The 576,716-nt window shown below is 45.1% G+C and overlaps 3 protein-coding genes across 5 annotated transcripts; 2 read left to right on the top strand and 1 right to left on the bottom strand.

Moving 5' to 3' along the window:
* Positions 1-34,914: 34,914 nt before the first annotated feature.
* On the bottom strand, positions 34,915-67,971 carry CD9 (CD9 molecule). 2 transcript variants are annotated; one of them, XM_079774951.1, is made up of 9 exons: positions 67,754-67,971; positions 46,747-46,849; positions 40,229-40,326; positions 39,861-39,932; positions 39,418-39,492; positions 37,735-37,833; positions 37,521-37,610; positions 36,766-36,849; positions 34,915-35,445 (listed from the first exon to the last, which is right to left on the bottom strand). In XM_079774951.1, exons 1-9 carry the CDS (start codon positions 67,817-67,819, stop codon positions 35,380-35,382), a joined length of 753 nt encoding a protein of 250 aa, XP_079631077.1. In that variant the 5' UTR covers positions 67,820-67,971; the 3' UTR covers positions 34,915-35,379. The 2 variants fall into 2 exon arrangements, with proteins under 2 accessions (XP_079631077.1, XP_079631076.1); XM_079774950.1 differs by lacking the exon at positions 39,861-39,932 and having other exon boundaries at positions 67,754-67,966.
* Positions 67,972-120,812: 52,841 nt separating this feature from the next.
* Positions 120,813-238,423, top strand: VWF (von Willebrand factor). The gene is made up of 52 exons (XM_079773902.1): positions 120,813-121,020; positions 122,185-122,239; positions 123,708-123,872; positions 131,424-131,526; positions 131,821-132,029; positions 134,829-134,947; positions 147,246-147,462; positions 149,140-149,262; positions 150,374-150,485; positions 151,494-151,540; positions 159,894-160,030; positions 160,511-160,649; positions 161,747-161,847; positions 166,095-166,290; positions 166,930-167,145; positions 170,712-170,952; positions 172,858-172,964; positions 175,512-175,672; positions 183,463-183,566; positions 184,989-185,127; positions 186,343-186,477; positions 189,050-189,196; positions 190,317-190,457; positions 190,604-190,717; positions 192,146-192,302; positions 192,925-193,083; positions 193,515-193,650; positions 196,687-198,065; positions 199,790-199,906; positions 200,000-200,140; positions 200,432-200,575; positions 201,308-201,472; positions 202,404-202,447; positions 202,771-202,948; positions 204,696-204,916; positions 206,073-206,265; positions 206,461-206,802; positions 208,378-208,577; positions 213,714-213,816; positions 214,620-214,694; positions 215,910-216,014; positions 217,126-217,331; positions 218,344-218,493; positions 222,903-223,013; positions 223,742-223,922; positions 224,754-224,794; positions 225,326-225,442; positions 233,971-234,069; positions 234,716-234,844; positions 235,366-235,405; positions 237,278-237,375; positions 238,106-238,423. The coding sequence occupies exons 2-52, from the start codon at positions 122,185-122,187 to the stop codon at positions 238,292-238,294; spliced, it is 8,448 nt and encodes a 2,815-aa protein (XP_079630028.1). The 5' UTR covers positions 120,813-121,020; the 3' UTR covers positions 238,295-238,423.
* Positions 238,424-241,918: 3,495 nt separating this feature from the next.
* ANO2 (anoctamin 2) lies at positions 241,919-543,031 on the top strand. 2 transcript variants are annotated; one of them, XM_079774619.1, is made up of 25 exons: positions 241,919-242,039; positions 257,537-257,721; positions 258,935-259,261; positions 315,994-316,092; positions 337,333-337,484; positions 340,798-340,852; positions 343,865-343,916; positions 355,282-355,337; positions 356,512-356,553; positions 362,256-362,320; positions 393,848-393,982; positions 398,634-398,794; positions 403,403-403,485; positions 406,041-406,151; positions 468,298-468,375; positions 475,353-475,548; positions 490,872-490,983; positions 493,191-493,248; positions 493,418-493,518; positions 507,104-507,249; positions 524,996-525,148; positions 525,502-525,554; positions 527,546-527,727; positions 539,388-539,493; positions 541,504-543,031. In XM_079774619.1, the coding sequence occupies exons 1-25, from the start codon at positions 242,018-242,020 to the stop codon at positions 541,774-541,776; spliced, it is 3,003 nt and encodes a 1,000-aa protein (XP_079630745.1). In that variant the 5' UTR covers positions 241,919-242,017; the 3' UTR covers positions 541,777-543,031. The 2 variants fall into 2 exon arrangements, with proteins under 2 accessions (XP_079630745.1, XP_079630746.1); XM_079774620.1 differs by lacking the exon at positions 241,919-242,039 and adding an exon at positions 242,205-242,250.
* The last annotated feature ends 33,685 nt before the right edge of the window (positions 543,032-576,716 follow it).

Raw genomic sequence — 576,716 nt, 5'->3', positions numbered from 1 at the left:
GGGCGGCTGCTCTTCCGGGGTTCCCTTTCCTGGAGGAGACAAAGGCCCCTCTGGGCGAGATCAGAGGGCTGTGTGTGTGTGTGTGTGTGTGTGTGTGTGTGTGTGTGTGTTTGCGCGCGCGCGCGCGCGTGTGTGTGCGCCGCCTGGAGCCCAGGCGCGGCCCCGCAGGGAGGCTCTGGGCTGGGCCAGGGTGGCACTCCCTGCGGGCCCGGGCGGGGGTCCCCCACCCTCCCTTCGGGGAATTGCATCTCTCCAGAACTGGCTCAGGACCCCGCCTGGGCTTGGGCTGGGATCTGCGGACTTCTCAGTGCCAGGGCTGGGCTGGGGAAGCATGCGCCCTGCCAACGCCACCGGGAGAGAGCCTGCTCTGTGTTTTGGGTGTGGCGGGGTGTTTTCGCCTCTTCTCAGAGTAAATCCGAAGGGACAGGTACCCCTGCGTCCTACATGCAGGTTGAAGGAGGTACCCCGAGAGGACTGGGCTCAAACCGTGCAGTGTTCAAGTTTCGAGAGACCTTGCAGAGCTCTTGCTTTGTGGGTCTGGCCCAGGAAGGGAAGGGACCTGTCCAAAGGCTGCAGGGAGGAGCCCAGAGCTCCTGGGTGCCTGCCTCCCACTCACAAGGTGCATGGAAAGTGCCTAAAATAGTGCCTGGCACGCAGTCAGGTGTGTGTGTGATATTAACTAATCTTTATAGGGCACTTATGGCGTGCCAAGTATTGTTCCAAGAGCTCTTCATGTATTAATTACCTCATTTGATCCTCACAACTACACTAAGACAAATACCATTATCATCTCCATACGGCAGCTGAAGAAACAGCTGCGCAGAGAAGTTAGGTAACTTGCACAGGATCACATAGCTAGGAAGTACAGGAAGTAAAGTCAGATTTCCCCCACCCCCTCCCCGACTTTGCAGGCTGCTGCCCGAGGCTGATTTCAAGTATTGGTGAAGTCTAGTGTCAAAGAACAACATTAAACCAAGTAAATTTGAAGATCCACTTGGCTCTGTTGAGTGACTCATGAATATCGCAGCAATTGAAAGGCATTCTGAGGAGTTGTATCGAATGGATGGTTTCCGTGGGCAGAAAGAAGGTGGGACACGAAAGTTAAGAGTGGATTATGTCAGGCCAAGTCATCATCCCTTAGGTCGGAGAAGGCAGGGGGTCTTATCAGTCAGGTTACCTGACTAACGCTGACCAGGAAATTCCAGACTAACTGGTTTAAAATTCCGCTCCTGGGAGAGGCTGGAGCAGCAGTTAGGTCAGGTGCTAAGTTGTGCTGGGGCTTAGCAAAAGTGACTCCATTTTGGGTCTGTTGTTTCTTTTAGCGCCAGTAATATACTGTAAATGGTTTGCATCTTCAGGGAGTCTGAAGAGCAGTGCTATTCCCAGCTCTGGGGGAGGAGGCCTTGTTGGCTCTGTTTCTGCAGTGGCCTAAGCTCTGTAGTTTTTCCTCAGGGGTCACAGTGCCGGAGAGAATCACTGAGAGTGACTTTTGTTACGGCTGTTAGTTATCCCTATGGCACCAGAACCTAGCGCCCCCACCCCCTCCAAACACACTATTCCCCCTTGCTGGTTTGGTAGGCTACCCTTGCTGCTTTAGAGAAAGTTACCGTTAGCAACGTTTCCCAAATACCTTTCAACAGAGTGAAGTGGACTTGGGGTTCATTAGAATCACTCAGGGAGCACGTTAAACACAAAGATTCTCAGCCCACTGGAGGGTAATGATTCTCAACCTTGATTGTACATTGAAACTGTGGGGAAGGAACAAAAATAATGTTCCTTCCATCTCCTAAATTGGGCTAATAATTAACATGCGATAGATTAACAGGAGAAAATGTCCAAAACTTACAATGGCTATTCATCTAGGGCAGTGATGGGCAACCTTTTGAGCTTGGTGTGTCAAACTTCTCCAAAAAACTGAGCGTAACTCGGGTAGTGTGTCACTTTGAGGAAAAAACTAACTCCAAGACTCTAGTCGCAAATGTTTCATCCTCAGGAGCAGCAAACGTTTCATCCTTGGCATGCGGCCGCGTGTCATCAGAAATGGCTACGCGTGTCAGTGCTGACACGCGTGTCATAGGTTCGCCATCACTGATCTAGGGTGTCATAAGATATGAGATTCAAGCACACATTGGGCAACTGAGGTTTATATGCTATTTTGGACAGAGGACAAGGGGGGCAGGGGTCTGGGATTTCAAAGGGAAAGCAGGCAGTTCACAGGCTGATGAGAAAGAGCAAACATGTGGCAAACAAATTCTCGTTGGGCCACCCAGAAATAATGGGACACTGGGAGGAATCTAGCACACAGATGTTTGCTTGCATCCTCTTTGTCCAGCCACCCATCATTCAAATGTGCTAAGTGAGTATGCTGATTCCTTTTCTGAAGCAGGTTCTTCTATCTGAATTCCTTTAAAAAATATTTTTATTGATTTTAGAGAGAGAGGAAGGGAGAGGGAGAGAAACATGGATGTGAGAGGGAAACATCTATCGGCTGCCTACTGCACACTCCCTACCAGGAATCAATCCCCCAACCTGGGCATGTGCCCTGCCCAGGAATCCAACTGGCAACCTTTTGGTGGATGGGATGACACCCAACAAACTGAGCCACACCGGCGAGGGCTGAATTCCTTTTTTTAAGGGGGAGGGGGAAAGGTTTTTCCTGAGTCTTTTGTTTCTTAATGACCAGCTTAAAATCAATATCCCAAAAGGCATATTTTGGGGTGGCAAAACTTTGGTCCCCTTCAATACCCGGTGGACTTGAAGAAAATGTTGATGCCTATGTCCTACTCCCCCGAGAATTCTGATTGAATAGTCCTGGGGCTCAGCCTGGGCATCGGGATGATTCCAGTGTGCAGCTGAGGTTGAGCCACTGCTGCTCCGAGGGGTGAGTCGGTGGCTTTTAAGGAGCAGCTCATGCATCGTGCAGCTGTGTGGGTTGTTTGTTTTTTTTTTCTTTTAAAAGGTATTTTTATTGATTTCAGAGAGGGAGAGAGAGATAGAAACATCAATGATGAGAGAGAATCATTGATCAGCTGCCTCCTGCAGGCCCTGCTCTGGGGATCGAGCCTGTAACCCAGGCATGTGCCCTGACCGGGAATTGAACCATGACCTCCTGGTTCATAGGTCACCGCTCAACCAGAAGTTTTTAAACTTCTGGTGTAGAATTTACTTTCTTCTAATTGGCTTTGAAGGGTGTCCTAGATTCTTCCAACAGAAGTACCCGTGTCACATGTGGGAGCTGCTTCTGAAGGAGTCATGTCCCTTCTCAGCCTCTCCTGGCCTCTACCTCAGTTTAAGGGATTTGTCTTCTTACCACTCATCAGTATTCTCACCCACCCAGTGAGGTTCATTTCTTGCAGGTTCTGAGAAAGGTGGTCACTCCTTTGAGTTTATGACTTGGACCCAAGACCCTTTAACTCTGAGGCTCAGACTAGCCAAGTTGGCAGCCCAAGGACCTTAGTGAGCCCTCATGTCTGTCTTCTTTCCACAGGTCTCCGCTAGACGGGGTTATTATGACCTGTGAGCTGGGTGGACTAATTGCTTCCTCCCCTCATCTTTCAGTCTTGCATTCCACCCTGGAGTAAAGCTGTATCTGTCATTGTAATAGCCCGTTAGGCAGACATGAGCAAAGCAAGGACAATGGGCCAGGTACAGGTCACTAGGGCGGAAAGCCCCGGGTGCCTAGCAAGAGGCAAAACTGGGAAAACAAAGACCTGGCCCCCAGGGTAACTTTGCTCCCCTAGCACTGGTCATGTGATTTGAACCCGTGACTTTTCATATCACTAGTCATGTGGCTTAGGTCCCCTGACTTTTCCTCACTAAAGATAACATCTAGGCCTCAGTTGTCTTTCAGCTCCAGGCCCAGAAAAGCAGCAAAACTAGACAAGTGACACCATGGCTGCCTCAGGATCAGCTGTGTTGACTAATGACTCTGTCCTGGCCCCAATCAGTGGAGACCGAAACCCTAAAAGAGCACACCTGGAAAGCTGATAGTCTATTGAGATCCTCCCCTGAGAACTCCCTTAAGATTCTGATCTGCAAGAGAGAGATAAATACCTTCAGGATGAAGGACCCAGCACGCTCTCTCTATGGGGAGCAAGTCCACACCTTTCCCTTCCCCCTCTTCTTCCCTCTCTTCTTCTCCCACAGGGGTGAAGGAACCCCACAGAAACTTGCAACCAGGGGAGCAATGGGCTATGGCAGCTCATCACGGTCTAACCCCCTGAACCTGTCTCCAAGGCCCCTTTTTCTCTGACTTTCCAGTGAGTCAAAACAGCCCAGCCTAGGCTCTCTTTTTACTTCTTCTATGCTAAGCCCTTCCTTGCTTCACTGCCCCAGCTTTAATAAACACCCCATCTGAGTGTGCTTTTGCTGTGGCCAATAAATTGTTGATTGCTTTGCTGCACTTCGTCTCGTGACTGAAATCTTTCCTTCAAGAAGGCCAAAACCGAGGTCTTGTCGGTAACATCAGCTCCCACCTTGATAACCTTTCCTGTTTGTCTTACAATACTAGGTGTTATCCTGGGTTCTAGGTGCACAACACTAGGTATTAGACTAGGAGTCTAGGGACCTGGGTTCTGGACTAACTGTGTTCCCTGGGTCATATCACATAACCTCTCTGACTTTCAATTTCCTCATCTATTAAATGGGCTGATCTATCCTGCCACCTCACAAGATTGCTGTGTGGTTCAAACAGGATAGTCTGCAAACATGTGCTTTAGTGGCTGCAAATTGTGACGCCAGTGTTACCTATATTCATCAAGTTGAAATCTCTTTCCTAGTTGGCAGAGTGAGGGGTAATTTGCCCTTTCTTAGGGAACACCCAAGCTGGTATTGAAGTCCCTGACAATGGTATATCATAGGATCCTGTCTGCCTCCCTCATTGAATCAGAATGAGCTCATTGCTTGTTTTTAATACAGTGTGTTACACTGCATTAAATTTCACCAATGTGGGTGGATTTTCAAATATCCACTGATAAAACTCCTAGGAGCCACACTTATCTCATTTGTTAGGAGACTTTGCTTTCTTATTAAACTGTCTCTGAGTTCAGATACACTAAGGAAACAGGAAGAGATTTCGCTGCTCAGAGCATGGGACAGAAGTCTGGATATGGTTATGTGGTCCAGTGGTATTCTCCAGTGGGGGTGGCAGGCCTTGGAGGCCTAAGGGCCAGGGTGAGAGGCCCTGAAAGATAGGTCAGGCCCCCAAAAAGAAACAAGAAGATGTCACGGCAAACTACCTCCCCATGCCACTCCAAACACACTTTCCTTTGTTTTTTTTGTTTTTTTTTAAAAAATATTTTTATTGATTTTGAGAGGGAGAGAGAGATAGAAACATCAATGATGAGAATCATTGATCAGGTGACTTCTGCACACCCGCTACTGGGGATCGAACCCGCAACCCAGGCAGATGCCCTGATTGGAATCGAACTGTGACCTCCAGGTTCATAGGTCCATACTCAGTCACGGAGCCACACCAGTCAGCCACACTGTGCTTTTTATTGTTCCTCATTGGTGCCAGGCAGACTCCAGCCATGGGGTCTTCGCCCTGACTATTTCCTCTTGTGTGCCTTCTCCATAGCTGTAGAACTGTCTCATCACTCCTTCAAGTCTGCTCAAATGTCACCTTCCTAATCAGGCCTTCCCTGACCAACCTCCATAAAATTTCAATAACACCTCCCTTAGCACCCCTGATTTTTCAAACCTGCTCTTTTTATTTTTCTATGGCACTCATAACTTTACAACATTATATGTATATACATATATCTGTGTGTGCATGTGTATATATGTTTTGCTTGAGGGGTATTTATTGTCTGTTTCTCTCCTTGAGGGGGATCTTTGTTTTGTTCACTAATATATCCCAAGCACCTAGAACAATGCCTGGAACATAGTAAGCACTCAAAACACATTTGCTGAACGGTGAATAAATTTATTCAACAGGTATTTAAGGCTCCTCTTCACCAGGCCGCATGCTACTCGTGTCTGCACAATGAAACAGACACAGTCTTTGCATTTATAGAGCTTTCAGTCAAACCTCTTACCTGATGAAACTGAGACATGTTGAGAGATGAATGACTAGATAAAGTACTCACCTTCCTAGGGAATGTGGGTTCTTTACAGAGACACATTTTAATCCAAAGAAATGGCCCTCTAGCTTCAGGAGTTCAGCCTTGCTATTTCTGGGCAGGACAGGCTTCTGGGTACATCTCAAATTACACCTGAAAGGATACCCCACCCACACAGCCCTGACCGCCAAGAAAGGAGTCCTGAGACAACCACCTTCCTTCCTCGTGGTTAAGACATTCTCTGTATCAGTCAAGTCTCAGCCCCAAACAGAGGGAACTTAGTCATCAGGGGTGACTGAGGAAAGTTTATTGGAAGAGCTAATCCTACAGGGACAGGCAGGGTTGAGGGAAACCAACCAGTGATAGTGCAGCACCCTGGGGCTGATGCATGAGGAAGCAAGGGGAAGGGGACAGGAGCCAGCAAGGCCTAAAGCTGTGCCCTCAGGAGAAGAAGGAAGTCACTGCCCATCAGCAGTGCAGCAGCAAGTGAGCCAGGGAGGTGTGTGCCAGCTCCACTCTCCTCTCATGCTCCAGGACCTGCTGGGGCCTCTCAATGGCTGAGTGGAAGCCAGAGGGCAAGGGAGCCCAGTAGAAGCAAGCCTCAAAGATCAGCCAGCTAGGTCGCAAAGCAGATGGAGAAGGGACTGAGGTACTGGAGTAGGGAGGTAAGGCACAGCCAACATTCTTCAGTTCTGAAAGGGGAACCAGTGGTTGCCGTCACCACGGCAACTACTGTGAGCTGCTTTCCAGGCCCAAGTCCAGGGAATGGTGGGAAGTCACTTTTTCCATCACCCACCCTTTCCATTCCGTCCCTCTTTCCTTCCTCCTCGGCCCCAAACAGAGTGATTTCCCTAGTTGCATCGAAATTCTCAAGAACTGTTTATTAGGAGAACAATGGATGGTGGCTCTAGGTGAAGGCTAGATGGCACTTGGGCAGGGCAGGACCATGTTAGGTTGTCGGAGGGAGGGAATGGGGAGGAAGGAACAGCATGAGGTGGCATAGGGGATGCCAGAGAACCCAGAGCGAAGGAGAGAGGATTGTAGGGGAGTCATGATGAGGAGTGACCTGGCAACCTAACACATTTAGAATGTTGTCAATAAGCAACTTTTATTGTGTTGACAACATAAGGACGTATCAAAGTGTGGCTGCCTGGCCTTGACCCCATGCCAGTGGGATGGGAAGAGAGGGTTTTTATTCATCCTTCCTTGTCAAAGCATCAAAAATAGTTACTAGTGAGTGGCGGATCCCAAGGGGGTAGGGCACCAGGCCTCCCTTCAGAGGAGACTACTGGAATAAGGATGGACTTTTTGCTTAGAAAAGCAAAGGAGGCCTAGCTGGTTTGGTTCCGTGGATAGAGCATCGGTCTGCGGACTAAAGGGTTCCAGGTTCGATTCTGGTGAAGGGCACATACCTCTGTTGCAGGTTCTGGTCAGGGTGCAAGCAGGAGGCAACTAATTGATGTGTCTCTCTCACATCGATGTTTCTCTCTCTGTGTCTCTTCCCCTCCCTTCCACTCCCTCTGAAAATCAATGGAAAAATATCCTCGGGTGAGGATTAACAACAAAAAGGGGGGGGGGCATAGCTTTGTTCAGTGACTGATTTATGACACTGTTTTTTTAAATGCTGGTGCCTAAGAAGCCTCCATGCCCAGTCAGTCCGGCTGAGCTGGGTTACTATAGAAACTGGGGTGAAGGGTGGCCTGCCAATCCAATTTTCTCTCCCTTAGCTCAGCTCTGTATCCTCTCTCAGGGCACCTTCCTTTGCCCAGATCCTTCTCTCCCTCCACCCAATTCCAACCTGTCCTTCTGGGCTTGTCTGGTTCAGGTTCCTCCTCTGCATAAAGTATTTATTCTCTGACCATTTATGCTAAACTGTCCCTCAGAAGTCCTAAAGCAATTCACGGCTTATAGCACTCTGTGTTCACCTAGCACAACTCACTTCGTTTTCTATGTAGATTGCCTTACTTCCCAACAAGCAGCTGAGGATCCCCTAATACCTAACACTGTTCTGGGTTCATACAGTAGGCTCTCAATGAGTACATTCTAATTCAATGAGGAAGGGAGACAAGATTCTATGATATATACCATTGTCAGGGACTTTAATACCAGCTTGTGTGTTTTCTAAGAAAGGGCAAATTACCCCTCACTCTGCCAACTAGGAAAGAGATTTCAACTTGATGGATATAGGTAACACTGGTGTCACAATTTGTAGCCACCAAAGCACATGTTTGCAGACTATCCTGTTTGAACCACACAGCAATCTTGTGAGGTAGCAGGATAGATCAGCTCATTTAATAGATGAGGAAATTGAAAGTCAGAGAGGTTATGTGATATGACCCAGGGAACACAGTTAGTCCAGAACCCAGATCCCTAGGCTCCTAGTCTAATACCTAGTGTGTGCACCTAGAACCCAGGATAACACCTAGTATTCAAAGACAAACAGGAAAGGCTATCAAGGTGGGAAATGACAGGTATAGCTTTACTCCAGGGTATAATACAAGACTAAAAATGAGGGGATGAAGCAAGCATTCCACCCAGTTCACAGGTCATAATAACCCCATCTAGCAGAGACCTGTGGAAAGAAGACAGACATGAGGGCTCACTAAGGTCCTTGGGCTGCCAACTTGGCTAGTCTGAGCCTCAGAGTTCAAGGGTCTCGGGTCCAAGTCATGAACTCAAAGGAGTGACCACCTTTCTCAGAACCTGCAAGAAATGAACCTCACTGGGTGAGTGAGATTACTGATGGATAGTAAGGAGAGAAATCCCTTAAACTGAGGTAGAGGCCAGGAGAGGCTGAGAAGGGACATGACTCCTTCAGAAGCAGCTCCCACATGTGACACGGGTACTTCTGTTGGAAGAATTCAGGACACCCTTCAAAGCCAATTAGAAGAAAGTGAGTTCTACACCAGAAGTTTAAAAATACAGCTGCATAAGAAAAATGCATGAACAGCTTCTTAAAAGCCACCGACTCACCCCTCGGAGCAGTGGTGGCTCAACCTCAGCTGCACACTGGAATCATCCCGATGCCCAGGCTGAGCCCCAGGCCTATTCAATCAGAATTCTTGGGGAAGGGGAGGGAGGGCATAAGCATCAGCATTTTCTTCAAGTCCACTGGGTATTGAAGGGAACCAAAGTTTTGCCATCCCAAAATATGCCTTTTGGGATATTGATTTTAAGCTGGTTATTAAGAATCAAAACAATTACAACAACAAAAACCAGAGAAAGAATCTTTGTCCTTCTCTCTTACAAAAAGGAATTAAAATAGAAGAACCACTTCAGAAAGGGAATCTTTACATACTCACTTAGCACATTTGAATTATGTCTGCCTGGACAAGGAGGATGCAAGCGAAAATCTGTGTGCTAGATTCCCCTCTGTGTCCCATTGTTTCTGGGTGGCCCAGCAAGAACTTATTTACCAAATGTTTGTTCTCTCTCATCTGCCTGTGAACTGCCTGCTTTTCCTTTGAAATCCCAGGCCCTTGTCTCCCTTGTTCTCTGTTCAAAATGGCATATAAACCTCAACCCCAAAGTGTCTTTGAGTCTTATATCTTATGACACCCCAAATATGCATCCATAATAAGTTCTGTCCAAATATGCATCCATAATAAGTTCTGTACATTTTCTCCTGTTAGTCTATCTCATGTTAATTTGATTATTAGCTCAGCTAGAACTTAGACAATACACTGTGCAGATGACGTGTTGTAGAATTATGTACCTGAAACCTGTATGATTTTGTTGACCAGTGTCACTCCAATAAATTAGGAACAAAATAAAAACATAAACACTGTCAGGTGTTGTCTGGTTCAAGATGGTGACAAAGAAGTCTCCTGAACTCACCTCTTCTGCAGACATACTGAATTCACAGCAACAAATGGGATAATGCCCTCTGAATGAAATTCAGCAATGAGCCAGTGACTTCTACACATTGGATAAATGAGAAAATACCCACATAAAAATGGGTAAAAAAGACTGAGACACACTTTCACCAAAAATCCAGTCCCAGCACAGCAACATGTCATTGGGAAGGAATGCACAATTCCCACCTTCTCCTCAAGGAGCCAAGGGTTTGGATCCAATATCTTGTACCCCAACTTTTAAGACTTCCACCTGGGGGATGGGCCCTCAAAACACCTAATTCTGAAAACCAATGGGGCTTGCATCCATAGGACCAACAGGGCTCAGTGCAGAGAGAGCAGGTAGAAACATCCATCTCCCAATCTTTCCATGAAAGAGGCTTTATTGCATACTTTAAGAGCTGCCGCCTGAGAGTTTGCCTTCCAATTAGCCTACATCTAGGTCCTTCTTAGGGAAACTGACACGTCTTGGCACATCTTCAACTACTGGGAGCACTAAGAATAAAGGAGGCAGCTTGGATAATGAGAAAGCTTTGAGAGACAATAAAGCACTCAGGCTGGGCTAAATGATGATGTTTGTCTTCTACATGAGACCACTCCCTCAAGATTGGAAGAGGTAGCTATTTTTTTCTAATGCACAGAAACCAACATGGAAAGTCAAGGAAAATGAAGAAATATAAATATAAAATATAAATATAAAGAATATGTTCCAAACAAAAGAATGAGATAAAACTTCAGAAACAGACCTTAAAGAGATGCAGGTAAGTGATTTTTCTGATAAGGAGTTCAAAATAATGGTCATTAAAATGTTCATTGAGGTCAGGAGAACAATGTATGAAACAAGGTAGGATTTTCAACAAAGTGATAGAAAATAAAAGGAAGTACCAAACAGAAATCACAGAGCCAAAGAATACAACTATTGAACTGAAAAATTCAACAGAAGGGTTTAAAAACAGACTAACATGGAAGAAAGTATCAGTGAACTCAATGACATGAGAGTGGAATTCATCCAATCGAAGGAACAAAAAGAAAAGGAAATAAAAAAGAGTAAAAAAACTAAAGGACTTATGGGACACCATCAAGAGTAGAAATATTTGCATTACAGGAGGCCCAGGAGAAGAGGGAGAGAGAGCTTATTCAAAGAAATAATGGCTGAGCGATTCCCTGACCTGAGGAAAGAAACAGACATCCATATGCAGGAAGCCCAGAAAGTTCCAAGCAAGATTAATCTAAAGAAACCCAAACTAAGACACACTATAATTAAATTTCAAAAGTTAAAGAGAAGAAGTCTTAAAAGCAGCAGAAGAAAACTCAACTTGTTATGTACAAGGTAAACTCCCTAAGACTATGAGCAGATTTTTCAGCAGACACTTTGCAGGCCAGAAGGGAGTGGCATGATATATTCATAGTGCTGAAAGAAAAAATATTATCAACCAAGAACACTCTACTCAGAAAAGTTGTCCTTCAGAATTGAAGGAGAGAAAGAATTTTCCAAGACACATATAGACCGAAAGTGAAGGTATGGAAATAGCTATTTCATAGAAATAGAATAAAAAGAAAGCTAGGGTCTGCCCTAGCCTGTTTGGCTCAGTGGATAGAGCATTGGCCTGAGGACTGAAGGGTCACGAGTTCCATTCCAGTCAGGACACGTACCTCAGTTGCAGGCTCAATCCCTGGCCCTGGTCAGAGCGCATGTGGGAGGTGTCCAATGGATGTGTCTCTCTTACATTGATGTTTCTGTCTCCCTCCCTTCCACTCTCTCTAAAACTCAATGGAAAAATAACTTCGGGTGAGGATTAACAACAACAGAAGAAGAAGGAGGAGGAGGAGGAGGAGGAGGCAAGGGTAACTATCCTATATAATGATAGAGGAATATGCAAATTGTCCGTTACTCTGTAACATTGTGACCGATCACAGGAGGCTGCCTGAGCATGCGCGGTGGGGCGTTGCTCCAGAGATGGGGCGGAAGCGGGAGACGCCTGGAAGAGGCGGGACCATCCCGTGACAGGGAGGGTGGGTGTGAGAGCCCATAGCGCCCCCCTCACCAGTCTTTTGCCACCCACCGCTCGCACTCAGAGCGCCCCGCTGCCCACCTGCCAGGGGAAGGAGCACAGCGCAGCAGGCAGGAGGCTTCCATGCTTTCCTCCAGAGCCATGATGGGGCGGAGCTGCTGCATTGCTATGGAGATGGGGCGGAAGCGGGGAGGCGCCCGGAGAAGGCAGGACCAGCCCGAGGTGACTCGAGGGCCTGAGGGCAGGACTTGAAGTGGCCAGAGAAGCCCAGAGAGGTCAGGGGCTGGGCCAGGTGAGCTGGAGCTGTGTGTGGAGAGGTTCGGGTGTTAAGGCAGGGTGTGGCCGCGTGATTTTGCGCGCTGGGCTCCTAGTAGTTATATAAGACAAAATAAATTTTAAGTCAAAGACTATAATAAGAGACAAAGACGTTTATTGTATAATGGATAAAGGAGTCAATCCAACAAGAGGATATAGCACTTGTAAATATTTATGTACCCAACCTGAATGTACCTAAATATATAAAGCAAATATTAACAGACATGAAGGGGGAAGTAGGCAGCAATCCTATCTAATAAAAGAGCAATATGCAGATTGACCATCATTCTAACACACAAGATGGCTGCCCCTATGTGGTCAAAGATCCTGCCTCCATGTGGACACAAGATGGCCACCACAAGATGGCCATCAGTGAGGGCAGTTGGGAGGGACCAGGCCTGCAAGGGAGGGCAGTTGGGGGCAATCAAGCCTGCAGGGGAGGGCAGTTAGGAGTGACCAAGCCGGCAGAGGAGGGAAGTTGGGGGCGACCGGACCTGCATGGAAGGGCAGTTGGGGGGGACCCAGGCCTGCAGGAGAGAGCAGTTGGGGGGGACCAGGCCTGCAGGGGAGGGCAGTTAGGGGTGACTAGGCCTGCAGGAGAGGGCAGTTATGGGTGACCAGGCCTGCAGGGGAGGGCAGTTAGGGGCAAACAGGCTGGCAGGGGAGCAGTTAGGCATCAATCAGGCTGTTAGGGGAGTGGTTAGGGGTGATCAGGCTGGCAGGCAGAAGTGGTTAAGGGCAATCAGGAAGGCAGACAGGCAAGCAGTTGGGAGCCAGCAGTCCTGGATTGTGAGAGGGATGTCCGACTGCCCGTTTAGGCCCGATCCTGGTAGGATCGGGCCTAAACGGGCAGTCAGACATTCCTCAAGGGGTCCCAGATTGGAGAGGGTGCAGGCTGGGCTGAGGGACACCCCCCTCCCCCCCTGTGTATGAATTTCGTGCACCGGGCCTCTAGTATAATAATAGTTGGGACTTTACTACCTTCAGCTCTAAGATGAATAAGATCTGAGGACCTAATGTACAACATGGTGACTATAGATGATGACAGTGTATTGTATAATTGAAATTGTTAAAAGAGTAGATCTTATAAAAAATAAAGATAAATATGTGAAATGATGAATGTGTGAATTAACTAGATGAGGGAATCTTTTCACATGTATATGCATATCAAATCGCCACAATGTACACTTTTAATATCTTACAATTTTATGTGTCAATTCCTCCTCAATAAGGCTGAAATAAAAACAGCCACGTACTGTACATATGTGTGTGTCAGTGTTCTTAGGTGCAAAATATAGAACTCATTATTACTTTGGTCAGAAAAGAAATTTATTTTAGCACATTTGATTCTCAGGAAACCTCCAGGAGGACCAGAGAACCAAGCTTGCAGGCTACACAGACCATATCTCTGACTGTCAGTGAAGGCCACTATCCTTGGTCATGGGCAGTGCATCTCATACTGCCAACACTGGTCCCCCAGACACTGGAACCTCCTCTCCAGTGGCCCAAAATCCGCTGCCTCTGTCTCCCCGTCACCAGTTGCGTCCCATGTGGTTCCTGCCTCCTCACACTCTTTCTTCACTCACTATTTGAAACCTCACTTAGTTGCCTCTGGTTGATGGAGCCTGGGGCACATACCTGCTACCTAGTTTTCAGGCTTCCACCTTGGAAAAGTGGAACGCAAGACAGGAATTCCCCAAACATAGAAAGGGTATTCAAAAGTGTCGGGCAGCAAGAAAACATGAGACATGTCCACTATGTGGGGGCTGGGAGGTGAAGGTGAAGAGAAGGTCACAGGTTCTAACAGTCTGTGTTCTTGGTTGCAGCTGACAGACACTGACTCTGGTTAACTTAAACAGAGGGAATTTATTGCAGGAAGTCGGGAGAGGAAAGGGCGGGGAGCGAGAAGGGGGAAGGGAGGAAAGGGCCATTTGTGGAGCATCAGTGTTTTGTCATATGCATGATTTCTTTTAATTCTCATGCCAACCTTGTGAGTTAGGTTTCATTACTCCCACTTCACAGATAAAGAAACTGAGGCTCAATGAGGTTGAGTGGCTTGCCTTAAGATCATATAGCTAGTCAATGGCAGATGGAGAAATAAAATCTAGATCTTTCTGGTTTAAAATCCCATGATGTTTCTGTGGTTTACTTTCCTCTATTTTTGTGTGCAGGGGCTGTCCAAAATCTCCAAATGTTTTCACCACCGCTGGAGTCCTGGCACAGGCTGCAAGTAGGGTGGCTGCCAGAGGCTGTGGTGGAGGAGGAGAGGAGAGGAGAGGAGGGGTGTGCCTGTGTGGGCCCTTTGTAGTTAAGTATTTATAAATCTGGAGTTTCTTCCTTGTAACAAATATCAGAGATACTTTTTCTGGCTCTTAGACTTGGGGAAGGTATCCTCGCCTCTGTTCACAGGAACACAGTTTCCAGGGGTTAGGTGAGGCCGGGCCAGCCTGGAGGGGTAAACCAAGGCTCCAGGACTGAAGGGTCCAAAGGATTTTTGTGATTCCACATGACCATCCTGCTCACTTCCCCTTCTGAGAGGAACTGTCCTGAACCACGTGGCCCTGCCTCCTTTGGCCCCAGATGATTGGTCCAGCAATGGCACCCACCCAAAGGCCTGTGGTGGGGTTGTGCCTACATTGGAGCCACGTTGATGGGCTGGGCCTTCTGGTAGAGGGGGCAGAAGCAGAAAGAGCAGAGAAAGCGGCGATCTCTCCCACCCACCCCCGCGCCCCCCACCCCCAGGTGATCCGGGCTCTGGAGTGTCCTGGGTCCCGAGCACTGTCCCTTTCCTGAATTACGAGGCCCACTGTGTGGCTGTTTTCGGGTTCCCTGGAATGCTTCAGATCCTTCTTGTTGTCAATTCCTTGTAAGAATCCCTTCAGTTTTTGACCTAATTGAGTAAGTGATTGTAGCAACCAAGGGGATGAGGCCAGTCCCAGACTGCGGAGCCTGCCGTAGTCTGCTCTGTCACACGCACAGGGTCGTGGCTTGGGCCTGGTGGCTGCCACTCTGTGTCACTGGTTCCTGTGGTTCACAGGGAGGCCTCAGGCTCCTTAGGGGGAAGAGTTGGACCAGAAGCCACGGGGGAGAGGAAGGAAGGGCGAAGGGACCCCGGGTGGAACAGGGTTTTCAGTCATGACATCACAACGTAGATCAGCTGTGGGGTGTTACTCGTAATAGTCAGACCACTGGTTTGTATTTTAAAGCATACATTTACTTATTTATTTCAAAATTCAAAAGGCAGAGAAGGGGATACACTGAACATTCTCCTTCCGACTCCCCCGAGGTCACCACAGTTGAGTTTTCGGCATCCTTCCAGAAATGTTTTATGCACATATAAGCAAACACATTCTTCCCACCCCATTTGTCACAAAAATGTTAGCATATTATTCCCACTGTCCCGAGCCTTGTTTTTTTTTTTTTTCACTTGTGAATCATTTACTAACTTTTTTCCTTGTGGAGGGCAGATCTGAGAACCAACTGCAGCAAGGCGCCCCTCACTCACTTGCACCCTGAAGGGCCTTCCAGCCAGGGGAGAGGGCGTGGTGGGCAGCAGCCCTGGACTCCCCGGGACCCTAGGGAGGGTGTGTGTGCACGTGCGGGTGTCTATTCACGTGTTTGTGTGCATGTTTGTGCAGGGGTGTGGCCTGAACTCAGGCTCAGTTTCCTCCCCACTAAGAGGTAAGGCAAGAACATTCCTTGGGGGTGTTGAGAGGACGGAATGAGGACACGTTGAGAAACTGTCCTGTGAGTGGTTCAGGCCTGTGAGTGAGAGCTTCTTCTCCGCCCCACAGACTTGGACGTCTTGTGTGTTTTCCCCAACCTCTCATCCACCTCCACATTCTCAGCTGATGGGTCATCTCCACCGCAGGGAGTCAACGGAAGGTGGTTCCCCAGCCTCCCAGCCGCACCCACCTACCCGTTTACTGGCATCTGCCGCACCTCACCTCCCTCCCGCCCTCCCTCGGGCACCTGAAGCCTCCTCAGGGACCCGCTCTCCGGTTTACTTAGCCTTCCTCCCCAACTCCCCAAGTCTTCCACCTCTCTCTTTCCCGGCTCCCTCCAATCAGCACGTGAACACGCTCAGGTTTTTCCTGTCTTTACTAGTAAACCCTCTCTGCTGGGGGAGGGGCAAGCTCCCTCTCCCGAGGGCGGGGTTGCCAAAGTAGAGCCGGAGGAGGGGAAGGGGGGTGGGAGGAGGGGGAGGGGGAGGGAGGAGCTCTCTCTCTTGCGTGGAGGGCTGAGAGCCATCTTCTGGTGCATGGGGTTTCCAAAGTATTGCGGGGGACCCTCTTCCCGATGCTGGGGGTCGGGACCCCCTCCGGATGGTGGGGCTTCCTCCGCAGTGCAGGGACCCCTCCCAAGCGCAGGGGAACTGGGGCTGCCTCGCTGAGGCTCAGGGTTTCTAACGTAGCTGGGCGGCCTCCTCCACCCCACGGAGAGGTGAGAGCCACCCTCCAAATCCCGCAGCTCCCTCTGTAGCACTGGGGCGGGGGGGGTCCTTCCCCTTCTCGGTGGTGCCTGGGACCCCTAGAGAATGCGGGTTTCCTAAGTAGCACGGGTGCACCTTACCCAGCTCAGGGGTTCCCAAAGCAGCGTGGTGGGGTTTCCTGCCAGCATGGTGGGTAGTCCCCCCTCAGGTGTGCGGAGTTTCCTGTGTGGCTCCGGGGGCTCCCTCCACAGCGCCAGGGGGAGGGGGGTGGGGGAGGGAGTGGTCTGAAACCACTAGTCTGGTGAACAGGGTTTCCAAAGTAACTGGGAGGGTCACTCTTTTTAAACGCAGGAGGGTGAAATTCCCAAAGTAGCATGGGGTGGAAAAAGAAAACAAAAGCAAATCCTCTCACGACCACCTCCCCACATCACCTCCAGCTACTGGTTTTCTTTTCCACTTCAGAGTCAGACTTCTTTTGTATTTTAAAGCATACATTTACTTATTTATTTCAAAATTTCAGAGTCAGACTTCTTTTAAAAAAATATATTTTATTGATTTTTTACAGAGAGGAAAGGAGAGGGAGAGTTAGAAACATTGATGAGAGCAAAACATCAATCAGCTGCCTCCTGCACACTCCCTGCTGGGGAAGTGCGTGCCCACAACTAAGGTACATGCCCTTGACCGGAATCGAACCTGGGACCCTTGAGTCAGCAGGCCAATGCTCTATCCACTGAGCCAAACCAGTTAGGGCCAGAGTCAGACTTCTTGAAAGATGAATTTACCCCAAGCACCTTTCACCTCTTCCAGTTCCGTTCACTCCTCAGCCCGTCCTACTCTTTTATGGGACATTTATTGAGCTCTATGTGTCAGGTGCTGTTCTAAGCACCTGCATGTATTGACCCATCTACTCCTCAGACAACCCAAGGAAGTAGGTACTATTACTAGCCCATTTTACAGACGAGGAAACTGAGGCCAGAGAGGTTAAGTGCGATCACACTGAATACAATCCACTCACAAGAAGTCAGTCCTAATGCTGGTTTCAAAACCAGGCTGGGGACATGTTGATTCCTTAAGTCTTGGTGTTCCTATTTCTCTTCCCATTCTCCCTCCTTTCCTTAGGCGAGCTCATCCATGTCCATGATCATTATATGCTTACTGACTTTCCTCTTATTCCCTGTCCAGATCTTCCTTCTGACCCAAGACTCTTGGCTCTCATTGCTACTCACCATCTTCAATTGGATGTCCCATAGATCTTCAAAGTGGCCCCCAACCGAATGTAGGACATGTTTAGGATGTTTTCATTTGGGAATGGGAGGCCACGCAGGACTGCTAATGGGCGTGGAGGGATAGGGGGTGGGGTGGAGGGATAGAGGGTGTTTGATCAGATCAGTGCTTTAGAAAGCCTTTAGCCCTGCACATGCTGTTCACTGGGTCAGGTGCCCTTCCTCGGTTAACTCCTTTGTCATTCATACCTTGGTCTCTGCTTCAATGTCCCTTTCTTGGGGAAGTATTTCCTAAGATCCCTCTGACAGCTTCAGCACCCTCACTGTGGCTCTTGGTGTTCTCATCTGCCTCTATGAGATCACTTCTTCTTCCCCGCTCTGGAATATTTTTTTGAAATTTATCTTTATTGTTGAAAGTAATACAGATGTTCCTTATCAGATTACTTCTTATTCTGGATGGTAATTGCCCATTTTCTTGTCTGTGTCCTGTCCCCCACCGGTAACAGTTGGGCAAGTTTGTTGCCCTTTAGATCTGATGAGCACCATGCCTCGCGCACAGACAACACTCCCTAAATGTGTGCTGTTCCACGCACTGTGACGTTTTCATGAGGCAGATCTGCCTGGAACTGTGGGGTGTGTGTTGGGGCGGGGGGAAGAATTGCAAGGTGGTGGTTTGGTTCAAGAGAAGTTAAAGGGAGAAGCATGGAAATGGAAACACGGGAGTGCAAATATCTGTGTGGGTTTGTGTCTGTGTCTGTTAACCTTAACATCAAGGGGTAGTGAAAAGGGCAAGGGTTTCAAAGTGTGAAACTGGAGTTCAAATCCCAACTCCAGCACTTACTGCAATGTGATCTAGAGGAAGTTCCTGAACCTGTTTGTTTCTCTTTGACATAGTTACCTGATACCGCTTGGCATGACACCACTGGGCAAGGGCTCTGCTCTTGGTTCTGTCCCTAATAGTGCAAATGGCCACCCCTCTCTATGCCTCTGTTCTCCATCTGCAAAATGAAGGTCGTGGCCAGAAGGTGATACCTACGAGAGGAATTGCTGGATTGTTTAATGTCATCCTGTAACGTCATAAGAAAAAGAAAGCCAAATTGTTTTCCAAAGTGGTTGGTCCTGCTTACACTTCTAGCCTGTTGCTGTATCTAAATAAAGTATCTTTCCACATATGATCTTCACAGGCTTCAAATTATTACCAGTTAACTGGTATAAATGTGATCTTTTTTTTTTTTTTATGAGGATCTTTTTTTCATTGATTTTTAGAGAGGGTGGAAGAGAGAGGGAAAGACAGAGAGAAATAGTAATGTGAGAGAAACACATCAATGGGTTGCCTCCTGCACGAGTCCTGACCAGGGTCTGGTTCGGGGAGGAGTCTGCAACCGAGGGACATGCCTCTGACCAGAATCGAACTCAGGACCCTCCAGTCCACAGGACGACACTCTATCCACTGAGCAAAACCACCTAGGGCTCTCCCTGTGGTCTTGATGTGCATTTCTCTGATTGCTGATAAAGCTGGGCATCTTCATCCTCCTTTGGCATGGAGCATCGCTCCTTCCTTTGGAAGCACTTTCTCTCCCAGCATTCCTGGAGCCTGCACTCTGATTTCTCTCTTCCTGTCACTGGCTGCTCTTTTCTGGTCTCCTTTGCCATGTTCTCCTCATCAACTTGACCTCTTGGCTTCGTCCTTGGAACTCTTCCCTCTCCTGTTCTCACTCATTTCATAGGTCCTTCTCATCCAGTCTCCTGATTTTAATATCAAGTAGATGCTAATATCTCCCTGTTTATAGCTCCTTCCCAGACCACTCTCCTGAACTGCATATATTGAAATCCCAACTACATATTTCTCTACTTGGGTTTTTAACTGATGTATCTAAAATTCAACTCTTGATCCCTCAACCCCCAAACTCCTCCCAAAGTCTCCCCGTTTCAGTACAAGGCAACTCCATACTTCTGCTGCTCAAGCCCAAAACCTTGGCATCACCCTTGACACTATCCTATCAGCAAATTCTATTAGCTATACCTTCAAAATTATATCCACTTCTCACTACCTCCTTCCCACTACCCTGGTCCAAGCCACCATTATCTCTCACCTGGATTCATCCAAGAGTATCTTAATCTGAATCCTCTTCCCTGGTTTCCTGACCATCTATTCTCCAAACAGAGGAGGCTTTTAAAGACATAAACCAGATCAGGATGCTTCCTTTCCTCAAATCCTGCAATGATAGCCCATCGCATTCAGAGTAAAACCCAAGGTCCCTGGAATAGACTAGGAGACCATCTGGCTTCTTGCTTTCTTTCTGACCTCCTCCCCCTCTTCTCACTCTGCTCCAGGCTTGCTAGCCACTGTGCTGTCCCTGGGACCTGTAGGTGCTCTTCTGCTTTAGGTTTTACACTGGCTATTATACTGAGACTAGTGGCCTGGTGTACAAATTCGTGCACGGGTAGGGTCCCTAGGCCTGGCCAGCGATCAGGGCCGATCTGGGCCTTCCTTTGTTCCGCACTGCCCCCTGGTGGTCAGCACACATGGTAGTGAGCGAACTCCAGGTCTCCCAGTTGAACTCCCGAGGGGACACTTTGCATATTAGGCTTTTATATATATAGATAGATTAATTGTTCTTGTTGATTTGCTTATTGTCTGTTTTCCCTCCAATAAAAAGGTCTTCACAGGCAGGGACTTTGTTTTGTTCACTGCTGTATCCCCAGCACCTAGAATAGTATTTGGCACAGACTGGGAAAACTCAGCAACTATTTATTATATGAATCACTTGACAAATGATTATTATGAGCTAGGTAATCTAAATCAGATAAAGAGGAAGTGACATCATGAGGGGAAGGTGGTAAGATTGGAGGCACTGGGTGGGGTTGCAAAATAGTTGAATTTGGAGTACTAGAGCCAATGAGTTTGAGTGACAGGAAGAGATTAGAGAGTGTGATTCTGTCTTGCATTGTGAGAGCATGATAGAGGGCATTATACAAACCTAGATGGTATAGTCTACTACATTTGTAGGCCATGTGGTATAGCCCATTAGTCCTAGGCTACAAACCTGCACAGCATGTTACTGTACTCAATACTGTAGGCAATTGCAGCACAACAGTAAGTATTTGTAGAGCTAAACATATCTAAATATAGAACGTTTAAATGTTTAAATGTTTTTAAACCTTTTATACCGTACAATAAAGATACGGTATAAAAGGTTTAAAAAGTGATATATCTATATGTATAGGGCACTTGACATGGATGGAGCTTGCAGGACTGGAAGATGCTGTGGGTGATGTGGGTGAGTCAGTGAGTGAGTGGTAAGTGAATGAATGAAGGCCTACGATATTACTGTACACTACTGTGGATTTTATAAATACTGCACACTTAGGCCACATTAAAGTTATTTAAAAATTTTTATTTTTTCAATGATAAATTAACCTTAGTTTACTTTAGCATTTTATAACCTTTTTAATTATATCAGGTAAAAAAGTTATAGTAAGTAATGTGTTGCACTACAACGTTACGGCGGTCATGATGTCACTAAGTGATGGGAATTTTTCAGCTCCATTATAATCTTATATGTGGTCCTATATGTGGTCCTCTGTTGACAGGAACATCATTATGGGGCACATGACTGTATTTGGATTGTGCTAATGAAGGTCTGTTTGTTCTTCTACCTCATTGGCTACTTCATCTCAGTCTCCTTGTTGTTCCTCCCCAGCTTTTTGGTCTCTAAAACTGGAGTGATGTAATGAAAAAATCTAGGGCAGTGTTTTTCAAATTGAGAGACAGAACCATTAGTGAATCACAAAATTAAGTTAGTGCATCTATAAAAATGAAATAGAACAAAATAGGAAATAGCAGAGCACAATGCATGTAGCAAGGGTAAGTATCATATTATAAAACTTGATTTCATTTATGTATGTGTAGACATGGGCGTTTATATATGATGTGTGTGTGCACTGAGTCACACATATGGTTGGGCCATGGACAAACAAGTTTGAAAGCCACTGGCTGTGAAAGCGAGTGAGGAGGTCGAAGAAGAGAGACAACCAGGCCACTGGAAAGATTTTATTGTGAATCCTGAAATCACCAAGACTTTACAGGGGTAGTGCTGGAGAGAAAGATATTAATACAGGGTTCAAACTCTTCAAAAAACGTCCCAGGCGTCTGTAGAGGATATAGCAAGGTCATTCTTACTCCTTGCTTAGACTTCTAGTTCTAACCCTTTCCTGCCCTTCCCCATTCCAGAGCCTGCACCTGGCTCTTGGGGGCCCCTCTCTCCCCCATTAGTACATCCCAACCTGCCTCGGTAGCCCTTGCAACCTGCCTCTGATATTAGGTCACAGGGGTCAGGTTTTCTCACTCATACTCTCCAAGTGTGCGCATTAGTGAGAATAGTAACACACTATTAAGGTCAGCCATTGTTTACTGAGCCCCTTTCCCTGCTCTGTAGCACTCGGGCAGGTACAGATTACCCCTCACTTTATGGAGGAGAGCCAGGAGTTCAGAAGTTGAATGATTTGCCTCAGGTGGTTCAGTGGCAGAACCAGGATTTCAACTCAGGTGTGTTTCACTCCCCAGCCAAGCCTTAGCAATTGGACCTCACAGCCTCGCTCTCCTGCTGATTGATTCACTCTTACAGACCATCCTCACAGCATGACATTCAGATTTCATGCTTCAATACAACTACAAATCGCTACATTTCATGGATGGCGGGTTTTACAATTCCGCCTTTCAGTGAGTGGGGATGGGCACAGTGTGTATTAAGGTAAGGAGCTGACTCAAAGGAGACCCAGTTGGGGTAGGGCCTGCATTTGAGGTGGAGAGATATATAAATCTGGGTAGAAAGAATGAAACCAGAATATAGAAGGCTGTGAATATCTGTGTCAATCTACTTAGTTTTGTGTTCCCCAGTGTTGATTGGGGACTGTTATGTAGATGGTCTCCATCTGGGTCCCCACCTGTTAATCACTGGGATTCAGCATGAATTCCACAGCATCCCATGGCATGGAAAAGGAATGAGTTTCATTTATTTGTTGGGGGTGAGGAAAGGGAAAATGTACAAGCACCAGGTCAGCAAGACCCTGCTCTTCCTAACAGGACAAATATAGAAGCAACTTTGTTAATGATAGGACCCAGAGGCTGCTTGGGGCTAGCCATTGTGGATGTGGGACTGGAGCCCAGGGGATGTTGTAGTCTCGTTATGATTTTGCAGTCTTCCAAAACTTGTTTAACCAATTCCCTATGTCAGATTCACTCTGATAGAATTACCTATTTTGGATCCTATCTTCTTGACCAGACTCTAATTATACATTGGTAATTTAACAATTTCCAACCCACCGCAATTGAAAGGAGATGTAAATTATACTAAACTTAACGGCCACTTATTTATGCAGAAAATAATTAAACATTTGCTTATGTCAGCCAGGGTTTGATAAGCTACTTTCCCTGGGAGAGAGATATCTGTACGTAACTGAAGTGCTGTGACCTTCCTCCGCTGCCTTTGCTTTAAACCTAGAGGGTGCCCAATATGTCACTCATGAGCCAAACTACAAACACACCTTCCATCGCATCAGTATCACCAGGACCTGGGAGCAAGGAGGTGATGGGGGAACTCCGTGCTGGTCCAGAAGGAAATGACGGTGTAGCCTGATAAAAAAGGGTGATGGCCACTGAATTTGAGTCTAAGTTTTCCTAGGTCTAGAGGGGCCAGGGGGCATGATAGAAGAAATAGGAAAGGTTCCCCTGGGTTTCTTTTGACATCATGGGTTGGGTTTGTTTTGAAGAGATTCAGAGGATTCCTAATGTTCATTTGCCGAAATACCATCATTGCATCTTTATTTTCCTGTTCATTTTCTTCATTGCTGATAACTTCTTCAAAGATTAAAAAAAAGTGGACCAGACAACGTTGGCACCTCTTTATTTCTAAACCAAAGCAATGGTGTTCAGGTCAATGCTAGTGCCTTTTGTCCCAACACCAGAACTGCTGACCACTGTAGCTGCCACTCACCACCGCCTCAGTGAAGTTGTGTGCTCCTCCTCCTCCTCCTTCACTTCCTCCTCCGCTCTCTACCCTCCCGCTCCTCTCCTTCCTCACTGTTCCCCAGCAAGCCAGAGAAGCCAGTCTGTACTGAAAACTGAAGTGTCTCTAATGAGAAAAACTGTCCTCCAAAATAGGATGGCTTTGGACATTATTACTGCATCACAAGAAGGCACCTATGACATTATTCAAACAGAATGTTGTGTGTTCATATCTGACGAATTTGCTAATGTATCATCTTTATTAAATCACATGAGGATTCTAATAAATGCCCTTAGTGATTCAACTCTCTAGCCTAGGGGACTTAGTAAATCAATGGTTGGGATCATGACTCTTGGTAGAGAAAATGGTTACTTATTTTGGGAATCATCTAATCTGTGTTTCCTCTTGCGTGTACCTTTATTGTTGCTGTAGCATCTGCCTCTTATGCAGCCAGGTAGCTGCCAAATCAGCCACCTCCATGCTAGTGAAACCCCTTGCTGACTAGTCAGACCTCATTGTGGAAGAGCGGGGAGTGCATGTGATATTGTAAGAGCTGGTCATGAGGGGTGGGGTGTTGGAAGAGGTTATCAAAAGGATGTGACTGCTAGTTGACGCTTGAGCTGGATTTCATCTAGGAATCTGAGGGTTTCGAACCAATACCGCCCTTGCAAGGTGTGTTAGAACAGCCCTACTGGCCCCTCATTGCCCTGCTTGGCCAGAAGGTCGGCTCTGGCTCCTTGGAGCCTTTCAGAATAGGGAAGATTCTACACTGGGATAAGATCTGATCCTGTTTGCATAGCCAAAGGGGAAGCAGATGATTTGGGGAAATCCAATTTAAAAAGAAAGGAATCAAATTAGTTCTCCAGGGGTTTGCAGGCCAAAGCTTGAGTGAAAACTATTCCATTAGCTGCTCAGGCCTCTCCAAGCCAGCATTATAACTGAGGGTGGGTAGAAGTGGGCTGGGGGAGGAGGTGGAGAAAACTTAGTTTAGTGGAATAAGTCCTTAGACTCTGATGATCCTTGGCTTGGGACCCATGGACTCTCCACTGATTTTTCCATTGTTCACAGACCCTCTGTAACGTCCCTTTCTCAAAGGCCCACATGCATAATCCTACTTCTTTTGAAGTGTGGTCATACTTATTTTAGGAGAATGCCCCTCAACTGGCATATCTACTCCAAGAATTCCACTGCAGACTTCCTTAGGGTGTAAAGACTATGGGGTGGGTCCCAGGTGGTCCTGGAGCCAGTCAGCTTTAACGAGGGAAGGTGTTCCAGGAAGTTCTTTCTGCTTCATTTCCTGTGCTTGGAAGGACCTAAGGGATCCTCAACACTGATATTGCTCCCTTAACCGCAAGCACTGGGGCCAGGGATCCATGTCCTGACAAAAGATAATAATAGGGATGCTTTTTTTCCCCCCACTGATACCTCTATTTTACAAGTAGAAAAGCTAAGACAGTTCATGAAAAATGAAATCTATTGCATAATGTAGTCAAAGATCTGAAATACAATTGGTGTCTTAATGATTTCCCATCTTTTTATTTAAAATTTTAAAAATGTTGTTATTAAAAAAAAATGTTGTTATTGTTGCAGGAATTCCTTGCCCCCTGCCCCCCTTTGCCCCCCCTCCAACCTTCCCTGACAATCCCTTCCTTGGATTTACCAAATTATTGTCCATGTCCATGAGGTATGCATATGTTATTTAGCTATTTCCTTCATGGTCTTTATCCAGTTACCTGACCCTTCCCTTTGGGCATCGGCCAGCCTCTTCCATGTATTCATGCTTCTGGTTCCATTTTATCAGTTTACTTTGTTCATTAGATTCCACATATTAGTGAGATCATATGTATTTGTCTTTCTCTGACTGGCTTATTTCACTTAGCATAATGTTCTCCAGGTCCATCCATGCTGTTGCAAAGGGTAAGACTTCCTCTTTTTTATAGCTGTGTAGTATACTTGTATAAATGTACCACAGCTTTTTTATCCACTCATCTACTGATGGGCACTTGGGTTATTTCCAGATCTTAGCTATTGTAAAAAACACTGCTATGAACCTAGGGGTATATATATTCTTTCTGATTGGTGTTTCACAATTCTTAGGATCACTGGGTCAAAAGGCAGTTCCATTTTTTTATTTTTAGGAAACTCCATACTGTTTTCCACAGTGGCTGCACCAGTCTGCATTCCCACCAGCAGTGCACAAAAGTTCCCTTTTCTCCATATCATTGCCAGCACTTGTTGTTTGCCATTTCCCATCTTTAATCAATAAACATTATGCCTCTTAAGAGGAAGTGAAAAATTTTACCCATATTAAAATACTGAAAATAAACATCCTATATAATAGAAGGTTAATATGCAAATTGTCCCCTTGACTGGGAGTTTGACTGGGAGTTCGACCAGGGGGCAGGGCCGACCGGCCAACCTTTCACATTCCCTCCCCTTGGCCAGGATGGGGCGGGCTGGCTGGACCCCACCCATGCATGAATTTGTGCACCAGGCCTCTAGTTGTTAATAAACACCATTAAATGATGAATAATTCAACATCTCTCTAATCTATTTGTTTCATTAGCATTCCAGAGTAAAAATAGTTAAGGCTTCGTATTTCTTTGAAATATTAACTAAAATAGGTTTCCCAAATTGGAAACCTACAACTAATGCCATTTTTTTAAAAATGCATTTGGTTTAAAACAGAATTGTATCTTAATCATCAAGCTGAAGACATAACAAGAAAATAATGACATTGCCACTTGAAGGTCATCTCAGTCTACTGTTCACCATGTAATCAGATACCCTTAAATGAACTCCAGCAGAAAATCCAAGGAATTCATGGCTTGATCTCCTAAGCACATCCAGGAAAGTGCTAATACCCTGGATGTTTAAAAGGCAACAGCAGTAGAACAGCTTATCTAAACGTTTGGTAATAAAACAATACAGAAGTGGAAACTCCGGTGAAAAGTTTGTTTCCCCTCTCCTTTTGGTAACATTCATACGTTATAGTTGTATGACACTGTAAAGTTAAAAAAATAAAAGAAGCAAGAGAGCTCCATGATACACTTGGAATATGAAAAACCGTACTATATGTAACATTTACAGGCACAGGGTTACAATTTCAAGTAACTGAAATTGGCCAGCTTACAAATAAGCAATCCACTACAAATGGCTCTTACTACTACCTAGTTCTTAGGATAAACTCGGTTATACTTTGAACAGTCACGTGGATACTATAAACGTGGCGACTGTGTATCACTATTGGATGAAATTTCTTGCCTTCATGATTTCTTCAGTCATTGTTCCCACCCCCCAGTGGGCAAAAGATTTTCTAAAAAGTCTGAATCTTCTAAGTACAGCCTATCTGCTGAGCAGTTAATGTGACTGACATCCACCCATCTTCCCACCCCTTCTAATGCATGAGCCAAACAAAATTTGTGCAAGTCAGAGAGAGGCAAAGTTTTCGAGTGTTCTTATTTCATAGAGCTCTGGGGATTCCAACCAAATTTTCTTTGATATGAAACTTCAGTCGCCTCTGACGGACAAGAGTAGGCAGCCCCACCACCAGACAGGCAGCCAACCCAGGAAGCAGGCCATGTGGAAGCCCCGGCCACCGGGTGCTGGAGCCAGGCTCGTGGGTGGTGCAGCGCCCACATGTGGGAGGCGGGCTGTCCAGGGGCGCTCTCAGGCGCAGGAAGTGTGGTGTGGGCGCAGTGGACACAGATGTGCCAGGCCGGCAGGCCCCGCGGGGGCGGGGCCCAGTGCAGGCAGGCAAGGCCAGGTACCTGCAGCAGCAGCAGCAGCAGCACCGGTGCCAAACAGCCTGTTTAGAACCTTTTTGCTAAGCGAACTTGGATGAGATTACCGAAAGACCTAGGGATACGGGGGCGAGGGAGGGGAGCAGAGGCCATATGAAGAGCTGGGACGAGCCACTGTCTCGTCTCTGCTTGGCCTGTTGCAGGCCAGGCTAGAAGTCGTGCTGTGGTTACTGAGATGCTGACTATCCTCCCCAAAAACCCCATGATTTAAGGGTTCCGGTGCTCTCTCCCTTTCATCTCGAAGAGCCCACGAATAGCATTGAGTATGAAAAATGCAACAATTTCAGAGATAAAGCATTATTTTGAAATATTTTGGGGTTGCCCATAGAAACAGAAACTGTACTCTTACATTAACCTTTATTAGAGGTCCTCCCCTCACCCTTGCCCCCCTCCAGAATGAATTGTTTTTTTGTTTGTTTGTTTTACTTAGAGACCTACATCTTTGTAAGTGCTTAGGGGTGGAAGGGATATAAGAATTCCTCAAGTCCCCATCAGTGCAAGAATTGGCATAACCCCATCCCCAGACTCTCCTGGGGGGAACACTACTCCTGGAGAGCACCTTCTCCGTTGGAGATCCCTGCTTTTAAGAAGTTTTCTTTGTGTTCAGTCAAAATTTGTTTTCCTGTGGGTCCCACTCATCAGTTCTTACTGTGACCTCTGAGATAATATCTGCCCCTGGTGTAGCTCTTATGCCCTGTAGATATTTGAAAACAAAGATGATTGTGTTGTTGGCCCCTCTCCCCCAACCCCAGGTTAGAATTCTCTGGTCCTTCACTCTCCTCTGGGGTGACATGATTTTAGGCCCCTCCCCAATAAGGTCTGTCCCCTGCGGGTCTCTGTGGTTGGCACTTTCCTTTTTAACCTTTTGCACTCAGATGTCGAGTGTGACTCGACACGGTTAGCATCGGTAGCCCATCCCTTCCCTCCCTTCCCTCCCTCCATCCCTCCTCCTTTATTTGGGCTTTTCTTACATTAAATAAATAAGTTTGTATGAAAAGAAACTCCAGTTTTTTATTCTACTGCCGCGCTTTGTAAAATCTGGGGTATTAAAAAAATTAAATCCTGAGTAGAATAAAGGAATCGAGAAAAAAGCAAGCGAGTACAAAGGGTTAAGGAGTGGCCCCAGATTGGAGCATCATACCGTTCTCCGGCCTGACCACTGCGTCTGTGACTCTGGGTGGAGCCCAAGACAGCCTCACTTAACTTTGTGGTAAGCTCCATTTCCATGTCTTTTTTCAGGGGAAATTGTTTCTCCATCCTGCATTTTATGAGTTCTTCCAATCAAAAGATGTTCCAGTTTGTTCCTGTTAAATTTCCTCTTATGATATTAATCCTGGGAGGCAGCCTGGTTGAAACTGGAGAAAGACAAACCTGGATTCAAGTTTGTAGCCAGTATATGAACTGTATGATGTTGGAACAAATATTTTTCTCCTAACCCCAAGTTCTCGAACGGTAAAACGAAAGAAAACATTCACAACTGACCTGTCCCTTTCCTACCTTCACCATAGATTGGAAAAACTAAATATGTTCTCAGCCTCCCCTATAGTGATGAGTACCCATATGACAGACTTGGGCCAATGTTTCACAAATGGAAGTTGGCTTTTGTTGGAGGAAGCTTTTGCATTTTAGCTAAAAGGGGTAGTAGCCTTAGCGAGCATTTGTCCTTCTTCCTTACTTCCTGCTAAGAATGTAGAGATGGTTGGAGCTGCAACCATGGGGGGCAAGCTAAGAGAATCAGAGATGCCATCTTTGACAGTACCTGGCTGCTAAGTCAATACCAGTGGTTGTCTTCAGACTTAATATGAGGGGAAAAATCCTATTATCTAACCAGCCAAATCTATTCTAGCTATAAGGATCAGAGACTGTAGATTGCTTGATTTCATTTACTTATTATTTATTCCTATTAAGATACATTATTTGGGTGTCATAATCCATTATGCCAGACCCCAAAATCTCTCTTTAAATCATAATTATGTTACCCCCAAATTACTGGATATTCCTCAGAGCTTTGTGAAATCTACAATCCTACCTAATAAAGAGGGAATATGCAAATTGACCATCACACCATAACAAGCTGGCTGTACCCACAGTGGAGGCAGGGATTCCATAACACAAGATGGCTGTGCCCATAGCAAAGGCTGAGTTCCCGTAATGAGCCTTAATGAGCAATCAGCAGGGACCTGAGGCTGCGTGGTGCTGGGCTGGGGTAGGGGACCTGAGACTGCGCCCCCCACCTGGTGGGGCTTGACAGAGGATCTCAGGCTGCGCCCCCTACCTGGCAGGGCCTGATGGGGGACCTGAGGCCGCGCCCTCCACCCTGGCGCCAGGCCGGAGGACCTGCGGCTGTGCCCCTGCCCGGGCGCCTGGCCGGGGGACCTGAGGCCACGCCCCCTGCCATGCGGGGCTTGATGGGAACTTCAAGGCATGCCCCTGGCCCTGGCCCGGGTAGAGGGACCTCAGGTCGAGACCCCACCCAGCGAGGCTTGACAGGGGTGGGGTTAGCTGGGTCTGGATCTAGCCCAATGAGGGTGGGGCCGGCCGGGTCTTGCATGATTTTGAGGCACACCTGGATGGGTGGGGACTTGACTCTGGTTCCTGTGGCGCACCCCAGACTCTGACAGAAGGAAGATTTTTATATACATTTTACTAATTTTCTTTCATCTCTGACACTTCTATTATAGAGAAAGGGCAAATAGCAATATTAAAATATTTCCTCTAATTAATTCCCTTTTAATGTGCACGAATTTCGTGCACTGGGTCACTAGTATTAAATAATATTTCAAGTTATCATTTAAAACATTGACCAGGATAAGGCAAAGCAGGACCCCCTTAACCCATCAATAGAGACCTTTCCCCTTGTATGGGGGGTGTCTGCCCATCTCTGGGTCTGCCTCATTATGCTAGAAGTCCACCCATAATTCTCCATCTTTGCCCATAAAGCTCATGAGATGCCCTCACCTAACTTTTAGTGAAACAAAAATTGCCTGAACTCCTGGAGTGTCTTAATGCACTAGTCAAAACCCCCTTCCCCAGGAAGCGACAGCAAGCAGCAGCAGTGCAGGGACGTGTCGGGTCTTGGATCCACCCTTGCACCATTCTGCTGTAGAAGGATGCGGGATGTGGAGATGGGCCCTTGTGAGGAGACTGCCAGGAGTTTAGGGATTTTAAAGCACTTTCAGTTCTGAAGGGCACAGGGTGAAGTAATAACCTTTTACTATCCATCCGTGTTTATTCAAATTGGTTGCCCAGGGCTGCTTTTAACAGTTGGACCAGAGGCCAACATACTCAGCTGCGCATTCCTCTTTTGCTTAAAGTGATTCTTTCTGGACCCAAAGCTCTTGTTGTTATTGGCAGAGTCTATTGCCTTTTTGTGACCTGAAGCTTCCTAAAGGCCTTTGCTCCATAAGCCCTTCAGGTCCTGAGGGCTATGTAGCAGCTTGGTTTTCCCTTAACTCTAGAGCATCACCTGGACCTGTCGGCCAGGAGTCAGGCAAACTTGTTTCACTGGATCGATGGCAGGGTGGAGGGTCCTGGGCCCAGTCTACAGGTCAGAGTGGCCCTGTCTTTACTACATGCACCTCTTCCCCCTCACTGCCAGCTGACCGGATAGGGATAGATATTTGACTAAAACTGGCTCAGATGTTTTCTCCTAAAGCTTCATATGGGGCTAACGGAGGCTGTCTCTGTGTAAGCTTGGGAGTTGAGGGCCAGCCCTTTCCCACCCCATGTGGACAGAGTAGCAGAAACAATTGGTCATTTTGGAGAGCACACAACACAGAAGTGGAGAGCTGCAGTTCCTCGTCCACGGGTCCAGGATCTTCCTATGGCTCAATTGTTTCTATTCTTGGGTTCCATAAGACACCACCTGTGCTCTTAATACATTGTTTGCTTTTGCTTAAGCTAGCCCATTGGTCCGTTATTTCCAACAAACTGAAAATACAGGGTATAACACCGAGGTAGCCCTCAATTTAAAGAGTAACAATCTGTTATACTGACTCCAGCCACCTGCAGCAAAGAAGCAGGGTGGAAGTGTGCATATGGGACCTGCTTTTCCTAGAGGGAGCTGGCAAACAGTGGATATTGGAATTAAGCATATGTCAACATAGTCTCATTCACTCGTACATAAAACCAATGGTTAACTTACTATTTCCAGAAATAGTAGTAAGACTTCAAATGCTTAAATAAGGGACCTGGGGCCATAGAACAGCAATGAAACCCAGGATGCCAACCCAGCCGATTTTTTTTTAATGTGGCAAATATAACATAAAATGTACCGTTTTAACCATTTTTAAGTGTACACTTCAGTGGCACTGAGTACATTCACAATGTAACCATACCACTATTTCCAGAAAAATTTCATCATCCTAAACAGAAACTCTGTCCTCATTAAAGAAATAGCACCCTATTCTCCCCACCCCCAGGCCCTGGATATCCTTAATCTACTTTTTATCTCTATGAATTTACTTATTCTAGGCACCTCATATAATTGGAATCATAGAGTATTTTTTCTTTTGTTTCTGGCTTATTTCACTTAACATAATATCTTCAGGCTTCATCTGTGTTGTATGTAGAATGTGTATTAATGCATCATTTCTTTTTAGTATGAAATAATATTCCATTGTATGGGTATACCACATTTTATTTATCCATTCATTTGTTTGTTGATGGATAGTTGGGTTGTTGCCACCTTTTGGTTATTGTGAATAATGCTGCTAGGAACATTGGTGTTCTGATTTTTTTTTTTTTTAAACACTAAGAAAGAACCCAAACTGAATCAAGGGGTGGAGAATAAAAACAGGTTTCTTATGCCTCTGTACTTATCCTCTCCCAGTGTTTATCTCCCTCTGTAGTAATTGCCTGCCTAACTTTGAATTGCCCACTAGATTGCAGACATTCTGAGTAGAGCCACGTCTCCCACACTGGTGGCTCACTGAGTGCTCAACCTAGTTAAGCTGAATTCCACTTCCCAGCATGCCTCTCCTAAACAGTTCTGGTTAGAGTGGAGCAGGAGGAGACCCAGAAGATCCTTGTGGGAGGTCTGAAGGAGGGAAATAAAGCAGCAGCCATTTTGTAGCTCAAATTGTTGCTTTTTTGCTGGCTCACTTCAGCTTCTCCAACTCCTGGCCAATGTCTCTGTAGGACCCATACCACCACCATCAGAGGAACAAGAGCCCACACAGATTTGTCTGTCTCCATGGGCTTGTGTTTGTGAGTTCTAGCTTGTTTTTGCCCTCCTGTCCCCAATTCACATCCATTTGTCCTTCCTGTCTGCCTGTGGGCTTCAGGCTCCAGCATCAGATGCAAGGACAACATCTTACAGAGACTGCTTAGCCAGCTCCAATGATTGTAGCAAAGTCTCTTTCTTTCTCTCCATAATATTTAATACTAGAGGCTGGGTGCACGAAATTTGTGCACGGGGGGTGTGGGGGTGGGGTGGTTGTTCCTCAGCCCGGCCTGCACCCTCTCCAATCTGGGACCCCTCGAAGGATGTCTGACGGCCGGTTTACAGGGATCGGGCCTAAACCAGCAGTCGGACATCCCTCTTGCAATCCGGGACTGCTGGCTCCTAACTGCTCACCTGCCTGCCTGATTGCCCCTAACTACTCTGCCTACCAGCCTGCTGGCCCCCAATTGCCCCCTGCTTACCGGCCTGCTCGCCCCCAAATGCCCCCCCATCCCGCCAGCCTGATCACCCCCAACTACCCTCTGTGCCAGTGTGCTCGCCCCCAACCACTCCCCCTGCTGGCCTGCTCGCCCCCAACTGTCCCCCCTGCTGGCCTGCTCACTCCAAACTGCCCCCCACCGTCCTGATCACCTCCAACTGACCCCAATGACAGCCTGCTCGCCCCCAACTGGACCCCTGCTGGTCTGCTTACCCCCAACAGCCCCGCCCCCCACCAGCCTGATCATTCACAACTGCCATCCCATCCTGGCCTGATCACCCACAACTGCCCTCCCCTCTTGGCCTCTAACCGCCTCTATCTCAGCCCCGCCACCATGGCTTTGTCCATAGAATGTCCGGAAGGTCTCCTGGAAGGTCTCCCAGTCTAATTAGCATATTACCCTTTTATTAGTATAGATGGAGGCCTGGTGCACGGGTGGGGGCCGGCTGGTTTGCCCTGAAGGGTGTCCTGGATCAGGGTGGGGGTTCCCTTGGGGCGTGGGGCAGCCTGGGCGAGGGGCCTGTGGTGGTTTGCAGGCTGGCCACACCCCCCCATGGGGTGAGGGTCCCCATTGGGGGTGTGTGGCCAGCATGGGTGAGGGGCTGAGGACTGTTTTCAAGCTGGCCACACCCCCTTCAGGGTGGGGGTACCCGCAGGGGTGCCAGGCCAGTCTGGGTGAGGGGCTGATGGCTGTTTGCAGGCTGGCCAAGCCCCCCAGCGGGGACCCTCACCCCATGGGGGTGTGGCCAGCCTGGGTGAGAAGCTGAGGGCCGTTTTCAGGCTGGCCATGCCCCCCGGTGACCCAAGCTCCCAGCCCCTCCTTTTTTTCTTTCTTCTTTTTTTCAGCACCTCCTTGAGCGGAGGCCAGGGCTGGCTGGAAGCAGGTATCTGGGATTTATTTATCTTCTATAATTGAAACTTTGTAGCCTTGAGTGGAGGCCAGGGCCGGCCAGGGAGGGTGGGAAGCTTGGCTTCCTCCATCACCAGGGACAACCCAAGCCTCCTGCTCGCTCCAGCTCTGTGGCCACCGCCATCTTGGTTGGGTTAATTTGCATACTCGCTCCTGATTGGCTGGTGGGTGTAGCGGAGGTACAGTCAATTTGCATGTTTCTCTTTTATTAGTGTAGATTCTGCTTCTTGGATCAAACCATAATGGGTATGCACTCATTTATCAACCAACAAATGTTAACTGATAATAAATACTGAGCAGCTACTATGCACCAGACACGAGGTTCTAAGTGCTGGGGGAACAGCAGTGAATAAAACAAAGTCTCTGTCAGCAGGGATCTCACATTTACTGTTGTACCCCCAAGACACAACACACTGCTGCAAGAGGGGTTCTAGTGTTGGTCCTATTAGCAGTTGTGTGACCTTGGGTCAGAATCCCTTCATCTCACCACACTTTTTTTTTCATTAGTAAGATAGGAAGACCAACCTTCCAACCTACTTTTCATGTAAATGCAGTTAAAGCAGATAGCAGTTGAAAGACATCTGAGAAATACATAGCTCTAAAAAAAATAAAGGAAGCCATGAAACCCCAAAACCAGTCCAGGATATTATCATAATCTTTTATTATGTATCAAATTGTCTTCAACATAAGTTACAATCTGATTAAATTTGATAGACATTTTTTAAAATCTATTTAAAGAAAAAAAAATCTCTTTATGTACAATATCTTTTGTCTAGAGTCTAGCAAATATAGTACCTTTCATTGCAGGATTTCTGCCTAACATAATAAGCAAAAACAAACGACCAAAAATTATAAACCAAAGCAAAACAAGTCCCTCAATCTCTCAACTATCCATATGAATAAAGCATTAAAAAGATAAACAAAGAATAACATTTTTTCTTGTTTATAAATGCAGAATGAATACTAAAAGTTAGTGGCAAAAAAAAGAAAAAAGAAAAAACAACAACAACAAAATAATAACAACAAAAATAAAACCCCAGGAAAATAACCATCTATCTTCAGGGGTAAAGTTTCCTGCTCAGGAGTGCACGCTGACTCTAGACCATCTCTCGGCTTCTTCGGATAGCACAGCACAGGATCATACTGAAGATCATGCCAAAGATCTGGAAGACAGGGAGGAGAAGGAGGAACAAAGTGGCTTTTGCTGAGGGAAAGACATGAGTCATTCAGGCCAAGACAAAGGACTAGGACCGTGGTCGGCAAACTGCGGCTCACGAGCCACATGCGGCTCTTTGGCCCCTTGAGTGTGGCTCTTCCACAGAATACCACGGCCTGGGTGAGTCTATTTTGAAGAAGTGGCGTTAGAAGAAGTTTAAGTTTAAAAAATTTGGCTCTCAAAAGAAATTTCAATCGTTGTACTGTTGGTATTTGGCTCTGTTGACTCATGAGTTTGCCGACCACTGGACTAGGAGAATCAGAGGCCAAATGAATTAAATGTCAAAGCAGGGAAGTGTAGGCTAGATAATGGGAGGGATCACTGATAGGTGTGATTCTGAGAGTCTGCAGCCACTTGCTAATGCAAGTAACTTCCCTGGGTGAGACAAATACACTCAGAGCTAAATTGAATGCTCAAACTTAGATATTCCCATAGTCCACACAGGCTGGAACTTTCGCTTCCACCTTTGTGTTTTTTTTCTGAGTTTTATATTCTATTTTAAAAGGTATGGTTATCTCTTGTACTGAAAGCTGTGCCACGCTTTTCTAGATACAGATGAGAGGTACAAATAACCATTTAGAAAGCAAGCAATTCTCTCTTTTGGGGTAGTCTTGTGTGGGGCACGCGAGGGCTGTGTCCCTTGAAGAGTTCTCATCATGCCCTCCTGGGGGAAGAAGGGGAGACCCCAGGGAACCTCATCGACCCTTGATGGTTCCTGGGAGCTGATTACTAGAGAGTACATTATTGGATGCTTTGGGCTGTCCACCCTGGATGCCTTTCAGACTACAGAGGGAGATGAAACAACTCACATCCATGTAGCTTTCACTGAACTACTTTTTGGGGGAAAAGAAGGGCAGGTGCATGATGAAAACATGTTTCAAAGATCATCCCAGGATAACTAGCAGGTCTGGGGTGATCCAGACCCTTGCATGGTCCGTGGACCAGCAGCAGTGGCTTCACCTTACATTTACCCCTGAACCTTAATGGTTAAGAGAATGGATTTGAACACTGAGAATGAGTTCAAATCCCAGAAGCTTCACTCATGAGCTCAGAGACTTAGATCAACTTACTCAACCTTTCTCTCTCTGTTCCCTAGTCTCTAAAATGGGAATGCTAAGACTTCCACCTCATAGGTATGGTGAGGATTCAATCAGCTGATAAATGTGTTAGCACTTAAGATAGTGCCTGGCCAGAGCATGCACTTCATCAATGTTAACTACTAAGAAGACGCCCTCCTATCCCCCACCCCAATGTCCAGAACACTCACCATCACCACGGCGATCCCGATGCCCACGGCGCCGATGATGTGGAACTTGTTGTGGAAGACCTCTTTGATGGCCTCAGGGCAGGACTTAGGGGGGCAAACCAAGAACCTGGTCACACACGATCCCTGCTCACACCTCCTTCCTCCCACAGTACCCGTTTCACACCCAGAGCATTGGTGGTTCCAGAGAAAGGGGAGGGGACAGGAGTGTTCAGGCATCTTGGTTGGTGGATAGAAAGGAGAACCAAGAGAGGAATAGGAGGTGGGTGCCACATATTTGAAATCATAGAAGAAAGAGGGGTAAGCCCCTGCTGTGGGTCTGTTTCTCATCTGGGTTACATCTTATTCTTCTGGAGTCTGGACATTAGCTCTAGTTTACAATCTTGAGCCATTTACAAGTCTACAAAGCAGATGTCCAGGACTCAGAGCACACCTGTCCCTGATGCCTTGAGTGCTGGGGGAGGCAGAACATGGAGCAGCAATGGGCAGTTCCAGGTGCCAAATCATTGCAGGCAGCTAGAAACACTTTGCTATTTCCCTGGTCTGGCCTTTGTTTTGCTGCCATTGGGGACATAGAAGGCGCCAAGGCAAGGGAGAAATGAGGTGGCCACCCTGGGACCTTGCAGGTGGAAGACATATTTGTGAAGCACTTAGATGCCTGTCCTTCCAGAACGAGAGGGCAAATTTCACTTGTACCCTTATGGGATTTGCCTAGAGCAAGTGGGCAGGGGCACAAAGATCTTGCTCTTCATGTTTACCTTCACTGTGATGGTTTCGAGTATATCCTTTTTGGGGCAGATGTCCGAGATGAATTGTTCCACTCCCCCAACCACACCACAGCAATTCAACTGTAGAGAGAAGGGCAGGGGTGGGTTAAGAGAAACAAACACAAAAGTGACTAAAATAGAGACGCACTGGTCTGGGACAGCAAATGCCATGTGCATATGCTCTGAGGATGCAAAGACGACATACCGCGTAGTGGATGGCTTTCAGCGTTTCCCGCTGGGGCTCGTCCTTGTTTTTCAGCTTGGTGTAGGTGTCCGTGTAAAATTCCTGGAGTTCCTTAATCACCTGTGATGGACCGACAGACGAGAGAGCAGCAGAACAAATGAACAAATGTCACCTGTTCCGTCTTCTTCACACTCAGCCAACAAATTCCCGTGCTCAGGAAACGTTACCGAGCCGACCGCCCCCATCCCCATTTCCCCTCCCCCTGTGCCATCTCTGGGACCCCTCACTCTCCTCCCACATCCTCTAGGAACTCTGCTCCTGTCATTTCCCCTTCTCCTGCACCTATGGTTGGTCCTTTCAGTCCCACTCAGCTCCTTCCCTTCTATCGATGAGCAAAGTGTTACCTCCTCAACTTAAATTAAAAAACAAAAACAAAACACAACTCCTGATCTGGCTAGTTCCTCAGGCTTCTGTCTTCCTGTTTTCTTCACGCAGAGGCTGTGTGACTTTTGGCAAATGAACCAAGCCCCTCTGTACATCACTTTCTGCATCGTTAGGATGGAGATTGTATTAATCCCTACCCGAGAGGTGACTGTGAAAATTTCAATGTGACATTACATGTTAAGCTCCTAGCACAGTGTCTGGTACAAAGTAAATTTGGAATAAGTATTACCTATTATAAAAGAGAGGCGATGTTATCCTCCTCCTGTAACTGGGTTTGTCCCAACTTAATGGATGCCTGTCTCTTGGTCCCCCCAAACCCACAATATCAACAAACTGACCAACATCCAGCCTTCCTCCTTCCGTATTTTTCATCACTATCCCTTCCTATTTCCATGACTGTGGCTTCTATCATCTGAATAATAAAATCATTGTTTTTTCTTTTCTAAAAACGGGGTTGCCGCATCTAGTGTCTCTCTGCTTCTCTCCCTCCTGCTCAACATGGCAACACAGTCCTTCCTAAAACATTGCTCTGATGTGGCCATCCTGGCCCATAACGCTTTGGTCTCCCTAGGGAGCCCAAGCTCAGCTGTGTCAGGCCCTTTTTTTGCTGGGAAGTACCCTGTCTCCCACCAACGTTCCTCCTGAAATCTTCTCTCTCATTCAAGGTTTATAGGTCAATGCCCTCTTCTCCAGGAAGCCAGAGATCCCCCTTTCCTACCCCACCCTTTCAAATCCCATGGGACTTTTGGATATAAGTGACTTCTGTGACACTTATCAAATGCATGTCTGTCTGCCACCCTAGGTGGCAAAGGTCCTTAAAAGGAGAGCAACAGTTCGTGCCGCGCTTGGCTCATATTTACAAGACGAGGTAAAGGAGCAAGGGCGCCCAGCCCAGAAAGCCGTGTTTCCCTAAGCTGTCTTTTCCAGAAGAATTGGGGGAGGGCTGCCGAGGTGTGAGACACACGCACAGACACACGGGCCCAATGACTATTTCCTGAACATCTACTCTGTGCCAACACTGTTTGGGGAACTGGAGGCAGTGGTTGGCACAGTACCACCCAGGGTAGTATAAACGCTCACACTCCCTGCCCTGGGGAAGCTCACGTTCTGAGGGCGTGTGGGAACACGGTGAAATAAGAGGCGTGATGAAAGCTGACCAAGGCGGGCAGCCAGGACACCCTTCCACCCGCATCACCCCTCACCCGCAAACTCCCAAACCCGAACCACCGGAGGCCCCGAGGTCTTACAGAAAGTACCCACCTCATCTTTGTGCGAATATCCCCAGACGGCCGCAGCTATTTCAAGGGCAAATATCACCAAGAGGAAGACAAAGAACTAGAAGGTAAAACGGGGGTGGGGTGAGGAACAATCTTAGCCAACCAGAAAGATAAAGGGTATTCTGGCAAACAAGGAAGAATAGCAATTCTCTGGGACCGGGCACCTGGGGACACAGATGGAGCCGTTCACAGAAGCGGGAGAGCTGAGAGAGTTAAGCCCGGGCGAGGGGCGAAAGCTGCAGCAGGGAAGGCCTGGGCACAGGGGCCCCCAGCATTGGTACTCCTGAGGAGTTAATTAGGAGCCAGTCAACGATAAATACCACTGCTCACGCACAAAGCCACAGAGATTTGAGGAAATAAGTGAGAACACTCTGGAGTTTGAGGAAAATTGTAACAAGTTTTTGAAAAAAGAGAAGGCACAGGTACCTGTGGATTCAGGGAAAGAAAGCAAACGTGGCCCTCGAAAAAAGGAAAAACAAAGTCCTGGCATTTAGTCACCTGAGGGAAAGTGATAAGACAGAGAGACTCCAGAGAGGACGAGAGGGAGGCACCACCACAGGGGAGAGGATAAGACAGCTGCCTGGCCAGGAGGCTGGGGTAGGGCCCTGAGGGGAGGGACCCTGGGGGCGCTGAGGACAGCTCATGCCCTTGGGGTATCCTGTTCACCCTACTCCCTCCCCCCCAGCTCCACCTCATCCCATCTCACCCCACCCCATCCCATCACATCTGTTCTATGGGATCTCGGGGGCAGGGGGCCCTGGAGTGGGTGTGGGGAACACAGAAAGGATACTCACCAATCCCAGCATGCACTGGGACTCTTGCACAGCCCCACAGCAGCCCAGGAAACCCACCAGCATCATGAGGGCGCCGGCTCCAATCAGAATATAAACTCCTGAGGAGAGAGGACAGAGGACAAGACATGGAGAGATTAGCGTGGAGGCCCAGCTGTTTCCTGCGATTCCGTTTTCCCTCTCTATGATGTGCTCCCTCCATGTCTTTGTCACCCTCCACCTTTGCTCTCAAGCCTCCTTCCCACCAGTCTTTCTTCTAGGACCCCATGGCATCAAGTCCTCACTCCTACCTTACCCTCAGCCTTCCTGGAAGGTGCCTATACCCCTTAACTGGGACAAAGAATACCCCTGGGAGCCCCGGATTCTACGAAGGACACAAACTGGCCTAGTCTGTCACCTGTTTCCAGCTAGATGAATCCACTTACGCTAATGAAGACAGACCCCCCCCCCCCCCCAAACTCCAGGTAAATTCCTGGGACTCTGATGAGCCCCCTGCCAGCCTCTACCTGGCAGAAGAGGCTGTCAGGGCAAGCTCCCAGCAGCAAGGGGCTGTGCACACTGAGGCAGCCAGCCCTGCCATGGGTGGCAGCGAGGCATGCACAGTTAGTAACACCCAAGGGCACATGTTGGCAAAGGTAGAGCAGCTTTCTCTAGTGCAGAGAAGATAGGCCTGGTGTCAGGAGACCCTTGACTGGGTCCTAACTCTGCTACTAAGTTCTGTGTGATCATGGGTAAAACATGTTCCCTCTCTTGGTCTCAACTTCCTTATCAGTAAAATGAGAGGTTGGCTGGTAGAAAATTTAAAAAAGATCCTGCCCTCAGAGCACACTACAGTGATCTTGCGGTTGCCATTCGGTTACTCTAGGTTAAGGGTGAAAAGGCTCGATCCTCTTGTTAAAGGTGGGGTGTGAGCGACACTTTCTAAGTCTTCAATTTTAGTGACCAATGGAGAGGGGGCGATGAGAAGGGCAGTGCCCTTTGCAATTTCTGACTATGCCCAACAAAAGGCATATTCCTGGGACGGGGACCCAGTGGAGCATACTAGCCCTAGTCACCCCCCGGGAATGCCCAGAGGGGCCCAGGTTGCAGTTATATTCTGGAGAAGTCACAGCTGTTCTGCAGAGACCACCCCCCTCTGAGGCTCCCTCAGCAGACCCCATGGAGCATTTCTTTTTATTTTATTTTTAAAAAATATTTTTTATTGATTTTTTTTACAGAGAGGAAGGGAGAGGGATAGAGAGTCAGAAACATCGATGAGAGAGAAACATAAATCAGCTGCCTCCTGCACACCTCCTACTGGGGATGTGCCCGCAACCAAGGTACATGCCCTTGACTGAAATCGAACCTGGGACCCTTCAGTCGGCAGGCCGACGCTCTATCCACTGAGCCAAACCGGTTAGGGCCCCATGGAGCATTTCTAACTCTGAAGCCCAGAACGTCTGGGTTTGAGAGCCAGCACTGTGACCCTGGGAATGCCACCTAATCTCTCTGTGCAACACTTTTCTATCTGCAAAGCAGGGATGGTAATGTCCACCACGAGGTGGTTATGAAAATTAAGAGACATGTCATCAAGGTGTGCACAACAAATTTCAGCTACTGTTAATCTTAAGAATGCAAAGGATGGGTGACAATTATGAATCATAATGGTGAATTTTTACATACTTGCTGATCCCTCCCTGCTAACTGGGAGCAGGGCAACTTTCTTGAAATAGGGGCGGAAAGGGAAAGAATCTATGATATTTCCACACAATACACAACAGGACACTGCAGTGAGAACCCTGGGCAGGTGTCTGTGACTTCACTGGTCCACATCTGGACCCCTAGTACGAGGGCGAGGCTTTGCAGGCAACAAACCGTGCAGTCTGCCTGCAGCTGAAGCTCACGGGCAGCGCTGAGCAGAACGCACACAAGGGAGCATTTGTGTCTCTGCCCCCTGTGCCCCACATCTGTCGTGATGTCAAGTCACGTGGGTTTACTGGCAAACCCCTCCGCTGTATGAATATGGGTATTGTTCCCGTGCATGCCTGGCTCAGACTGGGCAAGGGGACAAATGCAGCTTGTCCTTGAGTCAAGTCCCATCCTCCTGGGCAGTCCCATACTGCGGGGCCCAAGCCCTGGGCGCTGTGGAGGAGGGCTCTGACATGAGGACACCCATGTGTCCGTCGAGGCAGTGACATGGCCTCAGCTTCTCCCCATCTTATCGGGACAAGACAAGGAGGATGAGTCACTTCTCTGAGCTCCATAACAGGGACTGAATAAACAGGGGGTATTAAGAGATCAAGAGGATTTACAAACACACGAAATCTGTTGAGTGGGAATGAACAGACAGACATGTTTTCTCTAAGTCCAGATCCCAGTTGGTAGGCCTGGAGACCCTGGCAGAAGTCGGGGAGTTGGGTGAGTAGCATTAGGGAGCTGTGATAGGGAAAAGCATTTCCAGTGCAGAGAGAGAGATAGATAGCTAGAGAGAAAGAAAGAATATTCTCCCAATGGAGAATAAGAAATATTCATTCTTGGGCTTAGTGGACGAAGACTTTAGGACAAAGGGTGCTGTTGGCTTTAAATCTTGCTCAAGCAGCTGCAGATCTGGGGTGTCTTGGCTTCACCCTCTCCAGTTCCCAGGCAGCTGTTTATGGGGATTTTAGCAGCAGCTATAAGATGGGTCATCTGCAAGCGCCCTCCCTGGAAGTCGGGGGGAGTGGGCTGCTGTTAAAAGGGCCATCCCTGCAGGGATCCCCCTTGCTAAGCTCCTCTGAGCCTCCACCCCAGCTCGTTAGCAAGGGCTGGCCACGCAGATAACAAAGCGTTCTCCTTTATAAAACAAGTGAATGTGGGCTTTCCATCTGACTCATGGAAAAAGTTATTTGTCACAGAGCCTTCTCTAGGATTACTGTATTAGTTTGCTCAAGGGCTGTTTATTCTGCTTTTTTTTTCAGGCTGACATTATAGCTAGTTTTTAAAAAAAGCCCTTGGTGTAGCAGTGGCAGATGCCAGGGTGTCCTTTCACCTGTTTATCAGGGCTCGGCGTTGGCTGGACAGAGGACACATCAGCCTCCTGTCACCACCTCAACCTCTTCTTGCAAAAAGCACTCACCACACCTGTTTGTGTGGAGAACAAAATCCAGCAGAGCTCCTGGCCTCCACTTGCTTAGAACAGTTGATTATCACCGATTAACATAATCAGGGTTCCCAGGAACCCCAACAGCTCTCTTGGTCCCTCTCCATCCCACTGATGGCCGTTTTCATTAATGAGCACCACTGCGAACCCCATCTGCCAAGCACAGAGGTCTCTGCCTCCCAGAGGTGTGGGTGTGTAGACTCTGCCAGTTCCAGGACAGGAAGATGAAGAGACACGGAACAACCAAACAAGCTGCCCCAGATCATAAGCTGGAAACAGGGAAGTCAGCGGAGTGTAGGCGATGTGTCAGGCACCGTGTCATAAAAGGGGAACGGTCCTTGAGAGTGTGCATGTCCACCGCCTCTGGTTCACCAACCCCCCCCACCCCCAGATGCCCTCATTCAGTGGCTATGCTCTGGGAGGACACCAAGGAGTTAAGAAGGGCTGCTGGCCCGAGACCAAGAAAATGAAGTTCCCCAGCATGTTTGCAGCCTGGGATCACGAATACTGCTGACGGGCTGACTCTCCCAGGGCCTGAACAGCAGACAAGGCCCTTATAAGGCTGCCTGTCAGCTGTTCTGCTTCACTATGGCCTGTTTTGAATGTTGGAACGTTTCTTTTTTCACTTGCTTCTCTGTCTGGCTATCCATTGTTTCTCTGCTTTCAAAGCTGTGGTCCTTCAGGTTTCCTGATGGGCCAGCTGCATGGTCAGGCTGGCCTGTGGATTGCCCTGCAGATGGTCAGTGCCCCTGGGCAAGGGATGGTCACCTCCTGATGCTGGGAGTAGCGGCCTGGGTGGAGCTGGCACGCTGCTGGAAGAGGGCGATGGGTCAATACCAAGGCTGGTGTCACAGTCCAAGTGGGAAGGGGACACAGTGTATGAAGCCTCCTCAGCTCTTTGCCCATGGACCGTAATGACTGAATTTCAGAAAGCGCTCAGGGAAGGTCAGGGCCAGGCTAGACCCAAGTGGCCACCCAGCTGACTGATGCTCTAGTGTCACTTGCATCATCCTTTGCTCCCTGAGCTTCTGCGACCTGAACGCAGTCTTCAAAGCTGAGCTCTTTCCCAGGCGGGGGGTCCAGTTGCAAAGGGTCCATTTCCTCTGTTAGAGCTTAAGGCTGTGTTAATGCGAAGAAACACATGCATTGTGTCTCTGTGGGACTGTGCCTTCCAATCCCTATCCTAGTCACTGAAGGTAGGACCAGTGGCCATGGCGGGTGGGAGGTGGGCAGGGCCTGCAATGACCTGTGAGGTTCCCAGAGGCAGGTCCTGGCTCCCCAGACAGTGCGCTCATCACTCTCCTGACACTCTACACGACTCTCCCACCTGTCATCTGCTGGCTAGGGCCACCGATACTTGCAGTTTCCCTCCTCCAAGGACAATTTGGGCGTAATCCAAAGCCAAAAGAGCCCCCACCCCTGGGGAACGTCCGGTCAGTGTAGATATTTTCCATTCCTACATCGGGGAGGCCTCCCCACAATCCAGTACAGGTAATACAAGAAACAACTTTCACAGGACTGGGTTCAAACCCTAGCCCTGCCTTTTGAGGGTATGGCGCTCGGACAGGTTATTTAACTCCCTAGGCCTCCATTAGGGGATCACTCCATGTATGATAAAGAGCTCCCGGGTTTACATTACATAACCACACGTGAGACAGTGAAGGACACACAGAGAAGGGTTAGTGGGAGCGTGTGGGAGCCAGGCCCCCTGCAGAGAACTATGGGAGGTGCCTGGGGACTGCCCCCGCCTCACATTCCTCCAGCAAATCTGCTCTCCCCTCTCGCTGCAGAGGGTTCCCAGCAGCCTGGTGTGACGTGACATGACATGACATGAAAAGGAGTGCTCTTGGTCTCCCCCAGCACCCCGCCCCCGCCCCTCTAGCTCCGCAGGCGCAGGCGGCATTCCAGGGCTGCCACAGACTCACAAAAAGCAAGCTGTTGCTAAAACAAGTCGGGGCACTATGGAGACCTGCTCCCCAAAACTCTGCGCGCAGTTTAAAAACGCACACGCGCATTGTGCTTTTCTTCCTCTCACTTTTTTTTCTCACGACAGGGAGGCACACCCTAAAAAAACCCCAACTAACGACAACAGCAAAAAATAATAAAAGCCGGGAAACCATCCACAGAGCCCGGGGCCCTGGAACCACGAGGCTGGCCTCCCAGGCTGGCCTCCGGGAGGCGGGAAGGAGGTCTGCAGGCTGGCAGCCACCGCGCTCTTCCTGAAGGCCTGGGCGATAAGTCTCTTCAGACTGTTTTCTTCATCTTTTTTTTCTTAAAAATAACTTCTTTGGTGGGTGGGAAGGAAGTGACCAAACTTATACTTTGAGCCTGACGATGTGACAACACCACCCTAAAAATAGGGGCTGCTTTTGTTTCTCGCAAATGAAATGCTTCCCATTCCCAAACCGGGCAGAAAGGAGAGTGGCAGAGCCTGTGTTGTCCCAGAAACTGGGCAATTGCGTTTGACAGGCCTCCCTCAGTGCTCCCACTCATTTTAGAGAGGCCTTTACGTGGCGATACAGCAGTGAAAAGTGACAGAATGATGCTAGAAAAAATGCCACGGAGCCTGTGGGCATAAAGAAACCTGTTAAGTCAATTCTTACTGAAATTGGAAACCTATTCCCTAAAGTAGGAATGCTTGGCCTTTACACCAGCACCAGCACCAGGGGTCCAGAGGGTTGGCGTCTCTACTACTCTCTCACTAATTTTGACTGTTATTATCCAGGAGGCAGGTCTCTGGGGTCTCAGAGCCCCTCTCTGAACAACTGGGGAGGAGTCACCTCTCCTTTGCCTGGCACTGTGGATTCCCCAGGACAAAGCTTTTTGAATTGAGGAGATGATTAAGCCTGAGAAGACATGAAACGAAGAGGGGATCAGGGTCCAGGACAGAGGTTCTTTCTTTTTTGTTGTTAATCCTCACTTGAGGATATTTTTTCCATTGATTTTCAGAGAGAGTGGGAGAGAAGAAGGGGGTCGGGGAGAGAAACATCATTGTGAGAGAGACACATCGATTGGTTGCCTCCCACATGTGCCCCGACCTGCAACCCAGGTACGTGCCCCTAACTGGGAATCAAAACCACGATCCTTCAGTGCGCAGGTCGATGCTCTAACCACTTAGCCACACTGGCAAGGGCAGGACAGAGGTTCTTAAATCCCCAAGAGTGGCAGCAACTTTGGTGGAGCCAACTTCACAGAGAATAGCTGAAACTCCAGACTTAGTCAGCATGAAAAAAGAAACCACATCAGTCAAATGCAAATTCATGGGCATAACTACACAAAGCAAGGCTTGCAAGGGACATGACTGACCAATGTGGCCAGAGCAAACGTCTTTCCCAAGGCCAAGTCCCTGGATCAACAAGGCATCTCTGCAGCTGGAGGAAGCACCAAGTCTCCCCATGCTCACCTGTGTAGAAGCTGGAATGACTATTTTCTTGCTCAAAGATGCTCTTCGTCTGAGGGTCGAATCGGAGCCATAGTCCAATGGCAAGGACTGCAATCCCAGCAAGCTGCAAGAAATACAGGGTGTTGGCATTAATTCTGGCTGCCAGGGAGAGCATGGTCTCTGAGTGCTGAAGGTGGGACCACACTTGATTTCTGCCCCTCACCCATGTACCTGTAGTAGCAGCAGCCTGTGTAGGATTAGGAGTAGGGGATCAATCCATTTGCTAAAAATATCAGTAAGCTGGGAATAAATAATTACCTACTAGCAATACAGCAAAAATGGTTACTTTATGAACAATGGAATATTATACAGCTGCGAAAATGAACTATAGCAATACGCAATCCTATAGTGCATCTCACCATGTTAAACAAATGAAGAACCCCAAGAATATATTCAATATATTCCATATAGCTAAATATTACTCTACTGTTTAGGGGTATAGAGATGACAAAGGGAAAAAAGGGAAGTGATGATTATAAAGTCGAGCGGTGGTGACCTGTAGTAGGAAGGAGGAGTTCTCATCAGGGAAGAGCACTTGGGGGCAGGGTCTGGGGCACTGGCAATATTCTAGCTTTTGACTTGGGTGATGGTGACATGGGAATTCACTTCATAGTTACTCTTTAAGCCATTCATGTTTTATGCACTGCTCTGTGTATACACCATACAATAAAACAAGAAACAAGCTGGTCAAAGGGCACACACATGCGCCAATGAGGGCAGCTGTGATTCCTATCAGACCTCAGAGTCCCCCCTAGAGCGTCCACATTTGCTCCTTTCCCTTTCCACACAGGGAAACCTTACAAGCTGACTTGCCCAATTCTAGGTTTTAGGGACTTGCTTTCTTACGAATGATCCTCTAAATATCAGACGAGAAACCTCCAAGTAATCTTCCAATCTTATGAAAATCCCATTTCATAGGTGGGCAAGTTGAGATACTGGACTGTAATGGGCAGACTTTCCCAATAAAGAACCAAACTAAGGTGCCAAATCCTGGCCTGGCATTGCTGAACTAGATGCCTGTGGAGGTGGCCTCCTGCCAAGCCATCTCCCCACCCTCAGGGCCAGCTGAGCTCCGTCTCTCACGCTCGTACCAGGGCTTGCTGGGGAGTGACTCAGGCTGCAGTGTAGTGGCCAGCTGGATGCCTGAGGGGGTGGGCTCCGGGCCAACGCCCAGGCACCAGGTTTCACTGGCCCACCCTTCTCAACAGAGACGCCCTACGTCAGAGCCCTGCTCTTCAGGAACCTTGGTTCTCTGCCCCCGGAGAGCTGAGACAGCCCAGTGGTGTGGACAGGCCTCTCTTTCCTTCCTTTTTTGCTCCCCTCCCTTTCCCCATGACTTGGCAGTTGGGTGGAAGAGGACAGCAACAGTGGAAAGGCTGACCCAAGCCCTCCGTGTGCAGCAGTGAAAACCTTGCCTACACCCGCAGTGGTGTACACTGCCCTGGGTGTGTTTCCCTAGTGACGGGCTGGAATCCCTGCTCAGAGTTCTACTCTCCAGTCTCTCATCTGTAAACAAGGAAGGTGGCCCTTTCTTGCCTTTTAAGTATGCCAACAAATAAAGGAGACTATATATTACAAGTATTAGAAGTGACTGTGAGAACAACTTTGTCAGCATCCAGGTCACCACAACTACACTCCTACCCCCTTGAACAGTCACTCAGCATCTTCCCAAACCTCCCAGTCCTCACCTTAGGGAAGGCAACACCAAACAGCAGTAAAAATGACACATCACCACATGGTCCATGGTAGGACAGTACAGAAAAGAAAAACTCATGGGTGCCAGACTTGAAGGAGCAGGACATTTAGAGTTAAAACAAACCAGAAAGTTTTAGGTTCAAGCAAATGTGGCAGGTCTTCCCTCATCATTAAGACAAGACATGCAGGTGAGGAGGATCTCCTGGCTTAGGCCAAAGACAATGGACATGGCTCCGTGGGTCTCTCTCCGTTAGAGCAGGGACATGCCGTTAGGTGGGGCCCAGCTAGGACATCCCCGTATACTGGGTACTGGATAAGCACGCACTTGACTTCATGGTGGGCAGGCCCTGGCCTAGCTCCTCTGGGTCCCGGGGAGTTAAAAAGAAAGAAGGCAATGCTTTTCCCGCTTCCCCCACCCCAACACACGGAGGCCCAATCAGACCCTTGGAAAATGAGAGACAGGCTGCTGGCCTCCTTGCAGACACAAAAGCATCAACCTGAGAAGCCTGTAGGCTGGAGCGTCACACACAGCCAGAGGTTGTTCCAGGTTTTGGTTAGCACTTAGCCACAGTCCTCCCTCTCGCCCTCATCTTGGTGCTGCTGTTGCCGAGAGGTAGTGTCCTTTATTGTCCTTTCTGTTCTAGGCTTGTGCTTATCAAAGAATTATCTTCAAGCCATCTCATTCTTCTGGTGGATAAAGTTACTCAACCGCCCCACCCCTTCCTCTGCCAGGAAAGTTCTTCAGCCAGTCACCATGAAAAGAATAAAAACAATCCCACCCAAAGGAACGCAGCTACCGAAGGTGTGAAGGAAGGCTGCACTGTGCACAGAAGCTCCTCCTGGGCCGGAGCTGGGTCTCTTTGGGAGTGACGCCATGCTTGGATAATGATGGGGCTCCCTCCAAAACCTCCACGGGTGAAGCCCCTCCCATTTCATAATTTCAAGGATCCCTAATCAATCTGTAGAAGGCCAGTCATTTCACTGGTCTACACGCACAGATGGCAAGAAGGACATTTCCCGGGAGAACTGAAACCAGCAGGGGAAAGACTTCAGTTCTCACCTAGTCAAAGACAAGGCCAGATACAGGAACGCGGGTCCTGCATGTCTGGACCCCATCCAGAACACTTCGCAGAATGGGGGAAGCAGCAGCTGGCTCTGGAGCAATGGAAGGAGCGGCAATAGATGGCAGTCTCATTCCTAAAGCCTCACCATAAGAGAGGGGGAAGGGAGGTCAGCGGCAGGACCGGGAGCACTTGGTTCACCAGAGGAATGAGCCCGCTGATTTTTTTTTTTTTTTTTGGTTGGATCACTGAGTTAATTGGCCTGAGGAGATGCTGTGTAAGCCACTAGCGGCCCCATTTTCTGTAATGCTTTTGGAGAAAAGGTTTCATTTGGCTGGGTCACATGGCTGGGGGGGATCCCAAGGCCATGAAGTGAGTATAATTGGCGCCCCCTAGTAATGGCTTACATGGTTGTGGGGGCAGCACTACCTAAGGGATGCAGAGTATTCTGAGGAGAACTCACTTCTTGGTGTGGCGCGGAGGGGCTCCCCAGCCCCCCACCTGGCTCTCACCCCCGTTACTTGAACACTAGAAGAAACCAAATGGGAAGGGACCATAAAGAATCAAAGAGAACTTTGACCTGTAAAAGGGGCATCCAGTCAATGTTTAAGGGACTCCAATAAAATAAGAAGACAGGGCCTGGGAGGCCAAAAAGTTGACTGTTTCCTCCCAGGTTAATAACTGATACATGGCAGGAATGTTGGCCATATAGTTGCCAAGGCTGCTACTTTACTCTTGCCCATCCTTGTAGGATCTGAGCTGAGCAGGTTTGATACGGATGCTCAGTTAGACTAATTCCTGCTCATAGAGCTCTTGAAAGGGGACAGAGACCTGCCCAAGATCGCCAACTGGTCCAGTGGGGATGGAAGTAAAAAGTCCAGCACCTCTACTCCGTGCCTTGCCCTGCCTGGTTACCTCTAGTTTCCAATTACAGCCCAAGGGAAATGTTCTGGTTTTGCTGAGAAAAGCTCCTTTGCCTGTGGGCTAGATAGAAATGGTCTCACCCATGTCATAGTGCAGGGAGAAAAAGGGTAGTGTTTTTTTTCTCCCTATTGTTCTACTGGAAATGTCTTCATTTCTTCAAAGAATTCTTTTCTTCCCAGAAGATGAGCCATGAGAAAAACAAGACACACACCCAACTGAGGGCATTCTACAAAAGACTTGACCAGAACTTCTCAACACAGTCAAGGTCATGAAAAACAAGGAAAGACAGAAACTGGCATAGACCAGAGGAGATGAAGGAGACTGACAACTGTCCCGTGCATTGTGGAGGGGATCCTGGAACTACACGTGTGCGTAGCTATATAAAGAAGGTGGGGCCTCTCCCAAGGCTCCCCGTCTCCTTCAAGAACCTGCTCCATTAACCCACCTCTTTCCTGCCTCTGCACTCTGTCTCTGCCACTGTTTCATCCTTTGCCAACACACATGGGCAGGTGTGTCTATCCTGAAACACCACACAGAAAACAAAACCTCTCTTCCTTCAATCTCACTCCGAAAGGCTGCAGACAGCTTAGGTCGCCGCCGACTTTTAAGGCTTTTTGCTCCGTCTTCACATTGTTTGATCTCCCAGCAGCATGACAGCATTCACCGCCTCCTCCTCCTCACCTGCTCCGTGCATGGGAGCACTCAACGTTTCCCAGATACGTCTCGTATGCTCCTGCCTCTGCTCCTGCAAGTCCCTCCTCCTGGAATGTGGTCCTGGCCACCTAGGCCTGCTGTTCCCCCACCAAGATGTCCTCAATCCCTTGAACTCCACATTGGCTCTCTGCAACACCCTCACACCCTCCCTGTCATGAGTGTGCTTGTCTGTGTCTCTAACCAGAGCTTAGCTCCTTGAGGGCAGGGCCACTTCTTACTCATCTCCAAGGCTCCCCTGCCCCATTCACACTTCGGACAAAACAGTCATTAGTAAATAATTATTCCGCAAATGAAGGATTACTTCAATGAAAGAGGATCTCTGAAACCCACCAGAATTTCCTCCCCTGGCCCTCTCCCCTTGGCAAGCCTCCTTTCCCATTTGAGTTTTCATCCAGACCCACCTTCGAATATCTCACAAGGAAAGTCAGAAACGACCAAGAACAATTACTTGCCCAGAGAAAATCCTGAGAAAAACCCATGAGGGTACGTGGTGAATGTCACTGTGAGATTTAGGGGCAAGTCCACATAAAGTCTTTTGGAAATGAGAGTTTATAAAACGTTCCTGCATTGCTGTCCTCTCCCCCCCTTCCCCCCTCCCTCCCTGCCGTACAGTTACACACTCCGACTTTTTACGAGCACACAACACAGGTAACCCTGTCTCTGGGGCTTATGGCCGCGTCAGGAGCCATGAAACTCAGCACTTCCCCAAGCCGGGGCCCACAGGGAGCAGCCTCCTCTCTTGCCACCGTAAACACTGTGCTGAAACACTCACACGAAGACCAGGACCTCAGTGAGTCACACCAGTCTCGCTACAGGGACAGGCCCAGAGATCTTACACTGAAACGCACACCTGGAGTCCAAGGAACCAGCTCCAGTTCCAAAGGAGGCTGAAGACAAATCAGGGTAATGCCGCTTAGGGGCACCTGGCTGCTCTGGACCCCACGCCCCAGAGTCTGCAAAATGGGTTCCGGTTAGAGCCCGAGGAGCCGTTTCTGAAGAGGCCGCCCTATTGACGGAAACACTTACAGTGAACGTGGAGAAAGATGAGGAGGTGACAGGAAGGAAAGAGCAATTGGCTAATGATGAGGATGTTTCTGTGTGTGTGTGTATTGGGGGGAGGGGCGGGGGTTTGGGGAGGGTGATCCTATTTCCCATCTCTCAGGTGGAAAGAAACACATCTGCCTGTGGGACAAATCCCACCTCAGTGAAAATTCCTCTGGTGGCAAATGAACCGGGTGGTCTTGGTGACAACCCCACCCTTTCCTCTAGTCCCTTCTTTCTTCTGTAATATGACCTGACTGGTCAGTTTTTTTTAAAAGGGCAAAATACTCCTTACACTTTCTCTGTCCAGCTGTCTCAGAAAAGCCCGAACGCAGAGAGCAGCTCGTTCTCCACAGTGGTTTCTCTGAGAGGCCGGCCTCAGGCGTGTGGTCACAGCTGCCACTTTGGGAAGGGCTGGAGGTGGGCAGTGGCGACAGGACGGGGTCTGGGAAGATTGGGAGCACTTTCTCTTTTATGTCCCATTGTCCTCCTGCAACAGCCAGGACTATTTGGTGACTTGGGTGAGGCTGTGGCCAAAGGGATGCTGCAAAAGTTCTCAGTAAGGGGCAGGTGACCTTGACTCTTGTTACCGGTCACTTGCATGCCTGTGTCACCCAGGGCCTGGCTTACATAGGCTTTCTGTCTACACATGCACCTGCCTCACCTTCATCCCAGGGGAGTCTGTGTTCCCAGGTAATTCATGTGACTTCGCTGCACAACGGTTGAGAGGGGCTGGATGAGTCAAAGGGCGTGGATTTGAGTCTGATTCTGGCACTACCACTAGGAGCCGTATGACACTAAACACTTTCCTTAGCTTCTTTGAACCCTAGCGTCCTCATTTATTAGGAAAAAAATGTGTATGATACCTGTCCTGCCTTTGACCTAGGGCTAGGCTGATGGTGAGGATTAAATGAGGCAATGCATATAAAAGTCTGAAAACTGTGAAGTGCTGTAGCCAGGCAGATTCTGTGGCGGGTGGGGGGGGGAGGGCGCGGGGGAGGGATGATAATGACAACAATCACAAAGACCCTTGAGAAAGACACGAGACGACAGTGGGGCAATTCATGGCACTTGGCGGACGTCAGTTGCGCGTCCTCCTGTGATCTGAGGAGGTGGCTGGGCGGGAGCAAGGCAATTAGGACACTGGGGTTCTATTTTCTGGTTTCTGTGAGAGCCCGTGAGTGTGGTGTGGTGGGGAGGTGGATAAATTTACCTTCTTCACACCCATACTCGGTGTCCGGAGCTCTGCTGGGATCAGATGGGAACGGCCAAAGAAAAGTGGGGAAGGAAGGTCAAAGGGAGATTGTTGGCTAAGACTGGAGGCCTCTGTCCTTCCTTGGATCACAGGCTGCTTCTGTGGGTGAATTAACTCTGCAGCAAGGAGTTATTAAAGGAGATCACAGAGAGGGAGGGATTTTACCTCTTTACTTCCTCCCTTCAGTAAGATAGGTATCAGCCCTGGGTTTGTTTGTTTGTTAATGTCCTGGACTTAGGAGACCCCTGGCATGGTTGCCCACGGTGCCCAGAAGTTAGCAAGAGACGGAATATTGAGGAAACAAGTTTCCCCTACCAGCCTATTCTGGGCCCAAAATACCAGTCATGCTTTAAGGCCTCGGCAGTGGGGACGAGGGCCTCTGTGTTCACACAGGCTTCAACAGTTAAAAACAAGTCAGGCCACCCAGACCTGCGGGCTCCGGGCCTCACCCATCTCCATGGCAACCCTGGCTCACCACTGAATGCCAAGCCTGGATGGGATGATTCACTGTCAGGAGGCTGGGCCTGGCGCTGCCAGCAAGAACAAACAAGTGCCTAAGCCCAAGCCCCACCACCTCTTCTAATCCTCTCCTGTATCCTCCTCCCCCAACTCCAAGTGAAGGTGGGAGCTGTTGTCTTTGGAAGGGCAAAGCCACTCGGGCAGGAACAGAAGTCTCAGCGTCCTCCCTTATCCAGTCCCACCACACAGTAAAACAACCACACAAACCAAGCTCCCCTCTATTCAGCAGCAAAACCTGCCACGATTTGCTTTCATTAAGGATCACAAGTAAACTGTTAATTCACAGCAAAGTTTGAAGATATCAACCAAGAACATCACTAACTTTAGTTTTACTGAGTTGAAAAGCCCCAGAAATCACCATTCTGGAGAACAAGCCCTCCCAGCCAACGTCCCTCCCCTCCCCCCGAGTATGATCCTCCTGGGCCATTTCGTCCCTCTAGGCAACTTCTGCTCTTGGGACTTCTACTGAGCTCCTCATCTTAGAGCAGTGTGCAAATCTACAGAAGCTGGTATCCCAAAGGCCACTGGGAAACTTTTTCTTAGGCCAATGGTCCTCCACGTGTGGTCTCCAGCTGCAGCAGCAGTAGCATCTGGGAGCTTGTCAGACATGCAAATTCGCTGTCCCCATCCCAGACTTATTCAGTGAGAAAGTTGAGTGGGGTGGGGCCCAGCAATTCGTGTTTTAACAAGGGCCCCCAGATGATTCTGATGCTTGCTCAAGTGTGACAACCACCCTTCCAGGTCTTCATACAAAATGCTGAACAATCGGGAAGACATGGAAAAGCTCTCTCTGGGGGTTCTGAACCCAGAGGCCAGTGTGAAGGGCAGGCAGCCCTGGAGCAGGGCTATGAACTTTCTCTGGGCTCAAGGTTCCTGTGTCAGTGAGAGCTCACAGGCTCAGCCCAGCAGGGAGCAGAATCTCACCATTCCACGTTACACCGTGGAATCTGGAGTGTGGCTCGGATGCCCTGCCTAGTACTGTAAAGCCATGGGGACTCAGCCTAAGGACCCCCTGAACTGCTGCCAGGTGACAGTTAAGGGGGAGGATACAGGACAGTTAAGCAGGGAGGAAGCAAGACAGATACTGGCTGGACAACTCTACCTTGAACCCACTGAGCCTGGGAAGTCATAGTAAATGGTTCAAGTCAGAACCTGCATTTGGCTTCCAAAAGTGCATGCAGCACACAGGTTCAGTCCTGTGAACACTCCTCCCCCAGATGCCAAGGTGTCTGAAGCAGGACACCCTTGGTAGAAACTTCGCCCTGACTTCTGCAGCCTGCGTTCTCCCTAGGCCAGGCTAGGCATGGGAGGGGCCTCTTCCTCAAACCACCCAACATTCTAAAAAAAAAAAAAAGAAAAGAAAAATTTAAGAAATGCAATGACGTTGTAGGCTATTTCGCTTTAGTGTTAATCGGACTTCTGGCAAGCTTTTCTGTCCATTAGCAACCCCTCCAGAGGCCAGGGAAAGGGAAATAAACAACATAATAATAGTAGCAATTATCATCTGTGTGTCCCACGTAATAGGAGGTGATTTACATATATTATCTCATGTAATCCTCTCATCATTCTTATTTTCTAGATGAAACAGGCTCTGAGAGGTTAAGCAACAATTGGCTGAAAAAGACCCAGCCAGCAGGAGGCAGAGGTCACAACACTCCCCCTTCCCTGCACTGTGCCACCTGGTGAGGGGAAGAATGGGAATTCCTAAGAACTTTTCTTGAGAAATGAGAGGGTGGTCTGGACTTGTTGAATTTGGCATATGACCTAAACCTTAATCTGCCACTGCAGCGAGGTGTTTCAGGTTCAGGGCGTCCATCCAGCTGAGGGGAAGCCAAGGGGCAGGGAGGGCACCGGCCACCATCTTTTCCGTTGGGTTTCTCTCTCTCCTGCTGTTGAGACTGGGAGGTGGTGGTCTCAAGCCCACAGTCATTGGGTCCCAGGGACAATGCACCTGTTAGGGCCAGCTCTCCCTTCCTCTCTTTTCTTCCCATGGTGACTGGCTCTGTCCCCCCTCTAGGATCTGCTTCAGGTTGTCAAGAAAGTTCCAGATAAGTGGATGGAAGGAAAGGTGCTGAGACCACTTTTCTTGGTTTGGAAGCGGAATAGATTTCTTCTTTCGACTCCTCTTATTCAATTCCAAAGGGGAGTTTCTACCCACTGGGCAGTCTTATGGGGATATTTCCAGCAAAGTGCAAACTTGATACCTCTCCTCCCCCATTGTTTCCAGACTGGGGTAATCTCTGAAATGGGCATTTTGTAGACAGTCAGAAAGACAAGTCCTCTAGTTCATCTTTTTGTTTGTAATTCTCACAGGAGGATATTTTTCCATTGATTTATTTTAGAGAGAGTGGAAGAGAGGGTTGGGGGCGGGGGGAGGGAGAGAGACACATGGATTGGTTGCCTCCTGCACATGCCCTGACAAGGGGGTGGGGGGATTGAACTGGCAACCCAGGTGCAAGCCCTTGACCAGGAATTGGACCGGTGATCCTTTGGTGCGTGGCTCGATGCTCTAACCATTGAGAACACCAGCTGGGGCTCTAATTCATCTTCTGAAAGGGATGAAGCCTAGCTGTGAAGTTTCAGCAATCCTGTGCGATGCAGCTTTACAGAACTGAAGCAATAAGCTATGGATGACAGTGAACATTTAGGACAGTGGTGGGCAAACTCATTAGTCAACTGAGCCAAATATCAACAGTACAACGATTGAAATTTCTTTTGAGAGCCAAATTTTTTAAACTTAAACTTCTTCTAACGCCACTTCTTCAAAATAGACTCGCCCAGGCTGTGGTATTTTGTGGAAGAGCCACACTCAAGGTTCCAAAGAGCCGCATGTGGCTCGCGAGCCGCAGTTTGCCGACCACAGGTTTAGGACAACCTCAATCTCTGAACAAATGTGAGAGATATTATAATAGTAACTCCACAACAGCTGCAGAAGCTGACATATGGGCTCTTGTTCATATGTCGGCTTCTGCATTAAATACCCCACTATTCCTCCTGATGGTCCTAAGACTTTGGTTGTATTATTATTTTCATTGTACAGTGAGGAAAGTGAGGCTTAAAGAGTCACCACTTTGCTGCCAGAAATCGTCACTTCTAACAAGTCAACTTCCCCCCCCTCCCCAATAATCACCGTGTGTGTGTGTGTGTGTGTGTGTGTGTGTGTGTGTGTCTATGGTACTACATGTTGCTCTTGTACACACCATGGCAGGCTGGGAAGTGGACAATAAAAAAGAAAATCCAATCAAACATGAGAAGCCAGAAACCAGTTCCCTTGGGGAAGCCAACTTCAGCTTTTTGTGGCCAGATTAATGCCCTGGACTATGAGAAGATTATGGCAAGTTCAAAAAAGTGCTTACATACCCCACAATTCCTTGGGCTTGCTTGCCTGCATTGCTGGCATCCTAAGCACATACTCAGCCTGTCCCTGGCCCTGCAACCTCCATTTCTGGGGATTCTAGTGCACTTAGGGCAGGAGTCCTCAAACTATGGCCTGTGGGCCACATGCGGGTGTTTTTGCCGTTTTGTTTTTTTACTTCAAAATAAGATATGTGCAGGTGTGCATAGGAATTTGTTCATAGTTTTTTTTAAACTATAGTCCGGCCCTCCAATGGTCTGAGGGACAGTGAACTGGCCCCCTGTTTAAAAAGTTTGAGGACCCCTGACTTAGGGGCTCCTTGTGGAGGAGGGGTGACGGTGGCTCAACAGCTATACTGTGAGTGCCATCCTCTCGCTATGCCTTGCTCTTTTGGGCAATTGTGTTTGAATGTTTAAGCCTCGGCTCAGGTTAGTACAGGGATAATGGGCACATTCCCTGTAGGGGGCAAGTGAGAGATTTCCCAAGGAGAAGAGGAATATTGGAAGACGAGTTCTACTGTAACGCTGTGACAACCCCTTTGGAACCCAAGAGTGCTGGTGGGACAGCCTGATACCCTTCAAGGCAGTTCTGATCATCCCAGTGTGAGATGAGGAAAATGGGCTCAGAGAGGTAAAGTAACTTGCCCAGGGACACAGAGCAGGTCTGGGGCGACTTAGCTGTCAGTGCTCTCCTTCTGTCACGCATGAGTCTCATCCCTGTGAAAGGGAAGTAGCTTGGTCTCCTCCGGGGTGTGGCAGAGGATGAAGGGCCTTGCAAACTTTTTCTCAGCACACTTTATAGAAATTAGGGAGCGACCTGGTCTGAGTAAGTTCAAGTGTTGAGAAATCCTCCATTCTAAGAACAAAGTGAGCCTCATTTAAAAACCAGAGCTCCTATTCTGCCTAAGAGAGGAGGAAAACTTCACCTAATATGATGTGCTGGTGTTACGTAGCTTGGGGCTGAGGGGTTGGGAGGGAAGGCCTGTGCCCCAGGTAACCTCTTTCTAAACAAGAAATCTCATTTCAAGTTTCCACTGCCTGCTTGCCAGACGATTAGTATATACTAGCCAGCCCATAGATCCATTTTCTGCTGAAAGCAGGCATTCTGATCTTAACCAAAATTATCTGATGTGGGGGACTGTTTGGGAAGTTTTGCTTTAAATTCCAGAACACCACTCATTTGTTCTCCATTGCATTCACTTCACTAAGATGTCTGATGATCACACACACACACACACACACACACACACACACTCCTGCTTATGCACTTTAGCCATATGGACCAGCCAGCTCTTACTCCATCCCTGGAACCCATTACGTTGCGTGCACAGCCATGAGTGGTGGAAGATGCCCCTTCTTTTACACACTCCAAGCAATGCCATATGATGCATGGGTCAGCAGTGTTGGCAAATGGCCCTCCCTCCCCATCATAGGACATTCTGAGTAGCAAGCCAGCAAGGGGACAAGAGTCAAGGTTCCCAAACTGCTGTGTCTAATCTATTACCTGCCCTATTGCTCTGCCACGATCCCTGCCTTCATTTTAGGTCTCTTAATTATTAGATAGCAAGCACCCCAATATTTGCTATGTCCCATATACCACTCAAATCACTTCTTGTATTATATAATTTCCACAACAGACCCACCAGGTAGGTAATATTAACTTCCACTTTTTAAATGAGAAAACTTGAACACATAAGAAGCTTGTCTGAGATCACATGGCAAATAAGTGGCTGAATTAGAACTTGAACGCCAAATAGTCTGAGCGCAAAGCCCAATTTTTCAATCATTTTGGTAAAATTTTTGTCTTTTTTAAAATATATTTTTTATTGTTGATAGTATTACAGATATCTTTCATTTCCCCCTGACTGTTTGTCTTTTGAACCATTTGGTGAATTTTCAGAGCCAGATTTTTTCTTTTGTCCTTTCTCCCTCACAGCCACATCTGCTCTCATATCAAAAGTGCCATCTTCTATCCTTGAAGGCCCCAAGACAGCCCACCTACATGAGCAGAGGGCTCTACTTTCTCACCGACAGGAAGGCACCTGCAAAGGCCACGTGGCCTGCAGGTGCCATCTGAGCCGGGGGGTGGGGTGAGGGGTGGGGAGCCGCAGGTGGACAGAATCTAGAGAGCGAGCCTGCACTTTCTGTTGCTGGCCTCTGGCCCAAGAGCTTTGCCACACCCTTGCTGCGCTGGCCAGAATTGTCAGCGTGGACACAAGCACTGGTCTGGGCAACAGCTTCTCTGGAGTAACTTGGCACATTTTCTTCTTATCCCTGCTTCACTACCACTGCAGGCCTGGCAAGTGCAGATGCTGTTGCAGTGCCCACTGGCCAACATGTTCACAGATGAGGCTGTGGGCCATCAAGTGGCCACTGCCCGGTATCCTCTATAGGAATGACCCCCAAAGTGGGACCCAGAGCCTCTGCCCTTTCCACACAGCACCATCCTGCTGGCAAAGGTCAGTGCCCGGTGTCCTGGCAGGCACCTATATCACAAGGACAATGCCAGCTTCCTGTAATACTCAGGGTCTCTCCCCAAATCACCTCTAATAATTTATCTCTAAAATATTAGAGATAATTTAATTTCTATTTGAAACGAGTTTTCTGGTCTGTGGGAGACCAGAGGTTCTCTGGTCTAGAGTCGGGGCCATAATTTGATTAGAGGGGGAAGGCGGAGTACCGAGTGCATGCCCCCAGCTTGTAGAAAAGAAGCTTTAGGACATTTGAGTGGAACACTGAAGTCCACAGCCCCGAGTCACGAGGAAATCGTTTCCATTGCATTGGGGTGAGCAGGAGGAAGACACTCAGTGGGAAGGGTTTCCTGTCTGTGGAGTGCACATTCTTCTCTAGGAGGTCAGCACTTCTCAGGAGCAGGGCTGCTGGGGGTGAGGGGGGCTTGCCACCAACCAGAGGGGGGCACTGATGTGAGGTGCCTGTGAAAACTGGCACACTGTGAATGCTCACCTAGAAGGGAAGATGTGAGTTTGATTTGAACCTGTAGATAACTCCGTGTTGGCCCACTAGGGCTGCTATAACGAAGTACCATACACTGGGTGGCTTACAAACAATAATTTATTTTCCATCGTTCTAGAGGCTGGGACGTCCAAGATCAAGGTGCTAGCAGGTTTGGTGTCTGGTAAGGAACTGCTCCCTGGTTCACCGAGGGCTGTCTTCTCGCTACAATCACACATGGCGGAAGGCAAGAGGGCGCTCTTTGGGGCCTCTTCCTTTAAGTGCCTATCCTATTCATGAGGGTCCCATCCTCAAGGCCTAATCACCTCCCCAAGGCCCCGCTTCCAAATACCACTGCGCTGGGCTTTAGCATTTAACATGCATTTTGGGGATATACATTCATCTATAGAAAACTATCTTTTAAAAACATCAAACTTGTATTGAAAAGCAGTGAGTTCACAACTAAGTATGATTTTGCTGATCTTTTCATTTAAAGTGTTAATAAATCCATCTTATCACTTTTCACGCTACTGATTCAATCAATCAACGTAGGTTTAAAGATGAATTAACACTAAAATGCAATAGAAATGTGTTTTGAATTCAAGATAACGGTCTGATTTACTTTATCACACTTTGAACCCGCCATCAAGGTTTTTCTGCTGTGGTCCACGTGTTGTGTTTCTGCACCTGGACACTGACGTGCAGCTGACACTGGAGGACAAGCAAGGGGCTGCCTCCTGAGCAGCTTGGAGGCAGGGGCCTGGCAGAAGTCACGGGCCATCGACCGGGGCCTGAGGGGTTCACTGGAACCGTGATGTGCTCTGGGTAAGCTTTGTAGGGTGACTTTCCTAACAGAGCCAGCAAGAGACACTGTTTCTGCTCCCCTGCACAATGCTGCTCAAGAAGATTGAACAAGAAGGACCCTAAAAACCCAGATTTCGGATTTTTCTCAAAGGCAACAGTCCTCCAACCTCTCTGGAATCAAATAAATCTGGCCCCTGTCATCTCCTCAGGAGTCCAAGTCCCCAAACGAGCCCCTGGAGACACTTCTTCCTTCCCAAAGTCCTCAGGGGCCAGGCCAGGGAAGACTTCTGGTCTCTATTTGGTGGGAAGGAGGAGGAGGGAAAGAGAGCTCCACTCCTCCCGAACAAAACAAATCACCCACGCTATGGGAAACCCTAACCCGAGAAACAAGACTTGGCTGGAAGCTCATAAAGACGGATTCTTCTTGTGGACTAGAAATGCAAAACACTTGTTAAATTAATCGAGAGTCAAAGCCACTCCTTGGGCAATGATTAAGCTGAGAGTCAGAGCAAGGATGGGTGGGGAGGCCTTGATCGCCAGGGGCACTAAGGACTCTTAATGCCTTTCTCAGAGTCCTCCCACGATGCCCCCATGCAATCCCCAGGAAGCAGTGAGGCAACCCGCTTCTCATGGCAGAAACGGGATTCAAGACAGAGCTGGGGTTGTCTGGAAACCAAGGGAGCAAAACCAGTATAGGGGGTTCATAATCTGAGGTGAATGAGCCTCCAGAGAAAACGCAAATAAAATAAAGTAAAATAAAATAAAAATGGACATAACATGTTTCTGGAGGCAGGTCCCATTGATGGCATGGAATTCTCTAAAAAGGTTAAGATCCACCAGTGTAGATGACGGCATATAGTACTTAGCAACTATCCAGAACAAAGTAATTTTTGGGGCGAGGAGAGGAATTACCGGATGGATGTAATTATTATAAAATTACCTCATCTGGAGACAGGATGCTGCTTTCCACAGCTGCATGCCATCACTTGGTGGAAAATGAAAATGTCCCTGGACCGGCATTACTTTTTCCACAGAATGAAACAGGCAAGTGATCTGCAGTCAGACTTCAAAACCGTAAATTTAAAACGTGTCTTGAGATTAGCCCTTTTGGTCTTCTGGGTTCCCTCGGTTGCATAGGACAGCTCTGGGTAGTTGAGAACATGGGCCCAATAGGCTCTTACCCAGATTCCCAAACCCCAAAACAATAGTCATCGCTCTTCTGTGAGAGGTAAAGACCGTTTCTGTAGGACTTCGGTTGAAAAGACCTGTGGCAGGTCCGCATAAAGCCCCATTGACCCCAACCTGGGGGAGGGGAGAGGAGGAACACACAACATAAATATAGGGTGTTCCCCCCAAAAATGTATACACACACTTTGAATAATTATAAAGGCAGTGTTTATTAAAATACATTTCATTTTCAAAATCGAGCTATCAGCTGTTAGAGTATGTATTGGGGGGGACACCCTGTATGTACCTTCCTGAAACTGCCCTGCTCTCCAAGTCATCGCAAGCAGATCTAGAACACGCAGCCACCACGCAGGCAACAGGACCGCAGAAGCCACGGGAACCATGATCCCGGGTCCCTTACCCTCCCAGCCGACACACTGAGAAAGGCCGTCAAGGTTTGTGTACTTTAGAAAAAAAGGTGCTTTTGTAAGTCTAAAGGTATTATTAAGTTCCAGACTGTGCGACCCATTCCAAAAACCACGCCTCCTGGTGAAACGGAATGGAACGGGAAAACAAAGAGACAAATCAAACCTGGACACACAGCTTTGTGTAGAAGAGGGAAGACTCACATTCCACGCACAGGAGGACGTGAGAAGGCTGACCTGTGGTCTGTGGCCGCAGAGGAGTCCACTGCAGAGTAGGCGCTCTGGCAAGGGCGACCCTCAACAGGGCTGCTATCAACAGGGCAGCTCCAAATTCGGGTCTTAAATAGCAGCCGCTTCCTTTGAGTACAAAAGAGTAAGGTCTGGACCGGTGCCCATGGGCCACTTGGAAAAGAAAGGGGTAGAGTGTGTATGTGTAGAGGAATCCTCCCCACCAACCCCCTAAAAATCAGGAGTCGGATTCTTTGTTGCTCACAAGCATTGTGAAAAAGTGGGGTGAGCCATCAAGACCCTGGGCTGGGGAGAAGTCTGATTTTCCTTAGCAGATGCGGACACCTGGCCTCACCTCACCTCTCCCCCAAGCTGCCAGCCTCAGTACAAACACAGCCGGCTTTCCAGAGCTCGGCTGTCCGGGTGCCAAACTCAGGAAGCCATTTCACTTCACCGCCCCAGCTGCTGGTTCAGCCCAACAACGAAGGCCACAGTTTCTGGGAAAAGCAGCAGGTTGGTTGGGAGGGGCTTTGCCACCCCCAAGCCCACTAGTCCACACCCTGCCCAGACCCAGAGTCTCTGCCTCCAGTTTTATTTTCAGAAGTGGGACACCCCCCCCTCTCCACCTCCCCGCCTCCCCCGCACCCCCCAAACGCATAGCCACACATGAAATGGAGTCAGCGCCCAATCCAGAATGCGTGTGGATTGGATTGAGAGTGTGCTCGGGGCTAACCTGTGGTCTGCTCTACTACACTTTTTTAGGAAATTGCTCCCACCTTCTCCGTCGCCTCGATCTACTTTCCACTGTGAACAACAATAGCTACAGGAAGTTTACTCTGCCTCCAGTGCTAAGAGCATCACACACATTCTCTTATTTCACCCCTCCCACAAGGGGCAGGCACCAGCTCCATCTGGTGATGGGTAAATCCAATCCAGAGCGGGTGCTCCAACCGCTAGCCTGTACTACCACAATGGCTGAGGGCGACGGAAACAGAGAACCCCAAACAGAGAGACCCCACTCAGGGGGAGCAGCCGAATTGTGAGGTTAACAGGAAAGAGACGTAGAATCAGGCCCCAGAGGTAAAAGTCCCCGGCTCTGAGGACAAGAAATAATACTCATAGTACATCCCACTGCCTGCCTCTACTTGGGGTTGTGTGGGAAAGCCCTCTTGCTTTAGGCAGTGGGGAAGGGGTTAGTTTCACAGACTGAGCTTGAGACCATTTGCTCCAACCCATTGGTTTTACAGATGAGGAAACTGAGGCCTGGGGCACAGAAATGACCTGCCCAAGACTTCAAAGTGTGTGTGGGACGCAGCTGGACTAACACCCAGTCTCTGAATTTCTATCCGGTCTCTGCTCATGCTTCTCAGAAGCCTCCGTGAGGTCCAAGGCAGCACCATTTCTTGGGAAAGAGAAGTCCCCAGCTAGTCCCACCAAGGAGGATGGATAAGAAGTGAAAGGCAGTGAACAAAGGGGCAGAGTGAGGTGTGAGATAGGAACGGAGCCTTCTCAATGCAGGCTTAGGATTTGGGGGGAGGGGGTGGGGAATAGACCAGGAAGACAGGTTCCTGGCCTGACCCTAGCCTTGGTTCCCCCCCCCCCCCTTATAGCTTGAGAGTTCACCACTCTCACAGTAACTTGTTTTCCCTTGCAACCTTTTTTGGGGGATGGGTAGACAGGGAGGTCTGAAGGAAACGGAGAAACAAATGAAATAGAGCTGGGAAGTTAGGGTTCCGGGGGCACTGGAAGAACAGACTGATTGCTGCTTGGGGGAGGGCCGGCAGCGCAGGCAGTCACTGGGGGTCCCTCAGGGATGAAAGTGGGGGCCAGGGAAGGGGCACCCCCCATGCCTACCCCGCCCCGATCATCCCACTGCCACTGACGGCTTCTTCTCTCTGGACCCCTGCTACACCACCTTCCTCAGCATCCTCTGTTCAGTAGGTGCTGGTGGCACCCTGGCCTCAAAACTCCCGCTGTCCAAGGCCCACATCAGGTTCCCAATTCCAAGTTTATAAATTCCTTCTCTCAAGAGAGAAAGGAAAGTGCTGACATCATAACAATCCAAGCAGTTCCCTTACACCACAGGCTCCCTTAAAAGATGGCTCAGAGCTTGTTCCCACCCTTCTTCCACTCCCACTCGGTTGGGTATGGAAGGTTGGGATGGAGAGTGCACTGGACCTGAAGCCAACCAGATCTGCTTTCAAACTGCGTTCTGACGCTGTCCTGCCACATGACCCTGGATACGTCACTTAACCTCTCTGGGAACCAGTTTCCTGCCCATCTGCCCATCAGTAAAATGGGGATAATGCTTGCTGCTCTGGCTGTACAAGACGGCTTGAACTTGCAGACTATAAAGTGCTTGCTTCACAAGTGAATCGCCGTGTTCCTTTATTCCATCATCTCCTAGGGGATGAGGACTTCATCTCTACAGGGACCTTGATACTACCAAACAATAAATTCAGAAAAACACAGCTAACCCTGAACCCGCCCCCTCCCTCTGCACCAGCCTATGACCAGGTCCCCCTTGCTGGTTTTGTGATGGAGACGGAAGCACGGGGCTGGAGGAAGGGACCCAGGGGGTTGCAGTATTGGTTGTCTCTGTGGTCCTGGGCAAATCACCCCCTCTCGGGTTCTCTGCTTTCTCACTGTGAATAAGAGGGCTGGTCTGGATAATCTCTAAAGGCATTCCTAGTTCTAAACCCAACCATTACCAGAGAGAGTCATTTCTGTTTCAGAGGACATAGCTGCCCAGGCAGGGGCAGCTCTGAACATGGGTGGGGTGGCAGGCTGGAGACAGGAAGAGGCTGGGCAGATACGAGTGGCCCTGGGAGCCCCTCATCAGGCTCCTGCATGTGCAGAGGGGGTGCGGAGGTACATGTAGTCAGTGGTCCCCCCCAGCCCCAAACCCTGATGCAGCCTAGGCAGGTGGCTGAGGACTTACCAGCAGACTGGTAGGGGAGAGACTGTGCGAGGGAGCGGAGAGGAAAACTCCCTAGAGGACAAGGGTGGGGCAGGGCCGGCCCGCCTTCTGACATTCTTTTTTGGTGCCAGGAGTTGGTGAGAGGAGGGAGCCAAGCCTGGCAGCTAGCAGGCTGGCTGCTGGGAACACCAAGAAGGGGAGGTGCCCACCGCAGGAGGGTCCCCTTAATGGCCAAGGGTTGGGCAGGGGCACACCTATGTGCCATCCACACTAGTGCATGTGTTGGATGTGGTGACTTGAAAATATATTTTTACTGATTTCAGAGAGGAAGGGAGAAGGAGAGAGAGAGAGACAGAAACAACGATGAGAGAGAATCATTGATCGGCTGCCTCCTGCACGCCCCCTACTTGGGAATCCAAGCCCCCTGACCGGGAATCGAACTGTGACCTCCTGGTTCAAAGGTTGGGCGGATGTGGTGACTCTTGCAAGGACAGTTCCCTCTCTTACCTGGTCGGCTCCGGAGAGAGGACTGAACCTCAGGAGATTTGCCCCCCCCCCCCCCCCCCCCCCCCCCGGTTCATGGGAACCCCAGTGACCAGTTCCAGGGGAATAAGTACATTTTGTTTTGTTACAAGCCTCGAGAGGCACGCCCTGTATTCACAGACAGCTCTCCCGAGAGTGGCGCAGGGGCTGTCTTTCCAAACTCCTGGCTGCAGAGGAGCAAATACTGTCCATCTGTGTGCAGGGATGTGGCCCTCAGAACCTATTCCCCCCACCCCCCTCCCGCTTAGGTCTCTGGGTGGTCCCTTAATCCCCAAGGGAAGGTGTGGAGGGGACACTCCCTTTTTCCGATGCCTCCCCCAGGCTTCCCCGAGGGCAGCCAGCGCGGGAGTCCTGGAGCGGCTGGCCCCGCGTCCATCCGCTCCGGTGGAGGTGCGCTCCCGGAGGCCCCACCTGGCCGCCCAGGGGCCTGGGGAGGGGGGAAGCGGGGGACAAGGCGGAGACCTTGGGGCCGGCACCTGATCTCTCCCGGAAATGGAGAAACTCAAGACTCCACGGAGGCTCATCCCACTAAAAGCGCCCGAGGGCCTCTGCCCCTCCTCTGCCCAACTCTCCCAGAATTCTCCCCAGTCAGATACTTATCGCCCCTGAAAAAAAAAAAAAAAATCAAGACAAGCTAGTCTTTCAGGTAGTTTCGAGGGAGCCTGGGCTTTCTCACGGCGGCTCAGAACCAAAGTTGGAGAATGGTTGTGGGGCAGTGGTGGGGCGGCCGAAGGTTCCTCTTGGAGGGTGGAGGGGGGTGGTCCGGACTCCAACTTTGGGACGGGGTCCCGGCCACCGACGGCCGCGCGCCCCTCCTCTCGCGTGTAAAGTGCCCACAGCCCTTGGCGGAGCGCCCCCGCGCCCCCTGAGACCCTTGAGCGCCCGCGCCCTCCCCGCTCGCGGCTCTGCTACTTGTGAGACCCCACCCCGGGCGCGAACTGCGCTGCCCGCCGAGGTCTTCTTTGGCCCCGGTCTTGAGTCCCCAGGAAAGGGGTGCTCCGTTTCTTCCCACCCCCTGCACTCGGAGGGGCAGGCACACACCCCGACACACACCCCAGCCCACACCCCTGGCGAAGGAGAGGCCGGGGGCTGGGGGGCTGGTCTCCACGCCCCAGCTCACCGCGCCCCCCGCGTCCCCTCCGCCTGCCCGGCTTCGGAGAGCCCCCCCAACAAACGTGCCCGCCCCGCCCGTCTCCGGACTCCGCCGAGCAGCCAGCTGGTGGCCGCAGGACCCTTTCTCCTCGGCCCCGAGCCTACCCGACGGGCAGTGCCAGTTACCGACACCCTCGACCACGGAGAGGGTCCGGGGGGGGGGGGGCAGACAGGTGCCCCCGGAGAGGAGCGCGCGGCTGTCCCGCTCACTCACCCAGAAGACGAAATTAAAGCCGAAGAGCAGGTATTTGATGCACTTGGTGCCTCCTTTGACCGGCATGGCGAGGGCTGCACGGGCCTGGGCTGCACTGGTCTGGGACGGGGGCGCGCGGCCGGAACGGGCAGGACCAGGTCAGGAGCGAGGAGCGGGCGGCGGCGGGCTGGCCTCCGGGCTGCACTTTTAAAAAGTACCACTCCTTACCGTGCGCGGCGGCCGCGGTGCGCATGTGCCGTGGACCTCGCCCCCGCCCCCGCTCGGCCCCACCTGCCCCGCCCCCGCCCAAGGCCCGCCCCCGCCCAGGTTCCGGGGATTCGGGCTCCAACAGTCCCCCCGACCCGCCCTTCCCTCTTTCCCCGCACGGTCTCCGGCTCAGCCCGCTCCCCCGCCACCTCTCTGGACCCCCAGCCCCTGCTGCTTCTACCTGAGTTATGTGGGAGCCTCACCTCGCCCTGTAGGGTCTGGCCTTCCCGCGGGAGCCTCCACTTTGGGAGACCTTCCCCCAGGCAGGTCGTCGGGGTAGAGTGCCGCCCCCCGAGGCCGGCTGTCCGCACGCCGAGGGCACCTCTGGTTTCGGCCTCGATCCGAAGGGAAGCTGCCAGGCTTTATTTCCCCAGCGGCCGCTCCTTGAAAACCTGCCCTGGTGGATCACGCTCGTGTTTGGCACCTCTCGTGGAGCAGGAGGAGTTAGAAGCGCTGTAGGCCAGGTGGGAAGAGAGGTCGGCGGTTTGTGGAAGTAATTCTCCAGTGCCCGTCACCGAAGAGTAACGAGGCAGAGGACCGGGCAGTCCGGGGGGCGCTTCCTGGACTTGCGGCTTGGTTCCCCAAGAGGGTTGCAGCTGGGCTTCTGCTCTGGCCTCTGACTCCACGGCACCCTCGCCCTGGCCCTTAGGACTTTGCCCAGTGCTACCTCTTTAACGCTCCGGATGCGGAGTTCGGAGCATGTTTCCCCTCTGCTCAGAAGCTTTCTGCCTCCCCACATTCAGTGATCGAAGTTGAAATTTCTTAGCTTGCATCGGTAAAGGAATGCTCTGCTCCACCTGGCACCCCACACCGGCACCCAGCTCTGCGTGCGCCCCTCTTCTTCTGTGGCTTCTCATTTCTTTCTAGTTTCTCAACCAAAAAGAGGAGATTCTTCCTTCTTTTGAAGTCCTCAAACCCCTTGTTATTTTTTTCAAAATGAAGTTCCCTTTAGTGTTCTTTTATTTATTTATTATTATTACAAAAGCAAAACCCACTCATTACAGAAACATCAGACAGTATCAACAAGCAAGCAATTCACCCACCAGAAAAAGCCAGTGTTAGCATTTCGTAGCTCTTATTTAGTTGTTTATTTTCACTGCAAATTAGTCTTTCTTACTTATTCAAAACACTTTTCACTATCTACTTATGGGGGCCCATTATTAGGAACAGGAAGGAGCGGGTCCTGTTTTTGCCCTCCAGGAGTTCTGAATCCACTTGGGGAGGGATTCAGGCAGCCTGACAAGGGGATCAGAGTGCTGTGTGTGCGCACATGTGTGTGTGTGTGCATGTGTGCGTGTGCGTGTGTGTGTGTGTGTGTGTGTGTGTGAAAGAGAGAGAGAGAGATGGTGGGGGTGGGGATGTTAAAAGGAGGGGCCTCTCGCCCAGACTTGAAAGCAGTGCTCCAGAACCACAGGGAAAGTTGTTGCAGGCCCAGAGAATCCTGGGTAAAGCCTGGGGCTGGAGCTCACAGCGTGGGGAGGTGTATGGGGAGGTAAAGGTGGGGACCAAGCAAGGAGTAGGGTGCAGAGGAGCCTCCTGGTTCTGGGCTTTGCATTTTGAGGTGAGGGGCCCCTAAAGGGTTTAAGGGGCTGTGTGATTTAGTTCAATCCCTACCTGTACCTTAGGTAGTGGGTGGAGGAGGGCAGGAGGGGCAGGCAGTTGTCCCACTGAGGGTAAGGACCATTGTTTGTATGTTTAGGACTTGGCTCAGAGCTTTGGTGAGTTAGACTGAAAGTTGAGGTGTGGCACTTGGGGACCAACAATCTGGTGATGGGAGGGAAGCAGCAGGAGATGACAGGGGAGCTGAGGACTGTGTAGAGATCAGTTAGGAGGCCATTGAATGGTGAGAAACATAGAGAAATGAGCTAAAGTGGGGCAATGGGGTGAGACCAGAGAGAATGCAGCAAAACCAGAGAGGGGACAAGAGATATCGCAGCTGGAGCAGCAGGAAGCAGATTGTGAACTTGGCTCATTTTTGCTTACTCTAACGTTTCTTGAGCACCTGCTATGTTTCATTTACTGTACGGTATGCTGAGATGAAACGACCTCTAACCTGCATGTGGAGCCCATGAAATCTTTGCTCCAGGTGATGTTGCCCAGGTACAGGTAGAGGCACAGGTTGTGTCCCCCCAACTCTGCCTGAGTCTGGAGAGAGGCTTCCCAGTGCAGGGGACATGCAGCAACTGACTCTGGAGAGCAAGTCCAGGAGGGAATTCAAGGCAGAGGGAACCTGTGTAAAGGCTCAGAGCATGAAACCACAGGCCGCTGGCCGTGCCCGGAAACTACCAGTAGTGGGTGAGCCTGAAAACAAAGGAGAAGGAGGAGCGAGCAGAGACAACGGGGTTGCCCAATGCCAAGAGCAGTGAAGCAAAGGAATTTTGGTAATGCTTTACCCAAGCCAGTGTTCATGAGGAAGGTTGGGACACACAAATATGTGAGGTACGTGGGTGGTGGAAAAGCAGACAATGTTCCATTGTGCTGGACATCAGAGTTCACCCATCTTGGGAGAACAGGTCTAAGGAAAGAAAATACTTTATCCTTTTATATTCTATTTGCCTCTCTCCTCCATTAACAAGCACAGTTGGGAGGAATTTAGTAGATGTTTAAGCTTATAATAGAAATGACACCTTAGGGTAATTGTGAGTATTGAATAAGGTAATCCACAGCTGGGCTTAATAAAGTGCCTGCCCCAGAAATGCTCAAGGAATGTTGGCTGTTGTTACTGTTACTATTATTATTTAAACCCAAGAAACAATGGTGTGTGTGTGTGTGTGTGTGTGCTATAGTGAAAGACCACATTTCCTACAATCAAAGGGGTCCTTGTAGTGTGAGTGAGGAATCTGAGCTCTGTTCTTGATCAGACCATTTTATTTATTTGGACAAGTCACTTGCTCTCTCTGGGCCTCAGTCTCCTCACCTGTACCACGAGCACTTTGGATTAGATGTTCTCTCCATTCTGACGTTCTCCAGTGCAATAGCCTTGGAGCCAAAGTGTGTTTGTGACAGGCTGTTTAGTTCTACAGGCAACCGGGAAAAGGAGAGAATGGAAAGAATATGGTTTGCGTTAACTGGAAGGGGAAAATCTGGGTAAGCCCCTGAGTCAGAGATCACATGGAGACATGAGGCCTTCCAGACTTTGTGGTGCTAGGAAGGGGAAAACTTTCCTTCTTTCCTTAGGGCATCTTGTTTCTGGGAAAAACCCTGGTTCAGGATGAAGGTCCACTTTGGCTCTTGAACCCCCCCTGGTGGTAAGATTTGAACATTCAGGGGCCTGGCGAGCTAATGATCCCTCACCCCCCCCATATCCCTGCTCATCCCTGCAGTGTGGGAGGCCAATAGGCAGGACTCACACCCTCACAGGCCACTAAGGTACACAAGTGGCCACATGGAGGCTTGTTTTCTCCTTGATGCTGCTGTAGCTTTGAATCCTGCTGACCATCCCTTCTTTCCAGACACTTCTCCCTCAGTGTCTCTGGTGCACTCCTTTGGTTCACTCCCTTTACTTCCAGAAACTTTACTGCTCCTCTTACTGAGGTCAAAATGCCACCACTTCATGAAGCTATTCTTCATACCAGTCTTTCCATCCATATCTTGATGACTCTATCATGTGTGACTCATTGAACTCCATCATGTTCTTTGTGTGTGCACAGTTTGGTGGTGAGCTCCTCTAGAGTTCACTTGCATTTTAAAAACGTTATTTATTTGAGAGAAAGAGAGAGAGAAATTTGTTCCACTTATTTATGCATTCATTGATTGATTTTTGTATGTGCCCTGACCAGGCAGGGATTGAGCATATCGGGACAATGCTCTAACCCAGTGGTCGGCAAACCGCGGCTCGCGAGCCACATGCGGCTCTTTGGCCCCTTGAGTTTTTAGCAAAGGCCAGCTTAGGAGTACCCTAATTAAGTTAATAACAGTGTACCTACCTATATAGTTTAAGTTTAAAAAATTTGGCTCTCAAAAGAAACTTCAATCGTTGTACTGCTGATATTTAGCTCTGTTGACTAATGAGTTTGCCGACCACTGCTCTAACCAGCTGAGCTACCCAGCCAGGGCTGAATTTGATTCTGAGTTCTCCATAGCACCCAGTCCCTTGCTGGCCTGGAGTAGGCCCTTTGTAAACATGTGTGGGAAAAATGCAGGGGAGTGGGCCTTCCTCAGGCTCTAGTCCTCTGCCCTGTGTGCCCCCTCTCAGCTCTCTCACTGAGCACCCATCCCCGCTTCTTCCTCTCACCATTCCCCCCCCCCCCCTTAGAGCTGACCTCTCCCTAGACTTGTCATGATATCCGAGAGCCTGTTGGCATGTCCACTTCAATGCCTCCCCCTAAATATGCCCAGATCTGCAAAGGTGTTACCTTACACAGCCAACGGGATTTTGTACGTGTGATCAAGTGAAGGATCTTGAGATGGGTTGTTATCCTGGATCATTCTTGTGGGCCCAATATCATTATGAGTCCTTATAAGAAGACGCAGGAGGGTCAGAGCCAGAGAAGGAGAGGTGAGGGTGGAAGCAGAGATCGAGTGACGTGAGGCCACGTACCAAGGAACACAGGCAGCTTCCAGAAACTGGGAACAACAAGGAGATGGATTCTCCCTATAGCTGCCAGAAGTAACAAACGTACCCTGATGACTCATTTTAGACCCCTTACCCTCAGAACTGTAAAATAATGTTATTTTAAGCCACTAAATTTGTGGTAATTTGTTACAGAAGCAACAGAAAACTAATATATTTATCTCAAAATAAACGTCAAGATCAGAATTCATCATCTCCGAGGGTCTTCCTATGCCAGAAGCCGACTTCCTTTCTCCTTAGCCTCCCCCCTTCTCCTATCAGGCAGCACCGAAACCTCAGTTCAGACTCCTCTTCCAGCTCCCACACCTGCTTAGAGAATGTGCCTCTTGCTTCCTCATAGCTCTCCTATCTGCTGGGAGGGTCCACAGAGGCTGTTAATGTGAAGATAAGGAAGCAGGAGATAGTGATTTAGTGGCAAAGATCAGATCTCAGGTCTTCTGATTCCAGAACCCTGCTGGGTTCTCAGCGTTCATTCCTCCTGCCTCCACCCAGGATGGGGACCATGCCTTTGAAACGCTTTCTCAGCTCAAGCAATTATCCTGCCCTCCCTCCAATTTCCCGGTGGTTCACCTGTCCAATCTGCACACACCGCACGTTTGACTGTCTCCTCATGGCATTGGCTTGGGCTGCTCTACTCTCGCCCACCCTTCTTTTCATTGCATGTGTAGGGGAGCTCTACAAGTATTGCAATATGCCTCCAGCATAAAGGTGTCTGGGGAATGTGAGAGTCTCTCTTTAATCTTCTGTGACTGTTTAACTCTCTGGAGGCTCAAGTTTGGCTGACTACCCCAAAAGCCAGAATATCACCCAAAGACAAATGTCAGGCCCCAGAAAGGAGGTCAATGAAGGTATAGAGTGTGGATTACTGCCTGATATTATTGGTTAACTTAGAAATGCCTTTTTCTTTCTGGTGATCTGTGTAACTACCCACCATAGGCTTTTACTATTAACTTCCTATAAAATAGAGACCTTGTCGTGGGAGGGTGTGGATTTCTCCCTAGCCGGCCACCACTGAGAACAAGCAGCTGCTTTGCCTGTGTATGTAAGTTTCTCCTAGTAAAGCTCTTAAGAATTTGAATAAGGCCACATGTCAGTTCTTTGGAATTGACCCTGAATTTAGACTTGGGGCTTCTCCCCAACAGCACTCAACATACATATAAGGCCAACGTGGAGACCACCGATGTTTAGCGTGGAGATTATGAAGATTTCATGGAGAGGTGGATGAGGTCCGACAGGTCCCATGCCGGAGAACACCATCCCTTTTTGGATATCTCTCTTTTGTAACTTCTATTCTGTGGCAGCCACTCCTGCCTTGTCCCCTGCCCCCAGCCCAGCCTCTGCCAGCCTCCTGGTCCCTGCTCTCCTGTCCATGTGGAGTAATGTAGCCCTCACTAGGCCATTTCCAGTTTATATCCTTCACCTCCTACCCCCTCAGCTTAGCAAAACAAATCATAGTTCTCTCAGGATCTGTTTTCTTTAGAAGACTGGGAACAGGGAGGTGTTGTAAGTAACTAATATATAATATTGTCGATGTGAGAAACATCCAGACCTGTAGAGAATTTTTATAAAAATTTATTTGAGCCCGAAAGAGGATACACCTGGAAGCAAGATCACAACAGACTGAGATACACGCTCCCTTGAATAATAGTTTGCAGCTTCTTTTATGCATTTGAAATTAAAGAGGGACTGTAAGGAAGGTTACCTGGAGATGGGAAAAAGCAAGGATGGAATTGGATTATAGGAGAGTTAAAAAGATTTCGTGTTTTTTTTTTTTTTTTTTGAGGATGGTTATTTCAAAGGTGTGTTAACCCAGATGCACAGAATCAATGGACAGGACTTGCTTAAGACAAAGATAAACCTCTTGCTACAGAAGTTATATGCCCAGGATATGACTACCCACTGTGACCTGCCCAGTTAGAAATTTTTGATCAGATCACCCTGCGAGATTATTTTCCAGAGAACCCCCCCTCTTTGCTATCCACAATACCACCCCTTTGTCATAACTCCTAAAGCTTTTCTACTCCTCTTACCTGCTCAAAATCCTCCCAGCTCCCTTTACTTTCAATTGTTTTCCATAGCACTTACCATTTTCTAACAGAGTGAAGAATTTTCTTGGTAGTTTATCATCTGTCCAAAGTGCCTTGAGTAGTGCCCTACGCACAGCAGGTATGCAAGTACTCATTTAATGTATGAAAAGCCAACATCCTAATTCTGAGATCATCATAAAAGTCCTCTGCTCTCTTGTCTTAACCTATCCAGTTGGCCCTTGACTAACGTGGGTTTGAACTGCTCAGTGACATTTATATGTGGACTTTTTTTATCCAGTAAATATACAGTTGGCCTTCTGTTTCCTTGGGTTTTGCATCATTGGATTCAACCAACCGTGGATCAAAAACAGTATTTTCAATTCGTGGTTGGGAGTCCACAGATGTGGAGAGCTGACTGTATGCATCATACAAAATGATTTTTGTATAAGCGATGTTAGCCTAAAATTAAAAAGGTCCATGGGGCGGGTTTGGAGAGAGGAACTATTCCTTGCAGGTAGATGAAGTCTGGACCCTGTCATGGCACCGGAGGTCCCTGGTAATCTGGCCTCTGCTGACATCTGTCACCCATTTCCCCCCTTCTGGCACCTTAAATGCTGTAGCCATTTTGCACTATTTTCCCCCCCCTCCCTTCTCTCTTTCTTAATAACGTCTTCATTTTGAAATAATTTTAGTTTTACAGGAAGTTGCAAAGACAGTACATCTTACCCCTCATGTTAACATCCTATCTAATAATAGAGTAACATGTAAATTACCATCACTCCGCTACGCCCACGATTGGGCGGCGGGAGGCTGGGAGGCGGGACTCGGGGTGGCCTATCTGGCCATTGAGAGGCACGGATCCGCTGCCACTGAGGGGGGCTACCCTGCTGTTGAGAGGCGCAGGGGGCGGGACTCCCGCCCCCTGCGCCTCTCAACGGCCAGATCCGCGTCCGCTGAGGGGGCCTGCCGCGGACACCCAGCTGCGCCTCTCAACGGCAGGGTAGCCAGGTGTCCGTGGCAGCCCCCCTCAGCGGACAGGCACCCAGCTCCACCGCGAAAAGCGAAAGCGTGTAGGGGACCCTACACGTGCATGATTCAATCATGCACTGGGCCTCTAGTCTTACATAACCATGGCTTCTTTGTCAAAACTGAGACCTTAATACTCTTACAGTACTATTATCTAAGCTGCAGATTGTATTCAGATTTCACCAGTTTCCCCACTAATGTCCTTTTCCTGTTCCAGAATCCAATCTAAGATCCCGCTTTGTGTTCCTTTTAATTCTCTAAGCTCACTCACTGGGCTTGTTCCTGTCTCTCTGCCTTTGACCCTGCCTTTCTTTTTGTCTACAGTAACTTTCCTGTTCCCAGCAAACTCCTATTTAGCCAGCAGAAAACCGTCTTTTAGGTCAGGGATGATGTGGGGAACTTGGCAGGAGTGGGGTTTGGGGATCTGGATGTGAGCAATATTAAGTGGGGAGGATTGTCACTCCCCCTTCCATACTCAGGAGCTCATTGCACTGTCATTAAAAACAAACAAACATATATAGATATATATGGTATTAATTTCAGAGAGGAAGGGAGAGGGAGAGAGAGATAGAAACATCAGTGATGAGAGAGAAGCATTGATTGGCTGCCTCCTGCACGCCCCACACTGGGGATCGAGTCCACAACCCGGGCATATGCCCTGCCCTGGAATCGAACCGTGACCTCCTGGTTCATAGGTTGATGCTCAACCACTGAGCCACGCAGGCTGGTCATCATTTGGTTTTTATGTACCCTTCTTGATGCAAATAAATCCAAGCAACTACTGACATCTATTATTACTCACCCCCACCCCCCGCCCCCAGCCATGGTTACTTAAGTTAATGAGTCTACAGGTGACTTTCATGGGACAGTGCAGGCAGCTGGTGGCAGAGTCAGAACCAGAACTCAGGTCTCCTGACTTCCAGTGTCATAGGCTCCCTATGTCCTTGGTGGTTTACCTGTCCCAACTGTCTTCTCTTGCTGTGTGGGTGTGCTTTGGTGTAACATGTGGCTCTGTTTGGTGGGTGGTGGGTTTCCTGTGGTTTCTTATCACCTTGCACATTTAGGATGATAACATCATCCTTGGCTTTGGGGACTTTCCTCAGACTGCCCCAGGCTAGATTGTCGCTGGTGTCACCACCAGCTTTCACCCACCTCTGCCATGTGGGCCAGGAAACCCCCGAGAGTGCCAGCCCTGGGCTCCCCGACTCTTTCCACCTCCTGGAACTTGGTGGGGCCTTCCACCACCACCACCGTCCTCTCTGTCCCGAGTCCCCACTGCTTGGGGCGCTGTCCCTCACCCCCCACCCTTTGGGGCCCTTGGAAAGGCTAACTCTCCATGTATTTGCCTCTAAGTTAAATTTTTATGTAGACCATTCGTTTACATGATTGAAAATAAAGATATAAAAGAATAGAGAGGGAAAGTTTCCCTCCTGGAAATTGTTATCGATTAATAGAGATTTAAGAGACCTATTGACCAAGTGCAACGTATGGGCCTTGTTTGGGTCCTGATTCAAACAGACCAATCATTAAAAAAAGGTTTTGTAGGCAATTAGGGAAATTTAAATATGGGCTAAATATTAGATGATGTTAAGGAAATGTTGCTAATTTTATTAGGTGTGATGATGGCATTGTGGTATATTTTTGGGAAAAAAAACCATACACACACACACACAAACCACTATCTCTTAGAGATACATAGTGATTTTTTTTTAATGGCTAGAATGGTATGATGTCTGGGGTTTGTTTTACATTTTTCAGTCACTTCTCAAAAAGTGAGGAGATAAAACTAGCATGGCAAAATGATGGTAATTGTTGATGCTGGATAATAGGTATAGGGATCATTATACTATTTTCTCTACTTTTGTGTATGTGAACACTTCTATAACAACAACAAAAATCTCCATTTAACCTGTCCCTGTCAGTCTAGTTCTCCAATAATCAACACTATTTCCTCCTTTATGAACATAGTAACCTATATTATTGCTTACTTCTCCCTCTCCTCCCTTTGTTTAGCGCCTTCTTATTGGTGCACTTGTTTCCCCCGCTTTATTTTATGTGGTTGGCAGAATAATTTCTCCCTCCCCCAAATGTCCACCCCCTAGTCCCTGGCACCTGTGAGTTTGTTACTTTCTGTGGCAAAAGGGACTTTTTGGATGTGATTCAAGTTAAGGACTTAAGATGGGGAGATTACCCTGAATTATCCAGGTGGATCCAGTCTCATCGTGTGGAGCCTTAAAATCGAAGAATCTTACCTGGCTGTGGTCAGAGGGCCATGTGACCAAAGGTCGGAGAGACAAGACAATGCTGGCTTTGAAGCTGAAGGAAGAGGTTACCAGCCAAGGCACCAGGACAGCTTCTGGAAGCTGAAAAAGGCAAGCACGCCCACTTCTCCCCAGAGCCTCCAGAAAGGAGGGCAGTCTTGCTGACACATTGACTGTAGCCCAGTGAGACTCACATGTCAGACCTCTGACCTACAGAAATGTAATATGATACGTGTGTGTCCAAGCTCATGGTCATTTGTTCCAGCAGCAATGGAAACCGACCACGTTCTATGTTGGAGATATTTCTGTACCAGGCCAGAGAGTCCTGGCTCTGCCACATATTAGCTGTGCAATTTTGGGCCAGTTATGTTACCTCTCTGAACCTGTCTCCTTGTCTATAAAAAGTCATTAAGAGCACCTGATTCATAGGGTTGCTCTGAGGATTAAGCCATATAATGCATACAATACACTTGAGCAAAGTTCCTGGCATATAGTGAATGCTCAAAAAAAAAAAAAAAGAAAAAAAAAAGACAGCTGTTACTACTATCACTATCATTATTATTATTGTAACAAGGAGCTCTCCCTGGGTTCTCCAGGTGTCAACAGCTCCCCTCAGCCCTTATTTCTGCAGCAAACAACCCACTCTCATCTTTTGAGTTTGTTTCCTTTTGTGTTTGAGCCCCACTTCCCTGGACAGCGGTCAGCAGAGTGAGGGCAGGGCTCTGCTCAGACGTCTCTGTGCTGGGTGTTTAGGATGGCATACCGCCCACTTGAGTGATTGGTCCATCAATAGGCAGCTCCCAAGGGTCCGCTCTCTCACTCTTTCCAAAGTTGAGGTTCCCTTCTTGCCATGCTGAGGGCATGTCAAGGGTACAGTTGGACCCTGGCAGGCTCCCTGCTGCTCCCACACAGCATAGCCTCTCAGAGTGATGGGGCCTCCAGGATCCCTTTAATGTCCCCAACAGCCAGCTTTGCATGAGCTCACCCCCTCCTAAGGCCAGACACTCTATTATTGGATAGTTCTGGTTATTAGGAAGGTTTGCCCCAGCCCACCCCTGTCTTTGTTCGGTCCTCTGGGGCCACATGGTATGATTCTGTGTTCCCTTCCTAGTGGCAGCCCTTCTGCCTTTTAGATGAATGAGGGGTGGCAGGAGTGCAGACTTCAAGGACAGAGGTGTGAGGCCCAGTCCCAGCTCTGAGACTCACTTGGCTGGGTGGCCCAGACATCAAGTAAGTCTTTTTGAACCCTATTTTCAAAACCTGTAAAGAAGGAATGAAGACACCCGCCTTTGAGGATTGTTGTGGGACCCTGGGGAATGCATCCCACATGTGGTGAACACTCAATGCATCCCCATCCCTTCCCTCTGCTTCCAGCCTCACCTTCTGACATCTGTCCTTAACTGCTTCTGGGGAGGAGTTTTGAAGGCTGCCCCTGCCCCCCTACTCTGGCAGTACTGGTCAGTCTTCAGTCCTTCTCTGCCCAACTTCAGGCCTTCTTCCCACTTTGACTTCCCAGCTGGGGCACCCTCTCTCCTCTGTGGGGGAAGAACTATCCTCTCTCATTGCTGAAGACCAAGGCACAGCCATCCCCTCCCGGTCTCTCTGGCCTCACTGTGCCTGGTGGTGGGCTGGGACTCTGCTCACACAAACCCACAGATGCTAATGCTTTTGCTATTCATAGAAACACTGCCTTATTTTTAGCTCTGGCTCCCTCTCTCACACTGCACCCCTCTCCGCATGAACTTGTCCAGATCTGCTAGTTGTTTTCTCAAATTCTCAGAGCCACAGAAATGGCGCAGCTCACAACATTTACATGGGCTCTGCCCACATTTCCACCCCTCCCTACCCTTGTTACTTAGCTTGTGCACACATGTTTCTGCCACAAACACTCTCCAAAGGGCCCACTATGAATCTAAAAGGTAGGCGTAATCATTTCTTTTTTACAAGCTGGTACTTGCTGTTCCCATCTCCTCTACCCACCCCCCTGTCCTTCCCTCCAGCAGAGAGGAAGGGTCCCAGGAAAACCAACAGCTGGAGGGGACAAGGGAAGATGGTGGGAGGGAGACATTATTGGCTTCTTCGCCTGCAAGGCCAAGAGGGTGTCTTTATGCACCTCTGTGAACATGCACACCACACACACACACACACACACACACACACACACTCACACTGTATCCTTCCTCTGTGACATGGGGTTGGCTGTAGCTGGTTCAGCATGTTATCTGAGGCTAAAGTGGTTAACCAAGAGATTACTACACTTTCCCTTTTAATTTAGATTTAAGATAAACAACTCCTTTTGGGACAAAATGTCTTAAACCAACACTGACACAGAAGCCCAGGCTTCTAAACTGAGACCTGCATAGTTTCCCCAGGCCTGGCAGTATAAGTTCATTTATTTCTCATGAGGTCAGCTGCGTTGCAAGCACCTTTAGCATGAATCCCATCGATAGCTCCTTCTGGGAACTGCTCTACTTCTAAACCTAGATTAGAAGTTCCTTGAGGGCATGGGACATTTTGTTTTCTTTCCTTTTTAATCCCCAGTTCCTCAGGATAAAACTCAGATCCTTTAGGGCAGTGATCGCCAACCTTTCAGACCTCACGGACCACCAGCGGTCCACGGACCACCGGTTGGCGACCGCTGCTTTAGGGCCTACCATATAAGGCACTCTGCGCCTCCTCCCCAACACACATAGCTGGACTCTTGGATGTTTCTTGAAATCAACAGGCAGATTTCCCCTCTGGCCTGGGCACCTGCTGTTCTCAGCCTGAGTCCCTCTCCCCCAGGATTCTTCCTACTTTGGGACCTCTGCTCCAATGAAAACACCTACCCTCACTGATGGCTTCTTGACTTTACATATGACACAGCCCAGCCTACTCGATGCGTCCCCTAACCCCTTCCCCTGCTTTGCTCCCTCCATCACCCTTATCACCACCTAACATGGTGTACGTTGATTTTTTGGTCTTTGTCTCCTTCCACTTGAATGTACACTTCATGGGAGCAATGGCTGTTATTTTTGTTTGCTGTTGTATCTCCAGGGCCTATAGCCTGGGCCCACAGTGAGTGTTAATTTTTATTTGTTGAAAGGGAAGCGAGTGCTCATTTGTGTGGACGGATGAATGACTTGCAGCGGAAGCTGTCAGCTAGGACAGCTGGGCGCTGGATAAGGGCATTGTCAAGAGAGGGGGGGCCCACTCTACCTCTCTCTGAGGGCTGAGTGGCCACCTGCTAGTCAGGCAGGATACACAGAGTGGAGAGGACTGGTGTGCAGGGGCTCCCCAAGTGGCCATGCTAGGCCTGGCTAGAAGTGAGGGGTCCCTGGTTCAGCAGCCAGCCATTCCTGCCCTTCCCTTCCTGTCCAGTGAGTCATCCTGGCTGGGGAAATGTACCAGAGAAGTGTTCCTGCCAGGAGTACAGCAGGGTAAGGGGTCAACAAAACAAAACTTGCTCATCCACCCCTCCCACTCTGCCCTCCAGAGCTGCCTTTTCTATATCTCCCATCTCTGTCTTGGTTAATGCATATCTGTTACAGATTGAATTGTGTTCCCCAAACTCATCATATGTTGAGGTCCTAACATCCCTATACCTCAGAATGTGACTGCAATGGAATATTGGGTCATTGCAGCCCTGGCTGGTGTGGCTCAGTTGGTTGGGCATCATCTCATGCACCGAAAGTTTGCTGGTTCAATTCGTGGTTAGGGCATATGCCCAGGTTTCGGGCTCGATCCCCGGTAGGGGACATGCAGGAGGCAGCTAATCACATTGATATTTCTCTCTCTCTCTCCCTTCCTCTCTCTCTCAAGTCAATAAAAATATTTTAAAAAATTGAGTCATTGCAGACCTAATTAGTCAAGTTAAAATAACGTCATACTGGAGTAGAGTGGGACCCTAATCCAATATGATGGTGTCCTTACAAAAAGATAGCCATGGGAGCATGGATACATTTTGAAGACATTTGCTAAGTGCAATAAGCCAGTCACAATAGAAAGACTATTATTGTATGATCCCACTTGTGAGATACTTAGAATAGTCAAATTCATAGAGACAGAATGCAGAACAGTGGTTACCAGGGGCTAGGAGAGGAGGGGAATTGGGAGTTATTGTTTAATGGGTGCAGAGGTTCAGTTTGGGATGATTAAAAAGTTCTGGAGTTGGATAGTGGTGATGGTTGCACAGCATTGTATGTGTGCTTAATGCCATTGAGCTCTATACCTAAAAATGATTGAAATAGTACTTTTTTGTTATGTATCGTTTAACACACACATGAATGCCATGTGAAGAGAAATAGACAGGTACAAAAGGAAGACTGTGAATATACAGAGAGAATGCAATCTACAAGCCAAGTTACACCGATGATTGCCAGCAAGCCAGTATAGGCTAGGGCAGTGGTCGGCAAACTGCGGCTTGCAAGTCACATGCGGCTCTCGAGCCGCAGTTTGCCGCTTTGTAGACTAATGAGTTTGTCGACCACTGCTGTAAGGCATTATCCTTACCCAGAAGTTTTGACTTCAGGTTAAAGAGATTAGTACATTATTAAAATGTTTTTAAGTGTTTTTCCCTAAGGCAGTGGTCAGCAAACTCCTTAGTCAACAGAGTGGCAAACCGTGGCTCGAGAGCCACGTGTGGCTCTCGAGCCGCAGTTTGCCGACAACCACTGGGCTAGGGCATGAGACCATTCTCCCTACAGTCTTCAGAACGAACCAACCCTGCTGACACCTTGACCTCAGACTTCTGATCTCCAAGAACTGTGAGACAATAAATTCCTGTTATTTAAGCCACCCTGTCTGTGGTATTTTGTTTGGGCAGCCCCATGAAATGAATACACTAGACCCCCCCCCCCCCCTTATCTATGGGAATACTTTTCCAAGACCCCCTGTGGATGCCTGGAACCACAGATTGTACCGAACCCTATATATACACTACTAAAGGCCCAGTGCACGGAATTCGTGCATGGGTGGGGGGTTGTCCCTCAGCCCAGCCTGCACCCTCTCCAATCTGGGACCCCTCGGGGGATGTCTGATTGCTGGTTTAGGCCCGATCCCGCAGGGACTGCTGGCTGCTAACCACTCACCTTCCTGCCTGCCTGATTGCCCCTAACCACTCTGCCTGCCAGCCTGATAGCCCCCTAACTGCTCCCCTGCCAGCCTGATTGACACCTAACTGCTCCCCTGCCAGCATGATTGTCCCCAACTGCCTTCCCCTGCGGTGCTGAGGGGACTGGGGGACTCGGGCTGGATGAGGCGGGGCTGAGGGGACTGGGGGAATCTGGCTGAATGAGGCAGGACTGAGGAGATTGGGTGCCACCATCTTGTGGCTGTGGGTGACACCATATTGTGAGGGTGGGGCAGTCAATTAGCATATTCCCTCTTTATTAGATAGAATGTTTTTTATTTTTTTCTATTTTTTAAATTTTATTTTATTGTTTAAAGTATTTCATCTAGTAGTACATATATCTCCTTTCTCCCCCCTCCCCATTGACATCCCCCCAGCCTCCCCTACCCCCTGTCACATGCCCTCATCCTACCCACCCCAGTGTCTTGTGTCCATTGGTTGTGCTTATATGCATGCATACAAGTCCTTCGGTTGATCTCTTTCCACATCTCCTCAACACTCCCCAGCCTTCCCGCTGTAATTTGACAGTCTGTTTGATGCTTTACTGCCTCTGTATCTATCTTTTTGTTCATCAGGTTATAATGTTCTTTATTTTCCATAAATGAGTGAGATCATATGATATTTTTTCTTTCATTGCCTGGCTTATTTCACTTAACATAATTCTCTCCAGATCCATCCATGCATGCCTATGATTAAGTTTAATTTATAAATTAGGCACAGTAAGAGATTAACAATAATAACTAATAATAAAATAGAATAATTATAACAATATACTGTAATAAAAGTTATATAAATGTTGTCTCTCTCTCTCTCTCTCTTTCTCTCTCTCTCTCTCTCTATCTCTTTCTCTTTCTCTCTCTCTCTCTCTCTCAGCTATCTTTTTGTACTATGCTCACCCTCCTTGTAATAATGTGAGTTGATACAATGTCTACATGCTGAGATGAAGTGAGGTGAATGACATTAGCACTGAGATTTAGCATTAGGCTACTATTGACCTTCTAATGATACGTCAGAAGGAGGATCATCTGCTTGGGGTGATCCTGGGTCATTGAGCCATCACAATGTCTGTGGTTGGATGTCAGGAGCAGGTGATGCCAATGGTTGGGGAAATTTAATATTTTTGGACCATGAGTAACTAAAATGACAGAGCAAAACTGTGGATAATAGGGGTGGTGGTGGTAGTGACTATCGTAGAATACCTCTCTTGGCTCATTAATGCTTCCTCTCCAGGTCATTTGATTTCTGGAATTAAGGCTAGAAGAGGGGAGCTGATTTGTGACGACTCTTCTGCTTTAGGTCATTTTTTATTCCATTTGTTCTCCTGCTTGCTCCTTCCCTCCCTTGCCTCCTTTCCTTTCCCTCCTTCTCTATGGTCTCATCACACTATTATTACTTGTTCAGTAGCAAATGCCTTCTGAGTGCTCTTGTTGCATCACACACAGAGATTTAGAGCTGCAAGGCTGCCCTCCTTGCAAGTCCTGCTTGGAAGGTGCAGGGTGAGTAATAAAACTGTTGTGCTCTAGGGCTCACCACCACCTTCATCCACATGACTTCCCCCAGGCTGTGAGATATTTCAGATAGGCACCATTTAGTTGGTTGGGCATCATCCCATGCACTGAAAAGTTGCTGGTTCGATTCGTGATGGAGGAAGAAGCTGAGCCATTGAGAAGTTGACTTGCTCAAGGCCATCCAGCTAATGGGAGACCTTCACAGAACTCACACCCAGGTTTTATGATTTCCAGTTTAGGCCCAGCACAGGCCTCTGCTCCATCTGTCAGGAAAGCAAGTGTGCCTCAGGGACTTGCTCACATGAATGCTGAGGGGTGGGCTCAGGGGAAGCCAGGCTGTTGGTGTCCTGGCTGCTCTGAGATGGTCTTGCTATGGCCTGGCTGGTGGGGGCGCTGGAGGCCCAGGCTAGCCAGTGGTTTGTTTTAGGGGTGGTGCGTCCAGCATTCCTGGTGGAGGTGGGGATACTTCAGCAGGATTTGGTGACTAGCTCTTCTGAGTGGCGAGAGGAGGTGGCAGACGTCCGTTTTGCTGGGCTGTGAATAGCTCTTCCAGCCATTGTGTTCTCCAGTGCCCCGGTCATGAACACAGAGGTCAGGATGCCTTTGTAGTAGTCACAGCAACACCCTGTACTTCCCCCCAGCATTCCAAGGAGGCTCCTGAGTAAGGTCTCCAGACACTCCCTTTCTTTCTCCTCTCCTGGACTCCATCCTTCTCAGGAGGAGGTGGCCATCTCTATGGCATGATTTGAGGGGTGTGGAAAGGCCTCTGACCATGCAGGTCTCCTAGTGATGGGCAGCCCCCCTTCCAGATGTTATCTCTTGACTACACAAAATGTGACTATCACAGCGAATACTTTCTGACTTAGGCACTGTTTACTAGTAAGAGCTTTTACACACTAATCTTGTCAATAGTTCCATGAAATAGATGTTATTGTTATCACCCCCATCCCATTAATATGAAGGAAATGGAAGCATAGAGGAGTCCAGTAATGACCCCAAGGACACATCAGCAGTAAGTGGTAGACCCAGGTTTCAGACCTCATGTATCTGAGGCAGAAGCTTATGTTCTTTTTAAAATATTTTTATGGATTTCAGAGAGAGGGTGAGAGAGATAGAAACATCAATAATGAGAGAGAGGCTTTGACCAGCTGCCTCCTGCACGCCCCCCCCCCCCCCCCACTGGAGATCGAGCCCGCGTAACTGGAGCATGTGCCCTGACCTGAATTCAAACTGTGACCTCTTGATTCATAGGTCGAAGCTCAAACACTGAGCTGCGCCCCGCTGGACCAGAAGTTTATGTTCTTAACCACTCTACCACACTACCCTCTATATTCCTGGTACTATGTGCTTTGGAGGTGGGTAAGCCATTCATTTAGGAGTAGGTTTTTAAATAAGTCTTTTATTTTAGAACAATTTTAGATTTGCAGAATTGTTTTGCAGATATAGTACCTAGAATTTTCAAATACACTATGCTACTTTCCTCTATTATTGACATCTTACATTAGTATGGTACATATGACAGTATTAATGAACCAATATCAATATAGCATTATTAAGTAAAACCCATAGTTTATTCAGCTTTCTTTCTTTTTTCTTCTTCTTCTTTTTATAACTGAATGTCCCTTTCTGTTCCAGAATCCCATTCTGGATGCCAGATTACATTTAATTATCATTTCTCCGTAGGCTCCTCTTGGCTGTAACAGTTTCTCAGACTTTCCTTGTTTTTCATGGCCTTGACAATATGGAGGAGCACTGGTCAGTAATTTTGTAGAATGTTCCTTAATTGGGTTTTGTCTGGGGATGTTTTTCTCATGATCAGTCTGTGGTTATGGGTTTTGTGGAGGAAGATCAGAGAGGTAAATTGCCATTATCATTACATATCAAGGGTTCATGTATCAGCATGACCTATGACTGTTGAAGTTGACCTTGATCACCTGGTTGAGGTAGTAAGTTTGTCCACTGTCAAGTTACTCTGCTTTTCTAATACTGTGCTTAAAAGTTAATTTTTGAGCACCAGAAGGAGAAGAAACTGGTGACTCTCCTGGAAACAGAGAGAGGGCAGAGCAGGGTGATGGCAGGTCTCCTGGAACAAAAGAGAACTTTACACCTGGTTAGGAGGAGAAGCTGGTGGCCTTCGAGGCAAGCTTGATGGAGAAGAGAATCCAGGTCCGGGATTTGGGTAAGAGCAGTGCTCAGCATGGCCCAGAAGTAGGAAAACCATCTAGACCAAGCATGTCAAACTCATGGCCCGTGGGCTGCATACCTTGTTTATTTGGCCCATGTTAGCCTTTGAGTTTGACATGCTTGATCTAGACATTTCCTGGAGAGCCAGGCAAGGGAAGCTTCGCCACTTAGCTTGGGTCTTGTTTTCATGGATTTAATTTCTCAATAGACTAATGCTGTAATCAGACACAGAGATACACACACCGAACTAAAAGAAGGCGCATGCTGTTCACCTTTAAACTCCCATCTAGCTCACTGTTGGGCCTCTTTGATGAAAAGTTCAGGAGAAACGAATATTTGTTATAAATCCTGAAATTATTTTTGTAGGTTAGCATCATTAGATTGTATTATACTTTGAAGTTGAAAGTATTGATTTTGCAATGTAAACATTTAATATAGATCACAAATTTTGTAACCATGTTGGGGCACTTCTTCATGTTATAACATATGTACTGGTGTTTTCAAAAGAAGGAGGGGGCCCTCTCACCGCCCCCCTGAGAGATCCTGCCTCCTTCAAGCACCAGGAGGCTGGTGAGGGGTGAAGTGGGGGTCTGAGAGGACTCGGAAGGCCAGCTGGCTGAGATCTGAGCTGGCCAAGTCATGTGCTTAGATTTGCCTGTCTGTTCCAGAGTGTGAGCAAAACGGGGGGCGGCGGGGGCGGAGCGGGGGGGTGGGGGAGAAGAGACTGAATTTGGATAGTTGATCTGAGAGGCTTTGGTCCCAGTGTTGGGAGTAACCTGGAAAAATGAAGGAATGCTTTGGTTTGAAGTGGCATCTGTGATTTTCAGCAGCTCCTCAGGCCTCTCACTGTGGCTGACATGAAACCATTAGAGAGAAATACCTTTGGGTATCCAGAGATCTAGGAGTTACTTGTTAAATGAAAATATCCCTAGGATATGAAATAATGACACAACAGAGGGGGTGGGGTCAACCAGCTTTTTGAAAAGAGTGAAGTCCTGTGAAAGAGGAACCCAAGACAGAAGTGTGCAGAAGGTGGAGGGCAGGACTGGAGAGCAGGGAGGAGAGACACGGACAGGGGCCATGGAAGGAAGGCGCCAAGGACCTTCATGAGTCTGTGGGAAGCTGTCCTGGTGACATCCTATTTATAGCTGGGTGACCTCAGATGAGTCACCCCTTGATTCAGTTTCCCCACTTCTCTGTAACATGGGGACTGTCAGTCAGTCAGAATGGGACCTTTTCCATGTCCTTCCACCACGCACTTTGTGCTTCTGTCGTCACCACCACAGCTACTATCAGTGATCACACTGTCACATGCAGAAACCCAGGGCTCTATGTTGAGGGCTTGGCATGGATTATACCTGACTTAATTCTCATGGCCCTGGGACACAGGTACTGTTAGTGCCTCCACTTTACAGATGGGAAATTGAACCTTATAGAGGTTAAATAGCACATCAATGTCACAAGCCAGGGATGGGTAGATGCAGGGCCTCCATATCTAGGTCAGCCTGGGTCAGGGGCTGGCAGACTTTTTCTACAAAAGGTAAATATTTTAGGCTTTGTGGGTGACATGTGGGCTCCTGCCCTCTTCCTCCTCCCTCTCTTTCTTCAACCCTTTAAAAATGTAAAATCCACCCGGCCGGCGTGGCTCAGTGGTTGAGCATCAATCTATGAACCAGGAGATCATGGTTTGATTCCCGGTCAGGGCACATGCCAGGGTTGTGGGCTTGATCCCCAGTGGTGGTGTGCAGGAGGAAGCCAATCAATGCTTCTCTCTCATCATTGATGTTTCTATCTCTCTCCCTTCCTCTCTGAAATCAATAAACATATTAAAAAATAAAAATAAAAATGTAAAAACCATTCTTAGCTTGTGGGCTATATGCAAACAGGCTGGATTTGGCCTGCAGGCCATGGTTTACGGACCCTTGTAACTTATAAACAGAAATGCCCACTGCTGTACAATGGCACATCTTTCTAGATTTCAGAGGGGACATAAAACCCCCTCAGAATCCTGGGACTGCAGGTGGGGTGGGGTGGCAGAGTTACCTGTCTGGTCCAGGCAGATGCTGGCTCTACTGAAGACCTAGTACAGTGGTCGGCAAATCACGGCTCGAGAGCCACATGGGGCTCTTTGGCCCCTTGAGTGTGGCTCTTCCACAAAATACCACGGCCTGGGCAAGTCTATTTTGAAGAAGTGGAGTTAGAAGAAGTTTAAGTTTAAAAAATTTGGCTCTCAAAAGAAATTTCAGTCGTTGTACTGTTGATATTTGGCTCTGTTGACTAATGAGTTTGCCAGCCACTGACCTAGTAGAATGTGGGCACCAGGGCCTCTCTCAGCGTCTGTTCTGATGGGCCCTCAGTCATGCCCTCACCCCTGCCCTTCTGTTTGTTCAGCCCACTCTGTGAGGAGCCCTGTGGGTGCTCACTGGGCTGGGCCTTTCTGTCTCCTCACTGGGCTGGGCATCTCTACTTCCTCCCCATCCTTTCTCCTGGGACTTCTGTCCTCAGGTGGGTAAGGCCAGTCGAGAGGATCCAAAAGCAGCTACTTGTCCCCACACCTTTTTGTTAGGTCCCTTGGTGGCTGGTGTGCGGAAGGAGGTGCTGAAGCAGAAGGGGCACAAAAGGGTGGGAAGGCTGCCTGCAGAAGGGAGGGAGGCCTGACCTCGGCAGGAAGCTGGGAAACCTTTTGTTGCTAAGGCGTCTCAGATTGAGGAGGATTGGGAAAGGAAGCTCTTGCCTTGCTTGTGTATCTGCTAGCGCCTGCGCAGAGACCCCACGGGGAGAGCAGTGGCTCTGGGTTCTAGGCAGCAGAGAAAACAATTAAGCCAGGCTGCACCTGGGTTCAAGTCCTGACACCATCACTGACCAGCTGTGTGACCTGGGTCCATTTCTTCAACCTCTCAGACACCCACCTTCCTCATCTAGAAAATGGGAATGGCAAGGCCTGATTCAGCAGATGTTGTAAAACTAACAAAGTAACACTGTCAACTGAATGCTTCCTACATTCCAGGAACCGTTCTAAGGCTCTTCTGTATACAGTTGATCCTCATTACTTATACATTTGTATTTACGAATTTGTGTATTTGCTAAAATTTATTTGTAACCCCAACATCAATACTTATGGCCCTTGGAGAACATGTGCAGAGGGCTGAACCATATAGCTGCCTGACGTGCACGACCCCAGCTGAGGTCAGAGGTGATCTCTGCCTTCTTGATTCAGCACTCAGACTATTCTTTTTATGGTTTATTTGGTGCCACATTTTTCTCCTGTTTGGGCTTTTTGTTGGTGATTTCAGTGTTCAAAATGGCCCTTAAGTGTAGTGCTGACGTGCTGTATAGTGTTTCCAAGTGCAAGAAAGCTGTGCTGTGCCCTAGGGAGAAAACACAAGTGTTAGGTAAGTTTCATTCAGGCGTGAATTATAGTGCTATTGGCTATGAGTTGAATATTAATGAATCAAGAATGTATATTAAATAAAGTGTCTTTAAACAGAACCTCACATAAAACAAGGTTAGGTATTGATTGGTTGATGAAAATGTGATCGTTTGCAAGAACTCATCCTCTTATATTCCCCTCGGAGCAATGGTTCAGTATTCGCTAAGTCAGTGTTCACAGCGACTTTGTAGAGCATCACTACCACGAATAACTGTATTGGTTCATTTCATCATCACAACGACCCTACAAGGTAGAGCTCTCATTATCATCTATAATTTACTCATGAGGACTCGTAGACATAGAGAGGTTGCCCCATTTGTTCGAGGCCAAGCTGGGATCAAAGCCAGGTGGTTGCTTCTGAATTAGGAAGAGCAACATGCAGGGAGCCTTAGGCAGTGCAGGGCCACTGGGACCTCAGGATCGAATGGTCTCCAAAGTCCCTTCTGCTTGGATATTCTAAGTGTCTGTGATTTTTGCCAGTTCCTCCAAGCCTGCCACCGGCAGTGGCTGGGTCTGAAGGCTGGGAGGGTGGGGAGCTGTAGCTCCCGGTGTAGATTCGGCATGGACAGACTGTGTATGGCAGGGAGCATGCTGGCATGAAAGATGCTGGAGGGGCCTGGGGAGAAGTTTGGCTGTCAGCTCGCTTGGTTGTACCACCATCTTTAGAGCTATCTCCTCACCAGCTGAAGGGGGTTTGGAGGGGCATGAGTGGCTCATTTTTTTTTTAAAGAAGTAGAACTTGAAGCTCTGAGAGTTTCTCTAAGATGACAGGACACCTTGAGACTGATCAAGAACAGAGCTCATGAGGGGTGATATGAAAAGTATTTAAGAATCTTGTGGCACAGACCCCAATCCCAGATTCTGCTGTGGACAAGGAGGCTGGTTGCATTGGGGATGTTGGCTGAATCCAGCTGGTCCCAGGATCTGTCCTGGCTCCTCTATTCCGCCTCCTCTGCCTCTGTGTCACATACACAGAAGGGATAGGATTTGTCTGTGTTCTACCAAGTCGCACCTATTGTAGCTACTGTCTTTCCTGGAAAATTCTAGTTGTGGTGGTATTAGCGGTAGGGGGTCACCACTCCCTCGCATCACAATAAATATCCATTAAGTGCCCTGATAATGAGGAGTCAGGGCAAGGAATCTGGTGAGAAGGTCTGAGTTCAAATCCCAGATGTTCATTGACCTGTACAAATCCTCCCACCTTTTACGCCTTCGTTCTCTCATCGGGAAACTCTGATAAAACTACTACACCTCATGGAGTACTGTGAAGATAAAGGTGAACATGCTTCCTAGGTTGAAAAAAAACTGTGTAAGAAATGAAAGGGATTGAGCTGAGCCCTATCCTGAGAGGCTCACCCAGGGAGCAGGAACATGACATTTGGGTCAGACCAAACTTCTTTGGGTACTCACATGGCAGAACTGTTACTTGTCCCCTGCATTCTCCTTCCCTTCTTCCACAGTCATTGGATGTCAGCTGGGGACTTGACCTCCCAGGACACAGTCTCTATTTCCCTGGCTCCTTTACAGCCAAGGTAGCTATAGGGCCATGTTCTAGGCCAGTGGTCGAAAAACTCATTAGTCAACAGAGCCAAATATCAACAGTACAACGATTGAAATTTCTTTTGAGAGCCAAATTTTTTAAACTTCTAATGCCACTTCCTCAAAATAGACTCGCCCAGGCCATGGTATTTTGTGGAAGAGCCACATTCAAGGGGCCAAAGAGCTGCATGTGGCTCGCGAGCCGCAGTTTGCCGACCGCGGTTCTAGGCAATGGAAGGGTGGGTGCAACTTCTGGGCATGTGCTTAAAGGGCAGGGCTCTTCCCTTAACCACCACCTCCCCCTTCCTTCCTCCTCCTGGCTGTCCAGAGCACGAATGTGGTGATAAGCTGTCTGAGACCTTGTGATACAGCCAGCCCCCCAGGGATGTCAGAGTAAAAATAAATGGTGCCTGATTGCTACCATGTGGAGCTTCTGTAGCGGCCTGAACTACTTATGTACACGGTAGGACTTAGGGAGAAATGCTTTCTATCTCATTTAAATCGTGGTGGTTTGGGTTACCTGTTACAGCAGTCAAATCTATAGCCTAACCATGTGACCGTGCAGGAAAAGTGGTAAATCAGTTCTCAACAGGCTAGTTGCTAATGCATTGTTTTTGTTTAAGAATGGGAGCTGGGGCTGGGAAAACGGGAGGGCAGGTGGCTATGGGAATTTTCTTGAGAATGGCCCAGCGAACCGCCAGTTATCTCTGGGTCAGTCTGAGAAGACTTGGGGGAAGCAGGAGTTTGGGGATATCAGTGGTTTGAGTACTCTCTCCTCCACTTATCCATCCCCTGACTTCCTCTCTCCTATATCGCCGGCTAGGCACTGTACCCACTCTCTATCCCTGGGAGTACAGCGAGGAAGAAGAAGAAGACACAGGCCCTGCCTTCACGGCATGATGAAATACAGACGTAAGTCACAACCTCAGGTCATCCTTGACCCTTTTCTACCACTCACACACAATGAGGAATCCATCAGCATGTCTTGTCAGATCTATTTTCAAACTATAACCAGAATCCCCCTTCTACTCCTATCCCGGTCGGCCACAACCATCTCTTGCCTAAACCTTGCTGCTGGAGGCTGCTGGCGTGCTCGCCGTCCACTTTCAGGCCGGGATGTTTGTTTACTTGGCCAGTAGTTTGGCAGCCTTGGGTTTTTCTTGCGGAATAGTTCTCGCTGAACTTCAGAGGAGGAGTTAAGTAAATACTGACTCCCAGATACGGGAACCAGAATCATACAGGAAAGGAGGAAGGGAGCCAGAGGACCAGTCCTGAGCTTCCCCTGCCAGAGACCTCCGGGAGTGCACACCCAACTCATTCATTCCCTGTTCCTGTGGGAAGTGAAGTGGGTCATCCTGTGTTTTACAGTGGAAACCCTTCTTTTTGTTGTTGTTTTGTTAATCCTCACCTGAGGATATTTTTTCATTGATTTTTTTTTAGAGAGAGTGGAAGGAAGAGGGAGAGACAGAAACATCGATCTCTGAGAGACACATCGATTGGTTGCCTCCTGCATGCACCTGACCATGATTGGGGAACCTGCAACCAGGTTACGTGCCCTTGACTGGAATAGAACCCGGGACCCTTCAGTCTGCAGGCTGACGCTCTATCCACTGAGCCAAACCGGCTAAGGCTCTTGGTTCTTCTTCACTGCATTCATTTGTTCACATAGCTGGCAAACATTTATTAAGTGCTGCATGCCACTAACAAGCTAGGGATACAGAAAAACTCAGTGTGGCAAAATTTTGCATTAATTTTTCATAACCTCCCTGTTCTGCACTCTTTCCTCCTCTTGCTCTTAAAAATTTCCCCATATTAATCCCAATGCCCTAGACTGGTGCTACGTGCTTGGAAGCAGGGGTGTCCTGGTAATGTGTAATAACTAGCTCGCTTGGAAGAAATCCGTGATCTGTAGCTGATGTCCATATTGTCCATACTCCCATCATGGCTACACATGGCAACATTTTCATGCTACCAATGTGATGTTCCTGATTGCAAAATTGGGAAGAGTTAGACAGTTGCACACCATTATATTGTATTTCCACCACACAGGCACAGCAGTCTGTATGTAGAACCTCAAGAGTATAGATAATAATAAAATGCAAAAATAATTAGGAAATGATGAGTGTTGAGTATTTATTATCTGTTTTAAATATAATTGATTTAATTACAAGCATATAACTTAATTTTAAATAATGACTATTGTATAATTGATTCACAAAATTCCTGAAAATGTGACAATCAACTCTTGCAATCCAGTGTGAGCTGATTCCAGCTTATCATGCCCTGGAGCTTGCCAGAGATGCAAAAACCCCACTCCAGAGCTACTAAATCATGACACTTTTAACACCATCCTCAGGTAATTTGTATACACATTAGCGTTTGAGAAATGTGGCCCTCGAGGTAACTATTGCTTATGACTTTGTTTAGATTTTTAGACCTTTTCATAACACAGATGCATATAAATTTTATGGTGTTTTTCTGGCTTTATCTTTAAAGAGTTAAAAAAAAGGTGTTATTTTTTAGAGAAGTTTTAGGTTCACAGCAAATTTGAACAGAAGGTACAGAGGTTTCCCATATACCCCTGTCCTCACACATGCACAGCCTCCCCAATATTAATATCCCCGGCAGAGTGGTACATTTGTTATAATTGATGGACTTGCACTGACACATCATAATCACCTAGAACCCTTAATTTACATTAGGACTCATTCTTGGTATTGTGTATTCTATGGGTTTGGACAAATTTATAATGACATGCATCTACCATAATAGTATCATACAGAATGGTATCACTGCTCTAAATAGATGCATATAAATTTTTGTTTTGCTTTTTTTTTAAAAAAAAATAGAATCACACTGTAACTGTTTTACATGTTTTTTTTCCACTTAATAATATGTCTGATAACTTTTTATGTCATCTACAGAGATCTGTTATTTTTAATGTCTCCACAGTACTTTAGGGCATGGATAAATCATGATTTAAAAAAATCATCTCTCTGAAAGGACACATATTATTGCCCTATTTTGCTTCAAGACATCTCATAATTATAAAAATTTCACCTTAAATTTCAATTCCTTTATCAAAAATCTATCTTTTAAAAAAATTCTGAAAATTAAATTATACTAAGGGGTTAGAGGCTGACAATAGTAGTTCAAAGTGTCTTCCTTCTTCTCCCGATTTAAAAGTTTAAATTTTATCTATGTTTATTAAGATATTTATGCTTAAGGTTCTAAGGAAGCTAATAGGTGATCAAAAAAAATTATAGATGTTCCAAATTAAATTACAGCCACTGGAGAGAGGAGAGAAGGAGACACAACTGTTAGTCTGTTAAAGGCTGTGGGCCAGCTAATAAAAGACGTCTCACATTTCTGTTGTACCTGTTGGAGTTTCGGATTAATTTCCAGGTGGCTGTTTCCACAGATTATTTTAGCCAGGCACCATCTCACTCCAGGAGCCTCCAGACTATGGGCTTTCTGGATCGATGCCCACAGTCACTACACAGGAGCGGATGTTTCTTTATATGAGCATTGCTATCTCAGAGCTACTGCACGTCACCTTCTCCCACCCCTTTGCCTAAAGCTCATGTAAATTCTTTCAGACTACCCCTCCCTCTACTTGATGTATAAAAACACTTGCAAAACTCTGGGATGATGGACATGCTGTCTTTTCTACCTAGTCATGCTGTTGGTGGTTAGGCTCCATGCCCAAGACTGGTCTTCTGCCTAACATTTTTGGCTCAATAAAATCTTACTTAAAAAAGACTTTAGTCGTGGAAGTGAAAGATTTTTGGTTTAACATAGGAAATATAAAGAAGTTAGATAGAGCTCCAACCTTAACATACTGACAGCCTAGCAAAGGGAATGGATCTGTGAACATACACAGTAATCATAAAGTGAGGGAGAATATACACTGTGATCTGTTTCTATCCACAGAACACTTTGGTCACCAAAAATGTGGGTCCCCCCCATCAACCAATTCTCTGTCACCAACTGAATGTCCTACAATTTAATTAAATTCTATTAGCATCATATCACACAAGTTAAAGGGTTTAGCCTCACAAGATTGCCCCTAATGCCAATTGCAAGCCCTGGGCCTCCTGTACTTCTGACCAAGAGGCTATAAATTGGAGGTTCCCACAATCTTCCTTCTCTGGTTTGATAATTTGCTAGAATGGCTCACAGAACTCAGGAGAAGACTATTTTTACCAGTTTATTATAAAAGATACAATTCAGGAATAGCCAATGGAAGAGGTACACAGGGAAAGATATGGCGGAGCTTCCATGCCACACCACCCTCCTACGACTTGATGTGTTCACCAAACTGGATGTTCTCTGAGCTCCATTGTTTAGAGTTTTCATGGAGGTTCTATTACATAGACATGGTTGATGAAATCATTGGTGATCAACTCAACCTCTAGCCCCTCTCTCCTTCCTGGAGGTGGGGGTAGGGATGAGGCTGAAAATTGCAATCTCTAATCATGCCTGGTCTTTCTAGAAACCTGAAGCTATGTAGGGATCCCCAAACACCAGCATCTGATTAGCATGCAGAAAGATACTCCCACCACTCTGGAAATTCCAAGAGTCTTAGAAGTTCTTGTGTCAGGAACTAAGGACTAAGACCAAATATTGTAACAAAAGATGTTCTAATCACCCCATCGCTCAGGAAATTATAATAGTTTTAGGAGCTTCAGGTCAGGAATTGGGGATAAGATCTATCTCTATCTATCTATCTATCTATCTATCTATCTATCTATCTATCTATCTATCATCTACCTACTATCTATCTATCTATCTATCTATCTATCTATCTATCATCTATCTATCTATCTATCTATCTATCTATCTATCTATCTATCTATCATCTACCTACTATCTATCTATCTATCTATCTATCTATCTATCTATCTATCTATTATCTACCTATTATCTATCTATCTATCTATCTATCTATCTATCTATCTATCTAATCACTTAGAGACAGAACAGTTACAAGCCACTTTGGTGCTATAAGGACATAGAAGGTAGGGAAGAACACTATTAACTGAGAAACTGGTAGCATTAGAGGAATTAACCAGAAGTGGGAAGATGTTCACTTGTCCAGGGCCCTTAAACTGCACCACTACACAGATGAGATGATACTGTCTGCCTTAGGCTCATGGTTGGTGAAGGTGGGATGAGATGAGAGCCCCAGAGGCCAGGGGATATTTTACTAGGTGTAGTGCGTACCCTTTTATTCAAAACTATCCTAAAGTGAGAGTCCCTTTTGCCTCCAGGTCTAGCCTCTGAGTCCTTTATTTCCAGGAACCCAGATTTGGCAAAGGTGATAAACATTCTAGTCGGCTCCTGCACAAGGCTCAGCTGGACCTGAAAGGTTTTGACTTGCTCCTGTTCCTCTGTGAGAATCCGATTTTGATTATTCTTGGGATGCATTCCAGAGCTGGCTGCAGCCCCAGCTGGTCATTGGTGCCTGCCTGGCTGGCCTTGGTGCTACATACCACCCCTCACATCTGCCCTCTTGGCTCCTTGTACATTGCCAGTTGTTCCATGACCCCTGGGTCTCCATCGGTGAGCTATGTGGCGCTCAGCAGGCTACTGCCTACTCTACCTTCCAGGGTACAGAGTGTCCCTCCACCCTCTGGCTTGATTCACCTTCACATCTTGCCAACCCAGGCTTCCAGCCCAATCTAGTAGCCCATGTCAAAATTGGCTGGAACTTTTCACTTTACAGACTTGTCTTTCACCTTCTGTAACAAAGGCCTTATCTGTTCCTTAGGAAAGAGGTGGCTGTTCCCTTGGAGGAAAATTTATTTTCTTTTAAAAATTCCTGTATAAAATAATAAATGCAAAATAAGTGTTATGAAACATACTAACAAAATAAACATCTGTGAACACATTACCTCAACAAGAATTAGAACATTATTGATATGGTTGCATCTGCCTGTGTGCCCCTCCCCTGGTCCATATGCCTGCCTCCCCCCAAGAGGAAGCCACTATCCTGAATTTTGTATTCCTTTCGGTTTTTAAAAGAGTAGCTTTATTACTCTTGTGTGTATACATGTATATGTCCACAAACTTTACTTATTATTTACTTTTGCTTGTTTTTGAGCCTTATGACAATGGTGTCATATTGTATGTAGATTTTTTTCCTACGACAAACAATATGCTATGATTATTTTTACAAACATTTCCTGGTGCCCATGGATTGTAGGGCATGTGAATGTTGAAGTTCAGAAGATAATTCCAAATGGTGTTCAAAGTGATTGTGCTAATTTACATGGTTATGATATTGAATGTAAATATCCATACTATAATTCTCAAATTATTTAGTTCTTAATTAATGTCTTCTAATAATATTTTATTACTTTCCCTCATAGGTATTGAACATTTTTTTGTTCATCTGCTGTTATATACTTATAGTTCTGAGTTATATTAAATGAGTTTCTTTTTTTACAATTATATTTTCTGTTGCTGGTATATGTAAATGCAGCTGATTATTAAATATTGACCTGATATTTGGTTACCTTGCTAAAATATCTGTTGCATTCTACAGATACTTTTGGAACAATTATATGTTATAAGTGATAGTTTTGTTTCTTCGTTTTTTATTTTTATGACTTTAATATTTTTCTTGTCTTGTTGCTTTGGCCAGGATTTCCAATGTAGTTTAAGCAGAAGTGGTAAGAGGCGGCATCCTATCTTTATTTTTTTCTTTCTTTTTTGTTAATCTTCACCTGAGGATGTTTTTTCCATTGATTTTTTTTTTTTTTTTGAGAGAGAGAGTGAATGAGAGGGAGGGGGAAAGACAGATAGAGAGAGAGAGGGAAACATCAATGTGAGAGACACATATCAATTGGTTGCCTTCTGCATGTACCCTGATTGGGGGTGGGAATGAACCTATAACCCAAGTTTGCTCCCTTGACTGGGAATTAAACCAGAGACCCTTTGGCATGCAGACCGACACTCTACCACTGAGTTATGTTGGCCATGGCTCATTTTTTATTTGAAAGGAAATGATCTTACATTTCCACATTAGAATAATATATTTTATAGGCTTTTGTCAGTTAATCTTAGACCGACTAAAGAATGTTCTTCTATTCCCAGTTTGTTAAAAGTCTTTATAATAAGTGAGTAAAACTGTCAAATTCTTTTTCTGCATCTATTGAGAGTATAATTGACATGCAACATTATATTAGTTTCAGGTGTACAACATTTGTATATTTTGTAAAAAGTCACCACAATAAGTCTAGTTAACATCCATCACCATATGTAGTTACAGAAATATTTTTCTTGTGATAGGAACTTTTAAGATTTACTGTCTTAGAAAATTTTGAATATACAAAACAGTGTTATTAATTATAGTACCCATGTTGTATGTTACATTTTCATGACATATTTATTTTATAACTAGAAGTTTTACCTTTTGCCCTCCTTCACCCATTTCATACACCTCCCCACTCCCCACCTCTGGCAACCACCAATCTGTTCTCTGTATCTATGAGCTTGGTTTTGTTTGTGTGTGTGTGTTTTTTGGTTAATCCTCACCTGAGGATATTTTTTCCATTGATTTTTAGAAAGAGTGGAAGGAAAGGAGGGAATATGGGTGTGTGTGACAGCCCCCCTTACTGACTGGGGCCAAGGATTGAACTTGCAACCCAGGTATGTGTCCTTGACCTGGAATCAAACCCATGACTCTTTGATGCACAGGCTGAAATTCTGACTACTGAGCAATACCAGCCAGGGCTGTTTGTTGTTTTGATTCTACATATAAGTGAGATCATACAGTATTTTTCTTTTTCTGTATGAACTATTTCACTTAGCATAATACCTTCAGGGTGCAACCATGTTGTCACAAATGACAAGATTTTATTCTTTTTCATGGCTGAGTAATATTCTATCATATACACACAGTATTTTATATATACAGCATCACCTTATCTTCATTCATCCATTGATACACACTTAAGTTGTTTTCATATTTTTGCTCCTATAAATAATGCTGCAATGAACATGGAGGTGCATATGTCTTTTTGAGTGAGTGTTTTTTGTTTTTTTTTCAGATGAATACCTAGATATGAAATTGCTAGATCACATGGCATTTTTATTTTTTTATTTATTTTATTTTTTAAAAAGATATATTTTATTGATTTTTTTACAGAGAGGAAGTGAGAGGGATAGAGAGTTAGAAACATCGATGAGAGAGAAACATTGATCAGCTGCCTCCTGCACACCCCCCACTGGGGATGTGCCCGCAACCAAGGTACATGCCCTTGACTGGAATCGAACCTGGGACCCTTCAATCCACAGGCCCATGCTCTATCCACTGAGCCAAACCGGTTACAGCTATTTTTTATTTTAAAAACATTCATACTGTTTTCCATAGTAACTGCACCAATTTACATTAAAAGATGTCTGAATAGACATTTTTCTAAAGAAGACATACAGATGACAAACAGGTACATGGAAAGATGCTCAACATCATTAGTCATCAGGGAAATGCAAATCAGAACCATAAAGAGACATCTCCTCAACCTGTTAGAATGGCTACCATAAAAAAAGACAAGAAATAACGGGTTTTGGTAAAGATGTGGAGAAAAGGGAACCCTTGTGCACAGTTGGTGGGAATGTAAGTTGGTGCAGCCACTATGCATATGCTTTTATTTTTATCCTTTAATGTTAGTGTGTAGTACATCATAATGATAGATTTTCTTATGGTAAAACCCTCCTAAATTTCTGGAATAAACAAAACTTGGTCATAATGTATTATCTTTTTATGTACTTTTGGACTCAGTTGCTACTATTTTGTTTAGGACTTTTTACTTTTACTTTTTACTCTATCTTCATGAGCAAGTCTGGCCAGTGATTTCCTTTTCTTATACTGTACATGTCTGGTTTTGACATCAAGGTTATATTGGATTCGTAATCTGAATGAGGGATGTTTTTCTTGTGACAATCTGCTGATGCTTTTCTAATAGTTATTTTGGCCTTCTTTCTTTAACAACAGAACTGTAATTTTTAGCTGGACATGTAGCTAAAGATTATATTTCCAGTCTCCCCTCCCCTCCCCCATGTGATTAAGTTTTGGCCAGTATCCTTTAGTGTCAATTCTTTATAAGCTCTGAATCCTGAGAGTTATGATTCCTGTTCTGAGAAATAAGTCCTTGAAAGCATTTGTTTCTAATGGTGACTAGTTTTATTAAACTAAAAAATAAACTTGAGTATATAGACTTCTTAATATATATCCTATATAATAATAGAGTAATATGCAAATTAGGCGTCACTCCACGACAAAAATGGCGGCCCCCATACCCACAAGATGGCCGCGCCCAGTCCCCTCAGCCCTGCTGTTGGTCTCCGCGGCGATCGGAAAGCTGCCGCCCTGCTCACAAGGAGCCGGCGGAGGAGCGGGGATCGGCACCTTCCCGTTGGTCTCCGCGGCGATCGGGAAGCGGCCCCGCCCCGCGCACACGGAGCCGGCCTAGGAGCGGGGACCGCACCTTCCCTTTGGTCGCAGAGGCTATCTGGAAGACTCCAGTGCCACCAGAGCAGGGCATGGTGGCTTCCTGATCTCGGCAGCCGGGAAGTCGCCAGGCCCTGCAAAGCTGGGCATAGCGGCTTCCTTAGTGGGGCAGTGGCAGGGAAGTCCCCAGACATGGCAGACAGAGCCCAGACAGCAGGGCTTGGGGGCTTCCTTAGTGGGCAGTGGCAGTGGAAACACCCCCAGGCCGGGCAGACAGAGCCTGGACAACAGGGCATGGGGGCTTCCTTAGTGTGTCCGCGTCTGGGAAGCCCCCAGGCCTGGCAGACAGAGCACACTGCAGGGCATTGGAGCTTCCTTCACATGGCACATGGTGGCAGCAGGCAGAGAGTAGACAGCAGGGCCTCTAGTATATATATATATATTGCATTGAGGTAGGATTAGAGAAATATCTTCATTGCTTCTTGATATACATTTGCAGCTTTTCTAGATACCTTAGCAGAATGGAAAAATGTCATTCTTGAAGTCACTAAACCAGCCACTTTTTACATAAAAGGATGTCAATATGAAACATTTTCAGCTTTTAAAAAGAACTTTAAAGACTTTGTTCTTCAATTGTAAGAAAGCTTGCTTTTGAACATATGAACCAACATGACTTTCATGCTAAACTAATGGTATTCCAAATTTAACATGCATTGTAACATAATAGACTGAACTTTACATTTTTCACGATGATTTCTTTTTGACCCATGAGTTAGTAGTGTGCTTAAATTTTTCCAAGCATATGGGATTTAAAAAATAATTATATTTTGTTATTATCTGCTAATTAATTGCATTATTCTAGGAAATGGATATTGATTCTTTGAAATTTGTTGAGGCTTGTTTTGTGGCTAGTATTTGGTCAATTTTTATAAATGTTCCAAATGTGTCATCCCTCATTGTTTGGATTCGCTATATGAATTCTATATATGTCCAATAAATCAAACTTATTAATTGTATTGTCCAAAATTTCTGTCCTTTCTATTATTTTTGTCTCCTTGATGTAATAATAATAGTGTGTTGACATCTCCTGGTACAATGATGAATTTGTCAGTTTCCTTCTGAGTTCTATTAATTTTTTGTTTTATATACAGTATTTTGAACCTATTTTATTACATTTATTTTATTAAGTTTATAATATTCATATCTTCTTAGTAAATGAAACATTTAAAAATCATCCTATATAATAAAAGGCTAATATGCAAATTGCCCCCTTGGGAGTTCGACTGACCAGGAGTTCCACTGCTCGCTATGACGTGTACTGACGACCAGGGGGTGGCATGGAATGAAGAAAGGCCCTGGCTGGCAGCCAGAAGAAAGGCCCCGGCCAGCAGCTGGAAGGCCCTAATCGGCCCTGATCGCCATCCAGGCCTAGGGACCCTACCCATGCACAAATTTTGTGCACTGGGCCTCTAGTTATTTAATATTATTTTATATCCATAATAATGCTTTTCTCAAAAGTCTATTTTGTCTGATACAAACTTAATAAAATAGGTTCAAAATACTGTATATATATAAAAAATAAAGCCATCCCAACTTTACTTCAAACATTTTCATGTCCTTGTACTTCAGGTAGGTCTCTTGTAAACATCATAGAATTAAGCAGTATTCAGCTCCCAAGATAGACCCCAATGAGTTATGTCTCCCAGATTCACATCCTTGTGTAGTCCACTCTAACATGGAGTAGGGCTAATCTGTGAAACCAATAGGATATTGTGGAAATAGCAGTTTGATTCCAGAGGCTAAGTCATAAAAGATATGTCTTTCATTTTGCTTTCTCTTGAATCACTTGCACAGGGGGGAGCCCGTCACCATGTCATGAGGACATTCGAGCATTCCTATGGAGAAGTTTACACATCAAGGCACCGCGACCTCTTGACAAAAAAAAACCAGAACCAACTTACCAGCCTATGAATGAGCCTTTTGGAAGCAGATCCTCCAGCGCCAGTCAAGCCTTTGCATGGCTGGTGTCCCAGCCACCATCTGAGAGACCCTGAGCTAGAACCACTGAGAAAAGCTAACCAAGTGCAAAAGAATTATTTCTTAGCTTCTACAAAGAAATATGGTCTCTTGTTGTTCTTGCAACTTAACTCTCTTAGTGTGTCTTATTTTTTCCACTTTAGATGGAGAAGTAGCTACAAAGAGATGTTTCTATGTCCTGAAAAATGACAAGGCACGTGGAATGATAAATGTCAACAGGTGTTGGACCTCATTGTTGGAGACATAATAACATGTGGAAGGTACTGGCAAATTGGAGAGAACATACCTATCCAAAGACAGAAAACCCTCCTCTCTAGCTGATGTTTCCTTGTGAGAATGTGGCCCAGTTATGTAAGACCAGCCAGTCTTCCAAGTGAAGCCAGAAATCCACATTTAATGTAAAATACCCTAAGTTTTAAATATTGGCTCAAAATTTAAACACACACACACACACACACACACACACACACACACACACACACGCACACACGCACACACACAGAGTCATGTGCATACACCTGACTACTTTGTGGGAAAGCGAGGGCCAGAGAAGTTTAGTCACTTTCTCAAGGTGGAGAATGAAGTAGGTGGATACTCTGACCTCCAGGAAAGTTCTCTCCTGTGAATAAGACGTGTGTTTGCACCTTTATTGTCCCTTTACTGTGCTCCACTGTGTGATGTCATGCTGGTGTCCATATATACTGTATACATCAAATTACGGCAACTAATTATTAGTGGTAGGCAGGGATGCCTGTGTGTCTGTCCATCAGGAGAGACAAATAGCTCTGGATCCAGAGAACAGCCAGTCAGACAGGAAGTGAGTTTCACAACAAGAATTACAAGATGTGTCAGTAGACGCTGTTCTGTCTGGGACACTGCTTGGGAGACTTGAATTATTAATAAAAATTATAGGAAGCCAAAGTAGCTTTTCAAGGTCCTTTATCCAATTAAAGGAAGACAATTCCAAGTGTATTTCCAAGCACCATTATTTTTTTATTTTGAAAATTTTATACTGATGTACAATTTCCATAGAGAAAGTACACAGATCATAAACAACAGTTCAACAGTTTTTCACAAACTAAACACTCTCTCTGGTCACCAGCACCTGGTTGAGAAATAGAGCATTACCAGCATCCTGGAAGCTCCCTTCATGCTTCCATCTAGTTACTAAACCACTTCTCCAAGGGAAACCACCCTGCTGACTTCTAACAGCATAGATGAGTTCTGCCAATTTTTGCATTTTATGCAAAAGAAATATCTAGTAAGTATTTTCTTAAATCTTGTTTCTTTCACACAATATTATATTTGTAAGATTCATCCACACTATAGTGTGTGGGTGTATATCATTCTCATTACTTTATAATAATTCTTTGTGTGAACAGCCCACAGTGGATGTATCCATTCTACTGTTGGTGGACCTTGGATAGTTTCCAGTGTGGGGCTATCCAACTATATCCTCTATTCATACTGTTACAAATAGAGGTATTGCTAAATTTGGTTCATTGTAAAGAGGTATTAAAAAGTAAATAAAGATTTTTTTTTACTGTGCTCTTTCAGCATTTAAAAAAAATTCTACTTCTTTTTCCAGGAAAGCAAGTATCTAATTGGGTCAAGAAAGAATACTAGTATTTCTGCCCTGTTGGTGTGGCTCAGTGGTTGAGCATCGACCTATGAAACAGGAGGTCACAGTTCGATTCCCGGTCGGGCACATGCCTGGGTTGTGGGCTCAATCCCCAGTGTGAGGTGTGCAGGAGGCAGCTGATCAATGATTCTCTCTCATCATTGATGTTTCTCTATATATCTCTCTCTTCCTTCCTCTCTGAAATCACAGGTGGCCTCTTCTTCCTCCTTTTCTCATCGGCAATTTACTTTGTAAGCTGAATTCTCAATAACTTTGTGTTTAATTCCTCCCTCCTCCCCTTTTTGTAACATTAAAAAAGCAAACATCATTTTAAAGACATTAAATACTATTCAAGCACATTGTGAAAAAAATTGGAAAATACAGAGACATTTAATAAATAAGAAAATGACCACCTCCTGCCATCTACAGATAATGGTGAAAATATGTGAGCATATTGTTTCCAGTATTTTCTTCTCTCTCTGTTTCACATAGTTGAGATTGAACAATATGCGTATTTATATCTCCTTTCACTTAAGCTTATACCATAACTATTTTCCCATGTCATTTATAACTGCTCTTGAACATTGTTTTTCCTCGCTACGTGATAATCCGTCCCATGTGTATGCCAAAAGTTATTTGACTAATATCCTAAACGGGGACATTTAGGATGCTTACACTTTCATTGTGACAATTAGAAACAATGCTTCAGTGACTATCTTGGATGTAAATCTTTGTCCTCATTGTAGATAATTTCCTTAGTTAGTTCCTAGAAGTGGAATTTACTGTGTCCAGAATAATGACATTTTAAAGGAGTCTGGTACATCCCATGTTGCCATGTTGCCTTACAGAAAGGTGCCACCAGTTCTAAGAACTGAGAGCACAGGAGCACACAGTTCATTGCATCCTCACTCACATTGAATACTGTTTATTATGGAGCATCTTCATACTGTTCTGTTTTAAGTATTTTAAAATGTTTCTTCTGATTTATTGTTTGACCTGTGAGTTATTTGGAAATTTCCAAAGGTATGAGGCTTAAAAAAATCATTGAATTGATTAAATTAAAAATTCAATTTAATTGTAGTGTGGTCAGAGAATATGGTGTGTATGCTACCTATTCTTTGAAATGTGTTGAGAATTGTGTGTAATCAACTTTGTAAATGTTAGGGTGACTAACCAGCCAAATTTGTTTGGGGCTGAAGGATTTCCTGGGATGAAAGACTTTCAATGCTAAAATCAGGAAAGTCCTGGGCAAACTGGGCTGAGTCAGTTACTGGGCTGAGAATAGTGTGCGTTCTATAATTATTGGGTGCAGAGTTCTAAATAGGTACATTAGCTCAAGCTTACTTATTGTTTTTTTAAAAACAAATTAAAATTTTAATTTGGGAAAATTATAGATTTACAATACAGAGAGGTTCATTGTATCCTCTACAGTTTCAGATAATTAATATAGATTATCTGTTTTATTCAGATTTAACCAGTTTTACTTGTACACGTGTGTGTGTGTGTGTGTGTGTGTGTGTGTGCCTGTGTATTTAGTTCCATACAATTTTATCAGATGTGTAGGTTTATGTATCCGCCACCATGTCAAGATGTGGCCATCACAACAAAGATCCCTCTTGTTGCCCTTTTATAACCACAAGCACCTCCCTCATGCTCCCCCTTCCCCACTAATCTGTTTATTTCTCTACTTTTGTCATTTCAAGAGTGTTACATAAACAGAATTATACAGTGTATAACCTTCTGGGGTTGGCTTTTTTTTCACTGAGCATAATTCCCTGGAGATCCATACGTGTTGTTTATCAGTAGTTTGATCTTTTTTTATTGCTGATTAGTATTTCAAGTATGGATGGACCACAGTTTAACTATTAACCCAATGAAAGACATCTGGGTTGTTTTCAGTTTTTCACTATTACAAATAAAACTTCTATGAACATTCATGTACAGAATTTAGTGTGAACTGAAGTTTCCATTTTTCCAGCAGAATGCCCAGGAGTGCAATTACTGGCTTTCACAATTGTTTTTAAAAAAAATCTCTATTTTGCCAATTTTATATACTTGATCTATGGATAATTGAGACAGATTATGAAGTCGATTTATCAATGTATGCATTTTGAAGCCATTTTCTAAGATGCATACAAACTTAGAATTGTTATAACTTTCTGTCTATACATTTAGAACCCCAGGTCCTTGAATAGTGATTCTGGGTTCAGGGATCCCATTGTGCTCCTGGGACCAGAAAGTCCACAAGACAGAGCAGTTTGGACTCTCTAACTGTGGCAATAATAATGTAGGGGCATAGTTACTGAGAACATGAGATTAGTCTGAAGTTGTGCCATTCATTTGACGACATTGTATCGCAAACGTGCCATCACCAGGATGATTGATGACCATGAAGGAAGGAAGTGAGCATACTGTATTGTCCACAGATGTCTGTGCCCCTAGAAGAGAGGAAGTGAAGGAGGATGGCTTCCCTTCAGCTGAGGTGCTGGCAGTACATGGTGGGAGCTGGTAGCCTGGCTTGGGAAATCTGGAGTGTTTACTTGGAGCGAACTGCCAAGAAAATTCTCTTTCCTGTGGAGTTCACGTTGGAGAAGAGATGCTACAAAGGTATAAGGGAAAGGCAGAGATGAAGCCTGCTAGGAATCTTTCCTCCCCTGAGCTTCTTGTGCATTTGTACTAGTAGATACACCCTGGAGAACTTACTCTGTAGACAGGCAGAGGTCAACTCATCCATCCCCCTATCTCTGGCCAGCAACGTCCCAAGTGCCTCCAACAGTCGCATCTTCCTATGCGTGCTTAGTCTCAGTTTATCTTTCAAGTCTAGCTCTAGAGGCCCTTACACATTCACCCTCAGGGATCCCTTTTCCTGGAGTCTCATAGCACTTATTGTCCTCATAACCCTAATTTACCAAAACTGTTTTTAGGATGACACCTTCCAGGAGAGCATGTTGTTTCTGCCTGTATTACTTTCCTGTTGCTGCTGCAACACATCACCACAAACTTACTAGTAGTGCTTTAAACAACAGAAACTCATCTTACAGTTCCAGAGGTCAGAAGTCTGAAATGGGTCAAAATCAAGGTGTTGGCAGAGCTGTGTTCCTTCTGTAGGTTCTAGGGCAGAATCTGTTCCTTGCCTTTTCTGGCTCTCGAGGCTGCCTGCATGCATTTGCTGGTTTGTGGCTCCTACCTTTCCAACCCCTGCTTCTGTGATCACATCTCCTTCCCTGACTCTAACCCTCTGGCCTCCTGATAGAAGGACGCTTGTGATTAGATTGGGTTCACCTGGATAATCCAGGACAATCCCTCATCTTCATAGCTTTAATTTAATCACATCTACAAAGTCCCCTTTGCATGTAGAGTGACATTCACAGGTTTTGGGGTTAGGATGTGGACATCTTTGGGTCATTCTGTGATTGGCTGTATCTGCTTTTCTCTTCTCGAGCTCCATGGCCTCATTCAGGTTCTCATTGTGCCTCTTCTGGAATAGTCAATCAGCCACCTGACCGGTGGGTCTCCCTTCATCCATCTTGCTCCTCTAAAATCCAGGTCAACTGCAGCCAGATTGTTTCACCCAGAGTCTGCTGGGTAAACACAAACCCCCTCACCCTGGTTCAAGGTCCTTGGCAAATTCTCTTACCACCCTTTCTTGTCTTATCTCCCACTAGTTTCCTTTACATGCTTTAACTACCGGCCCATTTAGTGATTTATTTACTTCCACATGCCCAGATTTTTCCTGTTTCTATGCCTTTACTTCTTTCTTTACATCTGAAAAGCCCTTTGCCTCTCATTTCACCTGTCAAAATCCTACTGGGCTTTAAAATGTGAATGACTGTGGGCCCAGAAATTCCACATGTAGAAATTTCATAGTAAGGAAAAAATCCCGAGGGTTGTGCATAGATAAAGTTTCAAAGATAAAGTTCACTGTAGCCTTGTTAATAAAAAGAAAAATTAGAACCAACCTAAATAAACAGCCAACGATATGGAACTGATTATATAAATCGTGATTAGCACAAAGTGAAACATTACACAGTGAACAAAAGCAAAAAGAACACAACAGTATTAATGAATCAAAAGGTATTTATAATATACTCAAAAGCAAAATAACACATTACGGAACCCTCCGTGTAGGACGATTTTGTTTAAAAATTATATTACATATACATTTCTTAAAAAGTGAAAGTAACATACTAAGCTGTTGATGGTGGTTATTTCTGGGTAGTAACATTATGGGTGATTTTGATTTTCTTATTTTTATTTGTCCATACTTTAAAATTTTTTCCTACAATGCCCACTTGTTACTTTAGAATAACAAAAAAGTAGTTGAAATTATTAAACATTTACTCTACCCATCCTAGCCAGGCCAGTACAAATTCCTCCCCTTCCTAAAGCTTTCCTTAGCCATCGTCCTGGGTGAAGGCAAGGGCTGTCTCCATTGACCCTCCAGCACTGTTTGCAAACTCTTAGCACACCTTCCTTATTTTCATTTGAGAAATCACTACAGAGCAACCCGTAGGTGTAGAGCTCCATCTCCGTGGTGTGAGGCTGCAGGGCTGCTCTCTGCCTTGGGAGTGGGCATGCATGCCATACTCCACAACCCGAGGTAGGAAGCCAGGCTGCGAGGTGACTTGGAGGGCCATTTTGTTAAGGGACCTGGCCCTGTGTCTGGAGGTGGGCATAGCCTGGGAAGGCAGGTTGCTTTCAAAATTCCATTTCTGTTCTCATGAAACTGGTGGTCTGATTAGGGTGGTAAGGCATCAGCACATGGCATGTTTTTAAAAATATACAAAAATTGCTAAAAGACATCTTGTGAGTCCTTGCCAAATAAATACTATGAGGTCATAGGAGGGAGAGGCCACCACCAGTCACGGCATCAGAGATGTGCTCTGGACTGTTGAATTGCATCAGACCAATGCAATTAGGCCCCAGGCTGTATACATTCACATGGCTCAGACACTCATGTAGATCAGGGCCATTGGCTAACGTGTACGGCTCTCATTTCAAATAGCATGCTTTTCTCTATAAAGAACTTCATCTAACCCCAGGAAGACTCACAACCTCAGTGGAAATATTCACTCAGAAAAGTCTCCCTGGGCAATTTTCAAATGTACTAATCGATCAATTGCAATCTACATATAAAATATCTATTAATGTCATTGGGATTAAACTGCCAAATGGAAAACTTGGTGGCTTGGCCTCTGACTTGGGGTCTCCCTAAGACAATGGTCTTTGCGGTGACAGCATGATTCTAGCTGTGCTCAGTGGAGTTGGGTTGGAGAGATCACTCGGTAGCCTTAGCCAGTGCTCCCAGCCCAGGGCTCCTCCCACTGCAGCAGCCACACCCTCCACTGCCTTGTGGGTTTCTGTAGCAATCTTAGCAAATCAGGACCTCAGTTCTTATTCATCTGAGTGCTCCTGTATGTAGAGAAAATAGTCTCAGTATTCCAGTTAGGGTGTTACACTGTGCTAAAAAGAAATTTGAGTGTTATTTAGAAATGAGCAGTGCTGGAGTGTCATACCAGATATGTCAAAATGGGTCCTGACCCTGGTCTGATGTCACTGTCCCATAAGAGAGCAACCCTGTGACTTCCTGTGCAATTTCCCCCTGACCACAGTGATGAGGGCTTTTTTCCCTTTAACCTCTGTGCTGACAAACTGGAGAGCAGCTGACAGCTTCCTCAGGTGTTGAGCAATTCTTTCTCAACTCTTTCAACCCTGGAGTGACATTTTAACATTATATGTTCATTAAACACCACAGGAAGTTCAACAAAAATGACTGGAGTACTTATGTGTGCCATACTCCATGCAGGCACTTTGGAAGATACAAAGATGAGTAAGGCATCGTTCTTGATCCAAGAGATCAAAGACTAGAGGTGATAAGACTTACAAGGGAAAATGCATGATGGGATGAGTGCTACTGGAGATATCCAGGTGCAGCTTAGAGACAGGAAAGTGTTTTCTAGTCAGAAAAAGTTGGGGCGGGGGGAGGGCAGGAGGGAGGGAGGAAAGGAGAAAGGGCTCCTGGAAGAATTACGGGTTCAGTGGAAAAAACAGGGACTTCGCATTAGATGGAAGTGGGTTCAGATGCTGGCTGCCTTTTTGCAACCACGTGATCTTATGCAAGTTACTCAAGTTACCAAGTCTATCTGAGTCTTGGCACCCAGACTCAGATGAATGGTTGTTAGGAGGTGTAGCAGGTTAAATGGTGCCCCCAAAAGGTATGTCCACATTTTAACCCCCAGAACCTGTGAATGTGACCTGATTTGGAAAAAGGGTCTTTGCAGATGTAATTAAGGATCTCAAGATGAGCTCATCCTAGATTACTTAGGTGGGCCCTAAATTCAATGACAAGAGTCCTTATAAGAGATACACAGAAGGGGGAACCACAGGGAGAAGAGAAGAAGACCATGTAAAGATGGACGCAGAGATGGGAGTGACGCAGCCACAAGCCAGAGAACGTCTAGAGACACCAGAAGCTGGAAGACTCAAGGAAGTTCTTTTTCTAAGAAACTTAGGAGGGAGCATGGCCCTGCTGACACCTTGATTTCAGATTTCTACAGAACTACGAGAGAAAACATTTCTGTTAGTTTAACCCACCCGGTTTGTGGTAATTTATTACAGCAGCCCCAGGAAACAAATACAGGCAGATTAAGGGAGATAATTTATAGGAAGCAGGTGACCAATTCTTTCTCTACAGATGGGGAGGGTCATGAAAACGTGAACAGCAGAGAGGAGCGAGAGGAGAGGAAGGCATTTCAGAGCTGAGCACAGGAGGTATCTGAGGAGCGATGCCAGTGGCTGATGGGCAGATATCCTGGGGTGCATGGCGGTGTCAAGGTGGGTGTGTGCACAACGGGGACCCAGGAGGCAGTTAAGTGTGCTGACTATGGGGTGTGAGTGCTGAGAGGAAGAGGGAAATGAAAGAGGTAGGGCTCCTGGCTCACGCTGCTGCCTTCCTCCCAGCACTGTGCCCGCCTGGCCTACCCTTTCTTGGTGCTCATGATGGAGCTGAAGCAGTGGCCTGGGGAGCCAGATGCTGCTGGACCCAGAGGTCATGCCAACAGGGCCTGGAAGTTTCTGGACTTTAAAGGAGTCCTGTGGGCGCGGGAAGCAGGGAGCAGCAAGAGGGGTGGACCAAAGATGTGAGTGCTTTGATTTTGTTTTCTGAGCACTTTGTAACCCCCTGGATCCTTTTGTCACCCTACCTATGAAGAAGGTTAGGTTTAATTTGATTTCAAGGAAATAAGATGATGCGATAAAATTTGCAAATGCAGTTTTATAGACTACTAGAAGCCCGGTGCACGAAATTCGTGCACGGCGGGGGGTTGTCCCTCAGCCCAGCCTGTACCCTCTCCAATCTGGGACTCCTGGAGGGATGTCCGACTGCCCGTTTAGGCCCGATCCTGGTGGGATCGGGCCTAAACGGGCAGTCGGACATCCCTCTCACAATCCAGGACTGCTGGCTCCCAACTGCTTGCCTGCCTGCCTTCCTGATTGTCCCTAACCGCTTCTGCCTGCCAGCCTGGTTGATGCTTAACTGCTCCCCTGCCAGCCTGTTTGCCCCCAACTTCCCTCCTCTGCCAGCCTGGTCACCCCTAACTGCCCTCTCCTGCAGGGTTGATCACCTCCAACTGCCCTCCCTTGCAAGCCTGGTCCCTCTCAACTGCCCTCCCTTGCAGGCCTGGTCCCTCACAACTGCCCTCCCTTGCAGGCCGGGTACCTCCCAACTGCCCTCTCCTGCTGGCCATCTTGTGGTGGCCATCTTGTGTCCACATGGGGGCAGGATCTTTGACCACATGGGGGCAGCTATATTGTGTGTTGCAGTGATGATCAATCTGTATATTACTCTTTTATTAGATAGGATAGAGGCCTGGTACAGGGGTGGGGGCCAGCTGGTTTGCCCTGAAGGGTGTCACAGATAAGGGTGGGGGTTCCCTTGGGGTGTGGGGCGGCCTGAGCGAGGGGCCTGTGGTGGTTTGCAGGCCGGCCACGCCTCCTGGCAACCCAAGGGGAGGCCCTGGTATCTGGAATTTATTTTCCTTCTACAATTGAACCTTTGTAGCCTGGGGCGGCAGCCATTTCTGGGGCGGCAGCCATTTTGGTGGCAGTTAATTCACCTTCTACAATTGAAACTTTGTAGCCTTAAGCGGGTGAGCCCGGCCAGGGTGTGCAGAAAGCTTTGCTTCCCTGTTGCCGCCGGCAACCCTGGCCTGCTCTCTCAAGCTCCATTCTGCCGCCATTTGTTTCAATTTGTTTACCTTCTACAATTGAAACTTTGTAGCTTGAGTGGAGGCTTAGGCCTGCAACGGCTATGGAAAGCTTGGCTTGCTCTGTTACCTGGGAAACCTTGCTCTCTCTGGCTGTAGCCATCTTGGATTGGGGTTAATTTGCATACTTGCCCTGATTGGCTGGTGGGCGTGGCTTGGCTGGTGGGCGTGGCTTCTGTAGTGGAGTGATGGTTAATTTGCATATTACCATTTTATTAGAGAGGATGATTCATATTCATATTTGAAGATAATGTTGAAAACGTTTGTAATATTTTTGGAAGGCTACTCTAGAAACTGGTGACAGTATTGCCTCTGAGAAGGCAACTAGGGGGCTGATAGAGTGGCCAACTGTCCCTGTTTGCTGAGAACTGTCCCAGTTTTAGTAATGAAAATCCCAGGTTCCCAAAGGTCCTTCAGTTCAGGGCAAACTGGGACAGTGGTTATTCACTCGGGCAGAAGGGAGATTTGACTTTTTCCTGTGTATCCTTTCCTCCACTTTGTGTTTTGTACTTTTCCTTTGCACCTGTGTCTCCTAGTCCCCATTCCCTTGCCCCCAAAAGAACATTACACAATTCCTCAAACTTCTGTACATAAAAAACCAACCCAGCATAAGTGAAAATTAAAGTGAAGAACGGAGAAAACATGCACATATTAATGTGAGAAATAAAGAATACGATTCTTAATCTATAAAGAGCCTTTACAAATTAACAGGAAAAGCTAAACATTTCTGTTGAAAATAAGCTAACAATACCAGCAAGAAAATTCACAAAAGAAGAAATACGAATGGGCAATATTAGCAAACCTTCCCCAACAAGGAAAAGGATGCATATTAAAACAGTATGTTTATACCAGTGTTTGCCAATTAAATTACCAAATAATAAGAAAAAATAACTGTCTTAGCTCAGGCTGCTAGGACACAATCCCATGGACTGGATGGCTTAAACAAAAGACATTTCTCACAGTTCTGGACAATGGAAGGCCAATATCAAAGTGCTTACAGATTCAGTTCTTGGTGAGGGCCCACTTTCTGGCTTGCAGACCACTGCCTTCTTCATCTTTTTAAAAATATATATATTTTTATTGATTTCACAGAGGAAGGGAGAGGGATAGAGAGATAGAACATCAGTGATGAGAGAGAATTATTGATCGGCTGCCTCCTGCATGCCCTACACTGGGGATTGAGCCTACAACCTTGGTATATGCCCTGACCAGGAATCGAACTGTGACCTCCTGGTTCATAGGTTGATGCTCAACCCCTGTGCAACACTGGCCAGGCAGACCACTGCCTTCTTGATGTGTCCTCACGTGGCCAAGAGAAAACTCAGGTGTCTCTTCCTTGTCTTATAAGGAGACTAATCCCATCATGGGCCCCACCGTCATGACCTCATTTAATCTTAATTACCTCTGAAAGGCCCCAATTCTAATGCTATCAGGTTGACTGTTAGAGCTTCAACATATGAATTTTGGGAGGGAGGACATAAACATTTAGTCCACAAAAATAGTAATATGTTATGGAAGGGAAATCGATATAATTCTTGGCAGGATGTATAAAAGTCTTAATAATTTTTGTGCCCTTTGACCTAACCATTTTTTTAACATCTAGGAATTTGTTTTAAGGCAATTGGCCATGTGTGGGAAGATGGGTGTGCAAGGATGTTGGTCATTCTGTTATTTGTAAGGACAAAATCAACACGCCAGGTCACTAGCTTCAGGGCTGTATCTTTTTAAAAAAAATATTTTTATTGATTTTTTTTTTTTTTTGAGAGAGAGAGGAAGGGAGAGGGATAGAGTGATAAAAACACCGATGAGAGAGAAGCATCATCAACCGGCTGCCTCCTGCATGGTCTTTACTGGGGATCGAGCCCAAAACTCGGGCATGTGCCCTGACCAGGAATCGAACTGGTGACCTCTGGTTCATGGGTTGACGCTCAACCACTGAGCCATACCAGTTGGGCAGGGCTGTATCTTTTAAATGAAAATTTCAACCACATATAAAACTAGAGAGGATAATATAAAGATATCCATGTTCCAGCCACTTTGGTCACATCTTAACATGTTTCCATATTTGCCTCATATTTTTGAAATTATTAAATCAATAAAACATACACAGAGAGGTATAAGCCCTTATGTAACATTCTCTGGATCCCTCCTTCTTTCTTCCTACCTAGAGATAGCTCCATTCTGCACTTAGTGGTTATCACAGCATGCATGTTTACTTTTCCCACAATTAAACTTATTTATAATGAATAATACAGTTCTATTTACATGTTCTTTTAAAAAATATATATATTTTTATTGATTTCAGAGAGGGAAAGAGAGATGGAAACATCAGTGGTGAGAGAGAATCATTGATCGGCTGCCTCCTGCAAGCCCCACACTGGGGGATCGAGCCTGCAACCTAGGCATGTGCCCTGATCTGAAATCGAACCATGACCTTCAGGTTCATAGGTCGATGCTCAACCACTGAGCCACGCCTGTTGGGCTTACATGGTCTTTAACTTGACATAAATTCTACAATGCTGTAGAAATCCTCAGATACTTGCTTTTATTTTTGTTAACCATTATTTTTGGGATTTATCTGTTTTGGTATGTGTAGCCTAGATGATTCTTTAACTGTTATTTGGTATTTCATAGGATGAATGTACCACAATTTACTCATGCGGTTGAAGTACATTAATGTTGTTTACATATGTTTGTGAACTGCCTTTGCTGCTGCAGTGAACATTCTGTGCAGGTTGCTTTGTGCACGTGGATGAATGTTTCTTTGGGAAGATGCCTAGGAGTGCGATTGCTGGGCCGTGGGGAAGATCATCCTTAAGTTGAATAGCTATTTCCACGTTTTTCTCCAAAGTGGTATACCATCTGTCCTAACAACAGCAAATAGTTCCAGCAGTCCCACAGCCTTGCCAATCTGATGGGAAGGATAACTAACTGAGGTTTTATTTTGGAATTCCCTGGTGATTGGTGCGGTTGAATGATTTTTCATATGTTTACCGGCCCACTGGGTTTCGTCCTTTTCTGTGAATTGTCTCTCCATGTCATTTATCTATGGCCACTTGCTTGTATGTCCACTTAAATTCTTTAACAAATTAGATATAATTAGATATAATTGACATACAATATTATATTTGTTTCAGGTGTACAACATGATGATTTGATATTTGTATATATTGTGAAATGATCACCATAATAAGTTTAGTTAACATTCATCACCACACAGAGTTACAAAATTTTTTCCCTTGTTATGAGAACTTTAAACATTTACTCTCAGCAACTTTTAAATATACAACACAGTATTATTAACTACTAGTAGCCCTGCGCATGAATCCGTGCGTGAGTAGCTTGCTGCTGCTTGCCACTGCTGGTAGCTCTCTGCTGCTCGTAGCTCACTGCCCTGTCCTCCTGGAGCTCTCCACCTGCTGGCCTGCCCTCCTGTAGCTCTCCACCCACTGTGCCGCCCTCCTGTAGCTTTCCCCGACCCCCTCACAGCTAGCTGCCCTGCCCCCTCCTGTAGCTCTCTGCCGCCCGCTTGTAGCTTGTAGTTTGCTGCCCCACCCGAGGCGCAATGGATAATTAGCATATTCCTCTCTTATTATATAGGATAGTTACCATGCTGTAGATTACATTCATGACTGATTTATTTAGTTTGTACCTTTCAACCCTCTTCACCCTCTTACCCCCCACCTCTAGCAACCACCAATCTGTTCTCTGTATCTATGAGTTCAGTTTTTATTTTTATTTTTAGAGCCCACATACAAGTGAGATCCTATAGTACTTGTCGTTCTCTCTTATTTCACTTAGCATAATGCCCTCAAAGTCCATTCATGTTGTTGCAAGTGGCAAGATTTCACTCTACTGAATAACATTATATTGTGTCTATGTATCACATTTTCTTTATTTCTTCATCCATTGATGGACACTTAGTGGCTTATATTTTACCATAATTCTGATTATTTCCATATCTTGGCTACTGTAAATAATACTGGAGTGAACATGGGGTGCATATATCTTTTTTGAATTAGTGTTTTTTCCCCTATAGTTAAGTATCCAGAAGTGAAGTTGCTGGATCACATGTTAATTCTATTTTTATTTTTTTGAGGAACCTCTATTTTATTTTCCATAGTGACTGCACTGATTTATGTTCTCATCAATAGTGCATGAAGGTACCCTTTTCTCCACATCCTCACCAACACTTGTTATTTCTTATCTTTTAAAAATAGCCATTGTTTGTTTCTTAGTGACAATCTTAAATTTGAAATTGTCTGAGTGATTTTTAATCCTTTGTTTCCATATTGATTTTCAATCAGATTGCCTAATTTCATGAAAAACCTTGTTATATTTTGTTATTGCATTTGATTTATGGACCTAATTTGAGAATAATTGGTAAATGTACAATATTGTGACTTAATTAGAACACAGTGTACTTTCCCCACTGGTTTTTCTTTAATGTCTTGCAACAAAGTTTATGATTTTCTGCATATGGTATTATGCAGGTTTTATTGTATTTGTTGTTTTACTAATAAGGTCCCTTTAAAGTTACACTTTGTAATTATACAGGAACATGATAGATTTTAAAGATAACCTTGTTTTAGCAAGCTGCTTGACATACAACATTCTCTTACATAGAATTCTCTTATGTAGATTCTTTTATGTATAATTCTCTGGAATTTTCCTATGTAGACAGTCATATATCTTCAAATAATAACGAATGCTTTTTCCTGTAGAAGCTATATACCTTGTATTTTCTTTTTTCAGTACTAGCCTGGACATCTGACCCAATGTTGACTGACAGTGATGATGTTGACTATCTTTGTCTGGTTCTGGTTTCAACAGGGAAAGTGGTGTATATTTTACCATAATTCTGAAGTTTGCTCTGTTTCTTCAAGGGCGTTCTTTTCTTCTTGTAGGTCACTAAGATGTTTTTGTTTGCTTGTTTTCCATAGTGGATGTTGTTGACTTTTACTCAAAGCCTTTTCTGCTTTGCCTTATAACTCAATAATTTTTTCCTTTATACATTTTGAGCTTATGTTATGAAGTACATATGAATCTTTCATTATATCTTCTTGTTGCATTCATCTTTTTTCCTCTTTGTCTCTAATAATACTTTTATCCTAAGAAGTGTTTTGTCTGAAGGTAGTAGAATCAGCTTTCTCTTGGTTGTCATTTGCCTTTTTCTTTTTTCCCCCTGCAGTCTCTGTTTTTTTTTAAAAAAATATATTTTATTGATTTTTTTACAGAGAGGAAGGGAGAGGGATAGAGAGCTAGAAACATCAATGAGAGAGAAACATCGACCAGCTGACTCCTGCACACCCCCTACCGGGGATGTGCCCGCAACCAATGTACATGCCCTTGACTGGAATCAAACCTGGGACCCTTCAGTCCGCAGACCGACGCTCTATCCACTGAGCCAAACCGGTTTCGGCAGTCTCTGTGTTTTTATGTTTTCAGCTCATCTCTTGAACATTGCTGAATGGTGTGTCTTTCAAAAGACACCTACTCTGATAATCTCTTACTTTTCATTGTTGTTTACCAATGGTTATATATTTATTATTGCATTTTGCTATTTGCCCTACTTTTTCCATGTTTTCTCCCAGGTCAATCTAGTTTCCCTAATTTTTGTTTTCCCCCATTGGTTTGAAATATGTACATTCAATTCTATTCTTTCAGTTGCTTCTCTTAAAATTTTATTATGCATTCTAGCCTTTACGAAGTCCAGAGTTATCAGCTCTTTCTTTCTTTTGAGCAATACAAGCACCTTTATACCCTTTCACTCTCATCACACCTCCAGTTAGGTGCTATTGCTCTCTGGTATTTTGGTTCCATCTTATTTTTTTAACTCTCCAATTTATCATCATTATTGTTATTTTTATGCAACCACTGCCTGCTCATATTTACCCCAGTATTAACAGGCATGTGCTCTGACGGGGAATTGAACCAATGACCTCTCGGTGCATGGAACGATGCTCAACCAACTGAGCCACACTAGCCAGGGTAAGAAGGTGTATCCTTTTAGGTAGATTTCTGTTTGTCTCTGCAAGGAACCCTAGGAACTGACCTCAGACTAACATCTGTGTCACTTCTCAGCGTGGGAGTTTCTGCACCATGTGGAAATGTCAACTTTAACCTGAAACCTACATGAGTGCAAGCTCATGGCTACAAATTGTATAGGAAGACTTAATGTCCCACCTCCAAAACAGATGGAGATAGACAAGTTTTTGTCTTCTATGTTGGTGCTGATTTTTTCTCCTAGCCCACCATTGGGAAATTGGGTCCCTTCCAGGGTGTCAGCCTGGTGCAGGGGTCTTGTTCTAGGGCTCCTCCTGAGTCAGGCCCAAAGCCTCATTTCCTGTTGTTGCAAGGCTCGGCCTCCAGCCTGGAGGGATCCAAGAATGGCTAACCACAGAGGTCTGCCCGCTTCCTGCTCATTTGGATGCCTTTTCTCCTTGATCCTTTGAGATGCTATTTCCCTCCCAGTTTAGCTGTGTATTTAAAGGACATTTGTCATATTTAACACAGTATATCAAGACATTTTGTAGTAAATGAATTTTACCTAATTATTAAAAAAAACAGCTGGAAATTGGAAATCCTTAAGTATATTTTCTATTATATTATGGCGGTTCTGCCTCTTTTACCATTTCTTTCTTGGGAATGTTCATCTTCTCCTAGGTTGATAAAAAGGAGTGATGGAATGTGAGGTATGTGTGTGGGAAAGGGAGGAGGTTGGGGACATAATGGTTTCACAGTCTTAGGGCATATATGTAGAAGGAATACTTTACCTAAATGTCTTAGGTTGCCTGTCATCATGCCTGGAATCCCACCATGAGAGTCACGTTCCTCCCCTACTTATTTTTATTTTTAGAGAGAGTGGAAGGGAGGAGGAGAGACAGGGAGGGAGAAACATCGATGCCAGAGAGACACATAGATTGGTTGCCTCCCGTAAGTGCCCTGACTGGGGCCAGGGATGGAGCCTGCAACAGAAATACATGCCCTTGACCAGAATTGAACCCAGGATCCTTCAGTCCACAGGACTATGCTTTATCTACTAACCCAAACCCGCTAGGGCTATTCCTCCCCTATTTTATCAGCTACCTCTTTTTGCAGGAATGAATTTAGCAGATGATGTTGTGAATTAGGCTCTTGGGAATTGGAGTTTGAGAAGAAGGATTGGTGTGTGTGTGTGTGTGTGTGTGTGTGTGTGTGTGTGTGTGTGTATAAGGTCAGGGGATGAGTGGTAGAAGAATCTTTGGGAGAACTATTAGAAACAAACCATCTCAGTCATCATTTTACAAAAAGCCTGGACTTCTGACTGGCCCCCTCATCTTTAACTTGTCCATTAACCCTGGCCAGGACCCAAAGTGACTGTTTTTGTCAGGGGCCAGAACGGGACCATTCAAAATACCTAACGTGGACAGGAAGCATTAGTCCTGTCCTTCCTCTAAACGTGGCGACTAAATTGGCTCAGGTTGAGGTGTTTTTTAAACTTCCCTAAAATCTGGCCTTGGAAGCCGGATCTCGAAGCTGGATCTGGTCTGAATTCCTCCCTGGCCTGGACCCGCCTGTATGGGGAGGACCAAGGACGAGTATTAGGGGGCATGGGGAGGGCAAGGCAGCTCATTATGGCAGCTGCCAAGAGGTCTCCCACCAAACTGTTCAAAGCCTTATCGGCTTGGAGGTATTTCTAATACCATTTCCGCTCATTGTTTCCTCTTGGTGATTAAGGGGAGGCCAGTCCCCTGTTGTGGCAGTTCACAGCTATTGTGGTGGGAAGGGGGGGTGGCTGGTGGACGTCATCACTTGGGCTTTATCTGCCTGGCTGCAGGGAGTCCGCAGCCCCTGGACCACTCAGCAGCAAGCCAGGGCAGAGCTGCCGCAGCCCCATCAGTGCAGCAGACACTGGGGAGCATGGCCTAGGGCTGGCGGCACTGCTGTGTGGCTGTTTCCCAAGGGACCTTGGAGATACCTGCAGCCCCATTTGCAGGGGAAGGTATGGTCTTCTGGGAGGAGGGCTGGCTCAGTTGTGGGAGAAAGATCAGGGCTGATCCCTCCCCCTGGGGAGCTGGGCTTCTCACTCCCTGGACTAGAAGGGCCTTGTTTAGAGGGCGATTCAAAGCCAGGGACCATCCTAATGCCTCCTCCTCCACTTGCCTCTGGGGGTCCTGTGGCTGCTTCTGTTCCTGCCTGGGCTTTACTGCTTATACTACTTGACTACAGGAGACTGGAGCAAGCCTTGCCCTCACCTCTGGTACTTTCTGGGAGCAGCCTGATGTGCCTGTGTGTGGGGAGGCTGTGGGAGAGGGCATCTGCTTTGGGACCAAGACTTAGCCATGACTGACATCAAAGTATTCCTTCCACATATATGTAATAGGTGGGGTTTATCTCTCTTTGTTTGGCTGGCTGGGGTATTAGGTGGGAAAGGAGTCACCCCCAGTGAATCTCAAGTGACAGATCCCGCACTTAATTTAGCACCATGTGACAGGGGCTCTGAGGGATGTGTGCTTTGCCAGCCAGCGTCAATTGTCTCTCTCTGGTGGGCCACACAGTGGGTACTCTTGTCCAGGCCAGGGCTGCTGGACTCCTGAATATTGATCAGATCAAATGCCCGACATCTCCTGGGTACTGGGGGTGGAGATGAATGAGGCACTCATGGTACAGTAGGGGAGACTGACCAGCAAACGTGGTTCCTGAGTGTTCTCCGAGTCGGGGTGTCTGGGGTAGGAACAAAAGCAAAAGATAGCTCCTACTCTTCCGTTTGCTGCCAAGTGTGGAAGGATGGAGAGGCCGGAAGGAATTAGGTGTGAATTAGCTGTTAGCTCCTGCAGGCATGCAGGGGAATGAGAAGGGCCAGGCTGGCCTGGAGGCATGCAGAGGGGAAGGCAGAGCCCTCCTCACTGTCCTGGCTCTGAGACTGCTGTTTGGGAAAGGAGCCGGGGCCTTGGCTCACAGTGACTGTTCCTCTTGGGCCTGGCCAGGGACTTTGTTTTGGGACCAGCACTCCATGTTCAAAGGCAAACTCGGGCCAATCTTTTGATCAATCTTTTCTCTTGCTTAAAAGTAATGTTCTTTCCACTTCATGCATGGACAGTAGCACATACCAGCAGTCATCTATGTGGGCGGTGACCACCAGCTCATTTCTCCTGCTTCTCTGCAGATGATTCCTGCCAGGCTTGCGAGAGTGCTGCTTGGTCTGGTCCTCACCTTGCCAGGTAGGTACCAAAGTGCTCCCACTCTCCACTCCTGCCCCAGGGCCATTGGGAACAGCCCCTTTCCAGAAATGAGCAGGTGTGTCTGCAGCTCACCTGTGTGCCCAACCTGGGTTAGGCCAGAGTCCCCGGTTGCTTGGTCAATTCCTCTTGGAGAAGTTCTACAGAGCCCCCTGCCTCTGACTTGTGTTCCTCAAGGAGCAGGTGCCTGCAAATGCCTTCTCCAGTAGGGGAATTAATAAGTACAAGGGCCGCACTGAACAGTCCTATATGATGGGACAGGAGCGTGGGGAGGAAGGAATCCAAGACGTGGATAGGTTACTAGTTTTAGAAGGGATTGTGGAGGTCATCTAGTTGAACCTCTCATAGTACCGATGAAGAGACTGAGGGTCAGAGAGGAAAAATGACTGCCCCAAAGTCACACAGAGCCAAGACCAGAGGTCAGGTTTCCTGGGTCCCAGGCCAGCACCTTTTCACTGCATTGCACTGTCTTCCTTCTGTCACTGAGATTATGAGTCTGTGAGTGGCAGGAGGGACCTTTTTCTGACCCTGGCCTGTCTCCACTTAGACCACTCAGGCCAGCAGGACCCAGTCTGCTGCACACAGGTTATTCTGGGACAAAATGTACATGGATCACATCCTCTGCATCTTCCAGCTAGGGACCCAGAAAATGGATTTAACAGATTTTAACAGATTTTCTGATGTTCCTCACCTGCCAACACACACACACACACACACACACACACACACACACACACACACACTGTGAGGGTGGAGGAGTTAGCATATGACCCTGCAGGAGTTAACACTTTATAGATTCTGTGTATCAGGCATGTAGGCTGATCTGTTTAGAATTAATCTGTTCAAGGTATACAAGTTAATTAATGTAGAAAGATGCTCATTACAATCAGAAAATGTGGAAAAGTGTTAAAATCCTAACAATAGGGGGTTATACTATATTCATCTAATGTGAAGTATAATGCAGTCACTAAAATCATATTTTGAAAGTATATACAATGGTGTGATAAATTCTTGAAAATATTGAGAAATTGGTTATAATTTGCATCGGATGATCAAAATTAAAAAAAACTCCACAATTGTGTATATGCTGTAAAACAGAAGAAAAAATATACTAAAATGTTAACTCTAGTTATTGCTGAATGTTAGTTATGCAGGATTTTAAGATTTTTGTATTTTTCTTCTGTATTCTCCAACTTTTCTATAATGAGCATGTATCACATTTTAAATGCTTATGGAAATGGCATTAAACCAAATAGATTTCCTGAAAAACTGTTCCTCCATTGTTGCTGAGTCCTGGATCAAATTTGGGGGCCGAAAGCAATAGATTTAGCCTTGTTTAGGATGGAAAGTACTTCCCCACAGCCCAATTTCTGTGAGATGCAGCCTCAATTCTACAAGGCTTTTTGGGCTGGTGGTCTCAGCTCTCCTCACCTGTGACCTCTCCCTCCAGGGACCCTTTGTGCAGAAGGGTCTCTTGGCAGGTCACCAATGGCCCGATGTAGCCTCTTTGGAGACGACTTCATCAGCACCTTTGATGAGAGCATGTACAGCTTTGCTGGAGACTGCAGTTACCTCCTGGCCGGGGACTGCCAGAAACACTCCTTCTCGCTCATAGGTGAGTCCTGGGCACTGAACGGAGGAATAGGGAGCGGGAGCCAGCTGAGCTCAGCCCTGGCATGTGGGGGTCTGAAGGGTAGGGGAGGTTTTCTTACAACAGTGCCTGCTCTTGAAGATCCCGCAGAGACCGTGGGGAATGGCCTTTCCATCACACAGGGCTCCCCTTGGCTTCTCCGTGGGTCTCTCCATGGAGCCTGGTGGGATGGAGAGTCTTCATGCTTCTCCAGTGATTGTGGCCACTGCTCTGGGTCCGGGCAACACTCTGGGAGCTCAAAGCATCAACAGAAATGATGAAGTAGAAGGTGCTTTGTAACAGGCAAAGCCCCCAGCACCAGGCAAGGATCTCTGTGTGTTCTTGGTGGAATTCAGAGCATCACGCTAGTGTCGAGCACTTCCTGTGTTCTTGGAAAAGTGCTGGTATTGTGCCCATGTCATCTCTGCACCCCCACAGTAGTTCCGAGATGTAGGGACAGATATAATCACTCCTGTCTCGCAAATGGAGAACTCACGGAGGTTGTCTGGTTCTCTGACAGATAATGAAAGGAGGACCTGGGTTTTGATCTTGAGTTTGTCAGGGTGAAGGAACTGTCCAAGGCTGGAAGTGAGGCTGGAGGCAGTGACAGAAAACTGGGGTTTGGTGACCTTCTCACTCTAAGAATTCATCAGATGTGTGTGCGGTGTGAGTGAGGGATGCTACACAACGTAGCAGAGGCGGGGTCCTCAGCCTTGGGGAGGTGGCGATGGCAATGGACAGACCCACATCGGGGAGAAAAAAAAGCAAGCCCTACTTTCCCTGGAAAGTCGAAGGCTTAGGTCCTCCAATCTCAGGTGGTCCCGATGTTTATTTTAAGTGGATTTTTCTACCTTAAAAATTATGGTGCATTTGTCGGAACATGAATGGAACCTGAGGGCATTGTGCCATGTGAAATAAGTCAGGGAAAGACAGATACTGTATGATCTCACTTACATGTGGACTCAAAAAGCAAAACAAAACAATGTAACACCAAACTCATAGGAGAAAGAGACCAGATTTGTGGTTACCAGGGCTGGAAGGTGGGGAGTGGAGAACTGGATGAAGGTGTTCAAAAGGTACCACATTCCAGTTATAAGATAAATAAGTACTAGAGATGAAAGGTATAACATGCTGACTCTAGTCAACTCTGCTGTATGGTGTATTTGAAAGTTACTAAGAGAGTAGATCTTAAAAGTTCTCATCATAAGGAAATTTTTTTAAAATTTTTCCTCTATTTTAGTTGTATTATCTATCTATCTATCTCTATCTATCTATCATATATCATCTATCTATTATCTATCTATAAAAATCATGATGGAGGTGGTAGATGGGTCTGGGGATGTCAGTGGAAATGGAGGGTAATGAGGAAGATTTTGAAAGAAGGAAATAATGACACCCTCTCTACCCTATGGCTTTGAGCTTCAGCAGTGTTTCCAGGAAGGGGACCCCATGGAGACACTAGGGTGCCTTGGAGGGGTTGCTGTCTTGACCCCACAGTGTCTTAGCTCTGCTCTGCTCCAGACTGCTTAGGAGAAGGGTTTGTGAGCAATACGTAATCAAATCTTAGTACCAGGCTCAGAGTTCACATTCTGGGGCCAGGGGGTTGAGCAGCATGTTGGAAAAGCCCCCTCCACTATTGAAACCCAACTCTGGAAACCTCCCCCTTATGGTAGCCCCAGTAGTCAGGGGTATCAAGCTAGGTTGATGCCTCTGGGCTGTCGCTGTCACCTGTTCCAGGAAGCCCCCACCCCCACCCTGTCCACTCCAGCCCTTTCCAGCTCTGGGCTCATCAACTTGCGCTGACTGGCAGTTTTTCCCCCACAGGACCTGGTGGCCGAGTCCCCAGCAGGAAATGGAAGCACAGAGTTGGAGTCACAAAACCTGTGCTCTCTGCTCTCGCTCTTCACGGAGTGTCCTTAGGGGAGGCACACAGTGTCTCTCAGCCTCCATGTCCTCATCTTTAAAATGGAGACATTGTCAGGACCAAGGGAGATATAATATTTGCACATGTGAAGTGTTACCCAAACCTTAGTGACTGAAAGCAGCCACCTTGCAGGATGTGCACTTGTCTGACAGGAACAAGGTGGAGACCAGGGGCTGCTGGGTCCTGGGGCCATTTCTGTCAAGGTTAGGGTAACATCAGCGTCCTCCCCAACATATTAGCCGGCCTCTCTGGGTTTCGTGGCCAAGGAGGCATCGAAAAGCTGTGCTAGGCCTCTCTCTCTCTCAAAACATCTCAGTGCTCCCTCCTCTCCCTGCCCTGGGTCCTTATTCTTATAACAATTTGCTCTTGTCAAGTGTCAGTTTTCTGGCAGGTCATTGGCCTAGGCCAGTCTATGGATCAATCACACTTTAATGGAGATTGGTTTAATTGGTGGTGGTGGTGAGTAAGGCATAAGGAGGAGAGGAATAATCTGAGGAGGCTGGGCCTGAGAGGGGGGCTGGCCCTGCTGCTTCAGGGGCATGGGGGCCAGAGGCCGGGGTCCAGCAGGCTTAGACGCTGTGGGTCCAGTTCCGTGAGCATGACTATGTCCTCGTACACAGCTCTGCTCCATTGTTCTCCAACGACATCCTGTTTTCTCAGCTCTAACTCGCAAATTCCCATTCCTCTCTGAGTGTCCGTGGACCTTGTACACATCCTGAGTAAAGTGTTTATGTCTCAGCCTGAAGGGCCGCCTGGTGCAAAGGGGAGGCCCTTTCCTTGACCAGGTTCCTCCCGGGCAGGCAGGCTCCAGGGTCCCAGGCCAAGGCCACCAGCAGGGGGGAAAAGGAAGACAGGAGTCCTGCGTGGAGAGACTGCTCTTTTTAAGCCACCCTGCAGGATCTGGCTCCCAAGCCAGCCCAGAGACAGCCAGAAACCCCCACCAACGTGCTGAGTCACTTCCCCAGCCCAAGCCATAGTGTCCGCATCAGTGAATGGTATCAGACCCGATACCATTTCTCAGCATTTGGATAATGATCACCTGCATTAGAATCACAGGGGTGGAGGGTGAAGTGTTCCTTTGGAATGCAGACTAGCGAGCTCCGCACTCGAATATTCCAGAAAGCACTCAGAGTTGCTCTGGCTCTGATTGCCAGCTTACTTTCCAGGCTGCTGCTTCTCCAACGTGAGGGGGAGACCTTGTTCCCCACCTAGATCCTCAGGCACTGAGCTCAGGAGCCATGGGGAGCGTGTCCCTGGTTTGCTCTGACCTCTTCGGGGGGCGGGGCGGGGGGTGGAGACCCAGCCCATCTTCTCCTAGCAGCTACAGGAAGTGCTAACCTGCAGGTAAGGAGTGTGGGTGTGTCCCCTCCACCCTCTCCCCCTCCTCCAGGCTCACTGGCAATTTCTAAAGGTTCGTCTTCCTAATGGCTGCACATCATCAGATTCCCCCGAGTTCTGCAGGGAGGGAACGAAGCAGATAAAGTAGAAGGCTGATCTAGAGTTCTCCCCTGCATTAGTGCTTAACTGAACCCAGGGGTCCTGTTAGGCAGCTGTGGGGCTAAAGGGGATCTGGACTGCGAGTCAGAAAACCCAGGTGTGGGCTCCGCCCCAAGTTAACTAGTCTCACTGGGGTCATTTCCCACCAGAGGACATTTGGCAGTGTCCCGAACATTTTGGGTTGTCACAACCAGGGGTGGACGCTACAGTTGGGTAGAAGCGGCCCCACCACAAGGAAGTACCTGGCCCAGGTGTCACTGGTGCGAGATGGAGCAACCCTGCTGTAAACTCAGGCTTCCGTTTCTCCACCTGTAAAATGGAGTCAGTCTAGATCAGTGTTTTTCACACGGAGTCATGCCCTAGGGGTCTCAGAATGAACTTACTGGGTGTAACCAGCTTTTACAAAATTAAATGGAGTAAAACAGAAGACATCAGAAAGTATCCGAGTGCATGGCACACAGTGAGGCTGAGTATCACTGTGTGAAATGCGTGCACGTGTACATACTGGTTTGTAAAGGAAAGTGTGTTTTTACTCTGCTTTTCTGGGGGAAAACGGTTTAAAGCCACTTGTTTTGATGATCTCCAAGATTCACAGTGCTGCCAGAATAGGCTTTTCGGAATTGAAGACTTCTCCAGGATACATTTCCAAAACTCCTCTTGCTGCCCCCTGCCTTGGAGGAGGATGGGTGGCATCCGGGGCCTCCCTCAGCTGTCCCGGGGCAACAATTGCACAGGCCCCTGGCAGTTCCGTCCTCATGAAGGATTCCTATCCCAGCCCCTGTCCACTCCTGCCCCTAGATGGGTGATGATCCTGGGCAACCAGCCCCATGTCCCCACCGGGATGCTGCCTCATACAGCACTGGGTGGGCAGTGGGCGCTGCCCATTAGGCTGCCTCCTCTGCTTCTTAAGGCTAATCTCTCCTGGGGTCACAGAGCTGATGGTTCAAAAACTTAAACCAGTACCCGGTCTGAGTCCCAGCTCTGTCATCAGTCACTAGCTCTATGATGATGGGCAAATTATCCAAAGTATCAGCGCCCACAACCCCCATGGACCCAAGTCCCATGGTCGGTGGGGCCAGGCTGCCTTCATCATTTGCTTGAACAGGGCGGGGCTCCATGCACCCACACACAGTGGGAGCCTTGGGGCTCTGTCTCACATTCTCCTGCTTCCTTCTCCTTTGACATTCTGCTTCTGCTGCATTCTTGGCTTATCCAGCCTTGCAGGCTCTATCTTTCAACCTTGCCCGTGCGTGGCCTCTGGGCGTTCCTATGCACCTGCTCAGCTCGGTCTCCTGGGGAACAACTGTTTAGCTGACTTTGCATCTGTGAAAGCTTGGAGGACTGACAGATCTGTGGCTGCAGGGTGGTGGCTCACCCCAAGCCGCCTGATGGTATCCAAAGCCTTCCTTACCCACCTCCAGCCACACACACTCCTGGCTGACTTGTTCTCGTGGCCCTTTCTGAATTTCCACGAAGGTGAGAGAGAGCCTGCTAAAGGGAGAGGCTCACAGGGAGTCCTCTCCTGTTTCCAGGAGGGGCATGCCTTTGGCTCAGAGACGACAGACATACTGATTGAGTTACCCAGTGAAGCAGGGACAGAGCCGCCTGCCCATCTGCTCTATGAGGCTGGGGGTAGATGGCAGGGAGAACTGTACTGATGGGGAGAGATGGGCTCTGTGGTTATGAGGGCCCGGGATACCCTGACCTCTTGGGCTCGTTGTACCCTCTCCAGCAGGCAGGTCATGGATGGAGCCCGCTCATTCCAAGCTGGGGGTAGCATTCAGTGTCAGTTCCAGCAGAGGCCGGGGAAGGGATTTAGTCTTTGGTCCACTGCAAACCGGAGGTTGTTGCCAAGCTGTCTCATTTGTTTGTGTCTTCAACATTTTATTACGAACATTTCCAAACATACAGAACAGGCGATAGACTAGGGCAGCGGAGACCCATATACTCACCACTCGGATTCTTCCATCAACAATTTACTCTTACCTGTCTAGCTTTGTGTGTTTCTCTTTGGCTAATTTCTGGCTGTCAGAAAGTCTGCTCCACTTTTTAAAGACGTGCTAGCTGCGAAACCATTGTAAGTGAGAATGCAGGGCAGGCAAGACTCTAGTCAAACAGGATGAAAGCCCTTCATCTCGGCTGGCGTCTCCTTTGGCTCCTGACTGTGGGTCTGGAGCTCTGCACAGTGTGGTGTGTGGACTCGGGCCTTTCCTGGTGATCTCTGAGCTGCTAACACCGTATCAGTCAAGACTCTAGTCTTAGAATGGGCGAGTTCGGCGACTTCCAACAGGTATGCCGCACGAACTTTTAAAACATGCCATACCTAACTATTTAGTCAGGGGCACTGACCTCTTCTCCCTTAGATTGTCAAATTAAAAACGACAACAGCCAAAACAACAATATGGTGTGAATGAATCAAAATTATACCTATTTTTGTCAGATTGGCAAAACATGTAATTTTTGGGGTGCTGCAGAATTTTATTCATTAGTTTATGTGCCATGAGATGAAAAAGATTGAAAATTGCTGGGCTAGTTCTTGTTTTTTAATTTATCCTTATTATTGAAAGTTATATAGATGTACCCTTTTTCCCCCATTGGCCCTTTCTAGCCCATCCCCTTTCCCCACTCCAGGCCTTCACCACACTATTGTCTGTGTCCATGGGTTATGCATATATGCTTATGAGTTTTTGTCGGCCTAGTTCTTCACATGTGACAGCCCTCACTGAACTCTCACGATAAACAAGTCTATTTTTTTTTTTTTTACTCATTCTGGTTGGTTAGGAGTGTGTGTGTGTGTATGTGTGTATGTGTGTGTGTGTGTGTGTGTGTGTGTGAGTGTGTCTGTGTGTGTGTGTGTCCCAGGTGGCCGCTGTCCTCCAGCAGCCTCGGTCCAGCTCAGGCCCCCATTGGGGAACTCCTCCTTGCAGCCCTCTGCTGGGCTGTGACTGAGGCAGCTCTGTCCTTTACTCTCTTTATCATTTGCCCCAGCTGTGGCAATAGGACCTCATGTCAACGAACCTCCCAAGTTTCCTGGACTTCCTTCCACAGACATCCTTGCCTCCTCTTGTGTTGAGGAGCTGGAGCCCACACTCCCCTGACCCTGTTAGAAGAAGGCACGTTTCCTCATTCCCAAAGTTAACTTTCCGCCTGGGCCCCAGGCCCCAGGCCCCATTTCTACAGGAGCCTCATGGCACTGTACTCCCCCTCTTCCTCCAGCATCTTCCATCTCGGTCCTCACTGGCTGTCCTCACCTTCCCTATTTCCATCAGCTTCTCAGACGCTAAGCCTTGAGGTCAGACTCTATGCTGTTCCTCTGTCTCCTTCATCTCCACGGCCTCTCAGTCATCTTTGAATTCCAAGGGCCCTGCTTGAGCACCTGTTCTCAGGAACTAGCTGTGGGGTTGCCAGGTCTTCATAATGGTGCAAAAATGTGTCTCCACCTGTTTTTCTGCTTTTGTGTAACTGCCACCACCCGTGTCTCTGTTTGTCCCTCACAACTGGACCATTGTCATGTAGTCAGAGACTATTTTATCATGTGTTTGGCTATCCAAAAACCTCTAAGGGCAAAAACAGATTCTATATTGTGTTCTAATTAAGTTCCCCCCACAGAATGATGGACTTTACTGACAGAATCTCTAAACTTCTCCCAGAGAGTCAAAATAAGTAAATTGAGGCTGGACTTGTGAATCTCCATTGTAAACAAAGCACCTGTTTAGGGTTGTCCAACAACATCTTAAGTAACCCATCCTAGCGTGCCTGTTACCAACAACTCACTTTTATTTGCTGCCTTACAATGTAGTCAATATTTTCATGCTCATCTTTGCTTTATATTTAGATTGTAAACCCCCAGAAGAAAGAGGTCATGCTTTTACATTTTTTATTTTGAGAAATATAAGGGACTACTAGAAAGCTATGTATCCAGAAAACACTCAATAAATGTTTCTAGATGAATAAGATGAGTGAGCAATGAGATTTTGGGGGAGATTTTTGTTGCCCATTTGTTACATCTTTTGGGGGAAGTTTTCCACAGAGATAAGGTTATAGAGGTGATGATTATAAATAAATGTATTAACTCTTTTGGCTAATAATAACCACTACTGACTCTTGTCTTTCAGGGGACTTCCAAAATGGCAAGAGAGTGAGCCTCTCTGTGTATCTCGGGGAATTTTTTGACATCCATTTGTTTGTCAATGGTACTGTGCTGCAGGGGGACCAGAGGTAAGTCAGAAGCCCCAAATGTCTGAATTAAAAAGGACCCTGGGAATCCCCCTGGCATACCCACCTCTAATTTTTCACATGAAGAAGCTGGGGCCCAGAGACAGGAAGTAAATGGGTCCAGAGGAAGCCAGTAGCAGGGCTGGGCGAGAGCCAGGGCTCCTGACTGCTGGTCCGGGCCCTCAGCCACTTTGCACCAGTGTGAACCCTTAGTCTGGGGTTGGGGTTGAAGGGTGGGAGGGACAGCCGGAAAATGTCTGAGAAGCCCACTTCCTGAGCTCATCCTTGTCCCTCCAGTGTCTCCATGCCCTATGCCTCCAAAGGGCTGTATCTAGAAACGGAGGCTGGGTACTACAAGCTGTCCAGCGAGGCCTATGGCTTTGTGGCCAGGATCGATGGCAGTGGCAGCTTCCAAATCCTGCTGTCAGACAGATACTTCAACAAGACCTGTGGGCTGTGTGGCAACTTTAACATCTTTGCCGAAGATGACTTTAGGACTCAAGAAGGTAAGCTTTTCTGGGGTGCCATTTCCTGGAGGTGTGGTTATGCTTGTGACTTCCTGCTCACAAACCTTCACTATGGCTCCTCCCCTGGCACGCCAGCCTCTCCAGGATTTCACCTCAATGTATCCCACCAACCTTATCTCTCAGCATTCCATCTCACTGCCGAGACTTCTTGGAGTTCCTCAAACCTGACTTGGTTCAAATTTGAATTCCCCTGTAGCAACTTACACATGGGAGACGGTTGGTAAATGCTGTGTGGTTTGAACGAACCCCTATGAACCACTATGAAAAAACTTCATGGGTGAGATCTGTAAAGAAAGGGCTCAACATTGTCCCCAAAGGCCAGTTTATATGTGTGCCCGCATGTGTGTGTGTTCACAAGCAATGCAGGTAATGTGGACAATGTGAAAATCATTACTAAGTTTTGGTAATTTCAAATACATAAATATTTAATTAGTGATGCTCCCTTGCAAAAACTGAGCATTTGTATATGTTCCCCTTCTTCCTTATCACCTGACTACCCTTCTGATTAAGGGGTCTGTGTGTAAAGAAACAGTTGGCTATTTTTTTCATTGGATTGGAAAATAGTAAGATCAGTTGTTTTTGTCTTCTCCAGCACTGATTTCTCAAACTTTTAATTGTTCAATATGTACATGTAAGGCTATTTATTTTCCTTAAGTACTATGTTAGCTGCATCACACCATATTTGTAACATATTTTCATTTTCATTTAGTTCTATGAATTTTCCAATTCTCATTTTGAGTTCTTTCTTAACCTATAAAATGTTTTTAAAATTTCTAAACATTAAAAATTTTTTATTTCTCAATTAAATTAAAAATTTGGGTAGATTTGTTTGTGGCCTAGCACATAATCTTTTTTTTTTTTTTGCAGTTGTTCTATACATGTATTCTTTGAGGCTGCAGGATTCTATATATACTTGTTGAATTAAGTTTGTTAATTGTTTTAATCAAATCTATGTCTTTGCTTTGGCAAGAATATTTGTAATGCTAGTAGACATCCTTATGCCTCATTTCAGATTGAGCTCTTAGAGTTTCACTTCATGGGAGGTCAGGGATGGAAGAATCTTGGAGGTCATCTAGTCTAACCACTTCTTTTACATATGAAAAATTGAGCTCAGAAGCATGGTGGAATCAACCCCAGATCACATAGGGTGATAGAAGGAGAGATGAGACTAGGCCCTATAGGTCTCAATTCTCTCTAGGGCTTTCCCCACCCAACACAAAGTTGCTTCTCTGCCTCTTTCTTAATGTGGTATATTAGAAAGTGAGCTAGTTTGTGTGGTATGGAGTAACCAAGAACCCAGAGAGCAGCATCTGTCATGATGCCCAGCACACATCAGAAACTCCACAAATTTAAGTTCCCTTCCCTTTGGCTTCTCCCATGTGCTAGTTTCCTGCAGTTACCCTCTACTACAAACTCGATGGCTTAAAACATCAGAAATTTGTTCTTCCACAATTCTAGGAGGCCAGAAGTCCAAAATCAAGGTGTTGGCAGGACTGTACTCTCTCGGGAGGCCCTAAGGGAGAATCTATTCCTTGCCTCTTCCAACCACTATTGTCAATCTTTGACTCGTGGCTGTATCATTCCAATCTCTGCCTCTGTCCCTCTGTCCTCATATCACCTTCTCTATGTGTGTCTCTGTTTGTTCTCCCTCTGCCTCCCTTTTAAAGATATATGTACTTAAGGCATACTCAGTAATGCAAGATAAACTCTTTCTTTCAAGATCTTTAACTTAATCACATCTTTTGCCATATAAAGAAATATTCCAGGTTCAGGGAATGAGGAAGTAAATATATCTTTGGTGGGGCATTTTTTTCTGACATCCCAGAAGCCAATTGACTACATTTCTAAGGTTCTGCTTTTCTTTTCTTTCCCCAAGGGTAGTATGTTTCCTATTTCCCAGTTCATTATTTGATCTTGAAACATGCTTCACTCTTCTAGACCTGGCTGTGCAAAAAGGCTGCTTGCCTCAATGCTCCATTACGTTCCTTTGAAATGAAGGTTCAGCAGTGTTATCGATGCGGCTGCTGGCTGCACCTACTGTGCACCATGCCATGTAGGCCCATGAGGTCCTCACAGCCGGTTGTGAGTAGCTGACAGTAACATGATTGCTATAAGCCCTAAGGCACAGATACCGGAGAGCACAGGGGTGCAGTGATTAGAGGGTGTAGTTTCCATGTCACATCTTACCTTCATTCTGTAAAAATATTTTGAGTATCCACAATCTGCCAGATAAGAATTTAAAGATAAGAGACACGGCCTGTACCCTGAATTAAGGAGCTCAGAGTTAATTAGGGATTGAATAGAAGCAAAAAAGATGCCAACACAAAGGATGATGAGAATTTTGAGAGAGGGAGCACAGAGAAGAGGCCCACCCAACCCAGGTAGGGGGGTAGGCAGGGAGCAGAGTCTATTCGGAAGGCCTTCCTGGAGGAAGTGGTTCAGGAGCTACATCTTGAAGAATGAATTGAGATAGTCAAGGCAGTAAGGGGGAGGAGAACATTTCACACAGGGAGAATGGCATGCAAAGCCATGGAGAAGCGGGAATGGGTGGGCACACTCTTTATCTTTCATGCTATCTTCCCCAAACACTGGCTGAGCTCCGGAGGCCCGCACTCTGTCTTGTTATGTTGAGTGCTGCACAAAAACTACTCGCACCCCAGATGTCTATGTACGAATCTAATGGGAGTTGGTTTAGGAGATGACAGACCTAGAGTTTTTACTCAGAAGTCCTGGGTCGATATAAATGTGGCTTAATTTTCCTGAAACTTTTCTCCACAGGGAGTTTGACCTCGGACCCCTATGACTTTGCCAACTCCTGGGCCATGAGCAGCGGAGAACAGCGGTGCAAACGGGCATCCCCTCCTACCAGCCCTTGCAATGTCTCTGAGGAAATGCAGGTGGGCACAGCCCAGGCTGGATATGGTCTGGATGGTGTGGGTCTTCTGGAGTTAAGAAGCAGAGGGACATCTGGGTTCCGATCCTCTACCTAGGGGAGCTGTGGGCCTACCTCTGTGGGTCCCTCTGGCTATTCAATGTAGGGTTCCCATGGATCCCTTTCCTCCTGAAAACCAACTGTGGCTAGAGTCTGGTTATCTCCAATTCTAAAGCTATTCTGGGCCTGGAACTTTAAAAATGAATCTGGTCTAACGACTTGATATAGTTAGTGACTCTGTGTTTCTGCTTTATATTCCAAGCTCTCTTGTCCCCAAATACCGCCATCATCACCTGCCCCTGTCTGAAATTCTGCCACTAGAAAACAATTCCTTTTTAGGTGCTCAGTAGTGATTGTTTAAAGTACAAATAGGAGGGCCAGCACATCATTGGGAAGGGGGTTATGTGTAGTGGGGGAAACTGAGGAGGGAAGGGATGAGGTGGGCCTAAAGTGACCAGCTTGGGCATTGTAATAGAGTCCTGAGGCTTTAGTAAGTAGCAAATTATCTTGAAACTTAGTGGCTTGCAACAACAGAAATGCATTCACTCATAGTTTTGGAGGTCAGAAGACTGAATTTAGTTTCCCTGGCCAAGATCAAGGTGCCAGCAGGGCCTGACCCCTCTGAGACTCTAGGCCAAGCATGTCAAACTCAAAGGCTAACACAGGCCAAATAAACAAGGTTTAAGTTTAGTTGAGCTGCAAAAAAACAAAACCTTCAATTTTCATAGACATGTAGGTTTATTTCGATAGAGACATGCTGAATACAAAGGGCTGAAATAAATGAGTAATCATTAACATAAAATAAATAGAACATTTTAATAAAAATTAATATTTTTTTGAACATTAATTTACCAGACACCGAATAACTGCACAAATTAATAAGTGTAATGCAAATAAACCTATTTTTCTTGTTCTCCAAAAGCAAAATATTTCCTGTTGCACACACCAAACAAGTCAGTCCAAGACTAATGACGTGGCAATTGGCTGCTAAAATATTCACTGCTAATATTAGTGGAGAGAAATGGTGTGCCTGTGCGTAAGGCGCATAAGGGAAATGAATGCAACACGATTATAGTACTCAGTCATTAGCGAACATTGTAGTTCGTTATTAATAATTATGTGTAACAGGTTATTGTAAAAATTAAGTTAGGAAGTTTTATTAAAACGTTTCTTACATACCATTATATTGGCTGAGCCGCAAAAATATTCATTGTGGGCCACATGTGGCCCTCACGCCTCGAGTTTGACATGCTTGCTCTAGGGAGATCCCCCTCTTCCAGCTCTGGTGGCTGCGGTATTCCTTGGCTTGTGGCCATATCACCAGCCTCCTCCTAATCAGATGATGGCATCTCCCACCCTTCACACAGCCTCATTTCTACCTGTACGGTAGCTAGTTAGCAGCTCTTTTCCCTGCAGAGTTGCCCTTTATGGTCCCACAAACCCGAACGTTCCACTTGGAGAGAAGGAAATGGGAGTGGGAGAGTGTGGGCAACACTGCTCCCTATCCCCACCTTCTGCAGGCAGAGATGGCCTTTGTGCCTCCTGTGCGGGGTGCTGGGAGGATGACACTTTAGGTGGGAAAGACCTCCCGGTGCCCTCCCTCTGTCTGTGTTCCCACTGGAATGCTCCCATGGCCAGAGGGGAGTGGGGAGAAGGAGGCCAAGCACACAGTACTTTCAGCATAAGCTCCCCAATTTATTCTTTTTCTCCTCCTTCCTCCCTATTATCACCCCATTCCTTTTGGGGAGCTGAGCACAGCTTGCGTCTAGAAGGAGAACCAGGTGGCTGAACCATCCACATTGAGGGGTGGGGGAGTGACCCACTTCCTTCTAGAGCTGCTTGTTAAGCAGGTGAATGTACAGTGAGGAGGGGGAAGAGGGATTTTATCATTTCCTCCTTTTATTTCCAAGCTTACAGTTCTGTTGTTGGCTGATGGTTTGCCTCTCCTGCCCTTTAATGCTTTTAGGCAGGGGTGAGATCAAGGTTGGGGGTGCCTGAGACAGTGAAGTGGGGTTGGAGCTGCGCATGTACCTTACACCAAATCAACTCTTGAGGCCATATGAGCTTTGCCACCTTTTATTTTGCAAACACAGGCCAGCTTGGTGCTAAGCAAATGCTCCCCCACCCTCAGAGTACAAAGGAATAGTCTCATTTACCCATAGAAGTGGGAGGTGAAGACAGGATTTTCAAATGGAGAACCTGACACCGAGTCCCAGTTGAGGAGAGAGACTGAGTGCTTGGTCTCCCAGAGACAAAGGGGAGGGAGGAAGAATCCACCAGAAACCTTGTTTGTCTCCCTTTTGGGGGCTCTAGCTGCAAGTTTGCTACTCACGTTGTCTACTGGGTGAGTTCAAGTCCTTGCTAACCAGTGTCCTGGGAACAGCCCAAGAAACTGGTTACCAAGGTCTTCGTGCTGGGAGGAACTCCCAAGGCACCAGCTCAGAACGCCAGGTTTCAGGTTGTTTACCTGAGAAGACAGGCCTGGCTTTGCCTTAGCCAATCAGGCTGTGTTTGTCTGTGACTGGGGCGCCCTCATTGGCTGGGAAATGCCATGACTTCTCTCCTGGGAGGTGATTAACATGGTCTTTGGAAGTGTGCACTGCTGGCTTGGTCCCACTGGGCCTGTGGTTAAGAAGTTAGGTCTGTAAGTGGGATCATTTACACATGTGTGCCAGTGTGGCTCCCAGGCCTCGAGCAGTGGCAGAGTGCTGCGTGGGGCAGACTGCATTGACTTAAGAAATTTCCTTGAGAGCTGGCAGAATCTCTCTCCCACTTCTCTGGTGCTTCCTTGTCTTCCCAGGATGGTAGCAAGGAGTCAACTCCTTCTGAGAGCCAGGTCATATTACTAATACCTCAGGGATGAATGTTCCCTTGTTATGCCAACAAAACCCAGAGCCTGTCTGCTGGGACTGATAATGGCTTGTTTGAGTGCATGCAAATTTGCAGCTTTCTCAGCTTTTCAAACACAGGGCAGGACTGCTGGAGTCGCAGGGCGCAGGCCTGGTAATAAAAAACCCCAAGCTCTAAGTGCTCGTATAATTGATGTTGATTTGCAGGCAAATCTACTGCACAGTAAACATTTTAGAAAGATCCTTAGGTTGCCTTAAAAAAAATTTTTTTTTTTTTTAAATTCTGTCTGTCTGGAGAATGTCAGCAAGGGCTGGATGTTGTGAAGGGATCTTGTCTTTGTCTGGCAGAACTATCTGCACTGGGAAGACGATGGCTCCAGGAGGCTGGGCTAGTCCATACAGTGCTCTTGTTAACTAGAACAAGGCAGCCCTTCCTCAAGACACTTTACCACCACCTGCTGGGAAACTGCCATCATAAACATAAAAGGACATAGAGTGTACATGCACATGTACAATGTCTGTGATGTGAATGGTGGCCCCTTGGGTGTATTGCCACTGTGCACTGTACGGCCTGAAGACTATACTTGATGCCCATGGCCTTGGCCTCACTTCCATTGGGAGGCATAGTCCCTGCAACCATCCTCCTCCTCAGGGTCATCTACCTAGCGTGGGAAGGCCATCTCCTGCTTTTGCTGCTGCCGTCTGAATGTGAGGACACTTCATGCCTCTGGCCTCACAGTCCTGTCCTTATATCTCCTCAGAGTTGGTTCTCAAGATGCCCAGTCTTTCTTGAGAAGACTGAGGGCACCCGTTATTACTCAACCCCAGTGGCGAATCATCTGTCAGCAGCATCAACCTCAGGCAGGAGTCTGGAGCAGAAGAAATTTCTTTTCATCAATGTTAGGAACAGAGTCACAATAATTCAGAACGGGATGAGATTCTAGACGCTACTGAGTCCAGCCCCTTGCCCACTGCATGCATGCTATCCCAGCTCTATCCTGATAGACAGGTGATGCTCTAGCTTTGATTTAAGAGTCTAATCTTTGAGGCATCCTTGCTGAGATCTTTCCAGCTCTCATGCAGAGCTCAGCCCTCTGCAGCCTATCTTGGCTCCCTGATAAGTTTCTCCTTTCTTTTTATCCCCACTTGAAGCTAAAGCCCTCCCCGAGTGTCCTTGAATGCTGGTGGGGGGGGGGGGGAGGAGCAAGATCCTTTCAGTCTAGTTTCTTCAGGTCTTATTCAGGAATTCCCATCCCATGGTACTCTCATCAGTTGTGAATAGTCCCAGATTGCCTGTTTTCCACTGGCTCCAAATTTGGCCTTTATACAGTGAACACAACCCTTGTTCCTTTAGTCCTTTTGCTGTTCATGTCTTCACATTTTGTCCCCCTCTCCCTCCTCTGAAGCAGCATGCTGTTCACCTGTAATCTTCTCCAGGAAGTCACCTGTCCTGCACAAGCTAACCTTTGTAAATACTCATTTATATTTTGAACCACCATAGCATGTCTCCTCAAGAGCACAAAGAGGCACACCAAATACCCATTTTGTTGAGGACAACATAATTCACTCTTCACATCCTCATGAAATATTGCCCAAACCTTTTATTTACAAAGTAGGGACCCAGTTCTTTGTACTCTTTCTGTTCACAGTTGTGTTGGGAGGGAGCTCACTAAGCAGGAGAGAGGTAATTTAAGCACTGGGCTTGACTGAGGTGCTAAGTGCTCTGGCAGAGCTGTGGGCTCATGGGCCAGGCCTACTCCTGGCACCCTGCTTCTACTCCCTGACTCTTCCATTCACTAAATTGGGTGTTTGGCCTGGAGTGGATTTTCCTTGGAGATTGGGAAGACTTTTGTTCCATTCATTTGCTTGGTAGAATCCTTGTGATTCATAGAGAGACTGTGGTCAGAGAGTCTGGTCCAGGGAAAGTCAATAAATCTCAAGGAAAGACCCTTGTGACCCAGGACCTCCAGAGGAGTTAGTTGTCAGAGGAGAGCATCGTGACCTGGCCTGGTTTTACATTCAGGGTACCCACCCACTGTGTCCCACTGATGTTTAGCTCAGAGTTGGGCTTTGAACACAAGCACACCCTCCACCTCCCCTTTATCTCTGCTGCTGAGTGAGAACTGCTCCCTTAGCCTCTCCAGTCACATGTAGGCTAAGGAGTGAGGATTTACTTTGTACGCTTTGCTGAGGTCCAAGGATCTAGGGTGCTGTCCTTGGTTTCACTTGATCCTCTGTGTCCTCATCTACTTACGTCCCTGCTCTGCATCTCAGCCTTCCCTCTGCAAGGCAAACAGCTCTACCCAACACTGAGGAGCACCCTTCCCCTTTAGAGAAAATTCACTCCCCTGAATACAAAGCAGGAGAAGGGACAGTGAGCCCATGGGCTTGCAGTGGGGCAGGGGTGACCATGGTCACTCTGTCTTGCAGGGGTTGGCCTTATAGTAGGGATCAGAGGCTGTCACAAGGTTTCAAAGTTTTCCCTCAAGTTAAGCAGTACTTGGCCTTTTAAGGTACGTATTTGACAAATCATCGAGGAGGGACAGATAAGGTTCTAGTATTCAAGCTTTCAGTTCAAATGCCTCCCTAATGTAATAATCTCAAAAACCTTTAACAGAATATTCCCTGAGTGGCTTTCTTTCCCTTCTCCTTCCCCATGGTGAGCACAAGAATGAGCAAGAATCCGCTGGTGCCCACTAGTAGGTATTTATTGAAATGTGTTGTGTGGTTTGGGTGATACTAAAACTGTGCAAGGTGGATTGGCAATCTTGTTCAAGGGGCAAGACACAGAGGAGAAATTGAATAAACATGAAAGAGAACCACACGCACGCTACCTTGGATAGTAAATGATGAATTGTCAAAAGAATGGTAAGCGTAATGGCAGCTCAGGGCAATCAACTCTGTGATAAGAGCTGATTATCTTTTCTCACTGTGAGTAGGATGGGTGGAGGTTCCATCCCCAGAGCTTGGCAGACCCCAGACTGGGAACCCTGGGCTGGTACTTGGTCCTTGTCCTCTCAGCTAGCTGAGCCCTGTCCCGGTCCCTGAGAATTATTCAGAGGCCTCCAGGAGACCAGGACAGAGGGCGAGGAGGGTCCTTTGGAGGGCTGGGGACTTCTGGGACATTTCCAGCTGCTCCTTCTCATGAGGGCTGTACCCCAACTATCTCAGAGAGAGGAATGTCTGACTCTGCAAAAAACATCCATTTGGTGGAAATCTATCAACCAGTTTCATGGGGTCTTTGTGAGCCAGATCTTGGAATGTGGGTGGGAATCCCAGGCCAGACTAGAAGTTATAAATAGACTCAGGAACCCTTCCCCATCCATCCTTGCAGGCTGACCAATGAGAAATGATGCCCTGCCCCAGGGACAAATTCTTGAACCCACTACTTTGGACCAGTTCAGGCTCTAGGCGCCTCCACACCTCCTCCAGGGGCAGCCGCAGGGCACCCACACCAGGGCTGGAAAGATCACGGCCTAGCTGAACAATCTTGCACTTTATGTATTACCCTCTCCTTTCTTTGTTCACTTTGGTCCTAGGAATGCCCCCCTCCCTTCTCCTTTGTCAGCTCTTCGGGAACAAACACAATAGCTAAGCTTCAGATCTCTTGCTACTGTGTTTTCTCCTCACTCTCCCCCTCCCCCATCTGCCACTGGGGAGATGCGCTTCTTTTCTCTCCCTCTCCCTTGAACTGGCGTGGCATCTCCAGGGAAGAGGCCTGGCTTTCTTTAATGAACTGAAAATGTGATTAGATGGGCCACAAGTGGGTCTGCACACCCACCCAGGCAGGGTGAGGTCATGGATTGATGGAGCTGGGGCTGCAGCTCTCTTGCCAGCTTCTAGCACCACGGACAAGAGATGAAGGAAGACAGAGGAGCTGATGCCCGGCATTGGAGCCGGGGAGATGCTGGAAGTGTACTAATTAGCTGACCATCCTTTTGTCTCCCTGCCAGGTTGGCTTAGCAGAGAGCTGAGGAGAGGCCATTTTCGAACTGTTGGGCTGATGTTGACAGTGAGCCAATGATAATACTTATAAGCACTCGATTACCTTCCTGTGTAATCCTATTTCATTTTATTTTGTAGAAACCATCTAAGGTAGGGATTGCTGTTTGTGTTAGGAGCAGGTTCCGCTGTGAGTGACAGGACACCTGAGTAACCATGGCTTATGCATCGCAGAGGTTTATTTCTCTCTCATTGTAAAGAAGCTTGGGATGGGATGCCCAGGGCCAGTACAGGACCCCGTCCATGGTGTTGGGATCCAAGGTCCTTCTGTCTTATTTCTCTGTTGTCATCAGCATGAGGCTTCTATTTCATGGCCCCGATGGTGGCCCCAGCCTCAGGCCTCAGAGCCACGTTCCAGCAGTAGGAAGAGAACGGATGGAGAAGGAACCACCTCTCCTTTGAGGACACTTTCTGGAAGTTGCACAGGATCCTCTGCTTCTATTCTATTGGGCAAAGCTTACTCACATGGCTACTCTGGCTGCAAGGGAGTCTGGGAATGGAATCTTTAGTCCAGTGCCTGTGTGTTCAGGGGAAAACTGGAAACCGAGGGTCCTATGACTAAGAAAGAAGTAATAGATCCTGGGCGACTTTGCACCTCCTCCACACTCTCCCTCTTTGACAGTGAGGTAACCGAGGTGCAGCAAGGCGAGATGATTTTACTAGTCACACATTTTGGAAGTTGGAAGGGGCTTGGAACCTGTGCTACATCCACTGAGCTGCACTGTCTTCTACTCCGACTGTTAGGAAACAAAGTGGGGTAGGTGCATCGAGGGTGTGGAAGACCATGTAAACTGTGGTTTGGTGGCAGGTGACAGGCCTGTGGATGCAATGAAGGTTTGAGTCACCCCTTCCCTAGTTCAGCAGTTTGCAAATGGTTTAATCTCAAGACCCCTTTACACTCTTAAAAATGAATGAGGATGCCAAAGATTTTATTTATGTTGGTTACTGAGAAATTTAAATCATATTAGTTCATTTAAAAACAATAGACATAATATTTTACATGAATAACATCTTTTAATAAAAATAACTACACATTCTAAACAAAAACATGGTTGGGATGGCATTGTTTCAGTTTTGCAAATCTCTTCACCCTCTGGCTTCTGAGAAGTCAGCTGGATTCTCGGATCGGCTCCTGCACTCAGTCTGCTGTGATGTCACACGTCACGTAGCCTCGGAAAATTCCACTGCGCACTTGCGAAAGGATGAGAGCAAAAAGGGCAAATGACATCTTGATATTGTTATGAAAATGGTTTTGACCCCATGGACCCCTGAAAGGATCTTGGGAGTCTGTAGGGAGCCCCTGAACCACACACTTTTTGAACCGCCGAGCTGTAAATTCTTTATCCTCTCCATGCCTCAGTTTCCAAATCTGAAAGGCTGTATTTATCTCACCTTTCTCTGAGGAGGTTTGGGTTCTTTGAAGGTGTCTTCAGGCCTCTGAAGGGTCAGCTTGGGGGAGTGGGTGATGCGCTGGTCTCTGAAACAACTTGATTTGTTTAGGAAACCATTGGTCACCTAGGAGATGGGGAGTGGGGAGGGATGAACTAGAGAGGTAGGCCAGGGTCAGATCCTGGGAGGCCTGGCCAAGCTGCTTCCTAAGCAGCCAGAACTGGGCCCTCTAAACTGGCCTGGGACACTATCAGGTTTGTCCTTTATGCTGACCTGGACACACTGCTGGAGACCTCGAGGCCACACAGCCAACCTTGTAAGTGAAGGTTTGGTCAGGGTGTGGCTCACACTCAGATTTATGTCTGTGGAGGCATCTTGTCTCAGGACCTGGCTGGGGCTGGCAGGGCTACCTGTGGTGGAACAGAGAAGCCTGGGGGGCAGGGCTAGCAGCCAGAGGGGGGCCGTGCTGCAGCTCTGGTGGCTGGCAATCCTGCCCGGCCCTTAGACTGTGGTCACTCTAGTAGGCCAAGTGCAGCCAGGGCTGAGAGGAAGACTGGAGGGCAAGATGGGGGGAGGGGGGCAGAACCCTCCTTTTGTCTCTGCCAAGGAAGAAATCCTAGTCAGATTTCAGGTGCAAACGGTAGAGGCCAACGGAATTATACTAAGAAGGGAGGTGGCTGTTTCTGTAGAAATCCACTCCCATCCTGCAGACAATAACCAGAAAACACCCTTCTTCTAAGACTTTCTGTAAACCATTTAATATCTCAAGGGACCTCCCCGGAAATGTGCTGGTGTACTGTTCCCACCGTTCCTCTGAACAGGAAAAACCGGACTGGGGCCAGCTGGAGGCGGCCGTGCTGGACTCTGCCCGCTGCCACTCTGACAGGGTATGGGGCGCTGGACGCCTGGGTCTCTTCTCTCTTCTGGCTTTATTGGGTCCTGCTGGTGAGCACCCTAGGTGCCCTGTCCCCGCACCTGCAGGAGGTACTCCTGTGGTGCAGGGACAGCTCTGAGCCACTGTCCTACAGAGCAGGCGATCTCAGCAAGCACTAGGAAAAACCCATGGAGTTGCTTTCTTCATTTTTTTTCTTTTCTGATTTTTAACTTGCAGGTGGGGAAAGAGGTAGGCAGGAGCTGAGCATCGGGCCCTCTCTGGGTGGCCTCAGCTGCTCTTTAAGAGTCCAGCAACCCCATGTTTTGAGTGTCATTGCTGATGGGGCGGAGGGTGTGGCTGAGGCCTCCTCCCCTGAGCCCCAGGAGATTCTCAGACCCGTCTATTACAACAGGGAGGCTCCTCCCTCATCCTTCCACTAGAAAGAAACCCACTTTGTTCTGGAGAGATGTGACCCTCCCGAATCAAAGAATAACAAAAGCTGCTCCTCTGTTCCCTGGGGAACCCCCAAGATAGTAGTGAAGTGATAATGTTGCCACTGCAACCATTCATCCTTATACAGCCCGGAGAGATGGAGACAGAGCGAAAGGGCAAAGATGTCCTTCTGTCCTGCTGGTGACCTGCTCACCATCCTGGAGGATAAACCTAATGGCAGGAGGGGCAGTGGAAGGGATCTCTCTGGTGGTCAAGATATTGATAATGATGATGATGATGATGATGACGACGAAGATATGGGGTCACCAGTTATTAGTCTAAACCTTCACATGCATTATTCCATTCAACCTTCACCTCAGTCTCTTCAGGTAGACTCTGTTGTTATCCTCATCCCCATCTTCCCAAAGAGATGGGTTAAGGAATAGCCCAAGGTCACGGCACTAACATGGGAAGAGGTGGAACTTGGATCCGGGGCTGTGAAGTCATAACAGGTCCAGGGCAGGACTCTTCCGGACAATGTCTTCAGAAACCTGTTTCCCCTGCGTGAAATGCGTGCAGTGGCCAATGCATGTATCACCGAACCCTCGGTGGTCATGGGGCCACCAGAGTAGTCCTCCTTTGTTGATAGCTTTGCTCGGTGCCAGGCCCTGTGTGTGTTCACATCACCCACGAGGCGGTCCTGTAATGGTCCCATTGTACTCAGGACACCCTTCTCTAATGAGGTGTCTCAGTCCCCACCAGTTAGTGGCAGAGCTGGGCTGAAGCCCATGCTTTTCCCCAGCCACACAGCGGGTGCCACGGGGGGCGGGGGGGGGGGGGGCGGGGTCCAACCCCAAGGGCGTAAGTCAGGAGGGTGGGCCATGGAGGGAGTGCTGCTGTCAGCAGTTGGGCCCCAACACGCAGAGCTGCTAATGGTCCTGACCCACAAGTTCACAGCTGTAGCTTTCTAAGGTGCAGAGGGAACCAGCCGCGCCCAACTGCTTGGGCCATCTGGGCCCTGTGCTTCCCCTGTGCCTCTGCTTTCTCTTTCTGGGCCAGGCTGCAATCAGGGTGCGCCTGTGACATGCTGCCCCACCTGCCTGGCTCTGATTGCAGACTCTGTGCGGCCTGGGTGGGAGGCAGGGTCCCGCTCAGTGGCACCCGGAGCAGGACACAGATTTCCCTAGGACCACAACACGTCCCTGGTGCTGCCAAGGTGGTTCTGGAGGATGCTGAGCAGCACTGGGTCAGATTTCCATTCCTCCGGGATCTTCATGGTGCCACAAAAGATGAGGCCTGGCCCCTGGCTCTTGGTTTATGCAGGCTTGCTCTGGCCACCCTCTGTACAGTGTGAGCAGACTGGATTTGCTCTGGTTTACCCTTCAGAACTCAGCCCTTCTGTTTAGATACCGTTATAGTTCTCTCTCTGTAGCTGAAGTCCTTTCACCAACTGCTGGCTTTCCTTTAGAAAGCATGTCTGTGAATGGAAGCAATGACACACCCATTCTTAGTGGCAATACTGTGTAACGTCAAATCGAAGGCATTGTTGATTCTAAGACACACAATTATTTCAAGTACAGTATATCACTAAGAAAGAAAAAACTGCCAGGCTGGTGTAGCTCAGTGGCTGAGCGTCAACCTCTGAACCAGGAGGTCAGGGTTCAATTCCTGGTCAGGGCACCTGCCTGGGTTTCAGGCTTGATTCCCAGTAGGGGGCATGCAGGAGGCAGCAGATCAATGATTCTCTCTCATCATTGATGTTTCTATCTCTCTCTTCCTCTCTGAAATCAATTAAAATATATATAAAAAGAAAACAACAACAACAAAAAAAACCCCTGCCACTTCCAGTGTGACAGCAATTGTAAGCTGCACTCCAATTTCAGAGAGGTGGAACTGTGAAAAAGATGTTCATTTAGAATCGTTAAAACACAGAGTGCAGAGATGTTTGCCAATACAACACTGAGGAGTGTTTGTTCATACTAGCATGTTACAGGAGTAATCAACGACAACAGTTCTAAGCCTGCCTTGTGTTATTGGGTTGAGGGTATCAGCAAAGTGCTAAAACCCAAGAAGAGCCCTTGCCTGGTAGAGTGTCTCTGGGACAGTTTGTAGAACCTAGCATGTTTTTCATGATGGGAACTGGTCCCCTCTGGTCCCAGGAGTCTCCTGGGGAATGTTGGGAAAAGGAACTGCTGAGCTCCATCCCCCTCATACTGAAATTTTTAATCTCTGAGGGTAAGGCCCAGGAATGTCTACTTTACACATCTTGTCCCACTCCTCATTTATAGTCAATGTCAGGGAGCAGAAGTGACCAGGTCAGTGCAAAACAGAAGCTGATCAGCACACCTGGCTCCGAAGTCACATGTCCTCTTGCGGAGTTCCACTTGAACTCCAAGTTCCGCATTCTTCTCACTGTTTTCTCCCTCTCTGCTCTTTCTGACACTGACTGCCGCTGCAGTCCAAGGGCCCTGGACTCTGCACTTCCAGGGTTTAAGGCAATCTCGGTGTCAGTACAGTTCACACAGCACAAGTCCAATATCTTTCCTTTGATTGATGGACTGTTTAATTTGGTAACTGTTGATAAGCACCTACTAGGTGCAGGCACTGTCCCTGTGTGGAGATCCTGGCAGGCTTTCATGAGGGGACTCTGAGTGCACGCAGTGAAGAGCTGGGGCCACATGCTGCTGCGCTCACCGAGGTGGCACTTGTTCCTGCAGGGCCCGTGGGAGCAGTGCCAGCTGCTGAAGAGGGCCTCGGTGTTCGCCCGCTGCCACCCCCTGGTGGACCCCGAGCCTTTCGTGGCCCTGTGTGAGAGGACTCTGTGCACCTGCACCCAGGGGCTGAGGTGCCCCTGCGCGGCCCTCCTGGAGTATGCCCGGGCCTGCGCCCACCAGGGGATGGTGCTGTACGGCTGGACCGAGCACAGCGAATGCCGTAAGTCACTCCCACACCCCCCCTGGTTGGGGAGGCACTCAGGGCCTGGGGAAAAGTGGTGTCTGTCCTGGGGTGTCCCACAATCGTATGCCTTTACCATGCCCCAGACAGCCAGGGCCTACAGAGCCACCAGTTTCTGGATCTAATTTCTATACAGCCTCTGCCCATTTGTCACCTGGCCAGAGTGCTGGCCCACAGAGGGAGTCCCCTCCCTTAAAGTCTGTGATGAGGCTCAAAAGGCCTTCCTTCCCAAGGTCTCCAAGCCATTTCTCCTGCCTCTGTTCTCGTGCCATGCCTCACTTGGACTCCCCCAGAAACTCCATCCCCTGGACACAAAAACGTTCTCTGTCTGCGGCCAGATCTCAGCAATGCGGCAGCTTCAGCTCATACCTGTGCTGACCGCCTGTCACAGAGCAGGGAGTTGGCCGCAGTGTCCCGGCTGGGGCTGGCGATCCCGGCAGGCTTTCATTAAGTCCTTCCCTGTCATTAAATCAGCCTCTGTCCTGCAGGCCCAGCGCTCACATTCCCTCCACCTCACCTCGTGGCGCCTGTGGTTTTGACCTTCTAATTTCGTCAGGTCCCTGGTCATTGACATTGTCACCATCCCCAAATTATCATGATTAAGTAGGAGCCTGTCGGTCACCTCGGGAGAAGCCTCCTGTCTCCCCAGACACTCCGTTGACCAGAGCTGGGCAGACGAACAGCCAGTCTGCCATAATTAGACAGGTCACACCGGCCCATGGAGATGGGGGAGCCAGCCAACTACACCACACACACAGTCTTCAGTTTGTGTTTTCTCAGCTTATAAGTTAGAGCCTTTCGTGTTTGCTGGGGAATGTGAGAAAGGTGGCTGGTAGCCATTGGCCTCTGCTCTGAAACTGGGGGGGGAACTGTTCTCTTTAGGCCTTTGGAGTAGGGCGGGGGAGATACCTGATGGATCTTGGAAGAGAAGAGTTTTGGGGGCGATTGCTTGGTCTTGTGAAACCCAGAAAAGAGTACCAGTCCTTCAGTTGGCCTGGGTCAGACAGCCACGGGGTTGGGGAGAGAGGAGGAGAGCCAGCCCTTGCCCACACGTTGCTGGGTCCAGCAGGGAGGCCAGATGCGAGGTGACAGGCTCTGGAGGCAGCCCTGCGGTACAGTGGGAATAGACACAGGGAAGGTGGGTGTGACTGGCATAGGCCTTGTGCTGGGTGGGGCATTGGATTGGGGACAGTTTTAGGAGGAAGAGGGGCCCTCAGAGGAGGATGGTTGAGGACATCATGTACTCCTTGCTTGGCCCCAGGAGGCCATTCATTTTCAGCCTAGAGGAGCGTGGTTTCACCCTGAGAGGGTTTTAGCTGAAAGGGAGAGAGCATAAAGGTGCCAAAAAAAGAGAGAAAAAAGTCAAGTTGTTCATGGAGAACAGATGACCAAGAAGAAGAGGTGGTGCTCCCAGGTGACCCTGCTGGGTCTTAGCCAGGCTCTCCAAGATGAAAGATGTTCCTTCAGGGGAGGGATGGTTGGGTGGGACGATCTTGGGTGGGACATTGGCTTCTGGGCTGTCACTGGGGTGGAGGTGGCCCCTGAGGCCCTGGAGACAGAGGGGAGCAGACCAAGGGGGCCTAAGTACAGCGTGGCCTGTGAGATGCTAGATGCGGGGGAGCTGCTCTGGCGAGACTCCTGAGCTTTCTGTTTCAGGACCGGCGTGCCCTGCTGGCATGGAGTACAAGGAGTGTGTGTCCCCTTGCACCAGGACCTGCCAGAGCCTGAAAATCAACGAAGTGTGTCAGGAGCAATGTGTGGATGGCTGCAGCTGCGCTGGTAATAACTTCCCACTTTATTTACAAACCCGAGGCCTTGCCAGCGCTTGGCCTGGGGAGGCCAGATGAAAGCCACTTGTGTGAGATCCCCGTCGCCGAAACCAGAGGCCTTTTATTTATTTTTAAAAAGTCTTCATACAGAGTGGTCAGGATCGAGCTGGCATCTATTTTTATGTTTTCCTGTTGTACTGTATTCATGAAAGCATGTGTGTCTAGGAAACAGAAGCATGGCCTGGGTGCCAACAGGGACTTTGTTTGGGGGGCACGTGGCCCAATCTGATGGCACTTTTGTTTTCCCAGTTAAGTGTCAGGGAACTGGTCTGGGAGAAAGACATTTTTAAATGTTTTCTGGGTTTGCCATGTGAGCTCAGCTGAGAAAGAGCTTTGCACTAGGAAGTCTTTCTCAGGAGAGCCTTCGTGAGCTTTGGTGAAAAAACCCTGTTCAGTTCTTTAAAAGTGAGTCCTGTGAGCTTTGACTCATGACTTTCCTACCGGAAGACCCTGAACAAAACTCCTGCTTTGATTTCACTTGTAAAATGGAGATGAATCAACTTCCCCTCCCTCCTTGCGTTAATGTGAAAGGTAAACGTCACACAAGTTCTTTGGGCTTCCTGGGAGAAGTGTTCAGCCTAGACCAGTGATGGGCAACCTTTTGAGCTTGGTGTGTCAAACTTCGCCGAAAAACTGAGCATAATTCGGGTAGTGTGTCACTTTGAGGAAAAAACTAACTCCAAGACTCTAGTCACAAATGTTTCATCCTCAGGAGCAGCAAATGTTTCATCCTCGGCATGCGGCCTCGTGTCATCAGAAATGGCTACGCGTGTCAGTGCTGACACACGTGTCATAGGTTCGCCATCACTGGCCTAGACACATGACTTCCCTACTGAGAGACCTTGAACAAAACTCTTTCCCTGTTTCTCCATCAGTAGAGTGGAGGTTAACAACCCCCTCCCTCATATTGCCCTAATGTGAAAGATGAACATCACAGAACAATCCTTAGAGCTTCCTGGAAGAAGCCCTAAGCTGATGGTCACCCACGGGGATTCTATAGTTGTGAGACGAGTAACCATGATGACAAGGTTGAGACTGTGTCTTGATGTTCTTGAACCCAGTGGGACAGCTCCTTGATGAAGGCCGCTGTGTGGAAAGCACGGAGTGTTCCTGTGTGCATTCTGGGAAGCGGTACCCTCCAGGTGCCTCCCTCTCGAGAGACTGCAACACCTGGTAATGGGCTTGGCAGTGTGGTCTGGGAGAGCTGCCAGGGGCTGCGGGGGGGAGGTGGGGCAGTGGGAGCAGAGGCAGGTGGAATAGGACCTGGCCTGGGCTGAGGGAGAAGAGGTTGAGATTGGTGGGGGTGGGGAGGTGAGGTTGGGGGAAAGGCATGGAAGTCAGTGATCCAACACAAGGATTATATTACAGATATGCCTAGAGGAGGTGAGGTCAGGGAAGGAAGTATTTTACATGCAAACCGCATCTGTAGCTTTCTCCCAAACTATGCTGTAATGAGACAGTTCCTCTCTTCTTGAGATCATTTATCTACTAGGTGGAAGGCGACAGCAGTGCCCATGGACACTCATGCAGGCCTGCTCTCCATGGTTCTTTGCAATAAGCCAGGCCCAGGCTGGGCTGTCCTCTCTGCTTAGCTCAAATCATTTCATCAAGAAGTTCCTCTGGCCCTGGCCGGGTGGCTCAGTTGGTTAGAGTGTAGTCCCAAAATGCCAAGGTTGCAGGTTTAATCCCAAGTCAGGGAACATACAAGAATCAACCAAGAAATGCATAAATAAGTGGAACAACAAAGCAATGTTTTTTTCCTGTCTTCCCCTCCCATACGTGCCCTGACCAGGGATTGAACACGCAACCTAGGTATGGGCCTTGACTGGAAATCAAAACCACAACCCTTTTGGTGTATAGGATGACACTCCAACCAACTGTGCCACCAGGCCAGGCAGAAGAAGGAATTTGATTGCTTAGTGTCTGGGTGGGGACATTGGACTCCCTAGCTTTTTTATTTTGTCTAATTCTCTGTCAGGGTTTCTTCCCTTTGACACTATCTCCAAGACTCCTCTGTGGCCAAAGCCCTGTCTTGTACACCTTTAACCTCACAAAGGCCTTCCAGCATCAGCTCCTTTTCTCTCCCATATCCCTTCCTCTGAGAGCTGTGGTATATGCGGGGAGCTCTCAAATTGATCATGTATCTGGCATTTGCATGACCTGTGCTTCTCTCCCCAACAGCATTTGCAGAAATAGCCTGTGGATCTGCAGCAATGAAGAATGTCCAGGTAGGTGACCTTTTGCTCATTCTCTGCCTTCTCTGAATGAAGAGGTATGTCCTCCCCCACTAGCCACACATCAAGGCAGGCAGAAGGTGGCTTCTCTGCACAGGCTGGATACAACCCCTTGACCACAGCTCTGGTTTCAGGTACCAGCTGTGCTAACCCACTCATGGGCCAGCTGTAGGAGAATGCACTTGGGCTAAGGTTTTATTGTTCTGTTTTATCACCTGATGAGAAAAAGGATTAAGGTTGAAAAATGAGCTAAAAAATTGCAAGGTCACGGCTGACTGATCAAAGATGACTCAAATTCTTTGGAAAATTAAGAGGAAGAAGGCCTGGTGATTCTTTAAGCATGAAGTTAGAATTTCTGGAATTTTCTGGAATGCCTGATAGGAAGACCTGGGCATGGTCCAAGAGCTAGGGAAATCAGACCACCAGATGATTCCTCCTACCATGTCCCCACCATGGAAAATCTATTTAGGAAAAGTTGTCTTATAATCCCTGCCCTTTACTTTCTCTTCTGTTTGTTTGGCCCCAAACTCTATATTCTATTTACTGCAAACTTTTCCCATTCTAAGCTCCTTTCTGCCTCACCCTCAAGGACCATGGCTCTTCTCCTGATGGTTTCCCCCTTTGTGGTCACTCATGTGGTTTGCTATGTGTTAGGCAGTATGCTAAGCATTTTACATGTATTTCCTCAATACAACAACCTGTGAGGTACAAGGTATTCTCATTTTACAAAAGAGGAAACAGACCCAGAGAGGATAAATAACTTGCCCAAGATCACACAGCTGCTAAACAACAGAGACAGGACTCAAAGTCACAACTGCCTGACTTCTACTTTTGCCCGTCCCTTTACTTTCCCTCCTAGTTTTCTGTTGATGTTGTTGTTATTCTCACCTGAGGATATCCGCCCCCCCCCCATTACTTTTTAGAGAGAGTGGAAGGGAGGCAGAGAGAGAAAAGGAGAGGGAGGGATATATATATATATATATATATATATATATATATATATATATATATATATATATAGAGAGAGAGAGAGAGAGAGAGAGAGAGAGAGAGAAACATTGATATGAGAGAGACACATCTATTGGTTGCCTCCTGCATGAACCCTGACTAGGACCAGGGATGGAACCTGTAATGCAGGTATGTGCCCTTGACCAGAAATACAACCTGAAACCCTCTGGTGCACGGGCTGACTCTAACCATAGAGAAACACCAGCTAGGGCTCTCTCCTAGTTTTTTATTCATCCCTTTGCAGGAGGATCTTTCCCATCATTCATGACCTCTGGAGAGGCCCCACACTCAGTTTAAGACCTCAACTTGCATGGTGGATACTACTTTTGGGTCCCCATGCTTGTAGAGTGCAATAAAAAATAACAAGGCAAACAGCCAGATAACAGGCTTCCTTCCTTGTGGACCCAAGAGGCCCCATTGGCTTTGGTGGGCTAACAAGGGGTTGAGCTGGACACCTGGGATCATATGTGGGTTCTGTAATTTTAGGGTCACTTAGGACCTTACCCAGTGCCCTCTACACTGGGTAAGTTCTGGAACTAGATGGAAAGTGGGCACTAGAGGTAGGTCAACTAATCTGGCCCAGGGATGGGCAACTAGCTGGTTTATCTTCTGTGCAATTCTTGAAGGAAGCACAAAGGACAAAAGATTGCTTTTGCAAGTGATATTAATGCTCCAATTAAACATAATTAAACCCCGTGAAAGACCTGAGGAGTCCTTTGAAAGACATATGAAGTTGCTGCAATTGACCTGTGAAAAAAATTTGTAATTTCTAAATAATAAGCAGTTCTAGTATAAGATCTGTGAGCCACAGTGGATGGAATTAGGAATTCATTTTAGTATGTTTTGTCAGATTGACTACCAGATTAGGAATTCTTGAATAATCACTTTCTGTAGGGAGGGTATTCCATCCATCCATCCATTCTTCCAACCATCCATCCTTCCATTCTTCCATCCATCCAACAATTATCTGCATACCCACTATGTAAATGATAGAATGCTTGGTCTGGGGTAGACAATACAATCCCTTGGTCTTTAATTAAAAAATTAGAAAATACCTTTGCTGAGAATGCAAGACATTTTCTTGATGCCTTGATGGGAGGATAACCAGCTCCAACTCTATGGTCTTCTGAGTGGTTTGATATTTTGCCAACACCACTACTAAGCTATTGCTTACCTATTCAAAGCCCTGGCTCTGACCCTCTATTTTTAGTTCTGGAGTTTAGTTGGTTGTTGCCTAGCCAAGCAAAGAACAGACCAGGCTTCTTTGCAGTCCCGGGAAGAGCTGACATTGTCTTAGAAATAAAGAGATGGGTTTTGATTGTCTGGAATAAGATGAGAGTGTACTAGTTGTCTACTGCTGTGTAACAAATTACCCCCAAATTTAGCAAACACCACACATCTATTATCTCAGGGCTTCTGCATGTTAGGAGTCTGGGTGAGGCCCAAGTCGCTCATGAAATTGCAGTCAAGTTATTGACTGGGCTGTGGTCTTATCTGAAGTCTCCATCAGGGTGAGGGGGTCACTCTGAAGCTCACTCATGCATAGTTGGCAGACTTTGGTCCCTCATCATGTGGACCCCTCCATGGGGCTGCCTCATGACATGACAGCTGGCTTCCTCTAGGATGAGCGATGTCGAGAGAGTGAGGGGGAACAGCCAAGATAGAAGCCATGGTCTTGTAAAACCCTGATCTCCAAGGTGACCTTCTTCACTTCTGTATTATATTTAGTAGAAACAAGTCAACATGTCTACACACAGGTAAGGGGATCACAGAAAGATGTAAATACAGTACATGGGGACTGTAGGGGGCATCTTAGAAGCTGCCTTCCACAGTGTTGTGTATGGGGTTTGGGAAGGAGAAAAAAATTGCCCAGCCGAGCAGCAGTCCATATGGGAGGGGCAGGAGCTTCTGCGATGTGCTTTTTTAAAATTATTATTAAATATATTTTTTATTGATTTCAGGGAGGAAGGGAGAGGGAGAGAGAGATAGAAACATCAATGATGAGAGAGAATCATTGATCAGCTGCCTCCTGCATGCCCCACACTGGGAATCCAGCCCTCAACCTGGACATGTGCCCTGAGCGGGAATCGGACGTGACCTCCTGGTTCATGGGTTGATGCTCAACCACTGAGCCATGCCAGCCAGACAGCAATGTACTCTTGAATCTTCATTGCTCACTCATACCTCTAATCTGGTTAGGAATTAGGGCAGCCCCAGTGGAAACTGGTTTCCCCATCCCCTGCAGACTCCCTTTCTGTAGCCCTGAGTCTCTCTTTCCTTCCTCTACAAAACATGCTGCCCAGAGCAGCTCTGCTAATTTAGTTCCCATTGAACCGTAAATGTTTTGCTTAGGGTAAATGAGGAAGGAGCATGCCTGTGAAGAGGGACTGACTGTTCCTTAAACAAATAAAGCTCTGGTTACGGGATTTCAGACTCCCAACAGAAGAATGTGGAAGGTATTTCTCTGGAACTGGGCAGGTGTAAGAGGAGGGCTTTCCATTTGTGGCCCAAATCCTTTGGGCACGGAGAGGTAGCATAGTATTGGGGCTGGGGACATGGGCTGGGGATGCAGGCAGCCTGGTTGGAATTCCAGTTCCACCACTTGTTAGCTGGCTGACTTTTGGCAAACTGCTTAATGCTTTGCAGCCTCAGTTTCCTCACCTGTAAAATAGGGATGATAACAGTAGCTTCATCTCATGGAAACTGTTGTGACGAGACACACAGCCCGCACTCAGTAAATGTTAGCTATTTTCATCTTCACAGCCACAGCCACAGCCACAGCTGCTTCATCAAGCAGGTTCAGGCTGGTGCCCATGGGGCCCAGAATGGGGAGGGGTGGTGTGAAGTGGGGTGTGGCTGGTGCAAGGGGGGCAGGAGGGTGAGACAGAGCCAGAACCTACCTTGGGCTGGTGGTGTGGGCAACCTGTGGACCTGCCCGTGGACCTGTCCGGTCTTGAGGGGAGGTGTGGGATCTTGGTACACTTGTTGCATGTTTGGTTTGGGATAATTTCTGATGCATTCTGACATAGCCCCATCATTCAACCTTGGGTTGCCTGTTCAAGCCGCCTGTTTTGAAAGCCTCTGGGAAGGAAGGTAAACTTCCCTTCCGATTAACAGAGAAAACGATGAGTAAGCCAGGGCCCATGCCTGTCCAGTGGAAGCATGCATTTCTAGGTACCCTGGAAACCTCCTGTGGCCTGGCCCCAGGCCTTGTTAGGGTTTCCGGACTCACACCTCCTTCAGGTCAGGCCAGCACATCACCGTTCATAGCCAAGGCTTTCCTCCATTCCGTCTCCACATCCCGACCCAGCTGCCCACGTGGGCCCAGGATCGGAGTGACATCAGGCTCTGACCTCATGGAATCAGCTTGTGAGAGGCTGCAGGAGTCAGCCTGGGGGAGAGGAGCAATACTGGGTGGTGTCAAGTGCTCTGTGCTCTGGAGCCAGACAGATGCCCATGTGCAAATCCCCATTTGACTCCTTCGGGGCTTTGGGCGAGTTTTTCTCTGTGTTAGTTTCTGTATCTGTTTAGTGACCAGCCAGCTCAGGGGAGCAGTAAATGAGGCGATACCCACAGAATTCTTAGAGATGCACCTCGTACATGTGGTTGAGTTTATGTGATGGTGACTTAGAGGCAGGCTTTGGTGAATTTTTCTATTGGGGGAAAGTCTGAATTGCTTTGCTAGAGGTCTGTGGGCTGGTCCTTCCGTAGCTGCCTGGGTAAGGATGGACGCATATGAGCTGAGCAGAGCAGCCCCGTGGAGGCTCCCGCACAACAAAGGGTTTGCTCAGAAGAGGTACCGTGTCTCATCCGATGGGATATTTTGTTTGTTTGTTTGTTTTTTTAGTGAGGGAGCATCTTCATTCATGTGGCAGATCTGCTTTAACTTCTGGCTGTTCAACTTTTTGTGTTATGTTAAGAATCACCTGCTTTTAATTCATTCACCAAACTTCTATTGCACACCTTCTCTGGCTGGCGATGGGCCAGCTGTTTTCTGGGGGCTGCCTTTGCTGATTGACTGACTGAAGGGGAACGTCTGGGGTATCCTGCTCACCCTGGGCCAAGGATGGACCCATTGTTCTGGCTGCTGTTCCAGCTCCCAGGGTCGACTGCTCCCCAGCAGGTCCCTGGGTTTCCTGTACTTGTAGCTCCATCCCTCAAGTGTACCAAGGAGATAAGTTAAATAAAATATTTAGATTTCTGATTCCTGAGAAACTTCGGAACACAAATCAGTGGGGTTCAGAGCAGGAAATCAGATCGGAGGATTCGATGCTGGCCCTGAACTTTGTGCTTTTGAATGTTTGTGTATTTTCTTGTTGACCCCTCTTTTCCTGGGCATGGTCGAAGAGAATGGAAGTCCAATTTCTTCTCAGATAAGAGTGCTCTTGAGAAAACAGAGGAAGGTTGGAGGGAAAATTCCCACCCATTTTTCTGCAACAGGGTCGAGGCATTTGACACGAAGGCCCAGGTCACGGTGTTTGCAGAGGACGGTGGCTTTCCCGTAACATCAGTGGACGTGGCGTTCCATCACGTTCACAATCCTCGGGGATGACCTGGCCCTTCCTACGTCCTGTTCTGCTCTGACTTCCATGAACAGGGACCCTTGCTCCTGCCCTTCTTGGGAGACAATGCGGTGGGGAGGCGTGATCTGTTTATTTCTACTCCCAGCACATCTGACACCAAATGTGTATGATCCCCTCCACCCCCACCAACCAATTCAATTACTCTCTGGACACCAATGGGGTGTCCTACAATTCCATTCAGTTCTGACAGTAGCAGACCATGTGGGTTAAGGGCCAGTCCCACAAGACTGCCCCCCCCCCACCCGCCCACTTCAGATGCCAAGCACCAGCACTGGGTCCTCAGGGTAGCTACTTGTGTCTGACTTGGCTCCAAGTCGGGAGTTTCCACAATATCCTCCCGGGTTCCGTATTTGCTAGAACGGCTCCCAGAACTCAGGCAGACACTGGGCTTACTATTATAGGTTTGCTATAAAGGGCATTTTTAAGGACACATAGTTTGAGGTCTGGAAGGGGACCTTCTGTCCCTGTGGACTGGGGTGTGCCACCTTCCTGCCTGGATATGTTCACCAGCCTGGCAGCTCTCCAAACTGTTGTTTTGGGGTTTTATGGAGATTTTATTAGGTAGGATGGCCAACTAAATCACTATTAAGTAAATCTCCAGTCCCTGAGGTTGGGGGTGAGGCTGAAAGGTCCAGACCTCTAATCATGCCTGATCTTTCTGTGACCGGCCCTACCCTGAGGCCCCCCAAAGTGGCTCCTTAGAACAAAAGACGCTCTTATACCCAGGATATTCCAGGATTTTAGAAGCTATGTGTCAGGAACCAGGGACAAAGACCAAATATATCTTTCTGATCATCACAGAAGGTGATGCTGATGAGAATGGTCTGGGGGCCTCCCATTTCTCCCCATTTCTTCTGGGCTGAGTGTGCCCTCCTGACCCAGGCCATGCTGGAAGGGGTCAGCTGCCCTGAAGACCAGGCAGAGGGACACTCACCATAACCAGGGCTTCGCACCCGGACCGCTGCCTCCAACACCCATCAAAGGAAGGCCACACTGGGTCCAAAGTGTGCCGTCTGGCCCCTGCCTGTGCCTGCTGGGCCTTTCAGTGCAAATGTGGGCACAGGTGGCAGGCAGAGTGCCGAGGAGCCTGCCTTTGACTGATGGGCAGCTGGGATCTCCCTGTGGCCTTTGGGGACCCCTGACTGTGACAGGGCCCAGCCCCAGCTCCTGGAGATGGGCTGGGTGGGACTGGCTGTAGGGCCCTGCCAGGGGAAAGTACATCAGTGCAATGGGGAGCAAGCCTCCGCTGTCTGGAGGTCAGGGGTGTCCAGGTGGGGCATGGGGGCTCCCTACTTATGGAACAGCTGTGGTGTATGTCTGTATTTCTCTATAGAGTAGAAAGCAAAGATGAGAGGAGATACCTCAAGGGAGGTGGGAAAGGACTGCTTCAGCTCCAATGGGTCATTGTGGGCTTGGGGATGGGATTGCCCTAGGCTGGGTGGGCCAGCAGGGACCATGGGAGACACTGGTGGAGTGTCTGCACGGACACTTCCCAGGATGTGTGATCTCTGGTTCCAGGTGCACAGGGCCAGGGGAGGATGGGTCAGCAGTTGGGTGGGGGTGAGTTGAGGGCTCTGAGTTGCGGGGTGATGAAGGGGAATCCTTGTTCTCACCACAAACCTGTCAGCCTGGGCCAAGGAGCTGGCTCAGGTGGTGGTGAGATCATGGGCAGATCACCTCCTGGCCCCCCATTGGCCCGACTGAAGTCCAGCGTGAACTTGCTCATGAAGAGGCCTTAGAGCCGCCCTTCAGTTGAGGGGCAGGATGGGGTCCTGGTTTCGGCACTGCTGAGCTCCAAGAGGGCCCCCTCACCCTCTCATCAGCCCTCCAGGCTGGCCTTTCTGCCCACGTGCATGTGGGGACTCTCCCAGGTGGGCCGGATCCTGAGCCCCCACGATGCCAGTGCAGCAAAGGCCTCTCCTTGGGCTGAGCATCCTGCAGGCTCCAGGAGCCAGAGCTCATGGGCATGGCTGTGAGGAAGGACTGGGCGTCGTGTGGAACTGAGAGTCAGGAGGATGGCTCACATCCCTTAGCTGCCCCCGTGATTAAATGGGGATTGAACTAGAACAGTCGTCGGCAAACCATGGCTCGCGAGCCGCTGCGGTTTGCCGCTCTGTTGACTAATGAGTTTGCCGACCACTGGACTAGACTAAATGTTACCGAGTAATTGGAAGCTGTGAGGATTAGGCAATTGTGACATATTGTGTGCAAAGAGGTAAAGGGTAGTATATACTAGAAGATCAAATGTGTTGAGGAGCGGGGTCTGGCCTATAGTCTTCCTGTAGAACTTGTAGACCAGCTGTAGCATTTTGGTGAGGGGAACCATGTTCCTACAGGCTTCCATTCTCCACTCTAGACTTCCGCTCCTCCTCCTGATCTCCCCCTCCTCCTCCTGATCTCCCCCTCCTCCTCCTGACACCCCTTCTGATCTCCCCTTCCTCCTCCTGATCTCCTCCCTCCTGATCTCCCCCTCATCCTCCTGATCTCCCCCCTCCTGATCTCCCCCTCCTCTTCCTGATCTCCCCCTTCTCCTCCTGACCCCCCTCCTCCTGATCTCCCCTCCTCCTCCTGATCTCCCCCTCCGCCTCCTGACCCCCCTTCCTGATCTCCCCCTCCTCCTCCTGACCCACTTCCTGATCTTCCCTCCCCCCCCCCCCCGTCCTTATCTCCTCTTCCTCCTCCTGACCCCCTTCCTGGTCTCCCCCCATCCTCATCTTCCCCTCCTCCTGATCTCCCCCTCCTCTGTGCCCCTGCAGGAGAGTGTCTCATCACAGGACAATCCCACTTCAAGAGCTTTGACGACAGGTACTTCACCTTCAGTGGGGTCTGCCAGTACCTGCTGGCCCGGGACTGCCAGGACCACTCCTTCTCCATTGTCATAGAGACCGTGCAGGTGAGCTCAACCAGGTGCCCCATCAGGAGGCAGACCGAGGAGTGATGGGGTGGGGTGAGTGGTCCCTCGTTACTGAGCTGCTGTGTACATGGTATGCTTCTTTTCTCTAGAGAATGGAGCCAAGGTGAGGACATATAGGGTGCGTAGGGCTTCCCCTGAGGGTCTGAGTCCTGATTCGCTTTGGGACAATAGTCCCAAAGAATAAGAGGCCCGGGTTCCTCCTGTAAGACCAGACCCAGAGAGGCAAGGGCATAGGAGCCATGGGAAGCTGGGCAGGGGGATAGGTTGTGCTCAGGACCTTCTTGTTGCACCACTCCAGGGGGCACCCTTCACAGCGATGGATCTGTGAGGATGGAGTTCTGTGAGAGAAGGCCAGAGGCTGTGTGGGGTTGGAGTCTTTCTCTGAGTCCAGGGGTCCTGGGCCGGGATGCTGGGCTGGCAGGGGTGTGGTGACGTCACTCTGCATGCCCCTCGTGGCAGTGTGCCGATGACCCTGATGCTGTCTGCACCCGCTCAGTCACCGCCCGCCTGCCCAGCCTGCACAACAGCCTGGTGAAGCTGAAGCACGGCGGGGGAGTCGCCATAGATGGCCAGGATGTCCAGATACCCCTCCTGCAAGGTGGGTCCCTCCTCCTCTTATAGACGGGGCTGGCCCAGCTCCCACAGCACCTGCCCCTCAGCCGTGCCCACTGCTTCCCCTTCTGTAGAAATGTGGGAGAGTGCTATCTCTGGAGGGCAGGCTGGGTATCCTTGGCATGCATCCCTGTAAGAATGGAAGGCTTCCTGGAAGAGGAGGACAAGTGGAGGAAGATGGCTGGACGCTGGAGACGAGGAGGCTGCTCCAGGCTTGGGAGAGAGTGTTAGAGGGAAAGCGGAACCAAGACGCTTCTCTACTCAGCTTGAGCCAAAGGGGACAGTGAGGGTTGGGTTTCATGTTTCTGGTTCTACTTTGAGGTGGAAAAGGATCAGAGCCTGTCACTGAGAGGTTGGAGGAATGGCTGGTGATGAGTAAGGCCCTTGGATGTCATGGGACAGAGCCAGGTGACCCTGTGACCCATGACAGGGAGAAACCTACCTGTCCAGTGCTTTGCCAGGCTGCACTGTGCCATTGTGCCCAGCATGGTCTCAAACGTCACCCTCCAAGTGGCTCTCAGACCCCTCCCCTCTTCTTCTGCATGGCCATTGGCCCATTGTCCTGGCATTGCTCACAGCCGGTGAACTGAGGCCAGTGGGCACACAGCATGCTTGTGTGTCAGTTTAACGCTGTGTGTCTGCCCATGAGATGGCATGTTCCTCCAGGGCACACAGTATCGCTCAGCTGTGAGGACTGAGTCACTCAGTCTGGAGGGACTCATGCAGCAGCAGAGGGGCCCAAGGAATGCTCAGGCCTCAGGGGTTCTATGGGAGACAGATCTTTGGTTCAGGGCACCTGTGCAGCTATGGGTGCACGAGCCTCGGCTGCCCTCTTGTGTCAATAGGGGGAATGGCAGGCTACAGCAAGAAGACAGAGGCACCTTCTTGGGGAATCCTATTTGCACTACACCCATCCTCCTGAGACCCCCTAAAGGTTCCTGGATATCTCCATCGTCCCCATAACTATACTTTCATTGCTACAGTTATTCGTGAGACACCCCATATCTCCCCAGGATACATCTGCCTGCCACCACACTGTCCTCTCCCCATCTCAGCCCAAATTCTGGCCCCGCTCGGTTTTAGGTGACCTCCGCATCCAGCACACCGTGATGGCCTCTGTGCGCCTCAGCTATGGGGAAGACCTGCAGATGGAGTGGGATGGCCGCGGGAGACTGCTGGTGAAGGTAGGCCCTCTGATCACTGCCTCCCCACAGCCCAGCCTTACAAAGTGCCCCTTGTGCTGTGGGCAGAGTGGCTTTGTGTGTGGGAGAAGAATTCATTTCTCCACAGGCCCTATGCCCCCAGAGGGAGGAACAGGCCTCTCTTGTTTACAAGAGGCTGGTGTTTGCTGTCTGGACGCTCCTTGTTTGTCCTAGGGGTTCTCACGCCTGGGGCTCTGGTACCCCCAGGGCCTTCTGAGGGGGTGGGCTCCCAAGGGGCTGGGAAGGGCAGATTTGCTGCCTGGCCTCTTGGCTGCAACAAAACCTGGGAGCAGGGGTGTCCCTGGGGTGCCCACTGGGGGCAGCAAGGGAAGAGCCAGATTGGCACTCACAGCCAAGACTGTGTTGTGCACCCATAGGGGACAAAGCCGTCCCACTGCCCAGGGAGGGTTGCACTGGGAACTACCAGATCCCTCACCTGAGCGCTGGGCCTCTGCAGTCCAGGGACACTTCCCCTTGCTCTCCGTAGTCATGGGGTCACAATTAGGTAGCGATCTGTATATTTTTCTCAGAATTGTCACTGCCATTTTATAAACAGAGCAACCAGGGCTCCTGGGGCTGGGGGGCGTGTCCAGAGCCGCACACCGGCTGGCGGCAGAGCCCAGCCGCTCTCTGGGCGGCGTCCTGCCCACCGGACCAGTGCTGCTCACTTTTTGGTCTTCGGGTGCCTTTGTCCTTTAAAAAATTACTGAGGACCTCAAGAACGCGTATGAAGGTTATGTCTATTGATATTTACCAGATTAGAAATTAACCCACAGACATTTAAAAATATGTACTTAGGAATTCATTTAGAAATAACAATAATAAACCCACTACCCATTAATATAAATAACCCACTACCCATTTTTGTGGGGGGTGAGGAAACTTTTCCCAAAACAAAAAGCAGTGAGAAGAATACCCTTGTTTTACAATTCTGCAAATTTCTTTAATGGCTGGCTTAATAGAAGACAGCTGGCCTCACAGCCACTCCTGTATTCAATCTTTGTGATGTTACTTGTCATGTTGCCTCTGGAAAATACCACTTCACACTCATAAGAGAATGAGAGGGACAAAGCCAGACACTGTGTTTGTGCTATTATGAAAATATTTTGGCCTGCAGGGTCCCTGGAAAGGGCATCAGAGACCCTCCCGAGACCACCCTCTGAGAACCATTGCCCTGTGTCATTCCCAGGATCCCTGCAGAGTCCCCTTCTGTGTCCCCGAGTTCCAGGTTCCACAGGGCTTGAGGGTATAACCCTGTGATGGGCATCTGAGATTCTGGTGTCCTCCATCCAGATGACGTCATGTTCTTGCTCTTGTTTTAAAGTCCCCAAGAGAGTTCCAAATTAACTTCCTTTATTTTTTTCCTCTCTTTTGTAAAAAAATAAACCCTATGACCACAGCCCATAGAGCATGAGGAGATCTTGTCAGCCCCTCATTTACAGTTGGAAATAAAGACCCATCATTTTTGGAGCAAATACAGTCCCCTGGCCATTCGGTTACAGAGTGAGGACTAGAACTCGGGTTTCTAACATCACCTCTTGCTCACCTGTCTTGAAGGGAGGTGTCCAATAGCCATGTCACTTTCTCAGGAACCTGCCCTCCCCACAGAGGGCGCTCTCCATCTGTGTGACTTCTCCCTGAGTCAGCAGCCCCCATACGCCTTGTCCGGGTGGCTGTTCTCTTCGTGTTTCTCTGTTCCCTGTCTCTCTCCCGAGAAGACTCTTTCTGTGGGAATGGGCTGCAGGGTTGTCTTTGGGGCTGGGTTTCAGTCCGTTTAGCTAACAGAAGGAGGCCTCCACTGGTCAGGATTCAGGACAGGAGCAGATGACCAGTGGCTGTGAGAACACCCTCCATGTTTTGGTCTGGAGGACAAAAGGGGGTATTTGTGGATGGACCAGGAGATGAGTGCATCACCGTGCTGACCCTGGTGGCTGCCCAGTGGAGGATGCTAGCTGGAGACAGGTCACGGGGAGGAGCAGGCTGAGCACACTCACCAGAGAGGAGGCCAGCCAGGTGCTGTAGGGCTCCCTGCTCTCCTTTCAGCCAATGTGGTATAGATGCCCTGTCCCCGAGGGCTGCGTGGTCCAGGCAGCCAGGCTCTGCTGATTGAGACCCAGGGCCCAGCTCAGCCATAGGCAGAGTGGTGTAGGAAGCACCTCTGACAGTTATCAGAAGTGTCACTGATCCGAGGTTAATTTCAAACAGCAAGTGTGTTCTCGAAGTCTGTGGTATTGGGCTAATGTAGGGCTGGCGGCCAGCCCCTGCCCGATGTCCATGGATACCCCCACTCTTCATCCCCGGGCAAGCTGACCCCTGCGACAGGCCAAGGGGATGAAAGAAGATACCATTTAAAGAGTGGGGCATGGGAGTGATGGCAGGTCTTGGGGGGGGGGGCGGGTGAACAGGAGGGCACTTCGGGGGTAGGAGGTCACTGAGGCCTGAGAATGAGGGGGAAAGAGAGGGTGCTCAGATGCAGGTGAGGAGGAAGAGTCATCACTGATTTTGCTGCTTTGCTCAGGGCTGACCTTGACTGTTGACATTGCATTTCAGCCTGTGTCCAGGGGAGAACCTCATTCATTCACGAACTCATTCAGTCCTTTGTTCAAGCACTCATTTCTTCAACACATACTTATTGCGTGTCCACAGGCACCATTGGCAAGGTTGAGGTTGCAACAGTGAAACAAAACAGACAAGAATCCTTGCCTCATTTAGTGTAAGTTCCAGTATGGGAGACAGACAATAAACAAAACCAACAAGTAAATTAGATCATGTGTTAGAAGGCGGTAAATCCTGGGGAGATCAGTAACGCAGAGGAGGGGGCAAGAAGTGCCAGGGCCAGGAGGAGTTACATGTTATAAAGGACGGTCAGGGGAGGCCTGGGTGCCTCGGGGCCAACACTTGATCGTTGTGAAGCAAACAAGGAACCGTACTCCACCCTCTTTCTCATTAATGATATTTACTTGGGTACATTTTTTATGGGTCCGGAACCTTCTGCTAGATTGTTCCTCCTGCATTTTATTAAATCAGAGCTGGAAGTTGGAAGGTGTCATCCAAGAGATGACCACACGGGGTCCAGGCCAAGCATGAGGGTTTCAGAACGTGGCTCAGGGACCCCGTTCAGCTGCATGGATTACATGCAGGGCAGCAGGCCGGACTTGGGGCCCCAGCCCTGTGCCATCTTTAAACCGGGCCCTCTCAATACACACCAGCAGATGCCCCAGAGAGATGGGCTCGGCTCCCTAACTTGTCCCTGAGTGTGCACTTTGGGTGCAGAAGGATGGAGAAGGAGCCACATGCCAATGGCCTGGAGTTGGACCCCAGGACTCCCCCCCACAACCCCCTGCCCCCAGGTCACCCTCCAGAGTGTGCTCCAGAGACCCACCTCCTCCAATCACAACCCCTAGAGACTCCACCTCCTCCAATCACAACCCCTAGAGTCCTCGTGGCTCAGGGACTTTTCAGTGACACTCAGTGGCCCAGTTAAGTACAGATGGGAAGGTGTTATTCTTTTTTTTTAAAAAATATATTTTTATTTATTTCAGAGAGGAAAGGAGAGGGAGAGATAGACACATCAATGATGAGAATCATTAATCAGCTGCCTCCTGCACGCCCCTCTACTGGCGATCAAGGGCATGTGCCCTGTCCAGGAATCAAACCCTGACTTCCTGATTCATAGGTTGAGCCACGCCCGCAGGGCTGGAAGGTGTTATTCTTTGTCACCAAATGTGAGCTGTGAGAGGACTTGACCCATAACCGACTCAGCCTGTTTGGCCCACATGTGTGACCGATATGAATGCTCAATAAAAAGACGTTGACTTCGCACTTGATTCCCATGGGTGTCAGGGTCCATTGGCGCAGGCCTCTGCTCTGACAGGCGAGGGTGGCGTCAACCTGGCTACTGGTCCCAGCTCCCTGGCCTCAGGCAAGCCCTTCTCCCTCCCCTGGACTCAGTGTGGCCATCAGTAAATGCCTGAATGTTCTCTAAAATCCTGTGCAGCAGCCGGGTCTCTGACTGCTGGTTTAAGAACGGGGATGGAGCTGGTGGGAAACCATCCTGCGCTCAGCTCTTACCTTCCTCCTGCAGCCCAGGGCTTAGCTGCGGTTGACTAACTTGGCGCGCCTCTCTCACCCGGGGAGGGGGAGCGTTCGTTGTTAAACCACCTCTCCAGCGAAAGGAGGCTGCGGCTGCGGCTGCGGCAGCTGCTCCACGGCGGCCTGTCTCCCCGCAGCTGTCCCCGGTCTACGCGGGGAGGACCTGCGGCCTGTGCGGGAACTTCAACGGCAACAAGGGCGACGACTTCCGCACGCCCGCCGGCCTGGTGGAGCCCCTGGTGGAGGACTTCGGGAACGCGTGGAAGCTGCACCCGGACTGCGCCGACCTGCGGCAGCAGCACAGCGACCCCTGCAAGCTCAACCCGCGCCTGGGTACGCGAGCCCGCGGGAAGCGAGGTCCCCGCAGAGCCCCGAGATCCCCACGTTCCCGCGCACTCCACGGGGCGGGGCGCCCGGCGCTGGGGGAGGGAGGCGCTCGGGTTTTTCCCACCAGCATTTGATGGTCCGCATCTGGATTATTCTTTATCCTTCAAAGCCCCTTTATCGGGCACCCTCCCCGGGCCAGATTCTGGGAAAGAAAAGAACAGGACGTAGTTCCCGCCCCTGGACCTTCTCAATCTGCCGGGGCAGCAGCCACCAAACCGGATTAAATTATCGTCAGATAAATGCCCTGGGGTGGCCGTTTGCAGTCATCTGCGGGCACATGTCAGCCCACGCGAAGGTCCCCAGCTTACCCGGCCCATCATGGCACTAGTTCTCCCTCTGCCAGGAGGTGTGCCTGGGCCTTCAGCTTCTTATGTATTTAAGCCGAATGTAATTGGGAAAGGACATTGACTAGGGAAGAAAAATCACACAGCCAAGGGGTGTTTCGGCGGCATGTGCTGCGGAGGGAGAAGCTGGGATGAGGACTGCAGAGCAGGAGACCACTTGATCCCTTGGGGCCCGGGGCACCCAGGCTGTGGCCGGGCCCTCGCTAAGCCCGGCTCCCCCCCTCTCTCCCCTCCCCCACAGCCAAATTCGCGGAGGCGGCATGCTCTCTCCTGACGTCCCCCAAGTTCGAGGCCTGCCACCACGCCGTGGGCCCGCTGCCCTACCTGCAGAACTGTCACTACGACGTCTGCTCCTGCTCGGACGGCCGGGACTGCCTGTGCAGCGCCGTGGCCAACTACGCCGCTGCCTGTGCCCGGAAAGGGGTGCACGTCGCGTGGCGGGAGCCCAGCTTCTGTGGTGGGTGCCCTCCCTGCCTGCCACCCCCTCCCCGAAACCCAACAGAATCTGCCGCGGATGCCCTCCCTCTGCATGCATGTGGCCTTTCCTCTGCTCTGTCTGCATTCCTGCATTCAGAACCGGGCCCACGGGCATCTGACAGGCATAGCGTGAGGGAACTGTTCATTTGCAGCCACATTGCCTTCCCATCTCCCAGCAGGACACGGGGGAGGGGGACTGGCTCACCCATAGGACAGCCTGGCTACTCCCTCCTGTTTCAGGAGGGCAAGTTGGACCCCTTACCTGGAGGCCCTAGAGAACATTGGTGTCCCTGCCAAGCTGAGATTGCCTGTGGCTGCTGCCACCTGGTGTTGGCTGCATGTATGGCCAGACTGTGGAATGAGTGGGCCCCTGCATCCCTGGAAGGTCTGATGAAGGCAATGGGACCGGCACGCACCAATCCTTTGCTCTTAAGTTCAGGCAAACCATAGGCGGACTCCTGGCCCAAATCTCGGGCATTGTATAAAGTCATGTGAAGTGGAATGACATCATTAGAGTCTCACGCTGCCCTGTTAGTTCTGGCACGAGTGTTGGAGCGCTGGTCCCCTGAGTGGATGGATTGTGCTCACTTTTTGTTGTTAATGTTGTTGCTCAGGGGATAATTGTGGAGTGCCCAGTGTGGTCAGGAAATGGCAGTGGCATAGAACTGGAATCTTCCTTTTTGAGACACAGATGGGTCTGGTTCCCTACTAGTTTCCTATCACACTGAGTGAAATGATACTTAGGTTACTGCAGGGGCAACCAAGGAAGGCTTTCTGGAGGCGGAGTACTTGATTAGGTTTTTAAAAAACTTTTTTTTTTTTTTTCATAAAAGAGTTGTTTCCATGCTGGAATAGTAGTATGATGTATAGACGTGAGGAAGGTATTCTGGAAGGATCCGTGTGGTGGATATTGTCATTTTTAGGGCTAGATAGATGTGTTTGGAGACAACAAATTGGTGGTCTTGACAGAAGCAGGAAAATAGGAGCTATGAGAAATGGTGAAAGAACTTAATATCATGTATTTGAAGAGGAGTTTAGGTATGGGGTTTATCGAGCAACTCATGTTTTGAGTCAAAGCAATCCCACAAAAACGCTGTGGCCTTTTGGCTACTTGCCTGCCACCTGCCAGCATGAGATCTTGAGCCCTTCACTTCCCCGTCCAGACTTCAGGTCCTCATGAATGTTTGCTGTTTAGAAGGTGGGGAAAGTAATGAGGGGTAAATGATGTGATGTTTGTGAATCTGCTTTGCTTGCCCAGCAATATTAGAAATGATGCATGATCAGTGTGCGATAGCATCAGAAGGACTTCCTAGTTGAGGACATTCTCCCAGAATGCTGAGGACTTACCGAAATATTCTTTAATCGCCCAAGAGCAGCTGTTCTCAGCCTCCGAGGATAACAGCTTTTGCAGGGACTGAGATTGAATTAGGAAGTTCCCTGGCTCCTGAGGCTTTAAGATACGGAAGAGAAATCTGTCTCTTTGGGTTTATGTGGAGGTGAACCAGATGGCCTTGGGTTGGTCCTCTGAGCCCAAGGAGGGTGGGCAGGACTCTTGGATTCATCCTGTTTCTCACTTTCCCTTCCTGAGAAACAAACAGCTCCCTAAACCACTGACTCCATCCAGGAGGAGCGGTCACACCAACTGGGGACACTCACGGAGCAAGGACTGGGCCCATACTAGTAGCTGCTTTGTGGGATGCTGTGAGGAGATTCGGGAGAAGCACACACATTTTTTTTCTTTTTTCTTGTTTTTCCTTTGGGAAAACAAGACTGTGGGCTCCTTGAAGGCAGGGACCAAGCTTTACCATCTCTGCATCCTGAGCCTAGTACAGCCGTTGGCACACAGTGGGAGCACACTTAGACGGAGCTGTGCATTCTTCTGGGGAAGGAACAATTTAACGTGGCTCCAAGCCAGCTCTAGAGACAGCCCGTCAGAGCGTAAAAGCAGCTCTCGGGTCCACCTGCTCCTTTAAGGGTGAAATGCGCCCTTATCATCGTGGGTTCAATGGACTGAAAGGGACTTCCATCTTTATTGCCCAACACACCCCATTTTAACTCACCTTTGCCCTAATTATTTACCCAATGACCCAACCTCTCTGCTGGTTCAGAGGAAAATCTATGCATAATATGGTTATAGAGCCCCCTCCCTCCCCAGCTACCCTCAAATACCAGGCCCAGAGCAGGTGCAGGAGGGGGAGGCTGCAGGGCACCTCTGGAGAGGCCCCCCCTCATTTCTGAGGTTCAGGGCAGGGCTGTCTTTTACGGCATCTGTGAAATGCTCTGCCAGTGGGCTTCACTGTAGAAATGGATTCTAACGGAGGGGAAGGATCCTGTTGGCCCCAGGAGCAGTGTCCCCAGAGCGAGGTTCTCATTTCTTGGACAACAGCTGATTGGCAACAGGGAAGCAGTTTGCTCCCACACCTCCCAGTAAAGAATTGCATCATCGGGGTGCCCATGAGACTGCTGGGAGCACAGAGAGTAGGTTATGTGTCCGCCAGAATCCAGGAGGGCTGGGTCTCTCAGGCCCAGACCTTCCTCTGGAACATCCCTCCCACCTGAACTGGGCTGGGGCTATGTCTCCAGGGTAATCATGATGCATAGCAGCAGGGAACATTTACCGCAGGCCAGGCATTCCTCTGAACACGTTAGCTCACGTAACTGTCCCAACAATCCAGGTGGTACTGCCATCATATTCCAGGGAGGAAACTCCTCAAAGTCACCTCGCTAACTAATGGCAGAACTGGGGCTTGAACCCAGGAATTTGGGTTACAGAGCCCCCTCTCTCAGCTGCTGTGCCACTTTGCTATACTTCCTTCTGCCTTTTGTCTGTTGTGCTATTTCTATGTGGGAGGCCAGGGAGAGGGAGGCTGTGGGTAGGTGGGTGCTGCCCACTTCGCTGGAGTCAGTCTGAGTGTCCCTGCTCTATGTGACTGGTGTGTCCCCAAAAGCATGACTCCTAAGGGAGTGTTACCTTTTTAGAGCCTAATGATTAAGAGCATGAGCTTTTGGTTCACAGAGAGCTGGGTTCCAATCTTGCCTCTGCTCTGCCTTCGAGGCATGACCCTGACAAGTCACTTAGCTTAGGTAACAGTTTTCTTATCTGTAGGGCGGGGGATGTGAGATCTAACTCACCCAGAGAGGTGTGAAAGGCATAGAACCTGTGCAAAGAGCAGGGTATTCAATAGGTGCTCAATAAATCATGGCCATTATGTTATTATCATCATGGGAGAAATGCCCTTGCCCATCAATTCTAGTTCCTTTTAATATTCACAGCTTCACTAGCCAGCAGGATTTCTACTATGTCCCAGGCTTGAGGATTCAGAGATGACAAGCATGGCCCTTCTGGATACGCAGAGAAAACATGTGTATCCCTAATTATAATAGACACTTGTGAGCATACAGATACACTTTTGCTCATAGTGGGAAAGAAAAGCAGTGACCATACAGATATAATTGGGGAGGGTGGTCACAGCTGCAAGGGGCCACCCCAAGTCCTTGTCATCTTCATGCTTCCACTGAGACCTCCTTACTCTCCCTCTCTCCTAGCGCTGAGCTGCCCACAGGGTCAGGTGTACCTGCAGTGTGGGACCCCCTGCAACATGACCTGCCGCTCCCTCTCTTACCCGGATGAGGAATGCACTGAGCTCTGCCTGGAGGGCTGCTTCTGCCCCCCGGGGCTCTACCTGGATGAGAGGGGAGACTGCGTGCCCAAGGCCCAGTGCCCCTGTTACTATGACGGTGAGATCTTCCAGCCCGAAGACATCTTCTCAGACCACCACACCATGTGGTAAGTGCAAGCACCAGGGAAAGGAAAATGGTCCCCCAAGTCCTTCATTTCACAGATGGATAAGCTGAGGCCCCAGAAAGGGAGTGTCTTGTCCGCAGTTGCACAGGAAGTCAGAGCTGAGCTGGGACTTCGCCCAGGTCTTCTGACTTTCTTACCACGTGGGAAACTAGAACTGCAGGCTGGCAATAGGATTCCTTGATCTTTATGGCAAACAATCATGTGTTGGGCCCTTTGCTAGAACATGAAATGGGGGCTCTCCTTGTCCCCCTCCCCTTCAGTCTCTTGTCAGTGTCTCAGGTTGAAACATTTGAACCAGAAGAAAAGACAGCACAGAAGTGTTGCATCAGTGGTGCATTGCCGTCGTGACTTGCTTGTGCATGTTCTTGAAAAATAGCTCTAAACAGCGCCTGCTTCTTGCAGCCCTTCGTCCAGGCCCTCTGTCACGGCCAGTTTCCGCAGGGTTGTCATGGTCACAGAAAACATTTGTAGCAGGAGCTCTGTTGGGCAAACAGTTCCTTGGCACCTGCTCAGTCCCTGGTGCTGGGCTAGAGCTGGGACATCTAAAGATGATCCAGACAGTGTGGGCCCCAAGGGAGCTGACCGTCTACTAGGGAGACCTGTTAAAATGTCCTGATTCTGGAAAATTTCACACAGATATAAAAGAGAGAATAGTGTAAGGAGCCCTAATGCATTCATCCTAGCTTCAATGATTATCAGTATTTTATCATTCTTAGTTTATCTATTCTTTCCTCCCCTTTGCAACTGGAATAGTTTACAGAAAACCATTTCATATGAAAATACTTCAATATGTATTTCTAATAGATAGCACTTAAAAAAACCTAACCATAATACCATTACTAACCTAAACATTAACAATAGTTCCTTGATAACATTTAACATTCAATCCATGTTCACTTTTTTTTTCCTGATTGTCTCAAAATGTCTATTTTTAATTGGTTCATTCAAATCAAGGTTCAAACAAGGTCTGCACGTTGCATTTGGTATAAAACTTTTCTCGTCATTGCAGTGAGATTAACTTGCAGCCCCTCTCAATTTAATGTACCCCCAATAGGTTGTTTACACTTGTACTAAAGCGATTGTGGCCATTAGACTTGGGTTTCAGTGAAATGTGTTGATTATCCTTCTAGACTGTGACCTCCGCAAGGGTAGAGAACATACGTGAGACCCAGATCCCCAATACCTAATACTGTTCTGAAAAAAAGTAGGTAGAACCAATGTTTTGAGATGAAATAACTAATATTTGGTAGACTCACCATAACAGAGACAAAAATCTCTACTCCTTCAGAACAGGAGAAGGTTGCTTTATGGTGTGGTTCCCTCAGAGTGAGTAATCCAAGAGAGATGGAAGCCACAGTCTTTTATAACCTCGTCTTAAGTGACATATGGTATGTCGCTGCTGCCATGTACTGTTGGTCATATAGACCAAACTTGATACATTAGGGGAGGGGGTTACACAAGGGTGTGGCTACCAGGATGTGGGGATCATTGGGGACCATTTAGGAGACTAGATGCCAGGAAAATAGATACCCATGTTAGGGGACGGGGCTGGGATCGGAAGATAGAAATAAAATAAAAAATTAAAAAATCGAGTCCTTTATGCAAAGCCTATGCTGGATGTTGGGAATAAAATGATGAGCAAGAGCAGTCATGGTTTCTGCATTCTTGGATCTTATAGTCCAGTGACAGAGAGAGAGAGAGAGAGAGAGAGAGAGAGAGAGAGAGAGAGAGGGAGAGAGATATGTTAACCAATAAAAACCCAAATATATGTCAAGCTGCAGTGGGGTAAGTTCTAGGAAAAGGAGCCCAGCGTGAGTGGGAGGCGAGGAGACAGAGGTGGTGGTTGTAGCGGCTCTTGCAAAGCTGGGCTGTGTTTTTCCTCCGCAGCTACTGTGAGGACGGCTTCATGCACTGCAGCATGAGCGGAGCCCCGGGAAGCCTGTTGCCACAGCACATTGTCCTCAGCGGTCCCCTCGGTCCCCTGCCTCACCGCAGTGAGTACTGGCCCCTGGAAGGGCGCTTCCTCCCGCCGCCCAGACTTCCCATGCGTGGAGGAGGGGTGGGGTGGGGGGGGCGAGGGCTGGGCTGCTGCCTGAGGTGCGTGTCCATTCAGACACGGGCCAGGATCGCCACTATTTCTGTTCGTGTGAGTGACTCTCAGGACTAGACACACCTTTCTTTGTATGTGTGAACCCAAGTTGTTGAGGCGGGAAGAATTTTTTTTTGTGACCGGGGAAAGACTGAATTGTCTGCAGGTGGGTTCAGTGTGACCTCTAATTTGCCCCTGGTGACCTCAGCCCAGTGAGCAGCTCTGGGTGAGTTGGTCGCCTTGATTGTGGTTAAAACACCTGCCTGCAATGGCCTCCTTGTTCCTAAGGACTTGCTGGCAAGGACACTTCTTTAGAAAGTGGATCTGAAAGAGGAGAGTTTGGACCTGTCCCTCTCAGTTCGAAGGTACTAATAGTTGCTGCTGTTTCAGGACAAGGCCTGGAAGAGAGAAGGGGCTAACCCAGCACTGGTGGGACCATATTCACATTTATGGGTCATCCTTGCTTAGATAGGACCTCCCAGTAGCAGGGAGAGAATGCCTTTAGGCAGATACCTGGGCTGTTTTCAACCTCTAGCTTGACCTCTCCTCTCTCTGCCTCTCATTTCTTCAAGATGCCCTCTTTCCTTGTGGCCCAGCTCTGTGCCATGTGTTTGTCTGCCAGCTTGCCCTGGGTGAGAAGACTGGTTCCCCCACATGATGGACTGGGGAGCATCTCTTAGTCTGGAGCTGTGTCAAGGTCCCAAGCAATGGGTGGCTCACAAGTTGAAAGAAAAACTTATGACCTTGTCCTATTCTGTTTAGCCTGCTATAACAAAACACCACAGCTTGGTGGCTTCTAAACAGAAATTTATAGCTGACAGTTCTGGAGGCTGGAAGTCTGAGACCAGGGTGTCAGCATGGTTGGCTGAGGGTCCTCTTCCTGGTTCATAGCTGATGCCTTCTCGCCGTGTCCTCACATGGTGGATGGGGCTAAGGAGTTCTGTGGAGTCTCATAAGGGCACCAATCCCATTTGAGAGGGGTCCATCCTTATGACCTAATCACCTCCCAAAGGCCTCACCTTCTAATATTATCACATTTGGGGGTTAAGATTTCAACATATGGATTTTTGGGGACCCAAACATTCAGCCCATAGTCAACCTGAAGGTCACTGCAGCCTGCCTCTTTATTCTTGATGATGTCTTTCATTATAGCATCTTGGTCACATTCCCCCTTTCCCTTTCATTGTGCCTCTTGGGTCTGTCTTTAATGCTCAGAGTCTTCTAATCTAGTCACTGGAAGGGATCATCCTTTTCAAAGTCAGGAAAATTCCTAATATTTTGTGTGACTTGGAAAAGCCATTTAATCTTTTAGGGTTTCAATTTCTCAACAAAAAGTTTCCATATAAAAATAAGGCTAGGGCCCTAGCTGGTTTGGCTCAGTGGATAGAGGGTTGGCCTGCAGACTGAAGGGTCCCAGGTTTGATTCCAGTCAAGGGCACATGCCCGGGTGGCCAGCTGGATTCCAAGTAGGGGGATGTGCAGAAGGCAGCCAATCAATGATTCTCTCTCATCATTGATGTTTCTATCTCTCTCTCCCTCTCTGAAATCAATAAAAAATGTTTAAAAAATAAAATCAATAAAAGCATATTAAAAAAAAATAAGGCTAGAGATTCTGGCTTCTGTGCCCACAGGAGACTGTAAGTGGTATGTCTAGTAAGATATGTTATGCTATGAAGTGCATCAGGATTGTTGAAAGAAAGATGCTGTATCAGTCATCTGCTGTCATTATTTATTCAATCAGCCATTATACCTGCTAATTGTCAGGAAATATGATATATCAATGAACAAAGTAGACAAGAAACCCTGTGTTCATGGAGCACATATTCTAGTGGGTGGAGTGGGATATAAGTAAAATATATAGTGTATCAGATGGTGGTCAGGCGGAGAATGAGAAAGCAGGGAGGGCCGTGGGGGTCTCACGGGATGGAGTGTTGCAAATGTAAATAGAGTTGCTGAGATGGCCAGTGGCTGGACAAAGGGTGACATGTGAGCAAAGGCCCCTTTCAAGTTTTTGTGACGAAGTTAGTGGTAACAATTTTAGGAATGTCCTATTGGGGCCCACAGAGGTTCCTTTCTAGCACCCAAACCCAGGTCCTTTAAAGTTTGGGTCTGGACATTTCTACCACGCATCCTGGTTCAATGCAACCCACTACAGCAGGGTGAAGGGGGATGTGGAGTGTGGCCATCAGAGGGATGCTGGGATCCAGAGATACACCTTCCGTGTAGGCAAATGTCAGAAGCTCAGTTGAGTAGACAAGGCTGCCATCTGGTCCCACACAGGGAACCCAGCTCAGACTAGACCCAGCAGGAGGTGGGGCAGCACCCCATCCCAGGAAGGGGCAGCTCTGTGTCTCTGGAATGAAGTGACTCACCTAGGGGACCACAGGACAGTATAGAAGGTAGGTCTATTCACCCAGTCACTGACGGCCTCTTTGATCTTCCCATCTCCAAGGTAAAAGGAGCTTGTCCTGCCGGCCCCCCATGGTCAAGTTGGTGTGTCCTGCTGACAACCCGCGGGCTGAAGGGCTGGAGTGTGCCAAAACCTGCCAGAACTACGACCTGGAGTGCATGAGCATGGGCTGCGTCTCCGGCTGCCTCTGCCCCCCGGGCATGGTGAGCCACCCACTGCTGCCAGGGGTCGGCAGCTGTCCATTTTCCTGTAGGCAGAGAGAGAGGAAGAAACAAGAGTTAAACCAGGATGGGAACCAGGTGGCAGTGGTAATGGGGGCAGGGGTCGGGGAGGTCCCATGGCTGTGTCAGCCGCCAAAGTCAGGAAGGGAGATGGTAGGAAAGTGTCTGGGTTTGATCCTGATGAGATCTGACAAAAATGCTTAGTGCACAGAGGTGCCATGGGAAGCAAAGCAAGAACTTCCAGAAAAGTCAAGTGAAAAATAGGCACTTCCACTAGAATTTTTTTAGCCACCAGGAGCCCTTCTTAGTAGGTGTCTTCTTTCTCAGGGTTCACAGTGGTTTGCAGCCACCTGGCTCCTATGTGCCTCCTGATGATGGTGGCCATGGTCTGAGCATGCCCAAGTCTTCTTAACCTTCCTCCCAAGTCTAATCTTAGGTCATTTTTGAGTTAAAAATATTATATATATGTTATTCTTTTCACCCTGAAAGCCAGGAGAGATTCTGGATTTTTCCCTTTCAAATGCATCTTGTCTTCTTGGTTTCTTTGACTACAATTCCTCAGACCCAAAGTGAATGGTGAGGGGCAGGGGTTGTAGAGGCAAAAATAGGAGGTAGGCAGGATGGCTCTCATATGGCTGTAAAGGGCATAACAATGCCCAGGCCTCTGCTTGAGGGGCAGTGTCCAGGGCCGGGGGAGTTGTCAATATTCTGTGGAAGGCACTAGGACCCATCACCGGTGGCCCTCAGGAAGGCTGCCATTGTGTGTGTGCAGGGCAGATGGTCTATCTCTTCCATCCAACCAACCCTTTCTCCTCCAAGACAGAGACTAGCTGCCACTCATTCTCCACTGGGTGTCCCCCTGTGTCTTAGCCTCTCAGGATTCTGGAACTATCTCTCCTAATGAGGGAGCTAGAGATAGGCCCTAAACTAGAAGGTCTTGTTTGGTGCCTTGGCAGAACAAGGAGGCTGTTCAAGGAGGTATGTAAGGAGGAGGAGAAATAGGAGAGGGGCAAGGAATAAGAGAGAGGATTGCAAGCTTCCATGTTGTTCTTTTTACCCCGAAGGCCCCTTATTTTGACTGTCCCTTCTCCATACCTAGAGGTGACATTTTCCCACATCAGAGGTGGCTCGGGCAAGAAAAGGGACATCCTTCAGGAGTCTGCATCAGCATCAGGGACTCTTTTCAATGAGCTTTTTTTTTCCCCCATGAAGAAAAGAGTACAGATAGTCTTAAATATTAATAACCACAATGATTGCATGATTGTCCCAAAGCCCCAGTGGAGAGCGAGACCTCGAGTACAGGATGTGGCCGTGCTGTTAGGAGCTCACTGGCATCCCCGAAGCCTCTGGCAGACATCCCGAGGACCGTCTTTGGGTGTCTGTCTCTCACCTCAGCCTCAGGGGCTTGTCAACTGGAAAGCTCATGGTCTAAGAGATTGGGTTATTTTCACAACTGCTTCATGACGATGCCGACTAACGTGCAAATTGCCGAGGCCAGATTCGGCAGAGCAGAAAGGCCTGGGTGATTTATTAAGTGCTCAGCGTGTTGGCTGCTGCACAGGACACATGTTCCTGGACACAACGCAAAGAAAAAGGATCTGGAAACACCCCGTTTGGGCCCATCTGACGGTGCAGACATCCTTCCCAAGGGTGCTTCTCTGTTTGGCCGTCCCCTGTGGAAGGTGGTGAGGCTGTGGCATGTTACCGAGGGTTTGGGGGGAGAGGTCAGGAATTCTGTGTTCTGAGGACCTGAAACGGGGGAGGGAGTAGTTCTTTCCTGTGGGGGCAGGTCTACTGAGAGCGGAGAGAGTCCCCGAGTAGGAACAGGGGTCCGAGGGCCGCGTTCTCAGTCCAGGCTGCACGACTTTCTGGCTCCTTGCTCTTGGACAATCATCCACTCTTGCTCTGAGCCTCAGTTGCCGGGTCTGTAACGTGGACACACTGCCTGTCCTGCCTTCATCGTATTTGCTGTGGGCCTGAAGGAGTTGTATGTGAAAGAACTTTTAAAACCAGAAAGCGCTGTCGAATCGTAGGAACAGCTTTCATTATTGTTTTCGTATAAATCACCGAGGGTCAGTCTCAGAGGCTGCACCCATCTGCTCTTCTAGTCCTTTGGAGAAACACAAAGGGCCCATTTTCTTAAATTTCCAGTCTGTTGTGGACCAAAGCTTTCCTAAATATAGTAGAATAATCAGAAAAATGAAACAAAGTAGCAATTACATACAACATATGACACCTTTGATTTTTTTTAATATTTTATTGATTTTTTACAGAGAGGAAGAGAGAGGGGTAGAGAGTTAGAAACATCGATGAGAGAGAAACATCGATCAGCTGCCTCTTGCACACCCCCCACTGGGGATGTGCCCGCAACCAAGGTACATGCCCTTGACCGGAATCGAACCCGGGACCCTTGAGTCCGCAGGCCAACGCTCTATCCACTGAGCCAAACCGGTTTCGGCAACACCTTTGATTTTTATTAGCTACACCAGGTGTATATTACTCAGTCAGATTGGCATAAACCCCTCCTCTAAACACCTCCTCTCCATGTCTGTGCTCACATCATCTCAGACCGACGCTGGCCTGTGGACCACACTTTGAGCAGCGCTGCTCTTGGTTGAAGACTGCCTTTCAAAGCATCTCTCAGTGCTCATTGCAAGGCCAGCAGCACCTGCTGGAAAATGCTGGGGGCAGGGAGAGAGCAGGGCAGGCACCTGTCTAGAGCAGAGGTTTTCTGGTTCACTCCACAAGTAGCAGCTGCCATTGAATCCTGCCACTGGTGCCCAGGGCCCCTTGCACAGAACAAGAGGGTGGGCATACTTGTGATAAGTGGTTGGTGGAGAAGCAGCATAAAAAAGGCATTGAATTGGAACCCAAAATTCTAGGTTTGAATCCTGGCTCCTGACATTTCATTAATTGAGTGGCAAGTCACTTAAAATCTTTGTGTCTGATTTCTATCACCTCTAAAATTGGGTTAGAAGGGTTGTTGTGAGGACTGAATATGACAGTGGCAGGCACATGGATGTTGCTTAGTAAGTGGTGGTTTACGATGGCTATTGTAAGAAGTTCATGGAGGAAAGCCATAAGTATTATGAATGGAGATGCCCTAGTAAATTTTCAGACATAGGGAGCAATTTTTTTGAGACCCCAGTGTCTACACTAGTGATGAGGCCACTGGATCAATAAAATGGGGTTGCACTAGAAAATTTTAAAGTCTTTTTCTTTAGTTCAGAGGCGCTTGAGTGAACCACTTGCCTTTAAGTTAGAATGTTACCTGATTCTACCAGGAGGTGGCAGCAAAACACAACCTACTGCCCACTGTTCAGTCCTTCCAGCCACAGCTGGAACCCTCTCTAGAAGCATCATCGAGGGGCAGAGTGAGAAGGAACCCCTAAACGCAGGATTTCAACCCCTTCCAACACACAGGAGGAGACCAAAGAAAGAGAGGAAGCAGAACCATTCAAGGATACAGAGTTGCATGGTGGAAATCCTGGTCTCCTGATTCCCAGATTGGATCCTTCAGAGGCTGGGCCATGAGGTGCTTTGGAGGAGATGCTCACTTCCCTTTTGAAATCTAGTGGCTGCATTTCCGAACTGGTACCCCATTCTGCTGGTACAAGGATACCTGTTGGCAACTGGGAAGTGTGTTAATTTCCCTGTGTGTTAATTTCTTTGATGCCCAGTTATCTCACAGGCCCAGTATGAAGACTGGAAAGACTTTGTCACTGTTTTTAGAAATATAGAGCTTGGGCTCAGGGGCCCATCCAGAGCGGGCCTCACATGTGGGCATTGTAAATCCTATGAGATATCATTAAAAAGGTCCCCATCTTAAAAATATCTCCTACACTTCATACAATTTGTCAGCTAATCAGGCTCACTAAAATATAATAAGCATAAGTTCATTTTGGTTAACAAGCAAGAGCTTTAAAGAAGCTTGCAACCTTATAAATCCTCACGGGAAGTCATTCACACCTTAGTGTGAATTATTTCATCAGCTTTCTTCCCCTTCCTAGCGAACATATAATTGAAATCAGCTGCATTGAGCTGGAAGTATTGATGGGGTGGGAGAACGAGAAAAGGACAGTAGGAAGGCAAAAAGGATTTTGAAGAATGGGTCATTTTGAGTGTGGTGTTGATGTTTTGGAGTGGGGAGTGGGGAAGATGGGGCTTTTTCAGAGAAGAATAACAAAACCCATTTCTTCCTACGTCATAATTTTGGTGGGGGGGATGCTGATCAAGACCTGGTGCCACGCTCTCAGTGTGAGTCATTCTTACTGAAGATGTCATGAGTGGGGGAACAATAGTGACAACTATTTCTGCCTGTTTTCTTCTGAAGTCTTTGAAGGGTTATTTGTCAACTTTATCTTATTAGCCCTTTGGTGTCCAAAGTGGCCAATACTAGGCAGAGATGGTTTTCTTCATTTTAATCATGAAGTTGTATGACTTGCCACAAAATCCACCTAGGGCCTGCTCTAGTAGCCTACTGCGGGGGCCTGAAGTGGTGGGGGCCAAACATAGCGGGGATCTCCCTTTTCCGCGTCCCGTGCGGAAAGAGAGATGAACGAACCGGTTCTAAATGGAGGCGGCTAGGGATTGAAAAATATTAGAAATAAAGAAAACAAGACGCAGAAATAGATTTATAAAGCTGGGAGCTGGGTGGATCTTTCTGTGCCTTGCTGAGGCCACAGAACAGATCCAGACTGCAAAGCTGGTGCTTTATTTATAATCAGGGACAAACAAGGTAATCTACAATGTTGTTGTAAGTTTCACTTGTTTTGGCAGCACTTGCTGCCCCTCCCACAGCCCACTAGCTACCCAGGAAAGATCTAGGGAGCAGTCACAAGATCAAGCTTAATTATGCTTAGAGGACTGAGCCCTCCAAGCTGGGACTTATTTGCGACTTTGCCAGCAGGTCAGTCCGAGGCTTAACTCTATAACTGCTTCCTACAGCCTACCCCACGTGTCTGGCCAGTTCTCATCTAGACCCTGTTCACCTGTTTTGTGCTTTTATTTTTCTATCTGCATGAATTTCTTTAATGCTGCAGGCTGGTGTTATCTGATCTTCTCTCCTGTCAGGAGCCTCCTGCTGAGGTGGGGCCTGGAAAACGCTCCTCTCCTGTCCAGGTGTTGCTTTGTCTCCCTCCAGCTCCGATGTAGGGATCTATTCCCATGCCTCTGTCATCTTTCTAGCAGTCCTCATTCTAAAGGTCCTTTCTTTTATTAAAATACAGTTAACATACAATATCATATTCATTTCAGGCATACAACCTAGTTATTCAACTTTTACACACCTAACGAAGTGATCACCATGATTAATCTAGTAACCACCTGACACTGTACAAAGTTATCACGATATTATTGAGTATATTCTCTATGCTGTACATTACAACCCCAATGACTTATTTTATAACTGGAAAATTGTGCCTCTTATTTACCCCCCTCCCCCCCTTTTCCCTTTTTCCTTAACCCCTTACCCTCTGGCAACAATTCGTTTGTTCTCTGCATCTATGAGTCTGTTTCTGTTTTGTTTGTTTTGTTTTTTAGATTCCACATATAAGTGAAATCATACAGTCCTATTTTAATATTGTAATCCACCAATTAGTAATCTGCTTTTACTAAAATAAGTCAGGGCAGAGAGGGGCACAGAAGGAGCTGGCAGCATAATCTCATGGCCAAGCTGGGATTTGAGCTTTGTGTTCGCTGGAGAAGGGCTGGGCTGCCCAGGACTCAGCCCTGGGCCAGGGGAGGGCTACCTGGGCCATGGTGTGCAGCACTATTTTGTCAATGGGCTGACTATCTTGAAGAGAGGTAAAAACATACAACACGCAGACTAAGAGGCCTGGGAGCCCTCTACCCAGACTGCTGTAGGCAATGGGACAGCATGTGCTCTGCCGAGGTGAGCTGAGGGCTGTGTTTCCCGGAATCCACCCCTATGCATCCTGCATCACTTTTGTCTCAGGTAATGCTTTTGATATGAGGCTTGTTTTCTGGTCTCCATTAACTGCAGGAGTGTCCCTTGTTCCCCAGTAGATGCAATATTTATGTTATTCTTAGAGTAGCCACTAGGTGGCAGGCCTCAGCCTAACAGCTGGCAAAACTTGGGAGGATGTGAGAATGACCCCTAATTGTGACAGCCTTTGAAGCCTGTAGACAGACATTTTTAAATCCCATCCCGATCCTACCAAGCTGCCACCTTTCCTACTAGGTGACTAAGCTCGTTGTCTTCCAAGAACAGTAGTCCTAGGAGGTAAGAGCTACCACGAATGTGGTTGATCAACACCTTCCTCACTCTCTGCAACCTCATCCTGCCCTTTATGTGGGCTCTAAGGACTCAGGAAAACAACTGAGGCTGGGGAAGGTGATGGAGGTCACCTTCCCATCCTTTCCACCCCCTCCCCCCCCACACACACAATTTTAACTTCTGCTCCTTGATCTGAAAGCCCTTTGTCCAGCCCAAGAACACCTGTTCCCAGGGCTTCGTCTTGTTTCATGCCCTGGGAACTCAAGCTTGTCTGGGGAGTGACCGGATCACACAAGTCCTGAGCCATCCAGACTAGGAGCTTCTCAACCCTCTGGTTCCTCTAGAACCAACCATGGTCCCTTTACTGGAGGGCAACCAAGGCTGTTTTAGATCACTTGGCGGTAGCCACGCCAGAGCAACACCCAGGGCTTCCTCTTGCAGGTGGAACAGCAGCGGATCTACATGTTGGGGTCGGAGTGGGTTTGGCCAGCTCTTCCTGAGCCCACTGGGGCCAGTAGGTCTTAGTCTTTCTTCCCTACCCGACAGATGAGAGGAGCATAGCATGCTCATGTTGTAACCTCTGTGTCGGGGGAGGGCAGGGAAGTGGAGCATGTGTGTGTGTGTGTGTGTGTGTGTGTGTGTGTGTGTGTGTGTGAGGATCTCAGGGACTGGGTAAGGGGGGTACATGTGCGGCCTGAGCTAGTCCCCAGACTCTGGTTTTGGTCCATCTCTGCCTGTGGCCAGCATTCAACTTTCACCTCCAGGGTAGTAGGTGCATTAATAATTCATTCATTCCTTTTGTTAAATATATTGTCTGTTGTCTTCAATTATAAACATAGTATTTGCTCATTAAAGGACATTTGGAAAAAAATATTTAAAACCAAAATAAAATAAAATAAAATTCTTCTATCCTAGCCCACCATCTGGAGGCAACTTTTATATTTCCTTTAAGTCTCTTTTTTGAAATATATATATATTTTTTCATAATTGGGACCATATGTATGTACAGGTTTTTTCTCCCCTGTTTTAAATATTAAGAGCATAAGTATTCCTCACATCTTTTAAGATTCTCCCAAAGGCCCATTCTAATAGCTCCATGGACACCATCACCTGGCGAGTCCTTAATGGACTTAATCACTTTTCTATTGTTGAGTACTTGGTTGCTACAATTTTTTTCCCCAATGGTAAATAATTCTGTGTTAACCTCCGAACACGATGCTTTTACTTTCGGAGAAATCATCTGCATGGAAGTACTGGGGCTAAGAATATGTGCATCTCAAAGTTTTCTGACACATGTTATCAAAGAGTCTTCGTTCAGGTTCCAGGTGACCGTGCCCCCATCAGGGTCTGAAGCAGAGGGCAGTCAGAGAGTCTTCAGCTGTGCTAGGGAGTATCCGTATAGCTGAGTGCCTGTGTCCCCCAAGCCCAGCCTGGGCGTGGGCTCCCTGGCCTGACCTCAGCCTGAGGCTGCCTCCCCAGCAGGGCTCTGGATCACTCGCTGTGGCCCCAAGACTCTTGGGTTGCTTTCCCTTAGGTCCGGCACGAAAACAGATGCGTGGCCCTGGAAAGGTGTCCCTGCTTCCACCAGGGCAAGGAGTATGCCCCCGGAGAGACGGTGAAGATCAACTGCAACACTTGGTGAGGCCCTGGGAGAGGCTTTTGCGGGGACTGGGCCATTGCCGGGGGGGGGGGGGGGGGGGGAGTCAGCAGAGGTGGGGATGAAGGTCAAGATGCTGGGGGAGGGGGAGTTGGTGGGAGGCAGACCTGGCCAAGGACCTTTGACCCTTGCCTCTAGCACCTGAGGGAATGCGGTTACTTTTTCCTTTTTTGAGCCTCTGTGTCTCTATCTGTAAAATGGGGAGAATCTTTATCACACCTGTGCTCACCTGCATAGACACTCTTCTAGAGGTTAGTGTTTCCGTTCAGAGAGATGGGGCCTGGAGAAGATGAGGACCTTGCCCCATATCAGTCATTGTACATGTGACCAAGTCACCAAAGGACATGGGGTTGGAGGTTCCTTCTCTGGCCTTCTATTGCCCCCTAAGCATATTGCCTGTGAGTGTGCTTATAGTGACACCATTTGAAAAGGCACCCTGTGAGAGTGGCTGGCTTCTCTTCTCCCTTCTCCTTGGCCATCCTTCACATAACCCTCTGCCCTGCTCATTTACCGTGTCTCTGACTTTGGGGCTGTGCACGGCTTTATGGAGGGGCCCATGTGGGCAGAGGCAGGAAGGCGCTTAGCTGTCTGGGGCCTGAGGTCTGAGCTCACCGCCTCTGACGCACAGTGGGCTTCCTCATGTCAGCTCCGGTTACCGGGCGGTGGGACGCGGCGTTGCGGCAATCAGCAAGTCGCTGTAGATTTAACCATATAACTATGTGCACACAAAACCTCTCCTGGCAGAAGTGCACGGTTCATCACTATTTGCCCGACTCAGAACTTTTCCTGCTGCTCCGTCTTGTTTTCCGCATCAGCCTCGACGGCATGCAGTCTCAGTGTCTGTTTTTAAAAAATACTTATTTTTATTGATTTCAGAAAGGAAGGGAGAGGGAGAGAGGTAGATAGAAACATACATGATGAGAATCATTGACCGGCTGCCTCCTGCACGCCCCACACTGGGGATCGAGCCTGCAACCCGTGCATGTGCCCTGACTGGGAATTGAACCGTTGACCTCCTGGTTCATAGGTCAATGCTCTACTACTGAGCCAAGCCGGCCAGGCAGTGTCTGTTCTGTAGAGACCCTGAGGCTACTCTCAGGCAACTTCCAGGGAGGCCGAGCTTTAGCAAACTTGTAGCAGGCGGTCTACAGAGGGTCTGGGTCTCTTCCCTGGGTTGCCTGGATCACCCGTTCCCTTTTTTGCCTCAGTTTCCCCCTTGTAATGGAGTGCAGCACGACTTCCCTCTCTCCTGCTGGATCCCCCACTTCTTGAGGCTTCCTGGAAGGTTGGGTGGCACCTGGAACATTCTGTCCTTCCTGGCCTTCTCATTCCCCAGTGACCACATGGGCCCCTCACACCCCTAACACCCCTCATACCCGCCACCCTGCCATTTCTGTTCCTAGTGTCTGTCGGGACCGGAAGTGGAACTGCACGGACCACGTGTGTGACGCCACGTGTTCCACCATCGGCATGGCCCACTACCTCACCTTTGACGGGCTCAAATACATGTTCCCCGGAGAGTGCCAGTATGTTCTGGTGCAGGTGAGAGAGAGGGATGCTGGGAGGGTGCTGTCTGTCCTTAGGTGGGGGGTGCAGTCTGGGGTTTCCAGGTCAGAGTCTGCTGCTCTGTCCATAGAAACTACTCTGGGCTGGTTTCTCCAGTGACTGTCCAGCCCCTGAAAGAAGGGCCTACATAGGTCAGGGCTCGAGCCTCACGTGATTGCCATCTTCCTTTACTTTACCTGGTGGAGACATAAACATAGGACAGAAGCTCGTTTGTTGACTGGGACTGTTGTGGGGCAAGGCTACTGTCAGCCCAAATCAGCACCAGAACGGAATCAGAACAAGGCATCTGCTCCTTTTGGCAGGCAGCCTCGGTCAGGGGCAAGTGGGGAGGGAGCGAGGCTGGGCTGCAGGCTGTGTTACCTTCCCTGCTAGCACCCTGTGGAGTGAATAACCCACACAGCCTTAGGCAGCAGCCCTGGACAGGGGAATGGTTGAAATGACCCCTGGAGTTTGTTTCCCACCCTCTGATTCTCTTGCATTCTCCACATTTTCTTTTCTAACCTGGTGCAATTCAGAGTGGGCAGGAAGCGGGGTGGGCACAGGAAAGCCGCACTGCCCAGCAGGATGAGAAAGAGCCTAGCTGGTGAGTGAGGGCCCTCTGCCTTCCTCTCTCCCGTGCGTGGATTCCTGTAAATTTCTCTTGCTGGTTGACACCGAAGTGGGTAAGCAAGGAGGGATGGGGGCTTTTCTCATGAGGAACGAGATGGCTTGACTCTGTGAAGCTTTAAACAAATGTGGTCTCTCTGTCTCCATTCTTGGGAGGAGGAGGGGTGGGGGCTTGGTATGGTCTGAGGGAGGCCACAGACCCAGCAGCCTTAGTCTCAGAGACTGAGCTGTAGGGTCCTGTGAGTCAGGCAGTGAAGGTGATTGAGCGTGCACGCCTGCTCGGCATGCTGGGAGTGGGGCAGAACCAGCACCCTGACCTGCCATGAGCAGAGCATGCTGGGAGTGAGCAGTCTCACCAGTTAGCCATGTGAAGAGCATGCTGGGAGTGAACAGGGGCACTGACTAGCATGTGCAGAGCATGCTGGGCGTGAGCAGGGCCACTGACCAGCTGCATGTAGAGCATGCTGGGAGTGAACAGCAGCAGCAACTAGCCAAGCCTCCATGACCCACACCAGAGATGACTTGATGCCAATCTTCTGACCTGGGGAGAGGTGGCAGGAATAATATTTCACCTCTTTCCCCCAGGATTACTGTGGCAGTAACCCTGGGACCTTTCGGATCCTGGTTGGGAACGAGGGATGCGGCTACCCCTCAGTGAAATGCAAGAAGCGGGTCACCATCCTGGTGGAAGGAGGAGAGATTGAACTGTTCGATGGAGAGGTGAGTGGCAGCCCATCCTTTCCCCCTCAGGCCCCTTGTTCTTCTGTGGGCTTGTGAAGAGCATGTGCCAAGCATTCGTTTAGAACTTGCATGAATGGAATATCCTGCAGCCATGAAAAAGAGTAAGCTGTATCATCTGACTGTGACATATTCTCTAAGAACAAGTTACAGATGCGTATGCATAGCATGAGCCCATTTTAGTGAAGGTGAAGAGATAAGCATGGAGAAGGGTGGTAGTGCTATCCGCATAGGGATCAGTGCTTACCTCTGAGGGGTGGAGTGGACACTGGAGGGCAGGAGGACTTTTCCTTCTAATTATATGTATAGAGAATATATATATAGAATACAATTACATATACATATCCTATCTAATAAAAGAGTAATATGCAAATTTACCATCACTCCAAGACACAAGATGGCCGCCCCCATGCGGTCAAAGATGGCTGCCCCTATGTGGACACAAGATGGCTGCCAAAGATGGCCTGCAGGGGAAGGCAGTTGTGGGCAGTTAGGGGTGACCAGGCCAGCAGAGGAGGGTAGTTGAGGGAGACCAGGCCAGGAAGAGAGGGCAGTTGGGGGAGGGGGACCCAGGCCTGCAGAGGAGGGCAGTTGGGGAGGGGGGACCAGGCCTGCAGTGGAGAACAGTTGGGGGGGACCCAGGCCTGCAGGGGAAGGCAGTTGGGGGGAACCAGGCCAGCAGGGGAAGGCAGTGGGGGGACCAGGCCTGCAGGGGAGGGCAGTTGTGGGTAATCAGGCCAGCAGGGAGTGACCAGGCCAGCAAGAGAGGGCAGTTGGGGGGGACCAGGCCACGGGGGAGGGCAGTTGGGGGCAATCAGGCAAGCAGGAAGGGCAGTTAGGGGTGACTGGGCTGGCAGAGGAGGGCAGTTGGGGGAGACCCGGTTTGCAGGGGAGGGCAGTTGTGGGCAATCAGGCCAGCAGGGAGGGCAGTTAGGGGTGACCAGGCCAGCAGAGGAGGGCATTTGGGGGAGACCAGGTTTGCAGGGGAGGGCAGTTGGAGGTGACCAGGCCTGCAGGGGAGGACTGTTTGGGGTTACCAGACTGGCAGGGGAGGGCAGTTAGGGGTGACCAGGCCAAGAGGGGAGGGCAGTTAGGGGCAATCGGGCTGGCCAGGGAGCAGTTAAGCGTCGATCAGGCTGGCAGGGGAATGGTTAGGGGGTTATCAGGCTGGCAGGCAAAAGCGGTTAGGGGCAATCAGGCAGAGGCAGGCGGGCAGTTGGGAGCCTGCAGTCCTGGATTGTGAGAGGGATGTCCAACTGCCCGTTTAGGGGTCCGGCCTAAATGGGCAGTCAGACATCCCTCAAGGGGTCCTAGATTGGAGAGGGTGCAGACGGGGCTGAAGGACACCCCGCCCCCGTGCACGAATTTCATGCACTGGGCCTCTAGTATTATATATATGCATATATGAATATGTATATTTTGGGAAGTGATGGTGTTTCGGGAATTTTTACTTTCTTTTACATTTTCAGTTCTTTTTAGATAAATCTTTTTTAAAAAGAGCAATAACCAGATCCAGGCCTCGTGTAGAGCTTTGACATGGTTCTCAGAGGGTATGTAAGAACCACCAAGGAGATCTTATTTAAGATGTTGAGCCTGGCTGGTGTGGCTCAGTGGTTGAGCATCAACCCATGAACCAGGAGGTCATGGTTTGAATCTTGGTCAGGGCAAATACCTGGGTTGCTGCTTGATCCCCAGTAGGGGCATGTAGGAGGCAGCCAATTGATGATGTTTCTCTCTTATCGATGTTTCTATCTCTATCCCTCTCCTTTCCTCGTTCTCTAAAAGTCAACAAAAACATATATATGTATATAAAAGCCTAAGTGACCGAACGACCGATTGAATGACTGGTTTACCGGTCACTTTGATGTGCACTACCACCAGGGGGCAGATGCTCAATGCAGGAGCTGCCCCCTGGTGGTCAGTGTGCTCCCGACAGGCGCCAGACACAGGGCTCACAGCTGGTGAGCACTACTGTGGTGTTGCGAGCCTCTCCCACTTGGGACTCCTCTCCCGCTTGGGACTGACTGGGCAAGAGCCTGCAGCAGGCACAGTGGGCCGGGATGAGCGGTGAGTGGGAGCAGCAGGCAGGAGCGGCAGGCAGCGTTGGACTGCTGGTTTTGGCCTCATCCCCGCAGGCCACACCGAGGGACCCCACCGGAGCACGAATCCATGCACCCGGCCTCTAGTATTTTAATAAATAAATAAAATCAATTGCCCAGAGATGCTTAAAATCATTGCCACGTTAAAAACCTATTTAGGAGGCCACATGTATTTAATGATCAAGTGTCAAAAATTCTTTTAGGGAAGTGATGGATGATCTTCTGCTAGCTGGTTTTGTTGTATTTTTAATCTCATAATTATGATTTTGCTGCCACCTCTATTATTGCCCCTTAGTCAGAAGGTTCTTGGAGAGTGATAGGTGGGACAGACACAGAAGCATCCAGGCAGGTGCTGGCCACGAAGGGACGAGCTCTCACTGAATGGGACAAATGGAGCTCCATGGAGACAGACATGGGTACTCCCTCTCCCCGTCTCACGCTTCGCCCTCCTTCAGGTGAATGTGAAGAGGCCCATGAAGGATGAAACTCACTTTGAGGTGGTGGAGTCCGGCCGGTACATCATTCTGCTGTTGGGCAAGGCGCTCTCTGTGGTCTGGGACCACCACCTGAGTATCTCCGTGGTGCTGAAGCAGACATACCAGGTCAGTGGCCTTCCTCCACTTCCTCATCTCGTCTGTGACTTGCTGTTGGGACCTTCTTCAGTTTCCTGAGTAGTAGGAAGTAGACACTGCGCCTCCTGATGTCTCAGGGGAAGGTAGGTGGTCTGAAAAGGGGATGCATGAGCAGAATCTTCAGAGAAGAGAGGGAGTGAGCCATGCAGATATCTGGATGAGAGAATTTAGGCACGTGCAAAGGCTGCAGAGTGGATGATGTTTGGAGTGTTTGAGCAAGGATGCCTGTGGCTGGAGCAGAGGGACTTGGGGGGAATGGTCGTTAACAAGGGTAGGGAGGAAGCAGGGATCATACTGTGGGGGCTATTAAGCCATGTAAAGACCTTGGGCCTTTTGTCAAACTCTGGGAACATTCTTACTTGTTTCCCAGTAATTCTCCAGGTTGAAGCAAAATAGGAACAAGTCACATCTCTTTGTCCCAAGACAGGGCTCCAACTATGTTGTAAGAGTAGCATCTTTTCCAGGCCAAATATTTCCAGTTCCTCCCCTAGTTCTTATGTGATGGTTTCAATTCATTCAGTAATCACTCATTGGGACTTGTATACCAACACTGTGATAGGAGAACATGAAGATGAATAAAATCTTATGTCAGCCCTGGTGGCACTTGGTATACATCAGAACCCTGGCCAGCCTGCTATGAACAGGCTGCTGTTTACCAGGTAAAGGACTCCCGTGTCCGTAGTGTAAAGTAGTCATACCTCTGCACTCTCATTGATGCAACGATGAACTAGCTCCTCTCTCTGCCCCGCCCCTTACTGGGGAGGGTGATGGCTTGTATTGGAGATTCCAGAGCCAAGGCTGCCTAATTCCCACTTGGCCAACTACAGGACGTGGGCAGGTTGTCTCTCTTTGTGAATGATCTTTTTTTCTTTTAACTTTAAAATGAGGTCAGTGAGGAAGGCCAGGAAAAGGCCTTGGCAAGGGCCAGGCTTTGCTGATCACTCTGGTCTCTTCTGGGTCTCCATCCCTGCCTCCCCACAACCCTCCTCTTCTCAGATGAGCGGCCTCCTTTGCTGTCTGGAGCCCTCCTTGCCCTGAGTCAGAATTGGCCCTGAGGTTTGCAATGCTCACACTCTCAACTTGTCATCAGGAGCAGGTGTGTGGCCTCTGTGGGAATTTTGACGGCATCCAGAACAATGACTTTACCGGCAGCAATCTCCAAGTTGAGGAAGACCCCGTGGACTTTGGGAATTCCTGGAAAGTGAGCCCGCAGTGTGCTGATACCAGGAAAGTACGTTTAGGGTCTCCTTGTGGGCTACGGGTGGGGGGTGGGGGGTGGTATACCCTGCAGTAGTCGCAGGGCTCGGAAGAGGGTCTCTCGGATCCTTCCGGGTTGACTGTTTTGGTCTATTTGTGTTCTCTTGCCTTATTCCCCAGGTGCCACTGGACTTGTCCCCTGCCACCTGCCACAACAATGTCATGAAGCAGAGCATGGTGGACTCCTCCTGTAGGATCCTCACCAGTGACCTTTTCCAGGAATGCAACAAGCTGGTGAGGGCTGCCGGGTAGCCAGAGGCAGAGGAGCGCTGAGGGCTGGCCAGCGTCTCGGGCACTCAGAGCGCGAGTGTCTAATTCTGGACCCAGCCTGGGAGCCTTTGAAATGATCTGCATGGGGTCACCTATTTTCTCCCTTTATTGGTGCAAACCAGGAAACAGAAAGGATAATCGGCAGTTTATGGGGAAAGCAACGCCTGGCAAGTCATTTTTCTTCTATGCCAGGCCTAGCTCTTCTGAGCATCAGCTTTTCTTCTGGACATCAGTTTTAGAGCCTGTGCCCCCTGAGTTATCTTGTCTCCAACTCTAGAGCCAGGAATTTTGTTTTCCTGTTACCTCACTATATCTTCAGTCCTGAGTACTCTATCCTCTCCCCTCAGAAAACCCTACAGCTCCTAGGTCTTGTCTCAAAAACCCTTTTCTGGTCTTAGCTCCAGAAAAGGGTGTTGAGGCCTCATTTTATGGCTTGCTTCTGTGCCTTCCTCTCCAATAGTGGTAAGCAATTCCTTAAACACGCATGCTGCTGTGTAGCACCACCACCGTGGGTGTGACTGGTTAGATACCAGTATCCCGGTTCTCTTTCTATCCATCCAATGATTTTTGGTCCCTGAGGACGCCAAAGACACTCAGGATTCCCTGCTTTGATGGAAATCCTGGGCATCTGAATGGGAACAGTGGAGACAGTGAGAGGAGTCAGGGGAACTGGGATTGTTGGAGGGTGTTGGAAATAATGACCCACTCAGTGTCTGAATTCATTCCTTTCACAGCAACCCTGAAAGAGGCCAGTGTATGTAGTGGCATGTTTCGGGGGAAGGGAAGGTCGGCACAATTCCTGTGATTGAATGTGGATGGTGGATAGGCTACCTCTTCATGTAGACCTGGGGTCGGTCCAGGAGTACACAGGCTGGTCCTACTCTCCAGCATACTAGTCTCATAGCACCGCATAGGGCAATGTGAGTGGGTCCTGATGTATTCCTCTCTCTTCTTGCTGAATGGAGGCAAGGGAAATAGAGTGAGCAGTGTGTGTGTGTGTGTGTGTGTGTGTGTGTGTGTGTATGTGTGTGATGTGTCTATGTAAAAAAAACACCCAAACATCCATGAGGTTGGGAGTCGGTTTTGGGGATGGATGGATGATTGAGCAGATAAGTGGACAGATAGAAACAAATGTTCTTTTGAAAAATTCTTAGACACACCTATTCTATGAAAGACTGGTTTTACTTAATGTTTCTTGCTGGAATACAGATTAGAAGCTGGAAATTCTGCCTTAGTACCCATTCCCTCTTTGGAAGCATTGACCTACATTTCCCCTCCTACCCTGGATCCCCCTTTCCCATACTCTGACTACCAGAACTTTCCCATCCAGACTAAGAGCCGGAGTGCCTGTGTCTGGTCGAAGGCCTGGGCCACCCTGGTGCTCCCTTGCAGGTGGACCCTGAGCCGTTCCTGGATGTTTGTATCTATGACACCTGCTCCTGCGAGTCTATTGGGGACTGTGCCTGCTTCTGTGACACCATTGCTGCCTACGCTCATGTGTGTGCCCAGCACGGCAAGGTGGTGACCTGGAGGACAGCCACGTTGTGTCGTGAGTCCTGGTGTCCCTCAGGGTCTCAATCCCCCTCCCCTGAGCTCTTGTGCATCTAGACATTAAGACCTTAAAGTGGGTGCAGGATGGACAGAAGAGAAGGCAGAGCTCTAGTGTGGGGATGGATGGCAGAGGGCGGAAGGGAGTTAAGACACTGATGTGAGTGAGGAGGGACAGGGGACAGGGATCAAAGACATTAATATGTAGAGACCCTTACTCTGGAGAAATTCTGGAAGAGGGAGAAGAGGGAACAGTGATGAAAAAAAGAGGGAAGTGAATATATGTCTTTAACTAGACACTATATTTGCCAATATGAGTGATCAACTCATACATTTATGTAGGGTCTTCCTTCCTCGGGTGTAAGCAGCTGATGGTTTCTATATGGAAAACCAATTCTGAACCACTGGGTTCCTGGTTTAGGTGCTTTACAAGTCCAGCAGCCTCTAATAGTGGGGACTCCTGTAGTTCTTTTGTCCCCAATGTTCTCGTCACCTCCCCCAGAGCCATCACCACCACCACAGGTCTCACCATGTCTGTCTGGGGCCTGGATGCAGTCCTGGCATCTCAGCAGGCATAAGACTGCCTATGCTTTAATGGTTCCGCTCATTTCTTGTCTACACAGCCCAGAACTGCGAGGAGAGGAATCTCCGGGAGAACGGGTACGAGTGCGAGTGGCGCTACAACAGCTGTGCCCCTGCTTGTCCCACCACCTGCCAGCACCCCGAGCCACTGGCCTGCCCCGTGCAGTGTGTGGAGGGCTGCCATGCACACTGCCCCCCAGGTCAGCCACCTGCCCTGGGTGGGGGTGGATGGAGGGATGGGACAGTTAGTCAGGAAAGGTGATTCCTTGTCCTACATCATCTCAGCCTTGCCCAGTGGTGCCCGCTCCCCAACCCTATAACCCTGGGTCCTGTTTGCACATGTCCTTTCATCGGAGCCAGGCCAGCTATGATTTTTGTCAAATTGAGCTTCTGTTTGCTTATTTATGGGTCTATCTCCTGGAGCAGCACTTTTTTTAAAAAAATGTTTTTATTAATTTTTAGAGAGAGAGAAAGGGAGAGGGATATATAGAGAGAAACAGCATTGATCGGCTGCCTCCTGCACGCACCCTTCTAGGGATTTAGCCCAAAACTCAGGCCCCCTTTAGTTAAAGGTAAGTCTTCCTTGTTGTAAAGGTGAGTTTGGGCTCCTGATGAGAGGTTTGTCATGCAGGGAAAATCCTGGATGAGCTTTTGCAGACCTGCGTTGACCCTGGAGACTGCCCCGTGTGCGAGGTGTCTGGTCGGCGCCTGGCCCCCGGAAAGAAAGTCACCTTGAACCCCGGCGATCCCGAGCACTGCCAGATTTGGTAAAACCTGGTTCTTTGAAGCATGAGTCTTATTGTCTACTCTGGGGACCTGCTCAGAGGTGTAGGTTTTAGGAAAATGCCCTTGCTGTGTGAGTCGTGAGGTAGTTTTTGTTTAGCTTGTTTTTCTTTAAGGACAGACTAGATTGCTTCTCCAGAAAACATCTCTTAAGAGAACCATTAGGCTTCTGCTTTATTTTATTTTTTTTATATTATTAATCCTTACCCAAGGGTATTTTCTCCATTGATTTTTAGAGAGATTAGAAGGGAGGGGGAGAGACAGAGAGAGAAACATTGATGTGAGAGAGACACATCGATTGGTTGCCTCCTGCACTTGCTCTGACTGGTGCCGGGGATCAAACCTGCAACCCAGGTATGTGCCCTTGACCAGAATTTAACCTGGGGCCCTGCAGTCCTCAGGCCGATGCTCCAACCACTGAGCAAAACTGGCTAGAGTCCATTAGACTTCTTAATCTCTTCTCGCTGAAGGATGGGTGAAGTCTCACATTGTTCCTGGAGGTCACATCTAGTCTATGAAAGTCAGGCTTCCTTTTTCTCGGAGGTGGGGATGTAAGGAAGGAAAGTGAGGCAGAGCCCTGACCTCTCAATGTGACTTAGACACCTCCGGGCCACAACCCAGGTCCCAGGACAGGGCTTTTGTAACTGGGAGGGAAGACTCTGGGTTCTCTCACCCGACTGCCTCTGGGAGTGGGGGAGCTTGGGGAGGTGAGAACGAGTCCTCAGGGTGAGCACTGAGCTTTCTGAAGTCCTGCTCCTAAGTAAGGAACGTGCATTTGGATGTTGATATATTCATATATTCAATACCACTTCTTATGGGAACTTAAACTTGAGAACTTAAATTCACTGGGGAAGGGGCCATGGCCACAGCTGCCAGAGTCAGATCCAGCCACAGCCATCTGTATAAACATGAGTGAACACTGCCCGGGGTGAGTTCTCTAGCAAACACAGGAAACTAGAAAGTATGTCACTCAGGCACTGTTAGCAAAGATGGGAGCAATAAATCGTGTGGGCCACGAGGAAGTGGGAATTAACTTCCCGGTAAGACCCTGCCTATCCACTTGCCCTCTGCTGAAACGGAGACTAAGGAATAAAGGAAGGGCCCGGATGCTGGCGTGGGGCTCTGAGCCACAGGACATGAGTGTAGAGCCATTTCCCCACTGCTCTCTGCTGGCCACAGGGAGGGGTAGCTACCAGGGGCAAACAGGGGTGGACAGTAGTTCCAGGAGCATCGCCTGGGAAGTTAGCCACAGGCCACACATCCCAGGGCTCTTGGCCTTACTGGGAGTGCTGAGGGCAAGCTGCCTCGAAGGCCAAGAGTTTACAGAAGAGAAGTTCCTAGCCTGGGTTGCATCTTTGGTCTGGCATAGCCTGCCACTCTCTAGGACACTGGTGGAAGGGAGAAGGGATCAGAAGGCCGGGAAATTTGGACTGGTAGTGTAAGAATGTGTGTCAGGAGCAACTGCTCTGCTAAAGACTCGTGGTATGTGCTTGGGGCTGGGTGCAGGATCCAGCCAGTTCCTGGCATGTGGTAGGTGCTTCCATATGTCTGCTGGAGGAATGAATGAATGAGCCACTGACTTTCCCCTCCCGGTCTAACATCTTGGGGACCCCTACATGCTACTCCCAAATGCTTTGTCCTGTTAGCTAAAGCTGGGATTTTGAATCTTTATTCATCTTTCCAAAAATATTTTAGTCCAGTTTTTCCTCTCTTCCTGAAAGCCCAATATATTAAACATGGTCCAAAATTCATACAGTTTAAATCCTGTTATAATAAACTAGAGGTTCAGTGCACAGATTCATGCACTGGTGGGGTCCCTCAGCCTGGCCTGCGCCCTCTCGCAATTTGGGACCCTTCGGGGAATGTCAGACTGCTGGTTGCAGCCTGATCCCCACAGGTCAGGCTGAGGGACCCCACCGGTGCATGGATCCATGTACTGGGTCTCTAGTATGCCTATAAGATCTTTGGTTAATCTCTTCCCTCCCGCCCCCCTCCCCTCTGAGATTCATCAGTCTGTTCCATGTTACCATGCCTATGCATTGAGGGTCTGCCCCCTGGAGGTCACGGTGCATCATAGCTACCAGTTGAATGGTCCAATAGTTGCTTATGCTTATATATAGAGAGACTAGAGGCCTGGTGCATGAAATTCGTGCATGGGGGGCTGTCCCTCATCTTGGCCTGCACCCTCTCCAATCTGGGACCCCTCGGGGGATGTCCGACTCACAATCCAGGACCGCTGGCTCCTAACCACTTGCCTGCCTGCCTGCCTGATTGCCCCTAACTGCTTCTGCCTGCCAGCCTGATTGACGCCTAACCACTCCCCTGCTGGCCTGATCACCCACAACTACCCTCCCCTGCCATGACCCGCCTCCTCCGCCAGGACCCGCCTCCTCTGTGCCATGCAGAGCTGCATGACCCCCAGGCCTCACCGCATGGAGTGGCCACCGGGCTCCGCCTCCGCTGTGCATGCGGCCATCTTGTGGCAGCCATCTTTGTGGTGGCCATCTTGTGATGACATCACACGTGAGGGTGTGACGCCACCTAGGCTTTTACTATTATAGATACCATAAAGCATTTATCTTCAGTAGAACATTTACAAGTCCTGGTCAGTGTCAACATTTTAGAGCAATATTTGTCTTTGGAGTTACTTGGCAGAAGGTTTGGGTTGTAATTAAATATTTGTATTGCTAGACATGTAGTTTGATAAAAAAAAAAAAATCTACTTTCAATGGCCGTGTGGATGGCCTGGAAACAAGAAAGATTCTTTTCTTTTTCAGGTCCTAGTAAAGTTTGGCTTGTGGAATCCAGGGAAGCCTTTGCTGTGTGTGTGTGTGTGTGTGTGTGTGTGTGTGTACGTATGTTAAAAATGATGTCTCACTTGGGTGGAGAGTGACCCATGGGAGCTCAGTGCAGGTGGGCCAGGCAGGCAGGTGTATGGAAACAGGTGCAGTGGTTCTGAGTAGGGCTGAGAAGCACTCGGAGCCTCTTCCGGAACCATTTCTGTTTCTCTCCCTCTGCAGTCACTGTGATGGTGTCAACCTCACCTGTGAAGCTTGCAGGGAACCCGGAGGCCTAGAGGTGCCCCCCACGGAAGGCCCGATCAGCCCCACTACCCCGTATGTGGAGGACACCCCCGAGCCGCCACTGCACGACTTCTTCTGCAGCAAGCTGCTGGACCTGGTCTTCCTGCTGGACGGCTCCTCCAAGCTGTCCCCGGCAGAATTCGAGGTACTGAAGGCCTTTGTGGTGGACATGATGGAACGCCTGCACATCTCCCAGAAGCGGATCCGCGTGGCGCTGGTGGAGTACCACGAGGGCTCCCATGCCTACATCCAGCTCAGGGACCGGAAGCGGCCCTCGGAGATGCGGCGCCTCGCCAGCCAGGTCCAGTACGCGGGCAGCGCAGTGGCCTCCACCAGCGAGGTCCTCAAGTACACGCTCTTCCAAATCTTCGGCAAGATCGACCGCCCCGAGGCCTCCCGCATCGCCCTGCTCCTGATGGCCAGCCAGGAACCCCAGAAGTTGGGCCGGAACTTGGTCCGCTACGTCCAGGGCCTGAAGAAGAAGAAGGTCATCGTGGTCCCGGTGGGCATCGGGCCGCACGCCAGCCTCAAGCAGATCCGCCTCATCGAGAAGCAGGCCCCCGAGAACAAGGCGTTTGTGCTCAGCAGTGTGGACCAGCTGGAGCAACAAAGGGACGAGATTATCAACTACCTCTGTGACCTCGCCCCGGAGGCGCCGGCCCCAACTCAGCCCCCTCCTATGGCCCAAGTCACCGTGGGTCCGGAGCACTTGGGGGTTTCGACGCTGGGACCCAAGAGGAACTCCATGGTTCTGGATGTGGTGTTTGTTCTGGAAGGGTCGGACCAAATCGGTGAGGCCAACTTCAACAGGAGCAAGGAGTTCATGGAGGAGGTGATCCGGCGGATGGACGTGGGCCAGGAGAGCATCCACATCACGGTGCTGCAATACTCGTACACGGTGACCGAGGAGACCACCTTCCGCGAGACACAGTCCAAGGGGGACGTCCTGCAGCGGGTGCGGGAGATCCGCTACCAGGGCGGCAACAGCACCAACACGGGCCTGGCCCTGCAGTACGTGTCTGAGCACACCTTCTCGGCCAGCCTGGGGGACCGGGAGCAGGCACCTAACCTGGTCTACATGGTCACAGGGAACCCCGCCTCTGATGAGATCAAGAGGATGCCTGGAGACATCCAGGTGGTGCCCATCGGGGTGGGCCCTCATGCCAACGTGCAGGAGCTGGAGAGGATTGGCTGGCCCAACGTCCCCATCCTCATCCAGGACTTTGAGACGCTCCCCCGAGAGGCTCCTGACTTGGTGCTGCAGAGGTGCTGCTCCGGAGAGGGGCTGCAGATCCCCACCCTCTCCCCCGCCCCAGGTACGTGGGCACCTTGCACAGGGGCCATACCTTGGCGGAAATATGCCTCTTGGGTTCTAATCCCGGCTCCCCTGCTCTGTGCCTTCGGTCACATCCACCTCCAGAGTGCCTGTGTCCTCACCTCCCAGGCAGGGAGAGGCATCTGTGATCCTTTATTGAGGAGGATCTGTTCTTGTAAATTCAAAGGTAATGCAAGTCTATTGTTAAAATTTAAATAATACCAGATATAGGAAATAAAAAATATTTATTTATCACACAGCCTCATCCTACCCAATCCCACTCCCTGCCTTGGAGGTAACCTGTGAAATTTGTTGATGATCAGCTTTTTGACCACACTGGATGGATGCAATTATTCTAAGTAGCTGACACTCTTTGGGGGCAAGGCCAAGAAATGGTGACAGGTAGCAGTTAAGTGCTCAGATTCTGTAGCCGGACTGCCTTGGTTTGAATCTCACCTCTGCCACTTACTAGCTGGGCAATTATGGCAATTTGGGGGGTAATAATTTTGGGCAAGTACCTCTGTGTGTATCAGTTTCCTCATCTGTAAAATGGGGATAATAATAGTACTTTTTTTGAAAAACGTCTAGAACAGTTCTCAGCACACAGCAGGTGCTTGCCACTTTGCTATGATTATTGCCTTCAGAATGGATACTAATGTCTAATCAATTCCTAGTTCTTGAACATCCTTATTTGGTGTGTCTGGGACCATCCCAGAATAACTAGCCTTCTTTTAATGTCTCTTTATCCTCCCACTTTGTATCAGTGCCTTTGTTTCTTTGTTCTTGTTTTAATCAGAGCCACAGATTTATTGAAATTCTTGTGATATTTCTGTGGAGGAGAACAGGAATAGCATCATCTTACCCAGGCTCAGAATGGTGTTTAGGCCAGAGTTTGCTTCCTCACTATGATCTGTGCCAGAACAGTCACATGAGCAGTAGGCATTTATAATCAGAACTAGAGGCCTGGTGCACGAATTTGTGCATGGTTGGGGTCCCTTGGCCTGGCTGGTGATTGGGGCCGATCAGGGCCTTCTTGCCCAGTCCCAATAGGGGCTGATCAGGGCTAGCCAGCCAGGGAGAGAGACCGAGGGAGGTTGGCTTTCAGAGCACACTGACCACCCGGCCGGCCAGGGGGAGAGACCGCAGGAGGTTGGCCAGCCGTGGAAGGTTGGCTTTGGGAGTGCACTGACCACAAGGAGGCAGCTCATACATTGACCATCTGCCCCCTGGTGGTCAGTGCACGTCATAGCTACCGGTCGACCAGTTGTTCGATCGACCAATCAACCAAAAGACTAATGGTTGCTTAGGCTTTTATATATATAGATACCTTACAGCACTTACCTACCCGTAAGACCTGAAGCCTTACTGCTGCTCCATTTCCTTTTGCTATCTCCCTGTTTTGCTGCTCCAATATCTCACTCAATTCTGGAAGAGTTGCAGCCTCCTGTTACTGTGATAACAGATGCCTCTTGCTTTCATGGGGAGGCATTTAAACTGCCTTTGAGTGCACTGGAGTCTTCCCAATGCCTCCAAGCCTGGGGCACTCCTGGCCCCCTTATCTCCTCCTGGGCTCATCTTGCCATCCTGCAAGACCAATGGTGACACGTCCTGTGATGGTGCCACGTGGTTGGTGGTGTCCCCACACCTGCCCATTGAATGCAGCTGTGTGCTGCAGTGGCTGGTCCCCTGCTGGCACTGTGTGCTCACCTTCTTGTCTCTCTGCAGACTGCAGCCAGCCCCTGGATGTGGCCCTCCTCCTGGACGGCTCCTCCGGCTTTCCAGCTTCTTACTTCGATGAAATGAAGAGTTTTGCCAAGGCTTTCATTTCAAAAGCCAATATCGGTGAGTGAGGTGCCTGAAGGAGCAGGTTAGAAAGGGACTCTTCTTGGCGCTCTGCCTGCTTGAAAGTGCCATTGCGTGTCCTCTTTCCACCAGGGCCTCAGCTCACGCATGTGTCTGTGCTGCAGTATGGAAGCATCACCACCATCGATGTGCCGTGGAACGTGGCCCAGGAGAAGACCCACTTGCTGGGCCTCGTGGACCATATGCAGCAGGAGGGAGGCCCCAGCCAAATTGGTAACGTGGTGCCATGGGCTGGGATGCAGGGGCTGTGTCTGGTCCTCATTCTTGGCATAAGTGAGGAGTGACCTTGGCCAGTCACTTTGGTTTTGGTCTCAGTTTTCTTTGCTGTAAAGGGAGGGCCTAGATGCTCTTTCTGGTCTCATCTTGATCTCACTGTGTGCGAGACTCCCTGAGTCTCTGAATCATTCTGTTTTGGATCTACCTGGAGACAGGATGCCCAGTTGGCTTCAGAAATGCCTTCCCCGCAGCCAGGACTCACTTGTGTGGTCTGTTCTCCACTCTCAGGGCATGCTCTGGGCTTTGCTGTGCAATACATCACGTCGGAAGTCCATGGTGCCAGGCCGGGCGCCTCTAAGGCGGTGGTCATCCTGACCATGGGCACCTCCACAGATTCCGTGGCTGCAGCTGCCGAGGCTGCCAGATCCAACCGTAAGTGTCCAGTGTTCAGTGTCCATCCTGAGACTGTGCTAAATTGCCAGAGGATCGAAAGTGGGAAGGTGTTACTTCTAGGTGTCGCGGCTGATTTAAATGCTCTATACCTGCATGTGGCCAGGTTTCAAACAGCAGGAACTCATCTAATCAATCCCTGTGCTATTTGGAAACCAAGCAGTAATAAGTGTGTGTTAACCCTCCATTTGTCTACATTCTTTAGATTTTTAACGTTTAATTTTCATTTTGTGTCCAGGGATGGGTCATAGCTCACACTTTTTTTTTAAAAGTGGCATCCTTGGTCTCTCACCACCCTCTCCATGTCTGAGGCCAGAGGGATTCATATAGGGCCTTGAAAACCATTGGGGAACTTGCGTATTCAGAGCCCTTTTCCAGTACCAGCCTAATGGCTTTGGGGGATGAGTGATGGAAAAAGACAAAGGCTGCTGCTTTTGGGAGGGGACAAAATAGGCGTGACCTAGTCTGCGTGTCCCATAACAACCTGTGCTGTGAATATCAACAGAATGTGAGCCCGGACAGGTGGTGTGGTTCTGAGGGAGGGACAGGTGAGTGGAATGGCGCTAAGTCCTCTCATGGCCACCTGTGAATGTCTAGTCTGGAAAACATGAGGCTCTATACAGGTACAGGGTGTAGCTTCAGGCCAGTCCACTTTGTGCCCACCTGACCAAAGCAGGTTGGCAGAGACCCTTTCTTATTCCTCTGCTCACTTAGGAGTGACAGTGTTCCCTATCGGAATCGGGGATCAGTATGACCCAGCCCAGTTGAGGATCTTAGCAGGCCCAGACGCCAGCTCCAACGTGGTGAAGCTCCAGCGCATTGAAGACCTCCCTACTATGGTCACCCTGGGCAATTCCTTCCTCCACAAGCTGTGCTCTGGTGAGTCTGGTAATGTCTTTCTTCCCCCTACTCTCAAAAATAAAAACAAAAGCAACAAAGCCCATTTCAGAGACCTGAGGGTGCTCATGCACAAGATTTTGGTCTTGAAGGAAGATTGTTGTATAGACCAGGACCTTTACGTTTCTGCTCATGAAAAGTGTGTACTATGAATCTCCAAGGGGCTACCAGACAGCTCGCTGGGTAGAGCCCTATTTCCTGTTCTAACTTCCCATCCAAACTTTAGCAGAAAAATCCCATGCTCAGTTGTGCACAGGCATCTTAGATAAAGAAGTAGAAAATAGAACAGGGAACCTCAGCATCCTGTAGATCATGGTCTTCTTCCTTATGCCCTAGACTCACTCTCAGCATGAATACATGGACCTTTAGAAACACAGTAACATAGAATCTAATATCAAAATACCATAGTTTAAGTTGATTTAAGATTAGAAACCTTCCTTTAACCACATATGATTTATTTGACCTGGTTTAATATGTGTTCCTAAGGTAATTAGTGGCGAGTCAAAACCTACTACAGAATTATTGCCCTTTCCTCTTGGTAGAAATTTTCAAATTCCCTTTCAAGTGTTGAGGATCTTGCCTCATTTCCTCCCTACTCCCCCACTGGCACTGATTTATGGAAGAGGGAAAGGAGATACTGACTTTGAAAAAGCTTTATGAACCATAGTTATTGCTGTATTGTCACTATCGCTATCATCACAATTAGAAATAACCACAAAGCCCGCCTGAAGAACCATGGGGTGCCCGCCTCTTATCAGGTGTACCCGCACCCTCACTGTTAAACACACTCAGATTATTTTCAGAGTTAAGTCAGCTTCAAGAACTATCCCAGGTAGCCCATACAGACATCGTGAATGGCTTAGACTTTCTGGGTGATGGGTGGGAACTCAGATCTGGTTTGTATCTGTTTCAGGGTATGTTAGAGTTTGCATGGATGAGGATGGAAATGAGAAGAGGGTAAGTTCCCCTTTGTTGACCTGAAAGAAGAATCAGAAATGTATATTTTGGGCCCTTGTTCCTCCTTGTACACTTTTCTTTCCTTATGGTCTTGGTCCAGTTCTCTTTCTTATCATTATATTATGTTCTGTTTGTTTTCTTTTTTGGGGGAGGGGATAGGTCCACCTATGAATCTTGTGTTCTGTCTCCTGTCTCCTTGTCATTTAGGCCTATGTCCAGGTTTTAGTCTCTATGTCCTCAGAGGGGTCTTGGCCTGGTAGATGGGCTTAGAGTTGGAGCACCTCATCCTGTGTTCTACCTGAATCTGGTTCTTTCTTTTGCAGCCTGGGGATGTCTGGACCTTGCCAGACCAGTGCCACACAGTGACGTGCCTGCCAGATGGCCAGACCTTGCTGAATAGTCATCGGGTCAACTGTGATCGGGTGCCAAGGCCTTCGTGCCCCAACAGCCAGTCCCCTGTCAGAATGGAAGAGACCTGTGGCTGCCGCTGGACCTGCCCCTGTGAGTCCTTTGCTTCTCCAGCCTAGACAGTGTTAAAGGGGCAGTGCTTTTAGCTGGGCTGTGCAGAAAGGTAGACCAGAAGCTAAGCATCCTCTCTCCTCACCACAGGCATGCATAGTGCTACCTTTACCCATGTTCACACCCTATCATATCCTCTGGACAGGTTTTCATTCAGTCCCAGGAATCCCTGTTCCCTTCCTGTGTCTTTGTTTTTATTTGTTTGTTTGTTTGTTTTTGTTAATCCTCACCTGAGGATATTTCCCATTGATTTTAGATAGAGTAGAAGGGAATAAGGGAGGGAGAAGGAAGAGAAAGAGAGAAAGAAAGAGAGAGAGAGAGAGAGAGAGAGAGAGAGAGAGAGAGAGAGAGAGAGAAGCGATGTGAGAGAGACACATCATCGGTTGCCTCATACATGCACCCTGACTGGGGCTAGGGATTGAATTTGCAACCCAGGTATGCAAATTAATCGTGATCTTTTGGTGCAAGGCCAACAGTCTAACCACTGAGCACACCAGCCAAGACTCTTCCTACGTTTTTGGAGGGCGCTTATGGTGGGCAGAGCCATTCTCATTCATTTGCCAAGTGTGAGCTCACACTGTTTCTTTCCCTTGTGACTTAATACGTTCTTCTAGAAGTTGGGGCTGGATTCCTCAACAATATTCATAGCTGGAGTATTTGGGATCCCTTGCAGCATGGATGTCAACAGGCCAGGAGCATTCAGTACGGGCATTTGGAAATGCCTGGCTGCTCAGGGACTTAGGGGAGTTTGAGTGGAAGAAGCTCTTGGAGAGGCTGCTCAGCCCTGACCGATGGTACATCCAGACCCACCATCTGTCAGTGGCTGTGCTGCCTTGGTGTACAGGTCTCTCATGCAGGTGAAGATTGCCTGTCTGGGAGTGAGGGACGTTAGTATAGCCTCACTGACTCACTAAACTGCCTCTAAGTTCTTTCTTGGGCTTTTATTTACCCACCACCATAGAAGTGATCATGGTTTGTCTGGAAAGCTCACCTCCAACTTCATCTAGGTCCACAGTTAGCTTTCAAATCATGTATGGCAGTGGTGCCTTCCATGGGGGGGATTTTCACGGAATCCTCTTACATAGATGCAGGATGATTAGGATTCCCAAGTGGTGTTGTAATAGGAACCTTGAGAATTTGTTGATTACATGAGTGAATGAGTGGCAAATGAGGGAGTGCTGAGACCCAACCATTTGTTTTGGCTTCAGAAGTATTTCTCGTGTGCGATCTCTTAAGGGATCAAGTCAACATGGCCACTTGTACCGTTAGTCACTTGGCAGCTGAAAGGACACACGTGTTTTTAGGTGAACTTTCTTTACAGTGAGATCGTGAGCTCATGCTTTGCTTAGCTCCTCATGATTTCAATGAGTCATAACACCCCTAGAACTTAACTTTGTTTCTTGGGCCAAGGCAGAGTGGAGCATTCACTTCGCACGTTACAATTTTTTTTTTTTGAAATATGGTTCTATAATTTGCCATGTTTTTAAAAAATGTAATGCTTGTTCTTGTAAGCTTTCTCTAGGAAAAGATTTAATGACCATGTGTTACTTACCTGAGGCACTCTACCTCTCAGAATCTCAGATTCCTAATCTTTAAAAAGGAGTAAATGAAACTATAGGACTTCAAAGGGCCCGTTCAGCTCTCAGTTCTGTTTATCTGTGTGCACTTTGGTAACGCTGCCTCTTTGTGTGGATAATGGCACATCCCTCATTTGCTGTCCCCTGTCCAGGTGTGTGCATGGGCAGCTCTACCCGGCACATCGTGACCTTTGATGGGCAGAATTTCAAGCTGACGGGCAGCTGTTCATATGTTCTATTTCAAAACAAGGAGCAGGACCTGGAGCTGATTCTCCATAACGGTGCATGCAGCCCTGGTGCGAGGCAGGCGTGCATGAAGTCCATTGAGGTGAAACATAACGGCCTCTCGGTTGAGCTCCACAGCGACATGGAGGTGAGGTGACTTTTGTGGGTCCCATGGCAAGGCAGCAACATGAACATGGTGGCAGTTGGTTTTAGCTGGCACTCCTATTAGAGACGTAGCCTTCTGCCTAACTAGCAGAGTACCACCTTCTTTGGAGGGGCTTCTTGCCATCTCCCTTGTTTTGGTGTGATTTCATGTTGTTCTGGGCCCAGATTTGGTACCAACTGTAGGTAGCATTAAATTGTTAAGGTAGTGCCAGATTCTGGCGCTGGTAGAAAATTGGGGTTGACAGCAGTACTGTTTACCCAGCAGGCATTATGAGCCCAGTTCCTCAGGCTTGCTAGCTTTCCAAAAGAAACTATTTAGTGCCTAAATTAGGGCATTTGGAAATATGTAGGGCCTCAAGAAAATGTATGGCTCCAAAATTCAAAAAGAAAACTGCAAAACCGATTTAAATAAATGTTTGGTTAAATGCTCACTAAAGGTTATATTATGACAATTTCTTTACTTGTTCATTTAGAAATCATAAATATTTCATTATGTGAAAACAACTTATAGGTTAGATCTCATTTTGCAAGAATTCTTGAATATGCACAGCAATTGCTGAAAAATCATAGCTAGTCATATATTAAATGAGTAACTCACAGCCAAAATTTTAAAATTAGAAAGGAGAAAAAGCCTTCCAAAACATTTACAGCAAAAATAATATCGTGAGATGTGAATACATTGAATATGTTTGATATGCTGTGTGATGGGGCCTCCAAAGAGCTCCTAATGACTCTCCCCCACCAAAAAAAAAAAAAAAGGCTTAAAATAGTCCTGTTAGTTGTTCCTGGAGACACTGATGAGCTGGCAAAATGGCAACTTTCCTAGCCTATCCTGAAGGGGTTGTCCTCCCGTGTGGAGCACACAGAGACTCAAGGTTCAAGGTGCTTCAACCGCTGGGCTTTCAGGTTCCAGGTTCATGGGTCTCTGTGCAGTATTATAATAGTCTGTTCTCCTGCCAAGCTCTTCAAAACTCCTTTATTTTAGAAGAGCTGCTGATAAACATCAGGGTTTGTGATAACCCTGGAATTGAGTGTGGTGAAGTTGGAGACTGCTAGTAACTTCAGGAAGAAGCTAAGAGTGAAATTTTAGGATTCCTTATTGCTGTGACAACTGATGGGTTATTTTCTTCTTTGGATAGGTGGGGGTGAATGGGATTCTGGTCTCTGTCCCTTACACGGGTGGGGACATGGAAGTCAACATCTATGGTGCCATCATGTATGAGATCAGATTCAATCATCTTGGCCACATCTTCACATTCACTCCACAAAACAATGAGTTCCAGCTGCAACTCAGCCCCAAGACCTTTGCTTCAAAGATGTATGGTCTCTGTGGTAAGAACATCTTGAACTCTCCCTCCTTTTATATTTATAAACCTTCCTTGCTCTACTCTCAGGACTCTTGGATGCTTGAATTTCTGGGTCCAGTAGCAAGTTTCTGCTGCTGGTGGGGATGGAGAATGGCCAGGTCTCTGGCATCAATATGCTGGCACCCACAGCCACCAACCTTGTCTTTCCTTGTTTTTCTAGGGATCTGTGATGAGAATGGGGCCAATGACTTCATGCTGAGGGATGGCACGGTCACCACAGACTGGAAAAGGCTTGTCCAGGATTGGACTGTGCAGCAGCCAGGGAGGACATGCCAACCTGTTCCCGAGGAGGAGTGTCCCATCTCCAGCACCTCCCACTGCCAGGTCCTCCTCTCAGCACTGTTTGCTGAGTGCCACAAGGTCTTTGCTCCAGCCACATTTTATGCCATGTGCCAGCAGGACAGTTGCCACCCAGAGCAAGTGTGTGAGGCAATTGCTTCTTATGCCCACCTCTGTCGGACTAATGGGGTCTGTGTTGACTGGAGGACAGCTGATTTCTGTGGTGAGTATCTATATGTTTCCCCTAAAATTTGTGAATACCAACTAATTGTGGGCTTGCTCAACTTCTCTGGTACTCGGATTCTTTATCTGGGTAATGAGGATCAAAATCCCTCATTTCTTCTGATCTAGGATTTCAGTTAGTATCAAAGAAGGTGGGAGATGTATAAGTAATTCAAGTGTTGAATTTCTATGTAAATGAAAACATGATCATTTCTATTAGTATTCTAGTGTTCAGACAAATGTGATTTTAATGTGTTAGGCACAGACGGGCACCAGCAAAGTACAGAATAATCAGTCATTTTGAATTTAAAGTTCCACCAAGCTTTAGCAAAGCCTCCCAGAGTAGACCATGCCTGAGCAGAATTTTGGAGTGTGAGTGGAATTTTGCCATTTGAATACCAAGAGTTTTCTTAGTTACAGGTGCCACAGGGTAGATATCTCCCCTTCAAGATCAGCTTCCCTATTTGGACTTGATCTAATATAATCCTGTACTCTTAATTGGTGAGGAAAAAGGGGTAGAGAAATCAATATGTACAAGCATCTTGGAGTCTCAGGGTTTACGAGTTTATAATTATACAGCTGTCAGCAGCTCTTACATGGGGCTGGAGGACTTGGGTATCCTAGTCGCAGCTCAGCTGGTGATGGGTACCAGTTTCTGTATCTTAGAATGAGACAGTTGGACTAGACAACCACTAGGTTCCGTTGAGCTCTGGTTTTCTGAGTGCATGTGGATGGTTCGACCTCCTTTCCATCTGCCTGCAGATCAAAGGGCAAATGTTAGGTTCTGAGTTACCCATATCACCTTCTCTGCTTAGCTAATTTTTTGGTCTACCTCCCAACTATTTATTGTGCATAGAAAAATCCTTGATGCTCAAAATCTTTGAAGAATTTCTTTGCCTTGGCATCCTGAGAACCTAAGAAAGGGTGGGAGGAATAAATCACCTGAGCAGGGCCAAAGTGGGAGGAATAAATCACCTTGTAGCTTCTCTCCCAAGGCAATTCATCATAGCTGTAGATTCCTTACTTCATTTTAAGAGGAGTTTGTAAGCATTAAATATACTGGTAAATGTATTCAAAAGAAAGAACCATGATACTTCCTAAGGACACACAGGTTCATATAACCAGTTATGGTTAAGTTTGGCTGCAAGTAACAGAGAAATAAAATTCTCTGTCACACAGTGATCAGAGGTGGCTCCAGCTATTTCTGGGCCTTAAACTGGATTCTAACTTTATGCTCACCCTCACTTGGGTGTGGGTTTTCCTCATAGTTTAAGATGAAGCTCTAGTTATCATATCTAAGTTCTAAGAAGCAGAATGGGTGAAGGATGGAAAAAGGAAAAAGGGTATGCATAGTTGTGTGTGTGTGTGTGTGTGTGTGTGTGTGTGTGTGTGTGTTTTAAAGATTCCTGGAGGCTGCTATAGGAGTCTATACTTCTTCCATTCATAGGTCAAAGCTTTGTCACATGACTATACTTAGTTGCAAAGGAAGTTGGGAAATGTAGTCTTTATTCTGGGTGCCTCTGTTTCCCTCTGGTGGGTGTGAGCCATCCAGAGTGACCTTCTTCTCCATCTGCAGCTATGTCTTGCCCACCATCCCTGGTGTACAACCACTGTGAGCATGGCTGCCCTCGGCACTGTGAGGGCAATTCAAGTTCCTGTGGGAACCATCCCTCGGAAGGTTGCTTCTGCCCCTCACACCAAGTCATGCTGGAAGGTAGTTGTGTCCCCGAGGAGGCCTGCACCCAGTGTGTCAGTGAGGATGGAGTCCGGCACCAGGTAGGAGCCCTGGTCTTTCACCTGGTCTTTCACATGGGGCTGCTTCTCTCTGGGTCCAGTAAGAAGTGTTCACCAGTGATTGGCCCCTTCTAACTTTAGCAGTAGGGGTTGACTCTTAAGGGGGGTCATTGAAGGGTAGGGGAGCAGTATGACATAGTGGCTTTTGAGTTAGATCTTGGTTCATATCTTGACTCTGTCATATATTAGCTGTGCTACTACTATTGCTACTACTACTTTTATCATTATATTTATGTAAATAGATGCTATAGGAACCCAAGAGAGGGTAGGAAGAGAATATTTTCTATGATGATGCCTACCATTATGATGATATATTATATACCTTGCATTGTACTAACCACTATCTATTCATTATCTCAAAAATTTTCAAAGGTGTGTTTTATATTAATAAAAAATGAGAAAAAAAGGTGTGTTTTATAGGATATTAACAGTTACCTGTGGTCAAGAACATTTAAAGAACACTAGCTAGACACGTTAAATAGGTTTCTTTATTGTAGGGCTATTTAGAGTTTTTAATGTACTAATGTGTGGCAAGTATTTAAGAGGGTTTTCACTTATCAAACTTATCTGACCATGGAACTTGTATGTGTGGTAGATGAGTGAATGTGTGTGTGTGTGTGTGTGTGTGTGTGTGCGTGTGCGCGCGCTCATGTGGACTAGGACTAGTCTCTTGGACTAGGATTCCAAGAACACACTGGATATCTTGCATCATCTCATAAATACAAAACACCTGTGAGAAAACTAAAGCTTAGCTTAGGGCACTGCCCATGGACACAGTTTGTAAGTTATGGAGCTGAGTGTTGGACTCAGAATTTGAAGCTATGTCTGACTCCAGAGAACTTGCTTGTTCCAATATACGAAATTGCCCTTTTACTAGGTCTTTTTTTTTTGGGGGGGGAGGGTTGATTTGTGTGGAAGCCATCAATTCTTTTAGCCCTTTAGGAGTTATTGATACATTTTGAAAGGATCCTCCCCTTCCTACGATGACAGTCGTATCTCTTCAAAGTTGACAACATGTGTGTTTGTCGGATCTGGGGCAGGATGTGTCTGTGCACATGTGAGTGTGTGCTGTGGTTCTGTCCTTCATCTTTGACAGTGATATTACAGAGCATGGTAGAGGGAGGAATACATTTGGCTTCTAGCAAAGGAGAATGTATTCTATGATCATGTGTTGATCCCCAAACCTAACATCTCTGTCATCACAAGGAGGGCTTTATCACTAAGTGATAGGGTTTGGTGACTTGCCACTATGTTTAATCACTGCTAGGAGAGCTCCTGGTAAGGCCAGCTAACCAAACTGGGGAATGATGAAAGCAACAATTCCAGTAACTACACGGTTCTTCCCTGACACTGTAAGCCAGGAAATGGACTATTTTATTTGATTCTCCCCAAAGCTCTGTAGAAATGTCATTATATGTCCCACTGAATGGAAGAGGAAACCGAGGCTCAGATGGCACAAGATGATAAAACTGGCATTCCTATTCACTACACCAGGACATCCCATAGTGTTCTAGACTGCCATTGATCTCATCAGAACCCTGAGCTAAACTCTGAGCTAACTGGGAGTTCAGGTCAGCTCTGGCATCCACTAGTCTGTTACTTGGGTGCTCCACCTGCTCTGTTTTGTTGTCGTGCTCTATCCCATTTATTTTCACGGTGGGACAGATAAAATCAGAGGGAAGCCCAGTCATCCTCTACCGCTATATTTCAACTTGCCAATTTAAGTAACTTCCTGTACCACAGTATTCTCCAAACGAGCTGACAAACCTTACACGGCTCTCCCTGCTTTGCACAGCTCCTGCACTCCTGCTAGGCTCCAGGGATGTGTACCATTCACAGGTGGGGCTAGCACCCAGTGGTGATTGCAGACTGGTTTTGCTGCTGGTGGTAATATACTCTCAGAGGCAGGCAGATGTGGTCTCTACTCCCTTCCTTCACATCCCGATGAGAAGTCAGCTCAAGTTTGCAAAGTGTTCCTGGCTCCGGGGCCATCAGCTGTCTGCAGGGGGCTGAAAGCAGGAAGCTTGTGAATTTTATTTTAGTGTCTCTACCCCTCTTTTCTTCACCCCTCTCTGACCCTGTTTCCCCTTTCACTGCTCCCTCATCTTCAGTGCAACACATCGGGAATATGCATTCACATGGTATAAAGAATGCTTCCAAATAGTGTGCTATTTTTGACATAGAAACCATCTTATAAAAATATTTTAAAATCAAGTAACATAAAATGAATTAATTAAAACTATGAAGGGAACACAGCCAGTTTTAGTTATTTCAGGAAATACAGCTTACACAGATGAAAAACAAGTATCTTATCCAGCCACCTGCAATTGCAGCTTTTACTTTTAAAGTAGAGTTAAGAACAAAAAAATCTAATATGAAAAAGATTTCTATTAAATGAAATTTTTTAAAATGAAAAATTAAGGCCAGATTTTTTTTTTTCCTTTAGGGAAATAAACCAGGGTATAAATCTCTTGTGGTAACATCGGAAGGGCAAAATATTTACCAGTTTCCATAGCTCTTGTTTAGTTTACAAAGTGCACTGTAAAGATGGGAGCCTTTGTTGCCGGCTCAGAAGGGATCCAGAGCCGTGCTGGCTGTCCCTCTCTCCGTGTTGGGGAGCAGGGGGTGCTGTGCAGGGCAAATACTGCTTCAGTTCAGCTCAACAAGAACTGCCTCCATCACCCAGAAGCTTAGCACCCCTGCCTGGAGCCTCCCTTTCTCTCTGATCTCTGGTGTTCTGTAACCTATACTGTTCATTTGCATCTTCTCTTAAATTCTCAGCTGTGGTCTTGCATTCCTTCTGTGACCTTGGGCTTTGAAGACTTCTAGGTTCCCTTGCCAAATTCTCTGTGGGCCATTCTTTTGTCATCGAAATCTTTAACTCCAGCTAGCTCTCATACCTCTTCTCCTGTCTCAGTAATTGTCACATCCTGGCCCTGGAACCTGGGGGGTGAGACAGGGCTGCCTGGAGTTGGCCTGTGCTGATGCAGGAGCGCCATCTGCTGGCCCACTCGCTGCATAACCCGGCATGTTATGCCCCTATATAGCTGGTCGCTGACGGTTTTAGTGTTAGCCAGAAAGGGCTTTTCCAGGGGCCCAAGATTCTGTCTCCTGTCTCAGGCAGGCCTCCTTAAAGCTGCCTGGGAAAATAAAAATCCCTGGAGGAGGAGCGTTAGCACCTGCATTTGGTCATCTATTGTGGTGTTGCCCACTCTCAGGATAGTTGTAGCATTATTCATTCTTAAATTTAGATATCTGAAGTCCTCAAAAACAGGCTCTTTAAAAAGCCTCCTTTAAAAGAGAGGAAAATCGCCCTGACTGGTTTGGCTCGGTGGATAGAGAGTCGTCGGCCTGCGGACTGAAGGGTCCTGGGTTCGATTCCGGCCTGTACCTTGGTTGTGGGCACATCCCCGGTGGAGGCAGGGGATCAATGTTTCTGGCTCTCTATTCCTCTTCCTTCCTCTCTGTAAAAAAATCAATAAAGTATTAAAAAAAAGAGAGAGAAAAAAAATCCCTCAAAACACATAAAAACTATAACCCTCTTCTTATTTCACCACTTTTGCCATTTAAAAGTCGAAATACCCGCCCCCCCCCCCCCCCACACACCATTTGCCGTTTCTTGGCATCACCCAGAAGCCTGAGGGAATAAGCGGTGCTTCCCCACCCTGCCCCTCTGCCCGGTCTCTCTGCTCCCACCTCTGAGGCCAGCACCCAGGGCCCCTCTGTGTCTTCCTGGCCCCCAGAAACACTTCAATAGCAGCCCCTGCAACCTCTTTTTTTTGGTTTCCTATTCCTAGTCCCTCCCTCTCAGTCCTGCTCCCCTCACCATTTGGCCCTTATTTAACAGTCTTCCTGGGAAGCAGGGCCCTGCTTATAAAGCTCCAGGGCTGCCCCATTGCCCACCAACTTAAGCTCAAGCTCCTCAAGTGGTCAGGGAAGGCCTCTACAATTGCCCACGGACCCACAGGACATTCTCCCCTCTGCTCCACACCCAGAATTCTTTCTCCTCCCCCAGCTCCCCTCACCCCATTCCACCTCCCACCCTTCACAGGCACTTCAGGAGGCCTCTCTGAGGGCCCCAGCCCTCGTGAACTGCTCTTCTTTGCCCTCCTGTGGCCCTTTTATTTTTCATTTTAATAATAGCTTTATTGAGATATAGTTTACATATAATAAACAGCAGCTAATAAAGTGTACAGTTTGGTGAGTTTTGACACGTGCGTACTCCCGTAAAACCACCACCACAACCAGGACAAGGGACATTTTCATCAACCCCCAAGGTTTCCTTGGGCCCCTTTTAATACATCCCCTGACCCCCAGCTCCCATCCCCAGGCAACCATTAGTCTGCTTTCTGTCACTATAGATTTGTTTATATTTTCTGGAATTTCATATAAATGGAATCATGTAGTATATACTACTTTTTGACCTGGCTTCTTTCACTCAGCATAACACTGTTGAGATTCACCTGTGTGTGTTTTGTACTTCGATAGTCTGAGTAGTATTCGGACTATTTATGGCGGAGTAGTATTCCACAGTGTGGATGTATCACACTTCATTTATCTCATGCAACGTTTCCTGCATGATCTTATTTCCTCAAGTTGACTGTATTTATCCAATGTCTGTCACTCCCACAGCCCCAGCAGTGTCAGGCACTGTGACTGCCTGTGAGTAGCAGGTGTAGAGCACGTGGTGTCTGGGGCCAGAATGCCAGGTTCAAATCCTGGGTGTGCCACCTGGTCATGTTCCTTCTCTGTGACTCAATTTCATAATTTATACATGAAGATAATAATAGTACTTGCCTGATAGGGTTATGATAAGGAACATTAGGCAAATAAACATAAAGTGCCTAGGAAAAATATCTCGAACATATCTAATGCTAATTATTATTGGGAGGCAGCAGAACATGTTGTTAAAAGGGTATATTCAGGGTTCAAACCCTACCTCTGCTGGTTCGACCCTAGAACTGCAAGTGCCTCAACTTTCTCATTTGATAAGTGGAGATAACAATAAAAATATCCTCGCGACAAGGCTGCAGTGAAGGTGGGGGAACTGACTTCCGTTTACTCCAGGGCTTTCTGCCCTAATGTCCTGAACCCTTTCTGAACCTCATTTTCTCTCAGTTCCTGGAAACCTGGGTCCCGGACCACCAGCCCTGCCTGATCTGCATGTGCCTCAGTGGACGGAAGGTCAACTGCACCTCGCACCCCTGCCCCACGGCCAGAGGTGAGTTCATCCTCTCTGGGGCTCCCTCCAGGCCCTGCAGCCACCATATCCACATGTGGATTTCCTGGGCCTGGCCTGTTTCCCAGGCCAGACCACCCTTCCTTACCTCTCTGGGCTGGGGTTCCCCTTGTCCTACACCTGGAATAGCTGCTCTCAGAGCTTAACCCTGCCCCACCTTGGCCCTTAGACTAGAGTCTCCTGGAGAGCACATTCAGGGGTCAACAGCCTCATTCTCAGAAATCCCACAGCCTGATACCTCATGGCCTCCCATGTAAGGCCTGTGCTGGTTTCTGTGGATGATAGTCTGATATATATATATGCCTGGTGCATGAAATTTGTGCATGGGTAGGGTCCCTAGTCCTGGCTGGTGATCAGGGCCGATTGGGGCCTTCCGGCTGCCGGCTGGGGCCTTCTTTCCAGCTGCCGGCCAGGGCCTTGCTTTCCTGGCTGCTGGTTGCTGGCTGGGGCCTTCCTTCGTTCTGTGCTGCCCCCTGATGGTCAGTGCACTTCATAGTGAGCGATTGAACTCCTGGTCTCCAGATCAAACTCCTAAGGGGACACTTTGATATTAGCCTTTTACATATATAGATTGTTGACACTATTACAGATGTCTTCCATCCTCCCCACCTTTGCCCACCTCCACGCAGCCCCTGCCACCCCTCTGTTGTCTGTGCCCATGGGCTAAGTATATTTATATTCTTTGGCTGCTCTCTTCACCTTCTTTGAGAGTCTGCCATATTTTAGATCCTGCTCCAGGCTGTAGCACTGTTTATTTCTCTGACTTCTGTGGCATTCTTTTCCAGCTCCCACATGTGGCCCGTGTGAAGTGGCTCGCCTCCACCAGAACGCAGACCAGTGCTGCCCGGAGTATGAATGTGGTATGTGTCCCACCTTGGGCATTCTCCGGGGCCCAAGCCCCAGCCCCAAGTGAATGATGTGGGCACTGCAAGAGACATATGGTCTCAGGCACAGGGTGTGTGAAAGGAGGTAGGCAAGGGCTGACTGGATTTCCCAAATAATGGAAAGAAGTAACCTCTAGGATTTCCTGCTTAGAGAAATTCTGCAGTAAATCATTAAATGTCAGATTTGAAAGCATTAATTAAAGAATGGGGTAATAACTGGTGGGGGAAAGTGTTCAGAAATTGACTGAAGAGAAAGTTAGGCCAAAGCAGCCCATTTTCTTTTTCCTTTCTGAGGATCTTAGATGTGGAGAAGGCCATACACAGGGCACCTTGATTTCAGCAAGTTATCTGTCAAAGGGTTTCATTATTGGCTTTCGAACTGCATAGTGAATAATGGGCTGAATAATGCTATAAGTAAATGAATCCAGAGCTGATGGAATTAGGTTTAACATGACAGGAAACCTCCAATGCCCCATCCCTGTCTTGTCCAGTGTGTTTGTTAATTGTAAAATTTGCAGTGATGCAGATTGTACAGGGTGAGCAAACAGATCAAGGGCAGTGCAAGGATCTACAAAAGAATGAAATAATCTAAGAATTTTATTTATGCTGATGAAATTGATCAGGGACACATAGAAGTCCTATGGGCAGGGAGATCTGACTTGAGAACAGCTGGTGTAAAGTAGATCTGAGAATGTTAACAGTAGACAGAACTGGGGGGTCATTTAGTTCAAGTCCCTTATTTTGTAGACCTTTTAGGCTTCTACAATGTTCCAGGCATGTTGCCTTCGTTATTTTATGATATCCTTAGACGGACTCTATGAGGTAGAGTTCCCACTTTGCAGAATTTGAAAGACGTCTAGAGGGTTCAAGTGACTTGGCTGTGACCTGAAAGTCCTAGCAGATGACAACATAATCAATATGAGCTTATTGTATGATCTGGATCTATCTATCTATCTACCTATCATCAATCAATCAATCAATCAATCAATCAATCAATCTACCTACCTACCTATCATCTACCTATCTCCTCCCTCCACTTCTACCTCCATCTGTATCTCTACTTTTATCTCATAATCACCATCTACCTAACAGAAGTCTGCATGAATAGGAATATAGGATGCCACTCACAGGTAATACAAGAATAACCTTGCTAAACTCTGAGTGGATGTCTTTTTTTTTTCTGTCCCTTAGTGTGTGACTTGGAGAGCTGTGACCTGCCCCCGGTGCCTCACTGTGAAGGTGGCCTCCTGCCCACATTGACCAATCCGGGGGAGTGCAGACCCAACTTCATTTGCGGTAAAGCCTCCATGAGAGGAGGTGGTAGTGAGGCCACTCTCTCTTGGCCTGGGGAAGGTGTCCTGAATTCTAGTTAGCTGATTCTAGTGGGGTTGGGGATGTCTAGGACAGAGGGGTCAAGGTCACCCCTGGATTGAATCCTCTAAGTATCTTCCCAGCTGCATGATGCTGAAGGTGTCCTGGGAGTGGGCACAGCCAGAGGCATGTCCCCATTGAGCTGTATTACGAGGTATTTGGGTCTGAGATGAAGAAGTCTCCAGACCTAATCTTTATTTACTCCCATCCTCCCACACACCATTGAGGGGAGGAAAGGTTTCCTTGGTTTGTCCTCATCATTGGACCTTATTCCCAAACAGATGTACAGTTTCCTCCCCTTTGTATGTTTTATTATCTAATCGCTAAATACTATAATTTAAGCATAGGGTTGTACTAAAGTAAGATGTGTCAAGAAAACTGAGTTCTGTATTTAGATAATGAGAATACTCACTTTAAGTCAAGCAGAGTTCTTATCTTGTTGATTTAGAATCTCTCTTGAGCTCCTAGATGTAAGACCTCGAGGGTGAAAGGACACCTTGTATTTGAAGGAGGCTGTGAACAGGCAAAGGACACAGGATAGGATTTGGCATTTATAAAACATTGTGGATTTGACTGATTGCTGTCATTCTCTCATTCAACCTTCTTAGAGGACCTGAAACTGTAGGGTATTGTTCTAGGGACTGAGGTGGGGATAGGATCACATAAGCTACCAGCATATAAAAATGCTTACCAGCTCATGGCATCCAAGGCCTATCTGGGTCTTAGGGACCTTACCCTATCCAAATGTGCATGAGAAGGTGGTAGAGGGGGACTGAACAGTCTTCGCTTCTTCTCCATTAAAATTCCTAGTTTCACATTTCTCCTTTTGATTGATGTTCACATTTTCTGAAGACTAACTTTTTTGGGGGATGATTGAATATCCCACAGCCCCTGAACTGGGCTCACGTGCATTTCTAATTTAATCCTCTGGCCTAGAATCCCCTGGGTTCTTATTTAATAGCTGAATACTTACAAACCCTGATTGATTTTAATGCCCAGTGTGGCAGGACTAGGGTGTCACCTTCCTGCTCCTCAGCCTGCAGGAAGGAGGAGTGCAGAAGGGAGTCCCCACCCTCCTGTCCCCCACACCGGACACCGACCCTTCGGAAGACCCAGTGCTGTGATGAGTATGAGTGTGCTTGTAACTGTGTCAACTCTACGGTGACCTGCCCTCTGGGGTACTTGTCCTCGGCCGTCACCAATGACTGTGGCTGCACCACAATCACCTGCCTTCCTGACAAGGTAGGGGCTGCTCAGCTGTGGTTGGGATGATGGCCAAACATCTGCTTCTCATGGAAGATTTGCCTTCCTGCCCAAACCAAATGCTATATGGCTGGTGGGCAGTCAGTATTCTATCTCAGCCTAATGGGAATTCAGTTAGCTCAGGAGGTATTTATAGAGAACTTACTATGGCTAGGTGCTGAGGTTACAAACAAGGTATAAGACATGGTCTGACCTTTAAAGATATTTCCTTAGGTTAGCTAAGGAAATAATATGAAGGCATAGATTATTTACAGACGAGTTAATAGTTGACTCACTTGTTAATTGCTATCAATTCATTCATCTATCCTTCCTTCCTTCTTTCCATCCATCCAAAAATTACTGAGCAACTACTGTGTTCTACCAGAACTGGTACTGTATTAGGTATTATGGGATAAATGTAAGATGTAGTCAACTTATGGTCTTGCTAGTGTATATATAAGACAATAGTCTATAAACTGAATACAATAAAGTATCAATAGATGGTACAGATATTAAATGCACATAGCAGTCATAGGGAAGAGATCCACAAAGAAGAGTTATCATGAAAGATAATTAATTGGCAGAACTTGAGATGAACCATAATTACAGTAGGAAGATCTGAGAAGAGTTACAGCTGCTGAACTATCGAGGGTGAGTCCTGCATTGAATGCCAAAGAGAAGTCGCAGTTACCTTTCCCTGGAGCCTATTAGGGGTAGAGCACACACTCATTTGCCTGGAATGCTCTAGGCCCCTGGTCCCTTCTGGATTATCTTCCAGCTCAAGGATTCTAAGTGCCCAGGTTCTGGAGGAGCAGGAGCAGGTCCAGATTTCATGCTTATTAAAATCTACTCTATAAGCATCCCTCTGCATGTGGGCAGAGACCATGTTGGTTTTATTTATTGCTGTATTATCAGAGCAACCTAGAGCAACTTGCAACACATAGTAGATGCTTTCTAACCTCTTGTTTAAATGAACTGAATTAGTTCACTCACAGAAACCTTGTGTCTACAGGTGTGTGTCCACCGAGGCACTGTCTACCCTATTGGCCAGCTCTGGGAGGAGGGCTGTGATATTTGCACCTGCACCGACATGGAGGACGCTGTGATGGGCCTGCATGTGGCTCAGTGCTCTCAGAAGCCCTGTGAAGAAAGCTGCCAGTTGGTAAGATGCACAGAGAGACTAGGCACTGTGTGGAGCACTCAGGGTATGGAAGTAGGGGGGCGGGCATCCCAGGAAGAGGCAAAAAGCCCCTTTAGTAAACTCTCGTTCAAGACCAGGATGATGGGGGAGGGTAGGTGAGCTGGGGAAAAGAAAGAAGCATCAAGAAAGGATTGCAATGTTATCCTTCTGTGATTCAGGTAATCCTTGCCTAATGGACATGTATGTTGTATGGTCTTGAGTCCAGAGGGCTATGGAGTTGGTTTGAGAAGAGGTGTGAATTAAATGCCTAGAAAAGAGGACTTGATTTTTTTTTTCTCTCTCCTCCCTCTTCAGACATTACCTTAGGTCAGTGGTCGGCAAACGGCGGCTCGCAAGCCACGGTTTGCCGCTCTGTTGACTAATGAGTTTGCTGACCACTAGACTAGATTAAATGTTACCGTGTAGTTGGAAGCTGTGAGGATTAGGCAATTGTGGCATATTGTGTGCAAAGAAGTAAAGGGTAGTATATGACAGTGGTCGGTTAACTCATTAGTCAACAGAGCGGCAAACCGCGGCTTGTGAGCCGCATGTGGCTCGCTAGCCGTGGTTTGCCGACCACTGCCTTAGGCTATCCCTAGAACAGATAAATGTTCTGAATTTTCTGAGATTGTTCCAGTTTTAAAGTCCTATAGTGTTTCCACTTAGATTGGTGATTTTTCAGACTGTGTTTATAATTTGAGGTACAGAAAATATGATTAGTCTTCCCTAATCAGTTTTAAATTCTCATTGTAGTTTACCCCCAAGGTTTCTCTGTATTTTGGGGGACTCATCTTGAACATTTAAGATTAATAAGACCCTAGATAAACGAAGCAATCCTGTGCAGGGAGAATTGGGGGTCAAATTCTGCTTGCTGGTTTAATGCTATTTTTATCATTACTACAGTATTATCAGTAGATAATGATGATAAGAGAAGAGTAACACATCTTGTGGTTGCTTCTGTAAATGTTAACAGCAGAGAAGACAGTGCTCTTGATGCTGTTTTGGAAATGTATGGCTTGATGGTGAAAGGCAGGAACTATGAGTAAATCCAGAAGTAGGGAGTCCATTCAGCTCATTTGCTGCACTACCTGCAATGATGTACTGAGGAAGAGCAGAGTTGCTAGGCAACTTTGAGAGAGGATGATGCTGTGGTATCCAGGTGTGTCTTATGGGAATGCTAAGTTTTGGAAACCTGTTGGTCTCCATCTCCTCCCATAGGCCATGGAGGCTATCAGAATAACTTGCTATCAAGTAAAGAGAGTACTGTTTAGAGTCCATTTATATATGGCACCCAATATATTTTGTGTTTCAGTAGGGAGTTTTGGTTGCAAATAACAGAATCTATTCAAGTTAGCCAAAGTAAAACTCTCAGGAATGAAGTACAGGATATATAAGTTGGCATACAACATTTCTCTCCCATGTCCTATGAGCCCCACCCCAGTCTCTGCCCATCTGCTCCAGTTCTGCATTGCAGGTCAACTTCCTCTGGGAATAAGTTTTGCTTTCTCATAAATTTTATTTTCACATGGCTTTATTGCATCTGGCTTCAACTCAACATGACTTTTCAGATCTAGGGTCATCCCTGTCCAGTGTGACTTGTTCAATCTTTGTGTTCAATAGATTGACTTTTCAAGGAGAAAATTGATGGGCTCAGCTCATCCCATGAATTGGATCTTCTGTCCAGGACCCAGTCTAGTCTAGTAAGCTGCTGGGGAGGGTGCAGGTTACATGGCAGAAACTTGTCTATCTAGAGGCTGTGGTGCTGGAGGCAGTTTCAAAAAGAAAATGGGTACAGAGATCAGGTGAAGGAGGCAACATTTCTAGAACTCTTGACCAGATGATTGCTGTAGAGAATTGAGTGACTGTCTTAAAGACTGAATGTTCACACCTTCTAGGGAGGAGAAGGAGGTCTATAATTTAGTTAAAGCTGAAGGCATGTGGGAGGCTGGGCTTTGGTCTGTACGATGTCTTGAGTTGAGGTGGGAGCTTCAGTGAATTGTGATGGTTTCAGACTTCATTCTTCAAAGAGGAAGGTATTGGCTCTGGTCTGACTCCAGAGACATTTGGACTCACCCGAATTCATTTTTTGTCTAGGTTGTGACAAAAATAAAAACAAAAACAAAGAATCATCACCCTCTGATTCTTTCTTTCTGAAGCCACAGTCTGAAGAAATATACTTCCTCAATCACTTCCATAGTTTTCTACTGTTCATGTCAGAAAAATTATGTAGAGTAAGCAAAAGGCAGGCCTATGGCCTTGCTTCCATGTTGATGGCAAAAGGAATTTCCCCTCCGTCGTATAAACTTTAGAGAAGATTTTCCTTGAAGGCTTATGACCACCTGATTCCCCACTTTTAGATTCCAGAATCAGACTAAATCATGGTGTTAGGAACTGTGTCCGAGGAACTGAATGTAACGCATTATACTGTATTCATCCTCATGATATTCCTCCCGAAGGAAGAAGAGGCAAGGCTGTTCTTCCCACTTATCAGATAGAAAGCAGAGCACTAGCACAGGGAATGAGGTTGGCCATAGCTCTACAGCTCATTTGAAGCCAGTAAAACTGGGTTGTCTTGACTCCTAGCCCTGGGCCCCTTCTGCGAGGCTAATACACTGGCAATGCCAGCATGTTAAGGGACAGTCTGATCCAGCGAAGAAACAAGGGATCAGTGCTCCACACTTCTCACCACCATTTCAGCAATGTTAACCATGTTTAAAGGATTGTGCTGCTAACTATATTAGGAGTCTATTTTTTTCACTGGCATCTGTCTTTGGATTGGCTAGATATTAGACCTGCTTATTTCCATTCTTAATTGAGAAACCAATGAAAACAGGATGGAGAAGAGAGTAAGAAGAAGGGTCTGAGATGTATATTTTGAACAGATATAAGTTAGAGGGTTTAGAGAGGTATGGGGCAAGAAAGAGAGATGAGAATATTGGATGAACCCTGGTTGTGCAGCCGGAAAATGGGGATGCCGGAGGTGGAGGGGGATCTCAAAAAGATGGCAGTCAGGAAATTTGGAGACATGACTAGGAGAATCTGAGCATGAGAAGTTGGTGGGGTTTTGGGAGCAAGGCATCTGTCCTGGTAGTCATTCATAGTATCAACAGTGTGTCTTCCCATATTGGGAGGCAGCAGAAAACAGGAAGAACACACCAATCCAGGTCACTCAGCACTCTTAGAGAGGTGCACGAGTGACACTGGGTCCCTGAAGGTATTGATGACTCTCTTTTGTGCTCCCTGAGTCTTTTATGGCAGCTTGTATATTCTGCCTTGTAGTGGAGGGTGTCTAGATTATATCATTCTAATTTGTTGGCTTCTCCAAAGTACCTAGTATGTCATAAATACATAATAAATTATTAGAATCTCAGATGATAAAACACTGGGGACAACTCACTGGGTACCTCTGTGACATGGGTCAGGATGTAAGTGGGCCCCATGGAGATGGTATGATGTTGATCCAAGTCTCTGGAGTGCTTGTGTTCCCCCAGAGAGATGCACCAGCTAGCCTGACATCAAGTGCTGTGTGCATCTTCTGGCTTGGTCCTGTGTGTGAGTGTGCAAAGCAGGCCTGGCCTCTTTACCCATCCTGAACAGCTGCAAGCATTCATTCTCTTTTAGGGACAGAGCTTCAGGATAAAGCCCAGTCCTGGGGTCTCTCCCCTGGGCTCCTGAGACAACCACACATGTCAGTGTTTTGCCTATTTTTTTGTACATTGCTTCAGAGTTTTCAGTGGACAGTTTCAATTCAAATTCCCAAAGCTTTGGCCAGATTAGAGGACCTCTAAGAGGCAAGGTGAGATAATAAACTTCCAGGATGCTGGTCTCCCTGGCAGGCATTCTGGGGAAGGTTGGTCTCTGCTGCTCTCATCTCATTGTGCCCTATAAACTACATCAACTAACTGCTTGGGGCAACCCAACTCTGCACATTGGTGAGAGGTCTTGGGATCAAGGTATTTATCTTATGTAGATACTTTGCCCTATTAGAGCAAAGACTAGTTCTCAGGCATCTTGAATATTCTCCCCAGTCAATGAGGTGCCCTAGAATTGGTCATGATAAAGATCAGGTCAGGTACCTGATGCTGAGTGAACTCTGGGCTGTGTTTAATACTTTTCGTGAACTGTGTCTTGGTCTCAAAGTGGAAGCTTTCAGAGGGCAGGATTATGCCTTTTCAGCTGGTGGAACTGAGTCACTAACTTAGTGACTCAATGGTTGATGCCTCCTAGCCACTTCTTAGCATAGTTCTGAGGCTGGTGGATGACAGAGACGAAACCGTTCAGGCCAGGGTGTCTGTAAAACCCCGGACTCAGTACACCTGTGGAGCAGATAAGTACACCAGTGTCTCTGCTGCTTGCCTGACCTCACTCTCTGCTCCTTGTGTTTTTTTCAGGGCTTCACTTATATCCTACAAGAAGGTGAATGCTGTGGAAGGTGCCTGCCAAATGCCTGTGAGGTGGTGATTGGCTCGCCACGGGGGGACTCCCAGTCGTACTGGAAGGATGTAGGTTGGGGCCTCAGGATGGGTTGTCTATTCTGTGGTTTAGTGCTGGCCTTGGTTCACCTATAAAATCAGAGCTCATCCCTTGCCATTTGCTTTTCTTGTAGGAGGTTAATTAGCTGCTGGTGTTATCCAGGCATCAACTGGGTTACCTTGCCCCATAGGAACTAGTTAAGATGGCCTCAGGCTTCCCATTTCATTGATTTTGGGAGCTCAATTCCCTCCCTAAGAGTTCCGTGAACACCTGGGGAATTTATGTCCTACTGTTGCCAGTGAATCTGAGGTCCTGCTTCCCCTGAGTGGTTGGTGTAGGGATGGCCTCACCACCCTGCATGTACCATGGGCCTGCCACCCCACCAAACCCACAGGCTGCAGGTGCTATTCAGTCCTACACCGACCCTGGCAGGCTCCTCTGACCTCTTCATTAGTTCCATTGTACACATTTCTATGCCAGAGAAGCAAACACTATTCTGTTCCCTAAGTCCTTGAGCTATTTCTGTAACCCTGGCTGTAGCGCAAGCATGTCAAACTCGCGGCCCGCGGGCCGCATGCCTTGTTTATTTGGCCCCTGTTAGCCTTTGAGTTTAACATGCTTGCTGTAGCGTATTGCCATGTTGGGCTTTACCCGGTGGGTGGGACTGAGATGTTAACCCAGGGCATGCTTCTAGGGCCCAGACCAGTTCCCTGAGGGAACAGAGCACTCTTCATGGGACTTTGTGTTCTAACCACAGGTTGGCTCTCACTGGGCTTCCCCGGAGAACCCCTGCCTCATCAATGAGTGTGTCCGAGTGAAGGAGGAGGTCTTTGTGCAACAGAGGAATGTCTCCTGCCCCCAGCTGGATGTCCCTGCCTGCCCCGTGGGCTTCCAGCTGAGCTGTGCAAGCTCAGAATGCTGCCCCACCTGCCACTGTGGTAAGGCACCCTGTCCAGGGACCCACCTTCTGGCCTGGATTTCCAGGAAGGGCTCCTGAATTCCTTGCTTTCTTAGCAACTCGGGGAAATGAGCAGGATCAAAATCTTCCCATCTGTTCCTAATGCTTTTGTGACAAAGCAAATAAGATGAGAGAAATAGAACCATTTCCTGAAGGTCATCACGGTGCTCAATGATGGCTTCTACCGCTATCTCATGTCACGGACACGGCAACCCTGGGAGGCGGGGACTGCTACTGCTTCCACCAGCTCACGGGAGTTAGTGAGCTGAAGGGCTGGGGTTGGACCTCCATTTCTCTGACTCTAGAGACCACCTTTGTGATTATTCATGGTATTGCCTCTACTAGGGAAGGTATTCCAATGTCCACCCCCTCCCTCGCTACAAACAAACAGCAATAGGAACAAACTGCTCGCTACCACCTGCTCTGAGTTCTTTGTATGATTTTATCTCGTGACTTAAAGTTCCCAGAGTAGAATTGCATTCTTCATAAACCCAAAGATTCTCCCACTCTCCCCTTCCATGTGAATCACTGAAACATGTGCCTTCCCTACCAAGACACTCAGGGGTCTTTTCACTGAGGGCTGGGTGCTGGGCAACAGACAGCCTGCCCCTCCTCGTCAGGCCTGGGGGAAGCAAGGCCACCGTGGCTCTGGCAGTAGGACCCACAGCGCCTGGAGGTGGAGTGCGGCGAGGGGGCAGGTGTAGGAGAGAGGCCCAGATGGAGGAGAAGGCCCTGAAGGGATCAGCCATGTGTGGGGCAGGGGTGGCCAGGGTGTTCCGTACTCTCACACCTGCACTTCTCTCTCCCCCAGAGGCTGTGGAGGCCTGCATGCTCAATGGCACCATCATTGCGGTAAGCTGCTGCCTTTTTCTCCAGGGCCAGTTGGTGGGGGTGCTGTGGAAAGAGTAGGCCTTATTCTAACATGGAAATGAGAGAAACTGGGAGACCTACCCCCAATGCACTCTCATTGCCTCCAGGGTTTCTCAGCATCCTGGAGCCCGGCCTCTGAGATCTTCCTAACTCTCTAGGGCCTGGGCGCCCTGTCTGGCACTCACCTCCTGGCGGTATTCCAGGCCCCTGAGCATTTCTAATACGTACAGAGAAGTGCTCTGCAGTCATTGTGCACATTTCAACCGATCCCACCTCCCACTGCCCAGCCCCCTCTCTGGCATGAAAGCTCTCACTCTTACCATTGCCACACTTGAGGTGGGAAGGCAGGGAAGGGAGTGGGCCACTGGAGACAGCAGGAGGGTCAGGGTGATGGTCAGGGTAGCTATGGGAGGCTCCCCCCTCCATAAGGCAACAGTTTATGGGGCTGAGGTGAGAGGGGAAGTCAGGGGTTCGGGGTGCTGGGAGGCCTGACCGTGGTGCCTCTGGTTACAGCCTGGGACGAGTATGATGATTGACGTGTGCACGACTTGCCACTGCACCGCCCAGGTGGGGATCATCTCGGGATTCAAGCTGGAGTGCAGCAAGACTACCTGTGCAGCCTGCCCCCAGGTGAGAGGGTTGTCAAGGACCTAGGGGGTGGGCTGAATACTCGTGGGCCCAAGCCATGGGACCTCACTGGGGTTTTTAAATAAATTTTCCTTATTTTCTGATTGTGGACAATATTTGATACCTGTCATGGAGAGCCCAAGTCACCCATCCACATTTCATCTCTCAGAAATTGCAGTTTAGTTTTAAACACTTCCTTTTTGTGTGTTTAAAATGAACACCATATTTGCAAGGCTTGTGATGCCATATTTATAGTTCTGTATTTTTTTACACAACATTTAAAAAACATAACTACAATTTTTGAGAGCACCAAAGATTAATTAGTCAGCAAATATTTGCCAGACACCTACTATGTGCAAGATTATACACAATCTTCTTTAGAAAAGATGTGCCACAACCTACAGGTTTATTACTGGACATTGAGGTGGTTTAAAACATTTCACCCTGTTTGCGCTAGGTCACGATGACTGTGTGCTCTAAATCCCTCCTGAGGGTGGATTCTGAATAAAACCATCAGTTCTGGTTTGGGAGATGGCAACCAGCATTTTATTGTTTCCGTTATGACTCTTAGCCCCACGTCACAGAGCTGGACATAATGCTCAGGAGGATGCTTTGGCTTCTTCCTCGAACCGCCCGCTGTGCCTGGGGTCCTGCTGTTTTAGAGACCACACTTGGTCAGGGGAGTTACTTGGGAGCCAGATGCATGGAACACAGTAACAGCTCTTTCAGATGGTGCACAGGGAGGGCTTCTCTCTTCAACTTTGCAAGGCAGCAGGAGGGGTCGAGGCCGAGTCTGGGGAGGAGACCTTTATAGGAGGAGACCTCCCTGAGAGGAGCAGCACAGAGGGGTAGGGGATGTCAGGAGTGGTTAGGGACAGGGATGAGGGACACTCATACGGGTGCTTTATATGCTCTCGAGGACAAGAGAGTGTTCTGCATGTGTTCTTCATGGCACTTGGCATAGTGTCATACTCAGAATAGGGGCTTAATAAATTTATGTGGAGTAGACACAGCTATTTCTGATAGAATGGTTTAAAGAGAACATCCCTGCCTCAATTAGAATCCCACTAAGAGCAGGTTTTTACTATTAAAAAATGCACAGTTGATGTTTTAGGGTTGTGTGTGTGTGTGTGTGTGTGTGTGTGTGTGTGTAACAACCCCCTAGAATAGAACTGGGCTTGAATACGAATGAAACACTGATGTCTGGAGTTTGTGGCTTCCCTTTTACCTTGGCTGTCCATTGACCTACCTATCCTACCATCAATGCAGCAAGAGATCCACACCAGGCTCTCCTCAGGTTTTCTAGAGGGCGAGCCTGTGAGCTCTCAAACTGCGCCCTCTGGTGGTCTGAAGGTGGCATGGAACCCTCTGCTGCATTCAAATCCAGTCTAGATAGAGGTTCTAAATACATATTTTTAAAATACACGACCCCTTTGGTTTGTGTACTATTCCTCCTCCCCTCCAATATTCTGATATATGTCCAGGGTAGTATACTCACCTCCTCCCTCTTGAACCCCCTAGGTTAGCCCTCTTTCTGTGTATCTCTTAACACGCACCAAAACTGGCCTCAGTTGCCCCCATTCTAGCTCAGCATCCTTCACTGGTCTTATTGCACTCTTCTGCAATGCAAGGCCTCAGGGCGGCCTCCTGCAGGTGTGGGGAGCTGTGGTGAATTAGGCTGAGGCAGTTCTGCTTGATCTGCTTACATCAAACTAAAATGTTAGTGTCAGCAGAGAAGTGAGTCCTTCATTTCCTCCCAGGGGAGACAATGTTTGCACCGAAAAGACCAGCAGAAGGTGGTTTGTGCTAGTGGGTGGTAGGCAGGAAGCTTGACAGATGAACTTTCAGGGAAAGCGTGAGGAAGAGAGGTCACCCTGACGTGGAACACGGAGAAGGCATCCGGAGGGGCATGACCGTGAACTGACCTTGAGCAAGGGATCAAATGTGGAATAGAGCACCCTCCAGGAAGCAGAATGGGGAACAGATGGGCAGAAGCAGGAGTTAGAAATGGACAGCAGGGCTCCCACAAGCCCTGCCACCTGGTGCAGCTGCATTCAGCTTCCAGGGCAGCAGATAAACCAGTTTACTCCCTCAAGTGGGTTCTGTTGTACTCCCTCTCCTCCTCCTGTCCCTCTTGCCCAACTCCCCACCCCAGCTCTAAATCACTCCCTGCTCCTATTACCCTTTATCCCTTCAGCCTCGTCCTCCTGTTCTCTCTTCTCCCACAACACCTTCTCTTTTTCCTTATTCTTGGCTGAACTGTGCCCTCTGCCTCTCTGTGTGTGGAGTTTGCCCCCATGGCCCTTGTCCCTTCACTTTGGTTGCAGCCCCCCTCCTCCTTTGTCCTCACCCCATCACTTCTCCTGTAAAGATTTTGTCCAATTTCCTCTACCTGGGCATGACTGAGCAAAGGGTATTTCCTATTTCTTCTCCTAACGTCCACTGAAGATGCCCAGATCCAAGCTCCGGGGAGATCCCGCATGACTTAAGCCCCATTTAGAAGTGACCACGTAGATACTCCTCCAGTGGGCCCTCCTCCTTCTGGCTGGAACCACTCACATGTGCTCATAATGTTTGTTCCAACTCTTTCTTCCTCTTCCATTTACTTCGGCCCTACACCTTCCTGGATGGAAGAGTGCATTTTTGAAAACACAGTTTAAAGCTCACCAGTGAAAGACAACCTGAGGGCCTCCAACCCCCTCAGTGACCTTCCCAGGAGAGTGTGTGGCCTGGCCCAGTTGCCCTGATTTGTGCTGTGTTCTGTCCTCGAGTGCAGAAGCTTGACTCAAGCGTAGCAAATTGTTTAAATTCATTTCTGAGTGAGCTTGCCCATTCCTAACTCTTCACAGCCCATGTGCAGTGAAAAGGGAGTGGTGTGGAGGGACTAGGTCTTCTGTTTGGGGCTCCAATTGATCTGCTGGAGATTCATGTTAGAGAAACCCAAGGCCCCAGTGGAGGGATATCTAAGTGACCACTACTAAGGGTGGCAAAATGAGAAAAATAATGACAACATAGATGGCTCCCCACTTAACTAAATTTATTCTTTAAAAAAATTGAGATTGTTCTTTTTTTTTTTTTTGAGTGATGGGGAGAGTTAAAAGACCTTCAATTTTAAGACATTGATGGGACAGCTGAGGGTAGCTTTTTATTTTATTAACTTTGTTTAAAACACTCTTACTTTGCAAAATAAAAAGTTGGTTATCTTACGTTGTCTTCCAAATTTGGGGGCATTTTTTGCAAGATAGTGAAATCATGTTGTCCAGAAGCTGCTGCTTTTTCCAAAGCAGATATAGTAGTACATGAAGGCCTCTCACTTTAAGCCTCTATCAAGGTTCTCACTGAACTCATCTCAAAATAATAATTTATCTCTTACGTAGAAGTGAACCATGTGACAACCATAGGACACAGTATGGGTAAAAGAGTACCTACAGGAGATGGTATATGATTCAATCGGAGTTTATTTCTACATAAGAGATAAATTGTTATTATTTTGCGTTAAACAGTATATTGTCTTTTATAGAGTTTAAGAAAATAACTAAAAATGGTATTTTATATTTACCTACATTTTTATGATATAGGAGTGGCTGGTAAGAGTCAGGTGCTGGGAGGCCAGAACGAACAGCATAGACATAGTTTGAAGATTGCATGTCTCTCATAGAGAACAAAATACTAAACAAATGGTAATTTCAAATTGTGTTAAGTGTTATAAAGTGTGTGTGTGTGTGTGTAGTGTGTGGTGTGTGTGTGTGTGTGTGTGTGTGTGTGTGTGTGTGTATGTGTGTGTTGAATCTTAGAAGACTTCTCTGAAAAACAATACTTAAAATGATTACTAAGGGATGAGAAAAGGTTCTTTACATATATATATATATATATATATATATATATATATATATATATATAATATTTTTTATTTCAGAGAGGAAGGGAGAGGGAGAGAGAGAGAGATAGAAATATTGCATGCCCCACACTGGGGATCGAGCCCACAACCCGGGCATGTACCCTTCACTGGAATCAAACCCAGGACCTTTCAGTCCACAGGCTGACACTATCCACTGAGCCAAACCAGCTAGGGCGAGAAAAGGCTCTTTATACGAAGTGTGGGGAAGAGCACTCCAGGCAGAGGAAACAGCATCCACAAAGGCCCTCAAGTGAGAAGGAGGTGGCCATGTTCATGGACCTAGAAGTTGCACAGGGTTGGATTGTCAAGAGCAAGGGGATGGTGGTATAAGATAAGGTCAGAAAATTAGGAAAGGCTGATGTCAGGCCTTACAGAACATGCTAAGGAGATTAGATTTTATTAAAAATGCAATGGGAAGCCATAGAAGTTCTTAATTTTAATGAGGTATATAGTTTACCTATAATAAACCACACAGATAGTAAGTATATAGTTTGTTGAAGTTTGATAAGTGTATAAACCTGTGTAGCCACTAAAATAGTAATATGAAGAAATACAGCTAAAAGGCTATTAGAGGAGATACAGTAAACTTGATGAAACCAGGAGGCAGAAAAGAATTGACAATAGACTAAGTAACAGAAAAGACAACAGATGAATAGCAAAATGGTAGATTTAAACCTAACCATATGGATAATTACGTTAAATGTAAATGGGCAAAACAAAATCCCAATTAAAAATGAAGATTGTCAGACCTGGATAAAAAAGCAAGACCCAACTGGTATGCTATTTACAAGAGATGCACTTCCAATTTAAAGAGACAGACAGGTTGAAAGTCAAAGGATGGAAAAGATATCCCAGGAAAACAGTAAGAATAAGAAAGCTACGATGGGTATATTAATACCAAACAAAATATATTTTAAGATGTGGAATGCTACCAAAAACAAAGAAGGTAATTTCATAATGACAAAAGAGTAGGTTCATTAAGAAGACACAAGAACCCTGAATTTGAATGCATACAAATACACGAAGCAAAAATTAACAGAAGTAGGGGGAGAAATAGACTTATCCACAATTTTAGTTGGTAATTTTAATGTATTTCTCTCAGTAACTGATAGAACAAGTAGGGGGAAAAAATCAATAACAATATAGAAGATTTGGAAAACGATGTCAACTAACTTGAACTAATTGAAAATAATGGACCACTACATTCTAAAACTGTAGAGTACACATTTTTTCAAACGGAATTTCCACCTATCTTGCCCAAATTCTGGGCCATAAATAAGTTAATAAATGTCAAAAATTTCAAATCATATAGAGTGTATGCTATGACCACAATGAAATGAAAATGAAATTAGTATAAACAAGGTAATATACATAACCCCCAATCCTATCTAATAAAGAGGGAATATGCTAATTGACCCTCATGCCATCACAAAGAAGGCAGTGCCCACAGCCAATAAGAAGGGAATATGCTAATTGACTGCCACACCCTCAAAGATGGCAGTGCCCACAGCCACAAGATGGTGGTGCCCAGTCCCCTCAGCCCCGCCCGCGTGCCTGACTCCAGAGTCCCTCTGTCCCCTTAGCCCCCCAGCTGCTCAGGGCTGGCCTGAGATGGCTGCTGCCCAGCCGATGCCCGAGTGCAAGCAAGCCTTGGATGTTGGCCTCCCAGCCACCCAGGACCGTCCGAGGCTCAGGTAACCAGGGCCGGCCAAGGCTTGCGCTGCTGGCAGTGGCAGCAGCAGAGGTGTGATGGGGGCATCGCCTTCCCCTGATCACCGGGTGACCTCCCGCCCTTGAGGGCTCCTGGACTGTGAGAGGGGGCAGGCCGGGCTGAGGGACCACCCCCGCCCCCATCCAGTACATGAATTTTCATGCACTGGGCCTCTAGTTTGGAAATAAAATAAAATACTTTTAAATAATCCATGAATCAAAGAAGAAATCACAAGTGAAAATAGAAAATATTTTGATGTAGAGATAATAGTGGCTATTCTAGAGACTCCAACATGTATTCTTCACTCATCGCAGTCTACCTTGATTTAACAATATACCATTTCATGTATATTATCTTCTACCCATACTTTGTGCTATGGTTTCACATGATTTATTCTACATAAGAGATAAATTGTTATTATTTTGCTTTAAACAGTAAATTGTCTTTTATAGAATTTAAGAAAAAAACTAAAAATGGTATTTTATATTTATCTACATACTTATAATTTCCAGTGCACTTCCTCCATGTATATCTGAAATTCCATGTTATATTATATCCTTCCAGCTTGAAAAAGAACTTCTTTTAGCATTTTTTTTAGTGTGAGCCAAATGGCAATTCAACTTCTCAGATTTCATTGATCTGAAACATCTTTATTTTGCCTTCATTTACTGAATACAGAATTCTAGGTTGAAAGTTTTTTATTTTATCACTTTAAATGTGTTGTTCCATTTTCTTCTGGCTTATATTGTTTCTGATGGCAAGCTAGTTGCCATTTTTATTGTTATTTTCCTGTGTGCGTTGCCCACACCTTTTCCTACTGGCTGCCTTTAACAGTTTTCTCTATACTTTCCCTACTTTGGATTCATGGAGATACCTGGATCTGTGACTTGATTTTTTAAAATCAATTTTGGGGAAAATTTCAGCTATTATTTAAATTTTTTTGTTTCATTTTTTCTCTCCTGTCTTTCTGGAACTTTGATTACATGTATATTAGCCCACTTGATACTGTTCTGCTGGCTATTAGGGCTCTGTATATTTTTTCAAACTTTTTTCCTCCCTGTGCTTTAGTTTGGACAATTTCTATTGTTCAGTATTAAAATTCACCGATACTTTCTTTTCTGCAGTTAATCCAGTCTGGTGAGGTTTTTTGTTTTGTTTTGTTTGTTTTTATTAGGTAACTATGTTTCTAGTTCTAGGGTTTCCTTTTTTTTTTTTTTTTTAAGTTTCCAGGTTGTTCTTAAATTCCGCATCTCTTTTCTCTATTATATTCATTTTCCCTTTAGACTCTTTAACATATTTATCATAGTTATTTTAAAGTTTCTGTCTACTGATTGCAATTTGAAGGTCATTTGTGTGTCTGTTTCTATTGAGTAATTTTTCTCTTGACCGTGGGTCATTTCTCGCCCCCTCTCCCCCATTCCTTTGTATGAAATGTTTTACTATGTGTTAGACATTGGTGGGAGATATGTGAAGAGACTCTTAATTCTGCTATTTCCTCTGATGAATGTTAAGTTAGCTTCTAACTTAGATTATTGGAGGTTCACCTTGAATTAAAGGAGGCTAGATTTTAAACTACATTAGGGACAGTCTATTTCAATATTTCTCTTGATTCAAGGGTGAAATAATTCTTATATGACACATATGTCTGAGTTCTGAAACATAGTTCTTAATCTTAAGGTCTGGCTCTTTTGAAATGACAATGAAAACATGAAGTGTTTGACTAGTCCTTTCATCCTGGTGGGATTCAGACTGCAAACCCTGGCTCCTTTGTGCTGTGTGGAGCTGAAATTTCTGCTCAGGTCTTTAAGTTTCCACCTGTTGTTTTGTCCTTGGACTCCTCTTAGGCTCCGCTGTGTGTATATAATTTAGGGGTTAACCAAGGATTTGAAGGGAATTTATATGCAGATTAGGGGGCTGCTTCTTTTTGTCTTCCTCTTTTCCGAGTTTTTTCCCTTTAGTTTTCAGCTATTCTAGGAGTTTCAAATGTTGTCCTCTGACTCTTCAGGCAAATAACACCACAGTTTTCTTCTCAGGTTCCAGCCATCCAGTGCCATGCAGACTGCCCTCATGGGAAAAACCATTTAAACATGATTCTTGTCCATTATGGTTCCCTCTTTCAAGGATCAAATAACCTGTGGTTCATGGCTGATTTGGCCATCCAGTGTCTTTGAATAATTGTTTTAAATATTTTGTTGTCTGCAGGAAAGTTAGTCCAATATAAGTTACTCGGCCATTATTAGAACCAGAACTCCATTGGGGGTTTTTAAGCAGAAGAGTAACGTACTGGATTTTTATTTTAAGAAAGCCATTCTAGCAAATTTGTGGAGACCTGTAGTAGGGACAAGAATAAAGGCAGGAAGAGAAATTAAGACTATTATCAGAATCCAGTGGTCAATGATGATTGCTTAGACCAGGTGGTGACAGAGGACACTCCATGACAAACAGCAGATGAGTTTGAGATTCATTTTTGGCAAGATTTGGTGATGAGTGGGGGTGGGGGTGTAAAAAAGAGGGAGACCCAAGGGTCACTCCCAGATTTCTAGTTGGAGAAACTGGGTAATGAAACTATTTACTGAGATAGGTAAGATTGAACAAGGATGGGGTTTGGGGCAAAAATCAAGTTTCTGGATGTAAGTCTTAAGATGACAATAAGATAAATAATTGTCAAGTAAACAATTGAACTTATAAGTCCAGAGCTCGGGAGAGAGGTCTAATTTCATAGGTCTGGCTGCTAGAATTTGAGTGAGGTATCTGTGGAGGGAAGAAATGCTACCCAGGGGATTGAGAACTGACAAGGGTTAGTTAGCGCTGGATGTTGACTTTCTGAACTCTTGGAGAGATGAGAAGCTGGCAAAATTAGCCTAGCTGTAATTGGAATGTTGTGGGGAGGTTAACTAAGGCTGCTTTTACTCTTGGATACAGGGTTACAAGGAAGAGAAGATCCCAGGTGAATGCTGCTGGAGATGTCTGCCTGTGGCTTGTACCATTCAGCTAAGGGGAGGACAAATCATGACCCTGAAGGTGGGAGCCCATTGAACTCAAGTGTCCCCCTCATATCACCCACTGGTTTCCTATTTTGGGATCTTTTCTTTAAGAAAGAGGGACTAAATTTGAGTCAATATTGGTTTCTTTCTGATTTTATAAAGAAAAGATGAGTAACATATAGAAGACAAAAATTGTCTCTTTGTTTTAGTTATGTTGTCACTCTTCTGGACAAGTTGGTGTATGGTCCATGATTTAAAGTATTGGTTGAAGTTTAAGAAATTTCTCCAGCCTGATGTCGATGAGAATGGAAAGACAGGGTGAAATAAACTCTGCCTTATGAAAGTCAGAATTAACTGGTGGGGTTGGGAGGTGATGCCAAGTTCATTTCTAGCTCAGTTATTGATTAGCCAGTTTACCTTCCCATGTCTTAATTCTTTAAACTTGTAAGTGATCAGAAGAATTCGGAGATTCTCTACATTTATGTGGCCCCACTTACAGTTAATAAGATGTATAAGGGCTCTACCTTTTTTGTGTATTCTGGGTGTGGAGACTTTATAGATACTGTCTTGTTCTTGTCCTATAGTCTTCCAAATTGTTTAAAAAAATTCATGGACTCAAGGTCATGGTTTGAAGCGACTTTGTAACCAAACACTACCTTCAAATTTGCCTTCTTTGGTTTCAGCGTGATGAGATGTTCCAGGATGGCTGTGACAGTCACTTCTGCAAGGTCAATGAGAGAGGAGAGTACATCTGGGAAAAGAGGGTCACAGGCTGCCCGCCCTTTGATGAACACAAATGTCTGGCCCAGGGAGTGAGTATTCGGAGCACAGGCCCTGCTGTCCTCTTGACAGTCTCCATCTCTGACTCTAAGAACAGAGGTCCTTGTGAGCAGCATGTAGTCCAGCTCTAACGTGATTTCCCGGTATCCAAGGGAGATCTCTGACCTAGTATAGGAATCAATGAAATCACAATATCAAGCCTGATGCACAGACAAAACTCTCTGCACTATATGATGCTATAAAAATACCTTTCCCTTGGGGGAGACTGAATGTGTGATCCTGAAGGGGAGGTGAGAGAGCAAACTGATTTCCAATCTTCCCTGAGAATTTGATTCTGATGACTCAATTAGGAGAGAATTCAGAGTAATCAAAATTGTTTCAGCCTTGTCAGGTAGGGTGGTCATTCTTCTCACATTTGTGGTGGGAAAGCAAAATTTACATCTGGGGACTTAAACTCAGGGTCGTGAGTCCAGAAATTAGCCTGGGAAGTGACCTGTAAGCTGACCACTATGTACTATTTGTGACTAATCTGGGACTTTGCTGTTTCCTTAAGGGGAAAATCATGAAAATTCCAGGCACCTGCTGTGACACATGTAAGTACATTACCAATAGCTTGTCCCTTGAAACCCATCAGACCAAGTCCAGGGACTGTTCTTTGGAGTAAGCTTTATTCCAGAAAGATATTTCTTGATCACCAGCCAGTCATTATGTTCAGTCCTGCAGGGAATTGCCACTCCTCTCTGAATGTTCTTAAACTGCCCTCTGCTCAAATCCCCTTCCAAAAGCCTGTGAATTACTTCTTTCCCTTTTCCTCCAAACTCCTCACTGTTTCCAGCCTCTTGCCTGCCTTTCCCCTCATGAATCTTGGGTTGCTCATAGTTCTACCACAAGAGAAAATCTCTCTCCAAACATAGCTCCTTGAAGACAGGCACCCTTGATCCATGATATTGCCAGAGTAGACACTCAATACACATCTATTCATCGAGTGTCACCCAGCTATCTCAGGAAGCAAAGGAAGCCACCCCGGGCTAACATTAGACCCACTGTGTGCTGTGGGGACTACAGAGAACGTAGAGTCCTCTCCATGATTTATAAGGCTGGTCTGAGTTTATTAAGCCCCCTTCTTCACTCTCGGTCACTCTTGAGCTTGCAGTTATGTTATACTGGTTGATTCTAATGGCTCACAGCAGCAGCTTTTGAGACTGGACTCGACAAGTCTGCAGATCAGTGTTCTTACTACACATTCTTGTGTTCATGAGCACAAATAACGTTCAGAATCCCAATGTTAATGCAATATTCTCTGAAGATAGAATTACTTGCCTGAAGTAATATTTTTTTTAAGTTTAGTTTTGTTGTTTTGTTCTGTTTTGGGTTCATAGGCCCATGTTCATTTTTAGGTAAGGAAAGGAAGAGTGAAAACATGAATAACTTTGGCATTCAATCATTCATCTTTTCTTGATGGCTTTCTCTGACATTCCCTTGTAATTGTTGTAATCAAATTGTAGAATGAGCAAACACATTCCGAAAGCATCTATTTATATGATTTCTGTCTGAATGGTTTAAGAAAGTGAAGTCAGGAAACCATCAGAAGAGGTGAAGTCTCCCTAGGTGCAATGCACAAAGCATTTGGTTAAGAGACGGTTATCTATAAAACCAGCAAAAAAAAGCCTTTGTTGGTTAATGTGTTCAGGAGGCTGAGACCCTTTATAAGGAAAGTAAGCCAGGTTCAGGGATTTAAATACACAGAGAAAGAATATAGGATGTTGGCCTAAATATACTTTCCTTATTCATTCTCTTAATGTAGTTGGCAGGCTTTCCATTGAAAATGAAATTATTTGGAAGTTGGAGGCAGGCTAATATGCAATTGGGGTTGACTTAGATTAGGAGCCATCCAAGAACGGAGAGCTCCCAGTGTTCAGATGGGGAATGGTGAGCTGCCATTAAGTCTTAGAATTTTCCACTGGCAGATAGCACTCTGACCTGATGCTTCTTTACATAACACCTGTATGTAAAGAAGAGGCTTGTGAGTGCCCTTATATGGTCATGATATTAGCTTTTCCTCTTAACCCAAAGGCAGGGATGGGCAGATATTAATTGTATTTATTGGTTACTTCATTGCCCATTAGCTTCTGGACATTGTTACAAACATAAGATGACTGCTACAGTCATTATGGTTTTTAGAATCTTCAATTATATAAAAAGCAAATTTCATCCATCCACATCACCAAAGCACAGGGAATTTAGGCTCCTCTTGCAATTAAATTTGTACCAGTAAGCAAGTTAAACCTAGCAATAACTACATCTCTGAACATGAAGGACCGGTTGTACCAGGATGACATAATTCCCCTCTCTGTGGCTGGCTCTGGTGATTTGGACACTGTTTTCCAGCCCCATGAGGGAACTGGGCTGGGAGTGTTTTACAGAACCCAGCCAGGCTGGGGTCCCACCTCTCACCTGTCCCATAGGTGAGGAGCCTGATTGCAAGGATATCACTGCCAGGCTGCAGTATGTCAAAGTGGGAAGCTGTAAGTCCGAAGAGCAAGTGGACATTCATTACTGCCAGGTAAGGGCCCCTGACTTCAATGAGGCCTACATGGGGAGGGGAGTCTCCTTGTTTGGGAGATATCTCCTTAGTTACATTTCAGAAGGATCTGGAAAATTCACAGGGAGGAGAACTGAAAAGAACTGTAAGCATTTAAAAAATATATGTATTTGTATTGATTTCAGAGAGAAAGGGAGAGGGAAAGAGAAATAGAAACATCAATGATAAGAGATAATCATTGATCTGCTGCTTCCTGCACAACCCCTACTGGGGATAGAGCCCACAACCTGGACATGTGCCCTGACCGGGAATTGAACCATGACCTACTGGTTAATAGGTTGATGCTCAACTACTGAGCCATCTGGCTTGGTAGAACTGGAAGCATTTTATGTGAAATCAAATGTTTTATTGAAGTAACTGGGAACTTTGACCCCAGAGGGAAGATTCAACAAGTCCTTCAAAGAGAATGGAGACTTACTTATGGAAGTGGGGGTGGGGGTCTTGGATCAAACATGCATAGAAATTGCAGCTAGAGGGATCGGGGTGTGATGGCACCATAAGAACAGAGGGCATTTCAGACTTCCCTGAGACCTACCTTTACAAATTGCCCCACTGTCCTGGGTTTTCTGGGGGAGGCCAGGCCTGCCTTACTTGGAGGAGGGCAGGTAGGGGAAGCAGGCTGCCTCCGAGTCCTGCGCAACCCAGGCTTCTCCACCATCACCATGCCCTGTCCCTCTCTGTCCCACTTCAGGGTAAATGTGCCAGCAAAGCACTGTACTCCATCGAAACGGAGGATGTGCAGGACCAGTGCTCCTGCTGCTCCCCGACGCAGACAGAGCCCATGCAGGTGCCCCTGCGCTGCACCAACGGCTCCATCGTCTACCATGAGGTCCTCAATGCCATGCAGTGCCGGTGCTCCCCCAGGAAGTGCAGCAAGTGAGGCCCCTGCCATGGACACCCGATGCCGCCTGCCTTGCCCAACCAGCCAGAGTGCTGCCCGGTCCCCTGTATCCTCTGCTCTCATGCCCTCCCGGGCCCACAATAAAAGCCAATCTCTCATCTTGCAAAAGGCTAATGCAATGGTTCACTGTGTCCTCCAGGGCGACCTGATAACTGTAGGCTGGGCGAGTTCAGAGACTGGTTCTGAAGGAGGAAACTCAGGTTCCACCTGAAAACACTGCAGCCCCAGAGTCTGTGGGAGGCACTGCCAACCTGGGAAAAAGTGGTGCCTTTGCCTTCATGCAGAGCAGAGAGGAGAGGAGAGTGTGAGGCGGGCCTCCTCAGAAGCTCAGCCCAATGGCTTGAAGTTAAAGGGATTTGCTCAGGAACACTGAGTTCTCCAGTCTTTGAATCCGGGTACTTTAAGCAGAGCAGAGGGGTGGGCCCTGGAGCTCCTGCTAAGATAGACATGGCTATCGCCAGCGTGGCTGGCATTCTAGAGAAGGGTTGTGGCCAGGTGTTCAAGGGTTTCTCTGAGCTAAGTTCTTGAGACTCCTCTGTGGCACCTGTGGGAAGGAGAGGTGCTGAGATGGAGGGGGTTGCAGATGGGGTGCTGGCAGGTACTGGAACATGGTCCCATCCCCACAGGTCACCATGGGTGGTGAGCACCAGACTTGGGGCAGACCTGGGTTCCACATAAGGCCCCTACTCTCTTGTGTGGCTTCAAATAAGCCCGTTAGTGGTTCTCAGATGTAGTTTCCTCATCTGGGAAACAGAAAGTGAGTCTTACTTGTAGGGTTGGAAGGATAAGTCTGGGATAACTGTAATTGCTCTATAATAATATAAGAAGGGACAAGAATAAAAATAGCGACATCAAGGCTCAAAAGGGGAAGTGTCTCTACCACCAGTATCAGAGCACACGGCATTTTCTTTGTTCTGAGGGGTGAGGAGCTGGGCTTCTTTCAGGCCGCATACTGGATGCCAAAGCCCTGCCTGCTCCAGGCATCCTCTTGGAAGGAAAAGAGGTGCAGATAACACCTTTCCTTTGTTCTCATGGAGAAAATACTCACTAGTTTCCATCATCTTGCCAGCATATACATGTACACTTTTCTCATAAATTTTAAGGAATTTGATGGAGAATTGATCTTCCTTCCAGAAGAACTCCAGTGACTTGCTGAAGGTCACACAGCTGCTGGGTGGCGGGGCCAGTTCAGAACTCAGGTGCCTTGACCTGTAGCAAAGAACTCCAGGGCGGTCCACCAGAGCCACCCCATCCTGCTACTTACAGATCCAGGCCTTGCTATCGTGGGAACCAGTGACTGCTGCATTTCTAGGTCTCAACCACTTCCATTACTTCTGGGGACCAATCTCAAGGGAAAATACACGACAAGCAAATGGCCTGGATTGTGTTAAATAGGTTTAGTGGGGAGTTTAGTAGGGTAGAGGGAAGGAAGAATGGATAGACGTTTTATATAACTGTTCAATAATTCAAAGGTTGTCATCTTCTCCATCCATCATCCTGCCTCCAACGCTGAGCAGCCTCTAAGGTCTCTTTAGGAAACCAGATCCAGTGCAAGGCATCACCTGTCTCTCTCCTGACTGATCGCCTAACACTGCACCTGGGGATGAGGTGTTATTGGAGGCATCAGCCTCTACTGAGAGACTCAGCAGAGAGGCTGCCTCTTTAGCATAAGGTGTCAATTTTCCAACTTCCTGACCCGTCATAGCCTGAATTTCTCCTCCTACTTACTGATATGACAATTCACAATCAATAAAAACAAAACAAAACAAAACAAAACAAAACAAAAAACTGAATCGGAAAGGCTGCACATTTTGATTTAAGAAAAAAAGGGAGCAGGGTAAAAAGGATGCAGAAAGGGAAACTGGTGGGGGTAGTGGGGGTGTCTCACAACCTCTCTTACTCTGCAGGTCTCCCAAGGGCAGGGTCTGCCTCTGGTCTCAGGGCTTGGTTTTTTGCTCATCCTCCGACTAGAGGAGACAGTCCCTCCAAGTCAGAGTCTTAGGGAGAGTGTCAAGGAGAGAGTGTACAGAGACTAGGGGGTAAGAAAGTGCTGGAGGGAGAGAAGAAAGAGAATAGATAAAGGAACTATGGTGGAAAGTTTCCCACTTGTGGTGTTGAAAAGACATGGAGAAGGTCCTTGGAAGCGAATGGGAATGGGGGCATTGTTTGGGAGAGAGAGAAGCTGAATGGCAAAGTGTTTTGAGCACAGACTCTGGAGCAGGCTGCCTACTTTGGGATCCCACATACCCTTAGAGGTAAGTTGCTTGACCTTTTTTTATACCCCAGTCTCCTCATCCATAAGATGGGTATAGTAGCAGTAATTACCTCATAGAATTGTCGTTGGAAGGAAAGTTACTACCATGGGTTAAAGGGTGCCTGAGGAAGAGGAAGTCCTGTATAATAAACATTAGCCACGATTACTCCAAGTGAGCAGAAGAAAGCCCAGGATCGGGACCTAAATCTTCTGGGTTTCCCTCTGCTCTGCCCCTGGCTCATTCTGCGTGGTCTGCTCCCCTTTACTGCTACAGGCTCCTCATATAGAGTGGGGAGATAACATTCTTCACACTGAAAGGTCATGGTCATAAATAGCACACTTGACTTCAACATCGTACTTTTTCATTTTCTGGGCCCTATGTATTAAGGAACTTGTTTAGCTCCAGGGCATCTTGTAATTGTAGATTCCACCATCCAGAACAGAATAATAAATATAAGAAAAAATGGCTTTTTAAAATATAACAACAATAATTAGTTTAAAAATATTGTAGTAGGTTATCTGGTGGAGAGGGTTTTTACTTTTTTTTTTACTTAATGAAGATGCTCACTTGGGGACAGTTTATTGCTGGAAACCAGGTTGGTTTCTAGAAGTGGAGACGCGCATGACCTTGCATTAAACCCCTCCCCACCCTTCTCAAGAAAATCACCAACTTTCCAAAGCCTTTTCTTCACCCCTTTGCCCATGGCCAGGTACCTAACTGTTCCAGAGAGATGGCAGTCCTCTGGTTCTTTGGGACCGGCTGCCACAGGTTCCCTCCTCAACCCCGTCCCAGGGTCTCACAGGGAAGCTCTTCTACAACCTGCAGCCCCCCTTCCTGTCCTACCTGTCCCTGTGTACCTAGTCTTTGACTCCTGCTCCTTTTAGCCAAAAAAAGGTGGGGACCGCAGGTGGTGGGTCCAGTGAAGGAAGGTGTGCTGGGAGGCGCCCCGCCCCACTCCACTCCACTCCACCCCGGGCATTTCCCTGGACTGGGCTGCAGGAAGGAGGCTTTGCGGGTGGGATTGGAAACTAATCAACCAGACGGTTCACCAGATAATCCGGCTGAATATTCACACCCAGGTTATGAGGCACCGCCCCCTGGCCGAGGGGAGCGGGCAGCACTTACTGTCTCGCCCCTCAGCTCCTTTAGCCAGGTGTCCCAAACGCAACCCTACCGCGGACGCGGACGCGCGCTCTTCCCCACGTGGCACTGCGGGCGCTCCTGCGCTCAGGGCTCAGCGCTCAGCGGGAGAGCCCGCTCTGCCTCCGGTGGCGCCTGCCGGGTGGCCTGGGGAGGGGTTGGGGAGGAGCAGGCGGCAACAGGCAAGGGGCGGGCACGTCCAGACCCAGCTGAGCCGAGATGGAATTAGCCTCCGGCGGAATAAGCCTGTCCAGCCGCGAGTGCAACAGCGGGGCAGTCCGTGTTCGGCGTCTTGTGTGCCAGCACCATGGCCACCCCTGGGCTGCAAGGTGAGTCTTCCCTGCTGGGGATCCCAGGTCCTGGGCAAGCTGTAGGACGGAGAGGGGCCGGGGTGAAGGAGACGCATCCTAACGCCTGCCCTTCTGGATTGGTGACCTCAAGTGAACCTGGAGAGAGGGTGGTGAGGGGAACTGATCCCTTTCCCCGTCGGGGTAGGGGAGCAGAAGGACGCCTGAGCAAGTTCTGTGGAGGAGAGAAAAGGTAGGACAAGAGGCAGAGGATTGGAACAGGGGCTTTTTGGGTGATGGACTACCTATTCCTACCTCTGCGGGTTTGCCTTTCCTTGTTACAAGTGGTGGGATGTTAAGTGCTGAGAGTAGGCAACCGACTAGCAGAGTTTAATTCAGAAAGTCTGCGGAGGACAGAGGTTAGGATTCACCCCTAACAATTTTGACTTCGGCATCCCTGGCGTGCCCCTCCAGTTTCAGGAAGTCTCCTCCAGCCCTCAGGGAGGGCATTTACAACTCGGGGTGCAGGGAAACCCAGGCACTTCTTTCCTAGGGTTTTTTTTTCTTAGAAGTAAAGCAAATTGAGATGGAGTTTGGGGGAGGAGGACATTATCTGCCTCGCCTTCCAAATTATACTGAGCAGACAGGTGTGCCAGGGCAGGATTGATCTGGCCTGGGACAGGGATTTTGTTGGCTGCCTTGTTTCTGGTGGTTCTTGAGAGAGGCGAGAAGTGGGGAGGTGCCCATTGTCTTGGGATGAACAATAAGCCGAAGGGCCTGGACGGTGGTGTCACTCATGGTCCTTTGTGACAGGTATGGAGAGATACCTCCAGGAACCACGGGGACCCTGGTCCAGGACAGAGGTCCCATTGAGCAAAGTTAGTTCTAAATCAAAGGCAAGTGGCAGGTGGAGGGAAAAAATCGTAGACAAGGTTGAGGCCCTCCCAGAGGACTGTGATACCCTGTGTTCTTCTACTTGCCTGGACTTTGTTCTTGGAACCAGACATCAGAGCTCTTGCCCAGCTGTCTGTTCCCCTCCCCAGCTGCTGAGGGGAGCACCCATTGGCTCCTCTCACTGTGTCTTTCCACGCACCCATCATTTTGGGAGCCAAGGACCCAATATGGCCCTTTCCAGCAACCTCCTCTACTCTCTGAATTGCCTCTATGTGGCAACCTGTGCCACTTGGCTGGCTGATTGAAGAGGCTGTGTGAGCGGTATGGTGGGTTCCAAACACCAACCTCAGGTTCTGGTCCAGTTTCCATGCGTACCTTCTCTGCCAACTTCCATTGTTGGGTAAGGCTGCAGGGCCAGAGGCATTGGGGTCTAAAGTGGAGCTTGTCTATCCTTTCCTCTAAGGAGTCTGCCTGAATGCCCAATACTGTGCTCAAGAAAGGCACACACCTGCCTGTCTAGACCTTACATTCTCCATAATCTTGGTACTCTAAGATGATGTTAATGCTTTAGCAGCCGCATGCACTATTGATGGATATAGGAAGGAGGAGGTGGGATCAAGCGTGGACTTGTTCGGACCACAGCAATGCAATTAGCCCTGTCCATACCTCTGGTATTTTAACCTTTTGCACTCGGATGTCGAGTGTGACTCGACACGGTTAGCATCGGTAGCAGGAATCGAGAAAAAAGCAAGCGAGTGCAAAGGGTTAAGATGTACTAGAAGTCTTTCTTTGGCTCCTACTGACAACCTTGCAATCCCTCCAGAAACTTTAAGAAAATAATTTATTTCTCTCTGGCTGGCAACTCTCCATCTAAGTTAACTTCTGCTGAAATTGCTAAAGGATGCCAGTACCCAGGTAGCTCGTGTCAGATCCTCTTTCTATTTAGCAAACATGAGAATAAAGCACACTACCATATATCTTTGGGTTTGCTCACTGACAAAGGAATAAATCCCACTTTTTCTGATGCCTATTAGTCATAAGCAAATTAAAATTAGCTTTACAAAAAATAAAAATACTTGTTTATTGTGAGGAAAATTAAATACAAATACATAAAATAAAAAAATACCTGTTTTTAATATTTTGGTAATTATTATTTTCCCTAATTGCTTTTTGATCCATCATGATTTTTTACTATATCAGATAAATATTTTTATTTATTAGTCATCAAACATTTTGTAAGAAGGGAAAACTCAGATGTAATAAAACTTAAAACAAGGATAAATGAACAATTGTCAAATAATGAAGGATTGGGAGCATATTATTATATCACAAGACCTAGACTAAGAATAGGTACTGTAATGGAGTAAAAATTTATCTATGAGCTCCCTGACAGGCAGGTCAGAGAAGAGACAATAAGTTACATGGATCTCATTGTCTAATAAAAGGAGACTAGTTAATCAACATTAAATTTTAAGAAGAATGTCACAGTGATATTTGTGATATTTATGTAAGACATTGCCCAACATAATGAGCTATAGTTTTATTAGTAGGTTTTTAGAAAGTATATTATTTATCACATAGGCATTTATTATATTGTATCTGATTTTGTTTTAAAAAGGATGTTTCTACTCTATTCTTTTCTGGTTCATTCTACCCTATTATATTTTTTTAAATGCTGATTGAAAACTATTAGATAACCAATTAATGAGTTAAACCTCTAATTTGAGAAGTAGTGGCTTACAGCATATAGAAAACTCAATGGCTAATAGTCCTTTTGAACCAGTGGCTCTCAATCTCTTTTTCCTCCCCTATGAAAGAAAGGGATACCAGACACTCCCATCAGGACCAGTTCTTATTCAAATTTCCCTGTTATCATTTCCTTTTAGCCTGAAGAATGCCTTTTAGCATTTCTTGCAGTATTCTGCTACTGCCAGATTCTCTCAGTTTTCATTTTGGTGAAAAATATCTTTATTTCACCCTCATTTTTGAATGATAATTTCATTGGATGGATGCAGAATAATGGGTTGATAGTTATTTTTTTTCCTTTTAGCATTCTAGGTGTCACCTTATTGGTCTTTATTTTCTGATGAGGTCAGTCTTAATTCATATTTTTATTATATTCATTCTTTTATCCATGTATAATACCATCTTAATCTGGTAGCTTTCAAGATTTTTATTTTTGGTTTTGAGCAGTTAAACTATTCTGTATGTATCTACCTGTGAATTTTCTTTGTGTTTTTTTCTTGCTCAATTTTGCTGAACTTCTTGAATCTGGAAGTTAATGTATTTTATCAAACTTGGGGATGATTTCAGTCACTGTTTCTCCCATTATTTTTCTGCTCTATTTTCATTCTCTTCTATTTCTGGAACACCAATTACATATATGTTAGTCTGTTTGACATTGTCCCATTGGTTCCTGAGGCTCTGTTAATTATTTTTTCAATCTTTAGTTCTCTATTCTCTAGATTAGATAATTTCTATTGATCTATCGTTTACTTCATTGATCCTTTATCTGCCTTCTCCAGTTGCTGTTAAGCTCATTCAATTAATTTTTCTTTTTTAGTTATTGGAATTTTCAGTTCTAGGAATTTCATTTAAAAAATAACAGGTTTATTGAGATATAATCACATCCATAAAATTCACCCTTTAAAAGTGTACAGTTCAGTGATTTTTAGTATATTTACAGAGTTGTACAACCACTATCTAATTTTAGACCACTTTCATCATCTCCAAAAGAAACCTCATACTCACTGGCAGTCATTCACCTTCCCCCCTCTAACTCCTGGCAACCGCTAAGCTACTTTCTGTTTCCATGGATTTGCCTATCCTGGACATTTTATATAAATGGTGTTTGTGTCTGAGTTCTTTCACTTAGAATAATGTTTTCAATGTTTAGCCATATCATAACATGTATACGTTCTTCATTTCTTTTTATAGTTGAATAATACTCCCTTGTGTGGATATACCACATTTGTTTATCCATTTATCAGTTGATGAGCATTTGAATTTTCACTTTTTGCTACTATAAATACTGGTCGAGTACAAAGTTCTGTGTGTACATATGAATGGCTGCATCATATGGAAACTTTGTGTTTAACTTTTTCGGGAACTGCCAGACTATTTTCTAATGTTCTGTGCCATTTTACATTCCTACCAGCAATATATGAGGGTTCTAATTTTGCCACATTTTCACTGACACTTGTTATTGCTCTTTTAAAAAAAATCCTTATCCGAGGATATTTTTTCCATTAATTTTTTTAAAGAGAGAGTGGAAGGGAGAGAAGGGGGAGGAAAGGAGAAGAGAGAGGGAGAGAGAAACCATTGATATGAAAGAGACACAGTGGTTGGTTGCCTCCCATGTGCCCCTACCATGGCTGGGAATGGAACCTGCAACCCACGTATGTGCCCTTGACTGGGAATTAAACCTGAGATCCTTAGGTGTGAAGGCTGATTCTCTAACCACTGAGCACACCGGCCAAGGCATTATCACTCTTTTTAATTATTGCCATCCTAGTGGTATCTCATTGTGGTTTTGATTTGCATTTTCCTAATGACTAATGACTAAACATTTTTTTCTCATGCTTATTGGCCATGTGCATATTTTCTTTGGAGTAATGTCTACTCAGATCCTTTGCTCATCTTTAAATTAGGTTATTTACCTTTTTTACTGTTGAGTTATAAAATTTCTTTATATATTCTGGATACAAGTCTCTTATCTGGTATATGACTTAAGAGTATTTTCTCCTATTCTGTATATTCACTGTATTAATAGTGTCTTTTGAGTTTTTAATTTTGATAAAGACCAATTTGTTTAGTTTTTTTTATTATTATTTATGATTTTGGTATTATAGCTAAGAAATCATTGCCCAACCCAAGGTTATGAAGATTTACTCCTTGTCTTCTAATAATTTTACAGTTTAGCTATTGCATTTAGGTTTATAATCCATTTTGGAGAAGTTAATTTTTATGTATGGTGTGAGGAAAGGGTCTAACTTCATTCTTTTGCATGTGGATATCCAGTTGTCCTAGTACCATTTCCCACTTCTTTCCTCACTTCTTGCTACCCTTGTTGAGATTTAAGAACTTATTTCTGGAATCCCAGTTCTATTGATTGGTCTATATGGCTATCCTTATGTCAGTACCACAGTGGCTTTGTGGTAAGTTTTGAAATCAGCAGTTACATTTGTTTTTGTTTATGTTTGTAGTTTCTATTTCACTACACTCATTAAGCATGTACTTATCTTTACTATTAGAACACATTTACGTTAGCTGCTTTAACATTTTTGGGCTTCGTTGAGATCTGTGTGTATGTGATCAAATCCTATTTATTTTAGACACATAAACATTGGGACTAGGAAGGAGTGAGGGGAACAAGATGCCTGCCCCCTTGACAGGGCCAGATCCAGCACGGGCTCTGTCTGTGTGCATGAACAGGTCTAACCCAGCAGCTTCAAGCGGCCTTTTCCTGGGAGGACAACCTGGGTGTGGATCTTCCATGTGGATGGGGGTAGGGTAAATTGGCTCCTGGTCCCTTTGGACTGAGTGAAAAAGGCCAGAGGGCTGATATAAATTTTTATTGCTTGCTTTGTCTCTTTCATGGGCCACTTATTCTTGTTTCTTTGCATATCTAGTAAATGGTGATCGTAAAATGGACATTGTGCGTGATACAACATTGTCTTCCACTCAGGAGGGTCAAAAAATTAATTTTTTTTCTAGCTGGCAGTTTAGTTACTGGCTGATCTTATTTTGGTTTGGTTGCTACTTTGTTAGGGTATACTTATGGAAATCCAAGGTATTTTCCAAGATTCTGTAACTTGGTTAAGATTCAACCTCTCCACTCTGTCTCCCCTATTGATTTTTTTTCAAGACATGCCCTTAGGATTTTTTAGGCAGTCTAAAAGAAATTTTTCTCTAGTGTGTGGTTCTTACTCTTAAAATGAGGCCCTGGTGTCTCAGCTGGATGCCTGGAGTGTTGGGACATGTATGTTAAGGAGGTCTTGCTACTCTGGCTAGGATGGAACTTCAACATCTCCCAGTCCTGTTTGACCACCAACATTTTTCTTCTGATCTCAGTGTAGTAGCCTCTCTAGTAAGCCTCACGTATCTTAACCTCTGCATCTGGGATCCTTCCTTCACACAGATTCCTTCCCTCTTGCACTCAACCCCATAATTTCTAGCCATTTTAGCTGCTTCAGACCTTGATCTCTGTTTCTTTTGTTCGGTGGGCCCTCCTTGCTTTATTTGGATTCCAGCTCCATGAACTCCAGTCAATAACTTGTTCTGATGAGGTTACACTGGTGAGTTTTTCTTCCCTCAGGGATTGCTTTTCTGTGTGATGGATGTTCAGTGCCTGAAAATGGATGACTCATATATTTGTCCTGTTTTATATTTGTTTTTGGAAGAATGTTTACCCAAGTACCAGTTATTTTATTATTACTGGAAGCAGAAGTTCTTGTCAGCAAGCTTTTCATCAAGAAGTATTTTGTTAGCAAACAGTTTCAGATGTAGGTCATTGACAAGGGCCAGAACTATTAGAGAGTCAAAAGTAATTTTCATGATTTAGAAAAGAAAGAAATTGTTTTATTTACTTATTTTTAACAGGAAGTTATGATCCCAGTCTTAGTTCTTGTCTTGAGAGAGAGTTTGACTATGGGACTGCCTGTAGTCAAGGCCAAAACTTTTCTTTAAAAACAACTTTTTAAAGTTATTGCTCAAAAATACTTAAACTCAACACAGTCAAAGCTCCAGAATTCTATATCACAAAATGTAGAAGAGATGACTTTGCCCAGAAACCCTCTCTGCTCATCTTTCAGCATTTCATTTTATAATTAACTTTTTCATTGAGCACCTACTATGTGCCAGGCTGCTGTAAGGGTCAAAGATGATATCCAGGCCCTACTTTTGAGTATCTCTACCTACCTGTGGTGTGCAAAAATATGAGGGGTTGTTAAATCTGTGAGGTTGGGAGAAGTTTGTAAAAGGCTCTGTTGAGCAAGGCTCTGACGTATGAGTATTTGACATGGGTGGTACCTTAGCGGGGTGACTTACTGCGCTTGTAGGTGGAGTTATGTATTATCTACGTTTATTGTGAAAGGTACTATATTAGTTAGTATATTGCTCAACTAGCTGCTCTAACAAATAGACTGAAAAATACATAATGAGTAAACAGTTCACTTCTTTCTAAAGTAAGCATCTTGGATGGGTAAACAAGTTGGTGAGGCAGCACTTTTCCATGTGGCTTTTCAGGGACCCAGAGTAATGAATCTTCAGCCAACTTCAACTATAACTTCAAAGGTGGCCCTGAGAGTTGCCATTCCAGTGATCTTAAAGGGGAAAATACCATGTAGGAGCATGCAAGAACTTGCACAGGAGGTTTACTATGATATGAAGCAGGCCTGGAGGTAGCACGTATCACTCAGTTTACATTCCTCTTGCTGGAATTCAGCCCCGTGGCCATGGAGATTAGGAAATATGGTCCAACTATGTGTTCAGGAAGAAGAAGAAGAGAACATGGATTTTGGTAAGCAGGTAGGAGTCTCTGTCATAGGGGCCTATCAAAAATAAGTTTGGTATGGCATCTCCATGTTGTTTTACTGTATTAAAGTTACAGAGTTATACACTTATCTCCCCAAGTAGGCTTGGAGATCTTCCTGTTTTCAGCACCCAGGACAAGGCAGGGAAGGAATGTGATAAATACTTATTAAATTTTTTTTAAATGAATGAATGAATAATAAACTGGTGTGACAGTAGTTAGCTAACAGATTCAGTTGCTCCTTTTTCTTAATATTCATTTTTTAAAATGCAAGTGATATCTGGCTAGTATGAGTTAGAGAAGCAGGTAAAGACATTGTGGGAGGACCATTTATACTGTAATCTTATCAGCCACACTTCAAAACACAGTGTAGGATGGGCTGCCAATGAGTAGGTTTCATTTGGGCAACTCATCTAAGTCCTAATCTGTGGATTTTGTCATTGAGAAAAGTGCTCCCTGAAATGAATTTCTTATTCTTTTCTTGTCCTTGGTCTTTACTTTTAGGATTTTGGGTCTGAGCATTGACTGTAAATGATATTTATTAAAAGGCCCATTTAAAGGAGTGAGGGATGTTAAGAATGCCTAGTTAGGAAGTCCAGATTTATCAAATTTGTTTTCTTGGTTGTTCCTCTTCTTGAGCACAGGTTAGCCTAGAGGTTAAAAGTATGGACTGTGAATATGCCACTTATTAGCTGATGACTTTGGGAAGGTTGCCTAACTACTCTATGCCTCAGTTTCCTCATCAGTAAAATGGGAAAACAATAGTACCTATCTGATAGGATTATCCTGAAGATTAAATGAGTTGATACACGTAAAGTTCTTAGAACAGTGCCCAGCACATGCAGGATGTCAGTAGTTAGGGTTGTTATAGCTACTGTTATAATTAGGGCAGTCTTGTGTTCAGTTCAGAGGGGAAGCCACTCTGTTCAAAATCCTATATAATATAATAAGGAGGTAATATGCAAATTGACTATCATGCCCTCACACAAGATGGCCACCCCCATGTGGTCACAAGATGGCTGCCCCCATGTGGTCACAATATGGCCGCCACAAGATGGCTGGCAGGGAGGGCAGTTGTGGGTGGCCAGGCCTGCAGGGGAGGGGACAAGCCCTCTAGGGGCGGGAAGTTGGGGGTGACCAGGCCTTCAGGGGAGGGCAGTTAGGGGTGACCAGGCCAGCAGGGGAGGGAGGGCAGTTGTGGGGGACCAGGCCTGCAGGGGAAGGCAGTTGGGGGTGACCAGGCCTGCAGGGGAGGGCAGTTGGGGGGGGGGCAGGCCTGCAGGGGAAGGCAATTAGGGGCAACCAGGCCAGCAGAGGAGGGCAGTTAGGGGTGACTGGGCCGGCAGGGGAGGGCAGTTGGGGGCGACCAGGCCTCAGGGGAAGGCAGTTGGGGGTACCAGGCCTGCAGGGGAGGGCAGTTGTGGGGGACCAGGCCTGCAGGGGAGAGTAGTTGGGGGTGACCAGGCCTGCAGGGGAAAGAAGGCAGTTAGGGGCAACCAGTCCAGTAGGGGAGGGCAGTTAGGGGTGACTGGGCCTGCAGGGAAGGGCAGTTGGGGGCAATCGGGCCAGCAGGGGAGCAATTAGGCATTGATCAGGGTGGCAGGGGAGTGGTTAGGGGGTGACCAGGCTGGCAGGCAGAAGTGGTTAGGGGCAATCAGGCAGGCAGGCAGGTAAGCGGTTGGGAGCCAGCAGTCCCAGATTGTGGGAGGGATGTCTGATTGCTGATTTAGGCATGATCCCACTGGGCTGAGGGACACCTCCCTCCCCCTCCCCCAGTGCACTGGGCCTCTAGTTCACTTGTAATAAAGGAGTCTCCAATTCCCTACATCATTACCTCCAAACTTTTGCTGAGCCTCTGTTGCATCCAGAGTCCTATACTAGGAATACAAAGACATAACAGGCAAATTTTCTGAACATTTTGAGTTCTTCCTTAAGTGGTTAGGGAAGGCTCAGTGTATGAGTAAGACTTTATCTGGGTGAGACTTAGACAAGTGGAGAGAGCATTCCAAGCAGGGATGACTGCCTGAGCAAAGGCACAGAGTGAGGCTCAGCTTGGACATAGGTTTGAGTAAACTTGAATGTTCTTATCTGATGGACAGATAAGGCAGCAGAGATATGTAACAGCCAGATATGGGAGTCTTTGAATGCCACATTGTTTGTAAGCCTCAGGACAATGGAGGTATTTGGTTACCAGTGAAATAAGGTTTATGAAGGTTCACCTATAGCAGCAAAGGAGTTGAGATCCATCCATCCATCCATCCATCCATTCATCCATCCATCCATCCATCCATCCATCCATCCATTCATCCATCCTTTTCCTGACACCTCATTTATCTTCACTATAGCCAGAGTGATCTTTCTAATGTAATTCTAATCATGTTGCTTCCCTGCTTATAATTCTTTAATGTTATTATAACTCATGAACTCTGCATGTTAACAGAATGGGGATTGGTATAGAATTGAGGAGAGCTGGTTAAAAGCAGAAGGAAGGACAATTTTAAAGACCAAATACAAGAAAAAGCATGTCACTGCCAGGGCTGACCGGCAGACCCCAAGCAACTTAGGAATGATTACTCTGGCACACGATTCTGTGAAAGAGAGGGCTAAGGGACTGCTTGGCTTGAGAAACCGAACAGCTCCCGTTCACCTGCCTCCTTAGGCTTTTATTGTAACAGCAGCTTGAACTAAAATTAACTATTAGATACTATCAGTAGGGTTAGCATCCTTGAGAGGACACATGCATCTGAAGACTAAGCATAAAGATTCCAGTAAACCACCTGGGGGCTCAGACTTGTTTGGAAAAGTCAAGGCAGAGGTTGCCACTTTGGCCAGCTCCTGTTAGAGGCCCCCGACCTTTCGGAGATTCCTCCTTACAAACTTTCCAACCAAGTCCTGTGCTTCCCCATATGTCACCTCCTTGAAGCAGGTAGTTCAGTCTTTCTGGAGTGTGTGTGTGTGTGTGTGTGTGTGTGTGTGTGTGTGTGTGTAAAGTGACTAGCAGATGATTGATACTGGGAAGGTTGACAGTAAATACGGTTAAGGGGCCTTATAATTCATATTAAAAGTATGTACTTAAATCAGAGGGGTCCTTCCTGAAATCCACCCTCAAATCCCACAACATAGTTGGAAACTAATGGGATTATGTGGGTGGAAAATGAACAGAAGGAGGCAGGCACTCTGCTTTGTGAGGTTGATGATCTGAAACAGCTAAGCTCAGTGGCTGATTGCAAAGGTCCATGCAAATTATTGTCTTTCTCCCTGGAATCTCCTTTCCTACCTTGCCCATTGGAAGATACCTACTTTTCTAGATGCACCTCAAAACTCAGGTTCTCTGAGAGGTGAGGGCTTCTGCTTCTTTAGGTCCTTGTTCATACTCCGACTTTGTTCTTCTCTCATTCCTGAAATTATCTCCTTACTAATCTATCTTCCTTCTTTATTAATCCTCATTTCTTGTGAGCACCGAGGGGTTGGTGGAAAGGCCCAGGTTCTATTTGGCCTTATATATTTCCAATGTATTATATAGTGCTTGAGAAATAAAATGTTTTGGCATTAATGAATAGAGATGTGAAAGATTATAAATATTTTACCCTTTCCCCCAAAAATGTCCAGTTGTGATTGGAGCATGGCATGATGGTGTGTGCAAGAGGAGAGGGGCAGCGAAGGCAGGCTGTGGATTGGTGTAAACAGATGAAGCAGTTCAGACAGTAGGCAGGGCCCAGATTGTGAAAGGCCCTGTATGCCATATTAGACAATTTGGTCTTCATCCTAAGAAGCATGAAAATCCACTGAATGAGAGTAACTTGATCAGATTGTTTCAAAATGGTAGTATTAGCCGTAGTGTGCAAGGAGGGTGGAGGATTGGGGAGGATCGAAGAGGATCTGAGGGGAGTAGGATTAGTGGCAGAAAACTCATACTTATCCAGGTTCAAGGTAAGGATGAACTTGTGGTAGGATCATCATCAGCAAAGAGATGTTTGAGCATCAAGCTAGAAAAAGCTGTTCTTTAAAACCTTTTTTTAAATTAAAAAATTTATTGGGATGACATTGTTAATAAAATTATATAGATTTCAAGTGTATAACTATATGATACATCACTTGTATATTGCATTGTGTGCTTATCATCCAAAGTAAAATCTTCCATCACCATATATTTGACTCTCTCTACCCTTTACTATCTCCTTTACTATCTCTCCTGCCTCTTCCCCTCTGGTAACTACCATACTGTTGCCTACATATTTGTTTGTTTGTTTGTATTGATTGTTCATTTGTTACTTCCAGTTTTATATCCCACATATGGGTGAAATCATAAGGTTCTTGACTTTTTCTGTCTGACGTTTTCACTTAGCATGATACTTTCAAGATCCATCCATGTTGTTGCAAACGGCAGTATTTTATCTTTCCTTATGGCTGAGTAGTATTCCATAGTATATATGTACCACATCTTCTTTATCCAATCGTTGACAGAAGAATACTTTGGTTGTTTTCATGGATTGGCCACCACAAATAATGCTGCAATTTGAAAACACTTATTCACAAAGAGAGGGCTATTTTTGAGCCAAGGCTATAAGACAAGCAGAGCTGAAGAGGAAGATTTTAAATGATCCCTTTTGTGTGGAGAGAACTGGAGGGTTTTCCTGATTTCTCTGACCATGCACAGAGGCTTAGAAAGGTGCTGTTTAGCAAGACCTATGGGGCAAGAGAGGGGTGATCAGCAGGGCCAGTGGATCCAAATTTTGAGCTTGGAGTTTAAAATTTAGACTGTTTTCCTGGGTCAAATGCATGCAGGGAAGCAGGGGGAGACCTCAGTAAGTGTTGATCCTAACTGAAATCTGTTCATGGTAAGATGCTTGGGGAGAGGCCAGGGTGAGTGCCTTCAAAATCTAAAAGTGACTGGTTCTCTCTGAAGCTCCCAAGAAGGCCTGCCTGTTGGTAGAACCACCCCCACTTGGAGTCTTGTTCTTGTCCTAAAAGAGTTTGGATGCTCTATCTCCACTCAGGGCAGCCCTGGCCTTGAAAGGCTAGTGACAGAGGCTGCCCGATTTCTCAGGGCACTGCACACTTCACCTGCCAGTGGTTAGTAATGAGAGTAACGGTGCCACAGGGCATTTTAAGGGAAAGCCCTGATGCCTGGAAGTCCAGCTCGCTCTGGAGAACTTCTCCTGCTTTTCTATCCTGGAAGCTCTGGGAATCTCTTCGGGCCCTGATGGCTCCCCTCCCCTTCTCCAGGCCTGGGGAACCCACTTCCTGCTCTTTCTCTGGCTCCCTTTTGCTTGTGTCCCCTGGTACCTTTGCTCCAGTCCTCCCCACCTCCCCCCATCACCTGCTGCCGAGCCTTTCTCTAACAAGTTCTCCACATCCTGTCCTATTTTTCTCCCTACTGCAAGGGCCCTCCAAGCTCCGAGCCTTTGTTGTGACCCTAAAGATTTGTGCCAAACTGTTTAAGAGGTGGCATGACTTGAAGGACCCAGGAAGAACTGCTGCCTTTCAGCATCTCTCTCTTCCCCTAGCACAGTGTACCAGTGTCCGCCTTCAGAGAGGATTCCTTCAGCTAAGACCTCTGCCTCTGCAAACATGCAAGGCTAGTAACATCTGTAGGACCCTTTAAAGATTTCAAAATTTTTTAAAAAGAGATTTCAAAGTGCTTTGACTTATATTATGTCAAGATGTCAGCATTGGCTATAAATTTGCTTCTTATCCTTGACAGCCAACAGCCAGAAGAAGGAATGGCTATCGAAGGCCCTGATGGTGGATGGGAAGGTGCAGACATAGAATACGGGAGAATCAAAGGTGGGGAGGGGCCTTGGGCAGCTCAGGGAAGAGTGCAATCTATAGATAGGCATCTACAGGACTCTAAAAACAAGTTCTGCCTGTTTTTTTCTTTTAGATTTGAGCCTCTCCCTGACTTTAGTTTCTACTATTTTTCTCTCAAAATCTCTGCTCCTGTTCCTTCATCTGCCTCTGTAGCACAACCTAAGGTACCTTCAGCCAGTGGGATGGTGGAGGTTGGATCTAGCTGTGATGTCTGTGTCAGAAAACAAGCAGAGAGAGCAGCCAGGATGACCAGTGGGGCCCTGGAGGCCAGCCTCAAACCCAGGTGGCACCTTTAAGGCATGGTGGCTCCTGGATAGTGGTTTGATTAAAGCTTTGGGTTGACTTTGAATCTGAGTTGTCCCGAGTCACAATTGTGAATGTGAGTATAGTGGTGAAGGAAGGGTGGACCTTGATGAGCTTGGTATAGGTAACCTTTGTTACCTGCCCAGTTATACATTAGAATGATCTTTGGCTTGTGAGGCATGCATCTGGAGGTCTTCAGGCTTTCCTTGGGGTGTGGAGTCCTATTCTGCACTAGTTAGTGGGCAAGCATGCAGAAAAGCATGAGGGAGAGAGATGAGGCAAGACCAAAGACCAATGAAGAAGCCCCTCCCTTGATGTCCTGAGCTGGAGGTCGCTCTATTACACCAGCAGCACGCATGCCCACTCTTGCCCACTGTGTTCTGTCTCTAGGGAGTGTCTTCCAGAAGCCACCTACCCTTCAAAACTAGCTTTAGGCTTAATTCCTTGGGAAGCCTATCTTGACCTAGCTTTCTGGTCTCCCACAACATGGACTGGAGCCCACAATATAGAAATAAATTATGAAAGCTTTACTCTGCTGGTCATACTTGTGTTTCCTGCGTGAAAGATGCTAAGTTTTTCAGATGCAGGGACCAATGTCCTAGGCTTACTGAAACTGCCCAGCAGAGAGCATGCACACAGGGGCTGCTCCACAAACTGGTAACTGGCCAGAGCTCTGTTTCAAGAGACCAGGAAGAGCTGCTGTTTGTTAACTAATTAATTCACTCATTCATTCAGCAGGGGCTAAGGGCTGAGCTTGAATTATAAGGTGTAATTTCTGTTCACACAGAGCTTAAAATGAAAATAATGAGAGCAATTATAATAACCACCTTTTGTTGCACACACATAGGCTAATGACTGTCCTGGGTACTTTTCATCATATCTCTAGTTCTCATGCTTATTACAATCCTGCACCATTGGGATTCTCTTCCCGTTACAGTTGAAGAAAGAGGCTCAGAGAGGTCACAGGGTCAGCATGTGGAAGAGTTGAAGGTTCAGCCCAGGTGGCGGACCTGAGGCTCAAGTATAGGTGGCAGAGCTGAGTGACAAGTGGCAGAGTTGAGAGTTAAGCCCAGGTGGCAGAGCTGAGGGTTCAGCCTAGGTGGCAGAGCTGAGGGTCAAGTCCAGGTGGCAGAGCTGAGGGTCAAATCCAGGTGCACTGGACGATGCTTCTCTGCTTAAAAGTATTCCTCAGAGGTTGGAAAAGACTGGGTCTGATCAGCTGTGAGACCCTGGCAACTTGTGGCCCCTGTCTGGGACTTTTGTGCAAAGTGGAACTGCAGTATTTCATCTCTCAGTCCCCCCACTTCTAATATGCTGCATTCCATCACCCACTGGGTTCCTCTCCCTCCGGGGTGCTGCTGGGAGTCTTTGGAACTAGCACTGCAGTGCTATCGTTAGAAGGACTGCTCTGGGGAGGATCAAGGAAGGGCCATGAGCTCTGAGGCCTTGGTGGAGCCAGAAGGTGTGTGGGGACCCCTCAAGGGCATTGGAGGCTGCCCTTTTGTCAGACGACACCCCTGCCCTCCTCGGGCTCACCATTGGTTTGTCCTTGCTCTTTCTTTCCTCGAGGAGTGGTGCTGGCTGGTCTGGCTGCCCCGGGAGAGGCCCTCAGCCTGTCTTTGGCATTAATTCCAGGTGTGTCTGCAGACAGTGTCCCACCTACCTTGGCTCCCCTGATGCCACCCTCTTGTCTGGGAATCATAAGAGATTATGACAGAGATCATCCACAGAGGCTCCTGCTGGTGGCTCCAGGCTCTCCGTGTGTGTGTGTGTGTGTGTGTGTGTGTGTGTGTGTGTGTGTGTGTAGTGGAGTGAGACTCCCCTTCTCCACTCTCTTCTCCCCTATGGCCAGTGTGACCCTGGATTACCAAGGCTCTGAGGAGACATGCCATTTTTTAAGGACCACCCACTGTGTCTCCTGCAGTGCCTGGGCTCCTCTGTGTCCTGGCTTCCCCACCACCTGAAGTGGCTTTGCCTGCTTTGTCTTTTCTTCTCACAGACATCCCCTTGCTCCCTGGCTCCCCACGCAAGCTGAGCCCTCGTGCAGTGGCCAGGGGCAGCCGGGGCCCCAAACAAGGACAACAATACCTCAAGGTGCAGGGTCCCCCAGCCCCAGGTCTACATGGCAGCTCCAACCAAGATTGTGGCCAGCTGTCCGGTGAAGAGAGCTCCCACAGCAGCTCTGTGAGTACTGGGCTTGGGGGGATGGCCAAGGGGAGCCTCATGACTGGGGAAATTCCACTTGGGGGGCAGGTGCGTGTGTGTGTGTGTGTGTGTGTGTGTGTGTGAGAGAGAGAGAGAGAGAGAGAGAGAGAGAGAGAGAGAGAGAGAGAGACTCAGGGTTTTTATTAGGCCCCTTTTCCTTTCCTTTCTCTATAAGTCATGACAGTGTAATGTCCCAGCTACGCTGGAGTCTTTTGGTCAGAGGACCTGAAGGAGGAGGTGTGAGAGGCCCGGTGATCCCACCTGTCGGTCTGCAGACTCCGCAGCTCCCCTCCCACCTCTGCTGTGGTGGCTCTGGAGGCTTTCCCCTGTGCCTGGTTGCCCAGGTGACCTCTCAGGTGGCTGCTGAGGCAGCTGGGTATCAAGCCAGTAATAAACAGGGAAACACCCAAAGGGGAGGCAGGTCCCTCCTCTGCTCTGCCTCGTTCTTTCTCCTCTTCTTTCAATGTCCCATCTCCACAGGTGGACGGGAGCAGGAGTCAGTCCCCTGCTGCCACCAGTGGCTGGAGAGGAGGAGGAAGAGGATGATGTGGGGCTGTGAGGAGCATAGTGTATAGTGAATCCCCTCGGGGTGGGAGGTGGGGGTGGGCCAGGTGACCAGAAATTGGCTTTTGTTCCAATGGATTCAGAGAACCTGCCAGTGAGTACTCTGCGTGTGCATGTGTGTGTGTGTGTATGCATGTTATGGATTTGCAAGGAAGTGGGTGTGCCACTGTGCATGTGGAGAGCTGTGTGCATGTCAGAGTGCACTTGGGTAATATACGTGTGCACGGGTGTGTGTGCAGGAGTGCTGGTGCAGAGAGCTGGGTGAGTGATTGTGTGTACATGCAGGAGTGGGCCTGGGGCTCTGTGTGTGGAGGCAGGTAGTGGGGCTGTGCATGGGTTTGGTGCTGTGTGTGCAGTCTGTATGTGAGCATGTATGTGTGCATGAAGGCTGGAGCAGGTGTGAAGGCACCCATGCTTGGGCTGTGGACAAGTGGGTGGAAGCCTGTGTGGGGTGGGTGTGGCAGGTGAATTTAGGCCACCTTGTCCTTAAACTGGGGCAGTTGGGGCCTTGGGGCCTAAGGGGCTTGCTTCCTAGTGCATTTTTTGGGGCCCAGAGCAAGGTCTGCATCCTCTGTCTCTCACCCCTTCCTCACCAGACCCCACTATTTCTATTGTTTTCTCTGGCCAGGTCATCAACAACTACCTGGATGCCAACGAGCCAGTGTCCTCAGAGGCCCCTCTGAGTCGCATGCACTTCTATGACAACCAAAGGAAGGTTGACTATGTGCTGGCCTACCACTACCGGAAACGTGGGGCACATCCCAGCCACAGCTCCCCTGGCCAGTCACTGGCCATCATCTCCAATGGGGAGACTGGCAAGGAGCCCCATGCTGGGGGCTCTCGTGACATTGAGCTGGGGCGGCTGGATGCCCTGGAAGAGGAGAGGAAGGAGCAGCGGGAGGAGTTTGAGCACAACCTGATGGAAGCTGGGCTGGAGCTTGAGAAGGACATGGAGGTGAGGTTGGGCAGGTGTCACAGGGTTGTGGGATGGGATGACCCTGCAGGGCTGGGCTCTTGGTTACCAGCTTCATCTATAGCAGTGGTTCTCAACCTTTCTAATGCCGTGACCCTTTAATACAGTTCCTCATGTTGTGGTGACCCCCAAGCATAAAATTATTTTTGTTGCTACTTCATAACTGTAATTTTGCTACTGTTAAGAATTGTAATGTAAATATCTGTGTTTTCTGATGGTCTTAGGCAACCCACAGGTTGAGAACCGCTAGCAGGGTTGCCTAAGACCATCGGAAAACACAGATATTTACATTACGATTCATTAACAGTAGCAAAATTACAGTTATGAAGTAGCAACGAAAATAATTTTATGGTTGGGGGTCACCATAACATGAGGAACTGTATTAAAGGGTCGCGGCATTAGGAAGGTTGAGAACCACTGATTTATAGGGAGCCTTGGCTTTGTTCTGAAAGGTGGCTTTTTTTTCTGGTGGAAAAACCAGATTTTCTTGCTCAAGGACTTGAGGAAGAGTTTTGGTATAGCTACTGACTCTACCTAGGGGATCCCAGGTAGTAGGTGTGCGTGTGTGTGTGTGTGTGTGTGTGTGTGTGTGTGTGTGTGTGTGTGTGTATGCGCGCGCACGCACGCTTGCGCACTAGCCTCTTGTGTGGGAGTCAGCCTAGTAGGGACTGAAGGCAGGACATTTCTTCCTGGTGTTCTCAGGCCCCATCCTATGGCCTTCTCTGTAATGGTTTCCTTGGGATGAAGACCCTGTTTTCCTGTTGAATTATGGATCAAAATTCCAATATACAGGCTCTACTTCACTAAGGCCTGTGCTTGCCTGGGATCCTGAGGGAGTTGGTTATTTGGGAACTAAACATGTGAGCTATATATAGTTTCACCTCTGGGCAGTAGCCATCTTAAGGGAATCCATGGAATTTCATTTATCCACATATCTGTCTATTGTCCATCCATTCATCCATCTATCCCTTCATCCATCCATTTATTTATTAATTCATTTACCCATCCACTTCTCCACACCACAGTGATCCTTTAAAAATGACCTGCTATCACCATACTCTCCAAACTCATTTTCTACTCCTCCCATCCTCCTACACCTGCTCCAGCCCACCAGCCTTATCTTGTATGTTTTGGCCACCCTCACGTCAAGGCCTTTGTACTGGTTGTTCCCTCTGCCTCTGTACCCTTCTCCAGACCTGTGCATACTCACTCCCTTACTTTACACTTCTGCTCAAATGCTACCTCCTTCCACACATCTTCCCTGACCATCCTAGCTAGAATACCACTGCCCCTTCACTCTGTTCCTTGATCCTGCTTTACTTTTCTTCATCACACTTAGCCCCACTACCTGAAATAACATGAGATGTTTATTTGTTTTTATAATCTGTGCCCCACCTGCTCCATCAAGACAGGGGTCTTGTTTGGTTCACTGTTGTATCCCCAGCACCCAACACAGAGTCTAAACAATAAAGTAGTAGGTGCTTAACACATGTTAGTTGAATAAATAAGTGACCTCCCCAAGTCTCAGCTTCCTCATCTACGAAATAATAGACACCCCGATGGATTTTAGTTTTACATGTCCCATTATTAGACCAGGGTAATGAGAACATTCAGCACAATATTTGGCACATAGTAGGTGCTCAATAAATACTCATTATGATTCTTTTTAGAAGTGTCATGTTGAGGGGTGCAGTGCCATTCTCATCAGAAACCTGTTTTGTAAGAATCAAGTTAAGGTTGTCCCCAAACTGGAAGGGACCCCCAGAGGTCATTCATGCATTTCTCTGTCTCCAGGCAGGATGGCATGTGGCCTGACTCAGACCTTTGTGCTGACTCATGCTGCTTATCCAGATCCTTAAGCCAGGAGCTACTTCTCTTGTTATTCTTTCCAGCAGTGTAGGCAAAGTGCTCTCTTTTAGGGCTGCTTGGGGTCCCTTTTGTGAGGGTGCTGATTTTCACTTTTTGAAACCCAAAGCTCACTTGGTGCCTCTGATTGGGGTCTGGTGGGAAGGTTTCTTGAGGTAGTCCTGTGTTTTGAGGGCCAGAGAACTTTTGGCACTACCACTATGGCCAGGCTGCAGTACCCACACCTGCCTGTAGATGTCAGGGTGTGGAGGTCCCACTTTGTTTCCCTGCTCAGCTGGGAAGCATTGTGCTCAAGATGTGTACAGTAGGTCCTTGGGTTACATGGGAAATCTGTTCCTACGGTGCCAAGTAATGCGATTTTCACAGTAAGTCGGAACCCACCTACATAAGCACCTATGTCATTCACATGGAGCACATACACAGCAGTAATGAAGTGAAACAGTAAAAAAAAATTTAAAAGGAATATAACAATTCCTGACCTTTACTTGTGGTAAATAAATAATAAAAATACATAAAGCACATATGTACATATGTCAAATTGATGGAACTTTTTTTTATATAAATAAATGGGAGATGGCGACATTACCACAAAACAATGTACATTGAGTCTGACGTAACCCTAGGACTGTCTGTACTCTATTAGAGCCAGAGACATGGAAGTATCAAACAGACTGTCAAACCTCAGAGGGAAGGCAGGGGAGGGTGGGCGGGGTAAAGAGATCAATCAATGAACTTGTATGTATATATGCATAACCCATGGATACAGACAATAGGTTGGTGAAGGCCTGGGGTAAGGGGCGAGGGCGGGATTGGAGAGGTCAATAGGGGAAAATGGGGACATATTAATACTTTAAACAATAAGGATGAAGAAAAAAAAGACATGGACTCTGGAGTCAGAGTACAGATGTTCACATCCCAGGCCTGGCATATACCAGCCTCACAACCTTGGGCAAGTGACTAGATCCTTTTGAGTCAAAGTTTTCATGTCTATAAAGTGGGAATAACAATACGTTCTTCACTGGGTTGTTATGAATATGAAACAAGATAATTAAATAAAGTATCTAGAACAGTATTTGCTATTATTACTATGTAGAGTTACCAGGTTCAGCAGATAAAAATTCACAATGGCTAGTAAAATTTGTATTTTTGAACAATAAATAATTTTTTAGGATAAGTGTGTCCCATGCAATATTGGGGCTATACTTATATTAAAAAATTATTTGTTGTTGATCTCAAATTCAAATATAACTGTCCTGTTGACTTTTACTACTATTACTAATAGTATCACTGCCCATCTCTGCTGCCTTCCAGCATGTCTTATTTTAGTTGCTATTGGATTTTCCTGGCTTTGGCTGGGAATTAGGATTGACCAGTGTTAGATGGGGCTGTGGAGTGGGTCCTGGATTGCTGTTACCACCAAAAGCTGCTCCCTCCCAGTCCCCACCCCTGCCTTCAAAGTCTATCTAACTTCTCCTTCTTAGGGCTATTTCAACTTCCCTGGTTCCCCCTTCTGTCACCAGAGCTCCCAACATTCATGTAGCCATCAGGACCTACTGTATTCTCTCTCTCTCTCGGTCTCTCTCGGTCTCTCTCGGTCTCTCTCGGTCTCTCTCTCTCTCTCTCTCTCCTAAAAATGTATTATTGTTATTAGTTTTGGGACCTCTGATGCAAAGAATTGAGTTCATTGCACTTCTCAGTCATGGTGCATTATTATCATTGGTCTGCACAAGGACCACCCTCTCCTTATTTATTTAAATATCTCTCCTCACTCTTCACTGCCTGCTCACTCCACAGGTAATTATTCCAATGCTTTGTGGTTCTGGGAAATGTGTAGTGTTGTTCTTGCTTTATGTATTTTTTTTTCATTTTTAAAATAGGCTTTATTGTTTAGAACAGTTTTAGATTTACAGAAAAATTGGACAGAGTTCCCGTATACCCTGTACCCAGTTCTCCTATTATTAACATCTACATTAATATGGTACATATAACACTATTAGTGAACCCATATCAATACATTATCATTAACTAAAATCTAGACTTTATTCAGATTTCCTTAGTTTTTGCCCACTGTGCTGTTTCTGTCTCAGGATTACATCCCGGACACCTCGTTGCATTTCGTGGTCATGATCCCTTAGGATCCTCTTGGCGGTGGCAGTTTCTCAGCATTGTGTGCATTATGAATTGATATAAGGCACTCCTTAGCCCATTCTGTTTCCCACTTTTTCTCTCAGCCCTATATTTTTCAGACCGTTCACATTCTGCACGTGCATTTAATCCATTTTTCTCCTAATGGATGAATAATATGCCCTCCCCACAATTTACCTAGTCACTCCCATGATGATAATGGACATTAAGTTGCTTCTAGTTGTGTGCCATCGACAAGACTAAGAATGAATAGTTACCTCCTTCAGGGCTGGTGGTTCATGATCTTCTCTGCCTGCCCCCCATCCCCCATGCCATGTTGGTAAATACAGATTAGAGATGCATTAACTGGGACCTGTGAAGGTCTGAACAACTTTCTGGGGGCCTGTTGGGGTCTGAGCAACTCTTCTCTGTGTTAGGATGCTCAGCCTCTGGCCTTGAGCCGCAGTCTGGAACTGACACCTCACAGGAGAGGGGACATTGCTTGACTGCCCCTGGTGGCAGTTTGGAGAGCAGGTGCCGAGGCCCCTCCTGCTCAGTTGTCCTAGAAGGGTGGTTGTCTTTTGGGTTCTGGGTTCACTTTGATTTTAAGATAATTGGAGAAAAATGGGTTTCTATGAGAGACCCATTAAACATTACTCACTCAGTCTACAGATCAAAGGAACTTTGCATCCACCAATCAGATTGAGTATTGCAGAATTCACTTCTGACTTTAGTTGCTACTGGCACACTTTAGAGAGGATGATAATTGGTGCTTATCTTCCATTTGGTGCTTCACTTTTTCAGTTTGTGTGCATATTTTCATATATTGGCATTGTCCATGTTCATATTTTAAAGACTATTCAGTATTTTTCAGTAGTTTTCCTATGTATTTTGTTACATTCTTCCATTTGATTAGAATTTCATTTGAAGAGACACTTGCCTCTTCACTGCTGATTTGGGCAGTTGAGGGCCACCCGTGTGGAGATGGGCATCTCCCTGCTGCTGTCTTCTCTCTGACCCATATAGAGCTTGTGTCTGCAAAACTCTCAAATCTCGCTTTGTTAGGAAAATAGGACTTAGGAAATTTCCTGATCCTTAGGGAAACCTTGCTGTTTGGTTTTCTAGGGTGACAGTATCCCCGGAGGTCTTTCTGTCATCGCTCTGTCTCAGGCATCGAGAGCTGGCTGTTGGGAGCTGGAGTGAGGGGAGTGGTGTATTTCTATGGGACAAGGGTCCCCCACCCCTGCTAACTCCATGATAAAATTAGTCTGCTTCCTCCTCTGGAATGGGGTAGGGGTTTGCATTTTTAGGAAAGGCTGTAGCACATGCAGAGAAAATACAGATGTGGAATTTAACGATGCCCCAGTCCATACTGTTTCTTGGTGATGGCTGTTATGCCCACGAGAGTATGGGCAGCAGTCATGCTGCTGTTGACTTGTGCTAATGACTGGGGAAAATACCATGATTTCCCCCTGGCCTTGGATGTGTTCCTGTCCCACTGAAGCAGCATGCTGGAGCCTTGGGCTTCTTGCCTGCCCCAAGGGATTTTAGGGAAAAAACAAAGCCCCAGCAGCCCCAGCCCCTGGGGCCACATAGCAGGGCAGAGCAGAGCCACCAGGCCTGGTTGGATCTGATCTCAGAGGGGAGGCCTAGAGGAAGTCTGGGGGTGGGGATACAGAGAGAGGCAAGGAGGGGAGCTCAAGTACTCTGAACCTGGGTATCTATTTCCTTTTTCAAAGAGCTTACTATTTAAAAATTGACATTCAATGTTCCCATTTAATGCTCTTGGCAACCCCACTGAGGTGATTAAGCAGCTATTGTTTCCTTGTCATAGAAAACCCAAGTGCCTTGTCAAGCTGGTGAGGAGCAGGGCTGTCCCTTGAAACTAGGTCTCCTAACTACTGTTCCCCTTAGTCTCTGAAGATGGCTCTCTAGGGATGGTGTTTGGGCTACGTAGTCAACTAGCCTTGGAGATAAGCACTGCCCAGGTTATGAAAGAATCTGGCCATAAGGTGGAGTGAAAAGCAGGCCGAGGGTTGGACTAGAGGTGTGTGGGGGCGAGGGTGCTGGTGTGGCTCTTTCTCAAGGCCTTCAGGTCGTGGTCTCCAGGATCCCTCCAAAGGGGCTGGAAGGAGTTTCTGGGCTTCAGTTATTTGCCAGTGTCCTCCCTATAGCAGCGGAGGGCAAGGGTCATTGAAGGGCCTGGCGAAGGACTTCTGGCCAGGGCACCAGCTTGGCTGGCTGTTTGTTTTGCTGGGTTTCTGTTACCAGATGCAAACTGTGAGGTCTGAGAAAACAGGATCATAGGGTATTAAAGCTAGAAGGCCTTGACATTTCTTTGAATTCCATCAGAGAGCAGGAACTGGATGTGACCTTTACAGGCTCATGCTGCTAATTCATACCTTAAGGCAGCGATTCAACCAGTGTGCCGCAAGAATTTTTAAAACGTGCAATACCTAACTGCTGAGCACTGACCTCTTTTCCCTTAGATTGTCAAATAAAAAAAAGACAACAACCAACACAACAATAGCCATCTGGTGTGAGTGAATAAAAATTCTATCTATTTTTTGTCAAATCAGCAAAAATTAATATTATTTTTGGTGTGCTGCAGAATTTTAGTAATTAGCTTACTATTATGTGTGCCCTGAAATGAAAAATGTTGACAGTCACTGCTTTAAGGAAATAAAATATTGATTACAGAGAGTCTATGCAAACCATTAAGTCAAGATGGGCTGACTTCCTCTGTTAGGTCTGTTTTCCTTGTAGTTAACTTCCTGTCTTCCCAGGAGACTGATGTCTAACTGGCACTTCTGGTAAGACTGTTAGGGGGTCCATGGCCAGTGCCTGTTCTGACTTAATATCCTAGGCTGGTTGTTAAATACTTTGAGTTTAATTCGCGATTACTACTATTATTTACCTCAGTCTCTGTATTTGATGAAGAGCCAGTCAGGAAACACTTAATCTCTATCCTTCTAATCATTCCTCTTCAAGGCAGTGCTAGATGTTTGGGGCTCCTAGATAAACACGGAGAAAGCAGTTGCCAGGGAGACCTTCCAGGCTCCATTTCTGGCCCCCCCTCTCCTGCCTCTTATTTAGAAGACATTTATGAGCACCTATAGGTGCCACGTCCCGGGCCAAGCACTGACGACGCACAAATGAATAAGACATGATCCTGCCTTTAAGGATCTCATAGTCTATTAGGGGAAGTGAACCTGACCACAGAGAATCACAGAATGAGTTCTAAAGTAAAGAGGTGGGAAGAGAGTTCTGGGAGAGTGACTGATGGTCTGGGTGACTTGGAGAAGTCTTACCTGTGCCTTGAAGCTCTTGGCTAAATCACCTTCCCTCTCCCTGCCCCAGATGCTCAGGGTCCCAGAAGAAGTGAGTGGGCTGGCTGGTTCTCCTACTCTTATCAGGTCCCCAGGAAGGATTCACCTTCCATGAGTGGAGATGCAGGTGAAGATTGTGCATGTTTGCAAGGTTTAACTGAAGTGTGTGTTGCATATGGCAGGTTCTTTTCTTTTTTTGGCAGCAAAGCACTCAAGAGTTTATTTGCAAGAAAAGGAAATATACTCCGATATAGTCTGAGTGGGCAGCTTGACTGGCCCAAGTGGAGCCAAGTGCCTGGCAGGGTCTTTCTTTGAGCCTCAAGGTCTGGAGATGCCCAGTGGTCATTTCTGTTGCTTGACAGGTGGTAAGGATGGTTCTGGGTCCCCTGTTCTTCACTGTAGACAGGGTCTCCCTGCTATCCATGGTCAGCTCATTAGGGTGCCGCTATATATCTTATTATCTAATGAGTCCTGAGGTCTATGTGGTAACATCAGGGGCTCTTAAACCTTACAGGTTTTGTGAATAGATTTCAAGGGTAAAATTCATAAATTTGGACGGTAGAAAATTATACTTTATTTTCACCAACATTTAACTGAAACTTAGCATGTACTTTAATTAAAGATAATTAGGCACAAAGCTATATTACTGTGAGTTCCTCCAAGTTTGTTACCAATAGAAATCACACAGAGATTTATATCACACTATAGTTGTTGCACAAATATCCAAAAGCATTTATAATTATTACTACTTCAGAATAATAGCAATCTTTAGATGTGCTCTAGAGGAAGAATAGGTCTTGCTATTCAATGTGTTGATAAAGAAGCATGTATTACTACATCGCATACTTAAGTATAAATGTTTTTGTTTTTTAAATACTGATTTCAGAGAGGGAGAGAGAGATAGAAACATCAATAATGAGAGAGAATCATTGATCAGCTGCCTCCTACACATCTCCTACTGGGGAACGAGGCCACAACCCCGGCATGTACTCTTGACCGGAGTCGAGCCTGGGACCTTTCAGTCCACAGGCCGACACTCTATCCACTGAGTCAAACCGGTTAGGCCTGTATAAGTGTTTTGGTAATTGTATTTCTATGTATTTAGTCTCCTCATTACCCTGTCTAATAATTTTACACATTTAAAAACATTCTAAGAAGGAGTCCATTGATTTTATCAGACTGTCCTATGGCTCCGTGGCACAAAACAGATTATGAATCCCTGAACATCACCCCTAAAATTTAGGAGAAGCCCCAGGCTGTGAGTGGCAATCCTGCCTGTCTGCTGTGAGAAGGGAGACCAGATGGGGACACTGCGAGCTGCTCTCTGGCTCAGAGAAGGGTCCCGAGGAGTTCTGAGACATGAACATGATTTGTGGGACATGCTGACTGCACACAACTGTGACATCAACTGAGTTCCTACATGCTGCTTGTGGTGTGCATGGCTCATTGCCTTTGGGAATGTGTGGTTTAGTCCATGGTATGCTTGAACCCAAGAAGGAAATGTAGTGTGGAGAGGATTGGGCTGAGGGCCAGAAGACCTGGGTTCTAGGTCCCATTCTGCCACTAACTGGTTTCCTTCTGAACCTCAACTTCTCCATCTGGGAAAGGAGAAGTTTGGGCATAATTAGGACTTCTGAAACTGTATACCTGAAAGTATTGGGTTTCCATGACTTAGGCTGATGTAGTCGATGCTGATATAAAAATTGATAGTTTTCTCAATTTACTGAAAAATTGCATTGATAAAGATATTTTTCTTCTCAATTTAAAATTATTCTTATATATTTTTTCCTTAAACCTTTGGAAGCTATTATTCCTTGCCTGTCAGTAAGTACTTGTTGAAGGCAAAGGAGGTGGATGAGAAGTAAAAGGAAATTCATGGGGAAAACTTAGAATTGGCCAATCATGTTTCATTTCACAACTTCGTTTTGTTTGTGGTTTTCTGCTGCTTATCTTATGGTTTCTTGAACTAAAAGTGTCCCTAGTTTGAATGCTGGAGTTAAGCGTGCTGATATTTTAAGGACCTTCGTAAAAGGTTCTGCAGAGAGCATGTGACCTGGGGGTGCTCTATCAGCTCTTGCGGGTCTCCTAGGCCCCTGCCTGCTCTGACATTCCTGAGCATTCATGACACATTCTGCTAGTAAGGCTGACCTTTGTTCTGGATGAGCAAAGGGTGAGTGGATTGGACAGTCTAAGTGGAGTGATGGCTTTTCTCCAGGGGAGATCGTGCTTCTGTTTACATCTGGGCTACAGACAAAAGCAATGTTCCAATGTGCTCCCAGCCTTCCCTGTTCTGTGCACCATGACTGTGAGGAGCAGCACAGTGGAAGCAAAAGAAGAAGAGCTGGCAGGGCAGTTGTCCGTGTCACTGTCTCCCGAAGTGGACAGTGCACTTTGGAGACCCCACCATCCCTTTGACTTGCCCAGGAGCCCAGGTAGGGCCAGAGCGTTATTCATCTCCCCAGAAAAATTCCTGGAAATGGCCATTTGTGGGAACCCTGGGTCCATTCTGATGTCCCCCAGAATGTGCTCGCTGTCCCTTGAGCAATGCTGGGTTGGGAATTTCGCTTGCTGTACTCCACCCTACCTTGGCCAGCGTCTGTCCAGTTCAGCAGTCCTAGGAGCTGGGTGTGGGCCTGGCCAAGGTGACTGTTGATAATCTTATAATCACCTTATTGAGCTTCTGCTTGGGGATCCATCACTGCCAGGTGTGGAGGAGTGGGTTAGGTCTGGCTGTGGCTGTTTCAGCCAAAGCTGTGGTGCTCCCCTGTCTAGGAGCTCTCCCAGGTGAAGGAACTTATACTCTGCTTCTCCACAGGCCTGTGGAAGGGGGAGGCATCCCGGGCCTCAGAGAGGGCCTGTGGGGTTTTAGTACTTGCGCAGAAACAGGAAGTCAGAAGGAGTGGAGTTGGATGAGTGTGCTGTTCTGCTGTGTCTTCTTTTTTAAGTGCAGACACAGGAAGCCCCAAAGGCTTGGGGCTGAAGCCATGGGGCCCTCAGAGTCTGCATGGGTTTGCTGCTGGTTCCTGGTGCACATCCTCATCCATGGTCGCAGCCCTGTGTGTGTTGCTGAGTCCTGTCCTCACTGTGCTCTGAGGAGTTGGAGAGGACATCTTTGGACCAAGTTGGCCACAGCCTGTGAGTGGGGTCTAGGGTTCCTGGCTCTGCTAGTAGAATATTTAGAACACCAGTGACTATCAGTGGGAGTTACTTCCTGCCCATCATCTGGACCTTCCCAGCAGCAAGACATGGTGGGAAGAACTCTCTCTGTGGAGGGCAATGAGTGGGATGCACTGGAGTGCGCCTTTAAGCAAGCCTCTTAGCCACGTTGGGTCTATTTTCTTATCTGAGATGTGAAGCCAACACCTCCCGTGAGTAGAATGTCATAAAATGAAGTTCTTTGCAGGAATGGTGTGGAGTTCCTTCTTGCTTTGGGCTTTTCCCTCTTTGTCACTGGGTCCAAGTGAGCTCTCTTATTTGTCTACATTTTGCATTAATTTTCCAAATTTTTACACTCCCTATGAGCTGAGTTGAATTTCCTTCCCATTGTATGAATGAAAAAACATGCCTAATTGTGGATTAGGCAGCCTGAGGGGAGGAGGTGCAGGGGTTAACTATCTAGTTGGGAAATGAGAGCTATACTCACCGAGTCAAATGTGCTGATTAATTCTTTTCCAGGTTCCTTTTGCAAAAGATCTCACAGTGTCAGTTATTTAAATACCATGAATACCACTGCTCACCAGTTTCATGATTTTAGGAATAATCATTAGTGTTTATTGCTGAATATTTTTGCCAAATTGGCTCACTTTTTAAACTTAAATACATTTTAAAAGGAATTATATTATTATAAAAAATGGAGAACCAATATCACTGGCCAACAAATAGACAGTAACTACAAAAATAAAGCTCACTAGAAATAAAATAACATCATTAACTTCTGGTTGGATACAATTGGCTACAGAAGGTCCCAGGATGGTGGTGGTGGGGGCGTTGCTCACTCTTAGTTGAGAAGGAAGCTTATTATGTGATACATCTGAAACTAATATCATACTGTATGTCAATTATACCTCAATTTAAAAAATAAATGAAAAATTTTTAAAAAGAAGGAACCTTAACCAATGTCAGAAGGGTTAAAGACATATTAGCATCAAAATGAGGTCTCCTCTTTGCAAAAATAATTGAAAAGAGACTCTCATTACTTACAAATGGCATGTGATGCTCTGTTGTATCTGTCCATAATCTCTGCTCCTAATTTCGTACTTGGGCAACATCATCAGAACAGTACATCCTCTGGAACTTCACTTGTCCCCTGATAGATTGAAGGCTTCGAGAACAGGAATTGTATTGTATTCTTTATTTTTTGTGTGTGTGTGTGCAGTGTCGTACACATGGTAGATATTCAAAAATGTGTGCTGAATTGATTCAAAGTATAATGTGTAGCAACGACAATCCATGTAGAAGTTGTTCATGGGAGGGAGAGATCACCAAGAGCTGGGGTTGGCAGGGAAGGCTTTCCAAAGAAGATGGAACACTCTCCCCTCCTCCTAGCCCCTCTCTCACAGCTGCCTGGAACCTCAGCTTCCTCTCCACCTGAGTCCTCTCCTGGTCCTACTTCTTTGGCAGCAGCTTTGCTTTTGGTTCTCCCATCTCCTTTCCCAACCAGTGAAGGAAATACCATGGCAACCCGCAGCCCCCTCAGAGCCATCCCTGAGAGAGAGAGAGAGAGAGAGAGAGAGAGAGAGAGAGAGAGAGAAAGAGAGAGAGAGAGAAGTTGGGTTGTGTGTGTGTGTGTGTGTGTGTGTGTGTGTGTGTGTGTGTAGACCAATGGGGTGAACCTGAACCTTATAGTCTGCCCTCTGATCAGTGTTGAGGGGATTTTGGTGACCTGCTGGGGGAAGAGGTTGAGTCCTGGGGGTGGTTAGCTTTTTTTTTCTTCTGTTTTTTCATCCTTCCTTTCTATCTAGTTCTCTCTTATTTTTTTTTTTTTTTAGCACTCTCTAGCTCTGTACTGTTGGGCAGATTCCACAGCCCAGGGTGATTAGTGTTGTTATGGACTTGGTGATGTTTGTGTTGATGCCAGGCTAGTTCCATAATGCAATTTAAAAATCCTTCAGGATTGCCCTAGCCTGTTTGGCTCAGAGGATAGAGCATCGGCCTGTGTACCAAAGGGTCCTGGGTTCAATTCTGGCCAAGGGCATGTATCTGGGTTGCAGGAAGCAATTAATCAATGTGTTTCTTTTACATCGATATTTCTCTTTGTCTTTTCCTCTCTCTTCCACTCTCTCTAAAAATCAATGGGGAAAATATCCTTGGGTGAGGATTTAAAAAGAAGGAAAAGACACAGACACAATTTCCTATGTCAGGAACTGTCTAATGGCTACCCCCCAAAGCCTCTCTGGGGCTGGGACCCTGCTTTCATTCAATTACCAGAAATGTCCTTCTCAGCATTACCAGGAATACATGTTCCTCCTCCCCCGCCTCCCTCCGCCTCCCCCCCCCCCCCCCCCCCCCCGCCACGGGGGCCTCGGGAATCTGGACCCTCCCTCCCTGCCTTCCTGAGCTTTTTACTGTTGCTTTTAAGTTATTAGTAATGACAACAGACATTTCCACTGTGCTAGGGACATAGAGTAACATTTAATCTTTATAGCAACCCTATAAAATCTGTTACTGCCCCTATTTTGCAGATAAGAAAACAGGTTACATAACTTGGTAAAGGTCAAATAGCTGGTGCCAGTAAGGGGTTCAGACCCTGAGTGTGAGCTCCCAGCCACAGCAATGTTCCACCTCTCCAGGGCTAAGGCTTCTGCCCTCTGAACTTGGTATGGGAAAGGGGGAGTCCTTACTCTCAGCACTGAGGGTGTCAGGAGCTAAAGCAGGTTCAGGAGAGGAGAAGGGAGCCTCTGAATTTGAGAGTATTCTTTACCTCTTTGTCCCCAATTCTGCCCACCCCTACCTTCCCTCTTATCTGCCTAGGTGGGAGCTCATGGGTTGTGGAACAGCTGGATTCCTGAAGGTACCTTTTAATTACCCATGGGTTGTGTTTATAGCAAGAATCAATCTGCTCAGGACTACCCCTGAGACAGCTGGGCGGATCTGGAGCCAGCAGGCAGGGGTGAGAGGTGGCAGAGGTTCCCAGGAGGGTGAGGCTGGGGATGACACAGCAAGAACTGGAGAAAGAGTGCAGGGTGGTGTCTGGAGCCAGCTTAGGGCTCCGGCACAAAGGACAGTGAGCCAGTGTGGAATGTCAGCTGCCCCTGGGAACAGGGCTGCGATGATCCTGTCCACAGGTATCCCTTCGTCTCAGACCAGCATACACTTCGAAGGGAGGAGGAATGGTGCTGGGACTAGGAGGCGCTTGTGCTCAGCCCTCTCTTCTTTGGCCTCTCCCTTCCTGCTTTCCCCATCAAGCTTCCTCCTTCACATCCTCTCTGATGTCCTTCACGCAGACCCTTCAGTAGAACTCTGCTTTGCAGCTGCTGCACTTTTAATAGGGATCAAAGCCTGAGGCGATTGGTGGTGTATTGGGTACCAGCAGATGGAACAGGGCTTTGGAAATCACACCATATTGGCTCTTTCCCCATGGCCCCGACAGGCCTCCCTCCTTCCCTTACCCCAGCTGTCATGAGCCGCTTACATTGCAGCCTAATGCTGTAACAGCCAGGCAACATTTGGGATGGAATGCCCCTTATGTGCAGAAGCGTATGCTGGTCTGAGACGAAGGGAGAGGTCGAAAACCTGGTCAGCACATTTGGAGGGTTCAGTGTTTAATGAAGGAAACAAACAGAAGGCAGACAGTTTTTCAGGGTCATGCAGGGTGACCCCTCTAAATATACAGGTTTATTCCATGGGTGGGCTACTTATGGAGGGTGAATGGTTAATCTGCTAACAGCCTCTTGCATTCTGGGTCATTCCCTCCTGCTGTTAGGATGCTCAGGAAATGGAAGCTAATTCAGTCATTAATCTTAGCTTAAGCCAAGCTGAATCAGACAGACGTGCTGGGATCTTCCTCCCGCAAACACGGTGTCATTCCCTCCAGGAACAGAGGGCTCTGGCTTATCTAGCATCCACCTGCACCAGAACAGGTAATTGCAAATTGCCTGCACAGACCTTGTCTGCACATACATGTCTATATGCATCCGAATCCTCTTGTTAGAATGACTATAACCAAGAGGGACAGGGATGGAAGGTTTCCTGAAGGAGAAAGTTCTGTTGTAAAGCAAAGTCGGAATGCCAGACTGAATCTGGAACCCTACTCAGCCACCAAGTGATGTATAACCTTGGGCAAACCATAGGATGTCTCCAGTCGCTGCAGTCTTAATCTGTTTGAGTTGTTTCCAAGAAGACTGGCACAACATGGATATTTAACGTTTGTCAAGGAAGCAAATGATTCAGGGAGATAACAGACCTCAAAATGCCAAGAGCAGTGCCTGATGTCAGGCATATGTCAGAAGCTGTTTTAGTTGGTATTCTGGATCCTTAATCTCAGGTCCAAAGATCCCTACAGTATTTTTGTCCTTTTCTGGTCTAGGTGTGCCTGTCTAAAAATTGGAGGTACTCTCCCATCCTAATAATCTTTATTCCTCTGCTCACCTGGCTTCATGGACCAGCGTGAGACTCCAACACCTGTTTGCTGTCCAGATGCCCCGGAGAGCCGCCCTCAAAGAAAGCTGCTTTTTTCTTTTCTTCTTTCTAGAACCTCTGGAAAGCTTGCCCAAGAGCTAAGACCCCATATCAAATACCGCACCAGAAGGCTGCATGGCCCCCCAGGAGGACTCACCTGGAATCACTGGGCTGGTGAACAGGTCATCCACCTTAGTGCCTGGTTAGAGCTAGAAGTCTAGCCTGCTATATCGAACCCATGTTTTAAAAATTCCCATCGATTTTAAGTGTACAAATGTAGCTCGTTACAGTGAGTCCTTTTTGAAAGAGAATAATCAGCTTAGTTTATCTGCTTTCTAACCTGGACTTTTAATCTCAAGTTTGTTTGAATCAAGGCACACCTGTACCCATCTCACAATGCATTGATTGCACAGCGTGTCTCCTCCTGCACAACTCTAAGAACCACCCACTTATGAACTTACTAGAGGAAGAAAGAACATAAATGGCCTCTTTTGCTAGTTCTGGCAGTATCTCAAAACTTAGGAGGGAAGTTCTTCTTGAGGTCTATCCTCAGTCCCTCCAGAGCAACCGTATGTTGGTGAAGGAACAGGTCGGATGGCATGCATTTGATTGGCCCCGCTGGGTCTAATGTACATGGGACTTTGTCTCAGGATCCTCATTTTGAGGCTCCAATGTCCTAGGCAATGGAGCCAATTGGAGGATTGGAAAATATCTTTCTTGTGGCCTGAGGAGGAGGGAGTCTGGTCATCTGTAGATTGGAGTTCTTTTCCCAGCTTTGTCTCAGATTCAGGATAGATCGGGTAACTTTTCCCAGCTCCTAAATTTTAGTGTTTTTGGCTGGTTTGGGTTCCCGCATCCCTTATTTTCTGCGGCATCTATGAGCAGGTCAGCTCACTGTTTTCTGCAGAATCACTTTCGTTGGTGGGCTGTGTGAGATGTCTGGAGGTCATTTTGTCCATGCTCCTGCCTCTGGAATGGCTTCCCATGTCCCATTGCTTCAAACATCTTCCCAGACACTTCTCCAGCATCTCGGATAATATCTCCCTATGCTTCATAGTGACAAGGTTCCTTCTAGAGTCTGACTTGAACCTCTCTTGCTGCCATCTCAACCCCTTGGTCCACATAGTCCTGCACTCTAGGGAGGCAAAGAACAGCTGCTTGGCTCCGCCCCTGTTCCTTACTTGTTCTTGTTGGGGTATCACCTCCATGCATCCAACTCGTGAATCCCCCAGCAATTTCTTTGTCACTAGATCACATTGCAAGCTCCTATCCAAATGCTGTCTGGCTGCTTCCTGTTCCAGGCATCTCCCTCCCACCTGAGTATTTGTGTTTCTGATTATTTATCCCCAGATGCAACGGCCACATTTTTCCAGGTTGAATCTGCTCGTTGTTACTTCCTGCCTGGGTTTGCTAACATCTCCAGGTCCCTTTTGCAGCCGCTGCTGCAGGCTTGCTCTGCATGGAAATGTGAATTTCTGGCCTTCAGAAAGCAAACCATGAAGGCAGTGGGATGGGGAGAGTCGGTTCCCCTGCTGAGAGGGCCCCGCCCAGTCTGAAGTCCAGGCCCTCCCCAGGAGAACATCTGAACGATGAACACAGAAAGCCATCAAGTGCTGCCAGCAGGAGGACGACCTAGAGTGAGACCTGTCCCAGCTGTCCGGCTTTCTCTGAGTCTCCTGAGCAGAGAACAGGAGACACCTCCTGCCCTCTTGGCCATGGCTCTTTCCAAACAGCCGTCACCAGTTCTAATTAAATACTCAGCAGATGAAGTGACCAAGCGCCAGATGAGGGAGTTGGGGGTCCATTTCCTGCCCAGGGAGGGGGGACTGGGCCAGGATGGCAGGGGCCACAAGTTGAACTCAGAGAGAGAGTGAATGTGCCCCTCCCCATTTTCTTTTGAAAAGAGAAAGTTCATTTTGTTTTCCAATTTTATTTTATTGTAAGCCCAGATGACTCTGAAATCCAGAGTTGGAAGGGACCTTCGTGAGTCTTTAATGCTTGTCTCATTAGACAGATGGGGACCCTTGGATGGTCACTAACTTCAAAAGCATTTTAAATCGTGGCTCTGCCCTCTAGATGGGCGCTGAGTATCAAGCCCCATCTGACTGTCGCTCCTGACTATCCAAACAGCCCTGTCTTCCGCTTGCCCACACCTTTCCTCACTCTTTACCTTGAACCAGAGCTGCAGGGAAAGGTTGGGTGCAGGGGTATCTCTCCAGCCTCCCAGGGCTCTCGGTGCACCAAGATTACATTGACATCCAAGAGTATGAATGGGGGTGAGTTGGATGCTGCTCCTGAGAGACTGCCAGAACTTGAGAGCAGAGGGAACTGGAAAAAAGCAGGATTCATGCTTCCTGCCCCATCTCCATTCTCTGCCTCTCTACCCTACCACAGTGTCTGCATTCCGAACTTATTGCTGCTAGTTAGGAAGCTTCCTCAGAAGATGCTGATGAATTTGGAGTAATTTTTAAATTCACCTGGGGAAATAAACATCTGCAGCTTGAAACACAAGCACACACACTGTGCTGCTGTGTCTCCCCATCTCCCCCGCTGACCCCCTCCTTGATCTGGGAAAAGAACACACACACCCAAACCTTGTGGAAACACAGAAACCCATGTGAATTATGGGAATGATTTTGAATGACCACTGTGCAAAGGAAGAGGGATTAGCTGTCCTGCAGACTGGCAGGTACGGCGCCAGGCGACTGCTTGGTCTTGAGAACACGTGTCTGGGATCCTAGGGACCTTTGCACCCCTGGTTTGTGGAGCTCTCTGCCAGACAGAGCTGTTTCTCTCTTCTAAGAACCTTCTACTTCCCTAGGGGAGTGGGGAGGAGAAAGGGAACAAACATTTGTGGTCACCTGAGTACATGCCAGACTTTTACATTCTCTTAGCCAAACTGGTGTGAAGTAGGAGTTGTTGAGAAGTTATTGTTCCCATTTTGCAGAAACTGAGGCTTTCAGAGATGAAGCCGGTCTTGATTTCAGTGCCCAGGCACTGCACTGCTGTCTGAGTCCCTGGTTTTTATGGACTTACCGACCGAGGATCTCAGAATCATGGCTTTTAGGGCCATGTGATTTTGGGGGGTAGCTGCTAACACAGTGGTCGGCAAACTCATTTGTCAATAGAGCCAAATATCAACAGTACAACGATTGAAATATCTTTTGGGAGCCAAATTTTTAAAACTTAAACTATATAGGTAGGTACATTGTTATTAAGTTAATTAGGGTACTCCTAAGCTGGCCTTTGCTAAAAACTCAAGGGGCCAAAGAGCTGCATGTGGCTGGTGAGCCGCAGTTTGCCGACCACTGTGCATCTGTTTTCGCCTCTGAATATGAAAATCATGCACTCTGGCTCTTTGACTAAGTTGTTAGATTTCTCAATAACATGAAGTCTGTAGTCCTCTGAGATGTGGTCAGAAATGACAATTAAAGAGATATTTGCTGACCCTCTACGCTGGAAGCACTGTCTAGAACAGAGTTTTCAACCATTTCCATCTCATGGCACACATAAACAGATTACTAAATTCTGCAGCGCACCAAAAAAAATGTATTCTAATTTTTTTGCCAGTTTGACCAAAAAAAAAAAGGTATAATTTTGATTCATTTACACCAGATGGCTATTGTGTTGGCTGTTGTCATTTTTTAAATTGACAATCTAAGGGAAAAGAGGTCAGTGCCCCTGACTAAATCATCAGGTGTTGCATATTTTAAAAATTCTTGCAATACATTGGTTGAAAAGAGTTGGTCTAAAGAGACATTTTCATCGGTGAGTCTACAAAGCACCTACTATGCATGACGCCTGTTGGGCAGGATGCAGAGGCCCACTCAGGCAGACAGCAGGGGAGTTCCTCCACCTCAGTGAGAGACAGCAAGCTTCTTGGGCTGCAACTTGTTTTCACAAGCTCCTCTTTTTTTTCTTTTCTTCTGTTTTTAGAAACACCTCTATTATCCCCTCCAGTTATGACCTGCTCTCTCCAACTCCTCATAACCAGGCTTAAAAAAATAAACTTTTTATTGAAGTGTAACATAGAAAAGCACACAAATTATAAGTGTACAACTTGATGAACTATCACTAAGTGACTACACTTGGGTAACTGCCAACCAGATGAAGAGAGAACATTTACAGCCTCAGAAGCACCCTAGGCCTCCACTCAGTGACAGCCCCCCACCCAAAGGTCATGACTACCCTGACTTCCAGCGTCTTACATGAGTTTTCCCAAGTTTTGAACTTTATATAAATAGAATCATAAGTATATTTTCTGTGTCTGGCTTTTTTTGCTCAACCTTCATTGTGTGAGATGCATCTGTACTGTTGTGTGTGGTGGTGCTTTGTTCATTACTATACTTGTCTTTATTTCATTTTTGAATTTATCTCAATTTACTTATCCATTCTATTGTTGGTGGACATTAGGGTTGTTTCTTGTTTTAAGCTATTATGAATAGTGTTGCTATGACTATTCTTTTACATATATTTTGGTGAATGATTTTCTGATGGGTATTTATTTAGGAAAGGAATTGCTGGGTCATATGGTCTGTATATGTTTAGCTTTACTGGACACTACTGAACAGTTTCCAAAGTGTTTGTACCAATTTATACTTCCCATTAGCTGTGTATGAGACTTCCAGTTTCTCCACATTCTTGTCAACACTTGGTATTGTCAGTCATTTAAATTTTAGCCATTCTGGTACTTGTGTGGTGGTATCTCAGTGTGGTTTTAATTTGTATTCTCTGATGGCTAATGAGATGAAAACCTGTTCATATGTTTGTTTGTTTTTTAGCAATTTGGATATCCTTTTTTTTTGTGTGTGAAGTTCTTGGGTTATCTGTCTTTTCTCCGCTGATCTAATAGAGTTCTTCAGATATATTTGGTATAAGTCCAGTGTTGCATATATGTTTTGCAAATATCTTCTTTCCACTCTGTCATTTTCCTTTTCACTCTTTAATTGTGTCTTTTGGTGGATAGAGGTTCTTAATTTCACTTTTGTCCAATTTATTGATCTTTTTCTTTACTAGAGGCCTGATGCATGAAATTCGTGCATGGATATGGTCCCTAGGCCTGGCCTGAGATCTTCTCTAGCTGCCAGCAGCCAGCCCCGACCCCCGCCACCACCCACTCCCAGTTCCTGGTTCGCCATTGGGCAATCAGAGCCTACCAGCTGGGGAGAGGAACTGAGAGGTTGGTCATACCCGCCTGCTCACTGGCCCCGCCCCTGCTGTGGGTTGTCCTCTGTGTGGGAGGCAACTGGTGGGGACCTTGGCTTGGCAGCACCTACATACCCCACCACCCACCCCTGGTTCCCCATTCGCCATTGGGTGATGGGAGCCTGCAGGCCAGGGGAAGGGACTGAGAGGTGGTCGGTGTGCCTCATAGTGACTGGTCAAGTGGTTGTTCTGGTAGTTCTGCTGTTAGGGTCAATTTGCATATTACCCTTTTATTATATAGGATGATTTGTGCTTTTTGTATTTTGTTTAAGAAATTGTCACCTATCCAAGTCATGAATGTATTCTTCCATGTTATCTTCAGAAACTTTATTGGTTAACCCTTCACATTTAGGTCTACAATCCACATAAACTTGATTTGTGTGTGTGGCATGTGAACCAAGATGAATTTTTCCTCACATAGATATCCAATTGACCCAGCATCATTTATTAAAGAACCATCCTTCCCGACTGCTCTGCTGCATCATTTGTATCCTTAATCAAGTGTGTGTCTGCTCTCTGGACTCTCTAATTTATTCCATTCTCTGTTTGATCATCCTCATTATTATTATTATCATTATCATTTGAAGATCTAATTGGCTTTATTAAACAATTCATGAATTGGGCAGCATCTCATCTAGAAGGACCTCATTATCTTAATAATTGCACTTTATAATAAGTATCTCATAGACTTTCAAAGTATTTTTACTTACTGTTTCCATTTCTTTTCCTCTTAGTCAGCCACTTCAATCTGCTTCTGTTCCCACCACTCTGCCCCAAAGGCTCTTGTATAGACGACCAAGGGTCCTCTAGTTGGTGCTAAACTTAACAGAACCTTTTTAGTTCTCAGCTTCCTTAACCCTTTCATCATATTCAGCACAGTTGACCATTTCTTCCTGTTTGAAACACTACCTTTCCTGATTCCAGACTTTCCTGATTTTTCTCCTACTTCTCTGGCCACTTCCTCTAAGTCCTCTTGGTTGGGTTGTTCTGGTCTATCTGATTTTAAACATTGGGCTTCTTCAATCTCATTCCAAAGCTCTCTTCTTTTCTCATTTTATAGTTACTCTCAGGATAATTTATTTTATTTGCAACATTTCTGTTGCCAGTTTTATGGTAAGAGAACTCCCAACTTTATATCTCCAGTTACAGTTTTCTTTAGAGCTTAAAATCATGGATTATGTCTATCAGAATTTTTCCTCACTGGATCTCTTCCTGAATTATTTTCTCAGCCCAGAATTTTCTCATCTTTTCTATGCACCCAGATCCAAGCCTGTTAGGGTTTGAGATGAGAAGGATTCAATTTCTTTGAGATTCAGTTGCCAGAAATAATTAATTTGGGGGAATTATTTCTTTCATTCACAAGGAAGTTAAGAGAATTACCTGAATTATTTCTGTAAGTTTCTTTGCTCTCTTTAGAGATAGGTAATATCTCCACAAAATATTAGTTGTCATTCCAGTTTGGGTTCTATTAATCACCTCTCATCTTCAGTGTTACTGTTCCATCGTCATTTGGACCATATGGAATGGTGGGGCTTAATAGTTAAATAGGAGAAAATGAAGGCACAGAAATATCAAGTGAATTCCTCCCACTACAACTGGTAGTCATAGATAAACCCTCATTTTTTTCCATCAATCTCCCCTCACAAAGAACATTGGTGATCCTCAAAAACCTAGAGGTGCAAATATCCAATCTCTAATCTTGAATATTAGTCCAGTAAGAGGAAGGAAAGAGCTGCTCCTTAGCTCCACTGTGGGAATGAGGAACAAGTCTGCTTTATTGCTATGGCTTAAGCCTTATGCTCCCCCCTGATCCTTATCACGATCACTTTAGACCCTTTCTAGGCATCATCCACTGTATCTCTGAAAGCTTGGGTTTCAGTGTCATAAGTGAGTGCTAATCAGGATTTCAGTTATATTTAAAGTTTCTCTTTTCTGTAGTCCACTGGTTCTCAAAATTGAGCATTATCAGAATTACCTGGAGTGCTTATTTATGAATATGTCTCCTCACATATTTTTATTAGTGGTTGTTCTAGGGATTATAATAGGTAGACTAATTTCCCACAATCTACTTAGAATCACCTTAAGGGGAGTATAGGAACCTTACCACCTTATAACTTCCTTTTGTCTCATAGTTTTTTCATGTATTGCAGTTACATATATTGAAAGACCCACCAGATGTTATGATTTTTATTTTTCACTGTCAAACATATTTTAAAGAACTCAAGAAGAGAAGAATGGTGTATTTTATTTGCTCAGATATTTACCATATCTGTGGCTCTTTCTTCATTCCTGATGTTCTTGAGCCAGAACTAGAGGGCTTCCCCTGGGGCTCCTTCCGTCCATGCTGATGAAGCCCACTTCTGGTTGGGGACTGTTCCTTGAGCCTAAGTGGGGTGGATACAGGATGGAAAAAAACACCAATTTGGTGTCAGTTCATATTCTATTCTCCTCCCCAGCCCCCAATCTTCCTTCTACTGTATACTCTTCAGAATTCTCTAATAGCTGCTCCATGTATTCTGTTGTGCTCTCTTTATCTTCCTAGAACTAGCATTCCTGGAGGGCTTGTCTAAGACATAGCTTTCTGAACCCCACCCTGAGAGTTTCGACTCAGTCTCATATAGGGCCTGAGAATTTGTACTTCTAGCAAGTTCCCAGATGATGCTGTTTGTCCCAGACCACAATATGAGAACCACTGATATAGTCTGTCCTTAAAGATGGGAAAACTCTTTTTTCCAGGATAGACTATAGGTCAAGTTCTTGCATCCTAATAACATTAAGGTCTCGATGGTCTGCTATTTAAAAAGCCGGAGGGTGAAAGGACAGTGGAAATCTGTTAGTTGAGCAGACAAGGAGATTAAAAGAAGTAAAACATCGTGGCGTATACTACAGATTACTTGGCCAAAGAGGAACTATGGTTGATGCTTTACTAATATAGAACTTAAGACACATGGAAATGTTGTGATGGGGAATTTCCATTATGAAGATATCTGCTATAAGTATACTTTTTTTTTTTAAAGCAGAACATTATGGAACATCTTAAATTTCTTTGTTTATAGACGATGTTTTTGGATACAGAAGAGACAATAAGAGGAACTAAATTCTGATCTGAATTCTGAATAACAAGGAAAAGATGGTTGGCAAAAGAGGAACCCCAGTTGTTCATGCCATCTTGGCAATGATGAAAGCACAGAACAAGGGGCATGATCAGACAGACATACCAGACTTTTCATGTAGATATATATAGACATTTAATTTATTGGTTTGGGAGAGAGAGAAAGATCAATTTGTTGTTCCACTTATTTATGCATTCATTGATTGATTCTTATATATGCCCTGACTGGGGATGGAACCTTCAACCTTGGGGCATCGGGGCAATGCTCTACTCAACTGAACTACCCAGCGAGGGCCATGTAGATATTTTTTTCAGTTAAAAAAGAAAGGTAACTATGATCTGAATGTGTATCACAGGAATCATCATTTTAGAAAAAAGACATTCAGGCAATGGTACGTAATTCTGAGGTGTCAAAGAAAGAGAAGGCATTGAAAGGAAATGTGCTCACACAGAAAACATGGGCAGAGTAGACAGTGATGAGGTCTGAATGCAAATAAAAAGTCAAACACTTAAAATGGAGTGAGTTAGGGAGGCCCATGGGTGAGCTGTTACTTGTGAAACGGTGTTTTCTGTGTCACTGTGAGAGGAAGGAGACAGCAGGAGATCCCACCTGCGAATGCCTCACTGGACATTCCACTGTGCTGGAGAGGGAGACAGTCACTGGAGGAAAGGGACAGGAGCCCAGATTTGTGTGTGAGGCCATTCAAGATATTTATCCCACACTAACTGTCAATCAGTGGTATGCCAACTTAGATGTTGCACCTTTGTGAATTCTCCCCCTCCTACTTCCTCCGGGATGCCCCCGTTTTCCTCTATATACCTTTATTTGGGGCCCCGTTAAAATTGTACTAATGAAAATGCGCGTTCATCTCCACTGTGGGAATGGTGACTGTCTTTTTCAATTCCACTCCCTAGTCCCTAACACAGGACTTGATAAGGGATTGTTGGGTTGACTTCTTTCTATCTCACACTTTGATGTGTGCCTTTAGGAAAACCCTGGAAGATGGACCGTCTCAAGAATAATTAATAATTAATTAATTTCAGATTAGGGTATTTATAAAGAAAGAGCAGTCTATTGATCTCTTCTGAATGTGTGCCCGTGTCTTGAGCTGTGAGTGGAAGGCCCTCTTCTTGACAGCCCCAAAGCACTTAAGATAGGATCTCATTTCATTGCTTAATGCTGTTCCAATGGGACCAGCTCAAAGCACATTCTTCTGCGACCTGTGGACTGGTATTGAGGGTGCCAGCATCTCTCAGATAAGCTCTCATACTAGAGGAATGAACTCTGCAGCCACAAGAGGCCTTATCACCTTCCTGAGACCCCTGGGGGAAATTTTCCACTACCAAGGATTCAATACTAAGGGGAATGATCTCCTCTGGGCAGATCTGGTTTCCCCAAGATGCAGGTTTGGACAGAAAAGAAAAAAAAAAAAGAGTGGAATTTTAAGTCTCAGGGGCCACAGATAATAGAAGGCACAGACCTGATGAGCCCTATTTTCCATCTGTGTACACATTCCTCTGCTTGTCTTTCATTTCTGAACTCAGCCCCGAGGGCCTGTGTTATTTGCATAACTGCCATGAGTCCTCCAATTCACCAGGAGGCAGTAAAGAGCCTTGGATGGGCGCTTTGCTGTGTGAAGCCCTACAATCCATAAAGAGTTAACACCCACTTAAAGAAAGGGTTTACTTCTCAGTCAGGCACTAATTGGAAAGGCTTTTCACCTCTTAGGAATCCCTCTTTGTCATTCCTGGGTTGATTGTCCATCTGGTGACCAGCACACCCAACTCTAGCCCTCTCAGTGTGGCGCGGTGTGTCTGGGAGATAAAGACACTTATAAGACACTTATAGTTTTAGAGCCCTGTCCTTGTGGCACTGTGCTGACCGCTCCTGCCTGGGCTCATGGGCACTCAAAACTGTTCTTTATTTTAGCAAGTCTCTTTTTGTAGTGCAATTATTTATTTGTTTCATAGTTCCCAGCCATGTGTAAGCTGGGATCATGTGGACTTAATCTCTGAATCTCTAGGGGTGAGCAGGGTAGGATTATTGTTAAGCACTTATGCTTTGGGGCCAGACAAACAAGATTCAAATCCCTGTGTAACTGCCAGAAGTTTAATCTTTCTCATTAAGACTTTGCATTTTTGCCGGGCTGGCGTAGCTCAGTGGTTGAGCATCGACCTATGATCCAGGAGGTCACGGTGGTTTGATTCCCAGTCTGGGCACATGCCTGGGATTCGGTCTCAATCCCCACTGGGGGGCTGAAGGAGGCAGCCAATCAATGATTCTCTCTCATCATTGATGATTCTATCTCTCCCTCTCTCTCCCTTCCTCCCTATTATCAATAAAAATATTTAAAAAAAGACTTTGCATTTTTATTTTTAAAAAGTGGACATATCTTCCCCACAGTGCTTATGTGAGGGTTACAGAAGATAATGCTTTTAAGGAACTTATCACTGTGCTTGGCATATTGTAAGTGCCAAAGGAAAAAAAAAAGTTCTGCTCTCTTCTTTCTCCTTCTCCTTATTTCCAGAGCTTCTCATAGTGCTTGGCACAGAGAAGGTGTGCATAGATGTTAGAGGAATGACTAACAAAATGACCCAACAGAGAAAACCAGTCGAGACTCGTGAGATGGTTAGTTGGGCCTTTTGGAATAGTCATTCCCCATTTTCCTGGACTCTGGTGGCGATGCTCTGTGGAGGAATGGGGCCCGCCCCCAGGAATCACAATCCCCGTCGTGGAAGCAGTGGGTTCCCAGGGTTGGTCTCAGGGCCCCACTGTGAGTGATCTGCCTCGAATCATACATTTTTACTGAGGGTGCTGCTCTGTAAGGTAGGGTTACTTACTGAAGTAATTTAATATTGGAAGATTTAACTTTTACTTTCCCATATTTCTATGAATCCATTATTACATTTCATTGGGGTTTGAGGCTAGTGAATGTAGCTCCTTTTCATTTGTGGATTTTATGAATTGCTTCTTTCTTTCTTTTTTAAAAGATTCAAGCCTAATTCTTAATTGTTATTAGATTCAAGAGATATCACATTTACTAGAAATGTTTTTATTGTGGCTAAAGATACATATTTTTAATTACATACATAATGTTATACATACAATTTTAAAAACATAAAATTTGTCATTCTAATCATTTTAAGTGTGTAGTTCTGTGGCATAAGTACATTCATATTGTTGTACAACCATCACCAGAACTTTGTACATCCATCTCCAGAACTTTCTTTATCTTCCTCAACTGAAACCATATCTTCTGTAACCCTCACATAAGCACTGTGGGGAAGATATGTCCACTTTTTAAAAATAAAAATGCAAAGTCTTTTTAAAAATATTTTTATTGATAATAGGGAGGAAGGGAGAGAGAGGGAGAGATAGAATCATCAATGATGAGAGAGAATCATTGATTGGCTGCCTCCTTCAGCCCCCCAGTGGGGATTGAGACCGCATCCCAGGCATGTGCCCAGACTGGGAATCAAACCATTAAATACTAACTCCCCACTCTCCATCTCTCTACCCTCAGTTCCCGGCAACCACCATTCTAATTTCTGTCTCTATGAATTTGGCTTTTCTAGTACCTCATATAAGTAGAAGCCTACAATGTTTGTCTTTTTATGACGGTCCTTTGTGTCCTTTTATTTCACTTAGTATAATGTCTCTAACATTCATCTATGTTGTGTCCTGTCAGAATTCTCTGCCTTTTAAAGGCTGAATAATATTCCATTGTATGTATATGCCACGTTTTGTTTATCCATTTATCTGTCAATGGACACTTGGGTTGCTTCTACTTTTTAGCTAGTGTGAATAATGCTGCTATGAACACGGGTATACAGATATCTATTTAAGTCTCTACTTCCCCTTCTGCTTTTAAACTTGCTTGGGAAGGTCAGGGCAACTTAGATTTATAGGCTGGGAAGGGCTTGAGAGAGGTTGTCTGTCCAGGGCCTCTCCTCCTAAAATTCTGAGTCCCAGGTCAGGACTTTCCTCAGAGTCCTCTTGGGCACTCCAGGCATCTGGGCACCATTGGTGGTAGGATCTGTAGTTACTTCCGGTTGATGCACTGATAGACTAATGTCACATTTCATGAGTATGTGTTGACACGTGGTCATGGTCTGTGAGCTACCTGGAGCCTAGACTATACTAGCTCAGGGGTCTTAATTAGCCATGGGCAGCCCTCAAAATCATTCCCATGGTCATTCATAAAGGATTGTATGGTTCTAAGGAATATTCCAAAGAAGTCAGGCCATGCTGGTAGTATTGCTCAGTGGTGAGGGACTGGACTCTGGATTTCTATTGTCTGGATTCAGCTCGTGGCTCTGTCACTTATTGATGCCCTGGGCATGTCACTAAAGCTTGCTTGGGCTCACCATTTCCACCCCCCCCCCCCACCCCCCATCTGTGCAGTGGGCAAAAGAGTAATGTCTATTTGCTGGGTTGTTGAGAAAATTAAATGAGATAATGTAGTTGAACTCATAGTACAGTACCTAACATATGGTAACTTGCTCATTAAACATTAGCTATTCTCTGCTTTTATTCTTACAGTCACCTCCTTTAGCACAGCCTTGCTCATTAGTTAGTAAGCACCAACCTTAGACATAGCCTGTGTTGTTAGTGCATTTTCCATCCAGTTGCTCTCTTTCTGCAAATCCCGAGATCGGCTCACCCAACCCAAAAGCTTGGTGAAAGCTCTGACACCTTGTAAAGCCTCACTCCTTCCTAATAACTTTCTATATGAGTCAAGGGCCACCCTGAGTGTTTACACTTCCAGACCCCAGGGGTGGGGAAGGGGTGGTGGCTGCCACTGACTTCCAGGCAGTTGGGGCCAACTGCAGAGGTCAACCCCACCAAAGGCAATTTCGTCCGGCTTCCACGTAATAGGAATATTAATCTGACATGAGGCCAGAGCAGGCTGGACCAGAGGGAGATGAAATAGTAGAGCAAGAATGTAGTGCTTTCTGGTGGATTCAGGCGATGGATACTGCAGCAAATCGGAACCAGATTTTTGAACATGGTGGTGGTAGATGGGAAAGGGGTGTTCCACTTGGGGTCCCTGTGCTCTTCATTAGCAGCCCTGTCCTGGGACTGTGCTTGTCCTCCTTCACCATGGTGGGAGAAAAGAGTGGGTTTGTGAGTCTGTGTGCTGGCTTCCCTTCATTTTTGTTTGATCCATTTTCTCTCCAGATGATATAGAGCTATCTGCAGACCCAGCGTGTTATCCTAGGTCATGGGTTGGAGAGAAGGACCTGTGTGATTGTTTCTTTCCAATGTGCGCTATTAGGCAAGGTGGCAGCACCTTCACGAAACAGGCTGAGTTTCCTGATGTAGGAGTTGCCCTTGTCTGCTCACCAGCTCTGAAATGGTGAAGAATGTGTGAGCTGTTCTGGGTTAGGACACAAAGATGGCCTCTGAGCCTAGTGATCTGACCTTGCCTTAGAGCCACCTGCCATCACATGGTGACTGCTCTTCATCAGGAGATATTTGCAGTTATAGCAGCAGGAAGAGCCGTGGGGAAGGGGTGAAGGACAGGCTTTCAGGTCTGCACTTGGCATTCAGTCTGCAGATGAGCCTGGGCAGGTAGATGGGGTGAGCATGACATCTCTGAAACTGAAGCTGCCCCTGTGCTGTGGACGAATACTGGTAATTTCATCCCCTTCTCTCATGAATTTTACAATGTACTCGATGCAGCAGCCAAAATCACTGCCCACGTTGGCTGTGATCTAGTATTGCCTAGTACCTTGACTAGTGAGAGGCCCAGAGTCTAAGTGTCCTTCCCTTTATTTCCTGCTGGAGGCAGCCTTAGGATGTCAGAGTTAAGTGGTCAGGAGGTAGATGCCAGGATTTCCTATCTCCATTTTTCACTAGCTGGGTGACCTTGGGCCACATATTTAACTTTTCTGTGCCTCAGTTTCTTTCTCTGTAAAATAAGGATTATAACATATAGGGGCCCAGTGCACAAATTCATGTACCTTGAGAGGAACTGTGGGCCACAAGGCTGCGGTGGGCACAGGGGTGGGTCTCAGCCCATCCTCCATGCCCCCACCCAGTCCCTCCCACCTGCGGCCCCTGATCCCATGTCTGCTAGCAGCCCTGCTCCCTCCACCACTGCTCCCATGCACTGACAGCACTGGCCCTGCTCACACCCACTGACAGCGCAGAGCAATTGGGGCCGGCACCAGCAGTTGGTGCGGGTAGGACTGGTGCTATCAGCGGGTGCCAGCGTGGCTGCTGCCCTGATCACCCCTCAGGAGCAGGGGGAGGTGGAGAAGCCCTGAGGGGCAATCAGGGTGGGCACTGGGCACCAGCAGCAGGTGCGAGCAGCAGCTCCGGCGCCGGCAGCAGGTGTAAGGCCGGCACTGGCAGCAGGTGCGAGTGCTGGGCAGGACCACAGCGTGGGGGAGCAAAGAATTTTCAGTAACCACCAGAGGCTCACCCCAATGATAGCGACCGGCACCCTGCCTTGGTCTGGCGCCCCCACTCACCTGTTCCACCATCCCGCCATGGCCAAAGCCTGCCATGTTCCATGCTCTGCTGCCTGCTGCCAATACCCGCCATGTTCCGCACGTGCCCCCTGGTGGTCAGCGCACGTCATAGTGACCAGTTGTTTGGTTGTTCTGCCATTTGGTCTCTTTGCATATTAGGGTTTTATATATAGAGAGATGCTTATCAGGGCTGGTGTATTAAGTTAGATAATACATGAAAGGAGTTTAAAGAAGTGTCTGCCACAGAGTGGTTGAAATTTAGGAAGAGCAATCCTGTCATTTCTTCTGGGGTGGTACAGTGGACTCCTCTTTGTGAGGTTTATAGCTCTAACCAGTTCTCTGATGCAGGCACAGTGCACTAGAGCTCAAACCTCTGATTAGGTAAAAGGCCATGGGCCATCAACGTTTGCTATTGTAGTTACTAATTATAGATACCTGGCACTGTTTAAAGTACATTACATAAGCCCAGAAAATGTCAGAGCTAGAGATGACCTATGACATTAGTCATTTCATTCAAACTTCTGATTTCACAGAGACACCGAGGCCTAGACAGGCATGTCTTGCCAAGGCCCCAATTCCAGGCAGTAGAAGAGCAGGGTCTTCTAGTGAAGACCCGAGTGCTGAGTGGGCTCACACTGCTTCCCCAGGGGGGCCTCTTCTCCAAGCTTGGAGATCATCCTGCATAATAGCCAGAGACCTGGCAGCTGAGCAGACATCCAACACACATGCACGTATCCAAACCCACCCACATGTTTGTGCTATTTCCAATCAATGGCATAAATGAGCAAGCAAGAGAAATTACCCAGAATTAAACAAACAGCTAAGTGACATTTCCATGAGTGCTTGTATAGAATGGTTGTAAATTTATGAGTAAACTCCAGGGCAGAAGGCATCTCCAGGTTTGGTTCGGCAATAAAGTAGGTGGATCTGTTCCTGGGGGAGGTGTCTTCTTCCTGGGTGAACCTCAGCTTCACTGGAGTAAGCACAGGCTCTACTTGTGAACCTCAAATATTTAATTGAGCTCAGTTTTCATCACCCTAGCTAGGGATTGAAGGAGGCTGGGGAAAGGAAAATGGAGCCACTCTATTTTTGGCTTCTTCCATAAGTGGTGTGAGCTAGTAGCCTCCAGCAAGGCATGTGGTGGGCGCTTAATGCTCCCTAGCGATAAAGGGAGTTCATGCATAACCCTAGTAGGAAAGCCACAGGGAGGTGTGTCTGGCCACATGCACCCTTCTCTGCTCTGGTCTCCCCATCTGGATTTTAACCTCATCCTCTTCTTGAGACTTTCCCCCTTGTCTCTCTTCTGCCTCCTTCCTGTCTATCATCTCTCCAGTGGACAGCACTCTCGAGACAAGACCAAGCAATGCCCCAGACTCTAGTTTGAACAAGGTCTTGCCTTTTCTCTCGAGGCCTCTGTCTGTTGCTGGGTTTTGAGTCGACACAACAAAGACAGCTCTGTTTGTGGCTCTGTTTAGGCGCTCTCCTTTTCTTTAGTCCTTTGCTCCACCCTAACTGCTCTTTCAGACCACCCAGTTAATGCCTTTCCTATCTTTGATGTGGGTTTCCTCTGAACCTTGGTCAAGAAGACCTGTCTCATGGCTCTGGTCCTTTGGCCACTATTGCCTCTGATGTCTGACCAAACTGTGAGTGTCCTCTGTCTAGCCGGCGGGCCAGGACCTGAAGCTGGCACAATCCCTGCGCCATGCCTGTGGGGAGGAGTGCAGATCCTGGCCTTTCTGTTTGAAGCTATCATGAAGGGCCACAGCTCTCCAAATTCCCTTCCCTGTGAAGTGGAGGAGTTAGAGCAGAAAAGGAGGTTCTGAAGTCCAGGAGTCTCAGGAGATCACTTCAAACTGGAGTTTCCCATTTGTAAAATGCAGATCACAAGCCTAACATTGTATGTTTCCTCTCCTGGTGTACCAGGATGGATGATTGAGTGGCAGAGCGGTGTCATTTTTTTCAGACCATAGGAAAGTGATGATTGCAGTGACTGAGTTGACACAGGTCATGATCTATTAGTATTGCTATCATAAAATCTCAGTATGAGATGTTTTGCCTGTTCCTCTCCTTCCCTTTCTTAAAGACCCTTGAAGAACAAGACTCCCCATTTGTTCTCAGTGTCGCTTAGCCTTCTTTCAATAGCTGTTTACATTTTGAAATATCTTTTTCTGCCTCCCTAGCCACCCATCTCCCCCCCGCCCCCCCCCCCCCCCGCCACCCCACCTAACTCCTTGCATCCTAACCATGTCTGAAAGAGTTAATTCAGTTCTCAGCCCCAGCCAGGAGTCTCTATGTGCCAGTAGAGTTAGCCCAGGATGAGCATTATTGAAATTGTTCATTTATTTCTATAGCTTCAGACTCTAGCCTGGAATGGAACAATGAGACCAGAAGTGTTCCAGACATAGTTTGTTTAATAAAGGAACATTCTTCCAGCTGAACTGTATGGCTGCTGGGTTTTTCTGGTTTGATTGGTTAATCCTTGTAAGTGGTTTGCATTTCTCTTGTTAGAGCTGGTAGGCCTGGGTGGGTGGGGGTGGGGTCACAAGGGGTCCACGAGCCCTTCTAATTGTTAGATCATTACTCTCCTGACCCTGGCCTCTTACCTAGTCAAAAGGTTTCTCTGGTATTCGGAGAATTGGTTAAAGCTATAAATCTCATGAAAATGTGTGTGCTGTGTGGCCCCAGGAGAAATTACAAGATTGCCCCTTCTGAATTTCAACCCCTTTGGCTTTGAGAAGGCTGTTGATTTTATTATTGATCATTGAGTTTGACCTGTTGCATTTCACAGAGACTTGGCTCTCTGGTTGTGCTGTTGGCTCCAGGGGCAGCAGTGATGCTGATGACGAGTTTTTCCATTCCCCGCGCCAGATGCAAGAGGTGGTAGGGTAGATGCAAACTTACTCCTTCCTTCCTTTTGGAAAGTCTGATTTAGATGCATGCATATGTGGGTTTCTTTGTTATTGATAACACGCATTAAAAATTGCTCTTGACATACTGCCAGAGGCAGGGGATAGACGGAATGACCTTTGAAAGACCTTTCTTGGTAGAATAGCTATGAGTTTTTTTCTTGTTATTCTGTGGACTTTATATTTCCCTTTTTCCTGAGGTCACCTTTGTTCATCACAAATATAATCCATTATGCAGACAGTGGGTTCAGTTGGGGGTAGTCAATATCTATTTATCCATCCATCCATCCATCCATCCATCCATCCATCCATCCATCTGTCATTTATCAAATATTTACTAAATTCTAAGGACTATGCTAATCTGCTTCCTATTGTCTAATTTCATCTGTTATTTCTATTCAGTGAAACTAGCAGACCAGTACAGTCATTTTTTAACTTGATATTTCTTTGCATTTGACACCTTTGACCACTTTTTACTACTTGATATTTTCTCTTCCTAAAGTTTTCAGTTTCTGTAACATGATTTTTGCCAGCATTTTTTCTGCTTTTATGGGCATCCTTCTTATTCTCTTTCATATTTTCTTTTCCCTTATCTGCCATGTATGTATTAGTCTTTTGAGTTCTGTCTTCAGCTTTCTTTTTCTCTTTTTACTTTCCTTTACTCTTATCCTTAAACACTCTTTTTGGGCAATTTCACCCATGTTGCTATGTTTCAGTTATTACCTACATACGTATGATGACTGTCAAATATTCTTATTTAACCTGTACTTATACTATGTGCTCTAGACTCTTATATCTGTCTCTTGACTACAAATACTGGGATGTCTAATAAATCTCAAACTCAACATGTTCATAAATAAACTCAGCATCTTCTCTTCAATCCTGAACCTTCTTGATTCCCTGTCTCGGGGGTTATCCTAACCTTTCTCCTCAGTCATGCCAGGATCTGGAAGCCTCTCTCAGGGTTTTCCCTCCCCTCACATTCATTTGGTATCAAGTCATGTTAGTCCCATTTCCCATATCTCTTTCCACCTCACCTTCCCCATTCTAATTGCCACCATCCTAATTCCAGCACTCATGACCTCCCTTTGAATTATTGCAGTATGTCTTAACTGGTTCCTAGATTTGCCTCTGCCCTAAACCATCTTCTTGCTGTATAAGATTGGCCTTTCTAAATGCAAATCTGATCAAGTCAATTCCATATTTAAATTTTTTCAATGGCTTCTAAGCACCTAAGAAGAAGTTCTTTGCTTTATCTCCAGTAAGTCTCTCCACTCTCTGACTTGACCCTGGCACACACCTTGGGCTCCAGTCCTACCAAATCATTTTCCCTGCTGCTTCTTACCTCCATGCCTTTGCCCTTGCTCGTTCCTCCAGCTGGAATTGTCTTACCTCTCTCAATGTGTTGGTCTAGTTCAAGCACATTCTTTTCTGTGAAGTCTTCCTTGACCCCTAGGTTTCTTCCTCCCCACTTCTATTGCAAATGTTGTAATACTTTGTTTTCCAAGAGACAATTATCTCCTGGAGGGTGGGGATGGCATCTTTTATCCCTGTAACCGAATGCTTCACATGGGTCTTGGATCTGGAATGGGCTCAATTGTGGCTATACAGCTCCTAAGATATTTTTTTTCTCTTCTGATCTGTGTCTGAGACACAGATTCTTAGTCACTTGCTTATTCAGAATTTTTCTTCTACCTTTTTATTTAGACTTTTTCTTCTACCATAAAACATGAGGACTTCTGAAATTAGCCTTGTTTCTCATGTTTGGCTACGGTCAACTGTTCTTTATCTGCCTGTAACTTTATCTGCTGCTTTGATTATTTGAAGAAAAAATTACTAATAGGGACTCAGCTTCACTTAGATCTTGACTCTGCTCCTTTCCATTTGTCCTATCTTCTAATCTGGGAGCAGGGAATGCAAACAGCATTGATATCAAGCCATGTTTTCAGTGGAGAAGGATGAAGATATACTGTTATGCTCTTATAGGCCCTCCATGTGTGTGGATGCAACAATCATACCACTTTTAATGTTCCCAATGGCCAATTCCCCTTTCTTCCAACTAAATGTTAAGCTTGTGCAGAACATGATTAGCAATTGACTGCAAGATCAAATTTTAGAAGGTGTAAAACACTGTCTCAACCAGATTGTGTTTGATGTATTTTCTCTCTAATCAGTCAAACACCATCATCCATTTTTCATCAATGAGGCTTTGAGTTCTTTTACTTTTCTCATTTCTCTTCTCTAAATGGGCTCTGATTTGCCTTCCCCTTGAAATGCATCAGTGTGAACAGAGGGGAGTCTTCAGAGAGGGTGGAAAGGAGGGGGAGAGACAGAGAGGAGAAACATCAATGTGAGAGAGACACATTGATTGGTTGCTTCCCGCACACTCCCTGACGGGTTGGAGATCGAGCCTGCAACAGAGGTACATGCCCTTGACTGGAATTGAACCCAGGATCCTTCATCCTTGGGCTGAGGCTCTATCCACTGAGCAAAACTGGCTAGGGATCACTACAGTGATTTTGAGCAAGTCCTGCCTGAGCTCAGTCTGCTCTTCGATGGAGTGAGGATCATCACACTCAATCACAAAAGTTTGTGACTCCGGTGGCCCAAATGTGTCTGGATGCTCTCTCTTACCGGTGTGGCATAATGAATGTATTAGCAGTAGATATTAGACTACAGGTTCAGATTAAAGGGATTGGAAGCTCCACAGATGTCTGCTTTCCATGGTTGATCCCAGTCCCCAGAGGGCTATTAGTCGGGGATAGTTAGTGTGGGAAGTAGAGAAATGGATTCAGGAGGTGGAGTGTCTGGTCCAAATTTTTGATCAGGAGATTCGCCCTTTGATGTAGCAGAATAGAGTTTCTTCCAAGAGCAGTGCCGAGGCCAGCAACCAGTTTGCCTTCCCCTGCATTCTCTGGCAGGTACAGTACAAACATATGTGGCTGAGTTTCAGCCCTGGGCCATCCTCCCACTGGGGCCCGTCTGCCTCACGATAGCTCATGGTCAGTCCTAGTGCTGATCTCTTTAGGTCATGAAAACACATACATGCACCATCAGATCAGAGCATTAATAGGAAAAACATTTGTTAGATACTTACAATATATAAGGCATAGTATTAGACTGGGGTTCAAGAGTTAAAAGACACAGATCCAGCTTCCAAGAAGCTCAAGTCTAGTATAGCAGAAAGACATGTAAACAATCATAGCAATGAGAGGGGGGCAGGTGGGGGTGTGACTATCAGTAAGGCCTGCCCTAGATCAAGGGTTGGCAGACTCTGTCCTGCAGGCCAAACCTAGCTCACCGTCTATTTTGTAACTAAAATGGTACTGGAATCCAGCTGTACTCATTTATGTATGTATTGTCCATGACTGCTTATAAAACTCAATAGCAGAGGTAAGTTATGACAGTGACCATGTGGCCTGCAAAGCCTAAAATGTATACTGTCTACTTTTTGATAGAAAAAGTTTGCCAGCCCCTGTTCTAGATAATGGGTCAGCAGGTGAGAGTTCTGAATAGAAAATCGACAAGAACCTTATTCTCAGGAACTTTCTGGGTTTGTGTATGTGTGTAACTAATACACAGAATTTTGAGAAAGAAAGACTGGGAGCTGGCCGGAGGAGAGCTGTGGAGCCATGTGTGAGGCCTTGCCTGGGAAGTGAGATGTTGGAAAGCCTGGCAGGAGGGCATGTGGGATGAGGTGCTGGGAGGAAGCTGTGCACCCATAGATGCTGTCCCAGGTGCACAGCAGAGCTGAGAGAGAGGCCAAGGCCAGGGTCAAGCAAGGACAATAGGCTATTATAACATGGTATTTCATGGATTCAATGTAAAGCCTCAAAGAAGCAGAGAACACCTAACCTCACCCTTGACTGCATATAAAGAGAAGTGAGACGACTTATGTAAGCTCAACTAGCTGGTGAAGGGCAGGTCCTGCCTCTCTTCTCTAGTTGTGACCTGAGCCCTGAGACACTGACCCTGTGAGCCCTGGGACACTGATCCTGTGACCTAGCTCTGGGGAAAGAGCTGTGAAGTTCAAGCTCCTCCCCAACAGCCCCCTTTTTGAAATTTTTTTTGCAGCTCCCAACTCCCAGTCTTATTTCTTAACCACTCTGTCTGTAAGCTGCTTCAAGGCCGGGTTTCTGTCTGGTTCCTCTCAGTGAGGCCCTCCTTGCTCATCCCGAGAGGGATGTATGAAAGCACTGAGCATTGAGGCCTCTCTTACCAACTTCCTAAGCCCAATAGGTGAGAGGTGTGAGAGTCCATGGGTGACCCTTAGTTGGGTTGGGGGCAGGGCAATGTGCTGCTCCACAGAGACAGCTGGTGTCAGTGGACTTGAGAAGCCCCTCGAGAAGGCTGTGAGGATGTCACAGAACCATGACCGGCTCCCCATGCAGTTTGTCACACATGCTCTGGCCACCTGCAGAATCATTCCTCCAAAAACACTTCACTACCCCTGAGCAAGGAGCTTCTTTAAAATGCTGAATGTCACCCAAGCAGCCCAAGGAGCTTGGGGAGGATTCAGTCAGGGTGCCCTGCATCTTCAGTGATTGACAGAAACATCTCATTTGTCCTGATGTGTTGAAGGAAAGGCTAGAAGAACAGCCAGAGATGATGCTCAAGCTAAGCCCATCCCTATCTACAACACAAGCTCCTCCTGGCCTCCCTTGAGCTCCAACAAGACTCTCCTTGGCTTTTCCTAGCATACTGGGTGGGCCCTAATCCCAATCCCTCAAGCAAGGCAGGGGCAGGTCAGGGATGTGGACAGGGAGGTGAATGTAGCAGGCACATGGTGCAAAGCTAGTTGGACAGTATTTGCCCACAGAGTCCCAGATTTTTTTGTCATCTGTGCAGCAACCCACACATCATCCAGAGTCAGCAGCCTTGCTGGCCTCGTGATAGAGCCAGAGAACAACACAGGTCAACATTCAAGAGACTGGGACACCAGATGTCATGAGAGAAAAGGTGCTTTAGGCACTTTCAGGCAAAAATGACACTGACCCTAGTAGAACTCCTCAGTCCTCACTTTATCCACTTTACCTCATCTCATTTATTTACAGCAATATAGAAATCAGTCACTTAGAGTAGCCAGCCCAGCCAGATTACCAAATATTGGGGGAAAAAAGTTCCCCTCCTCCTCTCCCCGTGCAAAGAGTACCCATGTCATTGAAGGAAATAACAAAGATGACCGTTCACCTGCCATATGAACGCCCTGGTGGACAGGGTTCCCCACAAGGGAGGCCATTTCTTCCATTCTATGGACCAGGGCTCAGAGTGTGTAAGTCACCGCCAAGGTCACACAGACAGATTGGTAAGGCTGTCAGGTTCTGGAGCCTGTTTCTTTTCGTTATACCACTAGAGACCCGATGCATGAAATTCATGCAAGAATAGGCCTTCCTTCCCCCAGATACCGGCACTAGCTTCCCTCTGGCACTCGGGACCCGGGCTTCCCTCGCAGCCCCGGCTTCATCTGAAAGGTTGTCTGGAAGGAAGTCCGGAAGGACGCCCGGTCTAATTAGCATACTACACTTTCATTATTATAGATGCCTCCTTCCAAGTCCATGGACACATCCCTTTCCTGGGAAAAGGATGGCTAGGAAGCTTATCCAGAGCTCTGATATGGCTGGCCTTCTTTGCGGGTAGAAATGAAGGTCTAGATAGCATGATTAAAAAAAAAAAAAGATTGCCGAAACCGGTTTGGCTCAGTGGATAGAGCATCGGCCTGCGGACTCAAGGGTCCCAGGTTCGATTCCGGTCAAGGGCATGTACCTTGGTTGCGGGCACATCCCCAGTAGGGGGTGTGCAAGAGGCAGCTGATCGATGTTTCTCTCCCATCGATGTTTCTAACTCTCTATCCCTCTCTCTTCCTCTCTGTAAAAAATCAATTAAAAAAAAAAAAAGATGTATAATTCTGTACCATAACATCCACTCTTCCGAAGTGTACAACCCAGTGGTTTTCAGGTTTGTCACAAAGTTGTGCAACCATCGCCTAGGTGGTGTGATTGAGCCTCTTCAGAAAGCTCCTGGATCTTCATCCTCTCTCCCATCAGCCCCCTTGTGGGCTTGATGTCTATGTGAGTCACTGTGGGATAAAGCATTCAAAGCCCCTGCCACAGTTCAGCTGGGTGGGATCAGATCTTCATCAGCCTGTAATGCCCCAAATGAAATATTATTTGATCCTTTAAAAAACGAAAACATCCTTGGGAGGAGTTCTGCTTTGGCCCACTAGTCATTTATACCCATGTGCATCAGGACAGTAAGTTCTTTTTCTCTGGCTGCTTTCCTGTGGGTTGGCATCCAGGGTTAATATGGGGGCCCCAGCTGGTCCATATGGTATCTTTGTGCCATATGGCACAAATTAGAAATAGGTCTCTCTTTCTCAAGGTGTCTTACTTTTATTTTTGGAAATTCAAGACACTTCACTGCCATCTGCTAGAAATCTGTCATAGTAAACATACAGACTCTAAGATATCTTCTAATAGGGTTGTTTCCCCTTAATGGAGCATCTCTGCATGGCATGCATCACCTGTGCAGCTGCATGTGGCCACCTTGGTTAGTGTGGGTACCAGAGTTCAACAATTACCCTTGCTGGCTGGTCCCTGTTGCATTTTTCATCCAGCAGAATAGTGCCCTCACCCTGAGTGAGACCTATGATCCTTTCAGGTTTTAGAATATGAGGACAAGGAAGGGAGCCTTGGGGAAAGACAAGAGGAAGTACAGTGCTATGTAGATGGTGAAAGTCGCTGTGACTCTCTGTGCTCTGGCTCATTCCTGGATGTTCCCAGGAGGCTGAGAGTTTTACAGCCCGTCGCATTACATTTGTTCTTCAGGCTGAAGGGCTGAGAACCCTGCAGGTAGGTAAGCATAAAGCAGGGGCTGAGGGAGGCTCAGGTGTGACATTCCTAAATTTCCATGATAGGAAGTGCAGAGCTGGCACCCAGACCTGGGTCTCTGTCCCATTAACTTGTCCCTTGTCTGTCCCACCACCCTAGGGGGATGAGCATAGTGTGGGCACAGATGAGCAGGAAAGATGTGGGCTTTCTTTCTCCAGAGGGCTCTCAGAACAGTGGTGTCCTGTTGGCTTGGGATACAAGGAACTTGCCAAGCACAAAAGACACTATAAAGATACCTTCATCCATTGGCCTCTCCGAGAGTTTTCAGCACGTTTGGCTTTTTACTTTCCTCTTCTATTGTCCCTAATGCCAAAGTAAGCTGAGCTTCAAAGCTCGTTTTTGGCATTTGCTTCTTTCATCCCTTAAAACACACATGTTTAGTGAGAACTGTGGTATTTGTGGGCTTATGAGGGGCTCCCACCTTCCTTTGTAGGAATGTGACATGACAATGACCCCAGCAGCAGTTAGAGTTCTCTCCAGGGCTAGTGAGCCTTGCTCAAACTCCCTAAGAATGAGTTTTACCTTATTCCTGATTGCTATTGATTATGATGATTGGTTGTGAAGTGTTCAGGTAAAAGGGGGAAGGTGTCTCAGGGAGACCACTGGAATCTTGGAGAAGCCACTCCCTGCATCATGGCTAAATTAGAAGAGTCATCGTCACACGGAGGGATGCACACCTTCCTGTTCCCCACACTCATCATCCATCCTTTTCTCCCTGAACCCTAAGTGACATCTGGTGTGTGTTCTGGTCTTAATAGGAGTTAAACAGACATTATGCATTTGATTCAGGTCACCTTGCACTAGGCACTGCATTGAGGGCCTTGAGTTAAAAATGAGGAAGCCTTGGATATAATCTTGACCCATGAGAGCTTGGAGAGAGAAGTTCTTCTCTTTGTTGAGATGATATTGACCCATCTTTTTGTTGCAAACCTACCAGGGGCTTAGCACTGTGGTGATGTCAGAAGGAGCCCAGTGCGCTGCATTGCTGGCTCTCCGTCCCCTTGGAGATAAGGGAGTCAGACTTGGAAAGATGCCTGCAGTCAAACACAGGTGCTGCATGTCACAGATGAGTGGCAAGTGAGGAGACTGGTAGGGCTTAGGAGTCCAGAAGGGCTTTTTGGAGAAGGTGTGACTTGAGTTAGAGCTTGAATGGAGGATTGCTTTTGGAAGTGAGCCTTGGAGAATGCTGCTTGGCCCTGCCAGAAGGGATCTGGGGCTCCAGCTCAGCTATGGCCAGCACATTCTCCATTTGGTCTAACCTCTAGGCTTCTCCACTCCTTGTTGCTCACCTCTTGCTACCCATTGTTTCACTTGCCACCTGTCATCCACCCCACCCCAAGCCCTCATCTCCTCAGCCTTTTTCTAGTTCCCTCTCCCCACAATGTCTATGTTTCTGATTATTCCCCCCAGTTAGAGTTACTTGCATTCTTCTGCATTGAATCTCATTTTCTTATTTCCTGTCCCATATTTTCTAAACTCCCCAGGTCCCTTCTCATTTATTTCCCCATCCTCTCTGGTGCTGTTTGCAGCACCGCCCAGTTTGTTATCATCTGCAGATTTAATTAGCATGGTTGATGATCCCTTTTCTTCCAGACTAGAGGCTATGGGGAAGGGTGGGCGGTCTCAGGCAGGGCCAGTTCCACAGCGGTGTGTGTGTGATAGGGTCACGGCTGTGGAAAAGCCTGTTTTGGCTTCATAGAGGGGACATGTTCCAAACCAGGCTCTCGCCTCATATAGGGAAAAAATGCCCCAGGAGCCAGGTTTTTCTGGGAAAAAAGGGAGGATGCTGGAAATGGATTGCACAAACCCCCTCAATTCAAATTCCTCTGGCCCAGAGACACCATCTGTAAAAACCAATTATTATTAGTATTGAGCACCTATTATGTGCCAGGCATTGTGCTAGATGTCTTTCTTATATTATTGCTGATCTTCACAGGCAGTCTCTGAAGTCACTGTTGCTTCTGGATTATTATATTTTATTTTAACAAAAGGGAAACTGAGAGAGACTACATAATATATCCATGGTTACACAGGGAGCAAATGGCAGAGCTGGAATTTTAAGCCAAATCTCTCTGAGCTCTTCCTTCCTTGCTTCTCAGAGACCCCATTTACTTCATCCCCTAACCCTCAAACCACTAACTATAGGCTAATGGATTATTTTCATAGCACTCTTGGCAGATGGGCTGATTTTGGGTGTTTTTGGAAGCCCACAAAAGAATCAACTCCTCCATTCTTTTTTTATCATCACAGTGATGGGTCTTTCCTGAGTGTCTTTGATCAGCTCATCAATATCAGATTCAAGGTCTAGATTTTAGCTAATTTAATAGCTTTTACTCATAAACCAGTTTCTTTAAGTTCTACCTTAATATCTCTTAAGTCTGAGTCTGGTAGGGTGGGGGCAGGGGACTGGTGTGGTAATTGCTAACACTAACTTTTATGTCAGGTTGATAGGTCTGTGGGTAGCACAGTGGTTTTGACTTCAGCTCCCTGAGCCCTAGGGCAGTGATATCTGATGGAGCACTACATATTTCAAGAAGGTTAACTTTTTCTTGTGTGTGTGACTTTACAATACATTCATTGAGGCATGTAAGGAATCCCTCCCTCCATCCACTAAATGGTCGTGGTGCTCCCTAGTCATGGTGACAATCAAAAGCTCCCACCCATTTCCAAAGGGAATGGTACAACTCTTGTGGTTTGTATAAAGGTGACACAGAGACCATCTCAGGAACATAGAGGGGCTGAGCAGGTGGCGCGCTGGCCCTCCAAAGTTCAATTAGGGTAGTGCCTTGACATATTTGACCAGAAGAAAGGTTTCTTTAGCTGAAGTTCTTTATAACTAATGTTGTAGAGGATTTTACAGCTTCCTTGTTCATGTTCAAAGTGGATCCTGCCTCCCAATATAAGATCTCTGTTATGAAGGATTGATGGCCCTGAGAAGGAAGAGCCAGAGACCTGCCTTTAAGAAATCTGCCTTCTATGACCTGGAGAAGGTCTCAGTGGCACATGGGAGGCTTGCTCCTTTAGTCTGTTGACCATAGTCCAGATCAACCCCAGAGCAGATGGACAGTCACTGCTCACCTATTACATTTCTTGGTCTCCCTGGAGGATGGGAGGAAGTTCCGAACTTGAGCAGCACTGAGAAAGGAAGAAGGCATTCTCTCAGGGTCATTCTTTATCCCGTTAAAGATATAACAAATCTGGGAGAATGAGCAGTGTTGACACATCAAGATCACTATTGTGAAGTTTATGGACAATAGCACTATGGTGAGCAGTTTGGCCAACACAGGCCACATCTCAGCCCTTTGGCTTCCCTGACTTCCACTCTACTTCAGGCAGGCTAATATCCATATGCTGCACTTTCTTTTTTGCATGTTTTTTTTAAAAATAAATCTTTATTGTTCAGATTATTACAATTGTTCCTCTTCCCCCCCCCTCCCATAGCTCCCCTCCACCTGGTTCCCAACCCACCCTCTGCCCTTACCCCCTCCCCCACTGACCTCATCCATAGGTGTACAATTTTTGTCCAGTCTCTTCCCGCACCCCAACACCCCTTCCTCCCGAGAATTGCCAGTCCACTCCCTTTCTATGCCCCTGATTCTATTATATTCACCAGTTTATTCTGTTCATCAAATTTTTTATTCACTTGATTTTTAGATTCACTTGTTGATAGATATGTATTTGTTGTCACTTTGTTGTTCATAATTTTTATCTTTACCTTTTTCTTCTTCTTCCTCTTCTTAAAGAATGCCCTTCAGCATTTCAGATAATACTGGGTTGGTGGTGATGAACTCCTTTAGCTTTTTCTTATCTGTGAAGCTGTTTATCTGACCTTCAATTCTAAATGATAGCTTTGCTGGGTAGAGTAATCTTGGTTGTAGGTTCTTGCTATTCATCACTTTGAATATTTCTTGCCACTCCCTTCTGGCCTGCATAGTTTCTGTTGAGAAATCAGCTGACAGTCATATGGGTACTCCCTTGTAGGTAACTAACTGTTTTTCTCTTGCTGCTTTTAAGATTTTCTCTTTGTCTTTTGCCCTTGGCATTCTAATTATGATGTGTGGTATGGTCCTCTTTGGATTCCTCTTGTTTGGGGTTCTCTGTGCTTCCTGGACTAGTAAGTCTATTTCTTTCACCAGGTAGGGGAAGTTTTCTGTCATTATTTCTTCAAATAGGTTTTCAATATCTTGCTCTCACTCTTCTTCTGGCATCCCCATAATTCTGATGTTGGTACGCTTGAAGTTGTCCCAGAGGCTCCTTACACTATCTTCATATTTTTGGATTCTTTTTGCTTTTCTGGTTGGGTGTTTTTTGCTTCTTCATATTTCAAATCTTTGACTTGAGTCTTGGGATTCTTTAGTCTGCTGTTGGATCTCTGCTGTTGGATTCTTTATTTCAGTCAGTGTATGCTTAATTTTTAATTGGTCCTTTTTCATATCCTTGAGGGTCTCACTAAATTTCTCAGAGGTTTCTAGAAGATTCTTGAAAAACCTTATAACCATGGTTTTGAACTCTATATCCAGTAGTTTGCTTTTCTCCATTTCTTTCATTTGTAACCTGTTTCTTTATCTCTGCATTTTGGCTGCTTCCCTGTGTTGATAGAGTGGCTTTGTGTGCTAGGTGTCCTATAGAACCCAGTGGCTCAGCCTCCCTAATTACCTGAGGTAGACACTCTTGGTGCACCCCTTTGTGGGCTGTGTGCACAGTCTTGTTGTAGTAAAGCCTTGATTGCTGTTGATATCACTGGGAGGAATTGACCTCCAGGCCAACTGGCTGTGAGGATTAGTTGTGTCTACGATGGGAGAACTTCTGTGCTGGAGACACCTTTGTGGGGCAAGACTTGTTTCAGTGGGGCTTTGGCGCTCACTGAGTCTGCCCCCTGAGTGTGTCTCTTATGAATGTGAAGAGTTGTAATCTGAATGTGAAGAGTTTCACTCTGACCACTGGGTACACTGGCTCTTGGATCTCCAAGGAGGTGCAAAGTCAGCCACTGCCTGAGACCACCCAGCAGGAGCTACAGAGAGATCTGCAGATTCCTCCTCTTTGTTTGGGATTTGGAGGTGCCCAGATGAGGCCGAGCTGTGAAGCAATGCTAGCTGCTGTCCAGCTTTGGGCCTTCTTTTGGAGGCTCTGGGGCTCTCTGACCCAGCTGCAGTATGTTAGGTTTTTTTTTTAGATTGCAAAAGGCCAGGCCATTCATATGCAAAAGCCTCTGCACACAGCTTGGGTGGGGTTGTAAATTGGGTGGGGCGGGTCTCAGGGAATCACCAGGGCGGAGCAAACAGCAATTAGCTGACCATCAGCCCTGCACCGAAGAGGTCCCTGGGACTCTGTGTCCCGCAGCACCCTGCAGGAACAATGATCACTGCAAGCACCTCTGAGAGAAAGCGGCCCTCATGTTCCGGCCTGATGCCTGACAGTCCAGTTTCTCCCCATATGAGTCTGGGTCCCCAGAGTCTCACCCAGAACTGGAGTTCAGAGCAGTCAGTAGCTTGTATCTCCCTCCTGATTGAAAAAGACAACAGTGTACTTGGTTGCAAGCCCTTTTCCACGCGCACCTCTGTACCTCCGCACTTCACTTCCGCACCTCCGCACCTCCCCCCAGTCTCAGCGTGCTTTTCTCTTTCCTTCTAGTATAAATTCCACTCAGCCAGCCTTCCCGTGGTTCTGGATGATATCCGTTTTGTCTTTTAGTTGTAGTTTTGAAGTGGTTGTGCGAGGCAGCAAGTTCAGGTGTTTACCTATGCTGCCATCTTGGTTCCTCCTCTGCACTTTTTTTTTTTTTTCATCTCATTCCTTCTTTTCTGTGCCACGTACAATCCTTTTGGCATATGTAAATCCCATCATACAATGTTAAAAGTTTAACTCAAGTTCCCTCTCCTCCATGGCATCATTTCTGGCTCCTCTAGCCCAGAGTCAGCTCTTCCATTGCTTTCTTATATCAGTGACAACTCTTGGTTGCATTACAGAAAACCCAACTCCAACTGGCTTGAACAACAAAGGGAATTTATAAGTTAGTGTAGTCAGGAAGCCCAATAAGTAGTTCTGGTGAGGCCTGATCCAGCAGCTCAAATGATGTCCCTAAGGATTCCCCACTTCTCCATCTTTCTATTGAACCTTTTTCAGGACCCACTTTATTTTAATTACTCAATGGTCCCTTGACTGACCCAGGCCTTCCCTTTTCAGAGCAAATTAACTGCCACTATTCTCCCTAGAGTTCTGGCAGAAAGAGAAAGCTGCTTTCTCAAGAAACCCTGGACAACATTTCCTTGCATCTTATTGGTTCTGATTGCATTACAAACACTTTGCAGAGACAATTGCTTGGGCGAGGGGGATGGATATGCTGATTGGCTCAAGCTAATTGGGCCTATCCTGGTAGTGGGGTCAATTGTACTGAAAACAGATGACTGAGATTCAGGAGTATTTCTCTAAGAGCAAGGTCTGGCAATTATTGATGAGTGAAAGGGAAGACAATAAACAGGTGAGCATTCATTAATTGTCCTGTGCATTTGGACATGAATCACCTCAGTCATGATGTTATCCATCTGTCTTGTAAGTTAGATATCATTTATCTGGTTTCCAAAGAAGCTAAAAGCTGTGTGATGGTATGATGGCTTATATTTCTTCTCTATGCCCTTAACTCTTAGCGCATTGCTGACACACACTTGTTCCCCAATAAATACTTGTTGAATTGAAATATGTTGGGAGAAGTGAATCATAGGAAATAGTGGGAATATTCCTTGGGGAAGAGGTGAGTCACCACTAAAAGAAATAAAGGATTCATCAACATGGAGGGGAGAGGAGTTAATTACTGATAACATGAAGGTTTTATAGAAATGTCTTAAGGAGGGAAGAAAAGTATCAACATAAAATATCACATAAGTTTTGAATTAAGAGGGACATTAGAAATATGGGTACTTTTAGAGGTAATATGATGAGCTTTTAAATGCCTGGAAATGCTTCTCTGAGTGGGACATTTATCATATCGGCCAAAGGAATAAAGGTCAGGAAGGTTTCCTGCCCAAAGGTTTGATGGCTGCTGAGTTCAATGGCGCTCATTGCTGATCCACAGGTGACTCTATGATTTATTTTCCAATCTGGGACATTTTTTATGATGTGAAAATGCTAAACTGGATAGGATGATGACACCAAAGAAATAAACTGGGACTGTCCCAGCCCAGCCAGGACTATTGATCATCCTTGGTGTAAATACTTATCAACCACCAATGAGGGGACCTTTTGTCTCCACTCTGCGTCTGCCTTCCATTCCTCTGGGCATTGAAATGCTTGCACTGTCCTGGTGGGAGTGAGTGGGAAGCACGTACATTGATGAAAGTTAGCATTCTGCAGCATCTGATTCCATTTGCAGATGTCAACTGTCCAAAATAGTTTTACCGTGACGACTAGGAAAGGGCAGCATTATCCTCTGGTCTTTCCTCATGGTTTATCTTTGACCTTTTCCCCTCTGTTTGGGGCTGGGCCTGTGTGCCTGAAGCCTGGTTGTCAACTCCCTAGCCTTCCTTCATTTTGGGAGAGGCCTTGTCCTTTCTGCCAACATCTTCAGGGTTCATTAATTTTTATCTTTTTTTCTTTGTGTGTGAAAATTTGGTTTTTGGCCCTTGAATTCTGTTCAGCCTGTAACTTTTTGCATTGTAAATGCCAAAGATAAACATTTTCTATATCTTTAATCTCACTTGGTCTTGTTCAGGTACATGCCAAGAAATATGACTCAGCTATGATTTCTCTCAGGTGGGATCTAAGAAGCATGGTAGGATCCCCATAAAGATCAAGGGCATGTGTTCTGTGGTCCAAGGAGCAGGGGCATGGGCTTTGCTTTGATTGCCAAGGCAGAGATTTGGAATTGGCTGCCTGGAGCTTGCTCTTAAAAAAAAATCCATATATAGATATATATATACTGATAGCCTGAAGGTTTTATGCAAGTGTCGAGTAGGGAAGAAAAGTATCAAGATAAAAATATCACATAAATTTTGAATTAGGAGGGACATTAGAAATATGGGTACTTTTAGAGTAATATGTGTGTGTGTGTGTGTGTGTGTGTGTGTGTGTGTGTATACATATATGTATATATGTATATATACACACACACTTTATTGTTTGCAAAATATTTTCATGTAAATAATTTCATTTGATTTTGAGATATCCTGGAATCATTAGTAACTTTTAAATATTTATTAGTTAAAAACTAAAATATAAAACATTGTTAAATAATGTTTATTTCATATAAATGATATTTTTAATAAAAATAATATTTTTTCAAAACAAATGTCAAAAGTGTGGCATTGATTTACATTTTTGTACATCTTTTCTCATTAGCCTTATTGAGGTATAATTGATGTATAAGAAACTGCACATATTTAAATATGTTGAGTTTTGACATATGTATAAACTTGTGAAGCCATCATCATAATCAAGAAAATAAACATATCTTCTATGCCCCAAAGGTTCCACATGTCCCTGGGTAGAGCCCATCCTTTTCTCCTACAGGTGTTATTATTATTAATTATAATTATTTTAAAATGGTCCTTAGTTTCAAGAGCTTTGATGACATAAAAAATGGTGCATCTTGTAAGTGGCAGAGCTGGGGCTTAAGACCAAGGACTCAGACCCTAGTACTGTTGGCTTTCCCATGACCTGTCCTACATGGTGAAAATTTCACCCCCATTTCTTCTGAGAAATTTTTGAAGTTGAATGAAATCAGGAGAACACTTAATCCTACTCTCTTGCTGACTCCCCATATGGTACTCCTTCCAGGGTGCTGTGCTACCCTTGGGGGCCACTGTAGCACAGGGATTAGATGGGGAGCAGGTTCTTTCAGCCCTTGGTGTGTAAGAGGGTCTGACCCCTAGGTGTTCCTGTGTTCCCCCTCACTACTTCATCTTTACCTAGGCTTTGAGCAGAAGTTTTCTGGGTGGCTCCTGTCTGGAGTGCAGTGATATGCAATGCACCAAGTAGTGACTGTGGTAGCAGGTCCAGAGATAATCTCTTCTGGGCACCTGCTTATTTTGGTAGTTGCCCCAAGGGATCATACCAGCCAAGAATGCCTTCTTCTCCCAGGGACTTTGGTGATGGCTCTTTGCTTTGAAAAAAATATAAGACTGACTGAGTTTTCAGTTATATAGGACCCTGGTTGGGAACTACATGGAGCCTTTTCTATAAAAGGGGTCATGCTGTTGGTAGTTTGGGGTCTCTAGGACAGGGTTCAGTGGGCATTTGCTCCTGCCCTTCACTTTTGCTGCATTGGAGAGAAGAGGCCCTTACTCTCATCCAGGGCCTCCCAGGAAAGCAAGTTTTCATCTTTTCTTCTGCTGTTAGGACATTCTTTCCTGAGCTTAATTCCAAGTCACTGGGAGGTCTAGGCAGAACCTGCTCCCTGGTCATAGGTTGGAAGTTCCTGATAGCTGAAGAGAAGCAGAGACTTTGGTCTTAATGATGGCACAGGGGAGCATGGGGCTGTTGTGAGGACCATTTCATCCCTTGTCTCATTTCAAAAGTCTGAAAGTGACACCCCACACCTCTCTTTAGTCTATGATGATGGCTGCCCTGACCACAATCTCAGCACCTCTTAGTTTCACTCCTCCAGCTGTGTGAACCTCAACCACGATGGTTTGAGAACATATGAGTCCAAGGGGTTTCTTTCATGATCTCTGTGGGACCATATGCCATGGTTCTTGCCGATTCAAGAGGTCTTGGGTGGCTAATATCTTAGAGGATTCTGTCCCTGCTCTGCCCCTCTCCATTGTCTACATGCTCACCTTCCCACCCTTCCTCTGGCAGCTCCATTCCTGGGCCATGATGTGCTGCAGCTGATGTTCTGGGCTCACAGCAGGGCCTGGGACCAGAGTACACTCAGGCGTCTGGGGTCAGTGTTGAGGTGACTTGGCAGGACTGTGTGGGAAGGAGGCTGTGGAGTATCAGTTTCCAGTGTTTGGCTAGGGCTGCATCCCATTCATTCTTTTTTCTCTAGAGGGAGGACGTGGTCTTATGAAGCCACATGCAATCTTTGGATAACAACAGCAAGCCATAAACAATATGGAGGAGGAGCGTGTGTCCTCTAGTCCCTGCAGAGGGCATTGAGCAGTGGCTGGAGCACTGGAGAGAGGTGACTGGGGGCACAATTTTCCCCCTCTCACTGCCATTCCTCCATCCCTCTTATACCTAATTTCTTCTGAAGGGCGGGGCTTCAGGTTGTCGTTGGATGGGTTGAGAGTGCTCAGGGACATGTGATGCCATTCCCTTACAGGCACTGTGGGATGGACCCTGGCATCAGGAGATCTGAATTCCATTCCTGGCTCTGCTATTAAGTAGCTGTAGGTACAAGCCAAAGCAACTCAGCTTCTTGAGCTCTAGGTTTTCGTCTCTTACTTGAGAAAGATATGTTGGGTGTCATCGGAGATTTCTTCATTTCCAGAATCCTTTGGCCAAATCAGTTCACTCTTCTAAGGTTCACTGTGCCCATCAGCTGACTGTGCTCTGCACTGTCAGCATGGAGATGTTGAATATCATTATGGAAGTTTGATGCTTGGCAAATAAAGTTACCAAAGACTTTTACAGTTGATGTCTCTTATTTTCCAGAATATTCCTAATTCTTCTCCTAAATAGGCCTGTAAAGCAGAGAAGTTTTAGGTGTATCCAGTTCGTGTGTGTGTGTGTGTGTGTGTGTGTGTGTGTGTGTGTGTGTGTTAGCACCAGAATGAGCTTGTGCTGATGCATGAGACCCCACAGAAAAGAAGCAGCGATCTGCAAATGCTTTGAGGACCAGAGGCTAACATAGGAATGGAGAGGCCCTCATGCAAGGTCTTCAAAAGGTTCCTGATCAGGTGGAAACTTGAATAACTTTAGTTGTCAGCATGAGAAAGGATAGAACAATGACACTTAAGGACTGAATTAATTTCTTAAAATGGAACTAGATTTTAATTTGGTTGGCCAAAATTCACCAATTACTTTCTGGACTATGGTAGCCATTTTTTAGACATTGGTCCCAGGATCCAAACAGAACCTATTAATATATATGTGCATTGAAGTTGCAATACTTACTGAGCATTTACTACAGGCTCAGTGGTGGCTGCTGAGGATAAAGCATCCCACAAAACATGTTGTTTTGTCCCCACAGAGCTTAAAGTCTAGCCAGGGAGACATTTGTTAAACACCTACTTACAGTAATTACAATAATGGTTGGTGCTATGAAGAAGGAAGACAGGAGCTATTCAGGCAAGAGGGGAGCCAAGGGGTTCAGGAAAGGCCTCCTAGAGGAAGTCATGTTTCAGTTGAGACCCAATTAGGACTTGGCTGAGTCTGGGGCTGGGGAGGACTTTGTAGTGAAGGGAATAGACTTCAAAGAGGCTCTAAAGTAGGAGGCTGGTTGGATGAAGAGGCATCAAGAAGCATTAGTTTCCAACTGCTTCTTTTCTGGTTGAAGCAGTTGGAAACTAATGAGAAGGGCTGTGTGGCTGGAGTCCAGGGAGGTGGGGTAGAGGTACTAGTGCCTTAGAGAATGCGCATATAAGTAGGCTCACTGTTGAGGCAATCTTAGATAGGAAGGGAGAGAGTGAGAGACTGGCTGATTAGGCAGGATACAAGTTCAAGATGGTGACCAGATTTTGCCTCTTTGTGAACTCAGTTTTCTCTTGGTTTACATAGTGGAAAACGGGTCTGGGAAATGAACTGACAACACAACTTAAAGTAGACCGAGAAAGACGAGAGTCAGGTTATGATTGAGGATTATTCGTTTCCTTTGACTAGAGTACTTATATTATCTTCTTGGGTACCTTCTTCCTGATACCTAGGAATTGGAGAAACAGACTTTATAAGGTTTTATGAAAATGAAATGACACTGAAAGAAGTTGCATAGGGTTTGTGGGAAATTTCAATTGAGCTGGATAAATTTTCCTGCCCCTTCATATAACTCACATTACTTGCCATTGAAATAGATGCACCCTCGGATGGACGTACTCGGGCTTTCCCAGAGAAATCTCTGTGCACTGGTTCTCCTCTCTCTAATGACCAGATCCAAATTATATGTTATGACTCTTTTTACATTGACTTAAATTTTAGTTGCCTGATGGGATTTTGGAGCCCCTCAAGATGAGGCAGGCATTCTGGGGTTTGGGGACCTGAAGGTCCATGATCCATGGTGGGTTCTTGGCTTTGTTGCAGAAGACCAAAGAAAAACCAAGCGAAGCTTTTAAAGAAGAGGAGGGACACTGTTTAATTCACTGGCGGACTCAGGGAATAGCTTTCCAAATCTGAGTTAAGAAACATGCATGGGGCTTTCCTTTATATCTCCCTGTGGTGTTTGTCCCGCAAATATGGATTATGCTTCCGGTCCTTTTCGCGGGCTTTGCAAGAAGACCCTCAGGTGTTGGGGGTCTCCAGGTCATATCTGATGATCTGGCCTGGCGTCAGCATTACTAACCCTCCCTCTGGGGCAGTGCACTGTTCACAGTAACAGGTTCTGCAAGACCAGTATCTGGGAAGGAGGTAGTGACTTAATTATAGGTTTTCAAGAATGTACACTGAGAGTGCTGGCATAGATTCAGATTACTAGCCCTCAAATATTAGGGTTACCTTGGAATTAGCCCTTTTTAGCCTTCTCAGCTTTGCATAGGAAAGAATTCAAACTCAAGTCAGCATAGAGTTTAAAGTGAAAGACGGTTTATTAGTGAAGCAGTGATGTAGAGAGTGGCTACTCCCTAGTGGGATTTGCTTCTTTTATTGAGGCTCATTTAATCAAGGGGTAGAGCATTCAATAAGGGGGAGGAATATTCAGGATTTTCCCAGGAAAGTGGTGGAGACTTCTTGGAAGAGCCCCGTTGGCCATGTTGTGTCCTTATATGGACTTTCTTTTTCTAATCATGGTGGTGTGGGGTGTGTTGTTTAGTATGGTAATGTATTACAGTGAACGTATAATGAGGCTAGGGGTTACTGCCAGCTAAAATTAGTTGCCATGTTGGATTGAGCTGGTCTTCTGCCAGTTGTAAATTATAAATCCATTGGGGGCTGGTCACACTAGCTCCATGATAGTCCTTGTAGCCCTATATTGATTACAGCCTGGATATTCTACCACACAATCACATTTATTACTTATTTATAAAATCTCTTTTAGGGATGGGTTATATACTCTGATGGCTAAACTCTTATATTTTATATTAAATTTGTATTGGGTTCAGAAAATAATGTTTTCTGATTTAGTCCTCAAATTTTGAAGATATATTTTAAAAAAATACACTTTTATTGATTTCAGAGAGGAAGGGAGAGGGAGAGAAAGGTAGAAACATCAGTGATAGAGAATTATTGATTGCATGCCCCCTGCTGGGGATCAAGCCTGCAACCCTGGCATGTGCCCTGATGGATCTCCTGGTTCATAGGTCGATGCTCAACCACTGAGACACACTGGCCAGGAAAACCTATGAATTTTTTTTAGGCTCCATGAGACCTTTTGAAAACTGTGAGGGGATGGGTGAAAAAGGTGAAGGGGAATATAGTCAATAATATTGTGATAAGTTTGCAGGGTGACAGATAATTACTAGAATTGGTATGGTGATCACATTGTAAGGTATATAAATGTCAAATCACTATATTGTACACATGAAACTAATATAATATTGCATATGAACTATACTCAAAAATTGGGAAAACAAAAAACAACCCTTAAAACAAACCAAAATAGAAAAATGTTCAAGGAAGTAAACCAGGATTACTTATCCATAATTTTAATCTAACAGGAATTGTTTTTCTCTAAGTCTTTTCTGTAAATCACAGGAATTCAATGATAACCTACTGTGCCCAGTGCTGTGTTAGAAGTCTCAGATAATGTCCCTGCAAGAAACAGTCATTTTAGTCAGTAATGTCTGACATCTATTAAACGGTCCACATTCCATGCTGTATAACATAGACTTCAATACTTTATCTCCAATTTTCATAACAGTCCTGAAATGTTTCTCATCCACCTTATTCTGATCAAGAAGCTGAGGCTTATTTGGTTAAGTGACTTGCCCAATGTCTCAGAGCTATAAAATCCAGGATGCAAATCTTACTCTGTTTGAATCTGAAGCCCAGACTCTTTCCAATCCCCGCCCCCCCCCCCCCCCCCCCCCCCCCCCGTCCGCCCCAATATGCCTCAAAGAATCCAAATACAGGGCAGAATGGAAGTCTGCTGGGCCTAGAGAACAAAGAACTAATTTCCCTTCCTTCCTTCCTTCCTTCCTTCCTTCCTTCCTTCCTTCCTTCCTTCCTTCCTTCCTTCCTTCCTTCTTTCCTTCCTTTCCTTTCCTTTCCTTTCTCTCCCTCCCTTCCTCTCTCCCTCCCTCCCCTCCCCACCCCTCTCTTCCCCACCCTCTATCCTCCCCACCCCCTCTCCTCCTCCCCCTCCTCTCTCTCCTCCTCCTTCTTCTTCTTCTTTTCTCTCCTCCTCCTCTTCCTACCCCGCCTACACTGTTCCACCCCCTCTCCCTCTCCCATTTCCCTCCTCCTCCTCCTCCTTCTTCTTCTCCCTCCTCCTCCTCTTCCTACCCCCCCCCCATACTGTTCCACACCCCCCCCCCCACCCCATTCTCCTCCTCCTTCTTCTCCTTCTTCTTTTGGCTTAATCTACATTAACCTCCAATTTTAGTGAAAGGGCTTCCACATTGGATGATGGTTCTGCTCAGGGGTTTTTGTTTTGTTTTTCTTCAGGAGACAGCCAGTCACACCAGCTAATATTTCACATCAGGTCTCATGTTTTTCATTTTATGAGAAGGTAATAATATTGCATGACATAAAAGGAGCATGATGACTAGATGTTAGCATCACATAATTGCATTCTAGCTTTCATTTTCACTTGAAACAAGTTGCATTTTAGAAGAATGGAGAGGAAGTTCTGCTCAGGGATTTTGTTTTTCTTTAGGAGACATAGCCAGTCACACCAGCTAATATTTCACATCAGCTCTCATGTTTTTCTTTTTATGAGAAGGTAACAATATGGAATGGCATAAAAGGAACATGATGACTACATGTTAGCACCACAAAATTGCATTCTAGCTTTTATTTTTACTTGAAACAAGTTCCATTTGAGGAGATTGGAGAGGAAGAATGCTTTACTAGAGGCAACTAATGTCCCCATAATGGAGAGCTGGGTTGTAGACCAGCTTCACAGATGGTTTCTTTTCTTATTCTTATTTTCACTAAATTAGAAAAACTTACATTGCAATTAGAAGTAGCAACAAGTGATTGAAAACTCTGTCCAGTAGTTATGGATATTGTAATCATACATGGACATAAAAATTGGGGAAATTTCTCAGTCAAGGCCACGTCCAGTGTTCTGTCATAACTGTGTCCACTTGGCTGGAAGGTTGAGTATTTCATTTTAGGACTGTGAACATTCTGTGAGCTGAAGCACATAATTACCCAACTCTGTCTGACACGTGACATACACTCAGTAAATAAGCATCACAATTACTGTGATTCTTTTCAAGTATTTTGAACTCTGGACTATCCCAGACTTTCATTTCATAGTTCAATATTCTTGCAAAATCTTGGTTTCTTTTTTATTCTTCTCCCTTATAAATCATCAGCTTTTATTTACAAAGTGGGGATAGGTTCTGGATGTTTGAATTACTGAATATATGGCAGAGCCACCATTTAAAATCAAAGATGTAGTCTTCATTTGCATTATGAGCATCATAACATATCTTTTTATTGTATTTATCATTTCATATGGAAGTACCGTCATAGTCAATGTCCTTCAGTGTGGAGAACAGTCTTCTTGTCACTTATTTCTCTGCCTGGCACACTGGAAGGGCAGGGTCAGAGGCTACTATCTTCACCACTAAACCAAGACCAGAGGACAAGTTATTGACCACCAACTGGCCTCTGTGAATGAAGTTGGGGGATGGTTTTCTAAAGGGACAACTACTTTTATGTGAGCAACGACATCTTTGCTGCACATGGAGTTGTTGCCTTCTCAGTACTGGTCTCCATGCATCCTGCTTCACAAGACACACAGTAATTTAATAAAGTCTCCTTTCTCCTGGAGCATGGGTTTTCAGGGGATAAATGGAACAAGATGCTGCAAGCAGGTGTCTCTGTAGAGCATGCTTGCTAGTTCCCCAGTTCCCACTCTGCCCCTCAGAGGCTGTATCTGAATGGCATGTTGGCCAGCACACCAGGATCTCCCCACTATGGTGCACAGGTTTTAGGTGGTTTCCAACAGTCATTTGATGAAGGAATTTTGCTATCATTTTGTTCTACTTTCTCCGTGGACATAGTGTTTGCGATTAATTTTGTAGGTAGTTTTAGACGCTTCTCATAAATGATGGGGCTTTTGCCTATTTCCTACTTGTTCTGGTCTCTTTCATTCTTTGGTGACAAAATGAATTGAATTTATGTCATAAAAAGACTTTTCCCCACTGTGTGTGCTTTTTCTGAAAACATTTGAGGTTTTATTTGGAGATAAGTGGAAACTGAGGCTTCATTTCATAATCTGACCAGGTTTTATAACAGACACTTCGACCGGGGCCAAACGGGTTGTTGCGTCATTAAGACCTAATTTTCAAACACTCATCACTGCATTTCCTTTCATTTTCACTTTTGGGTGAAATCAATTTACTCACAGAATCACTTGACCTGGAACATATATTCACACTTGAGCACTGGTCATGATTTATATTTATGATACTATTTGGAGTTATACTATTCACATTATTATTTATATAATTACTGTTGGGCATGGGTGAACCCCTTTTGTGATTTGGGGCTGTGACACAGCACAATAGTAGAACAAAAATACAAACTTAACAACAAACAATGAAAATAGGTGCATGTAGACAAATTGCAGGCTATTCACCGAATGCTGGCAGAAGTAAACCACATAACTACTATTGAGAATTAATAGAATTTTTATGAAAATCATAATTGCTTACATTTCAAATCTCTGCACACAATGGTTTTAACTTTTCTTTCCCCCTGAAGCCACCAAACTCCAGGGACCACACTAACACTGCCCTGTGGGCTTTGATGAGAACTTTTCTGAAACAGAATGGTATGGGTAGGAGAAGACTAGTCCCTGGTGAAGTTTATAGAGAACAAAAATCAGAAACTGAAGAAACACCAGGTTGTGGCTTCTAGTTTGGGGAACCAGAAATTTAAGCTATGTCCTTATAAGTGTTTCTATTTCTTCTTTCATTGTATCTTACAGAATAAAAGTCAAGGATCCGTCTTTGTCCGGATACATGCCCCGTGGCAGGTGCTGGCCAGAGAAGCAGAATTCTTGAAGATCAAAGTTCCCACTAAGAAAGTATGAACATGTTTCTTCTGGGTTTAAGGGCCCCCTGAGGGCTGGATGAATGTGAATAATTGGGGAACAGGGTCATGTGGGACTTGGGTTTTGTGGAGGTGAAATCACACTTACCTCCCCAAGGACCCTAAGTATGGGGAATGATGTGGTGGGACAGGAAAAGAGTTGGGGGAAGAAGAGGGGGTGGGTTTGGAGATCCTTTCACCTCAGAGCTCCACCTGAAATGGGCTCCATGAGAAACCAGACATTACCCTGACCTAGCTTCTTGATTTCTTCTTTCTTCCTCTTCTTGGGGTCCCAACAAAGAAAGGCATGTTTTTCAGAGTGAATGTAACAATGAGAAGAGACAACAACCCATGATGATTGGGTCAGCAGCATGCAGGGAAAATTGCACCAAACGTGCTATGAATATTCTGGTTGTGACTCTGCCACTAAATATTGTGTGTGGTGGGCTTGGCTCATCTCTTCTGTAAAATAGAAGATTCCTCATCAGAAGAGTTGGTCAAAATTATTTGGGAATACTTTCAAAGTGTTCATATCAATGTCTCATCTTGTGATTTTGATTTTGTTGGTTGGTGTGGAATGAGGTTCTGGTGTCAGTATTGTGAAAAATATCCCAGGAGGTTGTCATTCATATTTGGGTTGAGAACCACACAGTTTAGATGATTTTTAAGGTCATTTTTAGCTGATATAGTCTATGTATAATTTAGAAACCTTCTCAGGGAATTCCTAAGTGACAGTCTTATTGTAAAACAAAATCCAGCAAACACCTCACACCTCCAAAAAGAAAGGAAACGTGGCCACAGATTCACCATTGCTTTTTTTTAAAATTAGGCATTTTAGGGGAAATGGGTGGTAATTGGCTTTGACCATTTGAGATGGCTCTAGGAAGGGTCCTGGGGCAGATGATAATCTAGTTTAACCATGTGTGATCTATGGGTAATCTATCTCTTTATCTGTCTCTGTTTCTCTGTCTCTGTCTCTGTCTCTGTAACTTTGTTACACACTCACACACACACACCCATAGTGTCATTTCACAAGTGGTGACCAAGCTTTGCACAGATTATTTTCATCATTCTAACTACCATAATTCCCACCCTCCCAATATTTGTTGCCTTCTATACCACTGTTATCACCTGCCTATATCACCATCTCCACTATCATTAGCATCCTTATAGTCAGCAACACCATTCTGATTAGCATTATTGGCTATGTTTACATCTTCACTACCAACAGATTTACCATTCCCATCAAAAATCACTTATAAAAAACACACACAAAAGAAAACAAAAGGAAAAAAAAATTACTCATCAAGTACCATCATGTGGGATGCCATTATGAATCCCTTACTCAAGAAGGATAAAGTCTGGGGGTTCCGTTTTTACAGGTTTATTAAGATGGATAATACCTCCATGGCAGGTGGACACATGACTAAGGAGCAAACATAGACATGAATATTAGCTACAGACTTTTGCTAATAAAAGGTCAATGTTTTGGGGTCACCTGCCCGAAAGTCTTGGTTTCATAAGGACCACACTGTGATCTTTCCCCCCTTAATTGTATCACTGCATTCTTTGTCTCCCAGTTTTAAACCTTTCACTCCTTTTACTGCTGTCTTCAAATGTGATGTGTCATCTTTGTTCTAGATCTCTGCTCCTCCTCCACTGATGTTCTCCCAGTCTGCTGGCAACATGACCTAAGCCTTAGCCTTAGATAGAGGCTTCTGCTTACCTCCGCTGGTGTCCTAACATGGCCAACCCCTTTTTCTTCTCTTTCTTCTAACTTCAATATATATTTTTCTTTTCCTTTCTCTGATTTACCTGAATAACATTCTGTTAATCTCATTCTATTTGTATCTTGCTTCCTATGTTTTTATCTTTGCTGGCTGATCCACGGAAAGAAGGTGAGCAAAACTAATGCCCATGCTACTGCTTCTGTCCTCAGAATGATCCTTTTAGCAGGAAACCTAGAGACATAGAAAAGGTGTATATCCTTCTTCAATTTTTTTCTCTTTACCTCTCTTTCTTCTTTGCTCTCCTTCCCATCTTTCTTTTGCTCCCCTGCTTTTCCTTTCCTTCTTTTCTCTCCAATCTCTCTCATTTGATGCCTTCTCCTAGCCTCCCTCTCTGTTCTTTGAACACCCTATCACACCTCTTGTTTTTCTACGACTTTCTTTTTTTCCTCATTCCCAGACTCAGTCCCCAACTAGTGCCAGCCTCTGATCCCTTTGGTCTCTGCTTGTCCTTTTATAAGCTCATACCTTTGAAAGCATATCTGCCCTCAGAGTTTATATGCCCCCAAACATTTATCCTATTGAAACTTCCCATCTATAGTTTAGGTGGTACTTGCACTTGAATTTGTAGAAAGGATAATTAGGACAAGGATATATTATAGCCATCTCTGAGTTTCCCTCCTTTTTTATTTTTGCATTTATTTTTCATAATTCAAAAATATGTTTAACATATAACCTGGTGTAACTTTGAGTTGTACAAAATGTTAATTTGATACATCTATCTATTGTAATATGATTGCCATTATAGCGATAATTAGCAACTTTATCCTAACATATAATTTTTCTTTCTTTTAGTGGTTGGAATAATTAAGTTCTAGTCTCTTAGCAAGTTTGATGATTATAATATAATATTGTTGTCCATATTCTACTGTGCATCGGATCTCTAGGGCTTATATACTACTTGTTGCAAGTTTCACCCTTGAACAACATCTGACTTATTCCCTTCCTTCTATTTCCTGGTAACCAACAATTCACACTCTGTTTTCACAAAAGTTTAGATTTTTAGACTCCATGTACTAGTATAAGTGATTTCATACAGTACTTTTCTTACTCTGACTTATATCACTTAGCATAGTGTCTTCAAGTTTCATCCAGGTTGTTGCAAATGGCGGATGTCCTTCCTTCTCATGGCTGAATACTCCTCCATTGTGAATATACACCACATCTTCTTTAGCCATTCATGCGTTGATGAACACTTTGGCTATTTTCCACCCCTTCTTCCTTTTAATTTTGGGAGACACTGCACTAGACAATCCTCAGAAGACCAGACTTTTAGCCTTGGTCTGCACTTATTTGCTTTGTGATTTGGGGATGTCACTTCATCTTTCAGAGCCTCAGTTTCTTCATATGTGATATGGGAATTATAATACCTGTCCTATTTTTCTTAGAAGGCAATTGTAATAATCTAATTCTTAACCAGTGCTATGTAAATACAGGAATTTGTTATTGTGTCTGTGTTCTCAAGTCTTTTTATGTATATTCTCAATTCCTAGTCCCCCAATCAATGTCCCTCCTGACCCAATAGGCAGCCAACACTGATGGAACTCCCACAGTAAGAGAGTCTTTGGAGAGAGCCTGAAGGGCACAGAAATAATCTATATATTCAGAGAGCTTATAGTCAAAGGCACAACAGGAAGAATGCACATGCCCAGAATCAAAACACTAGTTAGATGGTATGTCAAACAGCGACTCATTAGTACAGGACAGATTCTGCATGGAAACATGGTGAACCAGGGAGTCAGGAGAATAAAGCCAGATGGTGGCTTCTACAAGGCTCCAGGTATAAGAGAAAGAACTTCTTCCAAAGTTTCTGGGCCCAGATGTGACACAGGTGGACTGTTCTGGCATCCTTCTATGGGTTCAGTCACATGACCCTGATCTTTGTATTCATAGCAATGCAGTGGCTTATTGTTGACCTTACAGGGGGTGTCATAACTAGGAGACTGGAACATAACTTGGTATGCTGGGGAGGATGCATATGTCTTTAAAAGTTAATCTGAGACCTGATACCAAGGGTGGGGTTGGGGGTGGGGATTAAACCTAGTTCCTGAGATGAGAAATGAACATGGAGGGGAGGATGAGACAGGGAAGTCTGTGGAGGGTCAGTGTCGGGTCCAGTGGCACTCTTCTCATTTTTAAATGGGTCTGGGAAGTGACTGCAATGAGAATAAACTACATTTGCAGAGAGCCACATCCCGGTGGCAGGGGAAATGTGGAGGAAGGCTGAGGAATGGTATGGGATCATCTAAGCATCCTCCAGGCCAGTGGAAGTTTGTGTCATAACTCAGTGGGCTCTGGAGAGACCAGGAATATGGGGAGGAAATCACGAAATCGAGATCTTAAACCTGGACAAATCCATAGTAATGTGTCCAGGGACTCGGAGTCCTGAGCACAGATATTAATTGGGAGGGGGAACCTTGGAAGGAAGCATTTGTTTTCCAAAAACAACAACAAGAGAGCCAGCATTTTGTGAGGGACACTCATTCATGTACAGAAAGAGGGTGGGAAGGCCTGGCCTTTGGCCCCGAGGAGCCTGGGAAGGTTTTAAATGGTTGCTTTCTCATCTCTGCTTATTACCAAGGTGGCCTTTCTAGACTGTGGACAATGTCTATGTTTATTTCTCATTCACTTTCATATGTATGAATGGCTACCCCTCTTTCCTACCTCTTACATTCACGTACCCTCCAAGTACAGCAGAAACAAGGCCAGGGATGGACGAGGGCGAGTAACCAAGTCTATTCTTATCAATGAAATCATGTTAATCAAGCCACTGAACTAAGAAGTGACATGCCTGGAATGGGGGAAAATCACTTTTATTCAATCTGGCAAAGCTTTTGTCGCTATTATTAATAGAGTGAGTAATATCGCAGGGGTCATTCATGCTGTTCCCAGGAGCCTGTGAGGACTTTAGCTTTTAAGTCCTTCCCATGCAAGCAGATGCCTTTAACTTTGAGCAGGTCATACCTTTGTAGGAAAGTCGACTCAGAGCTCCCCTCATCTCCAAACCGGGAATAATAAATGTCAGTGAGGGCTGTTGTAAGGAGCAGTGACGATATATTTAGGATGCCTAGCATAGAGGCATGTGCAACACAAAGTAACTGCTATTAGTACTGTAGCTGGTATTATTGTTCATATGCGATGTGTGTTGGGCAGCACAGTTGGCACCAGAGCTGGGCTGCTCCTTCCTGCTATTTCCCTTCACAGCCAACATCTGTAGTGTTGTGGGGAAAACAGGCCCAGTCCCTTAAATCTGCCGAGGAAGCCAGAAACCCAGACACGGAATCAGTGGAGAGACAGGAGCAGATGGCCCTTGGGCTCTGTGCTGGGGATTTCTGTTTCCTATAGCATGGGTCCTTGGGGTGTCCGCGAACATAATGGCTCCATGTGCACGGCCTGTGATGCAGTCACCGGGAAAGCCAGCAGGCCCCACAGTGTAGGAGAGACAGCTTGAAGGCGCCCATTTCAAAGGACAGACAGCAGGTGTGACAAGTGGAGACCTCAAGTTCTACTGCTGGCTCTGCCCCCATGAATCTGGGGTTATTTGATTCATATCTTAGTCTATTTCCCCAAACAGGACTTGAGATGGAGTACAACCAAAAGCATAAACACAAATGGAGCATTTAAAAGAAGGACACATAAAAAGAAGTATGTAATTGAGGGGGAAGTAGGGAGGTATAGAGAAATAATGGTAATTGAAATAGAAAATCAGAGTAGTTAATGCAAGTGAGACAATTTTCATTCTGAGTTTCCAGGTAACCAAGGCAGAAAGGACTGTGGCTTCTATATCCACCCTGCTCTGTTTTGTCAGAGGAGGCAAACTTTGTCCTGCTGTTAAACACATAATTGTTAGGTAAAAGTCATGAATAATATAAGGGGCATACTTTCAGTAATGAGTTCATATAAGGTTCTGGAATGTTCTTTGTATAACTTTTCTTAATTGGTTCGGATAAAATCTGAGGATGTCAATGTTGAACTGTAGTTCAGGGAGGGTTGTACTATAAATAATATAGGTAAATTTCTGATGAGCTAACTTGATTCAAAGATAAAGGTTAGAGCAGAAGTACCAATCACACTTTAATTCTCTCCACAAAATCCATGTTTTGGAATAGTTTAATCTACTAAATTGCATTTATTAAGGAATAATTCATCTTCATTTTTCATTAACTGAAAACACATATAACTGCCACTAAGAATTTTCTGAACAGTGTGAGAAAATTGGTGGTACCTTGCTGAACCAATATAATTCCAGTTAAAAAGCAAAGAAATGACATTTTAGTTAGCCTCAATGGCCCCTTAAGAGGAAAATATTAATTCCATTAAGCTTTGTCAATTATTGGAAGTCATTCTCAGATGCCTATTACTGCCTCTCTGGAAATTCTGATTTGGTAACCGTGGCTTTTGCAAAAGTTCCACAGGAAGAGCCTTCCCCTAGCTCATGGTGTCCACCCTGCTTCAGGGACTCGGCCTGGCCAGGATTGCAGCACCTCTTGTTTCTATTCAGATTTGAGGCTTGTATTAATCAGGATTCTGAGATATAGAACCAATATGATTTGCATGCATAGAGGTATATATGTTTATTATAAAGAATTGATCCAAGTGATTTTGGAGGCTTAAGAAGTCCCAAGGTTTGCAATTGTCAGTCTGGAGATGTAGGAGAGTCAATGGTGTGAGCTCCAACAAATGCTGGCAGACTCAAGACCCAAGAAGAGCCAATGTTTCAGTTTGAGCCCAAAGGCAGTATAAGATCAATGTCTCAGTTCAGCAGGCAGGCAGGAGGAACACCCTCTTACTCATGGGAGGTTTAGCCTTTTTGTTCTGTTTAGGCCTTTACCTGATTGGATGAGGCCCACCACATTAGGGAGAATAATCTGCTTTACTCAGTCTACCCATTCAAATGTTCATCCTATTCAAAAACACCCTCACTGACACACCCAGAATATCTGGGCATTGCATGTCCCAGTCAAGTTGACATAAAATTAACCATTGCAAGGCTTGTATTTTTTAAAAAATAATTCTTTATTGTTTGAAGTATTACTATATGTCTTATTTTTCCACCATTGACCTCCCCCACTCCTAGCCTGCCCCTGCCCCCTGCCCCAGGCCCTCTCCACCCCATTGTCTGTGTCCATAGGTTATGCATATATGCATACAAAGTCCTTGGTTGATTCCTACCCTCCCACCCACCCTCCCCACATTGTATTTTTATAGCGTCTACCATTGTTTGATTAAGGTAAAGCTTCTGCTAAAACAGAAGGGTATCTGTAAAATAAGGATGTTCCCATGTTTTAATTAAAGCTTGACTACATTTTATACTTTAAGAGGGGTTGACAAAAGCATTCTCAACAATATAAAGCAAAATTAAAATAAGAAAAAAAAACTAGTAACCAAAGATATAACTTGATAAATAGCTAACTAAATTAATTATTTTAAATATAGCAGATGCTTCCTATGTGTTGTGCTCTTTGATAAGCATTATTTTATTTTTATCCTCACAACGACAATATGAGATAGGTACTAGCCTTAGCCCATTTTATAGATGAGGAAACTGAGGCTCATAGAGGTTAATAAACTTACTTAAGGCCACACAGCATGAATGGGTTACATCCAGGACTCAAAGACATTTCTGTCTGGCTCCAAAGTCATGCTTCTACCCTCTCACTTTACCTAAGAATCCATACTGGGGCTTAAGGTAGCATAGTCTGGAACAACATTTCTCAAAGTATTTACTGTAGAGTAAAAGTGTTTTTTTGAACAAAAATGCTCAAAATTTCATAATCTTGTAAACTCTAGAAAACTTAATTATTACAACTTTTCTGACCAATTAAAAGTTCTGAAAAGCCTTGCAGTAAAGAAGATGGTTAAATTTTGTTCAACCTGTTTCCTGCTGAACACTGATATGATACTAATAGGTATATTAACAGGCGTCCTGGGAACCAGTGGTCTGCAGAACATACCTTGGAAGATTTCATCCTAAGTTAAGTAATCTTGGACTTGGAGAGGTCACACACTTAAATTATTTTTTTTAATGCCATGGACTAGCTCATTACATTATTTAACAGCTCTGGATTATAGCTTTCTCATCTATAAAATAAGGAACTTAGATTCTAAATTCTCTGTAATCGCTGTAAAATGTGTGGTCTATATGTAAGCCAAATGACAATTTGTGAATTTGGAGGGAACTCGGAACGGATAACATTTAAGGTCATTCACTCTGATTGTGTTCAACTATCTAAGAGCAAAAATGTCCTACATCCGCCACCTCTTCAAAGTTGTGCTTTAAATGGGGTAGCAAACTGAGCCTGTGAGTGCCTGTTTCTCATGTGGGCTGCCTTTTAAACTGTGAGCCTGGTCACATCACTGAGTTCTCTGCACACGCTGGACTGCTCTTTGCCAAACTACACCTTACTGTGGAGCCTACATCGAGCTCTGTTAGACTCTGGTCAAAAGGGGAGTGCTTTACTCTTTCTTCCAGGGGCTGGACCTTTGCAAATGCATTAAATATTTGCCTCTGGTTCTAGAATGATCTTCCTACCCTCTCCAGATAGACAATAATCAATCAGGAAGCCCAAATATCACTTCCCTCATAGACCCTTCTTTGTTCATGTAGCTGAACTAATGTCACCTTTACCTACAGTCTGTATTTTTTTTACCTGTTAGTTTTTACTTATTGGGTGCTTTACTCTTGTGTCTTCAAATCCACCATAATCCCCCAAGAGTAGAAACTATAGTTTATGTTACCTGTGTATTCCCTATAAACTCTAGTATGGTATTCCATAAATAATAGATGCTCAATAAATTAGTACAGTGATCAACTGATCAATGCCAAATAATTCTTGTTCCCCCAGCTGTAGGATCTTTTTGCAGCTGTGATCCTTTGCTTACTAGCAGGGGTTTCAGCTCCATGCAAAATTCACAAACAGAAGAGACACTGCTTTCCCTCCTCACCCTGACCAGCTCCTTCTTTTGTCAGGTAGTGATTCAGGGCTATTTTGACAGTTTCGTGAATTGTCCTTGGTGACCAGAAAGTAAGAAGCAGGAGAAATTCCATCAGTTCTATTAAGGATGCAGAACTTGCAGATCCTGGATCCTGGGCAGAGGGTCACTGTGCACTGAGCCTTCAAAGTTCCTTCCACGACAGATTCCTTTTATTGTTATCATCAATAATTTTTAAAACGAACCAGAAGTGTTGCTGTTTCCATAAGGTTGGCTGTAGGTGGGGCCTTTCCCCTATTGTCACTGCCTGTTCCCAGGCATTTGTTTTTAATAGAGGCACAGCTGAGAGGGTAGGGTTTATATTTGATATCTTTATGGGCTTTTCGATGCATGCTCTTTGATTGCTATTTAAATCGGCTGGAAAGAGTGCAGAATACTTTGAATTTTTATTCTTTTTTTTTTTGTTTGTTCTCTGTAATCCCTCTCATCTTAAAAAATCAGAAAACAATAACTGGTGCCACCTAAGTGTTGCGGTTTGAGTAAGGAACCTGAGATGGCACATGACCATGATCTCGATGTGCAGCCAGGCCTGGGAAGACCACAGTGAAGCTGAGCGTATGAAAATGTAATGGCATTTTCATTAACAGTGAAGCTGGAAACAGAGAAGCTGAAAATGTAATGGAAAGTGAATTTGAATTTTTTATTAAGTTGTTTTCAGACTCATGGTTTAAAAAATATTGAAATAGAAGCAGTAGTTTTCTTTTTCACATCCTCACTCTCATGTCTGTCTGAACTGGGTTAGTGCAGGCCAGGCTGGGGGTGTCTGGGGCCCAGATACTGGACCCCGGGCTGGTGGGGCTAAGGGCAAGGGGCAGTGGGTAGGCCGACCACTGAATTTGTCATCCAAAGTGGGGTGCTTTGGGAATGAAGAGCTATTGATAACTATGCCAGGACACATTGTAAACCCGGACCATCGTGAGTAACTGGGACATGGGGTTGGTCCCCACAGTTGCCCAGCTTGGCTGTGGATGCCCCTGTGGGTGTGTGAGAAAGGGCTAGCAGGAGGGGATATGCAGAGAGGCAGTCAGCTTCTGGCACTTGGGGCTCATGGGTCGAGTTCTTCTTACCCAGTAAGAACTGATGTCAGTAATGTCCTGGCTCATAATGGCTCTCGAGATAGGATTGTTACATTTTCAGGAATTTTGAGAGCTGGTTGTTATACCATTGATAGCTTGAAATTGCGTACGGTGGGCATACAGCAGTCCCCTGCTACCCACAGTTCAACTTGCCATAGTTTCAGTTATCCACAGTCAACAACAATTGCACACTGTTCTGGGTAGCATGATGAAATCTCACGGCGTCTTGTTCCATCGAACCTGGGACACGAATCATCCCTTTGTCCTGTGTCTCCAGGCTGTATATACTCCCTGCCCATCAATCACTTAGCCTTCTTGGTTATCATTATGATAAAATTGTGTGTGTGTGTGTGTGTGTGTGTGTGTGTGCGCGCGCGCGCATGTGTGTGAGAGAAAGAGAGGGAGAGGGGGCATATTCACATGACTTTTATTAAAGTATCTTGTTAAAATTGTTCTATTTTATGATTATTGTTGTTAATCTCTTACAGTGCCTAACATAAATTAAACTTTATGATTGGTATATAGAAAAAACATAGTATACATAGGGTTTGGTACTCTCCGTGGTTTCAGACATCCATTGGGGGTCTTGGAATGTATCCCCTGTGGATAAGGGAGTGGGGCTACTACATTTATACCATAGAAATCAGCACATATTACAAATTAGCAATCCTGACCCCTCCTCCCCCCACCCAGAGTGGCTGGTGTTCCCCACTTCACAGATGAGAGCGCCAAGAAGGGGAACTGGGTGGAAAGGCCTGATGGGACCATTGACAAAATCTGTCCCATGGCTGGGGCAAGGTCCAACCTGTGGGTATTAAAGGACTATTAATCAGAGAGGAGCCAGAAATGACAGTCAGGGACTGTGATACAGAATTTGATTTCCTACCACTACCCTGCCTGCTTACTCTGCAACAGCCACACTGGCCTCCTTGCTGTTCCTTCGGAAAGCCAAGCATGTTTTCATTGTAGGGCCGTTTTGTTTGTCCTTCCTCCTGCCTGAGACCTTCTCCAGATACCCACAGAACTCACCCCTTCACTGGGGCCTCAGCTCAAATGTCCCCTCCTCAGACAGGCCTCCCAATCATCCTGTGTGAGGCGGCCGCCCTGCCACTCTCCATCCACGTTCTCTCTCTTTTTATTTTTTCTCAGCTATCCGGTACTGAGTCACATGTTGTGTCTTTGTTTGCAGTCTGTATCCTCACTACATTGGCAGCTCCACGAGGGCAGGGATTTTGTTTGGCTGCATTGGCAACACCTAGAACAGGGCCTGGTATAAACCAAGCACTAAATCAGTATCTGTTAATGAATGAAAGAATGGATCACACACAGCAGACCTAACCCACTGTTGGTGGCTTGCTGGAGGGTGATGCTGAGATGGGTTCTGAGCCTCCATCCAAGAGCATTAGGAAGGAATGCTGTGATCCCTTAGGGTTGCTGCAAGGTGGGCAATGACAGCATAGTGTGTATATGTCCCATAATAGCCATCCCTAATCTGGGTCCTGAATAGTCCCTTTGGTTACCAAAGAACATGTAGGAAGAGTCTAATTGTACCCGGAGTGGGGCTTGCTTGTGTATAAGGTTTCCTAACCATTTGGAGGTTCACATCTATCCATTCATCCATCCACCCAATGAATATTTATTGACTATCACGATGCACGAGATACTTTGCTGAGGGCTGGTGATTCAGTGGTGACTACAGCTGGCCCTGGTTCCATGTGGCTTTGGTGTGCTGAGGATTCAGAAGTTAGTTGGTTGTGAGCTGGGAGGCACCCGCAGAAGTAAAAGAAGGGGGTGAACAGAGAGCCAACTGGAGGAACTAATTTAGATGGTGGTGGGGGGCAGAGTGAAGGATGGTGTCATTTGAGCTGAGATTTGAGGATTGGGTAGGAGTTTGCTAGGTGGGGAGGACAGGTGAACCTTCCCAGAAAAGGAAAGGACCTGTCCTGCAGCCAAAAGTGAGAAAGCCCTGGCCTGTGCGGGGAACTGGGAGGAGGCCCGTGTGCCAGTGTGCGTGCAGCACAGAGGCTGTGGGCAGAGGGGCTGAGGCTGTGGTGGAGGCAGGAGGCACAGCTTGTAGGGGCGTAGTCAGCCGTGTAAATAGTTTGGATTGTATCCCACATTTTAAAAGTCAGCAAACATTCATTCATGTATACAAGACATACTGAAACAGAATTAAAAACCTTAAATGAGTACAGAGTTAGACATTGGAAAATGTGCATTTTGTAAATATATTACTACCTACATTCAGCATTGCTGTAGACAAGAAATTGACCTGTAGGCATAGGTTGGAATGAAGACACTGAGCAGCTCCTGTTCTTAATGTGTGCAGAGTCTGCCTTTGGGCTCTGGAATGCCGCTGAACTTAGCAGCTCTTGGTGCTGTTTGCATTTTGATTGGTGAATGGCTTAACACTCACTCTCAAGGATCAATGTGCTTATTATGCATGGAACTTCTCTGGTCCGGTTCTGTGTGTGCTTGCATGTGAGTGTGCATCCCTCCCTCTGCCTTCTCAGGCAACAATGGGGACAATAGTGCACAAATTCTGCTGCATCTTTAGCTTCTCTTCTTTATAACTTCTCTAGTTCACAAGCTTCCACCCTTGTTCTGCTAGTGGCTTGTGGTGCCACCTTCCACATTATTGACTTCTCTGTGCATCTGAGCCTTTTGACATTAAAGGTGAGTAGGTGGGTGTGATGATAATCTTCAGCCTCTCAAAATAAGTGAGATGCTGTGAATAATAACAGGTTAACCCTCCATTATCCAGTGATTGGAGGGGCAGAGGAAAGCACAAATAAATTCAAAGGGACAGATAATCTGAATTAATGTCTGTTGGGCTGTGGGGTATAAGCAGCACGCATGTGCACAGCTGGGCTCACTCTCCATCTTTCTGCCTGGCTTGTGTTCTTCCTGCTCACTTTTCCTACCAGTTGCAAAGAGAGACTCTCTTAGATCACTGTAGATAAGTGATTTGTGGATAATCAAGATTATATTGTTTATATCTTATGTTGTTATACCTCTTTCTTGATCTTTGGGGGTCATTAGATCTCCAAATGTTTGTGTGACATTGGGCATGTTAGTAAAACTTTCTGTGCCTCAGTTTCTTTATCTGTAAAACAGGGACAGTAATGTGCATATGTTCATGATAGACATCACTATAGCCTTGGTTCCTTGCATCCCAGGAAGGGACATGGTTCCAACGTAGGAAGAAAACAAATCAGGCCTCAGACCACACTGCTGTGCCCCGCTGAAGGGGAGACAGAGCGAGACAAGGGGGAAAAAGAAATAAGAAGAGAAGAAATCTCAGCAAACCTCTTAGACTGTGACAATGAGGCCAAAGCAAGTTTTTATGAGAACCACATTTGAGCCCTGGAATAAAAAATAGGAGCGACATACTTTAAAAATTATTTATGATTTTAAGCACATGAAAGGCGTATCGTGTACCCAGGGAGGGCATAATGGGGAACAGCTGGCTAACATGTGTCTTGCCTTTTCTGAGGATGTTCATAATTCTCTGATGTCCAAGAATAACAGTAATAACGACGCTGCTGCTGATTGTATTAATAATAATAAAGAGGATCGGATGCCTTTTGTGGATCCTGCTGAACACAAGAGGAGAGACTGGGCTGCTGGGTTTGGTGGGGACTGAACGGGTGCTCCAGCCTGCTTCCTTCTCAGGGAATCAGGGGATCATGGAGCCCTTCTAAGGATCAAAGATTTAAGGAAAGAGCCTGGATGGGGGGATTCAGGAAACCTGGGTTTGAGGCCTGGTTTCACCATGAACTCTGGCAATTCCCTACCCCTCAGAGTCTCAGTTTTCCCATCTGTAAAATAGTGATGCTAATACTACTTGACAGGCACACCTTGCAGAGTTTTGTGGGCCCCAATGAAATGGTGCCTGTGGAAGGGCAGGATACATGGCAAAGCGTTCTGTATGTGGAAAGTGTCATCATCATCTTTGTACTTCTTCAGCACTTGGTACAGTCAACCACCAAGCTCAGCGCCTGGCATCTGGGAAGTGGCTAGAAATGTTTGTGCTGTGAATTAATGTGTCTTTTCCATGAAATGTTTGAAGCTGTAGAACGTTAGACTTGGACAATACTTTTAACAGCCATTGCATCACTCCTCTCTGTTATGGTTTGTTGGGTGGGTCTGGAGTGGTGCTCAATCTCAGGTTTGTTACCCCCTCTACTGAGTATGGATCTAAGTACTCTACCCAATGCCCTGGCAATGATGAGATTTTCCATTCTGGCTGGTAGGAATAGGTGCCATTCCCAACTTTTTCAGTCTCAGGCAGTTTTTTTATGCCCATACTGCCAAATACTCAGGGGGAACTTCTGCAGATCTCTTGGGTTGTTTGTGAAGCTCTCTCTCTTGGGCACTCTGTCCTATGAACTCTAGTTGCCTTGCTTTCCCCAGACGTATAGTTTGTCTCTGCAGCTCAGGGAGTTTGCTGGCCTCCACCTATTTCCCCTTCCTGCCAGCAGTGAGCTGGAGCAATCATGTCTTGTTTGTTTCCTTTCTCTCAGGAACTTCTGATGTCCAATAGTTGGCAAATTGTTTTTCTATTCTGTTCAAGCTGCTATAACTACATACCACTGACCTGGTGGCTTATATACAAGAAATTCCCCCCACCCTCTGCCCCGCCACCCCTCACAGTGTTGGAGGCTGGAAGTCTGAAACCAGTGTGCTAGCATGGTCCGGTGAGGGCCCTCTGTCTGGTTCGTAGCTGATGCCTTCTTGCTGTGTCCTCACATGGTGGAAGGGGCTAGGGAGTTCAGTGGGGTCTTTTTTCATAAGAACATTAATCTCATTCACGAGGGCTCCACTCTGGTGACCTCCTCACCTCCCAAAGATTTCACTTCCTAATACCATCACTATGGGGATTAGAATTTCAAGATATTTTTTTTTTTGGGGGGGGCGGGAGTGTGGACATTTAAATTGCAGAAACCATGATTCCATTTTGTCTGAATGGAATTGGTTGTTTCCGGTATGGTAAATCTGGTCCCTGTTACTCCATCACTTTGGGGAGTGTGGGAAGTAGAAGTTTCCTAGTTTTCTCTTTAGAGATGAAGAACCTGAGAGGGACTTGCCCCAAGTCACACAGCTAGATTGTGTCAGCAAGGGCCAGGATGTTCACTCAATAGACATTTTTGTGTTCCTCCTACACACCAGGCACACAGACTGTGGTCTTTGCTTTCTCTAGAAGTCCATAGTCTGTTGGGGAGACAGATAGGTGAATCAAGACTAAGAGAAGTGCATGACAAATTTTATGACACAGGTGTTCGTTCACAGGGTACTAAGGAAGCATGGCAGGAAGTGAGGGGCCAAGAAATGTTTCTTGGAAAAGTTGACACTTGAACCTAGTGGTGAAGGAGAAGGAGGAGTAATCCAGGTGGAAAAGGAGGGGAGAAGTTCCAGGAATAGATGCAACACGTGCAAAGGCCCAGTGGAGTAGAAAGCAGGTCCTTTGTCCTCCAAGCCTAGTGTCCATGGTATTATACCAGGGGGCTACCCACCTATGTTTTATAGTGGGTATGTGTCTGGCTCCATCTTTCCAAAGTCCCTGAAGTCTGGGAAATCTCTTTCTGACATAAGTCAGCATGGTGTTTCAGCCTGGGCATGTTTATGTAGGGTTTTGGTCAGGGCTGTGGAGCGGATGTTACCTTGAGGTTTCCGGTGGGACACTGGCCTTTTACACCTTCTACATTTTTCCTGAAGGCAGACAATATTACTCTCAGTGATTTGGAGCACAACCCCATCAAAAACAGTCAACATTTTTATTAGTCCCACTCCTGGTCCCTTTAAAGACATATGACAGGTGCCCACGCCCTTTAGCCTTTTTCTCTAAGTGAGTTCTTCCAGATACACTGCCAAGATGAAGGTCAAGGACTGCTTATAGGTTCTTAGCTACACTTATGCCAGAACCAGGACCTGAGACAATTGCTGGGTTATTAACCTAAAATGACTGAATACAGGCATTCCTGGCCTTGCCGGGGCTGGGCTCCTGAGTGCCTTTGCGGTCAATGAGGACAGGAAGGAAACCTTTCAGCCAGACAGAGGTTTTAGGCTTTAGGCTTTTTTCCCTCCAGCCTGGCTTATTTCTATCAAGATCTCTTACCTTTTGGATGTTCTGTCCCCAGCCTGGGCTCCTTCTGTGGCAGCAACTGGTGTAATCAATGCTGGTTCCCCAGAGATTTATCATTCATTCATTCACTCATTCATTCATTCATGCAAAGATAGGGAATAGTTTGAACAGTATCCTGCCTTTATAGATATTATGGTTTGGTGGGGCAGCTGGACATTAATCAAATAATCATCAAATAAATGTAAAGTTACAACTGTGATAAGTACTACAAAAGAGAGGCATTTGGGTCCATGAAATACGATGTGGAGACTTCTAGAGAATCCCATGGGCTATGTTAACAATTTTTTGTCTTTATCATAAGAGCAATGGGTAATTGTTGAAGACTTTTTATCAGGCAGGTGACACAATCAGATTTTTGCTTCAGAAACATCACTCTGGCTCCAATATGAGGAATGATTTAGAGGTGGACAACAGAGTTGCCAGAATAAAATACAGATGCCTAGTTACATTCAAGTTTTGGATTATAATGAATACTTTTTTAGTATAAATATGTCCCAATATGCTGTACAATACTTATACTAAAAATTATTGTTGCCAAGTTGGCGTGGCTCAGTGGTTGAGTGTTGAACTATGAACCAGGAGGCCATGGTTGGAGTACATGCCTGGGTTGTGAGCTCGGTCCTCGGTGTGGGGGGCATGCAGGAGGCAGCTGATCAAGGATTCTCTCTCATCATTGATGTTTCTATCTCTCTCTCCCTCACCCTTCCTCTCTGAAATCAATAAAAATATATTAAAAAGTTGTTTTCTTATATAAGTATAATTTTAAAGTGTAAGTATGTCCCAAATATGGCTTGGATATACTTATACTAAAAAAGATTTCTTGTTTATTTGAAATTCAAATTTAACTAGACATCTTGTATTTTAAAAAAAATATTTTTATTGATTTCAGAGAGGAAGAGAGAGGGAGAGAGTGATAGAAATATCAATGATGAGAGAGAATCATCGATCGGCTGCTTCCTGTATGCCCCCCACTGGGAACTGAGCCTGCAACTTGGGCATATGCCCCAACCAGGAATCAAACCATGACCTCCTGGTTTATAGGTCAATGCTCAACCACTGAGCCACACCCAGCGAGGCTGGACATCTTGTATTTTTATTTGTTCGATCTAACAACTCTAAGCGAGAGAAGATATGGGGAGACCGGTTCTTCCTGTAGTTGAAGGCTCTTTAGACTAAGAAACTAGAGGTGGAAATAGAGAGAAGTGGACAAAGAAGAAATACCCTTGGTGAGTCCAAGTCTGTCATTCCAAGGCCATCTGGAAGACAGAGTCCATCAGCTTCCCTCCTGCTCTGAAACCTTAATTTCCATGCACACACCATTTAAAGGCATGTGGTTATGGGTATGATTAACATGTCATGGCAGTCTCAGTGCAGGACCTGTCCTAAATGTCCTATGTGACGTGTGCTGGGGCAGTGTGCTGGGTCATCTTTTTGATTGTTGTTTTCCCACAATAACTCATGTTTTAGCAAATGAAGCAGGAGAGTAAAGCAATTAAAACACAGGCTTTGCTGGGAGTTCAAATGCTCCAGCAATTATCTGGCTCGTACTATCTTTGACTGAGATACTTAACTCCTCTTGGCTTTGCAGCATATCTTTCAGATTAATGCTAATGTATATCAAGAGCCAGGCACTGAAACTAGATCACCAACTTACACCATACACAAAAATAAACTCAAAATGGATACAGGACTTAAACATAAGACGGGAAACCATAAAAATACTAGAGGAATCCACAGGCAACAAAATCTCAGACATATGCCAAAAGAACTTTTTCACTGACACTGCCCCTAGGGCAATGGAAGCTAAAGAGAAAATTAACAAATGGGACTACATCAAAATAAAAAGCTTTTTTACAGCAAAAGAAACCATCAACAAAACAACAAGAAAGCCCACTGCATGGGAGAACATATTTGCAAATGCTAGCACTGATAAAGGTTTAATCTCCAACATCTACAGGCAGCTTATGCAACTTAATAAAAGGAAGATAAATGATCCAATAAAAAAATGGGCAACGGACCTAAACAGAATATTTTCAAAAGAAGACAGAAGGAAGGCCAAGAGACACATGAAAACATGCTCAAAGTCACTTATTATCCGAGAGATGCAATTCAAAACAACAATGAGGTACCATCTCACACCTGTCAGAATGGCTATCATCAACAAATCAACAAACGACAAGTGTTGGCGAGGATGCAGAGAAAAAGGAACCCTCGTGCACTGCTGGTGGGAATGCAGACTGGTGCAGCCACTGTGGAGAACAGTATGGAGTTTCCTCAAAAAACTGAAAATGGAACTCCCATTTGACCCAGTAATCCCACTCCTGGGAATATATCCAAAGAAACTAGAAACACCAATCAGAAAGGATATATGCACCCCCATGTTCATAGCAGCACAATTTACAATAGCTAAGATTTGGAAACAGCCTAGGTGCCCGTCAGCAGATGACTGGATCAGAAAACTGTGGTACATCTACACAATGGAATACTATGCTGCCATAAAAAAGAAGGAATTCTCATCATTTGCAGCAACCTGGATGGAATTGGAGAATATTATACTTAGTGAAATAAGCCAGTCAATGAAAGAAAAATACCACATGATCTCACTCATTTATGGATAATAAAGAACATTATAAACTGATGAACAAAAAGATAGTTACAGAGACATTAAAGCAACAAACAGACTTTCAAATTACAGGGGGAAAGTTAGGGAGAGGGGGGGTAGATAAGAAATCAAACGAAGGACTTGTATGCATGCATATAAGCATAAACAATGGACGCAAAACTCTGGGGGGTGAGGGCATGTGTGGGTGTGGGGTGGGGGGGTAATGGTAAGATATGTACACATATAATACCTCAATAAAAAAAAAATTAAAAAAAAAAAAGAACCAGGCACACAAGAGATGCTTACTAAATGGTATATGCTCCTAGAAATAAACAATCCTCTTGTTTCAGAAATATGGCTCATTCTTCTTCTTCCTACACAACTTCATTCACTCTGGTTTTGTCATTGTTCAGACCCTTCACTGACTTCCCATGGCCTTGTGCAATAGGGTCTCAACCCGCTGTTCTCTGATGGGCACTGTCACTATGTCCCCATCAGAACCTCATGCTCCAAAGAAACCAGGGCATTTTAACCCTTCTTAAACCCAACTTGAACTTTCCTACTTTTTTTGCCTGGAATATCTGCCTATATTTGTTCAATGAAAAGTGTTTATAAGGTCATGTTAATAGAAATATGGACAAGTAAGCTAAAGTATGTGAAGAAAATAAAATAAATGGCCATTAGTAGGGAAATGACTAAAAATTAGGATTTATGTCTACTGTGTAATATTATATATTCATTAAGGTAGCTCTACATGAACTGATCTGGAAAGATATATATCTGTGAACTATTGCTAATTATAGAAGATGTGAAATAAAATCACATTTTAGAACAAGATTCAGTCATAAATGTATTTCTGAGTCAGAATAAAACATACTCAAATTGCTAATAGAGATTTCTTCTGCAGAGGTTTGGTTTGGAAGAAAAAGGAAATTTAACATTTAGTTAATATACTTCTATGGTTTGTGTTTGTTTACTATGACTGTGTTAATTTTATAACAGAAATTAAATAAAAATGCATAGAAAAAATTATTAGAAGAAATGAACTGTGGTTATGTTTCAAGTTGTTAAATAGGGGTGGTTCTTTCCATCCCCTAACTTATCATAATTTTATTATTAAAGAACAAAATGATAACAAAAGAGGGTTACCTTTCTGTTAAAGTCCAATAGAGATACTATTCCCTCTATGAAACATTCTTCTGATTTCTCAACTGGATGTGCTGTCTCCTTCCTTTGAACCCTCAAAGCATTTTGCATGATTTTTGTGGCTTTTATCTCTATCTTATACGTATTCTGTACATGTTTTACTGCCTGTTTAGATTTAAGCAACTTGAAGATATCACTAGAGAGAAGACCAGCTTTCAAGTCAGAAGATCTGGATGTTGGCTCTTGTTCTAATTATCTATTGCAGCATGACGAATTAGCCTGAACTTAGTAACTTAAAACACACTCATTTTACTCTATCTTATAAGTTTTGGCTCAGAAACTTGAGCAGAGCTGGGTTGGGAGATTCTTCTGCTCCATGTGGTGTTGACTGAGGTCACTTGGTGGTATTTGGCTTGGGGTTGAGCTGGACAGGAGGGTCCTAGAAGGCTTCCCTCACATGCCTGATGCTTAGTGGGCAGCCGGGATGCTGAGCTCGGCCAAGTTCTTTCCCTTTCTGAGTCCTCTCAGCACCTCTCTGCAGACTTCCTCCAGGTGGCCAAGGGCTTTGAGAGACCAAGGCAGAGCTGCCCATCTTCCTGAAAGATTAAAATGGCATAGTGTCACTTCTGCTGCACTAGTCAAACAGCCACAGAGCCCATCCAGGCTTAAGAGGGTGGGAACAGAGATGCCACTCTTTGAAAGGAGAATTTGTGTAAAAAAATTGTGGCCATCATTCATCGCACTATGTCTCAGTGACTATAACTGTAAGTTAGAAAGACTAAAAGTTATAATGCATGCAAAAGCATTATGTGCGTTATAAAAAGCTATATGGACTATGAATATTAATGATTATCTTGGCACTAATCTATGCCTTACTCAAGGTAGATACTTATTAGATGTTTACTACTTTGAGAGCAGACTCATTTATCAAATAGTTCCTAAGAGGAACAAACAAAGTGATGCTATGTGATCACATAGGGGCATAGTGTAGTTGTGGAGTAGACTTTGGATTAGGTTGACATGAGTTAAATCCAAGCTGTCACCCAGTAACTGTCTGTGTGATCTTTGCTGACTCATCTCACCTTTCTGAGCCTTAATTTTTTCATTATAATATGAGACTAATATTGTCTATCTAACTGGGTTGCTATGTGCATTGAAGCTTTAGGATGGTGACTGTCACATAGTAGGTTTTCCATTTCTCTTATGGTGCTATAACAAAGTCATGTAGAAAGTTTGGACTCCTCGCTCATTCCTTTACATTGGTCACCTCTACTCACACAAATAGTTAGAGGGAGTACAGAGCCTATGTCCTTGTGAAAGCAATAGGGAAAGGGAAGGACCCTACTTCTTGTTTCTCCCAGTCTCCTCTGTCCCCAGAGTGGTCCCATCCAGAGATCTGGACCTCATGCAGCTTTGGTTGGTAAGTCACTCTTCTCTGAATGTTGGGTATGGCCACCTTTCAGACCTATGACTTTGCCTTTCATAGATGTATGAGATCAAATCAGAAGGCGGCATTGCAAAGAAGTTCAATGAGATTCTGCAGAAGCTGAGCTCTCCCCTGAAGCCCAGAGTTCCAGAGCATAGTAACAACAGGATGAAAAACCTCTCCTACCCATTCTCCAGGGAGAAAATGTACCTGTGAGTAATAGAACTGCAGGGGTAGGGATGTGAGGGAGGATGGGCAAGAAAATCAAACACCACTCAGTCATAGAGAGAGTGCCCCCTGCCTGGGAAAGAGGGGAGGAAGCATACTCTCCTGGTGAAATATTTTCTCCATCTCCTTCTGTATGTGAGATTATAAAAAGTAACTCCTGAATATTTGTCCAGTGGCTTTGGGGGAAACCTGACATTTCAGTCATTTTGCATGATGGATGGAGGATCAGGGAGCAGACAATTATAAACATTGGGACTCAGATACCTGTTTACCTTCTGTGGGGAAACCATTCTGTTCAGTTCCCAGTCTGATAGGATTTTAACTTGCTGTGATAAACCAGAGAGAAGGTGGATGAAGCTTTTGGATTTCTGTATTTTCATCTGACTATTCATAAATGTATTGACTCTGCAGAGACCTGCTCCCCACACCCAACCCTGGGTGAGGGAATAACAGCTCTTCACAGGGATGTCCATTTGGGAAAACTTTGGATGGGGAAGACATGGTTGGAAAGTGGCAGATGCAACAGTCCAGCATTTATTCTGTTTTAGGAACTAGTGAGAAAATAAGACTATTGTGTGACTTTTGCTGCTGATAAGATAAGAGAATTAAGCAAGAGAGGGAAAGGAAGGAGCATGGAAAGGCAGAAAAGATATGAGGACCTGTCTGTTTTGAGGAGATGGTATTTATGGGAGCTGTGTTTCTGCTGGCCATTGGATAATATATCCTATGCTTCTTTGCCATGTTTGATAATGATTCTATACACATATATATATGCTGGTTTTGGTATTAATTCTGGTCACCAATTCCAGTGTGTGTGTGTGTGTGTGTGTGTGTGTGTGTGTGTGTGTGTGTGTGTGTTTTCCCAGATGACCAAGAAATTCTCCTACACTAGCTGGATGTCTTACAATTGAAACCAATTCTGACACTATCTACCTGGAGATAGTATTAGATTTCCCAGGTTGACAGCTCAGTCCTACAAGACTGCCCCACCCCACTTCTGATGCCAATTACAAGTTCAGGTTGTTACCTGTGCTTCTAACTGACTAACTATAAATCAGAGGTTCCCATGACCCCCTCCATGGTTTCAATTTATTTGCAAGAGGAGCTCACAAACCTCAGTTTACTCACTAGATTTCCAGGTTATTACAAAAGATACAAATCAACAATCAGATGGTGAGATCCCAAACAAAGGAATTTTTGCCTTTGTGTTGGAACCTGCCAGGTGTCACGTGGGAGAACTCTGGTCCCCCCACCTGGGAGTTCTCTGAAACCCTTCCTTTTGGTTTTTTTTTATGGAGGCTTCATTATATAACCATGGTTAATTAACTCATTAATCATTGATGACTCCCAGGAAATCAGGGGGTGGGACTGAAAGTTCCCACTCTCTATTCATGTTGGTTCCCTTAGAAACCAGCCTCCTTCCTAAGGTGCTTTCCAAAAGTCACCTCATTGTGGTGGGAAGGGCTTACTATGAATAACAAACACCCATTTCACCTTTATGGCTGTGAAGTGATTTCAAGAACTGAGGACAGAGACAAAATTTTATGACAAAAGATGCTCCCATTGCTCTGATTGCTCAGAAAATTCCAAGGTTTTGGGAGCTACGAGCCAGGAACAGTGATGAAGACCAAACTATGTATCCTATTTAATAAAGAGGGAATGTGCTAATTGACTGCCACGCCCTCACAAGATGGCAGCGCCCACAGCCACAAGATGGCAGTGCCCAGTCCCCTCAGCCCCACCTCATCCAGCCTCAGTCCCCCGGTCCCCTCAGCCCTGCCTCATCCAGCTGGAGTCCCCCAGTCCCCTCAGCCCTGCCTCATCCAGCTGGAGTTCCCCAGTCCCCTCAGCCCCTCAGGGGAAGGCAGTTGGGGGCGATAGGGCCAGCAGGGGAGGGCAGTTAGGAACAATCATGCTGGCAGGGGAGCAGTTAGGCGTCAATCAGGCTGGCAGGAGAGCCGTTAGGGGGCTATCAGGCTGGCAGGCAGAGTGGTTAGGGGAAATCAGACAGGCAGACAGGTGAATGGTTCTGGATTGTGAGAGGGATGTCTGACTGCTGATTGGGCCTAAACCAGCAGTCAGACATCCCCCGAGGGGTCCCAGATTGGAGAGATTGCAGGCTGGGCTGAGGGACACCCCCCATGCATGAATTTCATGCACCATGTTTCTAGTTTATTATAAATCACAATATTACAACCTCTTGTGAGGTGGCCACCCACATGTATCCCTTTATTATAGAGAGGAAATCAAATTCCAGGGTCTGTCCAAGATTATACAGCCGTAAGGGGCTGACCTGGAACTGGCATGCTGACTCCTGGCCCGCTGTTCTTTTTGTGCTCTGTGTTTCTTCTGTGCTTCCCCTTCCCTGGGCCTTCCTTCATGCCGGCCCTGGCATTGAACTGCCCCTCCCACACAGTCCCATTCATTCGACTTCTGTGATCCTTCAAGTCCAGTTCCTAAATACCATCTTCTTGAAGAATTCTCTGATCTGTTCAACCAGAATATGGTCTCCATCCTCAGACTTCTCATAGCAATGGTCTACATATTATCACGTCTATTTTGCATCAGTTGTTTGGAAACATACCTACCCCAGTGTCTGGGCTCCTGGGAGCTAGGAGCATATCTCATGCATCTGTGTGTCCTCTGGCACAGTGTCCCAAGCACAGTAACTCTACACACCTGGGATTTTTATTTTTTGAGTGAAAGGTCAATATTTGGAGGTTAGAACAGATATAGCCCTTGCATAATTAGGACTCTGGTATCTAACTAATATGCTATAGTGACAACATTAAATTACTCTGAAAAACAAAGAGTTATAATTCCAACACCCTGAAGCTATACTCTTTTTGCTGTTGTGTGTTTATACTCTCTTTGTCCATACACAGGAATCCTTTTAACATTCATTTATTTTTAAAACTTATAGTATAATATTTTTTGATAATAGTCTGAAAATGTTCTATTTATAAAGTTTTAATAATCATAATTTTCAATGACTACATGATAATTTATCATATAGATTTTGGAATTGCATCATATCTCCATAACCTAATTGAAAGTAACTTCGTGATAAACATTTTTATCTATGAAACTTGTTTCTTCTGTTAAATTTATTTTCTCTGCGATAAATTTTCAGAATCACTGGGTCAAAAAGAGTATAAACATGAGTTTGTGTGAGTGTGTGTGTGTGTCTTACACATCTTGCTATGCTGCTTTTTAAAAGTTTGCTGTGGGCCTGGGTGAAGTGGTCTCAGGACAAGGGTACTAAATTAGTTGACCCTGCTTTCTTGGTATCTCCAGGTACAACATCCAGGATAAGGACACCTTCTTTGACAATGCCACCCGTAGCCGAATTGTGAGTAAAAAGGCTAACCAGGTGCTCAACCAGGTGTGGTGGGCCCAGGAAATGGTGGGGGAAGACCAAGTACCCAGTTTGGCAGGACATCCTCTTGCCCTCCCTGCTACCTCCCATTGTCATTTGTTTAGAGTTTTCTAGAAACTGAGAGAAATGTGCAGATGCTTTCTAATCCCAGTAGCAAAAAAGAGCAGACTAACAGTTGTCTGAGGGGAGGGAAATAGGGGGTTGGGTGGAAAAGGTGAAGAGGTTAAATAAAAACAACAAAAAAACCCAACTCACAGATACAGACAACAGTATGATGATTACCAGAGGGCAAGGGAGATGGGAGAGGTATAAGAGGGTAAAGGGAGGATAAATGGTGATGGAAGGATAATTGACTTGGGGTGGTGAACACACAATACAATATTCAGATGATGTGTTATAGAATTGTACACCTGAAACCTATGTAATTTTATTAACCAATGTCACCTGAATAAATTCAATAAAAAAAGCAGAAAATTGTCCTCACTCAGGGTTAAGAGGAGTGTCTTCTCATTAGAGTTATCCACTTATACCCTTCTTGGAATCACAAAAACAGGGACTCTCAGAGCTGGTGGGGACTTTCAGGTAGTCAGGGGACCCCCTTGTTTTACAGATGAGGAAACTGAGGCTCTGAGAAGCAATGAGTTGAAAAAAATTCAAACCGATCATTAGTGTCCAAATGAGAACTCATGGCTGGTCCACCGTGCTTCTTTCTTTCACTACCAAAGGAGTCCTTGCATTCCTGTCACAGGGAATGTAAGAACGCACCAGTTTGTCCAAGAATAAAATTACCAACCCATTCAATAGAAAGCCAAAATTCATACTGTTCTTCTACAGTCTTTTTGCCTGAAAAAACATGAAGTCAAGTTTTTGAATTTTGTAGGATGATTGATTCCAGTGAAAATCTGCATATGGCCTGTGCCCCTGTGGCCCCAATCTGAGCTGTAGGGTGATCGGTTTACTCACTGATCAGTTTATTCTCTACCCATTTAGACAACATTCAGTTTACGAACAGCGGAGGGAAAGAGGGGCCCAAGGAATGCTGGACTTTTACTCATGCCAGAGAGGAAACGATGGTGGTGTGTTTCCATGGGTCCCTAGGAAAGAACTTAAGTTTCAACAGAAGGAGGAATAAGGGTTAGATACTCAGCAAAACTTTCAAGTCAATAGGGTGAAAAGAAGGATAAAAAGAGAGGTGATTAGGGGAGGCTACAGCACATTTCCAAGGCATGTTGAAAATATGGCCATGACTCTTTGCAGGATGGGCAAGAAAATACTTCAGGTCCCTTACCCTAGTGTCTTAGGAAGTTTTAAAATGGTCATACGTGCCCTAGCTGGTGTGGCCCAGTTGGTGGAGCATCATCCCCTGCACCAAATTGTTGCTGGTTCGATTCCTGATCAGGCACATGCCTGGGTTATGGGCTTGATCCCTTCTCACATTGATGTTTCTCCCTTTTCTTTCCTTTCTCTCTAAAAATCAAGAAACTATTCTTTAAAAAAATAAAATAAGCATATGATTTCTTTCATCTTTTTATGTAAAAACCCATAAACTTTCCATTTTTTTGGTTGATGCTCTTATAAGCCACTTAAATCTCCCTGAGGCTTGGATCTCACGTCTGTGAGGGAATTACAGGGTGTTGTGGAGATTACCCGATAATTGCAAAGTGCTTGTAAAATAATACAATGCCATATAAATGCTATTCTTAATTATTATTGCTGTTGAATTGCTGTACTGTATTTTAAATGAATTAAACATTCCTGGGCCCCATTCTGCTAGAAGTTATTTATTTACTGCTCCCTCTAGGTCTGTGGCTGGAATGTGGGAGTGTGAATAATGATGGAGTAACACATTTTCCATTCATCTCTTCTAGAAACTTCTTCCTTCCCATCCTGCCGTTTTGTCAGTCCACCCCACACTGTGAGAAGAGAAAGAGCCTTGATTTTTGTCTTGGGGTCTACTCTGCCATGGGGACCTCACCCACATCTATAAATGTCTTCTCTGTGCCTCTTTTTTGGGGCACCTGAGCAGCCCAGCTATTTATCCCAGAACAAACTGCTGGGCATCTTTTCATAGCTTGGCACAAGCTTGGAACACACTGAAGGGTAGTGATTGGCCAGCAGGTTTACCTTGGCCATCTGTGTCCCTGTTTTCTCTGCTGGGGGTACACTCAGCACCCCTCTCTCCCATGAGAGAGTCTCCCCCCCAAGTCCCTAGTCCAGGGTTTGTTGGTCCATTTAGACATGCAGTAGTCACTGAGCAGGCAGCCCGCTGGGTGTCCAGGATGCGCTCCAAGGCATGGAGTTTTGAGAAAATGTCTGATATGCTCTGATTGAGGAGGCAAGCTGAGGACTCAGGAGAAAAACAGGAATAACAGTACTGATGGTCAACACATAGGTGGCCCCTTTCCAGTTTACAAAATGCGAAAATGGTTCCTCAAAGCAGCTGTGACATAGCTCTACTACACAGGAGGCAATAAACCTCACGGAGCTGCTCAGGACCCCTCTGCTAGGAACCAAGATTAGAACCGGATTTGTCTGCCTCCCTGTGCTGTGCTGACCCCCGCATGGCACTAATCAGGGCTGGTGGAGAGGAAGGACATCCTCCTCCTGGTCTTTATTCCCCAAGGCAGACAGGGCATCATCTGCACCACCAGGCGCCTCCTCCCGATCCCTCCAGAGGGCGCTGTGGGTCTGGGCTCCCTGATGTGTTTTCCTTGCCTCCTGTAACTGAAACTTACAGCTGTTCCTTTCTTAAAAATGTTCAGGGTGGGGCGAAGGGTGTGTGTGTGTGTGTGTTTGTGTTGATTCTTTGTTTCCTCAAAGCACTCAAGTTTGAGTGGGTTTGACAAGCAGTCCATGAGCTTGGCATATGCTTGGCTTCCCCCTCCCTGGAAACAGGTCTAGCCGCCAGGTCCCCGCCCGCCCCCCACATGGATTTGGTGACGCACGTGGTCAAGGCCCTCACAGCCCTGCTCTCATCCGTTTTAGGTGCATGAGATCCTGAAGCGCACAGCCTGTTCCCGAGCCAACAACACAATGGGTAAGGACCCCTTGCCCCACCCATAGACATAGTGCTGACGGGGTGCGAGGGGACCAGAGCTGTCCTTTCAACAGCTCGCTTGGTGGGCAGCAAAGAACAAGACAAACAAATGCCCCACACAGAGGGGAGGAGGCTGCTTTCACTTAGGCTGGGAAACCCCGCCTTGCCCTCCAGGAGCAGGGGAGGGGGCACCCCATTTCTTGGAGGGGTTGGGGCTGCTCCCCAGACTGCTATAACCTCTCCCAGATCTTCATTTCAGAAGAAAGGCATCTTAGAAGTCCTTCAGTCCAACCCCCTCACTTTATGCATGAAAAAACTGACCCCAGAGAGGGTGAATGACTTGTGTAAGGCCACACATTAGTCTGAGTGTGCCTCTTCTAAGTTTGGCATTCTTGTCACCCAATCTGGCTAAATCTGTTTGCCTTGTGGTTTGTTTTTTAAATTTGAGGGTATTGGTCTTTAAAGCAGGAACCTCAGCACTTGGGAACTTGTAGTATAAGGCGAGCAGTCCAGATGTTGATGGATTACATAGAGACACATACTAGCCGGGGTAAAAATGTGAGCTTACGCACAAGCACGTGTGCTTCCCCCAGAAATCACTACAGGTTGAGCTCACTTTCCAAAGGTGCTACCATCATCTGAATGGCTTTTGAAACCTTTGAGAGAATTTCCTTCAGAATATACTCTGTGGTGACAAAACTGTGGATTTTGAGGCGGCTTCAAATTGAAAAGAGTCCAAAGTTATTTAGAGGCAAGCCTAGTGCATAATGTAGGCAGTGAAGTTGAGGAATTATAATAGTGATGACAGCAGTAATAGCTATTATTGGAGAGGTTATCATGGGCCTCATAGCTGCCTCAGTACCAAGGGAACGACACTGAAGAGGGATTCAGAGCAGGTTTTGTACAGCGATAGCACATCCAGGATAGTGCAGAACCTCTCAAGGGGCACTTATGTATGACTCTTCTTTGATGTGCTCATCTTGCTACAAAATTCCAAATCACACTCCAAGTTTTAAAAATCAAATCTTCTGTGTAATGTTATTTGTCTGGAGCATGATGCTTATAAGGAAAGGATGTGAGTGAGTGGGTAATTAATTAGTCCAGTTCAATTCCATGGAATGAACTGAAGCCCTCATTTTGAGCAGCTAATTGTTCTTGGTTATAAAGACAACCAGAGGAGTCAAGAGATCTTAGAAAGTATTTCGTACTTTCTCATGGCCTCCATCAAAGTTCCTGAATTTATCCTCGTTGCTTGACCAGTTCACTCCTCAACCCCATTAATTTCCCTTTTATCCTTTCACACCCTCCCTAATTTGATCAAAACTACTCCCTCGGATATCGTAGGTGACTTCTTACTTCCCACATTTCATGGCCTTTTTCTTAGTCTTCATCTTCCTTAACTTTGTACATCTTTCCAAGCCTTCTTTACAGAACCTTCATCTTCTGAGAGTTGATATCCAGGAAGGTGCTGCTGATCTACTGATCTGCTGTTGTTCGGTTTCTACCTCTGGACTACCCTTTCTTTGGTTCCTCTCCCTTCTTCCACATTTTGGATGTTGTTGTCTCCATGTTTCTTTGGCCTCCTCTCTCTCTCTCTCTCTCTCTCTCTCTCTCTCTCTCTCTCTCTCTCTCTCTCGATGCTTTGCAACAGTATATTATCATTTCCTGTTTCTTCCACCAATTCCAGCCCAGCATTTCCAACTGCTTGATTGATACCTCCACTGAGATGTTCACCAGAACCTTAAAATCAATATATCTAATACTAGAGGTCTGGTGCATGAATTTGTGCACGGGTGGGGTTCCTCGGCCTGGCTGGCGATCAAGGCCTATCAGGGGGCCTGGCCAGCTGGGGGGGAGGGACTGCAGGAGTTGGCCTACCGCCCCCCCCCCCATTGGGGCATGTGGGGAGGGACCACAGGAGGTTGGCCGGCCAGGGTGGGGAGGGGCCATGGGAGGTTGGCCAGCTGGCCCCCCCTATCAGGGCCAATTAGGGGGCCGGCCAGGGGGAGGGGCTGCAGGAGGTTGGCTTTGGGAGTGCACTAACCACCAGGGGGCAGCTCCTGCATTGAGCGTCTGCCCCCTGATGGTCAGTGCGCATCATAGCGACTGGTCGATTGGTTGTTCCAGTTGTTTGGTCCTAACGGTCACTTAGGCTTTTATATATATATAGATTCTATTTCTATTTCATTCCCCCTCTCTCCTTTGCCCTCTCTCACCAGTGCTTCTCTTCCTGTCAATGTGACTATTATCCTCTCTCCTTTTGCTCATGTTGTTCCCTTTGCACGAATGTCCTTCCCCCAGTCTCACTCCTACCCATCCCCAGACCAAACATCATTGTCCAACAGGTTCTCTTTAATGCCCCCCCTTTTCTTCAGCACTCCCATAAAACAGAATCTCTTTCTCGCAGGTTATCTCTGTCCATGGCTTATACTCTGAAGACAGTCCTTAAGATGTGTCTGAATCATCTTTCATGCTTTAATGCACTTAGCTGTCTGCCTTGCACATTCTGCTCAGTTAATGTGGTTTAATGAATTAATTAAACATGACTATCCTGCTAGTTTCATAGCAGTAGCTGTCGAGTTCCTGACTTCCGTGTCCATGTACAAATGACTTAACTTCTCTGCAACTCAGGTTCCTTTTATGTCCAGTGGGGATAATAATATCTAATTTGAAGGGTTTTTGTAAAGATTAAATAAGAAGCTGTTAGTTTGTCTTGTAAACTGGGAAGTCCCTAAGAACTAAAGTTTATTTTGAGAGACAGTCTCCAGAGTGCTGAAAGGTCATTAGAGACCCTCTGCTTTAACAATGAAATTTTTTCCTTTGAGGATCTAAGGTCTTGGTTGTGTTTGTTGTTGTTTGTATTTTATGTCTCAAAGCCAAACATCTTAAGGATTTTGTTGTTGTTGAGTAATTTTCAAAAATTTCTTTCTTTTTTTTAACATTCAGAAAACATTTCTTGAGAACCTGCTATGTGTCATATGATGTTATAGAAACTGAGAGATGCCAAGGTGAATTTTACCTAATTTCTACCCTCGAGAGGCTCTTAGTTTAGCCATGCGGACAAACATATAAACTGACAGTTATGAGATAATCTGGCAGGTACAATAATAGAGACATGTTCAGAGTGCAAAGGGAACATAGAGGAGGATGCAATTACTTCCACATCTGTGTCTAAGTATCAACGTAAAATTTCTAGTATTAGTTTCATAGCCCGAGAGAAAGCAGGCATCTCAGTAATTCTCATTTCCAATTACAAATGGGTACAAAGAGGATAAGTGTACACTGGGTCATACACTGAGTCACTGTCAGAATTGGGTCTGGAACTTCGCTTTCCTTGCTCCACCCCTATTTTTCCTACCTTTGGGATTCTATGAACTACAAGTGGAGTTAGCTTGGGTCTTTAAAGTTGGTTACTTATAGAAATAATAGTTATCTAGCAATCAACTTATAGACTCTTTAATTGGAAGGGATAGCCTACCTCCTTTTGACATATGATGAACCTGAGATCCTAAGACGCCAATGTACTTCTGCTAGAACTTTGGCAGGGGAACATGGAGAAGTGAGTTTAAGTTCTATCATCATTAAATTCTGTTAGATTGTGGCAGACTATATTGTGTCCATTAGCCTCAGTTTTTCTTCACTTAGAAAATGATGAAAAATGAAGGAAAGCAGAGATTAACGGATATTATAAAGTCTCTTCCTTAGTGCCATTTAATATATTTTAAGGTAAGGCTTAAATTAGCAACTCACTATACTGTAAATTTTAAAAACCTATTATGATTTCTGTGCTTTAAGCATGGACATTATGAAAATTTAGTGATGAATTATTTTCTATCTAGATTCTCAGAACTAAATATCCAACTACACATTCAATATCTCCATGCAGTTGCCCTGAAAGAATCTGAACTACAATGTGAACCAAAAGGGCCATATAGATTTCCCTTTGGGGGACAACACAGTTCCCATCCATGTAACCCCAATTTCAATAAACACTAGCTCTCAATTTCTCAAGCCAGAAATTATAACTAAGTGCTGTTGAGTTGAATGACCTCTCAAATATCTCTACAATTGGTATACTTTTTCTCTTCACAACCATTATCCTAGTCTATATGAACTGTATTATTTTTTACCTGAATTACTTTCCCAACCACTAAGTCATCTTCTTATCCCCAGTTTTGTGTATTTTAACTCATCCTATAAAATGCAGTCTGATTTTAAAAGGCAGATTTCATTATATCACTGGCCTGCTTGAAATGGTAAAATAGATCCACATTTCTTAGATAAAATGCAAACGCCTTAATAGTTACACATTGTTATGGACTTGATATTTGTTGCTCCTGCCCCAAATTCATACATTGAAGCCCCAATTCCCTTTCCCCAAAATAAATAAAGTCTGGTAGTTGCACAGTAGCTACTGGTGATTTATTAACTTTGTAACAAGAGACATATGACTGCACTTTTCTGCTTTCCAGCAGAGGAGAACCCTGAAGGCCAGTTTTCACCTTGTTTGACTTCTGCCTAGGAAAATCAAGTCCTTTCTAAGCTCCTTGGTCAACCTAAACAATCTTACTTAGAAGATCAGGAAGAATGAAAAATATGATAACAGGGTGAGGCCTCAAGATAATATGGGCCTTTGAGCCATGGGGTGGATTTTGTTTTATTGCTCTTCTCTCTGGTTGGGTAGAGAAGCACAAATGGCATAGAATTGACTTAGATCCTTCAGAGGATGATTGCTTCATACAAAGAAGATAAGGAGAACAGGACAGTACTTAGAACTGTTGTCCAAGGTATTTTGTTGATCCTTCAACCTTGGCATTAACTTTTATGAGGTCATCACTTCTGTACATCACTAATGTACAGAGCCTTATTCCCTTTCCTATTATACCAGATTACAATGGAAATTAAAAGATGGGAAAGATAATAAAGATTAGAATTAGAAGATGGAAAAAAAGTACTAAAGGTAATAATAATTCAGAAATACTCTCATTTTTTTAGTATTATTACTTCTTTTCTTTGTGAAAAATGCATTGTTTTGAATGGCTGCTTTTGCAAAGCATTGAGCTGTATACAAGTTGTATGTATTAAATTATTTATGTTCCTGTTCTGTTCCATAAAATTTCTGAGGTGGCTTACAAGAAAAACAATAAAACAGCATAATATAAATAATAAATTAAAAAATAAGAAACAGGAAAAGCACAAATTAAAATTGAATGTCAAAACTAGGAGAAAAAAATAGACTACAAATATTTAAACCATAAGGCCCTCTAGTTTCCACAGTTGGGCTGCAAATTTGACCTTGAGCCAAAGTGAAAGGGGAATATGGTTAGTGGTTTAGTTCTTGATGTTCTCAGCAACATCTTTTTGTATAGAAAAATTTCTAAATCTCTCATAATAGTCTCTGCTTTCTTATGTATAACTAGAGGCCTGGTGCACAAAATTCGTGCATGGGTAGGCTCCCTAGGCCTGGCCAGTGATCAGGGCCTATCTGTGGGGCAACTGGTGGGACAATGGAGGGCTCCTGCTGGCACCCACCTTGGCTGGCCTGGGGTCTGTGGGCTGGGGGCAGCTCCTGCATTGAGCATCTGCCCCCTGGTGGTCAGTAGATGTCATAGCTACAGGTCGTTCCAACATTTGGTCAATTTGCATATTAGACTTTTATTATATAGGATAGGTCAGCATATATTCCCTGTATAAATGCATAGTAAACTTTTCTGGATGATTCAGGATCATTACTAAGAACATCTTTTTTTTTTTTTTTTTAAATGTTTCTTCAAGGGTTGCTTGCTCCACACTCTTTGATTTCTTGAATTTTTGACCCAGGTTAGCTTCCTTTCTGAGTTTTATTATTTCAGTTTTGCTTTGCTGTTTGGGAGACAGAAACACAGCTTGTTAGAATTTTAGGTAAAGAGAGAGTGAAGGAGGGTCTGAAGGATTCTGCTGTGGTTAAAGTACATTCACATAACATTAGGGAACAGATTTTATGAGATCTAGATACTTTTTCTTCTGAGCTCTCTGTTGTGAGAGCTGGGATAACCAGATAAGAGGTGTCTGTACAAATATATAAGGACCAAATAATAAGGACCCTTTACACATGTGTCTAGCTGTATGCTTTCAAAGCACTTTTACTCTCATTATTTCCTGTACACTACCATGCAAAATAGGTTCAACAGATGTTAACTCATTTCACCATAGAGGGATTACCTTGGTGCCCAAGGTTAGAGATTCAAAGCCAGATTTAGAACTTGGGTTCCTTAGCTTGTCTTCATAGCTCTATAATCAATTAATAAATAAATAAAGTTATTAGGAAAGGTTTCCCAGAGAGGTGGAAGCTGAGGTCTGCCCAGTGTTAGATTCATTTATTCATTCAAAAAATTTTTTTATTGGGTACGAACTATGTGTCATTCAGATTCCAGAACTAAGGGAATAGAGTAGGGAATCAAACAAACACAACAGACATCAATCCCTGCCTTTATGGGGCGGGTTTACTTTTGAATTAACATTTGAGGGCAAGAGGAAATAAGCCACGTGGTTGTCTGGCAAGAGAGATACATACAAAGAAAGCAAATAATAAAAAAAGACATGATGGGAGCCACTCCAGAGAATCAGAAACAAATGACACACTCAAATCAGGAAAATTTAGGTTGGGAATAGTAATAGAGAGACCATTTACAAAGGTGTGGATAGGGAATCTCTCTCTTATTTACCCCTAGAAGTGAGGGATTATGGACCAATGCACACATGATGTTCAGAGACTAAATATATTTGTGAGTTTTGGTTCTGCATGGTGGCAGTAGCATGTGAGCCATCACACACTTGGCCCAGCCCCATGATGCCTCCTTAATCATAACATAAAGCCAGCTTTCAGGGTCTGGGAGTTTACCCCATCATGGAAAGCCTTTAAAGTACACTTGACCATGGAAAGAAACCCAAGCCCCCATGATCACGTCTGAGGAGGATGGACACCTTTTTTGTTCCTTCATGTGGAAATCGTTGTTGCCTTTTCATGGACAGAGAATTGCAGATTGATGGAGCTACATTTTCATAGACACTTTGGTGTCAGAGCATTTACACGAATATGCTTTGTGCGTCTCCCCTCCCCACTCAGGAGACGATGTCTTAATTATTTTGACTGAAGCCAGACCATGTTGTGTGCTGTAAACATCTGGTTTATCATTCATGCAGCTGAACTGGTTTATATTTTGTTAGAAGAAAAGACTTTGGATTAAAGGCATTTAAGTAATTAAACACATGTCAAGACAATTTGGTGATGGGTAAATATAGTCTCTGCTCAGTGCACCGTCTGGGGGTTCTGGTTTAGATTTACGTCCGGCTGGAGTGCAGGGATGAAAGCAGCACGCCGGGTGGATTGGGCCCTGTTCTGGGGGGATCAAAACCAAATGGGTTTTCAGGAGTTCAGCACTGTTCCTCTAAGTACCTGTCCCGATGGAGCAGTTTCCTTTGAGTTTGGCCTGGAAGGACTAGAGCTTAGTCCCTGTCACCCAGCGCCATTTGCAGATTTAATAAGACTCTCTCTAGGAGGCAGACCATAAACTGTGCTTTGATTGATCCTTTGTGTCCAGGAAACCAGAGATGTTTCAGAAGCTAAATGCTAGGCCTCAGGTTTGTGTTATGAGTGTGTGTTTTCAGGTACCAGTCTTGGGCCCAAGCCTGCTCTGCTCTGTACCTTGGTCCTGATCCTATGGATGCAGTTGACCTATCTGGCTGGATCAGGCTGTGCAGAGCTGTGGTCAGTGATGAGCAAAGAGGAAAAACAAACCTTGTCCTTTGAGAGTTACAGTTCTAACAGCAATAGGTATGAAGTACCTGGTAATTTGATGAGACTTAGGGATCAGAGAGGGTGTCCCTAGTGAGCTGTGCTTGGAGCCGAGACACTGCTCCTCTCTGTGGGTAGAGAGAACACCCTCCATGCTTTCTCCTTCTTCCAGGCCCCCCTTCTGGGAGTAATGGGAAAAGAAGTTGGGCATCTCTCTCCCTGAGTCTAGAGCAGAGAGGAAGGACTATAGACGTGATCCTGAAGAAGAAAGCTTTGCCATTATGGCCACATGGATGGAACCAATTAACCCATTTTTGCTGAAAAGAAAGGAAAAAAAATCAGAATTTCAATTTTCAAAGCAGAGACTCTTTTTTTTTTTTTAAAAAAATGTTTGATTATTTTCTTCTTCTTTCAAACCAATTTTCATGCTTGTTTGGGGGTAGAATCTTGGTTTCTGAAGTCTGTGGGTGACTCAAGAGGCCAAAACAATTCCCATTCTTGGGTGAAGTTGTGGATGCACAGTGACTTTGCAGTTTGCCTCCGCCCCCCATTCTTCTTTCTTTTATGTCCTATTCCCTCCCTCTGCTCAGCAGCCAGTGATTGGGATTGCCCATAGGATACCATCTGAAAAAGGGGAGGTCCATAGCCATGGGAGACAGAGACACATTCCATGACTGCATGTGGGGGCTCTGGTTATCTGGGTTATGATCACATGAATCATATTGGCTCCAAGGCAAAGAACCATTTGTTGGGCTTCCTCTCTTAGGAAGTGGACTAATGAATTGGAGTTTAAAGTTTCTTCATCAGCATAGATTGCCAAAGAAAACTGAAATAGTGAGGAAGGTGGGTGCCTGTGATAAATGGAAAGTCACTGAGATAAGTTTAGCCATAGGGTAGTTATTTGTAACAACCATTATTCTTTCTGTGTTCCCAGCAGGGAACTAGGTGCTATAAATAAGAGGCAAAGGTGAGAGGGGAGTGCTCTCTGATTTCAGGTACCTTGTAGACCTTTGAGGGACACAAAACAATTTTGCACACACAAAATTCCACAAGTGAAGTGAGCTGCCTGCTTTAGGCATGCATTGGAAAGGAAACTTTATTTGAGATGGGGGTGGGGTGCACAGCTTTAGACCTCCAATGATTTGAAATCTTTCTGAGGATCTGGCAGTAGGACCCAGGAGTTCAGGTTGTCAGCCTAATTCTCTCAGACACTCAGCTACTGTGCTCAGCAAAGTTGAGAATTAGCAGAAGAGTTCAACACCTGTTTAACTTTTCCCATGCAGTTTTGAGACTGTCTTCAGGGTGTATACTGCTGCCATGGCAACCATGGGGTGCAGGGGTGGGGGCATAGGGGAGGGGAGGAGAGGTTGGGTGGGGTAGTGCGTGGGGTGTGGTCTAGTTGAAGACCTACCCGCCTGTGATGCTTCAGCCTCTATCCATGTTGACAGCCCTTGTGTAGCTTTGAACTACCCCACCCCCTCCCGACGTGGGACTCCTCCCCTTGATTATTGTAGGGTGGCTTCACATTGCTGTGGTTATGGCTCTTGAACTGATTAATGATGCTCAGAGTGAAATTGTAGTCTTGCAAGTAGGACAAATCTGCAGCTCATTGAGGCTTGGGGCACCCCTCCCCCAACCCGCACTCTCTTTACCCACCCTCTGATCCCCCCACTCCCCAGAGTTATTTCTGATGTTTTATGTTCATGCCAAGGAGGAAACTCAAAATCAGTAAAGGACTGGTCCTTTGGTAATGCCGCTGCACCAAACACAGCTCTCAACTCACTGGAAAATGGCCACTTCTGCTGAGTGCCCCTTGTGGCCTCCGTTCCCATTGAGCCCATGGCTGGTCTTTCTGGCATCCAGTATCCCAGAACTGAGGTGAATAGGCACAAGATTTGAGGAAGGGGAGGCTGACAGAGGAGAGAGGATTGTTTAAGAGCCTCTGCAGTTTCTGGGCTTGTAGGTGGGGCATTGGGTAGAAATGGGAGGTGAAAAATCATGAATTTTAATGAGTAACTGTTTAGATTTGTTATCCAAATCTGTCCTTTATTCAGAGCCCTGAAAATGCAGATTACTTAAGAGTTTAGATATCATATGTGTTTCCCTCCAAAACCAATTTTCTCCTCATCTCACCCCTATCTATAGGCTCTTTGGAAAGAATGATTCAGGGTAGAAAGTGCATTTGAGACGAGGGAAATCACTGTGTAGCAGAGACTCCCCACACACCCCATGATTAAGTGTGCCTCCCAGCATGGCTGGATCCTCGGTGCTGGAATTGGTGAGAATAATCCCTCCCATCTGAGTCAGGCAGAACATGTAGACCACTTCATAGCCGCTGAATAAAATTATGAATGAAACGATAACCATGCCTCAATGCTGAGCTCAAGGTTCTCTGTTGTGAGCATATTAGAGCTAAAGGGACAGAGCCATTGATTCATTGAACATATATTTCATAGGCTTGCTATTGGCTGGTGGTGTGAAATACTATTGAGATTAAAAAATGAATTCCTTGTGTGGCTTTTCAAACTTTGTGGTCTCAGAGACCCTTTATACTTTTAAACCATTGAGAGTGCCCAAAGGGCTTTTGTTTAGGTGGGTTATACTGATTAATATTTATTGCATTAAAAGTTAAAAGTGAGCCGAAACCGGTTTGGCTCAGTGGATAGAGCGTCGGCCTGCGGACTGAAGGGTCCCGGGTTTGATTCCGGTTAAGGGCATGTACCTTGGTTGCGGGCACATCCCCAGTAGGGGGTGTGCAGAAGGCAGCTGATCGATGTTTCTCTCTCATCGATGTTTCTGGCTCTCTATCCCTCTCCCTTCCTCTCTGTAAAATATCAATAAAATATATATTTAAAAAAAAAGTTAAAACTGAAAAACTTTTAAAGCTCAAGAACATGCAAACATACATTCCATCAACTGTCATGGGATGATGTCATCACGTCACAAAATTGCAATGTATAGTCGTGAAAGATGAAAAAGCAAATAATATCTTAGTACTATTATATAAAATAGTTTTGACCTATAAACCCACTGAAAATGTCATGGGGACTCACAGGGTTCCCCAGATCATACTTTGAGAACTACTGCCCTGCATACCCCTAAGTGAGACAGCTCATGGTCCACAGATCAGCCATGGACAGGAATAACCACCACTCTGTGCAGGAACAGGGAGCTGTCAGAAGGGAGTTCAGATAAAGTGCTATGGGACATATTTTCATTGATCATAATTATAGTAATTTATATAGTCATCCCTATGCTATCATTGTACATAGATATTCTCAACTGATGGTGGGCATGGAGGGGGCGGTGGAGGAGGAGAGTTATTGAACTGGAGAGATCTGAATATGTGAGGACAGGAGGAATGCGAAGTTTGAGAGAGCCTGTCTGATATCAAAACATAACTTCATATTTGGGAAATGAAAAAATATTGCTCTTACACTAAGAACGAAAGCTCGATAAAAACGCATGTAGACTGGGAGGCCACAGAGGAAGGTGCAGTGATTCTCAGCTGAGAGGTGGGTGAGGGCTTAATATGTGTCAAAAGAAACTCCTGCCCTAGAGTTATTATTTTCATCTTCCTTTCTTCCATAGGCATTAACTTTCTGATAGCAAACAATATCTATGAGGCGGCCTACCCTCTTCATGACGTAAGTACCATTTCTGTCGGCACACTCCCTGAAGGCCTAAAAAACTTGAAAACCACAGGCAACATAGTGGGCGGATATATGCGAGGTGAGGCAGAAATGAATCATGACATTAAAATACTTTGGCTGATTCTGGGCAGCTCATGACTGACCATAAGCCCCAGTTTGATTTTTGCCAGTTGTCTGTCCAGTTATTTCCCCAAAGGCAGAATGAACTGGTTTTATTTGAGCTTTCCCTACACTCCCTGCTTTTGTTTTTGGGGAAAGTGTGAGAAGGCAGAGACGGCCTGCAAGTGGTCAAAGGGAGGAGATGTTGGAAATGGGTGGATGGCGGTGGAAGGAAAGCCTATGGCCTAGATAACACACAACCTAGACCATCAGGTCCTTAAATAATTGAAAGTGACGTTTGTATATGATAGTTTTGTGTGGGTGTGAAATTCCTCATCCTTAATATGCAAATATATACTAAGTGTCATATTTTTATTTTATTTTAACATTTTGAAGGAACTATCTCAAAATTATGTATACTATTGTTTGGTTAAGTGAAGAAAACAGATTGTAATCAAAGCTTTACTTGACTGGAAGTAATGTTATAAACATCTCATAATACAGTGTAATAACATTCTTCAAGTTGACTCATGAAGAACTTAACTGGCCCATGAATGAAATGCCCCCACTATTCATTTGGTTGGTGACTTCTTTAGCACCTGTCACAGAGTCATGCCAAATGAGGTGACCGAGGTGGGGATCCCTGAATGCCTGAAGGAATTCCCCAGATGACAGTCTGATTCTTACTGACATCTTTACGATGGGCATATACAAGGTTAGGTTCAGTCAGTTATGGGCAGGGGTGAGCAGAACACAGTACTGGGTGATTTCCTGTGATATGCCCATTTGCAGACACAGGCTGTGCCATTGTATCTGCTATGAGGAGGCACAGGCTGACCTCTGGAGCATCTGAGGGGAGTATCTGTCTGAGAAGTTGTCCACAGGAAACATTGCAAAGGTTGATGACTAAGAAAGTGGAAGGAACATTAGTTCCTTACCATATCATGTTTTTGACCTTCCTCCAATGAGAATGAAAAAAATGGGATGATGTTAAAAAAGAAAAAGAAAATCTTTTCTCTGTTTTTAACAGTTCCATGGGCTTTATCTAGCATCTCTTTCCCTCCTACAGGGTGAATATGATAGTCCAGGGGATGACATGAATGACAGAAAGGTAAGCTGGCTTTATGCTGCACCGAGGGCTTGAGCATGGAAGACCATGGATGGGTGTGGAACTAGATAGAAGTGTCCTAAATGTTTGATTTATCTGCTTATATATTTTTCAGCAGTCCTTCCACTGCTCCCTGCCCTCTAGGCACTTGGAAATGTGAGGGCCATTTCTGGTCGTTGGCATGATTGTGTGTATGGGGGTACTGCTGGTATGAAGTGCCTGATGGGCCAGCTAGGCTAACCCTCTCACACAAAAGCATTATCCCACTCCTGATGACAAGAGGGCCTTAACTGAGAAACACTGGAAGTCCAAATTCCTTAATTTATAGATGGGGAAACTGATGCAGAGAAAGACTTTGCACCTTACCTGTGACAACACTGCCATAATTAACAGAAACAGGGCTTGGGACACCTCTGACTCTCGAATCCTGCTAAAAATTCATTATTTTCCATGCCATTATCTTTTATGGGGGTCATCTTTAAGTTCTCCTTCTTATCCTTCAGGGCAGATAAGTGGGGTATGGCCATTCCCACATTTCAGATAAGAAATCTGAGGGAGAGGGAAGCTCATTCACACTGTGTATTCCGGCAGCTAGGAATTAGAGGTTATATATAATATAATTAGTTAGGGGAGGGAAAAGGTCCCTTTGGAAGGATCTCTCCTATGCCAGTCACAGCCCCTGACTGGACAACTCTCTCCCCAGCCACTCACCTAGATCCCATTTATTCTGTTTGTGATGCTCAGGGCATGTGGGTGTGACCCCTTCCCTGCCATGGCATGGCGGGCTAAGGATCACCCAGCCTCCTTAACTAGCCCATGAATGAAATGCCACATCTGGCTTCAGCCCCCCAACCCATGCCATCCTCCCACACAGTTTCCCTCAGCCTTCAGCATCTATGGCGAGCAGAGGAGGGTGGGCAAGGGGAGTAGGGGTGAAGAATTGAAGCCCCAGAAGTTACACCCCCCGCACTCTGTTGTATGGAAAATCATTCATCCCCCAAGTTGCATTTAGAGCAGCCTTCTTTTTATCCTGCCTATTAGTCCCTGTTATGAAGTGTTAAGTATTAAAAACATAAAAGGTCTTTTCCAGAAATACTGCTGTGATTGCTTACACATGTCCCTTCTCTGCCTGCCCAGGGAATCTGCTCTAGTATTTCGATGTCTTAACCTCATCTGTTTTCTATCTGATGCTAATAGTCTCGGTGTTTAATTTCCTGAAAAGTCCCGGATCAGATTTAAAGGAAAAGGAGGAAGCATTTCGCCCCACATCTCACCTCGCTCACCCCAACCATTTTTTTGTCCTCCCATTCTCTAATTTCACATCCCTCCCCTTTAAAGAGTGATCACTACTGATGTCAACCTAGGAAACCTCCTGCTGGGTGGGTGGTGACCCAGTTTGTACAGGTAGAGCACTTTATAGGAACATTCCAGACCAGGATCACACAGCAATTCATGGGAGAAATCAGCCAGCCCTCTCTTATCTTTACAGAGGCAGAGAGAAGGAAAGTGTAGACTATCCAAAATATATGTACATTTGTCTTTGCAATGATATATTATTATTAACAACAAAACCTTTTAACAAAACCTTTTCCTCCCAGGAAATGTTTTTCTTAGGTCAATAGAATTATTCCTAGTGCATAACCCAACTGGTCGATTGGGTAGAATCTGGGAGGCAGGGAGAGACCAGCCAGGGTTGGATAGGCATCCCGGTGCATAATTCCCAAAGTTTACATCAAAAGGGTGCTCAGCGAAGGTGGACCAGTGTCTTTGAAAGACAATAGGCTTTGTTCTTGTGGCTTTCCCTTGGGTTTGCTGGCAAGTCCTAGTGTCTTTGATTTCCTCTGCCAGGGTCACGTTAGGGAAATACATGTGATGGGGGAAAAGAGAAACCATGAGTGAGAGTGAAGCTTTTTTCTGTCTGTTTGGTTTGGGAAACATACCCAGCAAGGTGAGGAAACTGGTTCCAATGTCCAAAAACATTTGTCAAGTCAGGACTAAAACCTCGGTGTCAAGATTCCAGCCAGAGCCCTGAAGCCGGGTGGATACAGCTTCTTTTACATGGTGAGGGGAAATCTGACCAGGGTTCTGGGTTCCTGCCTGTAGTTTCAGTGGTTTATGGTGGTGTTTAAAGGTAATCTAAAGAGGAAAGAGCCAATCCCTTGAATATGTGCAGTATATTTATTTGTTTTTATTACATTGTAATTGTCTATCGCCCATTGAGAGGGCTGCAGGAGGGATTTTGGTTGAGGGAAAGGGAGAAAGAACCCTTGAATTTGGTGCTGGAGGACATGGGGAAGTGTTGGAAGCTGCAATGTGGGATGGTCTCTCTAGGGATAACTTGCAAGGGCATCTCAAAATGCCCATCCTGCCAGTACCTAGATGTTCTCCTTCACTCTTCCCTGCAATATGTGGCTATTCCTATGATCTCCCTGAGGCCCAGGATTCCTGTAGGCAGATTCCAGGCAAGCCCAGAGGCCCCTGAGAATACAAACTCCTTCCATTCCAGCTGGCCTCAAGCAGTTGTGCAATCTCCATAGTCTCAGCCCCAACTAGCACCTGGAGGGCTCTCTCTCTCTCTCTCTCTCTCTCTCTCTAATCCTGGAGGGTAATTAAAAAGAGTCTTCCTCCCTCTGGAGCACAGGGGCTTCCCACCTTTCTAGAAAGCAGTACAGCAGGAAGAGGGAGCAGTGTGGGTGTGGATGGGTAGCCCCTGGCTGCTAGCAACTACCCAATTCCACAATAGCCAGACCTGCCTAATTTTCTCAAGCATCCCATTGAAGTGACCATTAGCATCTTCTGAGGGCTGTTTGACCCCACTGGCTCCTGGTGGCTCCCACCCATTTACAGGGGGAACCCAAAGCCCAGCACTGGAATGATTTTAAACCCTTGGTCCTGGATTTTCTAGCTTTTGGTAATAATTGTTTTCTCTAGTGGACAGTTATAAAGTGACTCACTAAAAGGTGTATAAAGAGAGTCAGTCTGTCTTTTTGATAAAACAGTTATTTTTCTTGTTTTCACTTCATTTTGTTGGTTTCACTTGAGGATTAATTTTCCAATTCTGCACAACTCTCATTGTACTATTAAAGGAAAAGACCTAGATAGTTGAAGTGACTTGCCAAAAAATTCAAACAGGTCATTGTAGGATCCGGGTATAGAATTCCATTCTCTCCCATTTAGGTCCACTCTGTCCCATTCATGCCTCTCAGTTGGCCACAGCTGGCATCTTTCTGCCTGTTGCAGGTCCAGCTGCTCTCTGAGGAGCTTGTGGCCTGAGAGGAGGCCACAAGTCTCAAACATCTTGTTGTGCTCTGGCATTGTGAATGTTTTTTACAGTTGGGTTCCTTTATAGTCTCAAGAAATACTCAAACCAACTGATCCACTGTCAAACATAATCCCTAGGGAGCCTGTGGGCCACTTGTATGCTGTGATCAATCAGATGGGGTGGTCTCTAGGGGAGCTGTTGCTTCCTGCCTTAAAGGTTTGGGGTCAGACCAACATGCCTGGAATTTCACCTAGGACCCCTGAAATAAGACGCTGTCCACTGAGAAGGAGCTGCAGATCTTCCCTGATCTGCTTTCAGGCTTGGCCAATGGGTGTAGAGGACATGCTGGAGCTCTAAGAGAGGAAGTAGATTTGTCAAGAGCTTCGTTAGAAAATTCTAGACTATGCAAGTTTAAAGGGATTATCTCAATTTACCGTGGTTGTCCTTCTGAACTTTCCTCACACCACTCTAATCCCCATAGGCATAGACCCCAGAGCATGCCTTCCTTCACACTGACTGGGACCCTGGAACCTGGGCTTTAGCATGGCCCACTTGGTCTCTAATTGTGTGTGATTAAATGTTTGTGAAGGTAGGGAAGGGTCTATAACACTCCTCCATCCTCTCCCTACCTCTCCTGTAAGGATGTATAAATTGGCTTGGGTGAGCCACATGGGTGTCCAGGCCTCTGATTTGCTGTTCTGTAGCTCTAGCTCTTCTTCAGGGTCTGCCTAATGATCTCCTCCTGTGTCCAATTTTGCAACGGTTCACCTTTTTGCATGGAACTCAAACAGCTCTCTTGGCTCATCCTCATCTTTATCCATAAACTATGGATACAGCTCTGTGCTTAGAGGGTACCACACTGATAAAGGGACTTTCTGGAGGTTTCTGATAGCAGGTCTGGGATCCAACCAGGGATAAGGCCTGTGAGCTTGGTTCTTAGTTTGGGCCTGAGCTAACTGGGCCATATTGACTTCTTGGAGTATTTTTAGTTGTCCCATCCAGGGCAGTGGGCAGTGGCATGTTAGTGTTCTCAGGCTCAGGTTTTGGCTGGACAGGAGACTTGGAAAGGAATTTGCTCTAGAGAGCAGAGCCCTTGAGGCAGGCGGTGACATGCCACAGCCCTCCAGGGAGGACTTGCCTTGCATTTCCTGACGCAGGCTGGCCTCCCTTTGGGCCACAAATGATGTCACTGTGACAACCAGGTGCTGGTGAGTCCAGAGTTTGCACTGGGGAGAGAGAATAAAAACCCAGAGCAGTAGAAATGCCCAAGATGAGGGGGAGAAGAAGATGTAATAACAGTAAGATTAGTAGGTGGCACCTGCCTAGAATGAGCATAGTCCAAGCTCATGAATTCAGATCTTCCTGTGCCCATTACTCACATTGCCACCCCTTTTTTGTGTCTTGGCTTCCTAGTTTGCACATGGTAGTAACTGTGGATGCAGTTTGTTCTATCAGGATCTGTGTAGTTTCTGGTTCTATTTTTTGGTTGTTGGGAGAGTTTCTGACAATAAGTCTATAGGCATTAAGTAGGAATGCCAATTCTTATTGAAGTTTTCATATAATGTCTTTAAAGTTACTTAGGTGAAAGGATGGCTTCCTGTAGGGGGATGTTGAACTGGATATACAAAGTACCCAATGGCGGTAGCTTTTCCTTGACAGAATTCCAGGTGAATTCTGTGTGATGTATAAGGAGATGTGATGTATAAGGAGAATAAAGAACATAACAAGGTAGTAACTGTGTTATAAGTCTCAATTCTAGACAAATAATTTGATTCTGTGCTAGTATCTGTTCAGCATGGGCAGCTAGGTGATGTCTAGTGATGTTTTGTTACCAAATTACTTCATTTACTTGTGGGTGACTTGTGAAGATTGCTAGCCAGGTATTTGACACTAAAATGTGGTTTGCCCTTGGGACTGATACACAAATTTGTCCACATGCCAGTTCTGCTAAAGTTGCTGTGGAAATATCACAAGATGGCATGGCCTGATATGTTTGGTGCATTATTTTCTCCCTTATCCTCTAGAATGTGTTCCAGTGTCTGCACAGTGCCTAGTATATAGTATATGTTTAATTAATACTTGTTAAATGAGTGAATAAAGGAATGCCAGGGCTCATTTTGCTGGACTAAGCAAGACAAAGGAATAATGAAGGAAAGATTATGATGGCTAGGTGTAGCATTACCTTGGAGTGTGACAAAGGTCACCTTTATTTTCTGGGGAAGAAGTCAGCTTCTATAGCCTCCTGCCTTAGGACATCTCCCTTGTGGATGTCTCATGAGAACTGTCCTAGAAGCTGGACTTTGAAAATTCAATTTGACTTGCTAGTCATCCAAATGAAGCCATTGGGATGGCTTTGGGGGTAAAATCTTGACTTGCTAGGTTAGACAAAGGTGAACAGTTGCTCCCCCTCCCTCTAATCTGTTTCCCTATTTTTCTTGTTTAGCTGCTGTATCAAGAATGGGCACGCTATGGAGTGTTTTATAAGTTTCAACCTATTGACCTCATCAGGTAAGATGTGGGAGGGAATTCTTGGGAAGACTCTAGAGATGCAAATCCTGAAATATATCTGTCAACCCCGTTAGCTTCTGGAGACTGTTGGTCAAGCAGAGAAATCTGCTTTGCTAGGTTGTATTATTTCACTGCTGTGTTTTATGGATAGGGAAGCAACTCAGGGACAGGGAGAAAAATGGAAGCTGTGTGAGCAACAGATAATGTAGATGGATGCACCATGACTTCCATCTTGAGGTCCTTCAGCACTATGGTCAGTCCCTGCCTGTTCTTGTGTGTGTGTGTGTGTGTGTGTGTGTGTGTGTGTGTGTGTGTGTGTAGGGGGAGAGGGGAATGAATGGAATTACTCCTGTTATTATTGTCCTAAAGAAGGATCTGGTTGAAGCAGATCCTTGAGTTCTGCCCAAGTAACCATGGTGTTGACCAAGAAAAGGGAAGACCTGGAATAAGCTGGCTGGCCTGAGAGGTAATATGGTTTTTTTATGGCTTCTCCAAATTAGAAGGGAGGAGAGACCAGGTCCTGGCATCCATTCCTTCCTTTTGACTTGCTAGTCATCCAAAGGAAGCTGTGACATTGCTTTGGTAATAAGTGTGACATTGACCCTAAAATGATGTCCTGTTACCTTGAGAATTTCCCCAGCTTCTATAGTACATTGGTGAAGAGTTCTTTTAAAGAATGTATTAGAATGCAGTTAAGTCTGACTAGCATAAAATGGGTTGAGGGTTCTAGAAACTCAATGTGTTCTTAGAGTTCAGCCTCTTTCCCAGCTGGAATATTGGGAGACAACACCTTCAAGTGGGAAAGCACTGGGATGAGTCTGGAGATGGGTTCTCTTTCAGGCCCAGCCACTCTGGGATCTATGTTTCTTTGGGCAACTAATGCCCCTCTTTGGTCTTCAGGATCCTGGTTGCCCTAAATTGGGAGGCTGAACTGAGGGATCTGTAAGGAAATTTGATAGAGAATGCTTATTTGGAAAAGAGGACTCTCAGCCTATGACTGAAATAATGGACTCACTGTCACAGCGTCACTGTGGTTCTTCTAATGAACTAATTAATCAGCATGCAAACACAGAGAATGTTCCTGGCCGATTGCCTTGGGCTGGGACTCTAAAGGGGGCAGCAGCCAGAAGGATTGAGTCCAGAGGGAGAAATTCCAGCTGCTTCTTGGAAGAAGAAAGCAGCCTGGGGCCATAGTTTGGGCAGGTTCACTTCCCACATGGAGCTGTGAGTGCCTTCCCAGGGAGCTGGGAGTTTGGCTGGATGTCTCTTGACAACAGGTGTTTGTTTCAGCTGAAGACTGTTAACCAAAGTGCTTGGGTCGGGAAGCAGGGCCACTGGGTGCCTGTGACCGAGGCTCCCTCCCCCAACACCTCCCAGGCCCTGGCTGCCTTTCATGAGGCACGGGCCACCTAGACTGTTCTCTGGGCCACACCAAGGCTGCTTCCTCCATGCCTGGTGGGCTTTGATCTTCCTCTCTGCATCTCAAGTGGCCACCCACTCTGTCGCCTGTTTTCTCCAACTACTCATTTGTTTTTTCAAAATATGATTAAAAAATAAAAATTCTCCTTACTAGAGAGCCCTGTCTGTGCCCCTGAGACTTCAGGTGACTGGCCGCCAGCTAAGTGGGAAATGGCTCCAATATGCACTCAGTTTTGGCCACCAAAGCAGCCTCACCTGCAGGGGAAGAATTGCCTTTGGAGCAGAGCCCTGCTCTGGGGCCTGGCGGTTCCTGAGCACAGAGAGCTCAAATGTGTCTAGACAGGGCACGATGCACTGCAGAGCTGGAGGCTGGCCACTGCTCCTCAAGGATCAGATGGCTGGGGAGCTCCCACAGCCCTGGGCTAGGCCAGCGGCTTGGCCAGAGGGGGCAAGGCTGCACCTCAGGCATCTCTCAGATACTGGCTGGAGGGAAGGGACACTGGCTAGTGTGTGTGGGGAGTTGTCTACCCTGTAATATAAGGAACTCTCTGACCTCCTGGGGCTGCAGGAAAGAGAGAGAGAGAGAGTGACAGTAGTGGGGAGAGAGAAGTGGGACAGGAGCATTAAGGGCAAAGGTGGGTAAGCAGAGACAGGGAATCCAATAAAAGGCAGCTGGAGGGCTTGTAAAGAGACAACTAGGGTGGAGGAGTAGGGAACAGCTACCCATACTCTGCAGGCACCACCCTAAACTCATTTCACACTTTCTTCTAAATAACCCATTTTACTTTCTCTGATTCTTTCAAAGTCACCTTCTTCCTCTTGTCTGCCCTCTCTCTGACACCACACCCCCGGTGCTTCCTCAGCATCATTTCTCTCTGCCTCCACCACTTCTCCATCTTTCCTGATACCACCTGTCAGAACTGCCTGTGGCTGCCTTCCTTGAGCCACTGTGGCCTCACACTGTGATGGGGCTGTTCCATTACTACTTCCTAATGTGGATTGAACCCTCTTGGTGCCTCACATAGAAATTGCACCCATATGGTCTGTGTTGAAAGATGGACAGAGGCAGGGGAGTCTGATACAAGCTGAGTATAATTCAGACGAAGGCCTAGCAGAGCTATTTCCCACCTATTTCCTTGGGTACTCAGCTCCTGTGTTTAGCACTGAGCTTCTGCTCTTCCTGAGAAATCCCAGTGTGCCCCTCACCCTCATGCCAGTCCTTTGGAACATCCTAAAGCACTGAGAGCTCAGTGGGGATGGGAGATCTGTTTACATTTTGAAGGCCTTCTTCTAGATCTTCAAGCCTGAACTTGATATTTGGGGTTAGAGGCTCCTTTCCCAGGTGGTGAAAGTGGGCAGAGGGGAGGCAAGACACCTGCACCCCTAGCCCCTGCCTCCTCCTCTTGCACCTTCAGGCATGCCCAGCAGGCTGCACTGTGAGACTGCTGATGTGTCTCTCCAGCCCAACAGGGCTCTTCACCTTTGCTCTAGAAACCTCTGGGCCTGCAGGCCTGAGTGGTGTGTGTGTGTGTGTGTGTGTGTGCATGCGCGCACGCAACAGTTGCCTCGAAAGTTCCCCAGGAAGGTATCCAGCAGGGACCCACTCCCAGTAGATTCTTCTGGGGACATCCAGCCAGCAGCACTTGTGCCCTGGCAGTAATGCGGTTTGTGACTAAGACAATGAGGGATAGGATGTCTTAGCTGGAGGGAAGCAGCTCTTCTAATCCTTTAGGAGCCGCACAAGGGGTCTTGCTGCCAGGGGAGTAGGTTTCTGCCTGTACTGCTCTGGGTTAACTCCCCAATGTCCCAGGAAGAAAACAGCCTGGATTTCCTGGGGAACCTGGGGGTCAGGGGCCCTCTGGGTTTGTACAGATGTCATCCACTGTTCATCAGGAACATGACCTGTCTTTTCACTAGGATTAATGTCTGCTCACAGGCTGATTTTCTTAGCTTGGAAGTTTTGATATGGGTGAGACAAAACAGACTTTAAACATCTGAGTTTGATTTAGCTCCTAACTATACTTGCTGAAGTTTATGTACAAAATGTTTATTTTTAAGCATCTGCCACTGCATGAGGAAGAGAGGGGTTTACAAGCCTACTAGGCTCAAGAGATTGCCGCCCGTTGTCTTGGGAAATTCACCAAGGGGGTTATTCATGGGCAGCACACTGAATCAGGAGAGGGCTAAGTGGCTGTCACTCACTCATTCCCATCCCTTTTAGGGATGCCCACTTCAAGAGTGAGGCTGCCTAAAAATCAGGCCCTGGGCACAAAACCTGTCCCTGGGCAGCTCTGAAGTTCCCTTAGAAATGTTCTGGCATAAGCCCATCTGGTACGGCTCAGAGGTTGAGTGTTGACCCATGAACCAGAGGTCATAGTTCGATTCCTTGTCAGGACACATGCCTGGGTTTCGGGCTTGATCTCCAGTAGGGAACATGCAAGAGGCAGCTGATTGATGATTGTCTCTCATCTTTGATGTTTCTATCCCTCTCTCCCTCTCCCTTCCTCTCTCTGAAATTAATAAAAACATATTTTTTAAAAAATGTTCTGCCTTGAAGCTTTGAGACATGAACACTTCCACAACAACCTGAGGGGTCATACCATCCTCACGAGCATTTGGGCATCATCTGTGGAGAGCAAGAGTGATATGTGCCCCCCTCTTGGCACACATCTCTACCATTTTAGACTCCCAGCTTTCTCCAGCCCTGCCCTTAGGGAGCCTGTCCTGCCCTTAGGGAGCCTGTCCAGGATCCTGGCATCACAGGAATTGGTTAGCCCTCCTCCTACTGCAAGGCAGATGTCCTTTTCCTTGCCAGAGTTCTCATCCACGAGAAGGCTATGTGATTTGATCCATCCTTCTTGGTCAGTCTCTAGGCCCTTCCCCCATCCAACCCCTCTAGGAGGGAGATAGGGAGCCACATTCTTTCTTAGGAGGCTTTTCAGCAGGCCAGGCTGGTTTAGGGGTGGGAATGGAGAGTAAACAATGTTAATCAACCTGTGATTAATTGTTTCCTGAGCCCTGCTGCCTCCTCCTTGATCCTTCCTTGGGATTTATAAAGGCCATTCAGCCCAATGCAATAAATATTTACTGACATTTACCATGAGCAAAGTCTCTGTGCTCAGAAACATGGGTGGTGTAGCAATAAATAAGGTGAAGTTTGTGCCCTAAGGATCTAGCAATTATGTAGGAAGACAGGCATGTGCAAGAGAGGATGAAGTGAGGGCTTTTAAGGATATGAGTATAAACATGATAGTACATGACGACAGAAGAAGAGTAATTGCTATTAGCAGAATAAGGGAAGACTTTCTGGAAGAGGTGGCACTTGAATTAGAGTGTTGCTTTCTGAAGGACTGAGGTTAAAGGTCCTGAATGTGTCTTCATTGCCAGCCTGGGCTTCCCTGTGTATGGATTTCTTGTTTAGTGTGATACTCATGGCCAGAAACCACATTGACCTAAAGCCCGAACCTTCCTGCCTGTTGATTGGGAGTGGTAAGATAAAAAACTTGACTTGCAAATCTCACCTGTATGAATTTTATGCCAGCCTGATCCATGCACCTTGATCTGCCCTGTAGGTTAGCAGAGAATCGAGGGTTGGAAGGAGGTGAGGCTGGATTTAAGAGAGGAGGCTAAGGAAATGTGAAGTGGGGGACTAGCACACATGTGGGGTATTTACACAGGCCTCAGCAGTTGAAGTATTGGACTTAGCTGGGAAGTGTTTTCAGGCTGGAAGGAAATCTCTTATGGCTCTGAAGATTATTTTTCTTTTGTCTCTGAGAGTATGGGAGCAGAGTAGACAGAGAAAAGCAGACAGTAGCTGCTTCAGACCAGGCAGAAACAAGGATAACAGTGTTCTGTGCTGTTATATTCTGGCCATTTGACAGATCAGAAAAATAAGTCAGGCTGGTTATTAAACCTAACTGTGAAGTAGCTCTATCCTACTCTTCTTCCTCTCTCGTCCCCCACTGAGTGTCACTCCCTTCCAGTTTGCACCTTCCCGGAGGTTGTGGCCTGTGGCTGGTCAGTTGACTCGAACTAGTAATATGGTGCTCTTAGCTCCAGTCCAAGGCTGCACCCAAAGGCCATATAGGTCTTCTGAGGTGGGCCTCCGGAGTCTCAAAACAACTTTCCATAGATGGCGATTCCTGTTAGATCAAACTTTTAACCTTCCTTCCTGTAGTATCAGCCATATGGTACAGATGGTGGATCCCAAGACCCAAGGTAGCTGCACATGTTCCCATGGCCTCCCAGAATTGCAAGGGCAGAACAGGGAAAAAAAAGAGTTACCTGGCTCACCAGCTCACTGCTTCCTTGAGTACTTATGTCATGTCCTGTTTCACAAGGAGGATCAGAAACTGATATTAGTTTGAAAATACATGAAAAGCTTTATATTTCATATCTCCTTGGCCCTTGTGTGCAATAAATTCTCAGTACCCAGTAACCCGGGGATCCGACCATAACATCACAGAGGTGGGATGAGCTTAGAGGTCAGCCAGCTCAGTGCCTGGCCCTGGAATGAAGGCATAAAGAGTTCCCCTCACTGCATATTTATTTAACCAATGTTCAGCCTCTGCTTGACTTTTCTTATAGTAGGGAGTGCCTTGCCTCAGGAACAGCTTGTTTGTCTGTTGGACATTTCTAACCTTGACAAATAGTCATGGAGCCAGAGCAAGAACTCTGCTGACTTCCTCCCTTTTGTTCCAGTTTTGCTCCTTGGAGCTCCAGGAATAAAAGTACCCTGTCATGTAGTTCAGTCCTTAAATTATTTGAAAATAGTGATTATATCAGTAACAGTCTTCAAATACCTAAGAGTTCATTCCTCTACACAAAACATTCCTGGACCTGTGTGCATGTCTTCATATGACATAGGCTCTTCACACAACCTCATCATCATGATCGTCCTCTTCTGGACTCACTGGCCTGGGGAACTCCGAGCAGGGTCCTTCCACACACCTCACTTGTGTAGTTAAACCAACACAGATTTTGCACTGACCATATGTCAGACACTGGGGGTATGGGACTGAATTAAGCATGACTTCATTCTCAAGGAGCTTAAGTTCAAAGTCAAATCTCCAAGCTTGTGGATGACCACTGGGCTTTTCTGGGATATGAAGGGATAAATTGATGGAGAAAATTTTCAAAAAAGTAACTGTGAGGCTGTAGAGAAACAGCATATGGAAAAGACTACGGGTGGGATTGAACCCCCCAAACTAGTCATCTAGAAATATCCATGCAGTACCCACAGACCCTGGAAATTCTCAGAATACATTTTAGGATCACATCACTTAGGGATTTACCAAAACATGTCCAACTCAGGTCATCATGCTCAAAGAAAAACTCAGCCAGGATGGAAATATTTCAGGAAAGGAAAAGTATCACCATTAAAGATTTGCAGAGACAACCATATGAAGACAAATGAGCTCCCTACTCCAGGAAGAAAGTGGAGAAGGTGTGAGGCCAACACTTATTAAATTAAAAGATGGATAGAGTGACTGTGTATGTGTTTATCAGATCCTGAGGTATTTGCCTGGGGACGTTCCTTCAGACAGGGAGCAGTGGGTTGAGATTAGAACTCACTTTTAGCTCTAGCTTTGTTTCTAGTTGATGTAATATTTGGACAAGCCATTCTCTCTTGAGCCTCAGTTTCCTCAGCTATGAAATAGGCATCATTATACCTGTCCTACCCACCCCATGATATTATTACGAGGATTATGATAAAGACTTGCACAAATACTGTGGACACAGGCTTGGTTAAGTAATTATTTATCTGCTCCCTGGGGGGAAATTATAATATTCCTAAATATTGTATAATCATGAGACTGTTTTTTATTGTAAATCAATGCACTGTAACTACACACTTTGTAGGCATGAACTCTGCACCTCCCAGTGGCCCTTGTAGCATGGGTATTCTTACCTCCATGTATGAACTCAGTGAGATGAGGTGCTTCCCCAAACCACAGAGCAACTTATCTGGGTTTCAAACCCAGGCCTGTCTGACTCCGGAAACTATGATTTTTCTTTTGTGCCACGTGGCTGAAGGTGACACAGAGCTCCATTCAGTTGGATGTCAGGTGAACTGGGTGTCTAATGTTCATTTCATTAATTAGCAGTCTCTGAGGGGAAACTGATGTGATCTGCTGGTAGGCAGAGCTGACTGACCATAGTCAACCCCTACTTCACCATAGGGTCATCATTGTGAACATTCCTCTGTGCTTAGCAGAGTGACATGTCACTCTCAGGGCTTGTTGAACTAGATAAAGTGGTTTGTGCCTCTGTTAAATGACCTCAGAATTCCATGTTTTTAATTTCTTTTTTCTATTTTTCATAGTCTTTTATTTTTCTGACTTCTCCCATGTTGTTATGTTGTCAGCTGTCATGTCTTGCTTTTTTCAACTGAGTAGCTTCCTTCCCAACCCCAATTTACTTCTTGGTCTCAGCTGCCGGGTTAGCAATGAGACACCCAAGCAGGTTAGCATTGTGCAGCAGGTAAAACTCCTCCACAGCCTGTCCTGGAGTCTGGCTCCTGTTAGGTGTGGGTTTTTGTCTACCTTTGCTGTGAAATTGTCTTCTTTTTGATTCCCAGTGAGAGTGAAGTGGTGTTTTTGAAGCTCAAGAAGCCTCAGAAAGGGGGCCAGAGTGAAAATGATACAGCTGGTGCCTTTGCTGTGAAGAGCTGCATTTTGTTCTTCTTACTTGCTTTGGGAAGTCATGAAAAACCCAGACTATCAAAGATTTTTCTTACAACAGAGCTCAGAGTCTGTTAACAACACAGGGTGGGTCCCTGCATCAAGGGTCAACTGTATGAAGAGCTTTGTCCTGGATATGGTGTCAAGGCTAAAAGAAGGAGGAAAACAGGACTCTTAGAGAGTAATGATGGGGCATACAGAACTTTTCTGATGGAGGTCACAGAGCTGTAAAGGAGCACCCAACAAGGGAACTCTTGCACAGAGCTATATGTAGAAGGGCAAGGTTACAGGGAAAGGTTTTGAAGGGGTTAACTACTGCATAGAGTATGGGTGATGAGAGAAAAATGAGACTATGGGGTATGTGAGTTCTGAGTAGAAATTAGAGATTTGAAGGAGAGAAGAAATATGGTTGGGGGTTTACACGGTTCAGATTAGGCTGAGAAGAGAGCATCATAGCTCCAGGAAATGGTTGGAGGAGATGTTTGAGACAGTGTGGGGTAGAAGTCCTAGACAAAGGGATCATGACAGTGGGAACAGAAGGAGATGCTGTGGAGTGGTTTCTCTGGAATTTAGGCAGGTGGCAAAACAAAGCTTGCTAGGGTTTGAGGACTTATGTACTCCAGCTGTGAGGTGAGAGTGGACACATCGGGATTCAGTTTTTCACTTATCCTTTTTCTTGGGAGACTTTGGGCAAGTCCCAAAGTTCAGCCCTTGTGAACCTGGTACAGTTCCTCCCCTGGGCAGAGAGACTTGAACTCTTTGTGTCTCCTCCACTAAACCTCTAAGCTGGTGATACAGGTGTGATCCTGTCTGTGGGAGTCAAGAACCTGAGATAGATCTGAGGGACTGATCTTGCCCTAGAAGGAGGGAGGGGACTAACATGTGGATGAGGAGTTACCATGGACACGACCCAACTGTTTGATCCCATGAGCCACTGTTTCACCACGTGTCTCTGGAACCCCCGAGCTCCCCATTTCTGCTAATGATATTCCCTTGAGTGATGTTCTCCACCCACACCACATGGGTATGTAACCAACATAAACACAAAACGTCTTAACACATTGAATAACATCGGCAGAGCACACGTTACAACAACAGCCACAAGATAGCTAAATTTAATTAGCCCGGCACACCCAGGCTTTTTGCACAGGCACATGCCTCTGTTTAGAAATGGAAAAGCACAGCATTCTGTGGGTCTTGAAGTCACAGACAAAAACAAGAAAAACACACAAAACTTCAAGATCCCTGCCTGGGAGACTGCTGTCCTCCAGTACCTTCTTGGGATTATCTTAAGGTATTCAAAGACATGAGTAGTTGGGTAACTGCCAAGGATTGCTGTCTGCCCCTGGCAGAATGGTTAACTCAGTTGTGGAGGGGTTGTGCTCAGTCTGAGTTACCCAGCCCATTGAAGGGACTCAGGAAACCCTCCTTGAGGGCTCACAGGCCTCAGGGTTGTTGGCTTGGCCTCCTCCGTTTCTTTCACAGAATCTATTTCACTAAACACAGTCAGGAGAGGCAGAGAGGGGAGTGGAGGACTGGGATTTTGGAATATTTATTTGTGTGTTTTAGTCTGGAGGTGAATAAGGGCAATGGATTAGTTTCTAGATGTTATCAATTCTAACAAAATGGCAGTATTTCTTTAGGTTAATATTCTGCCCAATCCTCAGCCTTTGGACAGGAAGGCAAGCTGCTCAGTGGAGAGAAGTAAATTAGCCATAGACTGAGGGTATCTCTTTGCCCCATTCAGATTCAGCCTCCTAGAAGCCCCACCTGATGCCTCATGTCAGTTCCTTTTGCTGGAGTTCATTTTCTTTCACTTTTATTCATTCTCCATGCTTACCCCATGGTCTAGTGCCTCTTTGTTACATCCTGTGAAATCATATCCCTCTTTGGATATATTGGCCCTTCTCTGAAGATTTTACATTTGTTGATGGTGAAGTTTGGCCATCCAATGATCCAGCAGCCATCCAGAAGCATTTTTATGGGGAGAATGTGAAAGAAATAGAAGGAAGAGCCCCAAACCCGGATCTCTTACCATCCAGTTAGGAAGAAGACTCAATGTTTTGGGAAAGAGATTGAAGACAACATATAACTTAGTTCAATTTAACCCAGCATATTTATTGAGTACTTTCTCTGTCCTAGGCACTGTTTTAGGCACTGGTGTTAAAGTGATGAAAAAGATAGACATGGACTGATCTTGGGTGATAGGTAATTTATCATCTAACTTGGGATACTTTTTAGAGTGAAAGTGAGCACTATTAATAATTATGCTAAGTGTACTAGTCAGCTGTTGTCACAATAATGCTGCATAACAAACTACCCCAAAGTCAGCAGCTTATAACAACAGTCATTACATTTTCTTGCTCTTGTGTCTGTAAGTTGAATGGAAAAACTCTACTTCAGGCTGAGGGTTGGCTGGGCTTGGCTCAAGACTTCAGATTGTGTTCAGGTCTCTAGAACTCTTCTCACTCCCTGAGATCAGAAGGTATCCAGGCATGTTCTTCTCATCATTAATCTCAAGAGCACAAGGAAAGGAATAGCAACACAGTGCCCTTTAAGTCATTACTGACATCTCATCCACTAGTGTTCCATTGTCCAAAGTAGTCACATGCCAAGCACAAATACAGAGTATACTTAAGAAAAGTATACTCTTTCTTAAGGGGAGAGAAGTTAATATTTGCCGAATACCAATTTAACAACAGGTATAAATCAGGATCATCTTACGAATAGCTGAACCTCATGAAGCTTATGATCTAGCAGGGAAGACAGATAATGTGTAGTCAATTGTAAGTGTGGCATGGGTTACAGTATGGGATGTGGGGTGTAATGAGAGTACAGATCTAATGCCATCCAACCTAGTTGGAGAAAGCTTCCATGAGGAAGTGACATTTGAACTAAGATTTGATACATGAGTGAAAGTCAAGATGAGCCAGGCAAAGATGAGTGCAATAGTGACAATAGCTGACATTACTTGGTACGCCCTGTGTGCCAGGCTCCATTAAAGCCCTTTACATTTGCTAACTCACAACAACCCTTTGAGGCAGATACTATTATCCTCATTTTACAGATGAGGAATTGAGACATGAAGAGATTGATAAATCACACAAGATCACACAGCTAGCAAGAGGTAAGATTTGAGCTTTTAGGTTCAGCTCTGGAGTTAATTCTCTTCACCACTGTGTGTATTGCCCCACTGCTGGAGGAGGGGGGTTGGGTGCTGGAGCATTAGGTCTGGGGACATGATGGGACCAGGCTGAAGCAGGGACCAGTTCCTGGAGGACTTTGAACTTTATCCAAGGAAAAGAGTACATCTGGAGGGTTTGGCTTATTTGGGTACATATATATTGGCAGCATTGACATGATCTGTTGGCTTTTACTCTTAAAGAACTTGAGGCTCTTCTGTGTGAGGCACCAGAAAAGACCTGAGACTGTACATTTTGTGCCAAACAGTGTGGTGGGTCAAGGTGGGGAGTCTGGGGAGAAGAACCACTTTTCCTCTTAGATGTCCTCTGTCCTTCTGAGAGGACTTGTGGGCATTCTGGGTACTATGTCTCTGAGCCTAGAGTCTCTTTTCTTATCCTAATTCCTCCACATCCAAATTAACCTACAAGTCTCACTAGATTGTCATCAGTGGGTGGGAACCATCTCTCCCTGTTCACTGGTGGCAGATGGCTTAGTGGGCAAGATGATGACTATTGCTAACATAGCACTTTCCCCTTATACCAACCATGAAAAAGATTACCATGTCCTTCATGTGCACAACCTGGTTGAATCTTCCTGGTGACCCTGTGAGGTCGGCCCAATCATTGCCCCCATTTTCAAGATGAGGACACTGCAGCACCGAGTTGATAAGTCCTTGCTCAAAATCTCAGGCAGTATGACTCTAGAGTCCATTATCTTAACCACTTTGCTACACTTTGAGGGAGGAAAACTGTGTTGGTGAGACACACAGGCTGCTTCCTAGAAGGGGACCAAGGCAGATGGTGGAGGTTAGTGGACAGATGTCATTAGACATTCAGATGGGATAGTGAAAAGACTCTAGAATCTTTCAGATCTGATTCCTTAAAGGGGGTGTTGTCATAGATCATGGGGTCTTCAGGATTTTTAGATCTGAAAGCCATCCCCTCCTTTTATAAAAAAGGAACCAAAATCTTCTAACAGACTAACAAGGCAGAGGGATAGAGGTATAATGTCTGAGGCCACTTCTAAATAAGGAATTGTTAATCTGTGCTGCTCTAACATGCTGATAATGAGGTGAGCTGGGAGGTGGAAGAATGTGGAATTAGAGAGAAAGAGAGGAATGATTTTCTGGGCAGGTTGACTTACCTGCTACCTTCCTCAACTAACAAGAAGAGGATTGGGCCAGGTGGTCTATAATATCCCATCTAAGTTCAACTTTCTAGGCTCCATAGGACAGAATCTCAAGCCTGAAGCCTGTCTGGAGGCAAATTGAACTAGGGATTGGAAATCAGGAGTCTGGACCCCAATTCTGGACTTTGTCTATTGGACTCCCCACTACCCGGGACACCCTCGTCCCACCCCACCCTCACATACTGGATTTTTTCCTCTCCCCCTTCCTGAACACCCCCATCTCTGTTTTCTTTTGCCTCTCTGGCTTTGATCACATCTGGAGCATTTTGTAGAGTTGATGAGTGTGTGTTTTCCTGTTAGGACACATGGTGTATATCAGAGGCACTTAAGAAGGTCTGGAGGAGTGGAAAAGTCTGCGTGGCATCTCAGGGGCTTCTGGCCTGGAGAGTGGATGGCAGCTGCATGGTAGGGGACCTGGCATGAGGGCCATGAGGGCCGCTGACTCTTGGGGAAGGCCCAGAGGCTCAGCCTGAGGACTCATGCTCCAAATGACTTGTTGTCCCAGTGGTGTTGGTGCATGTTAATTATGTGAGTATGTTTGTGTGCACATGTGTGTGTGTATATGTGCGTATATATGTAAGAGGACTGGAAGGGTCCCTCTGCCTTGTTGCCATGGTGTACTGTCCTCAGGATTTTGCTCTCCATGATAACTGGGACTCTTATCTGCACACCTGCACAGTAATATAAACCAATGATGTGTCCCCTATATGTGGACAATCGGTGATGAATGTGACATGGAACAAAAGGCAGAGCAGTGCTCTGTCTGTAAAAGGTGACAATAATTTTCAGTGAGCCAGCCGGTAGTACCAGTGAACAGTGAGGATCGATGACACACAAAGTGGGCTTCCTGTAGTGAATGAGTTGGGAACAAGCCCAGCCCTGTGTCCCTTGATCAGAATTCTTTTTGCTGTCCATAACCCACCCCCTTTGGAGTTGGCTTTTAATCCTCAGAGTCCTGGGCATGGCAGAAAGGAATTGGCATGATTTTATGGGTGAAGATGTTTTCGGCAGGAAGAACAATGGTGGTAGAAGGAGGCAGATTCTGTGAGAGGTATTCTGAGGGATTGAGGTCACATTTGCCCTACTTTTCTTTTCTTTCTCCTTTTTTATGGGTGGAGGGGTGGGGAATTGCCAAGCAACTCTGATCACCATTCATTTGGAGTATGACTCCTGGCAAGGAGTTTCAGAGTTCATCATGGTCCCTCCGAGGTTGGCTCCTCAGTCCTTCCCACACCCTCCCAGGGCCTGAGGTATTTATTTTAGGCTTCACAGCTATGTGCATCTTTTTCTAAATCTCTTTGGTCCCTGGGACTCTCTCCTTCTCCCTCCTCCAATAACCCTCGGGCTTTGTTCTTTTTCCTGCCATTCCCTTTATCCATCCATCTCAGTTACCCTATATCGGTTTACTCCTAGTGATGTCTTTCAGACTTGGGGGCAAGTTACCCATCTGGGCTTGCTGAAGGTGATCTTAGAAAGTGATCGAAATATTTATAGGCCCAGGGTAGGAGTGGTGCTGGGGAATGCCACACAAAGTTCAGCCTGGAAGGTTGTTTATGCTCTTGGAACTCTAACAGAGAACAGCCCCATCTATCCATGGTTCAAATTAAATTGCAGATGCCCTTGAACTCAGGGTTAGGAACGTAAACAACTAGTGGGTCATAGACTTCAAGCAGTGAACAAACTTGGCAGGAGAGCAGCTTGGTGAGGGCTGGCAAGGGATGGATTTTCCAATTGATGTTTTTCCAGGAGGCTTCCCCGACTTTGTGGATTGCAGGCATCAGAGCACCTCTCTTGGCCAGCACATCTGGAGTGTGGCTCCTTGGTTGTAAGGCAGTTGTGAGAGGAGAGAGGAGAAATTTCCTAGTTTTTCTTCCACTTAACTTGTCTTGCTCCGGGGATGGGAGTGGGGAGGGGGGATTTAGAAGGAGGTGGGGAGCTGAGTGAATGGCAAATTTAAATGTCAGACATCACATGAGGATGTCTGACATTTAAATTTCTGCTGTGACACAGAGTCCCAAGATCCCAAGTCCCAAGTCCCACAGCCTGAGCTCAGGATGCTGTGATGAAGACTTAGCTTGCAGCCCCCCACATGTTTGAGTTGCTCATTGATTCACTCCATAGTCAAGATACTTGATAATTCAACAAGCACCAATACTGTGGCAGGAACCAACCCAGGTAGTGGTGATGAAAAAATCCTGCCCCTCAAGGAGCTCGTAGTCAAGTTGGATAAAAGATAAATTGGCAAATACCTACAGATGGGTGATGATTGCATGGACAGAATATGTGCAATGGGTACTATGAGGGACCATAAGAGAGGCTCCTGAATCAGTTAGAGGAGCTCCTGGAAGACACAATGACTGAGCTAAGTTTTGACTAAAGATGGTTGTAGGAGAGGGGAGTGGGCATTCCAGGCACAGAGAACAGCACAAATTAAGGCACGAGGTGGTGAACACAGCATAGTCATTTAGGTTTGAAAGAAGCTGAGTATGGCTGGAATGAAGACTATATGTGAGGGTAAGGTGGGATGGAAGGCAGAAAAGGTAGGCAGGCATCAGGTCATGAAGCCAAACTTAAATACTTAGCTCAAGTGATGTGGAAGGATTTTAAGTAGGAAACTGTTAAAATCAGACTTAAAGAATGTTATTGGAGGGATAGAGAGATTTCCTCTAATTACTTTTCCCAGAAGTATACCACAGCCAGGGCAAAGCGAGGCCTTGTGAAAATGGGGCATAGCCTGGGTCTCTGGTGGAAAAGAGGGTGCTGTGATGGGAGAAGAAGCAGAGCTTCTTGGGCTACTGAGTTGTCTCCCCTGAACAAAATTTCTTCTGGGTCCTTGTAGGCTGCCTATTAGACTTCAGATGAGGAAACTGAAGCTCAGGGAAGATTAGCTGGGGAGCTGGGGCTTCTGAATGAAAGCCAAACAGGAGTAATAACCCACAGCTTTGCTCTAGGGTGGCCCTATCTTCTCCCATTTTCAACATTATCTGTTACCTGTGGGAATGAGTGGCAGTAGTATTCATGGGAACATTTATACAAAATCCACACAGATTGCACATTCACCATCACCCTGGCTTTTTGCCACGATACTTTCTAAGAGCTGGATTTATTTGTTTGGGCTTCATCTCCTTCAATTCTCTGTTCCCCTGGGGGTATAGATCACAAGGAACAAAGGCAGCACTGATTGGCCAGCATCAGTCAAGGGGGCTGTATCATGGGGTTTAGTCACTAGTTTTAGGTCCTTGAGAATGGGAGGCACACTTATCATATTTTTCATTGGTACACATTTGGATAAAGTAGTTACCTTGAAAGATAACAGAAAACCAAGATTCAAAATGCTCTTGACAAGAAGGAACCCTGAGCCAAAACCAATGAGGTGAAATTTAATAATGGTAAATGTAAAATCAGGTTAATAATAATAGTGTAGGACGAAGATAATTTGATTTGGCAGGCACTTGTGCAAGAGAGATGGGGCAGGGGGAGGGGGAGGTGAGTGGACCACAGCTAAATATGAGCTCTCAGGTTATTGCCAAACATGAACTTGTCTTACACTGAAGTAATGAAGTCATGGTACAGATTGTGGGTAATTATGGTGTCACCACTTCTGAGCAGTCAGTTCGCCATGGAAGAATGTGATCAATTCTGGGTGCCCCATTTTAAGAGGTATGTTGACACTCAAGAAGATCCATTGATGTTACAAATTAGAAACCCAGGGAAGATTTCAGCTAATAGTCATTTCTTTTAAACTTGGTCCAAAAGATGTATTAAAAACATTAAATGTGAATATTTTCAATTGGAACATATGCTCTCTAGTTCCCCATAGCTTCCAACATTCCTTATTGTTTTATATCCAGCACTCACATGTCACTATGGCTTTTTTTCTACCCAAATGAACTTGTGACCATTGAATTACAACAATTCCGGCAGCACTAGACTTACCTGAGACACCTTTTTTAACACCATTTCCTACTTCCACAATGGCCATGATGGAGTATCTGGTATAGGACTAGCTTTTCTGCCATAAAAACTCTAAACTACTTAAAATATATGTAATAACTATTTTCAGACTTCAGACAACAGTCAGGGAATCTCAGACAGAACAAGGGTAGCCCTATAGTTGCTCTGAATAGTACAAAATAAAATAGTTAGTTGATAGTCTTAAACCTGACCGCATTTGGCAATTACGTTAAGTACAAATATATAAGTAGTGTAAACATCAAAATTGAGGTATAGCCCAGCCTGCATAGCTCAGTGGTTGAGCATCGATCTATGAACCAGGAGGTCATGGTTAGATTCTCAGTCCAGGCACATGGGTTTCCAGCTCCATCTCCAGTATGGGGCATGCAGGAGGCAGCCAATCAATGATTCTCTCTCATCATTGATGTTTTTCTCTTTCTCTCCCTCTCCCTTCCTCTCTGAAATCAATAAAAAAATACTTTTAAAAACTGAGGTATCAATTGTTAGATTGGATAAAAAGCAATACCCAACTAAGTGATGCCTATTCGAAGCATACTTTAAATATAAAGGCACAGGTAAGTTAAAAGTAAAAAGGTGCCCTGGCCAGTGTTGCTCAGTGTTTACAGCATCAGCACACAAACTGAAGGGTCTTGAGTTCAATTCCCGGTTAAGGGCATGTACCTGGGTTGCAGGTTCAATCCCCTGCCCTGGTTGGGGTGCATGTGGAAGGCAACCAATTGATGTATCTATCTCACATCAATGTTTCTCCCAGTCTCTCTCTCTCCCTCCCTCCCGCCCTTCCACTCTCTCTAAAAGCAATGAAAAAAATATATCCTTAGGTGAGAATTAACAACAAAAAAGTAAAAGGGTGAAAATAAACACACTATGTAAACACTAAGCAGAAGAAAGCAGAAATAGCTCTATTTATATCAGACAGTAGACTTTAGGGCAAGAAATATAGATGATATTTATATTGATAATGAGGCCAACTCATTAAGAAGATGTAACAATCCTATTTGGGATTGTGTGCATCTGATAACAGAGTTTTAGACTCATGGATACAGAGAACAGACTGACAGCTGTCAGACGGGAGGGGGTTGGGGCCTGGCAGAGAAGGGTGAAGGGGTTAAGCAAAGAAAAAAACAACTCATGGACACAGACAACAGTATGGTTATTGCCAGAGGGAAGAGGGGTCAGGGTAGGTAGAATAGAGTAAAGAGGGGATAGATAAATGGTGATGAAAGGAGATTTAACTTGAGGTTATAAACACACAGTACTATATACAGATGATGTATTATAGAATCATATACCTGAAACCTATGTAATTTTATTAACCAATGTTACCCCAATAAATTTAATTAAAAATAAAATATATGGACTAAAATTAGACAAAAAGAAAGGATAAATAGACAAATCCACAATTATATTTGGTGATTTCAACTCTCTCAGTAATTGAGAGAACATATAGTCAATCAGTAGGGATGTGGTAGACTTGAACAACATTGTGAATGAACTTGTCCTAATTGGTATTTATAGAACACGTAGCCAAACTGCAGCAGATGCATTATTTTTATGTGCACATGGACCATTTACTGAGCTAGATCATATTCTATCTCATAAAAAAAGGTTCAATGATTCTTAAGGATCGAGGTCATATGGAATATATTCTCAGAGCACAGTGGAATTAAGCTAGAGATCATTAACAAAAAGAAAGGCTCATCTTTCCTCCTGCCCCTCCATTATGTAGGCCCACACCTCATTCATTTGTTGCAAGTTGCACAATTCTTTCTTGATAGACACTGTTAGCCTCTGAAGAAGTTTTGAAATAAGTGACATCTATTAACAAATGTGGAAAAAGTAGTAGTTCATATGACCTCTTCAGGATGTCTCAGCTTTTATATTTTAATTATACTGTTCTTTTATATTTTCTGATCATCTCCTTGCATGAAAGATTCACTCCAGGCAAAAATCTCAATTCTAGAGACAGAATTTTGTCACCTTTACAGTCAGTGTCAGGGAAACAGAATCCAGAGACTAAGCTAGACATGGGACTATTTAGGGGTTTAGCCTAAGGCATTATTCCTAGGACATGGGGTATACACCTCCATGGATATTTATAAGCAAAGGAGTATGTCTGAAATATGTCAAGCCATTCCACATTATTTAAATTCTTCCAATTTCACCAAATGAGAGCCCTTTTCTAACATTTGTTATGCTTCTCAACAGGCCATTATTTTTACCTATGAAAATCCATTTCTGACACTCCGTATGCTAATTTACCAAGCTGGGCTTGTTGATAGAGACAAGGAAAGCAGAAATGCCACCTGTGATCACGGGCTTTCTAAATAGATTGCCAGCTGAACACCTGGGCTATCTTGCTTGGCACCTGCCTCATAGCTTCAGTCAAATAACACACATCCTCTCACACTGTGTATGAGGAAGTATTTTAAAGTCACTCTTACACATTGTAACATTTTCCTAGACGGTTTCCTCTTTTAAAGATGTCCAGGAAAGGATGCCATTGGCCTGCACCCTTGCAACCTATTCCAATATCTCACGAAGTCATCAAGGTTTCCTTTTCCCTTTCCAAAACGGCCTCCAGGAACGTCTTTATTCTTGTTTTCAGAGCCTCCTTCAAAATGTGCCCAGCCTCTACTGCCTGCCCCGCCTTGTACCTTTGATTTAAGACTCTCAGTTCCTGAGGGTAGAGAGTGGGTTTGGCCATGGTTCACTGCTGGTGTGTTTACAAGGGAAGGGTCATCCTGCAGTCACATAAATGGCTATTAAATTGTTCTCTGTGGTTGTCATACTAACTGTTTTGTGCTCAGATAATTATTTCCAACTATCACTTTGTTCACCTTTAGTCTCTACTAAAATCAAAGAAAGGACTGAGCATTGAGAGGTAGGACCTGCTAATGGACATTTCTCTGTTTTCTTCCAGAAATGCTTTTGGAGCCTAAGAAATCAGACATTGCTATTCTGAGGTCAGGGTCTGGGCTAAAATGAGGAGAAACTGGATTTTATTTGCTTTTTATTTTATTTTACTTTTTATTTTAAAATAATTTCAAAATTATAGAAACATTTCAAAAATAATACAAAGAACTCCCTATCGTTGGCACTCTGATTTATCAATTGTTCATATTTTGCTACATTTGCTCTCATTCCCTCTTTCTATACATATGTATACATTATTAGTATGAAGTCATTTAAGAGAATGTGGTAGACATCATGCCTCTTTATCCCTAAAAACTGTGTATTTTATAAAAACAAGGACTTTTTCTTACAGTGTAACTTTCAACATCAGGAAATTTAACATTGCTGTTATATCACTATGTATTCTACAATCCATATTGAAATTTCAATCACCCCAATAATGTCCTATGTTATAATTTATAGTTGGTATATCTCTTTAGTCTCCTTTAATTTGTAATCTTCTCCTTGTCTTTTGTGGCATTGACATTTTTGAAAAGGGTCATATGTCGAAGGTCTCTCCCTTTGCGTTTGTCTCATATTATCTCATGATGGGATTCAGATTATGTATTGTTAGTAGGAATCTGTCTTTGTTGTTTTTTACTCAAACAGCCCCCTTCCTTGGGTGGGGTCCAAAAGTCACCTCATTAACATATAAAGGGACACCATTGCCGCTCTCCTTAGGAAATTCCCAGGGGTTTGAAAGCTGTGAGCCAGGAACTGTGGCTGAAGACCAAGTATATCTGAGAAATATATTTTGGTCATCTGAATATATATATATTTCTTGCAAATCACAGTATCTCACTGTCCTGTATTGTTCATTACGTTTTCATGTGAAACTGGTCTTGGTTTGAGATGATCATATTTCATTGATTCTTAGAGTCTACTGATTGTAAGATGCACATTTGTATAATTAATACTTAAAAGAGGTGAATGTTTAAATAGATGAAATATGGTATAAGAGCTTTGGTGGTTAAAACCCATCATTTATGCTCATTTATTCACTCAATATTTATTCAACATAAAATGATGTGTAGTTTGGTGGGCAGGGACAAAGAATCTCCTTCAGAACTTAGCCAAAATTCAAGAAAATAAAGGGAAAATATTTGGAATTGAATAAACTTGAGTTTGCTCACATTCCATTTCCTAGCTTTATGATCTTGGGAAATGCATCTAACTTCTCTGTGTCTCAGTCTTCATCTATAAAATGGGGTTAATAATACCCATCTTTTAGTGCTTTTGTGAGGATTGGAATAATATTTGAAAATCATTCAGCTTAGTGTCTGGCTCATGATGCAGCCCTTATTAAAGAGTAGGCACTCAATAAATACTTGTAAATAGATTGATTTATAGGCATACAATTAATATGCATTGTTGTAAGAGTGAATTACAACTGGTCATTCCTTTTGATGTTGAAATTGCATTCCCTCCACTCTATTGGAAGCCGTTTTGTTCCATTTCCAGTAGAGATGGAGAACAGCTGGATACCAACCCTTTGATAAAGTCTGAGGACAGAAGTGGATTCACCCCTACACATTGGTCTTGAAACTGCAGGGAAATGATGTGTCACCTTATCCATGGAGGTGTCAGACCTCTGGGGGTCATTTCTTTCTAGTCCCTACTGGCAGACCACATGTCTGCTCCCACTAATTGCAGTTATTTTCCTGGCTGTCAGTGTTAATGACGGATGGGTGCCACTGCCATTTGGATTTGTTGACCAGAGATAATTATTTTCCTAACATGTTCCAAGCTTGCTTAAAACCATACTATGCATTTTGATCCCTGGCTGTTCTTTAGTTTTTTTTCCTTTTCATTTTGAAATCTGTATGTGTTTTTCTGGCATGAGGAGAGGAAGATGGGGGTGGGGAAATACAATCAAATCCATATGTTTGTGATGCACTTACCCTGAAGTAATAAGAAAGCATTGTTGGAAAAGAGCCTTTGGATGACTTGGGCGATATTGTTATAAGTTCCACATTGGCCTCTTCATCTTCTCAGCCATGCTGCCACATGCCAGGTTCTGAGAGGATCAAGTTCACCTGGGGACACTGCTCTCTTACCTCTTTCTTGTTACTTTCATCCCTAAGGCCTTGTTTCCTTCTCTGCATACTCAACATGAAGTAAAAGACAAATGATTGAATCTTTACTTCTCTCTGGAGCCTCAATAATCATAGCTGATTATTGCTACCATGACCTCATACCTCATCTAGAGACCATTTCTTTTACCATCTGCAATCCTGATGATTCTTGGTTGGTGCCTTAGGTGAAAGCTAAGTGACTCCTGTGAACTCCATAACTCTGATGGCTTTTTTTTATGTCCTCCAAGCTCATGCCAGTTTTCACATCTGATTATTTTTAGGCTCATTTCCTTTCTTTCACCTCAATTATTTGTGTGTATATTTTAAGAGATATTTATCCTTCATGCATTTGCTGTCATATGTCTAGGGTTCTGAAAGAACTTTGGTTAATGTTTGGATAGGGAACTCATGACCTTTTCCTAAGATCTGGAAGCTGAATTCTTTGGGGCCTGCCATATTCAGGAGTATCTGTCCTCAAATTTTGGAGTGGTCCTCTAGGTTATAGCATTGTTTTGTACTCAGGTAGCTCAGGATCTATGCTAGTGATCTGAAAGCATATAACCTTTGACTTAAGCCTCAAGTTCTGCTAGGATTCTACATTGGTATACCAATGAGAAGAAGGCACCGGGCATCTAAGCTCAAAGAAGTTCTTCTTCCTCTAGTCCTCAAGTTAAAAGATGCTGGGAGAAAGCTCATGGGGAGACAAAGGCTATCTCTATGTACATTATTCCAGGGAACCAGGAGCCTGGGCACAGAGACTGGTGCTGCCTCTGATGACTTGATTCCTAAGTGGCTTTCATGCAAATCACCTGAAGCTTTCTTGCCATTACCTGACTCACAGAGGTACTCACTTCACATGTTCATCATTCATGCATTCAACAAGGATTCATCATGTGTTGGGAAAGGACAGAGCCTTGTATAATGCCCAGGACAGGGCGCAGAAAAAGATAATATAAGCCCTTGAGATGCTTGCATTAAGGCTGGGGAGATAAGACACAACCACTTAAATAATAAGAGAGTAGAAGTGAATGAACTCAGGCAATGAAAGCAAAAGACAGCATCAGTCCCAGAATTCTCTGTCATAGCTGCTTGGCTTTGGGCCAGTTGTTTAAACCTGTGACCTTCAGGGTGTGTGAAGGTACCTATACACTATAAAGTGTGGTGCAGATTTTTAGGGTCATTGGTTATAAAATCAAGCAGCAGTACAATGCAGAGGAACTAAGTTTTAGAATGTAACAGGTAAGTTATGAAGACGTATCTATCAATAGTATTCATTGCTGGTGAGGGGTCTGAGGGAAGAATCATTTGGTTGGTGAAATGGGATGGGCTTGAGGAAGACTTTTTGAGAGTCTCCCATGTAGCTTTGGCAAGCCTAAGAATCTTTACCCTCAATCAGGGTATGTGAGGATATAGTTTAGATGGTATTAGCTTTTCAAACCACTATTATATCGAAGTGTTGAGCCCATGCTCTTTAGTTCCTTACTATCATTTACTGCTCACCACATCAAAGCCTGCAGCTAAGGTAGTGGACATTCTCAGAGGCAAAGGAGGTCCACCTTGGTGAAAGTAGAGGGAGAAACTATTCTGACTAAGGAAAAGATTTATGGTGCTCAGGCTAATGCGTAATAGTTGGAAAAACAATTTGGAAGTTTCTTATTTTTATTCTTCTATAATTTTTAACATGACTCATGGGTACATAGTGATCTTCTGGGTCAAGATGAGACAATGGAGATTTTTCCCATTTTGTATTTTCTTTGTTGCGTATGTGTGTGCTATATACAATTATTCCTATTCTCTTGTCCATTAGTCATATTCTAGTGGTAGAGGAGAGAGGTACAATTAGCAGTGGAAAGAAAGGATTTGGAATTGGCAAAACAGTGGGCTAGTGAAAAGGATCAAAGACTCTCAAGTTAGACTTTGGAAATTCAGATGTGTGGCTAACTAAATGTGGACTTGGGCATGATATTAAACTTTGAGGCTTGTTTTCCTTATATGCAAATTGAGGGAACACTTCCTAACTCACAGTGTCGGGATTAAACTATTTATGTATGTAAAAAGCCATATAGGTGCTCTTCTTCCCTTCCTTGGTGGATGAGAAGGGAGCAAATTTGGGAGAAGAGAAGTTATCTAAAAAAGGTCAGCGCTCCAGGACAGAACAAACAGGGTTATTTTAAGGTGAGAATTAACCTGGGATTTAAAAGAAAAACAACCAGAGTTGAGATTTCACATGTTTGAACACTGAGGGAGGAACAGAGGCTACAGAGCTCAGGATGGACATGGCCATGTCTTGGTGAAGAACAGATGTAGCTTGGGAGGCTAGGCTCTAATTCTGTTTTCTTCGTGCTTCTACCATGGCATCAGATGTTCTTCAAAAACATCAGCACCAACATTGTCCATGAGCTTTCAGTAAATGCTATGTTTTGCATCAAGACATTTCTTCATCAAACTTTCAACATAAAATGTACGTGGTACTTGGCATGATTGATACATGTCATAGTACTGGTCTTTCTTCCCCTTGAGAATACTGGAGAACACTGAAGAACAATTCTTTTGTCATATGGAGAAGGTTTATTTTTTTCTGTCACCTGCACACATTATGGAACAGCAAAGTCAAAACAATTATTTAACCTCTTTTTATTAAAATCTCAGGCCTCTTTTCTTTTTGGAAAAATGTGGAATAAGGAAGCCACAGTAACTTGTGCTGGAATATTTTGCTTTAGAATTTTAAAAGCACTTTTCTTGTGCTGTCTCAGATGATATTTCTAACTCAGTGAGATGAAGGCCATTTTCATTTAATAGTGGCACCTACTTGCTGGGGGACCTTGAAGCAGGGCCATTCTGTGACAGCTGTGCAGGGTGTTTGCTGAACAGGGCACTTGGCCAAGTGGTCATAGGGGGCTGAATTTACCCTGGGCTCTCAGCACGTCATGAACCCCAGAACCTCTTTTTCATCATACTGAAGGGGGATTTGGTTTCTCCATATACCAAATAGGATTAATTTTAGAATATTTATGCAAGAAGGATTGCATATTTTTAAGTCTTTATCTCCTTTATTTTCTCAACTGGGTTGAGAATTAGCACACGCTGCTGCTGCTGATGGTGATGGTGATGATGATGATGATGGTGGTGATGATGATAGCCAGCATTTCTGCATATTTGCTATGTGCCAAGTGCTGTTTCAAGGAACTGATGATATATTAACTCATACAACTCTTCTAACAATCATAACAATGTATAGTCTTTATTTTTCCCATGTTAAGCTCTGGTTTCTACTTGTGGCTCTGCCTAGTTATTGGTGGTGATTTTGGACAAATCTGGTAATGTCCTTCAGTCTCAGTTCCCTAATCTATAAAATGACAGAATAATAACAGATCAAAAACTTGTAATCCTCCCATTCCCTTTTTTGACTTTTGAACTTTGTATTATTTAAAGAATAAGTAACACACTCAAGTAAGCAGTTAATGATGAAGGGAAATCCACAAGGGATGGGAACACCCCAGGGATCAGCAACAGTGGGGAGTTGGTAGCACATTTAGGCCAAAAGGAGCAAGAGGAGGTTGTGGTTATGGAACTAGAGAGAGTGGTGCTGAAGCTACCACACAGGGAGGCCTCTGACAGGAGCTGTGGCCCGCCCCCACTGCCAACCCAGGCCAGACCGTTGGAGGAATCAATGCCCCATGGTCTTTATTCCACCATCCTTCCATTTCCTGCTGGTGCCTCCCCATTGGCCAGCCCAGCAGGCAGAGAGCCAGGAGGTCTGATTGACACAATCCACTGAAATCACCCTGTTGGGGCACAGAGCTGGTGACGCTGGGTGGAGAAAGGGTCTGCAGCTTCACACAAGCCACCTTCATGGCAGCACAGGTTTAATCCCCTGAACTCCCTTAGGAATTGTTTTTAAGTCAATATTATGTAGAAAATTATGAAGAAATGATTCTAAAATATTTTAAATGGATATTGTACTATAAAATTCATTACATACAGTCTTTTATAATATTATTCATACATAAAGACAAGTTTATCCTTTTTCTTTTTAACAAAGGTAGCACACACTGTTTATGTTATTACATTAAATTGTACTAGAAAATATGTTCCAGCAAATACATTTTTAAATAGCAGAATGTTATCTTTGGTTTGAGTGATCCTATATAATAAAGAGGTAATATGCAAATTTACCATCACTCCAACACACAAGATGACTTCCACAAGATGGCCAGCAGGGGAGGGCAATTGTGGGCGATCAGGCCAGCAGGGGAGGGCATTTGGGAGGGACCAGGCCTGCAAGGGAAGGCAGTTGGGAAGGACCAGGCCTGCAGGAGAGGGCAGTTAGGGGTGACCGGGCTGGCAGAGGAGGGCAGTTGGGAGTGACCAGGCCTGCAGGGGAGGACAGTTGGAGAGGACCAGGCCTGCAGGGGAGGACAGTTGGGAGGACCAGGCCTGCAGGGGAGGGCAGTTAGGGGAGACCAGGCCTGCAGGGGAGGAAAATTGGGGGTGACCATGCCAGCAGTGGATAGCAGTTAGGGGCAACCAGGGTGGCAGGGGAGGGCAGTTAGGGGTGACCAGGCCAGCAGGGGAGGGCAGTTAGGGGTGACCAGGCCAGCAGGGGAGGACAGTTAGGGGTGACCAGGCTGGCAGGGGAGGGCAGTTAGGGGCAATTGGGCCAGCAGGGGAGGGCAGTTAGGGGCGACCAGGCTGGCAAGGAAGGGAAGTTAGGGGTAACCGGGCCAGCAGGGGAGGGAAGTTGGGGGTGACAAGGCCTTCAGGGGAGGACAATTAGGGGTGACCAGGCCTGCAGGGGAGAGCAGTTGGGGGCAACCAGGCCTGCAGGGGATGGCAGTTAGGGGTGACCAGGCTGGCAGGGGAGGGCAGTTAGGGGCAATCGGTCTGGCAGGGGAGCAGTTAGGCATCGATCAGGCTGGCAGGAGAGTGATTAGGGGGTCATCAGGCTGCAAGGCAGAAGCAGTTAGGGGCAATCAGGCAGGCAGGCAGGCAGGCGAGCAGTTGGGCATCAGCAGTCCTGGATTGTGAGAGGGATGTCCGACTGCCCGGTGGGATCGGGCCTAAATGGGCAGTCGGACATCCCTTGAGGGGTCCCAGATTGGAGAGGGTGCAGGCTGGGCTGAGGGACACCCCCACCCCCCGTGCACCAATTTTGTGCACTGGGCCTCTAGTGATAAATATATAAAAAATTAGATTAAAATTTACCATCATATTATAGTTTCAAAATAGAAAAAAAACACACTTTTATGATCTGAAATTTGGCATATTTGTAGTTTGAGTGAAAAGTTTAGCTGATTTATTAGCTAATATTTATCCTTCATTCCTAAATGACAAACTAAAAGTTTTAGGCTGTATTTGCAAGGATTTTTCTGCCGATTATACATAGTAGTTGGAGACAATCTTAAACTCCCAATAACTAAGAGCCAATTGGATATAATAACCCTCCCCTCTTTTAACATTGGTTTTTTATAATGACATGTCTTTATACATCATATAATAAATTGATCAGTTGTATGCATTTATGGATCTGTGTGAATATCATTGAGGCAAGTTTATCTAATTCTTTCTTGCCATTTTTATGCTCTCATTGACATGCTATATTTCACCACTGATGTTCTTTATGTTCCCATCTTCATTTAAAGATTGGTTGTGAGATAAAAAAATAAAAAACCCAAGCAACACCAAACAATGTTTAAGAATGAAAATGAAAACAATGTAAAATGGCCAAAACCACTGGGTGATAAATGATTGGGGGACTAGCCATGAGCATGTGTCTCTAATCACCATCTGATGTGTACTTGGAAGCTCTCATGCTGTTCATTAATAAACAGAAACTGTCTAAATAATCATTTTATGTATTGCTTATTTAACAAATAGAAATTGGAACACATGCTGTGACTGCCTTTTCTGATGTGAATGAGCTTCTGGAGGGTATAGGATTTTGTAAATCACTGAATGGAGAATTTAGTTTTGGATGATTGATAGGGTTCTTTTCAGTTTTCTACTAAAATTGAAAACAAATCATAATACTTTGCAAACTGGGAGGCTGAAATCTGCATAATCATCTACTCTGTGACCTATGAGACACATGTCATGGTTAACGTCTAGGCTTGAAATCAGGCAGCTCAGAATTGGAGTCTGGATTCTATCAGGTTTGCTGTGTGACTTTACACAAATTACTCAACTTCTTTGAGCTGTGCTCACCCTCTACATAGAAGAGGGACAGGCCTACTAACCCCATTATGGGTATTATTGTGAGGATTCAGCCATCCATTAAACAAATGCTTATTAAGCCACTGCTATGTCCCAGGCATATTCTAGGCACAATAGGGAATAGGAGAGAAAAAGTGTTTGCTCTCATGGAGCTTACATTCTAGCAGCAGAAACGGACAAAGACATCCACACATTTAGAAAACAATGTCAGGTAATGGTAAGTGTTCTGAAAAAGAAATGAAGCAAGGTGAGAGGTTAGGAGATGTTTGGGAGGGGGTGCTTAAAGAAGGCCTTTCTGAGGAGGTGATATTGGAGCAGAGACTGAGGAAGTGAGTGTGAGGTCAGAGGAAGGAGTGTTACAGGCAGAGGGCACAGCCATAGCAAGAGCCCTGAGGTGGGAGCGGATGTGATGTGTATGAGGAACATAAGAGGCCAAGGAATTGGAGCAAAGCCCAAATGGGGGACGGCAGGAGAAAATGAAATGGGGGTTTTGACCAGGGCAGGGCTCAAAGGTCTAAACCAGGAATTTCCCAGGGGACAGCCCTGGGATCAGAAGCTCCCTCTCCTCTCATCAGAAGGGTGCACACACTTTCTCCTCAGCTGGACCCACCTTGTGAAGGGAATGGTGGTGGGGACAGCCTTCAGCTGGGGGAGACCATTCTGACAGGGAGCTTGAGCCTTGAACTGACTGATTATTTCACCGACGTTGGCCCCCGTCTCCTGGTTTCACCCAGGAGAGCCTTTGCTGGCTTGCCTGGCTCTGTCAGTAGCTGATAAATTCCAGGCTGTCTTTCAGAGAATCAGCCATGGTGAACTTTAATTAAAGGCTCAGCACTTTCTCTTTGGGCACCTGCCCATAATGCTGCTAAGGGCACCCCAATCTGTTTGCCTTTAATCCATCCCCTGAGGGGCCAGGAAAGCCTGGCAGCTTTTTGTGAGACCAGGAAGGAAGGTGATGTGGGCCTGGCAGGAGTGGAGAACAGAAGTTCCCTTCTCCAGCTGACAGGGCCTGCTCCCGTGGAACATGCCCCGCTGGCACGTCTGCTCCACGCTAATCATCATCTCTTGCTCAACTTCTGACCTGATCACTTGGGAATGGTGCAGACATCCTTTGGCCTCCATCACTGCCTTGGGCTGCCTGGTCAAATGCCAACCTTGCATTTCAGGGCTGGCCTCCGTGTTCTGGAAGCCTTGTCTTTTGTTCGCCTGGTCTTTGTGCTTCATTCAGGTGAAAACTCCTCTTCAGGTCTGGTGACAGACTGGGCCTGAGAGATGTGTATGTCTGACATGGATTAAATGCTGTCTGACTTGAAGACAAATGATCTCCAGGGAATCTGTTGGCCTGCAGATTATAGCACATGTGGTATCTTTTTAAAACCACTTTAAAATAAAAGTATGCTATACATACGCAAAGGTGTACATACAATAAATATACAGCTTGCTGAATTTTTGCAAAGTGAACACACCCATACAACCAGCACCTAGATCAAAGAAAAACATTATTAGTACTCCAAAGGTCCCCCCCCCTTACCCCACTAACTCCCTTCTAGTCACTGCCTTCCTAAGGGTAACTACTATCTGGACTTCTAGCACAGTTATTTTGTTTTTGAACTTCATATAGATAAATACAGTATATACATTCTGTAGCATCTAGCTTATTTTTGTTCAGCATTATGTTTGTGATATTTGTCCATATTGTTGGAAATTCCTGTAATTTGTTCATTTTCATGGGCAAGTATATCACAACATATTTATCAGTTCTATTATTTATAGGCATTTGGGTAGTTTCTAGTTTGAGGCTATTATAAATGGTGCTGCTGTGAATATTCTTGTATATATCTTTTGATGCACATATATTCATTCCTATTTGGCATATACTTAGGAGTAGAGTTGTTGGATCAGTTGTAGTAGATACCATTAAGCAGTTTTTCCCTAAGTGGTTCAATTTGTATACATCCCACCAACACCATGTGAGTGTCCTGGTTTCTCCACATTTGGCCAACACTTGGTATTTTCTTCTTTCTCATTTTGCCATTCTCACAAATATGTAGAGGTATTGCATTGTGATTTTATTTGAATTTATCTGGCGATCTGATGATTAACGCAGTGGAGCACCTTTTTATATGTTTATCAGTCATTTGGGTTTCTTTTTTCAAACATAACTGGAGTCAATATAGTCAGAAGATGAGCTGGGTTTGGATTTTGCCATTGCTAGCATCACCTTCACTGGACCACAGAGTTCAAATTTCTTCTTCCATGGGATGCTATTACCATATACTTTGTGTGGGCCATGGAGGGCTGAGAATTTGTTCTCGTTGTTCCTGAAACCCTCGGCTTTCAGCAGCCCTTTACCACAGAGGGGTGTCCCTTTTGGCCCTCCCCCAGCAGCAGACTGCTGACCTTATTATTCAGTGCTTTAGGTTTTTTTTTATCTGAATGGGAAATGGTCCTGGGAGATGGGTGGGCTTTTATGGCTGTGTGGAACTAAAGGAGCTCTCTCCATTTTCCTAACTTGCCCATTATCCTCCTCATGACTACTGGGTAGTGGTCGTTGGATAGGATCTTATGAATGAGTGCAAACTCATCTTGTGTCTGGAGCTCCCAGTTATTCTAACCCGTCAGGCTAACCTACACTCAGCCTTCCAGAAGTTAAGATTTTTCTCTCTATTTCTTCTTACTCATGCTATGGAGACTACTCCTCCCAGGCTCTGCCAAATGTGAAGCTGTTAATATGTCTCACTTTTCCTTGGAGGGGCTTCTCTCTCTCTTTAAAATTTAGTTCACCTGGTTTCTTGCAGCTTCCACTTTCTGATGGGTTCAAAAAATGTTCTGATTTCACAGATTATCCATATTTCTCTTGTTATTAGGGTGGATGCTACATTTTCTCTCAGTTGTCTGCATCCTAACTGAGAGCAGCCCCACTGGTAGTGGATCAAGAGACTGCTCACTGTTCTTCTCACTCTTCATGCTTCCATCACAGAGTAGTCTGAGCTCCCATTTCCCTCCTGGATTTTATGTCAGAGTCACTTGAGAAATAAAATACGCTGCTCCTCTGTGGATTATATTTTTCTCATCAGGTGTCCATAACCTATATTTATTTAAGGAAAAAACTCTTTTTAGAGGCTTAGTGTGATAATTTACTAACTTTATGAGCTGGGGATAAAAATAAGATATGGGTTGGTAAATTTTCTTTTTAAAATGAATCATTTTTTAAAATTATAAGGGTAATTCATTAATAAGTAGAGAATTAAAAATACATAAAGATATAAAACCAAAGAAATGAAAAACCACCCATAATTTTATTAGCCAAAGAAAATATTACTACTATTTTATCAAATTTATTCTAATCATTTTTCTGTGAGTATGTTTATGTTAATTTGTGTACATAAGTGTACATCCTCAAGTATATAATTTGTGTGTGTTGTTTACATAAGCTAGTTCCAAAAAGCATTTTTCTGTGGGTTTCATGGCACTCATGAAATGATGATGTGTTATTCATGTTTGTCTGGTGAAGATGCTAAAATTTATGGAATATTTTTTGTTTGTTGTTAGGGCTGAATTCCTTCTTGTAGCTATTTCACATGATCAGCCAGGACAGGTGTGTATATGTTATTCCAATGAAATGTAATTCATTTCACAAAAGACCTTGTACTGAGGTCCCCCTTTCCTCATGTAACTTCCATTCCTTTTTATTTATGCTGACCCATTGTCAGGTTTAGAACTAACAGAAGTGAGGCAAATACATGATGTTCTATTTTTGTTTGTTTTTGTTAATCCTCACCGGAGGATGCTTTTTCCATCTATGATGTTCTTAAAATGTGTTATAACTTATTTTCCAGAAAGTATTTTGGAGAAAAAATTGGACTGTATTTTGCTTGGCTGGGATTATATACATCATTCCTCATCCCATCTTCTATAATTGGTGTGATTGTGTTTCTTTATGGATGTGCAACAATTGAAGAAGATATTCCCAGGTAAGACAATTTTAAAGAAAAAGGCTCAATTCTTATGTTAGTAGTTTGGAGTTTCATCTTAGTTTCAAGTACATTTCACACATCTCCTTCCAAAGTCCTCACCCTCTATCCTTCTTCTTCTTCCCTTACTACACACACAACTTTTCTCCAGAGCCAGATCTGGGAGCTACAGATTCTGGGAATGGCTTCATAGCCATGCTGGGTGTGACCCACATTCTTTCCTAGTAAAGCTCTTCTCCAGAGCCAGGTCTGATTTGGACAGGTGGATAAAGGCTGATGAAAAAATTGTGCCTGAGAAATGCTTTCCCCCACTTAACTTCATGAGTCACTCCCCCTCCCCCATATTTTCCCATAAGGTCCAAGCAGGAAGTATTGAGTGGTATTGGGTAGAGATCACATGTCTTTCGGTCAAACACTGTTGGGATAAAATGCTGTGAGACTGTAGAAGCAGGCAGCTCTGGAACTGAAGAAGGCTTCTGGTTCAGGAGTCGGAAACTACAGGAGGTGACAGTTTCCATGGTGGAGCTCTTGGAGAACCAAGAAATGGAACAAAGTCTAGTCCTTGTGAGGAAGAGAAAGCCTACAAAGAAAGTAAGCACTTAAAATTAGTGCTTACTTTCTTTGCCCTCTGGCATCAGGGAAGAACCAATACTTACCAAATACTGACTTGTGCCAGGCATGGTGCTAGGTGGTTTTATGCACTAGTTTCTTTGATGCTGTAGAAATCAACATTGTAAACTCTATATAAGGCAGTTATTATTTTCGCCTAACAGAGTTGGAGAAATTGACGATAAATGAGGTCATATAACTTGTTCAACTTCAACAACTACTAATTGTCAGGGTTGAGATTTGGCCTCCTGCTGCTCCAAAGTTTTGCCTTTTCCAATAAGCTGTGAAGTCTTCCAGAGAGCTCATATTCCCCCTGGCAGCCAAGAACTTCAACTGGCCTTGTCTGATGCATTCTCAGAAAACACGGATTCCATGCTTCTCTTGCTCAGTTGTGATCCCTAGAGAGCTGAACCCCAGGTTGATCAAAACTAGAAATCTCTATACTGTGCTTGAAGAACCAATGCCAGTATAATGGGTGGGCCATCAGTATGCTGGTTTACATCAGGACTTAGAACTTGTGACCATATGGGATTGCATATGACAATAACCATTGCAGCTGGAATGGACTATCATCTGTACATGCTGCAAAGACATATATCTATGCACATGCACACATCATATATGTACAGATGTGTAGGCATGTAAAATGTGATTATTATCATTGTAGATGCCTATCAGAGTGTATGATGTTTTAAAAACCATGGGTAGCATCCCATTTGTGAGTTATGGAATCAATTTAATGGTTATCTTTTAAGTGAACTAGAATAAGATAAGATATAGTAGAATGATGTATAATATTAGTATTCATCACAAAAGGAAAGTATAAGCATTGTTGTATGAGTATGTTTATAAGAAGATGGTATATACGTTTTTTCCTACTGGAATATGATGTAAAAGACTTTCAAACTGTAGGACATAGTCAAAAAGTTTGAAATTGACTCTTAAAAATTGAAATGTTGATTGTCACTTTTTCAGATTCATGATAGGACATGACAAATCAAGAAGGTATAAATGATAGAAAAAATTAATTATATTGTGAAGAATTGTTTAAAGAACTGTTCTTAAATCAGAATTGTATACCCATCAAAAGTCCAAGCTCTGTGGTCCTGATGGAAACTCACAAAATATCACTCCTATCAACAAAGGAATGGCCTCCAAATCCCAATACTAAATCTAAATAAATTCACATTTTTTCAGACTCTGTGTCTACCATCCACTCCTAAGCATAATTAAAAACTTGCACTATTCCTGGGATTATTTCAGAGGTTTCTAATTTTGGCATTAAGCTGGGAAGTTACTACCTATGTATCACTTTTTAAAATCTTTTTATTTTGAACACATTGTAGATTCAGGAAGTTGCCAAGATAGTACTGAGAGGTGCAATATACCCTTTGCCCGGTTTCCCCTGATGGTTATATCTTGTATAACTACAGTACAAAATCAAAACCAGAAAATTTACATTACGTGGAACTTTAAATGGTACCTTTTATTGCCAATAACTTTGATATGTGAGATACAAGTATCATTTGTAAGTAATAATTCCATATGTGCATGATACATCTATAGAACTTTCCTCTGCTCACCAAGGGATTGGTTCCATTTGTTAGGCATTTGCTTACATGGGTAGGAAAGACTGGAGCATTTTTAAAAAGCTGATTAATCTAAACCATATTGAAAAAAATTGGTTACTTTAGGTCTGAACCTTAATAACAGATGTTCTGTCTGAATAATTGCTTCATTGCACCTCCTCTCTTTCTGCTAGCACAGTCCTGTACCACCCAACCTGTGAGCCATGAGTCACTCATTGAGAAAACCACTCACGCTGGGTTTTTACATCAACCTATGCTTTCTAGAGAAATGATAGATTGAAGAAATACACTATTAGATTTATAGCCACAGTTACTTCTAACTAGGAATCTGTAGATTATGCAGCCCGTGAATAATCTAGACATGATTTCAATTCTAGGTGAGCTTCCCTCATCTTTCAGCTTTTCTAGAGAATTCAGTCATTCGAATGTCACCCTGAGGTAGAATTTCTTCAGAATTCTGTTCAAATTGCTTGCATCCAAAACCAAAACCAAAACCAAAACCAAAAACAACCATCAATACCTACAAAACATCTGACTTCCAATTTAAATGATATGGGGAGTATCTGTGCCACAGTGGCTGCAATTTTATACAAATGATTGATACTTGACTGTACTCTAATTTTAAAACCAGTAATTTACATAGCACTTAAGTTTCAAAATGCTTTGCACCAAGTTGGCTGCTAATACTTTTTCATTCCTGACCTTTTAGCACTGACTAGATTTGATTAAGATCTGACTAAGGTTATCCCTCCCCGCAATCTATGTGTAAACAAACCCCTGAAGAACAAAGTCCCTACTCAGATGTTTTCAGACCCAGCTTCAAAGCACAGCGCTTTACTAGAATTTATACAAACCAACAATTTTCTGTGTGAATTTGTTTTCCAAGAGGGTCCTCTCCTTTCTGAAAACAGCAACTCCTTCTCAACTACAGAGCGAACACTTATCTGACCCAGAAGACTTGAAATAAACCAGGCTCTCGAGTGAACAATAAGAATGTGCCCAGGTGAAGCTAGCACAGCTGAACTTATTAACAAGATGTTACTCTTTAATGTTGTGGATGTGAATGAGTCACTGCTATTGACACTTGCCAATGGAGAGCTTAGCAGCAAGTCAGTGGAGGAACCAAGGTTTATCCTCGGAGACCTAGTTTCCATTCTCTCACACAGGGGCCTTTCCCTGCTGTGGACTTAATAGCTCATTAAAAACGAGCGTGAAAGCTGGCATTTGACAGACAGTGACAGCCCTCAGTTAAACCCTTCAACTTCTTAATAAAGGAAAACTAGATCCAGGCATCCCTTGACTTCTGGGTTAAATCTAAGCACTTGTTTAACACACAGGGTACCAGCTTATTCACTCTGGCAGTGGCCTCCCACTTGCCAGCCATGCTCTGCAGCTCCCTCTGCTGCCTCTTTCTGGAGAAAACACAGCTGTGGTTTCCAGTGTAGGGTCCCCTACCTCCCCAGTGCTTCATTTTCATGAAATCTTGAGTTCTCACCACTTTCCTCCAAACCAAAAGCCTAAACCTCTACCCATTCCCCAGGAGGACTATTACACACCGGAATAAGTTCATTACTTTTCCTGCCAATATATGGTGTGGAGAGAGATTAGGAGGCCAGTTAGGGCTGGTAGTTCCTTGGTTCTTATTTATAAGCACTCATATGAGCCTAAGTTTATTGGATTCAGCTAATCACCTAATGAAGGAATGGAATTTCAAATATACTCATCAGTCCATTAAATAGAAATGTACTGAGAATCGGTTAGAATATAGGCGATGGTTATTTGACTCATGCTTCTCTCTCGAAGATCATAGAATCTAGACTTTGGAAAAATTTACCTCATTCTTTCATTTCCCCTAATCCCATTTCATGGTCATGATAATTTTTATTAGGTTGAGGTTATTAATCCCCATTCTACAAATGCAGATGTACTTAGAAAAAGTCTTCCAATCCAGATCTGACTCCATTCTTCTTCACATAGCTTCTTCTTCCAGAAGAAAGAGCTTGTGACCAGTGTCACACATTTAAAAGACAGACTGTAGGTTTAAGAAGACAGTCTATGCTTGAATGATGATGAAATCTAACTTCAGGCGGGTGATTTATTCACAGTTTTTGGTGCTTTCCATCAACCTCATACACTCCACACATTTTGAAGGGGGTTTTATAAGCCATCTTTCAGTGTACATCTTTGACAGATGATCACTAACTTTCTGTTGGGGCACTTCTAATGGTGGGGGCTCCATACCTCAAAAGGTGGCCCATCTATTTTTTTTTTTTGACAAAACATAAGAATAATACTCTCAAAGTGAAAAATCCAATCCCTTCTTTAACACACCTCATGTATGGCATTGATAAGCTCAGCCATGGATTCAGAAGTGGGAGATGTCTTGGGGGTGATTTGTTTGGGGTGGGTCCTGTGTGAGCTCCACCTGACCCAGTAGCCTCTGTCTACTGCAGCAAAGAGATGTGTGACCAGCAGAATGCCTTCACCATGTGTCCCCTGTGTGACAAGTCCTGTGATTACTGGAACCTCAGCTCAGCCTGTGGTACAGCGCGGGCCAGCCACCTGTTTGACAATCCTGCCACTGTCTTCTTCTCCATCTTCATGGCTCTGTGGGGTAAGTGGTTATCAAGAGGCTCACTTATATGAGTGGTACCTTGAAATGGGTACAGTGACCATGCTCTAATGGCCATATCCTTCAGTTTATTTTCTTTAGCATTTAGTCCTTGTATCTCAAGAAGTAATTGGGGATAATACTAAGAGGTTTACCTCTTTTACTCATATATGTAAATAGAACTAGGGATATTATCATGGCTATATATATGTATATATTTAAAAATATAGTAATAGTAACCTTGTATTAGTCATGTATGATTTATTCAGAATTTGAACCAGTGAATATTTTGAAAACTCGTAGCACAGCCATAATGCACCTCCAGGAACATCTAAGACATATAAAGGCATAGCTATCACCCGAAATAGCAGAGTGATGGGATCATGTCCATGGTCACAGAGTTAGCTGGTTGTAAAGGGCCTAAACCTGGTATCCTGACTCCAGGTTCAGTGTAATTTCTAGGATACCATGAGTATAGACTGTAGAGATTTTACTTAATACCACAGTGGTGCTTTCAGTATTCCAGTTTGTGAAGGGATTTGTGAAGGAAAGAACAAAGAGTTCCTTCATTGTCTTTCTCCTCCTTTCTGCCCCTCCCATCCCAGAGTATCAGGGTAATAAACTTTCTCTAGGCCATAGCCATCTGACACCACACACACACACACACACACACACACACACACACACACACACACACACACTTGTACTTTTACAAACTGGGATAAATTGGAATAACAACCTTGTGGTAACTGAGCATTTCCAAGAAGGCACACCCATGTGTATTAAAAAAAGAGACTAAGTCGACATGTTTCAGCCCATCTTGAGTAGCCACCTGCTTTTTACTCATCATGGATATGCAAGCCCTTAGCTTTCCCATTGGGTCACAGACTAGCAGGGCCATGCGGCTTCTACAGAGACTGTTTGATTTATCACCAACTCTATGGGGCCTAGAGGACCTACCAGGATGGGGCTGTGAGTCACACCTCTGAAAATGTGAGGAGGAGACAGAGAGAAGTCTGTTCTCAGCACTGGTGGGAGCAACTGTCCTCCATTCCCTGTAGGGACCTCTACTTGGGTGGAGATAGAACCAGACTAGAAAGATTTCCATGTTCCTAGGCCATCAAGGACAACTTCCAGGACCATTCTACTCTCAGGGAAAACAGCTGCAACCAAGAACACACAGACAGTGGTCAGTTCATGAGAATGAGGCAGGAGGAAATGGCACTTGTGACCATAAAGCTCTGAAAATATTCACAGGAATGGTCAGTAAAACAGACTGAAGTTGAAATTTGTTACCTGGGAAGTCAGGCAGCTCTGTCTCCTCATCCAGCAAGGGCATCTTGCAATTACTCACAAATCCACTTGAATGGACTTGGAACTCAGAATATGCATTCATATTTCAATATGTTGCAATCCTAATGCCACTAATTTGTCTTGTAGATATTACGATGATCAAATAGCTGTAGCTTAGTAACACTGGGTCCATGATCCTTAAGAACTTTGATGAGCTGCTTAATTCCTTGTTGTAGAGAAACTTGGTTTTCATTTTTACTTGCCCACTTTCAAGCCCCAACAACTGCCTTTTCTCTCTCAATAGCTGTAATGAACAAGTATCCCTCACCCCTCCGGAGAGCCTAATAATTTACTACCCTCATCCCTGGCTCCTCTCTCTTCCTCTCAGATAGCAGTGTAGGGAAAGCAAAAAGGGTGAGATTGTGTCAGAGCTTCCTGGCAAAAGGTAGAGTTTGGTTTTGTCTTTTTAACAGCCTTGCTATGTTTTATGTGATTGTATATTTAGTAACAGCAGCCAAGAGCCCCTGGGCATGATTGCCTACATGTTACAATTAAAAATCATAGTAATGCTTCTTGTTACCATGATTATTATGATCAGTGGTGCTTTGCTGGGTGGGCCTGGGCCAGGGCCCAGGCCTGCCAAGAATAAGGCTGGGAAGAAAAAGTGGTTCTCCACAGAAAGAGACTCAGGCTATTGTGGAGTGGGAGAGGGGATTGATGAGACAGGGGGTTCATGGAAGGTACTAGACTGAGGAACCTGGGTCTGTTGGAGTCTTTGGGCCTAGCCCCTCTGCTGTTCTGGCCTCAAACTCCAGGGAACTTTGGAAAGAGATTGAAGCCCTATTGAAAAGAAAAGGGACAGGGCTTATAAACTCTTTTTTTTTTTTTTTTACTTAGGGGACTGCCTAATGTGTGGCTCCCATAGCAATCCAATGTGAATCTAGCGTTGGGTTGCTGAAGTCAATACCCAAGGTCCAATGTAACCTGGGGCACAATACTTAACCCTTGAGCATCATTGTCCTCATCTGTAAAATGGGTGAAGTAATACCTGTACCATAATGTTCTGTGACTAGTGAGTGAGATATGTGTACAAAGCACTTAGCACAGTGCCTGGCATATAATATGCACCAGGAACTCTGAGCAGCTCTTCATCAGTGTTTGTTTGGCCCTCCCTTGTCCTCATGGCTCCTCTTTCAATGACTCTTTTGTTTCTCTTGCCCGTTCCCACTGTCTGACTTCTGTCCTTCATGGACCTTGCAGAACTCTCCTCAGGCACTGAGAAGAGTATAGGAAGAGGAGTGACATCCTCCTTGATCTCATTGCATCACCCAGGGTGACGCCAGTGTTGGGAGGTCAGGATGCACTTACATGAAAAATCCGCTAGTCCTAGGAGAAAACATAGAGATCAGTGCACTGTCATATTGTACCAAGTAAAGCAAATGAAGCTTTAAATAACTGTATATTTAACCAGTCCATGGTGTTTGTTATGCTTAGTTCTGTGCTGTGCCTGAAGTAAACAGGCATCTAGGAACCAAGAAAGTTTATAGATCTATTATTATATTATAGACCTGAATGGCAGCCAAAAGTCCAGTGCAGCATACAATGAAGGGCACCCAGATTCTTATCAGATTCTTATCATGTCTAGAGGTGTATGGGTGGCTTCAAGGAGGGCCATATCCCTTCCCTTTCCAGGGCAGCAGACCTTAAGGGAAGTAGGAATGTGGAGGAGAGGGTGCCCTTGAGCTTGATCTTATGAAAGAAGTGGGACTTGAGTTGGTCAGGAAAGGATGAGGGTAGACATTGGTTAGTAGTACAGGAGAGGGGGACAATTTGCACAAGTTAGGAATGAAGAGGACAGGAAGGAGATGGCGTCAGCAGCAATGCAGGCATAAGGTGTACGTTGATAAATGGTGGGAATTGATTTAGGTCAATCTGGCCAGATATACAGGGTTCCAGTATCCAGGGAGAACCTAGGCCATAAATAGCCATTGAAAGTTTCAGCAGGGGTGAGGAATGGGGGGATAGTGGCATCCTTCCTCTCTCCACATCTTCTTTACTGCCTGAATGCTATTGCTCTTCAAGACTCAGCTCAGATGCCTTCTCTGGCAGCTAGTACTCCCTCTCCTGCATGTCCACAGCATTTTATCTGTATCCTTCTTAAGGCCCAGTCACTGTATGCCTTGTATTGTAGTTATTTACAACCTCCCCACATAGACTGTAAACATCTTGAGAGCAAAATCCACACCAGAGTCATCTCATCTCCTTCATGATTCCTAGAACAGTGTTCTGTGCTGCAGATACCTTAGATGGGCCTAGTTCTTTTTTCAGGATTAAAAATTCATTCAAGTTCTCTCAAATAAAAAGAGATTTATTTTAATAAGGCAAGAAGCAAGTTCATGGATGCAGGAAATATAGCCAGGTCATTGGGGAACTGGAGCTGGAGTTGCTATCAGAAACCACAGCCCTTTCTCCTTCTTTCAGGTGCTGCTTGGTTTATGCCTTCTCTGCTTCTCTTTGTGTTTCTTGGTTTCAGTTTTCAAAAGTGGGAATCTGGTCCATTGGCAGGCTCTAGATCAGAAGCTCAATCCTGGTATCATAGACCATGGCTGTGGAGTAGAGGGTGTTGGTCTTTCTGGAGCACATTGGGCTGGCCCTTCAAGGGAGCTGTGGTTGGAGCAGGCAGACTGACTGATGTGTATATGTGGTAGGCATTCAACAAATATTGGCTAAGAAATGGATGAATGTATGAGTGTCACTTAAGGGAGATTAGTCTATCAGCTGCATGCAGGTGGGTTGGAAGGCTGAGACTCTGGAGTTAGGTAGAACTATTAGGAGACTGTTACATAATCTCAGAATGCAAGTATTAGGGCCCACAGAAGGGAAGTGGTGCTGGGGACAAAAAATAACGGAGAAAAAAAAGTGAGAGTGTTGAGGAAGATATAGGAAGAAAGAATGTATTCATAGACACAATGAAGTTTGTCAGAAAATGACTACAAACTCATTCTTATTTTCTTTATTCTGCCATCCTTCCTCACTTCTTGAGATCAATGTTTACCCTCTTCTCATAACCTAGAAGTGGGGAAAGATATGTGTGTGTGTGTGTGTGTGTGTGTGTGTGTGTGTGTGTGTCTCCTCGGCTTTTAAGGATGTGGAATATTTAGAGCAGTTCCAGATAGAAGTAGGAGGAAAGAAATAAAGATTTAAAGAAAGCTCCTAAATTTGAATTTTGTAAGTTTATTCTTCACCACCATTGGTGAATCCAAAGAGTACTCAAAATTTATTCTTCAAAATTGACAGAATTTTTTCTTTCCTTTTAAGCTACCATGTTTCTCGAAAACTGGAAGAGATTACAGATGCGATTGGGCTACTTCTGGGACCTGACTGGTATAGAAGAGGAAGAAGTGAGTTCTTTTGCATGCTTCTCTGGGTCCTTGCTTTGCTTTGATGCTACAAATAGACCATTTTTGAATGAAATGACCACTTACGTGCACTGTAACATCAGCCCGTCACTGGCCAGGTCTCACTTTGGCAGCTCTTCTAGCTTGACTTTATGGGCTAAGCCATGATTGATATGCACTGAGACTAAGAATTCAAATTCCCTCTCTACCCTTGAGTTGTAAGAAGTTGGTCCTGGTAGGTAGCCAGATATCCCAGTGTCCCTCTCTGGAAAAGAGATGGCACAAGAGGCAAGCCTTGTGGTAGCCTTGAGATGTCATTCAACATACTTCTACATCTCATATCATTGGTTCTAGTGAGCATAAATCAAGAAAATAGGAATCTCTCCCAGAACAGGGAATGTCAGAATGCCTCTGTAAGCCTTCTGAGGGTCAAGGGAGTGGCATGGGTGCCAGATGCTGGTTGTCTTTGATGCCCACGGAAGAAGAAAACCCCTAGACCTTTACAGTGTAAGCCAGTACACCATGTGAACTGAAGCATGAGCTAAGGATAGGTTCTTACATGGTTGGGCAAAAATGGTTTTACATCCTGCTTCATCCTGTAATTAAAGGATGGAAACAAATGAGCCTTTCCTCCAGACTCTTTTGAGAACTAGGGGCCCAGTCTCGATGTTGGCGAGTTGACAAGGAACAGCATAACATGGTTGCTCACAGTTATCTATTCCCACATTGACTGAAGAGCAGATGTCAATATCAGATAGGTTCTACCCATATTGTGGACATTTCTGGATGCAGTGCTGAAGACAGTGGCTAGAAGGACCAGAGGCACTTCCAAGTGCCTAAGTATCCACTTGCAAAGGATATCATAAGCAATATGGTAGCTGTATGGAGAGTAGGCCTTTTCCACATTCTCCCATAGTAACTGATGGGACTTGCCTTGGGCACATACCTCTGACTTTGTGGCCCTGATGTTTTATGGCCAAGCAAGTGAAATCCCCAATTTAGTCTTGTTCTGGAGCCTATGTGGCTCTCCATGTCTGTGGTGTGATTTCTTCTCCTTGTTCTAATTAGTCAGCTTGCCTTTGAGCATATGGGCATGGTAATGTATTGAGTGCATATGTTTACTCTATTCAGTCCTTTGCATTAAGCATATGCCCTGGGACTAACAGCATCATAGATTCCATGACAAATGAGAAAAAAATATATATATGGGTTCTACCTTCAGAGAGGATGGAGTATTCACATGAGGCCACACACGCTAAGATGTCCTAGGGCCTGACTGAAAGAAGTTAATTGGACAAGAGAGGCTCACTGAGCTGAAGATTGCCCCACTTTTGAGCAAAAGTCTCTTGGATCTGGAAGGTCTCCCTTCAACAAGCACATACAGGACCCAAAGAAGTCTTTCAATAAGTCTTTATGGTATCCAGTTGGTTCCACAAGGAGGCCTCTTAGGCAGAAGTTGCACTGATCCAGGGGCTGACTCTTGGGTCTGGTTGTTCCTAAGAGATTGGTTGATGATGGTGAGCCATAAAAACACTTACATAGCATCATCTCCTGTTGTATTGGTTATGTTTATTAGTCACACACATGGTTTCTCCTCTCCAACATCATGGCACATCTTGGAAAAGCCAAAGACAGGCCAGGAGCCTAGCTTGTTGGCTTCTGGAATCTCTGATGGAGTTATAATCCCTGCCTAGGAGTTACTTTTAAATGATACAGGAACATGAAGTCCTCACACCTGTAGTTATTTGTCCTTGGATGCTTTGGGGAAGACCTGCCAATGAGTCCAGGTGTGCACAGTTAAATTCTCCTTGAAGTCAGTCATGCGTCTTCCTGCTCCAGCATCTGACTTGATTTGACCATGGTCTTCTCGATTAGTTAGGTGTGCTTTCCCATGCCTGGTGACTCACCATTCATATTTGTATTGCTGAATGGCTCAGTGATGTCTCTTGAGCACTGGTATACTTGCCAATGAGTTAATCATTTAGGCTGTACAGGAAACAGGCCCAGGCAAGTGAGTTTTAAGATTCCCCATGGCCACCTTTAACTTTGATTTTTATTAGTCGCCTTTTTAGCTTGTAGAATAATGGAGCAGGGAGGAAGTTTTGTCGTTGCCCTAACTCCCAGCTGTGGGGCACATCTGTTTCTCCAGCTGGGATCTGGCTCGTTGAAACAAAGTTTGAGGTATGCAGATAGTTGGTGGGATGAACAGATGCATCCCTCTGGCTTTGGTCAAATTGCTATGCAAAGCATGTGGCTTCTCTTTGTATCAGCTGCCAAGTTAACATTTCCTCTCTCCTTTCTTAACACTGGTGCCATCCCCAGGAACGTGCCCAGGTTTGGTTTTCAGTGTGGTAACAAGTGCTGTGTGTCCCCTTTCTCTCCCACATTGTGTTCTTGGTCTAGACTCCTCATGATTATATGTGGTGTGGCAGCTTATGTCCAATAGAATCTGATCCTATGTCCTGACTTTACTGTACTTGTGGTGTCTGGTTATAACCCACAGGCCAAGGTTGCTATTCTGCCTGTTTACTAACTACTCTTTGACTCTTGGGTTTTAGGAGCACTCCCGGCCTGAGTATGAAACCAAAGTTCGAGAAAAATTGCTAAAGAAGAGTGACCAGACTGTTGTCCAGAAATTGGGGACCAACATGCCTGAGAGTGAGGATGAGGTAAGATGCTGGTGCTTTTTCTCACTGTCCTCTTTATTTCTTAAGATCCTGTTGTCATTTCATTGGGAACTCCTTCATGGACAGAGACTGGGCTCTGAGAAGGGGTTGACAGAGGCGAGACAGGATGAAATGAGAGCATGACATCTCTGATTGTCCTGCAGTCAGAGCTCATGGGTAGCAGGCTTTTGCCATGACTTGATTTGTCTCTCTTTCCTGGATGGTATCTGGACAATATCAGAGAGCAGGTTGGAGAAGAAAGAAACTGTTGTCAGGCCTGGTTCCTCTGGACTCCATCACCTAAATATATAATAATAATAATCACCATACCAACCAGCAATGACAGCTAACCTTTATCAAATGCTTGCTTGCGCTAGGCAAGGCACTGTACTAAGCACCTTATATTATTTTATTCTCACAATAAATTTATGAGTCTGGCACTATTGTATGTAAACGAAAACTAATAAAAAAAAAGTATGTCCACAGATTAAGTCATTTGCCAGAGGTCACCCAGCAAGTAAATGAGGGGATCTGGGATTTCAACCCAGATCCACTGCCAACAGCATGTAAATCTAACCACTTTATATACTGCCTTTAAGTCCAATGAGGAAGTCATAGGATAAAGCAAGAAATAGCTCTTAGGGCCAACAGAAGAAAATTCATGCCTGTATTTGCTTAAGCTGCTCATAAAATGTTCCTTGTATTTCATTGTACCTGGGTAGGCCTCCAAAAGTAGGAATGTGATGGTGACCATGGCTTCTGAGTCGTATTTCTGAGTTTTATAGTGGCATTCAGACATTGAAACATAACTTCAGAATTTGTGCTCTGATCTGTAAATACTCCTGTTGTGTGTGAGGTGGGGGTACAATGTGGGGGCTCCACTTTGGCAGTGCCTGTCTCCTCTGAGTGCCACCCTTCTTTGAAACCGTGTGTGTGTGTGTGTGTGTGTGTGTGTGTGTGTGTGTGTGTTTATGTCTTTCCTAATCTGGTTCCTGAAAAAAAAATCGACAAGATTGAAAATCTGTTGTTTTGTGCATATCTTTTCTCCATCTTGGATTTGAATTCAAATTGTATTTAATTTGACATTCTTTAAGTTGAAACCATTCATGTTAACATGCAAATTTATTCAAGCATCAAAACAGAAGAATGTGTTGTTTTTGAGCCCAGAACACTTGCTTTTTAAATTTTATTTTAAAGAAAATAAGACTTTGAACAGAAAGAGGGTGGCCCTTTGAGTTATTTTTTTTCCTTGACAGCAAGTTAAGTCCAGGACCACCAGTTATTCAGGGAAATAATGAATTCATTCTTAGGAAAGAGTAATTATCACCACTCCCTCATCCGAAAGCAAGCATTCTGTGTCCTGTCAGCTTTGGCAATTCCATGCAAACTTCTTTCTCCACCCCAGAGCAATATACAATAGATAATTTTATGGAAATCACATGTAACTTTTATTGACCACTGACTCATTTAATTTTAATTCCATAGACGGGAATGTCAAGGAGCTGGGATTGCGTACATTGAGGCTGTGGTTCTAATACAAACATTGCTTGGATATATATGCATGATAGGTCAAGTAACTCTCAGGAACCATGAATAATTGAAAAACATCTGAATGCATTATGAATGATACATATGTTTATGTTTTAGCATTCAACATCTATTTTCATTACACTGTTGAGAATGCAAAGCTCAAAGCATCTAATGCTTTATGGACACCAGGGCAGGGTGGAGGTGGGGATGACCTTCCCAAATGAGCAGTGTTAGATTAAAATGGCCTGGAATTTGATTGTTAGCATCCTTCTATATTCCCCCAGTTCTGTTAATAGTGTAAATGCTTCTGTTTTTGTTGTAAATCTAGCCAAAGATGGGAGATGAGGGAGGGAGGAGCACATAGTGCTGCCTGATGGGAGGGATGCTGCTCTTGCCAACAGGAAGAATTGTGGTCAATACTCACTACACGACATGGCCCTGGGGGCACCATCATGTGTGGGATATTTAGGAAAAGTACCTTTGTCTGGGGAATAGACAGGGACTGAGAATCAAAGTCTAGCAGGCAAACTTCGATGGGCTTCTTTCATCCCAGAGGATTACCTTGGCTCTGCCTTCATTGTAATCCTCAGGCTGCATATTCCCACTTCTTATTACTTTCTTTCCTTTTGAATTATAAAAACTACCATTTATTAAGGTCCAGAGTGGTCTAGGAACTTGCTGAAGACCACATAGCTAGTTGTGGGGGAGCTGGTAATCAAAATCAGCTCTGCCTGACCTCCAAGGCCCATTGCTTTTTTTTTTTTAATTTTTAAAATATCAAGTTCATTTAAAAAAAAATCTTTATTGAGATTTAATTCTTAGACCATAAAATTCACCCATTTAAAGTATACAATTCATGGTTTTTAGTACATTCACAGATTTGTGCAGTCATTGCCACAGTTTAAGTTTAAAATATTTTTATCTTCCCCCAAAGAAACCCTAGATCCAATAGTTACCAAGCAAGCCCTGGGAAGCAACTACTCTATTTTCTGTTTCTATAGATTTGCCTATTCTGGACTTTCATATTATAAATGGAACCATGCAAAATGTAGTATTTAGCTTCTTTCACTTAGCAAAATGTGTTCATGATTCATCCATGTCGTAGCTATATCAGTACTTCACTTTTTTTTATTGCCAAGAAATGTTCTGAATTTTGGATATATTTCATTGTGTTTAGATATTCATCAGTTGATGGACATTTGGATGGCTTCCACTTTTGGGGCTATTATAAATAATGCTGCTATACATATTTGTGGATGTATGTTTTCATTTCTCTTGGATATATACATAAGAGTGGAAATACTGGGTCATATGGTAACTCTATGTTTAACATTTTGAAGAACTGCCATATCAATTTCCAAAGTGATTGTTCCATTTTACATTCTAACCAGCAATGCATGAGGGCTCCAGTTTCTCCACATCCTCACCAACACTTGTCTTTTTTTATTTTATCTATCTTAGTTGTGTGAAGTGGTATTTCATTGTGGTTTTAACTATCACTTTCCTAATTTCTAATGATGTTAACCATCTTTTCATGTGCTTATTGGCCACTTGTATGTTTTCTTTGGGAAAATATCTATTCCAATCTTTAGCCCATTTTTTCCTTTCAACTGGATAATTGTCTTTTTTGTTGTTGTTTATTTATGGTTGAAAGAGTTACTTACATAATCTGGACACCAGACCTTTGTCAGATAATATGATTTATAAATATTTTCTCTCTTCCTATGGACTTAAAAAATTTTATTGATGATGTAATTTGAAGCATATGTTTTGTGATATAGTTTACCTATTTTTCCTTTTGTCACTTGTGTTTTTGTGTCATATCTAAAAAACCAGTGCCTAATCTAGTGTCATAGAGCTATACTCCTAGATTTTCTTCTACAAGTTTTATAGTGTTAGCTCTTAGATTTAGGTATATGATACATTTTGAGTTAGTTTTGTGTTTGATGTAAATTAGGGGTCCAAAAAATATTTTTTTGCATGTTGATATTTAATTGTTCCAGCACATCTTTTGTTAAATTTGTTTATAATTATTTTATTGCAAATGTTATTATTTTCTTAACTTTAATTTTAGATTATTTATTGATAACATATAGAAATATAATTGATTTTTGTATATTGATTTTGTACCCCCAACTTTGCTGAACTCATTTATTAATTCTAATAGTTTTTAGTGGATTCTTTAGGATTTTCTCATCTATGAATAGAGATAGTTTTACTTCTTCCTTTTCCAATCTGGATGCATTTTATCTTTTTGCCTAATTGCCCTTTCTAGAATCTCTTCTACAATGCTGAATAGAAGTGATGAAAATGGACTTTCTTTTCTTATTCTTGACTTTAGGAGGAAAAAAAAATTAGTCTTTCATCATTAAGTATGATGTTAAGCTATGGCACACTACCTTTTTTTCTTTTTTTTTAAATCCTCACCTGAGGATATCTATATATATAAAAGGCTAAGCGACTGTCCAACCGGCTGGTAGCTATGACGTGCACTGACCACCAGGGGGCAGACGCTCAACACAGGAGCTGCTGAGCTGTGGTCACTTGGTAGCAGTGGTTCTTGGGTGACAAGCCCTGGAACCAGAGAGGAGGGAGCCCGATTCCTCATGATTCCTCTCACACTCCGGGACCCCTTGGGGGATGTCAGAGAGCCGGTTTCGGCCTGATCCCACAGGCCAGGCCAAGGGACCTCACCTGCCAGAGGGACCCCACTCACTCCACAGATGCCCTTCAAACTGCATAATCAGCCCAGGTGCAGCTGGCTAGGGAGGGACCACGGGAGGTTGGCTCCAGGGATGTCCAGCCCATCTTGCCCAGTCCCACTCTGCCAGCCACCACCTGGGACCACCTGCATTAGTCCCTGCCCCAGAAGGACTAATTAATTTTCTTGCAATGTGCTCAAATCTGTGCACCAGGCCAGTAGTGTTTATTAATATTTAGAGAAAGAGGAAGGGAGAGAAAAAGAGAGAGAGAGAGAAACATTGCTAAGTTGCCTCCAGTACACAGCTTCATTGGGGATCAAACCTGAAACCTAGATATGTATCCTGACCAGAATCAAACCCACAACCTTTTGATGTACAGGATGATGCTCCAACCAACTGAGCTGCCCAGCCAGGGTCGCACTACATTTTAACTCTCTTTATGAGGCTTCTCTGAGAACAACTCATATCTCATCAACATAATGCTGATCTGAAATGATATGTTATAACTGTAATGAGGTGATAACTACACTTCCACATTGAGGAGTGTCAACAGAAATAAGGCCCAAACATTGGCTGGCTTGTGGTGCTTTCATCAGATAGTTGAGTCCTTCTCTGGGTCTGTTCTGCTTCAGTTATCACATGGGGAAATTGGGGCATAGCCTCTGTCGTTCTGAGAGTTTGTGATTTTTTTTTTCTGATGTGAGAGATGATGTTGGTTATTAGCTCATAACTTTGGGGGATAAACTGTCTCTTCATCCTAGACAGTGGTAATTTGTGTATTCTTATATCTATTTTTATGATTTTCAAGGATATGGGCATGGTGAAAGTAGTAATAATGATAAAATTACAAGTAATATTTATGGAGTGTTCACTATGGGCAAGGCTTTATAGGCTTTATTTCATTTAAATTTCAAAACTTTATTACCTACATTTTATACATGATAAAACTGAAGCTTGAAGAAATAAATAACACATTACGAATATGAAGCAGAACCAGAATATGAGCCCAAGGATCTGACTTAGGAGCAACTAAACTACTGGCCACTATGCTCCTCTGTCTTTCAAATGTTTTGCCATATCCTCAAATGCTTCTAAAAAATTGTGGTTGGTTCTTCCTCTTTACCACTATACTACAGGCAGGAAGGACTGTGGTATTTGTTGGAAAGATGGGTCTGAGACAAACGACATATCCTACTTTTTCTTCATTGATTTGTATACATTTTGGTGGGTGACGCTCTGTTTCCACTGAGGACAGTAGTGAGTAGAATTAGCTCAGTTTATAGCAAGACAATAGGGAGAAATCTGAAATATAAACACAGATATATATTGTATTTCCAAAGGTCTGGAACTTTTTATTATTTTTCAATCCTCACCTGAGGGTGTTTTTATTGATTTTAGAGAGAGAGAAAGGGAGAAAGAGAACGAGAGAAACATCACACTGAGAGAGAAACATTTGGTTGCCTCCCGTATGCATCCTGACCAGGGATCAAACCTGCAACCTAGGTATGGACCCTGACCCGAAATTGAACACATAACCTTTTGGTATATGGGATGATGCTCCAACAATCTGAGCCACCCAGCCAGGCCTAGAGTCTGTCTCTCTCTCTATAAAAGCCTAAGCGACCATTAAGACCAAATGACCAGAACGATCGGTCGCTATGACATGCACTGACCAGAAGGGGCAGACGCTCAACGCAGGAGCTGCCCCTGGTGGTCAGTGCGCTCCCACAGTGGGAGTGCCACTCAGCTGACTGACCCGTCCTGGCACCCACCAGCCCGGCAGCAGCCACTCCCTCCCTTAGTAGTCCTGCAGGTCCAATCTCTGGAGAACGGGCCAGGCACCGATGGGCCAGTGCCACCAGCAATATCCCGACAGCGCTGCTGGCCTCCTGGAAGTCAGCCTCGGGCACCGTGGCCACTTCCCCTCCCTAGACACTCCACAAGGAAGAAGAGATATAAAAGTGGCTGCCAGGTGGCTCCTGACAACCGACAACTGACAACTGACAACCGGTGCAAACGTCCGTGGAATGGATCTGGATACCTGGCAGGCAAGGCCGTCCCACCATCCACCCAGAGGGCTGATCGTGTCCCACCCCCTTCCCCTCGAGACCCCACCTGTGCACAAATTCATGCACTGGGCCTCTAGTCTTTTAATAAAAGAATAGGCTCATTTTTTTTCCTGGCTTGTGGATTAGTTTGAATCTTTTCTGAATAGTCTGTCCTGGGCATATTTGGAGGTTTTCTCAAGTTTCCTCGAGGGAACGATTTTCTTCTGTTCATACAAGATGATAAAACTCTACCCCTTCTAATTCCTACTCCTGCCTCCATTCTTACAATAAACTCTGTATGAGTTACGGCAGCTATTTTCAACTGGTGTGCCACAAGAATTTTTAAAACATGCAATACCTTTTTAGTCAGGGGCACTGACTTCTTTTCCCTTAGATTGTCAAATTTAAAAATGACAACAGCCAACACAATAGCCATTTGGTGAGAATGAGTCAAAATTATACCTATATTTTTGTCGAATTGACAAAAAATATAAGCATAATATATTTTTGGTGTACCGCATAATTTTAGTAATTAGTAATGTGTGCCATGAGATGAAGAAGGTTGAAAATCGCTGAGTTAGAGAATAGTCAGAAAATAAAGCTCAAGCCTTGTAGTTCAATAGAGGGAAAATAATACAAGGAACTAATTCCAAAGGTGTTAGACCTGGGGAAGTTGAGGCAATCAGGGGATGGTGAGGCAACCCAGAGTTTAGCAACAGCAGGGAGTTGCTATACTCAGGGAGTAGGTTTGAGAACAAGTGGACTGCACAAAGTCAATAACTCAGCCTAATTTTAGAACCTACCAGGCAGAGGTCATGTAAGCCAGGTCCTTGCTTTGAGAAGTAGTAAAATGTTGGCAAAAATTATAGGAGTGCTAACCACTGACAGAATGAATGAGTGCATGAATGATCAGTTGTTCAGACCATTCCTGAGTTGTTGAGAATGTTTGTGTGCATGGGATGGGTGTGTTAGTGGTGTGAGCATGTGCGAGAGTGTGTGTTTGTATGTGTGAGAAACAGCGCGTGTATGATGGTGTCATTGGAGTGACATAGATCTGATCAGATAACTGGGACTTCAAGGAAGAGGGAGAAACATATTTTTGTGTACATGAACAGAGCACATAGCAAGCTGGGGAAATAGCAAATGTGGCCGGAAATGAATTTTCTATAAAACATATCACTAAAAGGACAACAAAATCCCATTTAAGTGGTCCCAGGAGCTTACCTAATGGGGCTTGTTGTCACCCAAATGTCTATCCAGTGGGGATGCAGGCACCTGTTCTCCCATCACAGCCTGGTGCTGCCTGTGAGGCTGCATTTAATGAATGTTTTATGGGGAGCATCGAAGCTAGAACATGTGCCAAGAGGAGGCCTGTGGATGGGTGGGTGTTAATTTACTGTTCAGTGCACCACCCTGGGGACAATTTTTTCAAAAGAAAACTCATCTAAACCATTGAAACTTTTATGACCAATGCCTCTGGCAATAGCACAAACATGTGGAATAAATTATGCATAATTGTAGGACCTCGACCAGGAGGCTGGGACAACAGCAATAGGGAGCTTAGGACTGTCTTGTCAGAAAGCATGGGGGAGAAGGGAGGCCCAGGCTGCAGGGATGGAGGGATTCTGTCTGGGCTCTCACTCTGGGCCAAAGGGGTATGGTCCAGGCTTTCCACTGAGGTCCTCAGTAATTTATCAGAATATTCTGCAGAACAGAGTAAAGTTCCCTCAGCCTCTCTTCTGAAGGTACTATATATATTTTTTATTTATTGTTTCAAGCTTTGATCTCTCTTTCTCTCTCTCTCTCTCTCTCTCTCTCTCTCTCTCTCTCTCTCTCTCTCCTATGCAAGAATTGGGGAGTCAGTCTTGTTGACTCTAATATGGGATGTCTTCTTTTATTTTTTAATTTTATTTATTTTTAAATTTTTATTGAATTATTGGGGGGACATTGGTTAATAAAAGGGATGTCTTCTTAGGAGTAGTTAAGGACTTATATTTGGAATTTCAAGGTTCTACCTCTTCTCTCATTGGTGGGATATAGTTACATGTTTCCACCTGGATGCAAGGCAGGCTGGGAAATATAATCCTTGCCGGGAGCCTCCAGACTACCAAAGGGACAGTGGCCTCTTCTGCCACAGCATCAAATGTTGATTTGAGTACAGTGTGAGCAGTTAGATTCTGAGAAGGTGGGAGGGATTTAGTGTAGAAAAGCCTACTGGTGATTCTGACTACTATCCTTGAGATCACTGTTGTAGGAGGTGAGAAAGGAAGGAAATTTCCATAAGAAGAACCTGTGAGTGAGAAGCGCTCACCTATTGGTGCACCCGCAAAGCCAGGCTGAGTACTTTAGTAAATGAGTTCTCTTCATTGGAGTTTGGGACTGACTCTCTTTGCACAGAATTTAGCATTATCTGAAGTAGTATTGTAAAGTTTTTGTGTGTATAGGTGCATTAAAATTGTTTTTATTTTTAATGATATAAATTATACATGAAAACATTCTCCTCACCAGAAAAAAATATCTATCCTACCTAATAAAATAGTAATATGCAAATTGACCGCACCTTCGCTACGCCCAAGCCACGCCCACCAGCCAATCAGGGTGAGTATGCAAATTACCCAACAAAGATGGCGGTTAATTTGCATATGCTGAGGGAGGGAGGAGTGAAGACTGAAGACAACTTAGAAGGAAGACGGAAGACGGAGGAAAAGCGGAAAGCAAGATGGCTGCCAGAGGGAAAGCCTGGGCGGGCGGGGCGGGGCAGGGCGGAGCGGGACGGAGCAGAGTGGGTGGCAGCGGCACGCAGGTGCAGGCCGCAACAGCGGCGGCAGCGGCCGCGCATGCGGCCACAGCGGCTGCAGCGGCTGCTTGCAGGATTTTTCCTGCAAATGGGCTTACTAGTATTTTAGATAAAACGAATGTCTCCCTAGACCTCATCTCCTCCTAATACTATTTGTCTCCCTAGAGGTAGGCATAGTTAAGTTTGGTTTGTATCCTTCCAGACATTTTCTTATGCACTTCTATTCAGATATGAACTTATACTAGTATGTGTTTTGTTTATAACACACACATGAGAGAAAGTCATGGACAAATGGTTTCAGTATGTTGAGAAAGTTTCTTAAGGTATGAAGATAATGTTTCCCAAACTATGCCCCAGTGTACCCGAGTGCCACAGTGAACTCACAGAAGTGTTGTGGAGTTTGTAACTATTTATAAGGAAATCCCAGCAATACTTGACACCTATCACACACCATGTGAACTGTTGCTACCTCAGCGGTGTCAATGTGACATTTCACAATACAGCTTTCAATGTCATCATCTCTTAGTAATGGCTGGATTTCAAGTAGAAGCAGTGCAAGTTCTACACAAAATCAGTGTGGAACAGGAATTGAGAGTGGTCATGTCCAATCTGACTCCATAGTTGGAGAAGTTGGATAGTGTCCAACAGGTAAACACATTCTTTTAGTAAGTAATTGGGGTTAATAATAAAATATAATTTTTCTTTCAACTTATGCATGTTTTTCCCCAAATGGCTACTAAGTTGTTAGAACAAATATTTATTAAGCTATTTGAACTTAACTACTCAATAAATGGAACTGTTAAGTATTTCTTTGAGCCTGGGGACATTGTGTAAAAATTACCGAGACATTAAGCGTACTGTGAACTGAGAAAGTTTGGGAAGTACTGTGTAAAGAAATTCCTAAGTTCTATGGACATTGAAGAGTAAAGTAGACAGCCAAGAGCAGAAAGGCTGACAGAGACGAATAGTGAGTTTCAAAGTCGCAGGAGTTTGTTTGGGGGTGCGATAGTCTGTGTGTGCTAGGAAGTGCCAGGTAGACTAGCAGCTTTTCCACTTGGTCTTGGGTCTCACTGACTTCTCCTTTGGGCTTTAGAGTTGATCTGCCCCAGGATATTCTCACCCTGTCTCTATGACTAAGTCTTTCTTTTCATCTCTCTTAGTCTCTCTGTCTTTATCTCTATCTATCAGCCTGTGTGTGTGTGTGTGTGTGTGTGTGTGTGTGTGTGTGTGTGTTAGGAGGGCATTGAGGGTTTCTGATTATGGACATTATTTTAAAACTTGGGGACTTAAAAAAATAAACTCAACAACTTCTTATCCAGGAGACTTTGCTTTACTTACAATCTCCAGGGTGGCTTGGACTTCATGGAGAGGATGCCAGAGAAGCATCGCATGTGTCCATAAACATCTCCCTTCGTGGAGCATGTGAGTTATTCATCCCAAGGAGAGACTGCTCGGGTGGCCCAGGCCATCAGAGGGGGTCTCTGGCCCTCTTCAACTGACAGCCCATTCTCAGCCTCAAAAGTTCTGGCTAAAATAAGACCTTCTCTTCTGCTCATTGTATACATTTCTACTGGCCTACATCTAAATTAAGAAGCTACAAATAAGGAGAGTCCCAAGGCCTGGATTGTGGAAAGAAGCTAGAGAGCTGGGCAGCCTGTGAAATGAGAGTATGGTGGGGGAGGAGCAGCAGCAGAGCTAGGCTTTGAGTGAAAGCTGGGCAAATTCAGGCTGGCATTTCTGAGCAGACCCTCCTGGAAAGCACAAGGCCCAAATATGTGCAATGATTGGGAATGTTGGAACAGCAGAGTCACTGATGGAGGCCAGCACATACCATTGGGATGTGTGATGTTTGCCACTATTGACTTGCAGTTTGGACTTTTCTTCTTTCCATCTAAATGATTTTTCCATATACGGCCTGAAGCATGTAAATTAAATTTGTCTTTTGCTGTCTGGGCCAAGGTCATTATTTCACTTCCCTAGAATTCACTGGAAACACACACAAGCCCTTCAGTTTCCTTTGCACTCTTCCCTTCATGTGCCAGAAAATCAAGTGTTGGTTTAAAAAATTTCTCCGGGGTCACAAGGTGTTCTGGCTCCCTGTAATTCTTTTTGACATGATGGTCACAAGGAGCTTTCAAAGAAAAGTGGGGTTGCTTTTGCATGGACAGAGAAAGCAGAGGCCTTGAGACTATGCCCTTTTAGCAATCATTACCCATGCTAGAGGAGGTTGCAGGAACTTCCTTCTCCATCCACCAGCACACCTGCTCAGCCCTTCTCCAGTTGGTGAGCAAGGGCCTCTCACCCAATGCAACTACTGTGGACCCTGAGATCCTCAAGGACATGATTCTCTTAACTTTCACACAGAATAAGAATGAGGAAGAAAGGGTCCTTACTTCAGTTTACGTTCTCCCAGAGCCAATGATTCAAGTGCACAATTTATTTGGGAGTTGGAAACCCCACTCGTGGAGTGAGAACGTGACAGAGAAGGGAAGGCAGTCAATATATTGTCAAACAACTTACCGCCTCTGCAAAGGTGCAGCTCGCTCCATGAGTGGTTCTTCATCTACAGATTGTCCAAAGCCAATCCCCTCATTTGAGGAGCTGCTGCTGTTTCTTTCATTCAAAAATACTCATGCTTTCCCAGCAATCTGATGCCACATATTTTGGTCTAGGGCTGGTGGGCCTGTGATTTTCGTGGCACCTTTGGACCATTTACATATCTGTGGTGGAGATATACATAACCTTGAAAGAGTTAATACCCACCCAAGGCCAAGAAGTCCTGCTTATGAATGGCCCAGCGTTTGCCCACTTCTGGGCCTGTTGGACCCAACCTCAGGATTCCCCAGGAAGGCCAGACATAGTGGTGTCCAGTTGGCTGTAGACATTTAATATCCAATTCATTTTTATTATAATGGTGCGTGTTCTACCAGCCAACTTACATAAATTTATGCTGAATTTGGGCATCTGAATTAAATTAGACAATTTGTGGCAGGAAGTTTGCCCTGGAAATGTACTCTGCTGAATATTTGCACTCCTTAGCATGGAGCGACTCCCAACCAAGAATCTCAACTTGTCTATAAACATGAATGAATGAATCCTCCAGATATCACTGCATGCTCCCTGCCAGCTGGATTATTTTAAGGGAAGTGACCAGCCCAGGGACCTTTGGTGAGTCATGAAAGAGCTTGCTCAGAACCAGGGAGTTTGGACTGCAGGGCCCTGGGTGGAGACAGGGGCCACTCTGGAACCTTTCACTCTCAGTGCTTGAAGTGTCAGGATGAAGGTTAGCAATTAGCACAATAACTCCGCAAATGCACAGCTACCTTCCAGCTCAGCACATCCTCCTTCAATATCTTCATCACCAGCCCCCTAAAACCAGGCTTCATCAAATTAAGTAACTTTTATTTTATCAGTATATAAAAGTAGTATGTGCTAATTGTAGAAAAATATAAAAAGGGAAGTACAATTTAAAAAAGAGAAACAAATAATCGATTATTTTGTCTCCCAGAAATCTACTGTGAACCCCCTTTTTAATGTATATTGTCTCAGGTTGAAAAAATTATGCCACATATTTAATTTTGTATTATGATTTTTTTTACTTAGTCTTAGAACATAAGAAGTTCCAAATCTTATTAAATACTATTCGTGAACATCATTTCAATAATTGTATAATATGTCATAGTATGACTATATTATAGTTTTCTTAGCCCTTAACCTGTAGTTAATATACTGGTATGATGAACACATTTATAAGTTTTTCCTGAATTTTAGTTTACTTGGGTTAATACATCATATGAATATATTATAGTATTTTTAGTCCTTACCCTATGGTTGAACATATGATGAACATATTTGCACTTATTATTTTAGGAGGAGGAGGAAGAGGAGGGAGTTTGGATTATTTCAAGAGTGTTGTATTAGTAGGAGAGATTACTGGAAGCTCAAAGTCTTCCATTACTGGGTTCTTAATGGCACATGCTTTAGTGCTTGGTGAAGGACCTACATAGATGCAGCCCTGGACATGTGACTGGTATATAAAGGAGCTTTAGTGAAATTGCCTCTCCTACTGCTGATCAGTCTTCACTGTGAGTAAAACTGGGTCAGGTCACTTAATTCATGTCCTGGAACTCTTTCATTGACTCGGGTTCCCCTTCTGGGAGAGCAGGAGGCCTTTGTTCCTCTTGCGTGTGTGATGGGGAGAGCAGATGTTCTGGAGCATAGGTGGGTCATTATTGTAGACTCTGGGGTCCTGTTCTGGCCAGGGAGCCATTTATCACATCCTGGGAATGGGTGGATTACTTATATCAAATCCTGGAACTGTCTGTATCTTCCGACCCCATCACTAATGTGGAAAAATGATTCTAGGGCAAAGGATGGATCATGAGTGCTTCTCCAATGAAGATATTTCATCAGTTGAACTAAAGCCAGGTTTTGGCAGGGGAATCCGTGAGACAAATTGTGAGCTATGGTTTTAGCTCCAAGATGAAATGTGTCCCGGTTGGTGAATAATCAACCAAAAAAGTATAAAACTTCCTTTGATAACTTAAACTTCTGGAAACAATTTAGAGGGCAAGTAGGGTCACTCTGACTTCCGAGAAAGGGTAAGGTTTTCTTGTTGAAATGCCAGTCTCTTGTTAAGATGCTGATTTTTTTTCCAGCTTTACAACATGTATACACAAACAGTGTTGACCTATGGAAAATATTAATCTACAGAAGAGCACTTGATAAATATTTTAATATGATGTTCTTTACTTTAGTGCCGTGTTTTATTTGACTGTGAACTCTCTATCAATAGTCAATTTATCTCCCTGTAGTACCCAGGGTGCGCCTTCACACCCTTCTGATGAATCACAAAAATTCAATATTAGCCCCAAAACTGATCTAATAGAGCTCTTTGAATTTGGAATGCATTTTGTGCTTTTTCCTTTTCTGTTTTTTATTTATATATAGTTTAGAATAGTGGCTCCTAAGTAGTTCATGCTGTGATTCTAAACCAGGCACCTTTGAAATTCTAAAGATGGAAATTCTTAATTAGAGTTAAAATAAGTAAACCTTATTAAAAAGGAAGAAGAGGAAGGATGGGGAGAAGGAGAAAAAAGAGGAGCGGAGTAAAGAGAAAGAAGAGGAAGAGGAGGAGGAGCAAAAGTGATTACAATAGTTACTACTAATGGATAACAAAGATCACCATATTATAACTCCATTCTCCATATTTATCTCATAAATGGAGTGCTTGGGGATATTCCTCGTTCTCTGGAGTTCCAGGCAGGAAACAAAGCTGGCAGTAGCACCAAACTTGTCAGACCTGGGGTTTGGGTGATGCTTCTTGAGCCTGCTGTACAAGCTGCCATGGCCTCAGCTCTGGCTGGAGGTTCTGGAGCCAGTCTCCTGCCATCTCTGTCCTTGTTTAATCCATGTTTGTATGGCAGAAAGAGGAGTGAGTTCTTATCTGAGGTTCCTTGATGACCTTCCTTTGGACTCAGAAACTTGGACAGGTAAAGGGAGATTTGGCTAAAATGATTCTGTGTCCTTTGAGCCTTTAAACCAAGGTCATTCTATAGTAATCTGGTAGAATGGCAGATAATCTACACGTGGGAAAGTGAAAAGAATAGGCCAGAACTTTGGCCGGCCAAATGGAGCAGGGAGGTTGTTCAAAATCAGCAGACTCTGGGCCAGATCCTGATATTAGATTTTGTTTCTTCCAGCTTTAGCATCTTTCTCTTTGTATCCTTTCTTTGGAAGAAGTCAGGAGCTGGCAGACAGAAGGAGGGCCTGAGGTGGGTCCCCTAGAAAAAGAAATTAGTGTCTTTGGGCCAGTTGAGCCCTGGGCAGAAGGGTGACGCTTGGAATGCTCCCTTCCCCCAGGCATTTTTAGCTTATATGTGATGGTGGATGGAAGAAGATGGACTCAGTCTGAGTTTTCCTTGTTTTGGATTCAGCAAAGGAGTTTGGCAACTTGAGATCTAGAAGGTGGTTGAGCTGCCAGTATGAGTCACACAATAGGGGACTTAGTAACAGTGGTTCCATAAATAAGCCAGGAATTCCCAATTTCCCAGAGCCCACCATGTGTCATCTTCCATCTTTCTTCCAGGAAGCTCCATAAACCTTCCCTCTGTGTGCTGACCCCTCTTGGCCATTTAATTCATGTGTTGTCACAATGCTGATTATAATGTTGGCACACGGGGTTGAGGGGATTTAGCATTCCCCTTAGCCACCTGCCAAAGCTTTCCCCAATGGGAGCCATGACTTGAACATTTGCTTTCAGGAAGGAAATGTTTAAAGTACTTTGAAAGCCAAAGAGACCTTAAAACACTAAAATTTATCTAATATTTATATCGTTGGGTTAAAAAATGAGTAAAAAAAGAAAAACAAAAATAAATGCGTATGTTTTACTCTTGCTAAATGACACTAATTTTGAAAGATTCTAAGTTGTCTAAGCCAGAAATTTTGGAGCTATCCTCAATTGTACCTTCCCACTCACTCCTACATCTAAGGAACCCCATTGTGTTTACCAGAGTCTAACTATTTAATGTCTCTTGTATTTATCCCTTTCTCTTTATCCCCTCACCACATCTTGCCTAGACTCCTTCAGTGACCCTAAGTAGTATCCTTGCCCCTTGTCAGGCTCTCTTCCAGCTGTTTCAAGGGACCCATCCAGAATGCAAATCTGATTATGACACTCCCTTGCTTAAAATCCTCTAATGCTCCCCAGAGTGTTGAGATTATCGTCAAGCATCTTAGCTTTACCCACAAGGCCGTACATGACCCATCTCTCCAACTCAACTCCCACTCCCTCTGTACCTAAGATTTCCAAACTACTTGTAATTCTCTGTGTACATCTTGCTGAATCATGTCTCAGTGGCTTTATACATGAATGTCTCTTTGCTTGGAACATGCTTTCCCCTTTTTAATCTAACAAACTTCTTCTTGTCCATCTCTCACTTCCCAGGGAGTCTTAGCTGTTGGCCCTTGCATCATTTCCTAGGACTTCTGTAACCAATTTCCACAAACTGGGCATATTCTCTCATGGTTTTCTGGAGGCCAGAAGTACAAAATAAAGATTTCAGCAGGGCCACACTCCCTCCAAAGACTCCAGGAAAGAATCCTTTCTTGCCTCTTCCAGCTTCTAGTGGCTCCGGGCATCCCTTGCTTATGGCAGCATAACTTCACTTTTGGCCTCTGTCTTTATATGGGTTCCTCTCTGTGTATGTGTCTTCTTCTCTCCTGTCTCTTATGTGGACACTGGTTATTGAATTTAGACCCCCACACTAAATCCAGGATAATCTCATCTCAAGATCCTTAGTTACACTGCAAAGATCTTTTTTTTTTTTTCCAAATAAAGTCACATTCACAGGTTCTAGGGGTTAGGACTTGGACATATTTTGGGAGCCTCAAGTCAACCCACTACGTCACTATAGCACCTTATACCTTTTAGGAGAAAGTTTTCCATTAATTGACCTCTCTCTCTCTCTCTCTCTCTCTCTCTCTCTCTCTCTCTCCCTCTCTCCCTCTCTCGATGAAATCTCTTTGAGGGCAGGTCTTCTGTTTGACTTTGTAATTTAAGAAATAACTACTTATGGGCTGTTAGTATGTCTTTAACTTGGGCTGATATAGTTAAATTAGGAGGCAGGAACTTGGACAACATCACCTCTGGAAAGCCTATATAACTCAAGAAACATGTTTCTGTAGCTTTGTTTGGGTCAGAAATACATTTTTAGGCTAATTGATTTCAAGGAATATCCAAAGGAAGACCTTGGAATATTACAACTCGTGAGGAGGGGCCCAAACTACTTCATCTACATTCTAATGTGTATGTTCTTGTATATGATAATTATGTGCACATTTTTTTAAAAGTTACCAAATGGTTGAAAGGGAGCAGTTTAACATTTTTGAGCATGTACAGGCATTGCCTGGATTTCCCATATTTCAAATGAGGGATTGGCTTTCAGGGGAGGAGCAGGTCTTAGGGAATTGGTCAGTAAATCAAAGTGCCCTATGTTTATGAGATCTATAACTTTTATTTTCTGGGCCTCAGTTCATTTTTTTTCTTTAAACAGAATTGTTAAGAACATAACTCCAAACTTCCTGATTTTCTTTATTTGCTTATAGTTAGAATTTTCCCTAGGAGTCCAAAATCTATGTACCAATCATTCATCACATGATTGATTAATGTGGCCCTATACTTATTCATAGGGCTGCATAAGTAAAGCTATCCTGTGACTATCGTATAGTCCTTTGAAAACAGGAAGCTTACATTATTCAGAGGGTTTTCATGTTTGGTTACAGAGGCAAATGTGAAAAGGCACTTCTAGTTCCTGTTTAACCACAGCCTTCTCTTTTTGAGGTCTCCCATCCCGACCCACATTAACAAGAGTATTTATTCAAAAGAACCTATCAAATTAAACCATTCTTTTGGAAAAGGGAGGATGCAACTAATTCTTAATTCTGGGTAAACTATATACAAAGTGGTCATCTCTGCTCTATGTCACTGACAGAGAAGAGTCCTGAATGTCAGGCCTCCGTCTCTTTGTAGAACTGACTACAAAGTATTTCAGAGAACTTCTTGCAGAGGATAGGACCCATCCCCTCTCTGCATGGCAATCACCTGTTACAAACTGGTCTGGCATTTTGGAATCAAGCCTTTATAATCTTGAGCTTTTATGGAGAGCTTCTTATCTTCAGGGAAAACTTATAATCACACTAATCTCTCTTTCAACTTCTTGACTCTTTTAAAATATATATATATTTTTTATTTATTTCAGAGAGGAAGGGAAAGGGAGAGAGAGATAGAAACATCAATGATGAGAGAGAATCATTGATTGGCTGCCTCCTGCATGCCTCCTACTAGGGACCAAGCCCACAACCCAGGCATATGCCCTTGACTAGAATCAAACCCAGGACTCTTCAGTCCACAGGCCGATGCTCTATCCACTGAGCCAAAACCAGCTAGGGCACCTCTTCTTAATATCATTCTTCATTCATTGCCTCACTATCAGCCTCCTAGCTGTTTAGTAAGCCAAGGAAAAGAAATAATGTCTGCATGTGGAGTATGCTGTTGAGGGTCGCAGCATTAGAAAGGTTGAGAACCACTGATCTAAAATAAATAAACAACAACAAATTAGAAAATAACTTTGCAAAACAATGATGCTAGTTTTAACATAACTATATATATAAAAAGCCAGTGACCAGAATGCCGTAAGGACCAGAATGACCGGTCGCCATAACGCCCACTGCAGCCAGCGAACCAGCCTGATTGGGCGTGTGGGGCTGGCAAGCCAACCTCCTGCGATCCCTCCCCCCTGCCCTCCCTGCCCCTGATCATCCCTCCCTACCCCAATAGGGAGCAGGGCTGACTGGCCAACCTCCTGCAACCCCTCCCCCTGGCTGGCCCTGCCCCCGTTGGGCCCCCACCACCCCAATTGGCCCACAGCCCCTCCCCCAGTTGGCTCCACCCCTGATTGCCCCCCCACCCCAATAGGGGGTGGGGCTGGCCAGCCAACTTCTTGCAGTCCCTCCCCCTGCCTGGCCGCACCCCAGATCAGCCTCCCCACCCTGATCAGGGGCAGGGCTGGCCAGCCAACCACCCATGGCCCCTCCCCCAGGCTGCTGGCCCCCAACCCCATTTGCAGGTGGGGCCAGCTGGCCCACCGCCTATAGCCCCTCCCCATGGTGGGCCCCACCCCTGATCAGCCCCCACCACCCCGATCAGCCTGTAGCCCCGTCCCCCAGCCAGCTCTGCCCCTGATCGCCCCTCTCCACACCAATCAGGGGTGGGGACGGCTGGCCCACCACCCACAGCCCCTCCTCATGGCTGGCCCTGCCCCCAATTGCCCCCCCCCACCCCAATCAGGGATGGGGCTCGCTGGCCAATTACCCTCGGCTCCTTCCCCCAGCTGGCCAGCCCTGATCAGGCCCCGATTGGGGCGGGCTGGCCAGCCAACCTCCTGCTGTCTTCTCCTCCCGACAGTCCTGGCCCTGATCTGCCTGATTGGGGCCTGACCTGCTGGACCACACCCATGCATGAATTTGTGCACTGGGCCTCTAGTTATGTAAATAATGATTCAATGTTGACCAAGATTCTGTGTAGGGTCTTTTTTTTTCATTATTGGTGAAATAAAGATTGGTATAGTCTTTCTGAGGAAAATTTAGTTGAATAAACCAAAACCCTTATAAAAGTTAATACTCTAAGGAGATTTAAGAAATTTAAACAAAGATAATATAGAAATATTTATCAAAGGCTTATCAAATACATGAAACACTTTCAAATAATCTTATTGACCAATATAAGAATGGGTTAATAAATTAAGGTATATTGATGTTATACAATATTAAGGTCATTTTAAAAAAGACCTCTCACACAATAGAACACGCGGATGTCATAAAGTTGTATACCTGGAATTACCCAATAAGTTTAATAAAAAATTTAAAAATCCTTTTCTCAAAACAGACTTCAGAGAAGATTTAAGGTCATGACTACATATTTATGTTATACTATTATGTTTTTCCAAAGCAGGATAAGATTCAAAATTGTACATGTATTATCTCACTTTTATTTAAAAAAGTGAAAAGCTACACTGTTAAATAAAAATCAAGATTCAGAGTGGATAAATCATTTTCTCAAGGTCAACTGGCTGGTAAGTGCAGGAGTTGGGAGTAGAACCCCGGCCTTCCAACTTTTAGTGAGATGAATGAGCATTGCTATGGATTACTACTTCATGTCCTTGGGCAAGTTATTTAACCTCTCTGAATCTCATTTTTCTCACATATAACTTAAAAGACAACTCCATTAATGCAAATATATAATATTTCTTGAGTGTTTACTATGTGCTGGCCACTGTTCTAGAGCAGTGATTTTCAACCTTGTTATTTGATGGCACACATAAACTGATTACTAAAATTCTGCAGTACACCAAGAAAATTGTTTTCCAATCTTACCAAAAAATAGGTATAATTTTGATTGATTTACAAAAAATAATAATAATAGTAATTATCTACCCTTTTTGCTCCAAAGTGACTTTTTAAAAAATCAAGTGCCTATACTTGTATAAAATATTTCTGGTACCAAGAATTAATCAATCAGACACAACCTTATTATGTGATGTGACCAATAAAATGTAACTATATTATATGGCCTATGTATTTATGGTTTAAGACAGGACATTCACACTGGACGGCTATTGTGCTGGCTGTTGTCATTTTTTTATTTGACAATCTAAGGGAAAAGAGGTCAGTGCTCTTGACTAAAAGTCAGGTATTGCATGTTTTAAAAATTCTTGCAGCACACCAGTGTGCCATGAAACACCTGTTGAAAATTGCTGTTCTAGACCATGGGGTTACAGCAGTGAGCAAAGAAAAGTGCCTGTTCTTCAAGAGTATCCATTCTGGTGGTAGGAGGACAGGCAGTGACAGAGATAAATAAATATGTAATGTATTGGTGGGTGATGAATGCTACAAAGAAAGATGAAACAAAGTAAGGAGAGAGAAGAAATGGTACAGGGGATGGAGGAAATGTACTGTCTTTTACTAGGGTGGACAGGGAAGATCACTCTGGTACAGTAACATTTGAGCAGACATCAACATGAAGTAAGAAAGCAAACAGTCAAACAGTGTGGATATCTAGGGAAAGCGCATACAGGCAGAGAAAACAGTAAGTGCAAAGGCCCTGGGTCAGAAAACTTCTTCATGTGCTTAATAAACAGTTAGGAGGCCAGTGTGACAGGAACAAAAAGAGCAAAAAGGCGAGTGGGAAGGAATGAGGTCTGAGAGGTAGTCAGAGACAGCACGGACTTTGGGGTTTATTCGAGATGAGCAGCCACTGCAAGGTTTTAAACAAACATAAGTGATAATATTTGTCCTATTGGTAGAGTTTCTGTGAGGAGCAGATGAGGTAATGCATATGAAATTGCTTTATGAACTGGGAAGTTAAGTTCAAGAATATTTCCAGGGTCATGTAATTGGCCAGGTAGTTGCAGAGCCAGAATAGAACACAGTGTCCAGACCCCCAGGCCACACCTCTTTCCATAGCATTCTAACTCTCCCTCATAGAGCATGGGGCCCAGTGTCAATCTAGGACCAGGTTGAACCCTTGAGCAAGTTCAAACTTTCCCAAGCCAAAGGGCTTTGTGAACCTTATTGTCCTGGCAACATTTGACTTTTGGAAGAAGCTTACAGGAATTTGTGAACTTAAATGGGTAGAAAGAAAGGAGCTGGAACCATCCAAGGCAGTTTGGTCCTGGGCAGTAGAGACTGTCTTAAATTAAACACAGACCTCTGCTCTGGGCTGGACTAGAGAAGCTAAAACATCAAGACTTAAGAGAAAAAACCAACAATTATGATAGGTTTTGGAGAATTGCTTTAATATCTATTTAGGAAGCCACAGAGTCGGCCAAAAACAATAGTCAGAATTTGTAAGAATTCATAGTTGTTTATGCAGTTTTAGGCATGGATTAAGTGGATGCAATAGTGCGTGACTTGGGGTTCCCAGCTCCTACAGATGATTCCATCTGGCGAGGGCTCTGCCTGGCCTTCCATTTGTGTGGACAAACTCATATGAGCCTGGAGGGTCAGAGGGGAAGCCACACTGAGGTTTTTTGACTGGGGAGCCCAGAGTTGGAGTTCTGGTGTTGTGTAAGATGGGTTGACTTTATTCTCTTCCTCTTTTTTCTCCACCCTCCTCTTTTCTTCTTTCTCTTTCCTTTTTTTTCGTGCTTCTTCTCTTTTGCCAGGAACAGAGGACATGAACAACATTTGATTTGCTGTGTAAGATGGGTTGACTTTATTCTCTTCCTCTTTTTTCTCCACCCTCCTCTTTTCTTCTTTCTCTTTCCTTTTTTTTCGTGCTTCTTCTCTTTTGCCAGGAACAGAGGACATGAACAACATTTGATTTGCTCTCTATGAAAGTTATAATTGTTCATCACATAACCACCTACATATCACAGTCACCTCTTAAAGAAAATATCTTCACAGACTCTCCATTTCCAGTAAAATAGACCCTATATGCCTACTAAGTAGTCCTCATAAATCACAAGCTCTTAAGAAAATAAAGTGTCACAATTTTTTTTTCAATGAAACTCGGTTGAATTCCAACTGTACAAAAGCAATAATGATGAACAATCTGTTAGTTAAATTATATTTCTTAACCAAAGCTATAATGACAGGCAATTGATATTCCAATTTCAATTAGATGGGTTAGTCTTAAAAACATAACCACCTTAAGGTCTAGGTATCTTTCAAATAATTCTTGTAATCTAAGGTATCTTTGCCTGCAGTTTACTCCTATCTGAATCTTGGTAGGCTCAGAAATGGAAAGATTGTCTCTAAAAGTACAGGAGCCATTGGTACAACAGGAAATACGTGTTGGATGTGTAACACACACACACACACACACACACACACACACACACACACACACACACACATACTTATTCTTGCTAGAGAAGCTCACTGGGAAGCGGGGAGTTTCCCAAGGGCAGAATCAGGTCCAATTGGTGGAAGGAAGTTTCAGGGAACACAGATTTCAGATTCCTTAGGGAATGACATTTTTAACAGCCAATTCTGCACACCAACAGAATTGGCTGCATCACAAAGTTCAATAAAATGTTGTTGTTTTTTGTCAAGGACTTTGTAAATACCCGAAGCTTCCAATGACAAGATTGTTATGAAAAGCACCTTATTTTATGCCTGCCCATTTAAAACCCATGCTATTATAAAAAGTCAAGAAGGAGCTGCTGTCATGGCACATGGGGAGTGTGACCTGCTGAGTGGGGAGGGACTGGTTGGCGATGTGGCAGAAGCCACCTGGACAGGTGGGTGCAGACTGTGATTGGTGATGATGGCAATCTTGTAATGGAGGAGTTCCGAGGGGTCTCTGACATTTGTGTATTCTGACAAGTAGTTATTGCTTTGAAATATTTAATTGCAATTCTGTTTGTAATTAATTATCCCTCCCCCTTTAAAATCTTTTTGCTCTTTTGGATATAAGACTGAAAAATTCAGAAAAGTAGATTCTGGACATCCTGGATAGGGAATCTTCAGTTGTGGTGTGCTCCCACCACAACTTAACCAAAGGTATGATGATCCCAGAAGTAACAGGCAATTGATCAAATAGAAGGTGATCAAATAGAAGGTGAATGGATATTGCCAGAAACATTAAATGAGGAATTTCCACTTCGAACAGTTAGAGGAAACGGATAATAGGCTTTAAAGTTGTGAAACATTTTAAGCACACAGAAAAGTCTAAAGAATAAACTAATGAATACCCACATAACCATGACACAGTTTTGTCATAAAGGACATCTCACCATATGTGCTTCAGATTGTTATTTTTTACATGTCATTACAAATGTAACTGAAGCGTATATGTAGCCCTGCCTTTCACACCCTTGCACCTTCCCTTCTGAGAAGTGCTCAATATTCTGAACTTGGCGTTCACTATTTACATGGATATTTTTGTGTTTCTACTTAACGTATGCACATATAAATACTAGATAGTATTTTTTTCATGTTTATAAACTATCTAAGTGGTATCACACTATACATAGTGTTTGCTTTTTTGCTCAGCATTGATTTTTTGCTCAGCATTGATTTTGGATAGATTCATTTTGATGTATGGAGCTCTAATGCATCCATTTAAACTGAATTACCGTATTCCTTAGATTAGTATAGCATCGTTTATCTATCCTTGTTCCTATTTAAGGGCATTGAAGTTGATTCCTTATTTCCTACTGCCAGTGATGCAGTTATGAATCCTCTTACATGTGTTTGGGAGCATTTATGTAAAAATTTCTCTAGGAAAGGAGTTACTTACTCTTAGAGGATACACTTCTCTACAGGATATCATCTAGTTGTTCTGTAAAATGACTGAACTTGTTTATACTCCCACTAATTACTACACTGCCACCAGCTCTTGCTGGTTTATATAGCAGATTTTAATATTTTCTAATTGGTTATGAAATGGTATTTCATAATAGTTTTAAAGTTAGTCAAATGTATTTTTTGATCTGTGCCTCTTTATATTTTGTTTAAGAAATTCTTCTCTACCCCACAAGATCATAAAGATAATAAAATTAAAAAAAATTTTTTACAGATTGCTTTTCCACATGAAACTTGGAACTAGCTGGAATTTATTTTTTGTGTGTACAGAATGCAGTAGGGACCAATATTCATGGTTTTGTATATGATGATTTTATTTAACATTTTGGGGTAACTAGTAAGAATGAGCATCTTTTCCTCTGTTTATTTGCCATGTAAATCGTTTGTTCTTCCTGTTTGCTCATTTTTCTGTTTGTTTATTGATTTATAGGAACTCTTTATATGTTATGGATGCTATCCTGGTTAGTTATATGCATTGCAAGTTCTCCCAGTCTGTGGCTCATTTTCACTATATTATGTTATTCTATGATGAATATCAGCATTGTTTTGATTGATAGACTTTACTTGTAAAACGTGCATCTGGTGTGCTGTAGCAGTGGTGCAGGCTCTTTATTGATTTACTAGACCAACTGTGCTAAATGTGGTTTTACATTTTCTGTAATCTGCTGAAATTTTGTCGTCTTGCATTTTCAATTTCTGAGTATGTTATGTTGAAATTTCCCTTAGGGTGGAACATTTTTTAAAATTCACCATATTCCAAGTAGAAAGCAGGTCTAAACATGTTTTACAGAATTTGTATTATAAAAAAGTCACATTGTCTGACCTCAATGCAATTAATTTAGAAATAGATTTCTAAAGATTAACAATTGAAATTTTAAAAATTTCTTCCAAATAACTCATGGGTGGAAAAGAGATGAGAAAATAATTGGTATTTAATAATGACAGTCAAATATTTAATCTGTCCATTTCTCATGTAGTTCTAACAAGTTTTTATTGTTATTAGTTGCCTGTTCATTTAGAACTGGTAGATGGGCTCATTCATTTAGTATCGGTTCTTTTCATATTGTACCACCAGTTCAGGAATGCTTAAAGGAAATGTTATTTAATGTATTTAGCAGGCATTAGTATGTTTTCTGTACCTGAAAAGGGGTCTTCTTCATGTTAAGTTTATTACTGCCAGAAATAGAAATGCCTCTTAAATTTTCTGTGTAAACAATCTCATTTTTTGAAAACAATGAATTTTGGCTTCTTTACTTTAAATTTTTTGCATATTATTTGTTTTTGGTTTGTTTGTTTATCTTACTGTTAGCCAGTATCTTTAGTACAGTGTTGAATAAAAATTTAGGAACCAAGTATACTTATTTTATTCTCAATTTTAAATGGAATGCTTTTAATATTTTATCTATAAATAGGATATTCGCTGTATTATTTTGTTGATACCATTTATCAGATTAAAACAAGTTCCCTTCTGTTCCTATTTTATTAAGATAATTTAAATCGAATTATCAAATGCTTTTTCTATATCAATTCAAGTAATCATGTGGCTTTTCTCCTTTAACCTTTGAATGTACTGAACTTCATGCATAGAGCTCCTAAGGTAAACATATTCCTGGTATAAACCAACATGATGCTGCCTTATTTTAGTATATTTACTCTATTTGGTTTGCTTGTATTTTATTTAGGATTTTAAAATCTACATATTTTGGTGAGGTTGGCCTAGAGATTTCCTTTCTTGTACTATGTGTCCAATTTTGGTGCCAAAGTTGTGAAAGCTTCATGTCATGAGTCTGGAGTGTTCCTTCTTTTTTATTCTCTGCAATACATTATAGAAGAGAAGGATGATTAGTTTCTCCAAAGTCTGATAAAAGTTCTTTTTAAAATGTCTGGGCTGATTGCTGGGTTTTTGTGGGTAGATTTTAAATTTCAGATTTTTTTTTTACTGTTTTTGTTCTATTCAGGTTTTTATTTTCTTCTTGATTCCTTATTGTTAAATAATATTTTCCTAGGAAATTGTCAATTTTGTGTGTATTTTCAAGTTTATTGGTATGAAATTCTTCATATAATTGTCTGTTGAAGTTACTAATATTTGTTCCACTTCCAGTCATATTGCCACTGTGATTCCAAATGTTGTTTGTGTCATCTTCTTTTTAAAAATCTGATCAGTGCACCAGATGTTTATCTATTTTATTAGTCCTTTCAAAAAATTTAATTTTGGTTTTATTTATCCTTTCTATTATCTTTCTTCTATATTCTTTATTTCTGCTTTTTTATTTATTACTTTCTTCTATTACTTATTACTTTCTTCCTTTGGGTTTATTCTGTTGTTCTTTGTTGTTGGGTGTTTAACTCATTAATTTCCAGTCTTATATCTTTTCTAGTAAAGGCATCTAAACTTTCCATTATTTAACTTGTTCATTCCTTAACTCAATAAATATTTATGTGCCAGGCACTATTCTAGGTCCTGTGGATTTATTAGTAGACAAAACAACCCAGAGCCTGCCCTTATATTTTTAATAATCTATTTTGAGTTCTTTATTCCATGAGTTATTTAGAAGTATGTTTTACATTTGCATGGATGTAGAGGTGGGAACATTGGTATCTTGGCTATTTCTAATTTACTTGCATTTTATTTAGAGAATGTGGCATATATAATATTAATTTGGGGGGTACTTTTGAAATTTGCTTTGTGACCTGGAATATGTTTTTTATTTTCTGTAAAAGTTCCATGTGTGCTTGAAAAAAATGCTGACCAATGATCTTAAGATTTCTTTTCAATTTGGAGATTCAATGGTTCCACTTCAATGTCAATAACCTTGCCTGATCTGACATGTTGTTCAAAGTCATAGTTAAAAGGGTTTAATTCATGTTGAGACTGGTTTAACAGTGAGTCAGCTGTGGTGCTTGAGTGCTCTCTGCTCTAAGGCAAGAATTTACTGAGGACTGGTCCCTCTTTTCTTCTAGGGAGCAGTGGCTCAGAATCATCCTATCTAATAAAAGAGTAATATGCAAATTGACCGTCACTCCAACACACAAGATGGCTGCCCCATGTGGTCAAAGATGGCTGCCCCCATGTGGACACAAGATGGCCACCACAAGATGGCCAGCAGGGGAGGGCAGTTGGGAGGGACCAGGCCTGCAAGGGAGGGCAGTTGGGGGTGATCAAGCCTGCAGGGGAGGGCAGTTAGGGGTGACCAGGCTGGCAGAGGAGGGGAGTTGGGGGTGACCAGGCCTGCAGGGAAGGGCAGTTGGGGGGGACCAGGCCTGCAGGGGAGGGCAGTTATGGGCAATTGGGCTGGCAGGGGAGCAGTTAGGTGTTGGTCAGGCTGGCAGGGGAGTGGTTAGGGGGTGATCAGGCTGGCAGGCAGAAGCGGTTAGGGGAAATTAGGAAGGCAGGCAGGTGAGCAGTTGGGAGCCAGCAGTCCTGGATTGTGAGATCCCAGTAGGATCGGGCCTAAATGGGCAGTCGGACATCCCTTGAGGGGTCCCAGATTAGAGAAGGTGCAGGCTGGGCTGAGGGACACCCCCTCTCCCCCGTGCACGAATTTCATGCACTGGGCCTCTAGTAGAATATATAAACCAGAAAAACCCATTAGAGATTGTCACAGCCAGCAACAGCCTCGTTTCCTGAATAATTATTCAATAGACATTTATGTAGCACTTAAGTCTATGCCAGGCACTGTTCTGAGTGCTTTATAAATACCAACACAATTAATCTTCATACCATGCCTTGATGGAATTTATTATTCCCATTTCTGTGATGAGGAAACTGGGCCACAGAGACAGTAAGTCCTAAACTCTCAAAAACAGTCAGTGGCAGAGTCAGGATTGAATTCAGGCAACCTTTGACCTCAGAAACCACACCCTCAATAGTTGATTCTGATATATAGCCAGGTTTTGCAATCACTGTCAGGCCATTTTTTTTCATTTTTACAGATGGAGAAACTGAGGTTAGATGGAGAAGAGATTTGCTCACTAATTAATGGCATATAAAGGAAAATCTGACCCCCTGACTGCTGCCACTTTGTAAACTCTGTGTGAGGATGCTGGGGAGTTCAGCCATGCTAGCTTTGCCATAGGAACCCTGTCCCAGCACCTGCATATAGATCTGAATAGCTCATTCTTTCTCAAAAAGAATCCATGCGTATCGTCTCTATCTGACTTCCCTTCTCTCTCTCTTTGACTTTCTCTTCTGTTCCTATAGTCTATTCTTTTAATAGTCCCTCTGCCTCTTGAGTAAGGTCTTCCATTAAGGAATTGAAGCAGAGATCCTAGAAGCTTGGGGGTTGGTGAGGACACTGGGGCACATTCTTTTGTAGTGGAGAAAGTTTTAGAATCAAATGGAGCTAGTTCAAGTCCCAGATCTGCCACCTTCTAGCCTTGATGCATTGGGCTGTGACTTATTTCTTCTCGTTTTTTTTAATTTCTAAAAAGAAGCATAATAATATTGGCCGTGTAGTATATTGAGAAGACTAAATGAAAACACACTTGTAAAGTTCCTGGTACATGGTAACAAAAACAAAAGCAACACATGTTGATCGAGGCCCCTCTCTATGCCAGGCACAGATCTAGGCTCTGGTGATACAACAGTGAAAACAAGAGACAAAATCCCTGCCCTCAAGGGGTTTGCAGTCTAGTAGCAAGGAACAGACAATATACGAATAAACAAATAAATATGGCACGTGTTCAATAGCAGTATATACTATGAAGCAAAATGAGACAAAGTGAGGGGGTAGACAGTGAAGTAGCAGATAGGGTGATTAGGAGTGGTCTCTCTGGCACAGTGATGACTAAACAGAAACAATGCAGATGAGGAAGCAGGCCAGGTGGTAGTGAGGGGAAGGGCTTCCAGGGAGAGGGAGCAGCAAGTGCAAGGAACAGATGTAGAGCAAACCTGTTGTGCTCCAAGAACAGCAAGGAGGCCAGTGTGGCTGGACCACAGAGTTCTTAGGGGAGGAAGTGGCTAGAGAAGAAGGTAGGGAGGTAATTGGGGTCAGATCATGGAGGACCTTCTGAGGACCCTGGATTTATTGGGACTGAGATGAGAAGTCACTGGGACTCTGAGTGAGGACTGACATGATCAGACTAACATTTGTGGATGTTCACCCTGGTTGCTTAATGGAGACTAGACTATTGGGTGCAAAGGTAGAGCAGGAAAACCAGGGGGAGGTTATTGCAGAGGTCCAAGGGGAGAAAACAGTGGCCTGAACAAGGGGAGTATCCATGGAGATGGTGATGTGTTTATATTCTGGCTATATTTCAAAAGCAAATCCCTCAATATTTGCTGATGGAGTGAGTGTGAGGTGTAAGAGAAAGGGAGAAGTTGAGGATGACTCCAAGATTTTGGCCTGAATAATTGGAAAATATTGGTCAGGGGGAAAGTCAGGTGTTTATTGGTAAGCACACTACATTGTGACAGCTGTTGCCAATCCACGTAAAGATGAACAGAAGGCACTGGGCTTTGCTCCAGGGAATGTCCAACCTGGAGAGTCCTCGGCATTTAAGTGATTTTTCAGCCATGAGATTCTTTGAGCTCACCAAATGTGGGTAGAGAAAAGAAATGCCCAAGAACTAAGCCTGGGGCTATCTATAGTTTAGAGACTGAGATGATAGATCAACCTCATCAGGAGCAACCAAAGTACCTGAGAAGTAGTAGCTAGTGAGATAGGAAGAGAACAAAAAAAAGGTGGAGTCCCAGAGAATAAGGTGAGGAAAATGCCTCAGGAAGGAAGAAGCCACTGAATGCATCCACTGTTGCTCTTAGACATGGATTTTGCAGCTATTGATGTTCAGCGATGTCAGTTCTCATTCTCCTCCTTTCTCAGTCTATTTTCTTACCCTGGTGGAGCTGTTCCCTCACACTGTCTGCCTCATGACCTTTTGGCCCAGGTCTGGGGCACAGAAGAGATGGCTTCTTGCCATCATTTGCAGACCACCAAGGCTATTGACATCTTACTACCTAACCAGGCTACCTCTGAATACTGGAGTTTCTTGGTAAGACTGCATAGCAGGAACATGACACCCTACTTGGAAGTGCTATGAACCAGGGCCTGATCTTAGATTATTGCAATTATTTGAGCCTGATATTGGCCTAAACCCAGCCCTGGATCTAGGATCTTTGAGCCCGTAATATAGAGGAGGAGCTTAAGTGAACCTACAATGGCAACATAAATTCTGGAGCGTATACATAGTCTTGAACTTAGCACTCATTACCAACCTGATATTAATCAAGTAACAAGTTAATGGCTTAAAGAATAAAAGTATTTTTCATTATCTTACAAATCTCCTGCTTAAGCATATATCATCTTTGAATACCTTGCATAAAGAAAATAAGAAGAACAAAAATCAAGTCATTTTTTTTATTCTTTTTGCTCCTCATATCACATAGTTAATGTACCAATAAATACCTTTGGTTCTACTACTGAAATATACTCCTGATCTGATCACCTCTCACCTTATTCACGTCTGCAAACCTAGTCCAAACCCCCATCACTTCTTCCCTGAGTTATTGCAAGGACAATTTGCCTGCTCTGTCTGGTGGCCTCATTACCTTGCAGCCCAATATCCACACATTATCCAGAGTGAGCTTTCCAAAGTATTGATCAGATCATGTCACCCACCCATCAGGGGATTCCCCCATCAAGGGCTATTAGACTCCACAAGATCTGGCCCTGGTCTGCCTTCAAATTGCATCCTATTCATCACACTTAAGCTGAATTCACTCTTTTTTTCTTTCCCTCAAATACAACAGTTCATATCTGTCTCAGGGTCTTTGACTTGCTGTTCCCTCTTCTGGAAGTTTCTTTCTGAATGTTCTCTGCTCTCCTCATTCTGCTCTCATCTCATCACCCTCTCAAAGAGATCTTCCCAGCCCTGGCTATTTAATGGTGGTCCTCCTGTCTTAGCCTGTGTGATTTCCCCCTTAGCACCAATCAGGACCTGAAATGGCCCCATTTCTTTCTTTCTCACTTCTTTGCTGATTGCCTGGCCTCTCTGTAGTAAGCCCCTTGAAAGTGGGGACTCTGACTTGTCACTGCCATGTGCTCCCTGTCTGGAGCAGTGCATAGCATTTCGCAGGTGTTTAATAAATGTCTGCTGACTGATACACAATATGAACTTAACAAAATTAATTTTAGATCTAATTTCTGATTCCCATGAGGTGTCCAGCTTTATTTTTATGCTCAGAATGGGGTAACTTGTTCCAACTATAAGAAAAGTTAGGGATCTGCCTGCATCTTTGAGCTAGTTGAGTGAGGGCCCCTTTTTCCCAATGTAGGAGTCATGGGATGCAGCCACCTCAACTCCCAGCCTATGTGTTCTCACCAACTATGCCCAAGACGAGGTGACACTTGGGATGCTTAAACTCTTCCTGGGACAGGAGGAAACCTCGGGACACAGCTCTTTGGAACTCTTGCTCCCAGGTGACTTGGCTGATGCCCCAGCTTGAGCTAGAAGAGGCCAGGCACAGAACACAGGAGAATTTCACCCTGTGGAGGATGCAGACTCTCAGGAATCCACAGAGCTGGCCAAGCTATGTTAACACAAAGCTGGCCAAGAGCTTTGGCTGCCTCATTTTCCTCCTGGAGATACAAAGTCAGTAGCAACTGTGGATTCCCTAATTTCAGAGGACTCACTCTTATTTGGCTTTTTAAAAAGAGTATGTTGTTTCAGGGGAATCCTGAGTGGAGAAAATAGTGAGGCTCAGAGCTGAGTGGTTCCAAAGTCATGGGTTTTGATACTGGCTGTGGGACTAGATTTGGAGTAGTTTGAGACTCCTGTGGCCTTCCCCTCAGTGTCTCCATCAATCCTGTAAGTGAGTTCTGTTGAGAATGCCTGCATTAAGGAGCAACTTCATCATTAGGTCCACTCAGTCAATTGATTCTCAGAGCAAAAATCTGCTTACAGACTTTAGAATTAGGACATTTTAACTTCCTGGGCTGGAAAAAAAATCATTTTCTACTAGAAGATTGAAAGAAGGGAAGAAGAATTCAAAAATAGGCTTATATTCAGTAAGTATTTCTTATGTTTACTATGTGCCAAACACTAGACTGGTGACTCAGCAGGTCATATCCTAAGCTAGGCCACAAACTCTCATCTCTTCTCCCTAAGGAAGACAAAGACAACAGCAGAGCAGGCATCGCTCCTTAACCTGCCCATTGCTGCAGGTATCATAGCAGAGTCTAAATTCACTTGCTTGTGTGTGACACTGGAATTAGAGGGGTGAAGGTCTCAGAGGTATGGGGCAGCCAAACTCAGATATCCCAAGTGAGTTTGGAGAAAAGGTAAGAGCCAGTCCCACGAATGGGCCAGAGTCAGTGAGAGCTTAGGAACAGGACCTTGGTCCCCATCAGTGGGCCAGGGAGCCTGGCCCTAGAGGTCATACCTACTGAGGAGCTGAGAAGCCAGTACCCATTTAGAACAACAGATTCCAGGTTCCACCAAGAAGGTACAGAAATGAAGCCAATGTCCCCCTCCTGCAAAAAGCCTGGCTCTGTGCTTATATCTCCCATCTCTCCCTGTCAAAAGTGATCCTTTTTTTCACAGGTATAATCTCTAACTCCTCTCCCCCAAATCAGGTAAAAGATTCTGCTCTCCCAATTAAATTATTTTTTATATATGTTTTTCCCTCCAGCTACCTTGCCATTGGTACCAACATCTCCCTTTTTTCTGACTAACGTTCTTCTTGAAGTTTCCACCTTGGCTTCCTTACATCTCATTTGCCCTTTAATAATCTTGCAATTTCCCCCCTCCCTAAATCTTCTGAAACTGATCTCTCTAGAGATGATTAATTACCTTCCTAACCAATACACTCTGTGGCCTTCACTTTTTCCTTCCTTCATTTTCTCTGCATCTCCATTTCACATACCTGGAGACCAATCGCCGATTTGACGCCTTGGCCCCTTAAGACTTCCACTTCCTGTGCAAGACTTAGGAGACTGGGGTGCTGATCATCTGGAAATATGTTAGGCATAGACGTGGTGACTTTCTGGCACTTGAAAGGCTCTGACAAAGGAGGGGCACACCCATGGGTCAGGGTTTCCTCTTTAGTGAAAAGAAGGAACAAGAGAGACTGCATAAAAAAATGCAGACTTGGATGACCTCGGCGCCACCCAGGCCCTATTACGTGTTGAGCTGTTTGCAGAGTAATAAGCAAATCTGGATTAGACTGTGCACCATTGTGCCTTTGGTTTGGATAAAGCAGCGTGGCTAATTGAGATTTTCACATTTTGGGTCCCAAGGATTTGAGTAGGTGCAGAAGGGATTAGATTAGTCAATACTTTAAGCCTTTCTCAAAAGGGAGTGCAGGAGTCAAGCCTTTGTTTGGAGGCAGCTGAGGCTTTAAGGATTGGCTGGAAGAAAATCCTTATTGATGGTGATAGCCAGGGCTTTGGGTTAATCAAGAGAGCCCACTGATTAAAGCAGAGAAGAGTGACCGGTCCTCCTGGTGAGTGGTTGTCCTTGCTCCCAGGCCTCTGGAGCACTCAGCTGGTCTTTGCCTCTTGGCCAGGCTTCCTCCCCTTTCCTAATTTCCCAAAACATTTCATGTTCCAAAGCCATCCCCACTCCCCAAGGGGAACAATGGGTTCAGCTGCACTGCTGAGGCCCTGATTTGAGGGTAGAGTTTGGCATCATCTTCCCCATCTTAATTGTTTTGGAGTTGTATTTTATTCTTCATTTCTGTTCCCTTACCAGGTCCTAATCATTGAAGTAGAAACCTGGAAGCAGAGAGCTTGGGGCGATGATTAATACTTTTTTTTTTTAGTGTTGTTGAATTTCACTGGACATCCATGATGATAATACAACAGTCCTCATAATATGTGCATTTTCTTCATGCTTTTAACTCTCAGCATAATTCCAAGACAAAGGCAGGAAAGGGAACCAGTGTGGGACATTAGGCCAGACCTCCCAGTTTCCTTTTCAGCAGTCCTGTAGTTGCTGTGTAAACTTGAAAAAGTTTCTCTCCTTCTCTGTGCCTCTTCCTCTACATGTTTAATAGAGGTAATCATGCTGGTCCCCTCCCTGCCTCAGGGGGAATGAGAGGATGAATGAGCTCATGTCTATAAGTGTGTGGAATTCCTTGGAGAAAGGTTCTATAGAAATTTACAGATGTTGGGTATTTGTGCAGCACTCCAAGTTCTCGGGAAACACAGCCTTGTGCAGAGGACACCTTGCATGATGCTAAGATTCAGCCTCGAGCCACAGCATCCATGACATGCGAGGGGGACTGGCTGTTCCCCAGGCTCCATGCAGGACCCCATCTGACCAGCCTGGACTAATGGATGCCAATTCCATTCATATAGTTTCTTAAGCAAGGAAATTACATATGTTTTATTGGCAGTCTATCCCAGGGTTTCAAAATCCTCTTGTTAGGGCAATCTTCCCAGTATGGAGCTACAGTAACTCTCACTTCCTTTTGTTCCATATTCAATGGGATGAAAGAGCTGCAGGTCATTCATTCATATTTATTAAGCAACTATTCTCAGTCAGGCACAGGATTAGGTGATGAACAGTACAGACCCTTTGACCTGAAGGTCTAGTGAAAAAGGCAAATAGCTAAAGCGTATATAACATGAATTGTGCATAATTCTAATAGGTAGAGACAGTGCCTTGTCTCATCTATAATAATAAAAGTGTAATATGCTAATTAGATTGGACAGCTGAACTACCTTTTGGACGTCCCCCTGGACAAAGCCAGGGCTGTGAGGGCTGAGGCCCTTTCACGAATTTTGTGCATCAGTCCTATAGTCATTTATAATCTAGCTTAACTCTGTTGGTTAAAACAATGATTCTCAACTATTTTCAGTCTAAGACATGTCAGGTGATTGACTCAGTTGGTTAAAATGTTTTTCAACTATTTTAGGTAGCCTTGCTCTCTTATCTTCACTTTCTCCTCCATTTAGTGGTGTATCCATCACCCTCTCCCTCCCATTCATCCTAGGGTGAGTGCACACACAGCAATGCATTCCTTGAGTCTCTTCTACTTGAATTTGGATCTTTCACCTTTGGTGTCAAGATATCTTTGCAAAACACTCAGATTTTCAGATATACTAAATGGGACTTAGAAGCAAATGAGGTCAAAGTAACAGAGTAGGTTCATTATATTTCCATTGTCTGTACAAGGAAGGAACTAAAGTATATTTATTGAATTGGTGTTATAATTGGTATTGTAATTATTACAATCTCTCAGAAAAGTGTTCCTCCCAGTTACAGTGAATGGAAGTTAGAACAGTTGGCATCTTTGGGGGGTCTGCTTGCTGCCGGATTTTGGTGCCACATGCTAGCTTCCCAAAGGGCCCAAGATGGGCATGGGTGGCCCTCAGTGTAAAGACCCCCAACCTTCCCTTAAGGTGCTCCTAGACCTTCAACAGAATTAACTGTTCCCCTTTGTGCTTCCATAGGACTTTAATGTATTTCTATTATTACCAACAACAATTGACTACCTGCGTAGTACTGTTTAATGGTAGTATAAGTGTTTTCCCCCTTTTAGATTATATTCTCCTTGATGAGGGAACCATGCCTAATTTGTCTTTGTCTCTCCATTAATCTAGCACATAGTAAGTGCTTACTAAATATTTGGGAAGAAGGAATATAAGAATTTTATATATTGAATTCTGTAAGGAGAGCTCCAGAAATTCCTGTGTATGGTAGCTAGTTAGCACCACAAGATGAGTGTTTAACAAAGATTGCTTTTATGCAGAAATTGTAAGTAGTAGTTCTGAAGGGATCAATAGATACGGCTGATGGCCTCAGAGCACACATATACTTTTCATTTCTTGGGGGTGCAGTGGGCAGGGGCTGGAGGGCCCTGCAAGGGGAGAGGAAGTGGGGCTCTGCCATTCCAGAGAGCTACCCCAGGACCTGATTCTGCTTATCTGTTTGCTGTGTATTGGTTGACCCTCCTCGTCTGGGAGGCTGGCCTATCTCTGCTGCCTGTATGAAAGCTGTCTCTTTTCCTGATGGGAAGAAGCCAGTCTCAGTAGAATTATCCCTTCTGCCACTTGAGGGGAGTGCTGCTCTAGCCAAAGGAATGGGGGAAATAGCCCGCTCCTCTGTGGGCAGAGCAGCTGTTTCCAGAAGCCGCACTGGTGAGAAAAAGTTGCCATAGGCATTTGTCTTGTCTAGCTCTTGGCTCTGGATGGGTGGAGGTAGAAGGGTGAGGGAGGGGATGGTGGTGAAGGAAAGAATTTGATCTTGCTCTGACCAGGAGGGGTGGGCTGTCACTGGACCTTTCTCCTCTCATCCTTTCCCATGCTCTCAGAGTCTCTTGGGGATATGCCAAGAGTCTCATTGGTGCACTGGAAGTCCCCAGCATTCCTACTGCTCTTCCTTAGTCCTTTGTGAAGTGGCCAAGTTCAGAGTCAGTCCCATGTGCCTGACTACCATGAGGTACAGACCCTTTTTCAAGTGACTTAGCAAATACTTGGGATGGTCTTTGCCTCTTCACACTAGCCCAGGTGTGGAGAAAGCTTATCCCTCATAACCCACCCTTCAGAAGAACAGTGGTCCCACTGCTGGCAGTGAGTCAGGTGCTGGAAACCCCAGAGCAGCTGGCATTTCTGATGGGGCTGCTTGCTGCCAGACCTTGGTGCCACAATGATCCCAGGAGCCGCAGGACCCGGTGGAGGTATGAGAGGGACACCTGGCATGAAGGGCCCCAAGGAAAACACTGGGTCTGCCTAAGCTTTGAGTGTGACAGGGGTGGGGAGGGTTGTTTACAGTCTCTCTCCCTCCACTCCCTCCTGTCCCTGCACACATCTGCCACAGTGAATTATAGATGTTGGAACACTGTGCCACAAGAGCCAGGGAGAACCCCAACGGAGAAGGTTCAAAAGAAATGAATATAGGAGTTGAGGCAAGACAACTGGGAGGCCAAGCCTTGGAAGAGATGGACTAGCAGGTGTGCTCACTTGGAGGATGAGAACCATCCTCCAAGACCCTGCCGTGGTCTCCATGAAGCCCTCTCTGACCTCCCTGTTCACACTGAGCTTTCCCTTCTCTCTCCTCTGAACTTCTCTTACAATGTATCATCTAACTCTTCGGCACACAACTATAGTGACTCTGTTTTCTGAACTGAAAATCAGGATATGTGATCTAACAATGAGATTGAATGTTGAAGTTGAGGCTATCTAAAAAAGTCCACTGTATGTGGCAACCCAAAGATGATTCTATGGTCATCCTCCAATGTCTGATTTGCCTATTTAAATGTGTTCTTATTTGTTTGTTTTTAAAGTCCTCACAGTCTAAGCCTTGTCTCTCCAATAGATTAAAGTCCCTTGTATATTTTGAATCTCTTACAGATCTCTGCCAGTTCATCCATGCTTTGGAGAGTGGGATAGACATCTGAATTTTCACTCTGTCTCTTGAGTTTGTTTTTCCCAAATAAGACAATTTAGGATTTTGCCTGAGCTGTGTTTTCCATCTTTAATTGTGGGGTAAAGAAGAGAGAAGGACATGAGAAAGCTCATGATGATAATAGGGCATAGAACTGGAGATGGTATGTCACAATCCCGGATGGGGATATGCTTTAGAATACACAGGGTAGACATAGGTTTGAGAGCTTAGCAGAGAGGGGACAGCCCTAGGGGATACTGGTGACATCATCACAGCCCCCATGCTCACAGGGTGTTATAGGTCACCATTCTTCTTTGCTTTCTCCTGGTAAATATAGACATCTCAGTGTGGAAAAGAAAAACTCAATGTCATCTTGTCTCTTTGTCTGCCTCCAAATAAGACCAAACTTCACCCATTCTACTCAGATGAGTACCTTGGGTGCTCAAAAATGATATCAACCAGATGGTTAGCTCCTTGAAGGTGGATAAAAATAGTTTCAAAGTTTATTTCCCACCATACCTGGCATGGCAGTACACACACAGGTTAAGGATGGCCAGTTCTTCTCTGTCACCTGCTTCTAACTACAAACACAGGGCTCTTCCAGTACCTACCACGGTGTTTGTTGACTTTCAGGACATGAACTGCCCTGGGGACAGAGAGTTTCCAGGATGTTGGAACTGAACAGCATGAACTGCAGAAGACCTTAGCCTTGCCTCCAGCCTATTGTGCCCATGGCTGCTGTGAGCACAGTTCTCTTTACCTCAGACCTACTACCTGTCAGGGAGAATAGGAGAATGGGAATGAAAACACCCCATTACTCAATCAAGAGTCTAAATATTTGTCTAATAGAAATACTCATTTATTTTTTAAATTATCAAAAGACCAGAATTCACAGCCCACTTTTTGGTGTTGATGAATATATGAGTTGGGGAAATTTTAAGAATCCAAAACAGTGTGTTAGGAAGCCTAGAAAGATACATAGGTCCTAGGATAAAGAATTGAAGAACCATTGATCTAAACGTATCTCTATGTATCTGTTTCCTCTCTTCTTCCTTGGAAATAAGGAGACTATAAAAGAGAAGGAACTAATACCATTTTTAAAACAATCTACTAAGTAAAGTGACGAACCTCTTCTTCCATAATCTTCTCCAGTTATGCCTCCCACCCCTCTGTTTTCCAGCACAGCCCATTCTATTTCTCTGGACCCATGAAGGAAATGTTTTCAGACTGACCCTTCTGCTTTTCTGGGGGTTACTCAAAGGAAGTGTAGGTTTGGGGGTTGAACCAGGGAAATGAGAGGAAAGAAGGGCTGTTGAGGACTCTGCTGTAAGAGCTTAATAAATAATATCCTGTTGACTCAAAAAATAGCCATAGGGGCTTACAAGTAGTAAAGGGCTCCAGAGAGTAAGAAGAGGATATAAGGCTGCCTAAGGAAGGAAAAGGTTAGAAGAGGAGAGTAAATTTCCTCCTGGTGGAAGTGACCTCAAGAGCAGCAGGGAACTTATTCATTAACTTGTACTGGGATTTGTACTTTTAACATTATTCCCAGGGACGTGAGTGGGAAAACAAATGGGGTCAGGACTTCTCAGTCATCGAGTCTCCTCTATGCCTGGCCCCAACTCCAAAAGTTGTCTTTAAGGAACTTTTCTCCAGGGACACCCTGCCTTGGCCTCATTCTTGTGGGAAATTGATTACACCTCCTGCACTCTGCCTCACCCTGATTCTTCTGTCCCGTGACCTTGATGTCACTGAAGCAAAAGCCACAAAATCCATAAAATTCATAGCAAATGTGAGAGGTGGAAGGGACCAGCCTTACTCATCACCAGCACCCCGCCCTTGTTTCTTTACAGAAGTGAACACAGAGGGGAGATAGGAGAAGTGCCATGGCTGCCAAGCTGACTATATCCCAGTTTTCTTGGTGGGGATGCTGTCTGCTGTTCTGGGCTTATCTGAGCTCTCTTTTCTGCTCAGGGAACACTTTTCCATGAGAAGCACAAGGTAGTGCCCTGGTGCAAAGCCCTTTGTGCAGGCTGTGTGGGTGGTGCCAGTAGTACCGGGGCCTTGGACAAGTAATGCATGTCTCCTCATCTCCTCTATTCTGGGTGTGTCTCAGCTTGAGTTTGGGGCAAAAAGTTTCTCCACTCTTCCCTGCAGAGCATGTTTGTCATCCAGAGGCTAGTGCTTATAAGAGATTAACCTCATCTCCCTCCTTTACCCTGTGAGTCATCTCCCATTGCTCCATATGACCAGACTTCCAGAGATGGCTAGCCATCACATCCCCTATCTGCTTCTTATCATTCCCTGGAGTCTTTCCTTTTGTCATTGCATGGATCTGAATTGACAGAGCCTCCAGAATTGGAAGGGACACCTTACGGATTCCAGTAAAGTTTCTATCATGTCTCTGAAAGGTGCTAATTTAATCTCTGCCTAAATGCTTCTAGGAATGAAAAATTTACTATGTTATAATGCAGTTCAGGGCCGCCCCCCTCCCTGATCAGGAATCCCATGATTTCCACCAGTGGGTCCTAGCGCTATGCTCTGAGCCTATAAACAGAGGCAGAGCTGTCTTCATAGGGCGGTTCTTCAGGTGTCTGAAGTCAGCTGTTCTGTCTCACTTGGGATTCTTTCATTCCTAGCACAGCATCTCATTTACTTAGCAATGTTTTCAGAGCCTTTCCTACTCTAGTTACCCTCTCCTGTTTGTCAATGTCCATTTTAAGAAGAGGGTGCCATAGAAAAACTCCAAGTGGATACAGTTGGACTTTATTTATTCCAAATATTACACATCTGTCAATAAATTTAAGTTTTAGAGACCACATTACACTTTTGACTTACGCTGACTTCAGATTCAGCGGACACCCTCCACCCCCTCCCAATCTTGTTCCTGTGAGCTGTCATTGGCGTGGGCGGTATTCACCCACATGCTTTTCTGAATTGAAATGTAGGTCCTTACAGCTGTCTGATTCAAACCCAACTTGTTAATTTCAGCCAATCTTGCTAAGTACTAAGATCTTCATGAATACTCCTACTGCCAACCAGTGTATTATCTGCTCTTTCCAGCTTGGTGATATTTGCACATTTTAACCTTTTGCACTCGGATGTCGAGATTAAAATTACTCTTTGAATGTATCAATAATTTGAAATATAAAAAAATCCAAATAAATAAGTTTGTATGAAAAGAAACTCCAGTTTTTTATTCTACTGCCGCGCTTTGTAAAATCTGGGGTATTTAAAAAATTAAATCCCGAGTAGAATAAAGGAATCGAGAAAAAAGCAAGCGAGTGCAAAGGGTTAAGCTTGTTTTCTCTGTCTTTATTCAAGTTATTGATAAAAAATATTGACCAGCAGAAAGCACAGGACTGAGGCACATGATCAAGGACCTATCTTCACTATTTCATTAATCAACACTCCTTGGGTATTTTTACTCAGCCAATTGCAAGTCCATATATTTCCATGTGGTGCAGAAGATCCCTACAGAGAAGATGTTCACCCACCTCAGCGATGTGTTCCAGTAAATCCTGTGTTTGCCTTGAGATGTCTTTTTACACAGAGGTTGTAGCCACAACACGTCAGTCTTTCCTTTGGCAGAGAGGGGAGTGACAATTTGTCTTCCTAACCCAGAGCCCAGAGATACCCTCACCACCCAGTTGGTGCCCAGAGGATTTTGGCTTCAGCCTGGGTAGGCTTGGAGCCAACTTCCAGGCACCAGTCCAGGGCTCTGGTTGGAGAGCATATCAGAATTCCTAACATAAATGATCCTGTCACATTTGGTAGAGGATGGAGGTATAAGGATCAAGCTATGCATCTAGTATTCCAATCTGAGAGTCTTTCTAAATTAGCATCAGAACATCTTCAAGGCCAGCCCCAGGAAATGCATGTCAAAATCTGCCAGCTCTAATTATCCAGTGGTCACTAACTCTGAACTGAGACTGGGAAGTGGAGCTTCTCAGCAAGGAGCCAGGCTTCAAGGCGGAAAGCCATGTGTCCAGAGTCTCCCTCTTTTCCCGCACTGGGTGGGTTTTCTCCCCTACCTCTTTCTGAATCTTCCCTCCTGCTGATCTTATGCAAACTGTGCTGATTTGTTTTTATGACCTTTCCTTATTTCTGAACCGCCTCTCTGTTTTTTACCCTGCTCACACCCTCCTCAACATTCCAAGAGGCTATGGACTGTGGAAGGAGAAGCTATCTGGGGCTATTCCTGCCATCCTGGAAGGAGGAGCTCCAGGGAAGAGGACCATATTTTCCATTGAAGAGAAGAGGGGATAAGTGTTCCTTCTCTCTTTCTAGGAATGAAGCACCTTGGAAAGGTGTAAATCCTCACTGGTGGTCATTGCCTTTAGTTTGGGTAGCCAAGCTTTCCCCTGCTCCCACTGCTAGGAGAGGACTAGGGGTAGGATCATGTGGGTGGTGTGGTGGTGTGGTGAGGGATGAAGCTGGGTGGAACTCTCATGACCTCTGCATTTTAGAGGGGAACATACAAAGATGTTCCCCAGTACACCCACCTGGGGAACTCCCGCACAGAACTGGAAAGTCTATTGTTCCCCTTTCTGCAAAGTCACCTATTGTGAAGGGGGAGAAGAGGAGGGATGGAGAGGGACTTAATGGATGTTGTGAGCTTTCTCCTTCCTCAGAAGAGGACACCAGGTCCACATGAACACAAACAGAATCCTAAATTATAAAAGAATAAATAAATCAATAATAAGAGGATAATACCTTCTTGAAATTCCAGACTTTAAAGGGTAAAATAATGTTCTCTTTGCTTAAATTCTGAAGCAGTGAGTTGCTTGACCTTGTTCCCTTCTGGGACATACTAGTTTGCATTTCCTGTTTGAATCCTGTAGGTCTGGCTTCTGTATGAACAGGGATTTGTCTTCCATACCTTATTCTCCTTTCCAGGGGTGCTGGGGCCTTCTCAGCGCCACCCCACCTCTCTCAGCGTCTCCTGGAGTCTCCTCCTTTTCCTGTACTATGCCAATCCTCAGTCCTGAGAAGCTCAGTCTCATCTCTAGTGCCTGCAGCTCATATGTTTTCTTCTTTTCAATTTGCTGCCACTTTGCAGTACATTTTTAAAAGGGCCAACCTTTTATTTTTAGCATTTTTATTTTCAAAATCTTAGGATGAGGGGCATTTAAAAATAACTGACTGCATTTTTTCCTCTTTATAAAACAATCTGTTTACTGCAGAAAAAAAATTGAAACTACAAATAATTATTTTTTTTTTAAAAAAAGCAAAGAGCAGTCATTCCTAATGTGATCATTGTTAACATTTTGGTGTACTTTCTTCTACTCTTTGTGTGCATTTGTTTGTCTGTTGTGTAAATAAAGTGGGATGTGCTGAACATTTTGTGATCTGGTTTTTGCAGGGTGCTTATAAAACCAAACAGTGTGGCATCCTTTTGTTTTCATCCCGTGTGTACAAGGCAATTGTCCAGCATGTTTGTTATTGACTAAGTGTGCTTTTCATTTCTCTCTATACATTCCTGAGACCCTCCTGTGGCTGATGACTTTCTTAAGTGTATTTCTCACTGTGGTATCCACATACTCAGAGAGCTTCTCCTTTAGGAGAGGTTTTTGGTGGCTCTTGCTAAACACTATACTTTCTTCTTGTGCTCCCCAAGCACACACACACACCTTAATCCCATGCTGCTCACTGACGAGCAGCATGTCTGGTCCCCTGTGAAGGCTCCAATGAGGGAAGGCAGCAGGATGGTGCACAGATGTGGAAGAAGTAATGCGGCTCTATATCCAGGAGCCCTCTGTCAAAGAAAGGTCTGGAGAGAAATCACAGTGCTAACTACAGAAAAGGGAAAGGCGGGACATAGACATCCCTACCTTAGAATGGCTGTTCAACTGGAAGTAGATCTTTTGTACTCTCCATGGCCCTGAGCACATGAGGTGTACAGATGATCACGACAGATGAGAATGTAGAGTCCATAGAGACCTTTATTTTACAGACAAGAAAACTGGGTCCCAGAATGGAGAAGTTCTTATGGAAACTAATAGTGCAACTGGGACTTAGGACCAGGTCTCCTGACTCCTGGGACAGAGTTATTGCTATAGTCCAGTGTTAGAAGAGATCTAAGAATTGACCCCCACTGGTGATGGTTCAGGTGGCTAAGGTGGACCCATTAAGAGTAAGGCTCATTTCACTTCCTCTTTCCCATAAGAAGACTAGGATTTGGTGATGTGGGGCCCAGAGGAAGTGATGATTATCACCGTTTCCCCTGAAAGAAGCCAGGCAATCAGTAATTGCCCAGTTTAAGCCAAGACTGAGACTAAGAGGTTTGGTGACTAAAAAGTAGTCCCTGCCCTCAGAGAGGTTAATAAGTGCTACATGTGTGGTGGAGACTTTGCATGTTATGGAAACATGATAGAAAATGAGGGATAATAATGAGCTGCAGGTGGCAGAAAACTCTGGAAGAAGCTGGCTTTACAAGGATAAATAGGATTTACATATACATAGTAGTGGGAAGAGTGTCACATCTGGCTGTGGAGTCACACTGAGCTAGGCTCAAGTTTCAGTTTCTCAATTCCAAACATCTATCCATCCTTGCATCCATCCATTGATTGATTCATTCATTCACTTATTCAACAAATATTTGAGGGCCAGGGACTGTTCTATGTTTGGGAAATACAAGAGTAGATACAACAGACAACCCCCTTGTTCTCATGGAGCTCACATTCTAGTCAGGTTGCAGAGTGACCTTGGGCAACTTGACCTCTCATCCCTCAGCTTTAAAACTGAAGTGTTGACTCCCATCTCACTGGGCTTTTATGAGCAAGTGACATAAGTATGATGAAGTGGGAAGGCATAGGTAATGTCATTCACAGTGCCCTACTATCACCTACTGACTGTCACTATTATTATTGCGTTGTTGTTATTATTATTATTATTATTATTATTATTATTAAACAAGAGCTGGTAGGCAGCCACTCCCCTAGTATCTAGGAGTGGAAGATGGCTGATGGGGAACAGAAATAAATAGGATGGCAATACAATCAGGGAGAATGCTTGGAGGGCAGGAATTAAAAGCCAGTGAGCAGAGTTCAAGTCTGATACAGTAGGAAGTGGGGGGTCTTAGTGGTGGTGGATAAATTACAAATTTCTGAACAGAAGTTCTGGGTTCCTAAGAGTCATCTAATGATGATAAAATAAATAATATTTATTCAACACTAACAACCAACCTGATATTGTGCTAAGCATTTTGGAGATGATTTCATCTATTTCTTATAGCTCCCCCAGGAGGCAGAGGTTTACAGATGGGGAAACTGAGGCTTAGAGAACTGAAATAATGACCTAACATCAAGTGGTAGAGCCAGGATTCAAACCCAGCACTGGTAGCCATTACACCCAACATGGCCTACCTAAAGTGTGGTGGCTGGCAGCTGGCAGCAGAAGAGGCACTGTGTCTCAGCAGTGCCTCAGGGAGGTCTTCTTCTAGGTAGAGGTGGCCCTGATAGCCTACAGAAGGCTGTGACCCTGGAGAAACCTCCTGCAGCCATTTTCTGTATTTGAGACAGTGCTGCTTGTCTAAGCTTTGAGTACCTTCAATTCTGGCTGGCGGGGAAAGATGGCCCAGGGTTGTGTGGGGAGAATTGATGTGTTTATGTGATGGTAATGACTGTGTTGGCTCCCTAAGGAAAGATTAAGATCAGAGCCCAGTTCACTGTTTGGGGACTTGAACCTAGATTCTCTGGTGGCCTTGAAAAATGTCTACCTTGAAGATTAATTCCGAAAGTTATCAGCCCATGGCAGTTTTGCTTTTCTCTCCTTTCCTTTGCCCATTAACTATGGCAAATTTACGAGGATCTACACCAGTCAAGGTCTCCATCTAGAGACCACTGGACAGTTAGGCTACATCTGTAGCAGCAACTAATTGCCAGAGAGCTCCCCTTCCCTGTTGAATCTCTGTGTAAATATTTTCTTCTCCAGGGGATCACCCTCTTTTGCATGTGACTGAAGTAAACACCAAGGAAATATGATTTCCTGAGATCAATGTGATCACAGACTGGAATTGCTCTGATTGGTGAGGATAGCTAGGAGTGATGGGCTAGGATGGTTGTTCTTGGAGAATCAGAAGGGGTGGTGTAGGTTGCCCTGGGAGAGGATTTATCATTTCTTCCCCAAATCTTGCTCTCTCACTTGACCCGCACTTGACCTGCCTGCTCTTCCAGCTTAGCTCTATCAGTGGGCAGGCCTGAATATTGCCAGCAAGTAACTGTTAGAATCCATTTGATCCCCAAAATGAGGATTGAATGAATACCACGGAAACTATTACTTCTAGTTCTCTGGCCAGAGAGTAGGAAGTGACCACTGGTTTATAAAAGGCTTATGCTACCAAAGTAAACCATACTAGACTGGCTCTGAAGGAGCCAGTTCCTTGTTCCTGTATGACTAATCTCTTTAATCTCTTTAACTTGATCTAGGCTCCATTAAATTGGAATTTAGTGACTATTCAGATTCAACTAATATTTATTTTATGAAGTGGCTACTATGTGCCAAGTACTGGGCTGGGACTTTCACATAGTTAGGTCATTTAGTCATTTCAAGAGCAAAGGACTCGAAGTTTACCTTTGCATAGTCTATGAGAAAAAGATTTATTAAGCAAATGAGTGGTGTGTGCAAGATTACCAGGGGATATTTTAAACTACTTACAGGACAAACTGCTTCCGAGAAGCCTGCCAGTACTTCAGAAGTCCTTTCTTGCATGCATAAACCGCTGATCCAGGAGACAGAGCAATGCAATGGGGAGGACCCAGGACAGAAAGTCAACAGAACATGATTCCATCTGTGGTCTCATGCCATGTCCCTGCAACTGCACAGTGCCATCCAGTCCCCATTATCCCACCTCCTTCCTGCCCCAACAAAATTATCTGTCCACAAAGCACAGCCTTCCTCAAAACCTTCCTGAACATACAGAACAAGGTGTGTAGTGTGCCTCCTTGTTGTAAAAAGAGAAGAAACTATAAGTCAATGCACACATACATTTGTATTAGCTTGTATATTCATAAGACATTCTGTAAGCTTAGTTAAAAAAAAATAATAATGTTGCCTTTGCAGAATGGAGAGAGGTAGGAGTGAGAACTGGGCAGATAGGGACATAGATGGGAGGAAGACTCCTTATGGTGGACATATTGGGCTTCTCAGCCAATAGGCATTGCCTATTTAAAATTTTAATTCATAAAAAAGCCTTCTTGAAATCTAGATATACTATGCAGAACTTCCAATCGGGAAGTTGCCTTGACATTACCTGTCCTAAATACTAATGTTGGCTCATTCTGATTATGATTGCTCCCAACTACCTTTAACTTGTTTATGTCTAGACACTTGCCCGAAGTGAATGTTATTCTTTAGTACCATGTCACTTGGCAGGGATTTTTGATGTATTGGGTGTCTGTTGCTTTCTTTACCTCCTTATCTCTGCAAACACACATGCACATGCATGCGTGTGTGAACACATACACACATACACACACACACACACACATGCTCAACACACACATATATAAAAGCAGACTCCTTTACACCAGGTAGCTGTCATCCAGGGGTCCTCCACACTTGGCCACATTTAACCTGAAAGAAAATGAGCCTAAGGCACACTTATTGAAAGAACTTGATTGTTCAACCCATGAACCCTGCTTTTCAAAGCAAGAGTGTTCAGAAAGGCACAGAGTGCAGAGCGTTACAAGGCCTCTGTTGTCCTTCACAGTCCCCGTCTACATGAGGCATGAACTGAGAATGCACTGATGACACAACATGCCTGTCAATAGACCACAATTACAGGGCTCAGATTTAACTTTTTCTCCACTGTCTTAAAGTTGGCATATTTTACATGACCTTGGATTGGAGGCTGGGGGTCCTGGTCATGCTCGGCTGATTGCCTCTTGGTTGTGTGAAAAACCTGGAGATGCTGAGGAAAACTGGGTGCATGGGGAATCCAGCTGTGGCTTGAAGAGTTACTTTATTTAGCTAGCAAGCTAGAACTTAAGGTGCAAGTATGGAGGAAACCTCTAGGGACTGTCCCTTCCAGCCCTCACCCAAGAAAAGACACTTTGGGAATGCCACGCACAGTGATGTGTGTGGAAGCAGCATGTCACACGATAGGCACCAGTGGTAGTTTCTGAGGTTGGAGAGGTGACTGGGCAATGTTTTCCAAGCTCCCTGGTGTATTTTGGTTTGGCCAACCACTGTGTTGCGGCAAGAGCTTGAGAGAAAATTAAAACACGGGGTGAGAAAACACAACCCATTTGGTGACTTTCTTTTAACTGAGTGGGAGAGATTCCTAAGACATGGGCTTTGGCAAAATGTGGTCATAGTAAAGAAAGTGGTTTAATATGTCTCCATGCTTTTGAGTATTGTTGGTGTCACTTGCATGCTGTTATTTCTTCCTTCAAGGGTTATTTGGGGGAAATTGTATACATCCCAGGGTTGAACTTTTAAACAAATGCAAGCTGCCGCCAGCCCCATAGCTGCAGATGGGCATGTCCCTGGAGAGGCCTTTGTGAAGTTTGCTTCATTTTGCTCAGCTCCATCTGCCTCCTCTACACACACACACACACACACACTGTTCTTTCCTTTACAGAAGAGATAGGCAAACCTCTCTCTTCATTCTAGAGTAAATCCTTTTCAAAGTGAAAGATTATTGTGATGATATGTTTCTCTTTGTACAGTTTGCTAATAAATTTTAAAATATCATTGTGAGCAGATTTGAGGTAGTTGCTGGGGGCGGGGCAGGACTGTATATTATACATTCTTGGAGCCTCTAGCAACACCTGCCAGTGTCCTTGGGACTCAATTAATATTTGCAGACAGCTTCTTTGAGGATTCCCAATATTCCTTGAATTTCTAAAATGAAGTGTGGGAGGGGGTTCCTGGCATAGGAAAGGGAGAATGCTATTTTCCCTTATCTCTTCATTTTTTTTGCAGTGATCCACCTCTCCTGCAAGCAAACCTAGACCCTCAAAGAACACATTTGTGAGGGCTCGGGAGGTTCTTGTCAACAGGTACCAGCCACACAGGACAGTAACCTCCCTAGAGATGGGCAGCTGGAGGTGTGGGGAATTGCATGGATGTAGGAACCAAGGTCCTTGACCCAATTTTACTTCTAACATCCTGTGGGACCCACATGTTTTTTTAGTTCTATGCCTTGGTTCTCAGTAAAATGGGACTAGTAAGGCCTGCCTCACATTGTTGCCAAGATGATTGCTTTAAATATGTGTTTTATTAGAACCTTTTCAATATGCACAAAAAGAAAGGAAATAGTAGAATGAACCTTTATGTTCTCTCGCCCAACATCATAATTATCATCTCATGGCCAGTCTTGTGTTGTCCATACCCCCACCCAAGATTCCTTCCCAATTATTACCCCCAACACCAGAATATGAGGACTTAATGGAATGAAACAATGACCACAAGTGCCTTGTAGAGTACCTAACAGGTAGCAGATGCTTAGAAATGTCTTTGAAATCTGAACTTGTAATAGTGTGAGCTTTATAATGATTACTTCCTGATATGTCTTTGGGAAGCCTGAGGGTACAGTATTTCTCACTGTCTTACAGATGAGAAGACCTAGTCTTAGGTCAAGTGATCTGTCTAAGGTTATGTAGCTACTACCAAGGAATATGAGGCTATCACCAGAACCCAGGTCTTCCAAATCCCATATGTGTGCTTTTTGCTCTGTGCTCTGCTGCCTCTGTGTTGGTTTTTTCTTTTCAAATATCTTCTTAGGGAGGACCAAGAGACTTGTAAAATTTTATGTGGGCTCACAGTTTAAAGAGAACTTGTTTATAGGACTGTAATAACCACATATCCATGGACACAACTGCTTACTGTCTTCAAAGGATCAGCCAATCCAGTTCAACCCATCAAACACTTAGTGAATTACTTTTTGCCTTGATTTCCAGAAAGCAGAAGATACAATTAAGATGTAAGATACAATTGCTGCTCTCAGGAAGCTCACAGTCTCATGTATCAAGAAACATAGATAACCAAACAGAGCAGAAAGCGATGAGTGCACATCGGCAGCATGGACCAAGTGCTGAGGGTGTGTGGAGGAAGGTTGCTGTCTCCATTAAGGATTATCAGTACTTCCAAAAATTGCAACCATGGCAATTTGTGCTTACATTTATACAATTCTGCAAGCTGACTACTAGATTTAAGGATATCTGTATAATCTTTTCATTAGCTGAGAATCCTCATTAGGTCAGTGTAACAGACCCCTAGATGAAGAAGGGTTCCACCAGTAGAAGTACCATTTCCTAATCTATGAACCAATGTTATTCACCGTGAAAGTTTAGACCAACTATAAAGAGTTAGTCAACTTTGAAGTTAGGAGGACCACCCTCACCTCTGACATCAATTGCAAATTTGGGAGTCCTCCAGACCACTCCTATATTTGGTAAATTGCTAGAAGAACTTAGAGAATTTACTGAAAGCTGTTGTACACACAGTAAAGTTTATTACAGCAAAAGGATAGAGCTTGAAACCAGCCAAGAGAAGGACTATAGAAGATGAAGTCCACGAAAGTATCAAACAAAGAACTCACAGTGTCCTCTCCCCATGGAGTCAGGACAGTGTCTCTTCCTCAGCGTCAGTGTGTAACAATACTCACAAAGTATTGCAAACCAGAGAAACACCCTTGAGCTTTGGTGTCTAGCGTTTTTTTGGGGGCTTGATCTTATATGGCTGATCTTAGTCTCTGGCCCATCTGGGGGTAGAAATAATTCCGTATGGCCCAGAAATAAATCACATTGTTAGATTATCTGGTGGCCAAATGCCCCAGGCAAACAAAGACACTTCTATCAGTAGGACACTTGAAGAGCCTGGAGATCACCTCCTGGTAGCTGAGGGCAAAGGCCAGACCTCATTTGGTTAAGGTTAATCCTTTACTTCATAACCACCAAGGAGTCTCCATTTGAAAACATCAGTGAAGGGAGTGGAAACTTTGAGGGAAGAAAGGAAATGTATGTAATAATGAGTATAGTTCTGAAAATCATTTTACTTTTTCAAAGTAAAATTTGGGAATGAGGAATTTAAGTAAATTTTTCCCCTCTGGCTCATGAAAGGTCAAGTAGCAAATAAATTTCAGAGATGGGGCTAGAACCTAATTGTGTTGAGTCCTTCCTCAACACAAACCCATTGTGATGGTGAGCCCTCAACTCTATGGTAACCCCGGGATACTGCCTGATGTTTTCTTCCCCAGAAGTGAGAGAAGAGGACCACAAGGGTGTCCCCAGACAAAAGGGTGTTTCCTTCCTTTAGTCTTCCCTCCTTCTCACCCAACAATACTTATTGACTACATGGTGAATGAGATTGGAAAGAAAAGAGAGAGAGAAAGGGAGGAGAATTTCCTTATTTCTGTCAGGCATTTATTGTCCTGGTAGCTTTCTTCCAGGTTGCCTACTATTTTCAAGGAATTAGATTTCCCTTCTCTTTCTCAGCTTCAATATTCACTATTCTGTTTCTGTATCAGAAGCCATCAAAATGTAATGCATCATCCATAAATTCTGATCTGGCTTGTGTGGGATCTCAAAGAGCACTGTATGCCCTTTGTCCAGGGCCTGGAGATGGATGAATGAATGGTGGTGAGACCTAGGTGAGAGCAAGCTCTTATGTTAAGCTGTGCATTTTGTTCATTAAGAAAAGGGATGTCCTGTGCATGTTCTAAGGGCTGACTCCAGTCACTCCTAGGGGTTAAACATTTGGGATGAGTTGAGCTTATTGGGAAAAAAATTCCCTAGCTGGTGACATAGGGAGGTGGTTTTACCCTGCGGTGCAGAGCAGGGAGCCTGGTTGGAGCAGCTGAGGCTGCAGATTCCCTGGCAGTCATGTCCCAACAATGCAGTGAGTCAAGGCCTGAAGTGCAAGGAGATAATGTATGTTGACTCCCTGGATGGGGGATGGGGACAAGGATGTGGGGCAGCTGCAGAGTGGAGGGGGTTTTCCCAGGCAGACACACCACTGTGTCTCCCTTGGCTCCTGGTTCTGGCTGCAGACGAGGAGAGGTAGGGCCAGGCTCTCTCTTTCTGGAGCAGTGAGTAAAATCCCTTTTGGGCATGGAGTGCTCATGTCAGGATTGGTCCTGCCAGTGTGTCTTTTTTTGTTTTCAGGAAGAGAACTATGAGATGAATGGAAAGAAAAACTAGAGAAATAAGTGCTGATAGATATTCTCCTTAATGCTGAAGCTGGGGCTTGAGAGACGGAGGGTAGAAAGTGAGGCCATTGTTCTGAGAGTCCAACATCAGAGTCTGAGGTATGAAGCTAGAACAACCAGGAAGATGGGCCCTCATCCTGGGCCAGTGAAGAGTTTAAGACTCAGAGTTGGAAGACAGTATGAGAAAGTTCCAGTGTATGCTCAACACTAGCTTGCAGACCAAACCCATCATGCCCGTTCTAATGACTCTGTTCTCCGTGTTTCACAGAAGCATGCTGCAGTTCAGGGAAAGAAAGGGTGAAGGGCTCATGGAAGGAGAAGGCCACTGAGATGAAAGGGGATGGATTGTTGATTGGTTTAAGGTCAAATCATTATTTTCTGGCTGAAGAAAAAGGTGTCACATTGGGAGGCAGAAACTCTGTGTTGTGGTTCTAGATCAGATAAGGTGATAAAGTAGCTTTTCTCAAGCTGCCACAGACCTGGGTAGTTTGCTACCCTTGAGCTTTCATGATCAATTGCATCTATGAGTGTTGGATTAAACAGATACTATAGGTCTTTTCAGAGCTTCTAATACACACTAGAATATTAGATTTCCTAAAAGAAAGAGAGATTGTGCCTATAGAACATCTGTGAGTACCTGGAAAATTCAGTTTTATGAAGAACACAATGTAAGAAACACAGAAGAGATTAAAAATAGGGTTGGAATTATTCAGATCTTGATTAAAATCCCAGCTCAGCTATGTACTAGTATAACTCTGGTCACATAACTAACCTTCTTGGGTCTTAATTTTCTCAGGTATGATATGAGACTAATAATTCATAGCTCATACAATTATTTTGAGGAATAAGTAAGATCAGATATGTAAAGAATTCTGAAAAGTGCTTGTAACATAGTAAACACACATTAATGGCAGGCTGGCTGGCTGGCTGACTGGCTGGCTGGCTGGCTGGCTGGCTGACTGGCTGGCTGGCTGGATGGATAGGTGGGTAGATGGCTGGATGGATAATGGACAGATGGATGATGGATAGAACAATCAGTCTTGGACCACTACTTTAGCTAGACAGTCATTGTTCAGGGTTATACCTAGACCATCAAGCATGAGTTTGTGTGTTTGTTTGTGAGTGTGCACGCACTCATGCTTGCACACATGTACATGGGAATGCAAGCACTCATGCATGAATATTCCTGAATAAAAGTTAGGTGCTGCTCCCCCATGCTTCCACAACAAGTACTTTACTTCACTGTAACTGTTGCCCATATGTCTCTCTCATGATACTGAGAGTCTTGGAGCACAGTTTCTGGAACATAGTAGATGCTTATAAAATTGTAAAAGGAGGTGGGGGAGATAAGAGATCAATCAAAGGACTTGTATGCATGCATATAAGCATAACCAATGGATGCAAAACTCTGGGGGGTGGGGACATATATGGGAGTGGGGTGTGGGGGGGGGCAATGGTAAGATATGTACACATATAATACCTTAATAAAAAAATTGAAAAAAAATTGTAAAAGGACTCATCAATGCCCAATCTCAATGATCTGGGCAAGCTTGACCCCATCACTTTATTAATGTATCTTAACCTCTTTCAAGTGTCAAAATTAAATCCTCTAATCTCAGCATCGACAGCGTAACTGATGGCGAGGCCAGTGTGTGGACAGTGGGATGGGGTATGTTCTGGGAGCTCCAACAGCACAGTGGGTTCTGCCATCAGCATCACAGGGTAGGAGTTTGGATGGACTCCCGGGTCCTTCTCTTCCTCACCACATGGCATGGTGGGTAGTCACACGCATCCGGGGCAGTGGGTTCTGAGCTGGATTTGTGGAGTTGGCCCAGTCCACCCTCCCATGCTGGGACCTGCTCATTCTTAGTTTTCTCAGTAGTCCTCTGTGTGCAGAGCCTCATCCTGGGCCCTGTGGGATGACAATGACAAAGGAGAAAGCCAGACAGAGGCTACCTGCATATCTGGCCTCAGAGTAACCATCCTTTCCCTTCCTCCTCTTCTTCATCCTCCTCATGGATTTTTCTTCTTCTCTTTGGCCCCACTCCCCTCTCTGTGCTGGGCCTGGTAAGTGGAGGCCCATGCCCAGCTGAAGTTGACCATGCTGAGGGCACTGACTTTTGTCACTGTCCTGTGGCTTTGTCCAGGATATCCTCAGCCCAGCAGGACAGAGCCAACTCCTGCTCACTGAACCCCAAGAAAAGGCATGAATGGCTGGCAGGATCTTACCTCACCTACAGTCCTCACAGGAAGGGGGATTATTTCACTGATTAATTGCAGAATGGGTTACTGAACAGTATGTGTACAGTGACCTGGGTATGTCCCAGGGCCAGCTTGGAGATTCTGTTCTCCTGAAGCCTAATGGAGGATGCCTCCCTTGACCTCCCTTGACCCCAGCCTTGAAGAAGATCTAGGAAGCACTTTTGCTTTTCTTACCCAATTTCTCTTGCTGGAGTCCCTCCCCATTTGTTCTGACCCTTGTTTTTAATGAAGAGGAAGAGCAACTAACCACTGTTCTCTATTAGCTAACAAAATCTGAAACCAAACCAACAAACAAACATTGCATGCTAAAGGAGCCAGTGTTACCAAATACCATGATGAGAGTTAATTGCAGTGTCTTTTTGCCAGTTTACTGTTGTTGCAAATTGCTGAAAATTGTTTCTCCTAGTTAAAAACAAACACTATTTTCGATGTATATTGTCTAACTGTGGTATAACAGTGACGGCTCTGTCCTTGGGTTGAGGCCAGAAGTGACTGACATTGTTAACAAAACAATGAATGAACAAAGTGACCTTACTCTTCTGACCAGAACAACATTGGATGTTGGCAAGATTCATTATTTATTCATTTGCCGGTGAAATCTTTCAAAGGGAACAATGTTTAAATAAAAGTTACTAACATGTTTCCAAATGTAATTTTTCACACCGAGAAGCCTGCCACTTCTGTTTTTGAGTGGAAGGCAGTGACCCTCTCTTTCTTAATGTAGAACCTGACATGGTGCTCTGTGCATAGGGGGAAACTTTAAAACCCAATAAATTCACCAAATTCAAGGTAACTGCTTAAATTAAAAATAATCAGATGCTTTCTAGGCCTTCTCCGACATTGTCCTTGTTATCCTAGGACCTACCGAATGGGTCTGAAACTTATCCCTGGGCTGAAGTTTGATTAGTGCCTGCCTGTTGGAGGCCTACAATCAGCTTGTGGTCGGGGAAGAAGAGGGAAAGGGGCATGTATGAGAGCCAGTTGGCCAGTGGGCTGGGCTGGCAATGCAGCTGATGTGACAAATTCTGTGTGGACACTGTGCATGAGGGAATTGTCTCCAAGCTTGTTTCCACCCTGTGAGCGCCTCTCAGCAAATCTGCTCACAGAGGGACAAGCCGCAGGAATATAGGCCCTGGAGGAAAAAGAGCAAGGCAGGGCTGAGTCTTGTAGAATGGTATTTCCCAAATTGGGCTGATTTACAGTGTCGCCTGTGAAGCATTTTCAAAAACAGATTCTTTCACCCTCAAGATTCTGATTTAGTAGACCTGAGGCAGAGCCAAAAATCTATTTTGAAGTCACCTAAGTGATTTTGATGATTAGCTAATGTGGGAGTCATGACATTGCCCTGGCTGTCTCATTCTAACCTCACCTTTGCATAGCAGCAACCTCTCTTCTCTGTGTCCTGAGCATCTACTGGGAGCTGAGCCAACAAATCTTCTATCCTTTCTTCAGGGCTGAGGACCTGCTTCCTTCTCCCCGCACCTGCCCCCAACACAGTAAGGTGTGGATACCCCCTTAGAGTGTCACAGTGGTGTAGGGAGAAAAAAATATAAACGGGAATGTGGAACCACTGATTTTCTTCCATATTTAGTTTAGTATGAAAAAAAATAGGAATTACGAGTAGGAAAAGATAGGAATTATGAGATTGGGCCTGAAGAAAGCAAGAGTAAGAAGGGATTTCATGCAGAACTTCAAGTTTGTAAATTTTCTATAGATCAATTCTCCATTCTGTGGGGTACAACATAAGGAAATGGCCCAAATTGAAGCTGGAGGCTTGTAGGTTAGACTAAGAAATAATGTGTGACCTGCCTGGCCAGTGTGGCTCAGTGGTTGAGCCTCGACCTATTAACCAGAAGGTCATAGTTTGATTCTCAGTCAGGGCACATGCCCAGGTTGCCGGCTCAATCCCCAGTAGGGGGGGGGGGAGGTGTGCGCGGCAGCTGATCAGTGATTCTTTCTCATCATTTATGTTTCTATCTCTCCTTCCTTCCTCTCTGAAATCAATGAGAGGAAAAAAAAGAAATAATGTGTGACCTAACGTGACAAGACACTAGGAGGAGCGCACTGTGGCTGCAGGACCTCTGTCACAAAGGTCTTCATGATTAGCCAGAACACAGCTGGGTACTACTCAGGGTAAAACTCTTTCCTGTATTATTTTCCATCCAAAAAGCTGTCCTTATTGGCACATGCCAATGGGACATGCACTTTTCTATTTTTCTTAAAGTGTCAAAAGATTACCACAAATCTCTTGCATTTTCCCCTTAGGTTCTGGCACTGGTGTGTAACCTGAGACAGTGGCACAAAATTATTTCATGGGCTCTTCCTGTGTGAAACTGGATTTAACCCATCCAGAGACTAAATACTCAATCCCAACCTTAGGAGCATTAAGCACTACCCAATGAGGTAGGCTATTACTTCCAGACTGATATTCACCCCTGAGTCACCCACACAGAAGGATCCTCAGGCTAGGCTGAGGCCAGCACTGGAGAGCCAGTGGTGAACTAGACACAGAGGCTGCCTGCTGTCATGGAGCTCATGTTTTCCTAAAGGAGACAGAGAGGAGATAGACAGGTAACTTCAGATAGTGATGTGTTGTGATAGAGACTAATAAGGGCCAGGTTATGGATTGGGCACTGGGAAAGACCTCATCAGAGGTGATGCTACAGCTGAGCATAGAAGAAGAGTGAGAAGTGGACCCAACTGGGTAAAGAAATAGGAGAGGACTCTTACAAGGGTCTTGAAGGGGAAACCAGCTTGGGGTGTTTAGTGAGTAGGAAAGACCAGTGTGGCTGAAATGAAGTAAGCAAGGGATTGAATGGTAGGAAATGAAATGTGAGAGGAGCTAGAGTGTAGATCATGTCAAGCCTTGCAGATCATGGCACAGGCTTTAAATGTATTCTAAGTCCATGGCCATTTGGCTAAATGCTTTGTATGATGTGCTAGGTAAGATTATACGTTAGGGATTTAAACATATATTATTGGGTGAGGATGGTTATAGCTTCAGCTAGGCCTTCTTCTTTTGCAGGCAATAATATGCCTTCCCCAGGTGTTCATATCTTGTTAAGCCCACCTAAGGCTCATTTTACCATTACCACAATGTAGAAGGGTCTCCCCTTTAAATAATTAGTGGGGAGGGGCTGCCTGCAATCTGAATCCAGGCAGGAGACACATTAGAACAGTTGGGGTTGGGATAAGAGAGGGAGAGAAGCTCAGTCCAATACTGGAACCCAGAAAGGCCACGGCAGCCCCCTGAGGAAACAGAGAAAGTGAAGCTGCCAGCTGTCCAGGGAACCCGAGGAAGCCAAGTAAGCTGGCTGGACCTCAGGATGGGAGACAAGGGAGGCAGAGTCTGTTTTTCTGTGTCTGCTAGGAAAACCAAGCAGTGGGAAGAATAAATAATGTTTTCCATTTTAACCACAAATTATACTTACTGCATTGTGCCCTGGGCTTCAGGCATGCCTGTAGACTTAGGTGCTGTGCCACATGACTGCCTCATGCCCCCTTGCCAAGATTTTCCTCCTAGATTGAGATCCTGTCTCTAATAGTATTTATCTCTAGATAACTCTGGGGACAGTCATGGGCAAGTCCATAGGGCTGAGGGGCAGGACCTGTAGGCTCAGCCTGAGAGGTTGTGTGTGCTTGGGCTATGGGGACCAAGACCATTCTGGAGGCTTTCATGATGGTGATAGAAGCTATGTGTGTGTGTGTGTGGCGGGGGGCGGGGGGCTAGGGGGAGAAGGGGGAGCATGTATTAAGCTTAGTGAAGGGAGGGATATACAGTCCAATAGTGGCCTCAAGGTCAGGCCAGGAAGGCTGCCTGGAGAAGGAGCTGTTTTAGGAGAGAGAACTAAGAGAGAGAAGATAGTGAAGTTGGTAGAATCTATGTTTCTAGAGTAAGTGTTGTTTGTGAGAGGTCTTGAAGGCTCACCCAGCAGAGAGAGCATTAAGTAGCTGTGTCTGAGAGGAGAATGGGACCAGAATGACAGACCAAGATCACACTGGATGATTGGGTGGCTTTGGAACAGAATGAATGGCCTGTGGGCCTGTGCTATAGGAAGCATTGCCCAAATTGAACTTGGGGTTTCCTTGTCATTTTGACCCTCTTCTCTATAAGCCCACCTTAAGAAAATCCAAAATACAAAAATTGGGGTTAAAACCTAGGGGAGTTTGTAGACATTATCCTCTCAAGGAAGTGGTGTATAACTCTCACTTTTTAAATATGGACTGCATATAGTGACTTCCTTATAAAGAAAAAGTATGGAACGGGGAAAAAGAGTAACTTTGCAGTAGTGAAATCTAATAAACACACCACCTCCACCAAGCGATCAAGGTTAACATGTTCAGTGATAGGTCATACTATAGCCTGCATCTTTGATATAAAGGGATAAAATGCACTTTATCTCTGTGGTCTTTCTCCCAAACCTACAACCTCAGCTTAATTATGAGAAAAACTTAAGACAAACCCATATTGAGGAACATTCCACAATATACTTGACCAGTAATCCTCAAAACTGTCAAGGTCATTAAAAACAAGGAAAGTCTGAGAAACTATCACAATCTAGAGGAGACATGATGACTAAATATAATGTTTTGGACAGGATCCTGGAACAGAAAAGGGCCAAGGGGTAAAAACTAAGAAGATACAAATAAAGTGTGAACTTAAATTAATAATTATAATATTGGTTTATTGGTTGTGAAAAAATGCATCCATACAATGTAATAGGTACATCTGGGTGTGGAGTGTGTGTGTGTGCACACCCGCGCGTGTGTGTATGTGTGTGTATGCATGTATACAGAAAAGCTTCTAAGATAGTACAGAGAATACATATTCTGAATATAAATGTTTTCAAAATAACAATTCCATGGATACGTGAATATCACTGTGCTACTTGCTATTGGAGACTTGGAAGTAGGAGCCATAGTCCAGGGACAGAAACAAGACAGCAGAGACAAAGAAACAAACACAGGTGACAGCTAGGCTCATGTCTTAACAATGGTGACATTAGCTAAGTGCTTCCTAATCACCTGCTTTTGCTGTAATCATGAAGCTGATTAGACCTTACTTTTGTCTGACGCCTTACAGTTTACAAAGCTCTCTCACAGGCATTCACTCATGTGATCTGCACAATACCTCTGCCACTTAGGTGGGACAAGGGTTATCATCTCTGTTTTAAAAGGAGAGGGAGGCGCTAAGAGTTCTCACCAACCTCTGTGTGCAGGTGCACTGGCGTGGCCCACTCCATGGGTTAGCTAATTCATATAAAACGCATGGTAATTTGGTGTTACATATAGTACCATTTTACGCATTTATAGATAAGAAATATAATTACAAATGAGGAAACTGAGGTTCTGAGAATTTTCCAAGGTCATTTGACTAGTTAGTACTAGACCCAAGAGTTAAACTCCGATGTTCTGGTCTCAAGGCTACTTCTCATTTTATTACCTCGTAGGCTGGTTATGTGATAGTTATGCAGAGTGTAATCAAATTCTGCCACGAATCTTCACATCTTTAATGTGCCAGTGAGTGGAGAGTTTTAATTAGCTTCCATTATCAGAACCAGTTATTATACACAAAGTCCGCTTTACTCAATGTCCTCTTTACCAGTAACTGTGGGAACTTGGAGGACAGTCGGTAATGTTTGTGTTTCTCTCAGCCTCTTGTGTTTGGATGGTGTCTCAATGTGTGAGATAGAAGCTATAACTCCCAGGGAAAAAAAGGCTCGTCAATGTAATCATGAGAGGAGGTGATTTCTCAATAAACACTAGAACATCTGTGTCAAAATGAATATTTTTCTTTAAGATAGTTGCTCTGAGAGGTCAACCAAGTCAATTGCTCTTTAGATACATCTCTTTCTTATGCAAAATAGTAATGCCACCTTCCTTGCCAGGTGAAATCCTTTTCCTTGTTTCTGCTGTAGTCTCTGAGCTCCTTCTGGGCAGGGCTGAGCCTTCTCCTCACTGTGTCCTCAGTATCCAGCACAGAGCCCGGCCCTCCAAGGTGCTAAGACCATGCTGTCCAATACCCATTCTCCAGGATAGAGTTTTCACTGCAGGGTAGAGGCTGTTCCAAAGACATCCCACCCCCTTGGTCCCTGGCCTGAAGAAGGTGGACAGCTACTTGGCATGAAACCTTAACCAAAGCCATCTCAGAGGCCTGACTCCTCCATGGGTTTATCACTTGTCCTCTACAGTTGTACTTATTTATTGAACCCGTTTCATCATGGGCCATATTTCCCGATCCTCTGCTCATACTTCCCTTTCCCCCATTTCTTCCAGAACTGTCCAACTCTGCCCTGTGGGCCATTTTGGACCCAGTCTCACCCTGATGTTTCTCACCCCTTCCTCTAATCTCAGGGACCAAACACAGGTTTTTCTGCCTCTCCCTTTGTTCCTCACTCATGAAGCCCCCTTATGGAGCAATTGATAACATGGAACCTATGAACTGGAGTTCTCTCTTTTCTACTCACTACTGATTATTTCAGAACACATCTGGTTTGCTTGGTTTTAAGGCAGAATGTCTTATCTCTAGGCCAGAGAGCAGAAAAAGAGTAAAAAAATCACCAAAACCTTCATTGTAATGAGGGAGACCCCTGGGAGAGTCCTGTTATGCACCCCCTTATTTTCTTTGCAGAATCCCTAACCCTAACACTAACACTAACACTAATCCATCTTCAGTTTCCCTTGTCAAAATCTTAAAGGGAAATATTACGAGTGTGATTAAAATGAAGTATTATACTGAAGCAAACAGAAAGAAGTGCTACTCCCTTTTGATGTTTGGCCTAATTTAGAAGCATATGAATGAGTATTGTTCCAGTCTGAATGGAAACAGATTTATATGCTCTCATTCATTCAGATTGGTCACAACCTGTAGTTCCCTTGTTCTCAATTGTGTGATGGAAAGTCTGCTGGGCTAGGAGTCTAGAGACCTGATTTTATCACCAGGTCTAAGAAAAACTGAGTATCCCTTGTTTCCATCATCTGTAAATGAAAGTGCTAATTATTAAATGACTTCAGCCTTAACACTCATTTCTACCCCCATTTATTAAGCCAGCTCAACCCTGTGCTCAGCTCCAGACATGCAGAAGGAAAGACACATCATTTCTTTCCTTGAGTGCCCCAAAGGCTCATGCCCAAGATAATGCCCTCTCCTACACTGGCAGATGCTCCCTGAAGCTTTTGGTATGTGTGTGCCACTTCCGTCTTCTTAGATTGCAAGCCCCCAGGGGCAGTGGTCACATCCATGTTCTTCTGTCTCCCACCATTCCTGACACCAAGGTCTGCACATAGTAGACATAGAAAGGTTTTTAGAAAGATTTCCCCTAGGCCAAAAAGGCTCTTTGCCTACAGTACAAGCTTTCAAAGGCTAGATGGCACTGTTGCTAGAGCCAAATCAGGTGTATTCTGAAATAGTGGTGAGGAGGGAAGAGAGACTAGAGGAGGGGGCCCTGGAACATTCACTGGCTGAGCTTGATTCAGATGCATTGCAGAAATGCAAGGCTCTGACCTTACCAGCGTAACATGCTTTGCCATTTTCATAGCATCTTTACGAACATGGCTTCAAATAGTCTTCACAACAACCCTGTATCAATTTTAATTCTATAGAGCTGCAGCTCAGAGAAAGCAAGTGCCTGGACTAAACTTACATGGCATTTACTTGACAGAGATTTTTATCTTCATACATACCTTTTTGGCCTCACCAGACCACAGGAGGGTCTTCAGAGTATGCCAAAAGACTCTGGTCAGCTGTACACTTGTCCCAGAGAGTGGCCCCTGGGTGTACTGGACCCAGTCTGAGGGGAAAAGATAGGGTTCTCAGCCAGATTGATCACTTAGCCTTTACCTAGAAATGTCTGCATTTGGGATCAGCAGAGAACACAGTCATTTTTGGAGTAAACAAATGATAACACATGCAGGTTCTTTGAAGAGCAAAAATTGTGGGTAATTTGTACACTGAATAGGATCTACAGTTGATGTTTTATTTAAAGAATGATCTATTTTAAGATGTTGCCCTGTGGTTGGGTTGTATATGTCATTTGTCCATTGCTTTAACATGTTCACATGTTTCTCATTAAAACAAAACAAACAAAATCATCCTGTGCGGTAGGCAAGACGGGTGTTGTGGCTGTGCCCATTTTACAATGAAGAAATAGGGGGTAAGAAAAGTTAAGAAACATTTCAGGATCACACAGCTGATCAATGGTTGAACATTTTAAAGCTTCAGCCAAGAATTAGGCTGAACTCAAATCATGTCCTCTTTTCACCACAGTTTTTCCAGGCTATCTAGAAATCACAAAATTAGAAGAGCTGTTGTTAATATGGGAGGTAAGACATCAGAGACTAGAAAAATATCTATATAGAGTGATGAATGATTAATGATGTGCAAATGTATGCAAAATTAAAGGAAAATTATTACCTGTTATTTGTGTCTTCTGATTGTCTCTCCTCTCCTGTTTCTCCCCAGGATGATGATGAAGATAAGCTGACCTGGAAAGATCGCTTCCCAGGTTACCTGATAAACGTTGTCTCCATCTTGTTCATGGTAATTTCCTTGAGGGAACACCTGCCTATGACTTTTGCTTGTTAGATCCTGTTAAGTGAATGTTGTGGGTGTGTTGTTCTGTAATGCTTTGGGAATCACGAGGGGCTAATAAAGATGAAGCCACAGTCCCTGTATAGAAGGACAGGACCTTATCTGACAGTGAGGCCATTGCTGGTATCAGTTACCTGAAGAAGGGAAGGTGATTTTCTCACACAGAAAACCAGACCTGGAAGGGGTCAGTGACCTTCTGTGTCTATTGAAGGAGTTTCGATCTTCTCAGAAAGAAGAGGGTAGAAAGGGGTTCTACCTTCCCAGCCTTGACTACAGATGTTTGAAGTTGGAACTTCCAGGGAGTAGGTCATGAGATGGTACCTTCACGTTGGGATAGAGCAAGACCTCGAAATAAGTAATCAGGTAAGATGGCTACAGAATTGTGGCAGCCTGTTTAAGCTGTGGGCTAGCTCTCTCTGATAGTTTGTGGAATAGAACAGAGTCTGGAAGCCACAGGAGACAGCCAGCCTGGGCTTTCTAAGCTGATTTTTCCGTTTCCCTGCAGTTGCTGTGTTTATTTCTCTGTGTTCTCCCTGAAAGTTTGAGAGGGCCTTTTTGAGAGACCCAGATGGTCTCAGCTGTGTCAGGGTAGGTAGGGAAGGAGTCTATGATTCACATTTGAGTCATATCAATAAAGTGGTAGCAGGTTGGTCTTGGGAGCCAGGATGAGTGAGCCAACAGTAACTGAAGCAAGATCTTAGGAGATTTGTAACATCCCAATCTTGCTGAAAATAACAAAGTGTGAAACTCAGAGGACTGAGCACGAGCCATTAAGACATCTGCCCCCTCTTTATAGGTAGAATCCTTCTAGTACTCAAGACTGGAGCTTCCATTTTACAGAGGAGAGGTGTATACTGACAGCATTTCTAAGCAGGATTATACATTAGTTCCGGGGTGGGGGGGTGGATGGGGGGTGAGAGATTGCTTATTCTAAAAAAAAAATAAAAATGGGACTATAATTTGCTGGACCTATTGACCACAGGTAACTGATCCTGGCCCAAGGTTATTATTGTCATTATTATTGCATCCTGACCATTGAAGACAGGAACCATATCCTAGTGTCAGAAATTTAAAAAGTGAAGGAAGGATCTAATTCAACAACTTGTTTCACAGATGAACTGCAGAGGTGATGTGTGTCTTGCCAGAACTTAGAAGTCTACATTTGTTATCTTCCCATTGTTTAACAAGAGCAAGGCATGTAGAATTTATTCAACAACATGTGGTGAATTGCAATGTGTTAAGCTGGAATGATAGAAAAGTTTAATTTAGCACTTCAAAGCCTCCCACAATATGCATCTTGTTGTCAGAGATTATTCATTCATTCAAGAAATACTTAATGGGTGCCAACTATGTGCTTGACACTATTCTTAGGCAGTGGGGGTAGAGCAGAAAATAAAACAAAATAAGTCCTCCCTCAAGGAGTTTATAGATAATAAATATATACATAAATAATAAAATAGATAAGTAAAATACTTCTACCCCCAGTAGTGATAGGTTAAGATATTTGTAATATCCCATCGTGCTGAAACTAACCCCCCAAAATACTGGATAAATATACTTTTCAATGTTCTCTTTTTAAAAAAAATATATATTTTTAATTGATTTCAGAGAGGAAGGGAGAGAGATAGAAACATCAAGATGGGAGAAAACCATTGATCAGCTGTCTCCTGCATGCCCCCTCATTGGGGATCGAGCCTTCAACCGCAGTGCCCTGGGTGGGAATCAAACTGTGACCTCCTGGTTCATAGGTTGACACTCAATCACTAAGCCACAGCAGCCAGGCCTGCTTTTCAGTCTTCTTAAAGACTTGAAGGTCTGACAGGATAGTGAGGCTAAACTCTAAGGGAAAATGGGAGATGCTTTTTACCTTGAGGATATTTTCCCATTTGGCCAACAGCTTTGGTTTTGGTGGTTTTATGGGGCAAGGAGGGTAGAAAGCAGGGAGAATGGCTGGCTCAAAATTGAAATTCTAACAGGAGGTACTCACCAAATTAAATTGGAACTTCAAAGGGCTACCTTCTCAGAATAAAGATGATAGAACTAAACGTACCTCATTCCCCACTTATGGGACTGCAGAGAAAATTGTGTTCCAAGGAGAACAGGGAGAAAAAGGAAAACAAACCCCTGGCCCTGAGAAGTGGCCATGGGCAATCCCATTGTGGATTCACAGCCTGGTTCATCATACATGAGGACCAGGGCATTACCCTAGAACACTGTGTGGAGCATGGGATCAAGGGGTCAGGGGGTGTTTATAAAAGAGTACTTTGTTATGAAATTTGGGCAACAAACTGGAGTATCAAATATCGTTCCCTCCTCCGTCCCCTGTGACTGAACCTTGGCAGAAGATTTCAGGACCAGGGCCATGAGGACGTTTTTAGGGATGCCAGTCTGCCAGATCAGCTGGGGATGTTTTTCATAGGATGACAAGAGCCAAGAAAATGTCACATGCTGTGTCCATCTTCCCACTGTGATAGAGGCAGCATGGATGAAGATAAATTTTCTCTTTCTTTTCTCACCCAGTATGTTGAGCTAAAGTTTCTTTTCTTTTTGAATTAACCCTCTTCTGATTTTCTTTTTACAGGACAGGGGATTATCAGAGGCAATGCCCTTCCTTCCTCTAGAGCTAGGAGCCTGAGTGCTCCTCCCATGCCCAAGACAATCATTTATTTATACTCATATACTGGGAACCAGCCATCAGAAACCCTCTTCCATTGCCTGGATTATTGCAATGGCCCCCTAACTGATCTCGCTGCCTTTAGACTGTCCCTCCACTGATCTTTGTAAAATCTGGGTCTGATAATGTCACTCCTCTGCTAAAACCTCTCTAAAGTCTTCATATCTCATGAGATATAGATCCTTATACTAAAGGACTGGCCCTCCTCCTCTCCACCATTCATCTTTCACTCCAACTGTCTCTTTACTCAATTAGGTCCTTGCTGAAATGTCACCTTCTCACTCAGGCCTTTCCTGACCACCCTATTTTAAGTTGCAACCTTTCCCTATTCCCCTATTCTGCTTTATTTGTTTTCATAGAATTTATCACACCAGATATACTATATATTTTACCTATTTATTAGTTTACTAGGTGCATGAAATTCATGCACGGGTAGGGTCCCTAGGCCTGGCTGGTGATCAGGGCAGATTGGGGCCTTCCGGCTGCTGGCCAGGGCCTCCCTTCCCCAGCTGCCACCTGCTGGCTGGGGCCTCCCTTCATTCTGTGCTGCCCCTGGTGGTCAGCACACATCATAGTGTGTGATGGGTCTCCCAGTTGAACTCCCGTGGGGACAATTTGCATATTAGGCTTTTATATGTATAGATTGTCTATTTTTCCTCATTAGAAGATCAATGCCCAATAAATTTTTATCTTTGTTCATCATTATATCCCTGACACCTAAAAATGGTGACTGGCCCATAGTAGGTACTCAATACATCTTTTATGAATGACTGAATGAGAAAATAAGTGAATTATGAAGATCCCAGAGACAACTTATTATGTCAATGATAAAGTCACTAGTGTGTATATTTTTAAAAATTGAGCTACTATTACATGCCATGCCCTAGACTGGGCACTCTCCTACTAGTTGCTTCTCCCAGAGGTGCTTCTGCTTGTGCTTTTCTATTTGCTCCTCCTTATTCTTTCCTTCAAGCCTTTCCCATAGAAAATGGTCTCAAAGCTCCTTCTGTGGAGTTTCCTCTAACAAATCCCCCTGCTCTCTGCTCAGAGCATACCAGAAACTCAGGAACTAAGGCCTGTGACTCTGTCCAGCTGCTACTAGGCTCAACAGTTGTTATGTGTGCAATGATTTTTCTCAACTTCACTTCAGAATGTAAGTCCTAGAGTGTTGGGACCTGTTCCCCTTTCTGTTTCTCTTAGAATGTCAAATAGGGCTATAGACTCTATCACCTGGCTTCCATTGCAATTTGGCTGTGCCCAGGAGTATATTATGGGATTAAAACACCAAAAGCAACAGGGACCATGATAATGTGACCATGTGTCTGGGATCAGAAAATCTTTACCAAACAGGGAGGCACAGAATGCAGCACAAGACCAATCCCTGCTTTTGGCCTAATTGGGGAGACTGCTCACAAACATGAAATATTCCCAGCACAGTGGTTTGCACAATAAGTGGTTGGAAAATATTTATTGAATTTAATCAACAAAATCAATAATGCAGCCAAAGTGGTGAAAATAGTACTGGATTTAGTGCCAGAGTGCATGGATTCTAATGTCAGGATGGGACATTAGTGCTATTATAAGGATTAGTGCTTGTGAAGATATGCATTGAATAATGACATAGAGTGGATACAAATGGATCAGCTGTTGAGGATGATGTTATCATCATTAGTGTATCAGCTCTACCATGTACTCTCCAGACCTTGGATCAATCACATTGCTGTTTCTTGAGCCCTTATATGTGAGATAAAAGGCTAAACATGAATGGGCCCTAAATGCTAAATTTTTTTTTCACTCTTATCATGATCCAGGAGACTAGGGTAGTAGTCCTTGCCTTGCGACCTTGAGAAAATCACTTTCCACGTCTGTTTCCTGGTCTATTTAATGGCCATGGGACTGGGCTGGTGCTCACCAAGCTCTTCCAGTTCGAAAACTGTGAATCTTGAGATGCTTGTGGGAAATTCCGAAGGAGAGGTTCAAAACCTGATTTCTATGATGGGATGGAAAATCAAGATCAGAGAAGTTAAGATGGCAAAGAACAGCATCAGAGGGCTGGGAGGAACATGTTGGAGGTGGGGCTGGGGATGTAGGGAGGGTGGGAATAGGGGATTTCTTGAGTGAGGAGAGCAGTGCCTCTGGAGCTTGAATAGGAATCTTGTTAAAATGCAGACAGAGTTAGGTCTGGAGTTGTGCTTGAGATCCTTCATGTTTATCAAGTTCCCAGCTGATGGAGCAGGTCCCAGGGATCACACTCTGTGTAGCCAGGAGGAATGTTCTTCCTTCCCCAGTTTAGCAGCTGGGCCTCTTAGAGAAGGAGCATCAAAGTTGATTTCCTGCCCAGTCATTTCTCCATGCACCACCCCCAAGCAAAGGATGTTTTTGCCATTGTTTTTTCCCCAAACCCAAATTCTCTCTCTCTCTCTCTCTCTCTCTCTCTCTCTCTCTCTCTCTCTCTCTCTCCCCCCGATGCCCTGGCTGCCCCCGCCTCATTATTACTTCCACTTCCATCATGGTCCTTCACTGCAAAAGTGATTTTGGGGAAAAAGAATCTCACACCATGTTTTCCAGGCCCTTACTGTCTGGCAGTGACAATCCCAGAGGAACTGGAAGTGAAAATGTCTACATTGTTGGAGAGCGGTGATGTCACATTCAAGTTTCCCCTCTTACATGGTAGTCATTCCTCCTTAGAACTGGAGGCTGGGGTTGCTGCTACTCCTACCCCCAGCCTGCCTCCGAAGAGGTGTCTCCCACAGAGTGACTTTCCCATCTAACCTCTCCTCCACTTGGGCATACACACACACATCCTCCCTTTACTCAGAGAACACTGCATCCTCTGTGCTTAGGGAAGGCTTCTTTTTCACACTGTGGCCCACAGGTCAAGCACTGATATTTGTAAAGCACATGGAATAAACAGCTGAGGCTGCCACCAGCACACTCCAGGCTTCAGCACTTCCAGGTACCCCCTAGAAGTCTGAAGACATCCATAACTCAGACACATCTCAAACCCATTCCTCATTCGTTGCACACCAGAGTGTTGTTCACACAGCTTGCAAAGCACTGCCCCAGGCTGAGCCCCGCCCCCTTCTTTTTAGGGAGAGAATGTACAGTCCAGGACAGATTGTTTTTCTCAGAGGGAACCTTTTTACCTGCTCTTTTCTCTCCCCATGTTTTCTATTTAGCCCTTCATAGCCAGTGCCCACCTCACCATTCCCTGTCCCAGAGGAAATAGGACCTAAACAGCCTAATTTGCGAAAAGAATCCTAAGAAAGAAGACTTCACTTGACTGGAACAAATTAGAGTTTTTCTCTGAGCAGGTTAAACACCTAGCTTCTCCCTTTCTTCCTTCTGCACCCATCTCAGAGGCTTGCTCAGGACCTGTTCTTCTCCTGACATTCTGTGCTTCAGGGAAATTGCCCTTCCTTGGCTGTGATAAGAGAGAAGAGGGAGCATGACAGGGAGAGTGTCTTATTATTCTTAGGTTCTAGAAAGAAGAAATGAGGGGTCAGGCTTTGAGGTCAAGTGGCTGCTAAACTTTCCTTTTAAACATAGAAGTTTTGGCACCAAATGAGATATCAGAGTCCCCCATTTCAAATTGCCTGATAGAGAAATTTAAAGTGATATTTTATTCATCCTGAGGACTGAGAGTATGAAAATATCACTCCTGCCTTTTTTCTCTCCCTTTCTTCTCCTTTGGTCAACCTTCCCACATACACCCCATCAAGCTCTCACTCACCCCTACTTAGCTCAAACACCTTCAATGGCTCACTATGTCTTTTCATTGAGTCCCAGTTTAAATCCCATTGCTCCACAAACTATTCCCTGAGCACTCAGATCTACTAGCTCCTTTGTACTCTCAGACCCTTTAACAACTATATTTTTCATTTAGCACTTAATACATTTTTCAGGTATTATTTACTATGATTTAATAGGAATTCGCCTTTTCTCCATAGCAGATTGAAAGCTCTCTACTAAAAGGAACCACATCATGTGTATGGTATACACCATTGTTAATTCTTTGTGTGTATTATGGGCCATTTGGAATCTGATAAAAATGGAAGACGCTTTCTCCTGAAAAATGCATCTGTACTTAGAATTTGCATGAGAATTTAGGGAGTTTGCAGTTCCCTGTTTCCCACCAATGAACTCCAGATTAATAATACCTGGCTTAGCCAGTAATACTGTTGGCTGAGCAGATGATAAGTGCTCAATAATTGTCTGCGGATGTGTGACTCTCCCTGTTTTTCCTCTGCAGATTGCCTTGACCTTCTCCATTGTCTTTGCGGTCATTGTGTATCGTATCACAACTGCAGCTGCTCTGTCTCTCAACAAGGACACACGCTCCAACGTCCGGGTGACAGTGACAGCGACAGCGGTCATCATCAACCTCGTGGTCATCCTCATCCTGGATGAGATCTACGGTGCGGTGGCCAAGTGGCTCACCCAAATCGGTACTGTGCCACCGCATCGCGTGTTTGCCCCAGGCCCCCTGGAACGTGGTCATTCAGTGTGTGCAACGTTGTTGGTGGTAATGACCCAGCATGAGAAAAGGAACAAGAACAGATGCTCTGTATAGAGCATTTTAATTGGGGAAATGAGGAAGTACAATGGTCATTTCCTGGTAGGGCCTACCAAGGGCACCCTTCAGACAGAAACCCTTCCTGTAGCAATTTTTAAAATATATATATATGTATGTATGTGTATATATATATATATATATATATATATATATATATATATATATATTGATTTCATAGCAGAAGAGAGAGGGAGAGAGAGATAGAAACATCAATGATGAGAGAGAATCATTGATCGGCTGTCACCTGCACGCCCCCCACTGGGGATCGAGCCCACAACCCAGGTATGTGCCCTTGACCGACATCGAAGCAGGGACCCTTCAATCTGCAGGCCGACACTCTATCCACTGAGCAAACTGGCTAGGGCCCTGCAGCAATTTTGATCAATCCTCCTCCCGCCCAGATCGACTGTGTCACCATCCCCTAAGAATAAGCCATGGGTTTATTCTTCTTAGCCTAACTTAGAAGCAAGATAGGTTCAACACTTCCTGTTAAAAATCTCAGAGTTTTAGCTCTCCTCCTTTTCCCAGCAGCATTTATAAAGTTGAGAAAGCCTCTTGATACTTGAGCCCAAGAGGGTCTTATCTCTCCCCATATTGTCAGAGGCCCCAGAAAATCCACACATTCCCTGTGCACTGAGCAGACTTCAAAGAGTCATATCAGACTTCCCAAGCTTCGAGCCAGTGAGAAAAATGCAGTGGCCTCAATATTCAGACGTGTCATTTGAGCTGCAACCTGCTGTTGCTGCACACCACTCTTTGGCATTTGTGCTTATGAGATGGGGGAGGGCTGAGAGCCGAGACCCTTTCCTCATTGGATTTATTCTGGGGGGCCTGGATGCACCCTCTTAGCTTCATTGAATCCAGGGACTAGGAGTCTTGGCCCCTTATTAACCTCTGGGCAGTTGAATTAATGATAGGATGTCTTTAATTCACTGACCAATTTAGAAGCTAGACACTTGATAGGATAACCCCCTCTTAAGAGAGCCCCCCCTGGAGGACCAGAGGATTCCGGAAAGACCTCCCTGATTCCAGTTACTCATTCTGAGCCTCTCCCCAGCTGGGCCTCTATTCACTGGGCATTTACCTCTGGTTTCTATGTGGACATAGGCATTTACCATCTAGAGTGGCAGTTCTGCTCTCTTCGGACTTGTACATAATTGCAAGTGTTATCTATATGCCTTCATAAAATTCTTGAGACAAGTAGGCAGAGCATTTACTTCCGTGTATTTAGTGGTATTCAGGATCCTATAGAAGCACTTAGGAGGACCACCCAACACTCCTGAGGGCTCAAGGGAAGCTTCGGAGGTAAAGGCATCAGTTGGAGAGCTCAGAGATAAGTGGTGGTCAGACAGGTTCGTGAGGGAGGGGCATGGGGGGAGTGGGCAGGAGGAGACAGTTCCTGGCAGAGGAAACAGAATGAGAAATCCGGCATGGAAGAGGGAGCTCAGATCCCTCGAGGCCAAGAAAGGCACGCAGAGAAGGGCATGTACCTGGGCTTATACTCAGAGTAGGGTTGGGTGGCAGAATTTTCGAGTGCTAAGCCAGTTGAGAAATGAAGCACAGGCAGGTATAGACACAGCCAGGGTATCGCCTTTACATCTGAAAAAGGCTACACCGGAGGAAGAATCTTAGCAGGAGAATCAAACAGGCTTCCTAATACTGGGTTCCAGACAGATTTACCTTCCCACTGTGGTAACAGTGGACAGGGCAGCCCAGCAAATCTTAGGACCTGGGGGCGGGGGGACAGAAGAACACTTGCTGCCTGCAGGCCCTTTGCTCCCCAAGGGAAGGGCAGAGGAGTAGGTAGGCAAGGAGTGCCAGTGTCGCCTTCCGGACTGACCACTGAGATGAGTTACTTCCCCTTCTGTCAGCCAAGAGAAGAAATGAGTGAGATGGGCAGATAAGCAGAGCAATACAGCTGATCCCACTCCCTCCACATGGAAGAAACACCAGCAGTGGAGAGAACTGTCGCCTCAATAACTCCTGACTCAATAGCTCCCAACACGACTGAGGATGTTTTGAAGGGTGTGATATGATGGGAGCTGTATATTTGCAGAATTACGTGGTCAGGGATATAGGGTGCGAGAGGAGAGAAAGGCTAGAGGGTCTCGTATAAAGGAGATTACTTAGTGTGGGGGCAGGAAGTGGGGAAGAGAGGAACAGGGAGTGAGTGATGTAGAAATGTCTTCCTGCTGCCATTTGCATTACTTTATTTCACTTTTCTTGCACAGCTCCAGAGAGTGGTAAAGAAAGAACATAAATGGAGGGGTGGACAATGAAAAACTCATTAGCAAGTATTTAGTGAGTGTACAAGGCTGGGCAAATTCTCTTTGCATTGGGGCACAGAGTAGTTTCCATACTGTGAAGCTTCATCCACTGCTTTTAATAGCACTCCCCCAACCCAAAAGTTTAGGCCCCTCCAGGCTGCTAACCCAACACCCAGTCCTCCATAAGAAAGTATGTGCACTGGAAAGGAGATAAAATTTTAGCAAGAGTATTTTGTTCTTTGTGATAGTAATACTCATAAATTGTTTTAAAACTAAAAAATATATATTCTGTATCCCCTTCCATCTTTACAAAAACAATGTGTGGTCAGCAAGGAAAGAATTAAATCCTCATTATTTGGAGGTTCAAACTCAGATTCTACCTCTAAAATGCAAATGTGTTTTCTGCTGTTTTTAATGTAAGCTCCTTACTGTCAAGATTGATGTGGTGTGCTGGGTCTCCACTCAGGAACCCATGTAGGCGTTATCCCGGGTCATTGCTCCTATCTTTGTTAGATTAGATGTCCCCAGGGGCTCAGAGAGGTGCTGCTGTGCAGTGGAAGGACCACGGAATTAGGAGCCCAGCGAAAAGAACCTGCGAGTTCTAGACCTGGTTCCTTCTTCCTCCCACTCCCACTGTGTGGCATTGGGCAGAGAGGGAACTTTTCTGGACCAAGTTTAATTGATCCTTCATCATGTTCCTCCTTCCTGTCCATTGATCATCACCTTATCTGCTTTGTTGTCACAACCTAATGACTGTGCCTTTGTCTTTAGTCTCTTTTCTATGGGCCTCTATCTTGGAAATCTCTACCCAGTCTCTAACAGTGGATTTGGCGCAATACTCCCATCCAGCACTTAAGAGAGCTTCCTTTTGTCCTTAGGTTAGAACACATGGTGTTCCCCCCAAAAAATGTATACACATTTTAACAGATAATAGCTCAATTTTGAAAATGAAATGTATTTTAATAAACACTGCCCTTATAATAAAATATTCAAAGTATGTATATATAATTTTGGGGGATATCCTATATAAACTGGCATTCCAGGCTCTCAACCACCACCTTCTTCCCACTGCCCTCCTCCACTCAATTCACAGGCAGCCCAGACCCCTGCCTGTGTGTTCCCACCCCTTGTCTTGCTCAGGCTTCTGTAACAGCTGTAACAACCCCTGGTGACCCTCTTTTTAAAGGACCTCTCAAGGCCTGCCTCCCAATGAATCCTTTTGTGGACACTCGGTCCTTAGTGAGTTTCCTCCCTCCCACATCTGAACTCTTGGGTTGCAGATCATTTATTCGTTTGTTCATCCCTCAGATGTTAATTGATTGAGTGCCTACTTTGTGCCAGGCCCAATTCTGGAAACACAGCTATAAAGAAGAAAGACATGGTCCCTGCTCTTCTTGTATTTACACTGTAGTAAGATAGACAAGAACATCTCATGGAGGGTGAGAAAGCAAAACAGGGAGGTGCGATAGTGTTGGGGTTGTGCCCTTTGGATCAGGTGGTTGGGAAAGGCCTGTTGGGAAAGGCAGTGAGAACTGGTCAATAGGAGGGCACCAGCCACACTGAGAAGACCCTAGGAAGAGGCCACAGCAAAGGCAAATGCAGAAGGGACACAATATCACAGACTTGGCTTATAAACCAGCAAGGTGGGAGTCAGCTTGGAATGTATTATCTACTCTGCTCACTGGAATTTATCAGTCCGGTATTTGTGTGTATTCCCCAGTGTTAGAATAGACGAAGCTGTGCTGGGGTAATAAATTCATCTCAAGATCTCAGTTACATAATGTGAAGTTGTTTAATTGTTCTTGCTCACACTACATGTCTGGTGTGACAGGCCATGGTCTGTGCTTCACACACTCGCTCAAGGACCAGACTGATGGAAGCCACATGGAGACAATGTCAGGGGAAGAGAGAGCTGGGGGGTCATACAGAGGCTGTGAAACACTGCAGTCTGGAAGTGTCATCCATCACTCGGCTCAGAGCGCACTGGCAAGAACCAGCCTAATTATGAAGACACTGCAAAACACATAGATGTGAGTGGATGTTCTGGGAACTTGAAAGGTCTCTACCACTTGCTGCAACCAGGTGACAAAGTCCTGAAAAAGAGCTACTCTGTCTTACCTTGCTCTTTATTTCCTACACAGTGCCTGCCTCAGGGTAGATCTTAGCATAAGTTTGTTGATGAAGTTATTGGTAAAGTCATGTCTCTTTTCATTCACAAAGTCTTTTCCAAGAATGCATATAAGATAGGTAGTCTGTAAACCTCAGTAGAGGCCACAGTGAGTGTTTATGTATTCGTTATTTCAACTCTGTCTACTTACAAAAGGATTTGAGGAAATATGGAGGTGAATGAGGCAAATGCGAAGTTGTCACAATGGGACAGTGACTGAAAGGTACAACAAAGACATCCGAAGACTCGAATTTTCCTTAATGGCAAAGGATATACACACTAACAGAGATGGTTGTACACACCAGGGATGACCAGCATACCTGCGGGCAAAGGTGTAGTTTCAGAGTCCCCAGGCCTCCCCAGAACATAAAGCTGTGGATAATGCCACCCATTGGGGTGAGGATTCTGCCAGGCTTAGGGGCTTCCTTTGCCATTCTCACGCTGGGTTTAATACCCATCTGGCTTCCTGCCCCAGATCTCCTGATTGATGAGGAGGCTATGAATATGTGCTTTGCTCACCAGGTGCAAACAGCTGGTGTGAACAACCCCAGTAAGTTCCCAAGTGTTTCCTGTGAGGCTGGCTGATGGACAGGTGCCTTTCTAGGAGCATCCCTCAGCAGGCCTAGAAGTCAGGCCTATCTGAAACTCATTCTTGCCACAAATAGTTATGCCAAAGGACAGAATGCATTAAATGCCTTCAGAGGGATTGACTTGTTTTTATCAGCATCATCCTCTAACTCCAGCTCCCCTACCACTGCTTCCTTTTCCCCTCCTTTTCAAAACTATGTGCAATGTGCTGAGTTGTGTGTGGAGCTGTGCAGTTCATCCTTCACTCTATTGAACCTATTCTAGTTCAGGGTTGGGCTTATTATAGGTTCTTGGAAACTGATCATTGTTTTAAACCAAAGTCTCCCATTCTTACAAAACTGGCTGTGTTTGTATGGTGTTTAAATATTGCTGATATCATCCTCCTCAGTGTTGCTGCCCCAGATGTTACTGAAGTGGGGACAGGGAAGTGAACAAAAGAACCAGAGTAGGGAGAAGCACTTGATTTTTATTGAGCACTGCCATCTACCAGGCCCTGGTAGGCATCGTATATACATTGTCCCACATAATTTATACAATAGCGCAAGAAATCGCTCATCTTGTATTTTACTCTTGAGAATGCTGAAGAGGTTTAGAAACTTGACCAAGGCCCATGGTTAATAGTAATGTATGAGTGCATATGCACACACACAAACATACACGCTGTACTAAGCACTGTTCTAAGCATTTTACATATATTAGTATATTTAATTTTTAAAACAGCCTCAACAGTGCAATGATGTAGATAGTCTTAACACTCCCACTTTAAAGATTAGAAGACTGAGGCACAGAGAGATAAATAACAGGCCCAAGGTTCTATGGCTCCTAAGTGGTTTGTCTGGCCTCAGTGTCCTTGCTCAGACCATGACACGCTATGCCTCGCAATATGTAGCTGTCCTTGTTCCTCAGGAAATTCTAAATGGGCTGGCAAAGCAAAAGAAAACACACCAGAGGCTCCAGAAGATTTAAAATGCAATGCACCCACCTATGTGAATGTCAGGTGGTGGTGAGGAGGTCTCTGGGGATAAGCAGGGAGACTCAGTGGGAACAAGCTCTGAGTACACTCTCACCTGCCTGCCTCCTAGGTCTCCATGCATGAGGGTACCTCCATAGGTTCAAAGACTTTGAGGTCCTACATGCTTTATTAAAATAAATTTTTTTAAAAAGAATTGCCCTGGCCAATGTGGCTCAGTTGATTGAGTGTTATGCACCAAGAGGTCGCCGGTTTGATTCTGGGTTGCTGGCTCGATCCCTAGTAGGGAGTGTACAGAAGGCAGTCAATTGATGCTTCTCTCTCTCCCTTTCCCTTCTTCTCTCTTGCTAAAAATCAATAAAAACATATTTTAAAAAAAGAATTGAAATGCCTCTGGGAAGTCCTGAGTCTAAAATTTTGCACCCAGTTCTAAGCTAGCCTCAGCAAAAGGCAATGTATTACTATAAAGGAGAGAAGAGGGGAAAGAAAGGAAAACGGAGGGGAAAACTCAGTACCAAAGGCTGCCTGGACATTAAAAATTCTTTAAAGAAGAACATTTGGGATATATATGGATGGATCTAATTTGCCATCAAATGTGGATAATGTGTGTTTTTATAGAGTGCAGGGTGAAATGCTGGCTTTGTTGGCTCAGAGCACTGGGACCTGGGAGTCAACTTCACTGCAGCCTTAGCCTGCACAGGGATGTACTTCCAGAGCTAGGATACATATAGGGGTGTGTGGATATGTGTGATTGCGTGTGGGCCAGTTTGGGAGCAATGACTTCCTGGAGGTGTTGAGGAGACCATAGTACTGGTAATGTGAAATCTGGCCTGAGTCAGTTCTGCTGGCTTGTAGTCCTGCTCTGATACCAGCTCCTGACTCCTTGTGTGGCCTTGGGCAACTGTGGAGGAAGAGCCTCCTGCCTGCCCCTTCTGTGAGGCCACCTAAGGGTGTGGTGAGAGTGGATTCTACCATTGCCTGAGGGCCCCCTCAGTGATGTTGGCTTAAAGCATCCTAAATGCTGTCTGGGAAAGATGAGGATGGTGTGATCACGATTTTAGCCCAAGTTTGTAGAACAACTTATTCCAGTTATATGAAACTATTATTAGTAACACTGTTACTTAATATAACTGGCAAGAATTTATTCCCAAACTTGAGCTATAACTATGACATGTCTCTTTTATTTTTCCAGTTAATCGTGGAAGCATGCATCTCTCTTATTAGCAAGAAGTCCAATATATTCCTCTCCTTTTCTTTGTGTTTGCTAAGAACTCAGAGACTTTAACTATGAGAAGAGAGAGCAGGGGTCATTCTCTGCTTCCTGTGTTTCCTCTCTAGATCCCTCTCCACCCCTTTCTACCGTGTTCTGTGCCCCCTGAGGCCCAGTGGGTTGTGCCGCTTGGCTCCCCCACACTGAGCCTGATGGGGTTCAGGCAGGAGGAAGCAATGGAAGGAGCTGAGAGGGCAGAAGGAGAGTGGATTAGGGTTATTTCTTCCCTGCTTCTTCCTCATCTCTGGCAAAATGGAATCCTTACATTAAAGCTTCTGCAGGATGAGTCCTCCCTCCTGATCCTTCTTAGGGAAGACATGAGGAGTGGACTGAGGATGGAATTACTCCCTTCCTACTCTCTGGGGGCTTGGTTTCCAGAATAGTGTGTGCATTTGTGAGGTGACTGCTGGTGTCACGGAAGTATCTGTGGTCATGAACTGGGCACATTATGAGTTCCCTCACCTGTAATTGCCATGGGGAGAAAATCCTCATAGGACAGTTGTAACAATCAAATGGGAATCTATACAAAGTGCCTGCACAGTGCCTGGCACACAGCGAGCACTAGATATGGGGTTTTCCATGATGGGTCCATAGTAGAACTCTCCTTCCCTTCTTTTAGGAAAAAAAAATATTTTTATTGATTTTAGAGAGAGGAGGAGAGATGGATAGAGAGAAACATTGATTGGCTGCCTCCTGTGTGCCCCCTACTGGGGATCGAGCCCTCAACCCGGGCATGTGCCCTGAATGGGAATCTAATCATGACCTCCTGAGCTATGCTCAATCACTGAGCCACGCCAGCCAGGCCTCCCTGCCTTCTTCCTCCCTCCCATTCTTTATCTCTCCCTCTCTCTCCCTCTACCCTCTCTCTCCTGGTGCTTCCTTTCTATTACCATCCTTTTTCTTTAAAATGAAATGCTTTTGGGGTGCTGCCACCTTGGGCTAGGCTGCTAGACAGCACAGCAGGTCTCATATCCCTTTATCTGGGAGCAAGAGCCATCTTGCTGACTCAAAGGGAGGGATCCCTTGTGCTACAGGAGTATCTCAGGAACACCCATCCTTAATCTCCAGTTCTGGGGCTCTCAGCTCCCTTAGGCGATGCACTGGCTGCCTAATTACCCAGCTGGCTGGCTCCTGCTAGGGTGATTCCCTCCCCGTGGCACAAACAAGGCAACAACATCACCCAGGAGGCTGAGACACCTCCCATCTCCTCCCCCCAAACACAACCACAAATGAAGGGAAGGCCAGATGGTTGGGCTGTCAGAAAACATTGCTGTTTCCAAAAGCTTGATCTGCCCTGGGGGAAAGGCAGGGTGAGGAGCAGGCACCTTTGCTTTCTGACTCAGCCACACAGGTTCAGGCCCTCCATCCTTCTGCCCAGAGGAGTGCAGGGCTGGTACTACTTGAAATACACACTTGGGCATCTTCTCATCTTGTCTTATCACCATCATTATATATCTACTGGCTGGATTGTTGGGGACATCAGTTAGGAGGACCTGCTTTTCCAAAACTCAGATTCTGCAGCTGGCATCCTCTTGCCGGCCATTCTGCCTCCGTAAGATTAGAATGCCACTCAGGAGACAGGAGTTCTTAGTTGGTCCCCTGGGGCTAACTCAGGCTTTCATACTAATTATTTTCCAAGGCAGTTTACAGCTGGGTCATTTGTAGCCATATTTTTTTATGACACAGCACCCTAGAGGTTTAACACGTGAGAGAAAGGGGGTAGGTAATGGCTCTGCACAGGAATTCTATCCGATTGTTCGATTGCCCTTCCTGGTCCTAGATAGAGTCCACTCTCTGATGATAATCTGTTCCTACAGGTCAGGAGCAGGCCAAACCCTCAGATGGCCTCTCATCAACCTGAGTGGCTTTTTGGGGCCTTGGAATTGCAGCGGCATATAAAGGATGGAGAGTGGTTGCCCCCTGCCTGCTCACACTCTCCGTGTTGACTCTCCTTGACATCTATGTAGCAATGGAAATCTAAAGGCATCGTACTTGGAGTCTTATGAAACACAACAAGGCTGGGCCATTTTCTCATGGGGTGTAGAGTCAGACCACTTTTGAATTGGGGTCTTGTGAGGTGACCCTACTCAGAAGCCTGAGTGCAGGTCACCCTACTTGTCCTGAAGACATCATCCCACCCCGGGTGGACTCTGAGGAAACTTGCTCCATTTCTTCAGTCATATCACCTCTGTCATAGGCAGGCGAGGTTCCTTATGCTGGCTACTGAAAGAGCCCCAAATCCAGCTGGAGCTCCAGGGCTTTGATGCTCCCTCCTACCCTCCAATTCTCTCCCTCCCTTGAGGTGTCTCCTGAGGGCCTCCTTTCCCAGCAAAGCACACATCATGGCCACAGAGCTTCTCTGAGGTGGAGGCACCTGACTGATTTAGTGGCCTATCAAGTGGATTTAGATTGTTTATTGGAAATGCCCATTATTTATGGTGGCTCATGGCCCTACAAGCACAGGCAAAGGCTGTTTTTAAAATAAAACTAATAAATAATAGTTAGGCCCGTGATTTATCAGTAGGGAGGAAGGGACCCATTCATTTCCAGTTGGAGTAAAGAGCTCTGAAAGAACCGGATTCTCTTTCCTGAGACCTTGGAAGAAATTCCTGTAGGGATTGGGAGATCTGAGTACAAAGAGTTCAAAGGAGATTATAAAAGAAAATCAAAGACACGTGCCTCTCCATACCTCATCCTTAATCCCCTTCTAGCCACATTTATACGTGTTCCAACTTTTCAGCTCATCAGGCCTGATTACTTACTTTTGGGTGACATTGGTTTTAATTTTCTTACCCACAAAATATTTAAAAATGAAGGTGGGGTTAGGAGGAGGTGGAGGAGGGTATAGGAGGGATAAATGGCAATGGACAGAGACTTGACTTGGGGAGGTGAACACACAATACAGTATACAAATGATGTGTTGTGGAATTGTGCACCTGAAACCTGTATAATTTTGTTAACCAAAGTCACCCCAATAAATTCAATAAAAGGGTGAAACAATTAAAATTAAAAAAATAAAAAATTTTAAAAATGAGAGACAAAGAGATGAGATGTAGTTAAGTTACTAGTGAATTTGCTGCCTCAGGCACACTGGGCAAAGGCTCAAATTCCTATTGAAAAGTTTTACCTCTCTCTCCCTCCCTCCCTCCCTCCCCTTCCATCCTCCCTCCTTTTCTTCTTTCCTCCCTCCCTCCCTCCCTCCCTCCCTCCCTCCCTCCCTCCTTTCTTCTTCCTTTCCTCCTCCTCATTCCCCTCCTTCTTCTTTTCCTTGCTCTCTGTCTCTATCCTCTGTCTCTATCACTTTCTGTCTCTATCTCTTGTCTCTCTCTTCCCATTCTCTCCTTTGTAACTGAGCTACAACAGGGCACCATGGGCAGTCTCTGTTCATGTGGTGCCCATTTTGAAGTAGGACTCAGTCCTTGGGCACATCCCTCCCCCAAGAACAAATCCAGAATTCTTCAAGAAATGGAAAGGAAAGCAGGTTTTAATGAATCTTTATTGAAGATTCTATGGAGAGGCAAATGAGGAGGCTCATACTACAAATCACACAGTAGAAGTTAATGAAAATTTCCACTGGGCATCCCCCAACCTGTGCACTCACATTTCCTCTTTGGTGGCAGCCCCCTCATCTCTCTCTCTGCCCTTCCCCCTCCCATTGCACTGGCCCTAGGCTTTCCTGGGTCCTGTATCTAACTCCAGCACCCGCACCTGGTATCTCATGTAGAGAAAGGTAACTCCCTTTTGACAGCCCCTCTCTATGTCTTCATATGCATTATTCTGCTCAGCAAAGGTGCCTCCTTAAGATTTGCTCTCCTTCCAATGTGACAGGGAATTTTTAGTAAATGATAACATTTTTTCACTATTCCAAATATTTTTTTCTTTGTCATTCATTCAATAAGTGTGCAAAGTAGAGTACATCTGGCAACAGCTGTGACCATGTTCATTATAAAAAAGTCATCCAAACCGTCCATGGTGGGGGTGTGGTGGACATGGCGGGGAATGTGATAGAGTTCACAGCCACTTGGAGATTCAGAGTTAGGAGATCTTAAAACTAACAGTGACCTTAACAATTGATAGCAGGCATTCCCATCTGGGCCTCAACATTGTTTCCTTTAGTCAGGGAGAATAAGAATCAGGCTGAAGATGTGGACGTGGCTCTTGAGCCCAGCGAGGACCTGATAAGCATCAATCAACAGGGAGGCACTGACCTTTTTGTCGGGCAGGATTTGTAGCAGGGAGGGCAAAGGCCTGAGAGGTTAATGATCTGAGGGGCTTTGCTAACATACATAAACTAAAGACCTAACAGAAGTGGTGGTGTTAACTGTCAATGGTGAGTACAAATCTTCATCCAAATGCTTATTGGGGGAGGCAGTGCAGTGTTGGCCAGGACTTTCATCTCAGGGGTTGTGCTTGTGTCGGTCCAGGCGTGGCAAGAGGAAGAGAAACACACAGCTGTCTATCAGCTGAGGGCTAGCATGGTAGACTTGTCCAACTTCCTCTCCTATAGAATTATGGCAATGTCTCCAGGTTCCCTGGCAGGCCATGCTATTTTTAAAACTGCCTGGAAGACCTCAGGAAGCTTGTTGGACTATGGTTCTTCAGGGGAGGTGACAGGGGGCCTGTTGATTCAACTTTCCCAGCTAGGTGCCAACAGGGTCACCTACTAGCCATGCTTACCACTGACTGTTAGAAAGTGGTCAGAAGTTAACATGGAAATGATACCCAGAACCTCAAGGGGCTACACATATGCACTAACATCTGGCCACAGACAGCCCAGCTGTGCTATTGAAAGTAGGGCTATTGGACCTGGATGACAATGACGATGATGATGATGATGATGATGATGATGATGATGATACGATGAAGATAACAATCATTTATTGAGGTCTGCCTTGTGCCAAGCACTTGGCTGAGTGCTTTATAAACATCCCCATCATGTCCTCAGGATAATCCTGAGAGGCAGGTGTCATTTTCCTGTTTATATAACTTCACTCCTCTACTTATATTCTGCATTTGATCTCAAATATGTCTGATGCTAAAATATGCACCTATAGCTATCACTGTAGCCAAACAAAACAAGCAAATAATCTCTCCCCTTAACACACAGCTGGGCCACAGATAGGGTGACGGGGTGCTCTATAGGTTCAGCATGGCCTGCAGGGCCTCTAGGACTGTTCATTAACATAAGTGAACTGAAGTGGGTCTCAGGATGAAGGGGAGCATGGGGAATGGACTTGTTTTCAGTGTTGCTGGGTTTACAGGAATGACACCATGTTTCTCAGGGCTCTGGGGGACTAAGATAAGCAAGTAACTCTCATTTCCTTAGGCCCTTTCAGCCTTAGAGAGAAATCAAGGCTGGCTCACCCTTGTGATAGCAGTGCTATGGAGTCTTTAAACGTTCCCATTCTTAAGTCCCCTCCTGGGTCATGGGTCTTTGGGGCTTATGTCTGCCTGTGATAGTGTCCTTAGCAGAGGCTCATACTTGGACCAATACTGATGCTGTTGGGTATCACCTTCTAATATGCAAGATGGTGTTCTAGGTTTGCAAATAAATGAGGGGCTCAATGTGCTGTATGGGTAAGCAGACATGGAAATGCAGGATTCTTTTCCCTAGGATCCCCTGTTAGGATGAGAGGGGAGATGATACCTTGTCACTCACAGAGTAAATCTGGAAGAGACTCGGCAGTTTGCAAAAGGCTTTCAATAGAGACCTTGCTAAATGCAGCTCTTTGAAGGAGGTGATGAAGTCTTCATTCATCCTGGCATGGTGCCTGGCACACAGCTGGTGCTCAATGAATGTGAACTGAACAGTGAAAAATAGTTTTAAGTGCATGATGTCAGGCTGGGGGAGGAGAGTGGGGAGGTGAAAGAGGATACATGATGTAAACATTAATCAATCAAAGATCCCGATTTCAAAGTGTGGGGTAGTAAAACCTGTCTTTGGGGGCAGGAAAATCTGGGTTCAAATCTTAACTCTGTCACTTACTGGCTGTGTGATCTTGAGCAAGGCTCTAATCTCTCCGGGCCTCAGTTCCCTTCATTCAAAAAAGTGAGATATCGCCGAAACCGGTTTGGCTCGGTGGATAGAGCGTTGGCCTGCGGACTGAAGGGTCCCGGGTTCGATTCCGGTCGGGGGCATGTACCTTGGTTGCGGGCACATCCCCAGTAGGGGGTGTGCAGGAGGCAGCTGATCGATGTTTCTAACTCTCTGTCCCTCTCCCTTCCTCTCTGTGGAAAATCAATAAAATATATTTTAAAAAAAAGTGAGACATAAAACTTCCCACACATAGGTAGGGGAGGATGAAATGAGATGGGAATCACACACACCCATGTGCAATGTTCCTGCAGAGCAGCTTGCAGCAGACCCTCTGGTGTGGCCCGCACATCCTCTTGGCCACCCTGGAGGTCACTGCAACTCTCTGTCTGCAGGAGTTCTCTTCATAGGAGAAGATGGAAGTGCCATGGAGTCAAATCCAACAGTAACCTTCAACCAGTGGAGGATTCACTCCTGCTTGCTCATCCCTCTGTGTAATGATTCTTAATTGTGCTTTACACAGTCTTTTAGAAGGTCCCTAGTGGAACTGAGTCCCAGTTGTCTGAAGCCTTAACCTATTCACAAACACATCCGTGTTTTCTTCCATCCCCTTGCTGTCTCACCACCTTACACCCTTACCAAGCTTCCCAAGGAACCCCTCAAATAAACTACTTACTCCAGAATCCCTGACTTAGAAGGTAATCCAAACTAAGACACAGAAAATCAATGAAAGCTACTATTACTGTGATTTTTCATAGGGCATGGATGTAGGTAATTAATACAGATAAATGTAAAATATTATTTTAAAACACACACAAAAGGATTTTATTACCAGCTGAAGGCATCTGGGAAGGTTTGGGGAAGGAGATTATGTGTAACATTCGATCTGGATGTTAAAGATGGGAAGAATTTGTACATGAGAGGATGATGGGTCAGAGAAGGGGACTTCAGTGGAGAGAACAGGGTCTTGGGTCCACTTCTCTAATGATTCCTACAAAATCCATGTGAGTCAGGTGGGCAGACAAGTCAGGCGGGTCCACACACTGGTCTCATCCGGACACAGAACTCCCTGGCCACATGGCCCTGGCACTCTGGCCCTGTGCTCAGCACACTTTCAGGCTGTACTCATCAGTGCACATGATACACAGTTAGTGCTTTTCTTCTGCTCCTGAAGTATGGCTCTGTACTCTCTTTTCTTTGTCGAGGTATTTGTCACCATCTGTGGAGACCTCACTAAGCACTCTGCACAGCTGCTCACTGGAGCATACCATGGGTCTCAAGTCTTCTGAAGACACCAATGATGTTTCTGCTCAATGTTCCTCAGGGTCCTTCTGGGAATATCAGCTGGCTTCTCTGCTTGGACCTGATAGAACACATGGGCACCATGACCCCCCCAAGTTTGAGACATTAGTCTTAGGTTGTGTTTGTTTTACTTTAATCATTTGAATGAGTGGACTAAAGATGTTTCAGCCTATCCAGAGGACATATAGTTGAGGGCTTTCCTGCTAAAAATGGTGGAGGAGAGAAAGAGGAACAATGCCATGCTGCTCAAGATAAGTCTTTGCCACCTCTTTACTGTAGTTCAGTGTTGAATAAGCTTTTTTAGTCAGGGATTTGTGTTCAAGTAAAATCTCACAGAAGTGGGAATTATACAAGTAAAAGCTGGATTCCCTTGGTAAGTCAAGGTGGTAGGAAGAAGTTCTGCTTGCCCATACCCTTTTTGAGAAGCACAGTGTGAAACCATTGCTTGAGTGGATAAGAGGAAGGAAGTGCCAGAGAGCTGAATCTCTTAGTTTTTCCTCTGAAGAAGTAACCTGAGAGATAATGGCTCATGTCACGGTCAAAATTCAGAGAGGTGAGAAATATCTCCATCTTATCAGCTTTGCTCTTCTTTTTCAGAGGTTCCAAAAACAGAGCAGACTTTTGAAGAACGCCTGATACTGAAAGCTTTCTTGCTAAAGTTTGTCAATGCCTACTCGCCCATCTTCTATGTGGCCTTTTTCAAAGGGAGGTGAGTGTATTGGTGTCATATATGGAAGAGAAATTGGTCACTAAGTCTGGGTCCTCCACTGGAGGCAGCCTATTCCCATTGTCAATTCACATCCTCAGTCCCATTCCCCATATCCACCCCTACCTGGCTGTTCAGGAAGCAGTTAATACTAAACCATTTTGTATTAGCATCTTCAGCTTCTGATAATAGGGAAGCTCTACAGGGGTTTGGTTCTGGCTCCTGAAGGGTGAATCTTAGAAGAATTAGTGTCTCCTAACTTTGAGGATGAGGCAGTAGAGAATTTCATGTCTAGCCAGAGGCTCTTAGGTTTTGCAATGCAGTTCTGATGCTAACTACTCAGAGTAGTACAGAGGTCACAGATTAAGGGCACAGTCTCCCACAACACTGTCCTCACTTCAGGCACTAGCCGCAAGCTATGGGGCTCCCAGGCCACTCATGATATGGACAACTAACCCTACAATCACTAATCCCTTAGGTTCAGTAATTCACTAGGACAAATTACATAGCTCAGGAATGTGCTGTACTTACAATTACAGTTTTATTATAGCAAAGGGATACAAATCCAAACCAGCAAATGGGAGAGGCACATAAGATAAGGTCTAGGTGGGTCCTAAAACAAAACTTCCATGTTCTCAGGACATGTTAGCTTTCTGGGACATTGATGTATACCAACAATCAGAAAACTCGTCCAAGCTTCATGGTCCAGAGTTTTTATTTAGGTTTGATTGAATAATTGGCCATGTGATTGAACTCAATCTCCACTTGCTCTCTCCTCCCCTGAGGTCAGGCTGCTATAACCTGGCTCAAAGCCCCAATCACATGGTTGGCCTTTCTGGCATGGTCTCCTTCATCCTGAGTTATCTCATTAGCATAAATTTAGGTATAATCCCAAGGGCCCACTAAGAATAACAAAGACACTCCTATCAGGAAATTCCAAAGATTTAGAGACTCCTTCCAGGAACCAGCAACAAAGTCCAGTCCAATTCTTCATTATATAATAGGTCTGGATGTAAAATCACTTCTGATAAATATTTTTGTGGTCAGATCAATTGGCTACCTACAAGGAGATTTCCCAGGAGGCATCAACTATGCAGGAAAGCTTCCCCAGAACTAAATGCTCATCAAATAGACATTGGTAGCAAGAACTGTCATCATCTACATTTGATAATTTCTTATAAACGTGTTTATGGCCCAAAACAAAACCCCTGCCCAGCACCTTTTTCCTTGGCTCTTATGAAATTATAGGAGCAGAGAAACTGTTCATGTTAATGAGTATATATTTAATTGGTGTTTTCTATCTAGTTGTGCTATCAATAACAAATGGCAAACATGATATTCTAGGCAATAATAAATAGGGTCCTGACTTTAGATAAACTTGTGGTATATTGAAAGAGTAGTCTTGGCAACAGCACATTGTAATCTGAAAAAGGTGCTGTAATAAGAGATACAACGATGAACAGAGACAAGGAAACATCACAGAGAAGCAAAGGTTAAATTGAGCCTTAAATAGATGAGTAGCATTTTAACAGGTGGACCTAGGTATGGCGTTTCAAATAAGTAGGATTCCTGTCTAGTTCCATGATTGGCTTCTTATCCTCCAATAAAATTGATGTTACTTTGAAGAGGAATGAGGCACGCTTCTTCCATTCCTTTGAACGTTTTCAGTAAGAAGTCTAGATTTTTTTTTTTTCTGTTCCCAGGACTCTCCACTTACTTTAGTCTGTCTCACCCTTCATTTCATGGGAAATCGGTAGCACTCACTGGGAAGTTGCAGTCAGAACTCAATTCTTGAAACTAGTTGAGAGGAGATGCACACACAATATACTTAGAGATAATCCAAATTTTGTGCTTAGTCTCTCTCTCTCTCTCTCTCTCTCACACACACACACACACACACACACACACACACACACACACACGCGCGCGCGCGCGCGCGCGCGCGCGCGCGCGCGCGCGCGCGCTCCCTCTGTGTGACCTTCCTGCCCCATTCTAGTCTCACCCCCTATCCCCTGGAGGTGAACCCTAGGTGTTATAGATGATTGTTAGCTGCTAACAGGCATAAACTGTCCCTGGGTGATTTATCACCTGCCCTGACCAGTACTTTCAAGAAAGACATTGGGCAGTGGTTCTTGCTCTAAAGGCATGCCCTTAAGCAGCCCTGACTTTCTCTCTCTTTTCCTAACTCTTCCCACACTTCTCAATTTCAGGTTTGTGGGCCGACCTGGAAGCTATGTTTATGTGTTCAATGGTTACCGCATGGAAGAGGTAAGTATGGCTAGCCACTGGTGTTTCCTGCCTAGCTATTGGTTTACAGGGGTACCCACCACTTCCAGCCTCATCCTTATCCCCATTGCACCATGTCTGGATTCATGCCCTTGCTCCTCTGAGCTCACTTGGTCTAACCACTCCTTCCATTGTCTTTTCTTCTCTGCAGTGTGCTCCTGGGGGCTGCCTCATGGAACTCTGCATTCAGCTTAGCATCATCATGTTGGGGAAGCAGCTGATCCAGAACAATATCTTTGAGATTGGAGTACCGTATGTAACAAATGCTTCTCATCTCCCTCCTTGCTGCCAGGGCCTAGCTCAGCAGGGCCAGACTTTCAGCAGGATTTTCATGGCCTCTCCTCTTCTCAGATAGCTGGGCTATTTTTCCTTTGTCTGCTTGCCAATAACTTCCCCTATAAGGTAGGGCTCCTCTCACAGCCTTGTTTGCCAATCTGATTCAGGATGTTTGAGGCTCAGAACAATTAAGCACTTCGTTAAGTACCCATAAGCAGCAAGGGGCAGAGCTAGGAACTGGGTATCTCTGACCCCAAGCTGTCTAATATTTTTAATGCTATCTGTTCTCCCAGTGAACAAGTAAAATAGATGTTCAGTATGGTGGATAGGTGAATATGAAAGTTTTGAAACATAATGTAACTGTTTAGAAAAATTACTAAGAAAGTGTGGAATATATGATCTTCGGAGGAGAAGGATGCATAGCTGGTGAAACACAGAATGGATTTTCACATGGATTCTCTCTCCTCTCCCAGATGGGTTTATACAGATTTTATAGAAGGACGACTTTCAATTAAGTTTTGCATTGAGATAGTGATGAGAATAAACACTAACTCACAGGCATTAGACCTAAAGAAAAGAAGATGGAGCAAATGAAAATATGCCTTCAGGTCAAAGAAAATGTAACTTGTTTTGCTTTATGGTGTTTATTGAAAACCATATTGCTTTATGGTGTTTACAGAAAAATCTTTTTCAGGGGATATTTTCAGGCAGAAAAGCATCAGAGAGCCAGGGAATGACAGATATTACTGGGGTAGCACTTACAGGCTGGGCCAATTCTGTTTAGGAGGCCAGGATGGACAATTTGTACCAGGCCTGGAGATCTTTGCAAACCCCTTGCAAGATTAACTGTTGTGGGATGCAATAGTCAGTCCCCATGGGGTTAGCTGAAGATACTGCCACACCCTCTTCCTCTCCCTTGGAGATTGACTATGCATATTGTATCAATGGTTCTGAGAAGTCCTGCTATAAAAAAACAAAAACACTTGTTTAATCCCTTCCTTTCCAACTGTATTTGTTCATGTTATTGGCCATCTTAGTTGTGGACATTAGGATCCACTCTGGCTAGTTCAGGAAGCAAAGGAATTGAAGAACAACTAGCTAACAGAATATTCCTTACAGGTCAGAGAACCAGGCTGTGAAGTACATAACCAGCATAACAGTATCCACACTGCAGGAAGGCTTGAAGGAAATACCACTGCCTTCACTTCTTGACTCACATGACTCAGATATTAAAAGATGAGAACTGTATACTGAAGAGTCACACCCACAAATACTGCAGTCTGAACTTGACTAGCTGTCTTCATCTTCATCAGCTCAGGGTGCTATAACAAAAAAGCATAGACTAGGTGGCATAAACAACACACATCTCACTGCATGCTCATTGACCTCTTCCTTGTGTGCATGTGGAAAGAGTGAGAGCTCTGGTGTCTCTTCCTCTTCCTATAAGGGCACTAATCCCATCACAGGGGCTCCCTCATCCTGATTTCATCTAAACCTAATTACCTGCCAAAGGCTCCACCTCCTACTACCATCATGTTGGGGATTAAGGCTTCAACATATGGCCTTGGCAGGTTTGGCTCAGTGGTTAGTGTGTTGGCTTGTGGACCAAAGTGTCACAGGTTCGATTCCTGGTCAAGGATACATACCTCAGTTGCAGGTTCTCCAGCACCAGTAAGGATGCGTGCAGGAGGCAACCAATTGATGTGTCTTTCTTATGTCGATCTCTCTCTCTCTCTCTCTCTCTCTCTCTCTCTCTCTCTCTCTCTCTCAAAATCAATGGGGAAAAAAATCCTTGGGTGTGGATTAAAAACAAAAATTCAACATATTACTTTTGGAGGGGATACAAACATTCAGTCTATAACAACAGCCTGTCTGTTTTTCTTTCAACTTAAGCACAAGATTTGTATGCAATTAAATCTTAAAAATTTAAAAATACATATATGAAATGGCCCTTGTCTTCTCAGAGCTTACATTTTAAGTTCGGGAGACAAAAGAGAAAGTATGTGACTGGGTACTCTCTGTGTGGTGTAAACTCCGTCAGAATTCAGAGTGAGTAAAGGTCAGGGATTTGGGAGCCATCAGAGAAGTCTTCCTAAGCTGAGGAATTCTTCCAGGCTGTGTCTGTCTCTTGAAGAAGGCTGCCACTATCATTTGTAACAAGAAACAAGATGGTCTGCAATTATTTTGTTTAAAGAAACAATTTCTCTTGAGTGTGATATCTTTTCTAAATAAACAGTGGACTGACTCAGGCTTATCAAAACCACCTCCTAACCCAGGTGGTGCTACAAATGGAGAAAGTAAGGCTCATAGAGATGGCAGCTCTCTGATCAAAGTCTCAGGGCCATGGCAAGGGCAAGAGCCCAGAATCTCTCTAAATCTATTGAAAGGTTGCTGATTTCTTGGCCTGAATGGAACCATTAGAGGACATATGATCCAACTCCTTTCTCCATGGAAAACTGCCTCTATGGGGGCTGTAACTGTCTGAAAGTTCTCCTGAGAATATTATTTTTTTGGTCTTCCTCAGAAACATACTTACAGAGCTAAAGTTATAATGGAGAAAAATGTCATTTACCTGGAAACAAAACCTTTTATAGTGAGAGCTCTACCTCAAGGAATGAGAATCTTCAACATTCCCACATGAAACTTTACCATTCCAGTGCTCAGAACAGATCTCAGCATCACCCACTATTAATTAGGCTGAATGCTTAGGATAGTTTTCTGTCCCTATACTAGGACCACCTCAGGTGGCCCTCTGGCACGTGCTTCTCTTGGAGGAGGGTTGGTGAAAGCATTGGTGTCTGGGCGGCCTTATTCTACCTCCCTGCTTAAGCTAGCCTCTAGGCATCAGACAGGAAGTCATCAATCTTGAGAAACTGAACCCTCTGAAGCTGTGCCCTGTTTTCCAGCTTTCTGATTAAGAGTTAGTGATAGTCATCAAGCAAAGCTGGTGAAACACATGGTTGCTGTCCTCTAGGAGTTTACCATCTCAGACAGACCACAGTTGTTATGGACAAATACCCAGAAATTATGTAGACCAAAAAAAGATGTACCAAAGCCACATCTCGCCCCTGGGCAGCTTTGAAACCAGCCCCTCCACCATTGCTACAAAGGAAAATCTACATTCCCCCTCGACATCTGGGGAAAACATCTGCCCTTCCAGTACATTGTTGTTCTGTTCTGGATGGAATTGTATATAGCTTGTGGGCACGAGATGCCCATTTTTCATTTCTGGACATCTGCTCTACCATTTAGCCCTCTCACTCTGGACCCAGCAGCCTTTGATAGAGTGTAAGAGGGGCAAGAACTCAGGCATATGTTTGGTCAGTGTGTTGGCTTGTTCCCTACCCATCAACTCCATCCAGCTCCATGACAGATGAAACTAACACACAACTGTTTGCCTTGAAGGCTAAATTTTCTGATTTATGCTTGATGTATTTTTAATATGCCACAGTTAATTGATGCTAATTGCATAGTAACTCATAAAGCTGTGGGCATGTCACTGCTCTAAGTCTCACTGTCCTCATCTTGTGATGAAAATGACGGCGTTATAACCATCTCTAAGGTGCTCTCATTTCAGCTCAGACATTCTGTGAACCTCTCCTTTAGTCAATGAAGCTAGTCACTGGTGATTCCAAACACACGTTTTCGTTTCAAAATATTTTTTCTCATTTCAGTTTCTAGTTTGCTAAAGGACACACCCAACATAATTATATAGTTAAATTCAGGGATATAGAACAAAATGTTCTTCCACCAAACCCTAAGTATTCTATCTCCAAAGCTCTTTATAGTTCTACAGGTTGTATTTTGAGTTTGGTCACATAAAATAACTATGATTATGATTTATGGACCTTCCATTTTCTACTCAGAACCTACTCTGAACAAATCAGATCCATCCAATCTAGGGTTCAGCACCTGGCAATGTCCTTACGTGTGACACTTAGAAAATAATAAGGAGTCTTTTATAGTCCAAAGAAGAATGACAGTTGAGCTTGACTATGAAGAAGGAACAGTGTAAATTATAAAAATTAGGCCCAGCCCTAACTGTTTTGGCTCAGTGGATAGAACGTCGGCCTGCGACTGAAAGGTCACAGGTTTGATTCCGGTAAAGGGCATGTACCTTGGTTGCGAACATATCCCAAGTAGGATGTGTGCAGGAGGCAGCTGATCGATGTTTCTCTCTCATCGATGTTTCTAACTCTCTATCACTTTCCCTTCCTCTCTGTAAAAAATCAATAAAATATATTTTTTAAAAATTAGGCCCAATGGCCTTTAGCCCTTCGGTGGAGACAGTATAATATACTCACTGCATGACATCAGCAAAGTTATTCTAGAAAAATTTGTGTCCAACACAGTTATGTGAAAATACAGCCTGGATGTATGCTCAGCTATCTGGAAAATGGAAAATATGGACATCTGAGAAAATAAGAACCATTCTTTGGGATTCCAGGTTACTAAGCGTTTGCTGAATGTTATTGCTTATATGTTCATATGTGATGCTTGTAAGTATTTCAAGTCCTGGAAGTAGACTGAAAAGAGCAACTCAGGAATACTATTTTCCTCTTCTGTTCTGGGCCCAGTGGCTTTCGGTTCAAAATGTAGCTCTCATGTATCTTCAGAGCCTGCCTAAAAGTTTTTCCTCAAGGGAGATAAATATTAATCTTAGAGAACAGACTTGATTTTTTTTATAAAGAAGCAAGTCTGAGGAGTTAGGCAGGTGATCATGCTAGATAGGAATATTTGGGGTAAAAAATATAAGATTATACAGTTGTAAGATTGACTGTATATAGTATTTATTTCCTATTTCTGAGAGCAATTTTCTAACATTCTTCCAAAGAAAATTTTAAAATGTGAAAGACTATCTAATTAATCTTTATTATAGGTTAGGCAGTCCACTATAATTGATCTCGCCCCCTGAGGGTACAATATTCTCATTAGATTCTGTGTATGTGTTGCTAAAAGTACCACAACTACAATGTTGATGCCTTTGAGAATCTTAACATCCAGCAGGCTTCTTGAATTAGAACCGTTTCCCAATCTTCAGTCATTTGTGAATCAATTTTTAAATTTTTTCTTAATATCTACCTGAATAGCTATTTGCATATTAATTTCCTCTAAATGAATTTTATTAAAATCCATAACATTTCTGAAAGTGGAAAACGAACACAATCAGTTGCCACAAATAGCAAATAACAATTGAAAGAAACAATAAAACCAGAGCATTATTAACCAATGACATTAGCCTAAGAGCTGCATTTTCTTTCTTATCCACTAGCATGGGGTGCTGTTAAGGACATACCAGCAGCAGATGGATTTTCTCCTTGACTGCAGTCAGTGGGACTGAATGAGAGCAGGAAAGGAAATAGCTTTCCCAGGTGCTTTAATAAGATACAAGACCAAGTGTAGAGATCTTCCAAAGGTGTCACATGCACTACTACTGGAATACATCCTTTGCTGGAAACACTGGTTTAGAGCAATAGTATCACCTCCTAATCCCACAGGTCTCCACAAGGTTAGTACAGATAGCAGACATGTGCAAGAATCCTGCACACTCATCCTTTGGGACCTTGGATAAGCTTCTCCATCAGACTCTCCCTTTTTTTCCACCCCTAAATGTGACAGGTGTCCCAGACAGGGCCACTATGGAAACCCAACTCTGTCCAGGTACCATCCACCAAGCAGTGTCACATCTCACCTTTGCTGGGCCTGGTTCAGAGGCCCTGTAGATAGAAAAACAAAGTGTTTCCCAGGGAGACAGTAAACCTGGGCACCAGGAACACATGACAAAACTGGGTTATGTGGTCTGGCCTCGGACTATTTCCATTCATGCCACCCAGGCTCCTGGGCCTGACAGAGTTGTAGCAGATGCTTTTCAGAGAGGAGCCGGGTGGTCTTAAACATTACAGGCCCCTTGATAGTGCTCATTGGCAGTGACTTCTGGGATGACTTTGTGCATGGTGAGAGGCAAGGCAGAATCTGATCTCATGCCATTTATTACCTGAGTCCATTGTTGGGGAGTTCCCTCATTCCCACCCCCCTCATGCCATGTGTGTTTGCGCAAAATATACTTTGAATCCAAACTGCGTGGTGCCTCTAAAACAGGGGTGGGAATGTCCGGATATGGCCCACTAAATCATTTGGTCTGGTTCTGCCAAGGCATTAGGGGTGAGTTAAATGTTTGACCAAATGCAGCAGGCTAATTTTTAAGTTGATAATTTTGTACAGCCAGTGAATGATGTTAAAAAAAATATATCCAAATGGCCCTTGGCAGAAAAAAAAAAGGTTCCCCATCCCTGAAAAACATGCCACACGACATCCCAACTCCTCGCTATAATTTTATCTCAAACTAGGTCCTATATTCCTTGAAGCAGAATTGGAAATAGGCCTTGTATCATTCAGAAAGATGAGTGTTTGTGTGTGTGTGTGTGTGTGTGTGAAAGGGTAAATGCCAGCTTCTCACCTGGGCAAAGTCTGGATGGAGAGAGCAGGTAGAGCAATATTTCCACTGGCAAAAAGTCTCACATCCCTATTCTTACTGAAAGCACAAAATCACATCCCCAAAATAGCAGGAATATAACCTTGGACACAGCCAGTAAGATTTTATAAACTCTCTACTTTTTTTGGTAAATGTGATAAATATTATCTTTCAAGACATAAAACAGCTCTTTAAAGACATCACAGGCAGCGGAGGTCTGTGTTCTCCTCAAATACTGTGGAATCTGGCCATGAATCCAGAGTTTAGGGAACAAATTTGAACCTTGTCAGGTGTCAAGAAAAGGAATACACAGCTCAGAGGTTGATATGTTTCTCTTCTTTGGCCCATTTAGGGCTTGGTTCTGCTTTCTTTAACAAGGCTCGCAGTGGCTGTGGAACCAGGGTCTGTGGACGACAGCCTGGGGCCCGGATTCCTGTGGCAGGAGGCCCCAGGTGGGACAGACACTCCCCATGGTCTTGGGGTGAGCCTAGGGGGCACAAGCAAAGGAAAGGCTCTGAACCTTTTGGACAGAGTTTCTCAGACTTGTCATTATAAAAGGGACAGAAAAATAGCAGACAAAAGGATAAGGGGGTAACATCAAAGAAGTTATTTTAACGAGCGAGTACATCATACGGTTGGAATCATAACCTGAAGCTTTCCAAACGACCCATCTGTATGTTATACAACTTGCAGGATTCCTGTTAAATCCCACTCTTGAGGGGCTTTCTGCATCAGCTTTTTAAATGCCCCCCCCCCTTCATCATTTTTGACCTACCCCTGGTGTATTACACTGCTGACTGCACAGTTCCTCCTGAAGCTCTCTGCTGCCCTCTCCCATGCCACGTGGTCTTCCAGTTGCCCTCCTGTTCCTATGACGCTCCTTCCTTGCCCTCTGAAGGCTCCTTTCCCTCCATCCCTCCCTTAACTGTAGATATTTTCCCCTCCGCTCAATCTACATGTGGTGCTCATTGTAGGATTTCAGTTGTCTCCACGATGATTCTCAGATCTTGATCTTGTTTTTAGAGCGGTAGACCTATATAACATTGCTTACTAGACAAGCTATCTCATGGCATCCTCCACTTCCAACTCCTTGTCCCCTTTATCAAAATTGCCTCTTCTCTAGTGTTCCCTGTCTTAGCAAACTGTGTCACCATCCACCATATGCCCAAAGACCCTTCCATCCTCATTCTCCTTCTATTGCCACATACAGTTCACTACCAGCTTCTTAACTCAATCTAAGCATGTCTCTCCACATCCATTGCAATCACCTAGACTCTGCTTCCATAATCTCTTGCTGAAGCACTGCCTTCAATGCCATGAACTTGCCTTATCTTTTGTCTTATCTTTTGTCACTTCCTCTTTTCTGCTCTGTGCCCCAAATGTTTTGAACTTTTAGTCCCTCCTCTGAGCCATTTTCACATTTATCTTTGGCTGTTGCACAAATAATTCCCTGGGCCTAGAACATACATTCACGGGTCACACAACTCTCACTCTTTTCCATGCTTTTTCTATCATCTCTTGTAATTTATTTGATTTATACATCTCTTCCTCAGGGAAATGTCCTCTTCTTTAGGCAAAGGTAGGTTTCTTTGATATCTATATATATAAAAGCCAAGTGACTGGAACAATGGAACTACCAGAACGACTGTTCTCTATAACACACCTCTTCCCCCGGCCGGCCCGGCCCCTGATTGGCCCCCCACCCCAATCGGGGGCGGGGATGGCCGGGGGAAGAGGCCGCAGGAGGTTGGCTGGCCAGCCCCACCCCCGATCACCCCCCAATCAGGGACAGGGCTGGACGACCTCTCACGGCTCCACTCCCCCTGCCAGCCTGGCCCCAATGGGGCCCTGATCGGGGCCAGGGCCAATGGCCAACCTCCCACGGCCCCTCCCTCCAGGTGGCCCAGCCCTGATCAGCCCCAATTGGGGGCGGGCCAGCCAGACCCCACCCATGCACAAATTCATGCACCAGGCCTCTAGTATTCTCATAATTACCTAAACTTCTTCCTTCATAATACTCATTACACATTATTGTCAACACTTGCTTGTGTTCACTTTTCTATCTAGACTACCTCCTCAAATACATCAGATATCTTATTGGTTGCATTTGTTTTTTCCTGGAGAGCATATCCATAAACTGGAATCTTCTACACAGCTATCAATCTGAGTTTGATTCAATGCCTCCTTTTTCTGATGGATTCCTTGTTTGCTGGGTTATATATTGAATTTTTTCTTGCTGTATATCCTTAGTTGGTGAAATTCATCCTCCTGGAATATCATGAGGATGGATGATGCATAGAAGGATATCTTTTAGGAAAACTTGCATGTGTAAAGATGTTTTTATTCTGCCTTTGCACTTGATGTATACTTTGGCTGGGTATAGAATTCTGTGCTAAAATCGTTACCTACTTAATATTAATACATTTCCCTAGAATTTTCCAGTGTCAATGGCTGATGTTGAGAATTCTAATACCATTTTGATTCCAAATAATTTTTAGAGAATTTATGTTTGTCCCTCTGTACCTGGAAGCTTTTAGAATCCTTTTCATTATTCTTAGATTTCTGAAATCTTATGGTGATGTGCTTTGGCAGAGATCCATTTTTTTTTTTTTAACCATTATGCTGAGTAGGTTCTTCCAACCAGAAAGTTCATATTTTTCACTTCAGAGACATTTTCTTGTATTTCTTATGTATTTTCTTCCCCACCATTTTCTTGGTCTTGTCTTTCTCATTCTATTGGAGTTCCTAGATTGATTCATTTTCTTATCTTTCTATGGTCCATTTATTTGTCTTTTTTACTTTTTTTAGGGTTTATTTATTTTTAACTTCCCATTATTTTATTGGTTTTATTTCAGATCTAGAGTTTTCCTGGTTCTCCTCAAAATAAACTTTCTGCTCCTGCTGATGTTAGAAAGTGGTAGTTACTTGGAAAATATGGGTGGACAGACACATTAGGGCCTACTGTTCCTTAAACAGTGCATTGACCAGTCAATACCAGCTACCTTTGGTGATCCCTGGTGCCTGCAATTTTTGAGCCTTTCTGATATTTTGCAGCATGAGCTGGCTTGCTTTTCTGTGCTGTCTTTTACTATAGGCACTTGGTATTCAACCATAACAACTTTGCTAACTCTTCATCAATGTTCATCTTCCAAGACATTCATTACATCTCTCAATACACTATTGTATTCATGACTATTTTCTTTAACCTTGTGGTTTCATATATTTTAAAATTCATTAACTATTATTTTTATAGTATTTCAGAAATAGATAAGGATATATGCATGTGTTCAATTTTCCATGTTTAATTAAAACCACTAATTAGTTTTTACTAAAGATTTAGCCAAGTTTTCTGATTACTGATATCTGGAGGAAAAGTCTCAATTTAAATTCTGGTTCTAGACCTCCTTTTCTACCTCCTCTCTCCTCTTCCACTCTGTCCTTCTTTTCTTCTCTCTTTCTCTCTCTTCATTTTCTTCTTTTGTTCTGACTCATAAATAGGGTCTCAGCTGGTCTACTCTATTTGGCTTCAGAATCTTCAGGCTCCATCTGGGTTTTTCTCAATTTCTTAATGTCACAGAATTATCGCTTGCTAATTTATTATGAAATATTTTATTTTACTTCTGCTTAAATGGATCTCAACTTATTCTTTAAATCCTCCTTTGATGATGATGGTGGTGGTGGTGGTGATGATAGAGACAATGATAGATATATTTAGTGAGCTCTTAGCATGTACCAAGCCCAAAGTGCAGCATGTTACATAGATTATCTCCTTTAACTAATCCTGTGGGCTAGTTAACATTTGCTCATTGATAAGAAAATAAAACTTACGGAGTTTTAATAGCTAGCTTAAGAAACTACAACTGGTGAATTGTGAATCTGGGCTTTAAACAACTATTTTCTGACCTCAAAGATCAGACTTTACCCACTACACTGTACTACATCTTCTTGATGGCAATTGATATTAGAAAGACATTGATTAGAACATAATTTTGAATTATTAGATTTCCATAAACTGTTAGAAGAACTTTCTAACAATAGATGCCTAATGTTGACAGGAGTGCTAGTCTGTAAATAGCCACACAGGGGTGGCGTGACCTTGTGTGAGGAATTTGGAAGGCGGGGGTGGTGTCCTGCATTTAGATGGAGCATGGACTTCAAAATCCCTTTAAATTCTTCAAGTCTATCATTCTGTCTGTTCTGCTGTTAGTTCTCCAAACTATCTCCTAGAAATTTTCTCATAGAAGAGTTAGCATAATTGGCAGCCTGCTCTATCTAATTTCATTGTCTATATATTGTCTATCAATGGGAGGTATGAAAAGACTATACCCTCAGGTATATTTTAACATTTAATATTAAAATGATAATAGCTACTATCTATTGAATACTTACCATGCCCAGATACTGTGTTAAAAATTATATAAACACTAGGGGCCCGGTGCACGATATTCGTGCACTGGGGTTGGGGGGTCCCTCAGCCCAACCTGCCCCCTCTCACATACTGGGTGCCCTCAGGGGATGTCCTACTGATGGCTTAGGCCCGTGCCCCACGCTCCTTTGTGGGAGGCAACCGGGCTGATCAGGGGAAGGCAGCAGCCCCATCACCCCGCTGCTGCAGCCACTACCAGTCACCACAGCCACCAAGGTGTTTTCATCAACACGGACTTCAGTCCCTTCACCAAGAAAAAATGACAACTTTCTTTAGGCATTTTCAAGATGTGTCTTTCATAGGATATACATTTTTTTTTAATCCTCACCTGAGGGTATGTTCCCATTGATTTTTAGAGTGTGGATGAAAGAGGGAGAGACAGAGAGAAACATCAATGTGAGAGGGACACTTTGATTGGTTGCCTCCTGTATGAGCCCTGACCATGGGCGCCAGGCTGGGGGGCATGCAGGGACCCCTGGGCCACACGCAGCGGTGGCCGCCAAGGGTCTCCACACACCCCAGAGGCCAGCAGCCAGCCCCCCATCATGTGCGCCAGGCTGGGGGCGTGGACCCAAACTGCCTCTTGATGCTGGAGCATTCCCAAGCGGCTGGGGGCACTATGGTGACAGGGGATGTTTCCGCCCCGCCCCCAGCCCCTTGGCTCCTGCACCTATAGGCTCAAAGTGGCCAGGGGGTGTTCTGGGACCCCTGCCACTCAGGACCTAAGCAAGGGGCCTACAGGCTCGGACTGGCCTGGGTCCTGAGGATGTTTGCGGGACCCAGCCCCTTGGCGCCTGCACCCTTGGGCTCCAAGTGGCCAGGGGGCATTCTGGGACCCTGCCACTCAGGACCTAAGTGCGGGCCTACAGGCTCTGATCGGCCTGGGTCCAGAGGATGTTTATGGGACCCAGGCCGCTCAGGACCTAAGCGTAGGCCTATAGGATCTGAGCAGCTTGGGTCTGGAGGATGTTTCCCAGACCCCAGACCTCTGCAAGTGTTTGGGGGCGGGAACATTCCCGCGTCGCTATGGCGACACGGGAATGTTCCCGCCCCGCCAAGGCTCCCAGTGGCCAGGGGGTGTTCTGGGCCCCTGCCACTCAGGACCTAAGCAGGGGCCTACAGGCTCTGATCGGCCTGGGTCCAGAGGATGTTTATGGGACCCAGGCTGCTCAGGACCTAAGCGCAGGCCTACAGGATCTGAGCGGCTTGGGTCTGAAGGATGTTTCCCAGACCCCAGACCCCAGACCTCTGCAAGTGTTTGGGGGCGGGAACATTCCCGCGTCGCTATGGCAACGCGGGAATGTTCCCGCCCGCCAAGGCTCCCAGTGGCCAGGGGGTGTTCTGGGCCCCTGCCGCTCAGGACCTAAGCGCGGGCCTACAGGCTCTGATCGGCCTAGGTCCGGAGGATGTTTACGGGACCCAGGCTGCTCAGCGCCCGCATATGCAAATTAACCGCCATCTTGTTCGCTCTGATTGGCTGTGGGCGTAGCGAAGGTGCGGTCAATTTGCATGTTTGCCTATTATTAGGTTAGATTCTTTCACTTATTCCTTATACCAACCCTAGAGGCTGGGCCATTATTGTCTTGTTATTATTCTAGACCAGTGGTTGGCAAACTGCGGCTTGCAAGCCACATGCGGCTCTTTGGCCCCTTGAGTGTGGCTCTTCCACAAAATACAACGGCCTGGGCGAGTCTATTTTGAAGAAGTGGCGTTAGAAGAAGTTTAAGTTTAAAAACTTTGGCTCTCAAAAGAAATTTCAATCGTTGTACTGTTGATATTTGGCTCTGTTGACTAATGAGTTTGCCGACCACTATTCTAGACCAAAAAAAGTCCTGCATGTGATTGATTTGGTCTGCTTGGGCTGCCATAACAAAATGCCACAGACTGTGTAGCTTAAACAACAGAAACTTATTTTTATCAAGGTGCTGGAGGCTGGAAAGTTCAAAATTAAGTACTAGAAGAATTTAGTTTCTAGTGAGGGCCTTCTTGCTGGCTTGCAGATGACCACTTCCTTGCTGTGTCCTCACATGGTGAAGACAGAGAGATCACTGTATCTTCCTTGTTTCATAAGGGTACCAATCCTATTTATTAGGACCCTATATTTATGGCCTCATTTAACCATAAATACCTCCTGAAAGCCCTGTCTCTAAATACAGTCACATTAGGGTTTAGAACTTTGATATGAATTGGGAAGAGAGTGATTTCAACACATAGCAGTGGTAGACAGTGTTTTGCCTTGCTTTAATGTAAAGATGGTGCCATTTGTGTTATTAAGACCTGAAAAATGTTTGACTTTGGAGGAGAGTGTCTTTCTATTATTTTCTGGACACCCTCTCTTCCCCATGAAGAGGGCAGATAGGTCACCTGCTAGATGATAGGACTATCTCAGTATTTGGCAGACAGGGCCAAGTCTCTTGTTGCTTATTAAAATGCAAGAAGAATTTAGTTTCTTTCATGATCCTTTGTGGGGGAGCCTTTCATTATCTTGATGAAGGACCTCCTCAGGTTGTCTTTAAGAAGAAAACAGTCTCCTTCCTATCCCTTTACCTGTCCTTGGATCAGAGATAACTTTAGTGTCAACACTTAGTTTGTTTCTCCTTTCTGTCTGCAGAACTAATTCTGTCCTCCAGAGGCTTTTGGTGACTGGTCTATTTCTTTTCCAGGAAGCTAAAGAAACTATTTCGGAAGCTGAAAGATGAAACAGAACCTGGAGAAACTGACTCTGCCCATTCAAGGCATCCAGAGCAGTGGGACCTAGACTACAGCTTGGAACCATACACTGGACTGACTCCAGAGTACATGGAAATGAGTAAGAGCTAGTGATCTTTCCTTCCACTGGATGCAGGTTCAGACATGTGGTCTGGGAGAGGAGTGAGGAGAAGGTTTGGGAAATGACTGGGACAGCCACTGCACCTTCCTGGGCTTCCTGGTTACACAATATCACCTTCAGTGCCACATGAAAGTAGAGGAGTGTGCAGCAGAAAGAATCCTGGAATGAGAACCAGGAACAACTCTTATCACCAAGTTGATACTAGGATGATGCTCTCTTCTCCTTGAGCTTCCTCTCCTCATCTTCAAATGAGAAGTTTGGTCTCTCAGGTCCCTTTGCATGGCTTCTATCATTGATAAAGCTGAAAGAGAAATAGTGAAGTTTGAAATTTAAGGACAGAGTTTCCATTAAGGAAAAGTAAACTAGTCCTATCACACTTGGGACAAGAGTTATATACATCTTTGACATGGAGAGTACAGGAGAGTCCCCGACTCTGATTAGGTAGGTCTGGGTAAGATGTCAACTTTCCTCTAAAAAACCTGAGGATATTTAGGGGTGAGAAATAGATTTCTAGTTACTGGGCCTCCGGTTGTTCTTGAATAGGCTTTAAAACAAGAGTGCATATAGTACAGACTGATAAAACACAGTGGTTTTATATGTGGTTCAGAAGCCATGAGTTTTCCATTATGAGAAGTGTCTCAACTTAGACCAGCTGCCTTCAAATTCCTGGATACTTGTGAATAATTCTGATCTTTTATTGAGGTGGATATTTGAGAAACATCTTTCCAAGACTTGGAACTAATGAATTAAAAACATAGGACCAAGAGGTTAGACATATAATCTAAACATTTATTCAATCTAGAATGTTGGAGAAACATCAATCAGCTCCAACAAAAGAATCACTCAATATCTAACATCATTGTATTTGCATGATGACTCCTGCCTACTTTGGTTAATCACTTTTAATAGAGGGCCACTAATGCCTTTCTGGGCACCAGGTACTTCCCATCTTATTTCTAATGGATATTTATCCTCTTCTGTGTTGTAAAAGTGTGTGTGTGTGTGTGTGTGTGTGTGTGTGTGTGTGTGTGTGTGTGTGTTTATTAAGGGTAGAGAAAAGGACTTATTCCTTATAGCTTTAGATGACCTCAAAATTTCTGTTCTAGCCCTGGGGATCTAAAATTCCAGGCAAAACCTGAGCTTTGTGTTCTAAGTAAACTCACCAGAGAAGAAACAATCATTGTGTCTGTTTCAGGAACAATAGGCAAAGAAAACATCAAGACCCAGTTTATGTAAACACATAGCTCCCTTACGCTTTTCACCTTTAGTTAAGTGCTACCTCTAATCCCTTTCCAACTAGATATTTACACTGAGATGATTACTCGTATTTAAGATGCTATTCTATGCCTGCCATCCTCTCAGTAAAAATTGGCTGCCAGAGATTTGAGGCTTCCATTTGGAAAAGGTTTATATGAGAAATCTTTGAGCCCTGTCTGCCAACCTCCACCCTCCAATTCCAGTCCCCCGTCTCCCCACCCAATTATCTGTGTAGGTTTTACATGGCTGTCTGTCCAGATAGCTATTTCAAAGCTTTCTCTTTTGAGTGATTAAGATCAGAGACGCTCGAGCAAAGTGCCTTAGGTTCAAAATCTAGTGTTATCACCAACTAGCTGGGCAGCTTTAGGTAAGTGGCCAACCTTTGTGTCTCAATTAGCTTTAGCTGTAAATAATAATAATAATAATAATAATAATAATATATACCTTATAGGATTGTTGTATTTAATGAATCAATATCTGTAAAGTTCTTAGATGAGTGTCTAGCACATATAAAATCTATGTGCAGTGTCAAGTGTTGTTTCTCTTAATGGCCCTGGGCCCTAGGAAGGCAGAGTATAGGGAAATATGCTCCAATTTGTGAGCCATTGTATTATTGAATAGACAGCTACTCTGTCTCAAACTTGGGTAATTAAAAATTCATGAGAAGAGGAAAAAACAACAACTAGTAGACTTGGTGATTTTTGGGAAAAATTCACACCAAGATTATAGAGAGTGAAACTGATTCTATAGAGGAATCATTAATTATTTGCTTTTCTGTCTCAGCATTGCATTTGATACATACACTGATGATATATTGCTCACATATCTGTTCTTCAGCAGACTCACTCTATTAGATTCCAAAGATCAGTCAGTAGGGACTAAGGCTTATTGATCTCCATATCCTCCAGAGTCTTGTACATTTCCTGGCACATAACAGGCAGATAATATGTCTGATAAATAAAAACAAATGAATGAATTTATTTTTATTTATTTTTAAATTAAATTTATTGTAGGGACATTGGTTGACACAATCATGTAGGTTTCAGGTGTGGTTTCTATGTTACAAGATCTGTATATTGCACCGTGTGCCCACCACCCAAACTCAAATATTCTTCTGTTGCTATATAGTAGAACCCCTTTCTCCCCCCCATCTCCTTCCCTCTGGCAATCACCACACCAACTGTTTATGTTCACGGGTTTCAGTTTTATATCCCATATATGAGTGAAATCATATGGTTCTTCGCTTTTTTTGTCTTATTTTACTTTGCATAATATTCTTCAGATCCACCCACATTGTTGTAAATGGCAGTATTTCATCTTTTCTTATGGCTGAGTAGTATTCCATTGTATATATGTACCACATCTTCTTTATCCAGTCCTCTATCACAGGACACTTTGGTTGTTTTCATGTCTTGGCCACTGTGAATTTATTAATTATTTAGGGAAGGTTTCTTAACAGAGCTAAGTTTCGTATCATTTTAAGTGGTGAATGAAGGATCATTTTCAAAGCAAGGCTTGGTTGATGGTGGTTCAAGGATGTTCTGAAGAGTTTTCCAACTCTGGGAAGGAGGATGGACTTGATCTCCAAGTTCCATTCTGGTTCTGAGGATTTGCATATCAATAATAAGAGTAAGGTAGAGCATGCTAAGGGAAAGGGCTGGCAAGTGCAAATGTTGTTGTTTTTTAGGTAGGAGGGTTCAGGTAAAGACCTGGGATTAACAGAGAACCCTGAAGATCAGACAAGTTTGCATTTCATATCAGGGCATAGGGAACAGTTATGAAACCTTGGCTAATGCTGTGACTATGTATGAACTCTATTTCCCTTGAGGAAATGGGCAGCAAGTATAGAAGGGAGATAGTAAGACCTAAGGAATGAAAGAGGTAACACAGGTAGACTCATTAATTTATTCATTTATCAAACATTAAGTACCTAGAGGAGCAAATTTGAAGACCAGAAGAGTCTCTTCAACAATTCAAGCTGATATTGATTCAGTCAACAATCTGATATTGATTCAGTTTTGTCTGGAGGAGGAAGCCTGGATCACACATGGGTTTTCTAAGCTGAGTTTCGTAGAGTCCATCACAGAATTCTGTAGGCCATTTTGCTGTCAATCATTTTAGAGATGTGGCTATTTTATTTCATATTTTATAGAAGTACAAGGACAGTGATTCTGAGTTAGATTCCTTTCATTCTTTTCATCTCTGGATTATCCTCTTCACCCTTTAAGGGAGTGTTTGCTTCCAGGTACAATGAAAGGCTGTAGGATAAACTTCACTAAATGACAGCTTCATCTAACAGTATAGGTAGGCTAAGTGTGGTTAGAAGCGGGTTCTGGAATCAAACCAACCAGGCTTTGAATCTTAAGTCTGCTGCAGCTAGTTACATGACTCTGAGCTTGATGTTTAAGTTCAGCCAGGCCCAATTTGCTCATCTCAAAAGTGGGGTTGATGATAATAGCACCTAACCTATTAGGATGGCTCTGAGAATTAAGTGATGTATATAAAGTAGCTAAAAAACAGTGCTTGATATACATATGTTTTCAATGAATATTAGCCACAATTGGTATTGTCAGGAATCCAGTTTCTTTCTCTTTAAGCTAGAAACGGACTAAACACAGTTTGAAGCCCCTGGATGTCGTGAACCCTAGAGGGTCTTCCCATCCCATTAATGTGAGGTTGGGTAGTAATGTTTAAAGACTGAGGGTCCCAGACTCCCAAGCAAATCTGACTCACCCTCAGAAGCCTGAGATATAAACATTCCAAGATGTCCTTTCAGAGAATCTCAAGCCCTTAAGGCTCTACATGACAAGTCTGGCATCTCAAATGTGTTCTTTTTGTCATCTATTTATCTAAAATCCACAAACTTTTGTTCTTCTAGTCATCCAAAAAATAATCTATTGTCCTCCTGATTCAGGAATTCAGTTATCCTTCTTAGAGTCTTCCTCCAGCTTCTTAAACACACCCAAGCTCTGAGGCCCTTGGACTACCAATGTGGGCAATGAGATGAATTTCTGTTATTCACAGAGTCATTGGAGGAAATCTCATTTTGCTCAATCCTGAGTTTTCATCCTGTCAAACTGTAATAGAACAAGAGGTGTATTGATGATTGCATATTTACTTATTCATTTATTTGGAGTGAAAGCCAGATAATTATTCTGAAGTGCCAGTGGCTGTTGGTTTCCCCTGCTCTTTGGGTATGTACACCAAATCCTGTAAGAATCTCCCAGCTCAGTGGTCGGCAAACTCATTAGTCAACAGAGCCAAATAGCAACAGTACAACGATTGAAATTTCTTTTGAGAGCCAAAGTTTTTAAACTTAAACTTCTTCTAACGCCACTTCTTCAAAATAGACTCGCCCAGGCTGTGGAAGAGCCACACTCAAGGGGCCAAAGAGCCGCATGTGGCTCGTGAGCCACAGTTTGCCGACCACAGGCCCAGCTGATGGAAATGCATGGCGCAGGTCCACCTCAGGGACCAGGACATCAACACCCTTGCAGCTGCATCCCAGTTGTCTCATGAAATTGTAAGCTTGGACTCCTGGGTTCAGGAAGGCATCCATGACTTGATATAGACCCTGTGTTCTTCTCCATGACTCCTCTCTGACTGTGCATCAACTCTAGTTGGATAGAAGCCTGCTCAGTATGATCCTGAGTCTTTTTTGCTTATGGCTCCTTACCTCACTAACTTTGCCTCTACTAAGAATTTTGGATTCCCATTGAACTCACTCCTCCTTAATCTGCTACAAATACCTCCTAACTTGTCTCCCAGCTTCCTTTCTCTCTCCCTCTTCCCTTTCTCCTTCTCACTTTTAAAAATAACTTTTCTAAAATGCAATCCAGAGCATGTTATCTTTTCTATTTAAAGCCCTTCAATGTTACTGACTTTAAGATAAAATTCAAGTCTCCTAGCATAGTATATAAGGGCATCCATGAACTGGCTCCTGCTTTTTCTCTTCATGATGCCCCATATTCACACCTGGTTTTCTCCTGTTACTAGGTCTGAATTTGCTTATCTGCCTACAACCAATTCTAGCTGAGCTGTGCAAACTCAAACATATCTCTTGGAAGCATCTTTGGTTCTCCCATCCTCAGTTCCTCTCTTATACTTGCTTTGATATAGAAGGAAATGTGAGTGCTTTAGGGGCAGAGACTGAGCCTTATTCCTCTCTAGTTACAACACTTAGCACAGTTCCTGGAACATAGTAAAAGCTCAATAAAATATTTTTTGAATGAATGTCTCTTTAACTCCCCTTCCTTCAGCATCAGGGAAATAGAGACCCCACTTCTCTTTACTCTATGATATTTGGGCCAGCCTTCCTTTTCACCATAAACATATTTATATGTATTTTTAATACGCAGCAATTTTCATCTCCCAAGAACAAAGTAAACCCTGTTTATTATCAGGGTTTACCCTCAAAGAAAAGTCACTTCTGGTTTTAATTTGCTCCTTTGCCTTCAGGGATCAAGTCATTAGTGGAAGTGGACAGAGTGGAATGCTCTCACTCAGATTCAGGATTTAAGTTCAACTCCAATTTCAAGTCTTTCCCTCTGTACCGCCCCCTCCAAGCCATCCCTGAGGGTAATGGTGTGTCAGGACCTGTGCCAGGCACTGAGGACACAGAGGCAACAAATGGGCCTCGGCCCTGCAGGCCCTAAGGATCCAGTGGGAGAGAGAAATGGGCAGACAGTCACAAGAAAGGACCTGGTTGTCATAGAAAAAAATGCAGCTAACTGCTTGCTTCGAAGATATTAGGTCTTTGCAGCTTTCATTTGACCGAGTAGAGGTGTGTGACAGAGAACTGGCCACTCTAGTGTGCCTTTGGCCTGTAACTACCCACTCTCTGAACATCCTTGGGTTTTAGAAACTTCCAACTGAGTCAGCACCAAGTCAGGTCTGGAAACAAGAGGCTCCTCTCCCAGCCATCATCTCAGGCTTGTTTGGGGACTTTAGACAAGACCAGGAAAAGAATCCATCTCTGGGAAAACATTTCTCAGCCCTCCTGACTGGAAACTTAGTTCCTGTGACTATTTTCTGAGTTATCCGCCACATTTGTGGCCCCACCATCCTCCAGGCCGCTCGCCGAGAAATCTCCGCATCACTGTTCTTCACTTTCTGTCTCCACACAGTCCCATCCCGCGGGTGGGTCTTTCCCCTGGAATATCTCTGGAAGCTGCTCCTGTGGATAGCCTCTTAGCCTCCTCTACTTGCTGCTTTTTCTGCTGTACCCTCAACACAGTCACTAGCAACCACCATCCCACAACGGCCCTGTTTATTATTTCAGAGGGTAGTGTTGGTCTTATCATCCATTGTTCAGAAACTTCCAGAGTCTCATATCCTTAACAAGGCCTTCGGAGCATCCTGTCCATTTATAGAACCCTAGGCCTTTTATGTATACTAGGGCCAGCCACAATGAACCCCACGGACCATTTTATACCCACAGCCTTTCATGCCTGATCTTGCATTTTTCCCTTGCCCTGGAATTCCCTGTGTCTTCCCATTCACATGACCATACCCAGCTCTGTCTTCTCCTCCCCAAAGCGCCTTCCCTTCCCGGACTTCACCCTTCTCCCCATCCTCAGTATTTCAGCTCCCTCCCCCATAGCATTTCAGACAAGCTGCCTCCTAAATCAGTGATGCCTGTTGGTAATTCATTTCCAAGGGCAGCTTCCTCCAATTGCAAGGCCTTGCACAGCCCCTGCCACAGCATGGGCACTGGAAACATATTGGGTAAACCAGTAAAGCAGGACTGAACAAACAACCTCACTTCTAGTCATGCTGACATCAATTCTCATTTAATGGGCTGCTAATCCAGGGAGTGGATTATCAAGAATGGTGGTTATCCTTGTTTCTCTTTCTCTGCCTCCTCCTCCTTTCAAGTCTCCTCTTTCCCTCTCCTGCCCTTCGCTTCTGCCTTCTCCCCTCCCCCATCGCAGGCCTATTATGAACTCCTTTCCAGTGAGGAAGCTAGGGAAATAAGAGAAGGTGTAATGTGAACCCATCCATGCTGCTCATAGGTGGCAGCTCTGGGAAACAGCTTGGTGGGAATGAAGACTGAGTTCACACATGTCAAAACGTAGTTGGAGGCACTCATTTCTGCGATCCCCATGGATAACTAAGACTTGGTGATAGTAATTATACCACTACTTCTGATTTCTCTGCACCCGTGTCTTCGAAGTCAAAGTTCCTTTTATTTTCAGATGGTCACTGTAGGGCAGGTCAGTATCTTTCCTTCCCATCTTTCCAGGTTGCCAGGTGAGACTTGGGTGTTAATTTAGGTCTGCCTTTATCTAGCAATGTGACCTTGCACATGTCAAATATCTCTTGGGGCCTCATTTTCCTCCTTGACATTATATTTGACCCTTGAACAATGCAGGGGTTGGAGGCAGTGACCCCACACACAGTAAAAACAACACCTGCATATAACTCTGGCCAGTGTGCTCAGTGGTTAGAGCGTCCACCTGCTCACCAAAGGGTCACAGGTTTGATTCCCTGTCAAGGGCATGTACCTGGGTTGCAGGTTTGATCCTCAGGACACATGCAGGAGGCAACCAATGGATGTTTCTCTCTCTCTCATATCAATGTTTCTTTCTCTCCCTCTCCTTCTTTCATCTACCTACCATCCCCCCTTCCACTTTCTCTAAAATTTAATGGAAAAAAAATATCCTCGGGTGAGGATTAATATATTTTGTACATTATATGTGTTATATATTTTATCTTTATAATAAAGTAAATTAGAGAAAAATGTTACTAAAAATCATCAGGAAGAGAAGATATATTTATAGTACTGTATTTATCAGTACCATTGAGTTTAAAAAAATCTGTGCAGTTCAAACCATGCTATTCAAGGGTCAAGTGTATAGGCAATTAAACTAGATGAGTTTTTCCTTGCAGAGATGCAACTCACTGTTCTGTGGTCATAACCAATTATGTAATAAGTCACAAGCAATGCACTACTGCTAATAATATATTTTTAAAATATAAAGTAAAACAGTGCCAATGCCACCCTCACTTGCTCACATTCCTAGATTACTTTTGAGTGAGAGAACAAGGGAGGTTTCAAAACATGGCGACACCAATAGAAGTGAGTGGTGTGCATAATCTTTTTTCATTGAGTATCTTGACAAGAATAAAGAGTTTCAAACTACTGGGCCAGGTGACCTCCAGGGTCTCTTCTAATGCTGGCATCTGAGTTTTTACATACCAGCTGGACCATGCTCCTGGGAGCCAAGAGGCCCAGCGGGTGATGCCAGTTGCCTAAGGTCACCTCAAAGGCTCATTCCTGGAACTGAATCTACAGACCATTCAGGACCCCTAGGAACTTAGGCTTCAGTGAAGGGATGGGATAGAGTGAGGTTTTCTCCTTCCTTCCCAACAACCTAGACCTCCCCAATTCCAGAAAGGCCCTTGTCTTGGGCTTTGAACAAAAACAAGAGCAGTGAAACCAAAGCAGCTCATTCCCTCTGGTGTGCCTGACATGGTTATCCCTGGCCCTGCTCTCAGCTGTCAGCTTCCTTCCCCGTGATCCCCAGGACCACCCATGCAGACAGGAAGTGCACTGAGCCCACTGCTAGCCTGTCAGTTGTAATGGTGAGGCAGGTCATCAGTTGAGGGAGGCAGCAGGGAGAGATGTATTATATTTACTTTTTCTAAATTGTGCTGGAACCAGGGCCCAGGGCCTAGCAGGCATGGGGGAGGGGCCACGAGGTGAAGGGGAAGCTGGGAGGGAGGGTTAGGCTGGGAGGAGGGGGTTTTGGGAGTAGAGAGGGTAGAGAGCTACCTCTGGGCAGGATTCCTGGTGGGGATGGGCTGGCTCCAGACAAAGAGAAACCTGAGAGTGAGGGATTAAGCTGGAAAAACCTGTGAGGGGAGCAGCAAGCTTTCGAGGGATTCTCCAATATCAAACCCTTTTCCTGAAGAGCTTACTAAGAAGGACTTCAAGGGTAGTTCCCCATCCCCCACCTCTGAGGGGAGAAAAGAATGCTGGCCCAGGAGCAAGCCTTGACATTAATCATCACTGTCCCCAACCCCAAAATGGGGCTTCAAAGCTGCTTTATCGCAGCCCCTCACAGCCCAGTTGCGAGTTTTCCTCAGGGCCCGATGAGAGGAAATGCTTCAGTTGCTTTAAGAGCTGCTAGCAAAGTTGTCTGGACACTTGCAGCAGTTGAATTTTACAGATTGGGATTTGGCACAAAAAACACAAGCCTGAATTTAATCCTATAAGAAGAGTTTAGTGACAACTTCCCAAAGACTCTCCTGATAAAGTTTTATCACCATTTTATCCGATAAGTCAGTTATGCAATTGTTGGTTCTTCTCAGCTGAACACCAATGACCTAGATTCCTGTTATTCACTAAATTGTGATGGGCAAGATTTGTGTCTTATTTACTCACAGCACTTAACCATAGGGCCTGGCACACAGTAGGTGCTCAATAAATGTTTGATGAAGAAGGAAGACACAGAAAGAATGAAAAAAGTCACCCTTTAGTGAGGACCTTGATGACAAAATGACAGTTGGACTTCATAGACATCAACTCTTATTAGCGCTCTTCACATACCCTGACTGTATTAATTTAGCTGGGATAGTCTACCCCCTTTCCTGCCTCCAGGGGCCAAGATTCCTTATTTTGAAGTGCTTGTAATCAGGGAATGCTATCCTCCTAAATAAGGGCAGTTCTCCTACAGCAACTCAAAATAATGAACTTATTGTATATGTAGTTCTGGCAAAATATCCCATGCAATAGTCGACTGTTGCTATGATAATGCTTTATAACAAATACCCCCAAGATCTCAGTGACAGCACTGAGACAGAGAATAAAGAACAATGGAAAGAGCTGGCTCCAGACATCACTAGGGACCCTCCCCTGGAAATGATCAAGTAAAAGTGGCCTCTTATTCAAAAAAGAATAGAAGGGATGAGGCTTCAGATAGAGTGATAACTTAGGTGACACCTAAGATTCCTCCCAACTTCAGTGTTCTTTGGCCATGTGTGGTAGGGATCACACTAGGTAATTTCCAAGTTTCCAACAGAGGCTAAATATATAAAACTAGTCCTAAGGGTGCCTTGGCTATAAGTGATAAAATATCCCAGAATATCTGTCCAACCATTAGCACTGAAGCCTGCACATTCTGTCACAGAACTCCAAGTTTTATACTATAAGGCAATGACTTAAAGAACCAGGAAATTCCTTTCCCTGGGCCATTCTGTTTATACAAACTGAGTCATCCTACCGGATAATCAGGCATCTGCCGTCTTTTCCAAATGGCACCTAAATGCAGTTCAGGCAGCATCCAGGGTTGCATTCCAGTATTTCTGGGAAGTAGCATGAGTCACAGGTCATTTCTCTCCTTTGGCTTCTGAAGCATACTTTGCTCGTCATTATCTGTTATAGGAGTCCCTCTTCCCATAAATACTTAAAAGAATATATCTGGATGCCATACCCCTCAGTGTACCACAGAAAGTTTCTGACATGCAGGAGATGCCCAGTTAGTGGTTGAGAAATGAATGAGTGAATGAATTTGGGACCACAACCCAACTAAGTAGAGGGAGGGGGAAGAGTAATGAGGGATGGATGGATGGGAGGGAAGAAGGATGGATGGATAACTGGTCTTCACATTCCCATTATGCAGGTGTATAAAGTAAACAAGAGTGAGTAAGGCAGGTCATTCATTAGTTCACTCAATAAACATTTATTAGAAATTTACCAGGCTGTTCTCTGGAAATCAGAAATGTATCATTATATCTCACCAACTCAATTCTCTCTAGTTTTAAGAAGCTGAATTAGGTCCATTGATGTAAGATTTTTGAGGTGGCATAAATGCAGGTCAGTGGGAGCAATGACACAGAAAACAGCAGGGATAGAAGACATATATAAATGCCTAAAAATACTTTGGAGAATGGAAGTATCTGTATGAGAAGAATATAAATCAGATTAGAGAAGATCCAATAAAGGAAACTTCAGATGTGAGAGTAACCAGGGAGGCGGAAGGGAACACTGCTGTGTTAAGGTTGAATATTTACATCTTTCCGTGGTAAAAGGACATTGAATTTGGTTGACATCAAAAACTATCTTTGTTTCCCAGCTTCATCAATTGGTAGGTGTGTGGCCCTGGAAAAAATATTTCACCTCTCTGAGACTCAGTCTTTTCACTTGTAAAATAGAGATCATGATACTTGACACTGAAGATCACTTTATAAACCAGGGAGCATGCTGCCTGTGCATGACAGATGCAGCTCCATGATTTCCAAGGGCTTGGAGTTTGGCTTAGAGGACATGGAAGGGAAACACTGGGCAGATTTTTCTGAAGACCATGGTCCAGGCCATTAAGCATCCTTTGGCCAAGAGCCACATTCTCCTGCCCATTTCTGTGCCCATCAGTAGGGTTTACCTCTGAAGGCTCCCATGACTCTACCCTGGCTCCCAAAACAGAGAGGAGGGCCTCTCATGGACTGATTTGTGTCATGCTGTCAACCTGAGATCCCCTGTTATAACTAGACTTTGACTGCTTAAGTAGCAAGACTCTTGGAAGTCATTGGTCCCCTCTACCTCTTAAGAAGCTAATATTTTACCATTTATGTGTGGGTGAGGAAAAAGTGGGGACTAAGTCTCCCTTAATCACAGAGAAATGAAGAAAATGTGCTTTGCCAATCTATCCCAGTGTTACACTGATTTGTATGCAGTAAACTTGTAGTACTTAAGCTGTTCGTTTCAAGCATGTTTCTTCCTGTTATGACTTCCAGGGTTTCTGTATTGAGCCTAATCCATTGTATAAATCCCATGCAGATTGAAAGGAATTCCATGCATTGTCTCTATTTCCTAAGTAATTTGTGAATTTGGATCAGTGGGTTTGCAGGAAAGATCTTAACAACCAACCATATAACAAACCTTTAGGTGCCTCTTTTACTTGTCCTTCAAGTCAAGCCCAGGGTTTGTGAATCTGTGAAGCCTCATGGACCCACTGATGAGAGTGAGTTACTCCTGCCCCAGTGCTCCACTGCATTCTGTTAATGCTGCCATTAGAGTTCTAACTCCATGACCCTGGCAGGGTTTGTTTACAAGTCTATCTTCCCCACTGCATACTCTGAGCTCTTGGAAGGATGACATAGTAATCTAGTCATCTTTGTTTTCCAGCAATGAGCATGGTGCCCAGTATATAGAATGTGCTCAGTAAATGCTTGTTGGATAAATAAACTGCATGAATGAATGAATGGTGAATTATGGACATTGGGAACCCTCTTATATTTCTATTAAGACTTCGATTGTTTCCCTATGCAATAGAGAACCATGCTGAGCAACCAGCTCATGCCTTTCTTCTCATTATCTTAGTCAATCAACACTTGTAATTATTTTTACACTGGGCACAGCCTTGAAGTATGGGCTGATGAAGTAAATAGTAATGACCTTCCCTGGCTGTGTTTTTTAACATAAGTGTTTGTATTAATGAGTTGTTTCTAAGCTGAATCTTTTGAGTATCTGCTTCCTGGGTTAGGAGACAAACTCACACCAATGTGTCCCTCACTTATGCCCTTGTATTGCTTATTAGTGGTTCATGAAAGGGAGGAATCTTTAGTCCCCAGTTTTCAATCCCCTTCAGCAGACTGTTGCTTTTAGTAAACTATAGAAAGTTAAAAACAAAGCTATTGTTATTTTCATTAGAATTAGACTCTCCTAATTGACTGTTTTGACTCCAACTTTATTCAAAGTCTTCTGTGCAAATTACACTGCTGAGAACTGCTGTGTGGAAGTATTTGTATTTAGGTCTCTGTCTTGCCTCACCATCACTAACTGCAATGCTTTCTGTTCAGTTTAGTTGTCTGCTTCTTTTTGTGTTTGTATTTACAGCTGGTGAAAATAAGTTCGTATTTATGAAACGATGATCTCTGAGCATCTGTTAATGGGATAGGAGCCACGCTAAATTGTGAGGATTCAGAAAAGAATGAAATATGTTCATGGTCTCAAGGGACTTACCATCTAGGGAACAAGTCAAATAAACAAATAGAGTGATGTGTGCAAGGCATTATGGGCATGATGAGAAGAGATGCCCATGGTGCCCACTGGGCGAGGTAGTAGGGATTAGGGTAGAGGAGTCTTTTTAGAGAAGGTTAGATTTGGGTTGAACCTGAAAGATAAATAGTAATTCAGCAGACAAAAAGAGAAGGAAAATTGCAGACAGTAGTAGTAGGTGCAAAGGCTCAAAAATGTGGAAGACATGGTTTTGAAATGGTTGGAAAACAGGCAGGCTTGGTCTCCAAGTACAGCAGTTAAATATTAGCCCTGAGACCAGAGCATAGATGGGAAGGAAATATATCTGGGAAAAATAAGTTAGGGTCATATCACACAGAGTCTTGAATGCCAGACAAAAGATCTGGACTTTCTCGGGTGTGTGTGTGTGTGTGTGTGTGTGTGTGTGTGTGTGTGTTGGGAAGGTTGATATTTACACTGAAGAATTTTAAATAAATGAATGAAAAATCACAGTTGCGCTCCATCAAGAGCTTTTCCATCAATCCTGGCCAGTCCATTTTATTTTACCTAACATATATATATATATATATATTTTTTTTTTCTTTAAGCAGATGGTCCTGGAATGTCCTTGCTGGATGCCATCTTGTTTAGTTTAACCCACTCCTCTTTGTTATTTTAACCTAAACCCAGGTAATCAAGGCCAAGATTTTAATTGTCTCCAGCATCGGGCAGGATAGGGCTGGTGGTTATTTTCAAAGGCCCCTGGCTGCTAGAAAGAGAGAGAGAAAACCAATGGGGTTTGTGCCCAGGAGTATTTCCAGTCTTTTTGCTTCCTGCTCGGCATTTCTGGGGCACTTTGCAGTAGGCTTTGTAAAGATTTAGCTGAAAATCAACTATGGATTCTTCCCTAATTGACTTGGCCAGGTTTAATCTGTTATTGGTCAAGCCAAGCTGGCTTCTATTATGCAGTGCACTGAGGATTTCCGGCGTTGCTCTTATCCTAATGGAGGCTGGCTGTTTTTAGAAGCAAATCTTGGTGTTGGTGAAGGCCGGTATCATTGTGTCCTCTGAAGTGAATCCAGAAGGACGCCCATCTGATATAGCATTTAGACCTTTGACTACAAAGAGTGAGTCTTGGATTTGGCATTTATATGCTAGAAGGTTATGTTTTGTTTTTGTTTTATTTTTTTTCTCCCTAAGAGATAAAACAAAACTTCCTATTTGTTTCTGCCTTTAGTTTGTATTGTGGAAATGCTTAGGGTACCCAGTCCAGGGAGGCAATGGGACATCTTCAGAGAGTGGCTTCTCTTGGCCCAGGAGACCAAGGAGTGACCTCAGAAGACAGGACAGGGCTGTCCTATCACTGCAGGCCCAGCACCTCTGGCCTTTGCTGAGCCCCCTCCCCTGAGGTTGTCCAGTCCTTAACACATAGATTTACATGGCTGGGGAAAGAGAAGAGACATTGTGTTGTGGGGTTGGGATAATTTATGAGCACTATTAGCATTGAACCATCACTGAAAGTTGTATCAACAGAAGAGGGACAAAAGAGAGCCTGTGTCTGGAGAGTTTATGGAGATAGAAAAGCAGACCATCAGGCAAGCCCAGGGGAGAGGGCTCACGTCTGCCTCTGGAGTTCATGTGAACTAAGGAGAGGAGTGGAGAGTCCCATTTTTCCTATGATCCTGGAAGGATGTTGGATTTCCTAGAGCCATTTGCATGAGTGTGGTGAGGGCATGCTGTATATATTTATGGTCATTCAGAAGTAACCTGCCCCTTCCCCACCCCCATCAGTCACTCTGGTTCTTTGAAGAGTTTGCACAGTTTTGCTGGAGGAAGTCACTTATGTAAAGAACATTTACACTATAGAGCTTGCTCATAGAATCAAGAACAACTTAGAACTCTATAAAGAAAGATATAGTCATGTATATACACAAACAGACAGGTTTTTTATAGGTTTTAGAAAGCCAGTCTAACATCTGATTTGCTTTCCTTATTAATTCAATTCCCCTTAACCCCCTTTGCCCTCATCCGCACCCCTGACTCTAAGTGAATCCTCAACAAAGCCTCATTTAAGAGATGCTACAGACCCTGCATTTGAACTGCCTCCCAGAGCTTGATTTTGGAGATTTCTCCTCCACAACCCCTCCCCAGTCCCCTTTGACCTTCCAGTTAGTCAGGCCATCATTCCATGGCCCAACCTTGACAAATCTGTGCTGTCTGGTGCATCTTGGCACCAACTGGCACCTGTCAATCTCCTAGAGCCTTGCTGAGCACCCATTGGGCATCAAAGACGATGGCAGGGACAGGGCTGTATCAGAGCAATAACACACATTGTGGGCCCAAGCGAACTGCTAGTTCAAAAGCAGTTGTGCAAAAGTTTCCCATGTGTTCTCTTTCTTGAAACTTCTGCTGTGATGAGGGCTATCGCAGCTCTGTGAACTTTCATTTTTATTTTTTAGTTTTGGATCCCAGTTTTTTATTCTTTATTTGGATATTCTAGAATCTTGAAGCTTGTCCAAGAGAATGAGAATCATTCTACTATAGCAAATCAGACCTGAAGGGAACTTAAACTATTGTCAATTTATCAATGAAGATGCCTAAGTTCATTGAAACAGAGTGAATTGTCCAAGAACATACAGCCAGTGATATCCAGGACTAGCAGTCCAGCCTCCTGACTTTTGTTTAGTGCTTTTACCTTAAGTTTGTGCTCATCTAGCATAGAAGTATGCAGCATGCATCACAGCCATCTGTATGTATTGATATTTATTCCAATTAGAGTAAAATTGCACATAACAGGTAGCACTATTGAGTAATTAAGTGGCTGACATTGTTCTAAACACTTTATATATGCATAACATTTACCCTTATGACAACCCCTTTAGGTGCACCTTATTATAATTATTATTATCAATTTACAATAGAAATACCTGAGACATGGAGAAGTTAAATAACTTGCCCTTGGTATATAGGGAAGTCCTATTAGATTGTAACTTTCCGGCACTGTGTTTGCATCAGCAAATACGTACTGATCATCTGGAATGGATGAAGCCCTTTCTAGTGAGAAATAAAGACCTGTGAGTAGCTCCATCCCAATAGCACACAGTGAAGGCTGCAACAGGCATGTACAAGGAGAGGGCATTGGAGTGGTCTTGAGGATGCATAGGAGTTTGCTAGCTTGAGAATGAATGAATGCTTTTTGTGCACAAATGGATAATGTGTTCAGGGGAAAATCAGGAGGGCAAAAAGTTCAGGGTGCTAAAAGGCAGAAGCATGATGGTTGTGGTGAAGATGTTGGTAGACAGGGTTAGAAAGCAGGTTGGGTGCCAACTGTGAAGTACCAGCGTTCCAAGATAAGTAATTTGGATTATATCCAGTAAACAGATGGGAGCCAAGGGAAATTTTTATGAGTAGGAAAGTAGCAGAATCAGGACCCAAGAGACTATAGAAGCATGGGATGACTGGGGACAAGGATACCAGTGAGGAGGCTGATGCAGTTGTCCAGGTGGAAATGAGGGCCTAGACTCCTAACAGCAGCCTCTGATGGGCACAGGCTGCCTCTGCTTGTTTTTCACGCTCCTCCTGGGGCTTGGAATGCTTTCTTTCATCCAGTCTTGCTGGAACTGCAGGCCCATCTTTGAAGACTAAGCTTAGGTGTTTGATATGGAGAGTCTCCTTAGAACAGGCATGCACGCTCCCTCCCTTGTGCTCTGCTGTCTCTGTACATTCTTCTTCCTCCCTCGGCACACATAAAGTCGTGTTGCACGTCTTTGTGTACATTCCTCTTTTCTGCTTACACCCAGCTCCTTGAAGGCAGAACCAGACCTCTGCCTCCTTAAATACTTGGCACAGTGCCTGACATTCAGTGAGCTCTCAATAAATGTGAGATGAATGAATAAACTTACTAAATAAAGGCAGCAACTATGGATATGGAAAGAACAGGCCAAATTTGGGAGATGATTTTTTTTAAGTTACATCAGGGTTTGGAAAGCCATGGCCCATGGGCCAAACCCAGCCCCCTTCTCTACTGCTTTTGTAAATAAAGTTTTGTGGGAACACAACCAAGCTCATCTGTCTACGTTTTGTCTGTAGCTGCTTTCATGCTACAATGGCAGAGTTAATTCATTGTGACAAGACCAGATGGCCTGCAAATGCAAAAATGTTTACTCTCTGGACCTTACTCGCTGTTAAAGTTTGTCACCTCTGAGTTAAGTGACCAGGATCAGTGAATGGAAAAAAAAAAAGGGGGTGATGGAGAGGAAAATGTTAAGACTTTTCCTTTTCTCTTATCTAGTACAGCACTTGGATCCCGGGTGATAGCATTGACCAGTAGGCCTGCAGGGACTGAGAAGGCAACACCCAGGATTGTGGGGCAGGAACGAAAAGGGAGCCTAAGAGAGCAAGGTAGAAAGAGACCGTATAAGGAACATCAGGGCCGTGAGCTACAAGGCGGAGTTGATCTACGTCCTGTTTCTCCCTGGTGAAGCTTTTCGTGCTTGTCCTCTCTTTCAGTCATCCAGTTTGGCTTTGTCACCCTCTTTGTGGCCTCCTTTCCTCTGGCACCTGTGTTTGCCCTCCTCAACAATGTCATTGAAGTGCGGCTGGATGCAAAGAAGTTTGTCACGGAGCTGAGACGGCCAGATGCTGTGAGAACCAAAGATATCGGTATGTCCCCTGTTTCGAGGCGGTAGAAAACCCATCCCCACCACCACCTTCTCACTGTATCGGGAATCCATAGGGTTGGGGAAGTCCTTGCTTCTTCACACCTTTGAACTTCTCATCCTCATCCTCAGATCTTCAGGTACTGGGAGGCTTTCAGAGGCTACGTTATCCACCCCCAGTTGTGCCCCTGGTTTCTAGACAGGAGAGTACTTGGACCTCTTCAGACAAGCCCACTCCTGAGGCCCCAGCAACCCTTCCCCAGTAACATGCCTGCAGAGCATCACCCTGAGCCACAAGGTTGTCATCACTGGGCCAAGGGCGGGAGTGAGCCAGATGCCTTCCATTCTGTCTTACAGGGATTTGGTTTGACATTCTCTCCGGAATCGGCAAGTTCTCCGTTATCAGCAATGTAAGTGCTTACATTCATGACAACCTAACTCTGTGGGAAGGGCATTCCTGAGGAGCTCAGATTTTACAAGCAGGACACCAGTCCTTGTCACCTCTCAGTCTTTTTCATTTGGAGCTTTATTTAAGATAGGCCCCTGGTTAATAGTATGTACAAGCCTTCTAATTCATCATGCTGTTGCCAGAACCATGCCACTTAATTGTTAATTTCATTAAGAGAAAGAAGGGTAATTACCCACCACAATGCAAAACTTCTCCTTAAGAGGCAAAATCAGATCTTTGTTCAGAGCCAAGAATAATGAGGAAAGAATTCCACGTATCTATCCATCTCTTTCCTTTCTTTTCTACTCCTGAGCTAAACAATACCTGGAACATTGCCCAGGCTGCAATTCCTAATTACAGTTCCTCCAGGTTGTCAATGTGAAGTCTTAATTATCCCCAGGGACTCTGGCACTGCGTGGGTGAAGATAGGACATGGAAGAAGAGGGGTCCTACCTGTTGTGACTTCCTTAACTGCCTTGCCAGACATGTCCACATTTCAAAGGAAATCCTGCTGGGCCCAAGCCAACAGCTCCTTTTGCTTCTGCCTTCTGTACGGATGGTAGCCAGTCAGGGCCTCCTCTTCCATCTCCCAAGAAAATATCAGCCAGCTCAGTGAACACCAAGAAGCCCACAGCCTATTTTCTCTTGGAAGAGAAACGTTGATCCTAGGAGAGACCTAGTTCTGTATCAAGAACACATTAACTGGCTGGAAAGGTGTGAGGGAAGGCAGAGAGAATCAGCTCATTGCATTTTGAATGTTTGATGTAGGAAACACACATTTTGAGAAATAAGGTGCAATTTGGAAAATAGATCAATAGCTGCTTAGGAATTGTGTCTACTAAAAAGGAGGCCCTGAGTACTAAGTACTTTCTACTTATACAGTAGAAGGAAAGAAGTTGTACTTTACTGACCTCTCTCTAAGACTTCTTCACTTATCTTTGAAAATGGGAAAGAATAAGAGTACCCACCAAACAGGATCATTCTGGAAGTTAAATGAGATGATAAAAGGACTGATAGCCAGTGCTCAGTAGGTGTAGCTGTGATTGTTATAAGTATGTTACTCATTCTCAGATATGGTTATGACCATCCACACTCATGTGTACATTGAGAAAACAATGCCTAAACTACATTTTTAAAAAGGGCTTTAATTGTTGATGTGGAATATAGTATAAACACTTGCCAAGAAGATTTAAGATTTTCCTTGCAGAAAGTATGTCCACATTCAAACATATAATTATTCATTTGTCATTTGGTTTGCTCCATAGACATTTATAGAGTGCTTAGATATGCCAGACGCTACGTTGGGTATGTGTGGTTCCATCCAGGAGGACCCAATCATTTACCCTCTGTGTCTCACTTTTCCTAAGTAAAATGAATGAAAGAATAATTTCCATTATATAATGTGCCAAAAAGTGCCAAGAGGTCATGGTCAAACTGAGAAAAGTGTGGAACCACATCCTTGGTATTCCTGGCTTTCTAGTGTCACTCAGGGGCAGATGTACCTGGTCATTCAGAATCCTTGCTCATTGTACTTAAGTGGCACTTTCATCACTTAGTAATTTTCTCCGAAAATCTTCCACTCTGCTTTGGCTTGGCCAATACCAACTATCTCAGAGGCGATTTATTCCCTCCAGTACCAAATGGTCCAAATGGTTTAGCATTCTTTTCTACAGTGGTTGTAATTTACTCCCTTAACAGCCACTGTCTTATGGATTTGCTTACACATGGCAAAGGTGGAAAAGCCAGGTAAGTCAGCTATGAGAGCTCAGAGATAAGGACTTCTGCATCAATCAGAGGAGAAGCTCTGGATGGGGAACCCAAGAGGGTATAGTCAGATGGGCCCTGTGCCAACTGGACAGCATCCATCCTGACCTGTCAGCCAGATGGGCCCTGTGCCAACTGGACAGCATCCATCCTGACCTCTCCTCAAGTGCTTGTGGTTTTGTTCCTCAGGCTTTTGTCATTGCCATCACCTCCGACTTTATCCCCCGCCTTGTGTACCAGTACTCCTATAGTCACAACGGGACTCTGCATGGCTTTGTCAACCATACCCTCTCCTTTTTCAACGTCAGTCAGCTGAAGGAGGGAACACAACCTGAAAACTCACAGTTTGACCAGGAGGTTCAGTTCTGCAGGTAAAGTAATGATGATGAAAAGGGAGGCAAAGGACCTGAAATGGTAGATCCAAATAATTATCTGGATGACCTAGACTTAGATCATTTTCCTTTCCCTCTGTCTCCTAATCCACCCCCAATTACTATAAATTAATTTCCATGAATCAACAAATACTTATTGAGTGCCTTTTGTTAGACACTGTGGAGCAGACAAAGAAGTATATAACCTCTTTTTTACCATCAAGGGGTTTATGGTTTGATTAGGAAAAAAAAAATAAGCAGAACATATAGGAAATAACAGGTTATTCAGTGATTATATCTAGTATGGACCATAAACATTGTGGGTATTCAGAGGAGAGGGAGATTGCTGTTGGTTAGAATGGAGAAGGTAGACTTCCTGGAGGGGCCAAGAGGAATTCTAGGACTCTAGGTGGGGAGTCAGCATGAACAAAGTCGTGGGGGTAGGGATAAATTTGGGGTATTAGATAAACACTTAGCGGGCTAGGTGATGTAGTTAGCAAAGAGTGTGCTTAAGAGAATAATATAGGAAATACAATATAGGTAGAAATTCCTAGGATAATATAAGCCAAAAACATTGTTGAACTTGAATAAATAGGGTAAAATAGTTGATGGGAAATTTTGAAATCTTATAAGAATTTTAATGTGATATAATAAGATATTGACCTTTTTAGTGACAAGGAATGACAGGATAAAGGGTAGGCTTAGGCAAATTGATCTGGTCTTATTGAGGAAGATAAACTAGAATTGGGGGAACTCAGGGAGGGCAGCTGAGCTGCTGCATCATTCAGACATGAACCATAGTGGGAACAGACCAGGTGGTGGGAGAGAAAGAGAAAAAAATGAGCTATTTTATTAACATATTGCAAAGTTAGTGATAAGACACATTGGAGAGAGTCTGAGTTAAAGATATCTCCAAAGTTTGGATTAAAATCAGAGGACTAGGAAATTGTGGGTCCATTGACAGAGATGGGGATGACACTGAGTCAATCTAATTTTATGGTACATGTAATAAATTTGATTTCAATCATGTTGCATTGAAAATATTGGTAGGAAATCCAAGGGGAAATTTTCACCTAACTCCTAGACACAAGCTGGAATTCCAGAGAAGTCCAGGTTAGAGTTACGATTAAAAATTTAAATGTGGGGATTATTGAAGCCAAAACCCAGAAAACGCTCCATTATTTACCCAAGAAGGGCAAATAAAGAGAAGATTAAAGGGGACTAAATTATTTAACACTTTTGTACCCTGATCAAAGATCACACCTCATAAATAAAAATATAGAACAATAACTACAACTAAAATAAAAACCTAGGGAAAGGTATTGTTGGGAAAATATAAGACTTTCTTGGACAATCCCCAGTGGTATCTGACGTAAAAGCTGTCGATGACTCCATTGAAGAAGCAGTGTTTCAGCTGTGTTTTCAGCAGTTATGACCCTGGGCATGTCTGTCATGCTTTCACACCTGGGACACCTTGGTATTCAAGATCAGCCATTTGTAAAATGGCTGCTTCAGTTCAGTTTTATAGTCTGAGACCACAAAAGGGAGAAAATGAATTGGTCTTTCAACCCAGATGGCTGAGTTAAACAACCTTACTAATTTGTGACTTAAGTAGAAGGGTATTATGGACCCAGGACCAGTAACTTTAGCCAACCAAGAAAAACTCAAAATCAGAGACCAGATTAAATTTGGTTAGAGCAAACTTGGTTGAATCAAACCTTGCCTAAAAGTAGGTTTACCCTCAACTTTCACTATGGGGTTATTAAAGTTGCTTTGTGTTTAAGGCAGTTTAGGCCACTGATATATCTGGAAAGCATATTCATATGTGTCACTGGAAGATCTGATAGCCAGGGGAAATATCAGCAAACTTCAGTGCTTCTAGACTAACTAAAGAAGCAGATAGTGTTAGCCTTGCCTCCACATACTACAAGTCACACTGGTATTGTTCCTCCCCTCCCCCCCACCCCCCCACCCCCAACACATGGGGGTGGAGGTTTGTGTTCTTGGATAGATATGAATTTTAGCTTAGGATCTGTCACTAGAAACCTCTGTAATCTTGGGTGATTCTTCAACTTTCTAAGCCTCAGTTTCTTTTCATGTAGAATGAGGAGTTTCAACAAGATGATTTCTGTGGTAACTTCCAGTGATAAAAGTGATTATATAATTTGCACTTTTCAGTGCCTGCTTATTTAATGTAAACCTGTTGACTCCATGGACTCTGCTGGAGCAGATCTAGGTGCTACTAGAAAAGGCCTAGAGCTGGTACAGATCTTCTCTGAGCAGTAGAAGTATGTCTGTTGGATCCACAGACCAAAATCTATCACCCTGGACAGTCTGGCACTCCAAACACACAGAAGAGTGGCCCCGTGTAGTGCATAGTCTAGTAGCAAATCTGTTGGCATATGACTTTAGTTTAATAGCTAGAGTCTCCATAGCCCTAGGTATAAAAATTCCTAAAACATTAGGCTGATATAAATTGATCTGTCTGCTTCTTTAGTTAGTCTAGAAGCACTGAGGTTTGCTGATATTTCCCCTGGCTATCAGATCTTCCAGTAACACATATGAATATGCTTTCCAGATATATCAGTGGCCTAAACTGCCTTAAACACAAAGCGACTTTAATAACCCCCATAGTGAAAGTTGAGGGTAAACCTACTTTTAGGCAAGGTTTGATTCAACCAAGTTTGCTCTAACCAAATCTTTCTCCATCTCCCAAGTCCATTCCAATTGACGTTGACTATAGCTTTAAGATCTGCATGACTGCCAGCAGCTACAGGCCAGTGGAATAAAAGCCCATAACTCTTTCCCAATGACCCCAGCAAAAGTCTCACTGCAGCTCATTGATTAGGATCAGTATGCATGCCCTACCCATAACCAATCACTCTAACCAGAGAAATGTGATACTCTCCATGGCTTTGGGGCCATTGATGTGGGGTTTGGAGGGTGAAATCATCTCCAGCTGAAGCACATGATCTCTGAGTTGGAGGTGGTTCCCTAGTGGGAAGACAAGATGAATGGATACCACTTGGCTAAAACAACACATGCCCAGGACATCAGGTATTAGTATACATGGATCAGATTGAGCTTTATTGTATCCACCTTCAGAGTCACCAGATTTTCTAGCCAGTTGTAAGACCCCAGTAATTCTTCTCTCCATTGTTTCCATGCAAGTCGATAGGATTTTGGCTTATCTGTACCCCCCTTTTTTTAATTTAAATTCTTTATTGTTTAAAGTATTACATATGTCTCCTTTTTCCCACATTGACCTCTTCCTGGCTGTTCCCACCCCCCAGCACATGCCCTCACCCCCCTACTTTCTGTGTCCTTGGGTTATGATTATATGCATGCATACAAGTCCTTTGGTTGATCTCTTACCCTCCCCTCCCCCACCTTCCCTCTGAAGTTGGATGGATTGTTTGATGCTTCTATGTCTCTGGATCTATTTTTGTTCATTAGTTTATGTTGTTCATTATATTCCACAAATGAGTGAGATAATGTGATATTTATCTTTCTCTGACTGGCTTATTTCGCTTAGCATAATGCTCTCCATGTCATCCATGCTGTTGCAAATGGTAAGAGTTTCTTCTTTTTTTACAGCAGCGTAGTAGCCCATTGTGGTCCCCCCTTTTTAAAAAATTCTGTGACTGAGTGGCAGAATTATCAATAGGTGCATGCATGGGGAGTGTATTCTATATTTCCATCAAGAAAATTTTTTCACAGAAAATACATCATTCCAGAATAAAACCAAAATGATCTTTGTAACATCTGATTTTTTTTTTCTTATTCAGTACCAGTGAGGATTATAGATTCACTAATGCAACTGGTTTTGAGACCTTAATGGCTTGGCATTGGTTATGTGATATGGAATAAGACACAATGCCTCCCTCAAGGAGTCTAGATAGAGGAGATGAATAAGTAAATAAGCAATTAAAATATAGTTTTAATAATTTACAATGGTGTCACTACAGGGAGCTCTGAGAGCCCTGAGGACAGAGGCAATGCACTTCTCTCAGACTTAAGAGGTCAGGGGAAGCTTCAAGGGAGGTGGAATTTGAAGAATGAACAGAAAAGTTGAAACTCCTCATTCACATGACCAAGCTGGCCTGGTTGGTGAGCGGGATGAGAAGAGCAATGCTGGACGGTAAAGGGGGTGTCCAGGAGGAAGGAGGTCCAGGGAGAGCAATGTCTTCCAGGTGTAGGGGTGAGTTTGTGCTTGCCCAGTGGTTAGGGCTGGAATGATAGAGGTCAGCTATGAGAGATGAGATTGGAAGAAGGCACATAAGTCAGACCAAGAAGGGCATGTTGATCATTTGGAAATGTATAGATTCCCTCTTGGGGCAGCACAGAGTCACTGAGGGATTTAAGGGAGCAGTGATGAGCTCAAACTTTTCCTTGGTGTTATCTCTGCCTGCAGTGTGAAGACTAGTGCATTACATTAAAAATAAAGAGATGCCCTACTCCACAGTGTGAGCAGACACCTAGAGAACATGGGAAGCTTATATCTAGACGAACCCTATCTAATTGGTGTATTTTGCAGACTACCTTTCCTAGATGGGTGAGAATGTTGATGGAAACCTCTACCTCAGATGGTCCTACTCAATGCATGCTGTGTAACCTTGTCTAGGTCATCAAATTCTCTGGAGATTTAGGAAGTTGAAGCATAACTTACTAATGTCTTTGTAAGCTAGGAATTGTCAGTGGCTATGACAAACGTAAAGCAGAGAGAAGGTGAGAATGGGAGGGAGGAAGAGGGAAAGAGGGAGAGACAGAGATAGATGGGGAATGGGGAAGGGACTATGAGAGAGAGAGAGAGAGAGAGAGAGAGAGAGAGAGAGAGAGAGAGAGATTGTGAGAAACAGAGAAAATTCTGTAGCTAGCCCCAAAGCCTGCATTTAAAACTGCTTCCATGGTGGGATTTGAAATTTGCCCTGATTTTCTAGCAAATAGTGTTGGGAACTCAATGACTGTTCTTATTCTTAGCTTTCAGTTACCTCTGGAAATAAATGTGGACAAATAAAACAGGTCTCAGATCCAATAAAACCTTGCCAGAGAAGAGGTATCTTAAAAATAGCAATAAAAGTTAAGGCAGGTCTCTGGGTCCCAGTATTTTTGCAGCAACATTGGCCTCAACCATCTAACCACTCTGGGAGGGCTGCTCCGTAAACAGTCCAGTGATGTCAATGTGTAGGCTGATTAGTGCCCATTTGACAAGGTCAAAGGACCACTGTGTCCTGCAGGATGGACGATGTCTTGGGCTCCTGGCTTAGCTGGAAGGGAGCAGAGTGATCAGCAGGACAGAGCCTGGCTGTGGATCTGGGTGCTAGCCTGGAGGAGCCGACCTGGGCATGGTCAATCCAATGGGTCTCATTTGGAGGTGCTGAGCCTGAAGAAACAGCATCCTTGGGTGGCCTCTGTTGGGTTTTTCTGCGGGGCCTAAGTTCTTTCATACCCTGAGGTCCTGTAAAAGCTTTGAAGAGGCGAGTTTCCTTCCAACCCATGGCTGCCCCTCATCTGCTTCTTGCTGAAACCAGAGGTAAAGTCAGCTTTTCCGGGTGTTGCCTTTCCTGATCTTTATCAACCACTGGATTGACATGGTTCTCATTAGTTCCTAATTGGCTGTAGTGTTTTGCCTTGTTAAAGGCCAAGTTCAGAAGGCAGTTTTAAGTAGATCAGATGGTATGAAAATATTGTATGTAATTATGTTCAGCATTAATATAACATTAATTTCCACAGGGACTTAATTTTTTTACATACCACTGTTTGGAGTTGAGAAATGCATTTATTAACTAATTTTTAATGTAACTAAAATCTCATTTAAAAAAAACCCTACTGATTATTGATGACCGACTCCTCAGTTTGTTATTTAGGCACCCTTCCTGCCCAGTGATTGAGTCTTGTGATGAGTTGTGGTAGATGTCACTGTCACTGGTCACCCCTCCAAGTGAGGATGGGAGGGGGACATCTGAGCCAGGAGTCTTTTTCCCCTCTCCGCACCACAGTTGTCCCATCTGTAAAATGAGGACTTGGAATACATAATCACCAAATATTCTTTTCTGCTTTAAAAAAAAATAGTTAATGACACATGCAATATATTAATCAATTCTTACAAAAATTCTAAACATTACGGGCAGCCTCTCTAACTTTGTACCACCTGCACCCTAACCCCTGCCTGGTCCTAGGCATCTTCCCAACACTGATCTTTTTCAGACATTTTCCCATGCATTCATATCAAATGAATTTGGAGAACCTTTAAGGTATTGTTTCATGGGTTTGTTTTATAATAATGTAATATATTTTGACATGGGAACTTTATATATTTAGGTAATATATAAATTCCACTCAATCAATGTAATTTTTCTCAGTGTTAGATCCAGATAAAACATTAATATAATCGTAAAGCTAAAATATAATGTTGATTTGTGTACCATTTTCACTTATTGTATCTGAGTCTGTCTCAGTTAACACTATAACTTTGCTCCTGAAAGCTAAGTATAAAAACATATTTAAGTCAACTGAATATTGCTATTAATTACATTCTTCTTTTGAAATTTTGAACCTTTCTTTTACTATAAAAGTAGTTCTCCCTATTTATAAATGTATATATGAAAGACTCTCTTCTCAGCCCCCTAATTCTGTATGTATGTGTATATATGCATGAATATATGTATATATACATGTATTACATATAATACATATTATATAAATTATAGAATTTAAAATTTATGTATCACATAATTAATATATTAGTTATATTAATTATTAACATATAATTATTTATTGCATTTTATATAAATATAAGGAAAAGACTCTTCTCAGCCCCTACCCTAGTCATTCTCTTCCAGAAGAAACTATTGTGTCCATTTTCTGTGGAAGTCTCAAGAAATTACATGCACATGTGTTGTCTTATTTAAGTCTCACTGTCTTTATTTCATGTTCAGTGTACACACATACACACATGTATGTATTTGTTTATTCATGGTTGCGGTGCGAGAGCTGGTATATGTACCATTGGTGTACTCAGCACTGAGAGGCACATTTTGTCAGCTCCACTTATGGATTAGAAAGCTGAGGACCAAAGATGTGAAATAACTTCCCCAGGGCCTTACAGTTAGTGACATAGCTACTCCAAGTGCTCACTTGCTTTTTAGACACTCTAGTTGTTTCATTATGAAAGACACTCCTTATTAGAAGACTAAATAGAACTTTCAAAGTTAATGTTAAATCCCAAAGAAAATAAAGGATGACTGGAGGGGTGAGAGTGAGATCTGGGAATGATTCTTAAAATTATATCCCCCAGCTTAAATCCCAGCCAGTAGATGCAGGAAGCGACCAGATATGGGTCACCCAGTGCCTGGCTGCCCAGTGGGACTGTAGGAAAACCAAGCTCCCTAAACCAGGGGAAAGGGTCTGGTTTCAGAAAATACTTGAGCTAATGGGAACGAAGCAGAAGTTAATTCCCACCAACCTGAGGCTTGCCTACATTTACATGGACATAGATCCTGAGAGAAGCCCCTTGCAGTTGTGGCATTGGCTGACTCTTTTTATTCATATCAGCATCATGGGAAGCTTGGGGCATCTGCTCTTGAGTGCTCAGAAATCCTCTTAGAAAACAGGGAGGAACAAGGAACACGGGTGTATGTGCTCTGTCCTCTTTTAACAGAAGGGTTGTGTTTCATAAGTTACCTCAGTCAAAGGAGAAAGAATAGCTACTGCTTACTGGGTATATATATCTGACAAGAGGCCCGGTGCACAAAATTCATGCACGGGTGTGTGTGTGTGTGTGTGTGTGTGTGTGTGTGTGTGTGTGTGTCCCTCAGCCCAGCCTGCACCCTCTCCAATCTGGGACTCCTTGAGGGATGTCCGACTGCCCTCTCACAATTCAGGACTGCTGGCTCCCAACTGCTCGCCTGCCTGCCTGCCTGATTGCCCCTAACTGCTTCTGCCTGCCAGCCTGATCACCCCCTAACCACTCCCCTGCCAGCCTGATTGATGCCTAACTGCTCCCTTGCTGGCCCAATTACCCCTAACTGCCCTCCCCTGCCAGCCTGGTCATCCCTAACTGCCCTCCCCTGCCAGCCTGGTCACCCCTAACTGCCCTCTCCTGCCAGCCTGGTCACCCAAACTGCCCTCCCTTGCTGGCCTGATCACCCACAACTTCCCTCCCCTGCTGGCCATATTGTGGCAGCCATCTTGTGTCCACATGGGGGCAGCCATCTTTGCCACATGGGGGTGGCCATCTTGTATGTTGGAGTGGTGGTCAATTTGCATATTACCTCTTTATTATATAGGATATGTCAGGTGGGGTGCTGAGTGCCCTTCACTGACATTTCATCTTCATTACAACTCTGTGAGATGCAGAAAGTTGAGGCCCATTTCATAGATAATGGCCTCGGCCATCAGAATGTTAGGGCTCTTTGTAGAGGGCATAGAACTGAAATGGTGGAGGTGGCATCAAGACACCTGACTCCAAAGCCCATGCTTTTGCCAATTCTGTGTCCTGGGCTTAGAAACAAAACAGACAAAGCAGGCAACTATTATCATGGTGGACACAATTGATTCTATTAACCACTTTATCACTTTACCTTTTATGGACATTTCTAATCTTAAAGCTAATTATCTCTTGTTTAATTAGTGTCTTCTAGTTACTCAGTGAAAACATGTGATAAGCTTAACTTCTTAGGATGAAGGTTGTGTTTTTTTTTAAATTATGAAATCAGAATTTATATTGGAATGTAAACAACCATTTACCTGGTGGCAGAGGCTTACTGGAGTCTATGTTTTTCAAACTATGAGTCCTGGTTCATTAGTGGGTTATGAAATCAATTTGGTGGGTCATGGTCAGCATTTTAAAGAATAGAATAGATTAAGATAGGATGGAATAGAATAGAATAGAATAGAATAGAATAGAATAGAATAGAATAGAATAGAATAGAATAGAATAGAATAGAATAGAATGAGGGTGACCCAAAAAATGTATACACACTTTAACAGCTGATAGATAGCTCAATTGATGTTTCTTCCTTTTAAGTTTTAACCCCTTGGAATTAATACATTATTCAAAGTGTGTGTATATATTTTTATGGAACACCCAGTAGAATGGAAAGAATGAAATGAAATATAGAATAGAATAGAATAGAATAGAATAGAATAGAATAGAATAGAATAGAATAGAAAAATACTAGTGCATTGGACATAGCAAGAGTATCTTTGTATAATTTTCATTCCAGTGACATATATTTATGTGTGCATTAATTCAAAATGTACAGTTACTACTGTAGGTCACAGTTGTTAAAAAGTTAGCTTTGGAAAGAGAAATGCGAACAGATGTATAATTAATTAAATTGCATGTTGTTCTTTTCTGTGGATAGCTTATCCTGTAGTTCCTAACAGAGCACCCTTAGCCCATTGGTTTAGGTGTATTTCAAGCAGAACTTTCTGGACATATCTATGTATTAGTCTTTCCCTAGATCCTTAATTAGATGGATGTGCCTGTTAGATTCAAAACATGTTTTGTTTACTTAGGGAGAGCAAAGTGACATTTTCAAAAGCTGTGGTGAGTTAGTAGCAGAGGTGGGACCAGAATTAGATTATTTATGGATTCTTTCCAGACTGGAAAAAAGCAGGGTGAGCAATGGCTCTCATGCTGAGGTCAGTGAACATCTGTTCCTTCATAGATGAAGCTAGACAACAAGCGAAACAAGCTTTGATTGCAGCAGGAGGGATTGGGCTAGACCTGGGGAAGGATTTCCCTGTGGTAAGGAGTGGGTGTGTGTGTGTAACACTCCTTGGAGGTCTTGAAGAGAAAAAATAGGATCAATTCCCTTCTGCTATGGGATCCTTTGGAGGGGGGGGCAGCAGGACAGTGGGGAGCCTGAGTTTTTCCCATCCCAAGATGTCCTTATTCCTTTAGCCACGCTCTCACTCACTCTCTCCCATTAGCAAGCATAATTGGAGCTGGCCGTGTTTCTGTCCTCAGCCACGGATGGATGTGATGAATGCCGTGGTATTTTGTTGGGCTGCAGTTAGTTTTGCTTTTCATCCGAATGTCAAACCAAGCCCGCAACAGCTGTGATCAGCTGTTGGAAGAAGGGGAGTTGAGTGGGGAGGGGGCAGCTCCTGGCCTCTTGCCCAGCCCTAGCCTATTGCTTAGTGTCCACCTCTCAGTTTGTCTTTTCTGTTGCTGACTCCATCGCTAGGGTTTTATTCTATCTTCTCGTGTGCATCTCTTTTCAGGCTTTTTTTTTTCTCTTCTTCACTCATCTCTCCTTGGGCAATTGGAAGTCACCATGCTTTGATGTGAATCTTTCAAAACAGCTGGTGCATTCAGGTTAGGGGGAGCTACAGAGAGCACCCACTTCTGAACCTCCCCCCTCCCCACCACCTCCACCCCCCCCCCCCCGCCAACTGCTACTGACAGTAAGATGCTGTATGAGATGGAGAAAAGCCTGAATTCAGCCAGACTTGGATTCTTGCCTTACCTTAGCCTCCTGTCAATGAGACCTTGGCCAACTTGAACTTCTCTGAACCTCAGTTTCTTCCTATGTTACATGGGGATATCAATGCCTGCCTGAGGATGCTGTTGTAAAGATTAAATGAGAAAACTTCCCAAAAAGTTCCTTGCTCAGGGATTGACACATACTGCCTCTTTCCCTTCCTGTCTCCTCCTCAGATAGAGTCCCCACGCAATGGTCATACATCCCGCATTGTGGCCTGATGCCACCCCACCCCTTCCCCCAGCCCTGGGTTTGCTTTGATTTTATTGAGCGTCAAAGCTTTGCTGAAGTCTATGGAGGAAACAGTTTCATGAAGGATCATAATTCTTCTGGTACTAGCTTTTGTCATTTTTCCAGGTTTAGAAAAAAGTGAGTCTGAGAAAATGAGCCATTTCTAACATGAGTCATTCCAGGATGGGGGTAGGGGAGAGACAATGGTGAGGAAATGCCCCTCCAAGGGTCTGAGGTCTGAGGAAGAGGCATGAGTTCATGTCAGGCCACTGACATTTTGTTTCTTAAACCGTATAAACAACTTATAAAGATGGCCAGTAAAAGAGGATAACACTGACCAACCGTGACTATTATCATCAGCCCTCCTTCCCCAAATTCATTGTCTTCAGCTTGGTCACTTCCCTTTGGGTACAAAAATGTAGTCATCAAGTGAGGCCAGCCCCTCTCAAGACCATAGTCCCAAGGCAAACACTTGGGCATGAAGCCTGGGATTATCTGCTGGCACCTGTATCTTCACTGAGCCCACAGGCTGCAAAAACTGTATGAGGGTGTGTGTGTGTGGGGGGGGTCTTCCTTCCCCTCCAGAGGCCATAAGCTAGTGGGAGCCAAGGTGGATTCGCTGTCCTAGGGTCCTCTCATGATTCCTGGGCTCCTGCGGAAGGAGAATCCAGACACCAGAGGAAGCTTTTGGGGATGTTAGAGAGAGAGTAGGAAAAAGACATTTCTAGTCTGACATTGTTTTTTGGGGACTTTGGTCTTTTTATCCCACAGACACTTGTTGGTTGGGCCATGGATTCCTTCTCTCTACCCCCTTTCCCCCAAGTCGGAGAGCCAAGGCTTGCCTGCTGCTTTGACCCCTGAGGTTCCCCCTAGAGCTACAGTACCCCATTTCCTCCATCTCTTCTCAATCTGAACACCACATTTCTCTCCTGGCAGGTTTAAGGATTACCGAGAGCCGCCATGGGCCCCAAACCCATATGAATATTCCAAACAGTACTGGTCTATTCTGTCTGCCCGTCTGGCTTTTGTCATAATCTTCCAGGTGAGTTATTCCAGTAAGGAGTTGCCAATTAGGACTTAAGCTGCAAGAGTAAACACAACCATGTCTCCTTGCTGGCCCCTCATCTCCAGGTTTTCATGGCACAGGTAACATAGGGGGCCTTCACAGGTGGCAGGCAGTGAGTGCTCCCTTCCCTGGGCATCCACAAATTGATGGATTTGCAGAAAGAGACTAAAACATAGAATAAGATTACAAGGCAGATGTGGAGTAAGTTGCAGGGTGGAGATAGATTCCCATTTCAACCTAAGACAACAAAGGGAAGTGGGAAGAGCAGTGGAAACCAGAGTCTCAGCTCTAATGCAGACAAACAGCCCCATCTGAACCTTTCTCCTAGCCCTCTCAGCTGGCTCCCTCCTTTGTTTCTGTTGTTTTAGCCCCTGAGAAGTCTGGTGGGAAGGGCTGCCAGAGTCATCCCGCCATTCATGAATGAATAGCAAACCTGAGCCCAGTGATTCCTATCTCTGACAATAGCAGCAGCTCCAATTGTACCTCCAAGATTCTCTAAGCACAAGGCCCCCCATCCCAATTCTTCATTCGGGGTCCTGTGGGTCTTCAAGCAAAACTGGAGCCCCAGCCCAGATCCTTTTCTCATCCACTCCCTCAAGCTTTTGTAATCCCTGAAGGCAGATCTCTAGAAGGCTCTAAAATATCCTGCCCCTGACCCAAGCCCAGGAAGTGAAGGAGCCCAACGGCTAGTCTTTCACCTAAAGAAGACAGCCATTATTCCTCTGGGGAGATGGGGTGATATATTTGAAAAATCACTCAGACATCCCCTGCTGCCCCACCTGTTGGAGTCACTTCACTTTACCCATGTCACATATAGCATTGACTGACCCTGTGAGGAGTTCGTTCAAAGGAAGAGTGTATGACTCGGAGCAGCTCTACATGACCTAAGGCAGCCAGGAGCCTCTGGAAATAGAAGTTGGTTCCCAAAGTCTTCCCCTGGGCTCTTAGGAGCACAAAGGGTTCAAGGTCAAGCTGGGAATAGGTTGAGAGCATGGAAGACAGCCATGATCTGTTATCTCATTCTGGGCTCCGTCACTGTCCTCTGAACCTCAGAGAGGAGAAGACACATGAGCATATAATTGTCAGGCACAGAACACAACAATCAGAGGAGTGTATTGGGTAGGGTGTAGTTGATGGTGGCTTAGGAAATGGATGGGAACCAGATTACAAAAGTAGCAAACATTTATTGGGCCATAATGGCACTGTTATAACATATTCACCCACTTGAACAGAAAATACTCCCAGGGAAGCGCAGTCTTATCCTACCTGGGTTTGCAATGGAGGGGGAGTAGCTTAGCAGACAGAGGAGTAGGCCAATTACAAGTGTGCACAAAAAAGGCAGAGAGTTCCCAACAGGCCATGTAACTAGAGTGGCTGGCATGGCATGGAGAGCAGGATGTGGTGAATGTGAGTAGTGGATGGGGTCTGCTGAGGCCATAGTTCAGTGCAAAAACCAAAGATACATCTCAGATATGGAAGACAAGAGGGTCAGGTGCAAGGGAGAGAGAAGCAACTGCCCCAAGGAACACCCTGAAGAGACCATTGGGCCTTGTGGCCACTTCCCAGCAGCTCTGGAGCAGGGGGCCTGGAGGCTTTGAGGCCAAGAAGCCAAAGCAAGACACATGAAATGTGTTGGAGGAGGGGAAGAAGCAATGGCTAACACTTATGGAACCCTGCTATGTGCGAGGTGTTGACTCATTTGATCCTCACACAACTTCGGAAAGTAGGTACTGTTACTATTCCACTTTCCACATGGGCACACAAGGGACAGTTATGCTCCATGGCTAAGATCACCCACTAGGAAGCAGTGAAGCCAGAATTACACAGAGATGTTTACCCCTGGGTCTGTGCCCTTTACTGTTGCACGCTACCACCAGCTCCACTGCTAAGACGGTCACTCTGACAGGCAAGGGTAGACAGTGAGTGGTACACTGGTGTTCCCAGGCCAAGCCTCCTCTCTCTACCCCTATCTCTCACTTTTGACAGAACCTTGTGATGTTCCTGAGCGTCCTCGTGGACTGGATGATCCCAGATATCCCCACGGACATCAGCGACCAGATCAAGAAAGAGAAGAGCTTGTTGGTGGACTTCTTCCTGAAAGAGGAGCATGAGAAGCTCAAGCTGATGGATGAGCCAGCCCCCAGCAGCCAGGGAGGGGGCCATCAGAGCAGGAGGAGCCGGGCAGCCAGCTCAGCACCCTCTGGCCAGAGCCAGCCAGGCAGCATCGCATCCTCTGGTTCTCAGCACACCAGCGTGTGAGCGAGCCAGCCCCACTGCTGAGGGGGCGCTGCAGCAGTGAGAGACCATTCACAAGCATGTCTGTGCTTCTGCACAATGTGGTGTCTGTCATCTGCAAGGATCTGGCACAAGGGGGTCTTGAAATGGGTGTATGTGTGAAGAAAGAGAGAATGAGCTCAGAAAGGAAGAGAAATGATGCTGCTTCTTAGAAACTTCAAGATTAAGGTTATTTTACTGTAGCCTTTTGGGGGATTGGTACCATTTTGAGTTTCTCTATCCCAGAATTCCCAGGCACTGAAACCAAGGGTCCTTATGACTTGGATTAAATTAGCTTTAAGTCCTAGCTCTAGACATCACATCCCTCTTTCTATATATACATACCCCTCAGAGACCTAACCTTTCCCCCCATAATCAGCAGCCCCCAAAGCAGGAGAAGACAGTAGTCAGACCTGACAAGTGGTCACAGGATCCAGATCTCTGTCAGGATAAAGATCACATCTTCACCTAAGTTATGTTTCAGTTTCTGAGCCCTAAGTTGGAACAACCCCCTGGCTACTTTCCCATGAGACTGGACAGAGGGACACCAGAAAAGACCTCAGAACTGTCCTCAAGATCTGAAGAAATGATTCATTACACTCACCTCACCTCCGACCAATCAGCTCCCCACACAACCCTGAACCCCTAACCCACAGTGTCTTCTGATTTTGCTCTATATAATCTGTAATCTATACTCTATTGGAGAGCTGGGTTTTTGTTTTTGTTTTTTGTTTTTTGTTTTTAGAGCATAAGCTCCCACCTCCTTTTGGCCAATTCAATATTAAACTTTTTTTTTCTTTCTATACTGCAAACCCCTGTTCATGCATTTTGTTGGACCAGTGTGTGTAAGTGGGCAAATTCCAGGAAAAACATCAGGGTTCCAGTGACAGCACCATGAGCCTTCCCTATGTTTCCTCAGGTACCCCCTCATTTCAGATGGATGCAGGCCATGACAGAAGTGTAGTCAGGGCCCTGTTGCAGCATCCATCATAAATGATAATCCCCCTGCTTCCCACCATCACACCGAGAAAATTCTGAGTACTTACAGCTGAGGCTGTCATAGCTTCAGTGGATGCAAATTAAGTGACAGGGCTGATTATTACTGTGGCCACTGGACCTGATGGTGAGTTGCAAAGTTTCAAACCTGGGCTTGTCTTCAGTTCATGTCACAGGGGTGCTTTGAGCTGAATGTAACTAATCATCATTTTATGCAGATTCAGATTTAAAATAAATTGAAACATTCTTTATAAAGATGCTTCTCCTTGTCTTTGTTTTTCTCTCCCCTCACCCCAACCAATATTTATTGAGCACCTACTATGTGCCAGGCATTGTTCTCAGACTAGAGATACGTGAGACAAAAATCCCTGCCTCATGGTGTTTACGTCATGGGGAGAGACAGACAATAAGTTGATACATGTATAGAATTTTAGATAGTAATAAGTGCTATGGAGAAACAAAAGGAATAAGAGACAGGAAGTGTGAGGACACCAAAGGTAAGGGACTTACATTTTATATGCAAATTCATTTCAAACCCAAAATGATTAAAAGCTTACATTTTGCAATGTTAACATCATTGAAGGGTAGCAGCCTTTCAGATCTCTGTTGTGATAAGATTTTCAAGTATAGTTGGAACCAAGGGCCCAACATCATCCTTTACTGCCTTTCACACACCTTAACCCCACCTGCTTTCCAGAAATCAGCTGCACAGTCCTCTTCCTCTGGACCTGGCCCCATTTTACAGGTCAGTTTGGCGGAGTCTAACCCAATGCCTGAATAGAAGCTGCAAAGAGGCCATGCTCCAGAGAAGAAATGAGAGTTATGCTGATATTTGAATATATCCTGTGATGTGAGGGCTCATGGGTGCTTAGGCTGGTCATCGTGGCTGCTCTACATGCTTCTTGTTTCCTCCTGTACATGTGCAGGATCACACTGCTGCCAATCCTGGCTCTGGAAAGTGGGTCCTCCTTTTAAAAGGAAACCATACCTGGCCGGCATGGCTCAGTGGTTGAGCATTGACCTATGAACCAGGAGGTTGCAGTTCGATTCCTGGTCAGGGCACATGCCCGGGTGGTGGACTCAATCCCTAGTGGGTGGCGTGCAGGAGGCAGCCAATCAATGATTCTCACATTGATGTTTCTATCTCTCTCTTCCCCTCTGAAATCAATAAAACTATTTTAAAATAAAATAAAATGATACCAGGGCATAGCTGCAACTGTTAGTAAAAGCAACAAACACTGATGTTCCAGGCCACTTGTACACAAGAAATCCCACAATACATTTTAATTACATCACACCTTTCAAACTGGGGCTAGATTTAAACTACAGTAGTATGAAAACATTGCATCACCTCTGCTAATCTGGGGAGAGTTGAAGTGGCCAGCAGTAGGAAAATTTCACTTCAAGGGGCATTAATGATGGGGAGATTCCAGGCCCATATCCCCAGTGACTCCTATCAGCATGGGTGGAGTTGATATTTCCAGGAACCAGTGATGGCCTACAGTCAGGAGGTGCACCACCAGGGCACCCACTTTGTAGTGACTGAACCACACCCAAGCCCATTGGTTGCCTATGGCTGGTTCAAGACCCTACCTCTTATCCCTCTTCTTTTTAAAATTTAACATTTTCATATGACCCTAGAAGTGAAACTTGCACCCCAAGAAAGAGACAATCTAAAAAACAATGAAGAATGTCCTAGTCGGGTAACTCAGTTGGTTAGAGTGTCATCCCCATATGTCAAGGTTGCAGGTTCGATCCCCAGTCAGGGCATATACAGGCTTCAACCAGTGAATGCACAAATAAGTGGAACAACAAATCAGTGTTTCTCTCTCTTTCTCTTCCTCCCTCTGTCTCTAAAACCAATAAATAAAAATAAAAAATAAATCATACAAAACAATGAAGAAAGTAAAATCACCCACAACCCCTAAATCTATAATCAACATTGACAATTGCTGTGGGATTTTTTTCCAGACTCTCATGCCCTCTCAAGCACATCTGTATTTTTATTTACAATTATTCAGTATATGCTGTCTTATCTTTTTCCTCATCAATCCCTTTATCCCATAAATTTAAGTCTATCCACTCCAAAGTACATAATGAACACCTACTGTGTGTCAGGCTCTTGGCTACGTCACTCACTATGACAAAGATTCCTGCCCTCAGGGAGCTTATGTTCCTGTGGGTGAGTCAGAAAGCAATGATTAAACAAAATAGATGTTATTATATGTGACTGCACATATGTCATAATAACACAAAGTTAATAATAATAAGCAATGAAAGTAAACTGTGTGGTATGTTAGAAGGTGATAAGTGCTATGGAAAGAAAGTAGAGTGATGTAAAGGGGATTAGTAGTGGGGAAGGGTCTCCATTTTATTTCCATCATATAGATGGACCTTTTGCTTCCTTTTCACACTGCTCCATTTCATCCAGCTAATAGATTGCAAATTGGGTGTGGAAGCTTGTGGTGGCCATAGCTCACAACCTAGGGATCAGGTCAGCTAACAGGGGAGGTATAGATGAGGGGAGATTTTATCTGACTATATTCTGGTTTCTATCCTCAAAAGACCCGGCTTCCCCCCACTAAAGTGAGTTAAGAATTTTGTGATTTATCCCCACCTCCAGGCCCAAATCATCTCAGCAGCATCCATGTCTCTCACATGACCACTGGACGTGCCTGCCTTACATGAACAGGACCAGTAGGAATTTAGGTTCGTAGGTAAACAACTTTCCAAAGAACTTGTTAAGCTGGATGGAGAGATGGTAGGCATAGTTCTAATTTAAAAACAAAACAATAAAACCCCCTTCTTTCTCTGAGCTCTTTAAGGAATTAATACATTTTTAAATTTAATTATAAAATACAAAAAAAAAATGTGAGCAAACATCTGAAACACTGAAGAAAGAAAAAAATATCACGTATCCTACTTCCTTTCTTCAGAAATATAATAGCTAATATTTTGGTCTATTTTAACTTTATTTGTGTTCTTATGGTATATGTGCAGTCACATACAATAGCATCTATTTTGTTTAATCATAAAAGTAACATATACTCATAGAAGTTTAGAAAATGCAAAAAAGTAAAATGTAAATGAAAAAGTTTAACTCACCCAAATTTTCACCACTAAAAGATGCTTTCCAATCAGACTTTTTTTTCCTGATTATATTATCTGACTATATTTCTATGGCTGCATTGAAATATAGTCAATGCAGCCATAGAAATATAGATTTCCATACAGTTGTTGGTATGGAAAAGTAGATTTCCATACAGTTGTTGGTATGGAAAAGAATACAATAATTAATAAATAATAATACAAGAATAAACTCCTTGTTTTGCATACTAACAATTGTAAACCTACTTTTGCACCATCCTGTATGTAACCAAACAGGGTTGGTGTTAAAAATGAATTCGAAGTCTCCTGCCTTTTTATATTGTCACTGGAGGCCCAGTACATGAATTTGTGCATGGGTGGGGTCTGGCAGGCCCGGGCCCCAGTTGGCAGATCAGGGCTGGACCTGTCAGGAGGAGGAGATGGCAGGAGGTTGGCTGGCTGGCCCACCCTGATGGAGGCTGATCAGGGCTGGGCCAGCTGAGGGGAGGGGCCACGGACGATTGGGATCAGAGTTGATCCCAGAGGCTGGAAGGCGGGTTTGTGGCCGCTGTGGGACCGAGGCCTACTCCACTGCCTCTCAGTGCTATTGTCTCTGGGCCCAGCCCAGACCTGGTTCCCTGGAGTGGTGAGTGCTCCAACTCCACAGAAGATACCAGACCAGGGAGCAGTTGCTCAGAGGGCAGGTCCACAGCTCTTGGCTGACCTGGATGAGTGGCGCTCCCACAGCAGCGGATCCCCGCAGGCCACGCCCCCCACCAGTGCATGAATCCTGTGCACTGGGCCTCTAGTTTTGTTACAATGTTGATGAGGGGAAAATTTGATTTCTATCCATGGCCACTGTGTATGTGAAGTTTGTATGTTCTCCTCATGTCTATGTGGATTTTTTCTGGGGACTGTTTTCCTCCCACATTCCAAAGATGTGCTTGTTAGGTTAATTGGTGTGTCTAAATTGTCCTAGTGTGAGTGAGTGTGTGAGTGTGTGTGTGTGTGTGTGTGTGTATGTGTGTGTGTGTGTGAGTGGCCTTTCAATGGAAGGATGTCTTGTCCAGCGTGGGTGCCTGCATTGTGCCTCAAGTTTTGGGGGTAAAGTTTCTGGCTACCCGTGACCCTGAACTAGGATCAGTGGGTTGGAAAAGAATAATCTTACTTGTTTTTATTCATCTGTATTAAATGTATGTATAGCGTACATTTATTTCAGTGTTTAATATTAGAAGTATTTGGGTCTTTATTTAGAAGTTTGTTAATGTTTTTGTGAGCAGAAATATCCCAAAGGAACTTAACTCTTATTTATGTAAATTAGCTTATGGTAAAATTGGTTTTGTTAGCTGTCATTTCACTTAAAGTCACATGATCTAAAATTTTATCAAAGTGAAGACTTAATGTAGAATCTCCAATATATCATTCCAGCAGCATCTCAACTCTCACTTATATGAATCCTTCATGGATAATCTGGAAGAGAGGTGATTTCCCCACACTCCTCATAACCCTACTTTTCTGAACTTCCTGTGCCTCTGCTAGCCTTACCTGTACTTTAAGTATGTATTACCAAGATACACTCATTGCTAGTAAGTGAAGAGGTTGAACTTGGCAGGTGCTAACTTCTATTCCTGGCTGTCCAAGTTTTATAGGTTCACCACAGCATGGCAAAAATGAAGAGTGTGGACAAGTGTTGATAGCTCTTATCTTTCACATCCGTATCTTGGGTATCCTAATCCAATTCTGTCCCTGTAAATGTTGTCCCAATATCCACTCTTGCCCCCACCCACAGTGGTATCTGATCTGCTCATCCACAGCAGAGGGCACCAGAGAGCAGAACCCACCCTTCACGGCTCAACCACACATTCTGGAAAATCAAGCAGAAGTTCCCTCAGAATGCCTATTTTCATATTGGGTCAGCCTTCTGCTCCCCTTCCTCTTCTTTCCTGTTTTCCTGCACAGCAGTGAATAGCAGTGCCCCCAGAACCATATCCCTTCAGAAGAATTTCTCAACAGGACTCTCACCCAGTCACAGAGGAACCCACTTACTCTTCTGACCTTCCCATGCAGCTTTATCTGCAAAAAGGAAATGCAAGGCGAAGGTCCCCTGAAAATTAAAACACACGGCTCTCCATATGAGTTCAGGGAATCTTTGTGTTTCATCGTCCTATCTTTTGCTCACTTCTTGTTGGCCTAAAAGAGCAAGGAGTGTAGGGCTGAGAATTTCAAGCCAGGATGTCTTCCTTAATTAGAAGAACGAAGCCCTAAGTGATAGAGGCAAGCTTTTGACATAGATCCCACATCAAAACCTGCTCCTAATTTCCTCTCAGCGTCATGGACTCAGGTTGGCCTGCACATAATTCTTCAGAGAGTATGTGTCAACTTCTTACTACATTCTCAGAAAATTTTCTCTGTCTGCCTTATCAACTTCAAACTTGGTTTTCTTAACTACCATCCTATGACTTCACTGTGCTCCATTAGTCTCTTTTGATTCTGTTTTCCTTGCCTAAATTTATTGCCTACTGTTTTATCTCCCCATTGTGCCACAGAGGCTGGGTCCCCAAAAGTCTCCATTACATATGTACATTGCTGAGGTGCATTTCTCAGCTGTCTGTGTTTGCATAAAGACTTTGTGGAGACAAAGGCTTTCATATGGTGCCCAGGGAACTTACTCTAATAGAAAATGCACTCTGTTTTGGAGCCAGACTTGGGCTCTGGTGCCCACTCTCCCATTGGGCAAGCTCCATAGCTTCTCTGAGCTGCTTTCTCCATCTGAAGCATGGAAATGATACCTCCCTGCCCTGCTTCCTTCTCAGGGTTGTCCTTGGTAAGCCACAGAGCACAAGATGGATATGAGGTAATGATGTTATGTTTAACACATACATTTCTAAGAAGATGAACACTATCATCAATGACTAAAAGAAATGTAGGTCCAGCATGAGATCCATTGGTAGAGACAGTTGTGGCCAATAGTAAACCTAAAGCCCAGGTGGGGCAATTCCCAAAGGGTGGCACAGATGCCAGAAAATGGAGGACTTGCTGAGTACCAGGCACCGCCTGGTTAGTGTTCTTGACATCAGCACCTTTGCTGAATTCCATTTTGGATTGTGTTTCCAGATGAGTAAACTATGGAGGAGGACCTCAAATGAGATGTCACGGCCCAGGATTCACTAAAGAATTCTTGTCTCCCCACCCCCATACACCCACTTCTGTTAACATGCCTTGGCTTTGAAAACAAATGCCTTCCTTGCTTTGACGTCGGGTAAATATGTCGCATATTTTTAAAAACATTGCACCAATTCCATTAAAAACATATCAAGTAATGCCCAAGTATAAGTTTCAGTCTCTAGATCATGATTTTCAGAAAATGCATTAATCTAAACTAATTTTTCATGGTTTTTGTGGTTTCCTTGAGTGGTTCCTTATAAATGTCAACCAAAGAAAAGAGAGTTTATTTGGGAGCAGGGGAGACTTGAGATTGGAATGCTTCATCAAGACTGAAATTTCCTCAGAAGAAAACTGGCTTTCTTACTGATCTTCGGATGATTACTACATAATGCCACAGCTCATCTAGAATCCAAGATGGTGACTCTGGTTATACTACCACTTATTTGAGATGCCACGTGGAGGCCATTATATTCCAGGATCACTAAGTCAGAAAATGTGAAAGTACCCTTCAGAGCTGGCAACCAAGAATAGGCTTTCTGAACAGTGTCTTCCATCTATTGGTGAAAATTTGCTGGCTGAAATCTATTTCCAGTAAGGGCAGAAATGAATAATTGGACACACACTGAAAAGCACTAACTCAGATGAGAACTGGTAGGCATTTATCTGCCCCTTATTGGTGGGGGATGTGGACAGGAGGATGTGGTTTGGAAAGCAAGGAGTAAGATAAAACCCTGTGCCACTGGCAAAGATTTTAAAAAACAGAAGATATTTCGGTTTCTTTATCTATCACTCACTTTCAAAAGAGATTTGAAATTGCTATTATAACATACAATATAGTTAATCTACTAGAGAGAGAGAGAGAGAGAGAGAGAGAGTTCATAAACTATATGCAAAGTGTGTCAGGTTATGGACAACAAAGAGATTATAAAGTCAAGTTAATAAAACAGAGAGGCTGCATAGCTTCACTCAGTAGCTTACGGGAGCCCTTGAGTTACAGGATCCTGACTATTTGAGCAGGAGTACTGCTCCAAGTTGGCTGTGGCTCCCAGCTGCCTAACCTTTCACACTGCCTATGTTTCATGTAGTGCCCAGTCCTGGTCTGACCCTTTTGCTTACCTGCGCCATCCCCACTTGGCTGAGAACTGTGCCTATTTTCCATTCCCATGCCCAGAGCATCTCCTGCAACCTTATGTAGCTTCTCTCTTGTCCCTGGCATGCCCTTCCATGATGCTTCTTAGGGTATGTGGGGAGACTCCTGGTCCACTGTGGTCATGCCACTGGGCCCAACTTAGAGTTCCACCAACTCCCTTCATAAACACTTTCCCAATTACTTTGGAACTACATATGAAGCATGGGTCTGGGATTGGGAGAGGTGTAGGAAGAGTGAGGGAGGTGGACATGTACAGCTGTAACAATCACTCACTGGGGCCCTTTTTGAACTAGGCACATCATAGTCATTATCTGTAATCCTTAGATTGACCCATAACAATACCCCACTTTATGGATGAAAGATGGTGTTCTAAGTCATTCTCTAACTCACTCACGAGCACCTAATTAATACATTCATGAGCTAGAAGTGAAATCTAGGTCCGTCTTGGAGGCCATGCTATTTTCTTTATGCCTGCCTGCCATCATTACAATCTCCCCCCCCCCCCCCCGCACCGTGATTTAGTTATATAAACTCTCTACTTTGGCCAAACCCATCTGTTGTCATCTCTTATATATTCCAGTCTTCCTTTACTGGGCTTTTGCTACATCTGGAATGCTCATTTCTTGTTTGTTGCCAGATAACCCATTGTTTTAACACCTGACTCTTGATTCCCACCAAGGCTGCCCTCCCCAAATAGCCAGCCTTTTCTCTTTTTTTGTTAATCCTCATCTGAGGATATTTTCCCATTGATTTTTAGAGACAGGGAAGGGATGAGGAGAGACAGAGAGAGAAACATCAATGTGAGAGAGACATGTTGATTGGTTGCTTCCCGCATGCACCCTAACTGGGGCCAGAGATCAAGCCTGTAACTGAGGTACATGTCCTTGACCGGAATTGAACCTACAATCCTTCAGTCTACCAGCCAATGCTCTAACCAGGGCTATACTGTATTTAATCGACATAGTCCTCTCCCCCACCCAAGCTCACTCTTTTATCACTAAACTGCAACTATGCCTGTGAATCTACATAGGGGCCTAATGTTAGAACTCTCGCCCTGAGCAAAGGTATGTATGGCTTACTCATGGGCTTGACTTCCCTTAAGGAAAATGGGCTCATGTTAGTTATCTTTAGGACCCAAAGCCTACTACAGTCCCTGGAACATAGTTTGCACTCAATAAAGATTGATTATCTGCAAGAAAGGAAGGCAGGAACTGAGGAAGGAAGGTAAGAAGCAATGTGGGTTGGAGTCCCCACTGAGATATTTAGGAGGTGGGTCGATAATGAGGCTTTTATTAGAAAGCAACAATGACCAGCCACTGCCCTCCCCTTTCTACACCTCACTTTCCACAGCTATATTTTAAAGAATCAGATCTGATATTCCATTGACACAACAACAGGGCCATATCTAAAATATTGAAATCATTTTGCATTAGATTATAAAGTCACTGCCCGCCCCCTAAATTCCCGGGGTATACTCCCAGGCCACCCCAGCTACTCCCTGGGGACCCTTACCCTCCTTATGACCCTGGAAATAATAAAAGAGTGATGTTTGTTACAGCAGGGACCTCAGGACCCTGTAATCAGTACGTGTCCATGCTGTACCAAGTACAAAACATTTATCTCTGCATAAAAGTACACATTCCTGGATGTCTAATTATGGGGCTCTCATCAATTCCCATTTGTCCTCCATCCTATCCCACTCAGAAACTCCCCTTCAGTAGCTTTGAATCATCAGAATTTGCTCAGAACCTCTGAGTAGAGGTTGCTCCCTCTTGTCTCAAGGCTTTTAAGTCACTGCAGACAGCCAACATAAACAAACCCACGAGGAATTTGCCTGAGTTCATTCCAAAAGAAACAAGCCAAGCTGAGTAGCTGCTTACCTTTGCCTTGATTCCAAAACGTAAGTGAGATCCAAGGTGGGAAAACCTTTGGCTCTGTCAAATTGGCTTCTCTATGGAAATCTTATCAAAAAATGTTGGACCTTCCACATTTCCTGACAAGACTGCAGCAAAGGCAAAGGTTTCTGTGTCCCCAGGTTCTCATGTCCCCCTTTCTTCCCCTTCCCAATCTCCCCTAATCCCAGTCTCTTCCTAAAGGAAGAGGTAATTATCAGTTCTAATCTGATCCCAAGGAAATGTATTAATCACAGCTGGCCCTTCATCACATCCTCAAAAACCCTGGAGATCCTCTGCTTTTATTAGGTTGTAGTGAATATATTCTGAGTCATTTGGGGTCCTTCCCAAGGGCAACTATGTGACTGAGATGCATCTACACTCAAAGCAACTTATCTTTTCTCAACACTACATAATGGATTTAAATGCCAAGAAGCCCATTTTAATGAACACCTGCTATCTTCTCCATACAATAAATCTTTTCCACTCACTATTTTCCCTGCTTACACTTAATTCATTTCCATCCCCTCTCTCCCTCCTGCCCAAAACAGACTCCAAGATGTTGAAATGGGCCAAACTCTAGCCTGGTTAGTGGTGACATGACTCAGAGACACACTGATAATTCCTGTGGTTTGTGGATTCCTCTGGAGGTCACCTCACTCATCCCCTTGCCTCCAGGCCAGGAACCATGTCAAACTCGTCCCAGACTGGTATGCCAAAGACTGAATGGGCAAATGAGCCCAGGGCCTGGAATAAATTAGTCCAAGATGAAAGGAAACCATGTTTCAGGAAAGAGAGAATGGCAACTGGAACAGATAATACAGACCAGCCTTCCAACACCATACTGTCCATGGCTAAAGGTCCAGCCACAAAGCCAGGACCATTACAGTCTTGGTAAGGGCTCAAATGATGTAGAGAACATTTGAGAAGGGAGCCGAAAGCTAATGATGCAGAACTTAAATTCAGAATTTATCTGATTCAAATTGTTTTTTGAAAATGGAATTCCATAGCCATTAGGAACTATGCCCAGTGGCATGGTGTGGCTTTGGTAGGAACCAGGTGGAATGGGTTCTGAGGTGGCCCCCCAGCTTCCATAAACACTCCAGTCATTTCTCACCTAAGGCTGCTGTGCTTGAGGTTCTGTTGCCTGAGATTCTCACATGGCTTGTTCCCTGACTTTATCCAGGTCGCAGCTCAAATATGACCTCCTCAGAGAGGCTTCCCCTAACCAGCCCAGGACTCAGCACACACTGGAGACATGGGACAATCTTGGGAGCACAGACAAAGGGAAGAAGGCAGACAGCCCTAGGAATGGGCTTGGGGCCATTTAGTCAGAAAATTCTAGGGTCCTGAATATCTGCAAAGTGGTCTAGAAGGGAGAGGGGCATGACTGGGAGACACCTGGAGCAAATGCAAGACCCCCCTGCAGGATCAAGAGGGTTGGTGCTGCTGATCTCCTCAAGGCCACCTCACAGTTGCAAGATGACCTCAGCTCCAGCCATCATTTTATTCCAGGGGAAAATAAAGAGTAAAGGGGGAGGTGAAAAAAGACGGCCAGTTAAGGTAGCCTCCTTTCCTTAGGAGTTTTCTGGAAGCCACACCCTATAACTTCTGTTTAAAAATATTATTGTCCAGTTCTCAGTGACATTGCTACCCTATCTGAAAGGGAATTTGGGAAATGTAGTTTTCTTTGCTGGTTACATTGCTCCATCTCCCAACAAAGTCAGGGTTCTATTAGTGAGGGAAAAGAGGAAAATGGGTGTTGCATATGCTATTAGTAATCTCTGCTCCCATCCTTCCAAATGCTCCTCCTGGACCTTAAAAAGAGGAAAAAGAAGGTCTTGTTTGAAGTTCAGAATGAATGACACAGAAGCAGTAATGGAGTTGAGGATGCTCATACAAGAAGGATCCAGCTCATAATTGGCCTTACATGCCAGACTAAGAGTAACAGACACTCGAGGCATGGCTCATGAAGCCCCAGGTGGTGATGGTTTCCTGTGTGTGAGCTTGTTATGCCTGGGCACAAAGTCAAGTGCTTCACAGACATGATTCCATGTGACACTAAAAACAATGCCATGAGGTAGATTTTATGGTTTCCATTTTACAGATGAAGAGCTAAAGGCTGTAAATGTCTTGTCAAAGGTCGTAAGTAACAAAGCCTGTCTTTCTATCTGTATTTGATTCTAAAACTCATGCTCTTATCCACCTGCAATAGTCTCTGGGCTCCGCAGCCCAGTTCCCTAGATCCTTCAGTCCTCGCTCAGGTTTTTCACCTCTCCCACCACCACCCCTCTTATTCCTTTCCCCAGCAGACCCCTCCTTTCCTGAGCCCTTAGAGCAGCCCTCTTGCTCCTTCTATCAGCAGCAGTCCAAGGCTGTCTCCAACCTCCAGCCCAACCAGTTGCCATAGTCCTGTCAGAAAGAGTGCTGGTGTTGGTGATGGGGAGAGGACAGTAGGGCTCAGCTCCCTGCCCCCAGTGAGTCTTGGCAGATTGGTCACTTGAGCACTTCCAAGGACCTGATGGGGTGAGGTTTTATTGCAAACTTCCAGCAACATCCCTACATTCCAACCCCTGCCCCATGGTGGGTGTTTCTAAGATACAGCAAACAAAGAAATGTACCAAAGTGGTGTGGACTCAGTAAATGTGGATAGATGTCAGGAGAGTGTCTCCCCCTTCCCTCTGTAGTCACTGGGTCTTCGGGCAGCCACCCCTCTTCTGACCTCACTCTATGAGAGAAGCCTACTTTTGCAGGGGAGACAGGGAGGATGAAAAGGAGGAAGGAAAGAAGGGAGGGAGAGAAGGAATAAGCTTGACTCCAGACTTCTGCAACCTACAGGTCACATGAAACTAGAATGCTTAGATCAGGTTCCAACTCCATTGTACCAGGCTCTCTTTCCCAAGAATCTCTGGTAAACTCCAGGGAATCGTGGCTTGTGCCATTCATGTGTCTCAATTGCCACATACTCCTTCACCAGCAGCTTGGCTCTGGCTGTCATCTTACTCTTTGGAAGGTCACCTCTCACCTTCATCGGCCAAGTTTCCCTTTAGCTGCAGCTATCACTGCATACACAGAGACCCATCCTCTCACTCTCTAACTAAGACCAGGAAATCAAGAATCAAGTTTATCAGGGCTTCACTAAATATAAAATCTTACACAAGTATACTTTACCCTAAATTGCAAGTGGCAGAAACCTTATTTGTATAACTGGGAAGTTCAGGAATAAAGTTGAGCTCAGCAACCATGGACACTTAATCAAGTCTTCCTCCTTCCCTCTCTCCTTCCCTTTCTCTCCCCTCTCTTCCCTTCTCCCATTTCCATGGGGTGAGGGCAGGGAGTATGGCTGAGGATAGCTCTATATTTACATCATTCCAATTTTGTTACTGCAGATGGAAGTTGGAGTTATTCTCCTGACATCTATACCTAAAAGACCAGGAAAAAAAAATTTTGATGGAGTTACAAGCCTACCCCTGGGCCACTCACAATAGTCATGGGTGTCATTTCCTATGTTAGCCAGGTATTGGAGTGTTGTCTGTACATCAAAAGATTGAAGGTTTGATTCCGGTCAGGGAACATACCTAGGTTGTGGGTTCAATTCCCTGTCCAGGCATCGATGTTTCTCTTACATCGATGTTTCTCTCTCCTTCTCTTTAAACATATCCTCAGGTGAGGATAAAAAAGAAGGAAGAGAGAGAGAGAGAGAGAGAGAGAGAGAGAGAGAGAGAGAGAGAGAAGGAAGGAAGAAAGGAAGGAAGGAAGGAAGGAAGGAAGGAAGGAAGGAAGGAAGGAAGGAAGGAAGGAAGGAAGGAAGAAAGAAAGAAAGAAAGGAAGGAAGGAAGGAAGGAAGGAAGGAAGGAAGGAAGGAAGGAAGGAAGGAAGGAAGGAAGGAAGAAAGAAAGAAAGAAAGAAAGAAAGAAAGAAAGAAAGAAAGAAAGAAAGAAAAGAAAGAAAGAAAAGAAAGAAAGAAAGAAAGAAAGAAAGAAAGAAAGAAAGAAAGAAAGAAAGAAAGAAAGAAAGAAAGGAAGAAAGAAAGAAAGGAAACATCTACAAAATGAGAAGGTGGATCTAGATGAACCTTTCAGGTATTTTTGACATTCACATCTGTGGATTCAGGATGCTGAAGTCTTGGGAGAGTTGATTGCAACATTTCTGGGTATTGGTTTGGAATATACTTAGTATAAAGCCCCTTGTTGGCAAGCCTGATCAGCTGATCATGGAAGCCATCCCTCCATGCCTCTCTGGATGCGATGATAGCAGATAGTTATCATCTGTTTTACAGATGAGGTGTGAGACGTTTCTCATTATAGTAAGTAGGGAGCTCGCTTGCTGGACCACACATCTACAGCACACTCGCTTACCAGCAAAAGGCTCTGGCTGCCTAGATAAGAAGATCCCTGGAGAAGGCGTTCAGGCCTGGTGTGCTCTTTGCCCTCTTTCCAACCTCTGTTCCTGGAGCCAGCTGATTTCATCTGACACTCTTCAGAGTGAGTATAGAATGAGTGCTTTTTCTTCAGGCCGCTTCCCTGCCCCCTTCCCACACACATTTTAACTTATGCCATGTAGATCATCTAATCCCATCTTCCAATTTTTCTCTGTGCTCAGATGTTCCTTTGTGCATTTCACATGTGATGACAAGGGAGAGATAAGGGGAGTGGGGTGGACACAAAACTGCATTCTAATATTGTTGTCTGTGCTGCCTGAATGTGTCAGTAGACTTCCACATTTATTGAGTTATATGCTAGTGCAGGGGCGGGGAGGGGGTAGAGGGGGGTTGGGAGGTGCAGAAGATAGTTGGTCCAGTGTTTATTTTTCTGTGAGTGCCAGTACCAAATCTTGCTAAACCATTAGTTGACAAGTCTGCACTAAGCATTTTCTCTTTGCCTGGTTTGGAACAACGTGTTAAGAGGGATACAGAAGCATGGAGGCACTGAGATTTAGAAGGGTAGTTTCACAAATGCACTTAAAAAGACAACATTCTCAGGAAGCAACTCCAAATGCCAAATTAATGATCGCTTCTTTTTTTTTTGGTGGACAGGAAAAAGTTGAGGTGCATTTGAAGGGAGCTAAGGGAGATGATTGAATTTTCTACAGATGGAAAAATGGTTGAGGAGGTTACAGTTGTCCAGGTGGTAGTTAAGTAGGCTAGATGGTATGGTGACTGCAGGTGTACAGAGGGAGGTGTAGATAGACAATTAATAAAATATGAATTAGGTCTTGGTCCTTTGTAAAACTCTAGAAAAGACACTCTGAAAAAGGCCTATCATCAATCAACTGATTATCATTTACAAAGTTCCCACCATGTGCTAGGTGCTGATGGTTCAGAATTACATAAGACACTAGAAGCCCAGTGCACGAAATTCATGCACTCGGGAGGGGGGGTCCCCCAACCTGGCTTGTGCCCTCTCACAGTGCGGGAGCCCCATGATCGATTGCCCCAAAGAGGTAGGCCGGAGCCAGGGCTCCTGCCTCTGTGCCGCATGGAGCTGCGGGACCCCCCAGGCCTCACCGCACAGAGCTGCCAGGACCCCCGGTGTCACCACATGGAGCCGCCAGGACCCACCTCCACGCTGTGCACGCAGCGTCAAGTCCCTGCCCACCTGCATGTGCCCGCTGTGCACGCAGCCTCCTGGTGATGGATTGTGACAACGTGAGGGCATCATGGCGTGACAGTGTGAGGGTGTGATGACCACTTGAATATTAGTTCTTTATTATATAGGATGGGCTGGGCCCTGATACTAAAATATGTATACTAATAATAGCCTAGGGCCGTCACAACTGGATGGACAACCGAACACCTGGGTCCTGGTGGCAGTAGCAGCAGGAGTCAGGCCTGGGTCCTGGCAGCGGCGGTGGCAGCAGCGGAAGAAGTCAGGCCTGGGTCCATCACCAGTTAGAAGGCATCTCAGGGTGAGGACCATCACCTCAGCCAGAACTCAAGATGGACACCTGGCCTGGCCTGGCCCCTCCTCAGAGGCAGCCCCTTTCTTTCATGTACACTACAGAGGACAGACAGGGATGCCTAAGAGGCTGGGTCCATGGTGCCCCATCCCTACCCTACTCCCATGGCCTCCTTCACCTGTGGCCCCCACAGAAGGGTATGTAAGAGAGCCCTTCCCCTGCTACCTCTCACCACTGTCTCCAGCCATCCCTCAGCACACAGGCATATCGGCTTTCAAACTTGCCCTATTCACTTCCTCTCACCCCCTTCCAGGGCCTCTGCTCTGGATGGGGCCTTTGGAATCCAGGGCTCTGGGGTTTTACAACAGAGCTGGGGTGGGAAAGGGTAAACAGCACCAAAGATGGCTGATATGGCCACCCACCTCTGCCTCAGCTTGACCTATTTTCTCTTGAACCCTCCATCCATGATCAGTCTTAGTCTTTATCTTGGTTGATACCTAGTGGCAGCCCCCTCCTCCTTGATATACTGTCTTCATCTGGCTGCAGGGCATCCCTCCCCTTGATTTTCTTCCTTTTTCACTATTTGTTCTTGCTCTGCCTCCTTTTCTATATTTTATGGGTTTTGTTATTGTTTGTGTGTTTATTTTTTACATCTGTCCCAGGGTTTATTCCTTGGATCTTTTCTTTCCTCTCCCTGCCCTTACTCCATTATTTTTCAACCAGTTGGCAGGGTTTTAAGTGCAAATTCCAGGCTTTTATCTAACTGCATATTGGACATTATATGAACATCTACTTTTATCTCAACTTTAATGTCTCCCAAACCAAATTCCTCCTGCAGGATTTCCAATACGGTATATAGTGACTATGCTCTGCAATCACTTAGGTAATAAAAACCATCTTTCATTGTCTCAACCCTCCAGCGCCTTACTCAGTCCAAGGAGTTTGTCTTTCATCCAAATGCCAGGACTAAAAGGCCACCCGCAGTCTTTCTCACCTCTGCTGATGGAAACTCCATCTTTCCAGTTGTTCAGATCAAAAACTTTGGCATCATCCCTGTCTCCTGGCTTTCTTTCATGACCCATATTTTCACCATCAGCAAATACTGTCAGCTCTACTTTCAAAATATCTCCAGAATCTGATCATTTCTTGCCAGCTCTACTGCTCCAAACCACTGCCCACTCTGTAGGATTGTGACAATAGCCTGCTGGGCTCCCTGCTTCAGGCTTTGCTTCCTCACAGTCTTTTCAGCCTTCTCTACATCACAGCCGGATTAGCCATTTCAATCTGGAAGCTGTCCATGCCTTTCCTCCACTCAGAACCAGCATGGGCTGAATCAAGGGGCTTCTTTTCTTCATTCAAAAAACAAACAAACAAACAAACAATCAAACAAAACAAATTCCTTATCACCTGATCTGGATTCCTGCTCCCTCTCCGACTTCATTTGCTACACAAGGTGATATTCAGACTGTTAAATGGCACAAAAAAGGACAGCATGGGCACAGACCAATCTGAATGGGTGCTCACTATAGGGCTGGAGGAAAGTTGTGATGGCATCCTGCTGTGCCAGCCATTACCCCTGTAGTTGCTGGGTATGAGGAGTTCCAAGAGTGAGAGTGGTGGTGGGGTGGCACTTGAGAGCTTGGAAGAGTGCCTACTTACCAACCAGACTGGAAGGTTTTCAATCTTTTCATGATCAGTATGCCCAAATAGGTGCATATTGGCTGAACATCAGCCTTTTTTCTACCATTTTTCTCCTGTTTACTCTGCTCCTGCCACATTGGCCTCCTTACTGCCATGTGCCAAGCATCCCTGTTTCCTCTGTGTGGATGCTCTTATCCACGTGGCCCACCCCCTCACTCCTTCAGAGCTCTGCTCAAATTTCACCTTTTCAGAGAAGCCCATCCTAACCACAAGAGCATCCCCAACATCTGTATCACCTTTGTCAGTATTGTTCTCCACAGTTCTTCCAACTATCTGACATGCCCTATGTTGACTTGCTTGGTTTTTATTGCCTGTCTTCTCCACAAGAGGGAAGGGGCTTTGCTTTACTCTGCACCTAGTAGGTGCTCAGTGAAATTGTTGAATGAGTTAATGAATGGACACTTTGTTATTGAATAAAACTAATAATTAGTACCAACCATCCCTCTTGGTAGGCTAATGCTCAGAATAAGGAAGAACTTTTTGAGAGTCAGAGCTGCCCCCAGGTTGAATGAGCTGTTTCAAAGAGATGGCATGCTCTCAATTTTGGGAAACTGTGCATTATGTTGGGAAACATGGGCTCCACCAGTCTGAACTTCAACTGATGCAACTCAACTGCTCAGGACTTCCGTATCCTCATCTGTAAGATAGGATAATATCACTCGTGTCGCAGGGGTGCAGTGACAGTATATGAAAAGTGCTGATCACAATGCTCCACACATATTTGGTGCATAGTTAGAGTTGGTTCCTTTCCCCTTCTCTGTCTTATTCCTACAGGATTATGGTGGTCCCAGATGGACATATTGCTTCAAGAATGCAAGAGTAGATGGGGTCATAGATTCAATCAGGGGATGAAGATGGGGTGGAGGCAGGGATTGGTACCATGGCTCCTGCTGGGATGGTTCCCAGGCCTGCTGAATTGGAGGGCACAGAGTAAGCCCAATCTGTGCCACCAGGCCTTCTGTGATGCTCTGGGAGGAGTGACAAGCACTAAGCCAGTTCATGCATATTTAAAGCCCAGTCTGGCTCCCTGGCACAATAGGCCAGAACAACCACACAGGTAACAGCTTGCCTCCTTGAGTCAAACACTGACTAACTGGGTTGTTTAGGACTGAATTGATAGGGAAGGATGGATCCCAGAAAATATTACATCATTTTCTTTGAATTCAAGTGGACTATCTCTAAATGAGGGGTTCTTACCCAAGAATCCATATTCTCAAAGTATGTTTGGATAGAATTTATCTAAGAACATGGATGGAAAAAAAATGCAACTCTGTTTAACTAACCTCTAACAAGTGTAGCATGCATGTCCTTCTATTTTGAGGATAAGCACCTAATCACATTACTATTAGTGGTACTGGAGATGTTGTCACCAACAAAATTCACAGATAGTTTTGTAGCACATTCTTGTTGCAGATGTCACAAAATATTCATACTCATGAAATAGGGCAGTTTTTAGAATTGTGCAATATCTTGCTATTTAATAGGTTAGTAATGATGTTTTAATCATATTTTGTCATCATGTGTTGATAACTGTGTTTTAATTGTTTTGTTTGTAATCCTATGTTCTTTATTATGTTATGTGGATTTTAAAAACATTATTCTGAGAAGTGTATCTGCCCAGAAACTTCATTTCTTTAATATGACCTTTATTTTTTTTCCCTTTTCATTCAAATTGGCCTCATCTAGCACCCTGACTCACCTGTCTCCTTCTCCCTTACATGACCACTCCCTTAATCATTAAGCCTTCAGGACAGTGAGGTTCTAGTCAGCATCAAATAATCTCAGGAACAAATCCTTGGGTCCATTGACCACAGAGACAGAATTTTGGTTCAAACTAGAGATAACATCAGGGCCAGATGTACAGTTACCCCGTACTCTAGCACTAACCAATCAGTAGAGACCACGACCCCAAATCCCTTAGTCACCATAATTAATTTCCCCCTATATAATCCATCCCCTGGAAGCCAATGGGGAGCCAAGTATTTGAGTGTTGGCTCACCTGTGTCTCTGGGCATGGGCCACTTCCTAAAATGAAACCCTTACTTTCTTTGCTCAAGTACCTCTTGGTATCTTATTGAGCTATGATGCACTCAGGCAAACAGACCCCTTTAGTCTGGTAACAGTGTCTACGGGTTTCAGCAGACTGCTAGAGTGATCTATGGCTTAAAATCTTTCTTTAAACTATCTCACTCAAAACCCTCTCTGAACCATCTGGAAGAGACAGATGTAAGTTGTGCTATGTCTTATGTGTTCATGTTCCTGACTCAGAAGTAAACCATAAATCAATTTCATGAACACTCTCTTTCAGGTCAAACTTTGATCCTTTATTCCTGTCACAAAACCAGGTTGCCTTGTGTCAATAGGTCTGGAGGATAGTTACTTATCACATGCTAGTCTTCTCCACACCACAAGGAAGTCACCTGTAGCCATCTCCTTTCACAGGCAACTGGCTGGGTCAATGGACTTCTTATTTCTGGGCCTGTTTTGCAAGCCCTGTCATCATTCACCCACTCAGGACTACACTGGCACTTATTATCCTCATGAGTTTTCTCATCTATCCCCATCTGTTATTCACAGAAGGTTTGAGCTTCTCTTTAGATCCAAAAACTTTACTCTACTTAGAAAACAAAATATGGTACCCTCAGCTGAAAATCAGTAAATTGTCAGAGCCCCATATAAAGAGATGAGAGCTTCAGAATAGCCCAGACATTTGCTCCAGGTCATTTATCTTCATTCCTACTTGTCTGGTTATTGCCAGGACTCCTTTTTTCATTTCAATGATATAGGTTAGATCAGTGGAGATAAGAGAGAAAGATGGCAGAGTGGAATGTTCAGAATTGAACAAGTATACCCTTAATTTGGAATACTGAAGGCCAGAAACTTCCCTTCTCTTCCTCTGTCTTGAATGGCTTGATTGTAGAGGCAGAGACCAAGTAATCAAAATATAGACATGAGCAAATACTATCTTTGGCCCCAGGGAAACGGTGGTGAATAAGATTATATCTCTCCTCACATGCTGGAGAGGAAGATGAAATGTAAACAAATGAAAAGAGAACAACATAAGATAATACATTAGTGATAGCCTTTGTAGTTGCAAATGGCAGAAACCCAGTTCAAACTAGTTCAAGGAAAACATCATTTGTTGGCTTATCCATTAACTTAACCAATGTATAATCAACTTTCCCTAGATTTTGCTGCAGTACCACCACCCCCCAAGTCTCAGTGTCTTACATTTAAAAAAGGTTTGTTTCTCACCTATGTTTTATGTCCTTCACAGGGGAGGAAGGCTGCAGGTCTGCTCTTTATCAGTCTTTCTTACTGGACCAGATTGAGAGAGCAGACTCTTGGTCTTGTGAAAGAGGTAAACAGCAGCTCTGAAGCCATGCATTCAGTAGTTCTTCAAGCTTCTGTTCAGTAGCAGCATAGATCACTGCAGCTCACATCGGTCAAATGCTCACAGTGGTTTCTATTGGTCAAAATAGTCAATGATCATATACTACTCCTACAGGAAAGAACCTTATGGAGGAACCTGTAGGAGAGGGCCCAGTACTGAAGGTCAGCAGATATTTTAGATAATACTACTGTCTAACGTAATTAACTTTTATTGAGCATCTATTTTGTGCCAGGTACTGAAGATACAGGAGAACAAATAAAGTCCCTATTTTCTTGGAGTAACCAAATTGTTGATGATGGTGGGGGTTATAAGAGGATGTAAAAAGAGACCAATAAATAAATAAGCAAAAAAATAAGATTATAGTAAGTATAATAAAGAAAATTAAGCAGTATAATGAGACACAGTGCTTGGTGGGTTACTTTAGTTTGAGCTGTCAGAGGTGATATTTATTTATTGATTTCAATTAAAATCAACATTTCAATTAAAGTATTATTTTGTATTAGCCTCAGGTGTACAGCATAGTGGTTAGACATTTATATAATTTAAGAAGTGATCTCCCTAATAAGTCTAGTACCCATCTGCCACCATACATAGTTATTACAATACTAGAGGCCTGGTACACGAAATTCGTACACTCAGGGGTGGGGGCCCTCAGAACAGACTGCACCCTCTCACAGTCCGGGAGCCCATAGGGAGTGGGCCTAAGCCATCAGTCAGACATCCTTAGTGCTGCCGTGGAGGTGGGAGAGGCTCCCACCACGGCTGCTGCGCTAGCCAGCCATAAGCCCAGCTTCTGGCTGAGCAGTGCTCCCTGCATTGAGCATCTTCCCCCTGGTGGTCAGTGCATGTCATAGTAACCGGTCGTTCTACTGTTTGGTCGATTTGCATATTAGCCTTTTATTATATAGGATAATGTCTTACTATGGGCAAGGCCTCTAATTTAATTTTTTTTAGGTAGTTAAAGGGAGGGGCAGAATTTTCACTTGGGCCTGAAGCTAAAATTGTCCTTAGCACAAAAATCTGCATACCACTGAGACACATCTTGGTGAGGCTCATTCTGAACCCCCACACTGTTCTATTATGTGTATAAGTATTGGGAACCATCTTATCTCTTTAGTGAAAGGAACATTTTGTTATGTTACAATGACTAACTTTATCTCATGAGTTGTGTTTTGGCTTCAAGCCTGTATCCAGTATTCCTGCAGCAACTTCTGCTCTTCTGTTCAATATTTACCTGGCATATCTTTTATTTTATTTCCTTTAAATCTTTTTATGTATTAGATAGGAATAGCCCATGGACACAGACAATAGTCTGGCAAAGGCCTGGAAGGGGTGGGTGCAGGGTGGAGGAGATCAATGGGGGGAAAAAACACACAAAACTAAAATAAAGGGATATCTGTAATACTTTCAACAATAAAGATACATTTTAAATAAAGGAAAATATCTTAGTGAAATAATATAAGTAATTGCTCTACACTGTAATTTATATTCTCAATTCCTCTCAAAGAGATATTAATTGACCCTATGTTCACTGACTGAAGAACTGACATCCGGTGTTCGGTCAAGCCTTCGGTCATTTTGGATGTTACGGATCCTAGCTCTTTATATATATAGATGATTGACTATATTCCCTATGTTGTACTTTACATCCCCATGACTGTTTTGAGAAGGTGACAGTTAAAATAATATCTAAATGAAAGGAAATACCTAGTCATGTAAAGAATCTCAGATCTTTCCTACCCCTCCAACCACATGTAACAATTCCTTAAAAGGATTCTGACTGGCCAGACTGGGGTCACATGCACATCCTCAAATGAACTGATCAGAGTAAGAATGCTGTCCTATTGGCCAGGGTGGGTCACATGTTTACTCCTCCAGTGATGTCCCTTGATTGTCGGCCCCATCAGAATCACATGGAGTCATGTGAGGAACAAATCACATAAAGAAGGGACTTGGGGCAGAAAAAAAGTAACAGGGGTTAACTACTGGGGAACTGTAGTAAATGCTGCTTATTTTGTCCATCATAGAAAAAATGACTATGATTCCGGACCAGGAGACCTGGATTCCAGTCACTGCTTTGATAGGAATTAGCATGGACCAGGTCTCAGTTTCCTTTTGTAGAAAGTTATGGGTGACATTGGACACTGTTTTTGCTCTCTTCCATTCTGTGACTGTTATTTTGAAGTACTCTCCCCATACCTGATTCAGTTGGGATGTTTTTGCTACAAGTTACAGATAAACTTGACCCAAGAGTTTAAGGGGTAAGAAGATTCATGTCTCATATGAAAAGTCACAAGCAGAGACAGCTCTGTATGCCAGGGCTCTGGCTCCTCACCCTGTAATTCTCCTGGTTCTGTCATCTTCCAATGGCTGACTCCTCTCATGGTCCCAAGTTGGCTATAGCAGTTCCTAGTATCTCAACCAGGCATGACAATGCCCAATGGAAGAAAAGAAGCCAGCTTTTTCTTGCATTTCTTATTAAGTATGAAGAAACCAACTCAGTTTCCCCCGAAGAACAGGCTTTTCTGAAGAACAGGAAACCCGAGAAATGTCAGGGTTCTTTTAGGAAGAACAAAGAAGAAGTGATTTGTTGAATAGGAAATATTTAAGATTTGTTTACAATTCCATCTAGGATTGGCTCCCTCTGAGAAAACCTCTTTGTCTCCCAGCCCTGATTCTTTCTGCTGCCTGCCTAGCAGAGGTGAGGAATATGATATTTCTTTATCACAGCTCTAAAGATGCTGGCATATTACAGCCAGCATGAAGATGATAAACCTCTTCCACATGTGACTCTACAGCTAGCAAAGGATATTAATCTTATACTGTATCAATCTCATTGCTTCCTGAGTTATCCTTCAGAGAATCACAGAGTCATGACCTCTTCATTTTGTGCTTTGCAATGTGGATCATAAAGGGGGAGTAGCTAGGAGGAGAGATAGATAGGAAGCCCTGGTTTGGGGCCTTGGAGCCTCTGTTTAAGCCTGGTCCTGGGATTAGCTCCTCCAAATCTATAGCGTGAATCTAATTCCAGGAGTATGCCTATTCCTCTGAAGTAATCTCACAGAGCTACCTTTCTCTTTATTCATATCTAGCCCTGAAAAAAGAAATCAAAGTCACCCCTGCAAATGCTTTAGATATTAGGATCATCAGATAGAGAATATAAACTAACTATACTTGCTATGCTTAAAGAGATAAAATTGAGGTTTGAAAAAAAATTAGTAAGGACCAATAAATAAAATAAGCCAACTAGATGTGAAAATGAATCAAATGGAGCTTCTGAAAAAGTATTTACTGTGTAGGAATACATGAATATGTAAAAAAAAAAAAAAACACATAAAGAAAAGATTCATTTGCCTGTCACCACAACCATTATTGCTTGTCTCATTTTCGGTTCTTATAAGTGTATTTCTAATAGCACATGATCTCACTCATCTAGGGGAAATAATGAACAACATAGACTGATGAACAAGAACAGACCCAGAAACAAGGAGGCATGGATCAGACTGTCGGGCCTCAGGGGGAGGGTAGGGAAGGGTGTGGGTAAAGGGGAGAGATCAACCAAAGGACTTGTGTGCAAGCATATGAGCCTAACCAGCGGTTAAGGACAACAGGAGGGTGGGGGCATGTGTGGGGAGGGGTGTGGGATAAGAATGGGGGGATGAGGACAAATATGTGATACCTTAATCAATAAAGAAATTTAAAAAAAATTAAAATTGAAAAGAAAAGTAAAAAATTATAGACAAAAATTCAGGTTATCTTGGGGGCTAAGGGAACATGATGAGATTTAGAAGGAGCACCCAGGGGAGTGATGTTCTACCATGAGTTCAATAGTGGCTTCATGAGTGTATTTTATTGATTTCTAACACCCTTTTGTGTTAGAAATATCCTTTGCATATACTCAGAGTATATACAAATAAAGGTATGGGGAATATATATAAAATGAATGTGTACCCAAACCTAGCTAGGGTGTCAATTTTACCAGATGAAATGGATTTTGAGGTAAGCCTAACCAATGGACACAGACACCGGGGGGATGAGGGAATGAGTCGGGGGGAGCGGGAGGGAGGGGGCAAGGACACATATACAATACCTTAATCAATAAAGAAAAAAAAAACTTCATCCAAAGGAACAAAGAAGATACTATGTACATCAGTAAAATGAAGATAATACAGTGATCACTAACAAATATGAACCTAATGATAAAGTTTTGAAATATATAAATTAAAAAACTGAAACCTAACTATTGAAATAAATAAATATTTTGTTGTAATTGGTGATTTTAACACATTCCTCCATGAACCTAATCAATCAAACCAATAAAAAAGGAAAGATATGGTAAATTTGAATTACACAATTATTCACTAATAGGCTTTAACTAATACATAAACATTTTTACACTTAATAAATATAAAATGCATATTCTTTTCAAGAACATGTGGAACATTCACAAAAGTCAATATTAAACTTCGGTGACAAAGGAAACCTCAATAAATTCCAAAGCACTAACATTTCAGAAGTTACATTCTGACCATAATGCTATAAAATTAGGTCTTGGTAACAAAAAAAAAGTCATTTTTTAAAAATCTCATATGCCTGGGAACTATAAAGCATACTACTGAATAACCCTTTGGTTAAAAGAAATCACAGGGAAAAGTATGAAATACTTAAAATTAAACAAAATGAAAACACCATATGTCAAAATATCTGGGACACAATTAAATCATTTCTCTGAGAAAAATTTACAGTTTTAAATACATTTATTATCATAAAGCAAAAAAGAACAAAAACAAATGAGCTAAGCCTTCAACTCAAAAAGTTAGAAAAAGAGCAATTGAGTAAACCTGAAAAACTAAAAAGGAAATAGAAAATTAAAATGAGGACAGAAATCAACAAATTATGAGCCAAAAAAAAAGGTAAAATAATTAACAAGACTGAAGTCTGGTTTTGTGAAAAAGTTTAGTATACTTATGATAAATCTCTAGCAAGACATCAAAATTTAAAAAGCCCAGCTGGTGTGGCTTAGTGGTTGACTGTCGATCTATGAACTAGGAGGTCATGGTTCAATTCCCAGGCAGGGCACATGACCAGGTTGGGGCTCAATCCCTGGTGGGAGGGTGTGCAGGAGGCAGCCAATCAATGATTCTCTCTCATCATTGATGTTTCTATCTCTCCCTTCCTCTCTGAAATCAATAAAAATATTTTTTTAAAAGAAAGAAGGCAAGACACAAATCAAAAAATATAGAGTGAATAAAAAAATAATACTAGATATAACAGAGGCTTTTAAACAACAAAAGAACTACCATGTACTATTTTAGAAAAATATTGGAAATTTAAGTATAATGAATAAATTCTGAAAAAAGTAAAAATAGCAAAAAAATAAATTAGAAAAATTGAGTAAATCAATCATTCTTTTAAAAATTTAAACATTAAATGCTCCCTTCAAATACACACATGTGCCAACAAATCCCCAAACCCATAAAGTTTTATAGGAGAGTGCTATTGAGCTTTCAAGCTATATATAAATAATCTATCTTATGCAAATTTTTCCAGGAGGGAGAGAGATTTTTTATGAGGCTCCTATAACCTTGATTTCAAAGCCAACAAATGACAATTGAAAAGATTTATTTCATTTTAAGCATATATTTATATATAACTATTCAAACAATAAAAATATTTTTATTAAATAAATCCAACTGTGTATTTAAAATAATACATTAAAATCAGCAAGAATATTTTCAGGAAGAAGTAACAATATAAAAATTATTTCAAAGTAATTCAGTAAAACAATGGACCACAGAAGAATAACCCTATACAATAAAAGGGTAATATGCAAATTGACCCTAATGGCAGAATAACCAGAACGACCGCTTGACCAGTCACTATGAGGCACACTGACCACCTCTTGGTCCCTTTCCCCAGCCAGCAGGCTCCGATCGCCTGAAGGCAAACAGAGGACTGGGGGTGGGTGGCAGGGGACACAGGTGGTGCCAGGCTAAGGCCCCCGCTCTGCCAGTTGCCCCACACACAGAGGGCGACCCATGGCGGGGGTGGGGCCAGTGAGCGGGTGGGAATAGCCTACCTCTCGGTCCCTTCCCCTGGCCATCAGGCTCCGACCACCCAATGGCGAATGGGGAACCAGCGGTGGGTGGTGGCAGGGGGCGGGGCCAGCAGAGGGCAGCTAGGGAAGATGGCCCTGGTTGCAGGCCAGTCCTAGGGACTGTACCTGTGCACAAATTTTGTGCGCTGGGCCTCTAGTATGATATAATTATCTTAATAGATATAGAAAAGGCGTTGAATAAATCTCAATGTCTTTTCAGAATAATAGCAAAAATAGTAATAATTCTCACAAAACCAGGAATATATCTCTTTACTTGATTAATGACATATATCAAAATCTCACAGTGAACATCAGTCTCAAGAGATAAAATTTTAGACACATTCTGTTTAAGCTGGGGCGCATTATAAGGAATACTCATTATGACCATTATTCTTTAATATACTGAAATAACTGACCAATGCCATAAAGAAAAACATTAACAATAATGATAGAAAAGGAATAGAGAAACTAAATTATTTGCAGAAGGTAGAACTATCCACATAGAGAAACAAATAGAACTATCAGATAATTTATCAGAACACAAAATCACCTACACTAACAGATGTAAGATCAATTTATAAAAATTGTACCATTATTTTTGCCATAACTTTTTGTTATATACATTTTTATATTAGAAATATAAAAATAAATTAAGACCTTATAAAAATTAAAATTACCTTTATAAATGATGCATACAATCTTATAAAAATAAGTTAAAAACTCAATTAAAGTAAATAAGAAATATTGCAATAAATGAAGAAGTATACCTTATCACGAATGGTCAACCTAACATTGTAAATATGTCAATTTTTTTCAAAGGGATCTATAAATTTATGGCAATTCCAATTTAGATCTCATAAGGATTTTTTGAGGGATAGTAACTTATTCCAAATGTGTATAGAATATAAACTTATTCCAAAGAATATAGATCCATAAATAGCTAATTACATTTTTTAAAGAAAAATAAGTTAGGATAGTTATCTCACTCAGTAGGAAAATATGAAAATACTACAAACCCATATTAGTCTATACTATCTAATAAAAGAGTAATATGCAAATTGACTGTACCTCCGCTACACCCACAAACCATGCCCACAAGCCACACCCACAAGCCAATCAGGAGTGAATATGCAAATAAACCCAACCAAGATGGCTACGGCCACAGAGAGCAGGAGGGAGACTTGGGTTTCCCCGGCAATGGAGGAAGCCAAGCTTTCCACCTGCCCTTGCTGGCCTAGGCCTCCACTTAAAGCTACAAAGTTTCAATTATAGAAGATACATAAATCCAAACAGAAATGGCGGCAGCCACAGAGCTGGAAAGAGCAGGAGGCTTGGGTTGCCCCCGGCAATGGAGGAAGCCAAGCTTTCCGCACACCCTGGCCAGCCCAGGCCTCCACTTATGGCTACAAAGTTTCAATTATAGAAGAAACATAAATCCCAACAGAAATGGCTGCCACCAGGAGCAAGCAGAAGGCTTGGCTCCACTCCTGGCTACAAAGTTTCAATTATTTAGAAGATACATAAATCCCAGATACCTGCTTCCAGCCTATGCTTGGGTCGCCAGGGGGCGTGGCCGGCCTGCAAACCACCACAGGACCCTCGCCCCGGCCACCAAGAGAACCCCCACCCTGATCCGGGACACCCTTCAGGGCAAACCAGCTGGCCTCCCCCATGCACCAGGCCTCTATCCTATCTAATAAAAGATTAATATGCAGATTGACCATCACTCCAACACACAAGATGGCTGCCCCATGTGGTCAAAGATCCTGCCCCCATGTGGACACAAGATGGCCACCACAAGATGGCCAGCAGGGGAGGGCAGTTGGGAGGGACCAGGCCTGCAAGGGAGGGCAGTTGGGGGCGATCAAGCCTGCAGAGGAGGGCAGTTAGGGGTGACCAGGCCGGCAGAGGAGGGAAGTTGCGGGTGACCGGGCCTGTAGGGAAGGGCAGGTGTGGGGGACCCAGGCCTGCAGGGGAGGGCAGTTAGGGGCAAACAGGCTGGCAGGGGAGCAGTAAGGAATCAATCAGGCTGCCAGGAGAGTGGCTAGGGGGTGATCAGGCTGTCAGGCAGAAGGGGTTAGGGGCAATCAGGAAGGCAGGCAGGCGAGCAGTTGGGAGCCAGCAGTCCTGGATTGTGAGAGGGATGTCCGACTGCCCGGTGGGATCGGGCCTATACAGGCAGTCGGACATCCCTCGAGGGGTCCCAGATTGGAGAGGGTGCAGGCTGGGCTGAGGGACACCCCCACTCCGTGCATGAATTTCGTGCACCGGGCCTCTAGCATATATATAAAAGGCTAAGTGTCCATCTGTCCTACTGGTAGCTATGATGCACACTGACCACCAGGGGGCAGATGCTCAATGAAGGAGCTGCCATGATGCATACTGGGCATTTAAAAATTAACAGCACTACAGACCTGGTGCTGACAAACCAACACTTGGCTTCCCCCAAGTGGGACACAGGGCCTGCCACCACTCTGGAGCAATACCCCACCAAATCGCAGCCAACGCTGCCAAGACCCCATGGTGCAAAATGCGGCCTACAGACCAGCCAAGCCCGGAAATGGTCGCTGTGGGTGCTTGGTAATGATGTTACATAGCAACGCCTGACTTTCTTCAGCCCAGGAACACAACTTGCTTTATAGCCAGGTGCAAACATTTTACAATTTAACCAAATGTCTGTGAAGCGTTTTCCCATGCCTCATCTCATTTGATCCTCACAGAAATCCTGGAGTAGATAAATAGGAGACTTGGTAGAATCCTTTTTATTTTTTTCATTAGCTGGAAAATGGAGATTTAGACATTTTAGAAACAACCCGGCTGAAAAGAAGTAAGAAATGGTGGAACTTGAAAATGACTTCAGGTTTTCTCACTGCACAGAATATAGTCAAACACTGCTACAGTTAAATATTTTACCCTTTGTTCTCCCTGTGTGATCTACAATCATAATCTGTTTTGTGTTGATATTTACTGCTGTGTTGCTGACAATTACCTGAAAGAGAAGTTGGGGTGCTTCACTAGGCTGGAAAAAGTTTAGCTAAATCAGAAAGCAGGTTTAATTAAGCAAGTTTATCTATATATATAAAAGGCTAAGTTGACTTGAACACGTGCAATACATATAAAGCTCTTGCTGGCACCAATCGCACACGTGTGTTTCAATCTGTCATTGTCGATTGTGAATTTGGTTGATACTTCTATTATAGAGAAAAGGCGAATAGCAATATTAAAATATTTCTTCTAATTAATTTCCTTTCAATGTGCACGAATCCATGCACTGGGAAACTAGTGTAGTAATAATAAGCAATGTGATTTTGGTGCAGGGATAGGCAAAGAGTCCAATGCAATAGAATTCAGTACTAAGCAAATTTGATTACATTAATATTATATATTCCTTTTCTAAATACATGTCTATAAATCACCACAAAATCATGAAGAAAAGAATTACATTGGATAAAAATAAAATTTTATACCTACCTCACTAAAAGTAATGTGAGCTTTTGAAAAACTAATGATTTATATATGAAGAGTAAAATTATAACATCATGAAAGAAATAGATAATATATTTGTAATTTGGGGTGGAGAAGAATTTATTCAATAACACTCCAAAGCATAAATCATTAGGAAATTTTAAAAAAGAGATTTCACTTTTTCAGAAAATTTGTTTAGCAAAAGACATCACTGTCAAAGATATTAGTAACAGGTTGAGAGAAGATATTTTCAACAATAAAAAAATATACTGGATGTTTAACACAAATCAGCAACAAAAAACATGGGTACCCAATGGAATAATGAGGAAATATACGAATAAGCAATCCGCAAAAGGGGGAAACCCAAATGGCCAAGTATATGAAGAGATGCTATGCCTCAGTAACAGTGGTTGTACTAGCAGCAGCAGCAGCAGCAGCAAGTAATACTAGTTGTAGTTGTAATTATTGAACACTTAAATATGTACCACACTTTTCATTAATTCATTGAATCCTCATAATAAACCCATGAGATAATTATATCATTATCCCCATTTTACAGATACAAAAACAGACACAGAGAAGTGGCTTACCTAAGGTCACATAGCTAAAGGGATGGAGTGAGGATTTCAACCTACACTTTTAACTACCACAAACTCCAAAACTTTACTTTGATCAGATTACCAAGGATATTGTTTAAGGATGGGGAAAACAGAAAGCTTCATGCACTTCTGGCAGGAAGATGAACAAGTGCTGAGGTTCTGCAGAGAAATTTGGGAATAGTGAGTACAACAAAGTATGCTTTTATGTGATGACTCCAGCCATTGTCATAAGAGGACATGAACAGAGTTGGACCGAGATAGATACACATCCCCAGGGAACTGGGTAAGTTAAAGGGGGTTAGGTACACCCTGGATCACCAGGCAGTACCCAACAAAACCAAGACTTCGAGGCACATACAGCATCACCTGCAGATCTTAAAAACCTAACTTTAATTTAAAACAAGAAGAGCCCTGGCCAGTGGTTCGAGTGTCGGCCCACACACTGAAGGGTCATGGGTTCGATACCCGATCAAGGGCACCTGCCTGGGTTGCAGGTTCCATCCCTGGCCCTGGTCAGAGCACATGCTTGAGGCAAGCAATTGATATCTCTCTTTCACCTCTTTCTCTCTCTCTCTCTCCCTCCCTTCTACTCTCTAAAAATCAATGGAAAATATTCTTGGGTGAGGATTAACAACAAAAAATAATAAAATAATAAGAAGAAACAGAAAGGCTATAGGACAATGCCATTTATGTGCAGTACACACATACCATACACAATGTATTTAAAATGTATTTTAGAAAGTCCATTCATATTTAAGGATTTATACCAAAAACATTAGGGGTGGGTGAGAGGACTGGGGATCAAGGATGAAGAGGAAACAGGTTAATGAAACAAAAGCAATAAAAGTTTTTGCATGACCACAGTTTGCTACAGTCTGAGGAGGAGGAGAACTCTAACACCCCTACCCACCGCCTCAGAAGAGCTGTCCCACACTTTAGATGTCACCTGCCCCTAAGGAGCCAGTCCTGTGGTTTCTTCCTGGTTACTGTGGCCAGAACTCAGACTTGCTCTGGGAGACTTCTCTCTTCTGTGTAGTTCCTAGAACATGGAACTCTGGTCACATCCAAGGCCACCTGCCTAATCCTGGACATCTGATACTCAGTGGCTGGTGCTGACATGAGCTCTGTCCCAGACAGCATAGTCCTTGGGGTGGGGGGTGGGGGGATGGTACAAGGCTCCTCCTCACAAAGGCCCACCCTCCTCTCCCCGGGGCACCCCCCCCCCCCCCGCCCCGCCAGTGCTAAGTTCAGCAGGGTCCGCCCCCCCAGAATGCCTGCAGGTATTACAGCTCAGGGGACCACAGGTCTCTGACCCAGAGCCTCCTCTAACCTTGGCCACCCTGGTAACCCCACAGAGCCCCTCTTCCTGCTCCTTCCCCTGAGGCTGATGAGTGACAGTTCTCTCAGAGAGCCCTACTCTCCCCCATCCCCTGGCAAGTACACCCGCTCAGGCCTGGGGCCTCACAGTCCTCAGTGTCAGACGGGGAGTGCAGTGTACTTTGGCTTGGTCTAGCCTTGCCCCTGTGCTCCAGCTGTGTGGGCTTTCAGCATTTCCATGTCTGCCTGGCCTGTGTCATTGGCACTTTTGGATCTGTTGTTTTCTAATAAGGTCATTTCCCGTGTATGCGTTCAGTGTCTCCTGCTAGACTGATAGCTCAAAAGGGATAAGGCCGTTCCACCCCCAATTCCTTGGAAATGTGTATGTGTCCTGGGATCATTTGCTCTGCAGTTTTTTACTAGTGGGATGGACTGAGTCAGGCTTGGTTTGGCATCATAGCCCACCCATCTCCCATCTAATCTACTTGACCAGAGTGTAATAGGAACTTATTAGGAAAACCAACAAAGCTAATGGGGTAGAAATAACAGCCCTGGGAGCTTGGCCCTCTACAGCTTACAAAAGCCCTTTCACAAACACTTTCACGTTCCACTGTTACCACTTCAGGAGGCTGGGTGCCTCGCTCAAAGCCACATAGCTATGGTGGCTGGGGCAGGCTGGCTTTCCAACCTGTGTATCCACCTCCAGGATTCTTTCAGATAAACCAAAGCTGACCGATCTCTGCCTCTTGTTCGGGAGTGGGACACACCTTGGAGTTTGGGCCTGAGCTCCTGGCTTGTCCTGCTCCTTCAGAGGAGCCACTGCAGCCAGGAGGGAGGAAATGCTAACCAGCTCCAGAGATTTTTTTTCCCCAAATGGCTTTTCTTCTAATCAACCCCAGGAACTCCCTCTTGGCCTGCAGGGAGATGCTGGCCGAGCCACTGCAAATGCTCGTGCCACACAGAAGCAACTCCAACTGTAAATACCCCAAATTGTGTTTAGACAGTATTAAAGGCTCGGTTAGCAGAAGGACGCTGGTCCAGGGCCCTGCCTCCAGCCTGGCCTTGCTGACTTGCTACTTGCACACACAGGACAGAAGGAACAGGTTTGCCATAATTTCCTGTGGCTACTCCCTCCTCAGCTACCCCGCTTCCCCCAAATAATGCATCTCTGTCCTTACCCTTGGGACATAGCAGGGCTGGTGGAAAGAACAGATAATGAAATCAGGATTCCTGCTTTCCTGGCTCTCATCATCACTTCCTCATATCAGTCCAGCTGGTAATGATTGGAAAAGCATGGCTCCAGGGGCAGGGCCTGTTCCTCATAAACCACCGTATTAGTTTCCTGCAGCTGCTGTAACAAATCACCACAACTTTGGTAGCTTCAAACAACAGAAATGTATTCTCTCACAGCTCTGGGGGCCCGAAGTTTGAAATCAGTGCCACTGGAGCAAAATCAAGGTGTTGGCAGAACCACACTCCCTCCAGAGGTGGGAGAATCCATTCTTACCTCTTCTAGGGCCTGGTGATTTGTGGCTGCCTCAGGCAAAGTCTTCTCAAGGTCAGCATCTTGAGATCCCTGTCTGCTCGTCTTCATATGACCTTCTCTTCTGTGTTGTCAAGTCTCTCTTTGCCTCCCTCTTATAAGGATACCTGTGATTGCATTTAGCACCCATGTACATAATCCAGAATAATCTCATCTCAAAATCCTTAATTTGATCACATCTGCAAATTATGTGATCCTTCTCCATTATATAAGACTAGAAGCCCAGTGCATGATTTAATCATGCACATGTAAGCTGTCTGTCCGCTGGTCAGCAGCTCCGAAGTCCCTGGGCCCCTAGGGCGAGGCGGGGCGGGGGCGTGGTCCTCCTGAGGCCGGAGCCCAGGCCAGGGTCTTGCCTTTGCCTCCCGCCCAGGAAGGCTGGGGCCGCCGCCACATGCTCCTGTGGCCCAACTGCTGCCAGACTCCTCCCCGGGGAGCCGCGCCGCCTGCCCACCGCCCGCCGCCTCCAAACCTCCAAAACGCCGGCTGGGCTCGCTGCCCCAGAGGCCTGTCTGTGCCGCAGCACAGCCATGGCGCAGATGCTGAGCTTGCGTCGCGGCTGGCAACGCGAGCTCAGCGTCCTGCCGGCCCAATCACCACCCCAGCCACCCCAAGTCCCGC

Source organism: Cnephaeus nilssonii, assembly GCF_951640355.1.
Source record: "Cnephaeus nilssonii genome assembly, chromosome: 6".
Classification (NCBI taxonomy): domain Eukaryota; kingdom Metazoa; phylum Chordata; class Mammalia; order Chiroptera; family Vespertilionidae; genus Cnephaeus; species Cnephaeus nilssonii.
This window is presented reverse-complemented; position numbering and strand designations above follow the sequence as displayed.

Bases quoted from the DNA above. Each gene is read 5' to 3' on its own strand.
- CD9 (XM_079774951.1), bottom strand. From the start codon at position 67,819: ATGCCGGTCAAAGGAGGCACCAAGTGCATCAAATACCTGCTCTTCGGC. The intron at 39,493-39,860 runs GTACCTGTGCCT...TTTACCTTCTAG, and splicing joins TTCTTTCCCTGAATCCACAG to TTCTTTGTCTTCCTCTTGGT. The intron at 37,611-37,734 runs GTATGTCGTCTT...TTCTCTCTACAG, and splicing joins TGAAAGCCATCCACTACGCG to TTGAATTGCTGTGGTGTGGT.
- VWF (XM_079773902.1), top strand. From the start codon at position 122,185: ATGATTCCTGCCAGGCTTGCGAGAGTGCTGCTTGGTCTGGTCCTCACC. The intron at 160,650-161,746 runs GTGGGTCCCTCC...GCTCGGTTTTAG, and splicing joins CCAGATACCCCTCCTGCAAG to GTGACCTCCGCATCCAGCAC. The intron at 218,494-222,902 runs GTAAGATGCACA...TGTTTTTTTCAG, and splicing joins GTGAAGAAAGCTGCCAGTTG to GGCTTCACTTATATCCTACA.
- ANO2 (XM_079774619.1), top strand. From the start codon at position 242,018: ATGGCCACCCCTGGGCTGCAAG. The intron at 340,853-343,864 runs GTGAGTAAAAAG...CATCCGTTTTAG, and splicing joins ATGCCACCCGTAGCCGAATT to GTGCATGAGATCCTGAAGCG. The intron at 527,728-539,387 runs GTAAAGTAATGA...CTCTCCTGGCAG, and splicing joins CAGGAGGTTCAGTTCTGCAG to GTTTAAGGATTACCGAGAGC.